This window comes from Phasianus colchicus, chromosome 5 (genome assembly GCF_987193195.1).
Source record: "Phasianus colchicus chromosome 5, bPhaCol1.hap1.1, whole genome shotgun sequence".
Lineage (NCBI taxonomy): Eukaryota > Metazoa > Chordata > Aves > Galliformes > Phasianidae > Phasianus > Phasianus colchicus.
This window is the reverse complement of record NC_143440.1, coordinates 17,349,080-17,827,387: the sequence shown is the minus strand read 5'-3', so window position 1 is coordinate 17,827,387 and position 478,308 is coordinate 17,349,080. Positions and strand designations below refer to the sequence as shown.

The 478,308-nt window shown below is 41.0% G+C and overlaps 12 protein-coding genes, 2 long non-coding RNA genes and 1 other non-coding gene across 46 annotated transcripts; 8 read left to right on the top strand and 7 right to left on the bottom strand.

Moving 5' to 3' along the window:
- Nucleotides 1-9,896: 9,896 nt before the first annotated feature.
- On the top strand, nt 9,897-14,351 carry FTH1 (ferritin heavy chain 1). The gene is made up of 4 exons (XM_031608946.2): nt 9,897-10,154; nt 11,567-11,713; nt 13,189-13,314; nt 14,014-14,351. The coding sequence occupies exons 1-4, from the start codon at nt 10,044-10,046 to the stop codon at nt 14,173-14,175; spliced, it is 546 nt and encodes a 181-aa protein (XP_031464806.1). The 5' UTR covers nt 9,897-10,043; the 3' UTR covers nt 14,176-14,351.
- A 519-nt stretch (nt 14,352-14,870) lies between these two features.
- BEST1 (bestrophin 1) lies at nt 14,871-25,801 on the bottom strand. Of its 2 annotated transcripts, XM_031608944.2 has the most exons (10): nt 25,384-25,801; nt 23,071-23,230; nt 22,140-22,234; nt 21,511-21,744; nt 20,683-20,837; nt 19,614-19,691; nt 18,318-18,470; nt 17,816-17,896; nt 17,181-17,332; nt 14,871-16,833 (listed from the first exon to the last, which is right to left on the bottom strand). In XM_031608944.2, exons 2-10 carry the CDS (start codon nt 23,220-23,222, stop codon nt 15,642-15,644), a joined length of 2,292 nt encoding a protein of 763 aa, XP_031464804.1. In that variant the 5' UTR covers nt 23,223-23,230; nt 25,384-25,801; the 3' UTR covers nt 14,871-15,641. The 2 variants fall into 2 exon arrangements, with proteins under 2 accessions (XP_031464804.1, XP_031464805.1); XM_031608945.2 differs by lacking the exon at nt 25,384-25,801 and having other exon boundaries at nt 23,071-23,286.
- A 4,745-nt stretch (nt 25,802-30,546) lies between these two features.
- On the top strand, nt 30,547-45,898 carry RAB3IL1 (RAB3A interacting protein like 1). Of its 4 annotated transcripts, XM_090140691.1 has the most exons (12): nt 30,547-30,702; nt 31,556-31,821; nt 34,190-34,424; nt 34,774-34,869; nt 36,264-36,341; nt 36,861-37,076; nt 38,703-38,822; nt 39,992-40,120; nt 40,234-40,346; nt 42,854-42,953; nt 43,497-43,563; nt 43,999-45,898. In XM_090140691.1, the coding sequence occupies exons 2-12, from the start codon at nt 31,808-31,810 to the stop codon at nt 44,079-44,081; spliced, it is 1,251 nt and encodes a 416-aa protein (XP_089996817.1). In that variant the 5' UTR covers nt 30,547-30,702; nt 31,556-31,807; the 3' UTR covers nt 44,082-45,898. The 4 variants fall into 4 exon arrangements, with proteins under 4 accessions (XP_089996817.1, XP_031464849.1, XP_031464852.1 ...); XM_031608989.2 differs by lacking the exon at nt 38,703-38,822; XM_031608990.2 differs by lacking the exons at nt 30,547-30,702; nt 38,703-38,822 and adding an exon at nt 31,017-31,292.
- A 6,331-nt stretch (nt 45,899-52,229) lies between these two features.
- On the bottom strand, nt 52,230-69,729 carry LOC116239008 (acyl-CoA 6-desaturase). Its single transcript, XM_031608988.2, has 12 exons — nt 69,252-69,729; nt 66,120-66,230; nt 65,111-65,308; nt 64,696-64,797; nt 64,334-64,459; nt 61,903-61,963; nt 61,334-61,410; nt 61,038-61,135; nt 58,371-58,467; nt 57,184-57,263; nt 55,962-56,087; nt 52,230-55,453 (listed from the first exon to the last, which is right to left on the bottom strand). Exons 1-12 carry the CDS (start codon nt 69,456-69,458, stop codon nt 55,402-55,404), a joined length of 1,335 nt encoding a protein of 444 aa, XP_031464848.1. The 5' UTR covers nt 69,459-69,729; the 3' UTR covers nt 52,230-55,401.
- Nucleotides 69,730-72,266: 2,537 nt separating this feature from the next.
- LOC116239010 (uncharacterized) lies at nt 72,267-75,842 on the bottom strand. 9 transcript variants are annotated; one of them, XR_016466780.1, is made up of 6 exons: nt 75,654-75,748; nt 74,825-74,997; nt 73,655-73,818; nt 73,334-73,408; nt 73,082-73,213; nt 72,267-72,676 (listed from the first exon to the last, which is right to left on the bottom strand). It is a non-coding gene; the product is annotated as an uncharacterized LOC116239010 (long non-coding RNA). The 9 variants fall into 9 exon arrangements; XR_016466784.1 differs by lacking the exons at nt 72,267-72,676; nt 74,825-74,997 and adding an exon at nt 75,042-75,159 and having other exon boundaries at nt 72,685-73,213; nt 75,629-75,748; XR_016466778.1 differs by lacking the exon at nt 72,267-72,676 and having other exon boundaries at nt 72,685-73,213; nt 75,629-75,748.
- A 188-nt stretch (nt 75,843-76,030) lies between these two features.
- LOC116239007 (acyl-CoA (8-3)-desaturase-like) lies at nt 76,031-85,997 on the top strand. Its single transcript, XM_031608987.2, has 12 exons — nt 76,031-76,667; nt 78,193-78,303; nt 78,618-78,815; nt 79,544-79,645; nt 80,124-80,252; nt 81,008-81,068; nt 81,193-81,269; nt 81,956-82,053; nt 82,405-82,501; nt 83,086-83,165; nt 83,601-83,726; nt 84,125-85,997. Exons 1-12 carry the CDS (start codon nt 76,164-76,166, stop codon nt 84,174-84,176), a joined length of 1,635 nt encoding a protein of 544 aa, XP_031464847.2. The 5' UTR covers nt 76,031-76,163; the 3' UTR covers nt 84,177-85,997.
- A 10,377-nt stretch (nt 85,998-96,374) lies between these two features.
- Nucleotides 96,375-106,520, top strand: LOC116239003 (acyl-CoA (8-3)-desaturase-like). Its single transcript, XM_031608974.2, has 12 exons — nt 96,375-97,019; nt 99,398-99,508; nt 100,083-100,280; nt 101,014-101,115; nt 101,302-101,430; nt 103,251-103,308; nt 103,740-103,816; nt 104,846-104,943; nt 105,453-105,549; nt 105,879-105,958; nt 106,160-106,285; nt 106,382-106,520. Exons 1-12 carry the CDS (start codon nt 96,801-96,803, stop codon nt 106,431-106,433), a joined length of 1,347 nt encoding a protein of 448 aa, XP_031464834.2. The 5' UTR covers nt 96,375-96,800; the 3' UTR covers nt 106,434-106,520.
- A 288-nt stretch (nt 106,521-106,808) lies between these two features.
- On the top strand, nt 106,809-148,482 carry LOC116239016 (acyl-CoA (8-3)-desaturase-like). 2 transcript variants are annotated; one of them, XM_090140690.1, is made up of 12 exons: nt 106,809-106,892; nt 137,989-138,099; nt 139,484-139,681; nt 140,713-140,814; nt 140,973-141,101; nt 142,457-142,517; nt 143,169-143,245; nt 144,008-144,105; nt 144,542-144,638; nt 145,731-145,810; nt 146,502-146,627; nt 146,806-148,482. In XM_090140690.1, the coding sequence occupies exons 1-12, from the start codon at nt 106,809-106,811 to the stop codon at nt 146,855-146,857; spliced, it is 1,215 nt and encodes a 404-aa protein (XP_089996816.1). In that variant the 3' UTR covers nt 146,858-148,482. The 2 variants fall into 2 exon arrangements, with proteins under 2 accessions (XP_089996816.1, XP_031464859.2); XM_031608999.2 differs by lacking the exon at nt 106,809-106,892 and adding an exon at nt 134,456-134,681.
- A 15,503-nt stretch (nt 148,483-163,985) lies between these two features.
- Nucleotides 163,986-200,743, top strand: CPT1A (carnitine palmitoyltransferase 1A). 3 transcript variants are annotated; one of them, XM_031609024.2, is made up of 20 exons: nt 163,986-164,141; nt 167,764-167,952; nt 174,771-174,925; nt 175,934-176,073; nt 176,474-176,645; nt 179,703-179,804; nt 180,536-180,673; nt 181,895-181,972; nt 182,649-182,756; nt 184,371-184,458; nt 186,969-187,164; nt 188,454-188,642; nt 188,865-188,970; nt 190,586-190,702; nt 191,479-191,643; nt 192,895-193,029; nt 194,192-194,344; nt 195,260-195,364; nt 196,221-196,313; nt 197,745-200,743. In XM_031609024.2, the coding sequence occupies exons 3-20, from the start codon at nt 174,785-174,787 to the stop codon at nt 197,829-197,831; spliced, it is 2,313 nt and encodes a 770-aa protein (XP_031464884.1). In that variant the 5' UTR covers nt 163,986-164,141; nt 167,764-167,952; nt 174,771-174,784; the 3' UTR covers nt 197,832-200,743. The 3 variants fall into 3 exon arrangements, with proteins under 3 accessions (XP_031464884.1, XP_031464885.1, XP_089996810.1); XM_031609025.2 differs by lacking the exon at nt 163,986-164,141 and adding an exon at nt 164,244-164,367; XM_090140684.1 differs by lacking the exon at nt 163,986-164,141 and adding an exon at nt 164,407-164,906.
- A 72-nt stretch (nt 200,744-200,815) lies between these two features.
- TESMIN (testis expressed metallothionein like protein) lies at nt 200,816-270,494 on the top strand. 7 transcript variants are annotated; one of them, XM_090140689.1, is made up of 25 exons: nt 200,816-201,328; nt 201,747-202,315; nt 204,523-204,640; nt 205,247-205,305; nt 205,405-205,563; nt 206,190-206,310; nt 207,992-208,068; nt 209,881-209,966; nt 210,563-210,634; nt 211,236-211,338; nt 214,368-214,505; nt 215,044-215,219; nt 216,689-216,823; nt 218,251-218,289; nt 218,968-219,107; nt 242,252-242,342; nt 242,763-242,845; nt 244,699-244,797; nt 245,091-245,208; nt 249,933-250,132; nt 251,067-252,920; nt 260,228-260,447; nt 261,992-264,283; nt 269,430-269,486; nt 270,387-270,494. In XM_090140689.1, exons 2-14 carry the CDS (start codon nt 201,839-201,841, stop codon nt 218,255-218,257), a joined length of 1,728 nt encoding a protein of 575 aa, XP_089996815.1. In that variant the 5' UTR covers nt 200,816-201,328; nt 201,747-201,838; the 3' UTR covers nt 218,258-218,289; nt 218,968-219,107; nt 242,252-242,342; nt 242,763-242,845; nt 244,699-244,797; nt 245,091-245,208; nt 249,933-250,132; nt 251,067-252,920; nt 260,228-260,447; nt 261,992-264,283; nt 269,430-269,486; nt 270,387-270,494. The 7 variants fall into 7 exon arrangements, with proteins under 7 accessions (XP_089996815.1, XP_089996813.1, XP_089996812.1 ...); XM_090140687.1 differs by lacking the exon at nt 218,251-218,289 and having other exon boundaries at nt 249,933-250,080; nt 252,122-252,920; XM_090140686.1 differs by lacking the exon at nt 218,251-218,289 and having other exon boundaries at nt 249,933-250,080.
- Nucleotides 225,098-228,860, bottom strand: LOC116238998 (uncharacterized). The gene is made up of 7 exons (XR_016467243.1): nt 228,699-228,860; nt 228,452-228,544; nt 228,234-228,326; nt 228,054-228,131; nt 227,912-227,969; nt 227,017-227,093; nt 225,098-225,640 (listed from the first exon to the last, which is right to left on the bottom strand). It is a non-coding gene; the product is annotated as an uncharacterized LOC116238998 (long non-coding RNA).
- Nucleotides 242,729-251,070, bottom strand: GAL (galanin and GMAP prepropeptide). The gene is made up of 6 exons (XM_031608968.2): nt 250,252-251,070; nt 249,979-250,059; nt 249,286-249,340; nt 247,765-247,851; nt 245,221-245,298; nt 242,729-242,810 (listed from the first exon to the last, which is right to left on the bottom strand). Exons 2-6 carry the CDS (start codon nt 250,057-250,059, stop codon nt 242,758-242,760), a joined length of 354 nt encoding a protein of 117 aa, XP_031464828.1. The 5' UTR covers nt 250,252-251,070; the 3' UTR covers nt 242,729-242,757.
- Nucleotides 270,495-278,724: 8,230 nt separating the features above from the next.
- Nucleotides 278,725-330,772, bottom strand: PPP6R3 (protein phosphatase 6 regulatory subunit 3). 9 transcript variants are annotated; one of them, XM_031608979.2, is made up of 24 exons: nt 330,540-330,684; nt 319,789-319,953; nt 312,446-312,678; nt 310,469-310,655; nt 309,651-309,788; nt 309,259-309,324; nt 308,715-308,827; nt 307,894-308,007; nt 307,101-307,230; nt 305,090-305,242; nt 302,986-303,135; nt 302,394-302,458; nt 300,523-300,638; nt 300,085-300,170; nt 298,835-298,921; nt 295,352-295,449; nt 293,421-293,475; nt 292,586-292,716; nt 291,351-291,469; nt 289,781-289,934; nt 288,552-288,658; nt 287,693-287,843; nt 284,580-284,702; nt 278,725-280,304 (listed from the first exon to the last, which is right to left on the bottom strand). In XM_031608979.2, exons 3-24 carry the CDS (start codon nt 312,670-312,672, stop codon nt 280,253-280,255), a joined length of 2,622 nt encoding a protein of 873 aa, XP_031464839.2. In that variant the 5' UTR covers nt 312,673-312,678; nt 319,789-319,953; nt 330,540-330,684; the 3' UTR covers nt 278,725-280,252. The 9 variants fall into 9 exon arrangements, with proteins under 9 accessions (XP_031464839.2, XP_031464842.2, XP_031464838.2 ...); XM_031608982.2 differs by lacking the exons at nt 319,789-319,953; nt 330,540-330,684 and adding an exon at nt 330,691-330,772; XM_031608978.2 differs by lacking the exon at nt 319,789-319,953.
- Nucleotides 330,773-331,203: 431 nt separating this feature from the next.
- Nucleotides 331,204-331,276, top strand: TRNAA-AGC (transfer RNA alanine (anticodon AGC)). The gene has a single exon. It is a non-coding gene; the product is annotated as a tRNA-Ala (tRNA).
- Nucleotides 331,277-341,072: 9,796 nt separating this feature from the next.
- Nucleotides 341,073-478,046, bottom strand: LRP5 (LDL receptor related protein 5). 3 transcript variants are annotated; one of them, XM_031608964.2, is made up of 23 exons: nt 477,856-478,046; nt 445,431-445,827; nt 430,006-430,203; nt 424,819-425,015; nt 423,200-423,331; nt 406,004-406,400; nt 405,140-405,311; nt 372,479-372,695; nt 370,952-371,241; nt 368,771-368,997; nt 368,257-368,441; nt 365,335-365,658; nt 363,220-363,422; nt 360,661-360,872; nt 359,618-359,808; nt 358,352-358,561; nt 355,845-355,970; nt 353,818-354,054; nt 352,996-353,106; nt 351,253-351,489; nt 349,295-349,434; nt 348,397-348,494; nt 341,073-347,726 (listed from the first exon to the last, which is right to left on the bottom strand). In XM_031608964.2, the coding sequence occupies exons 1-23, from the start codon at nt 477,935-477,937 to the stop codon at nt 347,465-347,467; spliced, it is 4,845 nt and encodes a 1,614-aa protein (XP_031464824.2). In that variant the 5' UTR covers nt 477,938-478,046; the 3' UTR covers nt 341,073-347,464. The 3 variants fall into 3 exon arrangements, with proteins under 3 accessions (XP_031464824.2, XP_089996807.1, XP_031464825.2); XM_090140681.1 differs by lacking the exons at nt 430,006-430,203; nt 445,431-445,827; nt 477,856-478,046 and adding an exon at nt 429,676-429,906; XM_031608965.2 differs by lacking the exons at nt 430,006-430,203; nt 445,431-445,827; nt 477,856-478,046 and adding an exon at nt 429,207-429,400.
- Between the last annotated feature and the right edge of the window lie 262 nt (nt 478,047-478,308).

Here is a 478,308-nt window from a genome sequence, read left to right as displayed (position 1 = left end):
GCCCAAGGCTGTGAGCTGTGATCTTGCTATGTGCCCTCTTTGCCGCTTAAGGATCCTGAACTCCACTGATTGCACTGCAGCCAAGGCTGCTCTTGAGGCTCTCATTTTCCTCTTGCCCTTCCATCTGAGTGAGAGAGAACACAGCACTTCTGCTCCTTGGCTCCTCTATCACTAGGAGGAGGAACATGTCACCAGTGTATAGGAACCTGCTGGAATATTTCTGCCCAACTGTTCTGTGCCTCCAACAGATATTTGGCTTGTTGATGTCCCCCCAATCTGCTTCGTCCTCTGACCCTGCTCTGTGCCCTAATATGAGGTTTGGCTCCTCTTCTGGCATCATGCATCTCCATCATGGGAGCTTGATACAGTATTTCCCTGATATGAGCCAGCCTTCTTGGGCACTACATGTCCTTGAGCTGAGTTTGGGGCTGTGTCCACGGAGAGTGGGTCCCCACTAGGACAGGAGTATCCCCAAATGGGAAAGTTTCCCCTGCACGGGGACCCTGTGTTGGCATCAACTGCATGCAGCTGCTGTGCCACCTGCAGTGCTGGTGATAGCACTGTGGCTTTGCGTATCCGTGGAGTTGCAGCCAATGGGCCTTGGGGCCCTAGGAGGGCCCAGGGACCTACAGAGCTTTGTGTGCACTGAGCTGCAGCACAGTCCTTGAGGGGAATGTGCCACCTGCAGGGAAATGTTACAACTCTATGAACTGATGCTCCTCTACTTGAGACTCCAGCATGAAGGTAGGTGATTCGCTTCCTTTCTTTGGTACTCCAGATGCCTATAGACTGAAGGAAGAGACAGGTACAGGAGATGACTTGGACCTCTGATGCGATGTCTCTTGTTTCTGAGGGAGCTCTTTAAGGTCTGTCCCCTTCTCACTGACAAGGGACATGTTCTCAGACATGGCGATCCCATCAGCAAGCACAGGGTGAGTCAGCTCACTCAGTTTTATTCAGATTTACTTATCAAAACATCTGGCTGCAAATTTGTGCTGGCCACTCAGGCTTCCTTTGCTGGCAATAAATCAAGTAAAACGGGTGATTATTAATGATCTAATGATTGCAAATAGACTTCAGATGTCTCAGACTGACATTTTTGGCAGTTAAAAAAAGGTGCAAATTCTTTCAGCTGTGGGTATGGAAGTACAGTTCAAAAGTATCTTGTTTTTCAGCACAACGGGACAGAAGTCATCTCACTAAATCCCCAGGTTAGTGGCAAACTAAGAAAGGGTAGAGGGAGGAAAAGGAAGGCAGTTCACACAAAGGCCACGTGTAAGCATTTGTGTTAGGAGAGCGTTCTTTTAAGAGTTTCTAATGAAGGGCTTTTTCCAGTGCAGCAATGAATAATAAAGGTAGGAATTGATGGAAACCAAGTCTGATCTGTCACACTCATCAATGAGGGCACGTGAGCATGCAGGAATGTTTATTCCAGCTGGGTTAACTGATTGAAAACTTCTGTGTTATGATGGTAAGACAAAAATGGTAAGAAGAGACGGTAAGAGAACAGTGCTGAAGTGCAGACCTGACAAAGCAAAAATGGAAATGATGACAAGAAACAAACCTCTGGTTGTGCTAGTGGATCTAGCTACGGGTGCCACTTCCAGGAAAATCAACCTGGACTTTGCAACCGATAAGATTGTGAACAAGGGCAGGAGCTGGACTAAGAGGAGTGCAGGCAAACTGCAGAGCTCTGCAAGTCCATGGTGGGAGCATGAGAAACAAAGCAGGGAGATAGGTAGAAAGGGTACGAATGCACATGAGGCTCTGAGGCTGCTGCTCAACTCAAGCACCAGGTGCTACGCCCATGCTCCCGAAGTCCTCTCTCCCTGACCTCAGGAACAGATCTAGTGAGCATCAGCACAGCCAAACCTCCACATTTTTTTTCCCAGAGCGGCACCCTGCACTGTAGCTGTTGGTCACAGGCTGCGCAAGGCCTAAGAGTAGGAAGATGCCCTGACATTACAGGTAGCCTCAGGCAGTCAGGTGAGAGGGAAGTGTCACTCGGATCTGTTTTGTTGCAGGAAAGAAGGCTGAGTTATGACAGTGCTGTACATCCTGAGGAAGCAGAGCTAATATATATGAAGACTGACAAAGTGGAATGTACTTACAGGAAAATGAGCCTTCTTGCTTTTCAGTGACAGGATTAGGCAGGTGTGTTAGCAATGCAAACTGTAATGATCCTGGAGGGTAGCACTGGCAGCTTCCTGCTGTCCTTCCTCCCTCTCCTGAATTCTAACTTGTATAAAGCAAGGAAAATCCCCTGGTTTCCCAAAGTAATAAAAAATTTGCTCTTGGCAAATGAATACTGTGTTTCTCTGTTTGGTTATTGCAGACATCAGGCAAAATGTGTTGCCTAAAAATGAAATATTTACCCTTTCTCAAGGAAGAAAATGAATAAAGGTTACATGCTGGCCAAAAAGAGACTCTGCTTCCCAGCCTTAGAGTTTGGTTACTTTCATAGATGCTGTTTTACTCAATTCTGATATTCTCACCTAAGAGGTAAACAGAATCTGACTGAGGCTAAAGGTCTGCCTGATTATAAGGAGCCCTGTGTTGGTGGTGACGTGGGGTAAATAGTAGAACTGCTCCTACCATGCCTTGCCAGAAGAAGGCGCTTCTGAGAGATCTGGTGGAAAAAAAAAAAAAGAAAAAAAAAAAAAAAGTTTTCTGGTCGATGTAAAGTGAAAACTGTGTCATTTTTTTTTTTCTTCCCATTTCTCCGTCTCACATTTACAGCTTAGTTCCTTTTCAGGTTTGTTTTTGTAGGCTTCTGTGTGACTGTCACTGTGATGTGATTGGGCAGTTCAGGCTGAAGTTGTTCAGGAAGAACTCCTTTCTCCTGTACTGAGCCACTTCTTGATCAAGCAGCTTTCTGACCTCTACAATAAAGCAAGTAGATACCGAACCCTTCCCACCTGAGGAAGTTTGTGATGACATGGTGCCTTGCAGGCACTGGAAAGCTTAGGATGCAAAGGAGAAGGGTTTTCAGAGGCAAATACTAGAAATGAGTGGTCTCCTTCTCGTTCAAGGCTGACAACTGTGGTCCATTCTGCTCACCTGGAAATGTTCACGTTTACAGTGGGGGAGGTAGACCCGAGTGACTACAAGGATATGAAAAGATGATGAAATTAGAGAAGTCATGTGATATCAACACAGGCTTTTCTAAACAAGTGAGCTTTTGGACAAATAAAGAAAATAGATAAATGGTGGAAATATTTTGTAAAGACTTATATTTCATCTAAATGCTACTCTACACTTCAAACAGTATGATCAGTAAATGTTACCTGTCTGTATTTAACACCAGTCACAATTGCTGGTAAACTATGCATGAGTGGTTCTGGCTCATTAGGTTTCTTAAATCCAAAGGTGTTTTTTAATAGGGCAATAGGACAGTCTGTTCCTTGTCTGCAGGTCTGAACTGACTGACCAGAGAGGCAATGTGATATGAGAGTAGATGTTAAATGAGAACAAAGTTTGATGGAAAATCCATTTGACCTTTCTTTCTGAAACTGAGGCACTTGGGATAACAAGTGAGCAAAGGGCTGACTATAGTGAGGGCATTAGGGGCAGGGAGAGCAGCGGGAATTGCCTGTGTCAGGCACTATTCACTGCTAGTTAAGACTCATTATGGCCAAGGATGCAGGCAGCTATGAATTCCAGTAAAAGACTGGTAGCTTTTATTGTGTGATCATGCGGGGCTAGTTCCTCTAGTTGATTTTACTGACAGAGTTTCCTGGATTAAGTAACAATGCTGCAATTCTAGCTTATTTTTCTTCTCAATCAGGGAATTTGTGTTTTACATGGTGACCTCAGTAACATCCAGATGGTTTAGCATCTGAGCCGCTCCCTCCACCACCCCGTGATTTTAGCTGATGTCAGCCTGTTGCTCAACCTGCACCTCCTGACTGGAGAAGTGCTTTGTAAGAGAAATCAGTACAATCACTTCTGCTTTAGGCCTGATTTAATATCTTCACAGCTCAGTATCCTTGGCATCTTGGCCAAGTCCTAGGTGTTCAGTGGGCAAAGGGGAGCTGCCCAGGCAGCCCACTCAGACCATAGGAAAATATGTATTCCCCAAGGGAAATGGCATCAGGAAGGGCTGCTTCTGGCACGAACTGGGAGAGCCAACTCCAGTTGTGGTGAAAGAACACAGACATCATGCCAATATCTGCAGTGGTCACCTCTATGAAGGCCCCAGTAGGACAGTAAGGAGCTGCTACATGGGGAGATTTTTAGTCCACATTTCATTCCTGAAGTGTTCAGCCTTTGCCATTCCAGAGTGAGTCCATATCTGAAGAATGTCTGTGAGCTTTCAGAAGCAACCAAGTGCACCGAGCACAAGCAAGGAGTCCAGCCTATGTGAAGTATGCGAGGAGCAGAAATCTGTTTTCTTGTCTGACTGGGAAGTTCCTGATTTGACTGGTTTCAGTCTTGGTCATCGCTGGCCTATTGAGACAAGTTGGATGAAGTGTGTCCATGCATGACTGAGCAGGCTTGCTTATAAGACTGAGAAACCGAGGGGAGGGACTGATGTGTTAGGTCAGGTTAAGTATTCCACCAACCTTCCTTAACCTGAAATGAAGCTGGCTGCTGTCCTAGATGAGAGCCTGCACTATTTGCTACCTCATGAGACTGATAGTAAGAGCTTTTAACTGAAGCCTCTTTCCAGAATGCCGGCTTAAATCACAGGACAATGTTATCTGATTGCCAAGGTATAAGAGCCTGATGGTCCCTCTGGGTTTAATGATTCGTCCTGGTCTGTTCTGCACAGAATCTGCCAACACAGCTAGTGCTACAGTCTGAAAAAGCCCTGCATGACTGCTAAGGAATGCATATACTCCTTTCTGTAGCACTACATACTCCTGCAACAGCCTTTCCATGTGGCTGGCTGCAAGGACCAGGTGGCCAGTCCTGAGAGTATTTTTCTGGTTGCTGAAACACTGGACTATGCCCAGAGATAACAACAGCTGATGAACTTATGCACAGTCCTCATACCCAATCCTATGTAATAATAGCAAGTCTTGCCTCAGAATAGCCTACTGACACCTTTTCCTTGTTAATTTCCCCCACTAAGACCCAAACTGTCAAAATGGTGTCATGGGGATGGACAATAATTACCAATATGAACACACACGCAGGCAGGTGGGCAGCCTGACTGGGGTGCAAGGGACGGGGAAACTTTAGAAGAGATACATGGCTGCACCTCAGATGACCAAAGGACAGACAGGATGGGGACATGGTTAGTTTCTGATGGATTACCCAATGAAATCACATCCTCTAAAAAAAGAAGGACCACTGATGTTACACTAATTCTGGATTTTGCTACTAAGTAAATCTGTCTTATGACAGCTACAGTACATCCACCTCCTACACAAGCTGTAATAGGAATAAAATCTAGAGCTTCTGACTCACAGGTAATGTAGCCTTCAAATTAGGATAAACGGAGTTGGTACATGCTAATAAATCCACCAAATCTTGCTTCTGGCCATGCTGAGCAGGCAGAACTATTGTAAAGTTAATTAACATTGCTCTTCCTCACCCTCAAGCCCCTAAGCACTTTTTCCTACCAACACATGCCAAGGAAGACAAATTCAATTAGAAGGATATTCTGAACAAATTAGAGAAGTGTAACCTCCTCGGGCAGTCAGTTTAGACCGTTTCTGTGCAAAAATATTTGGGGGTGGGGGGGCAGAGGGGGGAGATAAGAATTCTAACGACTTAGATAAAGTGTCTGTCCAAAATGGGTCTTGTATTACTTGCCTATAAAGCACAGATTTGTTACAGATACTTTGGGACTTTTCTATGTCAGAGCTGCTGACTGTCTCCTAAGCACGTTTTCCTTGAGTAACTTTCTGTTAGCCTTTGTGTTTCTGCCATCGGTCTGTGCTTCCAGGAACTGGCAGTTCTGCGTAACCGGCCATTTGCATTCAGAGCTGCAAGTACTCCGTGAAGCCTGCTGCCTAAAACCGGAGTTTCCCCAGGAAATTGCGCACCTAAAAGAAACAACAGAGGAATTGAACAGTGAGTGTTTCACCCAAGGAGCTACAGAAAGGGTTTGCAGTCGGAGTTCTGTGTGTAGAATTTCTCAAAGAACAAGTGGAGCCCAGATGTTCTCAGTAAACGGCTTTCAAAACAGTTGAGGCCAGTGTCAAATTTCCAGGCACGTGATGGAGCTTGGAGCCAATTTTGGGGTTGCTGTTGTGTTTACCCAAAGTCTGCGAGCTGAATTGCACCGAAGGCTGTGGGTGGGTGGAATGAAATTCTCTGTAACAAATATTTGACCGGATGTGTGGTTTATCTTATTTACAGGACTTTGAGCTTTGAAGAAAGGCTGCTGTGTTTTTGTTATTGTAATATTTAAGGCATATTCAGCTCTCTCTTGCTCGCTGGATTTAGATCAGGTGTTGCGTTTTAACTCAGATGTGTTAGTACTCTAATCATTAAGAAACCAAGCATTTTAAAGCCAGAGTGGAACCATTTCTATAGGTGATCAATGAAACATTGCACATTCTTCAACGCTCTGCTTTGTCTGACTGCAGTGACCTCTGCCCATGTGGAGGAACGCCTCTTGTCAAAGGTCAACCTGGGTGCCTAAGTCACATGCTAAGATCTTGCTAAGGCAGTGAATCAGCAAAAATCCAACTCCCACTTTTACAAGCTCGGAATTTACTTTTGGCATGTAATGCCCAGCGTCACACTCACTTTGTTGAGAAACTCTGAGGTGTGTAGAAACAGAGCACATATTTTTTTCTGTATGTAGGTATACCTTGACCTCTGCCAACCAATTCTTTGACTTGATTGCATCTGTATATCTTCTATATATATCCCGTGTATCTAAAGAAACGTTTGTCAAAGGAGCTTGGATTATTTTTCCAAACTGAAATTGACGTCTCGAGTTGCCATGTAAGGAAACTAAGTGTTACTGTCCTTGAGATGGCTGATTTTCAGATCTGTGCTTGACATATAGTAGTTAAGCTGTAAACAATGAGAGATCTTGTTCCCTTGTTTCAGATGGGATCTGAAACAGAGATTGTCTTCAACAGTTTGAGGCTTGTGTGGGTAAACAATACATTGACTTTTGCCTGTGGGCAGCATGAAGAATGCTTCTGCCTCACACCAACAAGTAGCCAAGAGGCGACACAGCTGCAAAGTAAGGCTGTGCATGCTGTCTGCTAAGTTGATGGATCAGCCCCTGGGCAGCTGTGATGTTTGTGTGCAAAAGGATACTGAAGGAAATAATTTGGACTGTCGGACTCTATTTCCTCAATACACCATCTATTGCCTTTGAATGAAAAAGGCCAGGATCTCCCTACTACTTTGAATAGTTTAATGAATAATGGCCAGGTATGCAATTAGTTACTATTGAAAGTAATATTACAGAAAGTAGTGTGCAAAGCATTGCCAGATGCAGAAAATGAGCTTGCCAGTTAACAGATGTGAGTGCCATTTGATGTGAAGCCCAGACAGAGCACGATAATGCTTCTGCCAGGCTGCTTCCCAAGAATGCCTGTAACTGCACTCCTGGAGGATGAAAGAGGGCTTAACCCAAGCCAAAGGAAAACATGATGAAATAAAGTTAAAACACTGTGATGGTAGTTAGAGAGAGAGAAGTTTTGGTTATAGCTAAACCTGAACTCCTTTAAGACAAGTGTGAGAGGTAGGCCTTCTGTTTGTCCCCAAGATACCATGATACACGGCCTTTCAACCCAATGTTTCTTATTCTGGCCAAGCAAATCTGCTGCTGTCAATGTTGATGTGCATGTTTGTGCAACTTGTGATTGACTAAAAAGCAGAATTTACGACTTCCCTTATCTTACCGACATTTGATCATGGGTGGCACAGACTGTTCAAACTACAGAGGAAATATTCCTGTTATTAATAGACTATTTGCTCAATTTCTTACAAATTGTGCTGTTGCGCAGCCTTTCATGAGACAATGTACTGAGGATTTATGTGTGCTTGGTCACAATGAGACTGGAAAAAAAATAAGCAATGGTTTGCAATCTTTAAGCCGCTGGGCAACTTTCTTTTCCTAGTTCACAGTGTGCTTTGCCAGCCACAGGCAGAAAGGGTCAGGTGGCAAGCAAAGGCGGACAGCAAGAACATGTACAAAAAATCGTTTGGAAGTAGGTTCAAGGTTAGTCCTTCTGGAATACTGAACTGTGCTCTGCAATCAGCTGGCAATATAGAGGCCTGCCTGAGCATAAAGCCATACAGAGGTCTGTGCTTTGAGAGGACAACTGGCTTTAAACACGCCTCTCCAGCCAAATGCAAGGTTTCAGCTTCCAACTGCTGAAAATACCACACTATGTAAACAATAATGCAAGTCTGCCCAGCGGTTACAACTTTTTTTTTTTCTTTTTTTACATAAGCATTAGCGTGGGAGGAGAACACGAGATTTCAAATGTACCTGGCAGCCTGCGAAGCAACAGGTACGATCCACCTTAACTTAACGATCTTAATTACTCCTGACGGTTAACTGACAGAAGCAACGGAAAGCTGTGAGACAAAGGAAGACATTGGCTGCCCGTCTCTTTCAGACATTCAGCTACAAAAGCAAACACACCCCTATGCCATCACCCGCGGGCAGTCACAGGTTCAAAGACCAAATAAAACTTTGCAGAACGGGCTGCTTTGAGGAAAAATTAAGTCAATCAGAAATGTAGGCTCAGCGATTCACGCTGCCAGTGCTTGGAGGACTTCTGACAAACGTCAGCATTTTTTGTTTTCTTAGTAGAAGTCAAGGTTTGGGGAGCTCAGTGCTATGGGGCGCTCTCAGTTTATGGAGGATATTTCTGGCCCTCAAGGTTGCTCCTACAGCCTGCCTGAAATGTCAGAAAGTCAAATAGTACAGCGTTTATTGAAAATGAATGACCGTGCAAATGGAACTGAACAGCTGAAATAATCATCTCGGTATCAGAAGTCCCAGTTGGACCTTTGATTTCCCAATCATCTCCTGGCATGACGTTTGAATTGGTGTCCTAAAGCCCTCACCAGGTGAGTGGAACAGCAGCAGGCAGGCCGTGTTCGGTGTCTGTTTTTGCGTGCACACGGTGCCTTTGTTCACCGCTAACATGCAGCGAGTTTCCTTCCCAAGGTCGTTACCAACCAGCAGCTGTCACTGCAGGTGCCCATTAATTAGCGTCTGGGAGCACTGTGGATGTACCTCTCTGCTGCATCTGTTTCTTGGGCTGGCTCCTTAGGCTAACCAAGGATTTTGACCTTTATTTAATTAGCCTCTTGCATCTCCTCACAGCGTTTGAGGCAGTACTCAGAGCAAGGTCTGGTCACTGCGGGGAGGAAGTCTGGAAACTTCCCGTGCCTCGCGGCTGAATCACTGGCTGTTTTATGGTGTGGAAATCACTGGCAGGTGGGGCCTTGTAGGCCTTTCCAGTGCAAAGTCCCGAGGACGTGGTGAGCGTAAGGAGCGCGCAGCGCAGCGCAGCTTTCTTCCCAGCGTTACAGTAAGCAGCTCAAGCACTTCCCACTGAAGTTAAAAAGCCGCACGCCGCTTTTAGGGAACAAACGCACGTGCTCCCGCGTCCTCAGGGCTACGGGCGCGGTGTCCGTCAGGGGACACCGCGCACAGCCCCAGGATCTGCGGCTAGGCGGAGAGCACAAACGCAGGCACGGCAGAGCTGCCGCGCGGACATCTCTCGCTTACGTCGCACCTCCGCCTTCTCTCACCGCGCACCGCCGCTCCCGGCAGCGAGGCGCCGAGGCGCCGCCCGCGCGGGAAGGGGCAGCGCTGCCGGTGGAGGTGCTGAGTCACGGCGGCCCGGCAGCGGCCCGGCGGGCAGCGCCCGAAGGCCACGCCCCTTCCCCCCCCCCGTAGGGGCGCGCTCGTGCGCGGTGACGCTGCGGCGGTATAAAAGGGGCCGCGCGGGGCGGCAGCTCCCAGAGCGCGTCGGCGAGGCTGAGCAGAGCGGGTTCCTGCGTCAACAGTGCTTGGACGGAACCGGCCGCGCTCGGGCCCGCCACCTCCCCCGCCGCCACCACAGCAGCCGTCGTATCCGCCGCGTCTCTCTCTCGGCAGCGCCATGGCTACGCCTCCTTCCCAGGTGCGCCAGAACTACCACCAGGACTGCGAAGCCGCCATCAACCGGCAGATCAACCTGGAGCTGTACGCCTCCTACGTGTACCTCAGCATGGTGAGCGGCGGAGGGGGGGCGGCCGCGGCCTTGCGGGGGTCCGGCGGCAGGGGAGGGGGCGGCCGGCCGGCGGCCCCGCGTCTCGGCGGACGAGGCCCGGCGGGGGGCGGCTCCGGGCGGTGCCTCCCGGCGCAGCCGCGCTGCGTTCCTCACCTCGGGGGAGGGGGCGGCCCGAGCCGCTCGCTGGCTGCGGATGGGGGGAGGGGGGGGGGGTTGGTGGAGGCTCTTATCTCTGGGCGAGCCTCGGCCGCGCGTTAACTGCGCGTCGTTGGCTGCTATCGGCGCAGCTCGGCGCTCCCGGGCGGCTCTGCCCTTGGGGCAGGGCTGGATGGCGGCGGCTGCCCGACGGAGCGCTTGGCAGCTCTCCCACCGGAGGCAGGGTTCTCGAGTCCTGATTTTGAGGTGAATTGGGAGGAATCCGTGGCATCCCCTGTTCTGCGCTTGCCTTTCTGGCTTGGCACGCAGCTTTCGTTTTAGCTGCAGCGGAGCTGGTGCCTTCAGTCCAGACAGCAGCTCTGACCCGTGCGGGAAACTTCCAGCTGCCCTGCATCGCGGCCTTCTGGTGTAGGTCTTAACCGCTTGCTGCTGCGTTACTGTGAAGATGTGAACCTCTGCTGCAGGCTGAATGTAGCTGTTGTGATAGCAGAGCACAAACACCGCTGTCCTGTGAGCCTCCCAGCTGCTGCTGTCAGAGCTGAGAACTCTGCAGTTCTTTGCCTGGTAGATAGCTGGCACAAATACAAAGCTTTCTATTGAACTCTGCTTTATGTCTCTCTCCTAAGAAAAAAGGAGCTGTGGGATGGCTTCTAAAGGCTGTCACAGATCTTCTGGCTTTCAAGAGCTGATGTTGTATCTGCTGTTGAATAGGTGCTCTACTTACAGTTAAGCTTTTCACTTCTAAATGCAATACTGAAGGTTTTCTCAGAAGTAGAAAGCATACTTGCTAGTCTAATATCTGCTAAATCTGGTGGAATATGCGTGAAAGCATTATTGCAGAAGTACCTTAATGTTTCTGGCTACTCTTAACCTACTCTTAGCAGGTGTTATGATTAGAACTTTGACTTGTGACCACTGTGAACAAAACAAGTGGGAAAACAATCCTTGAAAGTAAGATAGTCCAGAAGAATGCTTTAGTGGTGTGTGGGATTTCACATATCAGAAGTGAACCACAAATGCCAGTTATTTCTACTTATCAAGATGTGGGTTATAATCTAATAGAACTTAGTTCTAGCTGGGAAAACTGAACTTTTTGTGGAGGGAAGACTTTGGCCATATTACTCTGCTGATTACCCACAGCTTGGGCTCTAGCCTTCTTGAGGGGTTGAGATATTTGAAGTTACAGTGTAGACTTTGCTTTGTGTGGCTGTAAGAGTGAAGCTTGAGTTTCTGAGCACATAAATTCTAATTTTCAGTCCTACTATTTTGACCGGGATGATGTGGCTCTGAAAAACTTTGCCAAGTACTTCCTGCACCAGTCCCATGAGGAGCGTGAACATGCTGAGAAGCTGATGAAGCTGCAGAATCAGAGGGGTGGGCGCATCTTCTTGCAGGACATCAAGGTGAGCTCTCTGGGTTGTCATGCCTAATGCAGAACTAGTCTTGGGGCCTGCCTCCAGGCTGTAGGGGAAGGAATTCCCCTGAGAGGCCTCCTGCAGAAGAGCAGCAGCGGCTGCCAGTGGTTGAGCACATGCGTTGCTGTGATCTGTGTGTGGTGATCAGTCTTGGCAAAGTCTAATTATGCACATTAACATGTTGACTGACTACTAAGAAGCACTTCCTCCATGAGAATAGCTGCATATACATAGCTTATAGTGGTTTTAGAAGGGGGTGGGGGTGCAGGTGCAGGAAACAGCGAACTAGAATATAACTGGTTCAGCCACCTTGAGTTCAACTGCATGTGCCTTCTTGGCTCTCTAGTCTTGTGACTAGAGATAACAAAACAACCTGTTTCCAGTTAGAATCAATAACTTGCTGCAAGACTTCATGGCATGATTTGCTTGAAGTCCCTTTACTCATTTCCTGCTGTTTTGAATTACTAATAGTGTGGTCAGTTTAATATATAGCAACTCTTCATGGGGAAAACAGTGACAGCCACTTAAGAAAAAATATCTTTCAAGCTGCCTGTTTGGATATCTAAACTGCTTTGTTTTCTTTGAGATTGTACCTATGCAGTGGCATAACGTGGCAAGCAGCTCAACATCACACAGCTGTTCACTCCATCCCCTCCTCACTGGCCTGGGGGCAAGCATTAGAAAAAGGATTTTAGAGGCTGAGACAGACAGTTCACAGGACAGAAATGAAAGGGAATGTTAAGGGATATACAAAACAAGTGATGTGCAGTTGTTTGCTGCTTGCTCGCTGGTGTTCAGCCAATCTCATGGCAGCAGCCCACTCCTAGCAAACTCCCCCAGTTTTTATTATTCAGCATGATACCATATGGCATGGACTATCTCTTGCAGTTTCAGTCAGCTGCACTGCTTCTGTGCACCCCCAGCTCCTTCCTGGCACGGCAGTATGAGGAGCTGAAAAGTGCTTGACTTCTAGTGCAAGCACTGCTCAACTAAAACAGTGTTATCACACTGTTCCTTCTCAGTGGCATCATACCAACCACTATGAACAAAGTTTAGCATGTCTCAGCCAAAAACAGGACACCTACTTAGATGTTTAGGCCATGAGATTAGAAGGGAAGAAGAAAAGTAGTTTTAAGTCTTAGCCTTCCAAGATTTCGCTGAACGTAATGTAAGAAGAGCTTAGAGAACAGGCATACATCTATTCTCTGTGACTTTTAGTCTGCATTCAATTCTGTCCTAAGTGCAGTGTGAGTGCCAAGTTGGTTTTTTTTTTCCAAGACACAAATGCTTGAGCTTGGTTGTGTTTAAGGAGTTTTGAGTAAAGAGCCTTACTGGAGAACTGCATAGTGCAGCGAGTTGCTTTTTTAGATGCAGCTTTAGACTTTGAGACCGACCGAAAAGACTTTGCTCTCTATCGATTTGTTTGCTTTATAAAAATATGGTCATGGGCTTTTCCCTTCTAGAAACCAGATCGTGATGACTGGGAGAATGGACTGACTGCAATGGAGTGTGCCCTGCACCTGGAGAAGAACGTGAACCAGTCGCTGTTAGAACTGCACAAATTGGCAACTGAAAAGAATGACCCACACGTAAGTGGGTGCTGAAGCAAGAATGTAGCTGTACAGTGGGGGAGCTTGTATGTGACTATGCATGGGGATGTGAATAGTATGTACCTGCTATTCCTAGTGGTGAAAGGGCTGAACTTGTGCAGCTCTTCCAGGAGGAATGTCCTGGTGTGTTTGGTTTTTTTTTAAGCAGAGCCAGTTATACTAGGATGATTAAGGTTTGTTGTAGAGCATGGGGTGTGTAGCTGTGCTCAAACCCTTTTGTTGCTGCTCTTCAGAACAGAAGGCACTCATGTGAACAACACTTCGTAGAGAAGTATGTTTATCAGTATGCAGTAGGCTTGACTGGGGGCCAAAGTCACTTTTTGGAATGATAAAAACTGCTGACTTTTAGACTGCTGCAATTCAGACACATGCTACTAACCTCTTAGTTAAAAAAGCCTCAATCCAGCCTTGGCAATGATGTCTGTAGTAAAGCCTGCAGTTGTGAGTTAACTTATGTTTTTAGAGTGCTTTGGAAAATATCCTGTGCAAGCTAGAAGGATTTGTTTTAAAAGGAGCAACATAGCTGACTGTTCTACATGTATAAATGCTCATGATCATGAAGTGCTGTACTGTGTACTTAAATACATTGAGATGTACCTGGTTCACTTTTTTTCTTAGTATGATTTTTCAGCAGGATGAGCTATGTTCAGGCCTAAACTTCTTTCTTCTCCCTTCCAGTTGTGTGACTTCATTGAGACTCACTACCTGGATGAGCAGGTGAAAGCCATCAAGCAGCTAGGTGACCATGTGACCAACCTGCGGAAGATGGGGGCACCCAAGTATGGCATGGCAGAGTACCTGTTTGACAAGCACACCCTTGGTGAAAGTGACAACAGCTGAAGGCTTACCAAGAACTGCCCTGTGGGTTTCAGGGAGACTTCTACTTTACTGGTCCAGCAGTGCATGCATCTTCAGCTATCTAGATAAGCAGTTCTTATACTCTGTACCAAATATCAGCCCTCTTTTCTCTTGTGTTTTGTGTACTGCCCTCCATCCAATAAAGTGACTTGGTTCAAGGTGGCTTCTGCTTTTTTTCCCTTAAGGTGTGTGTGTGGGATTGTGCTCTGTAGTCTTAACTGAGAAAGTTATCTTGAGCTGAGCATGGATGAAGAAATAAATTGGAGGAATTGTTTTAACTCTAGCGCTCGAGTATTTTAGTGGATACTACTGGATGGGGGAAAAACCTGCAAGGATTGCAAAGGAACTGAAGCATGTTTCAAAATGCCTTTGCCACCAAAGATTCTGTCTTAATGTCTAACAAAAATGGCCACTACACTTGTGTACAAAAACATTGCTCTTGCAGCTTCCTTCACAATGTAAGATGGACGAACTGTTGCAGGTACTGTCTTAAAAGATAATGTATGGGGTATTAGATATGGATTGCAGTGCGATTTGTCCAGCTCAAACAGCTGTGCCTGGCAGGCAGAGGGTTGGAATATTGTGTGGGTATTAGAAGGGAAGTGGGTGGACTGGATTTACCACGTGCCCCTTGTGACTGAAGGGAACATGCAGTTTTCTGTGAAAAGAGGAAGAACTTCATGGTTTCTTTAAACTTTTATTGTGGAAATTAAAATGAGGAAGCAGGTGGTCCTGGACATCTGTCTTGCTTTTAGGGTTGGGTTTTTTTGTTTGTTTTTAGGGAAAACTCATTAAAAATCTTAGCTTTGTGTTGTCTGCTACCATCTGGATAACTTCTTTGCTTTCAATTTAGCAAAATACAGAAAACTTGAAGCAATGTAAATAATCATTGTTGGCAGCCACTTTTTTGAATAGCCTTAACCTATTGTTTTACTGATGCTGGAGAGCATCAGCTGGATAGGACTTCATGAAGCACTGTGGCTCTGTATCACAAATGCTGTGCCTCAGTCCCTTTCTTTCCGTGGAACAACTTGTGCAAGTCCTGGGCCTAATGGCAAATAGGTATGTAAACCTGGAGCTTCAATTGCTGTAATATCCTTAACTATGTACTTCTGCTTTGAGTTATACCTGTGCTCCAGAACAGTATTTGTTCAGCTATGGTTTTACAGTTAGGCATTTGTAATACCTAATGCTAGAAGTCTTATTTTGCTAGAGTGTGTAGAGATTTTTTTTCTTGTTGCAGTCACTGAAGTCAAGTGCCTGCTACTATGTCTCAGTCCAGCCCAGTAGCAGTCAGTCACTGGTGCTGGGCTGCAGGTGAATAATACTCCAGAAACAAGAAGTCTGGCAGCACTGCCTTTCTTCTAGGAGGATGAGTACTAGTGTGGGCCAGGTGTGAAGACACTGCAGTATCATTTCTACCTGGCATACATGTGTGTCAGTCTCCTCTAGCTGCACTGGTCCATCTGCTCTTCACATATGCTTTCACTTGTCTCCATGATCACCTCCATCAGTCCAACGTAGTCACCTTCAGCAAGAGAGATGCCAGAGTCATTAGTGGATGGGCTGTCTGCTCTTCTTGTCTCTCTCGTAGGAGGAGCATTACTGCTTCTGTTTGCTGTATCTCTCGTGCTCCTGGAAACCTCTGATGGATGCTGGTCTGGTGCGCTAGCTGTGTCTTCTGAACTTAAACTGTGAGTATCGGGGCCTCTACTCCCTATGGGGGATCTCTCCAGCACTGGAGATGAGACAGGAGTGAATGAGAAGCAGAGGGAGGTGCTGCTGCTGGGCGGTATGTTGCTGGGTTGGGGGAGGGCGCTCGATTGCTCAGAATTGGGAGTGGTTGTTGCTACATTCTCCAGAGCTAGCCAGGGTGGGTGGGAGCCTTTCGAACTCTTCAGACTTTTGAAGCTGCCCTGCTGCTCATGGTCTGGGGACTCTGCTAGGAAAGGGAATTTAGGGCTGTCTGATGCTGTGGACAGAGCTGCTGGACTTCCAGTGATGGCAGCTTCTCTGCTTTTACTGCTAGAGTTGCTCTTTTCTTCTTCCACCATTACAACCAGCGAGTCAGGACCTTTATTTCGTTCTGTTGGCCAAATAAATGTTTCCTTTGTACCTGAGCCGAGGGAGCTCTGGCTTTTGTATGTATCACTCATCCTGGAAGGTGAGCAGTTGACAACAACGTCCTTAAGAGAATTTGAGCATGCAGCTATGCTGGAGAGTGCAGGGGGCTTCTTGCGCCCTTGGCGTCTAGAAGGGAAGATCATGGGGATGGAGCTGATGGGTGTCTGTGGAGCACTGTAGAAACCAGGTCTCTCATAGAATGGGGTTGATATGAAGGCATCAAACTCCCTCAGTTTTCCATCCTCACCGTCCCACTGCTCCTGTGAGTTGGTGTCTCCCCTTGGCTGACTGATGTTTCCTGACTTGCCCATGTCTTGGTACATGTAATGGGAGAAGGGGGATGTGGGCTCCCCTCGCCTGCGCAGTAGGTTCATCCGAGAAGAGGACCTGGAGAAACTTGGTGACTGGACACCCAGGAGGCGGCCCAGGTGTCCCAGTAGTGGCGTGGAATGATTTGCTTCCTCATTCTCTTTAATTTGCTCCAGGGGCTGGAACTCCATCTCTTCTTTCTGCATGCTGGGGAAAGACAAAACAGGCTGTTACGCAGCCACAAAAGATGGTGCTTTCTTGTGGTGAGGCTGGCATCAGAGGGAACATTGCTGCTAATGGCAAGCTTCTCCTGTGTTGCCACATCAGTTATGTGTTAGGCTCGCTGTAGAGGAGGGGGGTAGGAGATCAGAGGTTTTCTTTGCGAAGAAAGATACTGGCTGTCAGTCTTGGACAAATTTGTAAGTATTTTAGAGCAAGGTTTCACAGTCTAGATAGGAATATAGTGTTCTTTCTTACTCAAGTATAATATCCTGCACTGCACCTGCTCTAAGGTGTAAATGTGGTCTGTTCTGACTCCCTGTAGTTGCACTCACCTGATATCAAAAGTTGATCCAAGAAATGATGGGCGCTTGTACTCAGCAGTGGCTGCAGTGTAAGGTGGTTGGGGGTCGGGCTCATTCCAGTATAGGTCCTTCTCCAGAATGGGCAAATCCTGATGCATCTCATCCACTGCCATAAGGGAGACCTGGGGGGAACAGCAGGAATGTCGAGGTCAGCAGACAAAGGGATGCAGGGCAGAAGGCAGCAATGTAGCATGGAAGTGAAATGAGCAGCAATGGATTTGCTGTGTGGTTTCCTGTCAACTGTGGGGTGTTTTTGTTTTTGCATGGATTTTGATTAGTTAGAAATTAGAAGGAAAGTGGTATGGGATGAGAAATGAAAGCAATATGCTCACTAGAACCAATGATCTTAGTGTTAGGGAGTTCTGAAGGAGAGTTATTGCACAGAAAAACCAGAGGAGGTGATTATAGGTACAGGCACGGTGTGGGAAAAGCCAGGGAACAGCAGAAATTATGTCCTTCACTATGTCATTGAAAGGCAGTGAGGGTCTGAAACAGAATCTGGACCCATCGTGTGTGCTGGAAAATGGACCAGGGGGCCAAGTGAAACCTCAGGTGCAGTCCTCAGTGTTCCTCTGCAGGTCAGGAGAATTCTGTCTTCACTTTACCTGCAGGTTCCTGTCGATGAGCCAGTTGGTTTCAAAGTCATCATCGTCCTCTCCAAAAGGGTTAATTAATTGCTCAGCCACCTGCACATGGAGAACACAACAAAGGTCATGGTCATATCCATCCCTTTCCCTGCAGGGAGAATGTCTATTGGACAGAGCCCAGAACTGCACTCAAGGGTGATGTGCCCTGAATTTGGAGCAATGCTGGTTCTTCCAAAAAGGGGGTGGCTTAAAAACAGAAGCTTGCCGGTTTCTAGGAAGCATCGCTATACAGGTAATGCAGTCCACTGCCTCTCTTTTCCCCCAAACTTAGGAAAGGTGAAGCTGATTGTCAAGTGAGATGCTCAGAGCCTGAGACTGTTAGCACTGCCCTTAGCTCCCATTGGCTCTCTATTTGTCTCCCAGCAGCTGGCATGGTACACAGCTGGGTTCTTTGCGAGCACAAACTGGGAAAAACCCAATGTGTCAGATTCCAGCTCCAGGCGTAATTTCTTGGACGTACCTTTAACCAGCCAGCATAGAAGAAGAACTGCAAAAACGTAAAGACAGGCACAAAGAGATCTAGTTCATGGCCAGGGTATGCTTTTTCAGGATCCAGGAACTGCCGCCCAATCAGACAGGCCAGGAAGAAGCTGTAAACAGCCACGGTCACCACCTGGGGAAGATGCCAAGGGACACACCAGAGAAACTTAAGTTCCCAACTTGCTTTCTCAGCATTTTTCTTTTCAGTTCCCACCCCACTTATATCAAAACTGCGGTGAGCTGCTGGCTCAGGAGCCTTTTGAAAACCTTGTATTCAGTTACAACAAGCTTCCCCTCTGCTTTTTGCAGGAAGATTAATTTCCACTGCAGAGAACTTTAAGTGTACCCTCTGCCCTTCATTGTTATGTACGCTGCATTTCACTCCATGCTGTCTCTTGTTCTCTGTCCTAATAGTTCTCTGGAGCCCCTCATGATTTGGTAAGCCTTTTCCATATCTGGGAGGGAAACCCTGGGCATTAGTGTCAGCTCTGGTTTGGTCCTAATGAAGGATATTTTTATATTTGCCAGCTTGCTTGCCCAAATTTCAGGCTACAATGAACTTTGTACTTTTCTGTGTAATCACGAGACTGGAAACTTCCACTTTTCAAATTAATAGCAGCCGAGACTCGTGTCAAGCAGGAAGGTTCAAATCAAACAGCCAGCATCACGAGACTCTTGAGTTAGCCAGGCATTTCCCAGAAGGGAACAGCACAGGGCCGCTTCAAGATGCACAGGTTACAGGGTGCCTGCAAAGACAAACTTTGCAGTGTGGATGGGCAACCACAGAAAAATGGGTCATGCACTGCAGAGAGGAGACTCTGTTCCAGATCATCTGGCAAATCCTGCTCACAACTCCAAGACCCAACTGAGGCTGCCAGAGCTGTCTGTTTGGGTCCAGTCTTTTCTACAGCCTGACATAGCTCTGTTTTGTGGACCTAGACTATAGCGATATCTCCTCTCTGCAGGGCATGGATCTGCATGTATCTGTGTTTTCTGTGCATTCATATGGAGCACATTATGGGTAACTAATTACTCTTGGAGAGTGTTTCTGTAGAGGTGGCTGTGTATTACAAAAATAAGGGCAGTGTGTGTGCTTATGAGTTATGTGTGTGTGAGAGCCAGCATGGGGCTTGCATTTGCAGGCATGGATGAGAAGTCCAATCATATGTAGCATCAGCATGGTCTGTGTGTAGGGCAGGTATGGGGTCAGGGAGGTTCCAAAGCAGCATGTGTAGGCAGGCAGTGCAGCCATAGATGCGGGGGAAGCCCTTCTCACCTGGGTGTAGACCAGGGGAATGCTGATCCAGTCATACCCATAGAGCCGCCCGCATTGGCTGCGCAAAGTGTTGAGCTCCTGCAGTAGGGAAAAGGAAAGACCTGTTGGCACTACATTTGTGTGTTCTTGCCCCTCCCCTCCTGCTCACACCTCTCTGGAAGGTGGGACTCCGCCAGGGCTCCATTGGGGTCCAGCCCTCTCCCAGCAGACCACCAGCAGGATCTCACACTTGCCATGGAGGAAGTCCCTGCTGCCTGGATGTCTCTGTCTGAGACCTGAGTCCCTTCTTAGCTTATTTCATAGCAGAGGTTATCTCCTCACAAAGTGAGTGTCTTAACAGATCAGAGGCAAATATATCTTAAAAATATCCATCTCTCTCTTTTGACTTGTGAGCCCAGAGGGACGAAACTCACTCCAGGCAATAGAAACAGCATAGGTCTGTCAGCATGTGAATCTTAGAGGGGATGAGCTGCTCCAGAGTCTTTTTTTTTTCTCTGCAGCTCTGCAAGGACCAATGCCAGGTCCTGCCTGTGGAGCATGGCCTGCGCCCCAGGAGTATCTGAGAGTTTTCAATAGAGAAGTTTTCTGCAGGGACATTTGGTTGTTTAATATCCTTTTGACTTCTGCTTTTTTCCAGACACATGCTTGCTTCCTTCCTTGTGGCTTTACATTTGCATCCTAGAGACCTTCTTTGGACACTGGAACGCGTGAATGCTGGAGGAAGTTTGATCCAGAACACACTACGTGGGTATATCTCCTATGACTACACCTAGATGTGAGTCAAATGGTTCCTCCAGTCCCAATTTTGTGAAAGATGTTACATTCTTTAGCCTCTGCTGCATGTGGCATCACCAATGTGTCAACAGGCCATGAAAAATTCTACTTTGTCACCAGCTGGAGAGTGGCAGTGGGAGTATTTCCCATCAAAATGAATGTAATATCCCCAGGGACAGACATGGCTCACTGTCTGGACATCCCACCTCAACATTCCTGTTCCTTGCCTGACCTCTTGAAATCCCTGCAGTTCTACCTGGATGAGGATCTCAGTTGCCTACTGACTGTCACTCACATTCAGGATGCCTTGGAGCAGCACGCTGTCCCGGATCCTCCCCTCATTCCTTGCTTTCACAGCCAGATTGGAGAACCACACACATGGGATCCAAAACTTGTTGTGGGGAGAATTCAAGCTCTCAAACTTCTTGTGCTCTTCAGGTGTCATGAGGCCTAAGTGGAAAAGAACAGACAAGAAAGGAATGGCCAAAGAGAGCAGAAGGTAGTCACCTTACCTCTTTTTATAATCACTGGAAAGACTTGGGCATTCAGCCTTTGGAAGATGCAAAGGGTGACAAGTTTTGTTAAAACACTGATTTTTAAATATGTGCAAGAAGAATTTCTCATTTCATAGAATAACCCAAGTTGGAAGGGACCCATAAGGTTTATAGAGTCCAACTCCTGGTTCCACACAAGACCACTCAAAATTCAAACCCTCTGTCTGAAAGTGTTGTCCAAAATCTCCTTGAACTCTGGCAGCTTGGGGTTGGGCAGCCCATTCCATGCCCACTGCCTTTTGGTGCAGACCCTTTCCCTAACCCCCGGCCTGCCTCTCCCCTGACATAGCTCCATGTTTGGGTCCTGTCCCTCGGCTCTCTGCCCCCCGCTCCCCTGGTGAGAAAGCTGTAGACTTTGGATATCTGCAGAATGTCTGACCAGATCCCAGCCAGCAGGGAGACAGAGAACTGCTGAGGGTGCAGTTATCTAGTGTGTTTAGACAACTGTTGAGAATGTGATAACTCGTGTCCTAGAACTGCACCATCTCTGCTCCAGAGTGGAGGTCAAATGGCAGGGAGCTGCTGTCTGCCTGGCCCGGAGCTGTGCTGAGGGCAGTGCCAGTACTGACCTGCCCTCACGACGTGCTCCATGCTGGGGAAGCGCTTGTACACAGCAGTGCTGACGGAGCGCAAGATGAGCACGCTGCACAGGTTGCTGTAGCGCATCAGGGTGCGACGCAGCAGCCGCCCGTACTCATCCTCCCCATCCACATTGCAGGAGACCAAGTTCATGATGCGGTCAGGCCATGGGATGCTCTCGTACTGCGCCCACCAGCGGGACACCACCAGGGCCACGTAGAAACCTAGAGGTGAGCCAAGCAAGTCAGCCATCCTGAAGGAGGGGAGATGCGTGCTCTTCTATAGGAAGGCTGGCACTGCTCTTATGGGGATGAGTGAAGGCAGACCTAGAGGTAATTTGAATCTCCATGCTAAAGCTAGAGTCTGGCTTTCACAGCTTATTTAGGGAGATTTGGTCCTTGCCCTCCTGATAGAACCAAGAGCACACCAGTGTATCTGGGCAGTGAAAGTTGTGTGCATACCTCACAGCTGCAGCATTAACTGATGTATTTATCACAGAGGCAGAATGAGGGAACTGCTCAGTGAATCCTGCCTGCTTGAAGAGCAGTGTCAACCCAGGGTGAGAGAAGAAATGCTGCCCGCTTCCCCTCCCTGCGCATTCACAGTCAGAGCTCCTTACCCAGCACAAAGGACACAGGGATTAGCTCAGCATAGCTGTTACAGTAGAGTGCCAGCTTCTCAAACATCAGCCTTTGGCTTTCACTGAGGATCAGCCTGAAAGGGAGGAACAGAGACATCGGCCTTAAGGAGGAGACCGTGCCTTGTTGGGCCTGCTGGGTAAGAGTCTGGCAAGGGAAAGCAAGGACACGTAGCCACGATACAACCATGCTGTGGGTGTGGGGTGATGTGGGGAGCACTCAAAACACCCTGCTGACACGTCCAAAGGAGCCTGAAGTGGTCACTGAGTGGTAACTGCTGCAGTCTGATTAGGGAGCCCTATGTTTTTCACCCACCAGGTGAGTGCTATCTGAAATCAGGTGTTTGCCAAAGTGCTTGGATGTGCACCACATTTTATTTAATATCCTGCAAATTGTCAGTCCAAGCTCTGCTCACGTCAACAGTGCCTGATATGAGTTCCTCTTTCTTTGAGCTGCTCTCCTGCTTCCATGTTGCATTCACCCAACCAGGGGAGCTCCCTGGCTTTCCCCACCCAAATCAGGCCCACCCCAGTGCATAGCTGCCTTCTGACAGATCTGCAGTCCCAGAGCTGATGTCTGCTCTCAGAAACGCTTCCCACTGTGGAACACCTCCAGCACCACTTCAGCCTTGGTCTCTATATGCCATTCTTCTCAGGTAGTCATCACATGCAGCTTTTCATCTCCAGGAAGAGGATCCGTGTTCCTCTTCAGGCACAAAGAAGGAAATCTGTCAGCTGTTCAGCCACTGCAGCAGTGAGGAAAAACCTTTCCTCCTCTGAACAGAGGCTGGTTAGTGGCTGGCTAGCTGCTTTTTCCCAGGACTGCTGTCCCAACCCTGGTTTGTTCAGTTGTCCTGCTTTGGGACCAGCTGAGAACAAGGAGCTGTGGTGGTGCTGGTGTGAGGATGCTCACCTGTAGACAAGGCTGATGGCGAAGTAGAGGGAGATGAAAATAAGGAACTCGGAGTAAAGGAGTTTGTAGATGCTGCCTTTCCATTGGAGCAGGAGCTGCGAGAAGGTGCCTAAGCGGGCATCGGCCACGCGGTTAGTGTATGTCACTGTCATCACAGATCCTGGTAGGGACACAAAATGAGTAGTTGGTGAAGCTGCCAAGCAAACCTGCACAGAGGGAGGCCTGGACAGAACAGAAACCTCAGGTGTCCCAGCGAGGTGGAAAGGAAGGAAGAAAGAATGAGAGAAAGAGCTGAAATCAAAAGACAAATCTGTTGAAGTCGTTAAGGTAGAAAACCAAGAGGAAGCTTATGGTGGGCAATTACTGTGATGTGTTTACCAGCTTCTTCCTGTGTTTTAACTGCATGTGTGCTGGTTGCAATGACAATTCACTTTCTGGTGAAGCCCCATGTTTCTAGTGCTGCATTGTCAGTGTTCAAATGGAGCTGCTTGATGGGAGTGGACAGAGCCCATGTGCCACTGTCTTCCACAAAAACAGTTCCTTGAGATTAATGATCAGTCTCATGAATTCCAAAGTTCCTTACCCTGTTTTTACGACAAGTACAGCTGTCTTTAAATTTGGGCTGATGTGCACAACCAGACTGTGCCAGCCCTGGTACTGCAGGCAAAACAGCCTTCCCTGTCAGAGAGCTGAGGAATGGGTTTTGGCTGGGCTCACAGAGCACAAATTCCAGTAACTCCACCTCCCCAGTCTTCATTGTGAGATTAATTGTGCTGAAAGAAAAAAGAAATTTTATCCAATCATGCAGCATCCTTGCTGCACTTATTGTTTTCTAACCCTGGGTAAACAATTATTTATCATCAGTTAATTGTTAGACTGACATTCAGATAAACCTGAAGTTTTATATAAAAGTAAAAGCCAGTGTAATCCGTGCCATTCATGAATAATTATTCAATGAAAAAAACGATGGAATTTCTAAATTGAATCAAAACACATCGCATAGTTGCTAGGCATTGCTTTGGCACTGAGGTTGATATTAGAGGGGCCTTGGCCTCTTTCCTGAGTTATGGAAGTACAGGGAGGTATTTCCAGGGCTGATTCAGCCCTCTCTGGTCTGTAGCAGCAGCTGTGGGCAGGTGAATTTGTGCCCATCCTCTTCATTTAAGCATCCAAGTGATAGACCTATAGTTAACTGAGCAAAATTTATGTCCAAGCCAGCTGGTGCCATGAAGATAAACTGCAACGTCTGCTGGCTGCTTCAACAAATAACACCTTTGGCTTCTTGGTTCTGCTCCTCCTTTGGGTTTCCCTGTTGTAACTCTCCCTGAGTCCTCCAACGATTCTATCGGAGGGGCAGAGCTGGCACCTGCCCTGCCAAGAGCTCCCCAGCTGCACAAACGCCCCTTTCACTGCATACTCATACACGTCCACACCTTTCCCATGTGTATTTCTGGGGAGTGCACAGGATTGAGAAGTGTCTTGTAACTGCCCCAAAGACATCATACACATGAGTTGCACAGATGAGAAATGTATGGAAACACATGCAAATGCGCTGGGGGCCGCTTACAGGAAGCAGAGTGTTTTGCTTTGAGCTTCGGGTCTTGAAAGTGCTCAGGGAGATTCTTCATTGCGTAATTCAAATGCAGATTCACTTTTTACCAAACATGGAAAACTTCAGCTCTTGTCTATGTAAGTAATGGATGTCGCCCACCTCTGTGCAGTTCTGTTCAGGCACAGGACGTGGGGCTTTTCCCAGTGCTTCTGCCTGCAGCCCTGCGCTCTTAAGGCAGCTCCCTGCCTGCCAGCCTGCGCGCTTGGCCCTGGTTGTCACTTGGCAGCTGGCACACTCACACTGCTGCGTGGGGTTGAGGTTGGTGGTGCGAGGCAGATCACTACTGCACCGGCACAATGGTGCTGGGGGGGCAGAAGAGCCGCCCCTGCATAGAGCCCAAACAGCCCAACTCCCCGTAAGGTGACGGGGAACGTGGCACAGCCAGCCCTGCGCCTCTGCTCCCCATCTCTGCTGGCATCAGGTCCCTCTGAGCTCACTGCCGCACCTGGGGATCGGCTGACACTGACCAGGCTGCGGGAGTCCCCAGCAATGAGCATCTAGCAGCAGCAAGCCAGATTTGCCTGTGCAAGTTGTGTTACCCGCCGCGTAATGCTGCAAACAGACACGAGCGCCTATTGCAAGTGCAGAGAACAAACAGATACAGTGGACAGAGAAAGCAAGAGGAGTGATGAGCTCAGATGCACAGTAAGATAGACAGACTGATCAGCTAATCTCTGCTCTTGTGAGGACTAGATACTCACAGTCATGGGCTCCTGAGCTACACTGGAGACGGTGGAGGTTTGATCCTGCATGTGTCCTCGCTGGGTCCTTTGTGGCCAGCGCCACAGCCTGCCTTTCCTTGCCCCCTTGGCTCATGGGGGGATTGAACCTGACAGACGCGGTGTACTAAGGAGCCTGAAACCCACTTGGGAGCTGCAGCCGGTCACTTGATGCCATAATCCTTTCTCATTACAAAAGAGACTCTGTTGTCTTTTGCCCTGTTCCTTTCTAATCTTCTGAGTAAGCCCTGCGTGTTTATAGAGGCGGCTGAAGGAGGGGGAGGCAGGGCTGGCTGCTCCACACTGCTGCTGCTAACTCCTGGCACAGCCATGGTGGCTGCCAGAGGAGAAGCATTTTCCGCTAATTCTTTCCTGTTTGGTCCCTTTCTCTGTGTCACAATCTTCCGGGAGCTCCAGGAGATTAAACAGAGCTGGAATTTTGCACAAATGCTGTAATGTGTGTCCCTCTTCGGGCTCGCGCAGCCCCCTCTTCCCCAGGTTCTCCTGGATCATTGGGTTTGTGAAACACCTGGTCCATGTTCTGCCAGGCTCTCAGCAGAGGTTTCTCTGTAATTCACTGCCCTTCTCTCTGTCTCTGCTGAGGGACTGATCCATCGCAGGGTCAGAATCCAGCACTTGCTTAACGTTTCATGCAGCAGACGATTGCCCAGCCATCCAATTTGCCAAAATCTCTCTGCCATGCCTCTCTATTGCCAATCTAATTTAATATCCTAATTTAATATAACATGCAAACGTATTTGGTATACATTTGACTCCCATATCTAGAGCATTTATAAGAACATTAAAGAGAAATGGCCCCAACATGAAGCCCTGGGGAGCTGCACTAGAATCTGGCCACCAACCTGGTGTAACTCTGTTTTCTGTAACACTCTGATCCTGACCCATCAGCCAATTGTTCAACCACTGTATTATATTTTTGTCTAGTTGTATGCTGGGCATTTCATCCAGAAGTACTGAAAGCTTTGTTTTTCAACTGGGACCTCTACAGATTCCCAAGACCATAGAAAAATAATTGGAGGTCTCGTGACAGCAGCCAGCTCTAGAAGCAGAAGTTCCCTGCTCAGCTAAGCCAAACTTCTGCCCCACCTGCATCATGTTTTGGTAGTGTTTGTTCCTGTGCTCTTAAGAGATGGCACTTAAGTGCTATGGGAGACCGGCCCTGATGGACCCCAATACCTTCAGAAGCAGTTTCCCAGAGAACCTTGCTAACCTGGTTACTTGAGCTGCCTGAAGCCTGCTCTACCACCTTCTTTCTGCTCGTTGCTTTTGGAATTTGTCTCTGTTGCCCCAGGTAATACCATCTGCCCTCTGCACATCCATATTTCCTGTCAGCTTTTGCTTACCTGCTATAATATTCAGTGTTCTGGAGATAAGGAGCTGCCCTGAGCTGTATCAGCAGCAGGGATTCATTTGCCCAATGGCGGGTTTCTCCTTTCTGGGAGGCTGAGCCAACCCAAGAGCAAGGGGTTGTTTGCTGCTTCTCTGAAACAGTTGCAGCCTGGCAGCTGTCTAATGTGGACTTACTAGTACAGCTCTGGAAATTGCTGTCAACAGTGGGTAGATGATAGTTGAAAGCGTGGGACTCAGTGCCAGTATCTGAGGATTTGGTTCCTGTGTAGGCTGTGGTGTGTTCAATTATATCTAGCCCTGACTGCTTTTCAGCAATAGTGAAAACAATTTTTACTCCTGCCTGGCACCAAAACTATGGAGATCATCTGATTTCTTCTACTCTGAGCAGAAGCTGTCCTGTATTGGATCACATAATGTGCAGAAGGATATGGGCTCACATCTGGTGGAGGTAAGGTGCCACAAGCCGCCATGTGTTTGAGAGGGCTATCACCCTACACAGAGGAGAATATGCAGGGTGCAGGGGTGGGCCCAGAGCACTCAGCCTAACCAGGGCTCTTTCTGCATGAACGCCCTGTGTCACTGGGTGCATTGCAGCTCCTTGGCCCTGGAGCCAGGGGTGACTTTTCTGGGGCAGGAAGGAGGGCCGGGCAGAAAAGAGGCAGCATGATGCTTCTGCTGTGTGAGATACAGACCTGGTAGGAGAAGCACAGGCATGGGGAGGGCCATGGGGAGAAATTCATGGTGTGGAGCAAGATAGATAGAGCTCTTATCAGTGGCCAGATGCTGGTAAGTAAGGTATCACTGGCCCAACCACGGCAAACCCAACTGACTGACTGATGCAGTATATAGCTTTGCACCTAGCCTATCTATGAGTGTCATGAGCAGCGTTCACCAGGACCTAAAAAGCCCAGCTATCCTGCCCTTCTGAAGCCTTATCCTTGGCCAGCAATGAGGCAGCGTGACCGTGGTGTGGCTGTTATCCCAGTGTGAGCAGCATCTATTTGAGACAGGAGGTGAAGTACCTTGGTTTCGCAGAGGCTCTGGGCCAATGTCATTCCAGAAAGTTGCACTGTGCTGCCTGTCTTAGCTGCTTTGTTGTAGGGCTGAGCTTGCTGCAAGGTCCCTGGGTTGCAGCCGCTCCCAGAGGACTTTATGGCAAGAATCATAGGACTGTGGTCCCAACAGGGTCCCTGAATGACTCTGGATGATGAAAATGCCTCAAAAAACATTCAGAGAGTTCTGTGTATGGGGGAAGATCTGGGACAGCATGGAGGTGGGCTCTCTCTGGAGGCAGGATTGTCCACACGAGGGACCAGGGTCCGGGGAGGATATATGTCTTTGAGATACTACTTTGCAGACACAGCTAGAGAGAAGGGATTTTTAATAGAGAGGCAGACAGAGACAGTTCTAGAGAGCAAGGGGACAAAAGTGGTTCTCTTGAGAAATTTTCTGGAGCTGTGGGGATTTTCTGTGGCCCTGGGGACTCTAACGTGGAACAGCAAAATCTCCAGCATCCAGCTCTTGATGGAGGGACATGCTGCTATCTGGGGGAGTCCGCTGCCCTCCTCTGAGAGCAGTTCATCCAGCAGTTCATGTGGCTCAGTTACCGTTAGGACAACATCAAATATTTGTGGCATGTAGTATGAAAGTAAATAACTGAGGGAATACCAGTGTGGCAGCAATACTTGGATCATTTTTTGCATTCCGCGTGGCCCCAGTTCTTTCAGACCTCAAGCAAAATTGCCAGTCTGAAAGCAGCAGAGGAGGAGCAAGGATGCACTGACGTCCATTCTCAATCTCGCTGTCTCCCCAGTGCCCTTGCAGGCCCTGGAATCCTTCCCATTTTCTCCATTTTGCAGATGTGCAGATTGGGTTACTGTGACGGGAAATGAATCCCTCCCCCTGCGCTGACTGTAATTCATTTGCTGCAGCTGCCTCTGGGAAAGGGACAGTCTGCCAGAGAACAAGTGCTTTTCTCAGGACACCAAGGGGGCCTGAGCCTCAGTGAAACCCCTCTCCTGCTCTCTGCTTTCAGTACTGCCAAGATAGATGCTGATGGGGTTTTCTTTCAAACTAACACTCTTCCTTGGAATCTGATGTAGAAAAAAGAAAAATAATGATTAAAAAAATGAAACTATCTGAGGAAGTGCTGTTTTCACAGACAAGACTGACTGATGTTTGAGCTTGCTGTGAGCCTTTGGAGAGGATGCAGTGGCCGTCAGTGCTTCTGTAAATACCCTCAGGCCTCTTCCCTTTACATTGCTGGACTCATAAGAAAAATCCATCTCAGTAGGGACCCATGGAACTCAGGGCATGCTAAGGGTGCTCAGCGTGTGCTAATTTCTTTCTTTGTGGACCATGTGCAGTTTGGACAGTCCTCCTTTCTTTCCAGGTTTCCCAGCTGCTCTTCTTTTTCATGTCCTGAAGTCTCTTCCTCTGGGCCCAGGCTGAGCTCTTCCAAAAAACGCAGCTGTCAGCAGGAGAGCAGCAGCCGAGATCTGGCAGGGGTCAGCAGTGCTTCCAGTGCCACACACAGCAGGACTGGGCCAGGCTGCATCTGCCTGAGCAACGCAGCACTGCTAGCCCCACTGGCAAGCCCCGCTGCTCTTCTGTCTCTGCTTTTTCAGTCTCCTCTTTCACCCGGTTACCCAGATAAATGGGCAGCAGTTTGTTTGGTGCTGAAGGCAGATCTCATCCATGAAATTGGAGATCTTGGCCCCAGCGATCCCAGAGGAGCCTTGCTGGAGCCCTCCTCGCCAGTTGAGCAAACATGCTGCATGGCTGGCTAAGGTCGGCTGGAGGGAGGGGAGCGAGTGGGTGGATGGATCCTGGAGTGTTACACTCTTGTTTTTGTTCTCATTTTCATGGCAATAACATCCGCTCTGAGTTTGCTGGGTCAGGGTTCTACTCCTGCTTTTCAGCATCTAAGATAACGCCTATTCCTCTTGACCTTCACAGAATGTTTTTTTTTTTTCTCCCCCTCTTACATTCACTGCCTGGTCCAGCTTAATGTTTGCTGGTGAATTCTCCCGTGGGTTTGCAGAGCTCGGCAGTTTCAGTGTCCTCCCAGCCCGGTGTCCCTTGGTTTGTAATCTTAACAGCTGCAAGGCTCATCATTCCTGGAAGCAGTGCCTGCAGCTCGTTGGCCCACCAGTGAGTGTGACTGGGAGGTTTGGCTCTTGTAACTGCCTCCCACCCTAGAAGCCCTCCATCAGACAGACTGGCTGGAGCCATTCTCTTGCTGCCTTTTGAACTCCGGAAGCAATTCTGCCTTTTCAATCCTAGGACCCTCCATCTCTGCCAGCCAGGCCTTGGGAGTTAATAATTACCACTGAGTTGCTGTGGTGCTGCCTGCAGAGCTGCAGATCTCCCCTTCCTCACAAAAGTTCCCTGCAGATAGCAAAGGTTACAGCCACGGAGGTGGCCTTCTCAGACATTTTGCTCTGGGACCTCAGAGCACGAGTTGCCTTCTGTAGTCACTTGGATCCTAGTGCCCGGGTGGGACAAGGCTGTAATAACGTCTTATAACGGAATGGCCTCATGCTGCGCCGGGGGAGTCCAGGTTGGATATTAGGGAACATTTATTGACAGAAAGACCGGCGATGCAGCGGCACAGGCTGCCCAGGAAGCGATGCAGTCACCATCCCTGGAGGCGTTCAAGGTCAAGGCAGATGCGGTGCTCAGGGACAGAGCGGCCTCCGCCTCGAGCCCGCAGTTACCCCACCGCCCCCCCAAGCACGGCGCACGGCCGGCGGCGCGCACGCGCCCTCCCGCGGGGCCGCGCTGCAGTCACGTGGCGCCTCGCACTGCCCCCTCCCCTCGGGGCGGCCCCGCGGAGCCGGGCGGGCTGCGGGAATGGCGGCGGCGGGCGTTCCTCCTCCGTCCCCTCCGCCGCCGTGAGGCGCCGGCGGCGCGCAGCATGAGGCGGGGGTAGGTGTGCGGGCGGCGGGCTTCGGGCGGGTGTCGTTGCGGGGCTGTCCGTGCGGAGGTGCGCCGTGTCCGTGCGGGCTGCCGTGCGCCACGCAGCGCTGTCAGCCGGCGCTCCCGGCGCGGGACGGGCGGCAGCCCGCAGGCAGCGGCCGTGCACAGATCCGCAGGAAGCCGCGGGGTCGGCTCGGCAGGAAGCTGGAAAACTGCCGACATTGCACTTTTTTTTTTTGTTTGGCTTTTTCTGCGGAATTCAACTGGAGAAGGTTTGTGCTGTGCTCGGCTTTTTTTTTTTTTTTTTATTTTTTGCTTGCTGCGCTGGGCTTTTTCGGTTCTCCTCTAGTTTTCTCCACGTTTGCCTTTTTTGTGCGCCTGGGGGACCGGTAGGATACGACCCGGCTCCGAGGAGCGCGGCCCATGGGATTCGGGCGCAGGTGCACCGCTCCCTCGGGTGCTGTCGGGGCGGCGGCGGCGGCCGGCACCGCTCTGCCTGCGGGACCGCCGTGCCTTCCTGCCTTCTTCCCGGTGGCAGCAGCCCAGCAGCACACCTCTCTCTGCACAGATAACTTTCCTCTGAGAGCTCTAGTCACGAGGTAAACGGTTCTTATCTCTTTTCTCCCCTCCTGTTCCGTGTGAGTATCTGGACTCTTCGCAGCGAAGCGGGCTGTTGCGGTGTCCCTTTCCCTCGCTTTCTTTTGCAGCTGTTTGGTTCTGGTTTCTCCTTCTGCTCTGTTTCTTGTCCCCTTCTGGCCGTACAGCGGGTGGTCCTGCTGGGGCCCTCCTAGTGAGCTTCCCGGGTAATGCAGGAGTCCACGAACGATGCGCTCGCTGCAGTTTGCCCCTCTGATCTTTGCAGGAGGGGCTTCCACGGTGCCATTTGAAATACAACTTAACTATTGAACGAACGCCTCTGTTTGGAATGCTCTCCCTGCTTCGTGGCAGATCCATTGCAGAGAACCTCCCCTGATTTCGTGTGGCGAGGATGAATTGGTTTCATCAAGTCTCCACCTTCCCATGATGGTCTTCATTCCTTTCCATTGGGTCGTTGCTTTGCTCGATACCTCCCCTTCCTGAGTGAAGCCCTTGGAGAGCTCCTCGTTGCGTAGCAATGTCGCTCTTTAGGTAAGTGATGTGGTAGACCATCTTGACCTGTTTAGCCTTGAGAAGAGAAGACTGAGAGGGGACCCGATCCAGGTCTATAAATATCTAAGGTGTGGGGGGCAAAGTGGCGAGGCCAGACTCTTTTCTGCAGTGTGTGGAGACAGGACAAGGGGAAATGGCCAGAAGCTGGAGCATAGGAAGTTCCGCACCAATGTGCGCAAGAACTTCTTTACAGTGAGGGTGACGGAGCACTGGAACAGGCTGCCCAGGGAGGTTGTGGAGTCTCCTTCTCTGGAGATATTCAAGACCCGCCTGGACGCCTACCTGTGTGACCTGGTGTAGGGAACCTGCTTTGGCAGGGGGGTTGGACTCGACGATCTCTGGAGGTCCCTTCCAACCCCTACGATTCTGTGATTCTGTGACCTTTCTCTGATTTCCCACATGTGTCTGGAGAGCAGCCTAACTCCAGCGAGTGCTGTGCTGTCTGAACACCATGCAGTGTGCACCATGCATGCTCTCTCTTGCACTTAAAGTTAGATGCGTGGGTGTTTCCATTGGTCATGACTAGCTCACTCAGATCTATGCATCCACACACGTATATGGTGTTTTTATCAGCAGCTCCAGCGTGCTGAGTAGCTTCAGATGAATTATCTTTGTGTGGCAGTGCTGTCTGTCCTTTTCCCTCCCCAAGGTGCGCCTTTCTGTTATTTCTTATACTTCCAAATGTCATTTATCACCAGAAAGAGTTCCTTATACATCTTCCCAGTAAAACCAGGTCAAGTCAACAGTTCTTCTGAATCTTTTCCTACCTTCCAGTACTGCTGATGCTCTCTCACTTGTTCTTGCTCTACAAAGAAGTCAGCAAAATCTATGAAGCTGACTGCATGTTGCCCTTTCCCAGTTCTGTCCAGTTTGTGTGGGATGGCATCATGGATGGTTCCGTGCCCTTACTCATCCCAGAAGTCAAAGAGATTTCCCTCTGTGCGCTTTCACACCATTCTCTGTGGTACCTGTGGTTTTTTGCAGAAGACAGCAGGCAGACCACACATTCTGCCACGTGGACAGGCATTCAGGTGTATGTTTTCCTCTTGTAACACCCCAGCAGCTGCAAAACCTACCCAGCCTCTTCTGGCCTGCGGGGTTGAAGTCTGGGTCTGCAGTGAAGAGGGTCAGGGTCTTTGTATTGCTGTGGAATGTGGAAGCTGTACTGTTTTTTTCCTTGTTCCTCCTGTGGTTTGGGGAGCAGTGTCCCTGGACTTAGGCCGATGGAGTGTTTGCTGGAATACTAAGTAAGCCAGCTGTGGTCTGTTTTTCTCTAAAAATGCTCAAGAATGACACTCCTGGGGTAGCTGTGTTTAGTTGTCCTGCTTTGTCCTGAGTTAAATGTCTGAGATGTGCCATTTGGGAAGGGCAAAACCAGGAGGTGTTAAAACTTTGCTTTGCCTACTGATGTTTTGTGTGTAAAGAATTGTCTAACTGTGAGGCAGTACTTAGCTGTTGAGAAACTAGCCCTTCTTACCAGAGTGCGGGCAGCTCAGACTGTACTTGGTGTGATTATTGAAGATCCCAGCATAGCAAAGGTTTCCTCCCAGCTCATTACTTTGGACCACTGTCTCCTCTCTGTTGCTGTTCTGAAAGGATTTCATGTCAAAAGCGCAAAGTAATCCAGTAGGGAATATATCTGCATGCATATCTGGGCTCTTCTAAGAAGAAAGAGAAGAGAAATGACCAAGTTCTGAAATTTGCATGTCTGCTCTGCCTTCAGTCTTTGCTTAGAGTCTGTCTGAGCTGTGAGGGACTTCAGAGCTGAAACTAATGGATGGATGTTCACCATCTTCATTTGCTCACACCCAGAGCAAATAAATTTGACAAATATCCTTCCTGAGCTTGGCTTGTATTTAGGAGAGGGCAGTACGAGGTGTCTGGTGAACGGCTTGTTTAACCATGCTCATAACAATATTTGTGCACAAGCAGCTTATTCTAGTTAAATTTCTCAGCTCTTCCAGTCTCTATTTGAAGAACTGGTTGTGAGAAGATGGTTTGTTTAGGACTTACCTCCCTAGAAATTCTGCAGAGGGCAGACAGGCCCAGCCTGTGGGCAGAGGAGCTGGTGCTGCTCCGGGACACAAAGCAGGTCCTCTAAGCCAGTTTCTTTGTATGCCATCGCCCTCCCTGCTTTGCTCCTGTGCTCTTGGGAGCCTGGAGGTACAGCACAGCTCACTGCACTGCGCAGCACAATGTCCTGTTCAGTGCAGTACTACTCAGCCTCCCTGAAATGTTGGGAGAACCCAGCCTGGCTTGCCTTGCTGTTGCCTCCGAGGCTGTTTCTCAGCCTGGCAGGTTTGCTGATCACTCCCACAGAAATTTTCACTATGCTGATTCCCTACAGCCAGACCCATTTTGAGGAAGACGGCCAGGAGCAACCAGCTGTGGGATACTGGAAACCACTGACTCTGTCCAAAGGCAGCAAGAAGGAGCCAGAGACTGGATGCCAGAATGCAGGCAGCGGGGATGACAGCCAGTCCACTGAGCAGCGCAACGTCTCGCGTCTCCGCAGCTCTTCGGTGGAGATCCGGGAAAAGGGCTCTGAGTTTCTGAAGGAAGAGCTGCACAAAGCACAAAAGGTAAAGCCCGGAGCCTATGAGAAGGGCTGAGCTTGGAAGCACTGAGGGACATGATCTGTAGCAGTCACGAGCATGGGTTAGTTGTTAGGCTAGTTGATCTTAGTGGTCTTTGCCACCTTGATGATTCTAAGGAGCCTAATGATAAGTGAGCAATTCCAGTGTGAAAAGCCTGCTACAGCTTGTGGAGGGATGCTTCTGGTGGCATGGAGTCCTGTGTCAGGAGTCTCAGGCCTGGGATCCATTCAGGGGTAGGGAGGAAAGGGAGTGATTGGTGGGTAAGGCCAGGCAGGTGTCAGCACTGCTGGGGCCTGCTAGGAGCTCATGCATCCCTCTCCAATTTCCTCAACAGGAGCTGAAGCTGAAGGACAAAGAATGTGAGAGACTGTCAAAAGTCAGAGAACAGCTGGAGCAGGAACTAGAAGAGTTAACAGCTAGCCTGTTTGAGGTACCACCCTCTTCCTTTTCCCATCATTTCTTAAGCTAAGCTTGCTTCCAGTTCCTTTGAGGTAGGCTTTCTCTGAACTTCCAGCCGTATTCGTGTTACCTCCCACAGCTTCCTCAGTCCCTGTTGTTCGTTCACATTTGGAATGCTGAACAGTGCTGCAAGCAGACCCTCCCAGGGGCTGGTGCTTGCTTCTGGGGAGGATTTGCATATGTTCCTTTCCCCTACTAGCAGCTGTGGGGTGACATAAAGAGAACAGCAGGTTCCGTGGTTGCAAACCTAAGAGAAACCAGACATAGGGATGCCCAGAGCTGGAGGTGAGCATGGCTCCCTGGCCCTCTCCTGTGTCTGAACAGCATCTGCTTTGTTTTTTTGTTTGTTTTGGTTTAATTTTTTTGTTGTTGTTAATTTGATTCTTGTCAAGCTCTAGCTGATGAGATGAGATCCCATGATCCCATTTACCAACAGCTTTAATCTGTAGATCTGACTGGACAGTGAGGAAAGCCAAAACTCAGCTGTAGCTGTGAAACACAGGCTGTTGCTGAGTGTAAGGTGAACTCAGAGAAATTCAGCTGAGGGCTTTCTCCTTCACCTGGTGGCCTTGGGCAGAGTGCTTCCAGGCAGTGCTGTGGTCTCACTGGGACTGATACCACCCACCTCCCCCTTCCTGTGAGATGTGCTTCTAAGTTTAGTCCCCACCTGAGCTACTGCTCCTGCTGCTGTGCTGCAGCTGTGCTCAGAGCAGTGAGGGCTGGCTGCTCCATGGAGGAGGTAGGAACAGAGTGCAGTAACAATTCAGGCAAGTGCAGCAGGGCAGTGACTAAATGAGGAACCAGAATGTGGATCAGTGAGTCTGGATGGGAATCTGTGCCAGAGACAGTTATCAGAGTCAGAAACAGTCCTGCGATGAACCAGCAAGTCTGCAGTGGTGACCCACATCTGAAGTCATGCCAGGAAGCTAAGCCAGTGCGTTTGAATCAGTCGCAGAAGTATTGGACTACACAGTTATGATCTAGCATGGGTGGTTGCCAACATTAAAACCTTAGCTGTAAAGCATATCCCAAGGGCAAGAGGGGCAGGACCTTTCTTCTGGCTTTTTTTGCAGCGCCTCTTACGATTGGAAAAGATAACCTTGGACTCAGCAGATAAACTTACATTTATCCAGCTGTGCTCCTGGGAAGGGGATACACTCCAGGCCCTGGCACTGAGAGCCCTTTTCTGGGAAATTCTGGGGGGCAAAGTTCTTCACATCTGTTAGAGTAAAACAATTGGATGTGGCAGTGATGTCTACTCCTGCTTGCTTGCACAGAGCATGAGACATGGCAGAGCTTTGGCTGGCCCCATTGTCTGTATGAGATAGGGCTGCCCCAGGCAGACTAAAACTCTTTCTGGTCCAGGAGGCACACAAGATGGTGAGAGAAGCAAACACAAAACAGGCGGCGTCAGAGAAGCAGCTGAAGGAGGCATGGGGAAAGGTGAGAACTGCGCTCTCTGTGGCTTGATCTCTTTGCAGGGTTGGTGCAGCCCTGGCCCAGCCTGGCCATGGCCAGTTGGTTTCCTAGAGGAGGGTGAAGTGCCTGCTCCCTCTCCAGCAGATGCTGCTGATCACCTCCTCCTCTTAGAGAAAAGGATGTGAGGGGAACCATGTAGAAGCAATCTGCTGCTTAATTGTTATGGCTGTGTGAAAAGAGCTGATGAGGGTGCATCACAGGGCTGCTGGATCGGTTCCATCTTGGAAAGTGAAATTACTTCTGGGTTATTGTGTCTAAAAAGAGCCTGGGGCAAGATAGACTGAGGAGCAGTGGGATAGATTCCCCGTTAGTTCTTGTTTTCCTCTTTAAAATTTTGGCTGATGGTGGGCATTTGAGAGAATGAGGAGAAGGCTTCATGAGCAGGCTTGTAGCTGTTTCCCTGTGGCCTTACAGTGTTGGGCGCAGTGCAGCAAGTTCAGCAGATGCTGAAGGTGCTGTTGACTCTTGCCTCATCTCTCTCAGATCGACATGCTGCAGGCAGAGGTAACAGCTCTGAAGACGCTTGTGATCACCTCCACACCTTCCTCTCCAAACTGGGAGCTACACCCCCAGCTCCAGAGCCCTTCTAAAGCCGTCTTCAGGAAAGGCCATGGGCGAAACAAGAGCACCAGCAGTGCAATCGTCACAGCCATCAGCCAGAGTGCGACTCCAGCACCAGTCAGTCGTGAGTGCAAAGAGGTGGGTGAGGGCCGTTCGCTGCACCAGCCTCGGAGCCACTGCTGTTGCTGTACTTAAGAAGTTTTGCTTGGCTTCTGACTGAGGGAAGCAATCCATGCAGTAGTCTGGCTTGTTCCCTAAACTGTGCTGAGGCAAACTCTGGAGGGTTTCTATTTGTGGAGATTTCCACTTCTGGGAATAAAGTTCAAAGCTGCATTAGGACAATGCTAGAGGAAGGAGCTGAGGGACCCCTGGAGGGCATGGACAGACCCAGGAGTTAGCAGTGCTGACAATGGATGTGTTGGGAGTTGCTGAGCAGTTGTTCTGATGCATCTTGGCAATTCAGTCTGCTACCTGTTCTGACGTGATTTGCTTTTGTTCTTTTTTTCCAACTGGTTTGACTTCCAATGATCACAGCCTGGGTTTGGGCTCCAAGACTCCTCCACTATCTTCTATCAACATCTCTTGTTCTCTGTTCTTGGGCATGCCACTGTTCTTTCTCCTCCTGCAAAGCATATATTTAACGTTCGCCTTTCGCACTGGGAGGAACTGTTCAGATAAGGCAACAAAGAATTTGTGAATATCTTTCAACCAAACCCTGTTTAATCCCCTCATTAAACAGACCTACAAGACCTACATGTGACCATGAGTGTAATGCTTTTTTTTTTTTTCTTTTTTTTTTTTTCCTGCTAGCAGCTTCTGGCTGGGAACTATCCATTGGCCAGATGTGTGCACAGCTACCCTGAAGAGCAGAAAGGAGACAGGCCGTGGCACTTGATCAGGGAGAATGAGAATGTGGCAAATGTGCTGTAGGAGTATGTTTCCCTGATGACTTTTTTTGGAGTTGTGGCTTCTGTCATGAAAAATTGTTGAGAGCATGTGGAGAGGCCTGGTCATTTGGCTTGTGAGAGAATGTGTATGCAGAAGGGCAGCGGGTGAAATTAATACTTTCACCTAACAGAAGGACTGTGCTGGCAACGCCGTTGGCAATTTCAGTGGATTTACTTTGCTAACTTCTGTGTAGTGCTGTTGTTGCTGCTTTGGATGAGTATTGGCTGTAGTTATTGTCTTGAGGGCTGTAGCAATAACACCTTTAACTCTCTTCACAGGCAAGAGGAGCAAAGGCTATGACCAAAAGAAAACCAAAGGAAAAATTAGTTCAGCAACTGCAAAGCCCTGCTGTACTTGTTTCTCTTGATCAGAGAGCAAACCAGATATGCTGGAAGTTGCAGTCAAATACTTTGTTGGCTAGAAGCTAATTTGAGTGCTAGGAAAAAAATGATTTTAATCTTCTAATGTTCTCTGTGCTCTCCTAATGGTTACCATTCCTGTCAAGTCGTTTACTGGCCCACATGAGAGGTGGTATGAGGGAACCTGGCATTCCTTGGTGCTTTGTGGAAAACATGTCTCATCCTAAATTGTGCCTAGAAGTTGCAGTATTTCTGTTCCATTTTAGCACCGCAAACTGAAGTTGAAAGGTGTAGTTTATGGCCCTGTGATGCCTTGAGCATCATTCTTAGTTCCCTGAAAGAGAAGCCTTGAGCCTCTGCCTGTGTCTTCTGTATTGTTATGGTTTTTTACCTCCCTTTCTTGCCTGTCACTCTAAATGTGTTCCTTCACTGTCTGTCTCTTTTTCTTGCCTCAAAGTCTGGGGTGCCTGCTTTCCTCTCTCTGCTCCTTTGTATCATCCCTGGAAAGGCTATCCACTTCACCTATGAGCCAGGCTGGCAGGCACTGGGGGCAGATGCTTCCTCACCTTTGCGGCAGGTAACTGTACTGGACAGTATTGGAGAGGGGTGGGACCCATCCGACTCTCACACTTTCAGCCTTTCAGTTCTAGCTTCCTTTTATGCTAACCTCCATTTTTGTTTTGTTTGTTTTCCTGAATTTGTTTTTCCATGTTGTGGCTCTGAAGCTGTCTGCTGGTGCGAGGTGAGCGGTCCCCATAGCATACAGCAAGTGTGCTAGATCTCAGACCTCCTTCTGTTTCATTCCTTCTTGCTTTTTGTATTGTTTGGCATGTTTTTGTAGTTCTGTTTTTCCTTTCAGCATCTTCAACAGGATTTGCTGGCCTTTTGAACAGTTGCCCTGTCGGGCCTGGGGTTTAAATAACTGTTCCAGAGAGTCTCCAGCACTGAAGTATTTCCAGTCAGGCAGTGTAGAAGGGATCAACCTTCCTGCTAGTCAAGGGGTTGGGGCAAGCCCTGTCCTTGAGTCCCTGAGTTGCTGAGGAGTGATAATTCTTGCAAGCCCATCTGTAAAAGTTCGTGAGCAAGCATTGCGATCAGCACAGCTATTTCCACTCTTGGTTTGATGTTCCACTTGTCCCTGCATGCCAGTGTGATTGCCCAGAATTCCCGTGACTTTCTCAACTCCCTAGACACTGGAGTTCTGAGTTGGAGTGGCCTTTAAAGGGCTGGCACACTCTGTTATTTGGTCTCACTGAATGTACTCCTGCTGATATTAATAGCTTCTTTTTCTTTTTTTTTTTCCTCCAATTCATCCTTTTCTATCGCAGTCAGTTCTTAAGAAAAGTGTTCTGGGTGTGGGTGTCATTACCACTGTACTTTGCCATCGGCTGCTCTCGTTTCTGCCATGGGCACTTGGTCTGTTCAGCAGTTGTGTGGTGGCTTTCCTTCAGCAGTGGCACTGCTCTGTCCTGGACAAAGGTGGGAGAGATGGATCTCTGCAGATTTCTGGCAGAATATGCCCACCTTGGCTGGATGGGTCTGTCAGAGAACTGCAAATGGGTGGGAGACAAAAGATCCTTGGAGAGATCCTGAGCTTTCCTCAGACACTTCTGTGATATCTGAACCTTTCTAGATGCCAAAGTAGATGTTGTATAGACTGCTGTGCAGTAACAGTTATCTTCAGACATGGTATCTCTCCCTCTACCTACCTTCTGTCTTCCTTCTTCTCCTGGACATTTTTTGCAGATTGATTCCATTTTATTTGCCGAGTTCCAGTCCTGGAAGGAATCTCCAACTTTGGATAAATCCTGCTCCTTCCTGGACAGAATTTACCGAGAAGATGTAGGACCTTGTCTGGACTTTACTAAGCAGGAGGTGAGTGCTGAAAACTGAGGACAGAAACTGCACAGTCTGGTGACACCAAAGGTGCACCTTTAGGGAGGTGACCTTTGCACATCTGTATTTGCAGTCATTTCTCTTTGCTGCAGCTGTCTGAGCTGGTGCGAGTGGCTGTGGAGCAGAACACACTCACCATTGAGCCTGTTGCTTCCCAGATGCTGCCTGTGGTGAAGGTGTCAGCAGAGGACTCTGGTGGGCCAAAGTAAGGAACCTTTCTTGTTCTTGTCCCCCTTTTTGCTGCTGGTTTTCTCTCACTGCCTCGTGGAGTTGGCTCAGTCAGGTACCAGGGCTCAGCTAAGCGTATTTCTAGCCCAAGATCAGTGATTGTTGAGCTCTGCTTTCTGAACTCTTCACCAGCTGATGTAATTCTTCTTGGGTACACTGCAGTTGAGTAGTTGGGAGATAATTTAGTAATGTGTTAGTGTCCTTGGTTCAGAAGTTTTATTTGCTTTCTTTTCCTTCTTAAGAGAGAAACTGCTTTAATATTCTCCGAAGGCTTGTGCGTAACATAGGGTGCAGGAGTTAAGTCAGAGCTGCATTATCTCATGTTCTTGTGTCTTGTGATCCCTGAACTCACCTTGCACTGCTAACATTGTTGGTGCTCCTAGGCTTCTTCTGAGCCTAGGTCAGAAGAATTTGCTCCTTGCTGCATGTATATAATCTTCTTCACTTGATGCTGTGACTGTATTTGCCGTGACAAACAGCTTAGATTGTTTCAAGGAAGAGGAATGCTGGCAGAAGTGGAATCATCTTTCAGAGTACACAGGGGACTTTCAGTTATTGAATTCGGTTTCAGTTGAGGCTCTGGTCCTTAGTTCTTCCCCCTCCTCTTCAAGCAGAGCACCTTCCAGGCAATGGTATTCCTGTAATGAATGTTGCTCATGTGTAGGCTTCCGTCTCCGCTCTTCTGCATTTTTCTCTCATCTCTGCACAAATTGTTCCCCCAGCATGTGTCAGGGCTCTGCCAGGACCAACCCATCCTGTGTTTATCCTTGCTGGTTCCCTTTTGATTTTTTTTTTTCCCCTCTTCACAGTGTGTTCCAATCACAAACTGTAAAGTATTTATTAGAAGTGATCAAGGGTGGCTAATCTGTTAACAAGTTACTAGTTTAGTGTGATTTAGCAGCTTTGAGGCTAGAGCTGAACTAACCTAACTCTTTAACTCTGTTTAATTTCCACCCAGACTAGGTGTTAAGGAATCTTTCTCTTGGTAATAAATGGATTTGGTTTGTCCCCTGGATGAAAAATGCAAGGTTTTGTGGCACCTTTGGTTGTGCTGTGGAGCAGAAAGAAGAAAGCTTGGGTGCCTTTCACCCTATGGTACAGAGTTCAGTGCACTGCTTTCAGGAGTCTAGGCAGGCAGCAGCTGAGCTTGATGGCAGTGGAAAGCAAGCACCAAGGCATTCTCTGAAGCCTTTTGGAACGTCTGCTCCTTTGCGTGTAGTCATCTTCCACGGCTCCCAGAGTAACTTGTGCAGCTGAGGAATGATGTCCCTCTTCCAGCCGTGCAGGCATTAGATCTCTGGGGAGCCATGGTAATGGCAGTGCAGCAACAAATTCTGCTTTATTGCTAAGTGATGGTGAAGGGCAGGCTGCTGGCTGGTACTGGGAACCGTTCATCTTCACAATAATGGAAGGAAACGGCAAAAAAATAGAGGCATGCTGCGTCCTTGCTGATCACATCTTTTCATCATCTTTCTGGGAGCCGTGCTGTCTTGAAAAGAGTACTTTTTTATTGCTTTGTCTGAAATCTCTAAAGTAGTGAGGCTGAACTTTTCCATGCTAGCGCAGAAAGAGATTGGCTTGTTCTTAGGGATCTGAAACCATATCCAAAACCTCCTGAAGTCAGCATAAAGTTATTCCTGTTGGCTTTCAAGTCTGAAATAAGGAAGAGGAGCCAAGCTGCAGCTTGTTTTCAGTTCTCAGAATGAGACAATGGGGGTTGTGCTTGTTGGTGATGAGAAAGTGTGACACAAAAGCTTTAAGCCCTGTGGAATACCTGTTAGCTTCCACTTGTAGCTCAGAAGAGATCTCATTTCATTTTAAATGTAACACTTACCAGGTTAGCAGCTTCCCTTGGGTGTGTTTTCCTGTGATGTGGCAGAGTTGTACGTTTCCCAGTTGTGTGGTGTGTGAAGCCCATGTAGGGACACCTCGAGGAACACCTTGCATGCCATGTTGGAGGGTATTGAAGAAAGGTGACAAGTTTGGATGAAGTTCAGTGTCTTGCCAGCAGGGGGGGGTGATTATGCTTAAACACCGGAACATCTGTTTTGAAACCAGATTTGGTCCACAGCTGGCATCTATGTATCCCACCAGGAAAACTGAGACACCTGGACAGAATTCTCCTTCAGTAAAAACCTTGCTTGGTGAAGATGTGCAGAGCCCAGAGGGCATGAGTTATACTCTGCTTTGTCCTCACCTCTTTCTGTGGATGTGCCAAGGATAATGCCTTGGTTTGCTTGAGCATGTGATAATTCATGTTACCAGATTTTTAGCTTAAGGTCTCCTAAACTCGCTATTTATGGAATCTTTCTAGGGTTAAAAGGCTAATTACCAGCTGCATTTGGTTGGTTTTTCTTTTTCTTAATTCTCACTGACACAAGTCTTACTTCTGAGCTCTGCCTTTCACCTCCTGGGGATCTATACTGCTGTGCCATGAGGTTGCTTTATAGCCTGATCTGTTTTTTTTTCTTTCTCTGCCTGCAGGAAGTGTGCCCTAAGTGGCCTCCCCAGGACCTGCAAACACCGCATCATGCTGGGGGATTCTGGGAATTACTATTACATTTCACCATCCTGTAGGGCCAGGGTGAGTATTCCACCTTTCCCAGGACTGTTCTGGGCTCTGAGATGGAAGAATTCTTGGGCCAGCACTCAAACTGACAGAGACCTATGGAGCTTGAGTTTGTTCTCATCGTTAGGCTGGCTCTCGTTCAGAGTGATAGAGTGGGGATCTCCAGACCTGTCTCAATTGTGCTATGTTGTGCTCTTTCAGGCCATCTATCTGCTATGCATTCACTTCCATGTTCTTATTAATTACAGGAATTTGATTTGTATTGATTTTTAATCCTCCTTTATAAAACACTGTGATTTTTTTGCTCTTTAAGTGCTGGCTGGTGGATTTTACTGCATTCAGTAGTGACTACTTCTGTCTCGTGATGTGTATGTTGTGGGTAGTGCAATATCCTGGTATGGTATTGCAGATACCTGGAACTTAGGTTAACAGCTTTCTTCTTATCTCATTGTATCTGGTGATATGTAGTACCATTTCTCAGATGCTGAGCACCAGGAGTGCTCCAGTTCTGTAGCTGACACCTTTTTTTTTTCTTTTTTTCTTTCCTCTATCCCTCAGATCACAGCAGTATGCAACTTCTTCACATACATTCGCTATATCCAGCAGGGCTTGGTGAGGCAAGATGGTAAGAGGGGGGAAGCAACTGGGTGCAGTGGGGCCTTTGATGGGCCAGTGGGAAAAATTCTGAGGCCTTACTCAGCATGACAGGAGTGTGACCGGCTTGGGATGGGATACCCTGAACTCACTGGATCTTTGAGAAATAGTTAAATGGCAAAGAAGAGATGTGAGCAGGAGGAACAGCTTCACCCATTCCTTGCTCAGCAGTTTCTTGAAAGCTATATCCTGAGGCAGAGCCAGTAAAGGGGTGATCTGCTGGGCCAGTTATGCTGGACCCTCTGGCATATCTGCTTCCCTCAATTTAGGGGTGAGCTTTGTCAGGTTGCAGTGAAAGCATAGTGTAAGATGAGGTGGGGGTCTAACTGTGCCTTGCTTACTGATTTTTTTTTTTCCTACTTTTTCATTTTTCTTTCCTTTTTTTTTTTTTTAATTTATTTTTCAGTGGAACTGATGTACTGGGAAGTGATGCGACTCCGGAGGGAGATGTCTCTGGCCAAACTTGGGTTTTATCCCACTGAGATGTAAGCAGCAGCCTGAGCTTGGAAGGAAACTGCTCCTGTATGAAGGACTCATCAGTTGTGGTCTGCCAAACAGATGAATGCAGTGCCTCTCCAGCAGTGGCCTTGCTTCCTTCTCTCCCTCCCTATGCCTGATGCTGATCATGGAGCAAAAAGCACAAGTTGTACCTTTGGCTGTCCCATTCCTCCCACTGTGACTGGAATGCAGCTGCCAAGCTACCCTCTGAGAGCTGGGCTGGTCCTGGCTGCTCAGGGGTGATTGTCTACAGACTGTCCTTTATGGAGATATGCAGTGTATATCCATTATTTTTAAACTTTTTTTTTTTATATACAGTCTCCTTTAGCTTAGTCTGAGACCAGCCCTGTGCAAAGCAGGAGTCCTGGGCTCCCTTCTTAGTAAGCAAGTCTTTCAGGACAGATGCTGGCAGTCTGTCTGTCCGTTCCACTCATTCTTTGGGGTGGAGGCTGCTGAAACCTGCGAGAGAATCTTTCTTCCAGCTGAGTCACAGGGGGTTTGGTTTCTGTTTTTAGCTTGGGATTTGGTGCTGGGTGCTTGTAATCCAGCTAGGGGGAACAACTGGGGCTGAGGCCAGAACTGTGCACCTGGGACCTCTGGGAGAAGGAAGCAAGTAGGGAAATTGCATAATTTGCAGCTGGCCACAGCTTGGCTGCACTCAGTGCTGGATATTTTCTCCCAGCCTTGAGAATCTGCTGTTGTTGTCATAGGCACAGGCAGACCTTGTTAGCATGTTACCATGTGCACGTTCTTGGTGCGGAAATCCCTCGTGGTACTCCTAGATACAAACCTCACCCACAGACAAATGCCTTTGTTTTGTTCCTACTCTGAGGATAGATGTGGGTACTGTTCACACTGTTTAGATGGAAACCATAGTCCCAGGGCAAGTTCTTTATGTCCAGAAGGAACATGCTCATGTTGGGTACAGCCTTGAGGCCAAGGGATTCCCTCTCTGCTCTAACACTAGACTTAAAGATGCATGTCCATTTGGAAAACCCAGTATCTCTCAGGCTGCCATACCCAATGAGGAAACTTGAGGTATTTTTGCACAGATGTGAGAGATGTGGCTGTATGCTTCAAAACGTACTGGGAAGGATATCACTACAGCTTTTGGAAAGTGGAGGCCAGCTGTAGCTCAGGCTTGTCTGTACAGAACTGACCTAACAGTGTTGTAGCTGGTGTAGCCCTTTCTCATTCACCACCCACTCCATTAAGTTCCATCCTATGCCACAGTGGGAACTTTCTGCCTTTGCTGTAAGAAAACTGAGCTGCTGTGGTTTTGTTCAGGAGAGGGAAGAACTGAGTCCAGCTCAGACATGGCTGACCTGCAGGCCCCGTTTGTTACCACCTTAGTTCTGCTTTTACCCCTACCATTGAGTGCCTCTCGTCACCCCATCTGGATGAGTGCATGCATCAGCTGCTCTTCACTGAAGCAATGTATTTCAAATGTGGAGTAGAAGCCTGGAAAATACATCTTTGCGTAAGAATCTGCATCTGGTTTATTGGCATTTTCAGACCTGTGTCAATTAGACATCAGCTTTTGACATAGAGAAAATAGAAATGTCTTTTCCTCAGCTGCAGATTTCAGGTCAGTCCTATCCCTGACATTTGCCTTGTGTCTGCTCCCCCTGACCTTTTAATCTCTGCATGTCATCCTGTGCCATTGGCTGCTACATTGCCGAACAGATGTGGCTACATTATAGCACTGGGGATGGGATGATCTCTGTGTAGGAGGTGGTTTGGGAGATTGTTTCCCCTCAGTGTCACTTTGTAAAGCACTTTGAGATAAAAGGAGTTGGAGAAATGCATTGTATGAGGTTGTCTTACATTTAAAACAAAGCATTGAGAACAATTTGAAAATTAATATGAAGTCACTCCGTTAACAACAGGATGGTTGCACCTTTAATGAAGGAAAAATAAACACTTGCTGTTGGCCTCCTCAAAGGTCTGGCTGCAGTTCTAGGTTGGCTGAGGGGTGTGTGTGTGTGTGTGTGTGCACTCAGTTGCCAAAAGGAAGGTCAAGTTGGGCTGCAGCAAAATACTCTTCTGAGCCAGCGCAGGAATAACTTGTTTTCCCAGTGGACGTCTCAGCTTCCTCCCCTCTCTGAGCTGTGATTGACTCTAATGCTGAGGTGACTGTGTTCTGTGGGGCTTGGGGAGGGCCAAAGGGTAACTTAAGCATCAAATGCAGCTGTGTTTCCACTGGACTCTAGGCTGCCCAGCAGCTGGAATTGATGAGCTCTGTGAATAGGCTGAGAGAGCTGGTGTCTAGTCTAGAGAAGGCTCTGGGAGACCTTATAGCAGCCTACCAGTACCGAAAGTGAGCCTACAGGGAAGCTGGGGAGGGACTCTTTATCAGGGGGTGTAGAGACAGAACCCAGGGATAATGGCTGGAAACTCAAAGAGGGAAGATTTAGATCAGATATTAGGAAGACCTTCAGCGTGAGGATGATGAGGCCCTGGCTCAGGCTATCTGGAGAGTCTCTGTCCATGGATCTGCTCAAAGCCAGGTTGGACCCTGGTCTGGTGGGTGGCAACCAGTCCGTGGTGAAACTGGGTGGGCTTTAATGTCCCTTCCAACCCCAGCCATTCTGTGATTCAGTGAAATTACCTGGAAGGAAAAACCACTCAAGACTTTATTTGGGAATATAAAGCAGCTTCTGCTCTGAACCAGCCCAAGGTTGCTTTTTGCCCTCTCTTCTGCACCACAGGAAAGATTTCAGGTTCCAACAGAGATGAAGGACCACCTTTGGCACTGCCTTGAAGGGCAGCAAGAGAGAGGGGAAAGAAAAAGAGGTACAGCCAGAGTAGAAAACAGCATTAGGCCTCACGATGGTGGTTCTCATGGGATTCTGTGTGACTGTTGCCCTGTGTTCTCCTTGTCCGGCACCACCAGAGGGCACAGGCACACCGGGCACGGCTGTCCCCCCATCCATCCCGTCCTTCACCTCGCGTTCAAGGTTACTCCAGGTTTGCAGAGGGCTGTAAATCAGGCTGTCTACACAGCAGGTCAGGCCGTCCCCTGAACACATCGAGATGAATGTTTCTGGGAACCAACAAAGGAAACATTTCAGGTGCACGCAAGTGAAGGGGGGGAGGTGTGCGGGTGGCCTCTGAACTGCCCCCAAACTCTGCTATTCCAAAGTTTTCATGATCACTAGCAACCTTCCTTTATGATAAATAGATCAGAACCATCGGCTGTGGGAAAATTCCAGTCATTTTGGAAGTTTGGGGAACGCGGCCCTGCCAGGAAGAAGTCAATATCCTGGCACAGCTCTGAAGCTGCACGTGACATGGAGGCGCAGGCTCGGCAGCTGTGCCAAGCCAGCACAGTCCTTATAGGAGCAGTCCCTGTGGTGCCACTGGTGCTGGAAGCCAAGAGGTCAGGTCTGCTATTTATCATGTCGATATTTCCCTGTTTGAGTAGGGCCATTGGATTGAGCTGAAAGGAGCTGAACGTTGACTTTAGCTCACCTGTGGAGATAGGTGGACTTTGTGCTGGCTTACAAAACATCTGCAAGGACCATCAGGAACCAAAACCAGCCCCCAGTGGGGTAATTTCTTTGGTTGTAAAAGAGAAGTCAGACAGCAGAGCACATTCCAGCCCTGCTTGCTTTGCAGCTCTAATGATACCCTTTGGATTTTGGTCACCATTTAAATGCTACGGTTGCATTCCTTTGACTTGTGGTCCAGCAGAAGGCTTGATGTGCTGTTATGAGCTTTGTGGTGAGGTCAGAGCTCAGAGGACAGAGAGGGGCTAGCAGGGCTGATGTGAGCCCTGGCAGACAGGCAAGGTGGACAAGGACAGTTCTTTGTCCTTAGTTGCCCTCACTGTTCTAATTCTGCTCTGCTAATAAGCTCAAGGTCAGCTTAAGATGCCTCACGACAATGGGCGCGTATGTCAGTTACAGCTGAAAGGCCTTTGCTCTTTCTGCACGGAAATGATTTGTCCATTGCTTTCAATCACCTCCCCATTTGTCAGGCTGTCTGCTGAATGCCAGTTGACAAAAACGATAAGGAGTGAGGCACAAATTAAACTTTCAGTTGAACGGATGGCAGTGTGGTGAGAATGGCAAATAACGTTTCAGTGGGAATTGCAGCAGTGCCCAACGGTCCTGTGAGTGGCTGACAAGAGTGCTTTTAGGCAGGCTAAGTGTCGGGAGAACCTGTAAGCCAGACGGACCGCAGGAAGCCTAAACACCCTTCTACATCTAGGAGCTGTAAGGAATAAGACTCATTAACATGGTTTGTTGTGATAGGAAAAGGGGAAATGGCTTCAAATGAAAAGAGAAGTGATTTAGATTAGACATAAGGAAGAAGTTTTTTTTACAGTAAAGGCAGTGAGGCACCGGGATGGGTCCAAAACTCTGCTACTGCAGCATGTGTGCTGCCATACCATTACTCTGCCCTCCGCATTTGTTTATAGACAAGCCTTGGAGAAACACGTTTGTGAGAGCCTTTCTGAAATTGGGTGTATCTATAAAACATTTCAATAGAATTTTTAATGTTGTCCCGATATTTCCCGATATTTAGGAGTTGGTGACAGAGACATAACGGAAAGGAAATTGCTTCTTAATCTCTCTTCCCCTTTCTGTGTGTGATTCAGCTTCGTGTTCCAGAGTAGCCCGATACAACAAGTTTTTGCTTCTTATAGAGGGATTTCTAGTCACACAGGCAGAAATGATAATGGGTTTGAGAAAAGAAAATTTAAAAACAACATTTTCTTTGCTGTTCCCCCTTCTTTTCATGGGCCAGGATCAATAGCAGTGAACTTTGGTCTCGCAGAGCTTGAAGGCATCACTGAAAGTTGTGGCTTTTTTTGTGGTAAGACATTTAAAACAAACGCCACCACCTCAGCCTGAAAAGAGAAACAAAACCAAAAGCAAGCAAGCAACCAAACAAACAAAGCACCTCCAATCCAAGCCTGTTCCAGCTTGAACAACTGGCACCAATGGAGATCAAAGGACATGACGTTTAAATGGGAAATGAAGGAAGCAGAACATAGGGGAGAAGAGGTGACAGCCAACCAAGGTTGGAGACGGCTGCAGTATTCAAAGCCCAGATGTTTTGTTTTCAGGTGAATTGTAGATTTTTGTAGGGATGTGAAAGGTGCAATGCTGCTGGAATGAATAAATCTAGACCCATGCACAGAGACTCTGGCTTTGTGCTGTCCATGATGACAGTAGCACACAGTCACAGAAGAGGCAGTGCAGTATGGTTCCTCTGTTTTACATAAGACCACTGCTCAACTCAACAGATCTGAGTAACAACTGAAGTCAATTAAATTAACCAGAAAAACAGCTACACCCATTTCAGCCATGTGGACATGTGCAATTGCAAGCAATTACTGTGATTAACCTTCTCACGGTCATATAAATTCAGCACCTGCCCAATAAGGCACATGTGTGTCTGTGCTGAGGGTTTTGCTCCAGGCAAGAGATGTGCTCTGTGTGAGAAACCTTTTTATTTGCTTTTTTCCCAGTCATTTCTCAGAAGCCTTAAATTTCTCCCTAGCCTTCCTTATCTTTTTTGGCTTGACCTGAGCTGTGTTTGCCATTGACATGTTTGTTGTTAGCGGGTGGGAGAGCACTGCTACAGAATCACACCATCATTAAGTCAAAAGTCACCATTCACATCAGTGGAACTTTCCTGTCTTTGCAATCAAGCAGCCCCTGCAGGAGTCAGAAGAAGTCCATTCACAGTGACTGAAGGCAAATAGTTGGATAATATTGATGTTATGGTTCAATTTTATGTTGCTCTGTACACACAGTGCTTGTTACCGTAAGGACCGATGTGTCAGATCGATAATCAGCAGCCTTGCACCAATATGTTTCAGGAAACAAGCTTAGCTTTCCATACACATGGCACTGTTGTCATTTTACATTATATTTATAAGGAAAAGAGAAGTACATAGTAAATACATAGAAGCTATTCTTCAGTATCTTTGGATAGCTGGACTATATCACTAAGATTTTCCTATAAACCCCCATAGAAGTGGGTGTCTGCTGTTTTTGTTCAGGATTACAGCAGACTGTTTTTAGATTAAACTTTACATATGACTCACGTTCTCAGCTTGAGCACACTGCGGTTGCCAACAGGAATGAAGTGAATTTAGACAATTTGTGAATCAGTCCATAAGCCACGTAGGGAAGATTCAGATGTAGAAATGATCAGTCACCTGCACTGCAATCTCAGTGGTGTATTCAGGTTCAGTAAATTTCTCACTCCGAAATAGGGAAAAAAAAAACCAACAGAGGTTATCCTCTTATTGGTGTAATTGTTCTCATGTTGTTTCTGGTCAGTATTTGTCCACACCCATCTTAAATTTGTCAGTAAGTGGAATGTGAGAATATTAACTTCTGTACAAAATGGGAAATTTTGTAATGATCTTCTCTTCCCTGTGCCATTCATCTGTGTGCTAAGGGTTCCACCTCAGCAAGATCGCAAACTCTACGCTCTGAAAGACTTCCTCCTCTCCTTCTTCTCTTCTCCTCCTTTCTGTTAGAGGAAGGTTATTATTTACTCAAAGTTGTGCAGTATGTTGCTGGTCTCTCTTGCTGGAACACCCCAGGGCTCAGGTTCTGGCTGAGATGATGAGCATCCAGCTAAATTAGGGGATTTTGCCCATGCTAGGGGATTACGGTGCGTCTGAAAACATGCACTTGCAATGGAAAAGGACTTCAGATTGCTAAACAAATGATACATCTCACATTGTCTTTCCAAAAAAGAGAAACAACCTCTTGTCAAGCCCCAGTATGAGAAACTTCCAGGATGGTGAAATAGTTGTGTAGAGTTTCTTGCCACCACTATATGATGTAAAGGAAAATTGTGTGGTGACAAACATCTCTGTCCTATGGCAGTGTTAGATATACCATGGGTGGATTATTCACTTTCCAGCTTGCCTTTGAGTTCTGGCATTTTGCATTTTCCCCTTTATACTTCTCATAATAAAGCTTTCAAGCAGATGATGGTTCTCTGTCCAGAGTTATACGCTGTTTTCTGAGATATCTGGAACTGAGCCTTTACAGAATAATCAAAAAGAGATTTTTTTTAAGCAATATTGCTAATGGATGAAGGCTTCTTTTTATATCTTGCCAATTACAAATCTCTCTATTCTTAGGCCATTAAGCAGTTTAAAATAGAGTTGAATAGGGCACTGAGTAAAATCAGGAAGTGTTTTTGTATGGCTGTCATACATGGCTTGGGTGTAGGCATCTTAATCCAGGACATGAGCTCAGAATGACCTGGCCCTTGTTCCCCTTAGAGCTATGTTGTGTTGGGATGCTTGGGGGTTCTGGGAACAGTTGTACCAAAAGGCAAGTAATATATCAATTTGCAACATTTCATTTTTGTTTAAGGGCTTCCATTTGTATTAAGGGAATGTGTTTATTTTAGGATCAAATAGAAGTCCTAGTAATGAGGCAAGGTAGGGTCATTTTCCCTTTTGAGTTCTATGACTTCTCATAGAATGCTTTCTGTGCAGAATTAGTTTACCTATGAAGCAATTAATGTGTACTCTGAACAACTGTGTTGATAGAAAGTAGCAGATAACCACAGACTGTCCTTCCCTGACTTTGTGTTGTAAGATCTGGGTCAGCCTATATGATTCCTACTCATCGTCTCTGTCTGCTGTGTGCTGCTGCCAGTGCATCTCAGGTGAATTTATCTGCAAGGACAGGCTTCCAGTTCCATTACATGTTGTTGTGTGGAAGCCTCTGGGCTGACCTAAAGCCCACTGATTCTGATTCTGACCACATTGCCCATTAAAGAAGCCACTGGCAAGCTGCCTATTGCACTGCTGGGAGAGCCATTAATGGGCAGCAAAACTGAGTTTTGACAAATTGCAGGAAGCTTTTACGGAAGTTTCTGTATCCATGTTTATCTCACCTGCCTTCTTGAAGTGCCTGGAGACTGAGTTTGAACATTTGTGCCAATCTTTTTACATGGAAAAGACTTCTTTTGGTGGTGATTCCCAAGACAAAGGTAAACACTGCCATTGTTCTGAGCTTTGTGAAGGCCATGAAGACATCCCTCTGCTGTCAGTGCCATAAAAGCCATTTCAGCCCTTGCAGTGGAAAAGGACTTTCCACTGAGACATTGCCACGACTCTGGATATGACTGAAGAAAACACAGAATGTATTTTTACGGTCAACAAATAGTTATGATTTTAATGAGCAATAGAATACACTGGAAAAAATATTTTGAGATTGTTGTTTTTGTTTTGTTTTTTGAAAAACTAAATAAACAGGAGCTGTCCTATAAGGAATGTAGATCTGATGTTTTAACAATTCATAGGGAACACTTGAAATGTTAGGTTAGAAAGTCTTTCTTAGGAAAGCATCTGCTAGAAGATGCCGTGGCTGGAAGATGGCTGCTTTTAACCTGCCTTGTGAGGTTTGGTTTCTTCTCACTTTGTGGGTATCTGAGCAAAACAAGTGTCCCAATCAGCTGCTGGCAAATCAGAGACTAGCAATTACTGGGGGAATGTGAGCACCTGGTTTCAAGGTGCCTTTTCTTCCCTGTCCACAGCATTGGTGTTTGTCTTCCCACTCTGCCTACTCCCTTCCCATGTTTCTCCCAGCTCTATGTTACTCCTCCTAAAACACGTGCCCGTCTCCCTCTTGTCCAGAGTTAATGCCTTTCCAAGCATCTCTGAACATGCTGCTTCTCCAACCTTAGTGGCAAACCCTGCTAGCATGACTGAAGAGAAGCAAGCCAGCCCTCTGCCGCCTGTTCTTCCATCGTCTGACTGAAACAAATGCTGTTTCCAACTCACGGCCTCTGTACGTTGCCAAGTGTTTGTGTGGCTAATGATGTGGTTTAGGTGAGTTTATTTGCAAGCCCTGGCAGCCTTCAGGCATGTTTGGGAGGTTTTGATGTGTATTTGCAATGCAGATTGCCTTTGTCAAGAGAAAAAATGTATGAGTTTTCACCTCCTTCTGTTTCAGATAAATTAATTTGCTTTAGTCCTCAGAATGCTGGAGCAAAACTGTGCGTAGATGTCAATGTTTATATCATTTTGATGGCTAGCTGGAACCTGCAAAGGGAAGCTTTTGGCTCTGGGAACAGAGCTCAGCATGGTCATGTGAACTTTGCATCCTTTGGTGGGCTAACTTTGCAATTTTACTGAAACTTCTGGAGCACTTCAGATGTCACTTCTGTGCTACTGACCACTTAAAAAGATAGATTTCTCCAGATTTTCAGGGCTCTTTGCCAGGGGTGTGTTTGATTGAGCTAACGGGTGGAGAACTCAAACATTAAGGTGCGTGTGAAACACTGTGTGTCCCATGATGGTGGGCTGGGATTTTTTGGAGGGAGAGAAAGAAGCTACATGAGTAAGGCTGTCAGTGGGGCTTTGTCAGAAAGAAGTAACCAGCTTCTTGCATTTTCACAAGACAAACTTTCTGAACATAAAAGTACAATTATTAAACTGCACTACAAGGGGTTGGTGACCAGTTCTTTGCAAAAAAAAAAAAAAAAAAAAAAAGAGACCTTTATATCTTGCAGCAGCAAGAACAGTGCATGATGCCTGGAAGTCACTTCTTATGATGGCATTACACAGGTTTTATTTCTGGATTCAAGCAGCTGCACAATTTGTATAAAAACAGGAGTTTTCAAGGTTCTGAAAGAGGAAGTAGTTGGAAAACAGCTAATATCAAGATCTCTCCTGTCCCCGCTTTCTTCTATTTGGTATCTTGTGCTAAGGTCTTGGGAAAAAAATGCCCATTCGAGGAGTCAAAACTAGATGGACATATTAAGGCATTCTTAGCAGTGTTGGTCAGAATTCTGGACTAGCTCATTACTACTTGTCTGAGAAGTTACAGCATCCAGAAGGACATCACTGCTTGTGCTATTAGAAATCAGCTATAAGAACTGCTCACGTTCTGTTCAAGCATCAGATAACCTGGAGTAGCTTTTAATCCTAACAATTCATTGTGACATTCAGGTGAGGGTTGAGCAAGAACACAAAAATAAGCCCTTCATAAATCTGAAGTATTAGTAGCTAGGTTAAGTTACAGTCCTACCTATGAATTTCCTGTCAGTAAACATAGAAATCTCATCCAATTTTCCAAAGTGGGAGGTGACAATACATTTTTTTGGAAGGGCATAGCCACAGCTCTGGAGTTGTCTCTGCATGCAAAACCTTGCTGATTTGGTGGGGCTTTACTGGCATTGAAGGTTCTAAAGTGAGGATCCAATTTCAATGTTGGGCAACGCAATGATACGTGCAAAGTCATTGCTTAATAACTAGAGCATCCCTTTTGTACTAGGAAACGTGTTTGGAGCTGAGATAAGCTGTTGGAACCAAGCGCTGCTGTTGATACTATGGCTCTTCTTTGTAGAGAATGTCTCTTCCACTGTATTACAGCTGAATCCAAAGGCCTTGATCTACCTGGAGTGGGCTTGGGATTGTGTTGCACGTATGTGAAGTAACTGGAAGCCGTTCAATTATATTCTCTGGTTAAGCTATTCATGGGTTTAGGCTATTAGACACCGGACAGGGAATAGAGTTATAAGGAAGTTGTAAGACGTTTTTATGGTAGGTTTCACATCACCGGCACAGCCTGGTCAGTTCTGCCTTCAGCCACCTCCCCGTAGGGCCTGGGGTCAGGCCAAGCGGTTGGGGAGCTCCTTCTCCTCCAGAAGGAACCCATGTTCTTTGCTGATTGGTTTCAGCAGCAGGGCACGCAGCCCGGGCCTCTGACAAGAGAAACAGCCCTGGTTTCTGCTGGGCATGAGCAGACAGGCAGAACTGGGTGTTGCCGAAGCTCTGCTCAGGTGAAAAAAAACATTTGTGGTTACACAGGATTGATTGGCAATTAGTATGCTTTACTTATGGGCAGGACTGAAAGCCACAGCGTACGGCTGCTGGGCCCCGTGGGGTGAGGCTCCTGCAGCAGAGCTGGCACAGGTGTCCTAGGATTGTCCTTGGGCTTGCTGAAGTCTAACAAATCGTGTGTGAATCTGCAGCTTGTGTGCTTTAGGCAGAGTGAGAATGAGTGAATAGAGAGGAGATGGTGGAGGCAGATGCTGAATGTCTCCTTTTTAGACACTTCTCTCTGTTCTCTCCCACCCTTCCTTTTGTGCATTGGATCTTGTCCTCTGAAGGCCACGCCAAGCACATTTTACGCCTGTCTGGATTTAACAGGTTGCCTGAGCTCACACCAGTAGCAGTTCACAAGACAGGAAACTCCTCTCAAATTGTGCACGTAGAAATAGACCGAATTCTGATAGTAAAAGACACATATGTGATCTCCCCCCTCACCCCCATCCCTCCCTGTGACTCGCACCTTCCCATTAAGACTCATATTCACTTGTGGAGGTAAGCATCCAGCCATAAATCTCCAGATTTCTTTAGTGACCTGGGGAAAGAAAATGGAGAGAGGCTTGTTTGGCTTGTGAACCTCTGTCACTTTGTTCCTAGAAAGGAGAACTCTGTTACTGAGTCTGAACATGAACCCCACAAAATGTCCTCCCTCCAGAGGAGCTGCCTATTCTGCTCTTTGGGCCCCCAGATTGACCAGTTTCAAAGTACTCTGATAGAAGTGCTCTTGTTGCAGAAGCAGCTTTGGCGGATAGCACTTCCCCACCCCACCTCCCCTCCCTACCACAATGTAGTGAAGTATCTTCCCATTTCCATGCTAGTTGTAATCTGGCATCAGTCCACTACATCAGTGGGGCTGTGTGGCCGTGCCATTTCTGCATATCTTCAGGTATTCCTTGCGCTGTGATGTGAAGGTATTACCCTAGTGATACCAGACTACAAAATACTGATACGCTATTTCTCAAAGTGGTCTGAATTATCTGTAGTAGAAATGATAGGATGCTTGTGTAAATTGCAAGCTGCTGATGTTACTAAAAGAACCTTACCCAACTATGTCTACAAATGCTTTTCCAAGAGGTTTCTCTTCATACTGGACTCCATACTTGGCACATAACGACTTCACCAGGGGTTTGATTTTCCAGAAGTTGTGCCGTGGCATTGTTGGGAACAGGCTTGAATAGAGAAAGAGAAAACATCTGAGAAAAATCTAGAGAATAACCCCAAGGGATGGGCATCTCCATCCGCCTTCTCATGGGGCCAATTATTAATGCCTTCTTGAGCTGCACCAATCGACAAAAGAAAGAGAGGTAGAGATCCATGCTTTACAGTACTCTGTTTCAAGAAGGCTTGTGAAAACAGAGTACATCTATTCTCCTGCTGCTCTATCAGTCCTCAGAACAAAGCTGTGTTCAAGAGAGACAATAAAAGTCAGTTTATGAAGGAAAGGATGCTACGAGTGCAATGCAAAGCAAATAAGAAGAGAGGAAGCAGCCTCGCTCTGCTGAGATAGCTGCCCATTTGCTTTGGGCAGTACTAATTGTTTCTTGCCAAACTGAATTATCAGTGGCCCCATTTTCCATCTCATGGAACACAGAAGCAGGTAAAGAACCTGGGGTCACCTTGCCCAATACTTTTCAATGGAGATTTCCTAAGCTGACTTCCAAACCAGTCAGCTTTACCCTAAATGTGGTCTCTATTACCTTTTGCACTGACAACAGACTGCCCTGGTTTTAGTACCCCTCCTGAAACCTCAGCACTATGTACAGTCCCACATTTCCAGCCATAAAATGCTGATGCCCTTTTATTTAGGGAAAGGACATTTCTGAAATGTATTCTAAGATAACTTCTTGAGCTTTAGTATCCAAATCCATAGCCTTTGTATCTTGTAGTTTTGTACCAATGACTTAACTGAAACCTGAATTAAAATTGTGAGAGTGAAAGCTGAAATACTGGGTAGCACGAGAGAAAGATGCCGTGCCTATAGTGACAGCAACCCCCAGTTGTTTGGGTCTGTCTTTGCTTGGAATGTGGTAGTGCTCTGAAGGGGAAGTGGAAGGTTTGACTAGAGAAGGTGTCAGACAATCTTGTGTAAGCCCTGCTTTTACCGTGAAAGTTTGGACCAGATCATCTTCTGAGATCCCTTCCAACCTGGGCTTCTCTATGAATCTGTCCCATCTCACACATATGTTTTTAGCAGACTATCCCTTGCCACAAGTCCAGTGTTATGACAACCTGGTAATGACCAAACAATACTGGGTCCATACTCACTGGTGCTCAATTTGAAAGTTCAGGTGTCCAGTGAACCAGTCATTGAAAAAGGACTGCTCAATATTGCAGGTGGCTGCCAGCTGTGGAGGCAAGAAAGCAGCTGTGAATGTTAGTGACCCTAATAGCTATGAATTATTCACCCTAAAATCAGCACAAAGCTCTTCTTGCCTGTGGCAGAGACTGGAGGACAAAAAGTACCTTCCTCTACTATGAGCAGTTGTTATGTAGAAGGTTGCCATTCTGAGACAGCTGACTGCAGCATGGGAAGCTTTAATCCTTGGTCAGGGCTCGCTATCAGCTGTTGTGCTGACAACGCCGTGCAGGTTTGAACAGTGATCAAGGGGCAATGCAGGGAGATAGTCATGTTTGGTGACATATCAGCCCAAGGGCAGGATCCTAAATGTCAGCATATCTAGCTGGAGGCCAGATGGTTAACAACAGTATCAGGATGGGAAACTGGAGAAGAAAACACCATGCATGCAGGAAGCCTACTTTTACTCCCATCTAGTTGTTGTCTAGTATGCCTGAGCTTCTCTCAGCTCAGTTACACAAAATTCATGTAGTCAGTGCCAAAGTTGCTATCGTTGTTCTCTAGGTCTGAATGAGAGTTGGGCCACCACAAATAAAAGGTGTGCATTTGTCTGACCAGGCATTAAAGAGATTTATATGTAGAAAGTGGTACATCTTCATTTCAGCCCTTATTCCATTAGAAAACTACACACTTTTGAAGTATGCTAAGCTCTTTCTTCAAATGGAGTTGATGTGTTTTCAGTACAGCAGATGATTTCATTGAGGCATTGCTCTTCGCTTGTATCTGTGTGCCTATGTACACCACGCGTGCACCTGATACTGCCTCAGAACTGAAAAAACAAAATACAACCTTCTGATTACCAAAATCAATACAGAAGTTTGGACTTCCATGCCTTGAATGAGCACCACTGACTTTGGAGAAAACAAATGGTGGGAATCGGATGATGGTTGGACTAGATGATCTTAGAGGTCTTTTCCAACCTTAATACTGTAATTCTATGACCTTTATGGCAGAGAGGTCATGGGCAGAGGCTCTGTGCTATAGCACCCTGTATCTTTATCAGCAGATTATTTGGTACTCCATCCACTCTTTGAGTAAATTTCTAATCCAGTTTGGGGTGAGTGGAATCAGAGGTATTCTCTTCCCTCCCCATTACCTGAGAGCTAAGCCAGTCTTTGTGCTTCTCACAATCAATTTCCATTGGAATGTGATTCATCTGAGTGACCCACACAAACCAGTGGCTCTCCAGAAACCTTCAAAAACATACAGACAAAAAACACAACAATTTATATTGCAGACCAGGATCAGAGGTAAATAGATGGTGTTTGCAGGAAGCAGGACATAAAGCATCTTGGGGAAAAAAATATTTCCCCAAGATACAAAACTAAACGCCTCTTCCTATTGAAACCAGAGAATCACTTTTGCAATGAATTTCTCTTTCTCTCTTTGTACCTCTGGGACTAATGCAATTATCCCTCTCCTTCCTCAGGATTGGATCAATTTTCCGTGCTAATTTTGCCTTTCTCTAAATAAAGATGTAACATTGAGAAGGATCAATAGGAAAAATTTCCTCTCCAAAAAGTGGTGAGACATTAGCACAGGCTGCCCAGGGAGGTGATGGAGTCACATTCCTGGTGCTGTTCAGGAACCAAGGATACGTGGCACTGACGGATGTGGTCATTGGGATGGGTTGGTGGTTGGACTTGGTGATCTTAGAGGTCTTTTTCAGCCTTGGTGATTCTATAATCCAATTACTTGAGAAAAAGAAGCCATGATTTAGAAATTCTGAGTTGATTTTTTTTGCAATTGCTTGCTGGACATATAGCAGTTTCAAAGTCCACCTGCTTATTGGTGTTAACTTTCTAGTCAGATTTAGCACTCGGGGGCTCCCAATTTCTCTTTGTTCTCTCTGTAACTTTACCATAATTCTGAATTCTGAACTTGAGATTGGCTTGTTTATTGCTCATTGTGTAAACCACAATTTTAGCCTCTGGAGAACAGCCTACAGAAATGCACTTCTGTTTACCCAAAGTTGTTTCACTGTGCTGAGACTGAGATGTATATAGCAAGGCAGTTGTTTAGAAGCACCCTTTTCCAGAAAACAAGCCTATAGACTAAAAAAAAAAAGCCAGCAGATGATCTGATGCTCTGCTTTCACCAGTAGTTTCAGCAATCACTGTAATGTAACCAGCAGTAATTTCATCCAATCACAGCCTGGAGTAAGCTAATTAAACAGAGCTGTTTCAGAGCTGTTTGGAAGTCTGGATTTTGATAGTTTGTTTTTCCAGTATTTTCATCTGTCTGACAGAAGTCTGAATAAGACAGTTGATGTCATGTGTCAGCTAATTAGAACAATCTCAACTTTTTACTCATATCTGGGGTGAAAACAAAATGAAATGTTTTTATTTAACTTTATGCCTTACGTCTTTAGATTGAGAGTGGTGGCCTTCATTGCGTATCCTTATTGCTCTGAGCCATGGGAGAGCTGACTACAATGGTGCATTGTTCTCTAAAGTCCCCAGGGCTCTTCTTTTACTGACTCGAGTATAACAGAACTATAGTAATAGGGAACCATCTCCTGCTGAGCCTTCATGAGGAACTGGAAACAATTTTGCAAGGAGAATGCTCTTCACCTTGTATTTTCAGCTGATCAAAATAGAAAATTTTTGGAGATACTAGGTCAGTTGGTGTCAGTTGTTGAATCCAGATCAAAAATTTTGTCTACACACACAGCTGTCTGTCTTTTGAAGTTCTTAGTGAAAAAAAACAGGACTGAAGTGTTCTGAAGCTATGAAAACTGAAGTCATGAACAGTGATGTTATGCTTCCTGGAGGCAAACCTTCAGATTTTGCAAAGTTTTTTGCATATCTGTTGCCATTTCTTTTTGCTTTAAAAATGTAGGTTTTTTTAGAAAAAAAAATTTCACTCTGATGAAATGTTTTCTAAAAATAATGCTAACTGCCATCCTTTGGTATTAGCCAAAGAGCTGCAGATACTACATGCAAAATAGAAATACAAATTCAGTGCTACCATCTGGAATAGTATAACCAGTGAGTAAGCTTCCCAATCCTGCCCTGCCTGATTCATTTTGGCAGCCCATGCTTGCAGTTCATGTTTTCAGATCTCTTGCTGAATTTTCCACCCATCTGTCACACAGCAATAGTCAAGAGCAGTTCATCATGGAGCTTGGTGGCAATAAAGGGGCAGAAGACCAGTCAGAATCAAGACACACAAAAATAACCTGTCCATATGTGTGAGGAGAGCTCAAAGGTAGTTTTGGGGGGATCTACTGGAATGTAGGGATGGGAGCACTGATCTGAGGTGTGAAACGGATTTCTGAGGCACTGACCTCTATGTAGAAGCAATGATGTACATGTGTAGTGTGCAGGACATGAGCTGTTCTGCTTGTGAGAAGTGGGGAGCGTTTTCATTCTGGTGCTCAGGAGGGCTCACGAGGCACCTTTCAAGTGAGCTGGGAAGAGTTTAGCTCAAGGCACTATGGAAGGGTCTGGCTTGGCCAGTGTGGTAAATTCCCAAGTGTTGGGATTTGTCAGTGTGTGAGAATGGGGTCTGAGGAAAGATACAAGAATCCTGGCTGAACCATCCCAAGGGCTGAGGAAGGTGCTCAGGAGCACCAGAATCAGCTCTGCTGTGAGGAGGTAGAACTGGGAGGTGATGGGAAGGAAGCAAAGCAGTAGGAATACCCAATAAAACAACACACAGCGTGGTAAATGACTGCACAGAACCATAATGAGGAAGACCTGTGGGCCATAGCAGAGCTGGAGATTGGTTAGCCCAACATGGGAGGTCCTATATCTCCTACCTGACAAAAGTGAGGAGAAACAGGGATCCCAGAATGCCATAGAATGGGATGTATGTGATGAAATAGCGCATGTAGTAGCTGATGGCCCAGGCCAGGTCCTAGGGGAAGAGAGAAAACATGAAGCATCTCTTAGCCTATTTTATGCAGTAAGGTTAGGGACACTAGATCATTAGTGCAGCAAAGTGTGATCCCTTCCCACCCTCCCTCTGCCAGGTCTCTTGTGCTGGAGAGACCACTGGCCTCTCTCCCTGCTCAAGTGTCAGAACCCACAAAGACTGAGGGAACACATCACTCACCGCCCAGAACCTGCGCTTGATCATGGTTGAGATGATTTGGATTTGGAAATACACGGGGATGAGCAGAGGTGGGAAGACTGCAAAGCAAAGGGAAATGTTTCGGACGTCAGAGAGGCAGAAAAGCGCATGATATGAGGGTGAGCTGGTGATACAGGAACTGTTTCTGGGAAAGTCTGCCCAGCACTGGTAAAAGAAGTGATGTGCTGGGGACAGGGACAGGTGACTTCTCTGTGAAGGAGGCTCTGGTTCACACTTGTTCATCTTGACTCATCATATGCAGGTATTCCATTGAGCCTCCCACACAGAGGTTACTTCCCAGTCTCAACAACTTGTCTTGCTTTCTATAGTCATGCTGGCTGCACTAAATATGCTTGGATATCTGTGAGAATATACTGCACTGATTTTGAGACCTGCACAGGTACACCATTAATGGGACTGTAGGTCTTGGGACCGGAAAGATGAGTTGAGACTTATGCATTGCTCTGCTAACACAGTAGGGCTAGAAACTGAACTGATATTCAGTTCCCCTGACCAAAGAGAAAGAGGAGAAACACACTGCAGATACTCACTGAGGAAGAAGTACTCATGCTGGTGGTTATAAGGCAAGTACTTCAGCTTCTTCTTGCCGTACTGCAGGACAAAGATGAGAAAGCTCAGTCTTGTACAATAGCACCCATGTATTAGAGAGGATTATCTGCAATACTTCTCTATGGACTGGAGAGTTTTGACCAAATTCCCACGCCATCAAAGCTAGAAAGTATTTTATTATGGATAAATATCCTGACTTCATAATTCTCCTGTGTGTAAATTCCTTTTTAAAGCTTTTTTTCTGGTCTTTATGTACAGCTTCTTTGTATTTGTGAACCTGATGGCATTTTCACTCATTTCTGATCTTCCTACCTTGCCTATGGCTGTGCTTAAATTGCCATTTTTCCATTATCACCAACACAAATTCAAGACTTTGATAGTTGGACCAGATGATCTTGGTGGTCTTTTCCAGATTTTATGATTCTAAAGCATAGCAAAGTCTGATCTCTGGTATGTTCTTAGGTAGGACACCATTGGCAGAGAAAGGTGCTGAACATTGGCTAGTCTTCCCCCCAAACCACCCAACCACCAACTCTTTCTGACTTCTGCAGCCATCAGCCCCATAAGCCCTGCCATCTGCCTGGGGTTTGTAAAGTTGTACTTTATCCACAGAGGAAAAATTAGTGTGGCCCTTTGCTATTTACACAGGAAGTCATATAGGTGTATTTAAGTCTACAATGCCTGTGTTGCTAGTTTGATGTGATTAGAAGTAGTGTGCTGTGCTGAGAGCTGTTCTGTACCAACTGCTATCTAACTATGGTTCACCTACACACAGCAGATGCAGACATTCCTCTGAAGACAAATTTGATCAAATTCAGTCTGTTTAGTGAGGACTGACAGAAAAGGAATTAAATTTTTCCCTGTTTTTCCCGGTAAACAGTTGGAACTGCCCCATTAATCTCCACAAGAGGACATTTTGGACGGACAGCAAAGAGAGCTTCCTGGTGGTCTTGAGTGATGAGCATGGGACTGGCATGCCCAATGAATTTCCAGTGTGCCAGCTCTTGAGCCAGGCTGAAGTGCTGTTGGCAGAGCAGATCTCATCCTGGGAATAGAGAACCTTCCATTTTTCCTTTAAGTAAACCACAGTCTACTTTAAAACCCAATCTTCAAGCACATTTTCCAATGGGATGTACCAAGACAGTGAAGAGCTAGATCCTGATTTGTATTTTCTAGACACTGTCTTTTTTTTATGCTCCAGGAGGAGGCTTTCATCTTAGTCGCATGCAAAAGACATTTCTGCATCTTGAAAATACTATGGGTGCAATATATTCTCTATAAATATCCATCTACTGGCATGTATGTCCCCAACATATTTCTGGGGTTATTACTTTCTGAATAGGATAAAAGCTGGATGAGAGAGCATTGATTTTTCATTTGGTACTTCCCTGAGCTGTACTTGCTGCAGATCTTTTTGTTGTAGTTGTTGCTGCTGTTTTTAACTAGAAATATTTGTTCAATTGTTTAAAAAAAAAAAAAAAAAGACCAAATGTTTATTTTCTATGTGTAGGTTTTTATGAAATTCTAAGCATTTTGACTCTAGAAGGACAGATTGAATCAAAACACTTTAACTGCCTACTATTCAGTGTGCAGCATGTTGGCCCACAGCTAATGTAATAAAACCGTTCTAATAGATGACTGCAGTAATCTGGTGTAACCTCACAAATTAACAGTTGGTCTGGCTTCCACCCTTGGTCTTTGTATAAAATGTTTATTTCAAGATTAGATGATGCCTGAAGATCTCTAGAGTGAGGTGAGAGAGCAATCACTTGCAGCTAGCTTATACAAGCAGAAAGTTTCTGTATGCCTTGAACTTCCAATTCAGCTTTGCTGGCTTAAGCCCTCAGAATGAATCAAAATCTCCACAGATTTTGCCTCGAGAAACAAACAAACAAACAAAAAACCCACAGAGATGTCCTCCTGTTTCTATGCAAGCAATATCCTCCCACATGCACGGCAAATGTTCCAACACGGAGGACATTGTCCAAAATATTCAGAGATATTTTCTGTGGAAACGGAAGATGAGTTTTTAAATATTCTTGGCGAAGTAATTAGAAACACCATATTTTCCCCTCGTGTTGATATTTTAATACAGCAGAATGAAGTTTTCTTTAACAGCTTTCTACTGTCTCTTGTTTATTGCTTTTCCTAAGCTACCCCCAAATAATATTTCCTAGGAAATATATAGGGAATGGATAGGGAACCATACAGTCAATCCTGCACTTCCTCCCAATATCTGGGACAATGCAACTCCCAACAGATCTTAATAGACAAATCAAGCCCCTGGGAGAAGCATTTGCTTTCTTAGCATTCTTGTGTGTTTAGCAAGACCAGCAAACTTCTGTTTTAGAATGGCAATCTATGATGTCTTTAAGGATGACGATTTTCCACTTTATAGCCACTTTGCCTTACCTCAATAGGCTGACTTTCCCCAAGGACAAAAATATGCAGCATGTTCACATCTGGGTCTTTTTTGAATATGTTGGGCTTAGCGTGATGTTGGAAGTGACGATGGTTCCACCAGTTTGCGGAAGCACCCTGGGGAGATACAAGAACAAGGAATTAATCCATGTAAAAGCACAGTTCCTCTAGTGGTAGCTGCACTAAAACAGTGCAGTTCTGATTATGCCCAAACTACTGTTTGTTTTTAAAACTGAAAATTCTCTCTGCATCTGCTTATTGTCAAAAGATTGAGAGATGCAGGGTCCTGCTTTGACACAGTCAAAGTGACTGCAGCCATTTCCACAGACCCCCATGTCCATAAGGATCTTTACCTTCAGGTGTCCAATCACAAACTTGTGGACGATGTGGTTCCAGGAAGACTTCTTAAAGACAGAGAGGTGTCCAAAGTCATGTTGCAGCCAACCTGCCTGGGCCTGAAATGATGGGAAGTAAGTTAGCTATACGGCTGCTTGAAAACAGAATTGAGCATAAAAGAAAATAGAGACAAAAGGTAAGTTCTGAAGAGGTCAGCGCCTCCATTTCCTGGAGAAGAAAAGGCACAGGAGATAAGAAAGATGTGTGAAGCATAATGACCGGTGTGTAGGGATGGCCAGAAGGCACCATGGGAGTTGACATGTACTGAATGTTTTTCCTAGTTGGATGGGTCTAACAAGAAAAGTTTAGCACACGTTGACCTCCTCAGTTGTGATTTGGGCAACCAATATCTCTGTGCCTACTACTTCTTACCTGGGAAGTTGCAAGGATGCAGGCAAGGATTAGAGTTGTGATCCAGCCAGTACCGAAGTATGAAACCATTAGCCAAGCCAATGCTTCCATTGCAATGATATGGGCCAAGTAAAGAGAGAAGAACAAAGGACTGGCTCTGAATAAGTTCATGTCCTCTGCTGTCTTCCTCAGGGTCCGAAAATCCTCCACCAGCTGGGACTGCAAAATAGACATGCAAGACACAGCATGCAGTTTGTAAGCAAGTCTGAATGCATCTGAGAAAGACTAGGTTCCAAAGGACTATGGTTATTTCTTGCTTTGCTTGGCTACACCAGAATTAAAGAAGGATACAGTTTTATTATAGCTTTTCATAGCACTTTCCTAAGAGTAAACACACTGGCTGGTCTGAGTCTGTGCCTTGATTCTTTGCTCCCTGAGCTGGGAGAGTAACTCAAGCCTCCTGCTGTGAATCAGGACTACCTTGCTGTGTTGGGAGTTACAACATCTGGTGACTTGTCTGAATGAGCTTTACAAGTAGCAGAGAGCCATTAGCATCATCTCTTTTGTCCTGAGTAAGACAAATATATGACCAATGGTCATGGCCAGACATAAACAGGATGGAATTAAGGGTTTTTATTGTTTGTGTTTTTTTTGTTTGTTTTTTAGGAAGAACTAGTCATGTCATGCACAGTGCCTGAATAATGAATGAATGAGCTGTCTGGAAGGGATACAGAACTGGATTGAACTGTACTGAACTGGATTGGAGAGCATAGAAATGGTACCTGCTGGGTTGCTGCTCCTGAACCATAGAGACTGAAATAGGACATTTCTTCTCACCCATGGGTCCCTATTGCTCCTACCACTTGTAACATAATTGTGGTTGTTCTCCAGAGCTTTCCTGGTACTGGTCTCAGCAGAATAAGCTGCCTGTAGTGAAGGCCCCTTTAAAATCTACCTGTAGGACGTTCTGAGTGGGAAAAATTGGTGGCACTTGTCCATGATAAACACCAGCTCATTAGCAAATACTCACATTTTTATCTCTGTCCTGGCTGGGTTCCCCTGGAGCAAGCTCTCCAATAAGTAATGGCTTGAGAAACTTCTGCACCAAGCTGGGATTGATGTGGAAGGCCTGGAATGCATCCTGGAGTAGAAACAGGAGTAACTGTGAGATTCAGCAGAGCTGTTTCTTCCTGCCCATTGTTCTGTTCCTGCACATCCCCAGCACTGCCCTTCCTTGGAGTAGATCCCCCCACTGTGGGTGGGGTAAGACTGTTACTGTGAAAGAGAGGTGTGACCTCTGCTCAGTGTGGTACTTCTGTGCTGATGGAAGCTCTGTACATGGAGACATTCAAGGTCAGTCCAGATCAGGCTCTGAGCATCTGATCATTGGTGTCCCTGTTCGCTGCGGGGGAGTTGGACCAGGTGGCCTTTAAAAGCCCCTTCCAATTCAAATGATTCTATGATTCTACCACAGGAGCCTTCTGCTAGAGGCTGATGAATTTGCTTATTTAGAAGGAAGTAATCAGTGAGACCTGGGATGGTATCTGGAGAGACAGAGAAAGGTACCCCAAGAAATTTCCTAAGCAACTAAGCACCTAAATCCTGCTTAATTCCCTAGGAAGGTAGGCCGACAGGAATGTGTGCAAATCCCCACCAGGATATAAATACCCAATGAAAGTCTACTGCCTGAAGACCATTCAGGAGAGGGGGTTGACTTTTGTTTTCATAGGGTATTTGATTTGAGCAGAGTTCACCACAGAGAGCTGTAAAGATGCAGTTCCACGATAAGTTTGCCACACTAAGTCAGTTCTCTTTTTGAGATGGTCTTCAGCATGAAAACTCCAACTTCATATAGAGCTTATTTTATTTTGCTTGCTGTGCTCCTTCACTGAAACCCTATCACACCTGGGGAAAGCTTGACATCTTCCATGCCTCGTGGAAGCAAACCAATAGATCTCATGGGGGCCAGAAGGCCTATGATTTAAAAGGGAGGGTAGTTAAAGGAAGCATGGGATTCTAACTTTGTCAGTGGCTAATGATTTTGGTGATCTTAGAGATCTTTTCCAACCTTCATGATTCTATGATAAATAGGTAGGGCAGATCAGAACGTGCTCATTGTGCCTAGCTGACCTTGCTGGGAGCTGACCTCCATTCATAAACTGGCTCTGAAGTTCCAAATTCCCAGCCAACAACCTTGGTTCCAAAGTGCACCAAAGTCCATGTAAACTTTCACCTTATTCCAGGACTTTAGGTTGAGCTTCAGTGTAATTCTCTGATCACAGAAGTTCTGCTGTAGGAGGTACCAAGAGCTGCCTACCGAAGGCTTCCCTGACAGCAGCAGCATATCTGTTTTCTGAACATGTCATGACATTAGCAGGGAGAGCTCTCCTTCATATCTGAACTTAACAGCTGTGTTTTTTTCTGGGTTATACGAACGGAAAGATTGGAACAGGTCAGAAATGCAGTCATGCATCTTAGCACATAATCATAAGCTGAGTGTCTTGTGGGAAGAGTGAATTATCCCAACTGCTTTCGGTGGGGGAAAATAGTTTTATTTAATGGTGCATGAGCTGTAGATAAGCATCGAAGTACTTGGTGCAGTCAACACAAAGATGTTCTTTTGCATCCTCAAACATCATCTAAAACAGAGATGCTGCAAGGTGCTGGGACATATTCTAAGCCTTATTCATTTCTTGAAGGCAACTGTGCATGATGTGGTGCCACAACAGGCTGTCCTTGTCCCATACTGGTGTGCCATGTCAGTGTGCTGAGGTACGGCCTAAACGGAGTGACTGCTGAGCATTGCTGGCACTTGCAGGGGAAACTCACATGTAAGCTGTCCTGGGACAGGGACGGAAACAGTTTAAGAGCTGAATCTTTATCATTACTTTTTCCTCCTCCAAAGCTCTCCCAGTTGTGATATCTTGCAACTCAAACTGAAACTTTTTAGCAAAGCCCCGGCAGGCTCAAGGCCAAAGCTTTCTCACCCTGAATACAAGCGGTGTTTTGGCAGTAAAATGTTATTCGCTGTGGGGAAGCTGGAAACCAGATGCCAACTCTGTGTGAGTGCTCGGGGCAAAGCACCCTTCAGTCTGTGCCTTCACGGAGCGCTCTCTGAGCACAGAGGGATGCTACGCTGGGGAGGAGGAGCTGGAAGCAGTGCCACAACCCTGTCTTTCAGTCTGCCTTGCAAAGATGAGAGACAAATGCAAAAGCAGATGCTTTCAGATTCCTTGGGGAGGAATTGCAGTGAATTCTCAGGGATAGGAAGCCATCAGAGGAGCTCGCAGCTCGTGCAGCAGAGAGAAAGCTCCACCCCTTTTCTTCTGAGGCAGAAAGCTACTCATTTGGGGCATTTATTGGAACCGGACAAGAACCAAATGCATCTCAGTTCTTCCAGGAAAATAGCGGGGAATAACCGCAGGCAGAGGGAGACGAAGGAAAGCGTTAGTAATTCTGTGGCACACAGAGCCTTCTTGCTCAGGTGTTAGAGCTGCAACAGACCAGAAGCTAATGCTACAGCTCTGCTTACCGCCCGCAGAGAGCTGGGGGCAGCTGCATTTATTCACCCCGGCCTGGAAACGTGCTCTTGGGATGCATTTCTGCACAAGGTGGCTTAGGGGGAGAACGCAGACAGCAATCTCTGAACCAATTTGTTCCCACCCCCTCCCTTATTTTTTAATTGCTGAAACAGGAGAGGTGTCTGAAACAACCCAGCCACGGAGCCCAGGAGCAGCTGTAGCAGCAGCAAACTTTTTTTTTTTTCCCCTCTTCTGTAGAAACCTGTAACACAATTCTCTGGGGAATTCTCTCCTGGGAAAAAGCTGAACGGCTCCTTGTTCGGCTCACCTCTGCAACAGAGCGGCAGTGAAACAGGGGCCGGGCTTTAACCCTTCCTGTGCGTGCTCCCCGGCATGCCCAAAGCCGCGCACGGAGGAGGGGGAGACCCTCGGCCCGCGAGTCCCCAACTCCCGGCACCGCACGAACGCAGACAAAGCCCCGCAGCGGAGCTTCTCCCGACCGCTCCCCCAGATGTTGCCCAGCGGGGGAGGCGCTGCGCCCGCGGCTATCGCCCGTGTGCGGGGAGATGTGCGGGGAGAGGGCCGGCAGGGCGCGTGCCCGCGGGGATGCGCCGGAGCCCGGAGCGGCCCCGTGCCCTTACCGTGGCATCCTCGCCGGCGCAGTGGCCGATGACCCGCTGGCCGCCCGGGTGCCTGTGCGCCCACTGGGTGACATTGTACACCTTCCGCTCTATCACCAGCCACCTGTCCGTCCTCAGGTTGTGCTTCTGGATCTCCTCCCAGGTGTAGGAGCGGACCTGCGGCTTGCACTCCCCGGACTCCTCTCCTTTCTCGCCCCCCTTCCCCATGGGGCCGGCCGCCGCTTTGTCCTCTCGATACGCGAGGCCCGGGGCCGTGCGGGCGGGACGAGCTTCCCGTGCCCGATTTAGCTCAGCTGATCCCCGGCTCTCCCCCGCTTCCTCTGCTCATGTCCTCCCTTCTCTTTGTTTCTCGCTGCCCGGCCCCGGCGCTCCACCAGCTCCGTCGCTGGCTCCGAAGTGCCCCCTAGGCTACGTTTTTCCTCACTGATGTACTTTCTCCTCGCACATAGCTCCGTCTCGAGGCAAGCTCGGCCCATTCCTCCCCCCCCACCCCCCGCCTCCCCAGCGTCCCCCTCCATTCAGTACCGGTGAGGCTTCCACAGGGATCAGCAGAGCCCCTGCACCAATCCCGGCCCTCCCGCCGCCGAGCTGGGCGCTGCCATTGGCCCCGCGCGATCTTGCGAAGGGAGCAGCCGGCGGCCGGCCAGGCCGGGCCGCGAACCCGCGTCCCGACGGCACGGGGGGAGCGCCTCGCATCCCACGCCTCCTCTGCGGCAGGATTTCGGCTCCTGCTTCTAAAAGCTTTTTCTTTTTTTTTTTTCTCCTCCTTCCTTTTTATTTTCCTTCTTTTTTTTTTTTTTTCCCCCCTTTCTTTTTTCTCCCCCCCCCCCCATTTTTTATTCCTTTTTTTTTTCCCCCCCCCCCTCCTTCTCCTTCTTCTTCTCTTTTAATCTTCCCCTTTCTTCTCCTTCCTCTTTTTGTTTCCTCCAGAATTACCGCCACCCTTTTTAATTTAGGAAGCACATTTCACTATTCTGGCCAAAGCACACATTATTTTTCTCTCAGCTGCCTCTGGGTCGCAGGAATGGTTGGTCCCATTCACAAGGCAATCTCCTGCTTAAGGCAACACTTTTGCTAAGCAGTGGGACAGCACCATCTTTTCTTTGCCGTGGGGCGCTTTGTAATAACAGAATCCTTGCCAGGGTGTTGCACAAGGTGTTGAGATGCAAGGGCAAAGCCAATGGAGCGGTGTTTTCACTGGTGTCTATCCCACGCCTGAGGGTACCTGTAGCTGCTTTTTGGGGCGAGGCAATCATGATCAATGGCTTTCTTGACAATAGGCATCTTCCCCTGTGACTCTTCGTTAAGAAATGAAAGGCACGTTTTTCTTTCCTTCAGTGTCTCTAGCTGATTCTAAGTGGGCTTCATACACTGATGTTATTAGGGTACAGATTGCCTCTCTTGACTTGCAGCACAGAGATGGTTCTCTGCTGTATGACCAAATGATAGGTCAGGAACAACACTGGGTTTGCAGCTCAGACCCCATTCTCTGACCTGGTCTGCAAAAGGAGGGGTAGGAGCCCCTATGGCTGACCATCAAACTTCAATTCACAATGTTTGCTTACCCTCTGGCCATCTATTGCATGTCACTACTGAAGGAGGGAACTCAGATTCAATATTAGGAAACATTTCTTTTCAGAAAGAGAGGTGAGGCAGTGGCACAGGCTGCACAGGAAGGTAGGTGGTAAAAGTTACCATCCCTGGAGATGTTCAGGAACTGTGTGGATGTGGCACTGAGGGACAGTGAGCATGGTGGGGGTTGGACTTGGTGATCTTAGACACTTTTTCCAACATTAATGATTCTGTGATCCTATGATCCTGCTATCCAGGGGGTAGGGGACGACTCCTTTGAGGAAGCAGAGCAGTGTCTGCAACCCTGGTGTTGTTGTGTACCTGGCCAGCCCCAGCCCCACTTCAGGCTCTGTTTTTTCTGCTGCCATTGGTATGAAGGAGCTGAGAACAGGGAGTGGGTATTCAAGAAGCCATTGCTCCCCTCCCTTTCTCCACCCACACACCGTACACAGGCTGTAGGAATGGAGAGCAAAGTCAAAGAACATGCAGCACTTGCATGCCAGTGAGAACCACCTGGTGCCATTCTCATGCCAAGGCATCCTAAAGGCTCCTGCTTCCGCCTGGTCTGGCTGCTGCATGAGGGCTTTGGACCATTAAACAGTCCTTCCAGCAGCGCGGGATGATGGAAGTTAGAAATGAATGTTTTCCCAAGACTTTATTTAGTTCAGTTCAAAATAGACTTCTGACAAGGACAGTAATAACAAACGTCAGCAGGGCACTGCTGGTATAACGGTGTAAAAGTGGACCCGAAGCTTGCTGCATGTCATGTGGGAAAATTTACCATTGTAACCTCTGTGCTGTGTTCTGGGAATGTCCCAGAATGGGGCATGGCGCATGGGATGGTTTGACCCCCACAGTGCTAACTAAGGCTGTGCTCTCTGTGCTCTCAGCACCATGTAGCTGAGGCTGCCGTGGCAATGCTTCAGCTGGGTATGCTCCCATCCTGGTGACCTTGCACAGGAAACACAGGCTTGAACTGTGAAAGTGAGACTGCTACAAGCTTTGTTTGCTAAAGAGTAATACAGAACCCACACCAGAGCTTGGCTGACGTTGGCCATTGGGCCACTGTGGTGAAAGAGCTGCTCTCAGCTTCGAGGATTCCATGTGTGGAAAGGAATCCTAAGGGAAATCAGGCTGACAGCCAAATCTATATTGACTAGTTCCATATGGCAGTAGTTTGCTGCTTTGATCTCTTATTCCTCAAGAGTTTCCCAGTGAGAGATCCATGTTTAGTGAATGTGAAATTTTGGACTATCTTTGTTGAGCGCTCAGGTCCGTAAACACTGAGATGTCTACAGACCTCAATTTGAAAACTGCTTTTTTAGTACATATAAATATTCTTGATTTTAATTCTTTCTTTTCTATTTGCAATTAATTGCCCTAGGATGCATTTCTTTATGCTTCACTCTGAGAAAGAATGAATGAGAAAGAAAGTAGAGGGGATCCATTACAACGCCAGATATTTTGAATGGAATTAAATTTGCAGACTCACGACATATTTTTGCTTGTCCAGTGTCCTAATTCAAGGTCTGTCCTCCATGTCCAAAAGCAGATTCAAGGTCATGATTTCTTTTGACCTTGTAGAGATAAAGACATGGATTTTTTGTGACTCACAGTATGGGCTGATGGTCATAGTCCATCAGGTCAGTGGTCAATGAAATAAATGTATCAGTGTAAATTGGTGGAAATACACTGATAAGAAAGAAGAATCAGCCGGGAAGAAGCAGAATCTGCCATTGTATCTTTTAGATATACATTGATATGAAGTCTTTAATGCAACTCCTCATTTGATGTTCTAGATATTTCACAAAGATAACTGTGTAATAATGTAACAGCAGACCATTGAAAGGTTCCTGTAAAAAACAAAACAAACAAAAAAACCACCCAGCAACAGTGCTATCATCTTTCTGTAGCACAGGCTGTAATGTTGGCAAGGCTCTCTGTGGCACTTGTTCTAGGTTTTGTTTGGCTCTTGGGCACAAAACTAGCCAGGGCGATGGGAAGAGAACAGACTCGGTGCTGTGGCCAACTAGGTGAAAGGCTGTATTTGTTGCATGGCGTGGCTTTAGCAGCACAAAGAGCTTGTGTAACGGACACAAAGGCCCCAAGTTTAATGGGAGAATTAGGAGAGTGGTGAGAAATACATCAGGAAATGGAAAAGAGAAGCAAAGAAGTGTAGAGCAGGGGAGTTTTTATAGGAGGAACACATCAAAGGGGTACGTCTGCTCCTGTGAGCACTGCAGAAATATATGAGCTACCTTGAGTAAGTGAAGGGAAGGCCATCTCGCTGAGTTGGCATGGAATGAGGAGAGAAAGGGAATTTAGGTGTCTCTACTCAGTGCTGCACATTGATTTGTTGGTGTTAAGGGAAGAAACACTTTCTGAGGAAACTGAAAAAAAAAAAAAGAAATAGAAAATTCAATTTTGGTGTTAGTTTTCTTATCCCCGTATGGAATATAATCTAGAGATTGGCAAGATAAGACTCTGAAAGTATGCCTTCTGGAACCTACCTGGAGGATGACTTTGGTGTTGTCCCACCAGGGCTTTCCAGGCAGTGGCACGCAGCAACACCTCTCCTGGCACCACTGCATAGAAGTGTTTAAACTGGAATACCAGGCTACGGTGGTACACACAGCCTGCCTTCTACATGGAAAATAGCTGCAGGACAGCGATTCCACATTCAAAGCAATTTAATCATCTTCAGCTACTCTGCCCATCGTTCGTGTGTCAACACGAAGCTCTCAAGAAGGCTGCCTTGCCAGTAATACTGTTTCTTAATGACCGTGCCCCCAGTTTTGAGTGTCAGTGTCCCTTCTCACACCTCTGATTACCTCTGTCTTGTGATTGCCTTCTGTTCTGTCAGCAGCAAGTGTCCATACTCTCTTCTCTCGTATGTTGATGTGTTCATAGAATATCCTGAGTTGGAAGGGGCCCACGAGGATCTTTCAAAACATGTATTTACACAGCAGCTTGCCAATCAGGCTGTGCGCCAGGCCTGTAGGTGTTAAAATATGAAATGACTCTATTACAGTTAGAAAGGAGGGAGATAGTTTCATACCAAATGTCACAATCTCTAACAACCATTCATCCTGCTACATTTCACAATCGATTCCAGCAGAACCATTTTGTTGCCATGTGGGTCCTTGACATTTCTTACTGGACCAAGCATTGTTTGTGTAAATGTATTTGTTAGCTTGGGGGTTTGGTTACATCTGAGTGGGGACGGGAGATGTGGGAGCCTCAGGATGAGCCGTGGTGCCATGTGGAGCCAGGAGTTGGGCTCGATGGTCTGTGTGAGTGCCTTCCTAACTGGGACATTCTGTGATCCTATGGCTTTAGGATGTACCTTTTGGAAGTGCAAGGAATGCCCCTTGCTCTGCCACGGAAAATTCCCACTGTTTCTTAATGTCTACCTGCATTTTTATTTATTTATTTTTTTAAGGATAGAAAAAGAAATATAATTAAGTTTTCCTTTGGCGTATCCCAGCATTTTGGAGAGAGCTGGTGGCACTTTTTCTAGCTATGGGACAGTGCTGAAGAGCTGACCGAATTTACAAGGCAAACAAACAAAAAGATCCACAACCTCCCGTTACAGTGCTGTCACTGGCACCAATTCCACCCTCTGCAGAGGATCTTGGATCGGCCGTGGGGGATTGTCAGGTCTGGATGCCAAGGAAGCAGGCTGTATAATAGCACTTAATTAGTACAGGAAGCAGCAGACATAGCAAATACTCATTGGGGTGAGATTAAAGAGAGAAGAGTTCCGTTCTAACACTGCCCTATCAGTGTGATCTCATTGGCAATAATTTAGAATGAAGACATTCTGCTGCAATCTGCAGCTGGAATCAGGGGGTTCTTGCATTTCCTCTTTCTTCAGATTTCTCTTTGAAAAACCAAACAATTAGCACCTTACTCGCTCGGTTACTTATCTTAATTTACATATTCTGTTGGGCACGCTTGTTTTTATCTTGGCTCTTCCGTCCTTGCTGATTTCTGCTTACTTTTTCAGGCAAGTTTGAAACCTCCTCCCAGACCACAGTCTTCCACCAGTAGACCACCACGTCTTATATTTGTTGTTTCCCTCTGCCAAGTATAACTGTCACCTCTCATTTTTCACAGTTAGCTTTTAGGGCATAGCAAACACTCCATGCAGTTAATGCGGACTGAAGAAACGCTGTTTATAAGCAAACCCAAGAATGAATTGTTAGTGTCATTAACCTGTTAGCAAGCCAAACAAAGAGGTCTGGGTACAAGGCTAACTTTCCTTGTTCAAACCATTTGGCTCTTGCAGCTCGCTCCCAGTGATGCTGCAGCTGCTGAGTGATGTTGCAAAGAGCTGGAACACAGGGAGCAGAAACTCCTGAGTTTCCAGCTCTTCTCTGCAAGGGAAATATTGCTAAATATGGTGCTTTCCTCCCGCAGAGCAGCTGCTGGAATTGCATTGGCAGCAGTCTGCATCTTGTAACTCTTCCGCATTTCGTTCTGTTCAGTGGAGCTGCTCCTGACCCTGATGTCCTCTCTCCCCCGACTCCCTGGCCCTGTTCTCAGCCTTCCTGCTGGCACACCACAACACCATGCACTCTGCACCTTGGGCTTTGCTCAGAGTGAGCCACAGCCAAGAGCTGACTCTATTAGTGGGACTTCCCCACAGGTTCATGCCCCGCCGATCCCTCTGTTATCCCAACTCATTTTCCTCTGCTTCAGGAAGGTCTGCAGCCCTTTCAGCCCCCCTCCTCCATTTCTCCACATTGCCAACTTGGTCATGAGGTCCCTGTGTGCTCCGTGATCTGTTTTTATCTAATCACCTAAAGCAATTAAATGAAGACTGACTCTGTTAGTGCAGACAGCCACAGCTGGATGTAAGATGTTGCTAAGTGTGTAACAGCAGCTGGCTTTCCTTTGCTGTCTTTATGACATAGACTTCATTCTTGCCTGTGTGAGGCCCATTGAGATGACCCACGCAGGAGGAGCTGCAGTGAATGGAGCCGGTGACTGATGTGGCTCCCATGATGCCCGAATTAGAGATGCAGATTTCGTATCAGGAAAAGCTTCAGAGGTGATCAATTAATTTGAGGTAATTTGAATGGGAAAATCAGTGCGTTGTTACCGTCACTGCCAGCTAAAAGAAGGCGGGGGGGGGGAGGAGTGGGAAGAGGAAAAAAGGTGTTGGATCCGTGGTTGGTGCGGGCAGAGGGTCATTCCGAGCCGGGCAGCCCCGGTGCGGTGCTCGGTTCCCATGGCTACAACCGACAGGGCTGCGGTAACTGGGTCAGAGCGGGCGGTGCGGGTAGAGACAAAGGAAATTGGGGACCGGGAGAAGGGCGTGGGGCACTCATTGTGATGCGTGCGCATCCCTGCACGGGCGGATCTCGCTTTGTTTCGGCAGGATTCGGGGCACACCCCGCAAAGCCGGGCACGCCGCGGGGCTCAGCGCTCCTCACGCCCCGCGATGCTCAACGCCCGGCGGCCACACGCAGCCCCGACGGGGCGGGCGGGAGGCAACGCGGGCCAATGGGCGCGGAGCTCCGGCGAGGGGGCGGGGCCTTCGCGGCGCGGGGAGCCAATGAGAGGCGGGCTAGCGGGGCGGCTCGCAACAGGAGGTTGCGACCGAGCGCGGCGGGGGGACTCGGGCGGGCGGCGGGGAGAGCCATGGAGGAGCGCGGGGACGAGCCGGGGCTGCGCCGCTTCACCTGGGAGGAGATCGCGCAGCGCACGGGCCGGGGCCCGGCGGCGGAGGAGCGCTGGCTGGTGATCGATAGGAAGGTGTACGACATCAGCCGTTTCCACCGGCGGCATCCGGGCGGCTCCCGCGTCATCAGCCACTACGCCGGGCAGGACGCCACGGTGAGGGGCCGCGGGGCCGGGGAGGGACGGGGCGTGAGCGCTGCTGGAATGGAACGGGACGCGGGGCGGTTCGTGGGTTCCCGCTGCTGCCGCTCAGCAGCGCGCTGTAAGAAAACGCCGTTGTTTTCTGCAAGAAAAAAAGAAGAGGGGAGGAAAAAAAAAACCCGAGCAAACAAAAGAAGGAAAGAGCACCGCTTTGCGTGTGCTGAGCGCTGCGGTTGCGCTCTGGGCGCTGGCAGGGAGAGGCGGCCGTCCCTCTGCTCCGCGGTTTGCGCCCCGCTGCTGCTGCTGGCCATTGGTCTGAGCGCATGGTGCCATCCGCGCCCGGCCCGCTGCCGCCTCCCGCAGCTCCGCGCTGCCAGAGACACGAGGCGGGCCGCCCCCCCTGCAGCCCCTCGGCCGATCCACGCCCTGAGCCCGCTGCCTCCGAGCTGCAGCGGAGCTGAACCCCGCGGCTGCGCTGCCGGCGTTTGGAAGCCACCGCTGCCTCGTGTTTTGAACCCACTGGTGCTTTTTCACCCGGCTGTCTGGTTGCCGGGCCGGGCCGGACGGGGCTCTGAGCACCTGATCTAGTGTAGGGTCCCTGTTCATTGCAGGGGAGTTGGACCAGATGGCCTTTAAGGGTCCCTTCCAGCTCAAACGGTTGACGTTGCAATTAGCTGATAAAACTAACCGTTTTCCCTAATTAGGATCTTCAGCATAGTAAGCAGGAAAAAGAAAGTTATTGGGGTACTCTTCTGTGATGTGGAGGGGAGCTGGCTGGGAGCATGAGGCACCAACCAAGAAAACAAGAATATTCCAGGGAGGTGTGGAAGTATGGGTTCTCTGGAGATTTTGGAGGTGTGGAAGTAATGAGTCTTTGGAGATTGCCTCACAACACGCTTGGAGCAATGTGGGGGCTTTGAGAGGCTGGTGTCAGTCACCAGGAGTTGCCATCGTCTGTCTGTGGTCTCTCTTGCCCCATTTTTCAGCCAGCTGATTCTGTTTTTGTGCTAATGGTTTGTCCCTGTCCCTAGTCTGGCTTTCATTTCCTGCTATGGTGTATGAGGACAGTAAGATAAAAGCAAAAGACAAAAGAAGGGAGAAGGGAATATGTGGTTGAGGTGACAGATCTTGGGGCTCAGCAGACTGTGAAAGAGAAGGGTGGATGTGGCTGTAGGTGATGTGCTTTAGTGGGCATAGCAGTGATTAGTTTATAGCTAGATTGGATGTTTGTGGTGGTCTTTTCCAACCTTAATGATTCTGTGGAATTTTAAGGTTAGATGGGAGTAAGCCTACGTTCTGTGGTGAGCTGTACTTCATAGCAGCCTGATAGAAACTAAGGCAGAAAATTCAGCTACAAATAGTTATTCACAGTGAGAAGAAAGCAGTAAAGTTCATGGCAGAAATATCAGATCCTGCCAACTCTGTTGACTGGTTTGCTTTCGATGTAATCTAGGACATCATGAAATAGCTTTCTTTTGCCACTGCCCAAAGTGTTGTTTTTTGTCGTTTTTATCATCCTGTTCCTATATCTGTATTTCAGGATCCTTTCATAGCATTTCATCTTGACAAGACATTGGTGAAAAAGTACATGAACCCACTCTTGATTGGGGAACTGGCACCGGATCAACCCAGCTTTGAACCCAGCAAGAATGTAAGTATCTCAAAAACTTTGGTATTTGGGTTGAAGCTGTGCTGTTTGCTTTTTCTTAGTAGCAGCCAGAATGCCCACCAATCACCCATAGGTGGGAATGGAGAGAGCAGATGCAGTCAACTAAGAAAGTATCCCAGAAGTCGTTGCCTACTTGAGGTTGTGATGCAGCTGCTGAAGATGTGTCTCTGAAGTGACTGACCCCCAGCATTGCCCCATTGCCACAGTAACTCCCTGAAGAGAAGACACAACACTCTTCTTGGGGTTCTTGGGGTATTTTCGGACCAGTAGGTACATATTCTTGCATCTCCCCACAGAAAAAGCTGGTAGAAGATTTCCGTGAGCTCCGTGCCACTGTTGAGAAGATGGGGCTTCTCAAACCCAACCGCACCTTTTTCCTCCTGCATCTTTGTCACATCTTGGTGCTGGATGTTGCAGCATGGCTCACCATCTGGTACTTTGGATCATCCACCGTGCCTTTCATCTTCTCTGCATTGCTTCTAGGCACTGTCCAGGTAAGCAGTTAGGCACAGAAAGTGAGCAAAGAAAAAAACCCAGAAAAGTCCCAGAAACCCCAAATAGTAGTCCTTTGAGACTGACTATGGGGGAAATTCTGGTCTTTGTAGAATTCCCAAAGTTCTGCCTCTCCCCAGGTTCCACTGAGGGGTCAGAACTGCACTACCATGACATGAGTTTTTTGGTAGAGCAGACTTCATGCTGCTTTCTGCTTCCCACAGCCCATCAAAGCTGTCCTTATTTCCAGCTTTCCTCACACAAAGTAAAGCCGTGCTGCACTTCTGAGGTCCCTTGTGCCAGAGCTCTAAGGAACTGCGCTCTGGCCAAGCCACCAAGTTCCCATGGGAACATACAGTGAGTTAGAGAAGAGGGCAGAGCAGCTCTGAAAGCCCCAGCTATTCCTGCTGCAGCCAGCTGATCCTTTTGGAATTACAAGTACTCGGAGAAGGCAGCAGCAAGTTGCTCCTAAAAGGGGACTTTGTTGCCAATTTCAGTACAGTTTTGTAAGAGAGCGAGTGCTGATTGTTAGCTACGTTAATTTTTCCTTCCTTTAGTCTGGGACTAAACATCAATAGCAGAGTCTGAACTGCACTGCTATACAGTAAAAGGTGATAGTTTGATGTGGGAATGTAAGCGTAGAGGAGAAACCCCTTTGTGGAAGCAAAGGCTCCCAACTCTTCTTTTTCTTTTTTCTTTTCTTTTTCTTTTTTTTTTTTTTGCCATCCAGGCCCAGGCTGGCTGGCTCCAACATGATTTTGGACATCTTTCAGTCTTTAGCGAGTCCAAATGGAACCACTGGGTGCACAAGTTTGTGATCGGCCACCTGAAGGTGAGCAGTCATTGCTGAGTGATCTATCAGAGAACAGCCCAGGAGCCTCTGCTGTTAAAAAGAACCTCTGTATAAGAAAGAAGAAATACAAGGAGCTGCTGGGGAGGGAGGATTGTGGGCAGAAGGTGCAGCTTGTTAGTGGCACTGTATTCTCATCTCTTCTTCTCTACAGTGCCCTGAAAAGAGGTTGTAGTGTACTTCTCCTGGGTAACTGTGATAGAACGAGAGGGAATGGCCTTAAGTGGTGCCAGAGGAGGTTCAGGTTGGATGTTAGGAAACATTTCTTCTCAGAAAGAGTGGTGAGGCATTGGAACAGGCTGCCCAGGGATGTTGGAGTCACACCTCCAGTAACAGTTCAAGAAACACACAGACATGGCACTGAGGGACATGGTCAGTGGGCATGGTGGGGATGGGTTGGGGTTGGACTTTCCGATCTTAGTGGTCTTTTCCAACCTTAATGGTTCTATGATTCCTGCAGGGAGCACCAGCCAGCTGGTGGAACCACCTCCACTTCCAGCACCATGCAAAACCCAACTGCTTCCGAAAGGACCCTGATGTTAACATGCACCCCTTATTTTTTGCTTTGGGAAAAAAGCTCTCTGTAGAGGTGAGACCTAGTGAAGTATGTGAGGTTGCAGCATGCAGTTTTGGAAAGCTGCGGAGAGCTGGGAGACAAGAGACTGGTTGGTTTGGTGAATGGGCTGTCTCAGTATTTAATGAATGTATGGAAGAAGCACCTTGGCATTAGTGGCCATTGAATTAGTTTGGGTACATACAGGGATGTCATCGAGTTCCTTGGGGGTGTCAGCAATGTGATCTATTATTTTGATACGAGGAACACTGAAACATTAGCAGCCTCAGTGGGAGGATAATCTGTTCACCTCCATTCCTGTAGGCACAACTTAGTGTCTAGATGTTTATTTCTGTGCTTCGGAGACTAACTGCGAGTAGGTGGGAGTTCTACACACTGTCACCTTTGTCTGTAGTATCATAGGTTTCTCTTTTTAATGAAGCCCTATACTGGCGGCAAACTGTTCTCAGTACTGTGTGGTATGTTTTCTTAAGCAATCATGCCCTCTGTAGGGCAAGAGCTTCCAGTGTACTTTACTGTTTGCAATGCAAGAAACTACCCAGCCTGTTGCACATCCAAGGCAGGGAGATCAGGTTCTCTTCAGAAAACATGGCACAGCAGTCATAGACTGAAGTTCCAGGGAAAAAATGAAGCCAATGGCATTGTGGAGACTGGTATTGTTTGACAGGATATCTGTTTGATAGGAGGTATCTAAGCATGCTTTTTTAGGAATTTATAAGATTGTATATGAAAATGTCTTTATGGCCTGTGTAATTTGCTTATTTTAACAGCTTGGCGAACAAAAGAAGAAATTCATGCCTTATAACCACCAGCACAAGTACTTCTTCATCAGTGAGTAACCCTACATTTTACAGTTCTGTGAACAGCATGTTCTCAACCTCTCAATTTTCCACTTCACATCAGTGTGATTAAGAAGGCATGGCTGATGTCTCTGCGATCTCTTTCTCCATTACAGTTGGTCCCCCAGCTCTGGTGCCTCTTTACTTCCAGTGGTACATATTCTACTTTGTAGTACAGAGGAAACAGTGGGTGGTAAGTCAATTCCATTTTGCTGGTGGTGACTTTTCCTTCTATTACAGGAGCATTTCAGTGTAGGAAATGCTGCATTAATAGGAAGATCTCTGAGCCATTCATCTCCCTGTCATGGAGGTGGGGTTATATGATCAGGGAGATAATGTTTGATGGAGGACAGAGGCTACTTTCCCTTCTCTGAAAAGTTCAATTTAGGTTTGGGTAACAAAAAGTGTTCCCCAAGTGAATGGTCTGATATGGTTGTCCAACTACTCTCCATCATATTTGGTAAGTTATGACAGTCAGGTGGTGTCCTTGGTGACTGGAAAAAGGGAAGCATTGTTCCCATGTTCAAGAAAGGTAGAAGTGAAGATCCTGGAAACTATAGCCACACCTCTGTACCTGGAATACCTGTTCCACGATCTTCCCCTGTAAGGCATGTGGAAGCTAGGGAGGTGATTTGAGATAGCTAATGTAGCTTCACCAAGAACAAATTTTGCCTGACCTATCTGGAGTCCTTCTGTGATGGAGTGCCTGCACCAGTGGACAAGGGAAAAGAACTGATGTCATCTATGTCATCATTGGACTTCTCTAAGGCCTTTGACATGGTCCTACACAACAGTCTTGTCTCTAAATTGGAGAGAGATGGATTTGAATGCCAGTAATTCCTCCTCTTAACAAAGTTTTATCTATTCCGTTTATTACAGGACCTGGCCTGGATGCTGACCTTCTACATCCGATTCTTTCTCACTTACCTGCCCTTACTGGGCGTGAAGGGTATCCTGGGGCTTCATCTGTTAGTCAGGTATCATTCAACTTAAAATTGAGTGCATTTCCTCTGCTTGGTTCCCTTTGTATCACCTCTTCAGCCTCCTGGTTATCTTTTCCATCTGCTCCCTATTCCATTCCCTTATTCCTTTCAGCAAGACAGAGTTTGTTTGTTTGGCATGTGTCTGTAGAAGATCTGTGTAAGCCTGATCTGCTGGACAGATATTTGGGGTTCCTGGTGTTAATCTTATCAATTGTTGACTAGCTTATATAAATACAAAATTTCATCAATTTATGATTAGCTTTTGTAAGTATGAGTGCTTTGTTCTGACTAGTTAGGTATTGGTGTGGGATCAGTGATGGTTTTGTGTTATTTTTGTATGCGCAGGTTCATAGAGAGTAATTGGTTTGTCTGGATTACACAAATGAATCACATCCCAATGCATATTGATTATGATAAGAATGTGGACTGGTTCTCTACCCAGGTAAGATCTTCTTTCCAGAGAGCTGTGACCTTGAATGATAAGAACATGCATAACACCCAAGAGAGCTGATCACAGCAGCAATGGAAACTGAGAGAGGAAAACATAAGCAGCTTGTCCTCACTGTGTGAAGTGAGTGATATGTGCAAAGAAAGGGGGTGCAGAAGTGGGATGGAGGCTTTGAATGCAGAATACAGATTCTGTCAAAGAAAAAAACCAAAGATGCTGCAGTGGTCTTCAGATGGAGATCTTCCCATGTGTGAAGGGTGAATCTCACACTTTGTGTCTGTCACATTTAAACTCAAAAGGCATTACATAGTTTAAGTGAGAGATGTGAGGGGACCAGCATAGCACATCATAGTTCTTAATCTTACTGGGGAAATCATGTCTGTTCTCCGAAATGATGTCCCTAACAATCGCATACCACAGCATGACCAAGTCATATTGACTTGAGATGGCTTTTGGAATTGCTGTATTCAATGAGGAGGCATATGATAAGGAACTTCTGCCTGCTTACTGTTGTTTTTGACTCGTGTAAGAGAAGTGGCAATCCTCAAATAATACTTAATTGTTATGTTTTTTCTCAGCTCCAGGCAACGTGTAACGTTCGTCAGTCCTTATTCAATGACTGGTTCAGTGGACATCTGAACTTCCAAATTGAGCACCAGTGAGTTGAAGCGTGGGCTGGGGATATGAGAGTATTTTAGGGAGTGCTAGTTACATGAGACATGAGGAGCCACTTAGGTCCGTGTCTCTCTATCAGCTAAGGCAGGAACAATGTATAATGTGGGTAATTTTTGTGTTCTTTATAAGGAGATGGAATCCCCACGTGGGAAATCCATATGGTGGTCATAAACTTTTTGGAGTGCTGGTGAGCACCAAAACCACTTCTGATATGGGAAGCATGGCATAGGAGTGAATGAGAATTCCCAGCTTCCTGCTGAGTACAGCTATTGAGTGAAGTGGTGTGAGAGACCACTGCAGAATGCTAATGGCTGTAGGCACAAAGTGAGGCTGTGTGCCTCCTAAGCTTAGGTACAGAAGTGATATGGGAACTGTGCAAGGCAATAATGGAATTCCCTTTGTTTTCCACCCCCCACAGCCTTTTTCCTACAATGCCTCGACACAATTACTGGAAAGTGGCCCCTTTGGTGAAGTCCTTGTGTGCCAAACATGGTATTGAGTACCACTGCAAGCCATTACTCACCGCCTTTGCAGATATAGTATAGTATGTATCAACCCACTGCATTCTCTGGGTAAAGGGCTGCTCAACATTAGAGTGAACAAGCAAGGGACATAGAAGGGGTTGTCCTCCTTTCTTTCCCTCCCTCATCACCCTCAGTATTTCTTTTCCATTGAAAAGTCATGCATCTCTTCTACCGTGCTTGCTCCTTTTGCTTAATTCTACTCAGGTTGTTTTCTTAGTCTTCCAGTCTTCATCTGATATAGACATGTGACTTGCTTCTTTCTTATCTTTTCTAAGGAGCTACAGACTACACTGACTTGTCTCTAAGGATCTCCTTTGCTTAATCTATAGAAGGGAATTCTTCCCACAAGTTTATGGGACAGTATAGATGCTGTATTTCGTTACCTTGTTTCTAAGGAAATGTGGTTCTCTCTTGGCAGCTCTTTGAAAGATTCAGGGGAACTCTGGCTAGACGCTTATCTACATAAATAAGAAGCAGTGGATCCTCACAGAGGAATTCCCCACCCTTATTTCTTCCTGTGGAGATCACCGTAAGGACACTGCACAAAGGAGAGAGAGCTGGCTAAGCCAGAGGTGGGGAGGTGACACAGCTTAATTCCAGTGATGAATGTGATTTATACAATTTTTTTTAAAAGGTGTGTTCTTAATTCTTCTTGTGCTTCTTTCATTTCTCTTCTCTGGTGCTGAGATACAGGGAAAAGTAGAATGGAGGAGGTGGTTCCATCAAGCTGGAGGCTTCTTTGGGACTGGAAACAAATTGCTTTCTGTCTGCTGACACTTCATTTGCTGAGTATATAGGAGAGAAATCTCTTGTCTAACATAGGCTTTGTTGAGGTTACTTCTCATTATGAACGTAGTAAGAAAGCTGAGACAATATGCGATGGGAGTAATTGAAATGTGAAGGCAATAAGAAGAAATTGTGTATGTGCTATGTTTTCAAAAACCTATGTGTAGTCAGCAATGGCAATAGAAGTCCCCAAACCAAGGGGCAGTGGGGAGCATATGAGAGCTCATACCACTGTTTATGTATATATGGGTGAAGGTGAAAAGGTGCAGGCAGCAGTTCTATAGGAATAAGAGTGAGGAAATTGGAGACCTAAGGCAGAGGAACAGGAAAGTGCAGGCCTGTGGATGTGAGAGCCTGGAGTGCCATTTTCTGTGGGTATGTTCCCCTGCATTTCCCTTCTGTGCTGAAGGCCACTGAGTTATTTGACCATTCCTAACTTCGTATGGAGCCTCTGCAAATGATTTCCACAGTGCCATACTTCTGAGCGTTATTGAACCAATTACTGAAATATGGAATATCTGTAGTTGGGATCCCTATGTGGGTCGGGTTACTACAGAACCAAAAAGTGTGTTGGCCTTCTGAAGCTTCACTTTTTTTTTTAAATTCAGGGCTAAAGGCTGAATTGCTTAGCAGAAAACTCAGAACTTCTGGCCCAAGGAGTATTATGGGTTCCTGTAGAAAAATTGAATTGAGTTGTAACAACGTTATGGTTTGAGGTACTGTTAAATTACGTTTAACTCTTCAGCCAGCTGAAGTCAGCAGGCTGCATATCTGCAGGCATACATCAGCCAAACCATTACCAATCTTTCCCTGTTGGATGATGTGCCTTCAAAACACACCCCAAGAGGGCATTACTGTGTGATTGATTGTAATGTTAATTAGCCTTACTGCGTTCCCCAGTGTATTTTCCTTTACTGCACCAGTGCTACAGATACCAAACAGGATACAGTCCTTGGCATAGCAGTAATGAAGATGTCTCCATCATATTTTTCTCTTTAAACATTTTAGGTTTTTTGTCTGTTTTTTGGGACCAATCCCTTTTTCTATTGTCTCTCAGGTAGATAAATAAGGTGTAGTTTTCCACCTGTTTTGTGCTCTCTTTCTTGCCCAGCTGCTAACTGTAAATACAGTGCCTGATTTTAAGGAAGATAATGGTGCTTTTTCTGGTCAACATCCAAAAGGAGTATGGCTTGTGAAGAAATAGAGGAAATGTGTCTTCTCAGGCTAAGATTGTTTTTAAACGCAGAATAAAATCATAATGGAAATAATAAAAATATAATCAAATCATCAATAATTGTTGATTTAAAAACTGTAAAGGAAATGGGCCTTAGTCACTCTTTTCTACCTTGTTTTTTCCTGCTGTTTCTCCCCTTTTATTATTAGAACTGTTGATGGAGGAAGTCTTAATAATAAAACTTCTTACCTTACAAATTATTGCTGTGATGAGAGTAAAATATTTCTGTGTAAGAGTCAGCACTCTTTAAAGTGTGGAATAAATGTCTACAGCTGCAGAAAGAGCTGTCATAGACTTCAGTATTTGTATTTTGGAGGAAGGGATTGCTTAATCAGCTTTGTCATTTTTAGCTTGTGTGAAGAATGCAGTACAAACAAACCAAAATGAATTGTACCAGAACAAAACCACACACCATGATGAGGAGGAGAGGGAAAAAATGACCCCTGGATCTGGAAGGTGTGCTTCCAAAATACAGCAATGTTTGTGTTTTGGGAAATCAAGAGCTGTTCTGTAAGGACTTACATTCAACAAGCTATTAGCTCTCAGATGAAACCTCAGAGTGGCTCCATTAATCCCATAGCAGGAGGAGCAAGCCTCGTGGCTTTGGCTGTTCTCCAGGGCAGATCACCCAAAACCTTGGTTGTGGAATGGAAGGTGGGGGAAAGATTGATGTTTGACTGCATTTAAAGTTTTCTGCAACCTTGGATTGTTTGCCCTAAACCTCAAACAGCAAAAGTCCTGTTACACTGGTCTGAACAGCTGTGGTTTAATGTCTTAGCTCCATAGCAGGTACCCCAGGGTAGGCTTTTCATGCCTGTGGATGAAGCTGGACAAATAGGGAGCTGCTATGCCAGTCAAGAGAAAACACTGAAGGTAAGGATGCTTCTGAAGATCCTCCAGAGAGGATCTAACTCAAGTGTCACAACTCAAAATTTGAACTGCTGGGTCAAACCACACAGACTGTTCTGGTAGAAGGGGAGCTGGAATGCAAGAATTTTTGCCTTCCTTCTGTGGACTAGTGAACCTTCAATTCAGGTAGGCAAGTAGAAGAATTGCAGCAGACAAGGAAGGCTCTTTTCCTATTTTGTCAGAGCAGATTTTCAGTCATATCTGTCAAAAGAAGGAACTGATCTTATGCTTCTCTGGCTGCTGGACACTGAGGACTCTAGTCAGAGAGATTCTTTATAAAGATCCAGCGTGTTTTTGAAGGGAGGCAGCTAGACTTCAGCTCAGTTCATGAAGCTTACTTGAAAGCGCTTACCAGATGGATTGTAATTAGAGTAAATGGAAAAAATCTTTGTGCCAAGGGAGTTGTAAGTATTCAGCACTTGTGTTGGAAGTGCTTGGTATTGCCTAGCAAGTGGTGGGGTTTTTTGGTGCTTTTTTTTTTTTCCAGTGCCCATAGTCAGAATGTTACTATCTAAATGTGTAGTTTCAAAAGTTCAAATGATTTAAGCTTTCCCCAGGGCTAAGACAGTCTAAGAATTAATAGTTTTGAAGACAGAAGGCACTAAGTAGAGCTTAGACACATTAAGACTTTGGAGGATCTTGTGTCTCCTCTGCCACTGGAAAGAAGAAGCATCTGCAATACAGTGGATCTTTTGCCCAAGTAATCAATGAAAATGACATGATGAGCTGATTCATAATCCTAAAAAGTAAGACCAAAAGCAGACCTGAGTCAAGATACTCAGCATTGTAAATACTGAGTTTGCTAGGAGCTCTGCAGGACTGCTCAAGAGGAGAAACGGGCTGTATAACAAATCAATTTCTGTGTCATTTTGGGCTTTTTGAATTCCATTGTGGCAGATTACTCTGAGAGTTTGGGTATTTAAATTTTATAGTAGTGAACTCAAGTCCAAGGCTTCTTTCAGTTTCTCTCAATATGTGCTCAAGTACACCTTTTAGGAACACCACAGACCCCGATTTTGCCATTGAGCAGAAGCCCTTTGGCTTCATAGCCATCCTAAAAACATGGAACCTGAACACTGAAACAGCCACATGATGGCAGCAAGGCATCAGAAGGGATGCAGGACGTCACTGCCTCAGAGAACAGAAATGTGAGTGTTCAAAGGCTGCAGTCTTGCTATTTATTCTACTACTTGCTTAAAGGAAGTAACTAAAATAAATCATAGAATCATTTAGGTCAGAAAAGACTTTAAAAATCTTCAAGTCCATCAGATCCTTTTCTGCTGGGTACAGTTCCAGCCACATTTTTCCAAGACTTTTCTGCTGCATGGGTTGTTATGACTCTGCATAGTTCAAAGCAACTTTTGGCTGATGTGAGAATATCAGCCCTTCCAACCCAAAGGATTCTATTTGACAATTCTATGATTGTGTGACCTGCCTATGTAAAAGACCTTTTTTGGGGTAAGAATACAATCAAATGTAAATCTACATCTGGTAAACAGTATGGATCCTGTATCAACCATAATATTCAAACCTTCATCCTGACATCGACTCTAAACTGAGCGATGAAGTGGCTGATCCAGGGCTCAATTATAAAGCAACTGAAGGAGAGGCATGTGCCAGCTAGAATGTGTTCATTGAAATAGGCTTTTTTAATGTGAATTCTCTTTTTCCTGGTGTGATTTTAAATTCAGGACATATGATAGGTTGACTCTGCTCACTCACTACCCCTCAGTAGAATGGGGGAGAGAATTAGAAGAGGAAAATCAAGAAAAAATTCTGGCTAAAAAAAAAAAGCAACTAAAGAGCTGAAGGGGAAAAAAAAAAAAAAAAAAAAAAAAAGGAAAATAAGTGATGCAAAGGCAATCACTACATCTCATCAACATCCAAATGTTCAGTCTCCAAGGAATGTCAACCTTGGTACGACTTCCTCAGCAATGCTTTTATTTCTGAGCATCATGTTATATGGTACAGAATATCCCTCTGTCAGCTTATGCCAGCTGTGCTGGCTGTGTCACCTCTCAGCTTCTTGCCCACTCCCAGCCCTCTTGCTTGGTGGGGGCAGAGTGAGAAACAGAGAGGTCCTTGATGATGGGCAAGCACTGCTTTTTAGTGCTTGTTGGCAATAGCAAAAATGTTGGTCGTTTTCAGTGCTCTCTTGGTCATCAGTCTGAAACAGAAAACCACACAGGCTGCTATGAAGAAAATTAACTGTTTCAGGTTAGGTGATGCCGTGATTTTAAGGAGAAAGATATGAAAGTCATTGTCTACTATCTGTTGAATATGAGCAGTTGTAGGATGCTTTAAGAATGCTTAAAAAAAGATCTGAAATAAACATACCAGAAAGGAAAAGGAATAAAGAAGAGTTGCTATCTTCTACGTGGGTATGCACCTTCTCTGGATGTTTTTTAATTGGATGTGGTGCCTGCAAAACAAAAACTCCTGCATTCTTGTATTCTGCAATACAAGAATGTGAATTATTACCAGTTCAAGCTACAGAGAAGGTGCACATTCTTAGTAACAAGTTTAGTTAGATTAGTGTTCAACATAACAGGAGCTATTTGTCCATTAAGGGAATACCAACATTCAATAACAGTTTTGTAGAGGACACTTGTAAACAGCAGCTGTTGCCTCGCTTTCACTCATAAAAAGACTGGGGCAGTCCTGTGACCAGTACTGTCGTCATTGCATGACTGCCTGATGGACTCTGTGGGATGAACTTGAGTGCTTCTAAAATAATCTTTCAGAAACATAACCAAACAAAATCATAGAATGGCTCGGGTGGGAAGAGACCTCAAATATCAGAATCATAACTTCTTCTGGAGAAGATGTAAATGTTGTAATTCCTTTCCGGATCATCTCGCAATCATAGTTATGAAAAATGAACAAGATGAAGTAATAAATGCTGGATGTTGCCCAAGTTAAAAAAAAAAAAAATAGGGACAGGAAAATGAAGATTTTGCCAATGAACTCAGTTTATGTCTTGGCCAGTTTGATGTTTCTTTGTTTTATTCCCTCACCTACAAAGAAGATCAGAAATGTAGTTTCATTTGAAAATGGAAAGCTTTAACGAAAGACAGTCACTGCCAGGAACTGCTGTGAGGGCAGAACATGTTAATACAGGAATAGAACAGATTCCTGAACTTTGTGTCATCAGATGCAAGACTAGAGGCAGAAAATGGAGGATTTTTTTTCTGACATTAAAGGAGGGTTTATAAAGCTGAAGTCATACCAGGGCAAATGTCTCTAGAGCTTAATGCTCTTTTAGCCAAACTCCATGTGGGATCTTCTTGCAGGAAACTCCTCACCTGTGCTGAGCTAGAGGACAGCCCTCTTGCCTGTATAAACCTACTGCTCACCAGCACCTGTAAGGTCTTCTTCAGCATGCTTCCCTTGTTCTCAGAGAGGCAAAGCTGATTTCTCTCATTAACCAATGATAAGACTGAACACAAAAATAAAGTCAAAACAAATGGGACAGGAACGTGGCTATAGTTCCTGTAATAGCAATAGTTCCTATTTCTGCAGTCTAGGGTCCCTTTTCCTGAATGTGCTAGACTTTTGCCCTCGTGTATTTCTCAAGTATCCTTGCAACTATAAAATTATTAATATTTGAGAGATCTGACTCAGAAATTTATTGTTTAAAAAAAAAAAGAGGGGGGCAGCTTCCCTTTTGACAAAAAAATACTAAAAAAACCCAACCAACTACCTGAAAGGAGGTTGTAGTGAGGTGGGGGTTAGCCTCTACTCCTGGGTAACAGGGATAGGATGAGAGGGAATGGCTTTATATTGCACCAATGGGGATTCAGGCTGGATATTAAGAAAAATGTCTTCTCAGAAGGAGTGATGAGGCACTGGCACAGGCTGCCCAGGAGGTGATGGAGTCACCATCCCAGGGAGTGTTCAAGAAAGGGTGGATGTGGCAGTGAGGGATGTGGTGTAGAGTGGTCACAGCTATGGGCTGATGTTTGGACTGGGTGATCTTAGTGGTCCTCCCAACCTTAATGATTCTATGAATCTATGATTCTATGAATAGCTAGTATTCTGTGATTGTTTCCAGCTCCCATTTCTATCTTCACTTCTGAGTTTCGCTTCTGTAGGTTGTGCAACTTCTACAGACTCCACCAAGAGCCTTCTCTCTGTAGTACCAATTGTGGCAGTTAACAAGCTACTCAAGGAGTCTGTCTCTCCCAGGCATGGATACTTGGCCTTGCTAACATGTAGAGGACTGTCTGGAGTTGTGTATTCAGCTAGGACTGTAGGGGAACCCCAGTATAAAAACCTTACAGGACTTTTTTTCTCTTCTAAGGAGGGGAGAAATAAATTCAGGATTGTATTTTACATTAATGAAGATCTATGCTGAAGCAGATTACCAATGCAGAGAGTAGAGAAAAGGTCATGAAAGTGCAAGTAGGCATTGCTACATTTCACCTTTGCAAAAGAAATTAAAACAATTAGTAAAATTGTTTTCAGCCATGTATATTAAAAATATGACTGAGAACAAGTGAGGTCTATGGGGAGAGGATAGGGAGAAGTTAAAGTCTTAGTCATGTCTCTGGGTCAAAATGCATAGAATAGAACCATAGAATCCTGGAATCATTTGAGCTGGAAGGGACCCTTAAAGGCTGTCTGGTCCAACTCCCCTGCAGTGAACAGGGAAACCTATACTAGATCAAGTCCTGTCCTGCCTGACCTTGAGCTTCTCCAGGGACGGGGTACCCACCACCTCTCTGTGCAAATGTTGCTATGCCATGAATACTGAATACACACAGTAATATGTGTCTGGGAAAGGATCAGTACAGTAGGAGGTAACTGAAGATCTGTGCAAGCAAGTAATGAATCTATAGACCTGGCAACAGGTAGATGTGTCTATTCAGAACAAAAGCATAAAATGAGTTTTGCATCTGGAAAAAATCTTAACAAAACTGACTTCAGCTGTTAGTGTCACATCTTGGCATTCCTGGTGCCAGTACAGTCTACAATCATCAGCAATCTGAGTAATGGATGGATTTACCTTCTTCAGATCCACTGCTGATACCAAACCAGAAGGAACAACCGGTACTCCGGTTAATGTAGCTGTACAGCCTTAGCATCTAGGTTGGAAAAGACCTCCAAGATAATAAAGTCCAACCACTGACCTAATCTACCAGCTTCTATAAAGGCAAAAACTGCATAGTATTTCAAGACTGGATTATACCTCTGCAGCTGAGAATTCAGCCACACCGCTTCTGAAAGCGAGGGAAGTGTGAAGAAGTGCTCATGGATGCAGGTGAGCAGTGTTTTTCTTTGCCTGAGAGGGCTACAATAAGGATCAACACAGGTAATTTGCCTGCAAGGAAACTCCAGTGGGGTTTGGTTCCATGTTGGGCAGGAGGCAAGTGATTGCAGGATCCCTGCCTCCTGTGTTGCAAAGCTGGAAGGGAGCCCAAGACTTGCAGGAAGGACAAAAGGATGGTGTTCTGTGTGTAGGCAGTAGAACTACTGTGGGTGTTTTAATCCTTGCTTATGCTGTGGTTCCTAATTGGTGTTGCACAAGTCACGTATTAAAAAATGTTCAAGCTTGATTGCCTTTTGCAGGGTATTTCTTGTGTGGATGCACAGTTGTGTTTGCAATCAGCGTGCTGAACTCAGAAATGGCTATAAAAATGCTGAGTGGTATGAAAAAATAAATCCCAAAGTATAGCAGTGGGAAGACAAAATGGTCTGTCGTGAGCATTTAACAATTCTAGCTTGGATCACTGTGTGTTTTAGTTCCTCTGTAACATTATACATGGTGATCTTAGGTTCTGCTGAATTTGGACCTTAAACCTTAGGGGTGTCTGTGAAGCTGGAATATGCCAATGGGGGCTTTCTTAGGAACTGCAGGTTAAAGGAGATGCACAGCATAGGGATATGTGGTGATTGTTGAATAGTTTATTATTGGCCCTCATTAAAAAGAATGTGAGTGTGCAGTTACAAATGATGCAATGCATAGAGTTTTAGATGAGAGTTTCACAGTGCTTATGACAGAACCTCATTTCGCACCTCACTGTAAGAGCATGGCAGAGTTCTCAGCATCTTTTTAAATTATTATTGCTCACCCATAAAATACAACCGAGAGTGAAAGCAAAGTTTGCTACCACCCAAATGGTAGGATTTCATGGGTGCTTTTTCTCTTTTGAAGAAGATATTAAAATTGTTTTCACAAGGAAAAAACAATCAAGAAATATATAATAGCTTACTTATAGCAGACTTACAGAATGGACTGAATTGTAGAATCACAGAATCGTAAGTTTGGAAAATGCCTCTAAGATCATCTAGTCCAACCTACCACTGATATTTCCCCACTAAACCACATCCCTCAGTGCTACATCTCTGAGCTTCTTGAACACCTCCAGGGGCAGTAACCCCACCAGCTCCCTGGGCAGCCTGTGCCACTGCATCCCCACTCCTTCAAAGCAGAAATTCTTCCTAAGCTCATACAGACTTTGAGCAGCCTAGATCTCACAGCATTTGGTTCCCTGAGCAGAACAGCAGCTCCCATGCAGGGCAAAGGCTTCTCACATCCCTTTAGGCTTTTGCAGTGCGTTGGCTGGACTGCACAGGTTGTGCACATTCAGAGCTGGCCTTGAGCACAGACAGCCAAACCCGTGGGGAGGAGAAAGAAGCTGCAGGGCTCGTCAGGGCACTCAGGGCATCTCAGACATTCCAGGGATTATATTTTCCTGGAAACAAAGTACTTAAGTTCTGTGTACCTTAGTATTGTATTCTTTCTGGATCTGGGCCGCTCTGTGCTGTGCCAGTTTATCTGCAGTGAACTAAATGAAAATAGATGGATATACACTGGATATATACTGGATAAAAAGTTGTTCTAATAGCTACCAGTTCAGCAGTCGCTTAGTGAATTTCTGGAGATCTGGACAACTATGTCAAGTGCTTCTGCAAGGAGATGTCACAGACAGAGCTCTGTGCATCTGGATGAGCTCCCAGATGTGTACCATATAGATTTTGCGGGTGTGTGGGCTGCTATTGCAGAATACTATGGTGCAAATTCACCTTAACAGATTTCCCAATAGCTTCTCTGGGTAAACATGTCTGCTGTGGCTTTCACTATCTGGGCTTTTCCATGCAGCTCTGGAATGTGTTTTGTGACCTGGATAAAACAGACAAAGTGCTTTTGCTTTCAGATGGGGAAAGGATGTGTTTGAAACATTCCATGTTTGTTAACTCCAATATCTTCTTGGCTCTGTGTTCTCCATCTCCTCGTAGACCAGAAACAAAACAAAACCTCCATTTTCATCTGTTTCTTTTCAGGTAGCTGCTAGATTTGCAAGTTTTATGGATAGCCATAGAGTAACTTTTTTTTTTTTTCTTTTTTTTTCTTTCTTTTTTTTTTTTTTTTTGCAAGTGCTTTAAAAAAAACATACAAACAACCCACATTTGCAACGATTATTGCATATATTACTACCACTACAAGTGTGGATCAGGCTGTATTACGATGTACTACTCCACATGCATCTCTGGAATGTGAACACAAAAACATGTTGGTGGAGGCACTTTTACTTAGACGAAGATAAAGAGTTACAAAATGCCATGTGGCAGAACAGTATAATTTTTCTCTCATTCTTTTATCACTGCCTTTTAATGAATATCAATAGTCCCATTTCTCTTTCAGGTAGGGTGGTTCAAGCATTGCTACACATCGGGATATTTAAATTGATGTTTTGTGCTTGAGTGATTAATTTGCAAGATGCTATGTGACTTGAAGCATTAGAATTGCAACATTTACAGCTCTGTGTCAGCCAGAATGCCTGCCTGCTCCATGCAGGGCTGAGGCAGATGTCTCTACTGTGTGTGTCTGTGTCCAATGGTTCTTGTGCTACTGTTACAGAAAATAAAGGGAGACAAAAAAGACTTCACATCTGGCACTGCTTGCAGTCTGAGAATTGCACAGAGTATACTAAGAAAGGTAACTGTAAGAAGAAAAACTTCACAATCACTTTTAGCACATATAGCCTGTAAACTCCTTTTCAGTTTCTTAAGCAGAAAATCTGCAAAGTTAAGTTATTCTACATACACTAAATGAAGCCTTTCTTCTGATGCAGAAGATCATCCCTTCGAGCAATGCTTGTCTGGGCTTCCTGCATGCTGTCTGTCTGGGAGAGAGAGTACACAGGCAAAAGTGGACCTCACCTTGCTAAAGTACCTTGCTCAAGAACACAGCTTGGCTACATTCATCACAGCAGTGATACTATCAAACAGAAACGTGTTTATAGTTTTTTGACTTTGAACCTGTAGACTGTAACTATTTCTTCCTGTACAGACCAAACTGTGAGTCAGGTGAGAAAGAAAAGGTGGGAAGAACCATTTTGTGGAGCAGCCTGTCTTACTAATAATGGGGGAGGTTAGGACAACTATGACATTAACGGGGGTGCCTCAATTAAGCATCTTAATGACTTTTTTGACTCATTCTAGCCATGTTGCCCAAGCTGCAGAAAGGAAAGCCTAGGACTGAAAGAATGGAGAATCCCCCAGTGTAGAAGACCATAGTTGAGGCCATGTAAGGAACTTGAAGGTGCACAAGTCCATGGGACCTGATGAGATGTGTCTATGAATCCTAAGGGAACTGGTGGATCAAGTTGCCATCCTATTTAAGACATTGTGGCATAATCCTCATTTTTAAAAATGGAAAAAAGTAAGACGTGGGGAACTACAGGCCAGTCTGTCTCAATTTTATGCCCAGCAGATCAGGAATCATAGAGCAGATCATCCTGGAAACTGTGCTATGGCACATGGAGAACAGAGAGGTGATTGGTGAGAGCCAGCATGGCTTCACTAAAGGCAATTTATACCTGAAAAGTCTGGTGGCTTTCTATGGCAGGGTTACAGCAATGGTGGATAAGGGAAGAGCAAGTGATGTCATCTAGCTGGATTTGTGCAAAGTGTTTGGCACTGTCCAGCACAGCATCCTTGTCTCTAAACTGGAGAGAAATGGGTTCGAGTGATGGATCACACAATGGTAGGAATTAAAGGCTTGTGAACAACAGCTCGATGTTTAAGGTCTCTTCCAATCCAAACCATTCTATAATTCTATCACTTACGGTTTCAAATGCAGTAAATTAATAAATGCAAACAAAAAGTTTGGTGTAAAGGGGAAAGCTCATAATTCAGGACTTAATTCAATTTTGCCTTATAAAGGGATAGGATGAAAATCTGATGAGGCAGATGATGCCATATCCGCATGTTGCTTCTACATTCCTCAAAAGCACCCACAGATGGTAATTTCAGATTAAAAAATACCAGATTTGAAAGATGTCAGTGTTTCATACATTGTAGACTTTGTTTTTTCTGGGTCAGGCACAAAAATGATGTGACTCAATAGGAAAGAATTTGAGATATATCATGGAGAGATTGCAGAGCTCGGAGCATTCTGCTGTTTTCACTCTGTTAGTGTAGACATAAGCTCCATGCTTTGTTAGCAGGAATTACAATTGAATGAGATATGCTAGCAAACATATTTATGGGCAACTTTTGGCTCACTGCATAGGCTGCCTTACAGTTTTTTATTTTGATTCTGTTTGACATTACGGAGATATATTGTATGGTAAGTGTAGGATTAATGACATACGCAAGCATTACGGAATGCTAAAAGTGCTTCAGTTTTCTAAAATTAACACAGAATATTACCTGTAGAAAAAAACAGTTCCTCAGATTTCTCTTCCGGCTAAGATCCATGTTCATTCAAATATGGAAGCTGGCTAACAGCTTACTTTATCCATTTCCTAATGCTCTATGAAGAAGGTCACTTAATATATTGTTCTTTCATCATATTGCCATCTGATTTGATTGAATAGCAGATTCTAAGTTATCTTTCTAAATCTTTCAGTGTATGTATATTTGTATTCAGTGAAGTAGCCTACAGGTCTCTTGAGTAATCAGACCTTCCAGTGGCAACTCAGAAAGGACAAGAAGAAACAGGACATTTATTCATGGGTGTGTCAAAGAGTCTGGTGTGAACGTGGAAGACGAGGGTGTGTTTGTGTGGAGGGAGTCAACCAGCCCTAGAAGCACAGGGTGTGGTTGGGACTGAGACTGTATAACGGGTAGGCTGACATGGTTCATCTGTCCGAACACAGCACAGCAAGGCTGAGATGAGTGAATCTCAGTGCTGAATGCACATCCAGAAGTGCAGATGGCTCCACAGACTGGCTCCACAGAAAAGGAAAGGAAACCTGTTTCAACCTTTCTACAGCTTTTCACTTGGGAAGAGATCAGAATCCACAATGGCCATGGCCCAAGCAAGGAGCAGTGGCTGGTGATTGACAGGAATGTTTACGACGTCAGCAATTTTTCCAAACGTCACCCTGGAGGCAGCCGGGTCATTGGCCACTATGCCGGACAAGATGCAACGGTAAGATCTAGGGATGGAGTGGAGGAATGTGGTTGCAGTGCCAGGACAGGAGGACACGGTTGGACTCCAGTGGAGAACACTTGTAACGGTTGACACCATGCTCAGTCAGAAAAGGCTGGGTTGGATGGGGCTCTGGGCAGCATGATCTGGTGGGTGGCAACCAGCTTACAGCAGGGGTTGGAGCTCAGTGATCTTTGAGGTTCCTTCCAACCCAAGCCATTCTGTGATTCTGCGATAAGGTAGTGGATGTAACTGTGCTGCTTGTAAAAGTACCTTTCAGGTTACCCTTAAGATCAGAGTTACCTGCCATGTAAATTATAAAGCTCTGTTCAGGTTCATTACATTAAAATGTAAATGCTGCACATGCATACAGGCTGTCTTCCAAGTATCTGCAAAGTCTTTCTGTTGCAGTAGAGTGGAAGGGAAGAGATTGGGAAGTGGTACACTCGGTGCGTACTGCTGTTTTCATGTCTGAGCGCTTCCAGATATGATAGAAGCCAAGGATAATAAAAAATAGAGCAAGGGGATGAATAAGAAGCAGGTAAAGTTCAGAGATAAAGAGGGGCCAGTGGAGCAAGAAAAGGAAGTAACCAAGGGAAGGACCCTATTTTGAATGAGTGATGGAAAAGAAGGTCTTAAACAAAAATTCTATTCCGAAGGAGCGGTAAGAAGAATAAAATACAAGAAAAACAACTGAGAAATCAACAGAATGACATTTGGCTACAGAAGATGAGGAAACTTTCTACAAATAGTCCATCTGAAAGTAGATGTTCTAGAGACATTTGCAAAAATCTTTGATTTAGAGGATCTCACTGAGTTGTTAACTGTTGAAAGAGATGATAATTTTTAAGCAGATTTCATAGATTATTTATTAAGAGTTGATATTGAATTTCTGAACTCTCAGAAGCAAGACCAGGATTACAACATAAACATGTGGTGAGGGGACCCAAATTTAATTCTTGTCACGACAGATTTTCTGGCTTCGAGAAAGTAGATTGTCCTTTCTGTTCCTCAGTTTGTGTTCTCAAGTGAAGGAAAAAACCCTTCTGGGTCTCCTTTATTCTCTTCTCAAATTAATTCTCTTCTTAAGAAATTCAAAGTCCAAGATTTTTTCCAAGCACTCTTTACCAACCTAGAGCTCATTTTAAAGATATGGTGAGAATTATTTTTCTCTATATGCATTACTTTCCAAATATAAACAATACTCTTTGCAGAATGTTACTCTACTGTCAAGTTTTGGAAGTAAGGTCCATTGCAGATGATAGTCCTTTAAGGTAATCTCTTGTTACGTGGTAAAGTAAGGTAGGAGCAGAGACAACACAGACTCATAACAGAAAGATTTCCCCAGGCCACTGGATCTGGGCAGAATTTCTGATTCTGACAAAGGGCCACGAGATGTCTGTAGAAATCTCATCTGTTCAAAACATTACTTTTCTCTGACTTGAGTAAAGTGCTCAGAGATGGGCCTTTTCGGAAGTCAGACTCAAGAGGAATGCCAAACTGCACAAGGAAAGTCCTCTTCCTGTCTGGAAGTGTGTAAAAATCTTTGTGTCATGACTAAAAGATTACCTCAGTTTATTGCAGAGAGAAAATTTGCATAGATGTGACTGGTCAAACACTGAGGGTTTTGTAATATTGACTCTTTCTGAAAGATAAAGGAGTATGGTCAGCATCTTCACCTTCCCTCTGGGAAATCCACTGAGGAGATAAGCTGAAGTAGAGCTGTGATTTATCTAGGGCTTTCTGTTTCCTTTATCCCATAGTTTACATTTCCTTTTGAAACTGGTACTATGAATGGTTCTTGAACAAATATGTTTGTGTCACTTGTGTTACTCAGTTGTCCAAAATGTCAATTATCTGAAAACAGGCAACTGTAAGAAAAAGCTAGATAGCCCTGTATATGTATATTTCCATTGACACTACCATGATAAGGGCAGGGTTTTAACATCATTGTATTTTCCTAAGTGCGGCAAAGAGACACCTCACTGATGTGTTTTCCTACTCCTGGGTCCCATCCACAGGGCAGGGCTGCTGGCTGAAGCCTTCTAAGGAAGGATGGTGTTGAAAGAGACAGATGAAAGAGAATGTTTCCCTCTGCAAATAGTTTTTCATCAAACACTTTAGTACTCATTACCAGCCTCACCCAGATACTTATATGACATCTAGTTTCTTGAAACTTCTCCAGCTTCCTTGGGCCTAGCTCCAGCTGAAGGCAAAGCACTAGAGGAACAACTGAAGGAACAGAGCTCTGAAGGTCTTTGGGAAAGAAAAGGAATCAGGATTATGTATTATATCAATGATATGGAAGAAGTAGACTTGGCATCTGGTATTTAGCAGTATACCTTTCTTATCGCATTTGTCTGTGTATTGATTTGTAGGATGCCTTTGTAGCATTTCACAGTGACAAGGCTCTGGTGAAGAAATACTTGAAGTCTCTGCTGATCGGGGAACTGGCACCAGATCAACCCAGCTTTGAGTCTAACAAAAAGGTGGGTGTCCTAGAAACTAACTGTGAAATGACTTGGGGTTCTGCATAGGAGGAGAAATACAAAAGACGGGTAGATATAATTTCTGGGACAGTATAATTGACATTGTGCCCTAGGCTGGGTGGGGAGGTAGCTGCCATAGTCATGCATGGAAACACACAGCACTGTCCCAGAAAACCGAGATCCATACATGTGAGTAATGGGCTCCAGAGTACCAGTATCTGATCAGTTCTTCCCATTGTGATGTCTCACTGACACAGCCTGTCAACAACTTGTTTTGAGTGTCAAAGCAAAGCTGAGATCTATTGATCTTGTGCTCATTCTTGTGAAGAAACCCCACTGATGAAGTATTTCCACTGACTTAGAATCATGGAATCATTTGAGTTGGAAGAGGCCCTTAAAGGCCATCTGGTCCAACATTCCCTGCAATGAACGGGGACACATATAGCTAGATTACGGTGCTCAGAGCCCCATCCAACATGAACTTGAATGTCTCCATGGCCACTCCAAGGATTCCTGGATCTGCTGTATTGCATTTTCAAAGTAGCTAGCACATTAATACTTCTTTTACCCACAGAAATCACTTTTAGAGGACTTCCGTGAGCTGCGCTGCACTGTTGAGAAGATGGGACTTCTGAATCCAGATTCCACCTTTTTCTCCCTGATCTTCCTTCACCTCCTGGTACTGGATGCTGCATCCTGGCTGACAGTCTGGTACTTTGGGATATCATTAGTGCCCTTCATTGTTGGCATGGCATTCTTCACCATTGCTCAGGTAAACTGCTGACAGCAATTCAATGGTGTAGACATGTTTGTTTCATTCCAGTGGAGAGGATCAATGAAATGTTCATCTTCCAGTCACTGACTTACTATGTCCTCTTAGATCTAATAAGCTGGTTGAAGACAACAAGCAGTTTTCATTGCTTCCAGCAAACCTAGGTTTGCTGACAACCTGTTCACTCTGACTGGTGTGGTGTTGTGAGATTAAGTAGGCAACTTTATAAGAAGGGATGGGCTGATCTAATCACTCACCCTGATAGAAGAGGGAATATCTCGTCGTCAGTTCCATTTCTGGTTCCAAGTTCTGTTTACTGTCTGATGGCTCTGATGTTTGGTCCGTCATGCGCCAACCCCGCTCACTAATTCAGAACAGTTTTCTGCTGTGAAGTGCAATGAAGCTCTGGATTTTGAAATTATTACACTTTCTAGATGGTTACTTGGAAATTATATATATTTTTGATGGGAACGAGAGACTCATATGCTCTAACAGTCAAACTCATTGTAATGATTTTTTGCTGTAAACAAAATCAATATCTGGCATTGAGCATCTTTAATAGGCAGTGGTCTGAAAGGAAGTTCTCAGCACTGAGCAGATAGGACTGCACGTTGTCCTTCTTTCCCAGATCAGAGGGAGATGATCTCATCTATGGTGGTAAGAAGACTCCCAAGAGCAAATTCGTACAACACTGCTATGATTCTGAATCCCTGGCAATTCTTTTGTCTTCTAGATCCAGATGGGCTGGTTCCAACACGATCTGGGGCACTGCTCTGTCTTTAGGAAGCCTAAATGGAACCATCTGCTGCAGATCATTGTGATAAATACCCTGAAGGTAATTGCCTTACTGTGAGAATATTCTCTGGGCCTAATCTGGACTAAATAATGAATGGGAGTGACTCTACATTCAGGCAGCATTACCTGTGAGGAAAATATAGTGCAATTGTCAATGATAGGTTGACAAATAATGATCAGTGATAGAGTTCTAATTTGAATCCCCAGTATTTGGCTTTTCCTGCAGGGTTTACCTGCCAGCTGGTGGAATCATCTGCACAATCAGCACCACGCCAAACCCAACTGCTTCCGCAAGGACCCCGATCTCAACATGCACCCTCTCCTGTTCAGCTTGGGAAAGACACTCTCTGTAGAGGTGGGTATGGATCTAGAGGGCCTTTGGCAAAAAAGACAGAACTGAGGTGTAATAACCTGAATTATGGCTTTCTGCCTAAACTTGTAATAATAACTTGAAAAATGGGGAAATGGTTTCAAACTAAAAGAGGAGAAATTTAGATTGGATATAAGGAAGAAGTTTTATTACAATAATGGTAGTGAGGCACTGGAACAGTTTGCCCAGAGGGGTGGTGAATGCCCCATCCCTGGAGACCTCCAAGGGAGGACAGGCTGGACAGGGATCCAAGCACCCTGATTTAGCTATAGGGATCGCTGTTCCTTGCAGGGGAATTGGACTAGATAGCCTTCACGAGTACTTTCCAAATCAAACAATTCTATGATTCTATAATTTCCGAAGTGTTAGATGGTCTGAGAGTCTCACAGTCAGATTGCTCTGACTCCCATGCTCCCAATAGCAGATCCTTGCTGGATACATTCGCACCAAAGTTCAAGTTCAAGATATCTTACTTAAGTACCAACCTGGGGCCTGGTTATCATGATGCTTAGGCAGCAAACTCTTAAAATCAGTAGTTAAGTTCTGTGTTGCTAGAAGAGCAGGGTAAGTACCTCGAAGGCCTTCCAAACAATGAGTCAGTCCACTTGATTAGTGTTAGATGATTTTAGTGATATTGTAGATATTGAGTCAGATGTTCCCTCTGGGTCCTTTTGGTTGTAGGACCTACTTGGCACCTAAATCCTTCAGTACCAGCTGCTATGCACAAAACACAAGCATACAAATTAATTCTTAATCTCCTTTTTTTCCTCTTTTTCTAATCTCATAAAAATAAATCCACGAACACAGCTCCCCCTTTTTCCCATGATTTCAGATATTAGGGTAGGTAAGATCTCCAGCCTTTTCTTTCATCAGCAATTCTGTTTACTCATGGAATGAAGAAATGACCTCTTGCTTAGATAAGCATTCTCTTTAAATAATACGTCACTCTCCATTAGAGGGTAATAAGCAATGAAATCTTCATAATGCATGTGGAAAATTCCAGCTCTGCTGTCTCAGGAAGACTCCTGGGAAGAGAGTTTGTACAAAGTATTTATTAATAGAAAACTGTTAGCTGCAACATGAGAGAATCTAGTCAGTGATTTGCTGAAAGACCTCTCATAGCATTAACTTGAGCGTGCAGTATCTAGAGTGAGGTGCCTGTCCCTCTGCTAGATTGGTTTGGATGGAAATGAAAGTGCAGGAAACTAGTTCTCATCTCTTCCAACTTTTAACAGAAATGAGTCAGGCACACTGTGGATGGGCAAAAAGCATTTCAGTGGTTTATTTTGTTGGATGTCTTCAGCCCATATCCCACCTGATACAGAAATTTAGACGCAGTTTTCTCGGCAAACACATCCTGCATTCACCACCCACTGTTTCCTGTCTCAGTTTTGACATAAATAACCTCTTCCTCTCCAAGCACAGATGATTTAAGCACGCTGCGGTGAATGTCTGAACATGATTACATTGAATCTCATTGCTATCATTGGAATCTTCCCCTGCAAAATTCAAATGCCTTTTGAGTATTTTTGTTATTTTTGTGTATTTTTGTATGCTATTATGAGTTTTGGAACTCTCTCTAAAAACTGTTGTATTCTGCATTGGCACATATTGATATCTTGGTATGGGGGTTCAAATGAGATGTTTCTTTTCACTGCTTTGGACCTTCAGTGCCTACTTTTCAAAAGAAAGGCTGGATTAAAGAGATTTATTAGGTAATTCTTGATGAGTTCATTAGATAAGTATTTATGAAGGATCTCAGTTCTCCAACTAGGTCATTACAGTGTTCTTTCTTTTTTTTTCAGCTTGGAAAAAAGAAGAAGAAGTTCATGCCTTACAATTATCAGCATAAGTATTTCAGCTGTGAGTATCTTTGCTTTCCTATAATGCTGTAGGTACATCACCCCAAAACTCCAACTTCATCTCCTTCCCAAAGTAATAGGTTTAAAGATATTCCCATTGAAATCACAGCTTCAGAGACAATCATAACACTAGGGAGATCCTAAAATCTCTAAAATTAGGGACATTTCTTCATGTGAGGAGGAACTTCCCCTGTCTGTGTGATGGTTGGTACAACATAAGTGTTATTCAGGTGTAAGGGATTGGAAAGAAAATTAAATGGGAAAGAAATGAAGAAGGGTCCTGAAATGAAATGAACAGATTATGTGGGTACATGAAAGCTACTGCAAATGGAAACCAGAAAGTTTTCCTCTCACTGCAGAGGAGAATATTTCTGAAAGATTTATGTTGCAGCAAAGTAATAAACATCTCTCTGTTTTCATTCTTTCCTGCAGTATTGGCCCCACTTGCACTTGTACCCTTCTTCCAGCTGTCCATATTCTACTTTGCAATCAGGAAGAAAAAGTGGTTGGTAAGCACCAATTGCACTGTCTAGAAATCTTTCAAAAATGTAACCACTTGTACTGTCTATGGTAGGGTTGGAGTTAATTTTCCTCATGGCAGCTTATATAGTGCTGTTTTAGATTTGTGATTAAACCAGTGCTGTCACCACACTAATGTTTTGGTTATGGCTAAACAGCTTCTGTGCAGCATCAAGACCTCTGTTTCTCACTCTGTGTTCTGTCAGTGATTAGTGCAAGAGTGTGAGAGGAGGGGACACAACCAGGCAGATGACCCAAACTAACCAAAGAGCTATTCAGTGCCATAAAATGCCATGCTCAGCAATAAAAAGGGGAAAGGAGAGATTTAGGGAGATTAGTCATCTTTTGCTTGGGAACTGGCTGGACAGCAGTCTACCTCAACCTGCAGGAGGAGGTGAGTGATTGCTTTTGCATCTCTTGCTTCATTGTGTATTTTTTTTCTGTCTTCCATGTCCAGTTATTAAGTAGTTTATATCTTGACTCACAAAATTGCTTGCTTTTACTCTTCCTTTCCTCTTCTCCCATCTCCCAGGGATGGGGAAGTGAGCAAGGAGCTGTGTAGTGCTTAGCTGCCTACTAAGATCGACCCCTAACACTTCCAGGTGGCTATGTCAAATTTCAACCAAGGTGACTATGATGTTTGGGATAAAAAAAGGGTTTTATTAGGCTGCTGCAGTAGGAATGCTTGTCTCAACAAGTCCAGAGTGAATTTGTCAGGAGATGCCTTTTAACCTCACAGCAGGTAGATAAAAGCTAACAGAAAAGTATTGGACCTAGACAGAGTGGGATTACATATTTTTTTCCCAGTGTTTAGTTAATGATTTTAAAGTTAGTGCTCTGAAAATATTTCAGGGATACACATAGGAGGCTGAATGATTGTATGGAGCTCACATTTGATAAGTAAGAGATCATAGGAAGAACATCTATTATGCTGAAATAATATGAAAAAGAGGAAATGAGGGATATCTTCAATTAAGGCATTATTATCTTCTTCTTCTTCCTCTTCTTTTTTTAAACAGGAACTGTTATTGGTGGTGTTTTACAACATCCGAGTCTGCCTCATGTATATTCCTTTAATGGGATTTAACAATTTCATGGTGTACTATTGGATGTCCAGGTAACACGCAGCATACTCAAAGTCCCCGTGACTAATATTGGTAAACAATATTGAGTGTCAATGGAAATAAATAAAAAACTCATAGTACTCATACTAGTCAGACTTTACAAAACTAAAGTTTGCTCATAAATAAGTAGTGACCCAAGAAAATCATTATAAGTTGGGGGTGGAGGGAGGCTGCTCAAGGACCTCTGCAATGACAGGTTTCATGGCTCAAAAGAAAGTTAGAAGGCAATTCCTCCAAAATTTAAGAGGTAAAGGAATGGAATAAAAATCCTGAATTTTGCAAGTGTGCTCTATAAGGTAAGTCTTACAAGAGGCTGGGTAGATAGATAGATATGTTAAGACTATTACTTTTTTGAGTCTTCTTGGTAACCGCTGCTGGAAAGCTCTCAGCCCCTACTCCCTGCACAGCCCTTTTTTTGTGTCAGATGTCAAAATGTATGTTTTAATGGCAAGTTTGGATGCAATTGGATACATTACATGTGTTTCTATGTTTATCTGGTCAGGTACCTAGAGAGTACATGGTTTATTTGGGTCTCGCAGATGAACCACATTCCAATGCACATTGATTATGACAAGAACAAAGACTGGGTATCTACTCAGGTGAGAATCCCCTTTCTTCTTTCTTTTGGAAGCCATGGGCCTGCAGTTCTGAATTATAGAGCATGGTCCTATTGTCCCATAGGATCGATCAGGCCTGTGTGCACATCAGTGAAAAAAAATATTCTTCCTGAGGCAAAATCTAGCCAAATTAACCTGTATTCCAAGAATCCATTTCAAGCTAGACTTTTTTTTAATTCTTCAGGTCAATGAAGGCAGTAATCTCTGACACTAAACGTTGTCTTTTATCCTAGACAAAGGTGATTGCTAAGGTGTAATTATCTAGACTTCCAGAAAAATAAAATCTAAATCACTGTCTTTTTTCCTCCCAGCTCCATGCAACATGTAATGTGAACCAATCTTTGTTCAATGACTGGTTCACTGGACACTTGAACTTCCAAATTGAGCACCAGTGAGTATGACTACGGGGAGGAACGTGATAATAATGGGCACTTAAAAGTGAAAAAGCTTGTGTTGTCTCAAATGAAACTACATTTATCAGAAAATCTTTTGCTCTCATTCTGGGAGATGGCTGGGAAATAATTTGAACAATGGGTACAGGGCATTTTGTAAGCCAAGCCTTTCAATAACTGTATGTCATTGAATTCTGCAGCCTTTTTCCCACAATGCCTCGACACAACTACTGGAAAGCAGCTCCTTTGGTGAAAGCTCTTTGTGATAAGCACGGCATTGAGTATAAAAGCAAGACATTACTCAGAGCTTTTGTAGATATTTTGAAGTAAGTATCAATTAAGATATGTAGAAGCACTCTTTCTGTAACGGAAGCTGAATAGTGTCTCCTCATAAATGATGTTCTAACTTTCTGTTCTTGCAGCTCACTGAAAGAGTCAGGGGAACACTGGCTTGAAGCCTATCTGCATGGATAGATACTGGCAGCTCTTGAAGGGAACTTCTTCACCAGACAACTGCTGCAAAGAGGCAGCACGGATCAACAGAGTGTTTGTGGCTTCTGACATAGGAACTTGGGAGCTGGGTGAAGCTAATTGCAGTAAGAATGATGGGTGTGAAAGTGGATTAAAGACGTATTTTTTTCATTGTTCTGAACCACAATATCTCTGTTTTTTGCTGCTCTCGAACTCAGTATTCAGAGCCATGACAAACTGGGCCTTTAAATTTGGGAGTTGTAGTTCTTGAATCAGCTGGTTCAATTTACTGTGTAGGTGGGGCTTAAAACACCTCAGCTCCTTTATTATGGGAAAAGTTTAAATGGTACTTCTTAGCATTTCTGGCTTAATGGGTTAATGAAAATGGAATTAGATAAAGCAAACTGCAGGAAGTCAAAACACATTAGGATGGGAGGATCTTCATGGGATATTCCAGGATTGGTAAGTATACAAAGAACAAGATGATCTGCAGTATGTTGTCGTCTCTAGTGTACACCACTTTCTCTTACTAGTTAACTGAAGTGTTATAACTTGCCCTGTTCATGAAATGCATAGGGAAGTAGATAACTGGATGCTCCTTTTTACTTCTCTAAGACCTAGTTTGAATACGGTTCAAAAAGTCTGTATAGTATGTATAACTTATATATAATATATATATATATATATTTAATTGTGTGCTGTCTGATTGGCTTTCTGATTTGATGTGTTATGTGTCTTTGCTGATGTTAGGCTACTTTTATAACTCAGTAGACCAACTTTGAATGAGACTTAAAAAGTAGGCATTGGGGGTGGGTCCAGATCACAAGGGTTTATAGGGTTCTATTACTTTTATTGACTTTTACATGTATTATTTTCCCTTTTAAATACCTTCCAGTGATTTCAAAGACATATGAGTATTTACATACATGAGCCACAAGGCAACTAAATACATTTGTGGTTCCATTCCTGTATCCTGAAAAATAATTAAATCATATCTAATTCTGTAATTCCATGCAGTCTTCTCTGGCCTTTTCAAATTTTTTTTCCTCCATTTCAGCATCCCAAAGAACTAACTCTTACAGGTTTTGTAAGCTGTTTGGCCCCTCCAAGAAGGAGGGGAAGGACCTAGCCCCTCCATACTTAAGGTTCAGCAAAGCTGCTTCCAGTGTAAAGCATGATGATCACCCATGTACAAGGCATAGTAGGTCTCTTTAGGAAGGGTATATGAGCTCTGATTAATGTGGCTGATCTCGATTTAATTAAAACACTTTCTAACATGAATTATAACAAATTTAGTTCATTAAGAGACAGTTGAGCCTTACTAGCACAACCTCAATTGTATTGTATTCACCTAAATGTCCTAAAACTGTGAATGTAGTCTGCAGTGCCAAGTGAGTATACAATTTGCCCATAAAAGCAAAGACCAAGTGGAAGAAAAGTGATTCTTTTCCTCTGCCACTCACACCCAGAACTCTGTGCCCCAGGCTTTCAGTGGGCAAACCACTCAGGGGAGGAAAATGGGGAAGACCTTAAAGTGAAATATTACTGTGGACAACCAGATACATCTGCAACCCACTGATGATTAAATTACATGCATTATGAACTTCAGACAACAGCAGTCCTATTCCAAGTAACAAATGTTATCAAGTTCATAAGGTAAACATCCTAAGAAGAATTTTGGACTTAATTTTCTTCCTTGCTTTTTTTTATTTTATTAATTATTCTGTTTTAGGAATGTTGGCTTTACTTATAACTTGTGTGTGTGTGCAGGCCTAGTAACATTGTTCTGGTTATTTCCCAATAACTGCTGATAGGTATCATTGAAAAAGGTTATGATTAAAAAGTACTGTTGTTCAAGAACTACTTAGAATGTACTTTGAAAACCTTTTCTAACTACTACAATCTAAAATTAGTCTGTGCTCCCAACTCAAAGGTCAGTTATCCACAACTACGTGCAGGAGTAGAAAATATTTTTATAAGAAGTATTTAAGTAACAGTACTTTCTTAAGATGAACGCAGGTGTTTCATTACCTGCTCTATTGTTCTGGTGAAGGTAGTTTAGGTATTATGGATTTTAGTGATGTGTTTTTACTATTTTTTATTTTTTAACCAGTGGGACATGAAAGCTGTGGTAATTAGATCTTGATTTCTGCTGAAATTTCCCGAAGACAAGACTAACACAAAGTAGTTCTTTCTGATGTCTGCCTCATGAATCAATCTGATTCTTTCTTCCATTTAGCCGGCATTCTATTTGTTTGACTGTAGTAATTTATTGAGTCAGTTTTTTGTAACCTCATTTAAATTAAGATGTTTTTGTCTCTTTAACTGATCTAACACTGTGCTACGCTATGTGAATATTGATTTATCTCTTTATCTGTTTCATAAAGGTTATTAACATACATGAAACTGATTTACCTTTGTCTTGTTCTAACATGGTTCACAAACTTCAAGGGTTTAGTGTAACCCTTGGTGAGAGGTTAGCAAGCCACTTTGGTTGGCATTAGAGTTCTTAGTAACTGTGATGTTCCCTGAAAGACAACGTGTATGATCAGGAATGCACAGAAGAAAGAAGGAAATCAGGGAAACAGTTTGCATAATACTGCTTTCTGTAGGAGTTTATACTAAGATTCTGTTAATAGTGTTTTTTCTTACACAGGTACACTAAAATCATCAGCTTACCACAGGTATTAGAGGGTCCTTTCCCTCACAGGGTGGCACAAATGGCCACCCTGTTACACAGTCAACAAATACCAAGCTTCAGAGGTCCCTAACAGTAAGGAAGGCAGCAAGAACTGCAAAGCAAAAGAAATGTGTCATCAGTTGTTCAGAATTGAGTTCTACTTGTGTGAATACAGTGTTGCGTAGAGTATGCGCTGTGCTTCCTATTAAACAGCAGTCTGATGTCTCTGTTCTCACAGGAATTCAAAGTTTAATTTTATTTGAAAAAAAGGAACTAAAAGCCTTATTGTCCAGTTTGTCTACCAACTGTATTTGCATTCTCAAAATTCATTTGCCTTAATCTGGTCATTGAATGTATGTTCAAATTCATAGTTACTCAGCCTGTTGCTAAAGAAGAAGGCTTGTTTCAAGGCGCTGCCTTTCTGAATTATGAAGGCTTTTGAGAGTCCAGATACCTTAGAGACAAAAACATAGTCAAAAACCCTACACTCCTTCCAACAAAGATTATTAAATTATTCCTGTGTAAGACTGATTCCTCTCTTCTCCTCCCTAGTCTTGCAAAAAATTGTGGGTATTGTTCAGTGTTATTTCATAAAGTCTTAAATAATTGACTGGAAGACAACTTCTTTATTGCTTGACGTGAAAGAAGTCGCAAAATAGAATAAATATCCATTATGGGGCAATCAACAAAAAATTGAGAGACAATCTCTGCAATAAATCTGATGACACAGGTGAATATATTTCAGCTTGCCACCTGACCTATCTTTTCTTAAGGTGTTGACTACACCTGGCTCAGTAGGTGTGTTCTGCTGTTATTCTAACGCTCTTCAACTGCTGAGTTACACTTCTGTGCATGTAGAGATCTGCCTCAGCCTCAGCAATTTTCCTCTTATCATCCATTTGAGGGTGGATCTTATTAGTTTTTCCTGTCTGCTGTGTTGCCCAAGAAGTCTGATCCATAGGCATGCTTGTAACAAGCTTGACATACTGGCTGGACTGTGCTTTTCAGAGAAGGTTTATGTTTATTTTCTTTCTAAAAGGGAGGTAGAAGAGGTATTTCTTCACTTTTTCATAACGTAATGGTTGTGTCAGTACACCAACACACAGTTGCTGTGGCAGTATAGTTGTCTAGGTTCAATTCTTTCCCTAGCAGAAGTGATCCAAGCCACAATGCCCACCTCTTACCACCTATGGATTGGATAGCAGCGTGTTCCTCTCTCTGTGGAGGCAAATCGTGCGAAAGTGAATTCAAAAGTGGCAGTTGGCCTCTCATTTAAGGTGTCTCAGATTACTTCTATCCCCATTTTTGAGCTTTTCTACGTATTAGTGGCAGTGTTCACTGATGCAGGGGATGAGAGGTTGGAGAGCAGCCCCACAGAAAGGCATTTGGTGTTCTGGCTGGTGGCAAGTTGATGTGAGCCAGCAGTGTGCCCTGGCTGCCCAAGGGGGATCCACCAGGCCCAGCACTGCCACCAGGTGAGGGGAGGGGATGTCCCGCTCTGCACGGCCTCGCCTCCAGCACTGCATGCCATTTGGGTTCCACAATGCCACAAGGACGTAAAACTGTTAAGAGAGCATCCAGAGGAGGACTATGAAGACAGTGAAAGGACTGAAGGGCAAGGTGTGTGAGGGGCGGCTGAGGTGCCTGGGTGTGCTGAGCCCAGAGCAGAGGAGCTGAGGGGAGGCCTCATGGCAGCTCCTCACAGGGAGCGGAGGGCAGCGCTGAGCTCTGCTCTGTGTGACAGCGACAGGGCCTGTTTAATTGCTGCCCAGTTCTTGTGCCAATAAATAATGATGTGCTGGTACATGCAGTTTTAAGCCAGCATAGTATGGAGAACGTTGTGTAAGCACAAGCTAATTATGCAAATAAGCCTATATACTCTACAAGACTTGCCACACTCAGAAATCTGTGACTGTAATTTTCACTGTGACTCATAATTTCATTTTTTTGTAACTAGAACTGTGCATGACAGCTGTATGCCAGTCAGTATGTAACTGGGCCTTGGTTACATGGGCATACAACCCATTATATCAATGTCGTACAGGCAGGTTAAAGCTTCAATTACCTGTATTCAAGGCGTTTATATATATTCAATTACCTGTCCACAAAGGCATTTGTACTAGGCACTCTGAAAAGTCTATCTAATAAATGTAGATGCTTTGCTACGGCAGTGCTACTAGCAACTTTGCATTTAAATGTAAATATTTTACAGTTTATTGTGTGATAGATTATTTTACATGCCTTTATCTCTGAGTACTACATAATATCAAGCATAACATACAGCTTTACCCTTGCTGTACTGATTTTTTGAGTGTTTCCTTCAGTTTTGCAATGAATGGTGTAGTTAAAGGAGGGCTTTCTGTGGTCATTATATGTTCTTAGCTGTTTAAACTTCTAATCCATTGAATATATTCTCTAGAAATTTAATTTAGGTTCCCAGTTCTAATGTAAATGTGTTGCAGCTTTGTCCTACGTGTGTATATGTCAGTCAGATAACTTAGGATCATATAGGACATCACAGACTGAATGTGTGGTGACTTACCAATTAGGAAAGAAACTAATAGCAGTTCTGGCAAATTAGACTGTTATTAACACTGATTTAAAGGGTATCTTCTTTTAGAAGCTACTCATTTCACTCCCACTGACTGATTAGGGCCTTTGAAATGTCACAGTTCTGAGTCCCAGTCTTGCTTCTGTTTGTCTTGAATTATAAAATAGCCTGAGCAACTCTGGCTGGTTACAATAGATGTGAATAGGCTGTGGGTCCTCATGAAGCTGAGTAAGGATTTCTTAATTTTTTCAACATTTATTGAAATGGGCACTAGAGTTATGTGCACCATTAGAAAAAAAGCACAATGATAATATATGTGAAAAAAAAAATTAATCTTTTGTTTCTGCATGATTTTTCCTACCCATTTGTTGAGGGAATGCAATCTTAGCTACAGTATCATAGTAGCAGTTTACGTAGGGAGATATCTTGTTAAAAAAAAAAAAAGTGATTTCAAACTAAGATTCCTTCTTTTGTCCCTGTTTTGCCAGGATGAGCAGAGTTAACCAATTTCAGAACGTTGCATCTTTCCTTCCATTGGAGCCTGCTGGTATTTCTTATGTAGTATTTCAACACACCATTATGAAGATCCAGTTTGCTGAATCAGAAATGCTACTATAGATCAGCCATGCACATGAATGAGCAAAGGAAAGTAGACGTACCGATCATAAAAATGCTCATTTAATAGCTTTAAATGTCAGCTGTAGCGCATGAGCTAAAAGTTTGATATTGCAGCATACAATATTTACTCATTCCATGGAATGATGTAAGCTTCCTAACCCTATGAATAAAGAATAAAGCTGCAAGCTGTGGGTGTGTGAAAATGAAGAGAGATTCTCCAGGATGTTTTCTAATCCTTATATATTAATTCACTTCTTTTGACTGTCCTTCCCAACTTTGAAAAAACAACAAGAAGTAAATAAACCTTCTGTTAGAAGCTGTGATGGCTGGAGCTAGTGAGGTAAAACTACACTTATGTGTAATTGTTTAAAGAATGTAAATTGTGCTTCTTTCTGTTTGGAGAGCTTTCTCCCCCTGTCATTTCCTTTCCTCTTAGGAATAAAGCAACTTCATTTCCTGCAGAAGTTAAGAATCAAAAAGTTGTGCATAAAAAAACATACTTAAAGGCTGAATTCCTTTTAAAACATTCTGTTGTGCCAGAACAGCATGACAAGATAATACTTTAATACTTTTACTTCAAGGGATGTTCTAATGCTGCCTTTTCTTTTTCTCTTGGATGCTTCTATGAAGGTCATGGCAGAGAGAAGAGCAGAATATATTCTCTGTTGTAGCATCTTAGAGCCATACTTCTCTTGAGAGATGTGAAGGAAGAAAGGCCATGTCCCTCTTGCAGTTCTTGGAGATATATATGGTTCTGCTCAGCCTCACTGTCACCCAATGCTGTGAAAGACAGGCAGGTTGGTTAGGGATCCTTGGCAGAATGAGGGCTGGCCATAGGACTGTCCTTATAATTAAGGATTTATTATGACACAAAATGTTAACAATGAGTGTAGCATGTTGGTTTTCTTAAGTTGTGACTCTTACCACAGCTTACTGTTACACAGAATTTCTTAGATTCTCAGTTACAAGGAGTTGTCACCCTGGCTCTCTGCAGATCAAATTCTTATTAATCAGAGAAATACAATAATCATAACCTGGAGTCTGGCTGTACCTAAAAGAAGACAGGTTACCTTCTCAGTCCTCAGAGGAAGTCTTCTTGTTTTATACCCAGATCTCAGGGAAACTTGAATTTACAGTGAGTTATGATTTTTTTTTTTTTTTACAAGAGTGGATGAGAGTGAAAAGGGCTAGGATGAAGCTAGTATATATATTAAAAAAAAAAAAAAGAAAAGATAAAGGGAGCCTGTCTTGTATTTTGAACTGTGCATGATTTGTTAATTTTTCACTTTCCAGCCTTATACACTACAAATTAGTTTATTAATATTTTTTTCCTGTTTACTAGTAAAGACGACACTGTTGGTAAAAGCCAGACAAAATACTTTGAAGTTGTAGGCGGCATTACAGCAAAAAAAAAAAAAAAAAAAAGTGTAGCATCTTTTACAGCTTTCTTTGGTCTGCTGGTTTTGTAACAACATGGGCTGACCCTCCTGGCAGGTTTAAACTTGCGTTATGATAAAGTCAGTGTACTTGGTACTTATTTTAGATCTGTGAAATAAAAATGAAAGACAAAAAAGCTTCTAATTAAATTTGATTTAAGTTTCTGCTTCTTAATCCTTAGAACTATACAGAAGGACTCGACTTTCCATTAGTTGTATCTGAGATATATTGCATAACACAGGAAAGAAAGTTGGTGGATTGGAAACATGCAGGTCCATTGTTGACATCTCAGCCTCAAGGGTTTTGCATTAGGTTAGAGAATTTTACATTGTCTAGCAATATCTATACTTAGTAAGCCTAAGCCTTATATATGAATTTTATTTGCTGTGCAGGGATATTTGCAAGCAGGGTTGTACAAAAGTTAGGAGTCCACAGCAATTATCTTATTTATAGCCTAATGCACACAGTAAATGCCCAGGATCAGAATACTGCTAGGCAAAGCAGCATATGCTCACCAATGCCAATGAATATCACGGTCATATAGTCATTAGCTGGGTGGAGAAATGTCAGCTGCTGCAGTTCCTTGACATAAGTAGATCCCCAGTCCTGTCAAGCAATTGTCTTCATTCTCTCTGCTTTTATTCCACATGGCCTTATAACCTTTCACATAAGTAATTGCCCCTTGAGTCCCTGAGTTGCTACTCATTTGATTAGGTTTTCACTTCTGCTTCATTTTTACTTTTCTTGGCTTCTGTGGCTCATATAGTCGTTTCCTTGCATCAATCAGCAATACTGAAAACTGAACCAAACAGGAAAAGCTGTGGTTTGGCAAACTGATGCCTGTGTAACAACCATCTTAGTCTCGCAAAACTGAGCCGTGGCCTACTGTTTCCTTCCTTGGTCTCAATATTATTTGAACTTTGAGATCATTACTGTGTTTAGTCCTGAGTTCAGTTATCCGGTTTAGACCTCCAGTTACAGAACTGAGTAGTGGTTCTGGTTGCCATAGAATCACCAAGATTGGAAAAGACCTCTAAAGTTATCTGGTCTGACTGTTTACCTACCAACAATACTGCCCACTAAACAACATCCCTCAGTACCACACCTCCGTGGATCTTGACGTTCTCCAGGTATGATGACTCTGCCACTTCCCTGGGCAGCCCATTCCAATGCCCAACAACTCTTTCAGAAAAGAATTTTTTCCTAATATCCATCCTGAACTTCCCCTGGTGCAACTTGAGATCATTCCCTCTTGTCTGGTGTTCTGTTAGCAATAGTCATGATAAAATCCTGTCTTTCCTACCATGGCTCTCTCAGAATGTAACAGTACTCTGTTCTGACAGCATTAACAGGTTGTTGTCTCTGTTTAATAAGTAAGTTATATTAAGGGCAGAACCAGTAGTGTGTGTAATGATAGAATAACTACTAGAGGATAAACTGAAAGTCTGATCAATGTATAAGTTTTTGATTGGGGTTATGAAAAAAAAGTATTTCCACTGACTAGTAGATGAAGGCTAATCTCAAGTATGACTGAAGTTTCTCTTTTCTGCAGCTCTAGCTGTTTTGGGTATTAAAAATGGTGCAGTGAAGTGCTGCAACACTGCACAACAAAAATGGAGATCTGAATCTTACAGTTATAGCTTTGCATCTTCTTTGATCTTGCAGTGAAGTTTTGCTTTACTGGTGGTATACTGTAATAATGACCTTAAAATACAAAGGCTGATTTCATTAGCACTGAACACTTGCTCTTCTTTGACTTTTAGTATTTCCATAACATTCTAATGTACATTTTTATTACACCAGTAGTTGAATATTATAATATATTGGAGAACTTATGTATCATTCTACAAGCATCAGCTGTTTGTAATGACATTAGCATGGGAGTTAACAGCCAAGATTTCAACATATAGAAATATCTGTTGATCCCTAATGATTAGATTTGGATTGATACGCTGTTGCAACTAAGATTTGACACCAGTGCACTTTTTTTTTAATCTGTATGCCGAGGGCTAATGAAGTATGAAGCCTCATGATTAGCTCAGGTTTTGCAGGAGTTACAACTTTGATGTGGTTTTCCAAAACTGGTAAGATCATTGGACTTTGTCAACTGGCTTAATTGTTTTGTTATGTTTTTAGCAACTTTTCTAAAAGTTAACATTCTTTCACCTATGAACTCATTTGCCGCCATCATCAGCTTCTATTACTCTTTGTTACAAGCTGATGTTACTGAGATTATACCACACAAGGAAACAGCAATGTTTGCTGAGGCCCACTTTTTTTTTTTTCCTAAGGCCTATCTCTTCTGTCCAATGAAGATACCCTATGAGAAAGCTTTTAAAGTTGCATTTTATCTATCATTATAAGCAGACTTACTTCTGCTAGTACTTATACTCATCATGATCTAAGCCTTATCTCAGCTAACCATTCATTTCTAATTCTACACCTCTCTTCTAAGTCAAGTCTTGCTCCTTTGCTTCTCATTTTCTTATCTCCTTGTCTCACCTTTAGCCCACAGCACTTCTTTTTGGAGCCATAAGTTCACCAATGGTTGGAATTTGAAGCTTGGGACTTCTAATTAGAAGCTGTATGTGCTTCTATTCTGCCTTCTTTGCTCTCTGGAATGAGATTAAATGCAGCAATGTTGTAATAATATATTAGAAAAAGTACTTCTCAGTTACTCAGATAATTTGTTCCTTGGATTCTGATGAATGGTTTGACCAACCTTATAAAATGTGTTCTCTCTGAAGGACCAATGAACCTGTATCTCATTAAAAAGTCTCAGCTCTTTTATGTTGCTTGAATCCTTTCAATTCTCAGTATCATGGGGATAAGTTTTTCATTTAAGCTACTTATAAAGTATTCAAAAATATTTTGTCACTAAAATACTGTCTTTTAATTTTAACTACCATTCCATTTTTCTGTGTAGACTGTTAATTTGTACCCTTGCTACGCTTACCAGTTCGAAATCTGAATGGCCCAAGACAGTTCTGTAGTGGCTATAAATAAAATCTGTGTAAATTATCTTGCCACCTTCATCTCTTGCTAATGACATCCTATGGATGGATTTACCTCTGGGCTACTCTTTTCAGTTGTTAGTCCTGGTATTTTGATGACCTTTTTTCTCACTGTAAGTTGATTTGATGTAAATAATGATGGGATTTCAACTATATTGACAGGATTCAAGCAGTCAGACTGTTTCTGTTAACTGTTTTTCTCTATGAAAATCTGTTATTTCTTACAAGTACACCTGGAGTCTTATGTGCAGCGGAGATTTCAGCTAATTTATTGCAATTCCATTAAAAATGTGCCAAGAGTAGCAGAGAGAATGGCAACAAATCTAAGTACCTGGCTCTTCCAGGAGCTATGCAAGAACTTTTCCTTAAGTCATGATGCCATTCAGGCTTCAGTCAACATCCATTGCATCCCTCTTATGCTGCCATCTTCATCCAGTTTGAACAGTTCTCCACACGCTTGCTTTTTGCAAAAGGAGAGAGAGAGCCAAACTCATTTCTACTGCCAGAGTTTCTCACTAGGGTTCTTTTTGATTGATTGGTCCCCTCAGTTACGCTTCCTTGGTCTGTACTGGCATAACTTCTTTGTGTCCACGTCAGGGATCCTGTTATTTCCTTTTCCCTCTGCTCTTCTTAAAAGAAAATTTGTTGAGTTCTGGCCTTGTTTATTTAGGCTATTTCATTTTCTTCCATGAGCATACTGTTACTGTTTAGTTGAATGAAGCAGAGCATCTCTTGAGCTTCTTACTCTGGTCTGCTGACAGCGATTTAATTTCTTTTGTCTCTACAAAAGCTCTTTGTTTCTCACTGGTAGAGCTACCCTGGGTACAGAGCAAGGTTGCATGAATTTTTAAATAAAACCTGTAGCAGGAAAATCGGAGGTTTCCTCTAATCAGTCACAGAGATACAGTTATCACTTTCATGGAAGGCAGTCTGACATTCTCATTTATGAGGATGATTACCTCAATTAAATCAGTAACGAATATAGTAAAAGTAAATTGGAAGACCATTACTCATTTTTGTACTTAAGAGTACAGACTTTGAGTTCTCAATATATAAATGTTTTTAATGTAAGAATTCTACAGATAAAGAGGAAAAATTAAGCAGTGATTCATAGTTTCATGTAATTCTCTGACATGTACCTGAACACCCCATATCTCTCTTTCATGTATTAATCTTCACAATCCTTTTGGGAAAATATTTCATTATATAATCTCCATTATAAGAGATTATAGAAGAGAAGTCTTGACATCTGCATCAAAAGATTTGACTACATATGAGCTGAATCATCTTCTTCTGTAAGACTGTGCTGGAGAAGGGAACTGAGTTTGAATTTGTTGTGCCATTGTACCTGTTGTGAAAGCAAATTGCCATAGAGATGTGAAACAGGTTAGAGAACTTCAGAGATGAATATTTGAACTAATTAGAGAAGAGGGGTCAACCCAGTTTCCTTTGGTCACTGTATGACAACGTTGGCATTATTCCCATCTGAAAATGGGAGCAAAACCTGAATGCTCCAGGTCTCATGCACATACTAAAATAGAAATCTGGAATCTCTTTTGTCCAGGAAGAGTTGTCTGGGTTTCAAATTGCTTGGTGTAGGAAGAAAATAATGAAAGGAAGTTGAGAGATATTCAAGAATTTGGTCAGAATGTGGCAAGAATTGAGAAGGTCAGAGTAGAGTTCACATCATTTTACTTGAATATATTTAGTTGCATAGGTTTGCTGCAGATAACATAAAGATGGACATGGCTTGGTGCTGTGAATTATCCTTGTCTCCTAAGTGATAAAATGTATCATGGTACATTCATCAGGACTGATTATGGTCTTTCCACTGGATTAAATATTTAATTGATCTACAGTATGCTGTACTCAATTGTTATTTTTCAGTCTCAATACATCTTCCACATTTTGTTGCACAATGACAGTCTTGCTAGAGTGCAAAGGATTTAGATTTTCAGCGTGGGAAGGAATTCACCGAGAAGTGGGGAGACACAGCTTTGAGTGAGGTATTTAGTTATGAGGATATTACATGCATCATAGATAGCTTCTTTTTCTTTATCCTTTTTCTAAGATGGACTCTGTCATGACTTTGAGTGTTCACATAACCTTTTTACTTGTTGGAGCATCAGAATATGTGGATGACCCCAACATGAATTCCACAGGAGAGATTTTTCTAAATGTATTATTTGTTTGTTTTTGTGAATGGAGTAATTTGGAATGCTGTGGATCCATTTTGTACCAAGAGAAAGCTTCAGGAAAAATAATGCCGGTTTGCCTCCTTGTGGTAATGTCATGCAGTTACTTCTAGAAATAGATGAGTTTTTTTGTTTTCTTTTGTATGAATTCCTCTGTGTTTGCTGCTGAGGCTAGAAGAGCTTCACAACGTAGCTTATGTATCCCTGGGCTTCCAGGCTTCAGTTATCGTTCTGGAAACTCTCAATTCCAGGCAGTGTTGTTCAGCCAGGGCAAAGATAGAATGCGATTTTGCACTGCTGAGTATATAAACATTGTGACCATAAAAATAAGAGAGAATTGAATAGAATAGAAACCTACAAAGATCACCAAATCCAACCACCTGATCACATCAGGGATAATCGAAAGTTGAAGTGTATTAGCGGGAGCGTTGCCCAAATGTTTTTTGAACACTGATGGGCATGAGGATCCACCACCTCACTAGGAAGCCTGTCCCAGCATGTGACCTGCCCTGTGATAAAGAAATGGTTTTGGGTTCAGCCTGTTCCCTCCTCTGTGCACTTTGGATGATTCCATTCTGCCATCAGTTTCCAGCAGCAGAACCTGGCACCTCTCTCTGTGTCCCCTCCTCAGGAGCTGCAAAGAGCAGTGAGGTCACCTTCAGACTGGACAGCCCAGGTGCCCCCAGCCTCCTCACAGGAGTGCCTCCAGCCCTGTCACAGCTTTGGTGACCTCCTCTTGATGCTTTCAAGAACTTTAACATCCTTGTTATATTGTGGAACTCAGAACTGTGTACAATATTCAAGGTGAAGCTTTACCATTTGCTAAATATATTGGGAGGATCACCACTTTTGACCAGCTAGCCATGCTGTGTTTAATGCACCTCAAAGTGTGGTTTCCCCTCGTGGCTGTCAGGGGCATACTGCTGGCCCCCTCCAGGAGATATTAGGTGGTTGAAGTTCTCCATGAGCAGCAGGGCCTGTGAATATGAGTCTGTTCCCACCTGTCCATAGAGGGCCTCATCCACCTGTTTTTTCTTTCTGATCAGGCAACCTGTAGCATACACCCATTAAAATGTTACTTATGTGGGTCCTTTCTTAATGCTAACTCATTAACTCAGCTGACTCTTCAACCAACCCTAGCCAGAGCTCCATGCATTCCAAATACCCTTGCTGCAAAAGCCATCTCCCAGGTGTCAGTGACTTCTGAGTTCCTCTTATACACCGAGGAAAAAAAGTCAATGTTATCTGAGTAAGCAGAAGGCAAAAATGTATCACACCTCTTTCCCTTCCTTCTTCCACTCTATTCACAAATACAGGATTTATTTATAATTTATTTATTATTCACAAATGAGGATTATATTCATTTTTGTGACTGCTGAAAGCTGAAATGGTAAGAAAAATACCCAGAACTGCACAGCTCGTGATAGAATAGCAAGTGCTGATACCAACACTGAAAATGTATCCACAGGAAACGCAGCAACAACAACAAACCCAAGAGGTCCCTATCTTGGGCTAAATGCCAACGTGTTAGAAGCAGCAGATATTTTTAATCTCTCCCCTGATTAGGTTATGTCTAATTTCATCCCATGGCCAGAAGGGATGTGGTGCCATGCAGCTTGCATCTTCTTTTCTTCCTCTCTGTTATATCCTTTGATAGCCCAATAGTGGTTGGGACGGACTCCAATGGCCTAAGTTAATAAAGCTCATTCTTTTGCCTCGGTCTGCAGCTCACAAAGCCATTGTATGCCTCCTACAAACGGAATTGCATTATGAAATTAATTCCATTACGTTGCCTGCAGCCTTTTGTCCAAGGACACTGGGAGATCTTGATATGTAGAAGGTCATATTTCAAGATCTAGATTACCCATGTATAATTCCAGTTGCTGTCAAGCTTCGTGTTTAATGTCCAAAAGACAGCACTTGCAGCACTGGGCCAGTCAGTGTATTGCAGACTGCTTTGTTTGTCTAACATTACCACCTCCTTCCTTAGGTTTATTACCTTTGAGCAATTTGTATGCAAGCAACTAGTAGCTGCCCAGGGCTAGGATTAAATGATAGTATTCTGTTTAGATTTTCAGAAATATCCCACAGGCATTGTCCAAGGGTACTATTTGTTAGGATTAGGAGCAAGTAAAAGAAGTAAACTGCAATGCTTGCATGTTATCCATTAATATCCATCAAGCAGGATTGGCACAATACACCTACGAAGACTAAGAGTTGTTAAAATGCTGTCAATTTCCTCCCTAGGTTAATGCTTCAGGTGGATCACAGTATACCTGAGGAACAGACTTTAGAACACGATGTTTATAATGAGCCTACACTTGAAAGAAAATGCGGTTTCTGAAGAATGAACTGTTGACAGAGTCATTGTGACAGGTGGACTGTTTCAACCTGTATTCTATGGGCAAGGACAGCTTTCCAAACTGTAAAGAAACAGCCATTTAGATTGACAGCGTTCTGTGTTTTGCCAGTGCTCTCATTTGGATCTGTGCACTGGGGATGCCATTCAGGAAAATTAGGCTGCAGAAAGTCAGTGCATGACTGGACATTTCCTGTGTCATTTATCCAGACTCAGGCTGTGTTTGTGCTCTTGGATGTGTTCGTATGGAGAGAGCTATAGAGTTTCCAGGTCACAAGGTACCTTTCCTGAACATCTCAGAAAACAATTTCCTTTATGTGCAGCTCCAGTCCTCTTGTTGCCTCATTCAAGCCTGCCTTCCCTGCTTTCTCTGAACTAAAGGCATTATCTGGCATTCCTGAACTACACACTGTGGATTAAAAATTGTCCACAAACCACGGGGGCAAACGTGATCCTCCTTAATATTAATTCTAAGATGATCTAATTCTCTTTGGAAGAGAATTGCTATTCTTAGCCTACCTCATCTGTGAACTTTACAGGCTTCACGAAGATAATTAGGCCTGGAGAGGGTAAATGGAAATGGGCTGGAACAGAAAGTGAAAGGGGAAATGGTAGACTATGGTTGAAGACAGTACCAGATGAGTAAAAACAAAAAAACATGTCATGTATTCTGAAATAAGCAAACTAAATGAGACTGGAAATGATTTTGCAGTCTTCAATTACATTTATTCATAAAATACTAATTTAAATTTTATATATTCTTTTGTGTGTGTGTGTGTGTATACATATCTCTTTTTTTTTTTTTTTCAGAAGATCATTAAAAGTTGTTTGGAAAAGTAAGAATCTTTGATAACAGTTAAGTAGAATGTAGGAAACTTTAACTGAATAAAGTAAAACTGTTTGTTTTGTCCCAGAGCATAGCTAGCTATGTGTGACCTCTTCCTGACCCCATAGAAGATGGTTTTTGGTGCAATAACCTTGTTGCTATATTACAGCTATTGCAGACCAGCATTCACTGTGTTTAACCACTGAACATCACTCATTTTGGTTTAATGAATATTGTCTGCTCCTTGTATGTCGGACCTCTAAATTTTAATGTAAAGGAATTATAATTGTGATTATTTTCTCACCAAGAGGTTTTCAAAACAGTTGTTGATTATTGTTAGATATATTCAAAGGCACAGATAAGGTGACTTGTCTGTGATTTATGTCTTTAATTGTCGAAATTATAGCACTGCTTTATAATGAGACTGCATTTAGCAAACTCATACAATTTCCAGAGCTAGCTGCACTTACGGGCCCAGCTGTATGAAGTAAGTCAGCATATCCTGAGTACAATGTCATCTGTACAAATATAAGTACCAATATATTTTATTTATTTTATATTATTTTATATTATATTTCCAAATGCAATTACATGCCAGACTTCTCTGTTAACCTGAGAAGTTTGGTTTGGCAAGTGATAATGGTTTGTGTTGTTTGGTTAACAAAATGGTTACCATTAACTTCCTGTTTCTGCTTCTTTTCAATTAGCAGGGAAACAGAAGAGAAACATCCTAAAAGAAAGGATGAGTTGTGATGCAGTGTGGAATCAGTCACCTCACATGCAACACTGCAATGAGGTAACCTAGTAGGTGCAAGAAACAGGTTGTGCAAGAAACCAGTCCAGCTACAAAATATAGATCCTCCCTTTTAATCTTGATCCTGGTTCCAAATTGATAGAATAAATTATTGCCCTACTTTGCTCCCCCTCATTTCCCTCCAAAAAAAAAGTGACTGAATTGTTTTCACAGAATGAGTGGGTGTTTGGGATTTTGTAAGACAACTCTAAGCGTGCAATGCACCAATTTTCAATTGAGATTGGTTGAATAGCTGACTGTGATTTTATTTTATTTTTTTTTTTTTTGCCCTGGAGAGGATAAAGAAGGATGACACAGACCAATTGTTCAAGTTGAGGTGCAGTGAGTGCACATGGTAATGGTAAGAGGGTAATTCTCCACAAGTTTGCTTGATTTCCTGTTTCACTTGCTTATTTTGACTTTTTTTCTGAAATCTGTTGTGGTTAGATATGAACGTACAGTTCCTTACAGATCTCTGTAATTTAATTTATAAAAGCAAAGGTGAAGAGGTAAGCTGTTCACTGAGCAAAATGAGGAAAAATTCTAAGTAGATCTCAAATGCTTTGACTTTTTGCATAGCCTCAAACTTCTACTGCCTCCAGCAGTGGCTGCTCAAAACCGAAAAAGTTATTATCAATCATAATAATGAAGGACTTATTAAATAGGATTCATCTTGCCTAACCTTATAAGCTAGGCATTTAGCTTAAGCTGTTGTCTAGGTTCTCTTGTCCATGATAAAGATTATCATCTCTAGATCAAAGTTAAGCTGTCCATCTTTCTTAAATGATTAAGAGAAATTAAGAGATAAGAGAAAATAAATCATTTATATTGTGCATATATTAAGCTAATTTAGTAAATTCATTTATTACGTCTGAATTATGTCAGTGCTCAACTTACCCTTTTTTGAGACATGTCACATGTTCATCTGTTATGATTTTGTAGTCACATTTTTCCACTTTCTCACTTTCAGGTCATGCTATTTCTTTATTAGTCATTCACAAATGGAGCAAAGAAGCTGCTCAAATTATCCTCACCCGGTTCTTTCACTTAGCCTGCTCATTCAGTACCATACATGTATGGCTTGAGCACCCTCTGGTGTTGAAAGTTATTATCTTTTTATTACAATACTTCTGTCTGAAAGTGTCACATGAGCTCAGCCCCGCTCAAGTTAACTCATTTGTTTAGAGTGTCTAGAGTAGGTATGTACTCTGAGGTTTTCCCTACTGACATGATCTGTCTGGAATCTCACAGGAATTCAAAGGCTGAGAAAGAATGTAATAGGTTTCCAAATGGAGAATAAAATCCTAAATGTGGATTTCATTAATGATATCTTAAAAGGAACAGTACTGCTGCCTGATACCCCCTGAAGGGAGTAAGAGGGGAAAAGCTGTGGGAGTGCAATGATGTCTGTGGGCTACTGCTGTGATGTGCCTCTAAAACCAAAATGCAGACTTAGAACTTATCAGACAAGGAATTATCAGTGGTGAAAGACAAATGCCAGGGCTTTTTTGTATACTATGAGGGAAACCTCTTCTAGATGATGCACAAACTGTAGGTTCCCCAGTCTTCAGATCTATTAGTTCAAAATGAAGAGGGAGAGATATTAGGTAAATCACAGAAATGGGATGTTGAACCCATGAGAGGAAAAAAAAAAAAAAGAACAGAGCAAATTTTCAGGTGATTTTTTTTCCAGTATTGTTCTCCAAATATTTAAGAGTATGTAGGTATGTATATTTAAGTTCTGTTGAATAACGATGTAATTATCAGCTGTCTTTTGTAGGAGCCCAGTAGATGCAAAGAAATACTGCTTTTACTCTCACACTTAAAGAAAGGAATCATCATCAGGTGAAAGAAGCACATGTTATGTCTTTCTTGTAGAAATGACTCCTCATGATGATAAATTACAGCCTTGTGTAATGTGTTTTCATCTGCTATGTGATGTGACTTGTCAGTACCTGCTGATATATCTCAGATGGGAAGGCAGGATGGATCTTTATCTTGTGGGTTTAATTGTAATAATCAGTTTTATCCAACTACTAACATTGATAAAGCTTTCCATAAATGATATCTGTGAGTCAGTGCAGAGTGTGGAGAGTCCATAAGATCCATGCATAGAAAATATTTACTGAATTATTAGCACTGTGCTTTTTCTCTTGAAATTTACAATTCTTGTCTTTTATAGAAAAAAAAAAAAAAGAGAGAAACTGTGGTGGCTTGTATATAAAGAATGTCACTTCCTTTGACTTCCTTTGTTTTCATTTCCAGAAGGCTAGAAAAGGAGTAGTGGTTATAAAACACATATAAAACCCATTTCTGAAACCCAAGGACTAAGAAATTAAGAACTGTGCAGTATCAGTCACTCTCTCCCTTACAGACTGGCAGTGTGAAAGTGAAATCAGCAGACAAATTTTCCAAGTGTACCTTCAAATGGGCAGAACTTGATGATGAGAAAGCACAGCTGAAATGCTGTGATAAATGACTGTCAAGAAAGACCAAGACTTTCTATGAAATTTCAGCCCCTCTTTCTGATGCTTTGGTGTATGGAAAACAGTGTATCCTTTAAAACAGTTGTAACTCATATCTATGCTGCTTTGCATAGATTCTATCAAGTAGAAGGAAATAGGGATTCTCTTGCTGTGGAGATAACCAGTTTGGCCTGCACTTTTGATTCTAGGGAGGTGAGAATGGGATGCCAGAATCCTGATGAAGAAGATAAAAGGGTCCAAATTTTGAGTTAGTGTAGTAATCTGTATGGGGTTATCTATGGCCTGCTAAAATAGTCACCTACTTCAAGTGTATATCCAATTGGATTGGCCAAGGGGAGCCTAGTCTCTTAATGTAGGAAGATAATTGAAGTTAGACACTTAGGATTAGATATGGTGGGTCTAGGCCTAAATATTTGTTCAGCTGGGGAAAATAGAGAGAAATCCTCTCCTAATACTAAAATAAAGTATGAACATTTGTATACGTAGGGGAGAGGAGGAAGGAGAGGAGTTACCAGAATGGGACATCATATAAATTATGTAAGGATCTGGGAATAACTTTAATTCAGTTTTCAAATTTTTCTGATTACTGAGTTAGAAATACTCAGTTCCCTGATTTTCAGATGTTTGAGTCTGAAAAACAGCTACTATTGAAATGGAAAAGGACACTGCAAGATAAAGTTATTTAGAGAGAGAAAGATTTCAGTTCCTGAATTTCTGACTTGTAGTTCTAATAAGTGGAACACTTCCTGTGGGGATGGGATAGGATGGGACAGGATAGCTCATTGGGAAGGGACCTTCAAAGATGATCAAGTTCAGACACCTGATCACTTCAGGTTAAAGCATATTAATGAGAGCATTGCCCAAATGCCTTCTGAGCGCTGGCAGGCATGGGGCATCAACACCTCTCTAGGAGACACTGGTCTAGTGTTTTGCCACCCTTGTGGTAAATACGCTTTTTTCTGATGTCCAGCCTGATCCATTCCTGGTGCAGATTTGTGCTGTTCTTATAAGTCCTGGAGTAAGTAAACATGCACTTAATTTTACAGAGGTTGTAAAATTAGAGGTTGTAGAGGTTGTATGCGATCATTATGTCTACGTTCTGCTGTAGTAGCAAAGTAATTGCTGTCATGCATCGTAAAGTTTGAGATGTGAAAAAGAGGGCTGATAAGAAAAATCACATCCCCATTAGTGTTACAAGATCTGTTCTATTATGCAGTGTCTTTAAACATGACTACAGTTATCTCCGTAATTTTGTGTTTGACTTCTTTTTCAGTTTATCTTGTATTTGTCCTACAAGCAGCTCTAGAATTTATTCCATGCTAATGTATCCTAGGAAGCACAGTGCTCGAGGAATTTCTGTATCCTTTGTTGTGTTGCATGATTTGGAGAGAAACTTGAAAAAATTTCAGACTGGGTATGCTGTGAGCTGTCCTTCCCCATTTGTAACATTTAGTGATAGTTCCCACCGTGCCACAAAAGATATATATTTTGTACATTTTATTCAAGTTTGTTTCTTCCCCTGTTCTTGCAACACAGTATGCATAGCTTGGCTCAAATGACTTTTAAATATGTTTTGAATTTCCATCACATCAGGATGCTTCTCCTTCGTGTTGATGCTCTTATGTTTTTGTTCAGACATGTAGAGGCACTTACTTAGTACCTCTTCAGCACTGAATTACATACAGGGAACTTCTGGTCTGATTAAGATCGAAATATGACAAGAATGCTTAAATTGGTGCCCTGGTGCTCTGACAAACGATTAGAATGAAATAAATGAGAATATTGCAGGGTTTTCCAAAGAATTTAGGAAGCTAAAAGACAGAAGTTACTGAGAGAATGTTTACATATGGTTCCATTGTCCCTTCCAGGGGTTAAGACATCTTCCCAGAGTTTGTGGGTGCAGGTTATCACCAAAACAGGGCATAATCACCTCTTCTAGCCAAAAAGGGTGTAGAATGGTGTGTCAGAAAAAGAGATGGTATCACTCTTTCTATTCAGCAAATCTTTGCACTGCAGCTGTTGAGTCATACTCTGATGTATTTGGGGGAGGGCAGAAGATAAGATCTGTTATTGTGAAAGAACACATTGCATCATATGACAGCTTAAGACCACATTGATGTCAGTAGAATACTTGAGCAGAGCAGAACAGAGAATAGAATAGAATAGCTCAATTGGAAGGGACCTAAAGAGATCATCCAGTGCAACTGCCTGACAACTAACCAGAAGTTGAAGTATATTATTAAGGCCATTATCCAAATACCTCATGCTTACTGAGAGCACTGGGACAGGCTGTCCACAGAGATTGTGGAGCCTCGTTCTCTGGAGATATTTAGGACCCACCTGGACACCTTACAGCAACCTGCTATAAGGAACATGCTTTAGCAGAGGGTTGCACTGGGTAATACACAGAGGTCCCTTCCAGCCCTTACAGTTCTGTGATTGACAGGCACAGGGAATCAATCACATCTCTAAGAGAACTTTTCCAGTTTTTAACATCACAGAGTACTGGGCAGTCCAGGATCTATCACTGATATCAAGAAAGTGAGGCAAAAATGCCTTAGAAGTATCTGCCTTTTCTTCATTCTCATTTGTTAGGTGACATCAAGTATTAGTTTACTGTTTCCTTAGACTTTTCCTTGCTGTTGATTTACTTTAAAAAGCCTTCTTCATTGTCTGACATTATACTGACTGATGTCAAGCTGAGCTTTGCTTTTTTTTCTCCCTGCAGACTCGAACTGCAGCTATATACTCTCCCTGTGAAGCCTGACTTTATTTTCAGAGATACCACCCATCCATTCCTGCTGTAAAACCTTTTGTCTGTTTCAGCACAGATATCCCATGCATGTAATAAATAGTTGTATCACAACTGCAGCTGTGACCATCTTGAATTCTGTGCAGGTGTTGAGGACCATGAACAATATTAAGAATTTCTAAAGACTTACTACAGGTTCTTGCAGAACTTCCAATATTGTCCTTCTGCTGTGGGCTCTGAGGAGCTGTTCTAATCAAACTGCGTGTCACTGATAACCTCTTCTCTAAAACACGATCTTTGATTCATAGCAGTAAAGAGAGAGTTGATGGTCATGGAGTTGTAACATTTTGAAGTGGAGGCTTAATACTTCTACAAATGAGTCTCTTGCTATTGACATTTTTCATCTTGATCACTGACCAATAAAAATTAAGCCTAGGAAGTAGAAGGTAAAAGAGGCTGTCTTGGAGGTGAAGGACAAAATTTTTTTGCAAGTTATCAATGACAAGTTGTATTCGATATATATCAATTTGTGTAGCGGTCAACAGGAATTGCTAAGTGGTTTTTTTCTTTGTAGAGATTCATTCACAACATCACTCACATACTGGCTATTTAGGGAGTTTATCAGTTCTCCTAAGATTGAAGAAAGAAATTCTTTGAAGATTATGGTTTTGCAACTTGAGTCCTTGATACTTGAGTTGCTTAGATGATGAGCAGATCTTGCTGAATAATTTGGTAACAAAGGATTCTGTGTTCATTTACATGCTGTACAACTACCAAGCTTCTTAGAAGTTCTTGGTCCAAGAAACTCCTTCCTACTTAAAAATATTCACAATACTTGTGTTCTTGTGATACTTGTGTACTTGTGTACTACCTTTTCTGGAGCCTAGACATAGTGTCTTGTTTAGCTGAAAACACTAAGACATGTAAGACTTCCATGCCTCTTTCTCCACACCAGTGCTGAGTAGAGTGTAAGGATCACCTCTCTTGTGATACTAGTGATACTTTGCCAAATGCAGCCAAAAATACCATTAGCTTTCTTAGCAGCTGTCTTCTGTTCAGCTTGATGCCCACTGGGATTCCTAAGTCATTTTCTGCAAAACTGCTTTCCAGCTAGGAATGTACTAGTATATATTTGCTTGTGCTTGGAGTCAGTATTGCCATCTGTACACACTAGCACAACTGTAGGGCCAGCCACCTAACCTCAATACCATCTGTGGACAACATACACGTGTTAATAGATGCTAGCCTTGGTTTTCATAACACTTCTGAGCATAGGCTATCAGCATGAAGCTGTACAGGTATGTGCTTTCAGAGATCCTAATTTATTTCAGCTCATGTGGATGACAGTGTCTTATCCATAGCAACAATTTGGCTGAATGAATTCATGTCATAAGTCCTCAATAAAACATTAGCACCTTTTCACATCCCTACTGTAGCAGACCTTCATGCTTGCTGCTGTCAACTCCAGTGAGTAGCACTAAGCTCTCTACTGCCTATTTCTCATTCCTGTAACATATGGCATCATGTGAACACAATGAATCAAAAAAGAAAAACAAAAAGAGCTATAGGCAGCAAATAGTAGCTCAGGGGTACAACCTGCATTCTTAGATATTGCAATTTTTAAAGTTATTTTTTGATTGTTTGTTTTAGTTTATACATGCTTTGATCTGGCTTACAGATCTTAATTAGTGCTTTTTTTTTTTTTTCCCTTTTGTTTGTTTCAGTACACTGTGCTGTTTTCAAAGATCTCTGTTTATGGAGATTTTGGTGTCTGTGTTGTGGCTGGCTGCTCTGATTATTATGTAATGTACAGAGCACTATGTAATTATGTGTTTAACAAGACAAATAACTGATATCATTCAGTTTCTTGTGGTGTTAAAATTCATAGTGTTATCTTACTGAAATTATTACTGTTGCCCACACAATTGTAACGAAAGAGGAACCTGTCAAAAAGGTTTTACCCAGTTACAATAACAAAGGAAGAATCCTACACAGTTCATTTAATCTATTTTCTAGCAGTTGAAAGCAGAAAACAGAGAAAGGAATTGAATCTCATTGAATCTCATATACTGATTATCAGGCAAATGAGTACCCTTTTTTCTTGCTATTCAAACCAAATCAAAGTATTTATCAGAGTATAATGTTGCAAATATATCATCAGTTGCCCCTTCTGACAGGGTAAAGGAACGTATCCCCAAATGGGGTGTTAGTAGACAAGGACACATTTAGTGTCAGCATGACACTAATGGAAGCACTACTACAGAACTAATCTCCTTGAATTACCAGGACATTTTCCAAATGTGGAAACTGCTTATGCATCAAGCAGTGGAAATATTAAGCCAATTTTCCAGCATTTATGCAGGCTACAGGAGTCTACAGATGTGACTTTGAGATTCTTCTAGTTAATCTTTGGTGTTCAAGAACTCCATGCTGTCCATGGCCTGCAGACAGGTAACTAAATAGACTTCCTCTGGGAGTAAGCAAGTATCTTAATTACACATGATATGCAACAGCTTAGTTTGAAAAATCTCTGTTCAGCTTCTAACCTGCATACAAGATTAATTCATGAGGTTCTTAGAGCCCATCCAGCCTGGCTTGAATATCTCCAGGCATGGGGCATCCACCACCTCTCTGGGCAACCTGCGCCAGTACCTTTATTGTAAAAAACTTCTTCCTTATAACCAATCTAAATCTCCCCTCTTTTAGTTTGAAACAATTTCTCCTTGTCCTAGGAGTACCTACTACCTATCATGAAGGTAGATTCTTAAATCATAATTTGATGCTTATCTTTTTAGCTGCTTGATCTCTTATTGTGAAAGGACACATTGCAAAATGTGACAGCAGGGAGCTGCAATTCTGGAAATGCCCAAGTTTAGTTTACTGGGGGAGGAGAATCCACTAAAAAATGGAGTAGCTGATAATTTCTTGTAATAGCTAGCTGTTGTTCAGATTATTAACCCTTTGTTACCAAGTGTATTATTTTATTGTCTTGGTTGATGCAGTAGCAAATATTGTTATCAGCATTTTTATCAGGGTAATGTGTACATGTTGACACAATGGCAAAATCATGAGTGTCATACAAGCCATATGGCAGTTCCTTCTCTTAATGGATTATATGGCTCAATCAAGAGTAATTAAAGGTTCTGTTATCTAAGGGTTTAACATGCATTCATAAAAGGACTTAATAGCTTGGCTACAAGTTTAGGTGCTTGGAGGCACTGTTTAAAATCTAAAGCTTCAGCTAAGATACTGCCTGACTCCTGGTTCCAGCCAGGTTTTCAGTGCTGTTTAATGCCTCTCAGAGAAGATAGTCACAGCCAAAACAAATTCACGAGGGGAAAGTTCTGTTTAACAAATTTAATCTTCTTTTCACAGAATCACAGAACGACCAGGGTTGGAAGGGACCTCAAGGATCATGAATTTCCAACCCCTCTGCCACATGCAGGGCCACCAACCTCCCCATTTAATACTAGACCAGGTTGCCCAAGGTCCCATCCAACCTGGCCTTGAACACCTCCGGGGATGGGGCATCCACAACCTCTCTGGGCAGCCTGTTCCAGTACCTCACGGCTCTCATAGTAAAGAACTTCCCCCTGATATCCAACCTAAATCTCCCCTGCCTCAACTTAAAACCATTTCGCCTTGTCCTCTTTTATGATGAGGTTACCCATCTACTTGACCGAAGGAAGCTGGTTCATGTCATCTTCTTGGATTTCAGCTAAGTTTTGATACTGTTTCCTTCTGGACAAAATATTCATCATGTAACATAATGCCTTGAGTGAAAAGTTGCTGATGAATCAGGCTCAGAGAGTTATAGTAAATGGGGTTACATTGGTGGCTGGCTGGTGGCTGGTATCTAGAGGGGTTCCACAGGGCTCCATTTTAGGGACAGTTCTCTTCAATGCTTTTGTAAATGATCTGGATGTAGGACTCAAACACATACTAAGTAAGTTTGCAGATGATACAAAACTATTGACTCCTTTGAGGTGGAGGGACCTTGCAGAGAGATCATGACAAATTAGAGGCTTACGTAATTACCAACCAGTTGATGTTAAACAGGAGTGAGTGCCAGATTGCCTCTGGAACAGAGCAACCTTGGCTATCGGTTCAGAATGAGGGACAAGAGGCTGGAGAGCAGCCCCACAGAAGGGGATCTGGTGTTTTGGCTGGTGGCAAGTTGATGCGAGCTAGCAGTGTGCCCTGGCTGCCCAAAGGGCCATCCATATCCTAAGACACACCAGGCCCAGCACTGCTGCTGGGCGAGGGAAGGGCTCGTCCTGCTGTCTCTGCTCTGTGCTGTGTATCCTTACCTCCAGCACTCGATGCTGTTTGGGTGCCACAATATCAGGAGGACATAAAAACTTGTTAGAGTGCATCCATGAAGATGGTGAAAAGTCTGGAGGGCAAGTTGTGTAAGGGGTGTCTGATGTTCCTGGGTGTGCTCAGCCCAGAGCAGAGGAACTGAGCAGAGGCCTCGTGGTGGCTGCAGATCCTCATAGTGAGTGGAGGGCAGTGCTGAGTTCTGCTCCCTGTGACAGGGACAGGGCCTGATGGAGCTGCATCAGGGGAGGCCTGGGTGGGGAAATATTCTTCACCAGAGGGTGGTGGGAATGGAAAAGGCTCCCCAAAACAACAGGCAGGACCCCAAGCTGCCAGAGTTCAAGAAGTGAGGAATTAGACCTGATGATCCTTGTGGGTCCCCTTCCAACTCAGGATGTTCAATGATTCTAAAGTTTCCAGATACTGGTTTATGAATGAATCATGGTTGGTCTTTCTTTTTTTTTTCTTTTTTCTTTTTTAATCTCACAGTATCCAGTGTAGGAGGAATGTCAGAAGAAACAAGTCCTGCTGTAGTCCTACAGATGTGTACCAGAGAACCAGAGGTGTCTTATCTCAATGTTAGACCACAAAAAAGTATCAAAACTAAGGCTGAGGGATGGCAAAGCCAGGAACAAGAAAGTATACTTTCTGATTGCCTGCTATGAAAGGGGAGAAGCAAAGAAACACAATGGTAATGACTGTTAAACTTTTTTATTGGCTGTCATTGGCAGCTAAACTGAGAAACTGACTTAAATCTTTTCACGTGTTCTTCTAAAGGAGAAAAGGCATTAACACTATTTAAACAACTCAGCTGTGATAACTGTGAGATCTCTCAGGTTATTTGGACCAACCTCTCTAACTTGAACTGCAGAATTATTACCAAATGAGAATTGACCCTAGAAGACTCAAAAGCAATGGAAAAAATACAAGTAGGTATGTGAGAAATATTACAGATATGTGGGCATTAGTTCAAGTGAAATATTGCCAATGATGAAAAGATAACTCAGACAAACTGATTTTTTAGGTTTAGTTATGTAATTTGAAAGCCATTCTCAGTGTGTGTTCCTCCATCCTGATTGATGCCAATATGTGCTTTAACAGGTGTTGTCTTTATATGAAATAGTGAAACCACTGATTCAGGTGTGGCTTTAGAATAGTTTTAAGACTTTATAGTCTGGTTTTAAATTAAAAGAAAGAATAATATGACTGCTGTGACCGCTTAAGAAAGTTCGGAAAAGCTAAATCAAGTTCTGTTTTGTTATTAACATTAATTTCCTGAAGTTAATAGTTGAAACTTTCTCCCAATAGTTTACATGGTAATTTTACAAGACAGAGAGAAGGGGAGAAAAAATCTACCATCAGAACCTAGCATAACAGTTTGTGTTTGCCACCCCAGGCTTACCCAGGGTAACAGAAGCACAAAGTGCAGAGCTCTGAGGAGCCTTATTAATGCAGGGGGCACCATGGAAGCCTCCTCCTTCCTGCCCTGTTCTGTACAACTCATATTTCTCACTAACGGGTTCATGAGCTGTAATATCCCAACAGAGATGCAGAGGGATATTATTTTGGGAGGTAGCAAGTTAATCAGAAGTGTATTTTTCTTAGTGAAGTTTTCCCTGCACTGAGAACACCTTGGAAGTTTTGGGAACAAAACAGGCTCACAAATAAGAAATTGCATGGTCTGACTCTCAACATCGGTAGTTACTGGGTAGTTTTTGCCTGTCTGCATTGCAGTGTGGGTGCTGGGCTGAGAAGAGGAAGCTTTGAGGAGTGAGTGATTGATTGATTTGTTGAGTTGGGGTTGGGAAGAAGGAAGCCCAGAGGAGCTCTGCCTGCAGCTGTCACTTTGCCAACACCACTTGTCTTTCCTGAAAGATGGAGTGAGAAAATGAGGTGGGCGTGGGCTGTGTTGGCGTGTCCCAACCCTTATATACCGGTACAGAGGCAGGATGGAGGGGCTGCTGGGTGAGGCTGAGCAGTGAGAGGAGCAGGAGGATGGCTCCACAGCATGGGGACAGGAAGCAGGATGGGAATGCAGTGGCCGAACCGGTGATGCAGTGGTTCACCTGGGAGGAGGTTGCACAGCGCACAGGCCGGGGCCCAGCACTGCAGGAGCGCTGGGTGGTGATCGACAGGAAGGTGTATGACATCAGCCACTTCTACCGGAGGCACCCGGGTGGTGCCCTTCTTATCAGCAGCCACGCTGGGCAAGATGTCACGGTGAGAGGTAGCAGGACGGGGAAGAGATGCTCACCACCAGCTTGTGCTGTGTGTTGGGTGATTCTGTGATTCTGTGGGTGCCTGGCCAGCATCATGCAGTAAGAGCATGGGGAGTGATTGTGCTGGGAATTCATGCGGGTTGAGGGGCTGTAACGGGCTCAGTGGTACTGTTGGTATGTGCAAGCCTTCCAGCTTATGCTATGGAAACTGGTAAATCATACAGTGGGTTGGAAGTGACCTTAAAGATAATCTAACTCCAACTCCCTGCTATGGGTAGGGACATCTTCCACCATATCAAGTTGCCCATGGCCCCCAACCAACCTGGCCTTGAACACCTTTGGAAAAGGCTTAGCCTTGGGGCAATCAGGTTGTAACTGTTTATCTCATCAGTTTCCTCAGGACTACTCTTATCTCTTGATCTTATTTTACAGCTGCTATAACTGCAGTGGTTAATGGCATGGGTAAAGTGAGGAATCTGCCTCAGGTACCATAGCAGCCAGAAGGCAACTACATAGCTCTTACTATGTATATATATATACACTATAGCTCTTTTTACTTCTAGGATGGGTATCCCCTCCTCGCTGTCATCCCATATAATTGGTAGAAAAAGGCAAGGCAGCATGCGTTCACAAGCAGCACTCCAGAAAAGTTTCTACAGTTATAGCCCATGGGCTTTCTAATCCTTTGGATGAACAAAATTGGAAGCATCTGCTAAATACCAACTGCTGGCATGTTAGTCTGTGGACAAAGAAAACATCTACTCAGCACCATTCTTGTCTATCTTAATGCTGTGGGAATCTGTGGGAATGCCCATCAAAACATTAAGCACGTTCCCTGGAGTTCTTGCCCTCTGGCATATGCAGGAAATGTAGAAAAAAGTGATAAATCAACATGTACACAAAGATCTGGCAAATGAGATTGCTTCCTTACTCTGTGTTTTGAAAGAGCAACACAAGGAAGATTATCAGTTCCTGCATCTCCCATACGAATGGGTCATGAAAATCAGCAATGCTTTGTGTTCTGTATTTTCTATCATTCCTTTGCTTTAGTTAGTACTGTCAGATTTCTTTCATCTGAGGCTGCTGGAACAGCCCAAGTGGTGGATGAACCTGAAAAATACAGACACTTTGTTTCTAGGATCTAAGTTGCATTTTATTAATGGATATCATGTCCAAATGATAAACCCTGACAGACTTCAGCCAGTTTTTTGTGACCCCAACTCAACTGTCTTCATATTTGTGCATGTGAAATAGGCTGTGCACCATAATAGGAAAATGCCTGGCTGAAATATTTGGTACAAGTATGCCTATGCTGCAGAGTCATATAATAAAGTACAGAGAAAGCTGTGCTGGCCCTCATCAACCTGTAACAGAAGGAAGGCAAGTTAATAGTGTGGACTCCTTGCTCTCTGTGTAGCCTGATTATATATGAACCTGAGCTTTACTGTTTATAGACAACTTTATTTTTATGCTGAATAACAACTTGAACTCTGCAGATAGAATAAGAAATTCCTCTTCAGCACTCAGTACAGTGCCACGAGACAGTATGAGTCCCACATACTTTTTAGTTAATATGGGAGACAGAGAGGAAAAAGTAGTGGAAGAAGCATTTATTAACAGAATTGTCAAACTGTTCAATCTTTTTGATGTGCATGATAAAAAAAAAAAAAAAAAAAAAACACAATAATAATAATAAAAAACCCTTAGTTTGACTGGGAGATGGTTCCGAGAGCATCCAGGCTTGGAGGCTGATAACTGTGGAGGGCTTTGAGTAAGAAGAGGAATCTGAAGAATGGAAAATGAGTATGATTAATGTCAAAATGTTAGCAAAGCTCACACTGCATAGATCTGTGAAATAGACTCCTTTTATTGCTGATTTCTTTCTCGCAGAGGATAGAAGAGGGGAATCAAATGATATAGAAAAGAGGAGTAATTGTTTTGGGACTGGATTTTTTCTTCTGGATTACAATTTAATTAGATTTGTTTGCATTTTGGCCTACTAGTGCAACAACATGAAACAGTGTCCCCTCCCGTAGATGATTTTGCAGAGAAGCTGCTTGCTTGTTTGTTTGTTGTTAGAACTATGGTTTATTTCTGAATTCCATTGTGGGAACTGCTGGCAACTGCTCACCTCTGGTAGTGATTGTGCACTCAGTACTTAGTGTGTTGCACACAGGCCTCAAAATTAGTTGAACAGGTGACAAAGCCTGTTCTGCAATTTGGAATATGGGACAGATTCTGTAGCAAATTGGGGCTGAAATGCAGTAAAACACTAATTCTGGTGTGGCTAGACTGGCAAAAATTGATTCAGATGTAAGATGGCTTAAATGAAAGCCTTCCAGCAGAGCACTAAGCTGAAGCCCTTTGTTTAGATGTATGAAAGCAATTTTCCACAGATGGAGGAGTTTTGCTCCTACAGACCACATTTCCAGCTCAGTCTCAGCTGTAGCACATCCAAGTGTGCACTCCTATTCCCTTTAGGGCTCCAACTGCTACTCCCTCTGTTCTCTGTTAATGGAGTTGTCTCCTCCTGCTTTTCTGCCCTTTTCTCCCCAGCCCTGCCTGGAAGCCATCACACTACTGTTTTTTCATGCTTATATCTTCGTGAGAGATCAGTTAACACATAACCAGGCCTGTTCACATGAATTGCACCCTTACATTCATTTCTGTATGAGTATCTCAAAGGACAAGGAAAAAGTTGCCTGTATCACTTGGTCTTTGATGAAATCCATGCTGTGTTAGTTAATTTGGGAGTGGAATTTTGTACTTGGAGCTGCTTGGAATGTTGTTCTGATCTGTCTCCTAAAGCAGAATTCACATTGCTATCGCCTGTCTACCTCCTCCTTCAGAACCTGTATTACTTTTAATTTAGTTTTCCATGGCTACTTAGCATTTACATGTCAGAACTCTTGATGTTCTATATGTCTACTTGGGGAAAAGTAAGAATGCAGCCACTGCGAAGGATGTATTTTTGAAAGATCAAAATCTCTCATGCCTGTGAACAAGAAGCACCACAACTCGCATATTCATAACAACAGAGTAATTGCAGTCATGGAAATCAGACATCCTCAGTTTACCAGCTGAAATGAGATCTCACTTTAAAAGCGTGTAGGGCAAAGGTGATTGGGGAGGGGGGCATGGAAGGTCAATAAAGGAGGAGGTAAAGAAAGGTAAACCAGCAGTCTTTGTCATTGTGGTTCCTTCAAGTGAATGTTTTAGCCTGCATGGCAGCTTGAGGGTAGTAAAAAAAACAAAACAAAACAAAACTTTTTTTTAAAATCTCTTCTTCAACTCTTCTGCATTTGTAGGATGCTTTTGTAGCATTCCATGTTGACAAGTTCCTGGTGAACAAGTACTTGAAGCCATTGCAGATAGGGGAGCTGGCACCAGATCAACCCAGTATTGAGCCCACTAAAAATGTAAGTCCATCCTCAGAAGTCAAAGACAAATATTCTGAAATTAGAACTTATTTTTCTGTATCGGTGTAGCTTCTAAAACAATGGGATCCTTGTTCTTAACTTTTTAAAAAAATTATTTAGAAATAATACATGAATATTGGTCTAAATCCATGTTAGGTGGCTGAGAATGTCATTTCTAAGTTGTTTTTTTTTTTTCCTTATCACAGCAGCTATATAAATTAGAGCGTTGGCTCTCATGAATATTAATTATCACCTCTTCTTTCTGTTGATTTGAGAAAGAGCTAACCAACAACTCAGTAATTCTCTTCAGTTGATGGTGAGATTTCAGACTGTATTCCCTTCTGCTGTAGGTATTTGTAGGGAGAGAATGCAGATAGTGTATTAGCCTTTACAATACAGACTATGAAACTTAATTCATTGCCTTCTTAGACAGCCTTCAGTAGTAGTCTCAAGTTCAAAATGCATTATCATCCACAGAAGCACTAATGATGGCAGTGTGAAAATAACTAATCTTGCATGTCAAAGAAAGGAGAGAGGTGCAGACAGTGTAACAGGAGTAGTCTTGGAATACAATTGTCCTTGGGGTTGTATGGGCATAATTGCTTCCTTATGTCCAAGTCTATTTCCTATTCCTTTGGGCCATGACTGTGGCTATGCTTTGCCTATTTCTTAGAGCTGGCCTGTACTAGAGCATTCATGTGCCTTACTGCTTGCAAACTCTGTTTCCCAGAAATGATTATGAAACTAGGTTGGCAGGATTCTTTAGGTTGGACTTCATTAAGGCAGAAATCAGGTATGGAAGGTCTTTGGCTGAGCTGCCAAAGAAAAAGATAGGTTGGTCTATCACCTATGCTGTAGTCGTTTGTTCCATAATCCACCCTCCATGGTCATAAGTACAAAGCCAGCTGGGCTGTAAGTGCCATTTTGTACACTGATATTTGCCTTCCCCTTTTGATTTTGGGAACAGTAAAGTGAAAGCATACCTTGATCTGTTGGAAGTGGTAGTGGAAGAAGAGGAATAATTTTATCCAAATGGCTGCCACAAGCCTGGTATGCTGTGTTCATATATGTTTAGTATGCATTCTGCTGGGTACTTGACACACACGCACACATTTTCCCCTCCAGTTTGATACTCTGAGGAGAGGTGCTAGATGTCAACCTCATCTACATACCTTCTCTATTTCCTGACAAAGTCTGAATAGTGCTGGGCTCTGGTGATTGTGAACCAGTAACATCCAGAAGATGGTACAGTCTTAGACATCTCTTGAATAAACACTGTTACCTGCCAGAGAGACGACAGACGAAGCATCAGAGGTGTAGTTTTTTGAGGTTGCAGTGCTGTACTCTGAGAGCAAGAAATTTGTAACACTTGTGCTTCCCACAGAAAATGCTGGTAAAAGACTTCCGTGAATTGCGTGCCTCTGTTGAGAAAATGGGACTTCTGGAACCAAATAAACTCTTCTTCTTCCTGCACCTTGCTCACATTCTCCTATTGGATACTGCTGCCTGGCTCATTCTCTTTTACTTTGGGACATCCTTCATGCCCTTTATTGTCTCTCTGCTGGTGCTGACCATTTCCCAGGTAAGCAACAGAGTCCACAGCACGTACACGTGCACTTCTGTCAACTTTCATACACATACCATTGCAGTATTTAGTTATCTGTTACCTTACTTGGCATAGCTCTTCTTGGTTTTAGAAGACATCCTCTATATGGCCTTTGCTAACAGAAGGTGGAAAGAAGAAATTCTGCATGTGGGGAGCTCCCAGAATGCCTAATCTGATCATTTTTTTTGGTAAAAATGTATTCACAATTATAGAATGGTTTGGACTGTGAGAAACCTTAAAAATCATCCACTTCCAGACTCTTTGCCATGAGCAGGAACACCTTTTATTAGATCAGGTTGCTCAAAGCATCATTCCACAGCTTCTCTGGGCAACCTGTTTCAGTGCCTCACCATTCTCATAGTAAAGAATTTCTACCTAATGTCTAACCTAAATTTACCTTTTTAGTTTAAGACTGTTATCCCTTGTCCTATTGGTACACACTCTGATAGAGTCTCTCCTCATCTTTCTTGTAGTCTCCCTTTAAGTACTAGAACTCTGCTACAGAGTCTCCCTGAAGCCTTTATTTTCCAGGCTGAAAAAAAAAGTCTCCTTCATAGGAGAGGTATTTCATCCCTTTGATCATCCTCATAGCCCTCCTCTAGATCTATTTCAACAGGTCCAAGCCCTTCTTTTGCTGAGGGTGGGGCGTCAGAAAGATGGAGGAGAGAGGAACAATCACCTTGCCCTGCTGAGAAACACCACCTGCCACTTGTTTCCACCTGGATGTTGAGCTGTTGAGCAACTGCAATTGTTTGAGTGTTACCATTCAGCCAATTACTTATCCACTACGTGGGCTATCTGTCAAATCCCGTCTCTCCAATTTAAAGACAAGAATCTTGTGTGGAAATTAAGAGCATCAGGATTTCATGGTTCCTTTCTGACTATGGCTTTAGAGAAATGTCTGACTAATAGATCTTGATATCTCAAAGTAAATAATAGCTATTTCATTGTTCTGGTCTTTATTCTTCTTTTGTGCCACTCCCAGACTTTCCTTTTCTCTCTTTCAGGTCCAGGCTTCATGGTTACAACATGATTTAGGACATCTTTCGGTCTTCAGGAAGACAAAGTGGAACCACCTGCTACACAAGTTTGTGATGTGCCATTTGATTGTAAGTAACTCACCACAGAAAATCTTTCTAGATTGGATGATCTTCCTGCAAAACTGTGTGTGCTCTGAAGACAGTGTTCAGTACTAGGTGAAGAAGGGGAATGAGAGTTGGGCATTGGGAACACTGTAGCTATTATACTCTGTTCTTCACATAAACAGGGGGCATCAGCCAAATGGTGGACTCTTTTGCATTCTCGACACCATTCCAAACCCAACTGCTTCCGGAAAGATCCTGACATCGACATGCACCCTTTCTTGTTTACTCTGGGGAAGAAATTCTCTGTGGAGGTCAGTATGTCTGTGTGTGCATGCTCGTGTAGCCACGTACTAGGAGCTGGGAAGAACCAACCAAAAGCACATTATATCAAAAATATCTAAAGCTAAGGTGTGGTCATAGTTTCTGAGAAAATGTTGTTTTCTGTCTCCTTCAGCCTTTCTGAGCTGGTCACAGTTTTTATTATGTTCATTAAAAATTGCTTAAACTGTTGATAAATCATTTTAAATAAACTAGACAAATGCATTTCCCAGCAGAAAAAGGACTACTAACGGTTATAGCAACTTAATGACCTAACGGGTTGTATAAAAATTCAGCAATTAATTATTATTAGTGATCTGTAAAGATTAATATTGAGCATGCCTACATGGCATTATTACTTGATGCTAATGTCTGAGGCTTAGAGATACAGGCTGCTTTGGCATGCCTGCCTGATATGACAGGCAGCTGGCACAGCAGGGCTAAAGAACCAGTAGCTCTTCTTGTAGCTCTCTAGGACTGGTTAGGGCAGATGTCATTTGTCCACAGAAGATGTTTTCAGCTGGGCCATCACCACAAGCAATAACCTGAGACAATGCTGCAGCCCTTCACTGCACGACTTTGTTGCTTTTTGAGACCTTGCTGAAATACAAATGAGCAGTGAATGAGTTTTCTTTTAATAATACGTTTGCCAACATGAAGCTGTTACTTAAGTATACAGAATTAAAAAAGAAAGTAGAAGAGGTAAACAAAGGGAAAACTTGACTATTTTTTGACTAATAGTACAACATAGATCTGAAGTATCTAAAGTTGCACTAAATTAATTATGAACTTAGCAGGAATACACAAGCAAAGAAATCAAACAGTTGAAATTCACCTTTATTCACTCAGTTTTTATCATAACTCTTACACTTATGAATCACGCCATCTTTTAGCGGATAAAATATTCTGGGATAGTTTTACTACATTATTCCTCTTCAACACAGATTATGGTGGTGTCTGTGACAGCAGTTCTATTTCCTGCTGTGTATCAATGCTTTGTCCTTCCTGTGGGCTGTTACTTCTGTTTTGGTTTGACATAAATGTATTTAGAACTACTTTTCAGCAATTGCATTTCACTTTTCTCCTACTGAAGAAAAGGCTTGCTTAACTGCTTATCTCTGAAGGATTTTACAGAGCTATAAAGTATTAAAGAAGTTATCTGGAATGCAATTTATAGAAAAGACATTTGGTTTGTAAATAATAGGGCAGGTACACAAGAGGGAGAGAGTAGAAATGGGGGCTGTGGGAAGTGTGCCAGAATAACACCTGTTGGAGAGACTGGGAAATGGCAAGTTAACCATACAGGTTGCTTAGTTTCCACTCAGTATTTTATTGTTTATTTTCACAGCTTGGGATCAAAAAGAAAAAATACATGCCATACAATCACCAGCACAAATACTTCTTCTTCAGTAAGTATTTTCATTTTTCCTGTGATACCATGAGGAAAACTAATGGGGCTTGTAGATATTACTTCTGATCTGCAGGGCTTGAGCAGAGCTGAGGTTGGCTACATCAAAGAACACAATCAGTCTGAGTCTAATTTTTGGAGAGGTTGAAGACCTAACTGGATATAATCCCGAGTAACCTGCTCTGACATCATAGCTGGTGCTCTGAACTCCTGATGTGCCAACCTGAACAATTCTATGTGGGATTGGGCTTCTGTACAATTCTTGACTGAAATATCAAACCAAATTAATATATTTATAACCAACTGGCTTACATTTGTTCCACTTACCCTAGTTGTTGTGGGGTACATTTATCTTAGGTCATGGTAAAATTCTACCTATCTGAACAGAGAAAAGGAGAAATACTCTTAACTGATTATTTAGAGAAGTTCCTGGAAGAGTGAGGTGAGGGTTCTAAGGACTGTTTACATCAGCAATATAATAAATATATAGTTATTAAAGTGCACAAGCAGAACAAAGAAAAAAATTCAGAGTTCTTACTTCTCCACCTGATCTCCAGGTTCTCATTTCTGCACCCTTCTCCCATATTAGTGAAGCTTTATTCCTATTGCAAAGCAGCATGATTTACCAGTGACGATGAATTCTCCATTACAGCTCTTCCTCCGCTCCTGTTTCCCACCTACTTCCACTGCCACACATTTTATATTGCATACACAAAGAGGTACTGGGTGGTAAGTACTGCTGCTTGTGCAACCAAGGGGTTAACTGTGGGCTTCCAGTCCTTCTCCTCAGAGCTCAGGCATGACACAGTATGCTTTTCTATTGGGCATAATTCTGCAGTCAATTTGGTGCAGCGTTTTCAGTGGCTCTGAATAACTTCTTCTAATCACGTTGTTTCCTACTTTGATGATAAAGGCAAGAGCAACAGACTACTTGGCTTGCACAGCTTTGCATCTCTTGCAAAATCATTAAGTGTGTCCATACTGGTCAGAAACAGAGGAATGTGGATTTATAGGAACTGTTATGCTTGATTTGTCAGCAGTATGAATGCGTTTGGCATTTTTTCCCATGCCAGGCAGCCAGTGCTTATGCTTCATTCTTCTGTCTCTTGCATGTGATATGAGTACAGAAAAACAGAGCAACTTTTAGGCAAAACAAAGTAGTTTATCTAGCGTGCTGCTCACTGGAAGGGTCACAGTCAGTGATTTGGTACAAGTCTTAAAGCTGTGTTTTTGAATGCTTAGCTATTTGCTAATAAATTAATGTACTTATTAGGACTGATTGTTCAAATTCAATTATAGCAAGCTGTGTAAAGAAACTGCTAGCTTCTTTTAATTTGGATTTTCTTAGATCAATCAGTCTAGGGAAAAAAAAAATACACACAATGAAAACCTACAGAAATTAGATACAGAAATTTATCTTGTACATGTGATGTTTAGAAAAGAAATGCAGTATCTAATAATTTTCTCTTTTGTTGTCTTTGGTTTTGGAAGGACTTGGCCTGTATGCTGACCTTCTATATCAGATTCTTTTTTACTTATGGAGCATTATTAGAAATGAAAAGTCTCCTGGCATATTACTTTATATTCAGGTAAATTCTCTTTAGAAGTTTCTTTAGTCTTAATTTGTGTATTCTTTTAATCTGTCAGCCTACCTTTCTCTGCCTTTTCCTTATTCTTCCTCTTATTCCTTCTTTTAATTTGAAGTTAAACTAAAACTGCTTAATCGTTAACTACAGTTTTGTGCTGCCTCACTAGCTGTGAAAGCAAAGACTTTAGTGAATGATAACCAAGTTGAGAAATACCTTACATGCTGTTAAATGCTTTGAAAATAGGCTCTGTTTCTAGTTTCACATGGAAGTTTCATAATTTCTTATGAAATCCATAATAACTTAAGTTTTGTCCAGATGCTAGATAGGAAAGTCTGGTGTTCTAACATATATCCCCAGGTCTGGCCTATGCTGTTGCTGGCTCATAATTGACTTCCTTATCTGTTACTGAATTCTGACCTCTTGTCTGATTGCACAGGATGCTGGAGAGCAGTTGGTTTGTCTGGGTTTCACAGATGAACCATATTCCAATGGATATTTACTACGACAAGAATTTGGACTGGGTGTCTACCCAGGTAAAACATGTACTCAGTAATTGTGGCCATACTGGTGCAAATTCCAACAAGAGAAGAAACTGCTGTATTGCATTAAGGGTGAAACCCATGATAACTGGGAGGTGAAGATTAATAGGATCATTACAAGAAAAATATTGAGTTACTGAAACATGCTCAGAAGAGCAAAGAATCTGGTGAAGGGACCAGGAAACTGCATATGAGGAGCAGCAGAGGGAACTGGGGTTGTTTAGTCTGGAGAAAGAGAGGCTGGGGGAGAACTTATCAGATTCTGCAACTACGTGAAGGGGAGGATGTAGTGAGGTGGGTATCAGTCTCTTTTCTCAAGTAACAAGTGATAGGATGTGAGGAAACAGCCTCTACTTGCATTGGGGGACGCTTAGATTGTATAGAAGGAAAATGTTCTTCATGGAAAGGACGCTTTAATCATTACAGCAGGCTACCTGGGGAATTGGTAGAGTTCCCATCCTTGAAGGTGCTTAAGAGGCATGTGGACATGGTTTAGCAGTGGATTTGGTTGTTAGGTAGGTGGTTGGTCTTGATCAACTTAGGGTCTTTTCTGACCGAAATGTTTCTATGAAAATGGGATACAGTTACAGTAATGACAAAGGAGAACAGCAGTGGCATATTCATGAGCCATTTAAAATCAAATATAGGTCTCAGCTCTTTTTTAAACATACCCACTTCCTTATTTACTGTAATATTTTGTTGTGAAAATTTTCCCCTTCTGCAGAGATGAAAGTTTGTGTCCTGCTCAGACTGAGCTCCTTTGCACCAGTGGAATGTCAGTGTGGTGTTCCCTCTTTGCACAGTAACTCATTGGACTCCAGACATAGGTTTGAGGATAAACATTTGACTGTCTGTTCACACACGTTTACAGGAGCACAGAGCCAGCTCCTTGTTTTACCATGATCCATGTTATCCAGTCTATATAACACTGCTGGTCCACAAAGCTGAAGGAGGAATATGATTCCTGCCCTTTGGGTAGCTCGGTTTAGGCTAAAATAAAATAATAGAATAAAATGAGTGTGCTCTTAAGACAAATGAAAGGCACCAATCTGTACTGATTTTAGCTGTTCTTCTTCCCTTTCCCAGCTCCAGGCAACATGTAATGTTGAGCAGTCTCTGTTCAATGACTGGTTTACTGGGCATCTGAACTTTCAGATTGAACATCAGTGAGTACATACCCTGAGACATTTTTCTTTCTTTCCCATCCCCCTCTGCCCCCCTGTTCTTTGCACTGAATCCTACAATTAGTTGTAGGCACTAGTGAATTTGTCTTAGAGACTGAAAATTATAAAGACCATCATAGCGTTAATTCAAAACCTTCACTGCAGGAAGTTGGAAATTATCAGTGAAAACTGAATATGGATATGATCTGTTAAATAATTCAGTAGCAACAATGTCTGTCCAAAGCAGAAGCTTAAATGTATGTTCTGAGGCACCCTGTTTATAACCTGATGCAGTGGTTTAGGTCTACCTATATCAACTACTAATTATTCACAAAACTGAGATATGAAACTGAAGGATAGAGTCATTTCCATTCCTGTGCTGACTAGCTGTGAAGATAATTACTTCTGGAGAAAAGTGGACAAAAGTGGATTCTTCTAATTTACAGTATCACTTAATTTGGAGATACCTTGCTTCAGAGGTGCTACAGATTACAGTGGAAAAATAAGGAAGAGGGGGAAGCAGGAAAATATTGAGTTCCTTGTGCTAAAAGCATGCCATGGAGAAATACAGGAGCAGCAACAAGTCTTGTTTTATGTGGGCTATGAGATTCTTAAGAAGTGATAATGAACAGGGACTTGTAAAAGATAAAATTTCTGATGGGGCACTGGAAGAGAACTTGTCTCCTATTCACAGCTTATTCCCTACAATGCCAAGACACAACTACTGGAAGGTGGCTCCACTGGTGAAATCCTTGTGTGCCAAACACGGCATTGAGTACCAATGCAAGCCGTTGCTCACCGCCTTTGCAGACATTGTGCAGTAAGTAACAGTTAACACACTGGAGACAAAAATGCAGAAGGATGTAGGAGAGGTGGGAGTTCTAAGAAAAAGCTTGACTTGTTCATTTTTACAAGAAGTGGAAATCCTTGTTTCCTTTGTCTCCAGAAACACCCCTCCTAAGCAACTTGACATAATGTGCTCATTCTCTTTCTCTCAGCTCTTTGAAGAATTCAGGAGAGCTCTGGCTTGATGCCTACCTCCACAAATAGGAAGACAAGGCTTGATGGTACCATTAACAATCTGCCACATCTTTGCATCCCCAGCAAGACTAAGAGCAGGAACAATGAAGGACTCTAAGGAAGAATAAAATGGATAAGAATGGAAGGATCAGATTCCAGTAGATATGAAGTGATCTGAATTTTTCTTTTGGTCTTTCCAGGTATTTTGATTCAGATATATTACAAGTGAATAAGGCCAGCAGGAGCTGGATTGCTATATCAGGGAGGAATGTTTTCTAACTGTGTCTGAGTAAATGTGGCCAAGAAGCAATTTTGAGCATGTGCTCAAGTCAAATTATGGACTGGTGCAACTGGACACACTTAAGTTCATGCCAGAGTCTCCTCTGATCAGTTGGTTGTTGTTTGTTTGTTTGTTTTTTTAGATACTCCTTTTGTGTATGGTTTAATGCTTAATATAATGCTTGCCTATTTGAAGTCATTGAAAACTGCACAGGATTTTTACTTAGCTCAGTACCCCCAGTAATGCACTTAATAAACTACAGGTTATGCCTGGAGTATAATAGTTGTTATGTACAATTGAATAACATCTTGAACATTTCTCCCATCATTGCTCTCTAGAGTATCCTACTTGTTACAACACCAGGCATCCTCAGATGCCAGGAAAAAAATACCTTTCAATCTCACTCCTTTTTTCAGTTTCCTTATTCATTGACTAGCTTGTGTACTTTGTGTAGTGATGAGCCATGTATAAGCTTCCTATGCTGTGCTATTTAGTATTTGTGACATGCATCTCTGAACAAATATCATCCTCAGTTCTGCTCCTGTGAAGTCAGCTGAGGGATTCTTGTAGCGAATGAGCAGTGGAAATGTGCACCGTACATTGTAACAGTCTATAAATCAACTGTACCTTTAGAATAGAGTCATTGCCTTCCACTCAGCTTTTGTTACAGTGAAGATAAGAGGTTCTGCACTACAAACAAAGGACTTGGAAGAAAAGATGAAGTACAGAGATCATCATCTACTCACCAATCCCACTGCAGCTCTGAAGGTGTTTGGAGGTTTTAAGGGGGACACAAAAAGGCACTCTGAGGGCCCTGGGGCATGTGGAGGACTTGTAGGTGTACTGAAAAGCAAAATGATCACTCTGGCTTAGTTCAACAGGTGAAACAAGGACTCTGGGGAAGACAATAAAACAGGAACATTCTTGGATCCTAACTCCAGACTTAGCTGAACCTTGGTTGACACACATGGTGGTAACATAGGGAAAAGTCTTTGGGATGAAAATTTTTTGCAGCCCAGCAACAATGGAGCCCCTAGGGTTTGTCATTTTTCCACTCCTAACTCTTGGCCTCAGCTGAGCCTTGGCCTTGGCATTAATTTTTGTTAATGAGCTGGAAGATACGGTAGAGTGCACCCTCAGTAAGTTTACATTTACAGTACATGACATAAAATGGAGGAGTGGCTGACTCACCAGACAGCTGTGCTGCTATCCAGAGGGGCCCTGACAGGCTTTGGTTAGGCTTCGTAGTTGAAGTTCAGGGTTAGTTTTAGAGTTCGGGTTAAAATTTAGGGTTATAGTTTAGTGTCTGCTTTTAGGTTTGTGGAAAGTTTTAGGATCAATTTAGACTTAAGGTCAATGTCAGTATTAGGCTTTACATTTAATGGCACCTGAGGAGCACTAGAGATTCTGTAATGTCAGTGAAAGACACACAGAAGGCTCTGTTTGCTTACCTAAATGCATTTAGAGATTTCTGGCATGCCCAGAGTATTACTGGAAATCTTGATGTGCATCAGAAAGCTCTAACAAACATGTCTAGAGCACCGGAAGTCCTTCTAAGTCCATAGGTGCACATCACAAGACTCTTGTTGACTGTAGAGGAGAATCAAAATGGTTGCAGATGCCCCTGGTGCATTTCACAGCTCTCTCAGATTCAGGTAAAACAAACCAAAGAAACTTGGCAACTGAGCTCAGCAGAAGACACTTGAAAATTACTAGAAATAGGTCAGTTTCTTGGCCACAAATTGGGTTAGATTTGGGTTTTAGACGTCAAGAATTAGGGTTTCATTTAGTAGTACAGACGTTTTTAGGGTTAGGATCGATAGTAGGATGTAGGATTGGCATTCTGAGGCCAATTCTGTTCTACCAAAAACACTTCCACTTTCTTATGTGTCAACAAAACACACACAGAGTTCTCCTCTGGTATCCAAACTGCATTTGGAGTTCTGGTTTGCCTATAAAGTCACTTGAGATTCTGGTGTGCACCAAAATCCACTTATAGACTTTCCTGGAGCACAGAAAATCTGATCCAGGCTCTTGGTGTCCACCAGAGGGCTCTCCTTGACAAATTCAGAGAGCCCAAATGCGCACAGGTGTCCTTAAAGAGCCCCCTAAGCTTCACCTGAAGCACACCAGAAAGCATTTGGAGTGAGTCAGCGTCTGGATGAGGGTTAGGTTAGGAGTTTTAGAAGTAATTTAGTATTTGGGTCTCATTCAAGATTAGGGCTAGAGTTAGGGGAATGATTACAGATTAGCATTCTAAGGTACCTGACTTTGGTTTAGGGTTTAGTGTTAGTGTTGGTGTTCTGGATGAGGGTCAATTTTAGGGTCAGGGAAGGTTTAGGATATTGTCAGGAATAGGCTTTAGCAGCCAGGGAACACGACAAAATGTTTTTCATCCAACAAAAGCACAACAAAAGATGCTTGGAGGACCACTGTACTCATCAGAAGGCCCTGGAAGTCAAGTGAAGCTGCTGTGGGTAACAGTGAAGGGAACTTCAGCAGTTTCCCACAGCTGAGTTCTCTTGTTGGAAAGTAGGAATCCAGTTGTAATTTAAATACTAATTCACGAGCAGGTTCTTCTGTCTCCAAAGACAATAATTTTCAGTGATCTATTTTTTTTTTTTATTGGGGTATGTCCCTGTGAATTAAAGTGACCTCAGCCCCAGAATCCATTATAGCAACTGCTGCTGATTATGATGGCTTCAGTGTATTGCCAGGAGTGTGTAAGAGCTACTATCTCTCTCTTGGGCCTTAAGGAACTGTTGCACCTAGGGGCAAGGAGCAGAGGATCCAGATCTAGTCAGTCTGCAAGGATTTTGTGTTTGATTGATTTTTCTAATGAGACAACAAGGAAAGATTGGAGTAATTACTTGGTCCTGGTGTACTTTTCCTTTCCTCACTGAAGCCTGGGGATGGGAATGGCAGAGAGAATGGAGAATGTAATTGATTTATCCATCATCCTATCATCTTTTTGCATTTTCTTTTTCTATTTTAATTTTTTTTTTTTTTTTTTTCCTCTGGGGTAGGTATTCCATCAATTCTGTCTTTTGGGACTCTAGATCAGAGTAAAGCTGTGAACACCTCCTTTCTGGTAATTTACTTTCTTCTGTGGTTTATCCACAAATCATAATATTCTCTCTTCCCTTTAAACTTGTTATTCTTTCAACTGCGTTTAATGCCAGAATTACATCACTAACTTATTTTGTCTGGACAGCTTCCAGGAGCATTATGATGTCTCCTATAAGATTTAAAGATGCCCCAGATGACAGTCTGGATTGTATTCCCAAAGTAAATATCTCTAAGTTGGATTTAGTGAAACATATTTTGACTAGCTGAATCTCTCAAATGATGCCCCTCTATATGCGTACTTCCATGTCACCATTCTATTGCTCCAATCAAATGGGTGGGGTGCTGTATGGTCCCCCACAACCACTCTCAAAGAGATTAAATCAATTTTCCATTTGCCTGTTATATTTTTAAGTGTTGAGTCACTGCTAGATATTGGGAAATCATTTCCAGATGCATCACTTCTTGGGAATTCAGTTGTGCCCAATCTACTCCTTGGTCCCACACTCATAGTAGTCATTCTTCTGATCTTTCCCCAGGCCTCTGTCAATACTAATCAGCAACATTCTGCAGCTCAGTTTGAGTGTAATCCCGCACTGACATTGTATGTTGCAGCAAACTTATTATAAGTCTTAGACATACGTAGACAGTCCTGTCCATTTATCAGAGAGATCCCAGGTAGCTGCATCCCCAAATTCACTTGGTTACTGAAATACTTACCCTCTCTGCCCCCATTGCTCAGTGTAATTCCTGAGTGTGAGTGCTCAAAGCTCCAGTATGTCCCTCAGTTTCTGGGCTTTGAGTTTAGATAAATTCATTCAGTTGTTTGAAGTTTCCAATTTCATCTGACGTTCTCTTGCTTTCTTTGCTCATTTTCTAGGGTCCAATCACATCCAGGTGTCCAGATTTTCCAATTATACTCAGAATTCCCATGTTTTATTTAGCTCAAAGTCTAAGGTTCCCTCCTTGCATTTAGACTTTTGAGCACATCTAGGTCTTCATTTTTTCCTTTTCTTTCATTTGCTTTCTAAGGTCTCCCCCTGCTGCTGAAGGTAAGTTAACAACAACCAGACACAATTTAGATCTTGTTATCCTCTGCCCTGTTCTGCTCCTGGCTTCTCTAAATATCCTCGGGGGTGAAGCACTAGGTTAATTTCTTCTCAGATTCCCAAAGAACCAGGGCATGTAATAAATACTGTGTGACTGATCCCCACACCTGTGTGTCTGGCCAGCCTGGTGCTTTGACATTTTCCTGCTCTCCACTCAAAATAGCATTTCCTATTGGAAGACTCCAAGTGCGTCTTTGCGGTCTGGGGGTTCTTCGGGAAGCTTTCTAGGGCTGCTTGGGTGGAGTAGCTGGGCATGCAGCAAATAAATTTGAATATGAACTAAAATTGGAACAGGCTGCCCAGGGAAGTGATAGGATCATGGTTACTGGAGGTGTTCAAGAATCATGAGGATGTGGCACTGAGGGACATGGTCAGTGGGCATGGTGGGGGTGGGCTTGGAGGTTGGATTAAGTGATCTCAGTGGTCTTTTCTAATCTTAATGGTTCTGTGGTTCTAAATCACATCTACTTGAGACACTCACATGAATGGTTTCACTGGGGAGAATGGTTTCACTGCCAGTTTCACGTGGCAATCTAGCTCTTCTCTATTCCAAAGCCTGCTAGGTTTTGCCTTTAAACTGTTGGATTTTTCTGTTTTATAGTCAACCAAGTACTTAAAATGAACTAAATATTTCTAGGAACATTTTAATACTTCCAAGAAGTAGATGTATTACCAACTAACTACTCCTGTAGACCATAAGCACACCTTAGTTTAATAAGTCATCATTTATGGGTGATTCTTGCACAATTTTGTGTCTTATGTGCTGACTCTGTGCCACTCAGCAATCTGTTCTGTAACTCCCAGTGTGTTACTTCTTGTCCCCATGCCTTAATAATATCCATTTTTGTGAAGATGATTGTCATGGTTTTTCTTTATAGAGGCTCACCTGTTGTTTGGATTGGGTTTTGGATTTTTGCTGAAAATAGAGGTGACAAACCAATGTTTTCACTTGTTGCAGTGAAGTGCTTAGACAGAGTCAAGGACTTCTCTGCTTCACGTGCTGCCCTGGCAGCAGGGAGCTGGGGGGAGTTGGATGCAGCTAGAGCTACTGACCCAGGCTGACCAAAGGGATATTCTGTGCTATATGACATCATGCTCAGAAATAAAATCTAGGGTAAAGAAAGAGGAAGAGGGAGATGTTTGGATTCATGGCATTTGTCTTCCCAAGAAGCTGTTATGTGGGATGAGCCCTGCTTTCCTGGGAGTGGCTGAAGCAATGTGAGAATCCCTTGTTTTGCTTTGTGTGCGCACACAGCTTTTGCTTGAACTAGTGAACTGATTTTATCTCAATCCATGAATTCTCACACTTTCACTTCTCCAATTTTCCCCTGTATCTCAGAAAGTGAGCAAGTGGCTGTGCGGTACTTCACTGTCTGGCAGGTTTAAACCATCACAAAGTATTTCAGGAGATTATCTGGTGGAAGCATCTCTCAGAGAAGGGTGTATCAAATACTGCAACTGCACCAAAAATATACATTCTTGCACCCTTCTGTCTTTTTTGTCACTCCTGCTTTGGTTGTCTTGGAGATTAAGCCACAGATCCCATTAGTTGTTGTGCATATGGTAGAGTAAAACTTGAAGCAAATTTTTTATAAGAGCTACTACTGAATGCACTTGTTTAGTTAATAAGTTCTTTGTTTTCATATGGGTAAATTTGGTAGCTGTCATTTGCGTGGACAGCCTGAAAAATCTTAGAAGTAAGGAGTTCAAATACAATGTTTTGTATTAAAACTGCTCTGTTAGAGATAATAGTTGGTATTTTCTCCAGCAGCCATCAAAGTATAGCTTTATCTTTAAGTGCATCAGCTCTGTCACTTAATGCATATGGAAGTGGTGTAAGTGTTTTTCTGGGTTGGAGCCAGGGACTCAACTTCACACAGAACTGACCTCTCTTCAGACTGGGAAAAATCCATCATTATAAATGGTAGTCGTGCCCCAGAAGTCAGACAGGAATATATTCATTTATAAGTAAACAGGGTAGAGGTGCAATAGGAGTAACCAGAAATTTTAATGAAATGCTGCAGATTCTTTAGGCTGTGCATGCGCTACATGTTGTAACCTATAGGAATGTGGATGGGTTTGAATGAGCTTCTTGGGATACTCAAGACAAGGGGCTGTAGGAACCAGGAGCTCGACAGACTAAATTAGCAGTCTTGCATTGCCGGTGTATGTCCTCTTGTGGCTTCTTCACTCAAGAAGCCAATGCTGTTCAGGCAGTGGCTCAAGAGAAAAGTTTACCCTAGGCTCTCATTGCTGCACTGTGAAGTAAAGTGAACTGAGTTAGATTTCAAAGGAGATTCCACCAAAGTGCAGGCATTTCTTTGGAAACTGTCATTTAAATGAGATTAATGAGGTTGAAATGAGTCACTGCAACTTTATTGCTACAATAAGATAAAATGTTTTGCTTTCAAGTTAAAATTTCACATCTCTTTCTCTTGCAATAAAATGCCTCATTCTTCCAGTAGCAACATGGATACAGCATGGACTGTAGCCAGAGGTTCATGTGTGTAGCTCTAACTCCTACAGCCTAACACTTCATTCATAATGCATGAAGTGGGACTAACTTATGGTCCTGTGGTCATTAGTGGGACTGAGCAGGCAGTATTCAGCCATAAATGAGCATCACTGGACCAACTTGTTTGTGGTGCAACTTATTTAATTTTTGATGTCTGAGAATTAACTCCGTAAGTGTAAAATAGTGTTGCAAGCGCTCTGCTTAGCTCTGAGAATGATGGCAAGGCTTACAGGCTGAACTCCAGCTGCCTCTAAGAGGATGTGTTGCCACAGAAGGACATGGGATTAGATTTAGTGGACTTTCAGAGAACCCCAGTGTATGTGAAACCATCAGTGTCCTGCTTAAATAGTGCAGACTGTGGTCATGCAGGAAACTTGCACTATTCTGGAAAACCCTAGAGCTGGGGCAATGATGCTTTCTCTTTACTAGCCACACACGTTGCTCAGTTTTCTTTTTCTGTTGACTTGTGTCAACCACTTCTGACATGATGGTATTTGATGGCATTCTGTTGAACGAGAAATGATTGAGCCACACTTGCCCACCCCATCTGTCAGAAGGCTGGAGTGTAAACATCACAGTAGGTGATAGTGTCCTAGCACCGGTATTTACAAAAGGAGAGATAAATACATTGCTAAACCTTGAACCATATGTCTTGTCCAGTTCAAGAGTCCATTCTGGGCAAGGGTACCAAGTTTTTTTGTACTTGTGTCCCTTTCCAAAAGGACAGACTGTTTGAAAAAGATTTCTTCCCTCTATTTGTCCTTACTGTTTGTTTTTACGGGCAGACTCAGAGGTATCCACCATTGCTTGACTGCAGAAGCAAGTCTGGTAGGAAGGAGCAGAAATGGGAAATACTCCTAAATTTTCCCAGTAAAGTCAGGTCCTCCTGTCACATACCTAATATTTACACTACACATGCACCATACCATTGTTTAACATCCTTCCCCTCGCTAAGGACCACTAACAGCACCCTATGTGCATAACTGCAAGTGAGAAGATCCTTGCTGGGTGATTTCCCTCCATAAAATGCTGGCATCTCATTCCATTACTGCAAGTTGCAGGTCCGTTGTGTGTTCACAATGCTGATACTGTTCTCAGTGTAGCCACTTCACTAGAAAAGGATTATAGAAGTACATGCTCTGTGGAAGAAAAACAGATTGTACAAGCTCATCTGTAGTGATTATAGGCACTGAGTAGTAGTGATGGATATGGGCAGGAGCCCCTTCACAAAGTCTGTTGAAATGTAAGACTGGGTCATCTAGTCAAAGCCAGGGCATGACAAGTCACAGTTGCCTCAAAGGCAAGATGAGAAAGTTCTGCAGTGACAAAAACGTGCAACCTGTGCCTTGGGAATGCCCATTTCTGGAGCAAAGACTTTTTTTTTTTTTTAATCAGTAGCCACACGAGGGCAGTAAGCCCTATTTTCTATTGAAGAAAGTCTTTTTATTTCCCTCCCCTCATTTGATTACTGAACATGTTGCAAAAAATCCCTATTCAGTATCATATGCAACTGATACCATGGCATTTTAAAACCTGTAATTTTTAGAGCATGTAATTTTCCCAATTCCCAAAGTCTCACTGATATTTTGCTGCAAATATTTAGCTTGCATTAAGACTCCCTAATAAATACTGTTCTATTATTTCCATGTATTTTAGTAGAAAGCAATAATTCCTTGTCTTCTATGTTGCTTAGAAATACTACTTTTCTCCACTATTTGTCATTGAATGTCATTCTAAAGGGTACACTTTTTGGAGGAGAAGTTAAATTTCAGTCCCTTCTCTGACCAATTCAATTGCATTGGCATTATCAGAGAACACCAAGACTTACTGGCACTCTGAGCTTCTAATAATTCCCCTGATACCTTTCTAATCTTAATGACTTTTTCCCTTCTGTTCCCTCATTAAGCTGCAGGAACGTATTAATGCATGGTGGTCACCCATATTATGCATTCTAGTCACCCAGCTCATCATCTGCACAGCCCTTAAATTGATTGACTTCCCAGGCCCAAATGCAAACAAAACTAACTTTCTCATAGACACTGAGAGTGCCACGGCTCCAGCATGCAGAGTCCAGGTCTTTACAAGAGAAATTCCATGACAGTGAGTACTTTGAAAAGCTGCCAGGCAGATATGGCTTACGTAGGAATCTAACCTGCTTACAGATCAATAAACAGCCTACAAAATCAAGTATAATATTTTTCTTTGGATTCTGAAAAGCTTGTTTGCAAAACCTGATGATGATCTGTGTTTTCATTCACCTTCTCTTACTGTTCTCAAATATTTCAGTGATCTGGATGTATGTTTTAGATACGCATGGGTGGAATGCATGACCTTGGTGCATGACCACAAAACCAAGCAGATCTACGTTAAATTGAAATATTCAGTCACTAATATGGGCAAAGTCCACTGGGTGCTTACCTCACTCCAGAAAGTTAGCCAAACAGTACAGGAGTGCTTGTGCAGTCCTGTTTACTCTCTGTTGCCCATCTTGATAGGAACCGAAGCTGATGTCTGTAAATAGCCCAGTCAAACATTTTGCTTTCTGTAAGTTTTTATCACCTATCAGGATGGTTTGAGAAACACAACAAGACTATCAAATATGACTAAATACTGAAATTCCTCCAGAAATAATAATAATAAAAAAAAACATTATGGTGCTTTTATAGCTGTTTACTTACAAAGCCAATGTTTCACATGCCTTTATTTAAGTGAAGAGTACCACAGATTTCACTGGATCCTGCACCGAGTATAAAGCACTTTTTCCAGACTTGCTTTGCTTATATATGCAGATAGATGAATGTGCTCAGGAAATATTAATTTTAAAAAAATGTTTTGTTTTTAAATTAAGGCAGAAGGACCAATATGACAGATTGCTTTTTCTGGAAAAGGCTTCTTCATGCAAGAAAGGTGATAAATACAGATAGCAGAACAGAAGATTGTGGAATAAAACAGCTTTCAAACTAACTTCTGAACCTTCAGCCTTCCTAGTAAGAATAGTAAGACATTAGTAGTTCTGGCTGTGTTTGCTCTCCTTTTAAGTGAACGGATACCCTCTCTTCCCAGTAACAAGATCAGTGCCCTCTGGGCCTGGCTTTTCAGTCAGTTTTTGATCCACCTCATTTCACTCGTCCAGCCCATGTTCCAACAGCTTCTCTATGAGCATCTTTTGGGGCACAGTGTCAAAGGCCTTCCAGAAGTCCAAAGTCCAGAAAGACGATATCCACTGCTCCCCACTCATCCATCGGGTTGGTGATTTCATTACAGAAGCTTATCAGGATGATCAGACGTGACCACGGACTTGGTGGATCCTGATGATTTTTCCTTCCTGTGTCTGGAAATGGTTTCCAGAACGAGCTGTTCCATCACATTCTGAAGGTTCAAGGTGAGGCTGCCTGGCCTGTAGTAGGCAAGGAGTCCTTCTTGAAGACAGGAGTGACGTCTACTTTCCTCCAGTCGTTCAGTACTTTTTTCAGTGGTCAGTTGATCAAGGATTATTGAGAGCGTCCTTGCAGTGATATCTGCCAGCTCCTTCAGCACCCAGGGGTGCATCCCATCAGGGCCCACACACTGTCTAGTTTGATTAAGTATTTCCTGGCCTGGTTCACTTCCATGAAGGGTGCATCTTCCTTGCTCCAGCCAGCTAATCCTTGGCTGGATTAGCACCCTAAATCCATAAAAAGAGTTGTGATATTTGCTTCCACAACAAGTGCATGAGATGACCAGAGCACCTGTGGCTGTGTGGCCCAGCAGTCATGGCAGAGTCACACCGCTGTGAGACCTGCTCCCAGCAGCAGCATCCACAACACTGTTGCAGGTGAGAAGCTGTGACCAAAACCAGGATGTACAATATAACTATGCAGAGAGATTTTGAACTTCTTTTGTTTCAGTGCAAACATGGCCTGTGTTTAGCTTAGCCACAGTTTCTGTCTCTCTGCTTCACTTCATTGGAGGCTTCTCCCTTCTGGGACTCCCAGGGGTACATGCCTCAAAAGTTGAAAGCTGTGCTGATGCAACAGTTGTTGCCCCTTGCTTTGTCCCATCTTCCTCCAATTAATGGATGTCTTTTCTTCCCTCTTACTACTCAGCGCCCTGCTTTTCTTGAGTTGGTGGTACTATGGAAGTTAGAGGAAGCAAATGGCAAATAAATGATGTTTTATTATGGCTGCAGATATAGAAAGATAAGAAAATTCAATAGAAAAGGTACAAAGGTATATTTTATTTGTATGTGTGCACTCAGCCTTGACTGAAGATGAGACTTGTACACATTGTAAATTTACAGGGCCTTAAAATCTCTTGGTTATGCATTATACATCTGAAACAAAGTCTGCAGAATTGAGCTCATATTGCAGCCTGTTTACAGAAATCTACCTGTGCAGTAAGAGAGCAACTTAAGCACAGCTAGTTTTCATGTTGGCACGGTCGCTACAAAGAGAAGGAGCTCTCTTTTGGGACTTCGTATGGTTAGAATATCCTTTTATTTCCTGAGTGGTAGGGGAACAGTACCTGTAAAGAGCAGCACTGTGGATCTCAGTTTGATGGCTGTGATAGTGGTATTCAGTACTGGATAGCACTGGCACTAGTAATAGATGCCAAGAGAGGCTTGATAGGGGCCAGGTTGGTCTTATCCAGATTTCCTTTATATTCTGGGAGGTATTCTGTAACACAGAGCAATAAAATCACAGAGCGATAGGCAGAATCTGTCCTCTCTACTGATCACTAATGAAGGCATATCTGAGTTACTGTGATAATTAGTAAGGAAAATGCCATAATGAATTGTACATGAACTGCAAGCATTTGAAGGGAAGAAACACTGTCATGCTACTTAACAAATAGAGGTTCTAGTGAGAGTTGCAATACTTTTGCCTTTTGTTTTATGTGTTCAGAATCTATGAACTAAGTGAAAGGATAATCTTCTAATCCATTCAGCTGGAGTTAAGTAGTCTTCCGCATTTTTTATGCTGCCTAAAATGGCACAGTCATGAAATAAAGGAAGAGCTTTCCTCCCTGCTCCCCAGCTGCATGGATTGTGGATTTTTTTACATGGCCTTCCCATGGGCTCTGTTTAGCACAAGCTATGAATAACACTGAGGAACTCAGCTGACGTGCTTTGTCCCTAAAGTCCATAATGCAGCTAGGAATTGAACTCTCTTCCTTTATTTTAGGCTGGGACTCCAGGACTCTAAGCAGCAGATCAATCTTTGTCAGTCTCTGGACACACTCTGGAAATTACTGTAAGGCATAAAATTGATATACTAAAAGTAAAGTGAATATTCAAAAATACTTGTCAATGCCAGATTGTTCAATCTGAACAAATAAACCTCTAAATAACATTCTGAATAACCTCTAAACAAACCTCTACCTTCAGCTAGAAATGATGGCGTGTGTTTTCAGGCAAGAGAGTTCTCTTTCTCAAAGTTTTGTAGAGTTTAGAGAGTATCCCAAACACAACCATTATTTGGTTGCAACATTCACCATAGCTTTTGTTAATTAATATAGAGGGACATTCAGTATTGTATTTTTGACTTTTCCCTTGCTTTAGAAAACATCCTCTACACAGTTTCCTGTCAAAGCTTGGCCAGGCTCCATTTTTCTACTGTCAATATAACCTTAGGCACAAATTGTAAGGTTGTCAGTAATGGCCTTTATACCTGGGATGCCATCCACTTTCTCACATCTGAGATGGTATCGGGATATTTGTATTCCTCAACCAATGTGAATGTGAAGGACAAAGCTGGGAGTCATGAATACTCTAAGTAAGGGAATAGAGTTGAAACATCAGGAAGAAAGAGACAGAATTTAGAATGTTCTGTTTTTCATATGTTTAGAAATCTGAAGATCTGTCACTTGCTGTGGATGTTCCTTCCAAATGGGCTGTAGTTATTTTTCTGAGCAGAGGAATGCCTGTGAGCTCTTCCAAAAGGTCTGTCTCACTGTATGCTATGGCAGTGCTGTTCATTTCACTTTTATTGTTCAATATGTATTAAAAATATATTAGAGAGACGATGCGCTGCTTGGAATGTGATGTTTGAAGCATGCAGATACTGTTTGTTTTCTTTTTCTTTTCTCTTTGCCAAATATGCTCAGGTACTCTTAAAAATTCTCAGTAGTGTTTATCAGGGTTACTTGATTAAAATTTAACCCTTTCTGAGAAGCTTAGCTACCTTCCAAATTTATGGACAGTTTGGTCAGCGCTACATTAGATTTGCATTTATCCACTTCTCAGTAGGTATTTGTTAGTGTTTCTGTTCCCTTGGCCTAGCTCATGTCTTTGGAGGTAGTGTTACAATAGGTAAGAATAACTCAGGCGTACAAAATACTAAGTCCAGACACTGAGAGCACAACCCTGGTCATGGAGACTTCTTGGATCAAATCTGAGGAAATCAGTTGAGTTTCCGTTACCTGAAATGTTATTATTAGTTCATTTCTAAAGCAGAAGTGTACTTCTTCCTAGTTGAGCCACATCTGCCAGTATTAACTTTCCAAGGATGCTCGAAAGCCTAGCTAGGTTGATAGCCTAATCCGTGGAGTTAGAGCAGTGGAACGGTACATGTGTTTGATTTATGAACTCTAAGCAAAACCTGTGATATGTTCTGAGTAATCCCTTAATCAGTGAACCATGAGGCTGAAATGCCTGTTTTACACCAGAAAAATTAATACTCTAGAGGTTATTTATCAGTTCTAACAACGGTATGAAGAGAAGAGCACATTTGTTTGCCTAAACATCTTTCTAGTGTTGAAGTGACAGAGGCGTGTTTGCCTTCTTATATGTCCAAATGTCACAGGATCAGCTGACATCCCTGTTGACAATGCAGTCAAGCAAAATTAGTGGCAGAGCAAGACATGACAACTCACCCTGCTCTGTTTAAATATCATTTGGAGCAATATTATATCCTCATATACTATATGAGAAAGTACTTAAGAATGAAGGAAGATCAAGCCAGATCAAAGTCTCTGTTTCCTGAGACGTCACTGTGCTGGCAGAATTCGGTGTTAGCATTAACAGCAGTAGCTGAGATGGTTGACTCATAGCAGTAAGGGCTTGGGAGTCAGGAGTGGTCTGAAACATGTAAGGAAAGGAGGATGTGGTAAGACATTGGCATTACTAGTGGTGTGTGAAATCACTCCGTGATTTTCACTAGCCAGTAAGTGAGCAGTATGCAGCTTTACAGATGCATCGCATCTCATTCTTGACATAAAATTCGATACCTTTTGGCCACTGCATTTTGTAAACACCTTCACTTTTCCTGCATCCATCTCACAGGTAAATGTAGCTATTCTGTGAAGGTGTACATGTATATGTGTGCAAATTGTTTGGGGAGAGGATCTGCTAAGGGGCCTTAGTGAGGCTCCCTGCTTTGATGAAGTAGCTTTTAAGCTGAGGCTTTTGTCCTTGAAGCCCTGGCCTTGCAGCCAGGCCACGCTCCGTGTTGATCTGGACCCTGACCCTGTCTCAGTTTTCCAGCTTAACAACCTTGGACTTCCTCATTGCTGCCGACGTGTCAAATGATCTGCCTGACCCTGTTTGCTGTCACTGGACCTGTTCTGCTCGCCTTGCTCAGGTGCTGTGGGATGGTGCCCTTGGTATGGAGGGCACTGCCTGCCTTGCTCTCACCTTTGACTCCTGGCATACAAACATGCATACACTTACCTGTCTCTGAAATCTGTATTTCAGAGCTGTTTTCAGTTTGCTTACTATCAATGTGTTTTGCCATGCAGATTATCAGTTGTAAATTGCTATTGGTCACTGAGTTACTGTGTCCTAACTATGAAGTCTTTATGTTTAGATATCACAAGAGATAAAAGGGGGAAAAAATAATCCTAGTCTTGTTTAAAATGAAACTAGCAGCCAAACTGGGAAAATATCTGCTTCAAGAAACTGGGAAAATATCTGCTTCAAGAAATTGGGAAAATATCTGCTTCAAGCAACTGAGACTGCACACAATAATTTTGTGTGCTAAAACTCTTGAATAATTCAATTCCAATGAGAATAATAATTCAGCTTGACGGTAAAAAAAAAAAAAAAGAATTTTTGTTTATTCTAAAGCTGCTTGACTTGAGCAACTTGAGAAACTCCATTAACTTAAAAACAAAATACAACAAAACAGAAAAATGCAAAACTACATTGGGGATAATCAGTTTGCAGTGGGGAAAATCATTTTCCAGACCAGATTCAGGCTTCAGGTTTAGTGATATGACATCATTAAAATCTGGCAAAAAATAGACAAAAGTACAAACACTGAACAGTAGCTGTGCTGGATAAGAAAAGCTGCTGTAAAGAAGCAATATGTGTGTACAGAAGCCAAGGAATTTGGAAGGACTGGGATAAACTGACCAGAGTTACACGTCTATTATGATGTGTTGAAATTGTTTTAGCCCGCCTAGGCACAAATAAAAGTGACCAGTCGCTGATTATTTTCATTTCTTTGGATGATGAGAATCAGGATGAACTACTAGGGGCCTTACAGCACCAAGCACATGCTGTCTGTGCTGTACTCATGGTTTTTTTTAGAAATTAAAAATGTGTCAGTTACAGGGGAAAAAAAAACTTGTCTTTCCTGAGCAGTGGAAGGTTATGATAGAAGTCCAGGCCACGCTGCAGGCATGCAGGTGAATACAGATCCAGTCATGAGAAGCACAATCACTTTGTGTTCTTATGGGAAGAGAAAATACAGTGTGCAGAAGAGATGGAGCATTTCGGCAGTGTGTGTTGCCACAGTAAGAGATGGACTAAGTTCTGAATAGGACAGCCCTACCCCAGGAAGTATCCAACTTGCTTTATCTGGGTTAATGGGTAAGTAGAGCCTGACCCAGGTGATAGTGGCAGATCCATTGGCAACAAGTCACAGGGCTGCCTGTAATGCTAGATATTTGCCAGATAAATAGAGCCAAGTCTGGTTTGGCTAAGTCACAATCACACAGCTTCATATAATGCAACACTTCTCATAAATGGGGCTTAGCACCATGATAAAGTAAGCGCTTCATCTGGGTGTTCCCCAATTCATGACTGCTTGCTCAGGATTTTGGAGGAAACAAAGAATGGCAACATCTGCTCCCAGCTGACTGATTCCTTCCTCGTTACTGCCTAGATGAAAGTGTTGGCTGAGGACTGAGACATGAGGAAACTCCAAGCAGAATGAGAGAAAGCAGACTTGTGGTTTTGTTTGTTTTAACATTTCAAAGGTAAAAAGCATCTGGAAGGGAAAAATGGTAACAAAAACCAAACAAAAAAAACCAACTCATGACATTCTAGGTGGGTTTTGTGCATGATGAAAAATGCGCTCCTTGTAGAACACAAGGACACCAAAGGGATTAAAGTTACCACATTCCAATTTGTACTTTTTATAGGTAAATATATGCAGACATGGAAGCTGTTGAGTTTGGAAGTGTTTTTATGATTTCTTTTTCCTTTCTTTTTTTTGTTCCCCTTTCTTTCCCTCTTATACTTAATCTTAATTATTAATTTTACTAATTAATAGTAATTAGTAATAGCTAATACTTAAATCCCTCTTCTTCTTCTCCTCTTTTCCTTGTTTTCTTCTGGGCCTTACGTTTCCTCCTGGAATAATACCATCATCTTCAAACTGCATCATTGGGCATGGAATGCTGGAAGGGGAAATCCCAACAAGCACTTTGGTGTTTTACTGGCACTGCATGAGCTTAAGGGTAAAGGAGAGGTTCAGTCTGTAGCATCAGTGCATCTGGGTTTCATCACGTTTGTATGCTTTGGAACCCTCAGGCACATGGAAATCGCAGCTGGCAGGAGCATAGCTGTGGCTGGGCGGGTCTGCCCACAAGGATAAGGTTATGGATCCCAGCTTGTGCTGCTTCAGAGCCTCTGTGCTGGCAGATTGTAGTTCGACAGGTCGTGCCCTCATCCTGGAAGGGACAGAGTAGCCTTCCTGCTGGGACCGTACTGGAACCAAACATCCTCAAGCTCTGACTTCGTATTCCAGCTGTTTCTCCTTAGAGACCTGTAAGTTCGCAGCTGCCACCCCAACAACCCCACCTGAGCCCCGACCCCCAAGCCACCATAGCGGGTCCCTCACGCCCCGCCCACGCGCTCCCAACCAATCACATCGCACAAGCCGCCCACCCTCAGCCTATCGCCACCCGTTTCCCTTCCCGCCCCCGCCCCGCCCTCCCGGGGAGCGCCCCGCGTCCCCCTTCTCATAGCCCTTCGCGTTGGGCCCGCCCCTCCGCCGCCGGCAGCCAATGGGAGTGCGGGCGGCAAGCGCGGCTCTGGCAGGGTGTGTGAGGGGAGCGGCCGCGGTTCCCACTCGCTCTCTGTCGGCGCCGCCGCTCGCTTCTGCTCGGCCGGGTGTGGGACGCCGAGAGCCGGAGCCGGTGAGCGGCGGCACCCGCCATTCTGTCAGCGGGCGGGCGGAGGCCCGGCGGGCCCCGGGGCGGCGCTGCGGGCGGACGCGGGGCTGCAGCCCTCCTCCCTCGGGCGGCGGGTTCCGGCGGCCGCGGGGAGCGGGCTGGGGCGGCGGGCGGCGCGTCCGTCAGGTCGGGGAGGGCTGCGCGGATCCGGGCGACTCGAGAGCCGCAGCCCGACCTCGGCCGCCGGGCGGTGCGTGACCTACATGCGGCGTGCGCGCGTGGGGCCGGGGCGTTCGCCCGGTGCTTTGGGGACGCGGCTCCTCCCGTCCGCGCTTCGCTTCGGGGCGCGGAGCCGAGCCGGGCGGCAGCGCCCGCTGAACTTGTTGCTAAAGGCGCGCTGAGGTTTTGCCGCATCTTCCACCTCCGCCTTCTCGCTCGAGTTCAGGCGGCAGGATCGCCCGAAGCGCCGGTCGCGTTATTTATAGCCCGGCGGAACGCGGCTCTGTGCTGCTGCCGGCGGAACTGCCGCAGGGAGCGCCTTTCCTGGGCGCGGAGCAGCGCGCTCGGCCCGGCCGGCCCTTCCCTGCAGCCCGCACGGCGGCCGGTCCGAAAGCGGGACGCGCTGTACTGTGCTGCTGTGCCGCTGTGCCGTGCCGGGCACGGCTCGCTCCCTCCTGCCCGGTTCTCGACCGGGGCGGCTCTGCTGCCTTTCGTTCTCGGCTTCTCCCACAGCTGTGTTTTCCTGCCTGTCTGACCTTCCCGACGCCCGGGTCGCGTCCTCTGCCTGAGGTGAACCATCGAATGCGTTAGGAATGCGCTTTCGCAGCGGTGCTTTTCCTGTCGCGGCCGTAGCGAACCTTTGGTGCTAATGAATCGTTACCGATTTGTAACGCTGCGGGTAGGGAAGCGTGGCTTTGCGTGGTGGCACCGGGGTAGAGCCGTGGCACAGCTGTAGGAATAGCAGCTCTGAGGACTCTGTGGAGCTTGGGGGTGTTTGAGCGTTCGTTCGGGAGCGAGAAAGCCTTATTCTTAAAGGAAACCTTAACGCTGCGCAAAAGAGGGGTCGTAGCACTGCGAGCTGTACTGGAAGCAGAACGTTACGCAGGCGAAGCACGTCGCTTTCTCCTGCTGCCTTTGAGATAGAGCCCGCTTCCTTCTCTTTAGTAACTTCTATCCGGCGCTGGCAGCGCCCGGGAGCCGCCCGGGGCGCGCTGGCGCGGCGCTGCGGCGGCGCGACCTTTCCCCTACTTCTCGACCGTGGTCACGTGGGCGGGCCTGGCTCGCGGGGGCGCGCCCGACCGGGGCCTGGCTCGCGGGGGCGCGCGCGGCTGAGCGGCTCGTTGGCGGGCTGCGGCCGTCCAGGGACGGAGCTGGGATCGAGTTCTAAACACGTGGCCGTGTCCGGGGCGCGGGGAGGGCTGGTGTGCGCTGGGCGGGGGGGGATGTTTACATTCGCTGCGTGCGCGAGCTTTTGGAGCGCTGCAACCGGAGCACGATTGCGTGAGCGGTTTTGGAAAACCTTCTGTGAAGGTGACTCAAGTGGAAGCTTATGTTTAAAACAAAAACCAAGTGCATCTTTTTATATTTCGAAGCCGTTCCCTTTGTCTTGCACGAAGCTGTATTGCGGTCCCAAATTCCACCTACTCAGAAAAACGGCATCTGCCTGACTAAAAAGCATTCCTCTCTTCTGTGACTGGGTTCATGTTATTTGAATAATCGGTTCCAATATTAGTAAAACGTTCCAAGCTGGCTCATTCTACTCTTGGAATGATCATCAGGAGCAATTCATTCCGTTTGTCTTCAGTCACTGGATGTGGTGGTCAGCTTGTAGGACTTCAGAGGTGCTGGGAGATGGATGGCTTCAGGTGCAGGGCTGCTGAAAGCGAGGCCGTTCCAGAAGTATTTGCTGCCATCAGGAAGTTAAGCACAACTCTTTGCTGCACAACCACAGAAGCTACTTAGTGCAAAGGGAGGGAGAAGTGGGGAAAAAAAAAAACCTGCGCTGGTTTGAATGCCAGCAGGGACAGGGATGTGGTTGTTCTTCTCTACTCTGCTCTTGTGAGGCCCCATCTGGAGTACTGTGTCAGGTCTGGAGCCCCCAGTACAAAAAAGACAGGGAGCTGTTGGAGAGGGTCCAGAGGAGGGCCACGAAGATGATCAGGGGACTGGAGCACCTCCCCTATGAGGACAGGCTGAGGGAGCTGGGCTTGTTCAGCCTGGAGAAAAGAAGGCTGCGGGGTGACCTCATTGCAGCATTTCAGTAGGGAAATCAAGGGAGCCTACAAACAGGAAGGGAATCAACTCTTTCAAAGGGTAGATAACTGCAAGGTAAAGAGAAATAGTTTTAAGTTGAGGGAGGGAAGATTTAGGTTGGGTGTCAGGGGGGAAGTTCTTTACAGAGAGAGTGGTGAGGTGCTGGAACAGGCTGCCCAGAGAGGTTGTGGATGCCCCGTCCTTGGAGGTGTTCAAGGCCAGGTTGGATGGGGCCCTGGGCAGCCTGGTCTAGCATTAGGTGGGATGGTTGGTGGCCCTGCGTGTGGCAGGGGGGTTGGAGATTCATGATCCTTGTGATCCCTTCCAACCCTGGCCATTCTGTGAATGCCTGGATAATGTTTTTTATGGCAGCGTTTTTAAAAGAAATGAAATACCCAGAACCCAGGGGTTTGCTTTTGAGGGTGTGGGAGGCTCCTGAATAGGACAGCAGCTGTGCAGCATTTTGCTTTTGTGTTCATCTCTTACTCGTCAAGATGAGTGAGTTTTGAGAAGATCAGAAGAGGTGGCTTGTTGGAATGTGTACAATCTAATGTGTGTTGCAGTGAAGATCAGGATGATATAAAAGGCTTAGCAGCAGTTCAGTATGTCCTACTGCTCATAGAAAAAAATGTAAATGGTAACAATTGTAAGAGTTTCAGTTTTGATTACAGCTGTGAAACAGTTCAATGTTGTTGTTCTATGTTTGCTTTTGGTGGAGTACACATCATGGAACCATCCAGTACAGCAGCATGATATTCAGGAAGATGAAAGAGGTTGTATGATCCATACACAGTAGGGATTAAAATTCATTCATGTTAGCCTAGTAATTAACACACATCCTATAACTGGTCTTCTCTATGCTTTTTGCTTGACTGTCCTCAATTTCTGCAGGCGGGAAGACAGCTTCCTATCTACCCAAGTCTTTTCTTCTGGAGGCACTGGTGAAAGCAGCCTGTTCTGTGAACGTGTCTCCAAAAAATCTTGATGGGATCAAGGTTGAGTTTAATGGGAGCTTAAAGCCTGCAGGACAGAACTTGCATCTGGATGTTTTAAATCGCACGATGAATCTGGCCTTTGGGTCTGGCCCCTGAAATCACCTTGCTTGTTGCACAAGCCAAAAGCCGCTAATTTCAGCCCTCAGAAATAGCTAAGAGGGTAGCAGGGCACTGGGTGAACTCTTACTCACCATCTTAGGCCTCCTAAATACAGCCGGATCAATCCAGTGTATTTATACAGCGTAGTGGGAAAACAGTTTCACACTACTCTTTGTGACAATGCTCTCCTTTGGCATCAGTTTTACTTGAGGGTTTCCAGTTTGATCCAGTCCCTCACAGCCATTGAAAGCTCTGCGTGAATCAAAGCTCAAACTGGTTTTCTTGACTTTCTGTTTCAGAGCTACAGTGAACTGTTTGCCGTTGCCATCATTTAATGGCTATTAGCAGCTAACAGCATTGGAATGAATCTGGCTCTGAGCGTGTCCTGACCTACTCAAGAACCCAGCTGCAGTGAGTCTGTGGGGTAGAAGATCTCGGAGGGACAAGCAGATCACAAATTCTTTTTTGAGGAATACAGAGCTGTTCAGGTATGTTTGCATTTCATTCCTTGGTCTGTTTGTCTGTTTTCATATCGTCCTTCCACATGTGCCTGCCACCCCATTTTAGCCTTTGGGAAGGGGGTAAGGAAATCAGGCCAAAATTTCAAAGAAGTTGCCTTTGGAGGTTATCTATTCTACAACCATAAGTGATGCTGGAAAATGCTGAGGATGGGACGCAAGCTGATAGCTTTGTCAGTGGAGGCAATGAGTTACTGCACGCTGCTTGGCTGTTCTGATTTCGAACTGTGCTGCACATGAGGTTTGTAGTAGGTCCCAGTGTTGCTGTACCTGTGCACATACATGCACTCAGTTCTCCCGGTGGGCTTGAAACACAGCGTTTGTTCATTTTCTAGGTGCAGAAAATGCTTTAAACATTGCAATTTCAAGGGACTATAGTGCTCAGCCATAGGGAAGGATAAGAGGGATGAAAGCCAATGCCTATTGCTTATACAGCAATAACAATAACTAAAAAAATAAGCCTTAAAATTTACATTAAAAAGCTCCTATCTCTTCCAGTGCTTTGCTTAAGCCATCTCAATCATTGGATTGGCCCAGTAATCCTATTTTGGCAACCCTTTGAGAGAACTATCATGTAAATAATTACATTCAGTTTTTGGGGGAACTTAAACTGGTTTTAACTCCCTTCAGTTACAACTAACCTGGTGTGAGGGAACTTGTCAGGTTAACGTAGCATTCAGCCCGTTATCATTTAATGGAAGTTTTAAAGGCAGGAGATCGTTTGGTTTCTGTTTTATTTCTGTACCACACTTATTAGGTTCACCCGAGAAGACCTGCTGAATTTAACCCACGTGGTTGTTTATTGCACAGAAAAAAAACTTGGCTTTACTCCTCTTGGATTTCTCTTAATGGTTTTGTGTCTACAGTCCCGTTGGAGTAGGGAAGAAAATTGTTAGTGAAACTTAAGCATGTAAAGTAGCCAGTGATAAGTGCAGCTCAAGCATGATTAGTTATTATTGAAGGCTTGTACGTGAGCAAGCTATTTTGAAGTAGAAATTCTTAACTGAATTACAGTGTTGGTTAATCTGTATAGTAAGTTCAGAAGTCAGCCACTTGCAAAATATCACATGGTTTGTGAATAAGCTCTTTACTCTTCCTCAGGGAACTTAACTTTTTGCAAAGCTCTAGAACTCTAAGATAGGCTGCAAGAAAGTGGTATTAGCTGGTAGAATATCCAACAAACATACGCCTTTTTGGTTATGGTTAAATGTTTGAGCTGTATATTTCACAGTGAAATATGAAGAGAATTAGAGATTTAAAAAAATATATTTTCCTTTGAGAGGCATAGCAACCTTTTTTGGGAAATTATATGCAAGTAAAATTAGCCAACTTTCATCTTTGTATTTCTGTTAAATTGGATGCTTCAGCTTTAGTTTTGACTTTGTTCAACTGCTCATCAGTGGAGCACCAGATGCTTGTAAACTGCTCTATGCATCTTCTGGTTAGCTGCCTGCCTTACCAAAATCCTGCCCTGATTTTGGGTTGTCAGATAGTGGTGGGGAAGCACTCATATAATAGCAGATGTGACTTTGATTGCATCAATGCAGGATACTGCTGACAGCACACATTTCAGTGACTGAATCTTCTGCACCTATAGCAAACTCTCCAAAAACACATCACTGAAGTCACCCAGGTTTTGTTATTGGTAATACAGGGCATCAAGTGGATAAGAAGGGTCATTGTTCTCCTCTCCAATGAGTACACACTTGACGTTAAGTTTCAAGGACTTTTTACTACTAGGAATTTGTATTCTTTCCCACCATTTATATCACCAGCGCTTATGGTACAGCACTTAAGGTCAGCTCCAGAAAGCTGCCTGCTACCTTTAAACCAGCCAGCTCTCACTATAGCAGTGTTTAAAATGCCTCCATCTGTCTATAAAGTTCATACAAAAATGTCTGTGTGTAAATTCTATTATGGAATCCAACTTTCTGTCCTCCAGATTAACTGTACGCTTCTGTCAGTTGCAGAAAATGCTTCTTGAGTGCTTGACTGGTTCCACTTAGTCGTTTAAGATGTGATGGTCTTTTAAAGCAATTGAATTGTTTGTGCATAGGATTTCTTCATCAGGCCTATTTTTTTATATGAGATCTACTTTTAAAGATGTCTGTATTTACATTTCAGAGAGAATCTCTGCTAGGTAGCCAGTTGAAACTCTACTTTTCAGAAAGCTTTTATTTAGTACAGTATAAATGGCACTAATGGTGAATTAGGAGTTTTGTTCTCCTGGGTACAGGCCCTGCTGCAAATGAGATGCTACAGATGCTGACTGCTGGAGTTTGAATGGTTTGTGTTGCACTCAGGCCATCCAGAGGAGTCTTTGTAAACATCGTCAAGGGAACAACAAATTTGTCATGACTTGAAAACTTCAGATTTTTTTACTATATTAATGACTTATTTTCTCCTGAAGTCAGCATTGAACTGTTGACTTGATCGCTTTTATTCTGTGCCTTTGAAGGTGTTCTTCCAGCTTTCACTTCATGTATTCTTTCCTGAAATGTTATGCTTGGTCCATAAATAGTACATACATGGAGTTTAAGAAGCAGTAAGATTAAACAAAAGGAAACTGTGTAGCCTGTAAGGTGCTCTGTGCAATTTCAGGTTTTTTCCTGTTCTGCTCTGCATGTAGTGCTTCTTTTCTTCTGCTTCTGCCCTCTTTGCACTCTCCCTTCAGGTATTTATGGACATTGGTAAGATCCCCCGAGCCTGCTCTTCTCCAGGCAATCCAGTCTCAGCTCTTTCAGCCTCCCCTCATAGGAGAGATGTTCCAAGTCCTTAATCTTCTTAATGGCTTCTCATTGAACTCTCTGTTGCTTCATTTCTCTTGTACTGGAGAGCCAGAACTGGAGGCGGTTCTCAGAACGGGACTTGAGCAGAGCTAAGGAGAGGGGAAGACTCACCTCCCCTGACTTCTTAGCAGTACTACTCCTGATACACCTCAGGGCTATGTTAACCTTTGCTTGAAGGGCACCTTGCTGGCTGCTGTGCAACTTGCTGCAGGCTGGCTTTCCAGCCAGTCTCCATGCTTAGACACTTCAGTTAGCAATTATCTTGCATTTAGTTTAGTATCTGGTTATGACGTTTTAGTATTTTCATGCTGGTGATCTATCCTAAAATGACAAAATAGATAACAAATGAATTTTTTTTTTTTGAATGAACATTTCTTCCAAAAACTGCATCAAGTTCGTCTCCTGAAGGAAAGTTTAGCTGTTTTTATTCTTTAGATGAAATGTGTGCACCTGCATGAATTTATAAGCTTTTCAGGTGCTTTTAAGCTCTGGAACAGGTTGCAGGCACTAGAACAGGCTGTGGATGCCCCATCCCTGCAGGCATTCAAGGCCAGGCTGGATGTGGCTCTGGGCAGCCTGGTCTGGTGGTTGGCGACCCTGCACATAGCAGGGGGATTGAAACTAGATGATCATCATGGTCCTTTTCAAACGAAGCCATTCTGTGATTCTGAATCCAGCAGCATAATTTAGCTCTTAGCATGGAGATGTGTAATGCTTCAAGTCTGCACACCACCAGGGAGCAATCTGTGGTCAGGGTGTCAGAGAGATGTCTGAGAGCTCCAGCAGCATTAAACTTGGTGTGGGGTCCTATGTGGGGATGTTCTCGGTGAAACAATGTAGCAGTCATTGCTCTTCCCAGAAAATTCTCAACCATTGATAGTCAGAGTAGAATAATTGGAGGGATTTGCTGTGTAAGCTGAGTTTGATTCCTGACAGATGTGTGCTCCACGTAGAAAAGCTAATGTACAAATAGATGTCAAAATATCATGAAGAGAGCTTCAAACTGAATTGTTGAGCTTGCTTGCAAGCGAGAGTCATAGTATTAAGTCTTTAACGCAGATTTTGGCAGTTCTGGGTCATGTGAATAAGATTTCTCTTCACTTTACCCTGTGTTTGTGAATTTGCTTCATTTGCAGGAAAAGGAGCAATGGATGTGAAAACTACGTTTAAATAAAAGACCCTCATCTCCTTCAGAGGATATAGGGTGTGTAGGTTGTAATACGAAGTGGACTCTTTGGTGTCTGCACCCTGAAATCACTGACTCTGTGGGCAGCAGAAGCTAAAAAGTTAAACATTGGTAATTGTAGCATCACTATCCTGAAGGTGCAGCAGTAGCATGGTGAAGAGGCTTTGTGCGTAGCAGACAGCAGTACAGATTTTCAGTCATGGCATTTTTGGCCCATGAGGTCTGTCAGGACTTGGTGTGTTTTCCCAGCTGAAAAGCTTACTTCCAACCTACCAGCATTTTGTTTGTAACAAGAGGAAAATTGTGGCAAGCTTTGATTGGCTTAAGCTGAGGTATGAAGAGGAAGAAGGAGAAGCATTGGTGGCTGATACACCATGTTTGAATTGAACTGAAACCAGAAAAGAACAAGGAGCAGGCAGCTTTCTCCTTTAACTCTGATTTTGGTAAGGAGCAGGCGTGTTTGGAAGAGATGTTAATACTACAAAAATAACATTCAAAGGATGAAAATAGCCACTTCAGGCTGATGGTGAACGTATGGGTTCATTTCTCTCTTTTCCTTTCAGTAAGATCAGCCAAACTGCTTAGCTCTTGTTTATGGCTCTCTGCTGGGAAACATTATTCTGCATTTGCTGACCAAAACGCCTGGAGTTACGAGAAGTTATTGTTTCAGTGTTAGCAAGCTGATGGATGTGGGCGCTGCCTTACTAACATTGGCAAGTCAAATTGAAAATCCAGCGCATGCTCCTTCGGCCCGTGCCCTTTTCCCTACTTTGTTAGCAAGCACGTGACAGCGGAGGAATGCAAAGGAGGGGAAGTGTTGGGCAGCTTATGATTGAATTGGCCTGTGCGGGCTAAAAGAAGCGTTCAAAGGAAGGAGCTCCAGGAAGTCTTTTTGCTGCTCAGCCATCATAATTCAGAACAAACAGTCTGAGCGACTTGTTTTTCTTGAGTAAAGGAAAAGGATATGAAGAGAAGCATGCTGTGTGATGCTTCCATATCTTTCAGGATCAAGCAGTGCAATTCTCTAACTAACCTTGTCTTTGTCTTCTGTGCTCGGTTACTTGATTCAGGATTAGTTCTTGCTGGTTTAATGTTCTTTCATTTGTACTTTGGCAATAGGGAATGTTTTCCTTATTGAAGCTTATTTAAATTTAGCCTGACCATTGAACTAAATTTAGTAAGATATAAGGCTGTTTATGATTAATGCTATTTATAATCTTTTCCTACCTCGGACAATACAAATGGATGTACCTAAATGGGAGTGTTTCCAGAAATTCTTTTTTCTTCAGAAATAGAGGGAGGATGGTTATGAATTCTCAGGCTGAGAAACCACAGGGGGCTTGAAGGATAGTGTAAACCAGCTGGCCTGCTGCTCTTGCAGGCATCCCAGAATGTAAAATTCCAGGAGTGAACTGGAGAGTCAGTTGGCCCTTCTTGAGACAAATTGAGGAGCCTAAGTTTTTCCACTTACAGCTATGGTTGGGTTTATTTTTGTTTTGTAAATTGTCTGAACAGCACTAGAGTTATGATGAATTCTTTAATTGCTCTGTGCTTTTGCAAACCCTGTCGAGTCCAGGGTGTACCACATATTAACTGCTGCCTGTCTCTGCTTTATTGCTCATGCAGTTTTGGTCTCAGTGTTGAGCTGATGGTGTGCAACTCACATGAACGAGTAAACGAGTACACAGCTGACTTTGACTTCCTGATACTTGCCTTCAACAAGGTCATTATAAATAGTTGTTAGTGACTGAGTCATGGAGTACTACAAATTGCAGCTGTTACGAGGAGGGCATACAGTGCTTGTCTTGGAACTTTTGTTCAAAACCAATTTTGTTTCTTTGCTGTCCTAATGAAATACTGTACATGCATGATGAAATTGCATTCTATCATGGTATTGTGAGCTTTAGTTGCTCTTCTGGAGGCCCAGAAACCTGATTCACCAAGATTTGAACCTCTGCCTTCCCGAGCAGTGACTGATGAATTTGGGAGGTCTTTGGATTGCCATCAGCTCTCCTAGGAGCAGTTGAATTTGCAGAGGCTGATCATTGGAGGCTGTCCTAGAGATAGTGCAATATTTATAAGAGTACCTATCTGTTGGTCAGTTACCTTACTAGATGTTGTGCAACAGCATTTATCTTGTTCATCTCTCTCTAATACTCTTTCCATATTGTGTATTTATTTCCTAGTCCTGTTAATACAGCATTCCCAGTGTTTACATTCCTTTTCTGTATATTCATACACGAACCTTTGTATCTCTTCTCCCACATTCCAGATGATTTTGACATTGTAGAATATTTACAGCAAGGAGAAGCAGGACCAAAGTCACAACAGATTGCTTTTGAAGTGCTCTGCTAAACTGTACTTGTTAGCTCTAACATGTGGTTTAGCAAGGGATGAAGGTCAACTGGAATTTAATTTTTAATTAAGAAGTCCAAACTTGAGATTTGCGAAAGAAGTGCTACGCTTATAGAAAAACATCAGCGCTGCCCTGGTTCAAATGGTGCTGATTATCATAGAATCGTAGAGTCACCAAAGGTGGAAAAGACCTCCAAGATCATCCAGTCCAACCGTCTACCTATCACCAGTAGTTCTCCACTAAACCATGTCCCTCAGTACAACATCTGAATGTTTCCTGAACGCCTCCACGATGACTCCGCCACCTCCCTGGGCAGTCCATTCCAATGCCTGACCATTCTGAGACAAAGTATTTCCTGAAGTCCAACCTGAATCTCCCCTGGAATTATTATGTTATGCTTATGATTTTAATATGTTTGTACAGAGTCTTAATTTTTTATCTCTGTTTTTTTTAACAGAACTCTCTCAAAAAATGGCGGAAGCTCATCAAGCAGTAGCATTTCAATTTACAGTAACTCCAGATGGGATTGACTTGCGAATGAGTCATGAGGCACTCAAACAAATTTACCTATCTGGTGTCCATTCATGGAAGAAAAAGTTCATCAGATTCAAGGTACTTAAAACCAGTCAAGCCTACCAAACTTGAGGTTCTCATAGATATGTAGTTTTGTTTAATTTTTAGGCCTCTTTGGCATATGAAGTTCTGTACAGCAAATGACTTGTGTGAATTTTAGTTAACAAGGAGTAGTAAGGAAGCATCAGCACTGACGCTGTGCTAAAAGTACAATGTCAAGATTGAAAGGATGCTTCTTTTTTATCTGTTCTATGGAAACGAGATGAAGCAGGTGTTAGAAATTAATAATACCTTTATTTTATTCTCTTCTCAATAGCTCATAGAATTATATATTATCTATTTGCATAGATCAAAAATGTAGTCATGACTTTCAAAATCATGTGGCTTGCAGAGGTACAAAACTACATTCTTGATTGATATGTTCTTTACCAAAAATAAATCTTCAAATTAGGAAAAAATGTTTATTTTCCAAAGGTACTTGAACGTCTATCTTGAATAAATTACACCAAGCAGTAATGCTTCTGATTGTGATTTTTTTATTTTGCTTATAGAATCATAAATGGTATCTATTCTATTAGTAGTACATGAGGTAAGCGACAGGCTAACTTCAGTATCTTTTTCAAAAACATACTTTTAAAAAGTAGTCTTAATAAAAACATCTTAAAACTTTAAAAAGGACAGTTTAAATGACAATTTTTTTGTTTCTTGTTCAGTAGAGTATCTTTTCCCAGGTATTTGTTTAGGGAGGCATAATAATGGGATTGTGGAATCGTAATTAGAAATGTCACTTATTCCAAAGAACTTTGCTGTCTTCAGTGCTTTTACTAGAACTTGTGACACAAACTGTATAGTTTATGAAGTAATTATTGGTATTGTTGTGAGAATTTCCGGTAGCGATCAAACTTAGCTAAAATCCATGAAAGAAAATGCTGGATAATCTTGTTTAAAATTAAATGACTTAAATGTATTGATTTTTGTTTCTTTCCATGGTAATATGAAGTCAACCGCTTTGGTATGAAAAAATTATGTGAAGGCTTTTCTTTCCAGAATGGAATTATCACTGGTGTTTATCCTGCTAGCCCCTCTAGCTGGCTTATTGTAGTTGTGGGTGTGATGTCAACAATGTATGCCAAAATTGATCCTTCTTTAGGAATAATAGCTAAAATCAACCGGACCCTTGATACAACGTAAGTAGTCTGAAAACTTACTGTTCTCTAAACCAAATCACTTTTATGTGTAACTGCTTTTCATCTAAATCCTGTTAAAGCATACCAGTCTTTGAACAGTATGTTTGTGATAGAGTAAGCGTAAGTCTTAATGCATAAAGCTATTAAATGTGTAGGTTGTTTTACCAGTATTGCTGCATTGCTATATACGTGTTTGGGGAGTGCATTTGGCAACTTCTGTTGCCTTTGTTCTGGCCATAGGAGAGGATGTTTGGAAAGGAGTTCCATAACAAGGGGCAGACAGGCATAAAACTTGCATGGTGCCTGCCTTTGTACCACGGAATGTAGGTTTGCAATATTAAGTTCTCCTTAAAACTTAAACTGATGTTAACTGACTAATACTGCCTTTTGTTTTAAATAGTGGCTATATGTCAAACCAAACACAGAACATTGTGAGTGGAATACTTTTTGGCACAGGGCTTTGGGTTGCCCTTATCGTCACAATGCGGTACTCCCTGAAAATGCTGCTTTCCTATCATGGCTGGATGTTTGCTGAACACGGCAAACTTTCTGCAGGCACCAAGCTGTGGATGGTAAGGATGTATTGTCTTTCTGTCCTATATCATCTCTGTGTGTACGTGGTCTGTTTTCAAAGCCCTAAAGTAGATAGTTTTGTAGTTGTTCTTCTTTTCTGTCTTGCTTGAGTTTTCTGTGTCACAGAACAAGGGCTATATTTTTATTAAGGGCTATTTTTACTATCATCCTTTTGATGCTTTAATTAAACTATTCAATATGGCCTTGTGGAAGGAAAAGCAAACACTTTAAGAAGAACATCTAAATTTCCCAGTGCCTTGGGACTGTGTGACTCAAATGCTTACTTCCCGATATGCAACCACAGCTTAAACTCGGGCTATGGAACAACAAAAAAAATCTTGTTCTCTCTAGAAAGCACTACTCTAATTTTTTCTTAAAGTAGAAATGCTGGTATTTTTAGTCATCCATTCTAAAATTAACCTTACATGTAAAGAAAACTACAGTGTCCCTTCAAACGATCTTAGTGGTAGGACTCCAAACAGACATATGAGGTGGTAGCTTGTTACACAGTTTACACTTAAAGATAAGACTGGAGTGATGTGGCTTCTCTTGATAATTAAGGTGCTTTGGAGAAGGACTTAAGAGGCTGCCATCTCCCTTAGAGGCTGTAATAGGTGTAGGGAAGGTATGTATAGGTGCTCTGAAAGGTGGAATTGATTTTTTTTTTTATTATTCAGGCTCAGTTGTTTAAACTTCTTCCATTGTTGATGTAGAACTTAAGTGCCCTCCTAAGATAAAAAATTACCTTCCTTAAAAAAATCAAGAGATGTTTTCCATGTAATGATATATTATGGAAGTTGTTCAACAACAGATATCCAGAATATACATTACAGTTTAATATTAGTTTGTTACAAATGAAATTTCTAATCAATAGTTTCTCCTGGAAGCAGTGTCAAGAGCCTCATGACTTGAATTTGTACAGTCCAGGCTCTGAATGGTAAGGCTTTCTGTTGATTGCTTGAAGCTCTCTCTGTCTGGGTTTTCAGCATGTCCTACCAAACAGATATGTTAAGGCTGTTAATCTTAGCTTATAACACTAGCCTTAAACAGTATGAACTGTAATGCTACTTACCACGCTCTGTTGCATATTATATTGATCTACTTTGGTATATGATATGCTGCGTATATTTGTTCTGTTTTGCTGTGTGTTACATTACACGTGGATTAAAAACAGGCCAATATACAGGTGTATGCCCAGCAGTATCTCATCTCTGTTTAATATAAACCTTTATTTCATTCCTTGCTTTTTTTAGGTAGTTCCAACAAAAGAGAAGACTGGTTTCCCTATAAACCAGCACCAACTACCTTGGCTTTCTAAACCTTTGTTATCCAGGAGGGATTTTCCTGTGCATGTGTTTTTTTCCCCAGCTGATTTTCATGCTGATTAACAGCATAACAATATACTCACAATATTTTTTTTTTGTTCAAATAGTTCTGCAGACAGCAAACCTGTGCTGTGATTTCAGCTGCAGTATTAACTGATTGGGAGGCTAATTGGAAGTCTGGTGGCCCAGCTTTCAGCTTTGATGTAATTAGGTTTTCTGATGGGTATTGGGATGTGAAATCAGAGAAGTAATGAAGGATGTGTGTCTGTTGGATCACTTCAGTGGTCTCAGACTCTTAAGTAAGCTTGTAGTTGAGTGTGTTTGTTGTATTTGTCAGTTGAATAGGTACTCTTTGTCTGATGAAAATCTTGGCCTTGCCTGGCTGAAGAGTTCTGAAATAAAATAGTCTTTAAGGATGAGAAGTGGATTTTCTTATGAAAAGCTATGGTGTTTTTGTCACCTGGCTTTCAAATTGTGTTATCCACAGAGCACAGTCAGTTTTCATTGGGCTGATCACCCTGGTGCTTCTAGCAGATCTCTGCTGTGGGGAGGTATTTTTTGCTGGTAACACACTGCAATTGTTAATGACTTTACTGTCTGAAACAACCTCTTGTAGCTGTGCTGACCAAGGAAATGGAGAGGGAATGTAGTGTTTTCAGTTGTTTGTAGTTTGGGTGAATAGGGCTAGTTTTAGCAATTAAGTAGTGAAAGGGCATCCTCAGTTTTCTTCTGTCTTCAGCCCATTGGAACTTTATACAATATATTGAACTTTATACAATATACTATATAGGATGTTGAGATTGTACTTCACAATAAGTGAACTGTTGGTTTAATACTTGATTTTACTTTCATGCCCAAATGGGGTGATTGATATCAATATCCTTCCATGTATAGTCTAGAATTTGCCTGGTCAAGAGTTTCAACGTAGTGCATGTCACAACTGAGAGGTATTCAGAGATAGAAGCAGCATTTCCATCTTCTGTCTCGTGGAGAATATGGGATGCTGTAAAATTTGAAACAGTCTGGAATTGTTGTCTTTGATTTTTTTATTTTGTTTGATTATTGGTTTTTGATAACACAAGGACTGTGTTTAACATTGGCATGCTTGCACAACTTGATGTGTTCAAATTGTGTAGTTGGATTATCTGGGGCAAACTTCTTTTTAAAGAAACTCCCTGTAAATCTGTACTCTTGATGTTGAGCTATAACTTTAAAAAATATCAAAGCATGATTCCAAAGCATAATTCTTAATGATGGCTGTTGTTATGCAAGATGCTTGACTGAATGATTCCTGTTTTGGAGTACAATTGAGGTGGGCTTTTCTATTGCCTATTTTATAAGTAAAATATCAATGGGTACATTTGCTTTTTAATCTTCATAAAGGAAAATGAATGAGGAAGTGCACCAAGTAACTGCCTCCGTTTTTTATTGAGATCAAGTTGTGTCATATGCGAACAATATTGCCTAATGACCAGAAAACTGTTTGGGAAGTCAGGAAGTCTCCATGATGCTCTTTTTCTTTAAATGATGTGTTGTTTGCTTTGGAAGATAGTTTGCCATTGCCTTTTTGCCTTTGTCAAACAATGGTGAAGGTGATAGTTGGCTAAATTCAGTCTTGTATTGCTTACTGGTGAAAGGAACTCCCAGCTATGTTATTCCTTATTACTTTGTCATTTTCCTGTATGGAACAAAATAAATTGAAGTATATATTTTGATTTTGTTTTTCTTCAGACTCTTGTAAAACTCTTCTCAGGACGTAAGCCCATGTTGTACAGTTTCCAGACGTCTTTACCACGATTGCCAGTTCCAGCTGTTAAAGATACAGTCAGCAGGGTGTGTGGAATTCAATTCATTATCTTTGGTAACATTGAATCCATATTTAGATGCCTTTGTACTTATGTTAAGAGTGTTTTTGTTTTGTTTTTGCCATGTCTTAAAATCATTATGTGGTGGTATCTATATTATCTTATGCATTAGAACTTAATGTGTAGAAATTAAGGGCTAAGACAAACCACTGAAATGGATGAAGCCAGTTTGAAGCTGGCTTGGTTCATGTTGGGTGACATGGTGTCTGTTGCAACACCTTCCAATGAAGTATGATATGCAGGGCTTTCAGTGCATCTTGTATTTGTTATGTTGACTAACATGCATATAAGTATGTATTTTATGACAAAATCTTGCAGCGAAGTGTGTAAGTAGGACTGTGTTACAGAAACTGAAGGTTTGAAGGAAACTGAAGGAAAAGGGAAATGGCTTAAAGCTGAAGAGTTAAGCCCTATGATAACAGTAAATATGTTCTTTAAAATGCTTTCTTCTCTGGAGAGGAGAATGTATTTGTAGAAAAGTGACCTTTTCCACATATGATTTGTTAGCAAAATTCTGGAAAAGGTCTCATTTTTATAGTTTGCAAGAAAATGTTTAAAAGTGTTTTAACAACACAGCATTTTGCAGCCTTATGAAATGAATCTGAATGCTCTTTCTGCTGTTCAAATATTTTCTGCTGAAATGATGAGAAGATACACATCTGTGACTACACTGATGCTGATTCTCTTCCTGTATTCTAGTATCTGGAATCAGTCCGGCCACTTATGAATGATGAAGAGTTCAAAAGAATGGACGGTCTTGCAAAAGATTTTGCATTTAACTTAGGACCAAGGCTTCAGTGGTACTTAAAGCTAAAATCGTGGTGGGCCACAAACTATGTGAGTAGATCAACAGACGACTTAAATATTCAACAGATGTAATTTGATTTGTTCCCTGTTGTATTTTTGGCTTAATGTTTATTCTGTCTTAAATGGAGAAGGGAATTAAACTTGTGCAAAGTGCATTGGAGACCACTTGATTTGCACAGAAATAAGTTGATGTGGTTTTTGAAAACAGAAAGTTTGGTAAATGGAACTTTGTAGAGCACATCTTTGTCCAGTTCTGTGTTTGTTATTCTGGAGCCAGTGATTTAGTTATCACAACTGCTCTTAGGCTCTTTATCTTGTTCAGGTTTGTAATTAAACCTTGAACGTAGCTGTCCAGGTAGTTTAGATAGAAGAGTGCTTTAGGAAAACTTTTTTATGTAGAAATGATAAAGCATATGGAAAAGAAATAAACAATTGTAACAAATGTTTTCCACCAAAAAGAAAATCCAAACTGCAGTATCATAGCAAGAACTGTGTAATGCAATTAGAATCATAGAATGGCGTTAGAGAGGGCCTTAAGGAAGACCTCACCTAGTTCCAACTCCCCTGCAGTAGGCAGAGTTGCCATCCACTAGATCAAGCTGCTTAAAGCCCCTCATCCAACCTGGCCTCAAAAATGGTTGTGGATGGGGCATCCACAACTTCTCTGGGAAACTTGTTCCAGTGCCTCACCGCCCTTGTAATGAAGAATTTCTTCCTCATATATCTAATCAAAATCTCTTTAGGTTAAAGTAGTTACCCTTGTTTCTGTCCTTTTATGCCTTTTTACAAAGTCCCTATCAAACTTTCCTGTGGGCCCCTTTTTGTGTACTGGAAGGTTGCAATAAGTTCTCTTCACAGCCTTTTCTTCTCCAGGCTGAACAACCCCAAGGCAGCCCTTGAGCTTCCTGATGTAGTATCTAAAATCTAGCTCTACACGTTAACCGTAGTTCTCTTAGGTTACCCCAGCATTTGGGATTTCTAATGCATTTTAAATGTCATATGAAGATGACAACTTCTTCAGAAACTTACTATTACTAGAATTATCCCACTTTTTTTTTTTTAATTTGCTTTCCTTAAATATTAACAGAAATCAGTGGAGGATTTTTGTTTCCTTGTATGTTTTTAAGTAGAGAGGCAAGCTGACTGTTCAATTTCTATTACTGTACAAAGTGTTGTATTGTGGAATTATCAACACAGCAGCTATCAACTATAGAAATAATGAACTTTTACTCATTTTTTTTCATCCTACAGGTGAGTGATTGGTGGGAAGAATATATCTATCTTAGAGGGCGTGGACCAATTATGGTTAACAGTAACTATTTTGCAATGGTAGGTAAATGCTGTAAATGCTTTATGGGTCAAAGAAGCATTGTAAAATTTCTGCCATGGATCTTAATTTATTTTTCTTTAATATCTCCCTTTTTAGACCTCTGTTGCCACTGAGTATATGGCTTTCTTTTTTCTTTCTGGAATGCAATCTGAAACAAATCTCTTATATAGTGCTATCTTCATAATAAACTTAGCACATCTGGCAGTTGGGCAGAATTGTTCAGTGATGGCTTCTTTTACGGTTTTATACTTACTGCAACAGGCAATCTTTAAAAAGATTACTGCGAAAAAAACCCTGATGCATGGCACAGTTGTGTGTTCTGGTATTTGTAAATGCCTGTACAGGAAATAAAATTGTGAAAGACTCTGAGGTTAAAAACATAAGTAGGAAATATTGTGGTTTTGAATTCAAATTTTCAGTAGCATTATATGGGATGACTAACAGTAATGCTGTAGGTTTTCAAACTGGTGCTGTTTAAGGAAATCGTGGCTATTGAAAGAATGGAATTTAAGTCATCAACTCACTGCACTAATGTACTTCATGTATTTTCAAGACTTGACTTCATTGACCAGAATATAACTTAAACAAAACAAAACAAAACAAAAAACAGTAGTACTGTATATTTTTCAGTGCACTATGTTAATAGCTAACTTAAGATTCTTATGTACTTTGCAGGACTTCCTTTATTTATTTCCCACAACCATACAGGCAGCTAGAGCTGGTAATGTTATCCATGCCATCCTGCTCTACCGGAAAAAACTGGACAGACAAGAAATCAAGCCAGTATGTACATTGGTTTAAATAGCTTTTGATCTTTTCCAGCACAGTTTGTAAGAAGCTGATTAGCTTTTTCAGCAGGAGAGGAATATGTTGTGCCAGAACCATATGTGAGATTCAACTGAGCTATCTTTGTTATCACTTGAATTGCACATGTGCACAAACTACTGACTATCAGATACAAGCTTCTGTTACACCAGCTAATTGCAGCGCTTGAAACTGACCTATCTATTTGCCCAAAAGAGAAATAAGGTCTTGTGTTTGCATATGTTAAGTACACCACCTAACAAATTATTGATATGTAGCAAGCATGTCATGGTACTTCTGAACCACTGAGTTCTGAAAATCCCAGCAGGAAAATGTTTTCCTATTTCCTGCTAAAACTGACTGTATGGATGGATTTTAAATTGAGTAGCATATGAAGTAGGTTGTATGCTGAACTATTAACTACAATTGAATGTGTACTGCTTGCTATATTTTCATGTTGTTCTTTGTGATTTCTGTTTATAGTTGTTTTGCTTAGTGAATCTGCCAAATGCAGTGAATTTATTTAGTTGGTATATCAAGGTGGAAAACAAAAACTGAAGTATATTGCTGCATTTACTCACTTCTTAACCTGGTGTAGCAATAAAGCTAGACAACTTGTTTAAAAGTTAAATTTATCTGAAGTTTAGAAACATCTATTTACGCTAAGTGTGTAATTTCATATTTCCTCAGGACACTACATTTCCAGAAAACTTAAGTGTCTTTCAAGCAGATATTGTTTGAATACTTGATTTGTTTCTATTTCATATTTTATTCAAGTAAACATCATAACCCCCAGCCCACATACTTAGTCTGTGATGATTCAGTGGAAACAATTTTCTTCCTAGTGCCGTATAAAGAAACGCTAAGAAATGTTTGTAGTTTTTCTTCAAAGTATGTGTCCTAGTGAAGTCTTTCTACTGTTCTGTTTGTTTGGATGTTACCCAGATAATTGTTGCAAATATATGGTGTGTCTAAGAAATTATATTTGTCAGGCAGAACACTGCCTTAAAAACATCCAGACTTCAGAAGAATTCAGATCCTGATGTGGACATAGTGGTTGTAAGAAAGTCTGCTTGAAAATGAAAGACACCATTGGAAGAGCGCAGTTGAGTAGCTGTTACTCTTTGAAGCAAAGGTTGTCCTTGAACTTGGTGTTGTGACTTCTCCTGCATAGGAGAAATCCCAACAAGGAAGGGAGCCAAAGTAGATAAGAAAGGGTAGGAGGAGAGTTGTGTACTCTCTTGGGTTAATGATGTAATTTCATAGGTAGATAAACCAGAAACAGAAGAAGAAATCAAGGGGTAACCCAGATTGACCATGGAGCACATTGGATTTCTCATGCAAGTTATCTTCAGTGCTTGCTTCTGAAGAGTGAGCTTTGATAAGAGTTAAAAAAAAAATAATAAAATATAGCTACTGGAATGTCAGTGAAATCTTCCACATGCAGTTCAAGGGAGAACAAGGAACAGAAAAAAAATGATGCATTAGAAATATTATTGTTCTGCAGCCTCTTGTTTAACCAGATTGTTTTTTTCTTTTTAATTTACTAACGATATATGCTAAATTAGAATTTAATCTACATGTTTTGTACAGATTCTTCTGATGGGATCTACTGTTCCACTTTGCTCAGCTCAGTGGGAGCGGATGTTTAATACCTCCCGCATCCCAGGAGAAGAATCAGGTAAGCAGGGCTATCCAAGGAGAAGAGAATATCTTACTGGAACTCAGAATTTTGGGGATATTTTCTGTTAGACTCTCTCTTTTCCAGCTAAGGGGTTGAAAGACACCAAGCCACCAATACTGCTGTTTCTCAGGAAGTAATGAATTGTCATAGAGCACACAGTTTTTTCTGTTCAGAATGACTTTGAAACTTCTCTTCAGTATTTGTCTCTTTAATTAAAAGCTGACTTCAGGAAGTTGTCTGCCTCATGCTTTTAATTTATAAGTAACTTTTACTTTTTTTTCCCTGTTCTACTCTTTCAGGTTTCTTTTGATACACATGGTTTTTGTTGTGAAGATTGAGTTCTCTCATCTAAGTCATTTTAAAATCTATCCTGTTTTGACTTTTTTTTCTTTCAGTTTATTATTTACAACAGCATCTTAATGTATTCTTCTCAATATGAATGTGTGTTCAGCACTGTTGCTTACTTAGGTTGAAGGCAGGTACAATCTTAGTCCTGACAGGCTTTTCAGTGCCAGTGTTATCTTGGTGTTTTGTATGCACTGTAAGATACAAGATAGATGGATGAATCAGCTCTAAGAAGGACAGTGACTAAATTTTTCTCAGTAACACATTAAGAAAACATGCTTTTTTTACTAGTTCCTGCTCTAACTTCCAGCAATGAAATGATTATTCTAAGTTCTGAGTAACTAAATTTTTACATCTTACTGTTGAATAGAGGTACCTGTTTAAGTACAACAGGGTTATTTTTGTGTGAATCTGTTCCTGCAGCTTCTGTGGGATACTAAAAATGTGTTTACACGTTCACAAGCAATCGTGTTTGTTAGCCGTGCCCAAAAAGTAATTGTATCTGTAAATCAAAGTTCATCTGTACATTTCACTGTAAATGTACATATGCTTTCAATTCAGACAACAGGAGTTAAGTATGTTTTGAAAGAAGGCAGATGCATGCATTCATTAACACATGGATAGAAAAAACATGGATAGAAAAGTAGGGTATGTCTCTTTCAGTCCTTTCAGTTGCTTGTTAAAGTTAGCCGTGTAACTATGGGGTAATTTCATCTCCTTATTTTATTTTTTAATGCCTTCTCTGGCATAGCAAGGATTTTTTTTTACATATCCATGTTTTGGATATCCATGAGCTGGATTGCTCTTTCCAAGTGACAGTGATGTTCTTTAGTCACAGAAGTCATGAAGTCACAGAATGGTTTGAGTTTGAAGAGCTGTTAAAGATCATGTAGTTCCAAGCTCTGCCATGGACAGGGCACCTTCCAGACACCTTTCCATCCCCCTGTCTGGACAGATATTCCAGATCTTCCAACTACTTGTCCTATAATTCATTTATACTGGTGTGAGTCTTAGTACCCGCCATATTGAAGAGTTATGTTGAGGCATAACGAATATGGTGGTCTTGTTCAAGGTACATTTGATTGTCACATAGGCTTATATAACCTGGTGGGTTGGAGCTTTAGTATTCCTGCATCCTGAAGGTCCTAAAGAGCTTTTATTTTTTGCAAACTTTAAAGGGGCTTATTCCCGTTCAGGGAATCAGTTTGATCCTGACAAACATTTGGTAACTTGTTTGCTGTACTTGAATGTGACAAACAGTGCATCAGCTTTGAGAATTTGGAATATCAAAGCTCTTGAGGCAAATTCTTCTCCATGTGGTGGTATTTTGCTATGGAATATATCCCTAAAGGCTTAGTAGTAGTTTCTCCCCGAACTAGCCTCCAATGATCCCCCCCAATAGCCTGTCCTACCTCCTCTGGGCTCAGCTTCTTTTTATGTTCAGATACTACATGGCTTTTTTTTTTCTTGGTGTGTGTGAGGATGCTTTATTTTATTTTATTTCTTTGCAGTGACAAAACAGAATAGGAAGCGGATAATCTGGAAATACTAACATTAGTAGTCAACAGATGAAAGAAAATTGCTATCCATTTTTCTCATTTTTGAGAATCAAATCCTGTACTAATTCTGCAGCAGATTTTCTTGGAGCTTTCAGATGCCATTGTGATACTTGTACAAAAGCTTGAGCTTTATTTAGGCTAGTCAAAGGTGCCATAAGTATAAAACTGCTTCTGATTAGTGGATACCCCTCAAAACTTTATGGATAGGCAGAACATCTGAAGTAGAGAGAACTCTTTCCTGGTACTATGTTTCTCAGAATAATGAATTTTAGGCTTTTAGGATGTCTCTTTTTCACTGTCTCATCAACTGATTTCTTCAAATTTATAAGAATGTCAACAGGAAGAGCAAAAGAACTGAATTACTGGTTTCCATCATATGAGGACTTTACCTAGCTGCTTAGAAGGCTTCACTAGGTGTTTGACACAAAGCCTTCATGTCATAAGTTTAGGCTTATTCCAGCTGACCTTCTGTTTATAAACGAAGTGAGGATAAACTTGTTTAAATGAGCTGTGGCTAATTGATAGTACATGCAGTAGGTGCTCGCCGTTATATAGTGTATTATTAGTATTTTGAGACTTTAGCTTTTTTTCGTAAAATTCTAGATACTCTCCAGCATGTGAAAGACAGCAAACACATTGTTGTCTATCACAAGGGGCGTTACTTCAAAGTGTGGCTGTACCACGATGGTAGACTGTTGAAACCTCGAGAGATTGAACAGCAGATACAAAGAATTCTTGATGATGATTCAGAGCCTCAGGCTGGTGAAGAGAAACTAGCAGCTCTTACTGCAGGAGATAGGTATGGCTATTATCATTTTTTAAATTAATTTCATTATTTGGAAGTATATTGCTGACATGTTACTGCTGTGCTGTCCTTTGTAATGATGATGTGGAATTAAAAATAATTTTGCAATTGCAGCTCTGTATAGACTCCCCATACTTAGCAGGAGAACTAGAGAAGTTTGCTTTATTTGTGGTAAGAAGTGTAATTTGAGGCTTTGCAGTATTAAGCGTGTTAAACTATGTAAGCTTTAGATTTTCTCTGAGATTCACGGACATTTTAAAGAATGTTCTCAGACTTAAGATTGAGAATGTAAATTCACCTGGCTCTTGGTGAGAGATCATTGAATTCAATTCTATTTTGACAAATTCAGTTCAGCCTTGTCTGATTTGTTTCTGGATACTGAAGAGAAAGAGTTATGGGTTTTTAATATACTACCTAAGAGATATGTACTTTACTACATATTTTCATTGGAAAAACTTACAAATTTCTAAATAAATAAATAAATGTGGCACTGCTGTATGGAAATTCATTTGTTTGTTAATTTTAGATCTGTTTCAGTTGTTTACCATGGAAGTTTTCATGGAAAATTGTCCAGATGCTTATATTTAGGTGTTACAGCAACAGATATTTTCATCAATGAATTGTTTTCATTGTTACTACTATTTTCTTTCACATAATAGGTATCATCTTTTGTTCAGTTAGAAATGTAGATGATCAGTGTTATATGTATCGTGTGCAGCAGAAACTTCTGAAGAATGATGTTTATGCTTTGCATTTGTGTTGTGATACGATAACATTATTGAATAGTTTGGGTTGGAAGGGACCTGGAAGCTCATTTAGTTCCAGCCCCCCTGCTATGGACAGGGTTACTTTCCACTAGACAAGGCTGCTCAAAGCCCCTTCAACCTGGCCTTGAGCACTTGCAGGGATGTGCATCCAGAGCTTCTCTGGGCAGCCTGTTCCAATGCCTCACCACCGTCATAGTGAAGAATTTCTCCCTGATATCTAATCTAATTCTGCCTTTTTTTGTTCAAAGCCATTTCCTTTTACACTCCCTGATAAAGAGTCCCTCCCCAGCTTTATTGAAGAGACCCCCTGTAGGTGCTGAACTACTGCTGAATTATTTCCTGGTATAGTGTTATACCTGTATGTTTAGAACTTTTCAGTGCTGATATAGTTTAAATGAATGCAAGTAGCAGCTCAAAACATGATACAAGTAGGAGGAATGTTTCACACTTTTGTTAAAGATGATAAAATATGCACTAACCTGTGTAACCTGGCTGTAAACCACATTCTTTTTGCAGGGTGCCATGGGCTAAGGCTCGACAGGCTTATTTTAGCCGTGGAAAAAACAAACAGTCCTTAGATGCCATTGAAAAAGCAGCATTTTTTGTGACATTGGATGATGACGAACAAGGGTACAGGAAAGAAGATCCAGTGAGGTCACTAGATGAATATGCAAAGTCCTTAATACATGGCAGATGTTATGACAGGTACAGTATTGACTTTGTGAAAAGAACCTTCTCTTTTTCAGAGATTTGCTAATTCATGTGACTAATGCATACGAGTTAGTGATTTATAAGCATATAAATTTGTCCATTTCAAACAAACCAAAAAAACCCATTGTGTTCAATTATTTTTGACTGACATGAAGTTAAAGTATAAAAATGTTTCTGCAATATAAAAATTCATAAGGAAATCTAATCTTTTTGTAGGTGGTTTGATAAAACGTTTACTCTTGTAGTATTCAAAAATGGCAAAATGGGCCTGAATGCTGAGCACTCTTGGGCAGATGCTCCTATTGTTGGACACCTGTGGGAGGTAAGTGTTACATACAAAAGGTTAATGTAGAGTATAATGTTAGGTGGTTCATGCAACAGCCCTGAATAACATCAGATTCCTTTCCAGTCTCTTGCAACTATGTTGCTGATGAGTGATTTTAGTTGTCAGTAGAATTAAAAACAAACTAACAAGCAAAACTTGCCAAAAAACAAGTTGCATTGCCTTAAATCAAAGGCCTTTATTAAAATTATATGACAACAGATGTGTTTACAGAAAAGTGGTGTGTCACCCTATCTAGCTTGTTTTTAATATTCTAAATCAATAAACTATTGCCTGTTTGACATAGCATTTCATTTTGTGTATGCACATGCTCCTGAAGCACTTAGGCTTTCTTGTGCTGTAAAATCCAACGTATATTTTTAAAACTTAAGTTATACACTGTAGCATTTATTTCCCTTAAGCTATTTTTATATTCTAGATTGATGTTATTTAAATTAGCTCTTGTGTTTTGCTGCCATTAATGGTATAAATGCACTTTTTGTCTGATTTGTTCATCATGGACATAGCTTATTGCTTGAAATCCTATCTGAATATTTTTTTCTTTGATGTTTAGACCTATAAACAGTTATGACTTCATCACTCAAAACTATTTCAGAAACATTAGCTAATTCTGATTTAATTATGTATCTGTGCAAGTGGAACCCACGTCTGACTGATGCCCCAAGTCATGTCCTGATTTTGTTATCTATGAGTATCCATTTGTATAAGAAGAGAAAGTCCTAACTGGATTCTCTAAACAGGAGAAAGTCAAAACTCATTCAAGGTTGATTGAACAGTCTAGTTCAGACTAGCTGTTCTGGCCAGTGGAAAAGAATTACTTTGTTCTATTTCAGAGAATCACTCAATATGCTTAGTTCATATCTTTGTACTTGCTGTTAGTTGGTCCCTTTTCTGCTGAGAATTAGGAAGCCCAAAATAAAATAGAATTTAGTTTTCTAAGAAATTCTGGACATTTTGTAGTTGGTGTGTTCTGTCCACACCAGCAAGAGATTAGAAATAAGTACATGCATGTAACAGATTTTTATCAAACTTTTTCTTTCCATGTTGAACAGATTGATAACCTTAAGGTAAAAAACAAACAAAAACCCACAATATTTCACTTGAAGTCTTGAAAGTCTAAGTCTTTGTTGTTCAACTTGCATCATCCGTCTTGAAAACTAGTCCAAGAGGTCAAGTGTGCACATAAAATGTACTGAAACATTGAATCTTGAAAAGAGTTAAAGATTTGATTAATTTTTTTGAAATTTGCACTTAATTTGCAGTAAACTGTTTTTTGATGAACTGGTTTTGTCAGATAACAGAGTTAGAGAAATTCTTTAGAATCAAAATTGAACAAAGGTTGAAAGCCTTTTTTGGAGGAGGTTTAATTAAAGCATTTTGCACCACTGTAGTACAGTATTTTATGTATATCTGGTATTTTTCTGCTTAGAAGTAAAAATGCCTGAAAGTAATAGGCAATACGTGAGAATAGATTGCATTTCACTGTGTGTTAAAAACGTGTTATCCTAAATGTGTTGGGACTTCAAAATTACGCGTTGCTGTGGAATTAGGATGTAATGTGTTTGCAATTCTGAAAATGTATCTTTCTTCACAGAATATAATGGCAACTGAGTATCTTGAACTGGGCTACTCAGAGGATGGACACTGCAAAGGAGACACCAATCAAAATATTCCTATCCCTACCAAACTACAGTGGGAAATTCCAGAAGAGGTAAGAGCACAGCAGATGGTGACTGGGGAAAGGAGCTCAGCTTTTCTTGAGAAGTCAAATCACATAATTATAGAAAACTTTACAAGTAGTTAATTTCCTTGAGCCCTGTAAAATATGTATTTTGCTTGTGCGTATTACTCAGTTTACTTAAAAGGAGACAGTGTTTTTAACACTGCTTTTTAAAAATTCTGCTGAGGAAATAGCAACTTTTTACTAGAAATTTTCTTAGCTTAGCAACTTGTCAGAAATAATGGCCATCCATTGTAAACAGGAACAGTACTACAGTGAAGTTTGAGTTGCTGCTGTGTCTTAGTATGTCTGTGTAGTATTTCCTTGAGTTAGCTTTCTTATATGTATTCAGAATTCTGTCTAGAAGTTAATGCTTTTTTTCCCCCGAGTTCTAGACAACCTACCACAATCCTATTTCATAGGGTGGTGCGTAGTGGCTGGTGATGCACTTAATGTTCTAGTGATCTGAACAATCTTAATATGTTTTTTGTTTGAATAACATTTTTGGACTCCAAATGTGTATTGGCTTAAAACTTTTTTGAAGTTGTTTGAATCTTAACTTTCATACAAATCTATCTTTTTCTCCAAAGGAAGAATATTTACAGGATGAAGTTAATGGCTTATAGAAAGGAAACATTTATTTTGTATCAGTTAAACATGTGTGCATTTTTTTCTACATTTCTTTTGAATGCCTTCAATGCTTATTCTTATGTGTGTGTATATATATATATATATGTATATATAAGTAATTTGCTTGTGTATTTCAGTGCCAAGATGTGATCGAGAGGTCTCTGAGCACTGCTAGAGCTCTGGCAGATGATGTGGACTTCTATTCATTTTACTTTGATGTTTTTGGGAAGGGGCTAATAAAGAAAGCAAAAACCAGCCCTGATGCCTTCGTTCAACTTGCCCTGCAGCTTGCTCACTACCGAGTAAGAAGAACAGACTTTGACTTATACTGTGGCCAATTTAATAAGATTCTGTGTTTCTGTACTTGTGATTAGAATGTGTGATTGTGTGAAGTACACTGTACTTCCATGTAACTTTGCACTGCTTTTGTAAGGTTATCAAAGACGTTCAGTGGAAGTTAGTACAAATGCTAAACAGATTACCAGCCGGAAATTCATTGTCCAAAGGTTGATTTGTTGATGCTAATGCAGATTTTTCTCTTCTGCTTAGTTGTTTTATCCCTAGGTATCTTTCAGATATGAAAACTTTTGTAGGTGAATTTGTTATTGCTGTTCAAACGCACCCATTAAACTTACCTGTTAGTTTGGAGTCCCCCTTAATTCTGTAGTAATGAACATTCCATTCCTTAACAGGATTAATAGATATGCATGCCTGTTGGTTTTTTCTTGTCACCTTTTTTTTCCTGCATATTTTCATAGCATGCCCACATAGCAAAATGTACAGGTTTTGCATTCTAGCTGTCATTGCTTAATATTTATTGGTATTAGCTCTCCAAATCTACTTTTGTTGCTTTTTTAAATGCAATTCCAAATTGAATGTCAAAGCATAGAGGAGATTTCCTTGCTGCTATCACTACTTACTGTCTTTGTTGTTTGGGGAACCAAAATGGCAAATAACTTGACTCACACACCATCCCAGCCACCTTTTATTTTTGTATTTTCAATAACCACTCAGTTTCTTAATTTGAAGCTGAACAAACTTTTGTGACCTGAAAGAGAGAAGCTTTTACAATATAAAAACTTCAGAATCTGTGGGTAATATGAAAGCTGCTGTTTTTGGATTTTGCAGATCATTTTCAGTTTTCACATTTTCAGATCATGTTCTTTCACTTCTTTTTTATCCCCATGCTGCCATACAAATCTATGCTATTAAAATTTGAATTGAAAATATTGTAGCTTACTTAACTACAGCTGTGTTAGTTAAGTAGCCACTGAACTTTCTAATAAGTTTTTGATAGTTTTTGAATTGAGTTCTTTTGATGACAAACCAAAGAAGTGAGTATAAAATGTGTAGTGTAGCCTTTGCTATAAAAGCATTTATCAAATCCCATTATTACTTTTTTTCTGTAAGATTGCTAATGGTAGACTACTAACAACTTGCTTAATTTGTGGAGTGATTCATATCCTGTGTGCTTACCTTGAATGTTACCATCAACTAAGAAAGAGAGGCTAAGTTTGTCTAAGCCACTAAGTCCTTATTTTTCAACTTTCAAGGACATGGGAAAATTTTCTTTGACATACGAAGCCTCTATGACGCGCTTGTTCAGAGAAGGCAGAACTGAAACTGTCCGTTCGTGTACCATTGAATCGTGTAATTTTGTTCAAACCATGGAAGATCCACGTGAAAGTGTAAGTTGACTGTGTTGATTTCTAATACGATCCATAAAGTACACAGTTAGCACTTTTTATTCATGTAAATTTCTGTATGGTTTTTAACATTTAAAGAAAGAGTGATGCCTTGTTTTGAGAATGGAAGTGTAGCAGCAGAGAGCTGTCGTCTTCATCTTCTGTCAGTATGGCAGGAATTAAAGACTAACCAAAAGAGAATGACTAGTCACTAATAACCAAATATGCCAACTTTATGGATCTTGAACTCCAGAAAACTGATGGTCTTTGTGAATTTCTTGTTTGTGAAGCAAAGAATGTCATACCAAACTCTCAATTGCCATTAAAGAACTTTATTGGGATATGAGAATTGGCTTTCTTGAATTGCTGCTGCAGAATTGATAAGTTTGGTTTAACAGAATGTGCTTAACTTAAACTTTCAGCGAGGCTCTAGAAATATCTTAGAATAAAATTTTAAATGGACACATTTTAGTTTTAACGTGGTATTTAACTAGGATTCTGACCTGCTCCTATGGAACTGTTCAATTTATAGAAATGTGGATACTTTCTAACATGTGTATACCCACACAACTGTCCCCCTGAATATACTGTTTCTGCATTTTGGATACATAGCTTATTCACATGGTCTGGAAAGGTATCAATAGATACCTTTGCTAGTATACTCAGATCTTAATTCAGTCCTTTTTAATACTCACTTGCCTTTACTGCTTGCTTTTTATCTGTGTGTTTTTGCATAGGATTTGTGTCCTCCATGGACTATCCACAAAGCTTTTCTCCAGAATGCCAATAGTAGGCATGCTTAGCATGACTACCAGTGATTTATAAGTTTTCATCTTGGAGACTAATAGTCTGTTCACAGCATCCTGAATAAGTCTCATATAATACAGTGATGCTGGACCTAAGTGACAGGTTACCATATTTTCAGTGTTGCATTTGGTATTATAAAATCTTAGCAAAAGAGCTATCTTAAAGTGAGTTTGAGACTAAAATTTTCTTTCAGCCCTTGCGTTACACTTATCATATGCTGTCAGTTTGCCTTCTAAAATGGCTCTTACATTTCCTGCCTTTCTTAAACCACATTAAGACTTGGTTTTCTGTAGCTTCCTAAAAAAAACTAAATAGATTCACTTAATGGGATTTTTTTCCATCTTTCTTTCATTGTTAGAATGAAAATAAGCTGAAGTTATTCCGGCTTGCAGCTACCAAACACCAGCACTTATATCGTCTTGCCATGACTGGTGCAGGCATTGACCGCCACCTGTTCTGCCTTTATGTTGTTTCCAAGTACCTTTCTGTAGATTCTCCTTTCCTCAAGGAAGTAAGTTATCTTTATTGATTGGTTGCAGTAAATAGCCATTTATTTATTTAGCACTTTCTGGTATCTGCTTACATATTAATAGAACTCCAGTTTTTCCTCAGAAAGAAAATAAGAGTATAGATAGCATGGCTTAACATCTTACAGCTTGTTTTCATTTTTTTAATATATATACACTTGTTAATACACTTTCAGTAATACCATGTTAAGGTTTGCAAGAAAGATATGATCAGTATTACAATAAAGTACTGGCTCTTAGCACATATTCACCACAGGCAGCCATGCGCTTTCTCTCAAGAATATTCTTGAGAACTGTAACAAAATTACTTTGTTGTAAGTTGACATGAGCTAATGGAGCCTTATAGTGTAATTTTTGCTTCTTACAGTTAGCTGTAGTGATAAATGCTTTAAGCCATATTTTAAAATTGGAGTTTATGAAATAAAATGTATGCTCCTGCTTTAAGTTAAGAATCAAACAACCTTGTGCAGCTTCTGCAGCCTTCCAAGAAACCTCTGTATTGTTGGAGACTTTACAAACTTCTAACTTTCTGTAGTATTTACCTGGGATTTGAGTACCACCGTTGCTGATCTTGTTAACAAGGCCTGTTATGCAGAGTTTACCAGGCTATAGATCAGTTTCATCTGTTTTGAAATAATATTTCTACTCTAGGAAATTTTATTATTTTTTAGAAATTAACATCAAGATCTAATATGTTGATGGTTTATATGTTAGGACAAACTAAGTTGTTTCTTTTAATAGTCAGTTATTCATTCCATTGACATGTGAACTAGAGTTACCTTTTAATATTGCTTTATTGAATGTTTTCTAAGTTGTTTTTACTGTTTCTTGAGAGAATTGCATGTTCCTAAACAATATGATATACTTGATTTTCTTTTTTTTTTTAACCTCTAATAAAGGTTTTGTCAGAACCTTGGAGGCTATCAACGAGTCAGACACCACAACAACATATTAATCTGAAGAAGAACCCTGAGATGTTATCTTCTGGTGGTGGATTTGGACCTGTATGTTTACTAAATACAAGTATCCCTTTTAAAAACAGTTTGTTTCAGACCTGTAGTCCCCTAATGTTGCACATTAGAAGTGCAATATACACTTTAAAAATGTGTTCAATGTTTTCTAACTATGTGAATGTGCTCAGAAAAACCAACATCATCTTTTTCCCTTGTCCCACTAAAAAATGGATCATCCTTAAGGAAATATGCAGTTATCAAATGTTGTGTAAGGCTCCACAGCAAGGAGAACTGATAAACTGGGGGCTTCTATCATAGTACCTATGCCTGCAGATTTAGTATGTCAAACTATTATTAAAGTGACAAGCAATTTACTACTTACACTAAATTTTAAGGTTGCAATTAGTAGAAAGTAATTATGTCACTGTTTTGAGTTTTTTTATTTATAATTTCTAATTAATTGTTTACATTTTCCTCTGAATTAAGCTAATCAGATTGGTCTGCTTGCCTTCCTAAATATGAGTAGTGGCTAGGATAAGAATAAAAAGCTTTGTGGAGCTAGCGTACTGTTGGAGTTGTAATGAGCTTCTGACTTGCTATAGTATTTTACCAAGATTTTAATTTGGACATTGATAATATTATTTTAACTCTGTTAGGCAGGCTTTTCCATGTGGTAGACTAGATTCATCTGTTTCAAAAAGCATTTCTATTAAAAGAACAGTGAGGGGATCACATGACTACGTTTTGGCACTCAGAAATCAGAATAATTATTGTGTATTATAGTTGGCTTGTCAAGCTGAAAGCTGGTTTTGTGGCTGTTGGTTGATTGGTTTGGAAAGTTCAGGGATTGTTGTAGAAAGTGAAGGAAAAGTAAGTTTAAGACTTGTTGTCATTTTTCTTCCTTCAGGTGGCTGATGATGGTTACGGTGTTTCTTACATAATCTTAGATGAAAACTCCATTCATTTCCACGTCTCCAGCAAATTCTCTTGTTCTGAAACGGTAAGGGACAATCCTTTCCTGTTCTGATATCTGCTTGCAAAACTCTTCTACTCACTGTCTACTAAAAATGCAGTAGGACTTGCAACATACTTTGCTTTTTTCTTTGTCAACGTATGCTGTATATTAATGTTTTTCTCAGCGTCTATATTTTTAGTGACTTGATGAACCAAGGAAATGGTATAATACTTCACCTTTCTGTCAGATGTAAAGGAAAAAAAAAAAAGAAAAAAAAAAGGCCTATGGTCATGTTTGTGCACATGTAGTTCTCTGGAACTCCTATGAAATGATTTGTATCTGTCCCGTAAGCAGTAAGATAGGTGTCTCCTGGTTTTTGTTTCTACAATTTAGCTTTGATTTACCTCTGGCTGCATTGTAAAGATAATACAGTGGTGTGCTCTTTATTCTTTGCATCTCCGTAGTCTAAATAGTTCTGATGGAAGTTGATGGATAAATTTTAATCTGTGCTTGGGAAACTTAATTATCATAATTTATCGGAATAACACCCATCTATTGAAATATAGTGATGTCATCCATCAATATCCTTCTGTTGTAGAGATCAGCATTGAATGAGCTTCAGTTTGTCCTTCCCCTTTGTTTTATGACTTACCAGCATACTCAGTTTTGGCAGGATTACATAGACCTTAACTTGTCTGATAGATCTTGGTGCCTCGGGTTAATCATTAAATATTAGAAAATATGACTTTGTTCATGTGTGGTTCAAATTGTTCTTCAGATGCCATTTAATTTTATACGTTAAGTTTCCCTGTACTCTTATCAGTCAAGGCAAAAGTCCACAGAGAGAAGGCAATGCTTTATGTTCTTGTCATTGATATTATTAGAGCTTCTTGTAGTAGGTTTTGTAATGTAGTTAATGATTTATATTTGTAATCTTTCTCTTCCCTGTACCGTTCATCCCTTAGAATAGTTTCTTAATGTTTAAGTAATTGTGATTTTTCATTATCTGTACTTGATGTTGTTCTTCTAATGGATTCGGGATTCTAATAGGAACTCAAATGCAATTTTTTTTTTGCTTTTTCAGTATTTTTAGGTTGTTTTATACTTTCTGGGCATTCTTTTGAGTTGTGAGAAATGGCTTAGATAAAATCATCTTGTATGAATTAGATGTTTTTGGTTTTGTTTTTTTAAAGTAATGATACAAAGCTATTGACACATTTAATTTCAAAGGTAGATTCTCAGTTCTGTGTGTAAAAAACATAACATAACAGCATAATGTAAAACTTACCAGTCAGTAAAACCTGGATTAATTTATATAGCCTTAGAATTTTTGTAGTTTAAATTACGTGTTTTATGGTAATATATGTGATCTAAACCTGTGTGCCAAAGTTACAAAATATTAAAATTCTTTCTTTTGCTTATAAGATAACTGTTACCAGACAGCACAGCTCATTGTATTTTTATTTATTTATTAAGGATTCTCATCGCTTTGGAAAGAACATCCAGAAAGCAATGGTTGACATCATGGGTTTGTTTCAACCTCCTAAAAACTGTACCAAATGATTTGGGTTATTGCCACGAAGCAAACTTCCATTGTTGGGATGGAAACTCTTCTGAACAGCAAATGAAAGCATGGTTTGCAACAACACTAGCTGGTGAAGAATCTGAGTCACATCGTGTTGATCTTCTTTGAAAACCTTAGCCATGGTTTGAATGTTTCATGATTATTATTTTTTTTAGTAGTTTGGAAGCATTTAGTTCCACAAAGGGCAACTTCTGAAATCTTATACATTTCTAGGGATGAAGTATACCACTATTGCACGAAGGCATGTATATTCTAATTCCTTCAGTTTTCTCTCATTTTTTTTCTTGTTCTTAAAATTAATTGAGTCCACTTGTTCCAGAATGGAAGGGATAAAACATATCAAGTCTTAAACTCAAAGCCTTCAAAAGATTTGATTTGGTATGCATCAATAGCAGAATGTTCTTCAGAGTATCTGCTGCTTTATTTCAACAAATGACAACACTTCTGGCTGTTTACCCTCATTAACTACTTTAAAGGTAATTTCTTCATAAGATTAGAAAAAAAACCAAAATGATAACCTAGTGCAACACACCCAACTGGTGTGTTTCTTTTTGGGAAGAAGTATGCGCTACAGTGAAGTAGTAAAATATGCAAATTAGCAGGTAATAAGACTTTTCTTATTATTTATAAGCATGTTTGGCACATGATTGATTTTTATATCCATATAAATGAACCTGTGTGCTTGTTCATGCCAGTGCCTTAGTAAAAGAAATACCCTAAACACGGGAGAAAAGCTTATGCTGGGAGTCGGTTTTACATTATTTTTGTGGAGGGGAAATAGCAATGCAGATCTAGTTCTGAAATTATAAACTAGGTGGCTATGATAGAATTTGCTTGTGTATGGTGCAGCTAGGTTCAAAGCTCTGATGAGATGATCTCCTCATACATGGCAAAGACCATTCTCTAAGGTGCAGGAGTAACTTTTCAGAGCTATAGATACTCATGATCTCATTTAGCTGAGTGGTGTTAGTGATTCGCTGAGAGAAGAGTTTCTGGGAATGTAAATATATTTAAACTCAAACCTGTTAGATAATCTATGAATCAAGGCTGCATGTAGAGGCTGAGCAATTGCAGTTTGCTAGGTTTCAGCTTGAAAGGACCAGAATTGCATGGTCAGCTCTCTGCATGAAACAGGCTGTGAAGGCAATGGAAAGTAGCTCCAGAATGGGGAAATTAGGGCCTTCTCAAACCTCTTCTGAGTGGCCCTTTGTGTCAGGCGGTTTCTGAAAGATGCAGCAAAAATGGGGGTGGAAATAGGGCAGACAATTTCACTGAAAAAGGGGCGTATTTGTAAGTGCAGAAGTAAAATGATTGCTACAAAACTGAAGTAACTCGGTGTGTTATGCTACTCTTCCTCAAACTTTATTGGTGTTGTTACTTTTTTAGATCACACGATACAATGCACCCATGAGGGCAAATTTATTTTTCTGGGAGTAGAAGGTACAAAATACTTAGTAATGTTGCTCCAGAGCTGTGCTAATTTTGAAAGCTCTTTGGGGGTGCTGTGAAACTTCTCATTAGGTTTTTTGGATTTCTTTTTCTGGCCAGTATTTCTAGCTTTATATGCCTCTACATGTGGTTGGTTTTTTTTCCACTCTGATCTAGCTATTGAAACACCTGTTATGTGTATGTTTGATGTGGAAAACCTCAACAAAGGTCCTAAATACATACATAAGCAAATACATGCTTACATAAATATAGGTTCCCCCATAGGAATTGGCCAAAGATGCTCATTATTTGATTGGATGAAGTTTGTGGGAGAGGAGACTTTAAAATAAGCCTTACTGCAGCTAACATTTACCAAATTACTGCATCGATGTTATAGTGATATATTTTTCTGGAGCTGCAGAAATAATGCACTGTTTTTTGTATTGACCACTAACCAGTCTGCGCTTAAATTAACATAGGGCTTCTAGGATTTTCCAAAAAAAAAAAGAAAAAGAAAAAGTTTAGATTTGACTCTCAGGTTTTAAATGTTTCATGTCTAATTGTATTTAGTGCAGTTATCAATGCAATTTTACATTCTTAAAGTACAATTGGCACAAAGTTGTTTTTTATTGTAAATGTTTAAAGGAGTGGTGTTAATTGTATCTTTTTTCTTTTTTTTTTTAATTTGAGTTAGATCATAATTCCTAAACAGATAGGATCTTATTTCATTCTTTAAGATGTCAACAGCGTGTAAATAAAATATGCTTTTTGGATGTAAATCTTAGAAATCCACAGTGAATGTAGGCTGTTAATAAATAATTTAAAACTTGATGTTCAATATGGTGTACATACCGTAAAACTATTTGCTTTTTTGCTCAAAAGCCATAGGAATGTAACTGAAATTACTTAGAATTGAATGAACTTTCTAGTACAGTGTACTTTATTGTTAATGTCTGTATTTTAGAAAAACTGTTCATCCATAACTAAACCTTGAATCACCTGTTCTCAATTAGTGAAAAGAGCTCTAAGTGAGGGATGGCTCGGTTTGGATAATAATAAATTAACCTGTTTGTTAAATACCAGTGTGGAATTGATGGAATCCTTTAAATATGAATTGGCAGAATTTATTATTTCAGCTATTTAATATGATGGAATAGCAGAAATTTGGTGCGTTTAGAGGCTGCCATTGTCCAGGACTTAGGTTATTCCAAACTGAATACTCTTAAGGGTTGGGCTTCTACAGGACTATGGAGGTGTGCAAGCCTGACCTTGAAAATCACAGTCCTAATTCAGCCTTTGTACCAATTGCTTTCTTGTATAAAATGTGTTACTTTCAGCTGTTTTTTATCTTGTTCGCTTACTCTACTCCTGTGGTTGGTTATTTACATTCAGTAGTCTATCCCACTGCTCTACCCTCTTCAGTGACTTCAAAAAATAAAATAAAGTTTCACAATTATCACTACTAAGTAGAATGTTTCATGTCTTTTGTATTTTCTTTCTGGGCTCCCTTGCTTTACTGGACTTGTGAAATCATTGTAGTTAAATCCAATGCAGAGCTGTAGCAGGACACTCCTCAGCTTATTTGAGAGATGTTTTATATGCAGATACTTTGCTAGTTAACAGAGAACGTGTTAATGAACAATTTTTCAGGTTCAACAGAAACAACTCCAGGTGGGAATAGCTGCTAGGAAAGTTTCAGTGAAACTGCCTGCAGGCTCGCAATCAGCACTGGTCTTAATTTGACAGTCGATGAGCTGTGGACTACATGGCTCCCCTACGTAATACTGCTGTGGAGTACATGGCTCCTCCCGTCAGGAGCGCGCCGCCGTCCCCGGGGCGCGAGCCGAGCGCGCGGCTCGGCCGTTGCCGCACACGCGCAGCGCCCTGTAACGGTCGGGCACGCGGCGGTTCCTCGCCTTCCCGCTGAGCGCAGGGTGGGGCTGGAGAGGGGGTGGAGTGAGGGGAGAGGGCTGGTTTCCTGTCGTGAGCCTAAGCGTCCTGTTGTTAGCTTAGCCCAAATCCAGCAGTTGTAGTGATAGCAGAGCAGGTGGGTCTGTGCTGGTGTCTTAATGCAGGCGCTGTGGAGCACGGAGGGCAGAGGGGTGCCTTGTCTCCATCTGACAGTAGTGACACGGGGAGAATAGGTGATTTGAGCTTACGGTGCTCAATTATACGAGAATGACAGTGTAACTGCTTCTCTCCAAGCTCTATGCTGGGTCAGATTTTTTTTTCCACTGTTAAAACCAAGCAGCTAAATTCTATTGTAAGCCCGAGTGCCACGGATGTTGTAACGTGAAAAATTGCAAAGTTGTTCTTATGCTAAAAGCAGCTGTTTGTGTTGGTTTGGTGGCTTTTCAGGGCCCAAACAGCTGCTTCAGTGTTGTATTTTTCAGTTTCATGTTAATTGAGTTAATTTTCAGTATTGCACGTACTTGTTTGGTCAAGACTATTTCATTCCCTTCTAGGATATCTAAGTTATCTGGAAGAATACTGTGATAGAAAAATGAATTCTCTTCAAGTAAATAAGTAAGATGCACCTGACTGTCTGCCTGTGACTATGGAGAATCAGATATTGTTTGACATAAGATCGGCTACAGATGATGGATTTCTAACTGAAATACTAAATCAGAATACTCCTGATAGTTCTGAAAACTTCAGTCTGGAAACCACAGTAATTAATAATCCTGTTGAAGAAGGATTGCCGTCTAGTCAAGGCAATCAGTTATATGCTATAAATGTGGGAGAGGCTTTGTTGGATCACTTTGAGTATCCTCTTTCCACTGAAAATCAGAGTACAGTAGCAGAAGTTGAAATATATCCACATGGAAACAATAGCTGTGACAATGAAGATCTTGAAAAATACAAAGGATTAAATCTTCCAGAAGAAGCTGATTATACGCATTCACCTTACCTCCCTTCAGATGGTGACCATTTTCTTTCTTCTGTAGTGACACAGCATAAAAATTGCAATGTTCCAACTTCAAGTGTTTTCTCTTCAGAAGGAGCAGTCAGTCAAAATGTTGGAGCCGTACCTGTAAGATGCATAAAATAATTATTTTTGTGTATGCTTGTTTGTAATTTATATTTAGAAGATCACCACATTAAAACTTGAGATGGGATCCATGTAGTCTTTGAAGTAATGTCATAAATCTTGTACTAGAACGAACTCTGTAGTGCACACAAATCAAATTAGTTTCTTCGTGCTATAAATAACATGCAGTGAACGTACAGTTCTGTTTGCTGTTCTTTTTTGCCTGTGTTTGGGAGCACTATTTTTAAATGGCTGGGTATTTTGCTTATTAAGAAAAAATGTTACCATGCAGTACCTGCTTCACTTTTATATATTACTGTTGGTTTTAGCAACCATCTGATAGTTGTACAAAGTGGAAACATAGAATGGCCCAGGTTGAAAAGGGCCACGATGATCATCTAGTTTCAACCCCCTGCTGTGTGCAGGGTCACCAACCACCAGACCAGGCTGCCCAGAGCCACATCCAGCCTGGCCTTGAATGCCTGCAGGGATGGGGCATCCACAGCCTCCTTGGGCAACCTGCTCCAGTGTGACACCACCCTCTGTGTGAAAACCTTCCTCCTAATATCTAACCTAAACCTCACCTGTCTTAATTTTAAACCATTCCACCCTCTTGTTTTTATGCTCCCTTCAAATGTCATAAAGCTAAGATGAGGTTTCCCCAGAGCCTTCTCCATTATGTTAACTTCTGTTCTTTAGTTCCACAGGTGACATGCTTGTCATCTTAGTGTGCTCTGAATGTGTTTGAAATTAATTTATTTGCAATGGTAAACTGTGGCCTGTGTTGTTAAATATCTGTAGAGAAAGTAGTTTTGTAAATGGTGTGCTTTGAAGGTAACATCATCTATATTGAATTAATTACTGCCTATAAAGACGCGCAGCATTAAACTTTTAGTGATGGTCAGGGGGTCAAATCCATCTGCTTAATGCAGACTATTCATACTTACAGTACTTAGATGTGCTTGTATCTTTCTTTATGGTTGTAGAATATCTTCTGAAGAAATCACCTAACTCAGCTTGTGCTCCGTAGGCAGATTCTGGGGGAATACTGTGTGTCCTCTGAGAAGTTATTTTGAAATAACTAAGTATACCAGTTGACGTTTCTTTCCAATGTAAATATTTTAATAAACATTGCTACTCTAAGGTTCAGAAATTCAAAAAGGCATTAAAACCCCCCAAAAACTAACAAAAATCACTTGGTTGAGAATTGGTCTAAAGTTTGTTTCTTGCGGTATCCCAACAAGGTGCCGGACTGAAAATCAGGTGGCAGCTGTGTGGCATTTCCCAGTGCCATTTCATCTGAAAGTGTTTGAAGCCTACCTTGACATTAACCTTATATGTTTTAGCTTGCTTTCTGATTTCAGGTTAAAGTTTATGAACATCTCTAGCTTCAGAGATTCTTTAAATGCATGTCCCACATTATCAGTAGTTCTTTAATAATCAAACTCTTCATTCTTTGAAACTATTAGTAAGTTTCAAATCTCTCAAGAATATGTATGATTAGGGTGTAGTAGTTCCTTTCTTCAAAGTCAAGCTGCAGGTAACGAAAATGTGTTTGGCTCACTTCTACACAATGGTCTAAAAATGAAATTTAGAATTTCTTGACCATCTCTTTTCCTGTTATCCTTATAGTTTACCACACTGAATCAGTTTCCTTCATCTGCTATGTTTCCTGGAAGTATTAGAACAAAATTATAACCATGTTATGAATACTAATTTTACTGAATTAAAGCCAGTTGGCTGTTTCTATACTGCTTGCTTATCCCCCTGAACTACTGTCTGTACTAAGCAGAGAAAGCAGGGAACAGAGATGGAAAAAAATTTGTCTGGTTCAAAAAAATCTTAGTTCTAATTTGAAACTACAAAATAGTTGGTTTCTATTTGTTCCATTTCTGTTCATCTACTTTATTATGGAAAATTGAAATGTAGGTGTTAGGTATGATGCTCTTATAGTTACAAAAGTATTAGATCTAAAACATAACTGCACACTGAACAGAAGGAGAAGAAAAAGTCACGTGTCAATAGTATCTGGTAATGCTGGTTATTCCGCAGCATTTATGTGCTTAATTATAATTTAGAAATGCAAATAATTTCCAATTTGAAGATCACTAAAAATCAGTTTCTGTTTACCTCTGTGTTTGTTTGGGTTTTTTTATTTTTAAAGGAGATGTGTAATATATAAAGTAGTTATAAAACATTCTTTTCTTCAGGTGTTCAGATCATTAATATCTCCAGCTGAAGATGAGAATAACTGTATTTATTATGATCAGTTTAAAGGAATCCAAAACAGTCCTATGCAGTCAAAAAATTTGCCAGATTGCTTTAATGGTAAGTGCCACAGGTGTCTGAGTGGGATTATTTATTTGTTTGTTTGTTTTATTACTTTATTTTAAGTCCTCTTACAGGGTTAGAAAAGGGTATGAATGTCTAAATAAAATAATTTCTGGATTTGGAAGGTTGCAGCATGAGCCCCTGCTAATAACGTTCATAGAGCTAAGAAAGTCTGGAAGGAGAACATTTTGAAACAGATCAGTGTTTGTTCATGTGTGTTCTTGTTGCTTCAGCAACAAAATTCAGGCTTACTTTTGATTTTCCCTTGTTCTTTATAATGCATTAAGTCTCCCAGCTGTTCTTTGTATGATAGCAGTACAGTTTTCCAGTGGAAGCTGACGTACACATCAGCCTCGCTAACGTAATGTCATTGCTAAATGACTTTTACCAGACGGTCATGATAAACCTGTTAGAGGCATCAAACACATATGGAAGCCTGTTTTTCCAAAGTCTGCTACAACAGAATATTAAATATTATAAGACTGTAAAAGCTGCAGTGACATCAAAATCTCCTTGATACTGTGAGTGAGTTCCTGGCATTAAAACCAAACAAAAGCAAACAGATATCTTAATAAACAAAACTTTCTTTATTTCTTGTACAAGAATGCTCCAGTGGTGTCTACGGCTTGCCTCAGACTAGTGCTTCTGTCTATGATGAAATAGTAAGTATGCATTTGATTTCTAAATTCATGATATACGCCTGGAATTCAGTCAAGATTTTAAGGAGTGCCTGTTAAGGTATAACACTTCTTTTTTTTCAGACTGAAGTAAGAGATGCAATTAGAAATGTTACGGAGAATCACAAAGATGGAGCAATTTTTCAGAATTCAAATATTGATGAGTCTAACTGCGAGTTATTAGCACTGCATAGTGTGGCGGAGGAACCTGAGTATTTACACAGAAATTATTCCAGCCCTCTGGTAATTTATGTCTGGTAACTGATAGAAGAATTATATGCTAAGAAAACATTAACTTGCTTGTACCATGCATGCACCAAAATCCCACTTAGTAAGTTTCGTGTCAAGACTGATTAGACAGTACTTTTCTCAGACTCAGAGACTAATTTTTATTTAGTCAAAGTGCTGTTTTACATATAAAATGTTATTTTCTATTTGAAAGCTACATACAGTAATATGAAGATTATTTCACAAAGGAACAGTCTTGATTTACAGTTGCATTTTAATAAATGTCATGAAACACTGAAGTGAAATGGGGTTTGTTCTGGGTAGTGAACTGAATGTTAGGCCAGCATAGTAGAAAACTGGCTAGAATATGTTATGTAAAGCTTCACAGAACAGTTTAGAGAATCAGGAGTGCAATCACCCTAAGTTGAAGAGCTACAGTATCACAGCTGCTTCCAAAGCCAAACAAATGGAAAGGGTCAAAAAGCAAACACTTTTGTGTACAATGATCCATTTGTCTGAGCGACTTCGGTGTGTGATGGTGCAGCTTTATGAAGCATGCTACTCTTACAAAAACGGTTCTGTCTATATGCTTAGAATTACAGTTTCTTAGATGGGAGGCTATCATTATTTACTTCTTCCAGATGATCTGCCAACTGGAAGGAGGTACTCAAATACTCTGCATAAAGGATTGTGGCACACAGGATCTAAAAACAATTCATCTCATTTCACAGTATGAAGACCAACGTAATTATCTTCAATCTGGTAAAATCAAAGTTAAAGTTGTCTCTAGCATGTCAGATAGCAGATCGTAGTTAACTTGCAAGTGCAGGTGTTTATTTTCTTAATCAGCAGTGAGCAGAGGTGAGATGAAGCTAGTATAGCTATCACAAGTTGTTTTATTTTATTTTTTAGTAATTAAAAACTAGGCCTTTAAATGTTATGAAACCGATGCAATGGATGTGTTGAGTGTAATTATAATTTTTAATATACAGATCAACTTATTTTATGAAAAGGCTTAGCAGAAAGCGCTTGCATACAGTTGCATTTACCCAAGCATACCACGAGGTGTCACTGTTTCACTATACATGAAGAGCATCATTGAGGGCTGCTGGATATCCTCCAGCCTTGGGTTTCCAAATGTCTCACAAATGTTTCTGTCATTCAGTGAACGTGAAGTTCCATCCGTTTTTAAAGATGATTTCTGAAATCTCAAAGTTCATTGTTTAGCTATTCAGATATTTAGTGGGACAATACATTTTCATCTTAGGAGCAACACCACTTAAGAGAGGTTTAAGTTTACTTAAACTTTAAGTTTGGGTAACCAAATATAGCTTCCACTGAAACATAAACATTACTACTTCACTTATCAGTATCTTCTTATTTCAGTGGTGTGTATCAATCTCATTGTGAAAACAAAGTCTTTCATTAGTGAGCACCATACACGTACTGCTCATGGTGTCAGTAGATGCTGAGTGTTTGAATCTCAGCAGATGCCCTAGTTATGGAGCATGTTTATTTATATTTATCAGAAGAATAAATCAGGTACATTCAAATTAAAGAAAAGGTGTCTATAAAAAACGTTCAAGCTCTCATTAATTTGCTGCAACATTAGGGAAGAAAAATCTGAGGAGAGCACCGACTTTTTGTTTGTTTTAGTTTTTATTTGCCCAAGCTTTATTTCATTTTACTGATCTTCCCAGTAAGTAAAAGGTGTAGGTCCAGAAGTTGTATCTAAAAGTTTCTTTAAACCTGGATTAATCTTGTAATCTCAGTAAGACTAATGGAGTAATGCTTACTTTTTTTCTACATAGCCTAAGATACTGATTTCCTTAAATGCAATGCCTCACTGGGACTTGCACAAAACTCTGTTCTTACAGCTATGGATTTCTTCATGGATTTTTGGTTGTTGTTTCTTTGCTGTTGTTTTTTTTTTAATAGGCTAAATACCTCCTTTCTAGATACTCTGACAGAATTCTGGAAATTCATAACAGAAGAGCTCAGGATAAACATCTGTTTTGGTCATTTTTCATATCAAAATATTATAAGTCTATGCTGTTTCTAATTAAATGTACTTAATGTCATAGAGTAAAAGCATCTGTCCTCATTCCTAGCTAAAAAATTGGTGAAGAGTTGAGTTCTTCTGTAAAGGAGTCTTTTTGTCTTGTCTTGTTTTCTTTCTCTAATTGAGAAAAACTTTTCTGAAGAATGAACTTCTAGGTCCTTCTTTGATACAATTGTGGAGTAAGTTTGCTCCCCACACTAAATTGAGTAGATAATGCAAAAAGACAGACACTGTCAGGAAATAATGTGGGCTAGTTTTTTTATTTTTTATTAATACAAAAAGTCGAAATTACCCATTTGCTTGTATGCTTATTTGAAAAAGTTGAATGCATAAATTAAACTTTACACATTGTGAGCAGTCAGTTAAATGTCATCTTTTCAGATGTGGGCAGCCCTGTAACAGCTGTACTGGGGCAGCTTTTGCCTGTTTCAGGTAATCTGGATTCAAACAAACAAGAGGTAAAGCAACTTTATTCTTGTCACATATAAAGCAGAGTATAAACTTTCCTTTTTTTAAAATAGGTTCTTGTGTCTAATGTTAGGAAGTAACAATTGTATGCATTTTCTAAATACATTTTAGCCAGTTTAGACAGGTTAGTTTTACAATCCTGTGTGCTTCCTATGTACAAATTTTCCGATTTGAGAATTTTCTGTAAATAATAACAGAATTTAAAAGTGCAATTCCAATTTTTCAGACTTGAATTTGGTATTTATGCAAATTACATTATTTCTGAGAACTATTCTATAACACTTTTGAGAGGTGAAGGAAAACACATTGACTTTTACCAGGAGAATGTTTTCTTCCAGTAGGATTCCTTGCTCTGTATTTGTTGACTAGGACTTAATAGTCAGTAAGTCTTTATAATTTTCTCAATTATTATTTGCTAATGGAATGATAGAATTGTATTTCAATTTATTTTTAAAAATGAAAACAGAAGACTAAAAATCTTTGCAGATGTTTGATTTCTCTTCTCAATTCCAACAGAGCTGGTAGCAAAAATCATTGCAAATGTTTACTTGTTAACTTCTGATTTGTGTTAAATGAATGTAATGTCAGTACAAACACAGCAGATGGTTTGTGGGTAACAGACACCCTCGTGAAAGAGGAAATTAAAAACCCAAGGGCCAGATGGAGCAATGAACTATAGAGTCTTTCATCACTAAAAGTAGAGTACTGACAAATTGGTGCCTAAACGTTCTAGAGATGCAGACAGGATTGCAGTTCTCTCTCTCTGATTTTATCCGCAGCCTGTTGTTCCTTAGATTTCTTCTCTTGCTTTAAATATATTAATTTTCTTCTTCCTTATTGGCAGCTATTGATAACTAGTTAGAATAACTATTGTTTACAAGTAATCGCAGCACTTCCTTGTACCTGTTCTACTAGGCTATTATATCATAGAATCATAGAATGGCCTGGGTGGAAAAGGAAACTAGATGATTATTGTGGTCAACCCCCTGCTATGTGCAGGATCGCCAACCACCAGACCAGGCTGCCCAGAGCCACATCCAGCCTGGCCTTGAATGCCTCCAGGGATGGGGCATCCACAGCCTCCTTGGGCAACCTGTTCCAGTCACCAAGCTCTGTGTGAAAACCTTCCTCCTAATATCTAACTTAAACCTCACCTGTCTCAGTTTAAAACCATTCCCCCTTGTCCTATCACTATTCACCCATGTAAACAGCCGTTCCCCCTCCTGTTTATATGCTCCCTTCAAGCACAGGAAGGCTGCAATGAGGTCTCCCTGGAGACCTCCAAGATAAACAAGCCCAGTTCCCTCAGCCTTTTCTCCAGCCCTCTGGTCATCTTAGTGGCCCTCCGCTGGACCCTCTCTGTCTGAAGAGAAAATAGATCTGCATTCTGTTTTGATGGCTGTTAGCTAATACATTTTGTTTAATTTGTTTAGTCTTCAACCAATTAAATGCCATATTGCAGCTGAACACAATGAACATCATCAAGTCACTGGCCAGTTTTTGTTGATTACTGCAATTAAAAGCAACTGAACTTAGAATTATCAGTACACTGAGAACAATGTGCAAATACTGCAGCACTGGTGGCTGTTCTTGATACTTTACACTGGCAGAAGCGGGTATCCTGATGTACTGAGCAGTTTCAAAGAGAAATGCATGCAGTTTTCACAGCCTTATGCTTCTGTGAATTTTATCGCTTTACGTGGCAAACAAAGCATCAGAACATTGTGTTACTTTTTTTAACTCACAGTAGTCTGATTCTAAAATATAATATAAGCAAGCTATATATATTTTATCTTGAACAGTTTGAACACGAATACTTACAATCAGTCGCTAGCACTTCCGCTTTCCAACCAGAATCAAATCTGCAAGTGAAAATGACTTCAGCTGGGTAAGATGCTTGCAACACTTAGTCCATTATGAACTTTGAATTTTATACTGACAAAGACTCTTAGACATTTTGTGTCTGCTTCTCATGCAATTTTGTAAGAGTGATTTGTGTACATATCATGGTAGCCATTATTCCATTTACTGATTATCAAGGCTTCCAGGGTTTCTTGGAATCAATGCAACTGTGCTGTAAATGTGTCCGAAAAACATTTAATTTTCTGAGTTAATTGATATGTTTTAAAATATAATTAACATGTGTTTAGCTCATATTTCTAACACTAATGGGATTCTTTTAATAAACCTTAATTGCAGATGATTTTTTAATGCAAGGCAGATGTGAGCCCGGTGTGACAGATTTTTTGCAGTTGCACTGCAGTTACTGGGTTCTGAGTAGTTGCTGACCTGTCCCTAGTAATGACAACTGGTGGATCACAGGAGATTGTCTTCTCTTTTTGTCACTTGTTTTTTGACTCCACAATTGTTAAGATAGCACTGCAATTGGTCACAGGGAGAACATTGCAAAGTTTCAAAAGTATAGACCAATTTATGATTTGTATGTTTCTTTTTCTTATTTTCTTCCTCTTTCAATCTGTGTAGCCTACCTTTTGGTTCGGGGATTACAAAGTCTAAGAAACCATGTAACTGCACAAAATCTCAGTGTCTTAAATTGTGAGTAATAGCTTATCAACATTTAATAAATATTAATAGCAGTGTATATTTGAAAGAATAAACATACAATAAATGTATTCTAATGAAAAGCCATATGGGGCAAAAATTGCTCATCTGATCTTTAGTTAAAGATCAACAGTTAATGTCAACTAGTATCTCACAAATTCACAATTCAGGGTGTAGTTGTGGATGACTAACATAATTAAAAACATGGAAAATATGAAGAGAACCTAGAAGGCATTGCTCTAGAAAATCATTTATAGTGTGAAAATGCTGTATATTGAAGTATCATTTCTCTATCTCACTTCTGTACAGCAATAATCTACATAACTATTATGCAGAGTCTTATTATGTATTTACATGCATACGTAAAATGCACACAGATGTGTACATGAGGATTAAAATTTGATTCATTTGTGGAGTGGGTGATTTAAAAAAAATGTGAAAATGAACGAGTGAGAGAGAAGGTCTCTGAGTATATTTGAATATGATTAAATAACAGAGGAGGGGTAGGAGCTATAAATTCTGCCTTGAAGTAGAATAACATTTAAAACCAGTTAATCTTTTCGTTTCTGAAGTTGTGTTTATATGTTGATTGTAGATATTGTGAATGCTTTGCCAGTGGTGACTTTTGCAACAACTGCAATTGCAATAATTGTTACAACAATCCACTTCATGAAACTGAACGATTTAAAGCCATTAAGGTAAAAATATATAAAAAATACTGTATATATCACACTAGTATTGTTTTTTTCCTCTAGATGCAGTCTTTGAAATATGTTATTTTTATACAAAATATCACCAACTGCTGCTGCTATATTTTTTCTTATATTAAAAAAATAACATTTTTCTCTTTTAATTTACTTTTAAGGAGCCTCTGATACTTTTGATTATAGCTAGTGGTATATTAATGGAATGATCTTGGAACAAAATGTGCAACTCTAAATTTAATTTCAGAAAATGTTTTCACTTGAAGGAAAATTTGTGTCCCAAGTCAGAATTAGGTTGATGATGTTGGGTGATGAAAGACTCAACATGAGCTGGCAATGTGCACTTGTAGCCCAGAAGGCCAACTGTATCCTGGGTCACATCAGAGAAGTGCAACCAGCAGGTCAAGGGAGGTGATTCTGCCCCTCTGCTCAGCTCTCATAAGACTCTACCTGGAGTATTGCTTCCAGTTCTGTGTCCTTCAACACAAGGGCATGGAGCTGTTGGAGCAGGTTCAGAGGAGGGCCATGAAGATCATCAGAGGGCTGGAGCACCTCCCCTATGAGGACAGGCTGAGAGAGGAGAGCTGGGGGGCTCTTCAGCCTGTAGAAGAGAAGGTCTGTGGAGCATTATATAGGACCTACAGGAAAGCTGGGGAGGGACTTTTTAGAAGAGCAAGTGACAGGATGAGGGGAAATGGTTTAAAGCTGGAAGAGGGTAGATCTAAACTAGATATTAGGAAGAAATACTTTACTGTGAGGATGGTGAGACACTGGAACAGGTTGTACAGAGATTCTGTGGATGCCTCCTCCCTGTAAGCATTGAAGGCCAGACTGGATGGGGCTGTGACCAACCTGGTGTAGAGAGAGGTGTCCCTGCTTATAGCAGGAGGCTGGAACTAGACGATCTTAAAGGTCCTTTTCAACCCAAACCATTCTATGATTCTATGAAATTATCATTTTATGAATTATTATTATTTTAATTTGCATATCCCTTGTAGTTGTCTCTACTAGTCTTTCTGGTTGACTAAACAACAATGCAAAGCAAAGCTAGTGCTCATCACAACAGCACTGAAACCTTTACTTCTGAGAAGCAGTGAGACTCCACATTTGGAAACTGATTTTATTAGTAGAATACTGAACAGTACGGGGGCTAACTTTTGTAAGTTATCAAACTGCATAATTTGGTCAATTATTTATTTTATACAAATATATATCTGTTATGTGAGGTTTAGAGTGAAAATGAAACATCTTTATCTACTGATACTCTAAAATAAGGACATATTGGTGGGTTTGTGTTTCTTGTGTGCAGCTCTCCAGATTTCTTTTGTATCATTCACATCATCTCTGGACTGTACAAGAAGTTCATTTAATTAGAATTTTGCTGAATCCAACCAGGCAAAGCCACACTAGTTTTTGGTATTGATATGCTACAACTGAGTTTTGAATTCAAATGCTTCTCAGCAGTTGAATTGGTGATGTTGTAGCAGTCCAAGCACTCCTTTCACTGCCGCAGATAGCATCATGGTAGAGCACGAGAGATCATTTGTCCTTCAGAAAAGCATATCAGTTTCTGTGCCTCTCTTAAATATTGTACGTAAAGTACATAGAATCCCTTTAGTCTGACATATATGGCATGACACAGTGAGATAGTAGAACCTGAAAAAAGCTGCTGTCCAGTGGAATAGCCAGTGCTGATTTCTGAGTATCAGCTTTGTATTAGACCATTACATGGTTAATAACTCTGAGATGCCTATAGCTATATATGGATGGGTTCATTTTTCACTGAAATCTTTTTCTTTCTGGTGAAAGTAGTATCAGCAGAGAGACAAAAACAGCCCTCAAAAAATAACAAATGGGTGGGTCATTTACAGAATCACAGAATCATCAAGGTTGGAAAAGACCTACAAAATCATCCAGTCCAAGCCTCCACATATCACCAATAGTTCTCAATAAACCATGTCCCTCAACACAAAATCCAAACGTTCCTTGAACACCTTCAGGGTCGGTGACTCCACCACCTCCCTGGGCAGCCCATTCCAGTGCCTGACCACTCTTTCAGAGAAGTAGTATTTCCTAATGTCCAGCCTGAATCTCTCCTAGTGTAGCTTGAAGCCATTCCCTCTAGTCCTATCACCAGTTGCACAAGAGAAGAGGCCGATTCCCAGCTCACTACAACCTCCCTTCAGGTAGTTATAGAAAGCAATAATGTCTCCCCTGAGCCTCCTCTTCTCCAGACTGAACAACCCCAGCTCCTTCAGCCGCTCCTCATAAGGCCTGTGCTCCAGACCCCTCACCAGCTTTGTCGCCCTTCTTTGAACACGCTCTGGGGCCTCAATGTCTTTCTTGCAGTGAAGGGCCCAAAACTGGACACAGTACTCAAGGTGCGGCCTCACCAGAGCTGAGTACAGGGGGACAATCACTTCCCTGTTCCTGCTGGCCACACTGTTTCTGATACAAGCCAGAATGCTATTGGCCTTCTTGGCCACCCCCAGGTCCATTTTCTCTACACAGTCTTCCAGCCACTCTACCCCAAGTCTGTAGTGTTGCCTGGGGTTTTTGTGGCCAAAGTGCAGAACCCGGCATTTGGCATTGTTGAACCTCACCCCTTTGGCTTCAGCACAGCTATCCAGTCTGTCCAGATCCCTCTGTAGGGCCTTGCTACCCCCAGGCAGATCAACACTTCCAGCCAACTTGGTGTCAGCTGCAAATTTACTGAGGGTGCACTCAACACCCTCATCCAGGTCATCAATAAAAATATTGAAGAGGACAGGCCCCAGCACCAACCCCGGGGAACACTAGTCGTGACCAGTCACAAGCTGGATTTAGGATGTTCCATAAAATCATGATATATCCCACTCAGCTCTGTATTCTGGAATCTTTTGCCTTTGCACATTTTGGGAAACTTATATATGTTCCTCTTATCACTAAGTGAAAATAAGAATTTCTTTGCTAAATACTGGGTGTCACTCAGATGCTATAAAACAGTCTTTGAATGTCTCTTAACGTAACGCTTTTTGTTTTAGGTCTGCCTTGATAGAAACCCAGAAGCTTTTCTACCAAAGATTGGACAAAGCAAACTGGGAGATATTAAACCTCACCATAACAAAGGATGTAACTGCAAGCGTTCAGGATGTCTCAAGAATTATTGCGAGTGCTTTGAGGTGAGTCTCTTGGATTTCTCTGTCAGTGGTTATCACATTAACATTCGTTGTATTCTGTAAACAGTAGTCTTTTTTTAGAATTACTCATCTCTTTGAATAGTTCATCATAATTTTTTTTTGAACGGAAGGGAAGCAGACTCTCTCTTGCCATGTCTTCTCATGACTTCAAATAATTAATTCTAGCTGAAGTTAATCAGTTAAAATGTTCAGTATCATGGGCTCTTAGCTAGTGCAGTGTTCCAGATGAGAAGAGGAATGTATTTCTTCCAACTCAGATAGTCTTTGCTCAAACCACAGATTTGTGGAGGAGGCATTGATTAGTCCAATATACAGAGCAAAGAGAATCATCATTCTCCAAAAAGGATTTCTGCAAGGAACAAACTTGCTTCCTTACATTTATAATGATTGTCTCTCTCTGGGAGTGTCCAAGACACGCGCATCTAGAATAAATCCTGGAGATTTAACTCTAGTTGTTGCTCAACTGTATGTTTGATTCAAGTTTTATACATTTTTATTCTAAATATTCTATATTTGCCAGGCAAAGATTGTGTGTTCCTCTATTTGCAAATGCATTGGTTGCAAAAATTACGAAGAGAATCCAGATAAAAAAACCCAGCTGACCACACTAAACTACATGGATATTGGAAATAATGATGAAAATAACCCATTTTTGACAACAACATTTGAAATTTCACCAAAATTGGAGAAAGACAGGTGAATATTTGGAAATATAATAGACAATTCATCAATCTGACTTCGTTAATTTTTCAGTTAGCTGTTATTCATTTATTTCAACCTGCTCAGATTGGAAAAAGATCTTCAAGATCATTGAGTCCAATCGCAACGTAACCATATTACCCTAACTCTAACAACCCTCTGCTAAATCATGTCCCTGAGCACCACATCCAAAAGGATTTTAATCTGCAATGGATTATTATTAATTAATGAATTTTTATTGTATTTATCTAAGAAATGGTGACTAAAATGACAGTTTATATAAAAGAAGTCACATAGTTTTTGCCCTCCTAAGTATATAAAAAATATCTAAGGGGGAGGTTGTTCCTATCCTTTAGGAATATAATATGAAGAGTTCAGGGATATGAGTTTTGCTTAAAAAAAACAGCACTTATTTTTGTACTGATCACGTACTCAATTCTCTTCTTTCCCTGACTCCCATTTATTCCTTACAAAACTGCTCCTAGAGGTATGTTAAAATGTTTGTGGATTTCATTTAATGAGCATGTTTATACCACTTCTCCTTCCATCTCTTCTTCCTTTGACTCACTACTTGTCAATTTTATTTTGGCAGTTTGCTTGTAATGTTTTTCAAGAAGGCCATACTATCCTAATATTATACTTATTAATGCAATTGTATTTTTGGTTGTTTGTTTGTAGTCATTAGCTTAATAAAGAAAAATGCCTGTTAATAACAGTTCAAATTAATTAAAGCACATTTTATTTTTGTGAGATTTACTCTGGGCTTTTAAATTCTCAGTTTGCATACAGTATTTTCTTTGCATTAACCACTGCCTTAAAATTCTTATGCCAATTCTGTTTTAAAAATATTCTGATGATCTCTTTTGAAAATATTTGAATAATTTCTGCTGTGGGTAATATACTGATTGGATAGATGGTTCTAATAGAGTGAGTGTTAATGTAGCAGGAGTTATGGTGTTAACAACTGGTAGTTTCAAGAGTTTTTTTCAAAGAAATGTTGGTAAAGTGGCATTCAGAGAACCCTTGAGAGACTTGATTCTACTTCTTTTAATAGCAGTAATCTGATACAGTTAGTACCTCCTAGATTCTGACTAAGACTTTGTAACATATTTCTTTGTACATGGTGTAGGATCTGACTGTTGCTTGCTTAACTAAAAAGCGGCTTGTTGTATAATCTTTCCCTGCTACATTTAACTGATCAGCATTTGTAGAGATCAACTCTGTGGTGTGAACACAGTTTTCCATGTGATTAATTAGAAAAATTCAGAAGCAAACCATTGGAAATAAAAGCTATTCAGTGTAAAACTGAGATTTCTACAGGGATGTGTCTCACAGTAACAGTGCAACTAGCCTGAGCCAGCTCTGTGCGTTCCAACTCTTGGATAAGAGGTTTGCAGTTTGTCTTTTAAATTATTTTCTGTATTTAAAATGCATTGATTTTATACTAGTTTCTTTTTCCATGTCAGGGAACCAGCTGTATCTCTTTCTTTGGAAGATGTGAAAGCAACATGTGCTCGTCTCCTGGTGCAAGCTGAAGAGGCAGAAAAAGGAGGTTACTCTGTCTGTCTAGCTGAACGCATGATCATGGAGGAATATGGGAGGTGTTTATCCCAGATCCTACATTTGCAATTAAAAGACTGAAAGTTGAACTATGTTCAACGTATTATAAAGTCAATGAGTAGTAATACTGATGTATTGTCAGTCTAAATGATCTTACCTGGAATTTTCATAGGACTAATTTCACTGACTTCAGCTGCATTCTTTCTGAATTATGCTGATGTAAGTGAAACTTGAGGTTTTCTGGGCCAATTGTTCAGTCTTTGCATAGACTCCGGTTTAAAGTAAGTTTAACTTAGAATGATTTTGTTGAATGTTTATATGAGTGGAGAGCCAATAAGCACTGAGAAAGAAGTTGCTATCTTAGTTTGGTTGTTAATGATTGTGAAGCAAATTCAACTTCCACTGATGGCAGGCAAATCTGTTGATTTAGCTTTGTGTCTTCTCTGATTTGGCAACTTATTTCTCTTATTGCTACCATATTATCATCTAAATGATTTGACAGATTATATAAAAGTTAATGCTCTTTAATTTTAGATGTTTTGTGCTTGTTTAATATTTGCTTGGATATTTTTGGCTTTTAAGCTTGAAAGAATAAAGATATTCTCTGTGTGTGTTGATTTGTAATTCTTGGTAGGATAGCAGATCTGATTGCATGCTATTTAAATTTTTTTTTTATTAAGAGGTAGGGCTTTTTTTAATGAGTGGTAGTTGATATACGAATGGATTGGATTATATGTCTTTGTTTTTAATAATTGCTGCTGGGGACTGCTGAAGGTTGCTGGAGAAAATGGGTTCTCAAAGTGCTCCAAATGGGACATGGTACCACCTCAATGTACCACTCCTTCCTTGATTCTTCACTTCCTAAGACCATTTCCTTTTATTTTGGAGTTAAAATCTACATAATGGCATTGTCTTAAAATGTTTGTCCCAGTCATGAAGTTAGAAGAGCACACACAGCTGTAGAGTCAATAGACTCTAAATAAATAAGTGGAGAAATAAAATTTATTTAAAGTGAGGGAGATGAGTGGTGGGGAAGGTAAGAAATTCTACAGCTAAATGTATAAGGTAGAAGTGCAAGCTCGGGAGAGGTATAAATGTAGTGCAAATAGCAAAGTAAGGAAAATGAGTTAGATAAGACTTGAGCTGCAGCTTTCAGCAGCACCCTTAGGCAAGAGCTGTCTCTGATATTTCTTAATATATTTTTTAAAAAGAATGAGCAAGCCCATGGGTTCATAACTCCATGAACTAATTATATTTTAACTCTGAAGATAAAAAAAGTCCTGATCTTTTTGAAACTGCCAGTATCTTTAGCCTTATTGAAATAGCAAATAGCAAGAAATCTTCCTTTTTTTTTCCTTTTTTTAAATTTTTTTTTTTAAGATGGATAAAGTTGAGATTATTTTAATGGCTACAACTGCAAACTTATTTAAAGGAAACATTCTCATCAAACATCTTTTTTCTATTTCAGTTTTTAACAATGGATATGTCAGAGTACTTCAAATGCTTGGTAAACTGTTGTCAAGATTTCCAGTGTAGGGGCTGTAGTGGGGGTAAGGGAGGGGGGATGCAGTGCAGTGACAACTGAAGTTATGGCAAAGAATTTTATGGATTTTGATACATTGGCTGAAAAGTCCTGTGAACAGCAAAAATATGCAGCCTTGCTTTCCGTTTTCATAAAGGAATTTGAGAATAGTATTCAAAAGTGCAAGAAAAAAAAATATTTTGGTTTATTTGAAACTTCATTTTCAGTCAACATAAATATGTTATTTGCAAGAGGAATGTTTAGAGTTGCAATCCAAGATCTGACCATGCTCCTTACCAGACTTCTATAAGCCCTCTCTTACCAGAGAGAAAGGCCTTGCAGTCAGGCCTTATTCATGTCATTTCTTTTGCTGTATGTACATTTGTAAACAACTTTTCAAGGATGAAACACAGGAAAAGTGAAAAAAAAAAAAGATCTTTTTCATCAAAAATCTGACAAACACCTTGAGAACATACTTAGAACTGCAGCCACTGCCATCAAACCAGACTGATGTGTTAGTTTTGTTGCTTTCTTTTTTATACATTTTAATTAAAAGAAAAAATTAAAATAAGTTTGTTACTTATATGCATTAACCATATTACATTTATTTTATGAAGGCTACTCTGAAAGTAATGCTTCCTATTTTATTATATTGGCCCACAGTGTCAGAGGTGGATGTTGGTGGTGTGACCGTAGAGGTTGAACCTTCCTGCCAACATTCTGTTACATCTTGTTGCTGTGAGACAGATGGCAGCAGAGGGGCAGTCTGACAAAATGGCATCTGACATCGACATGAAGTAAAGGTATGGAATTGGTTTCCTCCACATGGAAAAAGTTGCAGCCACTGAAATTCATCAATGCTTGCTGAATGTCTATGGTGATGAAACAGTAGATGTGAGCACAATGAGGTGGTGAATGGTGTGCTTCAACAGTGGCAACAGCAGCAGTGGCTCATCTCTGCTGGTGCAGATTGTTATAAACACGGGCATGCAGGCTCTTGTTCACTGCTGGTGAAAATGCATACCTAATGGTGGTGACTATTGAAAAACAGTGTTTTGTAGCTGAGAATTTGCTCTAGTAAATAGTGTGATTGTACTCTTTACATTGTTTTTAATTTTCATGGAAATAATTAAGAGGCATTATTTTCACACCAACCTTTGCAGATGCAGCAAACTTTGCAGATGTGTCTTTGTTCAGTGTGGCCAGACAAGCCAAAAGGACACTCATGATGTAATGGAATATCAGTGGGAAGACAGTCCAGCACTGCATTTAGACGTAGCCCTTTTATGTAGAAATAATTGCATAATTTAAGCATGTTTGCTGGGTGTGTGGCACAGGAGTTTGGGTTTCTGTGTTTTGGCATATTCAGGGGATTTTCAAAATGAGAGATAGTATATTATGCTGTATTTGCTTTGCATTAATCTCATACTTCACAGCTTTTACTAGTCATCTATGGCACCCAGAAAAATATTTTTTCTCTTTGATATGTCATTCTTAGAACCTCTCAATGCTTAATACTGTGACCTGCTGAGGAAAGATGCAAACAGAGTGTATTCTCTTTCTCAGAGATATAAATTCTCCTGTTTAATTGTGCATGCTCAAATTGATCACTTCAGTATCATGAATGATTTTTCAGCCACATAAGATACAGAATTCACAGGGAATTTTAAAAATTTTCTTTTATAATGTAGGTCTATGTAGGATCATCTGTGAAATTTTTTATGTTTCACCAGTTCCAAAACTTATCTGCTGTTGTTGATGCTCTCAGTCTCTGATTCTTTCTGTATCACAGTTTTGTTTTGAATCTCTTGAGTTGTGAGTGAAATGTACAACAAACTGCTGGGAAGTGTTTGGGGAATGTAAAGCAGATGTTCTGTGGGCTCTTTGAAACTGTACACATCATCAACAAGGGACTGTGTTTGAAGATCCAGCTCTCTGTGCCAACAATGCACACCAGCAATGTGCGTGGTGCCTCAGCATGAAGAGCTCTTGGGACTAATAAAATGATCTGCTTGTTGCTAGGCAAGTCTGTAGTGATGAGGTAAATATGAAGTCAAACCAGGAATTCAAATCAGTGAGCCAAGATCAACATGGTGTGTAGGTGGGCATAGGTATGTCTGAGAAGTAGCTCAGGAAGGAGCAAAATTTGAGCTTAAGAACAACTCATGGGTGGAGGTGGAGGCTTCTCACAGCACTGGGATCCTCAGAGTGTGGTCAGCACAACAGGTATATTGTGCTGCTCCAGGTTGATTTGGTTAGGCAAAGATCTGTTCAGTAGAAAACAAATAGACAATGTGTCACCATTTTACACTCACCATCATTCCTTCTTCCTCCACTTTCTCCATCCTTGTTTGATAGTTTCAATCTTGCTGGTGACTGCAGTAAATCAGCACGTGCTTCTTAACAATATTTTCATTTTTCACTCAAAGGGACTTCTTGGTTCTACATTTTCAGTATTTTATATCTAAAAACTTCTCATGTTATTCTGTTAGGTTAGCTCAGATTGTGGCTGGGCCTTTCCCTTGTCTGCAGTATGTGGTAGTTTCTCACACTTCTACCCTATTGGGTTAAAGCTGGCTAAGTCTGGGCATCTGTACCTTAAGAAGTAATGAATATTACTGAAAGTGATGAACTCTGAACACATATAAAATAATTAGATGAATAATGTTATGTTTTACTGCACTGACAGTGTTAGCAATCTTGCTGTACAATAAAACTCATAATTTGTCATAATTTGACTTCTGCCTTTAGGCGAATTTTCTTTGTGTTTTTTGGTTTTTGTTTTTGTTTTTGTTTTGTTTTTTTCCAAGATTATTTTTTTAAAGGGAGAAATAACTGTGATACCTGTTGCAATTAGACTTTATATGTATGTTTGGTATTTTGGGAATATCTGTATTTCTGGCTATGTGGCAAAGTAACATTAAGTCAGTTCATTCTGTTGAGCTGCATGTAATCAGTAGGACAGGAAGCATGGAGACCATCTGTGTACAAGTGTCCATTTCCTAATGTTGCAGCATGGCAACCTGCTGTGGCATGATTTTGTTTAGTTATTATCATTCCTTTTAACAATCACACTCAGCAACTAATGAAGCTATATCGGATCTGCCCTTTGAGATGTGCTGGTAGTTAATTGTTCCTAATAAAGCACAGAGCTCTGTGCTTTGTGGCTAAGGAGTAACATGAGGACTTCGGAGAACTAAGTTCTCTTAGCTCTGCTACAGGCTTCCTGCAGGTTCTGAAAGAGATTTGCTGAACTTCCATGGCCTTGTTTCAGGGAAAAGGACCTTCTCGAATTAGAATTCTTATCCATTCTATATAACAGGATGACTTATGCTTTTCCTTTAATCTTCCAGTTGTTTCGGGCTCAGCCCATAAAACATCTAGTCCATTTACTTAAATGGGATCTTAGTCAGGTCTTTACAAGAAGCTAGAAGCAGCAGATCTGAGCAAGTACTTAACACAATGGGGCTCTGAACTGAGCCCTCTACTATAGCAGAAATCACAGAAATACTGCTAATATTTTGGGGAGAGCAAGAGGAATATGGTGAATTTGCAAAACCCTGTAGCTTACCCTATAAGCATACCCCCAAAATGCTGCTTTCATATATCTTCTTTATAGTGTGGATGTTTGCCAGTCAGTATTACCCACTTCAGAGACCAAATGTGACTCATTATTGAATTACTACAATCTGTGCTGATGTAGAAGCACCTCTGACACATCTTGTTGTGAGCCATTTTTTCAGAGTAATTGCATTAGTAATAGCCGATTACACAGCAATCTTGTGTTCCTACAAAATTAAGGTAATTACTGTAGCTAGAAACACATCCCTCTGTATTCTGTCCTGGCAAGGAAGCTGGTAAAAGGCAGTGCAACATTTCAATTCTTTGTAACAAGAGAAACATGAAGCTATAATTACATTATTGGTGGGGGAGGGGAAGTTTTTACATTTGAAAGGAAGAGGGAAACAAAATTGTAGTTTGAAGCTACGCATTCCTATTCCATAAAGGAAAAAAAACTCTTTGTATTTAGGCTCTTTAACCAGCATGGAAGAAATGTATTTGAAATACATGAGTTTGTGTTCTCTGTTTTCAAAGCCATAGATGTCTGCCTTTGAAGTAGATTTATTGTGCAAAAGATGTATCCTTTGATCTGGATGGTCCAGCAAATCTGATATGGATTTATTGTTATATTGAATTAAATAGTTATTAATTTGTTCATATGGCAAACCTCATGAATACCGGGATCAGCTTCTAATTAGTCTATGTGCAACAGAATTTAATTTGTGCTATAGCTTTCACCTTTTTGTGTGTCTTAGGGGAAAATATGACATTTCACATTGATGCAGTATTAGGTGTTTAATATATCAGCTGAGGAAAAGCGGACAAACCATCCTCTGTAAACTTAGCTAAGTAATTCAATCCCAAATAATCTAGAAAGGGTATTAGTCTCTTCACTGCTATTATGCAGCATCAAACTTCATAGACAGAGGGTGCCAGTTGGCATCCAAGCTTGTGTTTGGGTTTGAGTAGGTGAAAGGGTATTGCTTGATGCAAGTACTCCTTGCAAATTTTACTTTCTGCTGCCTTACTGTAACATATTTGAATTGCTGAGTGCAAGCTGATAGCCCTGGAGTAGAAAGAATTCCTCGCTTGTTTTCCTTCATCGTAGGATGTGCAGAACTGATAAGAATAACATGGTCCTGCAAATCATTTTGATTATGAAGGTAAAGCCCACCGACTACATGTGGATTGTTCAGTCAACACAGCAGATGGAAAAAGCATCAGTTTAAGTTACTCATTTGATGCAAGTGTTGTGTGTAGTTGCCACCTATTAGCAATGCTTATGGTGAAAGAAGTGGCTCCTTTGAAATGATCAGAAATCACCTGGAATCAGAGTAGCTACTTTAGAAACATTTTTTTCATAAAGAGTTGTGATGAAAGAATATACTGTATTTCTGTTTCTCCCAACAGGACTGGGGAAACAGAAAACAACTTCATTGTGAAGCTGTTCCTATTTAGTGTTTATTTTTTCCCATTTTCATATCACTATTCCAGCCTCATTTCATCGCTGCATATGTTTTCTCTTGTGCCTAGTTCAGAAGCCTATTAAGATTTACATACTGTCAAAAGCAGAAACAGGCAATTCTTGAGAGATACTGACTGCGCTGAATATAATCATCAGCATCAGAGGTCCCTGCAGGTCTGCCGTGATTTGGAAACTGTCCATGCTAGTGCAGATATAATTAAGGAAAAGAAATTATTTTTTTCAGTCTTCAGTAGAAATGTATAGACAGATCTTTTTGTCGCTTCTAGGTTTTATCATTTTTCCTCCCAATTTCCTTCCTCCTATTTAAGAAGAAATACTTGAGTTTCTTTAGAGCTTGAAACTATTTTTTACTGAGCATCTGTCTTGTAGAACTCCTTTGTTCAGTTCTGCAACTTTCACATACTTTTTCTTTGCTCTAAGTGCATATGAGCAAATTTAACAGCTGTCTTCTTCATCAAAGTAAGTGTAAGTGGGGAGAGCTGGGAAGTGACCTCTCATCTATAAGCTGGGAGAGGTACAGGCAGTGGCAAGCTTTGGCTGTCCAGGAAATGATGGTGCTTAACTGCTCCCTTGTTTTTGAAAATTTGAATTAATATAACGTGTGCCTCACCCCCTTAGGAATGGCATGGACCCATATTTATACTCAAGGCCAGCCTGGATGTGGCTCTGGGCGGCATGGTGACCCTGCACATAGCAGGGGGGTTGAAACTAGATGATCACTGTGGTCCTTTTCAATCCAGGCCATTCTATGATTCTATATGGACTGTTGAAATAATTTCTTCCATGGAGCCGTCCTTGCAATTGGAGCTACTAGTGAGATTTTCAGAGCCATATAGGGTATCTTGAATATGCTCTTTTCTGCATTATAGTACTAGAATAAGCAGTGAAGAAAAGTTTTCCTTTCCGACTCAGGGTTAAGCAGTCAAGTGAAATTGGTGGAAGCCTTTCACTCAACTTCAGTTAGTTACAAAAGCCAGTGATATTATGTAGGGACTTGCTCATACCCTGCTTTGTCCCTCTGCACTTCACCCAGTTCCATAACTTTGCTTCTTTTGGGGATAGTCTTGTATTTGTATAGTGTCATTCATTGTTTCCTTTAGTTCAGCTAAATGCTCTACTAGAGTACAGCTGTATTGTATAGGTGGCATCAATAAACTTCACTGAATGCAGAGTTGTGACAGCCTATTTATCAGGCAGCAACATCGGACTATATAATCCTAGATAATTCCTTAACTTCACATGGAAATAAATGGATTACATAGAAGTACATGGATTTAACTTTGCATGGGGCAGCTGTCCTGTGTTAGTATAACGAGTGAGAAACTAACTCAACTTTTCAACAGGTAAATAATAAGATTTACCATTTGTATAGAGAAGGTCAGAAGCAGCTTTCTTGAGACATTCATGTTTTTCTAGATCTCTGGCAAGAATATAGCACGTTTTTAGGAAGGCTCATTAAATTGACAGCAACAAAATTCTTCAAGTATTTATTCAGATTTCTAATCTCTTTTTTAACAAAGCTGGAAGAGAAAGCACACACTGCAAATTTAGTTTCATTAAAATATATGAAACATGAGCTGGTAGAGGGCTCTTCTGCCAGTTAATGTTTCTGGCAATTTCTTGAATAAGGAGCAAACACATTTATCTGTGTTTAACTAACCTCTAAAGATAATGCGATCATTTCCATGTGTCCTGTCATAGAATATACTTAGCATTTGCTGTGAGTCACAACTGTATCTACAGGAAGACACCTCATTATCTTTGGCAGACTGGTACGGAAGAGTGATAGGCTCAGACACAGGGAGAAGCTAAAAATAGTTCATGAAGTTAGATGAATATTGTAGCATCACAATATTGACAGGTGACAGGTTCTCTAAGAAGAGCCAAAAAATGCTTACGTTTTGAGCTCTGCTGCTTTTCGCAGACAACTAAGAAAATTATAAAGGTACATACAAGCTTTTAAGTTTATGTCATATCTTTCATATAGTGTAAGGAAAAAGAAAACAAGATGAGTTGTATTAGCAAGCATTTAGTTTTATTAACTTTCAAATGTAAGTTTAATGAAGATTTCTCTTGGAACAAGATGATATAATGCATGCATATCTTAAAGAGACTTACACTGTGACATCTGCAGTATTAACATTCAGTTAAAATATTTATTATTGTTTCTCAGAATGAGATGTTTGTAGCAAACAAAGGAAAGCTTTGATTTATTCCAAGCATCTAACATCCATGCTTTGGGCTTTAAATCTTCTGATTTTCAGGATGTTCAGTGGTTTTGAACACAGCCTAAAGTTAAAGGAAAAAAAAACACCAGAAAACACAAAGTCAGTATATGTTGTCTGGACATTCTGTAGGAAGCAAAGTTTGGTATCTATGATTCATTTTCATAACCCATTCTAGCTGCACTGAAGATGAGATCTTTTCTCTGACATCCTCAGATATTGGGTTTGGGTCCTGCACCTATACTACAGCAGCTGCAGATGCTTATCTGTCAGTTTTAAAAGCCTGGAATATTGTTCTTGCTCAGATAGAAAGCATGTACTGAGCTAGTTCTATAATAGGGTGTCAAAAGCTTAACCTTGAATGTTTTTCATAGGCCTAACTGAATTGTGACATTTTTCTCCACAACAACAACCCAAGGGTGAGGAAGGTTATCTATGCATGAAATTGCTTTTTTGTTATTTCTGGTCTATTTTCCTTTCACTTTCTCTATAATCAGTGAATATACAGATGTTATAATTAAGAAATATCCAGGAAAGTTAGACTAAGTAAGATTATTGCAACAGGAAGATAATAAATGGAAAATGCTTACTGATGTCATAGGCTCACAACATTCACCATGAGTAGTGATCTCCAGGAAGAGAGCCTTCCTCAGTGGCAGTCAGCACTTAAATAGGATCTGGGAGAGGTGGAGCCAGGCTCCACCCCTTTCAGTAGCACAGGTGAATTACCTTCACCTGTGCTCCCATGGCTGACTCATTGCTTGCCTCACGTGGTCAATCAGAGGTTCAAGCTGTGATTCAGCAATCCCTATATGCTTTCCAACAATATCACTGTGATCTAAATCACTAAAACTGAAGCTGTGTTCATTCTCTATGGCTGGTTGAGCTGTTGCTGGGAAAATCCATTCTCTTTCGAGCTTTGTTTCCACGACTAATTTTCTGGTAATTATTATTTCTACAGTCACTATTCTAGGAAGACCTTGAAGTGAAACTCTGTCTTTCTTTTTTCTTATACCCAGTTGTCTTCCTGCTATAGTCTTTTTGACTCTGAATGTGCACAAAACTGCTGCTGGCCTTTTCTCAACTCTGCTTAAACAGAAAGACCACCAGTGTTCTTTTTGTTTTCTTTTCTCCAGTAAATAGTTGAATTCTTAGAATACCAGTGGTTTTGGAGAGAAGGCAGTGCTGTGTGCTTGGCTCAAGTTGTAAAAGGCAGCAGGAACAAAATCATTCTTAGCACTTGGAAAAATCCTGACCTCAATCTACTTTTCCCTTAATTTAAGTCAGTGTACCAAACCAGGAAATATCCTCTGCAGTGTAAATTCCATGGAGTTAGAAATACCCGGCTCCTCAAGGATTTTGCTATGATAAAAATGATAGAACTATGATAGAAATCAACAGAGAAATAGCAAATTATAAATGTTTTTCTTAAGAAATTACTTTTTAAAAATGCGCTGAAGTCCTCCAGGTTAAGCTTGTAGTACTGTTCATCCTTTTCAGAGGTGTATCTCCTGTATCTAGTGATAAATGAGAGAGAAAGAAAATTCCAAAAAATGGTTCCATCAGCAGTTGCACGCACTCCAAAGCAACAGGGCAATAATCCAGTAACTTAAATTTCAAAATAAATTTGCCTCAGATCTACTGTATGTACATCTCAGAAATATTTTGATTTCACACTGAACCACTTCAAGATAATTCTAATAATATCTTAGCCTAGAATTAAACTCCTAAAGCCAGACAGTCTTCAGAAATTACAAATCATAGGGCACATAGCATTACAGCAAAAAACTCTTGGGCCACCAATCACTCTTTGAATTGTTCACCAAATACTGTACGTATATCCTGGAAGTCAAAAGAGTAGAGCAGCTGCAGTTCTCAATCTCTAGAGCAAATGTCACCTGAGTAATATCTGAAGATACTGAGTAGGTGTACTATAGAGCCTCTCTTCTTCAAGTACCTCTTTAATTCAAATGTCTTGTTTTTAAATATATTTTTAGAAGGGCTGCCTACTCAGTGACATTCTGTTGGCAAACAGAAGCCAACTTCACATTCCTCTCACTTATTACTCACAAGCATTTGTCTTTTTCTGGTTATTTAGTATAAAGAGATGATTGCTTACTGTGAAGATTCCTCTAAATTTCAGCAAAGCAAAACACCTATTTGCTAGCTGGCCTTAAAATAATCAGAACTGGTATTTAAAAGCCTGTAATAAAATGCATCATTCAGTTTGCATGTAGAAAAACATTTTAAAAATCTATTAACAAATTTTCAACTTCTTAGTCCAAATCGGCATACAGCTTCACTGTCCACAGAACAGCTTTTGAATGTAACTTACAGCGTCCTTTGAGATATAGAATTGATTGTGGGCCCCAGTTTCTCACTATGGTTTTACCCTGTAAGTTATAGAAAGAAACTGGCTGTTATTTCACTAGAAGCAAACCCTCTTATACAATAAAGACATTTTTATCACTGTTTACCTTTGGAGCACACCCGATTTCAACTATAAGAAAAACCATGAAGATGACACAAGCAAAAAGCACAACAGCTTTAGTTTTCTGAAAGAAAACAAAAGCAATATTAGCTATTTTTTTCTTTCCTGATGCAGTAAGCAAAATGAAACAGTGAATATTATAATGCATGCACTCTAAACTTCTTACCATTCTACCACGACTTCTGTCAGTCTCTTCTATCATCCGAATACTGTCAAAGATCTGCTTTGCTACTTTTTCACGTATGAAGAGCTCAAGTAGCTGACAATGATAAAATGTACAAATCTCAGTTCAGTTGGTCATGGTCCTTTACAGCTGTCTGTCTTACAGGCAATAATGTATGCATGCAGATTCGTTGTGAGAATTAGGTATAAAGTATTTACCACCTTTTGTGATTAAGGCTAGAAATTATGTCAGGCTCTTTTATACCAGAGTAGTTAATGACAGTTGGCCCCAGGAGATCTGGAAACAACCTGTACCTAAAAGAAAAACAAAAACAAAAAAACCGACCACAAGTTGACTAAATGTCAAGCATTCTTAGTAGGTGGTGCATACATGAAATCACAATATTCAGTCCTGTTTTTTACTACAGAAAACAAGTAACTAAAGTAGTTTTTTTACTGACTCTATTACCTGTGTGATTTTCTGTCATGTTCTTCTTGTTTTCATTTTTTTTTTATAAGTGATGTCATAGAATTCATGTATTTGTAAAAATTTTATTTTACTTTCATGATCTTCTCATTAGATCATGAATTTATTATTTTTGTTTTTATGCTTTTGTTGTTCCCTAGCTCATTACATAGGAGTATATGTCTTCACTTTTTTGGTGTTCCTCTTTCAGGTCTTTAATTATTTGATTGCAAAAGCAATGGCTGTATATATTTATGTGATTACACTAACTGTAGTATTCATAAAGAAAATAATTTTTTTTTCCTGTTTAAAGTTTTTTAAAATGATGAGGTGATGTAGGCTAAATGCAAGTCACAGCTTGAACCAGTGATTGAGCACCTGGTGGGAAGGCAGGGCCAAGCCAGGGGAGCTCAGCTGCGTGTAATGCAATACACCTGTGTGACTAGAAGGGGGGGAGGGAAGGGCGAGCCAGGATCCACCCCTTCCCAGACCTCATTTATGGGTTGGTGGTGGAGGCAAGGGGATCATTGGAGATTTGTGCTTGCTGGAGGCTGCCTAGGGGTAAGCAGCTTCTTTTTTTCTGTGCACATGGCTGTTGCGTTTGAGTAAATCCTTGCTTGCTGTAGCCTGTGTCTTTGCTACTCTGCTGTTATTGCTATGCTTTCCATTGTGACACAGCATTTTATATATATATGTGAGGAAGTAAAGATTAGCTTCTTATCCTTGCAGGTCTTTCCAAAATTAAAATGTGTTTCTACCACAAAATAAAAGGTTTTGTCTATATCTGTATATGAAAATCAAGCTAAGAACTATAGCAAAAGACTTTATCTAGTGTAAAATAAAACTAAAATGCAAGGGAGGTAGAGTATCTAAAAGATTCCTGCTTTTCTTTTTTTGATAATATTACAAACGCAGCTTGAAAGAATGAGATTTGAGTATGACTGCTTGAATGCACTTGTGTGCTATTGACTGGTGCCCTCTGGGCCTGGCTATTCAGTCAGTTTTTGATCGACCTCAGTTCACTTGTTCAGCCTATGCTCCAACAGCTTCTCTATGAGCATCTTTTCGGGTACAGTGTCAAAGGCTGTCTAGAAAGATGATATCCATGGGGTTGGTGATTTTATTACCAACTTGTCAGCTTATCAGGATGTGACTTCCCTTTGGTGGATCTGTGATGACTACTTCTAATAATTTTCTCCTTCCTGTGTCTGGAAATGGTTTTGGGAATGAGCTGTTCCATCACCTTCCCAAGGTTCAAAGTGAGGCTTCTGTAACTATAGAAAATAGAGTTGGTTCATTTTGCTTTGTTTTCATATTTCGGGGGGGGAAAAAAGTACAGAATCTTGGAAACAACCACTGCAGAACATTCCAGGTCTGACTGCTAACATTTGACACCTTTTTATGATATGAATGTGATACACATTTTGGAAACTTAAAAGAGGAAAAGTCATGTTCCCAAGTGAAAACCTTAGATCACTTTAACTAACTATAATGACTTAAAATTCCAGGAGCTGGATTATAGGCAAGAAATATCACTGTGGCTGCTGAGCAGTTCTTTTTTTATTGAAAACAAAAACTGAGGGTGATATTTTATAAACTAGTCCTTGAAGGGATGAGGACTGGCATCTGACTTTCTTATGTTATGGGTAATTTAAAAAAAAAAAAAAGTTGCAGGTGGCTTCTTGTGTATGCTGCTGCTGCTTATGGGAGAGATAATGTCGACTTGGAAGCAGGTGTTACTTGCTTTCTCCAGAAACACTGGAGAGTATTTTGCATAAATTTACTGTGAGTTGTCTCATTAAAACTAGAGACAATTCACAGCTATGGAGATTAACTCTCTATTAACCCAAGCAGCTTTCTCAAATCAGGAAGGAATTTACTCTATCCATTGAAACAGGAACTTTATCCATATTCTACTTTGCTATATATTGAATCAAAATGAGGCAAAATCAACTTTCCTATTCATTCTGGCCAGACTCAGACCCCACTTAAATTAGCAAGATTTTCACTGATATCAGTTCTGATAAAGGCCTCTGATTTGCAATATTGGTTGTATTGGCTGTCATGGTTTTCCTTGAAGACTTGTCTTTTGAAAGCATCACAGTGGCTAAGATATTTGATATTTGGTTTTAGAGTAGACTTTTGATGTTCATGGCTGTGGAGAAGATGATAAAGTATAATTTAGTGTGTTTTCTTTACATGAAGGATCTGGGATACCTCACCAAGTCTGTTTCATTTTAGTTTGCTTTCTTGTTAGCATAATTCATATTTGTAGTGGTTGGAACAATACTTTGATTATAGTTGGCAATAAACTACTTTATTTGATCTCTAGACTACCAAACAAAAGGAATCTGTAACAGTTTGACCAAGGAAGCTTCCGTAATGTCATTTCAGTCATAGCTTTGATCATTTATTAATAATTTAATCTTATTCGCATCCACATATTAATGCTAGCTTAACTGTTAAAGAGACTTGGTAGGCTTTTCCCCTTTTCCTGTGCATAAATCATTTTCTGCCTTATTCAGTTTATTCTTCTTTATTAGTGCTGAATTGACTGGATTTTGATTATCTCTATAGTAAATACAAAAAGAACATTGGATGAGTTATGATAAAGGAAGATGGAACTTTCTAGATTGGTTTCTGTGAACTAGCTATTTCAGAACATCTGTATTGTGGTGACCATTCATGACAGTAAGCACTCTAATGGCACTAATAATGTAACACAATATGAAATGTATTCACTGTGCAGAAGAAAGATGTGGCATTTGTCTATGCTGAATATATTAGCATATAATATATGCTGATATAAGAGCTGAGGGCACCCATAGCCCCTTTAATCTCTGTCAGAAATGTCACATTTTGAATGAACTCTACAAAGCTATAGGCTACATGAAAAATATGAAATCAAACTACCTTGAGTACGTATGGCCATAATGAGGAATAATAAGTAGACAGCTCTGCCCATTTGGATTTTGCATTTATCTACTTGTGATGCTGATTTCTAGAGGCTTGTCCTTCCTTAGCACGCTGCAGGGCTGTGCCAAAATTGTTGAACCGAGAAGTAAATCTAATTCACTTATGAGGAACAGATGTTTCTGAACAGCATTTCATTGTACAATGCAGACAAAACTTTAGTACCATGGGAAGTCAAGATCTGTTCAGTGCTAGAGCCCAGAGTGCATTCCCCCCCCCCCCCCCCAACACCTGAGAATTGGGCTGCTTTCAATACCTAGGGGGGCACTTTATCTGGGAGGAGCTTTTCAGCTGAAGCTCTCGCTTTGCTAAATCTATGTTGCAGTCATTGCAAAGCCTTTAAAATGCATTTATCTCACTTTGTCTCAGACTGCTTCATTCCTCCGAGATTGTCTAGCAGTGTGGACTGTTAGCTGAACCTAGTTATGATCACTATTACAAAATTTTGCCCTTTTTTGTGTGGAAACTGCTTCTCTGTACCTTCTTGTCATCCTTAGCTCCCAGCTGCTTTCATGTGATAGTTAGCTCCACTCTGAGTTGCTGGAAAGCTTCTGCAATGTGACAGAACTGAAATTTTTAACTGAGAGTGTTCCAATATGACAGAAAAATCAATCCTTCTTATTAATGGTCTGCTACTTTGCTATGTAGGAAAGTGCTTATACAGACTGAGTTCCAGCCATAGCAAACTGACTTGATGGGTCAGGAGATGTGTGCTTTTTGCAGTCCTTGAAAGTAAATCCTTTAACCTTACTGTACTAGTTTGCCCAGTACTAGTGTCTACTCTGTATTGACCTGTCTAAAAGCGGTTTATTTATGCTACAACTGGCAAATCAGTCTGGTTGTTCAAACTCAAATGCTAGACACCACATGTAATCTATTTTCCCTCTGTTCAGTTGTATAGAAGCCACTGCATTCTTACCTCTTTTACAGGAAGAGGTACGGATTTAATTTAATACTTAAAATTCTTGATTTATGGGTCAGTGAGTCTGGAGGAGGGGAAAAAAGCAAAGTTAGAAGGTGATTAAATTTTACCAAAGGAAAAATATGATTAGGTAGAAACAGTATATGTGAACTCTTAAAGAACAGGAGGAAAAAATACAGAAAGCCTTGTGAAAAAGGAGACTAACTGCTGTCCTGTCATATGTGTAAGTGAGAATCTCCTTGTGCCAAGAAAAAAAGAAAGTGCTGTGAGGCAAGGTAGTGTAATTTGTTTTGTGGCTTTCTTTTTTCCCCACAGATCTACTACTTTCTTAAAAGATGACAAGCATAAAATCCACATCATTACATAGGAGTTCACTGTCTGAAGAAAAAGACTATGTGAATAGGGGGTGATTTAGGGATTGATTCCCAATGGTAAAGAGTGTTTGAAAAGCACTCATTAACCATGAATTAGATAGCTAGAAGATGAGTGAACTACTAATCATGTGATCCAATCACTGGCTTGTCACAGGTAATTGATGCAATCATTCAACATCATGTAGGCAAGGTTAAGAGGCCTGGTTCTGATACTTGCAGCTGAGATGATCTCTAATTGTGCAGATGGTGCCTTGACTTCAGAGGAAGGGGTTTGCACAACTGGCCTCAGAAGAAGTGAATGATCTATACTGATAAAACTTAGGCTCATAAGACTTTAAAGGCAACTTTAGAGACTAAATTCTTCCATGCCTTCTCTTTTCCTAGGCAAGGGTTGAAAACACCTTCACCAGCTAGGTTCAGTTGTGGTTGAACACCAGTCTGGGAGTCTGCAGGAAGTGCAGTCTGCGTCTGTACTGTCTCATATTTCATTTGTATGTCAGTCCTATTCTCATACTTGTGGTACTCTTGTTACTGGATATTCTCTTTTTGCAGTAGTTCATGTTTTTCATACCTTTGCAATATGCCATCCATTTATTTTATTTAGTTCAGTGTGCTTTGAACACTGAACTAATAAAGCTTTGTTGTAATATCAGTCTCCAAATCTTCTGGCAGACCATCACTTACCAGATAGTTGTAAGGCAAGATGGTTTCCAGAAACTAAAGCCCTCTTATGTGCTGTTGTTAGTGTCTGTGTTGGTAAACCACAAAAGTAAATATAGAAATCCTTTGTGTGGAGAACAGCAAATCACAGAATCACAGCTGTTTGGCTCTAAACGATGTGTGATTGTATTCAGCTGACCAAGTTGTGAGACGTGCAGAAGAAAGCAGCTGTATGTAGCAACTTTGCCAGAGTGCCCAGTGATCCCTTTGAAGAGTTGCTGCTGCTCTCTCAATGTCCTGCACTTCAGATTTTTGAATGAACACAAAATGCATTTTCAGTGTTGCATAATTTTTTTTTTCTGTTGAAATCCTGCTTCAGCAGTCCTGAGAGTTGTATTCCTGCCCAGTTACATCTTTCCTCCTAGCAGCTGTGAGTGTTACTCCCTGGAGCTCCACCCAGACTGCTTAACACTCGTCTTTCAGAGGAGTCCACCTCTAAAAGAGCAGTTGCTTCCAGAGAAATATTGATATTTACAGCTCTGGGCTGTTGCAAACATCTAAACACCAATAAAGATCATCATCTCTTAGGGAGATGTTTCTTGAATCCTGAAGATAATCTTTTTTTTTGTATGATTTCTTTTTCTGTAGCATATGTGAACCAGTTATCCAATTAGCAATATAGTGTAGCTCTCTGTAGTCAATTCACATGCAGGCACTTAATGACAGATTTAAAATGAAGCTTATTTACAATGTGAGATTTTCACAAAGAAGTTTTGAAAGCTGCTGTGTTGCTTCTTAACTAGACTATTTTTTGCAAGCAGGGACTATACTGCCCTCAGAATATTGCTCGAATCTTCCCTATTCATACTCTAAAGTGTATGTTTTCCTCCTGTTCTCACTGAAACGTAGGTAAAGCATTCTTGTTTTTATTACCTTTCAGCCAATTATGTTTTCAATTTTTGTCACTCTAATACAAAAATAATTTAATGACAATATGCAGTCAAATATAGCCAATGCATTTTGTGCTGTTAGCGAGCACAGAATGTTTTGTTTATACTTGCAATTCTAATTAAATCAGCTATTTACATTCATTAAAATCCGAGCATACGAGCTTTTTTTTTTCCGAGTAGAGCAACACTTCCACCTTGTGGCCATCTAGATCTTCTGTTACATTCGGAGGTGCAGGACTTCCAAATACTGCAGTCTGCCCAGCTGTCAGCTCTTTGTGTATTCAGGTAAAAACATGTATTAAAGCACAAAATTATGGAACTTAAACATTTTGTATGGAACGCCCTAATGTGTTCTATATAATCTAAAACTCAAACCATTTATTCAAAACAGGGAGGAAAAGAAAGTTTCCTCAACCCTGCAAATACTTAAACCTTTTATTCTGGAAACCCTTACTGTAGAACAGCTTGGGTTGGAAGGGACCCCAAGGATCGGATCATCAGGTTCTAACCCCCCTGCTACAGGCGGGGTTGCCAACCACCAGATCCAAGTACTAGATCAGATTGCCCAGGGCCTGTCCTAGCTGGCTTTAAACATCTCCAGGGACAGGGCATCCACAATCTCACTGGGAAGACTTTTCCAGCACTTCACCACTGACAGACCTCTCCTTTGCCTTGCTGGCCACTCCTTATCTTATGCAGCCTAGGATACTGGGGCCTTCTGGGCTGCAAGAGCGCACTGCTGTCTCGTTAAGTTTTTCATCTACCAGGACCCGTACGTCCTCAGCACTGCTGCTCTTGAGGAGTTTTTCTCCTGTATGCTGTGACCCAAGTGACCTTGCATTTTGCTTTGTTGAACCTCATTAGGTTCACATGGGTCTACCTTTCAAGTTTGTCAAGGTCCCTCTGCATGGCATTTCTTCCTTCTGCTGTATCAACTGCACTGCTCAGTTTGGTGTCATTTGCTAATGTGCAGAGAGTGCACTCAATCCCATCACCTATGTCATTGATAAAGGTTACCGGGTTTCCCTCAAGTTTAAGCAACTTGTGGGTGTTTGGTTCTGAGAACGGAAACCAAAGGATTATGTTGAAGCATAATGCCTGTAACTGCAAGAGCAAAAATTATTTCCATGTCTGTGAAACTGTGCTAAGTAGAGAAAGGCAGAAATAAAATTCTTGTTCCATACCTGAAAATGCTATTTGGTGATGAAGAATTTATTGACTAGTTTCTTCATGTTTTTATTATAAGTTGAAAAGGAGGCTCAGCAAAAAAGTATTTTTCCCGGATTCTGTAGCATAAGAGCATCATTTTCAGCAGATATATTTCAAGCCTGTTTGCAGATGTGATTCCACTCTGAATTTACAAAAGGCAAAATGTCTTAAAAAAATATATATATACATAAAATTTTTTCTGTAAGGGGCATCAGCCTTTTGGTGACTAAGGAGAAGACTAGTGCCTATGCATAATAGCTATTACAGGTCATAGAAAAAGTGTGTTAAATCTGCTTTCTGCTCAGTAAAGAACACCTGGCTTGCCAATGTTGTCATAAATACAGCTTCCTGGTAATTAGTGTGCATTATGCTAATAGACAGCTAGAGTGGGGAGAAGGATATCAAAACAGTGATTGACACAACAAATTTGTAATGTTTAACCAAACTTAATTTGGAAATAAATGTTGAGTGCTGTAATGAGGGATAAGATACTCTATAATGTGTGGTGGGAAAGGAATTTAAATGGAAATGCTGCAAAAGACAGAGAAAATGTAAATATTTTGGGAAAAAAAAGAGATACAGTTTGCACTACATAAAACTAATTAAAATTTAATGGACATGGGAATATTTCTAAACATACAAAACAGTATTATTTCTTTAATAGATTGAATCAGTTGGTTTTGAAGACACAAAATGAAAGGATTTGATGAATAATCTGCATTGCAGAAGGCAGGAAGGAGAATTGTTTAGGGAATGAGAGTGGCTATAGGTTTTATTTTAAAATTGTATTAATCCTAAGCTATGAGATCTTTAAAAATGAGATTTTATTATAATACTGCTCCACTAAATGTGTCAGATCTTAACTGATATACATAAACCTATCTGAAAGTCATCAGTACTGCTTTACTAAGGTTTGGTAGACCAGGACTTGTCACATATATGCTGACTTTATATAAATGTATTTTTAAATATTAAATAAATGCGTAACTAGCATGAAGGCCAAGCAGGCACAATTTGAAAAACTGTGCTTTGGAAAGTAATACAAAAAATGTAATCCTGAGCTTTAAAAACATGATGATTTTTCCTCCTTGCTTTTGCTTATTCTTAAGTCTTTGAGCCAAGGTTCATGCTGCATTTGCAGAAGCTAGCAAAAATGCCTAACTTAATAGGTTGTTCTGAATTCAGAGTCAGGGCGCACACTTTTGGCTAGCTGAGGACAGAAGATGATACAGATCTTCACTTAGCACAACTGCCCTCTTCAGTGCCTGAAGTTGCTTTAAAGAATCCTAAAAGAAGCTGCCTAGCATGTGTGTCCCCCAAATACTAATTTCTGTATACAGAAGAAGTGCATACAGCTCTTGCACAAAGCTTTGGAGTCTACATTGTGTATGGTTTTAGTAGCTGCAGAGACCAGCTAGTGTAAAATCCACCCCAAAAATGATGGTTCCTAAATCTTCGACCTTTCAGAACAGGGGTGCTTAGTAAAGCAGGATATAACGCCCCTACGTTGAAATAAGACTAAAGGGCAACCATAGGAACTTATAGCAACATAAATGATCAAAGCTTCCATTTTAAATTTGAAATACCACCTTTGATATTGACAAGTGTAAATAATCCCAATAATACTGATAAATCAAATCAATTATTTCCTAATAGGTTATTTTAATAATTGAAACTGCTTCAAGGAAACATGGCCTCATAAACATTTTGGAAGGGAAACTGTAGAAACAATCCATTCTGAACTAATTATTTCATTTTTGTAACTGATTAATAGTCAATGTTTATGTGGAAAATGCATAGGCAAAAAACAACAACAACAACAACAACAAAAACCAACAACTAACCAACAAACAAAAAACCTCCAAGAACATACAAAAGCTCTTGTCCTGATTTTAGATAGAATATATTTTAGAATTTCCCCTCAGAGAGGCATTCTGTATGAGACTCATGTCTCCTGGCATTCAGAAAGGCTCTATGATTTGTATTCACTTAATCAGTGGAAAATCATTAGAGATCCATTCAATTAGAAATGCCACAGATTATGGAAAATATATGAGTTGAATCTCAAGGGCTCTGAGATCAAATATTTGAGAAAATTGCAGTGCTTTACAAGCAAAGAGAGAAAATAATTCTCATCTGTAGATCAGTCCTGGCTTTTAACTCAATTCTTTGAGGTGTGGAGACCCTAAACTATGTTCCAGGATGTTCAGTATTGAGCCCTAAGTATCTCTATCTGCCATTCAGATACTCATTCATATACCCAACTGCTGAGTCTGAGCAGTAGATGGATCTCTGAGTTGCAGTTTTCTGTGGCTGGTTCAGTTATGCATTGTCCCTGGCCCGTACTCACTCCTCACTAAATTAAGTATCCGAGTTATTATTATATGCATTAAAAATTTAAAAGTAAATGATAGGACACAAAATAGTGACAGAAAAAGAGCTGCAATTTATTGATGAACTTCACCATTTGGTGAAATTTCATTTGTTCTGCTAATAACGCTTAGCTATTAACTTCCTTTCAAGAATCATGTCTGCCTTAGAAATCCCTCAAGGTAATTTATATCCTGAGTAAATTACAAACTATTCCTTGTGCCCATTTCTGACTTGCTTCTTTTTTGTCCCTGAAATCATATAAAACTAATTCCATATCTTTTGCTGTGAGTTATTAATGTATTACTTCATGTACTGTCTCGCCTCATTATCTCCTTGTCTTGTCTGAAAAGTAGAAGTACAGCTAAGAAATTGTCAGAATCCTTTGTGAGCTGTCACGAGGTTCTCCATTAGCTTGGGAAGTCAGTGTGCTGGTCATATGAAACAGGGCTGTAGTTTGCTTTCAACTATTGCAACATTAAACTTGAGAGCAGAGTTATGTCAATTCCTGTATCAAGCTTCCTCATTATTCTGAGTCCCTATCTAATTTTTGTATGCTAATTTTGCAGTCTGACCTTTACATGAGTAGACAGGTGGGAAAATGCATGTACCCTGTCAGCTGCTTAATGGTTTCCTAATCTGAATAGACTGTTCTGTATCAACTGCACCATCTGGAAATACCCTCTTCTGCGTTGAAGTGCACTGCATTTAAACAAATATCGGTGAGAATGTCTGACAAGTGAAGCACTATATTAAAGCTATACCTTTTTTGGTTGAAGGAAATAATAATTTCTGTATAATTTTTAGCCAGAAAATGTGGATTTTCCAAGTTTCTTTTGTAAACTGACATTAGCTGCTATGCAGATGATGAATCCCTGCTTTAATTAAGCCCTGAATCACAGTTGCAAGGGTTATATTACAGCTCTGTATGCACACAAGTTGATTATGCACTGAGGAGCAATCCAGTTAGACTTTCTGAGCCAGTAGGTTTATTTGGACCAATTGTTTTTGAGGGACTTTTCTTCTAAATGTAACTGCAGCATGGCCTCTACAATGCCTTCCACTACCACAGTTTCACTATGAAGTGCACGGAGAAGTACTCCTTTTTCTGGAGTGGGGTTCTAAAATGTTATGTGATCATTTTATTAGGTAGTTGTTAATTCCTGGGTTACAGTATGGAATAAATTCACTAGGCACTGCAACTGTGATGTTTAAGACTATAATGTCACACTGTACCAAGTGTGTACCAATTTTTTTTTTTTTTTTTTTGCCACGATTGAAGGAAGGGATGCTATTCAGAGGGACCTCGAGAGGCCCAGGTGAACATGGTGAGGTTCAACATGGCAAAGTGCAGAGTTTTGCACTTTGGGCTGGAGGAATCCCAGGCATCCATACAGACTGGAAGGAGCGGTCCTTGAGAGCAGCCCTGTGGAGAAGGACCTGGGGGTCTTGATAGATGAAAAACTTAATATGAGCCAGCAGTGTGTCCTTGTGGCTCGGAAGGCAAATGGGATCCTGGGCTCCATCAAAAGAGGGGTGGCCAGCAGGGACAGGGAGGTGATTGTTCCCCTCTACTCTGCTCTTGTGAGGCCCCATCTGGAATAACTGCATCCAAGTGTGGAGCCCCCAGTACAAGAAAGACAGGGAGCTGTTGGAGAGGGTCCAGAGGAGGGCCACAAAGATGATCAGGGGACTGGAGCACCTCCCCTATGAGGACAGGCTGAGGGAGCTGGGCTTGTTCAGCCTGGAGAAAAGAAGGCTGCAGGGTGACCTCATTGCAAGCTTTCAATACCTAAAGGAAAGGGTGCCTCCAAACAGGAGGGGAATCAACTCTTTGAAAGGGTAGATAACTGCAGGACAAGGGGAAATGGTTTTAAGTTAAGGGAGGGGAGATTTAGTTGGATGTCAGGGGGAAGTTCTTTACAGAGAGAGTGGTGAGATACTGGAACAGGCTGCCCAGGGTGGTAGTGGATGCCCCGTCCCTGGAGGTGTTCAAGGCCAGATTGGATGGGGCCCTGGGCAGCCTGGTCTAGCATTAAATGAGGAGGTTAGTGGCCCTGCATGTGGCCCAGGGGGTTGGAATTTCATGATCCTTGAGGTTCCTTCCAACCCTGGCCATTCTGTGATTCAGTGCAGTGACCAGAAGTACAAACTGGTCACTTAAAACTGGTGTCAAAGATGGGAATGGTAGTATAGTGATGTTTTTGAGTTTTTGCCTGCTTTCATTATAATTCCTCGCATTCCATTTGCCTTTGTAAATGCTGCTGGAGTTTAGAATGACATTTTTAGAGAACCATGTACAATGAGTCTAAGCTGTTTTTCTGGAGATAATTTAGACCGTGATTATGTGTATGCAAAATTAGAATTGTTTTCCTCTGTGCATATTACTTTGCTTGCATCAGCATTTAATTTCATCTTCCATTTTATTATCCAGTTATTCAGAATTATGTGAGCCTCCTGTTCATTTTCAGTATTAAATTTGTATGCCAAATAATTTCATTGCATTAGCAAACATTGCAACAAAGTTTTACTTACTTTTTAGACCTTGGCTTTTATCTTTAGTGCAGACCAAAGGTTGATCTAATCCTCAGTGGAAGTGAGATATGATACAGGGGAATGCGCAAGTGAATGAAATGTAGACAAAATGGTTAGGAGCTGTTTTTAGTTTTTTTGTTATAAATTTTTGACTGAAACAAACCTTTCTGTCTTCTCTTTACTCTGATGAAACAAATGGCTTTCAAATCATAGTTTAAAGGCCATTTTTAATCAGGCATTTTTTTGAGAGGCTGATTATGGAGATGTCATTCTAGATATCTGCAAAATTTATGTCTGAGTTGTGGAAATGTAAGCCATGCTTTAAGTAAAAGATCAATAAAGTAAGACTTACTGAAGTAGGCCACAAAGAATACTTTTTTACAGTTCTGGCCCATTGTATTTCCAAAGGCCAAAGCTCTAGAGAATGAAGAAATACTTCTAAAATTCCACATCTCTCTGTATTTTGGAGTATTATTGCCAAAATGTGTTTGAATGTGAGTGCGTGGATTGCTTCGGGCAGCTGAAAGACTGTGGATATATATGTATATATATGTATATGTAATAGGTGTGCTTAACTGTTTTGTGTGGTGTGTAAGAACTTGTGGACCTCCCTGTCCAGACAGTTTTGGAAATCTTGCAAGGAACCTGATCCTATGAGACTTTTCAGCATTTCAAGTAATCTGTATTTTCAGAACTTCAAGTAGACATTCCTACAAAATCGTTCCAAATTTCATGAGCTTGGTGCTGAAAATTCCTCTTGATGGCATAGCTCAAATTTATGACTGGAAATAAGGACATTACTAGCAAAAATGAATTTAGAAGTGCTGAACAATGCTAATGTACACAAGATAGAGTTCACTGTATTGTTTTCATGTTTTGGAATCTCATAACTGTACCAGATAGTGTAGGGGGAAAAAACCTTCCCCAAAAGCCTATTGAATCTGATGGAAAATACTTTGTATACTTCAGAAGGTGTGTATCAGACACTGAATCATAGTTGGAGTGATTATTGGAGGAAGAGCAAAGGTGGACTGACGGTGAAATGGCCTTGTGGTTTCAGATTAGTCGCTAATGGCCTGGCATCTAGAATGTACACTGCTATGCTAAAAGTGAAAAACAGATTATGTAATAATGTTCTGCAAAGTTTCTGCCAGTCTGTGTGCTCCAGAAAACAGCATTTTGAAAGGATGATATTTCATTGTGGTAGGTAGAATGTCAAAGTCAAATGTGAAGAACTTTTATAAAACTCTTCATGCTGTAAAAGTTTTCCTCAATTCTGCTGTGCCATTTACATTTTATAGGCCTAGCCTCCTGGTCCTGCTACATCAAAACTCTTCAAAGGAATGTCTTCAACTGCTTTGCTGGACTCAAATTAAGGCACCTCATAACATATACTTTTAATTCTGGTGTAGCTAGTAGAGCCTCTCCATTAAAGTGTACAGACCCAGTATTTGTGGTGGCATAAGAATAGGAAAACTATACATGTAGTTCATGTAAATAGGTTTCTAGTTACATTTATATTGTGTAAAAGTAAGCTTCAGCCTGTGGACTGGTTTATTACAGGTGAATAATACGAAATGCAAAAGGAACATGAGCTTATGTTGTGCCTGTGAGCAGCTGAACAGGAAGAAAGATTTCCATGAAGTATAGAAGTGTAAGTAGATCTGTGACCTAAAAAGATTGTATGATGGTAGCAGTCTGAAATTGAACTTTTCCTTTGTCTCAGTAAGCTAAGATGCTCCGTATGTAGTATTTATGTTCTATTTCATGAGTAGAGGTGCAGCATAATCTTTTCGTTTTGCCTGGGTTTTGTATGTGATTTATCGTGTGCTTTTTAAAGGGAAACAGAACAAAGTCGTTGCTGTTTATTTTTATTTTATCATTTACCTACCAAGCCAAAATTTTACACCATAACATTACAGGAGAGAAAAACAAAACCAAAGAGGCAGAACATCATTTACCATTTCTCAGATTAATGAAAACGACACATCTCGTCTTCTGTTCTTCTGGATCTTTTGTTTAGAATTGAGTCAAATTTGCACTACAACAAAATAAAAATGTTTTCTTCTTCAAGACTGGTTTGTTTCCTCTGGTGAAGATAAATTGTCAAGTGCTCCCACCTCTTCGAAGAAGGAAAAAAAATGAATTAGCAGATGTGTAAGTATGCATAATAATATTGGCAAGTAAATCATAAGATCCAATTAAAGTACTACACATTTTTAAAAATATTTTCTGTTAACTGTAAGTGGCAAATCATTGCACTTTAAATAGGTTACTTCATGAACTTTTTCTTTCTTTTAAATGTTAACAGCTTGTTATAATAATAATACTTTAAAAAAAAAATGAAATTACAGTGACAGTGTCACTACTGATATCAAGCTACAAAGCTTTTAATATTAATGACAGCGACATGCCATTCTACATCCAGATTTACATGGGCAAGAGTTTAAAACTGGAGGGACTCATTTTCAAGAGAAATAGCTGAAGCCACTTTTGTGGTCTCTGAGGCATTTCTTATAATGATAATACCTGAAACAATCACTTCATCTTGTAGGTAGGTAGAGATTTGTATCTAATCTAAGTATCATCATTCCCTGATGCTGAATTCCATGAGTGGGTTCCCACACTACCTTCAAAGGAGAATATCTTCTTGAATATATTTAATGTGGTAAGGTGACATTTGAGGGAAAATGTTAAAGCATTTCACCACAGTAGTGTAGTATCAAAGTATGTTTTTCACCTCCAAAATTCATGGTTCTGATTTGGTGTTAAAGTTTGTACCAGGTTTTGGCCATGCCTACTGTTAGGGGGTAGTGTGACAATATTCTGTCTTTTATAACTTGGAAATACAAGAACTATCTCAAAGAAAAACCATTTTATATGTTCTGGAGATACCATTTTCCTGTATTCCAAGGACAGATAACAATACCATCTCTTCTGAATAAAAGAAAGTGTTTGGCTTTACTATGCTAAATAGGGATTTGATAGTTACAGTTATTCTACACTTTTTCTCATTCATCCCAGGGAAGAAATAATTTGTATTTCTATGAGATGCATTTTATGTTCTTGCCCAACAGCTCAGTAGGTCTTAGCCTATTCATCACAGTGGACTCTCACACTTTGCATGTTTTGCATTCTTTCCTTTTTTATCCTGTTATTGCTTTTGCTTCCCTAGGCTCAGATAGCAAGGTATGGAAATAAATGCCTAGGGCTCCTTTTCAGTGGCACGCAGAACAAGCTCTTTATTTATCCACAGTGAATATACATGCTAATAATGTTCTTTAAACATATGTATATATTTGAATTCTCTCAGGCCTTTAGCACTAGCTGTAAAGAATTTTTGTAACAAATGCAAATTTGATTAAGTAAGCATTGGGTTGATGTTTTCAGTAGTGAAAATTATTTTGCTTTGGTGAATGCAAATCATTTAGAAAATTATGCCAGAGATGTCTAGAATTTTATTTCCTAGGCATACAGAAATTTCATAGATCTCTTGAATGTCTTTTTGTTTAATGAAAATGATATATAACACCTTGTTCTTTCTTACTATTCCACATCATATGTGTATGACAAAATTGCTTATAATTTGTTGTATTCAAAGAGAAGAGTATAGAAGTTACAGATGGCCTGCCTCCTGAAACAGAATTCTGCAATCATTTGCAAAGAAAATATCTTTTTTCTCCTCATTATGTTCTTTGCAAGTACTTGTTAAGTTTTTAAATATTTCATAGATGGTTTTAGGATGGCAGAAGACATTTTAAAAAATTTAATTGCCTTTCTTTGCGTGAAAGTTTTTTTGAGAAATTTATGAAGAAACTAAGAATTGTAATTAAAATGAACAAAATCAGAAACAGAATTCTTCATTACCTAATAATACAATGAAACTACTGTTCTTACAAGATCAGCTGTGAGCTCAGTTTTACAAATCTTGTCAGAGTTCTGTGACTTCCCATAGTTTTGCCAGCAGCATTTTGAGCTGTTTGCTAACATGCAGTTTTGTGTTTTTGCAGCTTTATGATGTGGCTTTCTTGGAGAATGCAAGGAGAAAGGGAGCTGCATTTCTTCATTGCTAGCAAGTCTATCTGAATTTCAGCCAACTGCTCTTGGAGGTAAACTGAGCCTTTATTTAATTTGTTACTAAATGGTTTTAATAACTCGCGAATAATCAGACTGTATTTACTTTGTTTTCAACTAGCTGTGTGCCGGCTCCATAACATTTTAGAAGTAACTTATTATTTTCACAGTGCCAGGAGTAATCAAGTAGTACTAGAAACCTCTTGTTGCTGGGTATCCATTCACCTGCATTTTGACAGGACTGCTTGTACTTGTGAAGTCAGATGTATTCCTAGATATGTTAAAGTAGAACTGACTTCCTCTCCCTTCTTCCTGCCCTTGTTCCCAGAAATACAGGCAAATCTGCAGCAGACTTGTACATGCAAGACTAGTCCTGAATGTCACAGGAGAAAGACCAACAGAAACAGATCTTCAGTGCTTCTGCTAAATGTAACTGGATTTAAAAGGTATGCACTAACCTTTAAGATGCAAGTAAGTCAAAAATTCGATTACTGTGCGCACAATGTTTTCGTCAGCCAGTGGTCTTCCAAGATTTCCTAAAAAAATAAATTGGTCATTACTTAATGTTAATATGGTGTAAATGTATCTATTAATCGCATATAACATTGTGGCTAAATTCATAAGGATCCTGAAAAGACAATCTAGAAGAAAAAATTCTTAAAATGGAACACCTCGTTTCATGGAAGAGCAATGCAACTTTCAGGTATGCAGCTGCAGTTCTCAAAATTGAAATTGCACAGCTTTGTATGCCATTGCTGCAGAGGAGCTACTTTGACAGCTTAATAGTCATGATTCTTGAGGCCAGTGAGCCCAATTGTGGAGGAGTTATCCTTTGTTCTCAAGTCCCTCTTTTTGTGTCTGCTAGCTTGAGATGAAAGGGAAGGGTAAATGTAGCAAATTCATCAGCTTTACAAAACAGTTAAAAGTTCTGCATGAGGTCTGACTTTGTTCCCAATGAGATGTTAAGTGATACAAAAGTGATTTGTAATCCTAACAACTGGGTCTGGGGCTTATCTAAAGGCTCAGAAGGATGTGCTTTTGCATATATATAACAAGTAATATTTACTCCCTTTAATCTTGTGCAAGTTGGCTTTTTGATACTACTTAAATTGCTCAAATAATCAGGTGTTCTCAAAGCTTGTTGTACTTGGGAAAATGAGTTATGTTTCTTGTGTGTATTCAAAAAAAAAAAAAACAACAACAACAAAAACCTAAAAAGTGGAGACATCTTGCTTTTTATCAATGAGGTGGAAGCTTGTTCGATATTAGAGAACAAAAGAGTTGTAATTTTGCACAGTGTTTTAGTTCTCTACATATAGAAGAGATGGGCAGCAGAATCTGACTCACAGTCCATTATCACACTGGTGAAAATACTGTCCCTTGATGTTATCACTGAGGACATGTTTCATCTCAGAAAATAGCCTGAAAGGCAGATTTTGCAGCAGGTGAATGCTGGGGGAATTCTTCCATGACAGGTAGAAATGATTCATTTCTGTAGTGTCATACAGACCAAAGAGAGCTGTGCAGCTGACATGAAAAATAGATGGGAAATTGTAAAGCAAGAAAGGTTTCTGATATAGAGTCAGCATTGAAGAATCTGTGTGGAAGTTTGTGTTCAGATGTCTTAGCTTCCGGTCTTTGGATGGACAGAAACACGTTAACTTTTACATAAATAACACTTGTGTTTTCATTTGAAATTTTTTCTTAATTTCATTTTATTCTGATCTCACTTGTTATGGATTTTTTATGATGATCAACATGATTATACTAGTCATCATATTTTATTTGTCATCTGATATTTATTGCATATATATATATATCTTAGGGACTTGAGAATACACACATTCCACTGAGTATATATGATTTTGATTTTGTATAGCCAATTATTTGCAGACTCTAGCAACAAAACAGTTGTTTGTTTTGTAGTTTAAGGTTTTTCCTTAAATGTTCTCATAGATTTTGGTGGGGTTTGGGGGTTGTTTTTTTTTTAATCTAATATTACATGACTAACACAGCTTATAAGCTCAAGTTTACCTGGAGAGCTTGCAGCATTTCTTGAAGAGAAAAACATCTAAAATATGGTTAATAACAGAGGCAGTTATATGCATTTTTAGGTCCCACCCAGACAAGTTTGGTTATGTTTTCTTGTAAGCAGCAGTTCCATAATTCTTAAATATAATATACGTCAGTAAAGGAGCTGGCAGCTTATTTGCAAATGGCAGCATTGCCTGGTGCACCGTCCTGTTAGATTGCAAATGCTGCCTTCCTTTAACATCGTTTCTGATTGGCAAAGTATTATTTTTGTACCAATGTTGAGAAAGTACTACTTTTATTGGTGGTGTTGTTTTAATGTGTAACTACAAACCGGCACTAAACTGGCAGTCATTCTGGAAACACAAAAACTGAGGTAAATGTTAATTTGACTTGACTTTAATTGACTTGTTTTAGTTTTTGGGCAAAGTCGGTTCTCTAGCTTTAATAAAAACAACCCAAATTGCTTAAATACAGAAACATTGTGAAACTTAACTTGGAGAGTTTATTTTAAATGATTGACAATCTTCTAACATAAGCAGTGCCATACAGTTTAATTTCAGTTCTGTAATATCAGAATCAAAAAATATTTGCCAGTTTCTGTTGGTTTCCCTATTGAAAAGAATGATCTCACTTGTTAGACAAAAATGAGCTCTTGATTGTCTAGGGTGAAGTCTGATATACTGAATTGTGTATGCAGAAAGAAAAATAAATGTATTTAAAGTGTAATAAATCATACTGCTTTTAAAGTAATACAATTATGGTACTTTTCCCAAGGCAACAGAGAGTTTAAGCACACTTATGGTCTGAGTGGGTGAAATTTAAATTTTCTTCCTCACCAGTATTTAGTGGGATATCTGCAAAAGTGCAGGAGTAGCCTTATATCTAAGCAGTTAACTTAGATCAATGACAGTAAATAAATTAAGACACTTTAAAAAATTAACAGTATTAACTTTCAGAAATTTAATTACCTGCTTTTATATCCTCATCAGGCTGTATTTCACGTTTACCAGTGAAACCATGTTTGTCATTAAAAGATCTGTGGTTATCTACTGCATCTGACAAATAAATTAGAAATCAGAGGAGTTAATTGACTTGGCAGCAACCTTTACCTCTCATGGATTTTAATAAAAAGATCACAATGAACACTTTTGTTAGATGCTTATGTACAAAATGACAAAAAAAAAAAAAATGTCACTAAAATAACCTTTTTTCCAGATTTGTGGTTATGATTTTTATCATTTACAGACTTTGTCCTGCACTACATCTACATACTTGTCAAACCTGTTACTGAATGCAGTGAAAGGTCTAAGTAAAATGTAAGTTTGTACATTTGGGTGTAATCTGGAAGGTTGTTTTTGCTACCCTTTCTCCTGCTATTAGAAAGTGTTGCCAAGGTGTTTACTTAAAAACAAGCTGCAATAAATTTTTCAAGATTATTCATGTAAACTATCTTACATGCCCCTGGTGCCTCTTCTCTCCCCCTTGCAATGGGCATTTCCTTTATCATTAAAAGGTGATCAATACGACCTGCAACAAAGGATGATTCCTATTACCCAGTCTTAGATAAACGGCATTTGAAAAGCACATTTCCATATTTGTCAATTTGGTTAGATCTGCTCTGGGGCATAAATTTGCAATGCCAGTTAACACATTTAAGATGCATTAATCAGTTTTTATGTATCCTTTTATGTGGTCTGTATACAGAGAGTTGCAGTAGGTGCTGCAGCATTGATCATGTGTCACTGAGACTGAGAATATACAAACACTGGTAAAAAGTGTAATTACATCAAACAGAAATAATGATGAAAGACAGATATTTGAGATAGCTTAGCACTGTATTTCCCTTTTGCTTATAATGTTCATGTATTTTGTTACAAATGCACACACACAATCTTTTTTCTTATAATCCAATGACCTTTCATCTTTGTGAACCAATATGTGTGGCTGTATTTTGAATAGCATGTACCTGAAGTATTTTTCACACAATGAACTGTTATAGTTATAGCCATGACTCTTTGCACTTCCTTATTGTTTTAATTTGTTTGGATTTTTTAAAAATAGTAGTATAAAGCCATTTTCAAACAGATTTTAACTGAAATCTGAAATAAGTTGAGTAATGCCAGAATTTCACATTCTGTCACTCTTCCTCTGACATCTGGAATGCAATGATGTCTTGTAACGCTTCCAGGAAAAAGGGAAAAAAGTAAAAATGAAGTGTTTGCCATATGGAAGTTACAGGTCAGTAGCAGAAAGAGTGCCTAGATGTGCATCTGTGTATAAATTCTCACAGCATGACTCTTTTTCAGAAAACAATTGTTGCCTAAGGCAACTCAGTTCTGTAATAGGCACGTAATAAATATCTAAACAAGCATTCAGTCTTTGCAGGCTCAGTGTAGTTGTCAGAGAAGTGAGTAGCACACAACAAACAAAGTTTTACAAGAGGAAACTTCTGAGTTTTGAAATAGTATGAGAGAGAGCGCTTGACTTACGTGGCCCAAGTAGGTAACCAGCACTGTTCAAAGTCCAGCCCCTTTTTTCTTTTGCCTCAAAGAAAGAAAAATGCAAGTAGATTAGTGCTTGAACTACGCTCTGAAGGCAAGAAGGCAAACAGCACCCAAATGGATGGTCTCTTACCAGAAGTGTCTTCTGAAGGTTTGAAATACGAGAAATATGGTGAAAAATAAGTAATATAGTAATACCAAAGCATTTACTACTGCTAGCTCCTGACTCCTCCAGTGGTTTTGTTGTTGAAATCCATGTAAAGATTTCACACTGTATAAATGAAACTAAATCACAGTTTGGAGGTAGCAGTTTTGACTTTGCATTTTAAATTTACTTCCTGATAAACATTTAGCAAACAGCAACATTTTCTTTTGATTGCTTGGGTTTACGTGACAGTTTCTGTAAAAGGTCCATATCCAACCTTTTCTGAGTCAGACAGGGATGGATATCCATTGAATTTTGCTCTAGACCTTTGTTTCTTATTCTTTGTGACATGGGAGCTATTATTCAAAAGCCTGGTATTTAAGTAATTAACAGCCTCAAATGTATGAGCACTGTGTCTTGCCTCACTGCTGTATCTCTAAACACAGGGTACTTCATTAAAGAGCTCACTGTCACTTGTCGTCTTTGACAGGGATGCTGCCCAGTGGAAAGGACCCCCATGGGAGATGAATACTTACAGACAAAACCAGTCCAAATGTTTCTGACAGGGCGGCACAAAGGATTAAAGACAGAAACAGGAAACCTGCACACCTCTGCATCTGAAAAGAAACCGCACCAGGGTAAGCTTCAAGTCTCTCGCTGCCTGGCTTCTAGCTTGGATCCGAATAGCAGGTGAGCAAACTGGCCACTGATGAGGGGTGAGGATGAACCTTCGTCCTGCGGGGGCCCACACCCCGATTCTCTCTGGGGGGCGGTGGGACAAGGCTGAGAGGTGGGAAGGGATTGAGTACCTTGAGCTGGGGCACAACGGTGTCTCGCAGGGAGCTGGCAGGTGGCGAGATGGCTGTCCCACGGCTGTTGCCGGAATGTCCCACGGATGCTGGGATGCCGCACCGCTGCAGTCCCGATGGCTGCTCCTGGCGGGCACTCACTGCATGGCCCCGGTGCACGGGCACAGCTCTGCACACCCACCCTTCGTCCCCTCCGCTCTTTATGGGCTGTGGAGCCCCCCCACTCTCCGCCTCCCGTGGGTCATTTTACCTCACCAACCCACTGCATTAGGAAGGGCAAAAATTATAGCAATTCAATTAGAGGCTTTTGGAAGCACGACGCAGGCTGCAGAGAGATAACTGTCCAGGCAATTAGCCATAATTAGGGTGGCCTTGGGCAAGCTGGCAGTGAGAGGAGCTCTGTCCTGGGCAGTCTGGCATACGCTGCAGTGTGCTTATCAGTGGAGACCAAGCAGACATAGCAGAATTCAGCTCGCTTTTCACTGAATCAGCTACGGAAGCAGAACTAAATACAAACAACTATGTGTGATGCCCGCCAGCAAGATTTGCAGTTTTTGGGCATTGAATTTGGGAAGGCAAAAGACTTTACACACTCCCCACCCCATGGTCCCTTAAAATCCCTTTGACTCGCATGTCTTTGCCTCAGCATCACAGCAAATAGAGCTAAAGATACTCAGTCATTGTACTTTCTTGTTGCTTTGTACTACTTTGCTGCTTTTGTAGTTGGTCAGAAATCTGTTTGTTTGTTCATTGCCTGGGTTGCAATACAGCAATGTTTTGTATCTGAGATGTCACTTTTTTTTCTTGTCCTTAAGGTTTTGCATGAAGGATAGTAATGAAGCTCTCCCCAGTGGCTAGGCATGCCCTGGCATTTTAATTACAGCCTGTGAAGTTTCAGTTGTTCATCTTATTTGTGCTTATAGCCAGTGTATGTATGTGCAAAACCAAATTACAAGGCAAAGATCCCAATGTCATTTCCCAGTGTCAGGGAATATACTCTGCCAAGTCATTTTTTCAATGTGAGTCCCCTCAACTCTTCTTTCAGTATGAAAAGCCTAAGAGATGTTGTACAGAATGTTATACTTCCAGCTCCTTTTTCTGAAGCTGCTTAATATTCTTTGCAAACTTTTACTGTGTATGTGCATGTGTGTGTGTGAATTTGGATATATAGTAAAGGCTGCTAGCAGGTAACACAATATCCTATCTTCGACTAATTTAGAAGCAAATAGCATTTTTACTTAAAGTAGTATAATGTTCATATGTCTGGCTAATGGCAGAAGCTATGTCTTGTAGCTCTGTTTTCCAACTTCTTTTGTCAGAAGGCATAGCACTGCGATTATCTGATCATCACTGAATTCCAGATCTAAACCTGCTTGAATGAAGTTTATTTTATACAATTGTTAAATGGTAATGTACATAAATGGGAAGCAAGAAATTTGCTTTGTTGTTTTGTATCATTTGTTGAGGATGTTCTGTCAGCTGTCACATTAGCCTTTTAATTCGGAATAGATAGATCTGGAAAACAGCACTGTATTTTTTTTGTGAAGAGTTGTTTTTCTTTACTTTATCAAAGATGTACTTCTGGATGAAATTTCTTAGCTTTTTTATCATCTCAGAAATTTTCTTTGAAACTTGAAACATCTCTGAGACACAGTGTTTTCTTTGTGTTATTTGAGTATAATTACAGAAATTATTAAAGCGAAGTCAGAATTTACATTCAAGCAGTATTATAAAAATGTATTAATTCTGTTATCTTTGACTACTGTTTGTTTGTTCAAGTTCCGGTAAAAAGTACTTGAAACAATGTGTATTAACCTGCATTTTTTATTCCAATTTTGCATCACAATTCTTGCATCTTGTCAAATTTCAGGGGGAAAATGACCTCTTCATCTTCACTAGAGTCAGATGAAAAAGGAAGCCTCTTTGTTTACTCAAGTGTTTAATCCATCATTTGCCCATTATACATTTTGTGTAAATCTATCTTTAGGTTAGTGTCAATTAAATAATTTTATCAGTCATTCCTACAATTGATGTTCTCATTCCCACAATTTTCCTTGTTTTTTTTTCTTCTTTAAGAATTCTAAACCTCGCTGCTTAGAGAGAAGAATTAGAATTTAGTCTGAAGCCTGCCTTTTCTAGCTTAGCTTCAAAAATGGCTTTCTGCTCAACTACGTGGTTCATTTTCCTATTGAGATGGCTCTTCAGCATGCTGATTCCTCCATTGGTGTATTTGTTGGTTTCATTTTGCGAGGAAGTGTTAAATCCTAAGGTAGTATGTGCTGAACAGCAAAAATTTCTTTTAGATGCAATGGATGTGGTAATATGATTTATTTTATTTTTCATTGGCAAAAACCGTAAGCAGCTATGAATGACTTTTTTGTATAATGTTCTGGAAAAACAGTAAAAAAAAAAAAAGTGGATTTGAGCTATATTTTGGCAAGAGCTGGAGATACAGTAGCTTTTTTCCCTGTAGAACTTACTGAGAGATAATAAGTGAAAAAGGAAGAAATTATTCTGCTGTTTCTTTATTGAAGCTGTACAGCCTGGATAGAGGATATAGTAAATAAAACACTAGAAGTATCCACGGAGTGATGCTCAGTTTCATGAAAAATGAATTTTTCTTCCTGGGTGTTACCAAGTGTGACCACACTGTTAGAGATCATCTTCAGGTATGTGTGCAAAATCTCTAATTTTATATAAGCAATGGAAATGAATTCTAGACTTGAGAGATGAGTTATACAAGACAAAATTGTCTCCCATATGCTGGTGTAATTCCAGCAAAATGTTGATGCTACAGAAAGAAAATGCTTTATTAGGCGGAAGTCATCATCCAACTAACTAGAACTGATTCTTCTAAGAGCTGTGGAGATGTCTATGTCTGAGTCTATTTCAGTATTTACTAGTGGGCCACTGACTTGCAGTGCCACCGACAACTTGAGTTTTTGGGTTTTTTTCTGCATTGGAAACTATTGTAGATTTTTAAGATTGGTGTTTTAACTCTGAATACAGAAGTGTACCATAACTGAGCATGGAGGTCACAAATGCAAGGCTTCCTATGACTAAATCTAATTCTGAATGGGAAAGACATTTCTTTCCAGTAGAGTATAGGCACTGACAGCTCTGGTTATCTAGGAGAGAAGAAGAATTCCAGATGCCAATAAGACTGTGAACAGCTTCAGTGATCTAAAAATGTAATGATAGTTTGCTGGTAAATGAAGACCGTGTCACAGAGCAGCAGTATTACCCCACTCTTTGATACCTTAGCTGCTTGTTATTAACTTAACAAGGCAGAAGCTGATGACGTTGCATTCACCTGAAAGTCATGTAGATACACAACTGTATCATTTTTAAGGTAGCTTACTCTTTAAGTCTTTGAGAAACCTCTGGATTATTTTGCTCCTTCGTATGTGTAGAATTTGCTCCTGCTTTAATGAATGTAGAATTGAAAATATGGTGTTTTTTTTTTCTTTGTAGCTTTTTTTTTTCCCTTAGGAAAAAAGGTAGTAATAAGTGAAAGGTCATTTTCTTCATCCTTCCAGGGCTTTTACTATTGTTTTTCTCCCACTTTTCCAATTTGTAATTCCTGAAAAATGTAGGCAATTTTCACTGAGAGTATCTTTTACCCATTTTACCACCTGCAGCTCAGTGTCAAATAGAACTAAATATTATAGATATCTTCTGTATGAAGGGCCATTTTCTGTTCTGAATTACACTGATATCAACTAATAATTTCCTGTTCTTACATCAATCACTGTGTTAATAATGCTATTATTCACACTACATATATCAATACAACAAAATTTTCATCATCTTTTAAAATGTTTTTTACTTCAGGGTGCACATTGATTTTAGACCACTTGTGTATTTAAGAAAGAAACAATAGAATAAAAGGTTTGGAGGAATATTCTGAAAAAAAAAAAAAAATATATATATATATATATATAGCTATACACCTAATAACACTGTGTAAAATCTTGATTAATGATTCATAAAACTTAAAGGAGGATCAAATATTTGTCAGATTTTAGGATTAGCCAACAGCTTCAAACCATTCAAGGACAGGTTGCCAGCCAATGCAATTACATAAGCTTAATTTCCTAAAGATGCCAGACTGAAATAGAAGCTATCTTGATGAGAGTTTATCTAATAACCTGTGAAAAGCCCTGAGAATTTCTGAAATAGAAATTCTAAGAAATACCATTTGTCAGGGTTTCTGGTTCTCTCAGTAGTGGATCAATACATTTTGCACATCCTACCGTATTTTCTAGTCTCCTGCTGCCCCAGACTACCGCTATTTGGGCAAAGTGGCTATATGTAGTAGAGCCTCTGCTCCACCACTGTCATTTATAGGGCCACTCAAGGAAGCGAATGGCTTTAGAGACACTCCCTCTCTTGTAGAAGCAAACATGATATCTCTGATCTTGTTTTGAATGAAATAAAGTGTTTGTATATTACATACATTGTAATATTAAATAATCTGAAAATGCAGTTTGTAAAGAAATAAAATCTTGCATATGTCAGAAATAACATTAGTTCCTTATCTGACAACAACATCATAACTCAGTTAGAATTTCTGCAGTAGCTTTGAAATCTCTTAAAATTTACAAAGTAAATTTTCCAGAAGTGGAAAGGATTTGGCACATTTGGTCACAACACTAACACAAGGAAATGTTAGCTGAACAGGGAGTGCTCCCACATCTTCTCAGTGGAAAAAGAAATAGGGGAACATTAATGTTCTGATTTTTCACCTCTAAGTCTTTTCACCTGAAGCCCTGGGGTAAGAATACAGTAGTGGTAAATAAAAGGCAGAAAGTTTCTCCCCATCACACCCGAAAACCTTCAAAACACTAAACCAACCCCAAAATTTCCCAAGCCAAAATCATTTCATCTCAGGCTTAAAACAATTCTCACCTTCAAATGTAGCATTTCAGCTCTGATAGAAGTAACAAATCTTACGATCTGTTGAGATATATGGTTCAGAAAAGATTATGCAAAGCTGAAATTTGCATTAAAATGATCTTTGTTCTCATTTGTGATGCAGGAGGAAGCAAGACTTTTGTTACATTTGTTAGGATATATGCTGAGATCCCGATGTGTGCTGAGCACTCTCAACATTTCTGATTCTCAGTGGGAACACAAGTGCTTGATAGCTTCCAAGATCCTGGTTTCCATCAACGCTTTTGATGTATAAGTTGGACATATTGGCCTTTTTTTTAATTTGAAGATTGAATGTAGAGTAAGGGGAAGAAATGTCAGTATCTCTGTGCTGCATGTGACATTTTCCATGGCTTTGCAGAATAAAAATGCCAATGATGGCACACACTGGATAGGTTAAATAAGATACCCACGCAATGTTTTCCTATTGCTGAAAAGGAATGTTTATGAATTCAATTAGGAAAAAAAAAAGCTGCTTACGTTCTGTTTGAGTATATGGCTTTTTGTCTTTTGTAGGCACTTATTCTTTCCAGTGGCTACAGAGGGAGCCCGTGCTCTTAATTTAGATCATTGTTCAGCCAATGTGGGGTATGCAAAGCTTATTTGCTTGGGAGAAATTAACAGAAGACTGAAAGTTTGAGGCAAGCCAAAACCACTAACCAAAGGCAATTAAGGTGCAGACAGTCTGTTAAAATGGTATCTTCAGAAAAAGGCACATGAACAAATTCCCCAACAAATCTCTTAAACAGCCCTAGCAAGACTGTAGTAAATTATGGTCCAGATAGGACTGAATTTTCCATCCCACATCATTTGCTTAGCACTGCCTCCCACCCAAGTTTTCTTATTACGGGAAAAAATGCATTTGAGAGTCTGAGATAATCACATTCCCTAAGAAAACTCTAGAGGATAAAGAAGTACAGGACACATAGCATAGGATTCAGCTTCTTCCCTTGAGGAACTTACACATAAGTTAGAGATCAAGCTCCTATGATAGGTGGAGAGGAAATCAATACAGTCAAGAGTGACACCACTTTAGCTAATATAACCATCTACATGTGGTTGCAGTGAGCCATTTGGCTAACTATCCATCAATTGCAATAAAATGTTTGACATGTAGCTCACCTTTAGGGGCCTAAATTAATGTCAGGTAATTGCAGCCACAAATGATATTCTTCTAAACAATGAGAAAATTGTTCAATTATTATCTCTGTCTAATGGAAATAAGTAGCAAGACAAAAATCTTCTGATGGTGGCTATTAGGAAAGACTTAATAGCTATATGGATAGAAAAGGACTCTTAAGAAATCTAGTATTACAGGATTTAAGTGGAGGCTTCTGTAAAGAACAGATTGAGGGAAGGTGTCATCTATAATGCAGGCCTACTTAATACTTCAGAAGTGAAACATTTCAAATAGACAATCTCTCCAGTCTGCCTATATGCCTATCTGTGTGAACAAGTCCTGTGCACAGCACGTTTCTTACAAGTATTTCAGGCCTATTTATGCTATGACATAATCAGCATTTTTTACTGCCGTGATTGATCTCAGCACATGCAACATCTTAACTTCCCAGCTTCCCTTACTTGCCTTCTTAATGTCCTTTACTCTTCGTCATTCTTCTGCATTGCTGTAGGACCACTGCCCCTTTTCATATTCCCTCTGTCCTTGTCTTATTTGATCTGTACTCTCTTTAGTCTGCTTTCCTGCAAGAAAATAGTTTATCAGCATCATTTTGCTGTCGTCTTTTTTTGTTTTGCCACAGAGCATTTTGGAAAATGCTAGAAATGAAAAAGGTTGCCAACCTTTAGTCATAACCTGTAACAAATCAGGTTTAATTAACTTAATACTTCCTGAACTATTGAATTTCTTTTGATTTTTGTAGGTTGGTACAGTAATTACATTGGAAAAAAAAGCTGAAGAAGTTGTCTAGGTCAGCTTCTGTAGGTAGCACATCTATACCAGAGCTCTAACCTCAGAACCTTAACTGAGTTTTGAGCGTTGCCAGTGGTGGAAAGTCCCCAGACTTTTTGGGACCCTGCTCCAGTGTTGGACTGTGCTCAAGGTGATTTTTTTTTTCCAATTTGCTTTTAGATTTATAAGAATTTTCTATGTTGCAACATCCTATCGTTGTAAATGTCCTAAACTATTTGTAGCTGCAATTGAAGAAAGTCAGATCGCTGCTAGCACTTTTTGATAGAGTTTTTATGAGACAGAATGCATAGCCTCCATTAAGCTCCTCTTGTCTTCAGATAAATGTCAAAACAAACAAAAAAAAGCAAAGACAGTGGCTGGTTTTTTTTTTGTGTTTTTTTTTTTAATTAGTTGTTACCTGAATCTGTACCATAAAAGAAGTCAGTGCATTTAACACTTGAGCACTTTGCCTTATGCTATTTGAACATCAGCAATTATAACTTGACATTCTAAGAACCACGACTGTGATACACGTGATTATGATTTAGCAGTAATTTATTGAAAACAGCAACTGTATTTTGGAATAGTGATGCTGACACAAAATTTATTCCAAAATTTATTCAGGATTTCACAGAACCATCTGTCATCCTGTTCAGCATTATGCCCTATACCTAATTACTATAAATTGAAAAATAGAGCCTCCTAGCTGTAGAATAAGATCTATGTATTTAATTGAACAGATTTTTGAAGTTTTTATTCTGAATATAATACAAGCCATGGTTATGGGAGCTGGTTACATTTTACCAGAAGTCTCACAAGCAGTAACCAGATGCACATGTAACTCAGTTATCTGTATTAGCCTCTTAGATTCTAAATGCATATTTTTAGTTTGCTTATCATTACAGATAAAGTTGCAGAAGGTATAACTTAAACATCTCCTAGTGTTATAATAAACAGGAAGGTAATTACATTTGTAGTTCTTCCCTAATCTCTTGTCAAAAAATTTTCACTTATCCTTCCATTCAATGCTGCATATTTACAATTTCTTGTGCTTACAACTGAGCTGTGTAAGACAAGAAGATTTTCTTAGCTAGCAGTATTGAGAAATGTTTGCTTAATCAGCCCTTGGTTCTCTATGAGAAGTTCTTGCAAAGAAGAAGCCAACAGAAGCAGATGTTTTTTAATGAAAGCAACTCCATTTTGTTCTGTCACTTACACAGAGCAATTAAGTGCTACTGATCCAATCAAATACAATGAATATTCAGTACCCCTTTAACATTATCAGCCATGCTATTGAATCAACTGAAAGCATGCCCCTGTGGCACACAAGAATTATAAATAAATTCTTATTACATCCTTTCTTTAAAACTTTTGAAAACTGCATGTTGTAAGGGCATATACAATTTTCCAAGGACTGTATTTTTATAGTCTAATACTTAAGTAGACACATTTCCTCGTATACAATGAAAGACTATTCATGTAATGCACAGAACAATTGCCAGTGATCTTTCTTCTAATCTGTTTCCAAAATTTTCACTATTAATATCTCTCAGGATTATATACTGAGAGTTCTCCAATACTTAATTTAAGCCCACAGAGCAGTCCTGAAGAAATCCTATATGTTCTTATGAGAGTAAATATATCCTTTCACTTTCTTTTGAATTCCACCTGATCCTTTCAGTATTACCTGGTCTCTTTTCCAAGGGCTATGCAGTAACAAAGGTCTATTTTTTTATTAGCAGTGCAGGCAGGCAGACCGTGATGGTCCATTTTCTCTTACTGAGTCCAGGAAAAACCATATTCTCTATTCTTTGGCCTACAGGTTCTAACAGATTTGTTCAGTTTACTTTGTTATTATCATCCTAAGAAATGAAAGTGAAAAAGCCTTCTAGCTGCTTCAAATAGGAGTATTAGATGTCAACCTTTTAGTATCAAGTAAGAAAGAGTTTCATGGTTTCTACTTGTTTCTGCTCTCCATTGACAAAGAAATGGGGAAATTTAGATCTTACGAAGGTCTTCTCTCATCAAAAGAAAAATAGGGAAAGGAGCAAACCAGACACAATCAGAGAATCTGGAGATTTTGTTGTACCTGAGGGATTAATGGCCTCCCACGGGGACAAAAGGCTCTGACCACTTGTATACATTGAACAGAAATTATTTATGCACTTCCTTGGCTCAGGTACATCTGCAACGTTTGGGTAAGCTTTATGTTTTAGGGAAACCTCCATGGTTTTTATACAGTTAAATATCAGTATGTTTATGCATTTTTACAGTTAATAGCAGTACATCTCCTGTATTTTTCTATTGAAGTTGCGAGAAAATAAAGGAAACTTCTTTGTGACCTGTAGGTCACATGAAAGTGCTGATCTTATATGTATTATGCAAAAACTTGAGCTCTTTTTTCTTCTGAATGCAGGAGCTTATTCTGTTGAAGCCATGTCCTGTGTAGGTTGATGCCTCATGCTCCTCTTGTCAGCTCCTACTCTGTAAACTCCTGGTTTTCACTTCATTTTCCTAACTTACCATTCTTTTAATCAGATAGATTATAGAGGTGACTGATCTGCAAATACTTGAGATTCATTAACAAGAAGAAAAGCAGGGATAAATGCCCTCTCAAATAAAGATTTTTTTTCTTGTTACATTGCTCAGAAAACTATCTGCTTAAGATGGGTTTTTTGGTCTTCCTTTAAAGTCTCCAAAAGAAGTTTAGGAAAACGCTGACTATGATTAAAGAGCTGGCTTCTCTTTTGTAATATGTAGAGAAAATCAATAAAATCAAAATTTTTATTAACTGTAATGACCTCAAAAGCTTATAAGTAAAAGGTAAGTAAATGGATTAAGTCCCATTGACTTTCTGCATTGAAGATTGCCAGATTTTTCTCTCCAGGCTCTTTTCTTATTCAACAATGGACAAAGAAAAAAGTGAAAGTTCTGAAGGACCTTTACTCTGGCAATTCCTATGTATTATTCATTGGAAGGCATGATTTCTTTGACCTGTAGGTCTCGGATGTCAGGCTATAGTAGGAGGTACAGTTTGATGTCATTCTATAAAGACCTGTGACCTGTTCTTTAGAGACTGCTTGTTGAAATGTTTAGTTTGAAGTAGCAACAATTCTCATTTCTCTTTCCCAGCTACTGTTGTGCAGCAGTTTCCCTTTCTTAAATCTGCTGTCCCAGAGCACATCCAGCATCACTATGGCTCAGCTGTGAGCAGCAGAGGATCCCTTTGGAGCAGCTGGATCTGGCTGTGATCTGACATGGAGCAGTGCCCTGCTACCAAATCTTGCCATGTAAGCCCACTACAGAGTAATGTCGTCTGATTTTATGACTAGTTCCATCTCCAAATATAAAGGTATTTCTGTTTTTTTTTTTAAAAAAGTACATGATTACAATGTACCCTTTTTGTATTATCAGATTTTAATAGAGCTGACCCAACTGAACCTGATCTCTTTATTCATATCCTCATATTTCTGTTTTTGAATTTTTGTGTGTGTGTATTTCAAAATGTCTTCTGTCAAGTAAAATGTAATTTTAAAAACTTCGGTGTACAAAAAATGAGACTGATGTATCCTGTTTTTCTTCATAAAGCATGGCTGAAGTGCTTTGACAGGAATTGCGAACATATTCAAAACAGTAACAAGCTGCCTTAAGAGAATAAGATCACAGAAAGCTCTCAATTATGTCTTGAAATCCCTGTCTTCTCTAAGTCAGGGCAGCATGCCATCTTCTTTAGCATGCGGACCAAAGTGTTTCCGGGAAAGACAGCAGAACGATTCTGTTTACAGTACTTCCTGTAGAGTAGCATAGAAGAAACTCCAGCTGGTTTGGGATGAGTTAGTTTGGGTGCTGAGGAAATGGTTTTACTGGGGATGCTTTTCTTGGCAGAGCAAATTATTTCTTGTTAGATTAATTGTATTAGAGCAACCATGCCGTTACTGGCTCCTGAGCCATCTCAATCTCTCTGTATGCTAACTGTATGCAAAAGCGAGCTCTCCTTCTCGGCACTTCATTGTTGTACAGAAGTTACAATCACATTCTGGTTAGCAATTTGACTTTCTTCTGTCAAGGCACACCTTAACATAGAGCAAAATTTGGAAAATGATTATATCTTGATAACATGAACTTTCTGATTTGGAAAGACTGATAGATGTGCTATTCTATTGTCTTGTCCTGTTCTTAGATGGCTTGCATCTACAGTTGCTAAAGTTGCTAGACTGATAAAATCTGGAAGCTAAACATAAGAACAGATAAATGCCTTTTGGAGAGATTTCATCAGGAAATATCTTTTCACATAATTTTCTTTTAATGAAGGAGGATGGTGGTGTTTCATATGGAATTCTGATTTCTGAACACCTTTTATCTGTTTGATCTGACACTCACCTATGGTCAACCTGTGATTCTTTCCACTAAATGTAAGGAAAAAATCATCGAGACTAAATACAGGAATTAGAGAGTTCAGTCTCATCACCAGGGCAATAAAGCAGAACCATTTCACTGTCTGTCTGCCCCTCTTGTTGCTTTTGATTATATGTCCAGTTGATAGCAATACCCTGAGTTTCAGCTGGAATTTCTATCTGGGCTGTTAGCATTTCCAGGATGGATGAGGAAGGACTGAACAAGTGCAGTCCAAACAGATTGGATTTGCTTCTTATCCCTACAAATGGTGGGGCTGCAGCAAGCTGATGCATTTGTGCGTGAGAGAGAGAGATGTTGTGCATCACACACATAATACACCAAAACTGCAAGTAATTTTGCCTGCTGTATTTTCAAAGGAGAAGGAAAGAGGATTTCATTTTAGGTATTCACAGATGAAAAGGTACTCCAAGTGCTGTAGCTGTGACTCTCAAGGATTAGCCTGAAAAACTAATTGTTTTTTTCTTTTTGTTCACTGTGTAGGAAGACATGGACCTTTTTCCCAATTCCCAATCGGGATCCAAATTTTTACAGCAGATCTTCAGAGATACTCAGAACTTCCAAAGGTAGAGTCGTCTTTGTGAAATACATGTGTAGTATAATAGTAAGTACAATAATATGAAGCAGGACGTGCATTATTTCTGTAATTAAAGGTGTTAATGTATTCTCATATTTTTATTAAATGAAGTAAAAAATTAATGGCAAATAATTGTTATATTTTGTAATGCAGTATGTTGTGTTTGGAGTAGTTAGGTGGAAGGAAGCAGTTTTATTTAAGGCAGCTCTCAGGTACAAAACCATCTTACCGGAGATGCAGTCCAAAAATCTCAAATGCAACAGAAACCTTTGCTGTTATTAAAAGGAAGGAAGTTAACACATTTCGGTACCTGAGTCAGAGAATGGTGTGGAGGTCTTGATCTCCAGTAGGTTTTTGAGCCTGGTCTCAGACTTCAGCTCACTTGTTTGAGAGTCTGTTTTATGATAGCACTGTCACATCAGCCAGATTTTTATTAAAAAGAAAGAAACAAAAGCAGTATTTCATGAGACCTTTCAGATTGGCATCTTTGGAATTATCACACGCTTTCATTACACAAGCACTGAGCAAATAAGGATAGCTCAGCAAACACCACTTAGAATATTTTCCAGATTGCTTCTGATTAGTTTCTTGTTTTGATATAGAATGTTACCTTTACCAGCTTTGTACTTCTGAAAGGAAAGAAAGAATTGGAAAGTTTAAAGAGGGACAAGTTAATTTGCCGCAATCACCTATTTTCTACCTTGCCTGTATTTCATTCTTTTATTATCTCCATCCATATGTATTTAATTTTGTCTTTTCCCTGGGCAAATAGTAAAATGTACTTTTTCAAACCCAGGTGTATCCATAGAATATGCTATCATGTCCCTGGTTTTTGTGATCGTCCTGTTTCCTGGGTTTTCCTGAGTTACTTGGGGTTTTTGTTTTTCTCAAGGAGAAGGGAAACATTTATTCCACTTGCCAAGCAGGGAAAAACTAATTACTTTGTTGAACAACCATCTGAATGGTAGTTTACAAATACTGTTCTATGAGCATGTTTTATCAACTCTCACCTCTTGACTAACACTGTAAGAATGGCATCAGAAGGTTTTATGATTCATGTTTTCAGTTGGCAATAGAAGTAAAGTAAGAGTCATTTGTAACTCTTCTGGAAGTACTATTTCAAGCTATTTATAGGTTCAAGAAGAGATCACTGCACACATGGAGATGTCTGCATTCAAAACCAGAATTCATTTTTGGAACAGGTGACTTTCATACTGTCTAATTTCAGGTTGGGAAGTTCCTGAATTAGGAATCAGTAGATTCTCAAGAAAGTGTTTCTGAATATTTAAGTCAGCACTTTCTCTCCCATCTGACAGTATGAACAGCTATTGTCTTAGGAGACTCAAAAAAGGATTCAACAATTTGCTTAATATTTACATATAAATCATTTTTTAAAAAAGATTCTGTGTTTCACAGAGCTAAAAGTTTGTTCTTCAGATTATCAGCCACAAATTCTTGACTTCGTAAGCTAGCCTCTATAGTAAGATTATACTTTTTTTTTTCTTTTGGCATACAATATGAAAGTACATTAATTCTTCACCTGAATTGTAATAACTTCAATTTACAAATGTTGAGCTAAAACGAATGGATTCTTTTCTTCAGATTAGTTCAAAGATCAGGTATGTCTTTGCATTTTATTTTTTTCCTTTCTTCTTTCCCTTCTTTCTTTCTTACAGCACCGCAGTTCAATTATTACTGAAAATTTACAGGCTCCTTTTTCCCTAAATAATCAAATAGAGCAAATTAAATAAGCCAGAAAAGATCAGAAATATGCCTGGCAGACAGCTAGCCTACTAGTTTTCTTGTGTAATTGAATAATATTTATCAAATAAGCTTTGCATATACTGGAAAAACCAAGAAAAATTACGGGCAATTAAAATACTTCTGCCTGTTTTTCATTAGGTATATACTGTCTTGAAAACGTAAATGTGCATTAACACTTCAAGAGGAAAATACACAATTTCCTAAATGTTTTTGTGATAAAGACTTCTCTCAAGGTATATTTTGCTAGTATGATAAAAATAGCAATAATTTTATTCTGTTTCCAGTTTATTTTTCTTTATATATCCAGGATACCCTTAATGTATCTCTGTGAAAAGAATTTTTATCAGTAACTGCAGCATCTGGCATCACCCTCATGTGATTGAACAAAGAAATGAAATGCTGTGGGCGGTCAGAAGGACTACCAATGCTAGTGGGTAAGGATATCTGCACAAAAATAGACTCTTGCTTTCTCATCTGTCATTTGCTAATGAAAATGATTTACTCTAGTCTTTGGAAGTTAGTGAATTTGGACTCTGCTGAAGGTCACAGGAAGTTTTTCATCATCAAAGTACTAAAACAAGAAGCCTCTCACTTAAAAACTATGTTTTGATGGATTTCTCTGTTACAAGCTGATATTCTGTGAGAAGAATGGTCCCCAGTAAGAACCAGTAAATTACTTTTAAGATTGTAGATTGTTTTTTGAATTAGGAACAACTGGTGGTTGAGCAAAGGTGATTCCACAGAAAGATGGAAAGAGAAAGTTGTCTTTCTGCTGGTAGGCTGCTCCCTAGACTAAGGAAAAACATCAAAAAATTTCTTTCTCAAAACTGAGGAAGAAGAGAGGAGTAGGATTTATTTTGCTTACCAACATGCAGGCAGCGGCATGTGAGCCCAGCAGTTGTGCAAGCACCACCTCTTCAATACAACTAGTGGACATTAAGGTGCAAAACGTAATGTAACTTGAACAAGTAGTTCTTATGTAAGTACCTATATTTGAGTCCTTGCCTGATACATGGCGTAGGGATAGAAGGCTCTATTCTATTCTCTAGTATACAGAGATGATCTGAGGCAATTTTTAATGATGTCTGTTCAATACAGGTAACTCTTCAACATTATGTCAAAGTAAAATCCAAAAACATCCAAAAACAAGCTCAATATATTTCAGTATTCTTAATATTTAGCTGGCGTGGCTGATAGTCTGCACCCATTTCCTGGAGAACCTTGTCAAAAATATTTGCTCAGTTCACATAAATGTAGTTTCCATTCAAGAATTTCTGCTGGTAACTGATATTCTGGCCCAGTGTATTAGCTCGTTTCTACCTGGGGCCCCGCAGAGTGGGACTCATGGCTGTTGGTTGCTATAGGTTGCTATTAGAACAGTCTAATAGTTTTGTAAGTCAGTAGTTAACTTCACTCAGAAATTCAACTCAAATATGAAATGAGACTTAGCTAAAGGTGGAGAATGATGATGGGTTATGAAATGTGGCACCTGAAAAGGGTGTAGTTCATAATCTTTCAAGTCTTGCGCATTAAAATTAAAATAGCATCTATTTTAGTCCTACCAGCAAACAGCTTGCCAGTAAGTACTTGCTGAAATTCTTGGTGTTTCAAGAGCTAAATCTGGCCATAAGCAGCTGGAAGAAATCATTGTAAAATGCAGGGAAAACAATGCACGTGCTTCTGCTGTATTGTTTAGCAGGAGACACCCAAATGCAGTGCTGCAAGGTGAACTGAGATAGGTGCTTTTCATCTTTTTTCTACTCGAAGAACCAAAATGGCTTATTTTTGGACTGGGTCACCCCAGAGTTGTTCCATCTTCCATACTGTCACCTCAATAAGATGAACAGAATGATGACTGTCCCATCTGTTAAAGGACATTTATGCCTTTGATTTGATTCTATGAATGATTTTTTTTCATCCTTATATTCATTTACCACACAAGTGAGACTGCGACAATCAATAATACCTTTTCAGAATAATTCTGCAGAATGTTACTGTTGACTAAATGTTGTTAGTTGTTCACCTCATTAGAAAGTAAATCTGCTTGTTAACAGAAAAACTATTACCATGAAGTTAAAAAAGCTTATTTTGTGCTGTACTAAGATTGCACTGAATTGCATCTCTGAAATAAACCACAGAAGTGGTTTCAGATTTTAGACTGTGACTGTTAAAAATGCCGTGTTTTCCCTGGCCCCTTTTTCATTCATAACCCAAGTACCAAGAAGACAGCTAATGATAAAATGCTGGAAGATCCATCAATAACTGCATAGGCAGCAGTGACTTGCCTTGTATTATCTAGCTTCCTTCACTGCACAGATCCTATAGTTCTTGCATGCACAATGCGAGCAATTACTGGAGTTGTTGAACTCTAAGAAAAATGCTTATCTTCTGAAATGGCAGCTCTGCTTTCTTTTGGTCTGAAGCCCAGATGTTAGAAATAGGCAGATCATTTTCTTTTCTCTGATTTCTCTCATGACAGAAATCTTGATCTTGGTTTCAGAAATTGTTATCAAATCTTTAAAGCACATCACATTTATCTGTCAGTTATCACTGCGTGGTCTACAGATAGAAAATGACATTTGTAGTTTATATAAATGAAATTTACTCATTTTAAGTATATTTATGGTTAGCTTGCTTACTTTATTTGCTTTTTATTCCTGCATTAACTCTTATTTGGAGAGTGTATGTGATATTTAGGGAAATTTTAATGATTTCAAAACTATTTCAATATTTAGACACATCTAAAATATTTTTTATTAGCCTTCTGTAGATGAGGACCTTTAAAATGCAATTGGTGTCAACCACAATGCCTTGTGAGTCATTCTGGGCTATTAAGAAGCATACTAATCATTTCTCAAGCCAGCACTTTTAAAACAAAGTCCTAATTCATGGACTATTTGGAAAATGTTAAATAGTAAAATAGTCCTCATCTGCAGACTAATCCCACTGTAAGCAAAGTGAATTACATTTGTCTGTAGGCATATCTATGTATCCTTATCACTCTGTTTTCTGCACTCCGTTCTACTGTGCAGTCTGGTTCCTCAGCCAGCCTTCATATTGAATTTTGCTGAAGTAGTTATAATAGTTATATAATAATAACTGTTTATAACAGTAAATATTAACTCTGCAGTTCATGAAATCGTTCATAAATGTACTTCTATCACCTGGCTTAAGGATGCAGCCCTAGTGCCTTGGGCTCAGATAATACTTCAGAAAAGTGTGCATGCTGTTAGTGCTCCTTTTTTAAAGTGAAAAACAGCAACACAAAAAGACAGAGATTGTCAGAATTAGATAGATGAGCATCACTGTCCTCAAGGTGATACAAACAGATTTCTCCATTCCTCTCTGTGGATTCCATCGCTATCTAGACTGCAGGTCAGATGATGACTTACTCTGCCTCTGGTTGATCTGTCATCTGCTGTTGTACCTGCTCTTGAGAGCATATTTTCTTGCCAGCCATTGCTGTCACTGAAGTTTTTCTTTTACCCTGTAGTTACGTCTCAAAGAATTAGGGACATTTTAATAACTGGTACAATGTTTCCTAGAAACACTTTTTATTTATGGTTACACTTACACAGTTACACAGTATGCATGAATGCTATACAAAAGATGCTACCAAAAAAGCCAACAATTTGATATTTTTTTGACTTTCCAAATCAGTTTTTCAATGTGTTGTGGCTGTTAAGGAATTCAGCCTCCTGTCCTCCTGCCTTTCACCCTCAGAAATACCTTCTACTCCTCAGAAACGTACTTCTGGCAAAGGAGACAGAAGGCTTAAATAAAGCTTCTGGACATTTTTTCAGCTGCTCTGTGGGTTCATCTTCATAACCCACACAGTGAGGTTCATTGTAACACACCCTCACCATAGTTGTTCCTGGGATGTAGGTACGTGTGGATTCTATCAGAACATCGGGGTATTCTCTGTAACAATGCTTGGCTATTTATCATCTAATATGGAAACGTTTCATTTCAATTAAACATCAAGATATAAGACTTCTAGGGAGACTGCATCACAGATCAAAATTCATGAAGTAATTTTAACAGGAAAGAATTAAAACGTAGATATTTGCAGCAAACATGCATTGGGAGAAATAGGAAAATTACTGTTGTGCAAAGCTTGACTTTGTGTAAGTGCTTTTCTAGTACAGAACTTGTCAACAGAAAAATAAGCAGAAAACTGTTCTTTATGTGCTCTTTGCCATAAAGATAGACTGTATCGTGAGGACATAAATTATATTATTTATTCCAAACACTGACCAGTATTTAGAGTCTAAAAGGGGACATAAAGCATGGGAAAAGTTTCTTAAGGGTAACAAAGTGTTTTTCAAGTAGCATTACTGCCAACCTGTCTGTATTTTGGCACACTTAACTTCCTGTTGCGATGGTATTACTGAGCCTAAGTAGCTACAAAACTCAAATGTAAGGAGTGTCATGTGTCAGCAAGCTCTAACTTTCAAAATACAATATTTCTTCACCTGCAATTGGCAAAAGCAACCAACAGCCATGAAAGGACTGTATCTCAGTGAGGAATTAGAGGGCTGTAAAGTCAGCTTCCACTTCCAAACCAGTTTTTATCCTTGTTGACATAGTATATGAAAATACAGTAATAATCAAGTAGTGCTGTGGGCCTCATTCCCTCTAGCTGGAGGCACTGTTGGAATGCTATTAGTATCTCATCTAATAAATCTGAAACCAACTGATAGAAAAGTTCCATTTGTATTTTAAAATGTCCAATTTTGACAGTATTTCTGTGATTAATACACAGGACTGTTTACACAAATGAGAACTGTTTTACATTTCGAGCCCTCCTTTTAATACAGATTTGGTTCGCAGCTTACTTTTTCAAGCAGGTACCCACAGTTGATCTGACTCACAGAGACAGTAATAGATGGCAGGAGAAAGGAGGAAAAAAAGGATCCTGCTCCTGATAACCCCCATTGGTAACTGTAGCACATGGGCTTCCTGAGCTGAGGAGGATTTCTATGTAGTGAGCAGACCTGATGTTTTTATTAGCTGTCATTAACTTATCTAACCACTTTTAAACCTGTCCGAGCTTTATATAGTTTACAGATTCGAGGCTTGATAATTAATTTCTTGTGGTGCAGGAAATCTATTGTTTTCTCTTTGTGATTTTCTCTGTCTTCATCATGTTCTCAGTGCCTTTTTTAAGTGCAGAAGACAAAAGATCTTTTGCATATGTATGTTTCTTACCTTTGTTCATCTCTGCTGTTGGTACCTTTTATTGTTATTCTTTCTGTGTTTGTGGGGAAGCAGTATTCGAGTACAAATGGATTCATAGAGTTAAAGTCCTTATTTTGTTTCTGGTATGCTCTGAAATCCTTCCAGTTGTTTAGACTACTGCCTAGCGTGAAGTTGCCATTAGCAAAAAATAAAAAGTAATTCCAAGATTTTTGCAAGTTTCACTCTGTATGTTATCAGTGTCAAAACCCCAAGCATGCTGCTTGGAAATTATTGATATAGAAACATAATCTGCCATTTTATTCACTGTTTTTATTCAGTGTTGTGAAATCTTTTTTCAACACTGTGCTGATTACTTCCAATTTCACTCTTCTATTTCAGGTTAGAGGACAAACCTGCTCAACTTTCCATGTGCACTCTTCCACATCGGTTATGCAAGTACTAGAACAACCCCATCATTGATCTGTGGGGGATTCTGGTAACTGATAACCAGGTTTTAAAAGCCAATAGAGGGGTGGGATTGCCTTCACCAGAGTGACAGTGTCTTGAGAAGCCCAGAAACAACACAAGTTTAGGTCTACAGGCTGGTATGCAGACGTTCTAATGATGAACTTTTGATGTCTTCTAAGAGGAAACTACAGTCAGTTTCTGTAATTAAATCAGGACAGTTAAAAACTTAAGGGGAGACAGAAGACTGCTATTTAGACTAATACAGTCTTACAGAACAGTGAAATGTCTAAACACTTCTTGCTTTCAATGCTAGCTGCCCATCAGGCTCTTATTATTATCCAACACAGGCTAAGACAGCAGTCCTGTGCAAACTGAGCAAGGAGCAAGTTTTTCACGTGTGAAGGAACCAAAGAAAGCTGAACATGTTCATGAGCAGGGCTGGGGTTGTGCTGCTGTGCCAGTGGTATTTGCCAATAGCTTGACAACAAAGTATCACAAGAGTGGTACGAGAAAACTCAGCAGCTGGCTCAGAATTGCTCAGTTGCTCTGAATGATAGCTATACACGCTTACTTCGTGTTTGAGCTCTCCTTTTCACATTTCGTTACTGCGTCTTACACGTTTTTGTCTACTCCGTGCTTGCGTTTGGAAAGCACAGCTGATGATCTGCCCAAAAACTGGCTTAAGATAGGGTAGTTCAAACTGCTTTAAAGCACACAAACTTATTTAGATTTTTACTTTAAGAATGGAGCCAGAGAAAATAGCTCTAGAACATCTTCAACATAGAAGGTTGTGGAAGCCTCTGGAAAGTGGAAAGATCAGTGCTAAGGAAATACAATTATCAGTTTTATGGAAATATAATTACACTGACTGTTCCTTATTTGTTTCAGGAGCAGTGCAACTGGGTGTGATGGAGCAAAAGGCATTTGTGACTAATATGAGCGAGGTAGGCAGCTCTGCACTAAGAAAGGCATTGTCACAGAAACGATTTGCATAAGGTAAGTACAGCCTAATGTGCTGCTGTCTGCTCCATCAGCCAAAATAATACTGCAGGTCACTAAACAAACACAGAGAACAGTATCTTTCTGTTATTTCTTTCTATCAGCCTAAGCATGGAGATCACACAATGAATGCACTCTTAAAAGAGCCCCAAAGCCTGTGCAACTGCAGTCTGATGAAAACTGGAGGTTTGGCAGTGCACATCAAAGAGTTATGGGATAGCATAAGAAGACTTAGCAGAGTTCGAGCTTGTTCCCCACACAGCAACTTGTGCCTTGCCCTGCAACAACCAAAGCATTGGTTTGTTATAAATATTAGTCTGATCCTCAACCCAAGACACAGCACCATATCAATACTATGAAAAAACTAAGTTTATTCTGGCCACAATAATGAGCATTAGTAAGTTCTGTTTCACCCCTACAGAAATGTAGATTTAGAAACAATTTTTACTATGGCAGTTTGCCTCCTCTCCATCTTATCAAAATATGAATTAGATGATTAGAGTGATGCAAATTAGAGATCATGGAATTACTGGCTTCCTCACACACTCAACAGTACTGCATCTTCATGTGTCCCTACATAAATAACTTCCAGCAATAGGATACTGGGAGAATGACTTTGGGGATATTTTTTTATAGATTAGGGCAGCTTCAGTCTTTCAGAGGCTCATGTGGACCAAGTTGTGTTTTGTACATTTGGGATACGAAGATCCTCTGTTGTAGATGTTTCTCTTTCCTGCACACTGCAGCACCCTCTTCTATACAGCAGCCTGAAGTGCTGCCTCATTCTCCTCTGGGCTTTATCCTTTGAATAAAATGGACAAAGGTCTCTTGCAATGCTTTCTACCCCTGCAGAAATATAGGGATTTCAGAACAAGATCAGAATTGCTCAGAGGCAATGCAAGAGTAGTCCCATGGCTAAAAATAAAATCAAAATAACAATGGAAAATTGACTAATTGACTATTTGCTAATAGAGGAGTGTCACTGCTAAATATACTTCGTACTGCTTGTATCCATCAGAATGCAAATGTGGTGGTAGCGTTTTTTTCTTTAAGTTTATGCAAAGACCTCAAGAAGAACCGAAGTAACTCTCTACAGCCTGGAAGGTGCAGCAATCTTTTTCTCTTCATCCCCATCCTTGTCTCACAGCTATTTTAATGGTGATGCTGGGATCCCAGCCTTTGACAAGCACCATAACTTTTCAGGCACCACTGCATACTGTATGCTCTCAGAGAAAAGAAACCTTCAGGTAGTGACCTTGTCTTAAAAACAAAACAAAAAAAAAAACAAACACTCTTACAAAAAAAAAAAAAAACACACAGAGGCTGCTGCCAGAAGCTGTCATCTTCTGCAGTCCTGCTATTCATTTCACTCGGATCCCTACTATGTACATACCTCTGCCCTTTAACCCATGAATGGAGCTGTGGAGATCTCCGCAGCACCACCTTCAGCACAGAAGAAACAGAAGAGATGATGCTGGCCAGAAATGTGCTCATCCTGAGAGCACACTGTGGCACCGTGCCACACAAAATCATTGCTCCAGAAAAGAGAAAAAAATGCTCTTCACCCCGTGCCAAAGAAGCAGAGAGTGTGCAGATGAGTAACAAAATGGAGTGTGCTAAAAGAGCAGGAAATAAGTTCTGGGTTTCTTATTCAGCTTTCTCCCTCCTCTGGGTACATTCTGCCTTATTTTTGCTGCACATCTTCACAAGATTTTTTTTTTTTTTTTTTTTTTTGCATTGCTACCACCTAATGGTCATAATGTCTTTGCCTTAACTCTAATGGTAGCAATTTTGTCCCACTCATATAAAGATTTCAGACAGAAATCATACAATAGCTTTTGTCTTTTTTATCAAAAAAGAATAGTAGTAAAATACCAAAATTACCATCAGACTTCCATCACCCCTTTTTCCCCTCTTTCTGGGGGGTGAAGTCTTTCTTCCCTCAGTTTTCCTGAATTTCTAATGATGAAGAAGGTTATGATTAATTTGCAGACAGAGTAACCCTTTTCTGAATGCACACTGCTCAATAAATGAACAAGCTGCTTACAGTAATTAAAGTAATGTCATCCTGTGCTCAAATTGCTTGTGCTAATAGGGCTAATTGGCAACAGCAAGCATTAACTCTGATTAGTCATACGTGTCTAATGTCATCACCAGTGCCTATAATTTTCTACACAGAGGGAATTTCACATCTGTTTTAAATCACTTGTCTGTTGTCTGCATTGGTGTTCTTTCCTTTCCTATGTTATTTTATCAAAGGTTATTTTATTACAGTAAATGATAGAAAAGTTTATTTTCTTTTTTGAAAGTAAAGCAGCGCACAGTGGAGAACACGACGTTAGGGATTGCCAAGTCACTCATTCTGAAGTATTTGATTTCAATTAAATTAATAAAAGTGGATTTTCCTCCTTTTGCATACAGCCAGGTATATCCCCTCCTACAGGATGTAGATCAGCTGCAACAGAACATCCATCTAATCAATTTAGACCACAAGCTGTATTACCCAGTAAAACAGATGAGCCAAAAGCCATTTAAAATTTATTTTGGAAATTTGTAAAGAATTATTTTCAGGATCACAAACTTCCCAGCTTTTGCCCTCTTCATCACAGGCAAACTTTTGGCTGCAAATAGAACAATTGCTGTTGCTCAATTGATCCAAACAGACAGGCATTATATTGTCAAGAATCCAGTGGCTGTAAAACACAGCTTCAGAGATCAAGTTTTACTCCTGCCCTTCTTGCACAACTCTTTTCCTATTTGGAGATTCTGTTGTCTCTTCCATTGCTTATCAGCAGTTTCTACAAGTGCTCTTCTTAAGTTATACTTAGTAGATGTCTGGAATTGACAGGGCTGTGTTCTCTGTTCAAATTATTACAATTTTTGAAAACGTGAAACTGTCCTCAAATTTTGTAGCTGACCTTTACATGTATTCCTTTGCTAATTTTTCCTACCATCCAGTTTTAGCCAACATCATTTTATAGCTACATGTGTGCAGCCAGGAGTTGGACTCAGCATTTCTCTGCAAAGAAAGATCATGTTTAAAAGAACTTTTTTAAAACCGATTTGCTGTAGTGAACTTTTGGTTTTGAAGAAAAAGTGAGGTGTAAGGCAGTGCACCCCTACAGACAGCTAATGATGTGAAAAGGCAGAAGATGCTAAACCTTTTTCTGTATCATTTTAATGCTTTAGATACATGCAACAGTAGCTCATTGTTATCATTTGTTACATCTGCCCCCTTAATTTATATAATACATTGCACCAATACCAAACTAAGAATACTGACACAGTGTTATTTTTCAATTGCTATCAGAATAGTATTTTACACAGAAATATTAAAAATAATTAATTAATAAAATGAATGCTCTCCACATACAGCCAGAGGCAAAGTACTGGCTCATAAAGCAGGAGGAATAAAGTCATTGTTGTACAGCACTGTCCTGAATCTAACTTCTGCCACATCTTGAAAGTAAAAGAGTATACCAAAGACACCATTGCCCAAACTTCTTAATGCCATAAAAGCCAGAGCTACTTGTAGTAGAAGAGTAATTAGAAGCTGGAATCAGCTAATCTGTCTCCCCAGGTGTAATTATCTTCTTTGGAGTGTAGAAAAATCTTATCTCTAGCACTGCTCTCTTATGTCCTGCAAGTAATTAAGGATAAAGCTCTTACACAGAAGGGAAGCAAGGCTCTTTTATCATGAGCAGCACTGGATAGTACTGACATAGTGAGTGCTGCTTCTCCTTCATTTCTTGCAGGAGCAAGTTTGTTAGGTACTCTGCTATTTACTGCAGTGTTTTATCAGTTTCATCTACAGCCACTGCAGATGGCAAGGCAGCAGTGAGCAGTCCTTGCACAGATTCATACCACGATGGCCAAGGCAGGAGAGGTCCAGTGTCATCTGCATGAACAGCTAGCAGCCACTGTAACGGAGTGAGAGCACTCCTAAAGATCAGCAGGCAACAACAGGTGAGTTAACTTCCTTTGGATTGCACAAGACCATTCCTTAGGCCATCTGGAAGTTTCTTATACCACAGAGACCCTGCCTTTCCCATATAGAGTGCTAGAACAGTTTACATCTGTGCAGTACCAAATTCAAAGCCACACAGTAAACCCGTTTGCGATTTCTTGAGAACAGTGCTGGCGGCAGTTGTGGAAAGAGCTAAACTAGTTATCTCACCAACGTATCATGAACAGAAGCTTAACTCAATAGATTAACAGCACCAGTACAAGTTTATAGATTAAGTCAACATGATGATTCAGTCACCAATACTGGAAATCCCATCTCCTACCCAAGTTTCTGAGAAGCCATAAACACATGAACAAAAAGGCTCAAGTATTTCATGCCTACAAGAAGCACAGCAGGACCCTCTTTGACAAAAGTTGAAGTTGGCCTCAAAAACCAGAGGCATCAGTTCCATCTCCTCCCCAAATCCAATTACAGCCGTGCTGGCCAGACACCAACAGAAGTGTCAACATTTACAGAGACAGAAGCTAAAGAACATTTTGTATTACTGAAATACTTCAGTATGGGCTGAATCATATGCACACGTGCCTCTTTCTCCTAGGATTCTAGAGCTGAGTGCGTTTAGGATATGCACCACTACGTGGCACCTGGCTGCATAAGAAAATATACTTTACTCATACATATGCATATCTCTATGTACAGAGATTAAAAGTTCTCTTATGTGCTTGGATATATTGCATGAATTGGGTAAATAACAATAAATTACTTGATATGAGCTTCCACATCCCAAGTACAGAGAATTATGTCTTTAAAATACTTCAAACTAGACATACTCAGTGCCAGCATTAAAAAAAAAAAGCTGCACACTCAGTTTGCCTTTCAGCTTCTCAAGCTTCTTAATTCTAAGGAAACTACAGAAAAATGGAAGAATGTGATTCTGTAGATACATCAGCATCCCAAAACTCCTTGTTATAACCCCTTCTGTTTTGAATGTTGGCTGATCAACATGCACAAGCCCTGTATGGCTCACTCCAGAGCAGAACTCTTCTCATTTAAAAGCACGTCTCAATGATGGTCTAGGAAAGAATACAGAAGAACTGCTTCCATCCCTTTTTTTTTTTTAATTATTTTTTAAACCAAGCAGCATTAGCAAGTGATTAATAAGCGTTTTTATAAAGACACAGGTAATAGATATAGTGCTCTAGGGAAACAAGGTCACTTCAGTTTCAGCAGACAGAGCCTCTAGGCTTATGTTAGCTGTCTCATCTCACTGTCTGATACAGGAGCCATCAGATGACAGTCAACAGTTCAGATCTTCCAGTAGGGAAAAAAAAAACAACCAACAGTGATTTTCCTGCCACTGATTTTTTTTTTTTTTTTTTTTGCATGAGAAAAAACAGGTTTTATTTGTCATGTATGCATCATCAAGCTTCAGGACCTCAGCAAATGAACCAGGTAAGCCCACTACCCAAAATGAAGTTGTGGCCTATATCAGAAGGTTTAGATAAAAAGGGGAAGGGAAGAATCTACCATTAGTCACACACATTTCTTTCTATCAAGAAAGGCAAGAAGAGTCACACATACTGGAATTCAAAGGCAGTCCAGGCATATCTGTAAATAACAGGTTAAGTTCCATTTGAGAAAGATGAGGCCACGCTACGACTTCCTTGAGAATCAACCACCAACATGATCATTCACAGACTAAAACAGTGAGACAGGCAGCTCAATCTGAGTGATTGGGCAAGTTGCATCTCAGAATTGAGAAACCTGACTCAGCAGCAGCCAGTCAAGATTTGGGTGACTGCACATCCCATACAGAACAGATAATCATGATTTAAGTTAAGAGTATTCAGAACCCAAATTTCAAGATGCAGAGAACACAGATCACAGGAAAGGCACCCACCAGCACTCGTAAGAAATCGAAAATGAGAAACAAGAACACTCCTCTTGAAGTAGGTCTTGGAATCAGCATTACATTATTTAAGTTAGGCCAGGCTGATGGACTAAAGGTAATCTGAGCTCATCTTGCACAGTACCTGCTGATTCAGAGAGGAAGAAATGCATCAGACACCCTGATTCATAGGAGAGAGAAATGTTGAAAAATACTAGTAGCAGAGCACAGTTCTCTTCACTGCTTTAGCTTGTAGCGGAAGAGGAAGAAGTACGGTGGGATTTCCTGTGATGTCACAAAGACAAGTTTAATGCTTCTATTTTTATGCTAAGAATCTTTTTAATTCTGTGGGCTTATGCTTTCTCCATACTGTAACCTTAGTTCTAATAAGAATGGCATAGATGCCTTACCTGATAAAAAATAAGATGCAGAAACTAAAACAGGAGCTTAAAAAAAAAAAGCTTGTTGCTCCCACATTATCTTTTAATTTCCATTCTGATTTTGAGAAACAATGCACACTTCTTCAGTAAAGCCTGAAGCACTCATGCTGCACTGCACTACTGGCCAGAAGTGATCTGTTTAAGTATATTAATAGCCAGTTATATACAATAAATACTTCCTAACTGTATAAAGTATATGTCAAAACAAAGTAATCTCCAAGGAAATTAAAACTAATTTCAACAGCAACATAAGTTCATTATGAAAAATTTATCTTCCTACGTCTTTCTTACCTCCTCATGGGAACGTCACAGTGAGTTTTCACAGCGTGCAGCTGACAATGCAGAACCCAGTTTAAGAGGCAGAAACAAAAGCTTACTAGCAGAAAGAGAAACTCCACTCCAAAGCATGGTTAAAATGAGTTGAATTTACAAGGGTTTAATGAGCTTACTTCAGCTGTCCTGCTGTCAGTGAATACCTGTCAACTAACTCAACAGGAAGCATCGTATTATTAATCAAACCAATAGCTTATACCTTTATTTAAATGGATTAACCTTGCTGAAAAATTTCGGACAAGGCTTATACTTCTAACAAAAGTTTGCACTGATGTAACCAGTCAAGGTGGCGAAATTCATCCACTCTACCAGGTAACAGAGACAGGTCTGACAAGGCCGGGAGCTACTGCACAAACTGCTGGTCTGGCTGTGCTTCTAGAAGTCCTTTTAAAGAGGAGTCCTAAATCCACTGTCCTTTCATATTAACTGCCACAATACCCCCATTTTCAGTGACCACACCTGTAGCCATTTCCATGAGCACCATAACATGCTGCAACGCAAGCATTCAGAATAAGGTTGAAATAAACTTGCTACAACTGGTGACCTGCTACTAAATACTGCAGGACTGCAGAAAGTCAAACCCATACAAAGGCACTGGACGTTAGTCCATCTTGCAAATATCTTCCAAGAGAACTGAAGTTCACTGCAAGCAAGTCAAATTTGATTAAACAGATTGGGTAACAGAGCCATTGAGAACAGACGACGCAGGATTTCCCTTCCCTGCCAAAGCTTTCCCTTCAAGTTCAGGATTTCCAGTACAAGCAATATACTTGTGGGCAAAACATACCACAGACCTCAGAACAAGCTTGCTACATCGTATCTAGTTTAAATCCCAGGTTTAATACACCTCCCAACTTAACAGCAAGTGCAGTAGCTCTGAATCAGACCGCTACAATCAGCAGACTACAGACTACAATAAGTAGGTTGGCTTACCTTCTCTCTAGCACACCCCTTAGACAGAAGACCCCTTACACTGAAGGAGCAATCTGCATTTACCACCATCACATCTCTACTCACCTGAAAGCACATGGTAGGAATTGAGGGAAAGGAGACAAAACACTTCTTTTCAATTTTGATCTCCTGTATGAACTAAGTAGAGGACTGTCACATCAGTTCACTATCAGAAGGACGGACAAACCACAAGACTTGGCTGAACTGCAGGCAACAGGGCTGAAATACAGTTAATGACTGACACGCTGTCAGTACCACCTTCACTCCTCTTGGCTATGTAAGAAGTGAATGCACCTTGCTAGTGAGGGACAAATCACTTCCCTGGAAAGGACAGAAGCGAGACACCACACTGCTCTCCCACACGTGGAATTTACAGCTGTACTGCAATTCCTGCACTGAAGTGAGCACTTCTGTTTCCAAAACAGATTAGAAAGTGATGAAAAGACAACTGCCAACCTCAGCATTAATAGATAATACTTTCAGCAAAGGTGCATCTGGAAGCAGTTCTGCAATTAAACAACATAAACGGACTCAATTCCATCATTTATAAGGTACAAATAAAAAGGCAACTATAGTTCCCAAGTCCTTCTATCATAATGTTTTCTTTCTCTGTTTTCACACAGCTGACGAGTTTGCAACAAGTTGCTACTAAAATCTGCTGAGGAAAATGCAAGACAGGAAGCAGTAAGTGCAATGCCATTGACTTTTTTCCTTTTTTTTTTTTATTTCTGTACGCAATGTAATGTTTAGGCACGTTGCTTGGGACGCTTTCTAAAATAAATCATTGGCCATTGTTTAGAGTATCCTTTTGGCTTTAAATACTGGTCAGGAAAACAAATGATGTAAAAATAAATGAATATAATTATTACAGAAATAAAAATGGATTTGCATCTAAAAGTGCAGGAGGTGAAGTACTTTAACCCTTTCACCAGACAATGTGGCAATATACAGAATATTGCTTCCGTTTGTTTGAGAAGGCTGTTGGAATTGTACACTGACATAGAAAATTATAAATTACACAGAATTAGTTTCCATAATCACTATATATATATACACAAACCAGCTGCGAAAAAAACTGGTTTAGAACATACAAATGAAAGCCTCACACAGATCAGTACAGTGAAAGTAACAATTAACATGCTCTGCTGCCAAAATTGGTATTAAAAGAACACTATATACTTTTAAAATGCATGTACTGTAATTACATTAGCAGCACGGGCATTTCATTTACTTGACTTGTCTAAGAGGATTATAGCGTTTTAAATACGCAGATTGTTCTGAAATGTTCCATCGTGTAATGCTGGGGATTAAAGTAAATCTTGGTGAATGGGTTAAAAGGCAGGTGAATCACTTAACACAACAAGCCATGTGCACTTCAAATATTCTAGTGTTTCACCTGTAAGGTATTGTTTCAAGCAAACAAGACTTAACAGAACATATGGCTTTACAGTAACATCAATTTGTCAACTAAGTTGTAGCAATAAATACTTAAAATCTCTACCAATAGACTTACATTTTTGATCTGTTTTAAACAATACAGAAAACAATTACCAATTAAAAAACCAGTTGTAAAATGTTGAACACCAAAACTCTCATTTAAATCACTTCTGTAAGCTAAAACAACCAAAAATAACGTTTATAGGGCATTTCAGTTCTACAATTCTTCGCCAACCTGGAAGAAACATGAATTCAGGTGTGGGGGTTTTTTTTGGTTGTTTTTTTCTTCTTTTTACAAGGTGAAAAATGTATGAAAAACTGCTAAATACTTTGGTCACACTAATCGTCAAATAGTTATGTCTCAAATACATTAGATTTGTGTATTCACTTTTTTTTTTTTTATAAAACTATTCTTACAGCCATTTTTAACTATAGTAACACTACTGTCATCATTACATGGGTGGCAAGATCTTATTTCACAGGCCACCTGTTAATTAGAACAATACAATATAAACATACGCAAAAATTATTGGTATTTCTCAATGTGCAATATTTTTACACTTATGAATTTCTGTACAATGTCTTAAAATCTAGAATATAAATGTTGCTGGTCCTGATCCCTTGCAAAATTAGTGCAGCAGTAACTGGCTTCAACAGGCTCTAGATGAAATCCTCAAGAAACGCTCAAACCCCCGGGTATCAGTTCATTTTCTTCAGCCAAGGCAGCAGACATCACATATCATACAGGGCCATTAACAGATGTCTCTCCTAAAAGGGTGCGTTGGTCAGTCCTAAGAGGCCAAAAAAGGATGTAAGTGTACAAGAAACAGGTGGTGTCATTTATTTTTTTTTTTTTCCACATGCCCAAATTTGCAGACAATGCTAAATTAACAAAACTAGGAAGAGCTGCTGAATTCCTCAAGGTGGAGAGTCCTTGCAGAGAGATCTTGGCAGATTAGAGCACTGGGAAATCAGCAACCACACGGAATACAACAAGAGCTGGATTGCCCACCTGGGATCGGTCAGCCCTGGCTGTATGTACAGACTGGGAAAAAAGAGGCTGGAGAGCAGCCCCACAGAAAGGGATCTGCTGTTCTGGCTGGTGGCAAGTTGATGTGAGCCAGCAGTGTGCCCTGACTGCCCAAAGGGAATGTGCCAGTCCCAGCACTGCTGCTGAACAATGGAGGCTTGTCCCACTCTGCTCTGCACAGCCTCACCTCCAGTACTGGGTGCCATTTGGGTGCCATAATGCCAGGAGGACATAAAACTGTTAAGAGAGCATCCAGAGGAGGGCTATGAAGGTGGTGAAAGGTCTGGAAGGCAAGGTGTGAGGAGCGGCTGAGGTGCCTGGGTGTGCTGAGCCCAGAGCAGAGGAGCTGAGGGGAGGCCTCATGGCAGCTCCTCACAGGGAGCGGAGGGCAGCGCTGAGCTCTGCTCTGTGTGACAGTGACAGGGCCCAAGGGAATGGCATGGAGCTGTGCCAGGGGAGGGTCAAGGGAGTGTTAGAGTAAGGTTCTGCACCAGAGGGTGGTGGGCACAGCCCGAAGTTCAAGGAGCATTTAGACAATGCTCAAAAATACAGCTTTGTCTTGGTATGGAGTCAGGAGTTGGACTCTGTGATTTTTGTGAGTCCCTTCCAGCTTGGAAAGTTCTGTTCAGACAAGGTTGTCATTAGCAAAGGCTGTGACATTTCTTCCAATCTGCTGATTTCTACAGTTCGGATTACAAGGTCCTAACATTTGCCCCACAGGGAAGCCAAAAACTGCAGGTTTTCCTACAAGTATAATTAAACTTTTCAGAACAGAATTCCACAGAGCTAAAAAGAGGGAACGAGCTAATTACAGGCTCATCCTTTTCTGGAGTTCTTTCTATCTCATTTGGCATAGCCAAAGTAACTCAGCATACGAGCAAAATGTGTTTGATCTTTATTGAGTTACTGAATGGTCTCTGGAGCTGCTGATCTCTCCCCTAGAGAACCGCTGATAAATAGCACGCTTCTGAGGCTTCTCCACAGCTTACTCTGTGAGGCAAAAGATGACACCGGGATACTTCAGATTGCATTTGAAAATAAGCAAGTAAGACATAACAGGAAAAAACAACTGCTTTGGTGATTAAGTTTATAAGACGCTGTTTCACTAATACTTTGAACTTCAGACCATTAGTATGAAAGATTGATGAAGTATGGAAGAAGTTAAAGAGCAAACCTGCAAAAGTGAAAATGGTAACAGTGTATACAGTTCTAGGTAAGTTTGGATATTTGGATAAAGATGTGAGCTCAGTTGCTCTGGTGTAATGCAAATGAAGAGATCAAATCAGCTGCATAAAAATATTAAGAATTGCAAGCAACGAAAGCAAAAAATCTCAGCTTCCATTTAGTGCAAGTCTACTGAACACATGTGGAGTTTCCTTTAAAGAATATAAATACTATTTGGAACTGCATGAGAAAAGTTACCTGTAACTCCTGTTCTCTGATGGTGTACATCACAGAGAAGCCACTCTTGGGTCCGTGCTCTACATGCACATGACCAGCAGGAGTCCCCCTAGCTAAGTCTTTGGCTGCTAAGCACTAAAAACACTTTTTAAGAAAAAATATGTACATATTAGATAAAAAGACAGACAGCACTAGACAAAGTTAAACATTTTTTTAGAGAAACCTGTAAGCTAAGAAACAAGTGCTGCACAGAGAGGAGTTCTGACAGTTCAGAAAGCAGTAAACTACGAACTAATTGGAAAACATCCACGACAGAAAAGGGCTCCTAGCAGAGATTATTATTACGGCCACCAGCCAAAGACCTACCTAGGGACTCCTCCCGCTAGTCACACATGCATGGAGCCCCAAAAGTACAATTCAGTTTATCTAGACATTTGTTCTGTACGTATATGAGGATCTGCTGTGACAGTCACCTTTAGAGAAAGCACTGAGCTGCGCTGAAGTAGGTCACATTCAATGAAAGGAGTTCCTCGAGATTCTCTGTAACCCAAGAGCAATCTGAGGAACTGCTGGCTCTGAGAGCCCTCTGTCGGTTAAGACGAGCATCTTTACTCAGAAGGCAAGTACCCACACACTTCTTTCTTCCCTTTAACGTAATGCTTAGCACTGCTAGAAATGCTGCATTGATAAAAACAGCACCTCTAGATAAAAAAGGGAGCGTGAAAGATGGAGTTTCTGTGTTTCCCCTTTTAAGGGGGCAGTTTTTTCCAATTGGAATCAATTTCTTGATTAAGTTTACTGAATGTATGCAGACTAGAAAGTTCAGGCTTACCAAAAAACATATCAGTATTTCAGTGTAATCTCAGGTCCTGGATGCAAAACATACCCACTCAAACTAGTCCCAGACAGACAGAATCTCTGACTTTGAATAGGCTTGCACCTTTGTTTAGTTTCCGTAAAGTACAATAAAAAACATTCAGTAGAGTTCTGTTTTATCATGTCAAGCTATCTTCTACATCTTGGCTTACAAAATCTTTAAATTTTGTCTTGCCTAGAAAGTGAAGAGTGTAATAGTGTCTACAGTCTTCAAAAATGATTAATACTTTGAGACATTTTTATGAAAAATACTAAGTTCCTCTAATAACAGTTTTATATCTATGGAAGTTGAGAAAAATACCTTTTAAACTATTGCAACTTAACACCTTTGTGTATTTACATATTCAGAATCATACTCCCTGCTTATACTGTATGGCAAAAGCAGTCCCTGCAATTGCTTTTAGTTAAGCAAAATCCCCCCCCTCCCTTCAGAATATGCTCCCTGTCAGAACTCCTGCAGCTCCCCAAAAAGAAGGCACAACACTACTGCTCCAGGCTTTGTCCTGCAGCAGGAGGAACAGAGCCCAGGGATTACTCAGAATTCAGTAACTGAGTAACACACATTTCTTTTACATAGGTTTTCTTTAAGACAGCACAGTTCCTCTTAGCACACTAAATTCTATCTGGATTAGGAAATGTAAGCATTAACACCAACACAATCTTTTGGATTGTAATACCCTGATGTGCAACAAGCCATTAGTTCCCAGAGGAAACGTGTAGTTAATTTCTAGGCAAATATTCTAAGTATGGGAAATAAGGCTCTCTTCCCCTTCTGAGCTGTGTAGCTTGCGTGGACTGGCTTAACTGCACCTCTTCTGCCTTCAGCAAGATCAGTTCCAGCCATCTGAGAGTTTTGGCAGGAAGGAGGCTGAAGCAGTGCAAAATTGTCCTTACTTTTGCACAGCAGCAGTTGGAAGCTACCTCTGCCAGACCCTGCTCTGAACTAAGTCCTTGCGCAAGGTTCTCACCAAACATCACTTTCGAGGGTGGGATTCTTCTCACCTACTTCAAATTCTTCATTGTTAGAGCATTTCAGAACAAATTTCTCCATTTGACAGTTGTCAGCTCAGAATTGTTTATTGAACCGCTATTCTCTAAGACTACTAGCAGCCAAGCTGCTAAAGAACAACATTTCTTTCCTCCAATACATACACTGAGCAATCCAGACTGCTCCAGAGAACGTTTTTTCAAACCATTTATGTACTTTGAGAAGTTTTCTCCAAATCTAAAAGTATTTAAGGTCAATACCTCATGAAGACAAAGGTGCAAACAGTAAGTGATTCAAAATTAGAGGCAATTATTTGACTAGTTCACAATTAAACAAACATGACTTAAGGCATTTCCCTTCCAAACAGCTGCAATGGTGGATTCCCACCAGCTCTCCTGCAGTATAAACACAGAATGAAAAACAGCAGCCCCAGCTTACGTCAATGCCCAAAGTCAAACATATCCCCATTTTTCCAGTCGTAACTTTCGTAATTCTTACAAGTTTGTATCGTGAACCAATACATATGACAAAATAGAGCAGGAATAGGAATATTTACAACAATATTTGCAAGTCAAATAATACAAGACAAATACATTTCTGATGAGTCAAGAATTTCAGTATGACTGGGCAACATAGCTGTAAAAATCTCATAAATAGATGCAAGTGCATATATAGATTGAATTAAACTCAGACCTCTTTAGATTAGTTCTATTATAGAAAAATATATAAGCTGCTACTTAGAGAGTTGAAAGCATCCCTGAGTGCAGTTACCTCTGTTCTGGACTGCTGTTAGTGGGCTGCAAAGTTGAAGGAGCCTCTTCCGCAACCTCTGTGTTCTCCTCTACCACATATTTACAAGAAGCATCCTGCGAGGTAGACAATTTTCCTTCCTCACTACATGAAAGGAAACAAGGCATTTAATCTGTGAGTTTAATTTTTAAGTTACAATATATTTCAGACAACAGCAGAAAACAGGGAGAAGGGTTTGGTGTGTCACATGCAAATGGATTTTAAATTATGACTGGAACATGAAGATCGGGCATATGATTCTGGACTTAACAAACATTTAAGGCACCGGTGTTCAAAACCATTAAAAACTGACTGGATAAAAATGCAGGAAATACAATGATTACAAATACAACCAGGAAATAAATAAGGAATGCGTGTGAAGCCCAAAGCGATAACAATCAGGGTTACAATCCTTTACTGTACATACCGATAGGATTTCAACACTCTGAAGCCACAAGTATGCAAAAACAGAAGGAAGAAAGTATAAAAGAAATTCAAGATTCCCTTAGAAATTGGCATCGACAAAGTCTGTCCGTAAAACAAATTAGCAGAATCACTAACTCAGCCATCTCTACTCGTAAACTACCTGATGACTACACACGTATGGTGCAGTACTCATACCATCGTTTGCTCTATTGCAATTCATCAGCTTCTTCTCAGACAATGAACTGAACATAGCTGGGTGAAAAAGCAGTGCGCTCACGCTGGGAAGCACACTTGTGTTTCGCCTCTTTAGAGAAAGATAAAAGCTCTGGCTTCCCACCTCATCCCATTAATTCAGGCCCTGCTTAGCACATCAGTGTACAAAGTTATCTGTACACCAACAAGGATAAAGGGTAGCTCTACAGATGACCTAGTTGTTTTCTGCAGTCTAGTTACATTGTCAGGAACATAAAGTCATCGCTAATTTCTCTTCCTACTCTTCTCCTGCCAGTGGATCCTCTCTCTTTCAAACAATCCTTTTCTTTCCTCCTACATATCCTTAAATTTACACAGCCTATAAAATAATATTTTATCCCTGTGAACGCTCACCAACACCCATTTTCCCATCTGATTTATTACCTCATTTGTCTTAAAACTCTGTTTGAAATACTTGCCACAAACACCCAAACACCAGATCTTTTCTAAATTTCTTCTGTAATTGTTCTTGAAGAGGTATTTTCCATTCTCCTTCTCAACTTCTTCTCCCTTACGAACTAAGCTCAAAAGTCATTTTTCTCCTTTGCAGTTTTCCATATAGCAGCTCCTGTCCTTATGATGCTTCTCCTCAGCACTGATTTAACCACCATCCATCTTCTGTTGGCAGAAGCTTATACAGAACTTAGGTCTGAGAGCATCCACTTTGCCAGATACACAGGTCAGAGTATGATCTCCACTCTTAACCTAAATTGTTGTTTTGTTTTTTTTTAAATATTATTTCCTCTGGATAAAATATTTATTTCCCACTTGCTGTTTGGGCATATTTAAAAGTAGGTTTAAAGAAAGCCACGTGAGCTCTGACCAATTACACTGTCCACACTTAAGATCTCATCCCTTCAACTCTCTTCTACACTTACCATCCCCCCTCCCAAATCAAGATCCCAGATTCATATTCCCTCCCTTTGCACCTCTCTCCTTACAGCTGAGAAGATCCATAGCTCAGGCAAGTAACTCCATGACGACAGGCGGCAACTGCCACCGCGTGCTGCCTACTCATATTAACTTCATTTTCTGCACTCTTATGAGAGGCCACAGAGCTTGTCGTTTAAAGCTGTTTAAATGTAAAAGCACCACTGATATCCAACTGTGACTGAATTGTAACAACAGAAGTGCAGACCATATAAAAGAATTCTTTAAAATTCAGAATGAACCGGAGAGAAGATTCATCATTTACTAAGTGAAAAATTCGTTCTGATTCCATGATATACCACTCCAGAGTCACACTGCCCCTCTCAACTGCCGAGGACCAATTTCTCTAACAGCCACTTGATTCTGTAAGTGCTGTGCAGTCAGAAATGCTCCCTCCCCCACATGGAAAAGCATCTCTAGGAACCTGATCTGAGTTACAATTTATTGCTTAGATATTCAAAAGGATAGAATCAAGAGTGACTGAAAGCTGTTACATTTCAATTCCCAGAGCATCCAGATTCAACTGTACTTGTCTACTAACAGGACAGCTAGAAGTAAAACACATTTAAGAAGGACAGCATAGGGACTAACTTGGGAATTTTTTTCTTTGGAAGATAGTGGGTCTATTAAACAATCCCTCTATTAAACAATCCCAGTCAATTTCTTCTCAGCATTTAAAACTCAAATAGAGACAGATACTAGGAAATATAAAAAAAAATTAGGAGAGCTGGATGCAAAATGCTAATAACACACTGACCCATGAAGATCAGAGCAGAGAAAAACAGCATCAATAGAGGCAAAAATATAATTGGTCAGACTGGTTAGCCTCCGTTTCCTTATGTTAAGTGACACCAAATAAGAAAAACATTTCATCATTAAGATTCAGTACAAGGTGGAAACAAGTTTTACATATCATGATCCTTTTGCACGTAATATGGAATATAACCATACTGTAAGGCCAGATATCAAAAGATATCGAAATTAATGAGTTGTCTGGTTAGAGACTTCTGCGTACCACCTGGAGACTGGAACAGACCTGACACTGACACCACGAGTTACCCCGGATTTCTGACTAATTACTCTCGAGAGCAGTGCCTGGCTGCCCTTCAATCTCTTCCTTCCAACCTCTTTTCATAAGAGACGGAATTCCAAATCAAATACTCAGTGCAAAGTTTAAAAAGCTTTGGCTTTGATCTACAATTGTACCATTATTTTAATGTACATTATCATTGCATAGTAACATGCATCAGGCTCAAAATGGGGCCAGCCTTCCACTGTTAACTTTCCAATGACAATTCAGATTTGATAAGAAAAATCTTATTTTAGTAACTAACCGGAAATAAAGTTTCAAGACAGTTACATTTGGAAATGGGTTCTAGTTGAGCACTTAGGAATTATCACTTGTAACTCTTAGTGATGACAGCGTTCCATCAGCAGCACTTGTAAAACAAGAGTGGGAAGGCAATACATAAGGAGTAAACTCTCACCTTTTGAAAACAGCCGTTTCAGTTTTAGCATCTACAGTAAGGCTCAGTGTCTCCTTCATGCTGCCATTCATTACTGTTTCTGTTACCTTGTCTGCATTTTCTGCATCCTCTTCTCCATCTGAGCTGGCCTCCATAGCAACACTTCCTGGAGCTGCAAAAAACCGAGTACTTCAGTACGTGGCTGTTTATGTGGTTACTGCAATACGTTTGCTTGACCAAGATGTTGGTAGAGTAGTATGAGTATACCAAGTTTGGTCTTCTACAGCCCAATTCATTGCGTAATTTCACGCTATACAATTTGTCAGTAAATTCCCAAGTACTGCAAGCCTCTGACAAATCCAATCTTCCTTGACTTCCCATCTGCACTTTGAGTTCTGTCTGCTAATATGTACAGAAAATTAATTAATGTGGGTTTGACTTCTAATCATTTCACATAAATAGAACAAAGAGCACATGTATACATAAAAGGTAATTTCAAAAAGAAAAAGAAGAAAGGGGAAATCTGAACACTTTGAGGCTACTGGTCTATTGCACATGGGAAGAGATCAGAGGCTATTGACTATTCTTGAGCACCAGCTCAGCTAAGTGCAGCCATACGCACGGCTTCTCTAACAGAAGAGATTTAGCTTCCCTGCTCATGACAGAAAGGCTTTTTAGAGGCAGTACCAACACTGGTTTCTTTTCTAATTAGGAAAACTGAATTTCAGAATTTCTTTCCCAAGTCATTCTCATTGGCTAGCAGAAGAGCAGAACCAAATGAGAGATCTCTGGATCCAGAGTTTTATAGTTTGGTGAGGTCTTTCTTTGGTACAAGTATTAGAAATCAATCCATTTGCATTTCTGAATGCAGTGTACTCACTTTCCAGCTGTGTTGGAAGAGCAGTTGCATTTGCACTCAAGGGATCCATTGGCTCTGTGTTTGTTTCCATTTCCACGGGAGAATTACTTCTTAAGGAATCTGTCGAGCTTCAAATACAAAATAAAAATAAGCTTTACAAACAACAGAATGAGTCGTATTTGGTTCTTTCAAAGGCACAAAGCCTCAAGCATCACTGAACCTGAATGACACCAAGTTCACATGAGTCTTGGCTAAGGTGTTCCAAACAGAAGTTCAGTAATGCAAAACCCAGCAGAGCATGGGGCCAACTGAGGATGTTTGGCACTGATGTTATTTGTACCTGCAAAGGAGATGCTGCAAGGCACTGAGCTATTGCTGGGTCCTCACAGTATTTCCAACATTTTAAGCTACTTTTTAAATGCACTTTTTGGAACCTCAAAAATCCAGAGTTCTCTGCTGAGACTGTCGACACAGGCCCTAATTATTGACTGCAGAAGTTGTTTTACTCTGATTTATTTGCTCAGTGGTATATACAGCACGGCTACAAGTTCTTCTGACGTGGAGCAATTCAAAATACAAATTTTGACCACTTGAAACACTTCTGTCATTTACAGAGTAGCATCTTCTCAGTCCACTGATGTGGCAACTGCATGTCTTCACTTATAAACCTTACTAGAATATGGCAACTCAAATTTTACATCCATAGGGATGATTAGGTACTCACACAGAGGACCTCAATTATTTCTGATGTACTGATCACATCAAAAGAAGAAAGTGTATATCAGGTATGGTTGAAATAGTACAGAGCTGCCTGTTCTAAATATTGTAGCTACATAACCATGTATGTGTTTTGTTTTGGTTTTTTTTAAACAAAATTTGTTTCAATCACTGACAAAACAAAATCATCAACATTTTAACTGTTCAATGTGGAAGTCATAAAAGTGCTCCTTGAGTTCGGTCTATAACAAAGAAGTCATAGTCCACACTTCCAGGCAGAGACCAATATTCAAGTATACAAATAATTTTCAAAAATCCTCTAAAACAATGACCCTTTAGGGTCCACTTATACTATAAAAGCCTATGGTTTAAATAGACCATACAAAGATCTAATACTATAAAGTGTGGGGCCTTTGAACACAGCACACACTGCATTACCAGCAAAACACCTCCAACACAGCCTTGGGTAGAGAAGCACACCCTAACAATACCAAACAGCAGTTGAACTTGCCCTGTGTCACAACTGTTCTTACCTCAAAGAGGATGTGAACTCTGAAAAAGAAGCCCAGCCAGTTTCTTTGGCTGGCATAGGTTCTTCTGTACTCCACACATCAGACCCAACAGAATCCAGATTGGTACCATGTGCAGTCTCCATGGGTACATCAAAGTTAGCTGACCAATTTGGTGCTAGAAAACCAATCAGCAAATTCATTAGGAACCAATTTAAAGAATGCAAATGTACATATGCCTAACTCTGATTTTCTATGTGCACATTCCAAAAAGAGCAGCAAAATTCTTAACTGTATTTTAAAGCACATGCAAATGAATTCTCTACACAGTTAAACTGTGAATGTATTCTTTAAGAGAAATTCTGCTAGTAAGGCAGAACTTCAAAAATGGTAACTCTCAATATTCTGAGAAAAATCAATAGCACTAATCTGAGGAACATAAAAACTGTATTGGACCACAAGTGCAGTTCCCCTTTATTCCTTAAGCTAACATTAATGGTTGCTGCAAATTTTCAGTGCTAGTTTCTACACTTAAAAAAAAAAGCACCCTCAGGTTTTTCATCCTTCTTCAGTTTCCTATGCACATTTTCCTCAACACAGAAAATGAGCAAGACAACGCAGGTACAGGCGGTCTCTAACATCTCATGCATTAGCAGCACTGCTACGTTTCAGAAAAGCTTAAAACCCCTTATAACTTTAAAATATTTACTGGGATATTAAATTTCGGAGCAGTCTGGATTTAAAAGCATCTAATTTAGGATAGGTCAATTCAAAATACTTCACCTACCCAAGGGAAACATTTTCTTCATTAACACTTACATACAAAAAAACAGGCTGAAAAGGAAGCTCTGACTAGCAATTAGAAATTCCAACCCAGGCAGATATGGGAGGAGACCCACATGGATCAAAACTTGTTTGACACACAGATGCCAACGACACCAATCTGACAAAAGAAAAGAAAACCCTTAACTATTCCTTCTATCGTAATTTTTAATTCCTTACAGTCTAGATAAACACAGGCCTTTTGCCTACAGACGTTGCCAGTTTAAGTAAAGCTAGTTTAGTTTGCAACTTGATTGTGAAAACTCTTAAGCCAATTACAACAATTAATTTTCCATGTGAGGGCCCTACTGATACACACTGGAAACAAGATCATTCACATGTGAAATGACACCAATCTAAATCCATTTCCCTTCTGAAGAATGCGTTTTAAAAGAACATTTGAAGATGAAGTGTCGGTCTAAAAAGCTTCTAGAAAGAACAACCATATTTTACACTCAGAGATAAACAACCTATCAGGTTTGCAAGCATATGAGATGCATAAATTAATTTTTATTTTTCCCATTCTGATTCCTACTCAATTTTCCCTCTTGAAGAGTACAGATGTGAATTTTAGACTCCAGTAACTTAACTCGGGACATGTAAGGAATTTTAATTTCCCAGTACCCGCATTCTCTACAGCATGCAGTCTTCACAGTGAGAGAGATTAAGACACTTGGAATAAATAACAATAGGAGGAAAGCTCTTACAAAATAACACTGCTAAATGTAGCACTTTCCTATAATTCCAAGCAGTTGGCAGAAAAGCTACGTACGTTCGTTCAAGTCTACTTCCATTTTGTCCTCTGTATTGGCATGCGATTCAAACAAGTCTTGTTTTGTTCCATCCTCTTCTTCAGAGTCAGTACTTTCTTCGCTGTCCGTACTGCCCGAACTTAAAATACAAAAAGATAGTTTACATGGGATTGGATCTTGGGCACAAGAGAATGCTTGAGGCTTGATAGAACTATAACAGTTATTGTTGATGATAAATTAAGTGAAGTACAACTCATTAGCTGTCAGCATTTCCCTTACTTCTGCCCTCCTCCTCCCCCCCCCAAAAAAAAACAAAGTCCAAAGGTTTATCACTTGGTCACATAAAGAGGCTTCTTTTCCTCTGTTTGCACATAAAATAAGAGAACCTTCACTCCTACCGTGCAGAAGAGATTAGAAAAGAAAAAGGAATTAGACTTTCTCCATACACTAAACAGAAGTGCTGAACTGTAAAACTCTTTTCAAGACCAACATAAGACTACAATTTATGCTGAAAACAAACCCAAATGTATTCCAGTCTGTTCATTTACACATGTACTTTGAACCCTAGAGGCAAATCTCCCTTCCAGGTGAGCACAACCAGCATTAACAGTTAAGAAAAGTAACGACATATCTAAGCACATGCTTGAAACACATCACCTAAGTATATACAACGCCAGCATACAGAACAAGTGCTCATGTAGAGGAGGTCTTAGCCCCACACACTCCAAAGGCTACAACAGAAAAAGCACACATGGTTTGGGACTTAAATCACAGGAAGGTCAGAAAAGCCAAAGCTACGCTGGGACAAAATTCAGAAGCCATGGGAAGCTGAGTAGCCCTGAGAGTTTTGGGGCACAGATGCTCCTTTCCCTCAAGGCAGCATATATAATTTTATCCACAACTGCAGTATGAATAAGGGCAACTATGGCAACGGAGGTGGATACTCTGATTTTAGTAGCACCGTAGAAAAGATAGCAAGGTCTGTCTACACAGGTAGGGACTGCCTTAGACTGGGATGCCTTGGGCTGAACAGAGGGAAAGAAAAAGGAAATAAGCTGAGATGCAGAAAGAACTGAGTAGTCAGGACAGCAATATTAAGCAAACTAAGGCTTGAACAAAGACACAATAGCTATTCCTCTACCAACTTCTCCAAAGAAAGGAAGTTAAGCTGGACTGCCCGTGCAAACAGCCAACCTGAGCCAGAATTTGTACTCAGTGGGAGGGCTTGCTATAGTGCTGAACACAAATGTCCTACCTGGAACGTCTCTGGGACTCTGGTGTGAATGCAATATGTTTTTCTTCCCAGATGTCTTCTTCATCAGAACCACCATCATCAAACTGCTGTATCCGCTCCTTACAGCATGCCTCAAACAATGCTATATTGCCCTAAATATAGGAAAAATATAAAAGTCTCTTTATGATTAATTATTCTACTTCAGTATTTTGGAAATACGTGATTGGTTTGAAAAGAATCTTGAACTAGTGGGGAAAAAAAGCACCTTCTGGAAAACCAGAAGGCATTGACAACTTAAAGCTCCTCAGGAAAGCGTACAGTGGAACTTGTTTTAGTCAACTGCTAACACACAGAGTGCACTCATCCAAGAGCTGCTGGGAGGCTCCATCACAATTCAGAACGGCGTGTAGGAATGACATCAAAAGAGCTTTCCACAGAACTGCACCACCAAATATTCCAGCTTTATTTTCTGTAGCAGGGTTCATTTCAGCTCAACTGACATACAGCACATATGCTAGAAGTCTCTATTCTTCACTTCCTGTCACTGCTATCTTGCCAGAATGCTGAAACAGTGTCTATGCTCATAACTCACGTGCAGTCTGCACTGACTAGATCCAAGCTTGTTCTTGAACCTGGACACACAAATTAGAAGCACTTGCTTAATATTAACCATAAGGAACAGTAATAAAGTAATCTAACTAGAAAATCCCCACAAGGCAGGAATAAGGTGTTGTTACTTTCCTAAGGTTATATATACATCATAAAAGAATAAACAAAAGCCACCAACAAAACTTAAAGGTCACTCAGAAATTTAAGAGATGGTCATTTTTGTGCAGGCACAGGAATGCATACTTACACTTTCATTTGTATTGAGGGTAAAGTTGATGTCTGAGACCCGATCAAAAGAAACACTGCAAAATAAACGATGCATGAAATACACTAAGAAAGGATGATGTTATCACACGAGGACGTCATTTTCACAAGTCCTTACTTGCACTATTAGACTAAGAAAGTGAAAAATCTTAAGAAGCAGTCATTTCCAACATGAAACCAAGCACACAAGTTCCATTACAGAAGTCTGTCGTTCCTGAGGTTTTTTCAGCTGTGAAGTATTTTAAAGATACATCTCTATCTAAATCCTCCAAAGATCTCGTTAGCAGGTCTTTTATCTGACAACTGATTTCACCTCTTTACAGAAGGTCCTTCTTAACAAGAAGCAGCAATATGAAAAATTAACATCAGTGTTGTCTTCAGAAAACCAAAGTTGAATAGCTCTGTTTTTTTAATCCACTGCTGAAATCAAACCTTCCTTCCCCCGAGCTGCACATTAAGTTGGAGGCTTCACAGTTCTCCAAATATCAAACTTTCCAGCAGTTTTACCAAACTAATTACAGATATGGCTTAGATCAAAAATAACACCACCCAATCGAATCTCTGGGGGAGGCAAGATAACAGAAAGAGGAAGGATAACCTAACTAACTCTCAGAAGAGTTAATACATTCCCTGGTCACAAACAGCAATGAATTCAGAGCTACCTTCTTCCTCTAATCCTTACAGACCAACCAGGTACAAGACCAGAGATCCAAAGGACCAAGTGTTAGATGTGGCTGCACTACCATGGGAGCTGCCCCCACCCACCCCAGGAATCACCACCTAGCTAGAAGTTGCACTAAGCAGGTAATTTAAACTGAAATTGATTCTTGCACAAGAGGCATAATCTTGAAGTAAAAGGCAGTTAATCTACAACTGAATTAGACTCAGTATACCTACCATATACCTCAAGGGCTCACTGAGTCATCTTCCTTCCACCAAGACCATACACTACAAAGGAGTTCCAACCCCCATCCTTGCCAAAATTCACTTGCTTCTAGCTAAAGTTCACAGTATCCTGAGCTACTTTCTCACCCACCTAAACTTCATTTATCCTCCCAGATGACGTGGTGTAATAAGGCAGCTCTGCTTCTTGGAAGGCATGTGCAAGTTTCAGGTAGCCATCAGTTACTAACCACGTCTTACAAAAGAGTAAAAGATCTTCCATTTCATTGCCTTTTTACACTTGAACAAACCATCATCAAATAACGTTTTTACTGCATCTCCTTCCATCCCAAGCTATGAATTCTAATTAAATTAGCACTGCTTTCAATCAGAACTCCCATTCTTTCCTCATTATGCATCAGTTTACTTTGAATTGAAAAAACAGAAAAGTTTGTCATAGTTTTTGTTTTGTCATCTTTTTCCAGTTGCTTTTGTTGTTTATAAAACTTGACCAAGACATGTTCTTACATCTTAACTGCTATGTCCTTAGAAACAAGGGTAGATCTATAATGCCCTTCCTTAGTTTCCCCTACAGGAAATAGGGCATGGATTCCTGCCACCTTCATAGGAAAACTTCTAAGTAGAGCAACTCATCCACTCTGCTACACTGATTCAGAGGGGTCAATGACTCTCTGTGCCCGCAAGCAGAAGCGCTCCCCAATAAAGCCAACTCATTGGTCATACATGGCTTTTAAGAGCAGAGCTACAGTTTTTCTTCACTCACAAGCTTTATGTTTTCACGTTGGCCCAGTCAGGGCACATCGAGTGAAAGATCAGCTGTTGCTTTCCCATATAAACTGCTCAGAGAGGCTTTTTAAGAGCACTCAAACACATTTTGGTACCAGAAGACATGACTGATAGCCAACTGCATCACATGAATAAAGGTTGGTATTTGTCATCACCAAAACCACAGCAAAAAAGAAAAAGAAGTTCCAGAGACTACAGTCAAAACCAGCACAATAATATACTCACTTGCCGATGTCATCTTGATCAGCAAACTTCTCATCGTTGAAGCCAAACTGGTCAATAAAATTGGACGTCATTTGTTGCATCTGATAATCAGAAAAGGCCTGGCAACCCCAGGACCAACGACAGTGATATAATGATTCTAAGAATACTCTAAATCCTATTTGCCCATTTTGCTCCAAAGAAATAAAAGTCTTTCTAATCTAAACATAAGAGACAAGAAAAGGATCCACCATACCCTTGGAATTTTAACGTTAATACTAACTACGTGCCTTACATTTACTCATTTGAAAGCCAGCCTAATTGCAGCTCTTAATGAGAAAGTTAAATCTCTTGTTTAACCATGTGTTAACCAGCACCCTTCCAAATCATACCCTTAAGAAGCAGGGGAGCAACACAATGTGCTTGGTAAAAGAAACAAATGCTTTTCTTACTATGAATATTAAGATATGAGCAGAAAAAAATGCAGAGGAGTACATTAACTGGAGATACTAAGTTCATCGCTAGCTGTATTGCTCATACATACACACTAGTGGTGTCTCTTCAACATCTAGAAGAAACTGAAGAGCACACACAGTTATTTAACATCCCACACATCAGTGCAGTGTCACAAATTTATTTTTTTAAAAAGGATGTCAGTGCCAAATGCCAGCAGACAGGTGTACCAGGACTATGAACTAAATTAGTGCTCATTCCCCTGGAACTGTTAACAGTGTTATTTCTGTGTGTAAAGTCAGCCAAGGTCAAGCTACTCCAGGAAACATGGCTGATGTCAACTCTCTCGTTGCCTTCCCAGGTAGCCGAGGGGTCACAGCATACAGGCAGAACCTCTAAAGAAGGTGGTAAAGCAGAACAAGGTGAATGTAGAAAGAAAACAAGAGAACAGCGAAAAAAAAGTTTGAATTAAGGCAGGAAACAGAAAAATGATGGCTATGAGGCAAACAGCGAGATACCATCAGGCTGAGAGTGAGTCTGAGAAACAAAACCCTAATGCAGGCACCGGTACGTAGCATTACTATGCTATGCCAAGCCAAAGCAGGAACTCTTGTATTTTGATCTTAGATTTTAAAATCTGTGAGTATTTCAGAACTTAATGATTTCATACCGACACAATTCATGTATCAGACTTGCATAGGTTAACTATCAATTACTGACTGTCCCACTAAATCATTAATCATCTTTATGCTGGTTACTGAGAATTCTTCTTGTAAAGTATCTTCGCTATTATGGATGTTAAAAGCACATGAGTGAAAACACAGGGTGCAGCCATTGATGCCAGTCACCAGGATAAACAGAAAATTAAGACATGAGCATCGTGACATGGAAGGATTATGAAACTCCTTTGGTCACTACATCAGAATCGTATACAACAGTATAACAAAATGCAATTACCAACTGCTTGTGTGCCTAGGGCAGGACATAATCAAATATGTTTGAAAAAGAGACAAAAAGCAATACTAAACTAGTGCAGAACAAAAGAACAGTGGAAGAGTTTCTACAGCCATAGCAAAGCAGCACATGAAATAGTAATGGCACAAGAAACATTACATGCCAGGCTTAGCTGTCAGGAAGACATCTTTATCAAAGACACCAGTTCTGAAGTGCTCATCAGAAACTTGCATTAGAAATGTCTGAACGAACATTTCTTTTGGGCACAATGGGGACTTATTAGAAGTACAGCATCAAACTAAATTTGGATGCAAGTGTAATTCTGCATAAACAAAAGTTAAATTTGACAAAAAAAAGTAAAGGTAAACAGGTTCCTTAGTATTTCCCACTCCTCACCTACTTCCTAATGGGTACCCTCCTGATCCCCCCTTTTACTTACTGGTCTACAGAGATGATGCTAGCTGTAGCCAGTTACCTTTATTCGTTGAAGAATGCTTTAAGTAATTTCAATGCATTTCCTATCAGTGACTTATCTTGTCTTATATCTTGCTTTCCTCACAAGACAACTTTAAAACATACAGTTTATTTAGCTAAGGAAAAAAATATATATATATAAAATATTGTTTCCTTCAAGTTATTCACTGTAGTACTACCTGCATTTCTGGAGATTAGCTACCTGGATTATTAAGGGGTGCATGAGAAGCACAGAGTTGCTTTGAGATCTCACTTTCTCACTAGAGCTGCTTCAGATGGCATCCAACCTATCATGCTGGTATTCAAGCAGACCATACATGCACAAGACCCATGGAGCAGATAAAAATGAAACTAATTCTGTAAAATTTGAGCCACCACTCCCAATTCAAACCTTGAAAAGCAATTACTTATCATTAAAAGTATAGAAAATGTGTGAAGTACCAAAGCCAGAGTTAGACTAGGTACTAGACAGCTGTCTGTATGAGCTGAAAGAAATATGATTTGGATTAATATTCTAGACAAGTTGTGTGCTTTGTACAGGGCATTTATGGGTAGTCTTGCATGACAAAACTACCAACCAGCAGCTGCCTCTCTTTCACCATCCATGGAAGAGTTAAAGGAAATTTATATTGCAGACAGTATTATTAGAAAAATTCTGTCATGCTTCATAAAAATGGTACCGATGTACTCCATAATCACTCATCCCAAAAACACTCCAAATGCCATCACCATATTAAATACGGAGTTATCAATTACTATGAAAGCATTAAAGCTTCAAGGTGGACATAGCTGTGATTTAAGCTGTCAGTCTGGTGGGCCTGAAACTTCCTTACAGCCTCAGGTTTAATTTTTTCTTACATTAAATGATAAATAGCTATCTTTGAGACACTCACAAAGGAGCTCTCAAAAGCACATACTGAATCCCAAGTAAATGATCTAGCACATTAGAAATTTAGTTCAGGAAGATTTAGCTCTGTCCATCTGCCCAGTAGCAAGGGTCTACAAAGTTAAAACCATTTCAGCTGCTTGATACAATCTGTCACAGAACTGTTCTTAGCTGGCTCTTCATTTATACTGTTGTGACAACTGCAGCTCTTCACATTTTGCCTTAAACTAAAAGCATGCAACAATGTGTAGCCAATCCTCCCCCCTTCCCCACTGAAGCAAGGATCAACATGTTAAGAAAAATGTATTAACCAAGACCCAACAGAACCCCAACTCTGATTTCACAGCAATTAATATTTTCCAGAAAACAAATAATATCACCATATCAGCCTTCTACATCTAGTAAGAACAACGGTCACAGAAACTGTGTTCAGCTCAGCCAGAGAGCTAGCATAGGAAATGGCTTAGGTGTAACGAGCAGAAATCTGCATACACAGCTCCATCTCAGTTTAAAAACCTGAAGGCCTGAGAGGTCATGCTGTGTGCTAGAAGTCACATCTATGGGCTCAATAAAGTAAATGTGTATGTGAGAACACATTCTAAATAAAAGAATCTATTGCAAGCAATACAAATCTAGAAGGATTATTTCCAGGTGTTTGGTTTTTGGGTTTTCTTTTTTTTCTTTCTTTTTTTTTTTTTTAAGATAAGAACAACTTATGCAGCTAAAAGAGTTCAACTCACTTGCTGCAAAGAAGAATCCTGTGAGAAGCCAGTTTCTTTGAAGTCAATCTCATCATCACTGGAAGAATGAATGTGGCAGGTAGTAACCTATACAAAATAGAGTCATTTGCTTATTGTGTGACAATTTCAAATCCAAACAAGAAACTGAATTAGTTGCAGTTTTCTCAACTGCTATACTACATAAAACAGACCCTGACATATTTCAATATCATTAACCTATACCTGAGAGAACTTGAATCTTGTATTTTTATTGTAAGATATGTGAACTAATAGCCACTAGAAGGCTGGATTATACACAGATCTTCCTTTCCAAAGGAAAGAACACAGGAAAATGAAAAGACTGTCTCAGGTGTCTACAGTATTTGCAAAAATAAAGTTAACCAAGAAATGATTCACCTTCAAAAATTCATAATCAACGTCTGCTTACAGAAGCAAACGTGGAGTTATTACCATAGCAACAACTGTTTGAACCATTACCCTAAAAAGAAGGGACGATTTTGATCACGCAACACAGAACCAGCGGGAATGGTTTCTTCCTTAAGCAGCAGTGTGGCTGAACTTGTTCTTGGAAGTAGCTATTTTCTATCAGAACAGCACTCCGAAAGTAATTTCAGCCAGGACAGCAATTAGGCAAAGTAACAGTAGTTACAAGAAGTAAGGCTAAGTAATAGTAGTTACAGCTGAGCCTTAAGACACGCTTTATGGACAATCATTTCTATGAAGCAGATGTGGAGATGACAGCTTGCTCGGTACTGTACTACACTGCCTTATTGCACACACCCTAGAACTCCATGGTACAGATTCTCAAGTAAACATAGTTGGTTGATGTGATTTTTTTTTATTTACTGATCTTTTGACAAGAGATCCGTCTACACAAAAGCAGTGTTTAAACACAGAAAATGTAAAAACTGCACAGACACCTTCTCATGCTTCTGTAAATACAATACCACAGTCAGGACAGGCACACAACAGACAAATGACAACTTTTTCCTGAAGTATACTCTGTTTCTATGATTTCTCCTTTCATGTGTAACACTTACTTAAAAGCCACACGTTCTGGGGTGCTTTATTCTTGTATGCCTGTCATCCAGCCCTGCAATACGATTTGCAGACTGGAAGCACCTGATTTCACTCAAGCTACCTTGGTAGCCTGGCAGCAGGAAAGACTGACTGTACTAATGACAAGAAAAAACAACAACGGGGCTGAAGCAAACAGCAGACATTTTTTAATGTTAACCAACACCACTTACTAGATCCACTGTATTCCTTTTGTTAGTTTCCCCTAAAGAGCTTGTACAGAATGTTTCCCACCGCTCTCTGACCTCCTCTGGAAGCTCTAGGATAGGAAAGAGAAAAACAATGTAATACAATCAACATCACCATTTTTAATTGTTCGTTTTCTCTTATAAAACAAAGCAATCAAAAAACAAATACCAAAGGCTTATGGATGACTTCATCTAGCAAAGTAGTCCTAACTAGGCAGGCCAGCATCTCTTTACATTTACTTCAAGGAGCTTCGATACCATTCAGGTAAGTTTGAAAGAGAATTAAACATCTGTTTAAGCTAAATGTGTCAGAAATATTTTCTTTTTTAATCTAAAATCCGCCTTCTAATTTAAGTTTGATTGATTTCCTAAAGCCGTGATGCTGCAATTCACAAACAGAAATGCAAAGAGCATTAACATTACCTTTAATGAGCTGTTGGACTAGCGTGCTGTTAGGGCCCTTATCTGTACTATGCACAATACAGTTTGCTATCCTTGTCAGGTGACCCATATAGCCATGCCGTCTTCCTCCTTCAGCCCTGCAATAAACCACAGAAATGGAACTGCATGCACTCTGAGCAGCTCTGCTATTGTAGTTTGTTACAAAATATTCTACCAGAGTTAAGAACTTATACAAGACAGACAAGTTAACCTCCAAGTTCTCAAAATGTAAGAGCAGTATCCTAAAACTAGAGGTACACAAAAATACTCAATTTAAAATACAAGTGTTCAGATTACATTGAGCATCCAGAAGACTAACAGGGCTGTAACTACCAAGAAGGAAGTACAGAGCATCTGAACAGATCATTTCTGTTTTCATGTTTGTGTGTGGGGAAAAAGAATATGCTGTGTTGCCAAGATGAAGACAAAACTGACAACACATCTGTAATATTCAGAAAAACACTGCTGCTGAGAATATTTTTCAGCAATCCTATACACTCTGAGCACTCTGGTGCATTATCTGTTAGGATATTATGTAGGTCGCTCTGAAAGTAATGCTTCCTATTTATTTCCATGGAAACTAAAACAGATACAAAGAACAAATCAATTTTTTCCACACAGAAGCAGAATCAGATGTTTATACCAACAGCTTTCCCAGTAATACCACAAACACACAATAACAAATAGGTAATGAACTCTCCCACGTGGCAGGCATTAAAATCAAGACAATTCAATCAAAGAATAGTTTTAGGTTGCATGTATAGAAATGAGGAACTATCTGTTCACAATCTAGGTTAGTAGTTCTCTTATAACCTCAGGAGATAATGATGATATTTAATAGAAGTTAGGTGGGACAGCCTGATCTAACTAAGCCACAATCCCTATCAGTTGCATCCCTTTCCTTCATAACACTCTCTTCAGATATTTCAACATCCTTATTTTTAGGTCAGCTGCACTAGTCATGTATTTTCTGATTCACACCAGATAGGAATAGGACTATTTTGGGGAATGGTGCTGTTTCTCAAATAATACACCAGCAAACCAGCAACAGTATCCCAGTCAGCTAGCTCAGTATTTTCACAAGTTAGCTCTAACATTCACTGTTCAGAAATCTCCCAAGCCAAATACAAGAGCCTTCAGAGCACCATTATACCACCTCAGGTAAAGACTGGAAGGTTTTCCTCATAATACAAATTCAATTTCAGACAGTACTGGCTATCTGAAACTTACATCCTTTCCACAATCACACACTTCCAGAAGGTATTCCATTGCTGAGATCTTCGCTTTTGTTACCTGTGAGTCTGTTGCTCCCCAAAACATAATATGCTTTGACCTGTTTATTAGTTTTCAATTGCTTACTGGAGAAAAGTGTGTTTTTTCTCCCCCATTCCTTTAAAACTTCATGATACGTTTCTGTAATTGAAGGTGGGTAGACTCAACTGGCTGATGTAACATTTTACACAGTGTAGGAACTACAGACTTGGTTCTACCCCATATGTTAATGGGAAAATGTCTTCAAATGCTACCATAAAGATGGCCTAAACTTCAGGCATTACTAAAAGAGAAACTGAAGGATTCTGAAAGAAAATTCGGTACGTGTGAAAGCTTTAATCCAAATATTAACTGTCTGTAGAACTTAATTATTCCATTTACTACCAAGCAAACTGTACTTCCAAATAAGTATTTAATGCACTGCATATTTCAGGAAAGAGATGCATTTAGATGCATTTGTCTTTAAAATATTTTAAGCAAGTGTATTTGTTGGTCAGCTTAGCCTGAATTGATTGTGCATACATTTCACAATTAAAATTGTATTTAGACAACTGCAAGAAATGAGAAAATTAGTTACTCACTGCTTCTTCTCATTCATCTCCCATGCTTCAAGTATTCGTTCTATTAATTGGCACTTAAGGAAGAGCTGTGGAATAAAACGCAAAATATACTTAATAGCTGTAAAGTTAAATGGAACAACACTATGCATTTCAGAGCTGATTTTAAGAAATCCTCATGTCTTACAAGGCAACTAGTTTCATGGTTCAGGATAGATACTTGGATTAAGGGTTTCAGTGCTCAGAAGCAGCAGCCAGATCCCAGGCGGAAGCCTGAATGCTGAAACTACATTATTCTGACTTCTCTTTGATGGTAGCTGCTGAATTGCAGTAGTGAACAGACACTGAAATAACAATTTTAATTCTTAACAGTAAGAGGAACTTCAATTAAAAGGGAATTCTTGCAGCTCTACACACACTTACTCTGAAGGCAGCAAAACCCACTTTGTGGCACTCTCAGGTTTAACAACCAGAAATGACATGTTAAGAAAACAAAGACCAAAGAACTCTTAATTCTATATGAAGTAAAATTGAGTTATGTTTTATGTAAGAGTAACTGCTACCATATTGTGGGGGTAGGAATATTCAAGAAACTCCTTCCAAAAATACAACTTACATGTTTCAATAAAAGATTGTCCCCAGTGGAATCCTGATCTGTAATTGTGCCATTTTCTGTGCTTTCAAGAGGACTTGCAAGAATCAATGCAATACAGATTTCTACTTGAGTATGCAAAAAGTTATTCCACGTATACTTAAAGAACATGTCCTGAAAAAGAAATTCAATAGGGTTTATACAAAGCAGGGTCTCTTCAAACATAAGACTTACTCCAGCAAGTAATTTGAACAGCAACACAAGCAAGTTCTCCAAGTTTTGCAATAACTATCACTGTGCAAGCAAAAGTGTGATCTACAAAAAAGTTATTTCTTCTGCTTACTGCATAAGGACTATCATGCTGGATGAGAGTAAAAACTCAGCTAGAGTTAGCCTGGGGGTAACCAATAGTGCACTTTCAGACAAAGAAAGCTAAAATGATGCTCCCCATTAAATTCTGTTAGCAGCAGTCCCTGAGAAAGTAATGCCACTTATGACCTTTTTAGCCGTGAACTTTTTTTTTTTTGAGTTCACCACAGACTTTTAGTGCCTCCAATATCCTTCAGTGACATGCTTCTGTCCTTATTGAGACACTTTACAAGAAATTACATCTAACTGCATTGAATCTACTATCTATACTAGTTTCATTCTTCTCTTACAGAAAGCTGTCTCAGATAATCCAGATGCAATTTGGTGTTGTTTAATGCTTCACACAAGACAAATACTGAGGTTGACAGATCATGAATTGTGTTCATCTAGTCATGTTCCTAGCTTGTCACAGATCTCCTTTTAAGCATCAGATTTTACTTTTTTCTTTTTTCCAAACTTTATGTCCAGCCACTTTAGACTATTTCTGACTACAAAACTCAAATGATTGCTGTCCCAGGAAAACAAGATTAGTAATGGAAATACATGCAGCGATGGAAGGAGCATTAAATAACATAATTCAAGCCTCATTCAAGCTACATCTAAAGAACCTAACAGCTCCCCTTCAGCTCTCCTAAACTAATGACACCCTTGTCTAAAACTAAGCTACTGATGTGAACAATTACTATTCCTAATAAGATCTATGCAGCAAAGTACATGTTGTTTCAGAAACACCATGAAGCACTGAAGTTCAAGGCAGGCACCACTGGTTTTCCTTAAAAGAAATCTGTAACTGAAAAGCATGTTCAAACTCACTGAATTTAGTTGTTTTTTTTTTCCTAAACCTACTCATAAGAACAATCAAACATTCACAGCACATGTATTCCCTTAGATAACAGGAATCCATTTCAGAATGAAGTTAGCTATTTCTATACACTTTAATGCCTGCCTGCAATCCCAGGCTGGATAGAGAAATGGAGATGGAGACACTGAGAAGACAACAAAACTACAGATACTTCAGTTGAAGGAAAGATTTTAGATTAAATCAATCTGAGGCTGAAAAATATTAATATTTTAAACTTTGCAATTACCTGTTTAGAATCAGAAGCTTTCATCATATTCTGATACTACAATATGAATTCCGGCATGTTTTGCAAAGTTTTTGTTAACTGATCTCAAAATTGGAACACTTTGGTCAACCTAAGAATTTCCCTGCTGCAGTAGAAGAGTGAGGTGGGAAGTAGTCAAAGCAGAGATGGCAGATTAGCAAAAAACAGGGAGCTCATTAACTACAAGTTTCTTGAGCAACATTTTGCTTGCAGTTTTGAAATTCTATAAGCTACCAACAGTAACTTGTCCCTTTACAAGAAGGCACTGAGATAGCATATAGGGTGCTACACATTAGAAGAGGGACAGAGAAATTGAGGAACTAGCTCAGCAAAAGAATGACAGGGAAGCTTTGAACACAGCTGAAAACTCAAGCACATAGAGCTGAAAAAATAAGCTTAAGAAAACCAGTCCAAGAGAATCATGCAGATTTACGAAGGTGGAAAGAGTAAGATGAGCAGGAATGATCAGAGGAAAGAAAATGCTAACTTCAAACAAACACATTTAACAGTAAAACTAGAAATTGAAAGCTGTCAGTGCAATAGAAGCTACAAAACAAGTTGAAAAGCTGGAAACGATATCATACCTGCATCAACAAAGATCAAAAAAGTCCTTATTAGCAACTCACAAAAGTAAGGCAGCATGAAGTTCTTACCAGTATAACTCCTATGCTGTTTAGTTCTATAAGCTCCTGATTCACACTGCTTGTATTTGTCTGTAGGAGGCTAGATATTAATCTAATCACATTTAAACGTGTGTTCCCCACAGGTGGATCCAATACACCCCACGTTGTCTTCATGACACTTTTCTGGAAAAAAAATTAAAGAGGCACAGAATCATTCAAATTTTATATTAAAAAACAGCAGAAAAATAAACCCCAAACAGCTCATTACTATTATGCACAAAAATTGCAGGAAAGCAGTTTTAAATCCTGAAAACTAAAGCTTATTTCAACTCTACCTATAGACAAGGAGCAATGGAAAACAGCCAAATAAAAGCAAAGACACTAAAAATTGCTTGGTAGCTACAGAATATTGGAACAGATGCATTCCACAAGAAGGAGTAGGAAATACACTTCTCACTCATTAATCCACATACTGAGTTACAGTCTGCATTACTATAGTACTCGAAAACAGCTAGGTGGACAGTCTCTAAACACACATTATGCCTCAGCAATCCTGATTTCATTTACATGATTTCAAAAGTTTCTCTTGGTGCATTCTTCTAATGTTATAAACAAAACAGGCTCCATCCATGGTGTCCTAATGAGTTACTTCCATCAGCAACAACCTCCTTCCATGCACTAACAGGTCTTCACTTTACAATATGTGCCATAGCTTTTACATCAAAGTTTTAGCTGGCTGCCAGATCAGACGTGCTATCACACAATTAATTATCAGCCAATCAGAGAAATCTAGTATTGACTACTCCAAGAGAAAAGTCTAGTAGCAACAACTATGCCACGAGCAAGGTGAAGTTATGAAGATCTCTTTCTTCCTATATTAAAGTACTTAGAGAAGCAGGCCACAACGAAGCGTACTGCCTTCTACAATGACTAACTTTATTTTTTGTCTAACTATTACTTCTCCCTTGTGTCAAAACTGACTGACATCACATTAGGTCATTCAGCCCAGTCTTTAACGCAAAATTTAAGGGCACGGATACAAAAAGGTGCTCATTTCACTAGTGCTTAAAGAAAGCAGACTTGATAACTTCATTAGATGATTTATTTAAATGCTCAGCATTCCAAACATTGTTGGCAAATACATTCAGATCTATGTTGAACTAAAAGCAATGTATCTTGCCACATTGTTTATTTCAAATCAAGACAATTTCTTTGTATTTTTCAACTCTTCTGCACTTGAATATCTGAGGTCTCATCTCTTCTAGGCTACAACAGCCTTTACCACTACCTTTTTCCCCCCCATCACCCTCATCCCAACTCATTCCTTTTATCTGACCTTTTATAAACTCCTGATGGCAATTTTAACTCTCATTCTCAGGTCTGTTTCTCCTACAGACTGTAGCACCCTGACCTGAACCATGCTCCAACTGAAATCCTACTGGTAATAATTGTATGGGGAAAAAAAAGCACAGATAAAATATCTATTCATACAGCTGGTTGTATGTATCTTTAGCAACAGCATGATATGGGTATGTTGCTTATCATAAAAAAAAGTTGAACAAAGCAGTATTCAGTATGCTTGGAGTGCATGGTACACGCAAAAGAGCTGGTCTACTCTTAGACCTGCACAAGTCTAGAAGAACTCCGCACAGCCAACACGAGGCCTGCACAAGTTCCTGACAACTGAGGCAGCCAGAATCCTTGTTCCCTATTCAGATAGGATTTATGGGGCTGAAAACAGTACTGACTGCCAAAAATAGAAAGAAAAATCTTATTTCCTTGCTTTCAGAAGGAAGTAATCATCAAGGCTACTTGCCAACTGAATAGAGTTTAAGCTGGAAAAGTGTATCAATTAGCAAAAAATATTGGCTCAGAGACAAATATAATGAATAGAAAAGGTCACAAGAAACAGGGAAGGAACCTGGGCTCTTGCCTGAAATTTGTCAGACAAACTAGGCTTTGTTCTTGAAACCCAACTAAAATACAATCACGCAGTGACAGTCTTGCTTCAAATTCTTTGACAACATAATGTTTCACTTACTTTTGGAGGCTCAAGTAGGAGTTCATGGAAGGATGAAAGTCGTGCTTTTATGGCTTCTAGAACACTTTTATTGACAGAATACGTTGAATTGCTCATGCCTGGAGGACAGATCTCTATATGGCCTTCAAATCTAAAGCACACAAGCCATGTCTGATTATTAACACCAAAACTAGTTCTAAAACAACACTAAGGCATAATTTTCAGCATCACTATTTTGAAGACATAAACAGAATGAAGAAGAGAGCAAGAACATGATCTTACAAATATAAAATCAAGCACAAACTTATGGTGGAGCAAGATTCTTCCAAACGCTAGACCTAAGGTACCTACGTGTATCACATTTGAGATGTCCAGCATGGTTTTCAGCTGCTGATAGACTATTACAGCTGCTATATTCCCTCTTCTGTGAGGAAGAGCTTCACTTGTCTATTAAACAATCAAACCTCTGTTCACTAGTTTCTCAAAGTGAAGTTGTAATAGAATTCTAAATAACTTTTTTTTTGAGGAAGTTAATATCCAATTGCTACACTGTACATAGGTGCTCTATTCCTTGTTTCTAGGAAAAAAAAAAGATGAAATGAAACGAGTCTGATCTGTCAAGTGGCAAGTTCCAAGAAAAAAAACCTGCAGAAAAATCAGTCATTTGGGGAACTGATCGATACTGGCATTATTACACATGGCTCTTTGTTTCACTTCAGCTGTGATAGACCACTAAAACATTTCAGTCAAGGACACAGAAGGCATTTCAGCAGTTGAGTTAAAGTAAGCAGGCATAAGTAATAAGAACACTTACGTCTGTCGTCTTGTCTCAAGCAAGGTCAGTAATATTTGGATTGCACTGACTATTGCAGATTCATTTTTTTCTTTATGAAAAATATTAGACAGCAGCTGCTCAATGATTTCTCGTCTGAAAACAAAGCACTGCCATCAGACACAACAGTTCTTTATGACACAGTTATCACAGAAAACTAGTTACTGTTTGCTCATGTCAAATTAACGAACAGGATAAAGTGAAATATTATTTCAAGCTATTAGGTGTTGTTACCACAATCACCTCCATCATTACCACCACAGTAAGATTTCCCTACTCCTCCTGATCTTGTTTGGTTTTAAATCTGACAATCAATATGATAGAAAAGGATAGATTGCACTCAGACCAAAAGACCACTTCACCATGTCACACAGCCACAAACCTAACCCTAGAACCAGCAAAACAAAGGCGATAGACAGAAATCTTCTCAAGTACAATCAAACACTTAGATTAACTTAAAATAACAGATCAAAGCCAAAGTTCCCAACGTATATTCTGCACTGTATCAAGCTGACCTCTATATGTTCAATCCCATTAACTCTGACAGAGCAGGAAATATCCTAGTCTAACATCCCGTAGTCAGAAGCAATGTACAAGAATGGGACAAAATGTTAAGAGAAGCCATCAGGGAATTCATCCAGGTGAGCTGTGCTTATTTGCGAAGCTATTTTAAATTATACAGATAATAACAGGCAGTTAGGAAAAGTGGAGCTTGCAATTCCAAAGCTTTTAAAGGACAAATGTTAAATACTGCTCTGATTAACTGAAAAAAAAAATATCAGAAATTGGGCAAACCAGCTTACTTCTCTAGACTTGCAAGCAGGGGATCTGGTTCTGAGCTGTTTTGTACTTGTAACATCTGATCTCTGCTTAAACGAATAATTTCACAGAGTGACTGTGATGCATTTGAATGTCTCTGGAACAGAAAAATATAGCATCATTAGATTAATAACATGGCAGAGTAGAATTCCTCATTAAAATAACCTGCAAAACTGACAGTCTTTTCTACCACAAAACACTTTAGACAACTATACTATGCCATATCTAAATCTTAACAAGACAAAAAGCTTTTGGTATCAAAAGTATTTTCAGTACTAAAAAGGCAGAACATTAGAGCTGAATACTCAAAATAACATTTACTCTACACTGTGCTTTGACCCAATCCAATACACTCTGCAAATCCCAAAGAAAGAGGGGAAAAAAAGCAAGCCCTTCCCAAGCACAAACTACTACACTATTAAATACTGGAGTTAGCTTGCTGAAAATAAACAAGCAGAAAACAGTCCAACTAGAAGAGTTCTAACACTACCGTACAGCAATCAAAAAGAACATCAGACCAATACTTACATCTTCATCTTGAGATGGATGTACAATTTCTACAAGCCGTTGGATAATCCTCTCTTCATTTAGCCACTGTAAAAGCATTTGTGGACATTGGTAAGAATGTCCAAGTGAATGAATTTAATCGAGGGAATTAAAAGTAGTTTGAAAAGTGCCCTGAGTCATGCTGTTGATATTTCTAAACAAGGATTAACAGCACTTCAGAGAAAAAGGACAGAAGCAAAATTAAGAGTTCATGAAGACATGTAAAACAAACAAACCCACAGCCTTTGATAATCTCTTCCCAAAATGCCTAGCAGGGTGTTACGGGTCAAAACAGTATAAGCAGTCTTAACAGGTTATGAAGTATTTTTTGACAGTTCAGAAGTCAGACAAAAACTGTGGCAAGTTTTACTCACATTCAACACTTCTTGCCTGGGCTGTGGAGGTTCTATGCAAGTCAGTAGCCTGAGCAGCAAGTCCATGATAGCAGAGGTCCCTATGTGCTTAATAACGAGGTCTACAAAATCATGTTTCTTCTTTAAAAAATCCACAATCTAGAAATGAACAAAGCAGCTTACATTTGCTTACCTGTATTTTACATGGTAAATTACACTAACCAGATTTAGTTCCTCTCACTCACTAAAAAGAGATAAGTAACTTCTTAAACATTTCCACCTCTTAAAGCCAGAAGATAAAAAGGCACACACACACACACACACACACACACAGAGTAGCAACAGTGGCACAAGACAGATCCACCTATGTGCACATTTTGAGCCTCCTTTCAAAACCAGCTTTTTTGGTACGAGGTTCCCCCACACCTGGCTCAAAAAGCAAAGTGGGACACAGCAAGACCTCAACGTAATATGCTTTCAAGCAAATATAGAAATTACTAAAATAAAAGCACAGCAGGCAGTCACAAACTTAACTTGCTCAGGTAGCACAGCCAGATATGCCAGCTATTACTGCAGGGCACCATGAACACACAAGTACTACTTCTGAACAAGGACTTAAATGTCTCACCCTTTTCTATGACAGTTCTTCATAGAAGACCCCTCCCCACCAACTGTATTCATTTACCCATGACTCCAACAGCACAGCAATTTAATACTAACATCACCATGCAAATACTGACATAAGCCAAGAGGTAAGCACTCACACAAAGGCAGTTCACTCGCTCAAACAGCTCATGCAAATCCAAAGCTGTTAAACTGGAGAGCTTTTAATCATTTACCTGTTCTGGTTTTCTGCTTATGAGAATACTTAGCACCTTGCTGAAGAAACTGGCAAGTAAAGGGTTTAGAGGAGATTCATTTAAGAGGAAGCTGTACAGTTTCATAAGTAAAGATTCTTCTTCTCCCAGCCTATCATTGATCTGTGAGACATCTGAAGTGAGCAGCTCACAAGATATGTTTGGATATCTGCAAAAAAGGAAAGAAGTGTGTATATAATCTGTAAGTCATTCATACTTCAAAGAAATACATATCCAATCAGAACCTAATAGGGCTTCTAATAAGATCAATTTTTCAAGCATGATAGCTCCGCACTAATTACAAAAAAGCAAACTATTGCAAGGTAACATAACTGTACATTCAAAGAATCATAGGATGACCAGGGTTGGAAGGGACCTCCAGGATCATGAATCTCTAACTGTCATACACAGGGCCAGCAACCTCCTCATTTAATACTAGACCAGGCTGCCCAGGGCCCCATCCAATCTGACCTTGAACACCGGGCATCCACAACCTCTCTGGGCAGATGTTCCAGCACCTCACCACTCTCTCTGTAAAGAATTTCCCCTTGACATCCAACCTAAATCTTCCCTCCCTCAACTTAAAACCATTTCCCCTTGTCCTGCAGTTATCTACCCTTTGAAAGAGTTGATTACCCACCTATTTGTAGGCTCCCTATAGGTACTGAAAGGCTGCAATGAGGTCACCTTGCAGCCTTCTTTTCAGCTACAGACTGTGTTCTTTCATTTAGAAAACAGACTACTATGACCTCCAGGTGCAACAGGACAGCACCAGGGAAGTGGGGAAAGAGCATACTTTCATTTTAAAAATCTTCTACTTTTATTTTAAAATCTTCTGTTAAATTAATCTGTTCAAATACTGAGATTTCAGTTTTTTCCTCCTCTTCCCCCCCCACCCCCATGAATAGGAAAACATTAGCTGCCAAGAAATTAAGTAGGCTGCTAACAGCAGATTGATACCTGTGAGGAAGCAGTAGGTTTGTCCCTTTCTAGTAAACAAGGCTTACATTAAAAAAAAAAAATCAATGCCAATAGTTTCAGGATTACTCTCTCTATACCTACTGCAACTGAAGAGGCTCATTACCTCTACCCGAAGTCTGATAAAGCCTGCAAAACTAGTTAATACTATCAAATACAGGAAACTATTGGGTTTGATGGTCTCTTAGCTTAATTACTCAGTGTCCTGAACTGAACTTCTGGCCTTCACTCACACTAAAGATAGTTATGACAGCACCAGCAATTTAAAGCTTATAAACATAAAAGGTACTGCTATTTCAAAGTCAGCTAGAAACACAGGAGGTTTGGTTTGTCAGAAAGAGAAGTGCTGCAACTAAAAGAGTACTCTATTTCACATTAAATTTTGCCTTCTATTTTAAGAAAGGCAAGCTTTCTGCACAGACAGCCCTAAAAGAGGCCAAAATTGGTAGAAGTGCCTTTATATAAATTGACAGATTGAGTGTTGAGTTTGAACATTCTCAACAAACTAGCAAGAGTCATGGCCATACTCAGTTCTAACAGTTCTAGCTCTGCAAAGGAAAACACCAGCAATTAGATAGTCAGCGTATTCTTCCAAGGAGTGCTACAGACTTTCTAAAATGCATCCCCCAAACAGCTTACTAATCATTAATAAAACAAGGCTAACCACCTAACTGAATTAAGCAAATACAGATTCACTCAAGTACCTTTCATCACATTAAAAAAAATGAAAGATTTTTCATCTAAGTTCTGATTATTTTACTTAGCATTTCTTTGAGGGGTCCCTGCTCAGAAAACATGCAAACATCAGAATGATTTAAATAAAAGTTCTACAAGTCTCTTGAAAAAACAAGCTCAAAGTTTAACAGCATTGTACTAAAGAACAGCATGCAGAAATGCAAACATACTACCAGATTAACACTGAAGTATGTCACCTCTCTTTCTACATTCCTAAGTCCCTCAACCCCCTAGAAGTTCTCCTACTTGTATCGTATTTTTTCATCCATGTCTTGAGGTGGTTCTTCGATAATGAATGAAACCAAGTCTTCCAAGCATTCTGACTTCAACAGAAACTCGATAAGTTTGCGATTCTGAGCCTTGCACTCCTGCAGGACGTCCTCCTCATCCATCAACTCCTTCAGTGTTACATCTTCTCTTTCTAGAAGTGTATCTATGTGGGATGACGAATGGAGATCAAATTTCCAAAACATGCTGGTCTGGATAAAGAGAACATAACAAAGCATTAGTTTCACACACGTATTTAAGCACTATTAGCAGAAACAATTCACAGTACTACCTCATAGCTTCTAACCCCAAAGGCATCTGCACACATAGAAATGTTCTAGAACTTGAACAATACACAGCAGCAGACGCTTAAAGACCATCACAGAGCTACTAAGTCATATGTGATTAAAAAAGACTGAATGTTCTGTAGCAAGTTTTATACCTTCAGCAATTGCCAGTATTTGAACTCTGGAAGTCAGCCAGCTCTGGGGTTTTTACTTACATTTGCTCTTGCCACTCTGATCTACACCCCAATTCTCAAACTCAGAACTATCTGCTCAGCGATGACTAGATCTGGTAGACAATAAAGGGGGCAAAGCATAAGCATACCAGCGTGCCACCTCTGTCACTGAAAAGAATATCTCCAAAGGTACAAGAATTATAACCATTTAACTTGTGGGCAGCACACACCAAAAGCACTGGAGCTGACATCAGTGCAAGGCCTACTGTTTCACTGCACCTCCTCTCCACAAACTTGAAACAAGAAGTGGAAGAACAAAGGACAGTAAAATCTCTTATGCAGATGCCTGAAAAGACAGCATCCCCAAGCAAGCACTACGGAAGACTAATATAGGTAAAAGCAGTTTAACTTTTCCTTCTAGAAAGGCTTTGAGTACTTCCTGTTAATTTTGTTTCTCTAAGAGAGCTTGCAAGCAGTTGCAAAACAGAGCATCAACTAGCCCTGTATGAAAGCAGAATTTGAGCAGATGGATTGAAAGACATGCTAGAGATCAGTAAGAAGAGCAGCTTTTTCCCTGCAGCTGGAAGCAGCATGGTTTTAAGCAGTACTCAGAAAAGAAAAACTTTTTTGCTCCTTTAGTAACTGTCTTCCAAGTGTGAAGGCTTAATCATTAATGGTGAAAATGAATGACAGTGTTAGCTGTGTGGACATGAGGCTATTGCAGAGAACATAGGTAAGCAGTACTATTTGAGCAAAAACACTTTTACAAGCTGCAGTCTTAATGAAGAAGGTGCAAGTTTATCTACAACAATTAAACCATGCCTTTGGCATATAAACTCTTATGATCACCTACAACATTTAAAACAAATACTTAATTCTTACATAAATTAAAGGGTAGATAGACAGCCATCTAACAAGGAAGGCTGAGGAAAGGACAGAGGCATTTAGTGCCTTCTTTGAGCTCAGTCTTCAATAACAATAGATCTTGGGCAGCCCAGTCCTCAGAATCAGAAGACTGTAATTAGGGAAGCAGCGACTTTCCATTTGTGGTCACTGAAATTTCAAGGGACCAGTGTATCAGCTCAGCATAAGTCCACAGGGCCTGACAGGATTCACCCAGAGGGAGTTAAACAAACGCTGTGGCTGGACTCTTCTCAACAATTTACCAAAGGCTTTGGTGGTCTCTGCTGACTGGAAGCTAGCCAGCATTAGACTCACCTGCAAAAAGGGGCATGAGAGAAGTTCCAATAAACTGCTGCCCTGTTAGCCTAACCTCAGCACCTGCAGAAGCTTCAGAGATGATCACTCTCGTGGCAACTGAAAGTCAGTTGAAGAATAAAGCTATGATAAGGCACAGTCAATATGAGTTAATGAAGAAGTAGTCTTGCCTTACTACTTTGATCACATTTTATGTGAAGGTCCACTTGGGGGATGAAAGAAAGGCAGTGGACATCCATCTGGATTTTAATAAGGCTTTTGATAGCATCCCTCACAGCATCCTTCTGGAAATACTGTTCAAAATGGACATTAAGAACAACTTCATTACCATGAGAGTGTTCAAACACTGGAACAGGGATGGTGGATGCCCTGCGCCTGTCAACATTCAAGAGGCATTTGGACCATGCCCTCATTTCTTTAACCCTTTGGTTAGGCCTGAAGTGGTCAGATAGTTGGAACAGATCATCTTCTGAAGGTCTCTTCTATATGAACTGTTCTATTCAGACAGCATCAAGCATTTCTCTCTTACGTTTAAATGGATTCAGCATGCCTACCATAACTGCTCAAACAACAAGGTGTCAAATTTTGTCACCACAGCCACTGAAGTGCTGAGAAATCCATGCATCTAGCAAAACCTCATTAGCAAGACTTCCAATACTTAGCTTAAAGATTAGAATAAGCCTGGTATACTCACTACAGCCATGTTTCAATTGCTTTTAAGGTTTCCCTTGTTGTGTTAATTATGTGCTGATCACTTCTTACGCCTTACTTTGCTTAGGATTTTGTCAGGAGTTTTAGGCATAAATAACTGCCCCAGATTACACAGCTTCCTGTTTAAACTTACAGGAGTAAAATAAAAAAAATCATTCAAGAAAAAGTACAGACAGTTTAATTGCAGTTTTAGTATTACAAGTGTCCATGCAGTGATTAGGTGGATAAAAAATACTAACAATTTCGAAGGAAAATACATCTTACAAGTAGATGTCAAAAGCACTTGATTTCACATCATCTTAAATCAAATTACACAAAGTTATTAAAAACACTGGCTTATGATTATTTAGGCTACACACAGACTCACTGGGAGCAATTAAACTAGTGCATTATTAAAGGCACAGAATATTTTCTTCCTTAAGCCTCTAATAAGTAGATCAAATCCCTCCCCTTGCCCCATTTAGTGAAAGTAGCATCTTTGCAAGTAACCACTACCAACCAATGCTAATTCCAGACAGAAATCCGTCTGCAGTGATTAAAGTTCATTTCAGTAGCTTCAAAGCATTTTTCAGTTACTCACTTCAAGAGAAATTTAACAATAGAAAACAGCAACAACAAAAAAAAGAGGCATACTACTGCAAGCATGTTACTGCGTTATTTCCCAAACTGTCTCCCAGGCAAGCTCTTTTAGGGATGCTCCCCCAGCATGTCAGGTGCCGGCCGGAGATTATTCCATCACTTTTCAACAGGAGCCCAGGTCCTTTGGAATAAGGAAAAATAAACACCATAAAATGTGCAAGTGAGGAATTCCAGGAACCCCAGAGATCATCTTCTACAGGCGTTAACACTGACAATCATCTAAGAACAGCCTGTCACAGTTCCAAATGGAAGTTACCAAACCAAGTTTGTTCTTCCCATAGCCTACTTTTCCACCCTCTCCCCCAAACCTCACCAATTCTCAGTTATTTTCATGTTTTTTCAAACTTCAGTCTGATTAACAGAGGTAGAGAATTAGAATCTGTCCACTAATCAGAAGGAGGCACCTTCCAGCTGTGCTTCTCACCACAGTTCACTATCTGCTAATTAATCATCAGCTCCAAAGGTCAGGTGGGTTCTACTACTCAACTTCAGCTCTGATACCAGCAGCAAAATCACAATGTTGGTTCAACAACAGATGGAAAAGACTGCCAAATCTTAACCGTGCTTTACATACTGTGGGACAGCACTAAAAACTCCCAGACACGGAAGAAAAATTGTATTCAAGATGGCAAAATGATTGCAGGTACTTCTCCCATAACATTTAGTCAGCTTCCCATTGTCTCTGAAAGCTCCCAGCAAGACAGACCGGCAAACTTCTGATTTATCTAAGCATTTCCTCAGATAGTTCACACCAACTTGATACAAATTATAACAATCAAAGGTACTATGTAGCATTTGTGACCAAAAAAAAAAAAATCTGACTTCTTCCTGCAGTTAATACTGTAACAGATTCTTCTCCAAATGAATCATGGAAGAGCAGTCCATATAGTTAGTACCTGACTTAAAACCTGTAACAAAAGAAAGCCCTTGATAAACTGATGAAGTTCTCCACTCTTCTGAGCCACAGGTAACTGAAATTCTTAACTGAGAGAAAATAAAGCTTACAAGTGCTCCTTCCCCAAACCCTCATATCTTTTGTCCACAACAGGTGAAAACAGCACGTTGTGTTCTGTTTAACAGGAACAAGGCTGTGGGTGCCTCCAGAGGCCAAACGCTCAGCTGAGATCTCCAGGAGAACAAAACTTGTGGATGTAACAAGTTTCTCCACAGTTTCCAGTAGATGTAGCAGTCAAACACCTTTCCTGAATGCAGACATCTCTTGCTCTCAGTCTATAAAATGAACACAAATTCTAGACAGATATGCCCCTGCAAGGATAATTTTGGGGACTGTCTCCTGCCTTGAATCTTTTAAAGAAGTGTATTTCATAAAGACTGTTTAGGTGATCTGCTCATTTAATTTCTGGACTTTTACATATCATACACAGGTGAATCTTTAACCAAGAGTTACCTCCAGCTTGGCAGCTCATACTTGTGGTACCTACAAGCAGATGTGGCCATCTGAACCAGCACAGAAACAAAACTAAAAGGACTTCATGCATTCAGCTGAAAGCTGTATCAGGTACGATGTTTTACTTGACAGCTGAATGTGTTAAAAGCAGATACCCAGAGCTTCCATCAAGAACTTCACACGTTTTTGCAGCAATAAACAGTTAACATGAGAATTTTCAAGTCCATTGAGCATCAAGCTGAAGCTTCTGCAGTGTTTTGTGACCCTAAGAAATGCTACACAGAGTAATAAGGGTTGTGTTGCCAAGTACTGAACTGAGAACACAACAACTTCTTCATATGTAGTTCAAGAGCACAGGAAAAATCAGTTTTGCACCAAAAAACTTTCCTATGATTAAACACATCCTAAGTTAAGTAGGATATTTCAATAAAACAGGATTTTCCCACTCTCAGGCAGCAGCTAACAGAAGGCAACTTCATCACTGGATGCAAGGACAGGAGCCACAAACGTAGTCCTCGGCACCACCAATGTTACTCAACCAAGACTTATTCCACAGAACTTCTATAAAGCATTGCCAGTGCAAACAATGAACTGTCTCCAAAAACCCAACAGGTGAGCAGGCCTGGGGGGGAGTAATGGGAGAAATAGCATCTTTTAAAAGGTAACACCACGAGAATTTAGCAACATTTCAAATACCTTTAACATTAAGTGGCTTCTTTAAAATGCTAAGCATGTCCTTCTGCCAGCTCACCAAGATACCAACTGGTTAACTACACTTCATTAGTTTCCACCTTATTTCTGCCCAAAGCAATGAATGTTAATCAGATACTATGCTAGCACTCACTAAGCCTTTACTTTGATACTGGAAATTTACCATCTGTTCAAATTAAAACTAAAAGTACATCCCTGAAAAAATTTGAGACGGAAATAGCAGTGGTGAACACTGACAGAGAATACACTCTAGTGGCTACTTCTTAAACTGCTAAGATATCAACTACTGTTCCAAATCCTACATTCAACTGCACTGTATCACACCTAACAATCACAAATTGAAATAAAAGCAGTAATACAGCAGTGTTTTTGTGAGACAGTTTCTACATTTCTTAAACACAGGTGGAATCACATGAGTTAAGTTCTTACCACTGTTGAGCTGTAAGATACAGGACTTGCAGGGTAATTCTCCCTGACAGCTCACTGACAGTTCAGTGTTATAAACACTCACCAGGTAGAATTTCACTTACATGCCAAAACAACACATTGCTTCTCCCAAATGCTATCAACAATTCCTGTGTAGCTAAAGTGTGTTTGGGAACACAACAGAACAAACTCAGCATGTGCATTAACTACTCTACAGTTTAACAATATGCTATGGATACAATTGATTCTAGACAGTCCAGATTCCAGCTGCTAGCTGAGTTAATTACACTCTTGAGGAAAATGCGTGGCAGTCTTTTCTTGACTAGAAGAAAAGCCATGTTTGAAAACAGTATGAAAACAGTCATTTTCCTAACACTCAACCAGCTGTCTCCAGCTCCTAATGAGAAGGGAAATTACCTAGTAAGGACAACTTTCATTCTCTATATATTAGACAGTAAGTACCTCCTTTTCACTTCCCAAAGAAGGGGCCTGCCATGGTTGTAGAGCAGCTGAAAATTGAGACAGAAGTGCCACCTCTTTTACACTTACCATTCCATGCTCCCACTGGCTGCACTTACATCTAGATCAGAGCTACAAATCCACGTGTTTTTACACAATATAGATAATACACACCCATCACATGCACACATACATCTACTGACTGAATGTCCCAGCAGTCAATTGCCATGATGAAATCTAGAAGAACTTCCAGAATAGCTCATGTTGACTCAAACACACTGATAGCCCCATATCGCTGAGGTCATAACCATCTGGCTAAAAATGTAACTTGATTGTGAAGTGCACAAGAGCAATTTTACATTTTACACCAAGCAACTAGAGCAGCCTTGGTGATTCCTATGCTGTGTCAAACCACTGGTTAATAATTGTTAATAAATGTAAGTTTTTGTTACCAATAACTAAAATTAGACACTGGATATTCTAACAGGATAGAATAATTTTCTACTAATTCAACAGCTAAATATTTACAAATTTAAAATATTAACTGGTCATGGAATTCAGTTAGATTCTCAGTATTTTCAACTCTTCCAATTATTTTCAAAGTGGAAATCAGGTTATTTATGTACTGAGAAGAACAGACGGTTCAGCAATATTATAGCAAGACAGCTAAATAATGCATACCTACATAGAAGACAGTTTTACTCTGAAGCATTCAGTTTGATACAAAAAGTTTGGCTGCAGAAGAAAGCATTACTGCACTCCAATACAAGAACCTACAGCGCCAAAAATCTCTCGTACCTAACGTATGTCAATTCATGAACACATTTGCTTTGAATCTCTTCAAAGAATGGGAGGCTAGGCAGCTGATACTCTTCCTGGCACAAAAATCAAAACACTTTAAAACATGTTCCCTGTAAAACAAATAGAATAACCACAACAGTGTGTCCAGAACGAGCCTCAAGGGTCAACTAAGACTGAAGGGAAGAGGTGGAACAGGGGCTAAGGAATAAAACAAAAACAAAAGGTAGTGCAACAGCATGATTAAAAGACAAAGTTAAAAACAGCCATCTATAAAGTTGTTGGGAAAAAAAGGCTGAAAGGAAAGGAACGACCACGAAGCCTGACCTGCAGAAAAAGAAGAGCAGCTTGGAATCAGGTAAATAAGCCTTTAGTGAAGATGAGGGACAAAGTTAAAGCATTTAGGCACAACTTAAAATTTAATCTGAGGCTTTATAGATGCCGAAGCTAAGTATAGCGCTATAGATGAAGTTTAATAGCAACGTTTCTTACCTGTTAAACAAAAGCTTTAACAAAATTTAAAAAACAGAATTTGTACTCTCTCAGGCTCCTTGCCCATTACAGGGTATCCTGGCAACAGCAAAAATCTTTCAATCTACAGTATTAGCAGATTAGCAGGACTGAATTAGGATTGAATTAGATGAAGCAGATTTCTTCCTACAACGACAAAAAAGACATTTAATAATTTAGTGTTGTTAACAGGCTTTCTGTTCAGTAGTTCAACAACTGCACAAACACAAAGTGTTGCTTTGCAGGAAATAAGACATGAGCTGAAGGAGGAAACAACTCTATCAACCTAAATATACGTAAGACAAATACATTCAGAGAATGATTTGGGTTGAAAGGAATTTTTTGACTTCTTTCTGAACTGAAAGTAGCATTTACATTTCAGTTACAATGAATGTGCTCTGCTTGGTACTTTTTTATGTATTCATTTTAGGGCCTGGAAGTTTTGCTTGCAGTACCGTGTTATTTAGTACCTCCCAACAGTGCTGGAACCTGAAGTCACCACTCCTCCATTTAATGCACAATGGCACAGAGATTCCAAGCCCTGACATACACAAACATTAAATACAGCCTTCTCTAAAGCTATTTTAGTAACCAACGTACACATGAACTGAAGGTCAGCATAATACATTGACCATAATACTTTCAAAGGTCAAATATGTTTTTCATCCTGAGATCTTCAGGTCCAAATGTCAAGTAGATTTGCCAATTCCTTGTGAGCCAAGTGACTTACTAGAGCAGAAAAAGTAAACAAGTGTGTTGAATTTTCTTTGCTTTACCTAAGTTTTCTTAGTTGCCATTTCTGGTTTTCAAATGCACACGCATGGATAGAGGGGGGTGGGAAAACATACTTCCTTTCCTTAAAAAGAGGACTGCTCCAGAAGTAACACTCCTCTTTCATGATGTTGGCCCAGAACATCAGAGGCAGATGGTGGTGCTGTGGCAGCAGAGGTTGAACCTTCCCATCAATGTTCTGTTACAGTTTGCTGCTGTGTGACAGATGGCAGCAGAGTGTGACAAAATGGCATCTGACATGCAAGTGCAGATGGAGCAAAGGTGTGTCAATGAATTCCTCCACTAGCAGGAAACGACATCTGCTGAGATTCATTGAGGTTTGCTGAACGTTTATGGAGACCAAACCTCGGATGTCAGCACAGTGAGGCGGTGGGTATTCAGTATGTCCTAAGTGTAAGTATACAACATATCAAGTACATTTTTTCCCCTTTTTCCAGCAGTTTATTACCCCAGAAAGCTTCCACAGTGAAGCTACTATCCAGCAATAGGAAACTGTTACATGTTAATGCTCAAGACAGAGCAGTGCAAAATAATTTAAGAGACTAAATAGTATCATCATCACTCCTTTCACAAATCCCTCTGAACGTCTGGAGGAGAGAATCCAAATACATCCTCGTTAGAACACCAGTATACTGTAATTTACTACAGAATTTAATCAGGAACATCTCTTCCTCCTCCAGAATCACAGCAGTTCCAACACTATCCACTCAGTACGGTCTCTCCCTGACACCACACCTGACCAACCTCTGCAAGCCACTTCAGAGCGAAAACACACATTATGACATGACAGATGAGGCTGCTGTGAGAAGCAAGGAAAGAGGGTTGTGGTTTGGATTGGATTTTCTTTTTTTTTGTGTGTGTGAAATCCACATGCTGAAGTAGCTCAAAGAGTCTGCCAGTCACCAGGGCTTGTGTGGCCAAGGAGCAGGGAGCACCCTGGTAGGGACAGGGAAACCAGAATGCATCTCTGTCTCTGTTTCAAATCATGTGACTTTAAGTTGCTTCAAGACTGTAGCATGAAAGTTTTTCTGCAGCTGACAATGAAAGTAAGATAAATATGGTTGAAAAGACAATTCAGCAACAGTTCTATTATCCCAACCACATGATAATCTGCAACATAGTTCCTGGACTCCTGCACTGCTTCCCCAGAAATGGAAAAAAAAGCAGTACTGCTAATTCACTGCTGAGGTTGCACAGGTGTTTCTTTTGTTTGAATGTTAAAGAAAAAACCTTAACTTAAGGAGACAGCCTTACGGTCAGATGTGTGAATTCTAGCTTTATGCATTTATTCCTTTCTGCTTCAGTTGGTGCTCTCAACAAGTGTGTGGGGGGGGGGTTGTGTTTGTGATTCACCGGTTATTAGTCTTGAAAGGCAACAGAAAAAAAAAAAAAATCAATGATATTTACCACCACAGCTGCACTAGTGCTGGGTCAATGTTTCACCTCCTCTGCCTCACACTGCCCCAACCAGCAGGGACACTGCTGAAAACAAGCACGGAAGGGATGAGAAGGCTCTTTGTTAGAATGTGTTCACCAGAACCAGGCAACAGGAAACTTTTTTCTCATAGTAAGGTAGTAGCAGAAGCAGCATTAACAGACAACAATAGAGCTGTGTCAGACACTTTGCTACACTACAGCCACTTAGACCTACACTCAGCTTGCCCTCATGAAGCAGAGCACAACAGCCCACGCAGCTTTCTGACCCTACGTCAGTACTTGGCATGGCACGTTGTAAATATAAAAGCCTATGCATAATTGGCTGGGATGTTTCTTCCACGGCACTGCAGAGCATAACGTAAACATACCCACTTTATCTGGACAACCTTTAACTGTTCAGGCAAACAAGTTCATCCTCCTTTTCACCTTGTTGATTAGACCTTGAAAGTTGGATGCAAGTCAAGTTTCGAGATATGTGAAAACAGAGGTAGAAGAAAGCTGCTTGCTTCAGTAACTTCGAACCAGGTCAGCAAAGAGTGCCCTTCTGTACGGGCAGTGTAAGCAAGTCCTACAAGTTTTCTTAGCACGCAACATGTCAGTCTTGTTAAAATGCATACTTTGTAACATTTGCAGTTCAGAAATGGAAGCTGGCAGCAGCCTCCTCTCAGAGCCCAGCACCGCTTTGCCTCTCGAAGCTCCCATCAGCTCTGGCTGCTGCCAGAATTAGAATGGACTTAGGTTAACGCCCTAAAAAAATGAAACCCAAAGTTGCTTGTCATGTACTTCCTTCTCGTTTGACTCTTTACAGTCATTAAAGGTTTCCCAGACCTCTCCATTCACATTACAGACTACCTGAACTTCACTAGTTAACAAAGACTGTGGGCAACACGTTCCTGCTTTTCATTATACTAAGGCTTAGAGAACCATTAAGATAAATTCTGACAGCTGCACATTTTCAAGGTGTCAGGCAAGACTGCCCTTTTCATAAAGCAAAGACTGAGCCCCTAAACGTTTTATCTTGAATTTCTGTGCTACCATATGCTGTAAAGACAGAACTAATCAACCCATTCTGTGCACATACCCAGGCTAACATGACACATCAGGCTAGCATGACCATATCACAAACAAACACGTTTTCCTCTTCAAACTGAAGGCCGGAATCCCTACAGAGCAATTCGGAGCGTGCAGCTCTGACAGCATGAAAAGAACAACTGAAAATATTTCTTCTTTTAATCTATAATTCAAGCAGGTTAAAATAAATCCTTGACTTCAACTTACACTTGAGGCAAAGGATTCCTCATCTTGATTTCATGTACCAAAACTTAGGTCCTCTCTATGCTTAGTTCCGCAGCCTCTCCATTTGCACATTTATCAACACAACAAAAGTAAGAAAGTTACTCCAATGTATGTGTTAAACAAGGATATCAAAATACAGCAGCAGCTGAGAGATTCAGCTTACCAACCTGAGAACAACTGCCTTGAATGAGAAGATTTTACCCAGTCTTACTTGCTTTTGCTCACATTCAAAGTAATAGCCATTAAGCTATTAATCTTCTAGATTAAGATCTAGAAGAGAAATTAGAAAACCAGCAAATAATGGAAGGTCACAGAGAAGGCATCTTGCAGAGCTTAGAGTGACCACCAAGTTATCCTTCTTCCTGCTTGCCCTACTCCATGAACCTGAGTTTTACCATGCCGCACACACTGCAGTTAGACCAGACTGCCCAGACACAGGTGTGTTTGGTGCCTCAAGTAAATGCATTCTGTCCCCAGGGAGTTCCTCCATTTTAATGGACTGTACCAGGAAAAAAAAAAAAAAATTCAATGTGCTGAACAGAATGTGCCCCCTTCTTCCACATGCCATGTATATCCTATGTTGAAGAAAAAGCCAAAAGTAGCAAAGGGAAATGCAAGACGTACTTTGTGTTCTCAGCGGTCTTCAAAACCTTTCTAAAGCTCTGCTTCAGTTCTTTGCACCAGATCATTAAGAGGGGTTTCAGACTTTCCAGTCCTTTTTCACAGACAACCACAGAGAGATACAGATTTTTATTTTTAAATTTTTTTTATTTAACTGTCTGCCTTTGAAATCCCATCCCTACAATTCCAATCCAGGCAATTAGATTTCCTATTCTGTCACTGGAGAGTTAGAGATTAATTTGCAGTTTGGAGTCAAAGCACCCAGGTCAGGAGGGGCCACTACTCCACCCAGCTACATCAAGGTTCTTTTTTGGATGTATAAGCACAGCAGGAGAGCATAATGGAACAGACCACCCCAGGAAAAAAAGAAAAAGATTTGTTCCCATCCACCATCAAAATCATGTTAATAAGTAGAAAAACATTACCTGGCACATCTACTGAGAAATAAATGCAATCAAACAATGTAATAGGTTGAGAAAGAGCCAAGTTTTCAGTTCAGCCCCCAGCCACCTAGTACTGGTATTACAGCAGTATTAAGTTCTTGGATTGTGACTCCAGGAGAGTCTTCATCTAGAAAACAATAAAACTGAGGAATCACAGACACAGCACAACTCTGAGTCTGATGGCAAAGTACATCCCTTTTAGATGAGCAAAGAGATCCCATAACACCACTGATAAAGTAACAGGAAGAACTCAGTAATGTTGGAGGAACTGTAAGGTTTGAATTAGCTGCAAGAAATTTATAAAAGCTAAGTGCTAAATGCTAATATCAACTCACAGCTGTGACAGCAACTATTATCTCTTTTTACAAGCTGCGGAGCCCAGCAAGTTGTGCAGTGGTCTTACAGCATCTTTCATCAATTACCAGGTTTCTAGCTGCTTTGCCTTTAAGTCGTCGTCCATCTCTCCTCTTTGAAGCACCACTTGTTAAAATAAAAGCTGCACGCTGACCACCACAGTCAACATAAACAGCATCGTGTTTAGTTTGACGCTGACCAGTAAGAATTGCAAACCTTCTAGCAATCACACCTTTACCACCTCCTTTATTTCCGGGAGACTCAGATAAATTTCATATAAATAAAGTGTTCAGCACACAGCACCTTTTTGCCACTAAATAGAAGGTGGCTTCGAGTAACAAAAAGCCCATTGTTGGCATCAAGTACACAAAGAAGGATCCTTTGATGAACGCAGGCTTGTCACAGTCAAAAGGAAGAACTCACTACTACATATGCAGTTCAGTACAACTTCTACAGCTGCCACTCACAGCAAGAAAAACCTCAGCAAAGTGCTGCTAGCCCTGAGCCCATAGCACCATGAGGAGCACCAAACTCAGCCTTTGTGTCAGCAAGAAGGGTACAGAGACAGGCAATGGGAGGTAAGGAATGCAACCTCTGTGCTTTGGCAGTTGTCAAAGATTTCCGTCTGGAATGCACCCAGGCCAGCAGCAAAACGAAAGCAAGTTTGCTGTAGCTGCAAGTCACAACTTCAGAGGAAACCCACCTACCCAGAACCGGGTCTGCCACCACTATGGCTTCACATCTGTTGTCTCTAGACTTTCTATCTTATTTCCATCCCCCTCTCCACCCCCCAAGATGTTTGGTGCCAGCAGCTGAACTTGTCAAACAAATGTAATTCACTAGGTATTCCTGATGGGTTAGCTTCCTAATTACAGCCTACATGGCAAGTCTGTCAAGGTGGTGACAAAAGACTCAGCATTTTAAATACAAGACAGATTAAAGAACTACCTCATCACTACGAAGAGAACACCAAGAGAGCCTTACACCTATGTTAAAGGTAAGGTCACAGGGCATTTCATAGAAAAAAAGTTTTGCCCTTTTTTTTTGCTGTTTTCCACCAAGACCTTGCCAATTGTAAATTCCAGTTAGGAAGAATTTGCTTCCACTACTTACACACACACAAAAGCCAACAAGAAGTAAAGCAAGCATTAAGACCTCTATTTTCAGTTTGCGTCACAGAAATGCTAACTAAGTGCCCTGGTATAAAGATGCAGAAATCCACCCCGAGCAGGCAGCAGCTGATACTCCTCTCACAGCACAAGTACCACTGAAACAACAGCAATCTGTGGCAAGCCAAACCACCAGAAACATCTGCTGCTCCCCTGCTTTCTGCTCTCACACTGCTCAAACTGAAAGTGGGGACAGCACCACTGTGTAGCAGGGATAAAAGCCCCTAGGATTCACTTGAGAGCTGCTAAGATGTGAATGCTTTTAACACAGTATTTGCTATAGTCTGGAACACATTTAATAACTTCGTTACAAATAACCACTAGTTGGAAAGTTTCCATTCTCAATCCCAACTGCGTTTTGTTATCAAGCTGGGATGCAGGCGGCCCTTCCACAGAGCCTCACCCAGGACAAAGTCTCCATAAAAAGGCTTCAGAGTTTTCCATGCTTTTACAAGTATCATTTGGTGCAACCAACAGGAGCCAGCCTCCAGCCTTTCAGAGCTCAGTCTCCAGAAGACCCAGTGGACACAGAAAAGAGGTCACTAGGCCACATAGTCCATCTCCCCACAGAAGTGTAGCAGAAGATGTATGAATACTTGGAATCACCTCATCCAAAATTAAATAGGAAAGTTCTTAGGCGTTTCTCCAAGGAAACCAACCCGCAAGTCTCAGCATCAGGCAGTTTCTGCTTTTGTGTACATGTAGCTTTTTTGTTTTTAAATTAAAATCTGCTGCCTTTCACACCATAGTTCAATCTTAATCAAATCCCCCTATCCATCTTATACATGCTCTCCTTACCCACTTTGCCAACACACCCAAAAGAACTCGTCTTTTACTCAGTCCCTCACTCCTGCGTAACAACAGATTCCCAGCATTGTCAAGAGGATATTTTCAGCCTGCTCAGTTACAGAGGCAGAGACAACATACACTGCCATATCACATACCACAGCTTCACAGTCCACACAGCTGCATGTAGAAGTTCTTCAGGTATTCCCTCCCACTGCAGGTACACAGCACATGGCACAGATCCTGTCACTGAGTGCTCCAAGCTTTTAAGCCCCACAGGAGAGGAACTGACAGGTCTGCTTAACAGGATTAGGGAAGGACCACATGGGACTACTTACAGTTGGACTAGATGATCTTACAGGTCTTTTCCAACCGTAATAATTCTATGATCCTGGGGAAACAGCAAAAAGAAACAACAGCCAAGGTGTTTGGTATGCTGCAGGAACTTTTTTCATCCCACACTCCATATATGCTTCTCAACACCAAAGGGAAGCCATTAAATAAACACAGCTCAGGACAAAATCTTTGAGTAAAAAAAAATAAATAAATAAAATTTTAAAAAAATCAATAAGATTTTTTTCTTCCCACATTAGTGTGAAGAACTGTTACTGAAATGCTCCAGAAGAGCCACAAGCAAGCTGTTAGCAGCTTACACCCAGTGTCATCCAGATCCGACCAATTAAGTCCATCTAGATTCCTGAAAAACGTCCCAAACCAGCTATAGAGCGGTATGTAATACCCAAGAGTAGAAAAACATTTTACTTCAGTTGCTTAGTAGCATATGGTTTCTACAACAGATGCCGGAACATTGACACATCACCAAAATGCTTACACATGATATGCAAAGCTTTCAGCATTCATACTCTTTCTGCACTTTCTGGTTAATCTTCCAGACTTCCCTCCCACCCCAAAACATGAGAATTGAACTCAATCACTAAATGACTTGAGTCTTTTGCTCTTCTCCTCCTACTAGAAGAAATCAGTCGAGACAAGCAAGATGTTATTTTTCGTCTATCCCTATGTGTTTTATTACTGTAGGAACCTTTGCCAAAAATCACGGCTCCACGTCTTGCTCTAAAGAAATGCTATCAGATGTATTTTCTTGTGTGAATTTGGATGCAGTGCCTATTTTGAGAAACACACCATTCTCAACCTGCCATGTAACATAAAGTACAGGGAAACCTTAAGGGTCACAAATGAAAACTCTACTATGACAACCAGAACTTGATGCCACATGGTATGTGACATCCTATCCTTGTGGAAATAGACCTCCTCTGCCCACAGAGGCTGTATTTCCATCACAACTTCCAAAGGTGATGAATGAACCCAGTTATGAGCAAGAAATGAACACACAAGTCTACTGCTACAGAGATACTGCATGCAGTGCAGCAACACTGAAGCCAAAAGATGAGGTATTTCAATAGAGCAATACAAAGTGATTTGCTTAACTACCTGCAGAGCTAAATTAATACTACAAAGCCTTTCAAGCACTTGGACAAAAGAGGACATCATCAGTTGAGAGAAAGGGAACCCAACCAGAGAGCCCATCAAAGCATCACTCCCTTAAGCTTTCAGTCACATAAAGGTTGCTTTGGAGCCAGCTGTGTAGTGCAGCACAGTATGTGCACTTCAAGCCTAAGCTGAGCAGAGAAGCAAAGCTGTTGAGCCACAGTACTAGAGTTCACTCTCTAACCATATTAATGTTACACACATAATTTTCTGCTATAGCACTACAGAATTTCTATTCAAGTTACTTGAATTTCACTCTGAGATCATCAGCTGATCCACTCCGGTTAGTATCCCATCTACAGCATCACCTCTGCTAAGGGCAAGGAATAAGTGTTCAGAAAGAAACAGACAGATTTCCTCACTTTACCAAATCAACAGAAGCTCAGTGAACAGTTTGCAAGCAATACTGTAAAGATGCACACAAACTATTTAATATACTTTATTCCATAATGGAATATTAACAGCTTATATTTAAGAGAATCCAGAGATGTGACAAGCACTGCAGTTTACATATAAGTCTAACTTGCTTGCAAAGAAGTGATAATGCAACCCCTTGCTTAAAGACACTACCACTGAAAAGGTTGTTTTACTGAATTTCTAAACGGCAAATTTGTGTGAAACAGTGTTTTCCTCAATCGTACTGCAAGCAGAACCCTCCAGCAGGTCTGCTGGCCAAAATAAGGTCTCCTTAGAAGAGAAATTCCTTTAGTAACTCAGAAGCATGGAATCTGATACTGCATGTGCATTTCCCACAGAAAGGAAATAAAACATCACAGATAGATGAAACTCATCATCATTTCAGTGCTTTTGAAGAAGTACTTAAGATTACAAACTGTTCAGAACTCAACATGCTGACTGTATACCACATCTGCATGGGGTCTCATTAACAAGTTGTATATTGGAAACATAATTCTGTATTGTTCTTTTAGATTTGCATAATAAAGACTCCTGCAAGCTACAGTTAGTCCATGCCTCCCAAGTGGAGCACAAAGAAGTGACACAGAGCTGAGCAATCAGACTCTCACGTGAAAATGTGCCGTACTGAAAACACGTTGCAGTTTATCAAACTTCAGTATTCCAACTAGATCACCAAAATAAGGTATTTGAGCAGTTCACAAAGAACAAACAGAAGGGTGCTGGATATTTGTGCAGTTCACAGACACAGTATGTATGAACTTGAAGTTTTAAACCAGCCTAACATTCAGCATTTAAAAAAAAAATCCACCCTCAGACTTAAACAGCTAGAAGTGCAGGTACATCCTTCCCACTGAAGGAGACTGTCTATATAAAAAGTATCGCAACCTGTGATACAACCTTTCATTTTTAAGCAGTCAACCACTCTCCAGGAAGATTTCCTAAGGTTTTTACATCACCCCTAAGCTTTCTGTATTCCTCTGCTCAGAACTTTGGGATGCTCTGTACAGGCATGCTGCTACTTATGTCACATTGGTGGAGAGAATCCCCTGACCTCAGCTCCACCTGCTCTTATGTCACAAGGCGGTAACACCAACTCCCCCTTACGCTTAGAGAAGTTTGTAACTATTAAAGCAAAACAAAAACAAGTAGTAGGTTCAGAGTTGGATTTTGCCAGGTGTATTTAGCAACAGGTAAACCAACACTGCCACCCTCTCAGCAAATTCTAACAAAAAAGAATAATAATTACAAAAAAAAAAAAAAAAAAACAAAAAAAAACAAAAAAACCAGCAACATCCTCACAGGAATACAGCGGCAGTGATTTTAAAGAAGGAAAGTAAAAGCAAAACGAGCTACCAGTGAGGTAATGCTGGCTTATCACCGAGACACAGCAGAGAAGTTCCGTAACCGGCAGCCCCACAAGTGACTGCAGGCGGCGGGGAGCAGCACACGGATCCCCACGGCACTCGGCGGCCTGCCCGGGGAGCACAGCACAGCACCGCACCGCACCGCCCCCCGCTCCGCCCCAGCCGGCGGCGCTCGGCGCCCAAAGGCGGCTCCAAGCCAGCACGGCCCCTCCGCGGGCGCCCAGCAGCTCCGAACCCCACCGAAGGGCCCGAGGCCGAGGCCCTGGGCCCTCCCCGCCGCGCCCATGCCGGCGGCACCCCGCACCCGCGGCCCGGCGCGGCCCGGCCTCAGGGCTCCGCGGACGAGGAGCTCGCCGACACGCGCCAGGCCACGCGGCCCCGCCGGGCTCCGGGCCCCGGCCCCGCGCCGCCTGAGGAGCGCCCGGAGCCACCGCGCGGAGGGAGAAGGCGCCGGGCCCGCGCCGCCGCGGGAGGGCCCCGAGCGAGGCGTCGGCCCTCCGGAGCTCTGCCGGAGGAAGGCCGCGGCGCCGCAGTACCCGACGTACCTCGGCAAGAGCGTCACCCCGCCACAGGCCCCGGGCTGCCTCCGCTCAGGCGGGAAAGCCACCGCTCGCCACCATCACCGACGCTCCAAGATGGCGGACATATCAGCGCCTGCGAGCCCTCCTCTCCCTCCGCCCCGCCTGCCAATCATACCGCCTCGGCACCGCCCCGCGCCTTTCCTATTGGGCGGTGTGAGCGGTTCGGCCTCTCATTGGCGATCTCCTCGCTGTCATTCACCCCCTCGGAACGTTGCTATGGGCTTAAAAGGGGATGGGGGCGGGCCGTCGATTTCCTGCTAGCCAATCGGCGCACGAGAAGGGGGCATCTCTCTTCCCACCTTCCCGACTTAGCAACAGGGGAACGTCACCGTGACAGGCGTTTCCAGTGCCCAATCGGAAGAGCGGAGGCCTCTTAAAAAATAATAAACTCTTTCAGTCCAATCCGGAGCCGAGGCGCTCGGAGCCGGCAGGCGGCCACGGCGGGAGGGGCCTCTGGCGGCGCTCTCCCTTCGGCCTTGCCCCCGCTCCTCGGCATTGGCTGGTGCGCGGAGCCACGCCCCCCGAGTCGCTGCACGGGCGCCAAACTGCCTGACAACAAGTGCGGGGTGCGCAGGGAGGGGGGGGATGAGGCTGTGAGGGGATGCGCGGAAAATGGAGCCTGCGCACTGGGGAATTAGCTCAAATGGTAGAGCGCTCGCTTAGCATGCGAGAGGTAGCGGGATCGATGCCCGCATTCTCCAGCAGAGGGGTTGTTTTCTTTCCTCGAGTCTCTCAGCCCTGTTGAGAGAGCGGCTTTTGACCCCAAAGTAAAGCGTAGCGCGGAGATCGCGGTGCTCGCTCAGGGGTAGATGGCTAAGTCTAGGGCAACAGCAGCAGCGCTTTAAGTCTCTTCACGTTTTTCTTGTGCTCATTTGATACAAGGCAGTAAGTCCGGCAGCAGTGTGCCGGACTCACTTAGCGCAAGGCAGCCAGCCCTGCTCGTTTTGCTCCCAAAGCAGCGATTATAGAGCAAGGCCAGCTGAGCCCCAAACACCTCTGATTTAACTGTAACCCTAACAAAACCCTTTATCCTCCTCATAGGCTGAGAAAGAGGGAGAGAAAAAAAATCTTTGAAGAATGTTAATGATTTAGCCCAACTGCTTATTAGCACTGTGAAAACTAAGTAGCTTTAAGAAGAGGGAAGAAGCATTTCTGAACAACGACTTCATGGTTTTGCTGCTGAGGGGGAGCGTGGATGCTTGGCTGTACCAAACCCACGAGTTAATCCATTTAGTTGAAACAAAATGTTCAAGTTCAGTCTTCTAATCTCATTTCCAACGCTGATCCTATTAGCATTTCTAAGGAAAAGCTGCTGGGGACTGGGATGGGACCTCCATACCATCCCCCGGGATGGTAAAGAGCAGTTTTGGGATCGTGGAAGGCAGCAGTGGTGAGAAGATTCCTGAGGCAACGAGGCCTAACTATAAAGAAATGTGTGGAGGGAAGCTAAAAAGCAAATGCTGTTCATTAGAAATGGTGGGGAGCAGGGGAAGACGTAATTATATTAATTATTAACATCAGACACCAAATCAGGCCCTGGTAATAAAACTAGTTGTACTGTAAGCTGCAGAAATAAGTAAGTACAGCTTCCAACCAACCTGTACTCTGTCCCCTATGTTTTCCCCTCCCACAGTAATTTCAGTTCCCTATCTCCTGTAACACTTTACCCCACCTATACTCTTTTGACAGCGTGTGCCGTGCTGAACCCAAAAAGACCTGCAAAGCAGTCTGCCATTTTGGTGCTGGCTAATGGACTCCGTTTTGCCCCTCCACATCGATCTCCAGAAAATACATACAAATGTACTGTTGAGATTTCAACTCTTTTTCATTTAGTTGAATTTGGTCAGCGTGCTTACAGATTAGCCTTGAAGGACATACGGACATCCACACAGGTATGGTCTGACCAAAAATGCCCATAAATAAAATCTGCTAAAGATGTGTGTCTTGATGCAGTCTACAGTCATGAAAACCCATTATTTCAACATGAGAAGCCTGGAATTTTTCCTTCAGGATCTGAAGCTCCACATATAAAGTGTAAAGCTTGAACTTTTGTCTTCTGCTTCCTGGTAGTCCCAGTGATATTTATCCTTGTCCTCTCCTTGCTGATAGGAAAATTTGCAGAGCAACAGATAATGCATGGGATATACTGGATGGAAAGAAGAAATGCAGTTTTGCATTAAGTTATTGCAAGATTTCATCTGTGCTTGCTGCAACTTCTTGCCTCAAAATATCACAGGATTGTCTTAACATACTTGCATAGTTCATAGCTCCTTGCTTCACTTTTAGTTTGGAAGGCTCTTGTAAACAAACCTCATGCAGAGTGCATTTGAATTAAGGCAGCAGAGCCAAAGACTTCACTGTTTTATGCATCATACAAATCATTAAAAGGAGATGGCCCCTTTTCTGACAAATAATTAAATAGGGAAGTAAAACCAGAGGCCCAGAAGGTTGGCCTTCCTGGCTGTGGATCACAAAGTAGCTCATCAGTTAGGCAAGTGCCCTGGTAGTGCCTTTGTCACAAATTCTTTTTTCTTTCCAATTAACACAGACCTCTTGGCCTGACGGCATGCTCCAAATAACTTCTTTGCTAAGCAAAGCCAGGACTTTGCAGAAGCAAGCAATTGCATGATGCCACTAACTACACAAATTTTCTTGCCTTGAAGGCTTTGTACTTCTTGGATCCTTGCTTTACTTTACACCAAAATCCTCTCCACAATACCACTTCAATGTTTCTTTTCTGCTTGCATCCTAGTTTTTCACGCTCTGCCTTCCAATAAGGCATTATTGTTATAGAATTATGATGCACACTAACCAGGTGTGGGATATTTTTTCCAGAAGATTTGTGAATCCATTGTTTCCATAGCTAGATATAATACAGATACCAAATAGATTGATACAGGATTTCCTAGCATACTCCCACTCTCACTCCCCAGCTCCCAAGAGCAGGTTTCCAATGTCCTTTAGCTCTTAATGATGTCCAGGGGCAAAGAAGGGAATGGGAGACTGTCACCCTGCAGCCTCCACTGGGTGAGCTTAACTCTAGACTGTTGTGTATGAGGAGCACCCATCTACATTTCTTCTTCCTCTGGCAGTGCTTCAAAAGCAAATGTAACAAAAGACAGAGTTGTGGAGAGCCCAGTACCTTGGGAGGATGCCCAGGGCTCAGGATATTGACCGAACGGCACTCCTGGGGACACAATCCAAGCAGTACGGGATTCCTGTGTTTGGATTCAGATTGGAGATACCTGGCCCTCTCAAGGCCCTCCCAGGGGTTTTTGGTACCTGAAAACTTACAAGGCAGCTCAGCAGAAGTGTCTCAGGAGTGCAATTTTAGACTGTAGGGTCTTAATCCCAATTCAAGCAGTTAAATGATTTGAATACAGATCCTAATATCACAGAAGATAAGAAAGCTGCTAAACAAATAATTGGATGCAGATTCAAGAAGAGAGGGACTTCACTTTTTCTTGCTTCTGTAGCAGTGTAGTGGTACTGTTTTTATAGTTACCTATTAAGCAGTGCTGAGTTCAACAGCAGTGCTAATTACCAGTACAACCACATGACCACTCCAGGCTAATGATAGACCTAAACCCTTGTTATCTTTTAATAGCTAAGCTGATTAAACAAGCACAGAGGAAAAACAAGGTGGAGAAATTACCTCCATGGTATTTCTCTTAGGAAAATAAAGGCACACAGATTGGATCACTTCCCAACCAGCTAAGATATAACTGCCCAGTAACTACTGATTCTATATTTCTGTGAAATTGAAGCACAGGAGTGAGAGATGATCAAAATCAGCTGGCTCACTCAGGGGTACTTGTGAACAAGGGAATAATCACCTCATCAATTCCATGTCATTTTTGCTGTGAACGTTCTCTCTCCCTTCTCTTTTGTCCCTTTCCACTATAGAAAACGGTGTATCAGCCCTAAACTGATTAAGATTAAAACTGGTCTGTGGTTTAAATACTGCAACAGTAAAACCAGAGTCTGGCTTTGTATTTCACTGCCTTGTTCCAGGTAGGAAGGAACAGAGAAAAGAAAAAACATCAATGAAGGACATCAATGGACGAAAATTTTAAAATTAGCCATGGAATATTCTGCACTGGAGAGCTCTAAGGGGTGCTTGGTACCTGTTCTGTGTTGCATGCCTCCCAAACTACTATAATTTTTAGTAGTAGCTCTGACATCTGTGTCTTCTGCAGCATTTAAACTATTTCAGAAGTGTCTCATTGATGTCCAAGCTGCTGATAAATGTATAGTGAAGGAAGCTAAGAAATACTTTTTTTGCTGAACAAATTGTACAAAGTAATGAGTCTTTTAGATCTGCTTTTTAAGCCTGAAAGTTCTCTTGTGTTGCAGTGAGCCAAATACATCTATGATAATGGCGTGTCAGGAGCAATTAGTATGTGACAGAGACCTAGGTAGTTTGAATTTGAACTGATCAGAGCAGCTGCTTTTATGTCAGTCTGAATTCTTCCTCAAATTAATTTTTTTCTGAATAAATTAGAAACATTAAATCACTACCAAATTACACCATCCTGAGCTGTCCAGAGAAATCCACTTTCTGTGGGTTAACTTGCTTTGTTTCACCCCGTCTCTTCCTATCTCTTCCATCCTGCTGTCCCCAGCTGTGTGCTTCATGTACATGATCAGGAGTGCCTGGATTAGGTTCCTAAAATGTGTAAGCGATCACTTTTAGTTATATACAGTTCCAGCCTCTGAGACAGAGGATGCTTTACAGAGACCTCATGACCTGCTTAGACAGTAGTAGTTAACCCTTTCTACATTAGGAAAGAGAGAGACATGCACAACAAAGACCACAGCCTCAGGAGTGACGGTCTCCTGTGGACTCCAGGGCGAAGGCATCAACAACAGTTATACATGTGCATGCAGATAGAGTAATTTTTGAAAAGATAATCTTAATTAATAGCTGTTCCCAATGTGTTAGAGCAGCCTGGTGTCCTCAGAGGATCTCTGCCAGGCTCCAGGCTCCAGTTTGACTCCTTGATGTGCTACTTGGCTTTGTTTGCACATCCATGTCGATTTTCAAATCCCACCCCCCTGGCAGAAATAGGTGACCTACTTTTCAGCCCCAGACATCTGCTAGCTGTAGCCTCGTCCCTCCCTCTGAGCTTTAACCCCTTCTTTCCTCCTCTCTCTTCAGGCATCTGCCACCTCTCAGCCCTTCCAGGAAGCTCAGCCTGTAGCTCTCCTGCCTAGCTCAAACCTGCGCGGTGAGGTGTTTGCACAAAGGAGCCTGAAAGAGAGTTGCAATTCTCTATCTTTGCCACAGAAGGGCACCCCAGTCGCATCGCCAAAGCAGCTGGGCACCCTACAAGCGAGGCGGTCCTGGGGCACCTGCACCCCAACCCGCAGGCCCAACATGGCCTCCCTCCCTCAGCAGTACACCAGGGCCAAAGCCTGTGAGGAGGGGCGACAGGGGAGCAGGAGCAGATCTTTCCCCATGCTGCAGTGCTGTCAGTGGCATGCATGACACTAGGAGAGGCCTAGGAGGGTCTAGATAGAAAGATAGGGGGTCTGATTGATCAGCAATGGCATGAAGTCCAACAAGGAAAATGCTGGGCGCCCTGTGCTGGCTATCCCTGCTGAAGCAGGGCTTGTGCCACATGGACCCACAGGGCCTTGCCAACCTCAACTGCCTGTGATTTATTCCTTAAGTTTTCCTCCTATAGAGACATGGTTTCCTCACAGAGACCCCCTGTGCTATCGCTGTGAAGTAGTCAGTGAGCGTTGCCTTGCAATCCCAGTATCGTTTTAACACCAGTTTTTCCTGCCCCCACTAACCCCCACCCTGCTCTATGATTGCTTCCTCCTGCTGTCCAGGCTTTAGCCTTGCTGCTCCCTGACATTTGCAGGTCTGAAGCATTGTGCTGTAGGATGATTCTTCTGTGGTGGTGGACAGTGGATGAACCTGTGACGCCCAGGTTCTCCAGCTGGCTTTGCAGTGCAAAGGTGCATTGCATCTAGTTCCGTTAAGGTTTGCACCAGTTTTACTGGCTACACCATGTCTGCCTTCCGACAAACAGTAGGTGGCATGTTTGGATCAGCTATGGAAGGAGGAAGTCCCAAATTACTCCACTGCTTGGAAGAAAAAATACCACCCCATGCAGACACAAATCCCTGCCCTCTGGATTGGAGGTGCAAAAGCGTCTCCAGAAATTTGATCTCATTCTCATTGAAATACACTCTGGTCATATGCAAATACTTGAAAAACAGCACAGTTTAAAGCAGGCCTTACCTATAGCCTATAGCTGACACACTATTTGTCAGCTCCCAGCCCTGAGTCTGGCTTTTTTTCAGCTCTTCTAGGTTCTGCAGCAGCCTTGGATCCCCACAGAATCGTACCCATGCATCTGAGGCCTCATCCGCCCCATATCTGAAGCATATCTGAAACGAAGGACAGGAGGCCCACCTGTGGCATGGAGCAAAACTCAAAGTTGGGGCAGTACTGAAGCAAGGGAAGCGTGCACATACATACATACCTGTTTTCCTCAACACCAGATAATCTCTTTAAATACCAAGCAGTAGTTAGGAGACACATAATTGCTGGATAAACTGATACCTTTCTGTTAGAAGTCAGGCGCTCACCTATTTCCTGTTAGACAAGCAAAACAAACAATCCATGTGAGAGAAACTATTCCTAGTTGCTGTCAAACATCACAGTCTAAAAACAAAAGTAACTCAAAGTGCTTGCACTTGTCCTATGGTTGATAACAAGGACAGAGGGAAAGAAAAACATGTTGAGGATTCCCTTTACTGTGTCTCCTCTTACTGCCAATGCTAAATCCTCCTTATATCCATGCCCTGGCACCATGCAGGTCTCTGCAAACAAAGGATATAAAGAAAGCTGCTTCTTTGGATTTGCATACCTATTGAGCATTTGCCTCCCACTTTGGCAAGGTAAGCTCTTACATGTGTTGCTGCCGCATAGAAAATAGAGCCCGGGATCAATAAGACTGGTCAAGTGAGTAATCCAGACTAAGGACTGCCTATCTTTGCATGATATTAAGAGAGCAGAAAGGTCTGAGATGCCTTGCAAAATTGTCTCCATCCCATGGAAATAAGAATATTACCAAGAAGACAATCATGATTGTAATATGATAGAATGGTAGTTTTCAGCTGGTATGGTGCTTTTGTCAGCTTGCATTCTTCTGGTCCAAAGCAGGAAGTATAAATGATTAAGGGAACAGTACTTTTCTAGTGAAAGTACAGTGAGATATTGGATATAGCATAGTTCATAGACCAAATACAGAATTACAGGCGATAGAAGGTGCTAGGATCCTGAATACTACAACTGTAGTAGAAGAAGGAGAACAAGAAATAGTAGAAGAGGGAACAAGTGAGAATTCACCATTAGAAGCATTATTATATATACTGAGTAGTAACTCAGTGGGGCAAAGTTCTCCCTGTGGGTATAAACCCTTTAGAAATCATGGTCTGAATGCCTGCCTAAATGCTCAGAACATAGTTCCTACTTCTGAATCACTGATGGTGAGAGTGCTTGTTCCCTTGTCCCCAGTGTCAGACAACCACTTAATGATAGAAACATCCAATGGGTTCTTAAATTGTGGAGAGACATTCATTGTTTCTGTGGAAGTAAAAGTCCTTGTCTCTCATTTCCTGTTACATTACCAAGACCAAGTTGGCCAGTAATCTTTGCTGTAGGACGGACATTTGTCTTTCCAAAAGGGCCATTAGATTCCTCCTCATTGCCACTGGACAACCAGACATTTACATCCCAGTCTTCCAGATCAACATCATCTGCCACTAAAATGGAGGATTAGAGTTGTTCAGTCCTCTTATGGTGATTTTCAATAACATAATTTTCAATCTTATCTCCCCAAAGTTCTGTAGTAGTCACGAGTTTCTTCACATCACTTTCCCTGTTCTGACATTCTCACCTTAAATCTGCAAATCAGATTCCAATTGTTCAATTATTCTTTTTAAATGATCTTTGTGATTTTCAGATGCCCTTCAACAGCAACACAGAAGTTTGATTTCTTTCCTTTGCCTCATTTCTTTTCCTGGCATTGACATCTGCCCACAAATTGCTCCCCAACATTAGCTGGGCCAAAGCAGTTTGATCAGATCCTGTCCTAAATACAGGCCAGTTCCTCCCAACCCTCTCTAGGCATCTCTTCCTCCAAGGCATTCCATTTACTGTCAGTCATTTTGTGCCCAGTATCCCACTGACTATGCCAAAAATGTCACGGGACAACAGCGTTCTTTGGATACTGGACAACAAAGTGACAACGAATGGAATGCCAACTTACAGTGACTCTATTGTAGCAGTGAACTTTAATGACACAATTTCTAAGTAGAATGGAAACGATTTAAGCATGAACATACTAAGCAAAATGCAAACAATTCAAATGTGAGCAGTACTAAACAAAATGTAAAAAAAATTAATCGTGAGCGTATGAAAGCATATTAAAACAAGGGGAAAGCATACTTGTCAAAGTGACACAAGCTGGAGCCTTCAGACATTATTCTCACCCGCTGATGAGCCACTGTTGGGAAAGTTGTCAACTTCTCACATTCTCCATCACGTCGGACAAAATTCCCCTGCGTCGTCACTGGGTCATGCACCAAATAAATTGCTGCTATAGCTACACCGACAATGTTGCCTAGCAAGGATGTTGTTCCCAGAAAAAAAAAAAAAAAAAAAAAAAAGAAGAAAAAAAGTTTTGCTGTGTTAGATTTTCTGGAGATAAGGAACTCAGCAATAGCAGCAAAAAGTTTGTTGTCATGTAATTGTTTCCATGGTAGATCTTTATAATACATATCTCACTCTGAGAAAAGCTACACCCACTAGCACTATTTGCATTAAACTTGATGGTTGGACTAGATGTCTTAGCAGTCCCCTCCAACCTTAATAGGACTTACGATAGGACTGAAGAGCCAGTTGTTGTATCTGCATGTGTTTTCTTCCTACCCTCTCATATTAGTATGCCCACACACCCAAGTCAACACACCAGCCTAAAATCCCAACCTCCTTGGTGACCATAGTTTCACTCTGGATGCTTGTGCCAAAATGAAAACACCACTTTTTACAGGGCTGAAGCAAAAGCAAAAACAATCTGGTTTCTATATAACTTTTCTATCTCCAAACATAGGTTTCATACATTATGATGCTAGAGATTTTTAAAATCCAACTCCAGATTCTCCTTTCAATTTTCTTTGCAGCTCCTGATATTGCTGATACCTAGAGACATACAGCTTTACAGCTGCACCATTTGCAGCTAGAACAACTATTACTTTGTGAAAGGATATGCCTTTGAAAGAAAAGTCACATTTCTGCATTAGCAGAACAATTCTGCCATAATGATAGACTTTGATCTCAGAAAGATATTATTTGCAAATGGTTGGTCTGCCCTCTCAAGCCTCTTGACTTATCCACCATGTCTTCAGAGAACCTCTCATAGACACCAAGAGTCTTTCCTTATCGTTTTTGGACTATCTTCTCCCTCATCTTTGCTTCACAGTCAGTTCTCTCCTATCCCTGTTACAAACTAATGGAACTGCTTATTCTCAGAAATCTTCAATCTACTCTTTGTGAGATCAGATACACTGAGGCCTTCAAAAGAACAGATAATTAGTGCTGAGAACTCAGCTTTACCTTGTCAAAGCTTCACACAGAGGGTGGTGACACACTGGAACAGGTTGGCCAAGGAGGCTGTGGATGCCCCATCACTGCAGGCATTCAAGGCCAGGCTGGATGTGGCTCTGGGCAGCCTGGTCTGGTGGTTGGTGACCCCGCACATAGCAGGGGCTTGGAACTGGATGATCAGTCCTTTTCAACCCAGGCCATTCTGTGATTCTGTGAAAGCTTACCAGACACACTGAATTTCACTCGTGTGAATGTAAGAGAAAGATGGTTAAAGATTATTTTGACTTTACAATTAGGATAGGATAAAGGTTACTTTGACTTCACACACCTGATATTACCTATATCAATTGCAAGAATGTAAAACCAAACTAGACTCAACAAGGCTACTTCTCAAGTATGACCTCCTTAAAAAACAAAGTCTTTAGTCACAAATCTAGTTTTGTCTCCTAAGGAGATGATTTAAAACATACGATATAATAAAAGAAAAAAAAAAAAAGAGAGAAAGAAAGACAGAAAGAAAAAGAACCACTGACCTGACCCAGTACAGCAAAACCACAGCAGTCATTGAAATGAACTGCAATACTTTGACAAGGCAGTGATACTGACAAAGTAGTGGTAAGCTCAATAGCTTGTTAACAATCATAATTCTAAAGATGTGCTGTTTTCCAATTAACCTCTTCACCTTCTTGCTCTTGCTGCTACATTTTAAAGTAAAACTGAGGAGACTGCAGCACTGTTCTCAGCAAACAGGACCTGATACAACTGTGCCACGGGCTGGTTGCCTCTGTTGCAGATGCTGAAATATCACTGCTCACAAGGACTCCTAATCAAATATTTTAAATATATTTATTATAAAACAAAATCCACAAGATCTATTGTACAAAGGCAGAGTCTGTTATCTTTACAAATCTTTATACAAAACAGCGGTAATTTCAAACTACTTCAGTTTTGTTAACATAAAAATCGTTGCAGTTTTGTTGCCAGAAAACCATTAACGCATAATGGTCTGAAGCGATGAAAGCCTCAAAGAAATCTTTCTCGTGACAGTTCCAACCAGGTTCATTTGTATCCTAAAGGCCACATTTGGAAAATAACTGGTAAAGGCCTTCTGAAATATGACAAATGGCTTTCGTGAAAAATACTACAGTGACAATCTGAAAATAATGCCAATTTAATCCCCCAACACTCAAATATCACCTGTTGGCACTTCTTTGATGACATGTATTTAACGTGTCAAAATTGCTGCTGAAATGAATACGGAAATGAATGTCCACCTGAAATTATGCATTTGCGTATGCATATGCAATCCCACTGTATTACAAACTCAAGATATGTATGCTCTAAAAACCCCTCAATTGTCAGTTTCAGTTCCGCTAGTTCTGGATGTATTTGAGCTGAGGAGAACTGAACACAGTGTCTACTTAGAACCACTGGAGTACACTCAACATAGGAAACCTGGGGTTTCTGTGATTTAAGGCTTTAATTTTTTCCCCAGTCAATGTTTGAGCTGTTTAGAACACAGAAGGCACTTCAGTACTGGGTTTGGTTGTCCTTTGTAGTAACAAATCTTACAAAATGATACATGTATAAAGCTGTAATTATTAGGCTGGTTGCAGAATATATGCTTTAATATAAATATAAAAAAGACTGTGTGTGTTTATCATAAAAAATCTTGGTAATCTTTGTATATTCATGTACATTTACAAATAGCAGCAATTACAATACAATTAGATGAGCAAGAAAGCGGTCTGGGTTAGAGTTTTGTCGGTGATGCCCTCCAAATTTCACATCCAACAGCACAGCACTTTTCAACAGCTTTTGTTTTGACCTCTGCAGGCCGATTATTCCATTTATGACTGTTGCATTTGCGGTTGCAATTAAGATACTTCTGTTCTCATTTACGCATTGCAGATCTCTGTACAAATTTAAGTGGGACATGGCTGCCTTCATCAGATGCAGCTCCCCTTGGGAGCATCGCTCAAAGGAAGGTACATCAGCAGGGGCACTTGTTTAACAAAGACATAAATGTTGGTGTATTGGTCCATCTCTGTAGCTATGAGACTTGCTTTTCTCCTCTTTCAAGGCGTGCTCTCTGCATGCATTTTGATTATGTGAAGTGTGTCCTGTTTAGGAATTGTTTCTGTCGTCTTCTCTCCAGCAGGATTCTGGGCTGGCCGAAGAAGAGGCTCCTGCCTCCCCCAAGTGGGCTGCAGGTTGTGCTGGGGACAGCCTGGTTGTGCTGCCTCACTGCCGTGGGCAGCTGGGAGCATCGCCAGCAGTGGCAGGACACAGCATCTGAGGAACTTGGTTGCAGGACGCAGAAGCCATTTGTATAAGCTTGGTTTCCATCATTCTTATCAGCAGGTTTAACACTGATTTAAATCTGTTTCTCCACCCCCCACCCTGCCCAGGAACACAATCTCACATGAGCAGACCCACACATAGTTGGCCAACTGCAAAATACACAAAATAGAGGAAAAATACCCTTTACAAAACCTTCAGTAATTGTTCTCAGGAAGGAGAGCTAGAACACGTGACAGCAATGAAAATACCTATATATATTAATGTTACTTTTAACACGTGGGAAATACCTTAAGCTGTTCAGTTGAACTCCTGATAGTCAAAGAAAGGGGATTTTACATTTAATGATGAAAGCATTGCAGTACGTAAGGCAACAGTAACAGAACAGCAGGCACTGTGAAACTTGTGGGGAGGACTGCACTCATCATTTAGAGTACACTCATTATTAAACAGAAACAACTGAATAACTAACTGTTCTGTAAATGTCTGTCATGTTGGATTATGGCTTGTCCAAGGCTCAGTCCAAACATGGAAGTTTGCAAAATGTCCCTCAGCACCGTAGCAACAAATACATTATTTCTAATTCAGGGCTCCATGCCAGGCACTCCTGCGTGTTATTAATTACTGGGAACATGCCTGCCTTCTGTTTTCATTTCCTGACATTAATGGGTATCACTTGTTGTACAATTATAAGCACAGCTACTCATTTGGACTGATTCAACACATACTCCAACAAAATGACTGACATCAGAAAAGATCTGCTTCTGATAATGCTCGGAGCACACGGGGCACACAACTTTTGTCAAGTCTGACTGACCTCACTCGTAACGTACTACAGTGTGCCCCATAGGCTCCGATGCAGGGCAGCCCCAGAGCTCTCTGCAGCAAAAGGATCGACCCTACAGGCAGTGGGTGAATGCCCAGGTCACTGGTAGCTCAGCACAGCACGGCCAGCCCTTACTGATCACTGCTGTGCACAGACACTCCATAGTTTCAAAAGCCCCAGGATCCATGAGGCACCAGTTGCTCCCCTAAAAATGAGGAGAACATGATGCGTCTTAGATCTACAACCAGAGAGATCAGCTTTACTGCTACAAATCAAACTCATTATCCAAAAATAAAAAAAAAATTCGACTTATTTCACCCTTCCTCTTTAGAACATGTTAATAGTAACACCATCTAATTCTTTGGACATTTTGTAATGTTGTTATCCTAAAAGAAAACTTCATTTGTTGTACACTGTAGATTTGATTTGATCTTAGCTTGAGTGCTCTTTAGCGATCTACCGAGACAGTTCAATCAGAGCAGTGAAATGATGGCAACCCACTAATAACGAACAAATTAATTACAGCCATTGCAAATTTCAGGGTGCAGATCAGTCTAGCTGAAGTCCAGCTAGAATTCACACAAACTCTTTGCTTGAAATCAAAGAATACTTTGCCAATGAAGATCATGATTTTTAAGTCTGCCCATTTACCTTACAGCTTCACATCGCTACTGCATTTGTTCCACAGATAGAATAAATTCTACAGAGAGAAGATGACCCTCATAGCTGCCTTTGTGGCTGCATCAGAAGGCAAAGAAGCTGCCCTCTGCTACGAGAGAGCACTTAGATGTAACACAGAATCAGCCAGTTCATTTGCCCATCATTAGCTGCTATCCAGACACAGCTTTGTATTCCATCCCAAGCTGCTTTAAAGTGCTAATACACAGTCGTAATGGGTTTTGAAAATATTTCAGTAAACTGATTCAAGTACTCCGATGCTCACATGGAAAGTCCAGTCACTTGCATCCCCCTGCAGGTTCTTGGGGCAGAACTCCTGGGATACCTCAGGATACCTCAGCCTTTCTCACAGCAGCCTTCTGCACTAATAGAACTACACCTAAACCTCAGCAACTTTTCCCTACTTACTTCCTGCTCAGCCCTGCACTGCTACAACTTGCCACATGCTTTCAATAATTCCATGCAACACTTTCCCTCATCCTGATCTAGAAGAAGCAAGCATCTGTTTCCTAAGTTTTAGCCTGAAGGTTCACAGGATAGAAAACATACTTCACTAAAAACACACTGGGGGATATTTCTGGAGAAAAGTAGCTCTTCTCGCTCAAACATATGGTCTTTTCTGACACCAGGAGTGCAGTAATCTTTTTAGGTTAGGTAGCCTACAGCAACAAAAAGTATTATTTCAATATTAAAATCTTTAGATGCTATATTTGCTTACAAGTTCTCTTTAGAAGAGGCTTTTCAAGTCAACTCCATGCAGTGTGAAACCTGCATTCTGATCACAAAACCTGAAGTGCCTTAGATGAAGTAATTTCTCAGCAAACATCAGCAGCAAGAGGTTCCGAACATCCAATTGAAATACAAGAGTGCACATGCTTAATTCATTCCATTCAGCAAGTGCGTGCTTCCTTCTGAGTACCTAAGGGTCAAACTTCTTTGGTCCTTAAGTCAGTCTGACTCTCAGCAAGACTGCTAATTTTCTTGGACTCAACTCCAAACTTTATAATAGGAGAATAAGACAAAGACAAAGTGGTTGGGATTGCTACAGTGGTGGCTCTTTAAAACCATCAGTGGTTTAAGGAAAGGAAAAAAAAAAAAGTAATCTTGCATTCAGTACATCAGAGGAATACAGGAAAATTAGTATGGTGTGGCTCTAAACTAGAACTGTAACATGAAACAATACATTCATTACAGATGGCCAATAGTTATGCACAAAACAATGTACGATGTGAAATTTAACAAAGTGCTGTAATGTAGAACATTTATATGATTATGTGATACAGAAATATCTGTGGATCTAGATTCATCATGTGGTTCACTGAAACACGATCACATGAAAATGTTTTGCTTCACCAAATCATCAATGCTTTCTCAGAGACCTGCAAAGTCAGTCACTCAAAGAGCAGCAAATGATGACCTCATCCCTCCTGGGATACTACAGAACTGCTAACTTTGGGAAGGGATGGGGGAAAAGAATCCATTCTTGAATTCCAGTGCTAGATTCTCCAGTTCTCTATTTTTCTCCACAGGAAATGGTGGGCATCATCTTTGTGCCAGATGTGAAACTCAGAAGCAAAAATTTAGCCACGAAGGTACTGAAATTTACTTGAAGAGTTTCAGTAATACAACAATGACAGCACCAATATTTACCTTTGAACAACATAGGAAGGAAGAACAGACCTGGACTAACAAATCTGTAAACACAAACTGGATTGGAACTCAGTGGTCCCAGCTCCTCCACTACAGTAAGGACCTTTGCCCTGGAATCCTAGGCTTCTTTTGTTCAAAAGACACCGACCCAAACATAATTTAGGTTCAAAAAAAGAAAAATGTTTTGTTGTTGCCAACAATATTAAGGCTGTCAAAGAGCCACCACATGTTATTCAGCAGCTGCAGAAACAGGTGCAGGTCTGCATATTCAGATTTTCCCTCAGATATCCCAGGTAGGCACACAAGTCATCATCATCAGAAGTGAAAATTACCATTCAATACCCAAATCCCTTTGTTACAACAGGAGATGAATCAAAGCAAAAATTTCTCTTCTGTATTGTGAAAGGCACTTATCCCAGTCTCCCTTTCACAAAAGGGTTTGCTAGGAGCTAGAAGCATGAGCACTTCACTGATTATGGTGTTCTGAGGATACAGCAAATAGTTGCAGTTTGTTTCTTTTATTTTAATACAATCAGATGTACTTGCCTTCTCTCCTTCCTCCCCGTGCTTTTTATGTTTCTAAATCTGAGCTACTTTGGTGGCAAATTTTGATGACATGACTAACCTGCTCGAATGGCGGATGTTTTGGTTTCGAGCTCAGCAGATACCATGTCCTACAAACAAACAACTTTCCTCACTTAAAAAGAACGCAGTCCACTGTATCATCCCACTTTGGGAAATGAACACTGGAGATGAAGCAATTCACTGATGAATTCAACACAGGCGAACATCTCAAAGACCCAGAACAGAGGAATTACTGAACGTCAGGGTAAAAGGTGAAGTACCACAGTATTTTTAGAAGCAGCTGTTACAGCTCCTTCCCAGCCAAGTCTCACAAAGAAGTGGATGCTAGAACTTAGTTTCATTCAAATTAAAACGATGAACCTGAGCAAAGCTGCAAGTTTGTCAAGCATTTCTCACGGGTATTTCTCTTGTGAAGAGCCCCTTGCTCTCACTGTCAGGCCGTTACAACTTCTTCTACAATCATGCACTCAAACTGGGAACTGATTGGAGTTCAACCAAGCATTTGAGGTTTGTTTCTATGTTTCTAGCTCCTATCAGTTCCAGAATCAATATGCAGTATGGTACTCGCTTGAGTCAGGACACAATGCCTGTGGGACAAGCTAAGCTGAAAGATTTGGTTAAAATAAGTCTCTCCAGTTCAGTGCTGAGCAAATGGAGACTGAGGTTCAAAATGCAGGTCTCAGGACACAGATTCTGCTGGGAAGCACACAGCTCACTAGCAAACAGGAGCATATGACAGTGGTACTCTTTGCATGTTTTCTCCCAGTGGTGTACAAGGGATGAGACACAAACTATTTAAGCATGTTTTTCTTCTCTGTGAATATTGGTCTTTAGCCTCCTCCTTCCACAAGCCACTTCACTTTCTTTTCTCACATTAGTAAAAAGAATTGCATACACTTCGCGTGTAAAAAGGTGGTTTGAAATGCTAAAAGGCTCAACGTTGCCTCCCCAAATTCTTTTGGAGAGTAAGTCAGTTCCATGATTTCAAAAAGGCAAATATGGCACAAAAGAAGGGAAATTAAGTTAAAAAAATCAATTTTATAAATATTCTTCCTTTGTACAATTTTCACAGCCCCGTCCCACCCAACATTTTTATTCACATTTCTTTTTTTTTTTTCCTTTTTAATTCCCACCCTTTTTTTAATCTTTAAATCATAAAATATATATTTAAAATCTGTTCATATTTAAAAATATTTACAGGGAAAGTTCCTTCTGTTGAGGTCATGAGGAGTCTGTACAAGGAGAGGGTGGAGGTGGGTAGAGGTGAAAATAGCTTCGTTCTGTGGCAGGAGATGGAGGGCAACTTTCTTCTGCCGACATGTACTGGCTGCGAGGTGTGGGTGGAGGGGGGTAAGGGTCTGAGTCTGAATTTAAATCTATATAGTATTTGTTGGCTTTCCATCGACTAGTAGTATAGTCACTGTCACAAACATCTGTGCTGCACGGGGTTGTGGGTGGAGCTGTCCCTCGTATAAGGTAAGGCCTGTGAGAAAGAAAAAACACATGCAATAGTTGTGATTTTTGAAAAAGGGAAACAAAGACATTGAAAAAGAACGCCTATGTCCACAGTCAAGACAGCTGTTTATTCAGCTGTTTATTCATTCTATGTTAGCCATAACTCAGGTTTTTTCTTATAGGAACCAAATGAGAAGTAGTTGAACTGTGTTAAAACTGAATGGCACAGCTACCTGCAGCTCGCAGTGCATTTTGCCAGTCTTTAACCTGGTGGTAGATCCACAGATTTGGGCAGCCAGGGAAGATCAACATGACCACTAAGTTCAGACCCTAAGAACTAACAAATATGTCAATCCATCAAAGAGCAGACAAGACTGAACTCTAGTCACAGGATGCTAAGTGACCATTACAAAGCAATATAAATATAAATACACAGCATTCTTTATTGGCAGCATTGTACTGAAAGCTGCTAAACCCTGCTGCATCAAAATAAGAAACAAAGCTAATGTTTATGGGTCACAGATAGTATAAACTCAACTTGAATGGTCATTTATTAAGAGAGGGAAAGTTTTGAGGCTTTTTTTCATTTTTTTTTAATCAAGGCAAAGGTCTAAACTAGACCTTGTTTACAAGAACATTCTGTTTAAGATGCAAAAGTAAAGGACAGAATGTATCAAACCTCTTTATCTGAGCTGTACCTGTAAGATCTTGTGGTTGAAGGAATGTTTGAAGAATAAAACATCTCTGCATTATACAGGGAGCGATCAGTAGCTGGGGATGGAGGCGGGTTCAAGATCTAGAAAGATTAAAGCCAGTACTTCAGTTTGAGTTAATTGCACAACTCTACTGATTTTGAAAATATTATTTACTACTTCAGTGAGTCACTTGACCTTATTTTCTATTCCTCTCATTGCTGCTTGAGGGGATTTATGCTTTTTTTTTTTTTTTTTTTTTAAGATCATATAAGTTAATTATGATACTCTATTTTGGGTTTGGATGTATTAAACAAATACGGGGCAGCAGGTGCAAAGTCAAGACATCTAGATTGCTCAGACTGCTTCTTTTTGTAGGTAATGTAAAGCTGGGTAAACACAAAGCTACCAGGAAGAAGTGACATTTGGGTCAGCAGTAACTTTAATATATCAAAGCCCTCACAACAGCTTCTGTATAAAAATCTCTAAAAAAGCATGGCACTCTTTCTGAAGGCTGATATTGCCCCTGCAGGTCCTGGCTCACATAGCACTGAACTGGAAGGGTAGAAGAAGAATTCCAAGGAGTTAGTTTAGGCCAGTACTCCAATGGGAGAGTTTGGTCAACAGAAATATCAAAACATAACGATACAGGCAGATCAGCTCCTGGGCCACTTTTGTCTTTCAAGATTTATTTAATACTTTTTTTTTTTTTAATAAATCCACCTACACTTTTTCTATTCATAGACTCATAGAATCCTTTTACTATGGCACTGATGCAACAACTGGGTACTAGCATGAAATTGTTCAGCAAGTTACAGAGATTCTGGTGAAGCATGAGACAAATTAAACAAGGAGCTCTGCTGAATTCCAATATCTGACTCATAGGCATATTTTCAAGACATACCTGTGGGTAGAAAGTGGCTTTAGTGCTGGATGAGCTACTAGAAGAGGCTCCAGTAACATGGTTTCTGTCATATAAGGGGGCACCACTGCTCCCTCCCATGAGGCTCATGGAGCTAATCATAGACTTTCCACAAGAGATGCCTGCAGTGAGACAGAGAGGAATCCAAGGTTAGGTAAACCACAATTTCATCTACTAATGCAAACCAGAAAACAAATCCAGAGCTTGGCAAATCCACGTAACTCTACTGGTTGTTGCTTTTGGAATGATCTTTTACATAAAAACTTCAGGATTACAAAGAACAACATATTTTCAATTTTATATTATGTAAAGCAAACACTTCACCCCTAGACCACCTATTGTGACTCTGCAGCTCCTCACAAGGCGTGCTCTCAGTCTGCTGAGAAAGGAATCTCCAGATCAGTTGATCCAAATTTTCCACCCAAATTGTTAACGAAGAAATTTTCCAACTAAACAAATTCAGGCATTTGTAAAAATAAGCATTATATGCTGCCCAAGAGAAACAAGCCAGAGACATCCAAAGTTTTCATTTCCATCCAATGAAATTCAATTGCAAGCACACGAACGAGAGCAAAACCAATTATTCTTATTGGAAAAAAAAAAAACCAAAAAACAAAAAACACACACCTATTTTTTAAAGTGAAAAAAAGGAAGGAAACCTGGATGACAGGAAAAGGGGAAAACAATGTTGTCTGTTTTGTTTAACCCAAAGATGCACTTAAATCAGACTACATATTCTCAGATTCCTTCTGTCAAAATATTCAGTGCCAGTGGAAGAGTTTAGGTTAGAAGCTTTCAGAAATTTTTCAGCTTTGGAATATATTTAGGAAAGCAGGATGATTCTATTTGTGTTCATGACCACTCACTTTTCTGAAGCACCTTGCTTCAACCTATGTCTTCTCTTTAGAATTAACATCAATGGTAAGACTGTCAGCTGCTGTAAGTTGTCACAGCAATACAAAGCCGTGAGAATCTATGGTAGCTGGATTAGAAAAAAATAACAATGAACAGGAATCAGACTGACAGCTTAGTTTAGCACCTACAGTGGTACAAATGAAAGTCTCCAATAGTCCCTTTAATTATAAAAGCTTTAATATGAAGACTAGTTTAAAAAACCACTGCAATGATTTCACCTGCAACGATTTCATCCTCAAATTTTATTTCCTACCACAAAGCCCTGATAACCATAAAAGCAGATTGTAAGCAGGAACAGCTGACCACAGCCATTAAAATGCAAGAAAGCATAAACCTAAGTTGTATCTGGCTGTCTTAAGACCCCAGCTGGATGAAAGCAACAGCACATCTCAAAATGCTGTCTATACAAAGAAGGATAACATCTGTCTTTTTCAATGTGCTTGAATTTCAGCTGACAGGAAAAGCAGATTCCAAGTGCTCTGAAATATGGATTGTTGTGTTCTGGCTCTGGTGGGTAGGCTTACAGGTCACCATTTACTTTCCATATTCCCGAACAATACAAAGAAATATTCTCTCTTCTCAAGGCCTTGTAGTTAGAAATGAACTATCTCCTCTATGAAAAATATCTCCTACAATTGTAAATTTAAAATATATCACATAAGCGTTTACTTTGATGTCTATGTGAGGTCTCTGAGCTGTTAGCTCTTACGTGAATATCCCAAGCTTTTACATATATTTTAAGACCTCTACCTCAGCCTCAACTTATTATCTGCATATAGTTCTCTGGGTGGATGTTTTGATTACTTGGCAAGGTAGAGAAATTCTGCTGCTTTAGAGATGAAGAACTGAGACAGAGGGAGAACAAATACGTTGTTCAAAAGCACACAGGAAATCTGTCTCAGAGATGGATTAAACCAAAGGAGATGTTTTCGTTACACTTCAGGCAACAGTCAGCTCTTAATAACCTGCAAAACCTCAAATCCAGACAATGTAATGGTACTTATTTGGGTTCTTATCATCCTTACCAGTAAAAGTGCCATGCTGAGAACTTCCTGGAGCAATAAAATTAAGGGGGACATGAGGTGTGCCACTGACATACTCATGTGGAAAGGGGCTGTTGGGCCCGGCGTAGCGCTGACACACCACTCGCTGGCAAACAAAGTACATTCCTCCCATGACAAAAAGGGAAAGTATTATTCCAATGACGGGACCGATGGCACTGCTGTGGGGCTGAGGTTCATCTGAGGATGGCTTTGATTTTTCTGGAAAAGGGAAGGAAAAAGAAGGACGTCATTAAATACGGCAATATATATGATGCTGTCCTGGAGCTTGTAGTACATCAGTCATTTACATCGTGTCTTTGAAAGTCACTGCATCTTACTCAGACGTGTCTAACTACATAGATTCTGATTCTATGCATAAGACTTCACATGCTCTCTTTCCTTACATGCAAATAAAGCAGTAACAGCTTCTTTCTGTCTAGCAATTCACCTTGTAAGAAGATTACTTATTGTCTTGATATAACAACGGCCAGCAGAATTTTGTTTTTAAGATTTGACTGGTAGGCAAGCTACAGTACGCATGGAGCAGTGGATGTCTTCCCAGCAAAAAGCTCTTAAAAGGATGGAAAAGCTCTTTTAGGATGGAAAAGTGTTCTAAGTGACTATTAAGAACTTTACAGATTGGAATAAAAACACACAACCAGAATATCTCAAACACTTCCTACTTCTTATTTCTTTTTCCCCCATAAAGCCCAGTGTTAAATAATAAAAACTGCTGCAGTACTTGAGATGAGATTTGATACAGATCATAGCTCCCACTGAACTACATTCTAAATTCTTGCCCCTCAGTTGAAGGAAATGCAGAACTCTAAGTTGAGAAGGAAGATAACGGAAATGTAATACTAGTGAACTCTTAGTAGCTCAACATCAAGAATTCATTTCTGTCTTTCTTATTAGCGCACAACATCTTACAGGTCAGCCAAGGACCTAACCTTTAAATAGGCAGATTAACTCAGATATGATACCAGAAATAAGGCAAAACCAGAACTAAAAGATATTCTTGAATTAGCTAGTTTAAACCACAGAATTCTCATTTTGGTTAAACCTAGCTTCTTTTGAATGCAAGATCTTCATCCTGAAAGTAGCAATCATTCTTATTTCCTACTAGACTTTCCCTCAGCCAAACAAGAAACCACAGAATGCTCTGCTACACAGAGAAACTCCAGAAGAGGCAGTCTTATGTCTACATAAAGACCCATTTAAACCAGTTAAGACCTAATTGCAGGACTGGACCCGAAGTGCAAACAGGAAACAGTTGCATTAACTTGGCACCACAAAAGTTTGTCAAGTGCACAAAGAAAATAACAAAAATAAAAATGAAAGAAAAAGTGGCTTCACAGTATCCAAGGAACTGGGGGGACCAAGTGAGGGCTGTGAGTTAAACGGGATATGTGGGAGGATCAGAAGAAGCATGTGCAATCTGAGCTCTCCAAAAGGAGAGCTGAACAGATACTCTGATTCTTTTAGCCTTTTCTCTTTTTGCCACCCTGGCTATTTTCAGCACTCTTGCTCATGAAATTCACTTTTCCTTGCAGCACCCACTCAGAGGATGGAAGGAAGAAACTAATTTGACCTAGTTAGTACAGGGCCAAGATTCATCAGGCTTCCCTGAAAGAATATTACTATGGAGAGACTGGGGCTTTGCATTTAGTTGTAAGGTGTTAGAGCTGAACACAGAGCAGTTAATCTCAAGCAAAGACATCTCACCACACATGAGCTCATCTGAGCCGTCAATGCAATCTGGAAAGGAGTCACACTGTTGCTTCAGGAGGATGCACTGGCCACTGGCACACCGGAACTGATTGAGCAGACAAATTGCTGCACAGAAAGAAAGAAAAAATTAAGTACGACTTGCAAGGGAGCATTCAACAATCTTAAGAAAACCAAAAGATGTCAGATGTGTCAAGCCACAATGCATTTTATCTTATAGACAGGTCGGCATCAGAACACCTGCTTTGCTGCAGTAGGTAAAATTCAGTCAGCACTTTTCTCATTCTTCCTTTGTACAGTTACAAGTCCTACTTAGTCAGACTGATATAAAAATTCTGAAACACCACATTTTTGTCCAGTTGGGGCAAAACTGAAAACAAATCAGCAAGGATCTTTTATAGTTACTAAATAAGTGTAACTGACATGTTAAAATGTGGTAACTGAAGATATAATCAAAGCTTATATAGTCCATACTACTTTATAACAGAGCTGTATTTGACAGAACGGTATATTTCTCATCTACATCCACAAGCCTCTGTTTCAGTAAAATGAACTTCTTAACTGATTTCAAATTCTATGTGAATTCAAACTATATTAAATTATCAGAAAAGAGACTGTCTTATGAAGGCTTGTAATCAGCGGACCTGGAAGGTTTACTTCAGAGAAAAAAGCAGAATCAAGTGGACAGTTCTGCCAGACTTGCAAGGTAAGGCTGTTCTTCCCCATTTGAAACTAAAAATCATGATCTTGTATCAAAACAGTTATAATCTCAAATAGCTGCTTATGGCAGAGCCAAGAGAAAAGGAAAACGAATCTTACTATCACAATCCACTTCATCAGATTTATCTTGGCAGTCAATTTCTCCATTACACCTCAGATGTGCGTCAATACATTGTCCCTTCTCACACTGGAATTGAGATGCAGAGCATATTGGGCAACTATCCTCATCACTCTGGTCATCACACTCTGGGAATCCATCACACCGCCATGCCATTGGGATACAGTCAATCTCTCCAGTTGCACAGGTAAACTGGTCTGGGGAACAAGTTGGAGGTTCTAGAGAAAGAGAAAACAAAACACATGTGTACATTCATTCAATTTTTGCCCTTTCAACGGAGTGAAAATGTGGTGGAAATATTCTGCAAATGGAAAAAAAGATGCTTATGCCTGGACTGAAGTTCTCCTGTAAAAACGCAAACTGTTTTTGAAGCGCTGTTGTCCTCCTTCAATAAGGAAAAATGTTCAAGAATGAGACTCAAGTAAAATCAAGAGCTTGAAAAACAAATATGCAAAGTAAAATCCATATGTTTAAGGTTTAACATTCCTATGACTTCTAAGTTTCTGAGTTATGATTACTGGGTGTAGCAATACTGAGGTTTACAAACCCAACCAGTGATCTGGCAGCTGTAGACATGGTAAGGATGCCAGACGGACGCATCAAGATAATTCTGGAATTAATCTGTATAGGAGCATACTGTTTAGATAATTCAGCAGACAGATTACTACTTCTGCATCTAGAGCCACATTTAATGTTGCATTATGGTTGCACTTGGCAGGCACGAGTTTGCATTTAAAAACTTGTCAAGTGTGTTCATGAGAATACATGAACAGAACGTTCCCAACCAAAACAGCTATCTACCTATTCTGAAATACTTGCTATGAGCTACTACAACAGCAGGCAAGACAGACTGCAAAGCTGTTGCAAGCTTAGTGAAGGATCAGAATGAAAGCAAATAAACAAGAAGCAGAGCCTGAAAGAGAGGCCCCTTAATTTTAAGATTCATGGGGGAAGACAACAAAGCAGTGCAACTAAGAATCTCTCATTGGCCAGGTTTTTCAACAGAAGTACAGCAAGAAATATAAGGAAATTGTTTTATTTTTCCCCCTGCAGATGTAACCTCCACTACTCTGAAACCACATAGTGTGTTGTGGTCATGGGAAAGAAAACAGTTTATAATGGAAAGGACTGTCCCACGGGAGGTCAGAGCTCAGCCAGAAAAATGAAATCCACAACAAATTGAGTACAGAAAAAAAGCCCAGAGGACCAAAAGAGCCAAATAATTTCACATAGGATATCTCCCAAAAAGAATTTTTTTTTCCCCCATTTTAAATGCCCTCTGCAATAGTAAGGTAACAATTATCAAAATTCCTGAGGCTGTGAAAGGGAATTGTAAAGGGAATATCTACATGGGGAAAGACAACGGCTGCTTTAATTAAAAAGAACTGCAACTGAGGTTTTGAACCGTCTGTCACTAATGAGACAGCACAGTGTTTTATGTTATCATGTTATCTGAAAAGCTGGAGTACTGCAGGAATCATACATACAATTTCAACTGCCAGATCATCATGGGTTATCAACACTGTTACATACATTCATTTATAGCACAAACTGCCACATCATACAATAATGCAAATCTCAGTAGAAGATGCAATTATCGTATGGTCTATCAAGTGTGTTCTGCACACAGTGAAAAGTCAAACATATCCAAAACTTGAAGCAGATAACAGCTGGTGCATTTAAGACAGAATTCTATATCATGTCTAGTATGTATAAATCCACATTCTGAATTCAAATACAACCTCCTGCAGGAAGTTCATATAATTTTGTACCATATGGAAGTCAAGTACTGTGGCAGGCAAGTTTCTTGCAACAGTAACCATTTGATTCTGGTCATTCTGATTTCATTCATTCAGTTGTTTTTGAAAATATCTTCCTTCAGATAGACAGTTCTCAAAACCTAGCAGCATGTCAGAGACCAAATTTGATATTCCACGGGTTCTTAATTGTCTTTTTTTTTTTTTTTCCCAATGTAAACCACTTAGCAGCACTGTTAAACATAACTCACCTCCACATGTTAAGAGATTCTGCAGAAGCACAAGGTGCTCTGGGCACGAACATCTTGGAGTCCCATCCCCTTTGGCAATGCAGATGTGTGAGCACCCACCATTGTCACGGGAGCACGGATGTGCAGCTGGAGAAGCACACAGAAAGAAGAATGATTAGATAGTGTTAAAAAAAAAAAAAAAAGAAAATCTTAGCTACTAGCTAAGACAAACTCACAAAGCCACCCACAAAACAATTCTAGTTGAGTAACTAAGATTTCACTGCAAATTTATAGGAAGATGAATGCAAGGTTTTTCAGTTCTGTGCTCAGAAGTTGATTTACTATTTCACGAGGACTGTATTTCTCCTGGTTGCAGTGATACAGAGACCTTCAAAGAACTTATAAAATGAATTTGGGAGCTCAGGTGAAGAGAAATGAGGAAGCAGATTTGAGAAGGACATGTTTAAGGCAAACCCAGACACCCCACCCGCACTTCTAGGGTTGCCATGCACCAAGAATTGATAATCATTGCTGCAGAATGCCAGCCCACCAAACCCTGAGGAATTTGCCTCTAATCTCGAAGACCTCTTACTAACCAGTCCTACTCCTATGCACCCTCACCACTTCCCTGTTACTCACAAAACTGCAGTGTGAGAGCACACAGTTATTTATATCTTTGTAAAATGGGAAGCTACCTGGCCATGTTCCCAAATCAGTTATTCAAAAGTGCAGAGAACCCAATAATTTGTAATGAAATCAAATTAAGGAAGTCTTAGTTGGATGAGAAACTGGCACAGACAGGTGAAGGCTCTGTCTGAGGATCCCAGCCCAGCTGAGTGCTTTACAGCATCTGCTGGAGTGATCTGTGAGACCAGAGCCTACGTTACTCACAATGCCACTGCACAATGCATTCTTTACTACCAGTAAGGATCAGGAACTTTCACTGGGAAGAAACGGTACAGTTATCACTACTTCTGTGCCAAAGTTGTTTTCCATCTGTTCGGGCTTCTCAGCAGTCTGCTTTCACTTTCAGCAAATTCATCAATTTAACACAGTGTTGGAGACACTACTGTTCGAAGCACAAGCAGAAAAAGTGCCCTCATGTACATTTGTGTGGGCATGCACATGCACGTGTTTATTTTTACTCTCCTGTTGTAACAGAAGTCACCTACGTTGGACAGATTTCAGATGTAAAAATGTGCTTCCTTTCAGTGCAACTCAGAAGAAACATTACCCTTGCCATAATAAAATAAACATTCTTAAAAACATATGGGATATAAAAGTCCTCTCTCTCCCTGTTTTCTTATTAACAGCGATGAGATTTAAAGAAAAATTATTTTCCCATCATTATGTACTTACTACCTTTGAAACGCACTAAAACATAAGAAATGGCACAAAAGAAGAAAAACTGAGTGTTGTGAAAGAAAAAAGAACATCTGGATAAGGATTAGCAAATAGAATCAGCTACAGCTTAAATACACTACCTTCCTTCCAACAGTTTACCCATATAGGCAAGCTTGCACTCACGTACATCCCTCCTATGTAAGATTTCTATGCCCAGCCCTGCATGTACTGGAAGCATTACTCCTCTCCAGACCTCAGACTTACATTCCCTTACTCTACAGTAGTCTTGTACTCCCCCATCTTTCCATAGGACAAGGTGGAATATGGATAGAAGGGAAAAACTTTACTGACTACTGCCCATCAAAGACAAAGTAAGGATATTCCTCTTCCCAGGTTTCTTCACTCTGCATTCAATGTGCCTTGAAGGGGGAGAAATTTGAACTATAGGGGTCATCTACAAGAGTTCATTGCTTCTCTCCCTGGGACAGTAGCACATCCTGAGGTAGCTACCACACTGGCCTATTTCCATGGAGAAGGCAGCATGAAGATGGATGAAGGTTTCTGCTGTCTCCCAGGTACCTACTACAGAATAATCCTGCACAGAATGCTTGAAGTTCAGCACTCAGAGAGCAGGAACTGAGTCAGCAAGCCAGAAAAATAAGGTCCAACATGACTGACCTCTTTCAGAATGGAGCACCTAAAATGGCTCCACTTCTAATCAAGGGAGAAATTCCACATCCACAAAGGAATGTTTTCAGAGCATCCTGCCCATTCTCCTTTCCTTACTGGAGGCATTTACACCATCAGTCACCCAAGTCAAACCACTCATGCTCATGAGAGAAGGCAGGTACTATTCCCTTTTTTTTCTTTATAGAAGTATTTCCAACTCTGTTACTTGGTTGTACTTAAAAAAGTAGCAATCATTAATTGTTTCTAAACAGCTTTGAGAGTTAATTCACTCTCATGCAACCTGGTACAAAGCAGGTAACTAAGTGCTGTGAAATCACATATTCTAGCTGTGCAAAAGGCCTCCTCTGGACAAGAATTATTTCTCCTCCTCTATTATAGTCCAGCCCCTCAAGTTGAAAGCACTCCATAGCCTAAGCTAAAGCCAATATTATTGAAACATGCAGCTTGAGACAGTGACCAAGAGTGAAAAACATCAGGTATTTGAAGAAACTCACAGAATTCCTCCATGTCAAGTTCTTCCACAGCATGAATGCCTGTTAGGTGAGCAATTCGGCCTTGAATTCTAGTCCTTTTGTACCCATTAGTTTTCTCCACTCTCTCAATCATCTGCTGCTGCCGATCAATCCAGTACAGGTGATTTCCCAGCACAGTCAGGCCCATTGGCTGAAGGATGTTGGAGTCCTCCAGAGTCACACGGTTAGCACCTGAGATCAAAGGAAACAATCTCTAACTCGTTTAAAACACAAACAAAACCCAACAAAAATAAACAAAGAAACACTACTTTTTGAAACAAACAGAGGCAATTTCTGAGGTTTCTAAATCCAGTTCAGCAGCAAAGCAGAAAACCTCCATGTTCAGGAAAAATGTAATTAAAATTTAATTTTTGGAATTTAAGTTTTGGACATCTACACAAAATGAGATTGTGGAATCTGAATACATAATAAAAATGCTAACGAGCACTAGATTCAACTAATTTACTGCATAAATTATGTACAGCGCAGCCAAGCATAAGAATGTAACATTTATTTCAATTAGAATACCATTAATTAACTGCCTGATGTTAGTTCACTTCCCTCTGTGCTTCTTTTTAGAGTTTCCTTTTTTTGTACACAGAATAAGAATGCATCACAGAGATTGGATCCTATGTGCTACATTGCAGATTTCTTCATTTTTTCAGCACTGTCAGCTGCTTTGCGTATTCAGTGATTAAATGCTCTGCAAGAACTGTGTGCTGCTACTCCTATGGATGTGAAGTAATGCTTTATTTTACTAATGTGGGAAAAGTGCAACAAATCAATCTCCTTCCACTGTTTTGCAACACAAGGCAGCTGATGTGTGATGCATTAATCATCTCTATTAGAAGCAAGCCACTCCCCTTCAGTTTGTTCTTCAATCTACCATAATATAGTAGACTGCAAACTCTAAAAACAAGAAAAATTGAAGAGTTACACCAACTTTTTAAATCACAGGAAAATAAAAGGAGGGAACAATTTAGAGGTTCTGTGATGGCTAACACCTATTTGAATCTGATCTTGCATGAGTTGCAAGATATCAAAAGTCAAATGACCCTCTTGGAGAGTGGCAATCATTACAGACACATTTATTCCAATCACATCAAAGAAGCCCACTAGTAATTGTTAGCTGTGACTGCCTGCACAGAAATGGCAACTGTAAAAGCTATTGGGGTCAGTATCAAAGAAGGAATAATGTCCTGTACACAGGCACATGCTGCTCCAAATATTTAACTGCATACCACATACCTGACAAGTCACAGCTTTCGATGCGCTTCAGATCTGCATCCACCCAGAAAAGCTTTCCGAGTTTGTTGTCAATCACCAGTGCTACTGGTCGGATCAACCCAGTTGTGAAAAGCACTTCCCTCTCTGTGCCATCAAGGGCTGCACGCTCAATCTTGGGAGCTCTCTCTTGCATGTTGGTGAAATACATGTACCTGAGAACAAAGGCAGGAGCTGCTTGGGTGAGAGCTTCAGAACTCAGGGGAAGTAGCTCACATTTGCACATGGCTTCTGAAACCATAAGTGTGAACAGCTTACGCAGGGATGACTGGTGGCTGTTGCCCCCCATAGGAAAGATCCAGATCTAATCAGCTGCAGAACCCCAAACATTTGCTAACTGGCATACTGAGACATTTCCATTATCTCTTGAGGGCAAATTCCCCAATACCATAGGTTACACTACTGCACAGCAATTCGTGATGGTGTAAATGAAGAGTGGCAGCAATCAGAACGCAGAGCCAATGGAGAGGAAGGATTTCTGGAACTAAGGAAGGACAAGTTCAGGACAGAGATCACTAATTCAACCCTCCCAGGTAGCCACTGCATTCAACACAGTCTCTCTGCCATTTTGACCTCTTTCAATTTAAAAGCAGATTTATCTTTAAGTTATTTAAAAACTTGGAATAGAAAAGCTAAGTGTTTAAGAGATCAGCAAAGCTAAACTCCTATTTTAACAGAGAAAGCAGGAAAGCTTATATAAACACAAACCATGTCCAAGTGAGTCAGTCCCAATAAGATTAGCATCTTTCCTCTAATCCCCCTCTCCCCACAGCAGCTTTTGAACTGTGAAGAGTACATTGAGCACTGTACAAAAAAACAGTCCCACAGATGTTCCAGATAGAGTCTCTGGGTACTGTTGCATCCACATGGTTACGACATATTGTCATTCAACATCTGTCAAACACATGGTAAGCCATCTATCAGTAAACTGGCAGTTAAGCATCAGCACACACAGCTGACACACATCCCAAATGTGTTCTGTATGAGGTATAAGAAAGGAATCTCACCCCCGCTCTGCATTCACTACAATGGCTCTGGGCTTGTCGTGGTCGCCTCGCAGCACCATCCCTATTGACTCGCCGTTCAGCCTGTGAACGTTGACGGAGTTTGTGGCCTCACAGGTCCAGTATAAGGTATGGCTGTATATATCAATGCTGAGGTCATGTGGCTGCTTCTCTGGGTTCTGGCTTTGGTTTGGAGAGCTCATGACAGTAAAAGGCTGTAAGACAGCATTTACAGAATGATTTCCACTAATTGCTCCGTAAGAACTCTGTACAAAAAGCACCGTTTACCTATGTGAGCATCCAGAAAAGCCTAAGACCACAAGGAAAAACCAAATAAAATAACAGTGACAAAGCACAATAAAAAAATACGTGATCCAAACTGTGGATGTGAGGAAAAAAATCTGAACAAAATCCATAAGACTATGCAAAACCCTCCAGAAAGCAGTTGTGGAACCTCCTATAAGTAGAATTAATTAGAGGAAGATGGAAGAAAACAATAGAGCATATTTGTGCACAGAACAGTCTTGAACAAAACAGCAGAACAAACAGGGCAGTCTTCTGGCAAGATGTGTACTGTTACCCAGCCAGCTGAATATATCTGAATCTCCTCCTAAAGGCTCCTTTCTGTATTACTTGTAGCATAGCAGATAATTTAAGGCCTGCTTTTTCTGATAAATTCAGATCTTCCAATGAAACATAGTTCTGTTTGCTCACACATCAGATGGCCACAGCTTCACCTCACAATTGCACTAACATTACTTTGCACATAATGGTACATAACCCTTGTGTCATTATGAAGTTCCTCACAACATCTGACATTACTGTCAAGTTTCAGGAACCATTACCCTCAACTCCCCCACAGCCTGCCTCCAGATCTAACTAACATAGTAGCTGTTCTCTATATATTATATATCCAACATGCACTTCAATACTTTACCTCTATGAAGAACACTAGAGCATACCAAGAGTCCCTAAGGGAAAACTATGCTTCTGCTGTTTCTTTAATATTAGAGACACTTCAATAGTGTGCTTCTAATCCCAGTGCCATTTGGATACTAACACTAATGGCAGGACTCACAACAGCTAAGCACTTCTCAAAGATGAATGCTGCTAGTCAGATGATAAAGGCCAGAGGGAAGTGGTGGCTTCTTCCAGTGTCCTAATAGGGCATTCCCCATGCAAAAATGAAAACAGCAGCAGAAAAAGGTTCTATGGGTCTAGAAAGATGAACACACTATTCCGTACTCAGCTTATGCCAAAATGAGTCACTCAGAACTACTTAAAGTTATATTTCAATAAATTGGATCTAATCCACCAAGTTCTACATAACAATATAATGCTTTCTTTTTCTATTTAAGTCTTTATCCCTGCTTTTGCTTGACAGCACGCCTAGAAATACTGATGAACAGTACTTTTATTGAAATTGAGGTAACATTACCCAGGCATGAATGTAATATGCATCATCTGCAAAAAGCATGAATTAGCAAAATTCAGAAAAAATCATCAGTGAAAATCGGTAAGTCAAAATTTGCAGGGGATCTGTGTCTTCAAAGCTATCTGACCAGCTTAGTAGAAAGCAGAGCAGACAAATCTCCATTGCAATTTGCACCTAGCAAATACCAAAGAGAAAACAGACTGCAACAATTAGCACCTAGTGTAATCCAAAAAGGCAAAATAAACACTTCAAAATTCATCCACAACCCAGCTAGCTGCTTATACTAAGGGATCTCCTCCCAATCTAAAAAGAGATGGCCAAAAAGTAAAATCACAAGCTATTCCTTTAAAGGGTACTGTAAAACCACTGATTCCCCAGATGTACAAAGATGCCAGCCCAGTTCCACTGAAATCATATTATGTTGCTTAGATAACTGCTCAGAACAAGGAAAATATATGTTGCCTATTCTCCATTTCCTTTTGTGTTCTTATTCAAACTGTAGCTTTTAAATGATCTGTTATCCTGTCCTGGGAGTTAAGCTATGCTAACATACACAGAACACTGCCCAAAAGAACAGCACACTTCTTTCTACTGTTGTGTGAATAGCTAGCCCAAAACAATTATGCACCCAACCCAGTAGAACAATGAAGCATGTGAATAAGCCTATCCCCATTTGACACAACAGTCAGTTGTATATTCAATCAGGATTTAACTACAGCTTGTATAGAGAGAGTTTTCATTTTGCAAGAGCTTTACAATGATGACAATATAATCACACAACTGGCATGAACAATATTGATATTAAATATTGTTTTTTTCTTGAATATAATTCAGATAGTGAATCTCCCTTACTTCATTGTCCACACTTAGCTAAACATCACAGTTCAAGGCTTGCAGTGTCAGATACATATGGTGTACTACATTCTGTTATACTAGTTCATGTACACATTAAAATTCACAATCCTGAAAGCCCTCTGTAATTTTCACATAAAAACAGAATATATGTGAGTAAGCACTGGCAAGAATAAAGTTTAGACTGATGATTCTTTGGTGCAAGGGACAGGAGGGGAAAGTTATAAAGCACAGAGAGCAACCCACACAAAATTATATACACCATGTAAACTTGCCTGAGTGCCATCATCTTTGGCTCTTTTTATAATATTCTGACGCCCATCTACCCAGTAAATCAATTTATCTAAGGGATCATAATCAATAGCCTTCACATTCCTTAGACCATGCATAGGCAGGATGATATCTGGACTCTGCTGATCATCAGGTATCATTCGGCTGATGGCAGACTTCTGGCTAAACAACAGGAAACTGGTTGGAGCTGAAAACAAGACAAAACAGAATATGTAAGAAAATGTGACTTACATGGTCAAACACACAAAAGACAAGAACACTGAAGATAATGTCTCAAGTAGACAACTATATTCACACTGAAAACTAAATAAACTTTTGAGAAAAGGAAGAAAATAGTCCAAATCCTCTTGAAAGTCAGTTTTGACATGAAACCAAGATCAAGGGACCTTTCACAGAAGACCCAATTTCTAGGAATAAAACAGCAAGATGAAGTTGTCAGATCCATATGGTTGTCATCCATGAGATAACAGCTAAGTCTCCACCAACTAGCAAAAAGGAAACACAGGCTTTCTTTTGCTCTGTGGATTTTTGGAGAATGCATATTCCAAATTAGTCTGACCGTAAACCCTCTCATACCAAGTGTCCTGAAAATCTAAAAATACAGTTTCAAATGGGGCCCTGAGCAACAACAAGCCTCTGAATAAATTAAAAGGGAGATAGCTCATACAGTGTCTCTTTGGCCAGCCAGGCAGCATGAGATACAAAAAAAAAATAATAATAAAAAAAAAAGCACTCTACACTGCAGCCAGAGAGAACGGCTCCAGTAGGAGCCTCTGGCAGAAAGCAGCAGGAAAGACTTCAGATCAACCACCAGGCTTTTGGAGTTGGGGATATAGAGTATGTGAGGCTTACTGTACTCCAAATAAGAGATACTGGCAGTGTATGAAGGGGTTTGAGCTGCTTTGGAAGTGTTTGGTGCTTAAGTACAATTCTTGTTGACACCCCAACTGCAGAGAGTCAGTGAGCAGCTGCATGGTGCTCAGCTGCCTACCAGATTTAACCCACAACTGTCCTTCCTGGCACCCAGAATGAAGCATGAAGAGTTTGAGATAGTAGCAGACTTGACTGGAGTGTGTTAGACTGTATTTGATTGTTTAGCTTCTAATTGGCAGGCCTTGTTCATTCCCCAGAACTTGCTTGCTTACTGCGTACTGGGAGCACTTGTTAGTGGCTGCCGCTTGCATTTTTGTTGTTTGCTGCACTCCTTATCATCTTACTCTACTGTGCCTGGAAACAGTTTGATAATAGCTATGGACATGAGCCTGGGCTGACAGATGGCCAGGGAACTACTGCTGCTGCATTACTACAGTACTGGGCAGTCTGGAATTACAGCATGAATTCAAGTCAGATGGACTGTGACCTGTGGATAAGTCCACACTGAAGCAGGTATACCCCATAGCATCTGTAACCATAGATAAGGCCATGATGAAGCAAATATGCCTCTGAAACAGCCCAATGGTAAAGCTGTGCAGAACAGGTTAAGGAGTAACAGACTAAGGGAACAATATCTGTGTATGAGAATCAAAGGATGAGAACGGAGGTTGTGGTTAATGAGAGTGCATTGGACAGCACAGGATCTGAGCATGACAGTGTGTGGAATAAGAGGGTGGAGATTGTACCGGTTTCGGCTGAGACAATTTTCTTCATAGCAGCTCGTGTAGTCCTACGTTTTGGATTTTTGACAGTGTTGATAACACACCTACGATTTAGTCAGTGGTGAGCAGTGCTTACACAGCCTCAAGGCCTTTTCTGCTGCTCACGTTGTCCCACCAGCCCATCAGGCAGGGCTGCACAAGAAGTTAGGTAGGGACACTGTAAGGACAGCTGACCCAAACAGACCAAAGGGCCAAAGGGATGTTCCACCCCATATGATATCATGCTCAGCAATAAAACTGGGGGAAAGGAGGAAGAAGCGAAAAGCATCTGGAGTTACGGAGTCTATCTTCCCATTTAACTAGAATTTTCTCACACGCACCCTTCTGACTAATCCTATTCCCCTGTGCTGTGGGTTAGTGAGCAAGTATCTGGGTGCTGCTGAGTGCCCACAGGGTTCTCTACTGAACGTGATTACAAGCACCTGGCGGCCAGAAGAAACTTACAACTGCAGTTCCTGCTGTTGGGATCCAAGGTATAGTGAGCAGCACAGCCACATCTAAATCCATTTGGTATGGCAAGGCACAGGTGACCACAATGACCATTATTTTGCACACAATCATTCAAGCCATCCTGACGTGAAGAATGGAAGACCAAAATATCCATCACAAAATCCAGATGGCCCTGAATAAGCGTCCTGTTCTTCCCACTGGTCTTGTCTGCTCTTTCTATACTGTGAAGATTCCAGTCTGTCCAGTAGATGTAGTCACTGTACTGGGTCAATCCAAATGGATGAGGTAGATCATCTGCTATGATTTCTCGTTCTTGTCCTGCAAAAATAACGAAAATCAAGTAAAGCACAATTCCCAGATCACGAAATGGAGAATATGACAGACAATTAAAAAAAGTTTTTTCTTTCTTTTTAAAAACAAAACTCAGTCATTACCATTTCCCCAGTCATTATCATGGGATTCATTATTAAGCAGTACCTGCTGAAGAAGTAACCTACATATTTGCATTTAAAAACCTTGTTCTGATAACCTCTTCACTATGGAGCAATTTGAAACTGTGACAGTGTACTGCCATTTCAACAAATACTGCTCTATTTCTTATGCATAACACTCCAATTAGATTCTGAAAAGCACATTCAAGAATGCTACCAGTTCCAAGGAATCATTCAGATCAACAACAAAATCAATATGCACGACAGCAATAAATACCAAACTTGAGATTCACAGAGAACCAACTAAGAGAAATTATAGCATTTTACTCAAGAAACAAATCATTTGCAGTGTAATTCAAGACACAGAAACCTAAAGTGATTTTGAAACCATTTGTTTGGCAGAAATCCCAACACTGTCACACTTGGTGGCTCAGTTAGCAACATTCAAAACAGATTTAACACCTCTAGAGCATTAGATGGCCTCTGCCAGAGATCCACTACCAAAGTCTTAATATAAATCAGTCCCCTAAACATTTTCAAACACTAACATTTATGAATCTGCCACTTTATATGAATATGAAGCCCTTATCAGCACCGTACCTACCTTACTCACACAAATATCCAATGCTAAGATTCTACTTCTGTTCTCACTATTTTTACTTCTAGCCTAGCAACACTGCCTTAATCGATCAGCCCTCTTGCTGGAAGCCTACCCAAGTCTTTAGAATCTGCTAACTAAAAATACAAGCACACAGCTGTGTTAGCTTCAGCACCCCTCCTCACCGCAAACTAATGCTAACCATAGGTTCTGCTCAAAAACTAGTTCAATTTACCACTGATTATTTGAATATTATGTTTCTTCTTGATACCACAATCAGCTTCCAGTCCAAATCTGCCTCCAGCTATTTTGCTTCTCCAAGTAAATACAGAACTTTAGCAAGAGCTCTGACAGATCATACATTGGATGGAAAACACCCCCCACCAAAACTCTGGAAAACGAAGCAACCTTAAAGCAATTTCTAAGTAGCAGCATTCATTCAGCAGAACTGATCCCAAAGCCAAAGTCACCATTAGCCTTGGAATCCAGAACTGCATGGCTCTGCTCTCCTTTGCTTTAACTGTTGTTTTTTTTTTGTTATGGCTTTTTAGAACATTCTCTCTCTAAACATCCATCTCTAACACCATCTTGTGAATAAACGTTTTACTGTAGCTGGAGATCAAGATAATGAGTACATAAGTCAAAACTGATATACAGTAATCACCAGAATAATGTGTGATTCCTTCTAATACTTCTTATTCTTGGACACACACAGTGGTCTACTGAGAAACTATCAAAGTAATTACTTCAACGTATTTAGCTCATCAGCTGAAACTGAAGACCTGCAGCTCAGTATGTATTTGTGTACAGAACCATAAGAAATTGCAAAGGGTAAGTAAAATGCTGATACAGCATTTTTTCATTTCTTTAAGTCAATTCAGTTCAATTCTAGTTTCTAGTTAAGTTCACTCAAAATGTGTGAGAAAGTGTCTTTTCCATTAGCAGTTTTTTTCCAGGTTTCTTCCCTCTCTCTCTCTCAACTAAAGCATAAGATCTCCAGATAAAGGACATCAACCCTTGTAGTAGGTTCCCCATACCAAGAAGGCATGGGCTCATAATAACACCTTAAAAAAAAAAATTCATTCTACTGGTAGCTTTTCATGGAAGATACAAAAGTAAAAATAAATGGGTTGCAGGGAAACAGTGCATGTCATCAACCAGAGTATTGCTACAACAATCCTGTATGAGTTTCCTTAAATACTGTATGTTGGACACATCAGCCATGTTTTTTATTTTGGCATACCAGAGCTGCTGATTTCCATCTAACAAACGCCTCTCCCTGGAAATGAAATGTATGATGTCAAGTCACAAGCTTCTGGATTCCACCTCTGATTTTACCACGGATTCACTGAGTGGTATTTGGAAACTTACCTAACCTCTGTTTTTTCATACACGAACGTGAATCTGCCTTACCTAATACCTTGAAGACTATTTTATAACTATAGGACAGTTAAAGGATACAAAAGCTCTATGTCAGCTGCAAAAAAACCCAAAATTATCTCCTTTCATTCAATCAATTATGTTGATTTCAACAAGAAAGTTTACTAAACCACAGCACATCACATGCAAGTAATAAAAGGAATCCTAATGGAAAATATGAAAATACACAAGATATACATGAACATTTAATATTAATCATGTTATTTCAACTTTTTCTAATTACTACTTACCACCAATTAGTCAGATGCAGGTTTTAGGTCTAATATATGTAATAAACTCAACATCTTACGGGAAAAGATAAGTGATTTAACAGCTCATTACAGAGACAATAATTCAACTAAATTCAACTAAAACACTCTACAACTCTGATCAGTTGCTTTACTGCAGCCACTGCAAATTTCTCTACTTGATGGAGTAATTCTGTGATGCAATCTAATAGCAGATTACCTAGCATATTTGACGATTCGATCATGCTGGTGTCTAGGTCAGTCCAATACAACCGTTGGTCCGCATAATCAATTGTGAGGTCATTGGCACGACCCACTTTATCCACCAAAGTGATGCTGTTTGTTCCATCCATATATGCTCGAACGATCCTAGGTTTACCTCCCCATTCTGTCCAATACATGTATCTGCAATGAGAAGAGGAACAAAATGAACAACTTCATGAGATCGAGTTCAGCTCTGTTTTCCAAATTTGCTTTAAAAAGAAAAAAAATTGGGAATAACCACGCAGTTACGGGCAGTTAACTAGCATATGGTAAAGCACTTATTATTTTTAAAGAAAGAAGGAAAAATATGATTCACAATTCTCAGTTTTTCATTGTGGCCTTCAGGGTTCTGGAGCTTACAAGCCTTTATCATTTTTTTTTTTTACGACCCCAAAGAAATGGTCTGCCAAATACATTGTCACATACAAGTAGAAAGAAACAAAACTTAGAAAAACAACACTGTCCCTTACCCTTTGGTAGGATCAAGAGCCAAAGACCTTGGGTTATCCAAGTCCTTCCACACAAGGACCTGCCTATACTGTCCATCCAGGCGGGCTACCTCAATTCGATTGGTTCCAGTATCTGCCCAGTAGAGGTTCTTTCCCATCCAGTCTACAGCCATTCCCTCAGGGTAATCTAGCCCAAATTCAATCACGTGTTCAACAGAGCTCCCATTCATGAAAGCTCGACTTATGGTCTGGAAAACAATTGTGTGAAAGTATTTAAGGATTTATGGATACTTCACTAAGATAAAAAGTAATTTAAATTAGAAATAATGAAATTTAGCTTAGAAAGAGATTAGTTAAAAAAAACCAACAATCTATTGGTGTTACTTTTTAAAAATAAATGTCTGTTGTCAAAAAAACATATAGCAGTTCACAAGATAAAGAGACTTGAATTTTCAGAAAGGTTAGGTTGTTTATGAGCAATCCAAAATGCTTTAGAAGACATGACTTTCAGAAAGCGCAATATATCTGCAGATTCTGCCTTGACCCTTCTTCCTCTCTCCTGTTTGTACATAAGAATACACATACACTGAAGTATTTAATTCTCTTAATGTTTTAAGTTGAAGGACTAAGTCACAAATTCAGCAAATCAGAATTCATTTTTTTTTCCACTATCAGTCACCTTCGGCTAATTTGCTGATTCTATCTGTATTCTAGTTCTATACAGTCAGCAAAATAAGTCATAGGGCAAGGACTGTATATGCATAAATAAGCCGCTCCCAACAGTGAATAACGAAACAACCTGCAGACATACCACTGGGAACACCCAGGATCAGTGCACGATTATCTACTTTTGGTGGCATCTTAGCACTAAGAGATGTTTTATATTTTTAAAGGCAGATGTACATGTAAAAATACAAATTTTGACAACCCACATCTCAGGAAAAGTATAATACTCTTTCAAAAATGAGTCCTCACGTAACCAGAGGCTATAGGAGATTAGGGATGTAGTGATCATCAAAGAGAACAATATGAAAACAGGAGGAGGTCTCTTAAGTTACACTACCTGCAGCCAAGATGCAGAAGGTGGAGGGACGGGGGAAAACTCAGATATGCTGAAATGTATGTGATATGTATGTGAAAAGTACAGTATGATGGATAAGTTAGGAGGCTGCATACAAGTAAAATGGTGCCCAGTTCTACACAGAATCAGACTAGGATCTGAACGACACAGCTGAAGTAATGAATTTTCCAATTGGTCTTACCAATGGTTAAGACAACCACAGCCTCAGCTTTCCACATGCTTGCCTGAGATTTATTTAGTTATCATGTCTGTAGCACACTAATTTGTTATACTGGCACTGTTCCTAGAGTAAAGGTATCCACATCAGTACTTCTAGTGCTGAAGCACAACCCCTGTTAGTCTTAGAGAGGTATGTAAACTAGCCCTACAAGTGAACTTTTTCCTATTATGGTTTAGGTACCTTGGCAAGACAACTACAACTGTTCTTGGAAAACTTATTAAGAAGCTAAACAGAGAAATTCAGTTCCAGTGAAGCGAATGCGCTGTTTTCTACCATAACTTAACTCACTTCAAAAAGTAACACTGACAAAGAACACAATGTTCACTTCAGCATTCACCTGGATATGAACCAAACACATGAGAAGGGAATTTCAAACTGCTAGAGAACACAAGGACTTAGGAGGAGATGGGGGCGAGCAGGGGGCAATTAACATGACATGGAGAAAACCAGACAAGTTCCCTGGCCTCTCCTGTGCCACGCTGGAGCCTTGGGCTAACAGCAACCAATACAAAGTTCACTTGCCAGAAGCGAATATTAAGTAGGGTTGTCTTCCAAATCAAAATTGGAAGGTGGTAGAAAGCTTGGGGAGTTGCCAAGCTTACTACGTGACATGAAAACAGCATTTCTACAATAAACATATGGATGCAGCACAAGTAGCATCCGAGACTTCAGCATTCAGCATGAGCAGACATCACTTTGGATTTTTATTTGAAATGGGAACAGGCCTGTCACCCAACTCTGCATTCAACAATGCAACTGTCTTCATCTCCAAGAGTCTCCTTGGATGCAATTCAATGACAACACAAGCAACTGCAGGATAGATCATGTAACAGAGACCTTTGTTAGATCAAAGAAACTGCCCTGTGGCTTTATATTCAGGGAATTCGCATGTCAGTAATACCTTCAAACTAACATCAGTCCAATAGATTCTGTTATCAGAAACATCAAAATCCAGAGCAGATGCCTCCTTGACTCCAGTAAGAGGAATAGCAACATCATTATTATTGGTTTCAAGGGAAATCCTATGAATTGCTGCTCTGCTTGTGAAAACTAAGAAGGCTTCAGGAATGATGCAAGTCTTCATGTCACTCAACAGCTCAAGGCCAATGGGACAGGCACACCTGGTCTCCTGGGGTGTAAAGAAACACAGATGGCTGCAACCTCCGTTGTTCTCTGCACATGGATTAGTCCCTTAAAAACAAAACAAAACAGATATTGGTGTATTATGGAGATAGGGAGAAGAGGAAGGATAAGGCTGAGTGAAAATGTAGTGCAACTATAACTTTTCAAAATAAGTTAACCCTATGGATTGTTAACAGAGTCATTCAAAATCAGTTTCTTTTCCTCTAGCCAGACATTAGAAGGCTGGTTGCATCCCCTTCCTATATACGAAGAACTGCCACAAACATATTTTATAGCTTCCCCAAAGACTAGTTCCTTTACTGAATGCAAGCAATTTTCCACATTCAGCCTGCCTATTTTTTGTCCAGTACTCCATCTTCATATCTCTTTGAAATCATCAATTTTAAAAATGTGTCTGAGTTCAGTGATATAAAATAATGAGGAAAGACTGGATAACTGCAGCTCTTTCCCAGCTGTTCAATCACTACAGTCTCTCATTTATTTTGTTCAAGTCAATGACCGTGACCAGGCAGTGCAAGAATAAGGAGGGAAAAGTAAGGATCAAAAGACAAACGAGTGTCTTTCTCTATCATTTGGAATCAGGGATTTAGCTAAAGACATGCTATCACAAAAAAATCCCCAAGATCAGTCTCATCCAGCTTTCAGTTTTCCTTTTTTTAACACATACAATCTGATGTCAATTTATACCAAGTTACAATCTGAAGACTAGACAGTCCTTCAAGTAAAATGAAGAGTTCCACATGATTGTGAGAGTTTTCTACAGTTCAATCTACTTGCTAAGTACTCTGGGCAAGATTTAATTGCTCAGATGTTAAAAATTAGAGTGCCATTTGCATTCAGGTATCTCTGTTAATAGCCAGTAACTCTGCCTGTATCATTCCATGTAGTAAAACGTATTCTGCCACTCCCAGATCAATTGGGAGTGACCTTCTCCCAGTGGAAGATCACTGGGACTTGGTACTGGAAAGTGGTGCAATCCTGTGAGCACCAGAACTTCTAGAGATGAGAGCCAGGAATAAAATTCTTCTCACAAAAATTCAGAGTGTGGTGGAAGCTGCAGAGGACTCAGGTTGAATATCATTATAAAATTGGAAGCCCAAATTTCTTTTGCAACACTCTATTTTCCCAACTTTACAAAAACAAGTGCTTTCCTTTAAAATGTTTCAAACACTAAAGACCATAGTTATTCTCACTACAAGTGATGAACAGCTGCTTAATAGCTGCTAGTGAAAGCAAGAGCTTCTAGAAACTACTTTAGACTCACTCTGTGATTGACCACACTTACCAAAAACTTTGGTAACACTTGTTGCTTTAAGGCCCATCAAGTCTGGGAGCTGATCAATAATAATGTCTCTGCTAGCCCTTATCTTGTGAACTCTTTCAATGCTTCGCCTCTGCCAGTCAGTCCAGTAGATGTAATCACCCAGCAGTGTGAACCCAAATATATGTGGAAGTTTATCTTCTAACAGGGTTTTCCTCATCGTTCCATCAACATTTATGACCTGTGAGACACATGAAAAAACAGGAAAAAATAAGTTCTACTTGAAAATTTTCACTGCAGACAGCATCAAGCTCTGTACTGTATTTAATTCAAAAGACTATAATTTTCTTTTCCAACATGACTCAAGCTTCCATCTTTCATTAGAGATGCTTCATGGGTGCACAACTGCTGTGCTTTAATCTAGGCTATGCATTACTTGTGGTTGAGGTAGAAATTTAAACAATCTTTACTGTCGTTCGATCATTATTTCTTTATTCAGAATCAAAATATTAAACTTGTACTTTGTAGATAATTAAGTTGGCTTCCCTGTACAACACTCCTGTTTTCCTTTAAAGATCTGAAGACAAACGCAGTCATTTCAACTCTGTATTTCCCTGACTTGTAAGCAGTTAAGTGTCTAAGCCATATTTATTTCGTATTAAAAACATAAACTATCCAAAGGCAATGTAATATTAAACCACCAGATGTCTAACAACCTAGTGGTCAGTCAGATCAACAGTTTCACCACAATTTCACATACAGTAAGTTGTAAGGCTCTGCCCATACCTGGTAGACAACAGGTGCACACAATTTATTTTTTGTATGTGATTAGTGATAATCGCATCTTATTAAATTAGCATTTGACTTTTAACATGCACACACACCTGTGTGTGGTAGGTATCCAAATAACAACAACAACAGAAATCTTCAGATTGAAACTTGATGTTGCCATTACAGTTGCTCTTGCAATACTGCACAAAATTGTGAAAGTAACGTGCATCTCTTTGATTATACAGTTTTCTGGGGAACAACATTTCCTCATCAAAGAAATACAAATAATACATTGTCACCGATTCTACTAGATGAATTCTAGCTGAAAAAAAATCATAAATGCTAGCACACATGGAACAACCTAGATCTCCCAAACACCACCAGTGCAACAGCAGAGGTAAGCAGTCAGTTGCTGCACGCTGCGTTTAGCCATGCTGCACACAAAAGAAATCAATGCTGTAACAGTTCATTTTGCATTGCTATTGCACAGACGTCTTCAGGATTCCTTTCAGACAGAAAGCCTCCTGCTGGAGACACTTAAAAATAACACTGACATTCTTTAAAACTAAGTTTCGGAGGAGTTTCATGTTATTCAATCCATCACATGATGAAGCAGCAGAGACTTAAGATTAATGCCTTTTTATTTTATGAAGCTAAATAAAGTACATTAAAAAAAAAAAAAGGTTACGTCTGCGGTTAAAAGCCAAATGGTTCTGCAATTATCTCATTACATCATGTCCAGGCAAACCCCAAATGCTCACTTATTTAGAACAGTATCAATCCCACAGGCTGTACTGCAGGTTCAAAAGTTCATCACGCATACTCAGGTGCCAGAGCCAAACTGGTGCATCGTCCTGTAAATAAGACATTTCCTTTACAAAGACAACAGTGCATCAGCAGGACGATGATCAAACCAGTGCATTTCTGACTACTTTTACAGATATGGGCAGTACAAGTATAGTTCAAGCATCAGAGCTGTTGACCAAATACACCAGGCCCCAACTGGATCCGAGGATACAGAAATATACTTTTTTTCCTATTGATTAATATCTATGCACACCTGTGCATGTTGTCAACTACCACGCTCACTACTGAAAGTACCAAATGAAAGCCTGTTAGGCAATCTAGTCCTCCTGATCAAGCACAGAAGAAAGGGAGATCAAAAAGGTGGAATCAGACAGCAAACAAATGTTAAATGGCTCATACTTTGGTTAAGGAGATGGAATAAGCATTTCCTCTCTGTCTGAACACTCCCACTCTCCAACGTGTCAGCAGAATGCCTGTGGATCCCAGCAGGCTCCCCTTGGATGCAAAGCGCAGCTCTGACCCGGAGGGGTGGTGTGATGGCCTGCAACCCTGCCTGGTGGTAGCCAATCCATGGCAGTGGGCACGAAGCACTAACTAACTGAGTGCTAACTAGGCTGTCTGGCAGCAGCAGACAGGTCTAACAGTTCACCAAAGGTACAGGGATGCTGCCTTTTGGATTTTGTTGTCATCCATCTTTCCAGAGATTCATCTCCATTCCAGAGCATTAACTTAAACCACGAGGACACAGCAAAAAAAACCCTATAAACAGTCCTCACAGTAAGTCCAGAAGCACAACTCATTCTGCTAAAACTGCACAGCTCATAAAATATCCTCTTATCTCATCATTTATGGCGTGCAGGCTGCTGACTGCAGCCAAAGGGAAGCTGTTATGGAGCATTTTTCCCATTATTATGCACAACTTCTCTTCAACACACCTTAAAGGCAGAGGAGAGCGGGTATTTTTTTACTACTTAGAGTTTTCATCCTCTTTCAATAACTGATCAATGGCTTTTTTACTTAGGTCAAAGGACAAATGCAACGCTAAAATCTGCTCTGCTTTCCACACAAAACACTGAACGGTCCCCTTGAACAGACACAGCCCCTGATTAGTCCTCAGACTTCAATAACAAATCTCTTAACGAGGCATCACAAAGCTCAGCCAAAACATGCGGTGGGCAAAACAAAATCAACATCAAATGCCTTAATGAAGTGAATTACACACAAAAGCACAGTGAGGTGATAAGGTGTGCTTTTTGTTTTTTTTTTTTCTGATGCTGCTGCAGTGTATGCAAAGCGACTTAACATTTCCAAATATAACACTCCAAAGCTCTTGGCTCTTTGAAGAAGATTAAAGTAAACAATGCAATTAAATTCTACACATCAGTGTGATTCATGTAGTCAAGTTATATTTCAGGTGCATCTGTGAAAAACAACAACCATTCAGCATACACGTCTTTTGACAGAACAACAAAGGGAGCTCAGACACCTTGCTCCTATATTTAATTCATTAAGAAAAGAAAATTTATTCAATTGCTACAAAGCTGAGACAAATGGAAACCAGCTCTCGGTATGAGCCAAATCTCTGAGCAGTAAGAGGACACAGAAGGTTGGCACTGATAAAATGTTATGACTGCCATATTACCAGGTTGGTAGTCTTGCAGGTCTATGACTTGTTTCTCAGTGTGTGATTTTAGCCTGTGGGAAAGGCAAGTTCCTTGAATGGCTTCTGACAATTCTCTCCAGAAGACCCTAAGAAGGCATCTCAAGGGAATTATGCCCAGTCTTTCTGGCTAGAGAAAGAACCTGAAGGAAAAACCATGTGGGTGGCAGCCAACATGAGAGAAAAAGACAAAGAAAAAGGGAGAGAAATGGAAAACTCCAGAGGGTCAAAAAGCCTGCCTCCAAAAGAGAAGAGTAAAGCAGCTGTGAGCAGTCTGTACCAGTCTATATTCAGCTGGGTTTAAGCCGTTCGTTAATATTTCCAACAGCTGAAGTAGAACCACCTTTCATCAATGCTTCAGGATGAAAGAGGACTCCTCCTTTTTGATTCTGAACAGGTTTAATGCCAGGCATGTGTTGGCAGACACTGGCAAGCAGAGAAGTAAAGCAGACAGTCCCAGCACCTACATATCAAAACAGGTCGGAGGACAGTTGGACAACAGATCTATGTGGCCATTTACACACAGACGGTTTGCAGATTTGCAGACTCCACAATTTGCAAATGCAGGTAGTGACACAGTATCATCCTTTACATACAGACTCTTTCCTCTAAGACACTTTTCATCGTTTTTCACTACAGATCACAGTTTAGATTGCTGAGGAAGTAGCAGAAGATACTTCTCAGTGGCTACACGTGGGTCAGATTTTCACTCATAACACAAAAGCCACTTTGAGATGTTCAATAAAGAGGATTACAAGAAGGATTATCAAATCTCACGACTCTTTTTGACAGCCTTCCCTCACAAGCACCTTTACAAAACTAAAGCACAGCAGTAATGGCCAACTGTCTTCAAAGAGCCACACTGGCACGCAGAAGAACAAAAAGTAGTTGGAGTGCAATAATAATAAAAGCCTGTCTTAGGAGAGCTCTCAAAAGCGCCTCCGATCCTGAGATCCATCCATTAGTAAGGATTTAAAACTATAAGGCAGAGACTATATTGGCAGTATCATACAAAGATATGACTATCAACAAAGTTCATTTCATTCTGACTACTCCATGTCATCTCATACGGAATGGATTCACCCCATCAATTTGTTCTGTCTCATACAAATAAAATCTACATTGTCAAATGAATATAAAATGTTAATTGGCGACCTGTTAAAAAACAAAACCAAAAATCCCAGAAACTACCTACAAAGAAGCCAAATACAACACAGTCTAACTTCACATTACAAAAAATACAGTCTTAAGTAATTTTTAGTGATCCCCCATTTTCACTGGGAATTATATAACAAGATGTATTCCTATACTTGTGCTGAAAGTATCAGCATGCAAAGTGGCTGTTTATTTGCAGGGTAGATCTGTTTGTACTGTTCATGTTAAACTACCCCCATACCTGATGATCATCAATGACTTGTCTCTTAGGACAATACTTTTCCAGTTCCACACAGAGTACTGCATTTTCAGACAGACTTTACAAAACACAAACACACATAATAAGCTCCTACAGACCCTGATGAATAGATAAATTTCTTCTCGCTGGGAAGGTGGTGTTAGCGTGATTGTAATCTTGAACCTGTTTACATTTTATGAATCTGATCTAGGAACAACTAATGTTCTCCATACGAAGCACTGTTACATCAGCCTGACACTTCCAGAACTCAGTTCTGCTTACAGGATATCAAACAGTTAAAGGTGCAGCTGGTAAATTCTGCAACTGTTCTGTGCTAAGCAGGAACATTATATGGCATGCCTAGCTCCTTAAAAGGGGAAAAAGTTAAATGCAAACATACTCAAAACTAATTTATGGCAACTGGTGGCTAGAACCTAAAGCACAGATGTTTTACTGAATCGGTATTTCAATGTGATTTTTAGGTGCAAGTTGCTCATTTAATACACTTCAGGGAAATCTTACCTTCTGTAAACAAACTTTTTTAATTTTGAAACACTGAACACCGCTGTAAGTTGTTTAAAGGGGCCTCCAGCAACTCTGTAGCTAACATCTGTTATAAAAACAATATCCCTCTCCAACTTTAGTTAACTAGTCTGGGAAAGGGGAAGAATATATAGGTTTTAAAATAAGAATTACACATCTTGCTCTTTATTTGCTTTTATCCTCATCTCCCTTTCCTCCAAAATGATTTGAATATCCTGTAATATTTTTACGTCCCACTCCCCCCTTAGTAAAACCAATCATCTTCTCAACTCTATAGATACTCAGAAGTCCATGGAAATAGCACATCATATAAATACTTAGCATAGAATCACAGAATCACCAAGGTTGGAAAAGACCTATGAGATCATCCAGTCCTACCATCCACCATCACTCTCACTAGACCATGTCCATCAACGCATCTAAACATTCCTTGAACCCCACCAGGGTCGGTGACTCCACCACCTCCCTGGGCAGCCCATCCAGCACTTGACCACTCTTTCAGAAAAGCAGTACTTCCTAACGTCCAGCCTGAATCTCCCCTGGCATGTCTTGAGTCCATTCCCTCAAGTTCTATCACTAGTTACATAAGAGAAGCGTGTAGCACTTCTGCTTTTGAAACTGGAACTGATGAAACATTTATAACCTACATATGCACAACATGAAGGAAGGACTTCAAATAATAAGCTTGATAAGAGAAGTAATCTGTGGCAAGCTATTGAGAAAAAGAAAAAAAAATAAAAATAAAAATCAATGAGCAACTGGAGTATCCAACCAGAATTCTTAAAGAAGTCAAAGGGATGTCAAGAATAACAGCTAGACTTTATCTTGCACTGAAATTTATGGTGGCATCATTTCTGGTCAACCCTTTTACAGAAAGGACTTGTCTCCTTTTTCAGTGTTACCATGGTAATTTCTATTTCATTTCAAGCTAGAATTGAGTTAAACGTAGTTTTTACTACTCCTATTCTCTCTTTTAAATAACCTATTTACAATGAGAGGTCCACGAGCAATTGGTTGAGAAATACTAGTCTAGTCAAAATGCCCTCTTGAGCTTTTCCCTTCTCCAGTCAACCCCTACCCCCGACAGGAGCAGAGGGGGAGGCTGGTACCAGCAACAGGACATAGGGTTGTACCCAATGAACATAAACCCAAAGCTGTTCTCTTAGCAGTAGCAGGCAGAGCTCACATATAGATAGGGCACTTCTGGTTCACAATGCTTGTAACACAGATAAATAAAGAGGCTAAAAGGAAAGGAGAACTGCAGAAAAATGCAATTATTGTTCAATATCAAAGACTAGAATTAATTCACACAAACCATAATTTAAAAGGAACTCATCTAAAAAATTAAATGCATGGACAGCAGCAAGCACAACAGCATTCCACCTAGCTGTCACTTTTACCTGCCAACGTAACACAAAGGCATAACCCCAGCTGAGCACTTGCTTATGCATGGCATAACACTGTTGGTTTTTGTTTGCCTCTTATTTTATTTTTTTAACACAGCAATAAGGCAAGCATTTTAAATTAAATAAAAATATTTGCAGTCATATTATTGGTCTACTTGCAAATTTCCCTGTAGAAAGCTTGCAAATTAATCAGAAACATATGTTCAAGCTTTATTCAAACCCGCTGGAATTTCTAACAAAAAGAAAAAGCAGCTTTAGGAAATCATTGGTAAGTTGCCTACAAAAAATTAAAATATATCTATATAATTAAAATATATCTAATATATCTATAGCTCTACGTGAAATACCTGAAATAACCATTTTATTGTCCAACAAAAAAATAGCAAGGAATCTAAAAATGATTACTTCCAAACAAGAACTTGAGCTATGAACACTTAGATTTGCAAACAACACGTGCTCAATAAATTTAATTGTAAAGCTGATTTATACAACACATTACAGACCATTCTTTTAACCTTGTTAAAATAGTCAGATTTCACATACTCAAAATTAAAAACCATAACAGCAACAAGCTGAAAGGCCATTTTAAATTTGATATCCTTCACTGGCCAAATCCATTAAAACAAATGCAATTAGGGATTTAGATAATATTTCATAGAGCTCACAAGCTAATTTAACTGCAAAGCTAGTTCCCACTGCTCTAAAACTTTAATCTGTTCTGGAGAGATGGATGCCATAATTTAAATTATTCTGTGAGGAAGGCTGGATTACTCCTGATCTTTCTTAAGGAAAACAAAAACTATTCGCTTCTCCTTTATTTCAGTCTAATCTAGTGACATCAGCCTCGCCCAAACTAATGTTTAGAAAAAAGCAGTTCATTTCAACACAGAGAATGAAAGCCATAGAAACTTCCTTAACTTTTAGAACAACGGATTAAAGAGAAGCCTATTTTCAGCTCAGAAATTGCCTCCATGCTCCCAGGTTCATAGATCCAGCAAAGACTGATAGATTGTGGACTATTTTAATGAAATATAAAACAGGGTTTAGAGGTGGTAACGGAGACAGAACTTCTCTGTAACAAGGTTCACTCAAAGCTCTAGTTAACATCATATCCTGAAGTGTTTGCCTGGCAATGAAAGAGGTCAAGGGCACAACGGAAAGATGTTGCAGAGGTATTATCAGAAGTCCATTTAGGAATCAGATATCCAATGTTAAATTAAAAATTCAAATTCTACCAGAAAATGAATCCAGAAGCTGCTCCTGTTAAATAATCAAAGAATGTTTGCTGCAAACATTTTTTTTGTGTAAAAAAAAATTAAAGAAATCTTTTAAGCCAAGAAAAGTTGAAGTATGGGAATTCATGAAGTATTGTTTCCTCCCAAGTTAGTACCCTTAGAAACGTTTATTAGATTTTCAAGTCCCTTTTCTTGTTTCAGAGCAACGTGAAGGCATGAAACAGGTTATCCTGGCTTTCATTGCTACCAGTGCAAAACCATATGATATGCTTCCTAGGAAAAAGTTCTTCGATCTTATCTTCCCTTTACTTGTGGCTCAGAATTAAGAGCTACAAAAGCCAGTATAGTTTGACGGGTACCCATATGGAGGCCTAAGTCTTCTCCCAGGCGAACACTTATCTCCACAAACTTCAAGGCAAAGTGAAATTTTAGGATACTCATTCACCTTTCTGAACAGACACACATAAGCTGAGGCCAGAATTTTAACCACAAAATGGCCCTGCAGTTTTGTGATCAGTTTAAACTGACACAGCCACTGAAAAAGATGGTCCAAAACTCACTCCTACACACCAGCCTTCGCAGATCGTTCTCATTTCATTCTGTGCCAGTATACACATTTCTGTGGCTGTTCTGTCAACCAGATCAAGGATTTAATTCAGAGAAAAACTAATTTATTTTCCTGTTCTTTCTCAGCTACAGTGCTGACTTAAACAAATCTCAATATTTTGCTATAAATCTCATCTGAAGGTTCTTGACTCAATTGTGACCTGAAGCAAAGTGCTCTTATGATTTTTTTTCCACCAATCTTTCTCAGAGAGCACTGAAGGCCTAAGATTCCAGGTAATGCATCAGGAACTCCTGCCTGTCCTGGGATGTATGATATCATGTGGCCTGTGTGAATAGAATCCAGCTGAAGAAACACCATAAAGCTGTAGGTAGAAAAGAATGAACCATGAGCATGGAAACCTTTTCTCCCACATTCCAGTTCCAGCCCTGCAAAATTACTGGATATTCGCAACTGCCTAAATGATACAATTATAGTAAAGAACGATACATAATGATCACCAGTTTCTTTTTGAGAGAGATGGAACATTTAGGTTGGGTATAAGGAAAAAGACTTTTACAACAAGGGCAGTGAGGCAGAGGTTGCCTATAGAGGTGGTGGGTGCCCCATTCCTGAGACATCCATGGTCATGCTGGATGGGGCTCTGAGCTCCTCTCTACTGTAGGTGTCCCTGTTCATTGCAGGGGAGTTGGACCAGATGGCCTTTAAAGATCCCTTCCAACTCCAAGGATTCTATGATTCTATATTCACATTTTTTCCTTTGTTACACAGAACAATCATACAAAAATTGAATAATACTTTTTTTTTTTTTGAGGCTTTTTTCTGTAGTAGCGTCAATGATACAGTCACTACCAGGTTACATTAATACAACACGGTAATGTGTTTTATGCACAACATACATCTGCAGTTTGGTGAACCCCTTCTGCCAAAATTATGATCCCTATGCTGAAAGTAAGTTCTGTGGAAATTCATTCAGCATTTGCACAAAAAAATTCACTGTTCTGTGAAGCTATTTTATTAACTGTTTTTTTAAAGAAGACATGGAGATGAGCGTTTTCCACCTCCACTCCACCTTATACTCTGTAAGTTCTTCTGCACTGTGGTCTCCAGCACATGTGGAATGGATAGCAAACCAACAATCCACCAGCAGTGGTGGTGACTGTGAACCACACCACTGCTATAAAATGAGAAACTTCAAGCCCAGTTTTGGTGCCACAAATTATGGCACCAAATTATGTTTATTATGTTAATAAGCCACAAACACAACCAGAGCAGAGCAGAAAACTGCTCCGAATTTTCTTTTACTTTAGTACTTTAGATTGATTTAATTAAATTAATAGATAGAGGGGAAAAAAAAAACAACTGTCAAAGTGCAGGGTTTTTTTTTGTTTGTTTGTTTGTTTGTTTGTTTGTTTTGTTTTGTTTTTTAAACAGAACTTTGAAGTTTCTCCTTCTAAATTCAAAGTAAAAGCCAAAATCTTCACATTTCAGATAGATTTCCAGGCATTTAAAAAAATGCATGCACTGCTAACAATATACAAATTTCCATTTGGTTTTGCCATCTGTAGGTTTTAACTATTCCATAGGTGCACACACACATGCATAGCAAGAAGCTGCATCTAGAAAGACAGGGCTTGTAAGCATATTTTAAAGTAATAAATTTGTAATAGGTGACAGACTTACTCTTGAAATATTTCCTTTCATGGCACCACAGCTTGTCCTAGTTGATGAACCTTCTAGTATTAGTAGTACCACCTGTGTGGTATTATCAAATATTTCTTCAGGTTTCCATTTTGTCAGATCTATATGATTCCATCCAATTCAAAAGCTTACTCTATATTGCATCAGAAAAACTTGAGGAATGGTTGATGTAGTGGGAAAATCTGCATGCCATATGTCAGACTATCAAGACACCTCATACCAGAGATATTGTGAACTAAACCTAATTCTGCCACTGTGATGAAATTAACCACCATTTCTTGACTTGATAAACTGGTACCAAAGAGACAAAAAAAGCTGCATCTCAGTGAGCACTGTGGTGGCTCGGATGACTCTTGTAATTCCAGTTTGGGACACTGGGTATCAGATTCAGGTTTTGATAGGTAAGAGACCACCAGTTAACAAATATTTACAAGTAACAGATATTTCACTTTTACCCTCTTAGTATTTGTGTAACATTAATTTTAGGAAACAATTTGTGTTTTTTAAGTGTCCTTCCTAGTGCTTGTGATTAAAGAAAGCAGGAGACTTAGGTGCTCTGTAATCTTAATTATAAAAGAGAAAGCAAACAATTGCACTGGGGAGAGCAGGGTGGAGCATGCCTAACAAACTAAGAACATAGTTTGACTGGCTCCCAACGCACTGCACTACAGGACTTATTCCCCAACCCAATCTGCAGACTAATGCTCCAGCTTTCTCCAAACATTTGTGGACAATTGCAGATGGGTCACCCCCCCAAAAAAGTCTGCCTCTATAAAGGAACAAGCATACTATGATCTGCGTGTTACACTTGCCATGTTCTCTGCAAACTTTATCCAAACTTTTTTCTTTGACTGTTTAGTCAAGACATAATCTTTCTCAACATAACACAGCTAATATTCTACTCATTCCTTTAGCCAACTTTAAAACACTGAAAGCAGCTCATAAAAAGGCTAGACAGTCTATTTCAGCTACCTTCTGCCTTTTCATTTAAGAAGCCTGCTTCAAAAGCACATCAGCTATTCAAAATGAGACACTGTGCTGCATTCATACTCCATGTGTGTAAATCATTCCCTCCAGCATCTCACTCCAGGGTCAAGTCCAGCTCCAGAGAATGCTGGCCGAGTTCCACCTCGCAGGAAACTTACCTCCCATGGGGCTTTAGGTAGAAGACTCCCAGTGCCAGCTGAAGTACATTAACTGACTGTGGAGCCCCTGCTTTGCTAGAGATATCCGCCAACCCTACATGGTAATAATGGCTCATTTAGCAAACTCAGTAATTGACAATGTTTTTTTTTTCAGTATAATCTCCACCAAGTTTGCAAGCCTGCAAGATGACCTGGTTTCAGTTTTCACGGACACAAATATTCAACTTCTTTTCTATAGTTAGCTTTAAACTTTGGCTCAATGTTCAGGGCCCCAACACTTGTGAGGCATTCTATCCCTGTTCCAAAAAGGGCTCAGCATTCCTGCATTAGATCCAGCTATACTTTTGAGCTAATACCTCACACAGCACTTTCAGCTTTAAGCGTGCTGTACCATTCAGTAGAAAGCACAGAAAGAAAGGATACAGGATTTTCAGGGATATAACTGACCTCATTCTGGCCTTTAAAACACTAGGTCATCAGATGTGTCTTTTTCAGTTATAATTATCTGAAGGGGTTTCATTTCAATATACCATTTCGCCAGTAATAGTGAACTGCTAAAATCCTTTGTAAAATACTCTAGAGAAGGTTAAAATACAATTTTTAAGGCACTCATTGTCTCTTGCAAGAAAAAGCCTGAGGCTAGCTGCATCTTAATATAGCTCCACTTAGCACCGTTTATAGAAAGAACACAAGTGTCAGTAATTAACCTGTGATGCGTGCTCCAAGTGATACACATCTACATCAGATTTCCTTCTTACAAAAGCATAAAGTCATCATACCTTATAGCCTTCCAGCAAGTACATTTAAATTGAGAACTGCAGGCCAAAGACCACCTCACAGACTTGTACTCTCACACAGACTGATACAATAGCATAAGAAACTTCCACTGTAATATTCAACTCATCCAAGTTTTGGAATGAGCTGACTTGTGTGTTCAGAAACTAAGAATAATTAGTCACACGTGTGTGAGCCATACTTGGATCATTTCTGCAGTGTGTGCATTTGAAACAAGCTTGCCCTATGTCACATGAAAACAATCCATAGACAGGCACAGGTATAAGACAGGGCTCAGGAAGAGCTCAAGATGGGACCTAGCTGGCTTTACCTTTAGCTCAAGATGGGACCTAGCTAGCTTTACCTTTAGCTCAAGATGGGACCTATCTAGCTTGCCCTTTGAGGGGAGCCAGCAGGTATGTACTTCTTGTGGCTCTGGTTGGTTGTTGGATTTTGTGCCAGTTCAGCAAGCAGTCTCCAGTCAGAACTACAGGATCTGCCTGTGCTCACCTTGACTTCTGAGAGCCACAATTTTTTTTATTTTTTTTTTTTATCATCACTAAGTCACTTCCAATATGAGCAGGATCCACATCACCACCAGAACCAGAGTAAAAGGAGGAGCTGGATGGAGAGAGAACATGTTGCGTTGCAGCAGATTCAGAGGAGAGAAACAAAGCAGAACTAGTATGTCAGATTAGAAGACGGCTAACAACAATAAACTTATCATTCTGCCTGTGGCAGAGAAGAGGAAGATGCAGAGACAGGCTTTCATACGCTAAGCAGCTGCCCTTCTGCCTAGTTCAGAGAGCAGCAGACCTAGTGGATCTGCCTCGCAGAAGATGCCATCTCTCATAAGGATGAACATCAGTATAAAAGAGAGTGTACTCATTCTGTAATATTGAAAGGCTCTTATTCCCTCAAGACAGAGAATTGAGCATTCAGTAAGCAAGGATGTAGGTTTAATGTAGCTGGGACAAGGGATAACAATTCTTTAAGAGTTCTTCCATAAATTGGTAGGAATTTTATTTTTTTTTTTAACACATAACTCCCTCCTGTGCTTCATGGGATGTCTGATATATGGCTGCAGATTGCTAATATCCCCTCAGATCTTTTAGCAGGTTACAGAAATGATCGTCACTGTACCTGCCTGCTAGGTGGTAACTGGGGACAGCTTCAGGCCTTGCTCTTCACTCATTAAAGAGCACCTGATTTCTTAGTATGCAAGTGCTAGAATGACATTTGTTTGTTGAGGTGGAGTAGGTAGAAATAGAGGACAGGAGGGGAAGCATATAAGATAAATCCAAATTCTCAATATTTAAGAGATGCACTGGAAAGCTGAGAAAGTAAGCAAGGAACAAGAATGACTCTCCCTTTGTTTTGAGAGAGGAGAACACATCTAGGTCAAATCAGATTTTAACATCCAAAGAATAGGACCAACTTCTTCAAGAACAGGATTAAACAAATGATCGTGTCAGTGCAGAAAAGAACACAAAAGGAGCAAGAGCAAAACAGACTGGTTGGAACATAGCCAATATTAAATATTTACTAAAGTACCCTCTAAACAAGAACTAAATCATTAATTGCACCTGTACTTCCTCCACATCCCATCCCTTCTTCGAATGCTTGGCTGGGAAGAGTTGCTCCTTTTCTTTCTTTATTATTTTTTAACCTGGCTTCCTGCAAGACTGAGCGAGTATCTTCATTTCAGCGCCTCTCTTCCTCCCTCTCCCCTTTTGTTTTGTCTGTTTAGCTTTAGGACTTGGTGGGTGGCTGCTTGTTGGTTTCGTTTGTTATTGGTTTTTGTTGTTTTGTTGGGTTTTTTTTGGGGGGGTGTAAGGGGTTGTAACTTCTATTTGGCATTGTACTTAAGTCTTCAGCTCTCCAGACAAACTGATCGGGTGGGAATCTTGGCTTAAATTCTAATATAAATGTTTCAAGTATTCTTGGTTTCAGAGAAATTTTAAAAATGTAACATGAATCCCTGAAAGGCTTAAAAGAAAAGGGCAAAAGGCAAGTTATAAAAAGCCAATTTAAGTCCCCATTTTTTAGGTAAATCTTCTTTAGGCAGAAGAGCTGTTTCGTGCATGAGCTGTACTGCCTGGGGCAATGGGACAAACCCATCGTCTGGGTTTAGTAATACTGGAACAGCCACACACTGTGTTTTCAGGCTGTGACTGGCATTAGCAAGATCCAGACTTCATCTAGAAGTAAAAAAAAAATAATAATCTTAACTTTGTCCCTGCCAGGAACTTCCTCATGACAACCTGCCTTGAGTAAAGGCTGAATAAGAGTTTCAGGACCTGGTGACACATGTGTACTTGTGTGCTTAAACACTGATATATACGTACATATGTGTGTGTGTATCTGTGTGTTTTTAATATGTTTTCAGAAATCCTGTTTCCTGTTGGAAAATTCAAAGACATGAAAAACCCACCCATAGACAAATCAGTTACATATTCTTTATTTCTCAAGCCAAATTTTCCCGGAGATATATAATGAGATTTTACATACTTTGTGCCTCACTGACTAATTAGATCAATGCAGGCTACTCCCCCCGTCCCTCCCTTTTCGTTGTAGGGACTTTCATTGCCTGTAGCTACACAAGCGTGGTTGCTTTTGCCAAATATTTGGAGATACTGCTAATGGCTTCATTTGAACTTCGCATTGCTGCATTTAAGTATGAAGGATAGGCTGTATGTATTTTAATCCATATTGTGATTGCTTTGAAGTTGTTTGTAATGAGGAGTATGTTTGTATTTATATATCAGAGCTGTTATAGGAACTCGTGATTCCCAAAGGATTAGATTTCCACTATCAAACAAACACAGTGTATACTTAGGAGGGGGAATACATCTAGAGGTCAGTTTTCCACTCCAGCTACAGTGCTCAGTCTCTTTCACAGTTCTTTCCAGCCACAGATTCAAGCACTCTGTACAAAAAGCTATCACTTATCTCTGTCTTGCAAGCAGGGAAACTGAGTCAGGAATCTACCACAGACTGCAGCAGGTCAGACAAAGGGCTGATGCAGCCAGCAAAGCTGCAGGATGCACTGTTGTCTCCACACTGACACTGCCAACATACATTCTGAAACAAACAAACAAAAAGCCCAAAAGCACAGGAAGCACCAGAAATAAGAATCCATAGTTTCTGAATCCCTAGGAGGTACATCAGGACACAAAGAGCAAAGTTGAGGGGAAGATTTGGCTGAAGATGTTTCTAAAAGGAATCACAGAATCACCAAGGTTGGAAAAAACCTTTAAGATCATCCAGTCCAGCCGTCCACCTATCACCAATATCTCCCACCACCTCTGTCACTCCTCCAACTTCCAAGTGCTGCAGAACTTTGTGCACAGGTGCCAAGTAGAGACGAACTCTAAGTCCACAAGCTACACTGCCTTTTTCTCCCTTTAGAAGCTGAAAGTCCTCTTACAGATTATTACAGACTCTTGAAAGCAAGCATTTATGCCAGAATCAAGAATGCAACTCATCCATATGAAACAAGAAAATGATATCTCATTGCTAATCTTTCCAAGGTCTTAGTACCCAAGATGGAGATGGCTGTTTAAAAAATAAAATGAAATTGAATTACATTTCCAGAGCAGCTCACTTCCATGTAAATGAAAGCCCAAATACCAGATTCTTAAATGTATGAAAGCCCACAAAGTAAATCTGCCTAGCCAAACTAAGTTTCATCTCCCAGTTGTCCTTTTAAGAGCACTGCAGCAGCTTTTATCATTTTAATTTCATGAATTCCTGTTAGCCTCCTTTAAACACTTTATATATGAGGATCCTTAAAAATTACAGTATCTGCCCACTTGCAATATGAGAACAAGTTTTTAGAGCACTTCATGGGCTTTTCAGGGTAGTGAAAAGGAAGCTCTGGAGAACTTCCCCAAAGAACAAAAGTTCTGCTTAGCCTACAACCCTGTCTTCTTTCTTATTTATTCAGTTCTGTGTTGACCAATTTGGTTACTTACTACAATTACAGTATTCTGGTGGGAAGAAATTAGCTGGGAGAAAGCAGAGGGAAAGGGAACAAGAGCAACCTTGTTACACCCTGATCTGGTAGGAAAGAACCTTCCACTGTACAGCATCTTTCAGCACCTTCTGATGAGTCTCAGCAAAACCTCAGAGGGCTTGTAGTTAATACCTGGAGAACATGGATGCTCCTGTCTGCCACAACTGCACTGTTCGTGTGTGAGCGTATGAGAAAATGGGAGTTTTTTCTCTGACCCAAGAGAGCAAGGGGAAGATATTATAAGCACTCTTCAGCCACCATAAAGCTGTTGCAATTGCTCCATTATTCGGGGAACACAAATGTCATCTGATTAAATCCTGCTGCTGGACTACATAGCATTATCCTCATTGCCTTCTGAAGGGCAGTCTTACTCTGGCACTGTCTGATGTTGGATACTTCAAGGATTGGTTTGTGAGGCACAGTAAGTTCCAGATCCTGAAACTCAAGACAGAAGTACCTAAACCTCTCCCCTGTTTTTATTAAACAAGGCTGAAAAAGTAGAGAGAGTACTCTAAACAGAGAAACAGACCGAAGTAATTGATTTTCTTCTCTAAGTTACTGAGTTGACATAAAAGAACAGCATTTCTAACAATGGTTCCCTGTGTGTACTGGAAACATACACATTTTCTGAGCCTGAGGACATGGAAGGAGGCAGCCACTGCGACTACAAAAATATTAGTTTCCTGTTTAAATTTGGGAGCGTAGCTGGACTTGATGGTTTATCATCTGACGGATTTCTCTGGGTAGAGGGAAGGTTTGTTTGTGTTAGGGATAAGGCTGTTTTCTGATCTGGGTCATGCTGTTTACATTTGTCAGTTTTATGCTGATTGTGAGTGGGGAAAAAAAAAAAAATCAAATAATTTACTCAAACACTGCCTGCGGTGAATTTGTTCTCTACACCCAAGGCCAATTACTGTTAAGAAGAAAAAGGAACTGTTGCTTCCACATGAAAGATATCTCAAAAATTTTGGAAACGCCTGGACTGTGCAGCTGTTCACCAACTACTACTCTCAAACCACTGTCAGATACGGAAAGGAAGTTACTCTCAAAAAGTAAGTTGAAGCCGATTTGATCAGAAATAGGAGACTTTCCAGGACATTCTGCTGCCTGTATCTTTAATGCCACAATGAGTTCCAACTGTATATCCATAAAAGAGACTTGTATCCACCCCTTGGCTGTGAACAGCTGGCACTGCCCACTCCTTTGGTTATCTAAGGAACTGTTGAAAGCAACTGCTATATGGAGAAAAAATACCTGCAGAAACCTAGGCTGACAACTTTCACCTCTTTATCTGGAAAGACACAAGGGGGAGAAGTTGAGAAGCAGCACGCCTTTGACTTGTCTAACATCCACACTTCCTAAGCAGCAGAAATCTGAGAATTTATTGAAATCAATTTCAGTTCTCTCTTTGCTGGGGTCTGTAATGGACAAGCTCAAGACCATTCACTTTCAGACCCTGAGATTGAAGATTACAGTGGTTCTCAAGCTGATTCATCAATGGAGCAGTTGTCCCAAGTTCCAGTCTCAAAGTTATCAGAATCAAAGTTACCAGTGTTACCAGAATCAACTGCTTGTGCCTAACCTGCTAACATAAACGTGTCAGATGTTAATACTGTGCATACATGTACATACATACGTGTGCAAAAACAGTTCATTCCAATTACACCTTTCCTACAAACTTTTTCCATAGTATGGTAAAAATGAAAAACATAGCACTTTCATACCAACATCCACTACAGCTTACTTTGGAGAAAAATCATCTTACCCCATTCCACTTCAGAGCCTGGAAAGTTTTGACATATTTAAGAACTTAGACTGTCACTCCAAAACCAAATGGCTTATGTTTTACTGTCAGTCTCCAGCAACAAATTACTTCTGATCTCAGCCCATCTTTTTCCCCTTTCCAATCCTCATTGGCAGTATTTCCTCTTTCGAGAATCATTTGCTAAGTGTTTCTAATTTCTTCCAGAAGATCAAAGCAAGCTGGGAGAATCACAAACAAAAAGAACCTTAACTCTGAATGTACAAAACTATTCTGTGCTATCAGGAACCTTATTAAAACTGGAAGTTCAAATTTTCAAAACCTAGGAAACAGGTAATGACGACAAGGTAATGCAAATTTTACTCAGTTCTTAAAGCTGGTAAGTAGCAGCTAGCACTGATTTAACAGAATTGTAGGGTAGGGTAATGATGTTCCCTATCTATAGAGCTCTCCACTTTTGTAGAGGCAGGGGCAAGGAGGATTTGCCTTCCTGTAGAAGCAAAGTACTTGTGTATCACTGCCTCTCAGTATGCTCTTAAATCAATGCAAAATGCAGCACATTCCTAGGAAGTAATACTCAAACCTTAAGACGGGGCTATTAAATGTCTTCTGGGCCAGAACACCACTAGACTTGAACCATAATTACTACTCTGGGAAGAACTTCAGATGATCCTGGCTCCTACTGTATTGGTTCCTTGTACTGGTTTAGCACTAGCAAAAACCTTGCTTAAGTTGGTATTTTTGCGCAGACAACACCAGGATTTTCTCTTTTTAATGCTCATGACAAATATTTAATTCATACTTTAACAGAGACACACATTTCTGTGCTGTCAGTCCAAGTTCTGCTTCTCATTGCAACATACAGGCAGTAGCAGCTCTATATTCAAACAGGCTGTAGTTTCTCTTTCAAGGAGTTTGAAATAATTTAAACATACACAGTCTATCAATACTCTGGAAGAGGACTTCTCTGATAACAGACTTGGATAATTGTATTATTTCCACTGAATATGAGTCCAAGTTAGCAAATTCAGTGCTCAGGGAGGCCGTCATAATACAATATGTAGAATATCCTGAGCTGCCATGAGATGACACCATTGGGGAAAGCAGAGAACTCCTTGTGAAAAAGCAGCATAAATATTTTGCCTTTCAAGGCATGGAGAAGAAAAGAAAACAAAACACCCAGAGTCAACAACCATTAAACCACCACCTCATTAAACATTTCACAGCCTTCAATATCGAAACCAGCAAAGAAAACAAGGTTCTTTTAAGTTCATACACATTCCTCCACACTGCACTCCCTTCTAGTTGCACTGAAGATGACTAATGAGCATGTGATGGAGCAAAGCGGATGACCCTAATGCTGCCACAAAAACTGATGGATCTCACTGCTACCCTAAGCAAGAGTATGAGATTCATACATGAGACCGGACAGCAAACTGTCAACCACCTAGAGAATATTCCTTTCTAACCCCAGATCGAGTTATCCTTATGACTCTGCACAGGCAAGTAAGGCACACCGAGTACAAATTAAAAAAGGATTTTCTGCATCAACTCAGACCACTGATCTTATTCAGTGCTGTGCCTCCAGATGCAGCCAAGTTGAACGTATCTTCTCAGTTATACGTTAGAGAGAAATCCTCTGAACTCCTACAGGCATGCAACTGAAGCTCTGAGTCATGAGAGCTGATGATAACACTACATTGTGGGGTTTGAATAAAGAAAAGTAAAGCAAACAAAAAGAAGTACACAGTAAAAAGAAAATATTATTCAAGCAAAAACACCATTTTATCTCACTGGAAAAGACTGTTCTATAGTTATTACTGCTCTGAGCCCCCAACAGTTGAAACTCAAACTGCAAGTCTGTTGGTTGCATATGACAGCAAAGAACTCAGACAAGAATCAAACGTCCGCTGCTCCTGGGTTAGAAAAAGCTCACATGGAGCAGAAGGGAACTCGAGGAGATGAACTAGAAGACTATCTGTGTACTAACTGTAAAACCTACAGCACAATTTGTAAAACCTTCACTGTTGCTATCTGAGTAAGGGCAGGGAAGCCTCAAACCAAAACAGATCTTTCGTTGTAGACATTTATGATGCATTAAAACTGGAATGTAAGCTCTGCTATGCAGATTGAACCATACACATACATCTCAGTGAGAGGACCAGATGGTATAAGCCCACAGTAGTTAAATCACACAGTTTACTCCAGCAAAAGTCATGCCTGGAAAGAGTAGTTATTCTAAATGATTGATACGAATTCAGTCACTCAGATTAATAGTAAAAAGCTAGGACTATAAACAACAATATGACTGTTTTCTACAGCTGAGGGCTCTCCCACGCTTCGCCTTCTAGGTGAGAGCAATGGGGTTTTCAGAGATCCTAAATAACTCTTAATAATCCGTATAACAGAAAGAAAATACATTATGTTACACACAACTACTTAGGTTCTAATTATGCCCTTCTCAGCAAGTTTGCTCTTCCCATCAGTTTGGAAAATATACTTGATATTTAACAAGGAATAAAATCAGACCCATAGCTAAAAGAAAGGGGCACTCTGTTCTTGCCAACCATTTAACAAATCATAATGTTTTGCTTTTCAAGATAACATACATACATAATTGCAAAAATATTTTATACATATGCTCAAAGTTTTTTAAAAAGTAATCCAATATTTCAAATAATCAAACTAGTGGGCAACAATTAAAAATAAGGCTATATTTGTGTGTGTGTGTGTACATACATTTTAGCTGGAAGGCAATCACAGGTCAAGCAAGGAAGGAACTCAAGGACAGCTCAAATGAATAACTGGCAAAATAAAACAAAGCAATTGCTTGTCTTTCCAAACCAAGATCTCTGCTCAAGGATACTATAAAGGTAAAACACTCCATGAAACAAAGTCACTCCAAAGAGGCAGATAAAATTACAGTAAAAGTACATTGTATGAGGAGCTAAGATTGGAATAGTGGCAGGAAAATTTCTACAAGAATGAATGGACAGTAAGCGACATCTACACTGTGACCTTAAACACTGGACAAAAGTCACCAGAGATCAGGCAAGATGGAATGTAACACAAAGAACCCACCGTGCTCACACAATGGCTCACAGCAGCTTTTGAGAGGAAGGGAAGATGCGAGAGAAATACCAGCTACAAATGCAAGAGGATGGCTGGGACCCATCTTGGATGAAGGAAGTGACCACAATAGAAGGTGGCAAGAAAAACAGATGGTACACAGAAGCAAGCCAGCACACAGACAAAATGTAAAATGACAAGGATAATCAAGATGTCTCAATAGTCAGGATTAAGAGAAGGAAATGTCTGACTTGAATAATAAATGTTGTGGACATATGTATTCATGTGTCCAGCTATGAAAAAATCCAGTTATAGTGACATTGATTGTAGGTTTTAAGCTAAGGAAATTATAATTTAGTAAACTGTAAGAAAATAAAGTACATATTACAGATTATTTGCTTTCTCTAGCCTGCCTGGAGACTTTCCTAGGCTTACTGAAGAGTATACTTCTTTTTCTGCTTGTTATTCATTTCTAGTAGAAAAGGTCACATTATATGAACAACCCTCTTCTTCTTGTTTGTCCACTGTTGCTGTCAATTTTTATATTAACACTAATGAAAAAAACACAAATTACAAATTACAAAATCACAGAATTGCAGGGGTTGGAAGGGACCTCAAGAGATCATTGAGTCCAACCCTCCTGCTAAAGCAGGGTCCCTACAGCAGGTCAGGTAGGTAGGCATCACGCACAGACCAAGCTTTAAGAATGAAAGGTGGGTATTCATCCATCTTTAAAATCTTCTGTTAAACCAAAAAGAAATTCAGCAGTCATGGAACCAGCAATGCAAGGGATATATGAACACCTTCATTAAGACTTTTAGAACTCTGAACCAGGAAAAAAAGATTGTGCAAAGAAGGCTACCCTTACCAGATTTTAGAAAGCAGAAAAATATGTGAAACAAAAGGTCTGAGGAGAAAATTAGAAGCAGCTTTCAAAATAACACTGCACAAAACACCAGTGTGTTAGGAGGGGAAAAGGAGGGGGGAAGGGAGGGGAAAAAAGTGGAAAAAAAAAGAAAAAAAAAGAAGCCAAGCCAACAGTTTGAGTGCTAGGATATTTAACACTGCCAACTCAAACCCATCAAACATTTTCCTCCTGTCCACTCTGCTGCTCCCCTTAATACTACAGTACTTCTGAAGAGAGGAGCAAGAAGAAAAATGATCGCACTAAATTTGCATAAATGCACAACACAGGAGATTTATGAGCATTTATAACAGCCAAATCAGCCAAACAAATTGTCTGAAGAAACGCAACAGTAAGCTATTGGGGTTCTTATGTCGGTAACATCAGAAGTCTGTGGGGAGAATCAAATCTTTTATTATAAAAATCAATCACAATTCCCATTCTGTTCCTCAAACCCTAAAAAACCTGAGTGCCACTAATTTAGCCTTCTCCCTCAAGAATGAATCCCAGATAAAAAGGAGCCGACAGCTGGAGCAGAGCCAAAGGAAAGCTTTCAGGAGCAAAAACGCAGAGAACAATGTTAGTTCTGCATTTGGAATTTTACATGAAACTCTGCACAGAGAAGATGGGCATATCTGGCTCCACGGCTGAGAATATACATTTATTATGGGGAACGCTGCCTTTAAAAGGAGAAATAAATTAGAGATTAACGCCTTTTATGCGAGCTGCGAGAAGAAGAATTCCTGGAGCAATTCAATTCAGCACAAGGAACAAGGTTTCTTTCAAAAGTCACCCTTTACTGGGAAGGGCGCTTCTTTGCAGGGAGCCTGAACTGAGAAATACACAGCTCCTAGCTTTCTATTTATAGTCATTCAGGCAGTGAATAGTCTCATTCCAAATGCCACAAGGCATACTCACAACCTTTTATTCCAGAGACCTGATTTGTGTTTCATTTCAAAAGTCCAGCGCTATGAAAAAAGAGGGGGAGGGAGGAGAGCAACAGCAACGCAACAGGCAACAGAAACACTTTCTCAACTTTTCCTTTATGAAGCTGCTGCTAGAGAGTGTGGAAAAGAGTTTTTCAGAAACTTCCCTACGGGAAGGAGAAATGTGCAAGCTTTGGAAGCGCATGCATTTTCTCTCATTAACACAGAATACCAACGCCCTGCAATTTAAGCAAGTCTGGGGGAAGGAGGAAAAGGAGTGAGGGGTGAGAGCATTTCAATTACTTGGCTTTGAAGGACCCTTCTGAATGAGAAAGAGACAGAAAACACTTGTCAAATGCAAGTTCAAGTGAAAGCCACTCCTGCCAATGAAGTGTGCAGATGGCCGTGGGGGTTCCACTGAACCCTAACTGGGCTTCTATTATGTCTTTATTGCTCACAAAAAGGCAAGGGTCACCTTCAGTTTAGAATAAGTTAGCTTCCTTTCCCACAGAATGACTCCGGTCAATCAAGCCAGCAAAGGAAGTCTTCCTTTGAGTGACTGCTATCCCATCAGTACACAGAAGAATTTTTAGAAAGGCTAAATAGACACAAAAACCTTTGGTTTCATCTACACTACAGACATTTATAAGAAAAATTTCCCACCGCTGCAGGCAACTTCAGCAGTCCTAGGGTAGGTTGGTGGTGGCCATCACGTACATACATCAGATTTCTCTCTTGTTAGGGCCAGAAGCAGCAAAAATCAACGCTCACAACTTGGTAAGACGTGGCACAAAAAGCAAGTTCTACGTTTCTGTTCTTAGTATGCATTCTTTAGAAACATGAAAATCCCTATTCTGCATAGCATCAGGGCTCCTTTCCCTAACAGCAGCCAGGTTCATGCATTTCACAACCCAACGCTCCAGGAATTCTGAAGCAGGCATGTGGTGCCTTCTGCCATCCAGCAGCTGCACTGTGGGCTCCTTGGTGTAATGCAATGGTAGAAGAGCAGCTTTAGTGGCCAACTTCACTTACAGAAAAAAATCAGATTGAATAGAGAAGAGTCTAACAGAGATGAAGGGAGCCGTGAGGACAAGAGGCTGTGGAGAAATTTACTGCCAGAAGGAGCAGTCTTCCACCATTGAAATTAAGGTAAAGCAGAGCACAGCTTTTCAGCATCATCTTCTACAGTGCTGAGAAATGCTATCATCAAAATTGAACCCTTAAAAAAAAAAAACAACCCAAAGCTAACAACCCAAACTGCCACACACACAAAACACTAAGGTTGAAGTAATGTTAAAATTTGTGTTCGTGGCACTAAACTGCATTCTTCATTTGAAAAGCTCGCACCTAATGTCAATAAACAGCAGAAAGGGTGCGGTGTCCTCCCAGCCGTTTCAAAGGATTAAATATGGAAAAGAGAGTTCCAGACACTGAAAGGTCAAGCATCTTCTGTACTTTCCTTCCATAATAGCAGAGAAAAATAATAGCTGGGGAAAGACTTCACACCAGTGAAAAGTCAGTTCCCAAGCCATGGTGACAAATAAACCTGATCATCTGGTGGGTGCACTGTGCATACTGACACAATTATCCCTAAGACAGAAGCAAATGGCTCCTGACCCTGGGATAAAGCAATATTTGTGGGGGTCACAACTCCTGGGCAGCGGCTCCTTATCTTCCTCCCAGGTCAGAGGTGAGCTGTATGGCAATGCTCTGTATTATTCTTGGAAAAGAGACAGAGCAGACACGACTTATTTTGAGCCAGAAAATGCATTGGGTTCTGATAAAGGGGGACCTGCTTCAGTGCTTCATAGGTAGAGAAGCCTTCATACAGCTAAATACAAAATCCGTCCTTTAAATACAGAAAGCAATTCCAGCAAGGAAAACAAAGCAGAATTCTCTCCCTAGTGAAGGGTGATTTGACAGCAGATAGCCCAAAATAATTCTTCAGTGAGAAAGGAGAGCCTGAAGTATGGAAAACTCAAATAATTCTTCAACATCATAGTTAAATACATCCTCAGGATTTCCTCTTGATAAATATAGCAAAAGCTGCACATACAGAAGTAATTCCTAAGCACTCTGCAAAGACCAAATTTAGATGCTGTCTGTCTCTTTACAGAAGTAGTACAAAACAATACAACCTCTGGAAAATGGACGAGATTTAGAGATTTTTATGATTGTTCAGCAATCCTAATAGATCAAACAGTTGTAGAAGAAAATCGTACCAGTACAGATTCCACTGCAGAAACACTGAGGGATATTTAAATGGCGTTTACAAGCATTTGTGGATTTTCATTTTGAGAATGCTGGATAAAGTATCAAGCTTAGCATATAGAAGACCAGGAGAATCCCTAACCAAGAACATTCTACAGAGGGTCCTCTTTCAATCAAATAATTATTTGAGAATCCTCTTCTAGTGCACTGGGGGGGTATGACTAACACAGCCCACATCTCCTCATGTACTCTCTACTTGGGAAGTGAAGCCCATGCTTCTTTAGAACAGAGTTTCATTGCAAGGCTGGTTTTGCTTCACTTCTTTACAGATTAACATTTCTGGTTATTTACAAAGGTGAATGTGAGGTCAACTAGTATGAACTTTGCACTTGGAGCAGACTGAACTCTTTGGTGGTTGTTTTGTTTTGTTTTTTGTTTTTTCTGTTTTGTTTTGTTTTAGTTCCTGGAAATCGGGACAAGAAGGGAAGAGGGAAGGTTAACCCAGCAGCTCAGCACAACAGTTAAGAAAAAAATTTTCTTGACTACAAAACAGATTTGCCTTTACTGTGGAAAAATCCATTTCAGTTGTTAGGGACACCAGATAGCAGTCTTCACCGCAGATGTATAAGCTGTCTTCCCATTATGCTGGGTCTAGAACATGAAGAAAAGAACTAGGGTCTTGAATTTGATTTTAAGCTAGATTTCCCATTAAACTTAAAGAACTAAGAACACACTCAGGCACCACAGGCTGCTAAGAAAAAATCAGTCCTGGGCACTTTCCTCATGAATGCTGGGTTGCTGTGTTGCAGCCAGGAGGTGATGCATATGAGAATAACTGAGGCTAAGTCATCATTCACCTGCAGAGGAACGCCCTCCATCCCATCCCACCCCATATAGAAGAGGTTTATTGTTTTCCATTCTACAGTAGTCTTGAATAAAACATGTCCAAGAATACCTGAACACAGTGGAATTGGCAAAACTTTGGATGCACAAACGCTGGTTACAAATTCTTGAAACATTCTCCCCCTCAATACTGTCACATCTTTTTTATGCTCAGGACTCAAATACAAGGCCACCTGACAGCTAACTCACTGAAAGGGGAACAGGAGTAAATTCATGGTAATGAGCGTGCCTTCCTTCACATGGATCTCTCTGTTCTGCAAGCAGATCCTCATTACAAAGTTCAGAGCAGAAAGGTGCAGTACTTGCATTCCAGTAGCTAAAGCCTCTCACTTTGTGGACAAGGATCTCACTTTCTTCAGCAGCTACCACTCTTGGTAACAGTCCTCTTGAAAGCAAACAAATTCCACTTGGTGCATAATACATAATAATACATTTATTATTACTAATTAAGCAGTAGGAAATTTGTAGACAATTTAGCCTTGCATTTTGAAGAATGGAGCTAGAAGGCTCCATGCTCTTTTAGTAGGATATGTCTGCTAGCAGGTGGAGGCTGACTATATTTCTGCGTACCAGAAAGAGGCAGTCTCACACCAGGAAATCCTAAACCAGAGTCTGTCTCATAAATATCTAACACAGACAGAGAGTTTAAATCCGTCAGAAAGTTTTAAGATCTGAAACTGTTCAGGGGTCTGATCAGCTCAAGATTACAGTGTGCTTATCTCAGCAGTCTCTGCTCCAAACCATAGACTGGTGTGCACAAGGTTCAATCAACTATAACGTCACTTCTTGGGTAGAAAACTAGTTAAGAAAGATAATCCTAAAAATGTTTAAGCAGAAATTTGAAAATTCTTTAGCAGACAAAGCTGAGACTCCAACAACATCCCAGCCAGTCTCAACTGAGGTGGAGACTAGGGAGGTTTATCTTCAGTGCAAATCTGGTGATGAGGCTGGTGGTGCAAAAGGAAGACGACAGACTGAGGAATCCTGAAGATGAAAGAATAGAAGACACTCTTCCTCTTGCTGCTAGACTTCTTCCTAAAGATGCAGATCCTCTTTTCACTGATGTTCTGCTAGGCTGGATATCATTTTGTAAAATTAGTATTGTTACAGCACTGAAGTCAAAGATGTAGCTTTCTCCCCTTGCAGAAAGCTTGTTTCATTCCAGCAATGTCCCACTGGGAAGAGCAGTCATAACCAGTTTGTCATCAGTCTTGAAGTCCAGTAACTGCCATAAACTTGTGACTTACTTGTGACTTCAAGATAGCCTTTTCCTCAAATGACTCTTCCTATCCATTCCAAGGTGACTATCTGGCTGCTAGCAACAATTTGGTCCCACGCTCACTTGTATAGATTATTCCCCTTTGGAACTCTGGAAGATAGTTACATACCTGTTCTTTGGACATTGCTGCATACTTGGTGCCCATGCAAAAATATAATACAGAATATTCTGGCTGCTTGGAGATATGATTTAGCAGAGGATTGTTAGAGTTAGGGTACTATGGTTAGGCTACAGTTGAACTTGATGATCCTTGAGGTCCCCTTCCGTAGAATTCTATGATTCTATGATATTTCCCATAGAGTTAATTACACTGCACAATCTTTTCAATCCTTTCGTGGGAAATACCAAAGCAAAGATCTACACTCTAATGTATCAGTTAAAACTTCTTATCTATAAATATTGCTTTTCTTTTTTGCCAATAGGCTCAAAAACAAAGTGTGAAGCGTGAAGTATACTCAGACCTGTATAGAAAGCACAGTTTTAAACTAGATTGCTAACTTTTCTGCGGAAAAAACTCTGTGGAGACTACTCCAGTTTAAGCAGTAGTTTGTTCCAAATGACATCTTATGGTGTTTAAGCAGGATACTATTAACAACAAACTAATTATAAAGAGGTTTCTTTAAATTTCAAGGACAGCTCATGTAACTGCATCTCGGAAAATGTTTCAGCGAGTTCCAGGATTGACAGCTGGTGCCGACTTGCACTTCAGACGTGAACATCCTATAAAACTGTGAAGAACTACTGCACTTAATTAGAAGTCTTCTGCAAAGATAAATGAAGGACAGTAGCTGGGAGGTGGGGAGCCGAGTAGGATTAAGGGAAGTTGCCAGAAGTCTGCACAACGTTTATTCCAGGAATATTGCACAAACTGAAGTAAAACACATACATAATAAGCGGCACCTGAGAATTCCGTAATTGCTCATTATGCAATTACACCTTAGGCACTGCAAGCAAATACTGAAGGAATAACACACGGGAAACACGGCTAACCACAAAATTGTTTTTTAAGGAGAATTAGGAAATTCTACACGTGGATGCCATTGGGCCTTTGCTTCTCTCTCTGCTGGAACCCTGTAATCCTTATTAATCTACTGTTCATTCCTGGAAAGTACCTTTTCTCGGTCAGTAAAATCCAAATTTCTGTTGGATTACTCCGTGCCCCTTACTCACAGCCAAAGCTGTGTGGACAAACACATGATTTCAACAGACATGACTCAAAACTTAGTATATATTTTTCCTTGCCTTGGACTCTGCCAAACCAAGCACAAATTTAAAAAGCTGGGAACAATGTTACCACGGGGTGCCAAATTTGCAGTGAAAGCCCCATAGGCTGCTGTCACGCAAAGTCTGACAAGCCTTGCCAAATGGTTTCTTCAGGATACAAACTGCTTGTGGAGTGACTGGGCCCTTTGTATTGCAGCTGAATGCTGCAGATGGGAAGGTCTCTGTCAGGAAAGAGTAACCGCTGTTTTCACGGCATGAAGTTTTAGACACACAAATAAGAACATACTCTCCTGGTACAGAACACGGCTCGGCACCCTGAACAGCTCTGCAGCATTTCTTTTCTATTTGCTGAAGAGTGCATACAGAAGTAATGTCACAACTTGTTAAAAAGAGTGTCAAAAAAAAAAAACAAAAAAAACAAGGAAATAACCAGACATTCACAGTACATTTCAAACCCAAGGTCTAGCAAAATCAGGACAGATGCCCCAGGCTTATCAATTTTCCAAGCCGTATGAAAATGAGTCACTTCTTTAAGAACTTGGGACACAAGAAGGTCTTCCTGCAGATCTAAAATACCAGAGAAAGCAGAATACTGAGCAGAGAAATGAACAAACACACAAGCTGAATTCATGCCTTTTTCCTAAATGGAAGGCAGTTGAACACACAGCATACAATGAAAGCAATTCTATCTACAAGTAGTTTGTCAGAAAACTAGAGGAAATTGTACAGGCTTATAGGTGGCACTTTTTAACATTAACAGGCATCAGGCTTAACTACTTTTCCCATGGACAGACCAAGTGCAACTACATTCTGCACAGCAGCAGAGATAATGCCTTCAGATCGTTCAACTTTGCAAGTTCTACACAGTAAGCTGGGACATTTAGAGACAGATGCAATTGGCTGGATAGAGGAAAATAGTGGGGATGAGAATTTCTCTTTACCTTATGCCTCTCCTGTAGATCTTAGGCTTCCAGAAGATTTTCAGTTAGCTAGTTTTTGGTTTTGACAAACAGTAGACAATATACTTACACAGAACAACCCACCAAGACACACTAGCTGCGCTGGCGAGCCATTTAAATTCTCTTGGCAAAAGAACGCATACATGAGAACAATGAGTTTGTGTTGAAGTGAAGAATAACTTCGACAGAAAGTACAAATGGAAATGTCCCACCTCATATACCATACAGCAAGACTTGACATGTACCTTGGCTAGCAGGGCAGTGCTAACTACAGCTTACTGGGAAAGCCTGTGGTACTGAAGGAAGCTCTCGAACACCAAAATGCTTGTAGAACGAACTATAAGGTTGCAAATATGTCAAGATAAACAAGAAATTTGAAATACAATCCATTAGATAAACCTTAGATATTCTGAAATATTTCCACAGTGCAACTTTTTGATCTTTTGAGGAGGATTGGTAAAAGTAAGCCTTATTGGAGACTGATGTGGAACCAGCCAATACCTGAGCTGTGTCAATAACCACTTAAGTCATGCAGTTCTTTTCCAAGTGAGCAGAGTATAAATGTCTGGCTCACATTCCAAGATGGAAACTGGAAATTTATTTTCTAATGGAAGTTCTGCATTAGACATTTAATATTCATTTCTCCTGATAGGATGCCAGTGCCACTTTAACTCACACAACTGCACAGCACCAGTCCAGAACAGACCACAACATGCCCCTTCACAGCACTGGTCAGAGACCCATCCATGACATTTTTCCCCATTATGTCCTAAGTGGTCCTATTCAAGTATTTGTAAATGTCAGAAGGAATCAGCTTAAGATAACAAGCAAAAGTAAATTCTGAGCATGAAGATAAAAAGCGCAGGAAAAAAAAGCTGGGGAGTGAGAGTAATGATTTAAAATGAGAGTGTTTACACCTGCTTTAATGTAAGAACATGTAAACTCATTGCTAGAAGCATGGAGATTTAAATATTTAAATCTTTGTGCTAACAACTAAAACTGGGTTGCACAATATACGACAATCAAAACCTAGAGATGTCACAATCCGCTTCATGTAAGATTATCTTCTGTTCCTAAGACCAAGTGAACTACTCTTCTATTTTTGTGAGCAGCAGAGAACCACAAAAAGTAAGTATAATAAGCAAAAGAAAAACGGAGGGAATAAAAAGCCCTTACTTTGGCTCCTCTGATTTTCCTAAACTGTGATGCCAAACCAAACAGTACCATTGGCTTCACTGTCTTACAATGAAGTAAGACAGACTGAACAGACAGTTTAAACCAGTGAAATGAATTGCACAATTTCAGTTCCAGCTACAAAAGGTGGAATCTGGAACATTCTCTTTCCTACAGCCTGAAAGGTAAGGAGGGAGAGGACTGCACCCGAAGTCATCAAGCCCAGCACACCAAGCCACTGCCAAACATTCAAGTTACACGTCTGAAGCTAGCAGACAGTCTTAATTCCCTTCTTCCAGATGGCAAAAACTTTAGAGAGCAGAGCCATTACCAAAGGCCTCAACATTTATTTATGCTGTACATACTATTACCCCAAATAAGGTAAAAACTCAACTGATTTCACAGGACTAGGTTGAAATTTCTATCTTGCTTTTAAGTATCATTACAGAAATAGACTGTTATAACAGCACAGTCAAAACACAATCTCAACAAACAAGCTCATGCCATAGGAAGAAAACTTCATTATTATTTTAGAAAGAAAGGGGGAAAAAAGCTCTTTCTTTCTCACATTTTGGTTTGGCAATTCTATTTATGAATTTATTTCAATTAGCTAGGTTATTCCCCTTAATTTACTTTGAAGCTGTTTCAAATTCCCTGGAGAATTCTCTTTTGAAATTAAAATACTCGGAGCTAATTATTTAGCACCTTTAACATTCCAACTGTTTTTCCAGCATCTTTGTGAAAGATAAACAACAACACACCACAGATAGCTCAAGGAACCTATTGCTACCGGATGCCCATAGCATTAAAACAACATATTAAAAAGGAACATTTGTCAGTATGACAGCTCTAATAACAGAGTACGAATTCTTGAATTTGCCTGACCTCAGGTCATATCTCATGCTGCCATCCAAACCCTCAGATTAATCATCAACTACTACAGCTAATTTAGGCGAGGTTCAAAATCCAATTTTTCCTTCTTTCTGAGAAACTGGAGCAAAAGGGGCCAGTAACCAGGTGAACATAACGGCATCTTAAGCAACTTTTCACAGCTGTTCAGCCCTTCTCACAACATCCAGCTGTACCCATATTCTTCTATTTTCTCTTGGAAAAAGCCTCCTCTCTTTCCAATAGTCTCTCCAGCACCCTTATTTCCCAACTAACATCATGACCGTTCAGCTAGCTATAGAAAAGTAGTGGAAAGCTGACAACCACTCTGTGAGTTGGCTGTGTAGCGGTTCCTGAGATGTCTTCCTCTCTTTTCTCACACTTCTATTCTTCTCAACTGCCTCAAACTAAACAGACCAACTCACATAAGCAAGCCTACTCCTACATACAGACCTTCAGCAGTTTTACAAATGCATCCACATGACATTTATAAAGTGGTTGTAGATCAGTATTCCTTGTTGACAAAAAAGACCAATCCCCTTCTACAGCCCAATATTAACAAGCTTGACAAATCTGCTGGATCACCTCAGACAAAAAAACCAAAAATTTAGTGAAACATCAGAATCTCATGGACACACATTAAAGAAGCCCAAATTGCCTTGCCCCAGAACTAGATTCTACATTTTACAGTTGTTTAACTTTTCACCTTCTGTTCTCAGTGAAACTACTTCAAGACTCAGTTCTCTGTAGGTCTAGTATCTGTGGTAGCATTCTTCACAATTACTGTTTTAGATTAAGATTTAATCATGGGATAGTAAGGCAAAAACTATGGGAAAAAAGGCATCTCTTAAAACATCTCAGGCCTCCCAAGTGCAAAAATAACTTTTCTTCCATGTATCTCTGGACAGCACATACTCATCAAGGTCCTGAAGTATGGATCTCTAAGGCGTCCACATCCACCTTCTCCTGTACAAATCTTGCATCAAGTCTTTGCATGCAGCAATTTCAGATGCTAGTTCCAAGCACCACAGACAAGGCCAAAGTCAAGAAGGTTATACCCAAGTATCCCATCTGTTGGGAAGGCCCCAGATCAAACCTGAGATTTGAAGCAATCAAACTATACTTTCAGCAATGCGTTTCTAATTGTGTATTTCTTGATATAACATAGCACCTCTTACAAATGTTTTCTGAAGTAACGAAATGCTCAAATGTGCTTCTCCTCTCAAATACGTCTCGTTTCGTTCATTTTAACACTATGTTTAACAAAACAAGAGACTCCTCAAAAAAATGGATAAATGATTCCAAGATGCAAAGCTGCACATAATAACAGTACTTGTTTTCTAAGAATGCCCGTGCGATCAGCTTTTACCTCAATTTTATCTGTTTTTGCATCTCCCCAGTAAAGTTTGTCCTCTTCCAGATCCAGTGCCAAGCCATTAGGCCAACCCAGGGACGTATTCACCAGAACTCTCCTCTCTGATCCATCCAAATAAGCACATTCTATCTTTGGACTTTCACCCCAGTCTGTCCAATACATGTAGCTGTGAAGAAAAGGGCAGAAACAGTCAATGCACATAACCTGCAATACAGAAAGTGTCAAGATCTGTTCTATTTTTGAAAGAACTTGCTAACTTTCTGCTTTCCAAACCGTAGTAGCAAATAAACCAACCAACTTGAACTGTAACCCTTCCGCACAGGGAGGTTTTGGAGTCTCCTCTGTGACAATCTTCAAAAGCTGCCTGGATATAGTTGTGGGCACCCTGCTCCAGATGTCCCTGCTTGAGCGGAGTTGGACTAAATTGTAGAATAGCTTGGATAGGAAGGAACATCAATGGTCACCCAGTTCTAACCCCTGCCCACCTCAGCCATTCTGTACATTCTGTAAGCAGTAATGATAATCTAAAGCAAACTGTTAACGTACTGAAAGCGTGCAGTGGTCTGATTCTTTAACAGCTGTAATGCTGAAGATACAGAGAAAATAAAATTCAACAAACCACACTCAACACATTTTCATTTAAGAACACTGTATTTAGCAGTCACCTTCTACACCACATACATAGCATATGTATGTGATAGATGAAGCAAGGGAAAGCTTGTCACGTCTAGAACAAAATGAACGTTTGACAAATAATATACACATAATCTTGTAATTTGCAGATTTTGAGTTTCAAGAGGGCACAAACTGAACCCAAAAGCCTACTACTGTAGGGCTACCAGTAAAAACAAAACTTACCCCATCACAGGATTGAGCACGATTGCACGAGGTTCATCTAGATTTTCTGATATAAGGATCTTTCTCGACGTCCCATTCAAACGGGTCACTTCAATGCGGTCTGTTCCAGTATCAGTCCAGTACAGGTTCCTTGCCACCCAGTCTACAGCAATTCCATCTGGATGGTTGATTTCTGTGGTTACCAGAGTCTGTGCTCCAGAGCCATCAAGGTACGCCCGACGAATTGCCCGAACATCATCATCAGTCCAGTAGATGTAGCCTTCCACAGGATCATAGTCTATGGCAATTGCATGCCTGATATTGTCTATCTGCAGAATAATGTCAGTGAAGTCTGGCATGTCCAAGGAAATCCTTCTCAAGTCAGTCCTCCTAGCAAGCAGCAACACTTCTTCAGCACCTGGGGAGAAAACCATTCATAGTACTGCTTTTTTTGTTGTTGTTGTTGCAGCCCTAGCAACAGTTATTTCTCTACTAATGTCAGCACTTTAACACAACGCAGCAGTCTGTGAATTGCTGCTGTCACTACAATAAGGGATATATTCAAAACAAGAAGATCCAACTTGAACTGAACTACAGACTTGTCTGAACAGGGAGTTATTCCTAAACACTTCTCAACTAGCTATTTGTGCTGGCACTCATTTCACAATGACAGCATATTTCTCCCAGCCTCTCAAACTAACATGGAACTCTCAATCTAAAATAAGGACATCCATGCAAGTAGTTAGCTAGTCAATTGATTTGCTTTCAATCAGCAGCCCTCCATTAGCCAAATAAAAAAATTACGTGCAAGCGAATTCCCAAGGAGCACACCAACAGCCAGATCAAATGTATTTTGACTAATGCAAACATGCAGCTTGCAGACACCAAGCTCCAAAGTCCAGCCTGTACAGCAACCTACCACATTCTCCATTCTCCATGGAAAAACAAGAACTGCACAGCACCAGCAATTCTTGTTTCTGGAGGTAAAATAGTGTTGGTAGTAACCAATGTTTAACAAAGATTCCAAACCAATACTCATAAAGACACTCTTGAAAAGACCTCTGGTATCAAATCCCACCTGTGTCTCTACCATTCCTCCAAGTAAGATCACAATTTTATTTTTCTTTTTTAAATATTGGCCACATAATGGATGTTTCCCAAAACTACTTTTGCACTATCAAGAAAGTAGTAATGGAAGTAGTTACAAAAGATAAGCGAGGCTAAACACAGAATAATGCCATTCCTTTCATTAGCATGGACCAAAACAATAATTTGGTGGGGTTATGTCCAAATAGTTAATAACATTATACAGAATTCCTAGCTTAGCCAAACTTTCCACCAGCTGTATCACCGCATCAGACGCGTTGTTTGACAGACAAACACTACATCATAAATAAGAGAACTAACAGGAGGCTTCAGTATTTCACAAACAAATTACATTAAGGATTTATTCCAGACAGCCCAATAAGAAAGCAAGTAACAGCTACAGCAATTATTTCTTATCTGGCCAAATCTGACATAAAACTAAGGCAATAGGATACTTTTCTCTCTCTTGTGGTCCTCCATCCCTCTGCGAAATTTTACTGCAGTAAAACAACCTGGAGCATACACACTTCAAAGCCCAACAGTTTTCAGTATTTTCTTTCTGGCAGTTTCTTCTACCAGAACAAAACCAGGACGCAGTAAAACATAAGGTTGCTGAAGACGTTTCTCCCACATGCTTCAGCACATACAGAGCAATATATGTATTTTTCCTTCTTTTTCTAGATGTAGTTTCAGAACTGACAAGCGTTTACATTTTAGCAAGACTGCAGAACTGGAAAGTAGAACAACAACACTTCCATTTTGTCCAGTACAGGAAACATCAGCCAGAGGCGGTAACTTCCAGCTCCCACCAACTGCCCAGATTAAATGAAAACAGTCAACATGGAACGCATCTTCTTGAGACCACTAAGCAGAACAAACTCAAATCCTCACAAGAACACTCTTCTAAAAGAAAATTTCATCTGGGTGTATGTATGAAGTTTGAGACTCAGAAGAACTGCAAATCAAAATCAAATTCATATTCCCATCCGGAGCAGGATGGTACTGGTTTCCAAATCCAAAAGCAGATAGCAGAGTTTCACCTCCAAATAATATCTCAGAAACTCCTAACAGTGCTCAGGTTGCCAGGATATGATAAAATGAAAAGAAAGGTCTACAAGAGCAGCATCTGAACAATATCCAAGCAATTTTCCCAAGTGAAGCAGCACTGCCGCCCTCCTTGCCACTGGCTGCTTGTTCTCACTTCACTATCACTCCTCCCCATGTGCAAACACAACATGCAGCAAGGTTATTGCTGCAAACCACACAAAAGAGCTCATCTGAATGAGTTTTTAGCCAGATCAGTTCACTGCAGAGCTCCAGGAACACCTGTGATGGCACAAGGAAGGCCTCCAGTCACTTGCAGCTCTATGTAAGAAGGGAACAGCCCTGGGTGACCAGACAGCTTCTAAGGCTTCTCTCTTCCTTTGCTCCCTGAGGAAAACACAGCAACAGTTTTTCATTCATCAAGATTCCCTTCCGTTAAGGGAACAACTTGTACAAGCAATTGTCAGAAAGCTCTGCTAGTAAAACTACTCTTTTTTCAAAAGCTTTGTAAATCTCCTGCAAAGAGGAGAAAAATAATGGAATACATAAGATGCTACTTGGTATCTTCTACCGTGCTTAGAAGTGATGACTGACATTCAAACAGCAGAAATTAATCAGGTGCTTTGACAAAAAAAAACATGGTGAACAAAAAATATAACGCTTATACCTCCCTCTTCTTCCATATTTCTTAAACGATTTTTGAATGATTAATTATCTGTAATGGCATATGGTACAAATGAAAGATGACACTGCCAACAACTCTATCTACTCCAAATACAAGACAATTTCCTTTTTTAAGCAAGCAGAAGACCATAGCTGTTAGAAGTGCTTGAAAAGGCTGTCTGGGAACAAAAGAAGTTCAGAGTCTGCTAAGCTCTTCTCTATTTCAAGGACTACCCCAGCAAGAGTAACCTCTGGGCTAAACTGACATTTCTGGATAGATAACACGTCCACGAGAGCTTTACTAGTTTCTAATATAATGACAAGAATCTGCTTTCAGACCTTCAAAACAATAAGGCTTTGTACTAAAAAAAATTAAAAATGATAATTTTAGGAAGCCTGTGTCAATGTTGGAAGCAGCAGAAATGAAAAGAAAGGCAGGTCACCTGGATCCTGGACATTACCTTGAACAGTATAGATGGTCCACCACTATACAGCTTCTTTAGAGGACAAAATTCCCATAAATATTATTTGGCAACACAAACACACAATTTTTTTTTAATTTTCTAAATTAGTTTTCTAGTAGTTTAGTTTTCTAAAATAGTTTTCTAATGCAAATTAAAATCACTCCCTAACAGCCAAAGGAAAAAAGCCAGTGGAGAGAGCATCTGCAGATCCTGATCCGCAACTGCAGAGCTCAGACAGCAAGCTACAACAGCATAGCAGCAACAGCAACAACAAAACACCTCGTGAAATGAAGCTTTATGGTTTGCTTCCATGTTTCTGAAATGTTTCACTGGTAGGAGTCAGAGTAATACCCCAAACAAGCAAAAACTCAGGCCCCAGAACTCAGTATGGAAAGGGGATGCACTTGGTCAATAAAACATTCCATAAAAAGGAGAGTAGGGATAAATACTTTTAGCTCAACTGTGTCAGGAAGTGAGCTGCACTGCAGCTGCTCAGCCACCCACAGCACTTGGTTTCATATTCACCTTACCTTCTAATCTCCATTACATTAACGTCTGCAATCACAATCTTAATATTGTGCAGTGTGAAGCTAAATAGCACCAAATATATGCATACAACTGATAACACAGCAATTACCAGCATTGCATGCATTTCTAAGACGACCAACATTACAGGTATCACTGCATGGGAACAGACAGATAAGAATCAAATGTGTACATTTTGCCTCTTCACACGAATGATTGCATCTTCACCTTGGTTCACGGGGAACAAGGTCAGGGTTGAATGTACCAGAAGAAGGAACTGGCAGATCAAAACTTAAGGCCCAGGTTATACCCACAGGCACTGGCTAAACAACAGGCTGTAAGGCATCATTAAGATCCTCCTAAAAACCATAAATAATAGCAAAACAGCAGTAACAACCTAATTCAACTGTATCTCATCTAGCTGTCCTATGTACACATTCATTTGCATACAAAATAATATTTGACCAGGAAAGCAGGAACAGAGCAGTCACTACCCCTTGAATCAGCAATTGCAAGTGACTATAACCTCCCAGCAAAGGGAAAAAACAATCCTATTTCTAACATACTCAGCCATTCAAACTTCTTCTGCAAGCTTTGGGAATATATTCTGTGCCATAGACATACACAGCTGAAAATCATCATGGAGAAGACAATTTGGCAATCCAGGGCTTCAGGACTAGGCAGTTTTCTCTGCTGACCCAATTGACCAGAAAAAGAATAACAATAATTCCACTTGACAAGTGGGACAGGACAGCTCATCGGTAGTTGAACATTTTTTGGAAAATTCTTGTAATTTTTAACATGCCTCTAACTGATGCTTATGGGAAAGAGACATAATAAAGGGCATGAGCTATTTGACTGATTTAAAGTTCTGGCTGCTCAGCCATTTGTGTTGGAGAGATGCTACTGCTTAAAATGAAGTCAAATTATTACACAACAAGGCTCCTGACAGGCACTATCTACATCCTTAGACACTGCAAGACACATGAACAGAGAAAATGTGAACACTAGGTCTTGTTACGTCCTTCCTCACATCCCTTTCAAAAGCTGGTAAAAGTCCCTCATGGTGGACAGTTTTTGATGGGTGCAAAAATCCTGGCCTTTATTACACCACACTCCAAACGTTACAGTGTTTTTTTATTACTGTATTTTCATCTATTAACACATTTCTAGTATAAAAGGAGAGAGAAATTTGGCACTGGGCTCTGAGCACAGCACTGTGAGATGAGAACTTATCTCAGCAGCGTTGTTGGTTCTTTCCAAAAACCTGGACAAACACGCTCGTCTGCCTCATTAGTTTTATCTGCATCATGGAGGCATTTTGATTATTAATGTTGGTAGGAATGTTTTCAAGGCTACAGAAGTGCTACGTTGTGACTTGTCTGCTGCAATGCTAGATACCCCAGAACCTGCCTAGTACATTATAGCGAGCTGTTTACCTAGTGCTGGAGTGCTACAGCATTTATTTGATTAAACTGATGTTCACAAACCTCTCCCACTGTACTCTTGTAACCACACAACCAAGAGATTCCCAGAGAATCACTGTTATAGCACAGTCATGTAGAACATCACACCACGATCAACTCCTTTTTTGTTTTTTTTCCCCCTTGCAGGGTACGTGAGGGAGAATGCAAACTATCCCAAGTACAACATCACAGCAGTTTATGAAAAGTCCTCTATGCAAACCATAGATCAGAACACCAGAAGAAATGAGGCCACTCTAGAGTTGCCATTCATTTAAAAAGACTCAGTTTCAACTCTCACCAGTTTAAAACTTTTAACTCTTTATTTTACTTAAGACATCGTCGGGTTTTTTAATTCACTAAAAGCAGTCTGCAACCTTTCATGGAATTTTCAGCATGTTTGATACCCATAAAAACCCATGAAATGTTCTTCTAAACCAGTGCTAACAATATCTCAATTTAAAAACAAACAAACAATAGAAAAATGCAAGGCAGTCACTCTCACTTTCTGAAGACTATATTCTCTCTTTGCAATCAAGAAATCCCACAGAAGCAGGTTAGGAGACTTTTTTGTTTGTACATGTGACGCTTTCCTTCCATTCCCAGTACCCAATTATTTTTAATACCCGTGCTAGGTACAGTGTTTGCTTTGATTTCCCTGTTTTGTGCGCTCGCTATTAAAAATTCATGCTTCAGCGCTGAAAATGGCAGCTGCATTCTATTTGCAAAATTAACTGCAATCAGAGCTGACAGCAGTGAAGCAGGCCATCTCACCAGCCTGACAAGAGCCTTTTTTATTCTTCCCTTGGCCCACTTCACATTTGACAAGTGACAAGACGTCTATAATACAGTAACAAATGCTCCAATTTATTCACCCAATCTAAACAAATGTAGGCTGCAGTGGTTCCTTCTGCTAATCTATGCCAGAAAACACCATGCTATTCCTTTCCCATTTGTCTGCCTGCTAATCAGGCCAGAACAATGCTCCATTGTGAACTCTTCCCCTAGTTCTGTGTACACGCATGTGCATACACACCCAGTCTATATAAAGGCAACTTCTGAGATCTCTATATTTGTGGGGTGAAAAAAATAATCAGATAAACTGCAATAATGGTAAAGCTTTTCGTTCTTTGTGGAACAAAGCAGTCAGCTCTTTTTGAAAGCGGCCCATTAGAAAGTACTTTGACTGCAGGCAACTCTTTTACAAGCTGTTTGAAATAAGGGGGTGGGAGAAAACTTCATTATTCTGTATGGAATGTATGAAAATAAGAAATGCTGCCATGCTGTTTAACAATCTCAACAATATTTAAAACAATTCCAACATCTTGCATAACATTCAGCATCAGCCAGTCTTCACACCACAGGAAGAATGATGTAATGAAATTATGAGAGGTTTAAAGCTGCTATCAAACCCCACTCTCACTATTCAACTTCTGCAGAACAGAAAAACATTTAAGGAGATTGAACAAACTTTGGGAATACCCACAAACAAAGACCACTGTTTCATACTGCAGTGGTGCTGGCTCCAAGCTGGGAGAAAGAGGGATCGTATTCTTCTACTTGACATTACCAGGAAAAGCATGCAACACGTACGGGGTTTATCAGTTTAAAACTGAGAGCTGCACGCAGTGATTTTATGCAACCAACAAAACAGAAACAGGAAAGGTTTATTTGAAAGAATGTTTTGAGTGCCCACATTTGGACAGAGCTTGAATTGAAAGGTAAGTAGGCACAAGGAAACTAACACTTATGACAAAGAAAGGAAATACCAGAGCACTCATGTAACTCATAAATTACATCATACATCCCTGCACATTGTAGTGGAAAGGCTGTTGTCCAGTGTTTCTTCTATTATCTCAGTAGCAGACTCTTAATAGTAACTTTGCTTAAATCAGGAGAGAACTACAACTTCAAGCAGTTATGACACATTCACAAACAAACAAGGACCTCAAACAGAATGTTAATTAAACTCCACAGGTGATAAGATCATCAGCACAGAACAGCTGACTAGAACATAAGCAATGGTTCTTCCATACGTTCCACAGAAGACACATTAACACCCTGTCCTAGTCCAGGGCCTGGGACCTATAAAACACCTGAAGATTGTATATACCCAGTATTCCATTTTGGGAGCACAAAGCTTTGTAAGGCTACTGCTAAGAGAGTAACTCTGAGGGAGATTTTTCCAGTTATAACTGCACTGACAGTAACCGAAATCAAAGATCAGCACAACTGCGTGTCTCTTGCTGTACCAAAAAAAAGAATTTTTTTGACCTGGACAGGCTGGAGAGCTGGTCAGAAAGAAACCAGATGAGGTTTAACAAAAGCAAGTGTAGAGTCTTGCATCTGGGGAGGAATAATTGCATGCACCAGTACAAGTTGGGGGATGACCTGCTGGAGAGGAGCTCTGCAGAAAGGGACCTGGGTGTCCTGGTGGACGACAGGTTGGCCACGAGCCAGCAGTGTGCCCTTGTGGCCAAGAGGGCCAATGGCATTCTGGGGTGCATTAAAAAGAGCGTGGCCAGCAGGTCGAGGGAGGTGATCCTCCCCCTCTACTCTGCCCTGGTAAGGCTTCATCTAAAGTACTGTGTCCAGTTCTGGGCTCCCCAGTACAAAAAAGACAGGGACCTCTTGGAAAGAGTCCAGTGGAGGGCCACAAAGATGGTGAAGGGCCTGGAGCATCTCCCCTGTGAGGAAAGGCTGAGTGAGCTGGGTCTGTTTAGCCTTGAGAAGAGAAGACTGAGAGGAGACCTGATCCAGGTCTATAAATATCTAAGGTGTGGGGGGCAGAGTGGCGAGGCCAGACTGTTTTCAGCAGTGTGTGGAGACAGGACAAGGGGAAATGGCCAGAAACTGCAGCACAGGAAGTTCCGCACCAATGTGCGCAAGAACTTCTTTACGGTGAGGGTGACGGAGCACTGGAACAGGCTGCCCAGGGAGGTTGTGGAGTCTCCTTCTCTGGAGATATTCAAGACCCATCTGGACGCCTACCTGTGTGACCTGGTGTAGGGAGCCTGCTTTGGCAGGGGGGTTGGACTCGATGATCTCTGGAGGTCCCTTCCAACCCCTACAATTCTGTGATCCTGTGAATTTGCCTTTATACAGAGGCTCCATCCAAAGACCTCAGAACAGTTCAACAAATAAGTCTTAACTCCTGCCCTGAGGTCTGGCTGTCTAAAAGCTATGTGCTTTAAAGAAAGAGCACAGGAAGTTGGAAACGTTAAGTGGTAAAACGGAATGTTAACCTGTAGATCTCAGTCCCAGCTCCCACTTTTAATTAGCAAAAAATAAACACCTCTTTGCACAGAATTCTTAATAACAGTGTATATTGAAAGCCATGGGAAAAAGGAAGACCAAGAAAAAGTCTACCACAAATTCTCACTTCTAGAAATACAGTGCATTTGTTGGATTTTGGTACTTCCCTGCAAAGCCTTGTTTTAAAGCACCTATTTTTTGCAGCAGATAATCTGAGCCAGTAGGGCTATATCTGAAATCACTATCTTTTAAAGCAGTTCAGCAACTTTACTAGTTTCTATTAAACAGAATTTGGGTGCTGACATCTTCAAATACCAACAATTAAAAACCCACTAAACCCAACAGGATATATAATACTTTTTTTTTTCCCAAAATACCGGACAGAAGAAACACACAACAGTGTTACTACAATCCCATTTCTGCTGCATTCTAATTGCATAAGTTTCAAACTCACCTAGAAACCTTACATACATCAGTTTCTCTGCACTGTTTTCCTCCTTAACATCATGTCCCACAGGCTCGCCCGAAGTTGAAAGCTGTACAGTGCTCTGAAGTTTAAGTGCTAATTATAATGTTCCAAGAATGATGGAGCCACAGAAAAAGCAGCCATCATCACCTGTCAAAGGGTACACATCATGGAAAAAGCTATAAGCAATTCTAAGTTCAGGTTTGCAGATCTCAACCTTTCTGTTGCTACTTCGCTGCAGTAAGATGGTGTTTGCCCACACTATGTTTCAAGAGGCAGTCAAGCTGCAGAAGCTTAACAAGTTAACAGAGACTTGGTAAGTTTCCATGGGCAGGTACTCGGTGCATGAAGAATGTGAGATAACAAAGTTTACACATAAACCTTCTCAGCACAGACAAAGGGTGCGGTTCTACTGAAGTATAAAAACTGAGCTGATGGGAAGACTCAACATGAACAAAATGAGTTAGCTACCATCTCTCACTAGAACGTGTTTCAGTTTTTCAAAGCAGTCATCAATCTGAAACACGCACCAATCTGGAAGAGTTTCATTCATTGCTCCTTTAAACTTGCAGAAAACAGAGCTAGAAGATAAGGCAGACTTTTCAATCCCTCCAGGTTTGTTCCTTACAGCAAGTTTCTAATGGCTGCTATCCAGTGAAATTTTAAACAAGGCCATTTCCATAAGAGGCTATTTCATTTCTGCACTATACAAAGTACTCCCCATTTAGGAGGATAAAGGATGCTATGAATAGAAAATAATGTAATCTTTTCATACAGATCAAATGAAATCATAACCATAAAAGCAAGGGGAAAACAGATTCAAGAAAAACAATACCCACAAATAAAGAAAAGAAAAACACTTAATTTTTATGAAATAGGGTAGAACTAGGAGGAGGAAAACTCTATTGCTTTATTAACAAGGTTCAAAACCAGCACAGAAATGAACAAACCTTCCACTATGCCAATTCTTATGCATGAAGAAGCAACAGAGAAAATCATCAAAAAAAAACATGTAAGAATCCTAGGACATGTTTTGGAGGACATGTATACCCAAAAGGATTCATTGACTTCCTATTTGCAGAGTAGCCTCCAGATTTCCTAATCCATTACTCATTGCTGGACAGTTTTTACAATTCTTTCTGGTTAACTGCAAAGGCATTTCAGTGAAATGTTGTTCCACACATTATTTCCAATTAAGTAAACACAATTCCACCTCATTGTTTTAGTGCTAAAGGATCAATGGATATGTTTGGAGTAGTGTATCATAGTCAAAATGGGTCTGGATGCAAGGAATAAAGAGTTATTTCCTCATTCACCAACTGCATCTCACTTTCATAGCCTAGAATTTGTATAAATCTCCTCCCTGTAGGAACGCCGCTGTACAGCCCTTGTGCAAGTCATCTATTACCCAAACTTTCCTCTCATAGGATCACCCATAGTTCCTTTCACAAGATCATCTGCTGGAGGGTTGGAAATAACACAAAATTACAGAACTAAAATGGTAGCAGGCATTTAGGGAGATGCCAATTATACAAATCCCTAACACGGAGAAGCCATCTTCAGGAAGGTCCCAGCTCAGTGTAACAGAAAAAATACATGGAGATGGCTACTCCTTGATAGGCAAAGGAAACACAATTGGGAGCACAGCAGCAAGATGGGGAACAAGAAAAAGACCTCCCAGTATTACGAACAAGATCTTCCTATGGTAGTCAGACATCAGGCACAGGGCAGAAGATATCTGTGAAATCAAAGCATGGTGCAACCAAAGTATCTTTTTCTTTTTTTTTCCCCCCATGGTTGCATTTAAATCAGATAACATGCAAGAGAAAGAGACAGGCATGCAGGCATTCTTTCAATATTTTCCTCCACAGTATTTTTTGTTGGAATTAGAATCTTTCTATTGTTTGTTTTCCCTGTGACAGAGAGATTAGTACATGATTGCTCCTTCCTTCTGTTCTGCGTTGTGAAGAAAGGGAAGGAGAAATAATACAGTTGGGAATATTACCCAACTCTAATGAACTGCCTCAACAACAGAATCAGGGATTAAAAAAAAAAAAGCCAGCTAAACACTTGAAGCTACTGCCTTCTTCCCCAGTCACAAAAACAGAGTTCTATTTTGACAAGCCAGAATTCCATAGTTCATTTCAAAAACTACAAATGTTCTGCCCTCACAGAAGAAATCCTACAGATCCTAGAAGGGATTGACTCAAAAGCCAAAGCTTTCCCACTTTAAAGCAAATAGCAATTGCTTTGTACTGCAGACATGCTTCTCTGGTGAGCTGAGGTCAATACGCTGTGTCTCAGACAACCACTTGCATTCTGACATGCCAGGTACAAGACGCCTACAAAAGCAGCTAGCTAATTAGGAAGTAGCCATCACCAACTGGCCACAACTTGCACAAGAAATAGATAATTTTTCTAGAGAAACAAATAGGCTCCTCTCCAAACTTTAGTTTACGCAACTGTTGTGGGTTAGTCTTGGTAGGCAGCTCACTCAGCCACTCACTCACTCGCTGCCCCAGTCGGATGGAGAAGGGAATCAATTGTAAGGGTAAAAGTGAGAAAACTCTTAGATTAAGACAATTTAGTAGGTAAACAAAAAAAACCTGTTTTGCTTTGCTTGTGTGTAACAAAGAATCCATTCAACTACTTCCCATGTGCAGGGAAAATGAATGATGCTCAGATGAAATTGCCATAATTATGTAATGCGGAGAGTAAAAATACGTAGTTTTACTGAAATGTTTTACACATACATTCCAACAAAGCATTATTGAGAAGCAAATATAAAACCGTAGCTTTTAGAACCTTGTGGTGGGCAGCTTCCAGAATCTGCATAGATACTGGAATAACTGAGCTTCTATAGCTCTGAGACCTCTACTAAACTTAAAAGATACACAATTTTTAAAGAATTTTACTGAAAGTCTTAAGTTTCTCCTACCCATTTCAACTCTGTGGACATAGATTCAAATTATTAACAGTTTGGGAGGGCGAGGTGAGTTTTCCCTTAAAACTTTCTGCCATCAGACACAGATGAATAGGCTGTAAAATTCTGACACAAATTTTAGTTGATATGCAGTTGACTCGCTTAGTATCATGAGAGCAGAAAATGATGTGGAATGATAGTTAATAGCCTTCGGGAATGTAACACTAACAGACAGAGGGAATTCAAGAAGTTGGGGTGACCATTTACAGAGAAACAAATCCACTTCTAGGAAAAAAAGACAGGCTTTGTACATTTTTTGAGGGCTGGCAGCAGTGGCTGTTAGTAAAACCAAATAGAGAAGATAGATTACGTATTTTCCAGAAACATATATGGAAGATACTGCTGAATACTATTTGCAGAAATGGGTTCAGTTTTGAAAGAAAGCATACATATCTTATAAAAAAAGACTGGGAGCACAGTTTAATCCCAATTAGCTGACAAGATATACCACAATGCTCTAAATTTGACTATGATTAAACTGATCTGCAAGGCGAAGACAAAGACGAGAGGAAAAAGCAGTGGAGGACTGAGACTGCACCTCTGCCCAGCAGAACAAAGCAAAACTCTCTCCAACAAAGTAGAACAGGATGAAAAAATCCTGGTTCCACTCATATGAAGTGGTAAAATTATAATAAAAAGTGCACCAGAACTGTAATCAGAAACAGATAAATCTTGTTCACTGTACACCAAGGAAAACAAGACAAGACTGCTAGCATGATAAACATGCAAGACGAAGCTGCTCAAAGGAGAAGACATGCAGCTATCACTTGAAGACTGTGCTGCAAGGTAAGACAGGTTCAAATATTCAATAACAGAACTCACTAAATCCTAAAAACAAACCAACAAAACCCTTCAAAAATCAAAACAATTCTGTTCAATAAAAAGATGAGTGTCATCTTTAAAGAAAAGAAAACCTTTCTGGTCATAAATCAGCAAAATGACTGAAAAAGGACCTGAAGCTCTACGGCCTATTTGCTGCTATTTGTCTATTGCTGATCAAACCAAACAGAGCTCTGAAAACACGCACAGAACAGACATAATTTTTACTTTTTACTTACTCTTTAATTACTTGCATCAGTAAGTATAAACAGGAAGAACCTAAAAAATTAACTAAACCAGACTAACAATTTTATGACAGGATGAACAAAGACAATTAGGTAGAATTACAAATCCCTTTTAACCAAGTTCTTGTTCCATTCTCAGAGACTCATGGGATTACTCAAGTAGGCTTTGAGAAGACTTTCAGACAAACACATACAAATCACGAAAGCCACTTGGTCTAAGAATTAGATCTGTTTTGAAATATGACATTTCAGAGTTCAGTTATTCCTGGAAATTACGTGGTAATTAGAATTATTACTGAATAGATTACTCTCCACAGGCACTTCCTTCAGACTAGAGCTGTTGGACTCTAACAACACTGGCATTACAAACAGTGACTTCCTTACCTTAAAAATGGGCAAGACCAAGTGGGTCCTATCACTCAAAGATCTGAAAGGAATGTGTTACTTTTTGGTTCACACAGTGCCTGTCAGGCAACTGATATTAATGCCATTTCAGGAGCTGCTTTTACCAACTCAGGTTACAGAACTTCCTTAGAGTTGCACTGAAGTTGTAAGACTCTCAGCACCCTGGGAGTTACGCTGATTACGATCTCTTTGTTTTTAATACCTGAGGCCATAATACAAACAGAGCTCCTTGTCCTCCCTTCCAGCAAAGGGTGGTCCAATACAACTTCATAGGTAATTTCAAAGATCTTGAAATTACCAAAGAGCTTGAAAGCTCACTTTAAAATCACAGAATCACAGAACATCCCGAGTTGGAAGGGACCCAAAGGATCACTGATCTCCTGACTCCACAAAGGATCACCTAAAAATTAAACCACACGTTTGAGCATTGCCCAACCACTCCTTGAACTCCAGCAGCTCGAAGCTGTGCCTACAGCCCTGGGCAGCCTGTTCCATGCTCACCATCTTTGGAGAAGAACTTTTCCCTAACATTCAACATAACCCACACAGCTTCATCAGGCCCTGTCGCTGTCACACAGAGCAGAGCTCAGCACTGCCCTCCGCTCCCTGTGAGGAGCTGCCATGAGGCCTCCCCTCAGCTCCTCTGCTCTGGGCTGAGCAAACCCAGGCACCTCAGCCACCTCTCACACACCTTGCCCTTCAAATCCTTCACTATCTTTATAGCCCTCCTCTGGATGCTATCTAATAGCTTTTTATTGTCTTCTGATATTGTGGCACCCAAAACCGTACACACTTTTGGAGGTGAGGCCACACAGTGCAGGAATTCTCACTGAGCGCTCACAGGAGCAATTCTGTTGACACAACTAATAGATAGGGAACTGCAACCTTCCTATTCAACTCTGCAACAGCTAGTAAAGCACTTAGTCTACACCTTCAGCAATCAAATACACCAATCTCAACAAAGCCTGTCACTGTTATACAGACAAGAAAAAGCTTGCTAATATTTATCAAATGTTGCACACATTTTTTTGCTAGCAAATCCAGCTATTGGTGTGGACAGAGAGGAGAACTCAATGGATGAAAACTTCAGATAACAGGTGCTTTGTTTTCATGCTAGCCTGCTAATTACAGCTTTTTTCCCACAGAAATATAAAACCAGTCCTCACACTGCAGAGAGCTCTATGTAGGCAGTTCTCCAGGTACCCTGTAAGTTCAGGTCATGTTATCAGTGAGCAAAGAAAACATCACACACCAACAGGGCAAAACAGAGCAACATCGTGTTGGAAGGGAAGTAACAAGACATCTGATACCTGCACCAAGCAAGTACACATTCCCAGAGAGGGTCTTGTGCATGATGCTAGTTGTCATCTGTCCATATGTTTAATCCATATATTTCACATTATTAGTGATATATATCTACTGCGTAGCTTTCTTCTCTTGACATAGAGCAACCCTTTAGCACCAGAGAGAAAACAGTATGAACCCTACAGAAAGCCAAAATTAAAGAATAATGAATTATTCACTTAACACAGATACAGTAGTTACTGCTTCAGCAAATCAACATTCATACATTCAGAAAATGGCTAAAGATCCACTTCTGAAGTTTCAATGCATAAAGACGACACAGTCAAATGCAAACAAAATAATGGCATAGCCAGTCCTTGAATTCATGTTTTCTTAATTACCTGGGCAAATTACCATTCAGTACTGTTACTCTGCAACAAGCTACAACTCTATCTGAATGTTCTGTATGTGCACATTCTTCAGTATCCAAGTGAGCTGAAATTGCTTAAAAGTCCCAGTCTCGAGGCTTATCTGCACAAGAATACTTTCTGACAGAACTATACAGTAACATTAAATAGCTATCTTTGTACCAGTAAACTCCCAACAGGGACAGATTTTGAGAACAAAATGCTTTTTCCTCTTACAGAGGAATTCATGGTACTATTTTTGCAATTCACTTCAAAGTCTAATGTCAAGGAAGCTGATATGCCTAAGTGACTTAGCACTTTAGCTAATGGGCAGCAAAACAGAGAGGTGGTCAACACTGTAGCATCTGTAGTTCTTGACACAACTTGACCACAAAGGACTCGTGCAGAGAACAAAAAGTCAGTTCCTTGGAACCAAGGAGTTAATTTTAATTAATAAGAGTGGAAAGAGAAGCACATGGATGCTGGCATAAGGCAGACAGGACAACAAAAGACGTGGAGCTTGGGAAAGAAATAATCCATAAAACTGAACCAAAAGGCCACATTCTTATGCAAAACCAGATTTCCTGTTCCCATCCCACTTTTTTGCCCTCCTTTGACAGAACACCCTCGACAGATTGTCTGGCTTAACAATGGAAAGGTGAAAGCACAGTATAAGCAGTCACTCCTGCTTGTGCTATCCGCCAAAATGCCAAAAGCAGGCTGACCTTCATTCCCACTGCCAGAAACATAAGGTCAATATGAACGTCTAAAAAGGTTGTCCTGCATATTCAGCCATGTTTTTTAAAGACTGTGAAAGGGAAACTTTCCAAAGCTAGAAGAAGGAAAGAGAAAGGTCTTTCAAAGCAGCTGCAAGAATTACCTTATAAGCCTTTCAATTGCACCAGGATGAGCTAATAAAGCTGGCCCTTAAGCCCTGGAGATTCAGCGTTCAAATTCTGCTTCAAGTTCTCAAATGAAAGGAAACTATTATGCTTGCTTTACTACTTACAGGAATCGAGCCACATCAGAAAACAACTACACACTTTGACTCGCCTCGTGAAAACGCAACGGAAGGTCCTTCAGTCTGTCTGCAGAACTTTGTCTGGTAGCATCCCTATGACTACATGTGTTAATCCCGTGTTTTGCTATAATGAATTTTTATAAGAAGCTTCCTGAACGATAATAAAATCAAGTGGTATACTTGGAAGACTTGACTCACGCAATTTATTGACATGAATATGCATCCAGTTATATATTTCCTTTAAAGCATGCACTCCAGCTATTATTCTTTGAATGGCTTTTTTTTCCGGTAATAAAAGATTCCTCATTTATGTTTCACTGATAGGGAACTGGCACCTGAAGAGTTATTTTTTCTACTTCTACTATCTCATTTAGTTTTAATAAGAAGCTTTGTACAAAGCCTTGGCTGACTTTAAAAATTAATATAATGTCCAAAAATACAATACCTCATATCTCATCACACAGAAGAGCCCAAAGGGAAAGATAGATTAGTCATCTTCAGCACCAGAAAAGTGACATTTTCAGTTTAAAACTTAATTTTCCATTTTTTTGTTCAGATTATTTCATTATGAAACTAATGGAAGCAGGGACAACATATGAGTTCTTCCTCTGAAATAGTATATGGGCACCCAGACTGAGCCTCATCTGCTTTTGGCAAGTCTTAAGCACACTGTGCTTTGATATGCAACAGGAGGGCAACAGCACAGCCATCACGATGCACCAGTAACTACAGGTCACTGAACAAGAGGGAGCAAAACCTCTGCCCATGGCCCTCTGCTCAAATGGAAAGAGGTCCTACAGTACCTCTAATAAATTGCTTCTACAACAGTCTCCACATGCTACTCCATTTCTACAGAGAACGGGCAACACAAAATACAGCCAAAAGGCACAAAACTTGGCAAAGTTTTGGTAACTTGGTAGGATATATGAGCGCAAAATTTCTGCAATAAGGATAACATCTCTGCAATTTCAGGAGAACGCTGAAATTTCAGTACATCAGCCAGTTCCATTCAATTTACTTTTTCAATTTTTAAGCAGTAAACCCAAACCAAGTCAGCTCCGCTACTGTAGAAAAGCAAAGCTCTTACCTGATTTGCATGTCCTGCCATCATCTTCTAGCTGCACACCAGTGGGACAGGCACAGCTATAGAAGGGGTCTCTTGGTGATAGCAGGCACAGATGGGAGCAACCACCATTGTTTTCTTCACACGGAGTGTGAACTTCAAGAAACCAACCAAACAATCAATCAGGTTTATTTTCCTTTTTCTAGAACACCTAAAGCTCTTTTTTTTTTCCTCCCTATGAGGAAGAAATCATAGATCCCAAATGACTGGCAGAAGGTTGGTGCTAAATGACAAAGGAGCCACAAAATAAAGCATTTGATTCCCCACCTCCCCAGCAACTTATTTCTGGGAGTATCTAATTTGATATTTATGCAAAGCCAATTTTGAAAGAGCTGACAGCTCAGCACATTCTCACTGTACTGTTCTTCCAATGTTTTTGCAGTTGAACACAGTTACAAACTCTGAACACTACTTATTTCACCACTGCTGGGTCTGCTAAGCAGCATGGAAATAGAAACTGGGGTCTGGAACAGCCCGTGCATCGCAGTACTGCTGCATATTGGAAATAGTTTTGTTTTTTTTTTTTCCCCAACTGCAGAGTTTTTACAAGACATATCTCTGAATCATCAGGCAATGCAGGGAGGAAAGGTGTCAAATCCCATGAATACTTTATCAACATTAGAAAAAAGCACAAATACTGAAAAGATTACAAATATCTACTCTTTCCTCTCGACACCCCAGATATTTTGAGAACATAAAAATTAAAAGTAAATTTAAAAAATGAGGGGAGTGGAGGGGTGCAACTGAGCCCTACACCTCATTTACTAGAACAAAATACGGCTGCAAGATACAGAGCAGTAACCACAAATAATCAGAGAACAATGTCACATTTAAAAACAAAGACACTGCAAGCTATGCAAGAACTCTCAAAAAAATCATAGTTTGAATAAGCTTAACTACTTTACTATAAGAATACAAAAATTCCAGTTAATTTGACTCGTGTTACTTCCACTGATAGTCACAGAGAGATGGAAAGGAAAACATATAAGCCTGATCTTAAAGAAGTCAATGGCATTTGAGCTATTTTCAGCAGATCATATTTTCATCATATTTTCATTGTTACTGACCCAGAAATACTGTGACCTATGGCTGGGACATTTCCTGAACTAAAAGCAATGGCAAGAATTCAGCATAGACAAATTCTTATCTGGAGCTTTCAGATAAACCAGGGTGCTGTGCGTATCTGACAACCTCCATGAAAACTTACACATGTTCCATCACCAAACTGATATCCGAACTCCTTTTGCTTATTTTCAAGCCTGCTTGCTGATATCCTATAAACTTTGCTGCGGAAGCTGACTTTGGATTTGGCATAGTTGAACTACACAATCCAAATAAATAAGAATATCTCCACTATGCAAGAGATGATTATTCCCAGAGCTACCGAATTATATACATTCCCACGCTATTGTTTTTATCTCATTTTCACTATTCTACTAAAAAAAGTCTAGGTCAATTCACAACGAATTCTCTGAAATGTTCTCAAAAGAGTAGAACTTCACATAACTCCCCTTTCTGATTAATGCTGTCCTGACAAACGAGTAACAGTTATGCAAAAGGCTTCAAGGAAAAGTAAAACGTACAGTAGGGCTGCCGGTCAGGACTTAAGACCTGGATGTCCATGGGTGAATAGAGAGCTGATAATATTTCCCTCCTCTTCTCTCCCGTCCGTTTGTTACAGGCATGAATGGAACGTGTCTGCCAGTCTGTCCAATACAAAGTGTCCCCAGACAACGTCAACGCAAATGGATGAGTAAGACTTCCTTCAACAACCTTTTGCCTAGAAGAAAGAAAGGGCAAGGATTAGTTTGCATTGCTTTCACTAGACATCCTTCAGGAAAAAAAAAAAAACAACCATGACTTCTTAAAAACTCATATAGAAATTGTCATATTTTATCAAAAATCACTGAGCCAGGAGAATCATCAGGTGATGAAAGTGACAACCACACTGGAACATAAAACAACCTTTTAGATTAATCCAGAAGGAACTTAGCCCCAGCAAACACGCATCTGACATTTATTTGCATATCTTTATAAACTATTTTGCTTATACCCTCCTGTACTGCATGTTAAAAACACTCACGATTGTACTATAAATTCCTTTTCCTGTGTTTTCCAGTCTTCATAACTTGAAAATTAGTTTTCTTCACACATCAATTTGAAAATGCTTTGAAATAAACCAGCAGTTATCAGCAGCTACAGCAGGCCAAACTCAACAATTAACCTCTCAGGTTTTGAATGAAAGAAAAACACCTGGTTTTAGCAACCAGTAAGTCACTTCACGTCAGCATGCCCCTACAGAACATAACGGCAAGCACCTTCCAAATGAATAGTTAGCTATGCAAAAATGTAGGAACGACAATTTAGACTTTGCCCCTTCATAGCGATAAGAAAACAAATATACCATGTTTCATAGCAACACAGTATCTGGTTCAGCTACACACTGACCTCTGAAAGGCCACGCCAGAGTCCCTTAACCGGGCTGTGTGAACATCCACGTTCACCTGCCTCTGGGAGGAAACACGGGTCTTAAGTGTGCTCTTCCCCCTAGAACTTTTTTCTTTTCTCATCCCCCCTCCCTGTCCTTGTTTGCAATATATGACATCTTTACCCAAGACTTTCATGTTTGCAGTCATCAATTGCAGCCAATTCTTTCTCAGAGCAGGAAAATGAAGAAATGACTTGAGGGCCATTTGTCTGCCTCACAAAGCCCTGCACAATACAAGCTGACAAAACACAGGCCGTCCATCACAAAAGCCAGGCTCTTCAGAGCCAAATTCTTTGAGCATTCTCCCTAAGGTAGCAGTCAACAGTTTGTCTCCTGTCAGTAATGCTTTGTTTAAGACTAAATACTTGTGATGAATATAAATCAAAAAAACGCTTCGGACATTTTCAGATGGCATTCAGCTGCACTCCCTTTCTTCTGCATATGCATATATTCTCACATTTGCTATGAGTTGAACCAAAAGCCACAGAACATACAAAAACTCCAATGCGTTTTCTGAACTCATGAGATCCCCAAATTCATACATGCAATTAATTTGTGTAGCTTAAATCCAAGAGTCTTGGAGATACTCCGTAAAAGCACATGACAATTCTTCAATCAAAATAACATGAACTCAGTTTTCACCAAAAAATTATGCATTTTAAGCGTGTATAAAGGCATTCACATGGCCTTCTAAACCAGGCTTCTGAGGCAGCAAAGCAGCATTCAGATAAATCAGCATACAACTCTGAGAAGCCTTTCACTCCCAGCATCATCCTGAAGGAAAGCAAGGAGCACATTTTTCTTATACCTGTATTCCAATCTGCATTTGAATTATTTGTATAGATGAGGTTAATAACAATAAAGACTTGGGAGGGAAGGTTCATTTTCTTTTTTAATCAGCATAGTTACTATTTCCAGTTTCTGAAGGTGGAATAAAAAGTACTCCCAGAATTCTTCAAATGCATTGAGACATCAATCTTGCACACATAGGACAGATTTGAAACAGACTGGCACATGCGAGCATTTTCACATATGCAATAAGGAAAAAGAAAGTTACTATTATTCTTTCTGTTCCAGACAGAACACTAGAACTGCTCTGAAATTTCTGTCCTTCAACTTATCACTACTTCTTTCACCATTAAGTACCACAGAACAAATAGAATTACTGATTTTCCTCTCCACACTCTGCTGCCTTTAAAAACAAAACAAAACAAAAAAAAAAAAACACCAGTAACAGCAGTGGCTGTACTTGTATTCTTGTATTCTACTATCGTAGCAGCTGTTTTCCACCATACATTGTCCCTATTTCCATCATTCTTAGGTATCAAGTCTCCCTCTCGCATGTACTTACATTCCAGCTGACATGCTTGGAAACTGAATCCTGCCAATATAACAGGCAGATTGCTCCAGTAACATTAATTCACCATGCAGCGTGCAAATTTTCTTCTCATTTGAGTTTTGAAGCACTAAAACTGCATTAAGACTTTTGTTGATAGCTCTGTTTGAAACTCATTTGGCTGTGTGCTTAAGAAACAGAAGCAACCTCCCTCTCACAAATCCATTTGCACATGAAGAAGGTCAATTTTGTTTGACTGGTTCAAAATTCATGATAACCTTGGAATTATTATTGAAGTCTACTTTGCCAGCAGGACCTAAGAGTTCCAGCTTCATACATTTCTTTTTCCATATTCAGTGGTGGAAGGGAGAAAAGTAAGTTGTACAAAATAAATGAAATAAAGAGCAAAAAAAAAAGTTAGGAGCAATATTCACTGGATTTATTCACATGCATAATATTTTCAGGAAGTTTTATCATATAGCTACACTACAAAGCAGGTTGAACAACGCCTGCAGTCCACATGCAGTGAGAAAAACACAAGGAATTTCACAGAACACTTCCTGCACGGGAATATCCTGACATCCAGCATGACATCAGCTCTCCAGCAGCTGACAGTAACACATGTAAGAAGTGTACAACAGTGAGGTAATTTTTCTAATGCAAAATAGTGCATGCATTACTTTTCTTCCTAAAGTACCATTTCCTTCCTAGCAAAATACAGAACTGCGTGGGGGGTGGACGTGCACCAATCTGTCACAAAGGCCAATGGCTGGGATAAACGTACTCTTTTTGAGGTGGTCTTCCGCTACCTAAATATGAGCAAAACACATTTCACTTATGCATCACAACTCCAAGTTCCTACACAAATATGCAAGTAAAGTTTATTACATTTTAATGTGCATGAGAACCGCGGAATCAGACTGGAAAACTTACACTCTGTCACCCATCCCTAAACAAGAGGGACATATTCACATTGTATTGTATGAAAATCTCTTAGATTTAGAATTATGAGACAACTTTCTATGAACCTGCACAAAGCTTTTGAGCTCCCACTCCCTTCTGTAAAGGCCTCTTCCCTTGTCTATGGTTCTGACAGTCACTTAGTACTTGTCACTCACCACAATGCCACCATTATCTAGCTTTACAGAGTGCTCTCAATAGAACTTAAGAGTGTTTTATAAAGGATGTCAATATCGTTATGCCTCTTTTATGAGTGTGAAAATCAAGCATGGAATGCAACCGCAAAAAAGTGAAAGATATCAATGGAAAATACAGTGTTATCTGCTGGGGGAGAGGCATACAATATAGACAGAAGTATTAAAAAACCCCAAATTTCTATCGATACTGAATGACTGCATTACAGAAATTTTTGTATGTTTTGAAATGGTGTTCATGTTTGCTACACAAAGGTCACTGCTATCTCCAGTTTGCCTCAGGGTGCTGTTGACACACTGGGATAGCAACCTTCTGACAAGTCACAAGTCAACACAGCACCATACGATAACAACGTTCCTCTCTTTCCCCAAGGTAGACTTCTTTAGAACGGATAACAGAATCTCAGTACCCAAAGTTGTGTTTCAAGATAAGATTCAATTGTTTACATAATTAAATATCACTTCACTCTAGAAACATAGTGGCATTCTTTTAAAAAGCAGCAAACCATACAAGCAGGACTTCTGCACTATGAGTTTCCTACCCACGTATCCTGAGTGCAGACTTGAGCCTCTCCTAAACATAGAAGTCTAGGATCCAAACAGTCGGGTAGGCTGCATTTAAGAAAGAATCATTCTGGTTGCTTTGTCTGACCAGACCAAACATAATTCTATTAATCACACAGGAATCAATTGCAGTTTGGTATACCACTGACAATTCAACAGGCTATGTGAGGACCAAAGCTGGATCAGAACACAGAGACATGCCTCCTCAGTGGGAGGTTTCACTGGCAAATGCCTTTCAGAACCAATGCAACCTGTCCACTGAATGCTGCATAGCTTAACGTACAATCTTAAACGTCCAGGCCTGGCCTATCTGTAGGGTGATCTATGTCATTCTTTAACAGTTAAAATCAACAGGGACACCTGGACAGCAGCCCGCACATTTGTATACTGCGCTTTCTATCAAGCCTTAGAAAAATCTTGCTCACTCACAGTCTGAAATAAGATGAATTTGGGTACTTGTAGGCATGCCACAAAGTACATCTTTGGACAGGGCCAAGGACAGGTGTCTCAACATATATTTCCTGTTGAAAAAAAAAGCAGAGTAAAACACCAAAAAATTCCCATGGCACTAGTTGAATGTTATATTGCCTGGGGCCAAGGATGAGCATCTCCTATTACTCTGAAGATAAGCATGAGCCTTAAAAAAAAATGCTGTGCAAGAGGGTCATAAACAATCTGTAGTAAAATAACAATACAAATATCCTTAAAGACAGTTTTATAGTATGCGAGCATTCTGTTTTTACAGAGCTACCAACAAGTGAGTTTACATTTGTAATGCTATAATGTGATGGAAAACACAGCAATGACAGCAGGTAGCAGAGTCACAGGCTGTAGCAAGTGAGGATAAGCCCAGGTGCGACAGCTGTGGATGCAGAAACAAAGGAAAAAAGCTGCTCACCTTCAGAAGGCCTCGGGTAAGCAGGGATCTTCAGCAAGACACCCCACTGCCTCCACTGCCAACCCTTAAATGAAGTCTGGGAAGGGGTGGATCCTGGCTCCACCCTTCCGGTCACTCAGGTACACTGTACACACCTGAGCTCCCCTGAATTGGCCCTTCCTTCCCACCAGGTGCTCAATCACTACTTTAGGCCCTGACTTGCATTTCTGCTATACCAATGAACAACAAGGTTTAAACATTATTCTAGATAACTGAAAAAAGTCTTGGTTTAGAACAAATACAGGGGGTGAGAAATAATTCACACCATATTATTCACTAAAGGAAACTTACCTAAAGGAGCCATCCAGATTTGCTCTATGAATAAAACTCAATTTTGCATCAGCCCAGTAAAGTTTCTGCTCATCAAGATCTATTGTGAGTCCATTTGGCCAATAGATATCTGAATCAACAATTATTTTCCGTGTGCTGCTGTCCATTCCTGCCCGTTCTATTCTGGGTGTTTCACCCCAGTCAGTCCAATACATGTATCTAAAAAAGAAAGCAGAGATGCACAAAAATAAATCACCATGTAAGTTCATTACTGGTCTATCTTCTATCTTCAAAGAGATAGAAGCTCTTTGTAATGTTCTGAAGCATCTTTGATTTTGTTTCATTCATGTTCCATCATACAGTGGTGAAAATGCACAAATATATATTTCCCAAAGAACATCAACATACAACAATTCAAATGACAATTCCAGAGGGTGCAAAAAGAGTCCTTGGAGAGAGCACATCACAGAAGTATTGCTTCTGCATAATGTATTACCTTTAGCCAGCAATGCTGGGCAGCCCCCATTTGTCACAAGCATTTACAACAGAGCACTGTCCTTGCTTGCCCAGTTATTGCAAGTTAATATCCTCAATCCCATTCAGAAACAACAGTTACCCAAACAATTTCCAAAACTGCCATAGGTAAACCTCCTTTTGAAAGCTGGTGTACAAAAAGAATAAAGCCCCAAAGTTCATTTCTGTTTACCAATAAACTCCTTGCAAATTTAGAATTAAATTAAGACTGCAGATGTTTTCCCTCTCCCATCAACACCCCCACTTTTATTGTCACTTCACTTACAGGCAATTCAAGTAGCCTGAATAGAGACATTAAAAGCATTTATCAACCAGAAAGGACTAGATTAAAAACGGTGAGCTCTACGAGGTCTGGGTACTTTCCCAATGCAGCTATTTCAGACATTCTATGTCAGCAAGCCCCTGACCTGAGTGAGCTCTCAAACAAAATCAGTTAGATGTCTATGCACTGAACTCACCAGCGCTCCAGGTTCTTCAGCAGTGACAGACAGGCACCAGCACAGGATTTGTACTGAGCTACATTTTAGCTAATCCAGAAACTACAGTGAAGTGGTACCTCTCCAGCCTTGCAGAGCCCGTGCTTACAGTTTTTGTAATCTGGTTTGTCTCAAATCCCTTGAAGAAGACAGCAAGGGCTATACAACCATGCTAGGAACCACAAAGGTCAACAAACATGCTTTCTGAGCACACACACAGGCTGGAAAGGTCTCATGGTTTCTTTTATGAAAGAACACTGCCTACTTGGAAGAAAGAAGCAGGGACAACATTTCTAATTGCTATCATGTTTCTTAGCATCTACAGGATGTTCTCCCCTACAAAACAAGACAGCCATGGGAACTGTTGCAGCTCTGTAGCCCCTCCACAGGCAGCTGGGGCCATCCTCTCAGCAAAGCAACAGCAGTCACAACAGCTATTCTCAGGGCACATCCCCCAGAACTCAAGCTTAAAACGCTCTGATCTCAGTGTAGGTGCTGCACCCTGCTCCAGCCACAACTCCAGTTTTAGCACAGTCGTACCACACAAGATTCTTCTGTCCTATGCCACATTAATTTACACCATTCTGATCCCAGTAGCATATAAATCACTGTTGGCCTGTTTATCCCACTGGAGAGCGGAATACAGACAGAAAGGGCTCACTTGTATCACAATACACATACACTTGGGTGTGGGAGGGTAAAACAAGGAATTTGCCAGATAAAACTTCCATACACACAAGGCCTCAGGCTTCTGATTGATGAACTGAGACAGCTCACCTGAGGATGGCTGCAGGATGTTTCCGTCCCCAAATGCCTTCCTCAAAACATCTCTCTTCCAGCAGTCAGGACAGGCCAACTGCTCATGAAGAAGCAGAAGCAGGAGCTGAGCTGCCACAGAGCACAGGCCGACGTATGAATGTAAATTGCCACTCATTTTGGTTTTCCTTAACAGGTCAGGCTGTAATTTGTGGCAGTTCAAACTGTGTGGTGAGGCAGCTATTGACAAACAATTAGAGAAGGGCAGATACCAAAGCAGCCATCTATACAGCCAGCTGGAGAATGAGACTGAGAAACTCATCCAGCCAAATAGTCATTGTAGATCAGGTAATTTTTCAGTGAAATCAGTTCTCAGATTTGGCAAAGCTACACTAGCTTCAAGTATGCAAAGGACATCTTGAGACATCTCCAGAATAATGGAAATGAACAAAAAGGGATAGACAGAAATGGGGCCCAGTACAGCTGTCTTAGCATCAACAGTTCCTCCTCCTGGGAAAAAAAAATCCACAATTCCTAAACTGAAATTTTCTCTTAAAATTTTCAAACCATAAAGTAGAATTTACTTTCTCCTCCACAATGGCCTTGTATCACCATTGAGTTCACTGGAATGTCTTCAGTAGATTCTAGACAGGACATAAATTATTAAAACAAACAAATGCAAGCTCAGTACAGAAACCATCTTACTCCAGTGTTATCTTCCAGATCCACTCAAAACAACTAACAAGTTGTTCAGTGAAATTCTGTTACATTCCTTGCTCAGGTTGCTTATCAGTATACAGTTCTTCCTTACAAAATGAAGGATCTGTTCAGGGCAGTCCAAAATCTGACTGCTGAGTGAGGAAAATCCCAGTCGTCCAAAGGTGATTCTGGGCTATACATGTAGGTTGCTCTGAAAGTAATGCCTTCTGTTAATTTTCATGAAAACTGTAACAGACATTAAGAGCACAATAACACTATTTGACAAGAAAATTCTCTGGTACAAAACACCAGGTTTTCCAAAATATACATTGGGTGTGGTAGGACAGTCCAGCCAAGACAGGTAACATGTTCAATGGTCTTCAAACTGTCATGGGGCCTGGTATTTTCATGTTGCAAGAGAAACATCTCCTGCTCTGGCCTGACTCGAGCCTTCAGCTTTGTTAGCGTCACGATGTAGTGGTCAGAGTTGCTGGTTTGTTCAGGTTCCAGGAAATCCAGAAGGATCCGCCTTTTGCAACCCCAGTGACAGAGCACATTACTCTACTGCTGAGGGCTGCGTCTTGAACTTTTTCTTCAGTCAAGATTGCACACGTTGGCACTCCATGGACCTCTGTTTTGTCTCATAGTGGTGAAATCACATTTTCTGAATAATCATTACAGTGAATAATGATGCAATCCAGGAAAATATCTTTGGCCTTGCATTGGTTCAACAGGTCCTGACAAACTTGCATATGGTGTTTTTTCTGTTCCAATGTTGCCACCCATGGTTTCCAACATTGCAGCTGGTATTCAGCTCCATAAACAGCTCCCTGGTTGCTATCTGATGATTCACATGGACGAGCTGATTGAGACACTCTCCATTTTATGGTGTGACAGCTGTGCATGGCCATCCAGAATGCAGCTTGTCTTTCATGTCAGCGTTGCCACTGCTGAAATGCACCACTCAACACTTCGCTCAACTCCACTGTTTGGTCTAAATAAATGTTCAGCAAGCACTAATGAACGTTAATGGTTCCATTTTTTCTCACACGGATGAATTCAACGCCATATCTTTGCTTCATTCACACCCTCATGTCCAACATCATTTTGTCAGACTGCCCCTCCGCTGCTATCTGTCACACAGCAACAAAATGTAATGGAATATTGGCAGAAAGGTTCAACTTCTACTGCCACACCACCAACATCCACCTCTGATGTCATGAGTCAACATCATAAAATAAGAGGCATTACTTTTGAAGCAGTCCTCATAATTTGGTTATGACAATATCACATTTATTCAAATACTTTAATATGCAAATGCAGAACAAACAGGACCTTATAAGAAAACTAGAAATCCCATGATAATTATTTAAAAGCAAAATGAAACAGACAAAACTAGCTAAGTCCCATTAAATAACAAGGATGAAAAAACACCTAAATTACCCTCGAGCAAAATACTTATCCTCAATTCTCTTATCAAAAAAGAAAAAACGTTTGCAGCTTGCCTTGAAGTGTAATGCGATCAGATGATGAGAAATAATAAAAAAGTCTGTAAGCCAAAGGGCCCTCATGGCTTTTCTAATGTACAAAAAGAGTTCCAGTTCCAAACTGTCTCCCCTCTGCCCTTCAAACCTACTGCCCTATTTCACAGACAATGCCTTCTCATGGGGCACATCCTTGGCTACACAGGCTGCTGGATAATATCGACACACTTGCCTTCACACATAATTTGCCACAGAACAGATATATCCCTACTTTTTAGCTAATTAACAGGTAATGAGCACAATCATTGAAAGTTCTAAAACAAGACAAAGTAATCAATGTAGCAGAAGTTCTAAAAAAGGCTAGCAACATGAAGATACATTTGGACAAGATAAAGAACCGTCTGTACACAAGCAACACACTCTCAAAGCACTCCCCTCCCATCTTGACTTCAACACAGAAGAGGTCATTATTGCCCTGTCATCACCTCATCCTGATTGTAGGGTGTCCTTGCAATCTCATATGTACTATAAAGCTGATCTTCCCAGAGAACTTTTCAAGATAGTATACTGAGTCTCCATGGTCATCAAGCACTTACTGATCGATGGTTTCATGCACCTCACATGTTCTCAAGTGCCCCTTGGTTCATCTCACGAGAAGGCATGCCAAGAGTAGAATAGCAAAAAGCAACTCTTGACTTCAGCTATAGCTTCCTGCCCTTTTCCAATAGGTTCCCACTCTTTTGGCAAGCAGCAGTTGCTGAACTGCCAGGAATTTCAGCAAGTCAACACCATTCTGGGGATCACTTAACACATCAGGACTAAACTAGGAGTTACGACATCATCATAAGAAGAGATGAGCTGTTCCTGCAGAAAGGGACGGGAATCTCTGGTCTATGCAGGTCTACTTAAAATCTCACTGCCGCCAAATCAAGCAGTTCCTTCCCTGGTTCCTATCCTTTCTTCTGACGTTGGCACCCTATAAGAAGGAATGACTAACTTTCGAAGCTCATTATGAAACTTCCCCAGAGAGAGCACCATTACTTTCCACCAGCCAAGACATGCCTTGGACCCTACAACTAGCTAGCACAGTCCTCTTCAGCCCTCCTCTCCCACCATAGCTCCATCTAAGCTTGTTTTGACTTTGTTTGGTCATTGCAAAGCACAACACAGCATTTGGCATGAAGCATTAATAAGGCCATAAAATGACATGTTTTGAATGAATGCTGTGTAGGATTTTCAAGAACGTACAGTGTCAAACTGCCTTTTTTATCCTCCTCTGTTTTGCAACAATGACAAAGGCAATTCAGTCCAAATTAAGTACTTGCAGTCTCTGGATGAGACATGCTACATTGAGAGTCGGCTGAAGAGAGGTACTTTCTGGACAACTTATAAATCCTGGGAAGAAGCCCAGTTATTATGGAAAGAATGACATGAGTTAAGCTAGAGAGCATCACAAATTCAACTGGAAGAGTAAGAAAAAAGCCAGTTTGCCAGAGTCAGAACATTAAGACATGTCAGCAAAGGCCTGGGAAACAAGTTCCTCAGTCTTCAGGCATCATAAGGAAACAACTTGCTCAAAAATGTAGTCAGGCAGTGTGGAAAAACAGCCAACGCAGAGAGGCTTAATACTACCACTACTAGTCATGTAGTTCACATGTTCACATGCAGTCATGTGAACAACAGTGCCGAGGGAAAGAGGTAGGAGGAAGATGAGACAGCAAGAGTAGCATGAATTTCACACCAGAAGCAGCTAAAAGTACATAACAATTCAATAGGAAACAGTTTTATATTAGAAAATTAATAATCAGGATCTGGTTTTAGTATAAACGTACATATATATATATATGCTCATTCATAGTTCAAACATCACAGGATACAAATTTCGGGGTAAGGAAAAGAAAACAAATCAACACATCCACTTTCTTGATGCGATCAGGAGAGAACCTGGCTTCAAACCTATCTTTGAAATAGCTCAGGGATCAATAACACCAGAGCCTACACAAACTACTGAAATCTGCTTGTTCCAGTTGGGTCAATTGGAGCACGATCCGTGTGGGAAAGACAGTAGAGAAATTAAGTATTTTAGAGTGCCCATTAGCAACAGTTACATCTCGCACTTCGCGTCTTCAAAACGCCATTAGGACAGGACAAAATCAAGCAAACATCAGATAGTTCTGACAGCCCTGGGAGGGGACAGGGCGCAGCATGTACAAAAGAACGAGACAAGAGACTCAGTGTGGCTTCTCAAAGGACAGTCAGGCTTCACTGTCACAGACCATGCACTACTGCAGTTGCTCACTGGATATGTTAGAATCACAGAACGGCCACGGTTGGAAGGGACCTCAAGGATCAGGAATCTCCAACCCCCCTGCCGGGGGGGAGCCACCAACACATGCAGGGCCACCAACCTCCCCATTAATACTAGACCAGGCTGCCCAGGGCCCCATCCAGTCTGGCCTTGAACACCTCCAGGGACGGGGCATCCACAACCTCTCTGGGCAGCCTGTTCCAGCACCTCACCACTCTCTCTGTAAAGAGCTTCCCCCTGACATCCAACCTAAATCTTCCCTCCCTCAACTTAAAACCATCTGCATTATTTCTGCTTTAAAAATGCATTCAATAGTCTATATTTCTTCTGGACCTTAGCAGAAACCAAGCCCTTCAAAGAAGTCTAGACACCACTGTTTCATGGACAGCTGATGGTATTTGGACAATTTTCCTGTTTTTCAAATATATATACTTTCTTTTTTTGGCTGGCATCACATTAACAAACTTCACTGTTTTCATTTCTCTGTAAAAACAGAAAAAAAAAATTAGCCCAGAAAAGGTTTCAGAAACATTCATTAGGCTACTTAGAAGATGTCAGTCTGGCACTGTCCGTGCTATTAAAAAGCTCTCTGTTCTGAAAGCCTGTTGAAAATAGACATGCAGAGTAACACTGGAGAGCCATACACATGCATTTGGGTAGGTCTGGGTTTTTTTCACTTGGGCTGTTTGAGGGCTGGACAGCGAAGGGAGGTTGGTTAAGAGCAGGTTACACAGTTTTAAATACCCCTGGGGCTTGGGTGCATCATAACAACTGTAAGGAGCAAAATGAACCGAAACCAGTAGCTTGTATCCTTGTACACATTAGATTGACTGTACTTTCAGGGCTACGATTTGGCATCCCAGGAGTTCAATATCCCACCTGGGTTGCAACAGGTCAATACAAGCATAACAACACTGAGGCTATAAAGGCAAATGAAAACATCAATTCCTAAAGAGCTAATAAAAAATGCCACGGTGAGCAAAAATCACTGCTAAGCAGCAAACAATTCAAAATTCCTAAAAATAAGAAACAAAATGTACTTGAGAAGCACAGAACAAAAAGCAACCCTGGGACAAATTCCCTGGTTTCTTTATTCACTTACTGAGGTAAGCTTACGTGTCATTTATTTCTTAACCCTTACTAGGTTTTATCCTTTGACACCACATTTTCAAACCAAAAAGTGCAGGGTTGTCAGAGAAGAAATCAGTATCTAACAATAACTTCACAGTAGTTCTGCCAATTCTGCCCCTAAGCTGAACACCAAAGAAACTAACAGGAACCAAGCAAAGCAAAAGCCAAAGCATCATCAGTGAGAAGACAAATACATCCTTCTGTACACGCAATCACTAACAGACTATCAAATCCATAATTCAGTAGCCAAAAGTTCTTGAATAAATAGAGCCATAAAATCCAATTACTTCTCTTATTAGTAAAAGCACATTAGCTGCAAGCTTCACTATGGAGCTTTCTAGTAAGAAGACAATTAAACAAATGCACTTTAACTGCAGTCAGCAAGTCACTGGATTTTGGCACATACTTAATTACCACAATGAATTGGGGCTTACATGGTGTTTCAGTAGCAACAGAAGAATGGGACTGAAAGCCACCTTGCAAAATAAACAGATTATGGTGAACTGCACCCCAGTGGCCTTAATTTTAAAATTCCAGGTGCAGGAGCAAAAACAGGATGAAGACCATATTTCCCTTCAGCTTGAAAGCCGCAGGTCATTTTTTATTTCCTGGTACTTCATCCCCTTGGTCATCATTTTGGAAAAGATTAGAAATCACGGCCATGCCCTCAACAAGCAGCCAATCAGCTATCTGAGCTGGAAGGTATCATGGCCATAATAAAAAGAAGTCACACAGGCTGAACATTTTTTCCACCTTCCCAAAGGCAGTATGGTTGCCAAATCTTATATAACCTGCTTACACAAAAGGGGCCAGTGGTACAGATGATGTAAATCAGTACAGACTTCTCCAATTTCAAAGTTCCCAAACTTACACAAGCCCAGGGCAAAAAACAGGAGTTCACAGGAAATTGCTATGAAGTTTAGAATCCGGCACATTTCATACTTACTTCCCCCACTCCACTGCTTAAGCTACAAAAACTCTACAGCTAAATGAAATAGTGCCAATCATTTACAGAAGGAAAAAGAAGAGCTGCCTTGCATAGTAATAAGTTGCAAGCTACTTACTCAAGTTGCCTCTTTTTTTCTCCCCAAGCAACATGCTTTGCCATCTAGATGATCTTCACAAGAAAAAGCATTCTATTAAAAGATTTTCCTACTCCAGCCCATGAATATGCAGGCAACAATCACAACTAATCACACCACATATAAACAAACACAAATATATACATTCTACCTAGCTTAGAATGAAGACAAAACATAGCAGCCTTTCAGTTGATCGGTACTCAAATATTACCGCAATGAACTGCTTGCAAGGAAAGAGCACATCATTCCATACACTTTCCTACACAGAAAGGAGTAAGGCATCATAGTTGCTTCTCAAATGTAAGAAGCATTTATTCAATGTAGCTTCAACAGCCTGTTAAGAAGTCAGGTTACATGACACTATGAAGTCAAGGAATCCTTGGGGAGATGGTGCAAGTAATTCAGAACCCTCGAGAAGACTTCCAAGTACGCTGTGCTGGAGGAAGGCAACAGTAGAGACATACATACAGCACTGCTCAGGGGTTTAAGGAAGAGAATTTGTAACTTAGAATGCAGTATTACTGCAAGTCACTTTGATATTTATGGGAGAAAGAAACTGCACTTGCAAAGTTTCCTAAGAAAAAGAGAGACGGAAGGGAAATTGAGGTAAAGCCCTTTTCCCCTATGAAAGGCATATATTCATATGTCAAAATTCTACAGAAAATAGTAAAACTACTATTAGCCAAAACAAGCCCTACTCCTCATAACTACTCATGGCCAGCAGATAACACAAGGAAGGTACAAGGAACAATGTAATACAACGTTTTCTTCCCAAACATTTCTGAGAAGAGATGAAGACATATTATATGTACTGACTTCATGGAGGGCAGAGGTCGAACAGATGGACTGAACATAAGTAACCCAACTGCACAAAGAAAATGTTGGTTGCTCTCCTACCCACAGACGTTGTACCTAAGTACCCTTATATGCTTGACTCAAACTCACATATTTTGTTTATTTCAGTATATTGATTGATGCCTCGACTCAAAATTTGGGAAAACTCAAATGACAGCCAATGATTTGTTCAGCTGCACACTTGCAATTTCAAACACAATGAAACACAAGTAACCCTGTTTAAGTTCACGTTCAACATACTCCATGATTCCCTGTGAATTTAAAAACTGCTTCCATCGAGACTTCTGATCAAACTTCAGCTTCTCCCATCTCTTCAGCCACAGAGCCAAAGCAAAGGCTACATTCCCAATCACCTCAAACACACACCAACATATACTGGCATGGAGACAACCAAAGCCAGCCTCCTGCTGCATGCTATCATCATCCTTCAGTTCCCTTAACAAACGGTGTAGAAGTTAAAAAGGTAAGAATACCATTATTTCCAAACTACTTAAGAAGGCTAAAAGCATCCAAGACAAAGAAATCTCAGTTGCCAGGACTCAGCTCTTTTTTTCAGGATGTGAAGAATCACAGAACTTGTAATGATGAGTGCTAACTGGGGAGAGAGATCAATGTGCTTGTTAAGAAAGTCTACACATTTCCACTCTTCCCCACAGAGTCTCAGCTGTAAAGGAGGAAAAAAAGTATTTTATTCTGCCAGGCAGCTCTGTTCTGTTGCACAAATAATGCAAATGGTCTTTGAACCATTTACATCCTTCAGTCATAACTATGAGCAGAAAAAGGGAAACATAAACAAAAGAAAATGACTGGAAAGGCTGTCACTATCCAGGACATCCATCTGAAAATTAGAGTGAATTAACAATTCTCCTAAGAACCTCAAATTTCTCATGCATGAGACTAACTGCAGATATTTGGTGCACATAACATACGAACAGCTTTCCAGCTTCCAGAAAATGCAGCCACACCAAGAGACTGGATACAACTCATAACCAGTGTTATCTGTAGCCTGCACACAGGGTGGCAGTAGGTGGGATTCTGCATTTGTGCATGCATGGAAGGGGGAACGGTAGCACAGACCCTTTTTCTAAGGGGCTATGAGTTGGAGAGCCCCTTATCACGCTGGTCATACAGGCATCTCTTGCAACAGGAAGTAAAGCTGTTCATCCTCTGATACATTTTGCACCCGCTTTGGCAAGCACTTTTTGGTTCCCTAATTCCAGCTGCAAACTGCACACACAAATTATGTTCCTTCTTCATCATTAAGCAACACACCAGCAGTTGAGACACTGAAACCGTTCCGGAGATTTTCCACAGGACTTTCTAGACTGCAAACTAAGCACACTACTTCCTTCCTTCTTTGCCACTAAGCAATGCATCTATGGGTGAGATACTGAAACATGTTTAAGGGATTTTCCACAGGACTTTAACATTAAATTTTCACCAGCACTGTGAAAACTAGAGATCCAAAGATGGTGTAAAATAGCCTCAATGCTTGTCCTAAAAGAAAGAAGTTCTAAGAATGCTCTCAATGATTGTTTGGAGGTAGGTGCTGGATGAAGGGCACCTCCATTTTGAATTACACTTTAATTAGTACTGCTGCCTCATTTGAAATTCTTTTTGTGTAATATCACCTATTCCAAGTAACCAGAGCTTTAACAGAGCCAATGCTGCATTATATTTTCTTCTCATCTACTAAGCTTCCCCCCAGTTCTCCAGAAGAAAATGCTAATGGCCAAAATCACACCTATGGAAATTCCTCCAGACTGCAAGCAAATATCTAGCAACTTTAAGACTGCATCAATCAGTTTAAGAATCCTAGTTTAACTTTCATTAGATTTCATGATTTGGAAAAAAAGACAAGCTTACTCAAGTGCTCCAATTTGCTGTCTTCTGATTTAGCCCTAATTCTCACTCTTCTGTCAGTTGCAATAACTGCATTAGCTATCTGATTACAGAAACCTATTAACAAAATGACAAATGAGAATGTAGTAACAGTTCTCTTTCCTTCTGTCACCCACTTTCCTACCCTAGAAAATACCTGTAAATAAGGAACAATTGTTTCTAGGAGAGTTCAAACTCAGAGCCTGCTGTGCCTAAATCAAACGTCATGACCACTACTTCAGGGATGCACTTATAAAATACTTCAGAACTACAACATGGAATTAGTTGTAAAATCAATTTAAATTTAAATTTGTTATTCTTCAAATATATGTCATGCATGACTAGTTACTTTAAGTTTACTGTATTAATCTAATGGGCACAGTTATTTGGGTAAACCTGCCCTTAATTTAATATGACCCTCATTAAATTAAGCAATTCTGGAATTTGTCGTTTTAACCAGAACAACAGCTCTATGGAGGCTGATTTTAATAGACCATAACAGAGAAAAATTGGTTAATTACAAAGGATACATGTATCTTCATTTTCACAGGCTATTTAAGGCTTACATTGCTTTGAAGCATTGGATTGATACATAAATCAAACAGGATAAACATTAAAAATGTCTGCCACAAGTTAAAGCCAATGAAATTGTTCCATACCAAGCTGCTGCTCCCAGTGGGAAAAAAAAAAAAATCCTTGCAGACTGAATTAACTGCTCAGGAAAGCAGCACCAGCAAGTCAAGAAATTTATCTGTGCAAAAATCAGAACTGTCGTTCTCTCCTCATCTGAAGTAATTATGATCAAAACCAGAACGCTGCAAGGTGACCATCTCACCTGCACACATCTACTGTTCTGGCAAATCAGTTTTGTTCCTGATGTATTCCTCCATTCCACAGCAATCGTTCACACTTGCACACTTTCCCTGGAGGATGAAATTCAAGATAATTAGAAACAGACAAGTCCTCCAGGGTAAAAAGAGGTTTTTGCAGGACCCATGGAAGGGTAAAACCAAGGTATGATGATGCCTAGCACAGACCAAGCAGCTAATGTGAGGTAACTTCATGTGCTGACATTGGATACTTAATCTTTCAATGTGGTTCCTGAAACCAAATATTGAACAGTGAGCTGAATGCAGTACAACTCCAGGGCAATGGGAAGCAAGCCTGAAACAACGCCTTCTATTGTTACACACACTGGACTTTGTGTATGTTGAAGAAATGCTGCACATCTGTTCCGTGCAGAGTATTGCCCTTCAAAGTCATGTAAAATTAACCACGCCTGTACCCCCTCTCTCCCCCTCTTTCCAAGCACAAAGATTAGATTTACAGAAGTAAATTTTCACCAACAGCACCGATGACTTTTATAAAGGCTCTTCATTACACTGTACCAGACACACCTTCACCATTGCTTTAATCCAGTTTTTACTAAGAACAGTACTTTTGTATTTAACCTAGTTTAGGAGTAATATGTTACCAGAAATCCCCAATTAATCCCATCAGTTTTTCAAAGCAGTCAAAGATCACCTAATAAGGCATGAAATGCATTACTGTGACTAATATATAAGCTACCTTAAAGAAAACAATCAAAAGGTAAAGAACTGGATCCACTTACAAAATGTCAACCTGACGTTACAGAATCATACAATATCCTGAGTTGGAAGTATCACTGAGTTCAACCCCAGGCCCCACAAAGGACCACCCAAAAGTCAAACTCTATGTTTGAATGCGTTGTTCAAATGCTCCTTGAACTCTGGCAGCTTGGGGCCACGACCACAGCCCTGGGAAGTTACTTTACAACTGTTCCATGCCCACTGCCCTCTGGTGAAGAATCAAGAGTACAGATGACCCTTCTGGCTGCCAAGGCACACTGCTGATTCACATAAAACTTGCCGTCAAGCAGAACACCACATCCTTTTCTGTGGGGCTCCTCTCCAGCTTCATGTCCCCTAGTTTGTATCTACAGCCAAGGCTGCCCTATCCCAAGGGCAGAATCCAGCATTTGCTCTTGTTAAGCATCACATGATGGCAATTGCCCAGCCCTCCAATTTGTCAAGATCACTCTGCAAGGCCCCTCTACCCTCAAGGGAGTCAACAATCCCTCCTAGTTTAGTATCATTTACAAACTTACTTTATATACCTTCAAGTACATTATCAAAGTCATTGATGAAAACACCGAAAAGAACAGTCCCTAAAATGGAGCCCTGAGGAACCCCACCAGTGCCTGGCTGCTAGCCTTGTGCATACACAACATTTACAACAGCCATTTGTGCCCAAACCATCGGCCAATTGTTAACACACTGCATTCTGCTTTTGTCTAACTGCGTGTTGGATGTTTTGTTCAGAAGAAATTGTGAGAAACAATAAACTATAGTAAGCTTTGCTAAAAATCTGAAAAGATTGTATCAACTGGCTTCCCTTAGTCAACTTAATGGGTAACCTTGTCATAAAAGGAGATTAAGTTTGTTAAATAGGGCTTCCCCCTCATGAACCTGGACAGGCTGTGATCAATGACAGCACTGATCAATGACTGCACTGTCTTTCAGATGTTTTTCAGTAAGCCCCAGAACAACCTTTTCCCTAATTTTGTCAGGCACCAAAGTGACAATGACAGGACTATTATTACCAAAGTCTTCTTTTTTGCCCATCTCGAAAACTAGGACAACATTTGACAGTTTCCAGTCTACTGAGACCTCTCCAGATTCCAAAGACTGTTGAAAAACAATCGAGAGACATCTCACAATGACATCAGCCAACTCTTTCAGTACCCTGGCACGAATCCCATCGAGCTCCATAGACTTATATGCATCCAGCTGGAGCAGCAAGTCCCACGCAAGTTCAGGGTTTCTATCACCTGTGTGGTACTCCCAGTTAATGGCTGACAAGTTGAAGTCACCCATGAGGAGAAGGGCAGTTGATCTAGAGGTGTCTCTGAATTCTTTAGAGAATAATTCATCAACATCACTGTCCTTACTGGGTGGCCTAAACTCAAACAATGGGTTTACATTGAATTTGTTGACCCTTGTAGGTCAATTCTCCCCTTTTCTCCTTTCACCCGAAGGGAAGAGTAGCAGAAGCGAAGTGAGGATTTAAGAGGATAAAATCCCCCTTGAAAGTCCTGTGATTCAACACAGTCACTCCACTTTTCCTCTTACTAATTATAACTTCTCTTTCCACCAGTTATCTGGGAAATACAGGCAGTTCCAGCTCTTGGCTTGTCAACAGCACTAAGGATTTTATTTCTCTGGGTACACATAGTTTCACTTAGTACCTGTGTATCTTTCATATATTAATCATAAATGTACCCATAACTCCTTCCATGCATCTGGAAAGCATTATGCAGGGATCACTGCAAAAATAAACCTTCAGAGCTCCAGTCTGCTGTACAGCAGTTGCTAATACAATGATCACATTACTTAGTTCCAGTTTTCAATTCTCACACACCTGAAGAAGGTGGTTCCTCCAGAAAATGCCCATCTCCCAAGGCAGTGATTTCCATTTTGCCAATATACAATAATATCACTCTATATCTGTGGTTTATCCTAAGCCCTGTTCGTGCATACGGTAGCAAACAGCACATGTGCAGAGATGGGAGTAGTGAAGAGAGCAAAGCTATAAAGAAACACCAGTATTTTCAAGAGCGCTACGAGCACCTGGTCAGCCACAGTGACACACCCAGCCTGTTCTCTTGTTACATCCCAACCTGGTCGACTTGGAGCATAAGAAGCCCCTGACTTTACCTGGGTTCTTTCACTTGCCAGAGCAAACATAATTCTTCAAAATCACCACTTAAAAATATCCTGGTTTCATTCACCAGAGCATAGCAAGAGAGAATTTCTATTTTGACTCATACAGATAGACACACCTTGCTGACTAGACGCATTAGACATCGCATATCAAATGAAAATTAACTTACCAGACAAGACAACCGAGAGAATAACAATAAAAAAGGCTTGAAAAATTAATTGCTTTTCAGAAGTGCAATGAATACGCTAGGAAATCATACCAAATGAGTATTTGACTTGGCACCTAAGAGCAGCTGTATTTTTCTTTTTGGCTCTGGGCTGTCGTTTCTTGCCACAAAATATTTAAGTTTAAACATATGTTCAGTTATAGATCTTGAGAAAAATACCTTGGGAAAATGTAAACTAAAACAAAAGACCGTGTTCCTTTCCCAGAACTAAAAAACCAACATAAATCACCATCGTATCCATTTAAGCATTTAAGTCAAATTAATATTTACCCATGAGCTGGATCCAAAGCTATTGCCCTGGGCTGATCAAGGTCTTGCCAGAAGAGGACTTTTCTAGATGTTCCATTGAGATTAGCGACTTCTATCCTATTGGTTTCTGAATCTGTCCAATAAAGTTTTTTCCCAATCCAATCACATGCCAGGCCATCCGGGGAAACCAGACCAGAAATGATGACATTCTGCACCACATTCCCAGTTTGGTTAATGTAAGTTTGCTTGATGGCTTCTTCGCTCACATCTGTCCAGAAAACGATGCCTTGCGAATACTGGAAGTCAACCGCAGCAGCATCCTCTAAACCACTGACCACCACAGTGGACTCCAACTTTGTGCCTCCAGCATCCACGAGTCGAACATCCCGACGGTTGGCAAAAAGCAGGAAGGGAGACGCTACAGAAGAAAAAACAAAAACATATCAGTATTATTGGCATCTACAGACATTAGAGTGCTCAGTATAAATACATCAGCAGGGCAGGCACTACAGAAGCAGGACAAGGGGAAATGGTTTTAAGCTGAGGGAAGGGAGATATAGGTTGGATGTCAGGGGGAAATTCTTTACGGAGAGAGTGGTGAGGTACTGGAACAGGCTGCCCAGGGAGGTTGTGGATGCCCTGTCCCTGGAGGTGTTCAAAGCCAGATTGGATGGGGCCCTGGGCAGTCTGGTCTAGCATTAGGTGGAATGGTGGTGGCCCTGCATGTGGCAGGGGGGTTGGAGATTCATGATCCTTGAGGTCCCTTCCAACCCTGGCAATTCTGTGATTCTGTGATTCTGTGAAGCAGCAAGGAAGAGAAAAATGCACAACACCCAGAGCCTATTGCCTCTATTCATCAGAAAAAGGAGTAGAAGACACGGATGAGCAGACCCAATTTCTTACCCACAACAGGGCCTTCAGACAGAGGCCCTTTGACAGTTCAGGACAGACTAATTTAGAACTCATTCTTACATATTAGCAGGTGAGTCGAGCATTTAAGTAAGTAGAGACCAACACAGGCAAGGTATTTCCAAGTGTTAATGTTGACATCTTGTCTATACAGAAAAACAAAAACAAAACTCTTCGCTGCTGTACACACAGTCCTCAATTAAACTGTGAGTGCCCAAATCACATGGCATGGATTCTTTCAGATAATTCACAACCCAGGTTTAGAACAAATTCTGCATGGTTTAAAGCTTCTCACAAAGTTGGAAAGACACACAGAAGACAAGTCCTGACACCTTTTTAGTAGCAGGCTGGAAGCTAGCAGCAGTAGGTACCACAAACTGAAATGCTTGTACCAAATGCCTACCAAGCTCCTCCCACCCCGCATAGTATTACAAAACTCTAGGAAAGAGAGAACAAAAGTGGGTCTTTCAGAAGACCCACTACAGATGGGGAGTGAGGTAAGGGATAGATTTTGGCAAGGGCATGATTCAATCCCACTGCTTCTTTCAGAAGAGGACATTAAACAGGCCTGTCGCTGACCAAGAGCCAAGTAAACGGCTTCATCTCTTCCCTAAAAATACAGTCTTACTTCTTTGGCCAGCAGTAAACTAGAAAAATGTTCATCTTCAGGTACGGCTGCAGAGACAGCAGTAATTATGTCATTGTGCCAGCCACAGCTGCATACACCAGCAGCTGTTTAGGAGAACACCAGTATTCAGAAAAAGCCACTAGCTGCTGGAAGGAATGGAGCTCCCTCAGCCTCTCTGCAGATGGCTGAAGCCTGGTAGGGATTGTATGCCATGAAATATCTATTTGCCCTTGTTGTTTTTTCACCCTGAACCCCAGTACCCTTCCCCACCCCACCCCAATTCTTCTACATCAAACAGCAGTGGCTGGAGATCTCCATCAGCTGACTGCTTACTCTTGATTCACGTGTCATGATTTTAATCAATGCTTCTGCTTCCAATGTACATCCAGCAGAGATGCATAAGCTTGCCACTCAACATACAGAGCAGCAATGGCAGACACATTATTTCATCTTCTGTGGCTTCAAGCCTGGGGTATAAATACCTCTGGTTTCAAATTCACATGACTGTATCTAGTAGATGAAGATTAGCTCTTGATACTGTCTTCCAGATTTAGTTCCTCCCATCCTTTAAAAAGAAGGCACTTCACACAAGCTCTGAGCCTCTGTGATGCAGGCAGCCCATCACCACAGTTGTTTTTCCCATAAACTCTGGTTCCATGTGCACTGGAGAATACATGCCACTGCACAGGCCTGAGTGAAGCACATCCGTGACAGCAGTTCATGTATTTATGTGCAGGCCAAGGGCCTCAGTTAGAACCTGCAACTCAACATCAGATGAAATTAAAAACATGCATAAAAAGCTCAGCCTTTTATTAATGTTCTGCATGGCCTTTTTTCTCCCCCAAGCCAGGAAAGAGGTGGCTTTATTTTTCTGTTTTGGAGGAAGTCTATACTGATGAAAGTAATAAGGAAAATTTAAATCAGCTGCTGGTTTTGGTGAGGGTCTTGGATAGCAAAGAACGGACAATTGTTAACACAAATGTTTCAATGAGAATGCCTTTTTTTTTTTTTTTTTTCCTTACAGCATTTGTAACTCAAAAGTTTACATAGCTTGAAGATCATTCTTTGTTAAGAAACAAAGTTCTGGTAACATTCCCATCTCATTTCCTAACTTGCCACGTCCTTTTCTCTCTGCCATTTTTAAAAGCACCAGTGATATCATGAAAACCCAACAGGTTAATTATTGAAAGCAGAAGAAAAAACATTTAGAATGCAAAATGCTTGCTTTCCTCTCTGCAACTCATTGTTTCCCTAAAGCTATGTCTATTTTAAGTGGCACTACACCAAACCATCTGAACACTTGGAAAGTTTGATGTTAGCAGGCTCTGTTTAAGTCACAAGTTCTTTGGGGCAGAGAATTTTTCATTTATGCATAATTGCCTTACCAAGCTTGTCCCATATCCAGCCAAAGACTAAATCCATAAAAAGTCTACAGACAAGATTAAATATATATATATTTTCCCCACAACATTTTAAGGAATATGAAGGGACAAGTTCTCATGTAGACATTTCCACACTGAAGCCATTATAAACACTGCTACAATGGAAAAAGCAACCTGAAACATCAAGTCCAATCAACAGCAGAGGAACTCAACAGCTTCTTAACTAAAGATCAGACATGAACAATGTCTAATCCAATCAGTATCAATATTATCCCAGTTCCCCATCGCTTTCAAGAAATTTCTTCCCCACTGATGCACACAGCAGGACAACAGCATACAGATAACACATGAACTACTGTGCTGACTGTCACTTCTGTGCTTTGGAGTTGTCCTGATTGAAGAACAGATGCATTGTGCTCCCTATGAACACCCAGCAGGGAAATTGTACTGACCTGCTTGCAATTGTGTTAAGATTTTACTGCATTTGCACATTGATGTAAATTGATCGATTATTGAAAGACGCACAGAGTTCATCCTTTCTGAAAACAAATGAGAATTTTGTTTCCTTCAGGGAAGAATAAACAAATACATTCAACAGATTTTGCCAGATATATTCACTTCTCCACTCCTCCTCACTATCTTGTTTTATTCAAAAGGAACACTGCTTGTTGCTTGGAATGCTGCTGCTGAAGAAACGGAAGCTCTCCCAACTTGACAAACACCAAAGTCAGAAGACAGGCTACATGTGTTTCCACAGCCTTGTACTTGTTGCCTGAGGTCAGAACTCTGAGGCTGTGTGACAGCTCACTAGCAGGCAAAGGCAGCTCTGTTAACTCTACAGCATCAAGCAAATACAATCCCTGAGATAACTAAAGTTCACAGAATTTTGCAAACTTCCAACTTTCTCAGGGACCAAACAGTAAATCTGCAAGTGGCAACCAAAGTAGACGCGATTCAAGAAAGATAGGTAAGACAATTACCTTTGTACATATTATCAGTCCCTTACAGCCAAGAGATGGGGCTCCTCTGGGTAGCCAAACACACTGACTTCTCTGCTTAGAGATGGGGGACGGAGAGGAATTTGCTCCATATCTCAGCTCAGGCCCCTAATGTGCTAGCAAGTGCTTCAGAGCAGTTTGTTTCATAGAATGACCAACTCAACAGCTTAACAATTCCAAAGATACATTCATTCTCAGCATAATTATAGCTTTTGTTTCCCCAGACATTAGAATGAGAAACCAAAGAAAGCTCAAAAAGCAACAAAACTAATTACTTTGACCTAATACTTAATTTGCTTTGCCATCACCAAACCACCCACCACCCTGCAGATTCAAGATCGTCCCACCAACACATGGCGAACAATAATTTTTAGTTCCACCCGTACGTAGAATAGAAGGTTCATCTCTAGAAGTATGAAAACCAATCTCGACTCATCCTGTCTTACTAATATGCGTGAGTCCTTGAAGGACTTGAAGATTCCCCATGACAGGGGGGCTGGAACTAGGTGGTCCTTGAGGTCTCTTCCAACCCAAGCCATTCTATGATTTCATCTTCATAAGCCTACTGTAAAACTCTCAACAAAGCAAACTGGAAAGCCAGCTAACAGCAATAGAAAGCCAGTTAATAACAATTTTTGTTCTTACTACTGTCTCCAACTTCTTCACACCATAAACTCAGTCATGTTTATTCTGTTGAACCACCAATGCATTTCTACAGAAGTCTGAGTGGAAACAGTAATTTATAAACACTGACACCAGAGGCTGTATACAAAACCCATATGTGGTCAGCTCACTCTGCATCGCACTCCAGGCTCTATGAAACCTCTTTTTACTAAGGGACCGTGGGGAACGGGAGAGACATGATGAGGACTCCACAGACTAACATCTTTGATTAGTGCTGACCTTCAAATGAACTCATCTGTTAAACAACAAGATGCAAGAAACCTTGCATGAGAAATTATTTCACGGTTAGCAAGTTCCAAGGGTCTCAAAGGAATGCTTAGTTCTACATTCTATTTTGATCAGCAATGCTCCTGACAACTGCAAATTGCCTGAAAAAGGAAACCAACTTCTATTTTGAAAAGAGAAAAAGAATAAACATTACAATGATGAACGTGAAGGACAAGCTGTTTACATACAGCCTATTACCACCCAAATGAAAGGGCAAAATTTTTACGTAGATAGCAAAAAAAAAGTTGTCCTCTTTTTCAGTAAACCTAGAACAGTTCATATTTTTCCATAATAGGCAATATTTAAAACTTCCATACATAGTTGCAGCTCACAATCCTCTGATAAAGCAAAAAGAGAACCTGAAGTCCCATGAAATATCAAACAAAATGTACATAGATAACAACCTAAACTGCTACAGTTTAGGTCCAGATTTGTAGCAATTCTACAATCACACAACAGCTGCAGAACATCACTCCATTCTAGAAGAATATTATATTCAACAAACACTGTTTTGCTTAGTGATCTGCTAATTGGAAAACACATCCTTGTGTTTACGACAGAGCTATTTACATGCAAGAATATTGCACAAGGGGGTGAAAATACAGTTTCCCATCAGTTCATTAACTGGTTTGAAAATAGACCTCACCAGCCTGGGTAGGGATCAAGTCTGGGCTCAATTTCCAGCTTTGCGACAGATTTCTGAATGCTCTTGGGCAAACATCTTGTTCTCTGTGTTAGATGGATTTAACTATGGAATCAGAATAGTTTTTACCTGCACCAGAAAAGATGTCCAGTGCATACAAAAAACTAGAGGAATTGTGGTCCTGCTATACAATTCATTTGGTTGACCACTATACACAGTGCAAGTTTTAGCAGTCTACAACAGCTCCCTTACCTATGTCCTTATCTTTCTAAGCAATAGAACAAGGGGGAATGGCTTTAAACTAACAGATGGAAGACTTAGGCTAGATGTTAGCCGGCAATTCCTTACTCAGGGGGCAGTGAGGCCCTGGCACAGCTGCCCAGAAAGGTTGTGGATGCCCCATCCCTGGAGGTGCTCAAGGTTGGGCTGGATGAGTCCATGGGCAGCCCGATCTGGCAGGGGGCAGCCCAGCCCAGGGCAGGGGAGTGGAACTGGCTGGGCTTTAAGGTCCCCTCCAACCCGAGCCATTGTATGAGCCTATGAAAAAAATTGACAATTGCACTCAGGCAAATACGTGACCTCCAGAAATAGCCCTTCCTGCTGGTTCAGTAATAATTCCGAAAACCAGTTTGACACTCATTTACATATTAAGATAAAGATGATCATTAAGAATTGACAGCAAAGGCCATCTCCAGTTGCTGGCAAAGCTCCAGTAATTCTTTTACAAGCTGAGGCTATCCAGTTTTAAACAGTCGTATTTATATTGTTATTTTGTACTTGTTTACATGCCTACATTTTGTCTGCAATCCCTTACAGTTGAAGTCGACATGACAATTCCGGGCATGTGCACAGTTCTTTCTCTTGAAAACACTGAAAGAGCAAAACCCTATGTATAGCACAGGAGAAAAGCCTTGCTTAACCATTCTTCAAACACTTAACTGGGCTAAAGTTCATGGAAAGGCTTGGCTGTGCTTTTAACAGAAAGGATCTGGGAGCCTGGCTTACAACACAGAACCAAGGTCTCACTTTAAGAAGTATTCTAACTGACGCAGCCGCACACAATAACAGCACATGGAACAGCTTATATTTTAAATATTCTATCAATTCTTAGCAGGACAAGCGCACAGGAGACCTCTGTGGTTAAGCCGTCTGTAGTGCTGGACAGGGAGAAGAGCATATAATTCTTGCAGCAGTCAATGTCCCAAACCACAAAAACACTCATTACCATGGAACAAAAACAACCCCCACACCCGCTGCCACAGGCACACAAGATGGCAAAAACAAACATGTCAAAGCTTTTGCACCCAAGTGTGTACAGTCTTAAGGAAACACTAAGAGGGGATATGGGGCCAGCATGCATGCCTCAACTTTCTAGACTTAAAAACAGCTGCTGTACAGAGACAGAGCATGTACGTAGGGTCACACCAGCTCTTAAGCCTACAGATAAATCAGTTCTAGAGGACAAACTGCTCTAGAGGCCTTTCAGTATCTAAAGGGGGGCATGTAAGAAGGAAGGGGACAGGTTCTTTAGCAAGGGCTGCTGCAATAGGACAAGGGGAAATGGCTGCAAACTAAAAGAGGGAGATTTAGACCAGACATAAGGAAGAAGTTTCTTACAATAAAGGTGAGGCACTGGCACAGGTTATCCAGAGAGGCGATCTGGATGGCTCTGTCCCTGGAGACAACCAAGGTCAGGCTGATTTAGTTTAAGTGTCCCTGTTTATTGCAGAGGAATTGGACCAGGTGGTCTTCAAGGCTCCCTTCCATCTCAGCATAGAATCACAGAATTCTTTTTCAGCTCTAATTCTTCTGGAACACATAAAAACTAGGCCTCTGATACGAAGCATAAGTCTGCTTCCAAACATTCAGCAGAGGAAGTTATCCCACATGCCGTCACCCTTTTGAGTTTTATCCCTATTTTTCATGGCTTAACTGAAGGGGTGAGAGACAGCAGCTGGTGGCAGCAGGGAGCTCATGTGCCAGAACACATAGGCCATAAAAAGAAATCCCACTACTACCCACAACACAACAGGAAAGAAGGTAAAAAAGAGAAACACTCATGGAAGAGAAAGGATGGGAACCAAAAGTTTTGTCAGCCCCACTTCTTTTAACGAATCAAGCACCTCACTAAGCAAGAAGAGAATGGCACATACAAATCCCACAAACTCACACCAGTTGATTTTACTCTTTTAACACAATTGTTATATATTCCTCAAGAAAAAAAAAATAGTTTCTCTTCCTTAAAAACTCCAAGCTCTGTATTCTGAACCCCAGTTCTTTTTGCTGGCAGCTGCTATTGCTGCAGAGAATCTGAAATCCATTGATCACCAACTTCAAAAAGATAGATTAAATGTTGATTTTCCTGTACACACTGCACATTTTCAATCCGAGTTTAAACATGTCAGATACAGTCCAAAGAATAGAGGACTGCCACTTTCATCCTCAAAACCCATTATTCTAGATAAGGTGAATTCCTACTATAATTACTAAATGAAAGAATACTCCCACTGCAACACAGAGGTAGGTGGGAGCAGTTTGTCAAGCTGACTCAAAACCAGGGCTCCTCAGTTCTGCTCCTACATTTACCACCTCTGTGGACTTAGGCTGGTGCTTCAGCAGCATGCACCTTGCTTCATTTGTAAAAAATTAAACTAAATTAAAAGAAAGAAAAAAAAAATCACCTACTACAAACTTACCCTTCCTTCTGCTGTTAATTATCCCAGGAGGCTTCAGGAAGCCAAGCTAACGCTTGCTCACAAGGCACTTCCAGCAGAAGGCTCCACAGTGAATGCTTTTCATCCCTGCCACCAACACCTCTGAGAGTCAGGGAATGAGTGTGTGGGTCCATGAGCTGTAAGGACACAGCTCTTCAGTGACAGGCAGCTTCAATCCCCACTTCAACAGGAAGACATACTCCTCTGCCCATATCCTGCTCCTCTAACCATCCAGGTAAACCCATCTGACACTAATTCCCTTCTCCTTTAGAATTAATTTATTTTCAAGTGTGATTGAGGTCTGAAACTCAGGGGAGAAAGAGGAGTTATTTTAAACCACCAAGAATATCCCATACTTCTACACAAAGCAGGTAGCAGATATCAAGAATTTTTGTAACTTCTACTCTTTAAAAGCCTATGCATTCAGTTGTTTGCATGGCCACACTAGGCCTAAGGCAGTGCAAAGCAATCCAATCCACACTAGCACCCCAAAATACAAACTTATTTGATACCAATTTTTATTATATATGCTAAGTAGTATATAGAGTATCACTGCTAAACACTAGAAGACATCTAGGACCTTAGCCATCTATTTGCCATTAGGCTGCAGTGAGAGGCTGCTCATCCACCAACATACCTACAAGAAGCAAAACAGCTTTAGGTACACATATGTTGGAGGAAAGGCTTACACAAATCACCCACAAGCTTAAAGGACATCTGGTTTTGTAGCAGCAAGTTGCAAAGGGCCCTCAGAAAAGGGTAAAGAAAAGGTTTAGTGGGTTCAGAAAAGCCATAAACAATTGAAGAATTTGTTGTTTGTGCTGGGGAGGCAGGGAGAAAAAGAGGAGCAAAGTAACACGCCAAGCAGTAAAAGCTTTTGGGAGAGGATGAAGATCATGTACTCTCAGTGACAGGACAAAGGGCACAATGAAGACATTAGGTCTGCCCAGGCTTTGCCTTTTTTCTTAGCACGGATGCGGTGCAGAGAAAAAACGTGCACCAAGGATACCAGAACATGCTACAAAAGCTGTAGAATTGCCTGCAAAAGGTGATGTCTGAATGAAATTGGATAGCCATTGCTCAGAAACAATTTTTGTACAACCATTTCTCACCCCAGCAAAGGAGTTTCATCTGCGTGCCCTGAAGCACTCAGCAACAGAGAACAAGAAAAACACACACCTACCCCAATAATGTAACAGCCACACCACTGCTCCTCTCAGCCACTCAAGACCGATGCATTTAGTACATTTATCAAACACTAATGTTCAAATATTATGAGAAAATGCCAAGATAAACTGCTAGTCAGCTTTTTTTGGCTGTTGCTTTCTAAATAAGCAACAAGATGCTGGTGGGTTTTTTTTTTTTGTTTTTTATTTCTTGTGGGGTTTTTTGGTTTTTTGTTTTTAAAGATCTTGTGATATTTTCTGCATCGTCCAGGATTCTCCCTCCCCCAAAACAACAGTGTTTTATGAAGACGAGACTGAATTTAATGTTGATTTTGTTTGGCACCTCTGGCTCGTTACTGCTAGCATCGCTATTTACAACCAAATGTGGCGCTCTGATTATACGTGATTTCATCTCAACTGGCCTGAATTAGTTCACATCCCCTGGATGAAAGGCATGAAAGGATTTCTCTGAACAAATCTAAAGGTACCTTTAATTCCATCACTCCCCCTCCCCCCCCTTTTTTTTTTCCTTTTCTCATTCCTTCTTTGAAACTTTGGATTGGTTCAGATTCCCCAGGAGGGCAAGAAGCATTTTGAAACTTTCCGACAGCACACTCTGAACTTACTCATTGTTTTCTCTTGCTTCCACCACTAATTACATTACCTACTTCAAGCAAAAAGCTTTCACATACCAGAGAAGGCAAACCACTGGATTTGGTGGGCATAATCCAGCACGCTCCCACCTCTGCAGAGGCTGGAGACAAGCTCTCTGTGTGCCTTTAAGATCATTTTCCTATGGACATATTTTCAAGGGGGGGTTCCTCAAACTTCTCTTTCTTTTCCCACAGACCACCCATTAAGCACACCACATGCACTCCCCTCCTGGTGTACGAGGCAATAGCTCTCAGACTGTCCTTAATATCCCTGTAGCAAATACTGAAATTAGTTACACGGAACAGCACATTTCATCATCTCCGAGCAGAGTTCAGCAGCTGGGAAGGAGGACAGCCAAGCCCACGCGAGCAGCCAACACGGCATGGACCACCAAGCAGCACACAGAACGTGTTTAGAGAGCTGCTGAATAACTAAACAAAAAACTGAGTATCTGCAGAGATTTAGGGAAACGTAGATGAGGCAGCTCAGATATGCATCAGACAAGACCTGCAAGCACTTCAGCTGTTTTATTTAGAGGAGAACACAATTCACTGGAAAAGAAAGCAATTTTCATCTGGTCTGTTTTGTTAAAAAGAGGAAATTTCTAAACATTATTGCAAAACTCCTGGCTCTTGGCTATCTCTCTGTATGTAATGCACAACTGGTATTCAGCCAAACAGTTGTGAGGACTGCAGTCTCATGCAATTCTGTCTTGCTAATGTTAAACAGATAATATCTCTGCAGACTGAACCTCCACCTCTTCCTGACCTCAGGTTTCCCATCTGTGCATTCTACAGAGGTTAAAATAGCCATAGGATTTTTCAGTTTCAACACAGCAAAAGGCAAAAGTATGCTGTTCACAGCAGCTTGTTTATTCTTCTGAGGGTTCTGCTGCAACTTGTGATTTTAAGTGTAGCATTTCTGAAGAAGTACAATGTACATGACAGTTTTAAAGCAAATATGGTGTCTATCTGGGATCAGGGCAAGTTTCTTCCAAGTGGGAATTAGTAGCAAACTCTGAAAACTAGCACTGTGAAAGCACACACCGCTCAGAAGTCAACTGCTGAGTTTGGTACTGGTTAGATTTCAACCTGTATTGAGTTCCAAGGGTGTTTAAACTGAGAACTACCATCAAATTTCAGTGATGAAGGCCAAAGATCCACTGAAAATCCCAGCATAAATACAGACAGCAAATCCCAGACCTTTCACAACCCAGTCTTGATGAACAAAGGCTTTTTTATGAGAACACATTGGCATCTCTACTGTAGCACCAGTTAGAGTATGTGTTAAATGAAAACCTTATGCAACATTAAAGGGTTTCTCCATCTCCTGCAGGAGTAAAGCAAACCTCTCTATGTCATCATACATATATTTAAGGCACAAAGCCACCTGTAAAGGTCCTTCTTGCATTCTGAGCAGAGATTAGCTCTCACGTGCATCTGCAGAAAAACCTGTCTGTTTTGACAGGAGAAAACAGATTGAAGATGGGCAACCAAGGGCAAGGCCTCTCCCACAAAGCCATGTGTCTTCTAGCTTCCTCTCCTGTCCATTACAACCTCAGTATGCCCAGAACTTGTTTCCAAGTCTCAGTGCCACCTTCCCACCTCAGTCATGTTTCTCATGTCACCCATGTTTGGGCTTTACCCATGGCTATGTATCACAGGGAAAAACAGACTCCAACAAATCAATTAATAACCATGAGATCACACACAGAATTAGTCACTTGCAAAAAAAATATAAAATAATAAAAAATCTTAAATAGCTCTTATTTAACTCATTTTTTTTTTCTTTTTAGGTTCCAAGGCCCCACATTTCTACTTTCTCCCAGATTTTCTTCAGTTTTGAATATCTAGACACTCAATCCCTATTTCAAGAAAACAAGTAAGGTATTCTGGGGCTGAATTCCTGAACACACAACCTACAAAAATAGTTACAAAGAGACTGATAGAATCTGCCTTCTTTTGAATATAACCTGCAGGCACTCAAATTTGGAGAGCCAGCTTGATGCTGGAGGTACAGGAATGACAACTGTTTTTCTTGAAACATCCTTAAGTGCAACATTTTAGAGACACGTAGCACAGACACTATTTTATGTTTCCTCAGCTAGGCTGGAGAGTGTAGCTCGTAACTTCACTGCTCTGTTACAGACCCTTTGGATGCTCATAGAACAACAAAGATTAGAAGAGACCTCTAAGATCATCTAGTCCAACCATCAACCCATGACAAAGAAGCCCATTACACCACGTTCCTAAGTACCACATTTCCATGGTTCTCAAACCACCTCCAGGGACAGTGACTCCACGATCTGTAGAAATAGCTGTATGCAACAGCATTATGGCACCTCTCATAACCAACTGAAACACTCATAGTTCACAAAGTCAGCAACAATTTAAGCCTGAAATTTAATTTAGGGGTAAAACAAAAACAAACAAAAAAACCCCAAGCATTTTTGAAAATTTGCATGCCCATAATGCATTTTTACAGTCCTTCTACACCTACTGAATTTGGCAATCAAAACCTCCTACAGCACAATGAGTAGGTTCCCTCCTTTGCTCTCTCCACTGCTTCATTTGCAAGATAACTTTTAGATCTCTACTACAGATTAACAACCGAATGAAATAATCTTTACAACTGCAAAATTGTTCCGTGCATTCTTTCAATTACAGCAAGATAAATGGGCATGATTCAACACATTCTGAAAAAGCAGAAACTGTAGGTACTAAGAAGAAATTGATAATCTCACCCAGATGATGAAAAATTTAAGAACTGATGCCTTTTTTAATCGAATTCCTGCAGATCTTGGAAGCATACTTCTACTTTGTTTACTATGACCATTATAATACAAACTGAAGTCAGATTTTTTTTTTTCCAGACCCTTGGCAAACTTTCGGCAAAAAGCTGAAGAAGCATTAGAGAATCTGTCTTCAAAATTTCACTTCCAGCTATTTTTGACCAGATGTTACAGAAAAAGCTAGATTTCCAGGAGTGTCATGCCTTTGCCTCCGCAATGCTCAACTACAATCAGACTTATAGAATAATACAGAAGACAGCAGAAAAAAAAAAATATTCCTTCATGTCGTTCCAGCAGGACAAACACTGGCCTCACAGAGGAAAAAAAAAGAGCCATAAGGAATGTATTTAGTTTAATCAACGTTCTTGGCTGAGGCAGAATCATCTCCAGCAAGGAGTGATTTACAAAGCTCCGAGTAGATTACAGTATGTGTGCACTACATTAGAGGAAGCAAATTAAGTATTATCCACGATATAAATACTAGCACAGTACTGCAGTTTTCATTATCTTAAATAATCCTTTTCACTTCATCTTGTATTCACTCTCCTTCCCAACAAGCAATCACCAAAACAAACAAAAACTGAGTATTTGACTAGAAGACAGCCATACGATTTGCACAAAAGTCAGAAGTCCTTATCACAACCTGCCACCAAAAACTTCTCCCTATTCCTACCTTCTAGAGCACAGCACCATGCATCAGGTTTCCTTCAACAAGATGGTTCTACTTGGGAAGATGTTTTAGCTGTTAAAAGAACAATAAGCCATACTGTAGAACTCACATTCAAGTCTGACATGACTGTACTTTTGTTCCAACAAATAGCAGTCGCCACTGGTTCAATCTTGAATATGTTACTTCCTAGCAGTTTTACATTAGATTTTCAAGGACACATATCATACATTTAGTGCAGAAAAAGAAGAAAGTCTTTTTCCAGCTTTTTATTTAAAGATTTGTGTCCTTTGGAGTTAATGTAACATCTGGAACTCGAGCTAGAAATTGGAAACAACTCCGATCAGAAACAAGCATACCTTTGTCAAGCCTGTATTAGTTGAAGTCCTGGAGAAAATCTGCAAGCCAAATTTTCCAAATGATGTAGAACCACTATTTTATCCATTAAGATTTTGGAACCATCATCGCTGCATAATCTACTATTATTGGCTAGACAGTTGTCTGCCAAACCAAGGAGGAATAAAATAAACTGGAAAAAAAAAAAAAAAAACCAACAACCAAATAACCCAGAAAGAGACCTTGCTCCCTTCACACACATTTGGCATCCAGAATCTAGAAGGGGACACTATGGGTTTTTTCCCCGCCGTTCATGACCTGTTACTCAAAACAAAACTAGTGTTTGCGCATTCAAGGAAGTAACCCCTTCACCTGCATTTTTCTAAACAAGTTTATGTCTAAGGACAAATCTTCAGTTTTCCCTACAGTTCTAAGATTGCATCAAGCCTTACACTGGGGGCAGGGAGAACTGATGCCTACGACATTTGAAACAACAACAGCAAAGTTATTGCCATGTACTCTGCATCACAGAATGTGAAACATCCAAGTATGGTTTTCTCCTGCCACATCCCCATCCCTATTTTTAAGCACTGCCCTTGCACTTATCCATTTTGGCAAAGCTCAACTGCAATACCATGTAAGAGGCTACTTCAGTGCTGCTTCTGCTTATTCTAAAATCAGAAAATACCAGAAATCTCAATGGACAGACTGTTTCCAGTGTTTGTGGTTACATGTGCAGTGCCATATTAATTTGCACAAAGACAACTGCCTTGAATCAACTGACAGATAGCTCCAGTGTGGCTTGAAAACGGTAAACACTGCTGGGGAATTGAAGGGAGTGCCCTGCTCTGTTAGAAAAAATATGTTAGTATGTTACAAATCTCTAAGGTATGAAACGGTTTCTCAGAATCAATGCAAAGTGTGGCAATACTTAAACAGCGGTTGCGCAAGGTGGTCTGGTAGAAAGGAAATTAAATTATAATCTATCAAGTGGTTTACCAGTACCATGACCCCAAGAACATCCATTCCTATTGCAGTCCTCAGGGTCATACATAATTCTATAAGCAATTCACTCATCATTCACCACTTTGCAAAGACAGAGTAACAGGGTGAAAACCAGGCATACATACTCATATAAAGCTGAAGCCATTCATTTCTTAAGTTTCACATCAGAATAGATCAACACAAACATGGTCTGAGCAAACAACAGATAAAATCAACGTCAGCTAACCAGTCTCTTTAATAGACTCCAGAGAGAAGTTAACCATTTGTTCATTCAGCTATGGATAATACAAATCTGCTGTCTGACCACCAATCCAGCCACCCACGTACTCATAAAATTACGATTACAGAATATTTTCATGTAGGGCTACAACAAATTACAGTTCATCTTTGATTTTTATTCCATTCTTTTTAAGTTATGCCTATATACCTTTTCAACTGAGTCTCAATGACTTACTACTTGCATAAGAAACTAACCATCTTTGTAGCAAGGAGAGGAGGAGCTGCCACAAAGTTGTCAAACACTAGAAAGCTTCTGTGAACCTCTACCTCATCAGCAGGTTAAATGGGAAGAAAAAAAAAAAATCTGTTATTTTTCTCTTCCCAGTTCACTCTGAGTAGTTCTCTTCTGCCCAAATGCTTTCCCACCTGTATAAACAGTCAGGCCTAATTATTGTTTTAACCCAACACATATCTCCCTTTCCCAAACAAGAAAGGAAATGCACATCTAAAAAGCTTTCAGTTCCCCATAAAAGAGGTCTAAAATGAAAAGGAATTCAGTATGTTCCACTGAAAGGAAATAATGGGGAGGAGGAAAAAAAAGAAAAAAGCACAAGCTTTACATGATACCTTATGGTAACAACTAGAAGTCAGAATGGAGATTCTCACACTGAATGATATGATGCAGACATACTGTAAAAAACTGCCAACATGAAGAACTTGCTGTTTAGATATACAAGACAAAGAACACAAGGAAGCCCACAGAAGGCTGGAATTAAGGGTCTTGCCTGTGGCTGCCCATTGCAACCCATGGCAGAGCCAACATAAGAAGCCACAAGAGCCAAGTGGAGCACTGAACCCTAACCGTGGTTTCTGTCCAGCCAGAATAAGCCTTTTATTTTTTATTATCCAACTAAAATTGTCCAAAGTTTAGAATAATGAAAGGCACACATTTTCTACAGCAAATGGATTAGGGAAGATCTTAGTCACCCAGCCCTCCCAACCCTTAAGCAGCCTGGATAAGGTGTACTGCAAATAGCACATGGATCCCGATGTACAATGCATCAAGAGAAATATGACTAAATGTTTTTCCACCTTTTCCGTTCTCTGGTTTCAGAAAATTAAAGTGCCAAAAGAAATAACACCCAGGCTACACTACAGAGCAATTGTTTCAAATGCAGAAGAAAAAAAAAGGGGGGGGGGGAGAGGGGGAGGGAAGAAAAAAAAACAACAGAAACAAGTGCCAGTGTCAGATCAAAGTAAAGCAAGGATACAAGCTGCCATTTTGGTAATCAAAAGACACCTGGCCCATCTCCAAAATCAGAAGACCACAAGCATAAGCAGCACATTGCTGGAAGGACAGGCAGGGAAATGGGAACACAGGTGGTTTTCCCACAAATAATTAAAACACAAATTCTGAATCTGCTCAAAGAACACAGGTGACAAAACATCCACCGGTGGGGGTTTTGTTTGTTCTTTTTTATTAGTTCATTAAGTCAGCAAAGTAACCCTTATTTCTGCAGGAGGAAGGGTACAAGCCTATTAGCATTACACAAGGAAGGGGCATCATGGAGGACTGAGCAAAATGCATTTATTTATACTAAAACAAGGCCAACTCAAACAACCTGTGGCTGTCAGGGATCTCATTATACTGTTTGGCACATGGTAACTCTTTCCTCTATCCTACTTGAACGCGTCCACCTTGCTAAAGAGAAAGATGTAATGAATATATTGAGATGAAACGTGCTTTCTCAATGCCAAAATGCCAGAAAAGGAAACTTCTGCAGTGAGTGAAAGCCAGTGTCATTATTTCACTCCTCACCTGAGATTGTATCAGCTGCACAAAGCTGCACTGACTCTATCAGGATTCTTACAGCAAGACTGCTTTATCAATGTAATAAGTACACCTGTTTCAGCAGTGCAGACATAACTGCGGACTGCACGCCCCTCGGAGCAGGAAGCAATCTCCCTTTGTGTCTGGAAAACATCCAGTACTTTCACAAACAACCACCAAGCACAACTCAGCAAACACTTCCAACTCCACGCTATGCTTTAGAAATAAAAAAAGGAGGAAAAAATATCCTGCTGTGATTCAGGAGCCAAACTGGGAAACATAACTTAGGTACAATACAGATAATACATTCACTGCTGCAATGCACTGCCTTGCATCTAACACAGCATTACTCATGGCCAGAGCATCGCTGCCCCAGCCAAAGCCCTTTAAGCACAGAAAGCTTACTGCAACCAACTTTCCCATCTCTGCCATGTCTAGTTGTTGCAGAGCACGTTGAAGTTGCAGTGCTGTGGATTCTGCCCTCCTCTACATACGGATTTTTTTCCTTAATAAAAAGTGTGCCATTTAATACAGAAAGCCACAGACCCACAAGCCTAAAAGCCACATTTCCAACCTACAGAGGTGACAGATACGATACATTCAACACGCCAGACATCTGTACATGGTGAGGAATTAACAACTGCATTTTAACCTTTTCTGTACAATCTCCTGCAGTGAGGGGTTGCTGATAAACATGAAATAGATGCAGCAAACAACCGTGTGCCTATCAGTAACTTCCTCCTGGTATGACCCATAATGACTGAACACAGAAGTTATCTTCTTAAAATACAACAGGGGCTTATATGAACACAGCTTAACCCACACATTTACAAGCGAAGGGCAAGAGCCGTTCTTTGTATACACTGCAGGCAGGGAAGACTTCCTTCAAAATATATTTTGACCCAAACATAAGGTTTCTGTGAATTTACAAAGAAAACAACACCATCACTTCAAAATTCATTAATGAATCACAAGAAAACTGAGGATTGTGTCTGCACCCACTCAGCTTTGGTAACGTCGTCTGACAGAGAGGGAAGGCTGACCGACCAGAATACTGGAAACTAAAGGGAAACCTACCTTCACCGAAGACTAGGTGTAACTAGACCGCAAAAGCACTTGCTTTTTATGAAACTCAGCTTTCTCCTGAGAACAAAAACCAAAACAAACAAACAAACCAACCCAGCCCACACAAACAAGCAGGGACTCGAAGCACAGCTGACAGAAGCCCTTTGCTCCCATCCCAAGCTCAGGGCACCTCAGTCTGACGTACCTGCTCAGCTGGGGCAACCTCTGCTTCCTGCTGACAGGAAGCACTGTGGCATGGCACAGAGGGCAAACATAGCCTAAGTAAGTAATCACAGAATGGCCTGGGTTGAAAAGGACCACAATGATCATCTAGTTTCAACCCCCTGCTGTGTGCAGGGTTGCCAACCAGCAGACCAGGCTGCCCAGAGCCACATCCAGCCTGGCCTTGAATGCATACAGGGATGGGGCATCCACAGCCTCCTTGGGCAACCTGTTCCAGTGTGTCAACACCATCTGTGTGAAAAACTAAACAAATAATATATAAAAATATACAAATATATATAAATATATAATAAGGTGCCCTCTAATTACAGCATTACGTTCCCTCCCTTATAAAACCTTATAAAACCCCAAAATGCTTTGTATGTTCTTACATATAGACAAATACATACTTGCGTGCATGAGTAGACACACGCTTAATATGGTAATAAGACCTGACATCAAATGACACCTAACATTTCTTAAGGCTACTTAAGTTGAAGCCTTCAAACCAAAAGTTTCATCTCATGCAGTAATTGTCCAGACACACCACAGAACAACACAACATCAAAGAGGAAAGCATCTATCTACTCCTGCATAACAGCTAAATCCATACAATTAACCCCCTGTAACATCACTCTGTAAATGCAAACACATGCTCCACTTCTGTGTTCCTCAGAAGATCCTCCAAGATGCCATTCTTGTCTCTAATGAGGTGCAGAACAAACAATTAACGACTTTCAAAAAATAACACATTGAGTTTAGAATTAAAAAAAAAAAAAAAGCCAACACAGAACAGAGAACAAACAACATGGGCTGTGTAACATCTGAATTGCATGGAAACATGTGGCATTGCCCTTCCTTCAAAGTTCAGCGTGTCACACCCATTAAACCGTTCCTCTTGCAGTATCACAATTTTATTGGACTACAAAAAGTTGATTTAAGTCATACTTTGCCCCACATCACGAAGAAGTCTCTCTCTCCCCCCCCCCCACTGATGCCCCTGATTCTCTGAAGGAATCCATTTGCTGACTGCCATCAGCAGGCAGGTGTGACACCACCCTCAGGAAAGCAGGGCTCATCACATGGAATGGCTCCTCGGGAAGACAAATGCCATCACCTTGAGCATCCCCCACTCCTCCTTTGACGTACGTGGTGCGGGACATCATTCAGTCTGGGTCAGCAGTCCTGGCTGTGTTCCTTCCCAGAAATATCCTCAGCTCTGTGTAAGCACTGCTCTGCAGCAACTAAAACATCACTGTGTTATCACCACTACGTTCATCAAAGATCCCAAACCCAGCACCATACCAACTACTAAGAAGAAAATTAACTTCATTCCAGACTATGCTAGGACAAATACACACAGCTGTCTTTGTGGCTGAATCACTTTTCACCCAGTAGCTTTCCTTCCCCAGCTGTATGTTATGCTGTCATACTTCTGTAAACCAAGACAGGAAAACAATTCGGTTAGGGAAAAAAGAAGGAGAAGAAGAAAAATAGAAAAAAAAAAAAAAAAAAAAAGAATCCACAGCAAGGAGAAACCATCCCACAAAACAAAAGGTAATGTCTGTAATGGGAGGAGGTTACTCTCAGCCCAACCAGTCCTCCAGATCTCATTTGCTGTGTGGCCACACATTTTTGTGTTGTCACTGCACAGACCACGGTATGGATGCTGGGTCCTGCCCAAGCCAGAACCACTGGACAAAACACTCCCATTGAAACACTTTTTCTAAACTATGCCAGGTTTTGCAACCAAATTCCTCTTTGTTCAGGCTTAAAGCCACAGTTAGCTAAGAAGAGGTTCCCAACAGGGTACAGGTCGCTTCAAGTTAGTCAATCCACTGAGCAACACAACACTCTTGCAACTTCAATCTATGTGTAAATATTGTTTCAATTATTATTTTTTTTTTTTAAAAAGGATATGAAAGAAAGAGAGGAAAAAAAAACACAACACCTTTGTATAGCATATAAGAAGCAACAGGAGAACCACTCGTTGCAATTTAAATCTCAAGTCAGACTCTAGGGAAGAAGAACTTAATTAAAATCTAAACTGTAACTTGCAGATAAACCAAATTCTGGGCTATTTGGGGTTTGCATGTAAAGTTCTGCATGCAATTCAAATAAAGCCTTTTTTGCCGTTGCCAATTTTACAACTGTATGGAAAACTGTCCTTTGAAGTTGCTGATGGACAAGTTTCAGGGATTCTTGTTTTGAGATCAGTTTTTAACATGAATTTACCACTGTCAGAACCAGAAAGTTTCATGCTGTTTCAGACACATGGAAGCATTTTGAAACACAACTGCCTCAGCACCGCACCACTGACACCAGCTCACCAAGTGGAATCAGAGCTGGAAGAGATGCAGCGTCAAGCAAAGAATCTGATCACACATTTGATGTATGCTCCACAGGACCTGGGAGAAAAACTGGAGCAGAATACTACCTGCTGCAGACACACCTAGTTGTTAATGTTCCAGCAAAAGTGATCCTTCTAAGAACAGGCAATATTTATTATAGGACTTGAAACTGATTGCTATTCCTTGAGTCACAGTTTCTTCAAGTGAAGATAACAGAACACTCAATTCTGGCCATGCATACACCTGACACTATGCATAATAATAATTAATAAATAAAGAGTACCTATCTTACCTACCCAATTCAGTTCTGAAGTTCTGAAATTGAGCTTGGATAGCTCAAGCTGTTAAAGCTTTAAATGACAGAAACACATTGCCAAGCACACAAAGCAAGCACAACTTACTCAAATACTCACAGTAATTGGTTCCCAGCATCCAGCTGATGTTTAAATAAGAAAATAACCCTGCAAAGTCCACTCCTTTACGTAAACAGCCAACATTAGTTCAGACTTCATAATAACAAACTAGTGCTAAAGCTTCTTTTTACAATCTTAAGTGTGTGCAGGTAATGCTTACCCACCTCCCACTGAGCTTAACTGCTTTATTCTTGCATACCAACATTTCAGTTAAAAAAATAAAAACAAAAAAGGGTCAAAATTCTCCCTCCTGGATAACTCCCAGAGATTGTTACAGAGTTCAGTATGTTGCTTCTGCCTCACAATGAAGTGGCAGACAAGTTATACAGGACAAAGCATTGAATACAGCTGTAATTCAAAATACAGCAGAGCACAGCAGCTGACAAGGTACATTTTCATCCCTGCAACCTCTCCACACACCTGTTGATGCCTGAGACTTCAGAAAACTTGCAAAAGTATTTCATAATTACCGGCTGATACATGGCTTCCAAACTGCCACAAAGTTTTACTGAAGCAGAAATGTCAACGCAGTGGTTTGCAATAGCAATGGCTGTCACACAACAGGGAAGAGAGACATGGAGTCATTTTGCTTTCCAACATAGACCATAAAAAAGAATTGCAGTTAGTGTCTCAAAGTGAGCATTGGAAAGAAAGCGTAAAGCAGTTTCCTCCCCATTAACAACTGTGGAACTGCAGTAAAGACAAGCAACTGAAATTCAAGAACAACAGCAGAATTTACAAGAACAGATTCCTGCCACTCCTCTGAGTGTACCTGTCCTGCCACAGGGACTCCAAAACCAAGCATTACTTTTTCTGTTGTCTATTCAAGTACTCCTTCCATCTACCCCTGCAACGCCAAAAAAAAAAGTCATACCCCAGAAACATGTGCCCAGAAGGCACTCTTCCCACGTGGCCTCAGAGATGTTCTTGTAAGCCCTTAGCTATGTGTTCAGAGAAGAAATACAGGAAAGAAGGCATCCTCCCTCAGAAACCAGCATTAATGGAGGAGAAGGTCCTAAAAGGCTGTCAACAAGCATGCAAACAAGCGTTATGTTATAAACAACCGTGCTAATCAATGAGTTTACATCACAATAGGACCAGAAGATATTCAGATTGAATACAGTGAGCCTGTTACACAGTCCCAGCTCCTATACTTGGAAACAAGCTCCAAGCTTAATGCTGGGAAAGAATTACAGTCAAGTATTTCAGAACAGATCTTTGTGTGGAAACCATTCTAAAATAAGAGCGTTCCTGGGAGAGTTCTTCTGAAATAGCTGCTCAATTTTGAATTCATATTCCAGCTCAGACGAAGCAAGTTTTGTTCCTTCATAAAAGCCTTAGAATCCACACAAGAAAGGTGACATAAACAGGTCCCAAGAACATTCCTCAAACACTCTCAAAAGTGCACCTCCTTCAAAAAGAAAACTCTTGCCTTGCATGTCCCTAGGACATCGATCCCATGGAATCTAAGAGTCAGAAAAGCACAAACACACACCAGCACCAATACGTCCCAGCTGCCTTCTGGCTGGGGTTGGCAGCCTGTACACATGCTTTTTGCCTGCATAAGAGCTGCAGTCCTGAGAAGCAAGAGTGGCTTGAGGTACTGGGTCGGCTGCATCAAGAATGTAACAGCACTCCACGTTCTCCCTCACTGCACAGACTTCCTCAGGAAAATAAAAATAAAAATAAAAACAACCAGAAAGGACTCAGAATAAGCAGGAGGAGGTGAGAGGCCAGTGCTTATGAGGATCCCCTAGCCGTTGTTCAGATAAAATAAGTCACTAGCATCATTCCCCACATGCAATAAGCTCTGGCTGGCTGACTCCTGCCTCTGAGGACCAGCACCAGATGTGCTCTATCTCCAGATGCCAGCAGTTCCACACCCTGGGGAGCAGCAGCCAGAGTTATTTTCCATGAGCTGTAATTATTGTAGCAGGATGGAGAAGGGCTGCATGCGTTGAGGTGATAATCCCCAAGGTAAATGAATCCTGGATCACTTAAATCTGTTCAGTGACAATGAAGAAATTAACGCAGACCAGGCAAGTTGAGAGGCGATTTGAAACAAGTCACAAACAAAGCATTTCTACCTACTCATCTTCTCTGCATTGTGCAGAGTCTGAGAGCCAAACAGCCCTCAAACACCGCTATGCTGCAGTTCCTCCGGTTTCACCAAGTCTATGGGTCAGACACCATTGGCAGAACCACACGCTGAAAGGAAAGCAAGCTGGCTCTTCAAGCTGCCAGGAAAAGGAGGGTGGTGGTTTTCTGTCTTGTTTTTTTTTTTTTTTTTCTTCCATTCAGTGATGCTGTCTCATCATCCTGCTCAGAGAAGTAACCCAACAAGTTTCCAAGAGCTCTCTTGACCACTGTTTTTAATTACCCACCTACACACATTACAGCCTTTAGCAATCGTGGTTCTTCAGACAGTGGGAAAATAGCAGAAAGAAAGCAGGTAGAAAGAAAGATAATACACCAGAGCCCTGCCTAGAACAACTTACAGGCTCAGAAGAAACACTACCAACACTGGAGAAAGATACACCATGCAGGAATTATAAAATAAAGAGTTTGGAAGGTGATAGTTATGCAAGATCAAAGATTTAGCTGCAAAACTGATCATGCATGCAATTTTGGTTAATAAAACACTCATCTTCCTGCCTTTTCTGGGATCCTTTACCTATAGTTCTGCTGGTGTGCAGCCTCATTTTCTTGTAACAAAACACCATGCAGTGAGAGAGAAATACAATGCAGTCAAATAGAGTGGGTTTATTGCCAGAAGGTTATTTAAAAAGCATATGTATAGGAAAAGATTACTCTGAGGTGCTTCTTGTGTAAAACACTCCAAGATGCATTCAGAGAGATCATCTATATATCACTGTCACCTTTCTTCAGATGCAAAGCTGGAGTTCACAGACTGCAGTTGCAACACCAAGAACAAAACCAGGCATGCTGAGTTCCAGCCCAACACTGAGTTACTGAAAACTTTCCTCCTTAAAATTATATACACAGATATGGAGGTGAACTCTGTGCAAAAAGCAGGGGTTTTTTTTATTATTTTTATCGCCCTCCCCCCTTCCCCCTCCCAGAAATGGAAGGTTATTCAGTAACACAACCACTGGAATGAAAGAAGAAAACAGAGCAGGAGAAACTGGTTAACCAAGTATTTAAGCACATAAGAACATATATACATATTATATCCACACTCACACATACACACGCACAGACATATATGGCATATATCCCCTTCTCAAACATCTCACACCCTTCCCCATGCACATACTTCAGCATGAGCCAGCCAAGGCCTTGCAAGAGACTTCTTCTGCCAGTGTCAGCACTTCTCAGAACTACGAGCAAATCCGTCTCTGCCCTGGGGAATTGAGTTATCTGGTAGCACATTTAAACTCAGAGCAACTACCAGTCACTAAATAAAGCCCTGGCATTTTCCAGGCCTCTGGCTCAGGCAAAACGCGTTTGCTTTCCATAAATGTCTGGAAGGCTGTTTAAAGCAGTGAAATCTGCAAACAGCAGAATGACCTCAGCATTAACAGACACCCAGCACATGGATTTTGTCACAACCATTCAAGATTCATTCTAGCAGAAGGACTACAGCCTCCCAACTCCAGCAAACACGTCGTCTTCTGTTGCCTTCAGAGTGTACAGGAAGACCAAAAGCAGCTAGGCTAACTGGACAGCCAACTCTCTACCCCTTAAAGTAAAGACCTTCCTAGCCAGGTATCATTTCCAGTTGCAGTCAGACGACAGTAACGATCAATGAGAATGGCCAGAGCCAGAAAAACACTTCAGAGAGAAAATTAATCGCAATGTGTATCACACTTTTGGCCACAAACTGGCTATGAGCAGACAGAATTTCTCTGGAAATGTTAACCATCTGCAGCACTTGTTTGTCAGAGTTTATTGGGTAGCAAAGACCTGGCAGCACACCTCAAACACTCAATAAGCATCAAGCACACAATTCAAAGTTCAGTTGGCACAGAACCACAGAATGGCCCTGGTTAGAAGTGACCTTAAAGATCATCAACCTCCAACCCCTGCCAGGAGCACAGGTTTGATCTGCAGGCACAACAGAGCTCACTTCAGTCATTTGTCTGACATAACCCCTCCAGACTGCTGGATCTACTCCGTTCAGATGAAGAAGAAATATATATCCAGGAATATTTCCTGGATCCTTATGGCATGAGGGTTTCTTTTAGCAGTTGACACGGGGTGGGAAAGGGGGGGGAAGGGTGTTTATCGAGAACACAGATCAGGAGAGATGAAGATCCAGGTCCGTACAGGTTTTGAGGCAGGCCAAAGGCAAAGACGCCTGCATTGGCCACACCCTCCCCAAATGTCACTGCCGAAATGGCTCCAGATGTTTTAACTATTTCTGCATATGCACTTTCCAGCACTCCAGCACCTGCAATCTGAGTTTTAGCACACGGATAAGTCACAGCCTTAACTTAATCCAGATAGAAAAAGCAAGCTGTTAAATCCCAGACAGACAAAAATTCTCCACAGCACGGATTTCTTTAACTCAACTACTGAAGACGTAGAAAATGTACAGACTTCTTTTAATCACCCACAGCTGTGTATACCTTCCAAGTGGAGACTGCTACCCATGTGCATTTCATCCTATTGGCTCTCACTTGAGGCTGTGACCACTAACACAGCTCTTCAGTTTGCCTTCAGAGCTCTTGCAAAGGTACATCCAGGTAAGCCCTCAACACCTTTCTGGTGTTAATGCATTTTCCCTTTAAAAAATAACAAGAATAAAAAAAATTAAACATATACTTCAAGCACGTGTAGGGGAAACTGAAAAATCAAAAGCAAGATGAGAGCTATCTATAAGAGAAATTACGTCAAAATTCACTCCTAGCACCAGGCAACTCTAACCTGAGCTTCGTGGTTGTTTCAGAATTGTAACTAAAGTTATGTAAATTAAAGCTCCTTTAGATCCAGGCAAAACATGCTCAACATACGGTGTGACTGATAAGCATTTAACACTGGTAGCCTACGGTTCAGTGGTTAAAGGTGACACCATCTATAAAACAAAGGATTCATTTTGAGATTTAAAATTTGCTGCTATTTCACAGACTTCTTCAAGCATTCCGGCTTTTGTATTTAGCTACAAGCACTAAGAAAGAATATTAGGTATGTTATACAGACATCCCCTGTAGTTACACATCAGGCAGCAAAGCTCTTTGCCTTCCATTTGTTCTCTTTCTTGAATTATTCACTGTCATGCACGGACAACTTGTCGTTCCAAAGCCAAGCCCTACTTCACTTCCTTCATGATGAAATGAAAAACTAATACAAGTGTAATTCAGCCCCAGAATCTGTTTAAGCCCAGCAAGTTCACTGAAGAAGCACATCTTCTTACAGTAAGGGCAAAGCCAGGTCTCTTAGAGTCACCTAGAGAAAATGGAATGGCAGAAATGGGGCAGGAAGTGCAGTTCCCAGACACAGAAGTTTGAGGATATCCAGTGCTCAGGCTAACTGGAAGCACTACAAGTCTGACAAAAGCATTTTGTCTCAGTTGATCCACATACTGTCACAGGTTAGTCTCAGTCAAGTATCCCTCTCAATTTATAATGGTATTACAAGACGAAACTCTTAGCTTCCTCACAGCCACACTTTATAGTATGAATCTTTGCATAAAAAGTAGCACTTACTTACATTTCTTTTAAACATCTTCCCCACTCTGAAGTCCAGTCGGGACAGTTTTAATTTGGAAAGACATAACAGAATGTGTTAGTACTAAATGAAGGCCAAGAAAAGTACAAGGACTGGACAAAGCACGCATGAGCCCAAAATCCAGGTTAACCTGAAACCTGTACAGAAGGTATGTTGAGTTACTGACAAGGATTTAGGTGGGTCACTGCTGTTAGATGTAACTCGTGCCTAATTGAAAACCTGTAACAGATGACTGAAGACAAATTCTCAACTCCAAAACGACCCCTCAAAATTACTTAGGTTACAGCAGCACTGTTTTCTTGCATCCTCCACTCCTCTTCCCTTTGGTTTACTTACAACACCACAGAAGAGTGGAAAAGAAAATGAATTTCTACAAGACAGTACTGCAGCAACACGATCCAATTCCCAAACACAAGCCAAGAAATTAACTCAGCAGGTCCACTCAATCAGCAAATTTTCCTCATCAGCTGAAAGGTGTACAAACACTGAGCAAACAAAGCCTGCTTCACACACTCCGGCTTCACTAATTCTTCAACACCACGGAAAGAAGCAGCCAAGCTTCTGTCTTCACTTGCAGCCTTCTCCTCCTTTAGATCTGTCCAATTCTTGCAGCCTGAGCATCCAGAGTCCATCAGTGCTAATTTATAACTTCGTTATCATGTGTAATAAACCAACTGTAAAAAGGAGGTTTAAATTAATGCAACATTAATGGAATGCAACATCACTGAGAAATTAAAGTCAACGTACACTCATGACAACCTAAAGAAGGGGCAAGAGAGAACCTCCAAAATCTTGATGGTCCTTGTGGGTTCCTTTCAATCCAGGCTAGTCTATGATTCTATGAAACCATCATCACAAATTTCTGGCGACCACTGAGCCAAATGGAGAGACCTTAAGGAGCCCCCCAAGTAACCAAGCATCTGCCACCCCACACAAACCTCAAACCAATGGGAACAGAAGAAAGAAAACCCCCACATTAGGACAGCTTTGCTTTCACAGGGCAGTACCTGTCCTTTAACAGGAACTCCCAAGAAAAATCTGGAAAAAAAAAAAAAAAAAATCAAGCCCTTCATATAAACACACTACTCGTTTCTATCATGATAAAGACAGAAATAAACTGTCCACATTTCCACTTTTCATAATGGAGAGGAGAATTAAGAGCTAACACACAGGCAAATTCAATTCTTCAGAACAGAACAACCCATCATTTTTTAAGATAGCTCACAAGCAGCACACTTCATAGTTTCCTTAAAGAATTTCTTGTTACACCTACGTAGGCTCAGCAGAAAGACAAGAGCTCAAAAAACCTTAACTCTGCCCACAAGGACTTCTATTACCAACTAAAGGAAGTCAACTTACGCTGGAGAAGCTCCACTTTCTTATGTACTCAAGATAAGTAATGGATGCTAGGTTAGCAGACTATTCAAAACGACCTAAAACACTTCAGAAACTCGAAAGAGTTAAGGAGTATTCAGCATCTTGCTATTAAGCAAGAGAACTTTTAAACACACATACCAACATTCGATGGTCTCAGGCCATTCACAGCTGCACCAGGAACTTCCTACTGCACATGCTGTCAGCACTGTCCACTGCAATAAACCTTTGTACTCTGAAATGAAGCAATACTGTAGCTGGTGCTCTTTGATATGTTCCTGTAGGCCTGTCCCCTAGAAGCTAATTTAACGTAACACACTAACATAATGTATTTATTGGCTTACAAGTGGGTTTGGTTGCTGTAACTCGTTTATCATCCAGAGCAAACTAATCAGTTTAAACCAAGTACATGTCAATTTACTGGTGTCCTTGCAGAAGTCATCCATGGATGTAACATTAATACAGAACAACCACCTCACACGTGCCTGTGCTGGCTGGTAAAGCACAAGCCAAGAAAGAGCAAAGGAAACAACAGCTAACCTAAAAGCCCTGCTTATTACACAGACCCTCCGCACCCAGCACTCATTCCTGGAACTCCCTTGAACTTCTCCGTAGAATCCTGTGGCTTGACAGATATTTCCCGTCTATTCTTTAGAGAACAGAAACCACTGAGATGAAGTGGTGGTGGTGAGTTCCTCATTCTAAGTTTTCCAAGAAGGAACCGAAAGAATTGTTGGCGCATAAACTCCTAACAAAAAACTGTATGGAACAATGCTCTCTCTGGGGCATACTTCCAGTTCTCTCTCCTCCTCTCGCTACAACCATTTAATCTCCCACAAACTCAAAATCTGCTCTTTGACTCTATCATGACATTTTCCATGGGCTAACTTGACAAGCGCAGGGCTCTCCAGAAGCACTTCCCAGTTCAGAACGCCCAGCTGGCACACCTCTGACTTCTTCAGAACGTCCCAAGTGCCCCTGCAGCACATGGCTTAGGCCAGCCAGCATCCCCAGCCAACGCTGTCACAATTGGTCACAAATTGTCCACGTGTCTTATAATGAGAAGCAATAAAGTCACCTACAATGTGCAGCTAACGCCAGGTTTCAACTCAGTGGCTGTTCCCTACCCCAGGCTGCCTTCATACCATATGCTACGCATACCAAAAATACAGACATAATGTGAAAGTAAACAAACTGAACTGCTGCCATTAAAGCCATTTATTATTATTATTATTTATACTTTCAATTTCGCGTTACTGGCTAAATAGAAGCGAATTCACAGTGGACTCCCTTGTGAGGCTCTTTTGTAAGCCATGTGAGTGTTCATTCCAGGAGAGGTTTTGTAACATTTATTTGTTGTTACAGACAGAGCTTTCCATAACAGTAAGGCATAACAAGTTCTCAGAAACAATCTGTGTTTGTTACAAGTCACCTTAGCTTGCATTATCCAAGAAAGAAGCAGGAGAGAAAAAAAAAATCACCGCTGGAACAACACCAAGGCCTATTTTACTATTACATTATAAGCAAGTAAAAACAATCATAAAATAAAACTTAAAGCAGCTGAGTTAAAAAAAAAAGAAACTTTTAAAATGGCAAAAGGCAACGATGGAATTCACACGGGGCTATTGCTGAAATACATTCACACTCTTCTGAAGTATTGACCTTACGCGTCCGACTGATGCACTCATTATGTAAACACCTACCCTGAGAGTAAACTTAAAGTGCTCAGGCTTAGCAAATGAGTTCAGACTCCGTACCTGAATGAGCCTGAAAGCCTTTATCTGGAGACAGAGCAGCCAGCGCTCTGAAAATATGAACTTAAACTTTGTGGTAAGCCTGAAGCTCCGGTGTTGCCTCTCTCAGCCAGAGGACCGGTGCCCATGACTCGCATTGTGCTGGCAGTGGTTGCCAGAAGAGCTCCCTGAGCCAATGACAGACTGACTGAAGCAGCACTGAAGTCATAGGGACTCCCACACAGCGCATTCCCTCGTCACCAAATTAAGCACGTGTTCCATCTTGCTACATTCCACACTTAGGCACAGTGAGAAGTTTCATCAGTTTTTTTCATTATCTAAAGAAAATCAGTATGAATTAAAAGCCATTGTGAGGGCTGTGCTCAAGTGCATTTTTTATTTCACAGTGTATCCCAAGCTTCTGTGATGATCCAGCACACTCCTCTGTTCAGCTGTCACTATTCTGCATGTCTTGGTATCGGGCAAATCATCATTCCATTAAAGAAAAGCACGGTCTCCCAATACAGCACACCACAGCAGCAGCTAACCGAGCTCCGGTGAATTTAAGAGCAATTCTTGCTGAAGGTAACGTTTTAACGAGAGTTATTTCAAACGCTTCTACTTTTTAAGAGCCAGACATAAAACATCTGCTATACAGCATTAAGCACTTAAATATTTTCAGACAAAAATACATCCTTGCCATAGTTCCTGAGTAACTCTCAGAGGCAAGGAACCCTCCCTCCACAGAAGCACCAAGTGCAGCGATCACTCTGCCTCACCTTCAGGTCAGCACAACACACATCTTGCAGAGGTTTATCATTATTCCAAGCCACATTAATAAAACCAACTCCTGCCATGACCACGTACAGAGCAAGAGCACTGCTCCACAGTAAATTTATTTCACAGCCAAAGCATTCCAAATCCACTCTACCAAACTGAACTTTGCAGAAGCTTCAACACCAGAGAAGTTCCAGCACATCCCCAATCCTGCCGAGATCTATTTACATACTTGTGAGATAAGCACATCAAAATACTTCTGAGAGGTAAAAGCCCCTTAAAGTCAGGCGTCTGCTCACAGGGCTGGGAGCTGGAAGCAGGAGCCTCAGCAGCACGCTCACAGCTGCTCTGCCCCACGTGCACACAGCACGCTCATCTCTGGGGCTCACAGGGGTCACAGCTTCACGAACACGTCTGGAAGGCAGCGACTCAGTGCCACAGTAATGGAAGCACTGCCTCTACAGTGAGATGAATCACATTCGTCCTCCGAGTTACAACTTAATGTCACCGTGAACTGAATTATGCTATTAACCAAGACTACTAAAAGTTATCTCCTTAATAAAGAGGAATCAGAGAATCGCGTGAGTTGGAAGGGACTCCTAAAGGCCATCTGGTCCAACTCTCCTGCAGTGAACAGGGACACGTACACTGGATCAGATGCTCAGAGCCCATCCTGTCTGACCTTGGGATCTCCAGGCATGGGGCGTCTACCACCTCTCTGGGCAACCTGTGCCAGTGCCTCACCGCCCTTCTTGTAAAAACTTTCTTTCTTATATCCAGTCAAAGGACACTAAATATTTTAAAAGTGTTCATAAAACCAGCAAGCAAACACGTGGCAGCCCCAAGGAACACCGTGAGCTCCTCACCCTCCACATAAAACAGCGAGTTCGCTTCTTTCTTGCTAAAGCTGCGTAGTTTAACTCACTCAAGTAGGAACATCTTAACACCAACATGAGTGCTCAGAATGGAACGAGTCTCATTTGGGGTTTTCTGAAACTCCTTGGCAAGACCAAGGTTAGGGTTATAAGAACAGGAGTTCTGAGACGGACATCTTCCTCGTATAAACAGGACAGAACGAGCAAATCGTAACACGCACCTACATGGACTTCCAACTAAAAAGTAGATCTAGCAGATCTAGGAAAGCTAGAGCGGCGATGCAAGCAGCCAACGGTCAGCGCTCCCAATGACAGCATTAATAACCGCAGCCGTTTTCAGAAAGGTGGGTGGCCCAATAAAAGAGGCCCCGGGGTGCCGCTCTGCCCTCCTCGGCCGCGCCGCCGACTTTCCCCAGCCGGCCGGGAAAGCTCCGCAGCGAGGCGCAGCGCCCAGCCGGAGCCCCGCACGTGCGGCGCGCAGCCCCGCGGAGCCCAGCGCCCGCTCGCCGCCCACGGCCCGCAGACGGAGCCCGGCTGTGCGGGGGGGGCCTCGCCGTTCCCCCACCCCCTCCGCAGCCTCGGATTCCGCCCGTGAGCGACACCCGACACCAGCGCCTCCAAACCCCGCAGAAATCCGGGACCGCGGAAGCGCGGCGCGGGAAGGGGGGGGGCAGGAGGGGGGACGCGCGCACGACTTTTGTCTCTCTTTTGCAACCGGACGCGGCCACCGAGAGCCCCCCCTCCGCAGCACGGCCCCCGGGGGGAGCAGCCCCGCGAGGAGGGGACGGGAGGCCTCTGCGTGCGGCGGGGCCCCCCGCGCCCCGGGCCGGGAGGAGCCGGGCTACGGGGGCACGCGACGCGCCGCCTCCCCGCCCTCCCGCAGCCGCCCCCGGGGAGCCCCGCTCTGCCCGTCCCGTCCATGTGCGCGTCTCTCCCCGGCGGAGTTCTGGGGAAGTTTCTCCAAACTCCGCCAACAAAAGGGGCAGAAGCTCTCTCCGCCGCCGCCGCTCCCCCCACCCCCCCCGTTCCGTTCCCTTCCCGCGGCACTCACCCCCGGCCGAGCCCGGCTCGCAGCGCAGCACCGAGGCGGCCAGGAGCCGCAGCAGCAGCAGGAGCGGCGGCGCCGCCTCCATGTTGTGCCGCAGCAGCAGCTGCCGGAGCGGAGCCCGCCGAGCGTCTCAGGCAGGTTCCATGCTCGGGGCGCTGCGCTCGGCGGGGAGGGAGGCGGGAAGGGGGAGGCGCCGCGCCCGGCCCTCCTCCTCCTCCTCCGCCTGCCCCCACCGCTCCTGCCTCCCTGAAGGGGGCTGGGATTCTCCCGCTCGCGCCGCGGCCCGGGGAGGAGCCGTGCGCCCGCACAGGCCCGCGCCGTGCACCTGGCGGGGAGCGGCGGCTCGGCTCGGGGCTCCTCGGGCTTTCTGGAGACGTTCGTTTGTTGGCTTTTAGCGTTTGGGTTTTCTTCCTTCTGTTCCTGGAGCAGCCAGCCAGGGCGCGAGGGGGACACGAG

Excerpts from the sequence above, each read along its gene's own strand:
- FTH1 (XM_031608946.2), top strand. The coding sequence starts at position 10,044 with ATGGCTACGCCTCCTTCCCAGGTGCGCCAGAACTACCACCAGGACTGC. Across the intron at positions 10,155-11,566 it reads CCTACGTGTACCTCAGCATG|TCCTACTATTTTGACCGGGA; the intron begins GTGAGCGGCGGA and ends TCTAATTTTCAG. Across the intron at positions 13,315-14,013 it reads CTGAAAAGAATGACCCACAC|TTGTGTGACTTCATTGAGAC; the intron begins GTAAGTGGGTGC and ends TCTCCCTTCCAG.
- BEST1 (XM_031608944.2), bottom strand. The coding sequence starts at position 23,222 with ATGACAGTGACATACACTAACCGCGTGGCCGATGCCCGCTTAGGCACC. Across the intron at positions 21,745-22,139 it reads CCCTGTGTCCTTTGTGCTGG|GTTTCTACGTGGCCCTGGTG; the intron begins GTAAGGAGCTCT and ends GCTCACCTCTAG. Across the intron at positions 20,838-21,510 it reads GGAGCACGTCGTGAGGGCAG|GCCTCATGACACCTGAAGAG; the intron begins GTCAGTACTGGC and ends TTTTCCACTTAG.
- RAB3IL1 (XM_090140691.1), top strand. Across the intron at positions 40,347-42,853 it reads GAGGACTCTGGTGGGCCAAA|GAAGTGTGCCCTAAGTGGCC; the intron begins GTAAGGAACCTT and ends CTCTGCCTGCAG. Across the intron at positions 42,954-43,496 it reads CACCATCCTGTAGGGCCAGG|ATCACAGCAGTATGCAACTT; the intron begins GTGAGTATTCCA and ends TCTATCCCTCAG.
- LOC116239008 (XM_031608988.2), bottom strand. The coding sequence starts at position 69,458 with ATGGGGAAGGGGGGCGAGAAAGGAGAGGAGTCCGGGGAGTGCAAGCCG. Across the intron at positions 64,460-64,695 it reads TTGTGATTGGACACCTGAAG|GGTGCTTCCGCAAACTGGTG; the intron begins GTAAAGATCCTT and ends GTATCTCCCCAG. Across the intron at positions 56,088-57,183 it reads AACTTTCAAATTGAGCACCA|CCTGTTCCCAACAATGCCAC; the intron begins GTGAGTATGGAC and ends TCTCTATTCAAG.
- LOC116239007 (XM_031608987.2), top strand. The coding sequence starts at position 76,164 with ATGCGTGCGCATCCCTGCACGGGCGGATCTCGCTTTGTTTCGGCAGGA. Across the intron at positions 78,816-79,543 it reads TGCTTCTAGGCACTGTCCAG|GCCCAGGCTGGCTGGCTCCA; the intron begins GTAAGCAGTTAG and ends TTTGCCATCCAG. Across the intron at positions 80,253-81,007 it reads GAAAAAAGCTCTCTGTAGAG|CTTGGCGAACAAAAGAAGAA; the intron begins GTGAGACCTAGT and ends TTATTTTAACAG.
- LOC116239003 (XM_031608974.2), top strand. The coding sequence starts at position 96,801 with ATGGCTCCACAGACTGGCTCCACAGAAAAGGAAAGGAAACCTGTTTCA. Across the intron at positions 97,020-99,397 it reads ATGCCGGACAAGATGCAACG|GATGCCTTTGTAGCATTTCA; the intron begins GTAAGATCTAGG and ends ATTGATTTGTAG. Across the intron at positions 100,281-101,013 it reads CATTCTTCACCATTGCTCAG|ATCCAGATGGGCTGGTTCCA; the intron begins GTAAACTGCTGA and ends TTTGTCTTCTAG.
- LOC116239016 (XM_031608999.2), top strand. The coding sequence starts at position 134,457 with ATGGCTCCACAGCATGGGGACAGGAAGCAGGATGGGAATGCAGTGGCC. Across the intron at positions 144,106-144,541 it reads GCATATTACTTTATATTCAG|GATGCTGGAGAGCAGTTGGT; the intron begins GTAAATTCTCTT and ends CTGATTGCACAG. Across the intron at positions 146,628-146,805 it reads GCCTTTGCAGACATTGTGCA|CTCTTTGAAGAATTCAGGAG; the intron begins GTAAGTAACAGT and ends TCTTTCTCTCAG.
- CPT1A (XM_031609024.2), top strand. The coding sequence starts at position 174,785 with ATGGCGGAAGCTCATCAAGCAGTAGCATTTCAATTTACAGTAACTCCA. Across the intron at positions 188,971-190,585 it reads TTGTTGGACACCTGTGGGAG|AATATAATGGCAACTGAGTA; the intron begins GTAAGTGTTACA and ends CTTTCTTCACAG. Across the intron at positions 193,030-194,191 it reads TGGAAGATCCACGTGAAAGT|AATGAAAATAAGCTGAAGTT; the intron begins GTAAGTTGACTG and ends TTTCATTGTTAG.
- TESMIN (XM_090140688.1), top strand. The coding sequence starts at position 201,839 with ATGGAGAATCAGATATTGTTTGACATAAGATCGGCTACAGATGATGGA. Across the intron at positions 202,316-204,522 it reads AAAATGTTGGAGCCGTACCT|GTGTTCAGATCATTAATATC; the intron begins GTAAGATGCATA and ends TCTTTTCTTCAG. Across the intron at positions 209,967-210,562 it reads GTGAAAATGACTTCAGCTGG|CCTACCTTTTGGTTCGGGGA; the intron begins GTAAGATGCTTG and ends CAATCTGTGTAG.
- GAL (XM_031608968.2), bottom strand. The coding sequence starts at position 250,059 with ATGCAGAGGTGTGCAGGTTTCCTGTTTCTGTCTTTAATCCTTTGTGCC. Across the intron at positions 249,341-249,978 it reads CATTTGGACTGGTTTTGTCT|GCAAAAGAAAAAAGGGGCTG; the intron begins GTAAGTATTCAT and ends TCTTTCTTTGAG. Across the intron at positions 247,852-249,285 it reads TGGTTACCTACTTGGGCCAC|ATGCAGTAGATAACCACAGA; the intron begins GTAAGTCAAGCG and ends TTTATTTGTCAG.
- PPP6R3 (XM_031608977.2), bottom strand. Across the intron at positions 305,243-307,100 it reads TCCTACTTGAGCCTCCAAAA|AAAAGTGTCATGAAGACAAC; the intron begins GTAAGTGAAACA and ends TTTTTTTTCCAG. Across the intron at positions 291,470-292,585 it reads GAGTCCCAGAGACGTTCCAG|TTCGGGCAGTACGGACAGCG; the intron begins GTAGGACATTTG and ends TTGTATTTTAAG.
- LRP5 (XM_031608964.2), bottom strand. The coding sequence starts at position 477,937 with ATGGAGGCGGCGCCGCCGCTCCTGCTGCTGCTGCGGCTCCTGGCCGCC. Across the intron at positions 358,562-359,617 it reads CGAAAGCTGTGACTTGTCAG|GTGCTAACCGTGTGACTCTG; the intron begins GTATGTGGTATG and ends CTTTGATCTCAG. Across the intron at positions 348,495-349,294 it reads AAGCCACTTTCTACCCACAG|ATCTTGAACCCGCCTCCATC; the intron begins GTATGTCTTGAA and ends TAATCTTTCTAG.